This window comes from Musa acuminata, chromosome BXJ1-2 (genome assembly GCF_036884655.1).
Source record: "Musa acuminata AAA Group cultivar baxijiao chromosome BXJ1-2, Cavendish_Baxijiao_AAA, whole genome shotgun sequence".
In the NCBI taxonomy this organism is placed as follows: Eukaryota; Viridiplantae; Streptophyta; class Magnoliopsida; order Zingiberales; family Musaceae; genus Musa; species Musa acuminata.
The window spans coordinates 32,541,204-33,082,015 of NC_088328.1; the positions used below are offsets into that span (position 1 = coordinate 32,541,204).

A 540,812-nucleotide genomic window follows, 5' to 3' on the forward strand; every position below is an offset into this window, starting at 1 on the left:
GATAAACACAATCCCATCTCATTAATACTAGGAATCTAAGTTAAATGGAGAATTTGGATCTCCACCTGTGAGTAGATTCTCCAATTTGTCTGCTTAGTTGACCTCCTGAAACAATAGAAAGTATGCTCCTTGATGTTCTAATATTCTCTTTAACTGGAGCATACTTTAGATGGGTGGGAATTTGTGGAGCTCGATCCTTCCCCTAAAACTTCCATACTCTCTCACTTTGACTCAAACTTCAGTAGTCTCAGTATGGTCTAAAGAACACAAGAACTGTGTGGAAACACACAGTGCCAACAGTCGATGGTCTCAGAAATCTTTCATTGCAGATCAATGATTGGTCACACAGTGTTGGTGCTTGTTTCTTGTACAGCTGTGTGCTCTACTATAGCATCCACATGGTGAATGAGCAAGGAAGCTCTTAGGTAAAGGGCCAACATCATCTGTTTGATCTTTACCCAAGTATAGTATCTTATTATCCTCACCTGTCCCCAGCAACACCATCTTCTAGAGAGAGGTAGGTAGGTGCAAGCTTTGCCTTGCGACTTGGCCTTGAAGATTCAAGAAGATTGATCAGGCCATTTCTTTCTATGATCTATTTGAACATATGAAATGACTCCCTGTTATGATAGGTCATTGTCTAATCTTTTTGTGCTCATTCCAAGTCCTCATGCTTGCATGATTCAACAATCTTCTCCTGCTTTTGTTTGAGAAGAAGAGTGGCATCAATGATGGACATTGCCAGGACTTTTGGAGGTCTTCTTCCATGGATAAAAAGCACCAAACATGGCGGTGAATCATGTAGTTGTGATGGGTTTTCTCTGGTACACAACAAGCCAGTCCTCTACAATAAATAAAAAGCATGTGGTCCATTCTAAACCTGTCAATAAGCTTTAATTAGGACCCAACATGATTAGGTCCCTCCCTTTTGAGCAATAATTAGGTCAAAGTGAAATACCATAACTAAACCTAATCCCATGATTCTTTTATTTAGGTTTGCACATATGCAATATTGATGATATAGCATATTTGTTATTTCTCAAAATCCATCCATTAATTTGAATTAGAATTTTCATCATTACCATACCACCATCCATGCCTCTCTTGTATTTCATCATTATTGTTCTACCATTATTATTACCCTATAATAATGGTGAAAATTATAATTAGCCTATAAAAGAATCTATCATTTGGTAGTCCATTGCTTGTGCCCTTTGAGGAAAAAGAATAAAAAAAAAAGAATTCCTGAATCATTGATTTATGTGCAAGAAAGATAACATGAATCATTATCTTAATCTCACATATCATCCTAACATTTATATTTCAGAACAACATCAAGAAGGGAAAAAAAATTGCTTCATACATAATCGATTTGAGAAAAAGGAAAAGGTGTATTTATTTTCTTTAATGAAATGCTCATAGTAAAAGAAAAGAAAAAGGAAATTAAAGTTGCTTCAAGGTGTCTATTGTTGTGATGATGGTGCTTAGACCACAGAAATTTCCTCTGCATTATATCTTGCCAACAATGTTTTCATATAAGCTGACCAATTAATAATAATAGTCTGCCTTTGATTAGAATATTTATTCCAGTCATTGCATGAAGGACCAAAAGAAGAACATATTCTCTCTCTTTTCAAAAGGAAGAAGGAACATATTCTCTTAGGGTATTAGTATCGAGATTAGCCAGCCATACAACCCAAATGTTTCATATGATTAGCCATTCTATTTGTGCTTATACTATCTTGAATAATCCTCCTTTAAGACGAGTGCCATTCTTCTCTTTGCTTATTCCTTTGATGTAGTAATAGTTTTGGGAACAATATGGAATATACTGACTTGACTAGAAGAGATCAATGGACTACTGAATGATGAACCAATGATTTATGGACTTAGTATCTACTAAATTGCTTTGTTTGATTGCCCACATGATCACATGAACATGAAGGCACAAAAGCAAGGTAGACTGTCCAACCATTTCTCTCTCCTCTTTGGGCAAAAGGTGACGAGCCCATGAAGAAGGAACAGACAGACATTGATCAGATGAGCACAAATAGCTTTGTTTACTTCAATGATATGAATCTTTTACGTGAACACCACCCTGCCAACCATGCATGCATGTACAAGGAAACAATAGCAATTTGGATCATATACATATGTCACCAACACATTCTCCTCTTTCCATCATCAGCACCTAGTGGATTCCCCATTGATGTAGTCCAGAATGGCAATCACTGCAACGACGAAGGCCTGGTCATAGCTTGGTTGCACCACCACAAAGTAGAACTCCTTGCTTGCCATCATCTCCTTCTTCCCTACCTGTGACCATCACAAGGGACAAGTGATTAACATGGGTATGTATGCATTTGACCAAATTATGAGTTCTCTTCGTAATCTTACCTCAGCCACAACATTTCCTCGTCGATCTCTGATGATACAAGCTCGTTCGAGGAAAGATCCTCGTACCTCAAAATCCCAACTCCTGTTCTTCTTCGGTTCGATGTAGATTCGTGTGGTAGAATTCATCATGATCCTTGATTTTTGTTCTTGGAGGCTGAAAACCAGCTTGCTCGGCAGTTCATAGTCCATCAGGTAGCCTCTCCACTGATCGTTGAAGCTAAGCGCTTGCAGAACACCTCCCTAGGAGGGTAAAAAGAGCTGAGATAACACATTCGGAATCATAGCACGAGGATGAAGAGGTAAAGAGATTACCTTCCTACGAATGACGAGCAATGAGTTGCCATCGCCATCCCTGATCACGCACTCACCGCTGACGCCAAGAACACCGCAACCGTCCACCGCGAAAACGATGTGCTGGTTAGTGTTCATCACCACAAAGCCTCCTCCGTTGATGTTGCGAGGCCTCTTCCTTATCATTAGCACCGTCTGTGAATTGGAGCAAAATGTCTTGCTAACGATCGGGAGTAAAGTCGTCGCTCCACCCATGACTTGTTTCTTGAGCACATCTCCGAAGCCAAAACCTGTATTAATAGAGGTTGGAGGAACCACTGCAAGGTTGAACCTTGTTCAAGCTGTAAACCAAAACCAAGAATCCTGACCAAACTAAAGACTAGACAAGATGATATGATGGCCTACTTAGCTTGTGGAAGTCTAAAGGTGGTGGTTGTTTTCTTCACTCAACTTGGACAAAGTAAGAATCCTAAACTTGTGGTTCATCAAAGAAACATGTTGCTGCAGCTAAGAAAGCATCTTGGAATATGTTGCTTTCAAATGGATGAACTCGATTCGTTTAGCTTCTTAGCTAAGGCTCACCGGTACTGTCTGGCTTCCCCCTTCAGATCCAATCGACACATGTCTTTCGTTTACCGGATGGTGTCTTTTCGGTTGTGTTCAGAAACACAATGATGATTGCAGTCATACATCAGCAGTATGATTCTGAGATTCCAAAACACTATCCAGTTGCCATCTGAAAAGTTCATGCGGAGCTGGGAGAGCTCTTTGCCACTGGGCATGAATGATTCATGCTTCGTAAGCAGCTTCTGGCAAAACGAGAGACGGGCAAGACAGAGAGAAAGATGAATGAGTATGTATGGAATATTGATTTGTGTGGGAAGCGAGATGGAGGTTTCTATCCTTCATTCTGATCTCTTGTTTTGAAGCACGTCGAGTTCCATTCCCCTGTAATCCATTATCTGTGAGGGAAATCAGTTTAATGGTTTCTTTAACACCATTAAATCACAAGAAAGATAACTTGCAAGTTCTTCCATGTAAGAGGCAGTTGTCCCAAGTAAAACAAGAGTTTATTTAGACCATACAATTGCATGAAAAAGGCATATTGTATTGTGTTGAATCTGAGGTTGATAAAGCAGTTGAAAGACCATAGCAGCCAAGGTAACTTAATTCTCAGATCCTTGGAGTGCATTCAAATGTTTCAGATGAAAACTGATAGTGAGATGAGATTTCAGAACAAGTAGGCTTCCTACCTTATAAAAATTTGATAGATAGATAGATATATTATTAGATAAATAGACCATTTTATGGATGGATAAACAGATAGATAGAGATAGAGAAAAAGGAAAGGAGATAGAGGAGGAGGAGGAGGTGGTGGATAAGTATAAATCTTACCTGCTAAATTTTCATCCCAAAAAAAGAGAAAAAAAATACAAAGAAGATATTTCATAGCAAGTAGACTTCTCACCTTATAAATTTGAGAATAAGTAGATTTCTAGAATTATGACAAAATATTGAAAGGCTGTATTCACTTTGGATTCTGCTAAATGTAAGAGGCATTTTTCTTCTTTTTTTTTCCCTGAATTTTTGTTCAATCTAAGAGGTCATTGGTTGAACTGATTGATAAGTATGTAAGTTCATATGTTTAATAACAATAGCAAGGAAAAAAAATCAACATCAATATGAGTTTATTTTTTTTTATTATTTTGATTGAACTGGTTTTGATATTTATGCTGTCTGGATTTTTTTTTTTGTAATGTGATTTTGAAAAATAAAAAAATGTTGTTCATTATTTCATCTTTAATGGTACAATAATTAACATTTGGAAAAGTTGCTTATATGATTTCATGTTTATCCTTCTAACCAAATTTAAAATTATATATATATATATATATATATATATATATATATATATATATCTTCATAAAATCTAAAAACTTGCACATACTGACTCTAAACCACTTTAATACCTCTTTATAAAATTCATGTCGATGAATAAGAATTGTGGTGATATTTTAGGTATTTTATATTTGAATATGTATTCCAAAACTCAAACTAATTTATATTTGTGCCAATTGACTATATATAAATATATATACATAATTTTAGAAGGGCAAATACGTTATTTAAAGTTCCTGAAAGTATATAAATGTAAAAACATAATATAACCTTTTATAACTCGATTTCTCCTGTCCACGTCCACTAAGCGCATCCTGGCCGCCCATTCACTTCGCTTGGCCGCTCAATCTCGATCGCAGCCATCCATTCATCTGGCATCACCCACGCCGACTCCTGACCCTGCACACCTTTGATCTCGACCGTCCATCGCGAGATAAGCACGCCCTCTCTCTTCTTGATGGGTCTGTGATCAGATGAGCCGACGGCTGTGATCCTAGGAGAGGGCGACCGCGCCCTATCGCTTCCCACGATAGTTTAAGGTCAGGAGTCAACGTACGAAATGCTTGATCCAAGGGAGGCGAGCGAGATCGAGAGGTAAGAAGGAAGCTGAAGACGGGTCACTGTTGGCTTTTCTCTGCCTCTTTTATTCCAGATATGGAGCTCCTCTCTTTGGCGGCGGTTGTAATCGACGCGGTATCGACCAGGGCTTGAGATCGCCAGCGGAACCCGAAGCGGAGGCATCACAGAGGGGAAGAATCCAGCGAAATATTTAGGCCTTGCTTCCAATCCGAATCTACGGAAGAATCGTTGAGGTGCAATCGAGAGGAGGAAGGAGGAGGAGCTCGTCCGTCGTTACTGCCGCCGTGCTTCTCTTCACTCGAAGTAGTGGTTCCCAGCCATGTATCCCCTCATCGACCTTATGAAAGGTTGGGACTCGTCAAGCCTTTTTCTTGGTCTTTCTCTTGAAATTTTCTTGATGGTTCTTGATTACTTTTTGATGCTATTGGGGTTTCTTGCATGGATCTGTTTTGCGGACGGTGGAATCTGGAATCTCGCCTTTTCTGGCGTGGTTTGTGAGGAAGGTTTCGTGGAATTTTGTCGGTGCTGTATTCTTCCTCGATTAGGGTTTTGTGTCGGAGGATTTTGGTCTGACGTCCTCATTTTATTCGTTGCTGCGTATGTTTGGGTTTGTGGTTTTTGATTTTCTGGGATCTGATGGGACCGTGGGTTGTAAATATCCGTTTTTTTGGGTTATGTAGAATGGTAAAAAACAAAAGAAAATAAAATGCATGAGGAATAATAGAGTATTCTTTCGTATTTAGCAAGATCATAACAACCAAAGTTCATAATCGATGGTCGTCTGTTTATTAGAGAATGATAAGAGTTTGAGAGTGGAATGAAATATGAAGATTTCCACGGTTAAAGAGGAGATTAAGAGCAATAACATTGGGAACTTTGGGTTTTGCATGCCACTAATATGCTTATACAGATTTTTATAGTTAAACAACGTCTGATTTCCAATTTTGGATAAACAGATAAATAAGAAAATATGTCGTTTTAATCATCTCAGCAAATCTTGTCATCATCAACCTTTTCTTATTTTATCTTGTTAAAGTCAGTTGCAATTGCTGGATAAAGAATATCGATACCTTGCTAAAAAAATGTAATGAAACAAAGAAAAAAAGCATGTGAACAAGGCGAAGAATTTATACATATAAATTTAGGATCTAAGATTCCCTTAACACCGGCAATGAGGATCTCTATTCCCTCCTAACCATACAAAAAGCAAGGAAAGAAAAGACCTAAGGATCAACATATTTGAATTTATGCTGTAAAACAGGGGTATCTGTACTTTTGAATGAAATACATTTTATCTGGATGTCAAGATTTTATTGGAGCTGGTTCTTGAGTATAACAATTAACAAGAAAAAAGGTCGTTCTGATAATTAAATCCGATTTTCAGAATCATTAAAAATTTTAGTGAACTCATTAGTAGCTGTTAGCTCCTGTGTATCTAGAGTTGAAAAGAAAGTTGGTAATTGTACTCAAATGAAATCCAGGCATCTAGGATTGCGGCACTAGTGGCTGGGAGGAAAACTTTCTTAATTGTTTACTTACACGCACACAATTATGTAATTGAATGAATCCAGCTGTGTGCTCCAGCTACGTGCTCCATCATATTGTGCCATATGTGGTGAACAAATTGTTACCACTTTTTGTATTGGCGATGAATGGATAAAGTGGATTGGAAACTATGTTTTGGTACCTGTATGTGAAATATATGTATTGTTTTGTGATTGTGAAAGAGGTTGTAGACCATGATTCTTGGAATCTTAAAGATCTTAGGTGAATACTACGAGGTACAGTGCTACCATATAGATAAGATTGAGCATTTCAAGTTATTTAACATCACTAAATGAGTGAAGCAATGCAATCTTATTACAGAGGGAAAATTTTCCCTCTATGGTATGACTTTTCTCAAAAGTTTCAATGACCAAGAAATTTTTTTTTCTCAATGACCAAGAAATGTTGATCTATTGCAAAACACAATTGATATCTTATCAGCCTGATAACCATAAGGAACACAATAAAACACATAATCGAGAAGACATAGGTGCAAGTTTTATAGGACAAGAGTCCATTTTCTACTGCAGAACTATGTTTAAGTTGCATTTTCATCGGAAAGTAAGAATTGTAAGCAAAAGTTGGTGAAACACAAACACAAACTTTTAGCAGCACTGAGTGACGCCTGCAGCATTCTGGTGCCTTGTTCTGATTATCTTTCTTTCTGTAGCATTGGTAAAAATGTTGCCTTTTAATCAATATTTTTATTGTTACAAATTGTTGCTATTCTAGGTTGAGTCAGCTTTTGTAAGCGTGGCAACTATGTCATGGTCAAAATGCTAATAGGTTATATCTGAGTCTTGAATTTTTTTTTTCAATAGCATTTCTCTACTTGACTCAATGTATATAAAACTTACATCTTCATGTGGTCAATTTGTGATGTCTAGCATAAAGAAGTTTTAATTGAAATGGTTGGCTCTAGACAGATGTTGATTTGTATTATCGAACTGTTGTGTAATTTTTGCTATATTTAATATGCTTATCTACGGATCACTCTAAGTTTTGGTCATTATAAATCTTATTTGCAGGAGTGGGATAATTCTTCATGGAGCTTGCTTTTTTATTGAAATACTATATGTAACCCAGAACTATATTTTTTCAATTTTCAAATTATGATGAATTTATCCAACAAAGGTCTTGCAGACAGCAAGGTTGCAAAGTTGAGTTCATTGAACAGGGTCACCACATTAAATCCTAGTGCAGCCGAATTTGTTCCTTCAGCCCTTAAATATACCTATGGAGTCACCAAAAGTGCAGAGTCAACAAAGTTTGATCTTCCAGGGTCTTCTAGAAAAGCAGTCTTAGACCAAACAGGGTCTAATACTTCAAATAATTCAGATGATGAGATACACCAGTACTGGCGTGACCAGCTTCCTGATGACATCACTCCTGACTTTGAAGTCATTGGAGAAGAAGAGTTGCATGAACCTTCTCACCTTACACTTGCAGGTTTCTCAGTTCATGATGGTGTTGAACAATCAAAATTTTCAGCATTAGCGACTGGCCAGACATTGAATATGCGGCAAGATCTTTCTTCTCCTACCACTGATATTGGAAATATGGGATATCCTGGATCTGTTAACTATAAACAACAATCATCAGTTGCTTCCATGATTTCAGCTTCTAATATGAAGGGAAAATCATTCATTGGTGAACAGCATGGGAAGGTACTTTATGATGGAGATTTGAATGCTGATTTGGTGGGGAATTTGATGGGGAATTTGATGGGTGATAATGTGTTTCTTCAGAACTCAATCACTGATCCCATAGAATACTTATCATCACAATTTCCTGGTTTTGCCGTTCAGAGCCTTTTAGATGTTTATTATGCAAATGGATGTGATTTGACCTTGACCATTGAGATTCTGACTCAGCTTGAGGTGTGTGTGCATCCATCCAGACTTCTGTTCTTTTAAATAAATTATCAAAAATTGGTGCCTGATTAGGATATGTATCTTGGATTATAAGAAATCAGAACTTGGATCCATCTTTATATTACCATTTAGTTGATAATTCACAAGGCAACAATCACAGATATGAATTCGTCAGGATTTTGATGTCTAGGATCTCCTCGAATGATTTATAGTTAGCTGTTCTGTTCAATTCTTAAAATAATGTGTTTTACCATCTATGCCTAAATCAGTCAGCTAGCTAGTTGACAATGCACCACGTCATCGGAATTCAAGTTTATAAGTGTAGCTATGGATATTACTCTAACTCAATATATATTTTAAATTGACTGAAAAGTCCAGAAAGCATAATATGAAAACCAGAATTTATTCCATTTTCTACATTGAAATATATTCAGATTGCTTGGCTGTATTATCTGAAGTATAAACCTGATAATTAGAAAATGTATTTGTCAATATACATGTGAGTAGTATCATGTTCTAGGATATATTAAATAGAAACAGAAAGCAGAAGAAAATCACTTTGGAAGCTTCTAAGCACCATGGGAACTATTATATATCTTTTATTTCACTAGATGGATCTCTTGGTCTTTAAACAAATGAGAAATTGTGGTTCTTCGTCTGTCCCTTTCAACAAAGTAATCAAATATAAATCTTTCATAATAGAATATGGGAAAATTGTATATATACACCGTTTTAAATGCTTTTAGGAAGCAGTATTATCTCAAGTGTAAGTGGATTGATATCTAGAGAGATGCCTATATTTTTAAAATGTTAATGTAGGGAACATCTGTCTATTGATCTTTCTAGGTGACTTGTATGTGACTACCTTTGCTTTCATGTGTTATTTGCTGACCATAATGGAATAAGGTGCTGTATTTGTTAATGATAGTGCTTTCATTGTTGTTTGCTTTGCTTTTAAAGATTTTACCATGCAATACTACTAGAGTTTTGCTGATGAATTTGTTTGAAATAATAAAACCATCTTGGCTGATGCTATGTCTTTAAGTTATATATCACTTGGCATAATGACTTGTTTGAGGGTTGATATTCAATTTTTTGTATTGCAGCTTCAAGTTGATTCCGGCTCTGACCAAAACCTTAGCACAAATTCCTTGGCTGCTCCAAACTTTAGCCCGATGGACTTTCCAGCTCTTCCATTAGCAGACACTCAAAATCAGTTGTCAAAGTATACTGGAGAAGATGTTCAACATGGTTTTAATATGCACAAATCTTCTTCTGGTACATCAAGAGGTGATATTGATTTTGCTTCAACTGTTAGAAAATTAGCATTGCAGGATTCTGGTCACTGGAAGTATGATAGAAAAGGCTCTGCTGATACTGGTGTTGGTTCAAGTAGCAATTCCCAACAGTTGGCTACTTCATATAATGGTCTTAGCAAAATGGTTTACGGGGATAAATGGCATGGTTCAGGTCCAGCTCGGTCATCTCCTGTTTGGCTTGAGACTGGGGAAGCAGTGGGTAATATTTTTAGTATATCTTCTTTTACTGCTCACCATATTTCCATGAATTTTTACTGGATTTATCTAAAGTTTCCCCTTATCTATGTTTCCATTTCTGAGATTACAGCAAATATATATTCAGAGTCAAGAGAAGAAGCTCGTGATTTTGCACGTCTTCGAAATGCATGCTTTGAACAGGTAGATGTGCTCCTTATAATGATGTTTATGTACATTAGGACACCATATGAGTAGACTTATCATGAACTCGCAAATTGTGCATGAGGGCATCGTTAGTATGTATCAAAATCAATAACGTGCAAGAATCATATGAGATGGTTGGAACATTTACATGTTAGGGCTAAGATGATCTTATTGAGGAGGTAAGCGGACTCATATAGATTTTCAAGTAACATGTGAGTGTACTACAACTTAGTAGACATTTGAAACATGTGCTATTCAGGGACAGACGATCGCTTTGGGGATTTGTCACATACTCTCTCAGGGTCGTTGGAAATCATCCTAACATCAAATTGTACATTTTTACTTATTGTTTCTATGTGGTCTTAGTGTTTCCTGTTGTGCCTCTTGTAGTGTGGCAATACTGTTGGATTATGTGTGTAGTAGTTATGTATTCTTAAGTTTACTCACTTTTGTTTTGTTACATGGATTGAATTGGAAATTTGAGCTGTGTTGTTGAGACCATAAGTCACAAATGGTTGACAGGCAAGACAAGCATACCTCATTGGCAACAAGGCTCTAGCAAAGGAACTGAGTTTGAAGGGTCAGTTGTACAACATGCAGATGAAAGCAGCTCATGAAAAAGCTAAAGAAACAATTTACCAGAGAAGGTTGGTCAGTCATCACTCTGTAGTGTACGCCTGTCATTTGGTTCCTAATCTTATCAATTTTTTATGCCTAATTTTAACAGCAGTAGTAGTTTGTGTTTCTTTTGATATACTAAGTACACTCTTTTAACTGTGTAAACATATGTTTTGTTTTTAAAGGTTGTGAAGTAATTAGAGTCACCATTTCTGTTCTGTACTTCAGCCAATAGTTCTGCTGCTGCCACCAAATGAGACTCTCATTCATATAACTAATCGAAGTTGAGAATTTTGAATATCCCAATGTAAATTTACAGCCTTGGTATATGGATAAACAAAAGCATCACTTGTACAACTTTTACCAGAGGAACAATTGAAGTTGACTGAAGTATCTTTCTTCAGTCATCATGTTATTGGAATATATCTATATCATATTTAGAGCTGTCGTTACCTAAAAGTTAGCAGAATTGCATTGGTGAAATAAGCATGTCCTTGTAAGGTTTATTTTCTACTGGCCTTCTGGGGCTTCCATGAAGAGCGTAGAGATGTTGGTCAGCTTGTTGAAGTAATATTGTACTCTATAACACGTTGTGGTTGTGTTTGTGTTTTAGACCACAGATCACATAACAACATTTGTTGGATTTCCTACGTATCTTTCAGGAACCCATCTTCTGAGGTCCTTGGCTGCAGCCGCGGGCAGGATCATCTTATCGATCTGCATGGCCTTCATGTCGGTGAAGCCATACATGTTCTACATCGTGAACTGAGAGCCATGAGGAACACGGCAAGGGCTGCTGGGCAGCAACTGCACGCCCTGATATGCGTCGGGACTGGTCACCACACCAAGGGCTCACGAACACCTGCCAGGCTTCCTGTGGCAATCGAGCAGTACCTGGTGGAGGAAGGCCTTCGCTTCACCCAGCCTCAGCCCGGTCTGCTCCGTGTTGTGATATACTGACACAAAATGAGAAGAAAAAAAAAAGTATAGAAGAGGGTCGTGAATTATAGAAAATGAAAAAAAAAAAGTGTCTAGCATTGTAACATTAACAATGGTGGCTTTCTGGACACGTTTTGTTAGCCATTCTGTGGAATTATTTGATTCCAGGGGGAATTATTTTTTGTGAGAAGATCATGTTGTTTCTCTAAATATGATTCTCTTACATTTGTGCATATAACACTGCATATGAACGGAATAAATTTATGTCTCACTTTTGTGGATCAGGAAAAAGATTAGGGTGCCATTACTGAAACACTTTCAACTGCATGTTATTTGCAATGTGGTGTAAGCAAAGGTGATGAAAACAAAAAAGAAAAAAGAAAATGGTGGCAAACCCTTTTTCTAGTTAGAGGTCAAATCTTTCTATTATTATTCTTGAGATTCCAAATCAGTAGTTGCTGATTAGTAATTCAATGCTTGATCTTAACATTTACAACTTACATGTGGGTATTAACTGATTTCGTATCATACAAGTTGTTGACAGCAGATGTTGAAGTTTGTGGTACTATGCGTGCGCACAGCAAGATGAGGACAGGAAGAAAAAAGAGTTCTTCCAAGTTTGACTCATCTGAAAGTGACAAGAGGCTGGTTGTAGATTTTGATGTGTGCATGAATCTGCTTGTGACTGCACTGCTTTGAAGTCTTCCGGAGTCGTAGAATTAGCTTTGTTAGGAACCTGAGCATGAACACAGTTGTCCACATGGTTATCAAAAGTGATCTGCTGCTTTCTGAACAAGCACCTGTTGACCAAAAAGTGATCATAAGATACCCAATCAAGTTGGCTCACTGTCCTGAATCATTCCAGCATCTGGGAGAATAGTTGCCCCTTTCCATGAGGCAGTTGATGGTTTCATTCATGCTTTGACTTTCTTGCTGAATCTTGATCAGTTGACTTTGTCCCATGCTGCTGCTTAGTAGCTTCATCTGACCACGACATTTTCTTCACATTTGACGTTGAACAATGCGGTCAAAACAGCCGAGGGCTGCGAACCCGAAGATAAGTGATTCGACTTTTATCTCATCAACGTGCAAGAACAATTTAACTGGGAGCTCTTCTTTTGGTGGAACCTCCACTGGGTTCTCTGTTGTTTTGTAGCATGGATGAGCCTCGTAGTTCTTCCAATCCTCTGTTAAAGTTCTTTCCGATTCGATGAAAAGTCTTCTTTTCCCAAGAGCAATTTGCATGCTTTATCATCATTCATCGTTGAGCTCTGTTTCAGATCATATGCAGTATGAAATGCTAGAATATGTGTTCTCCAAGCCTGTGGTACAGGCCGTGGCACACCTTCCAACGGAGGATGCAAATGTGGAATTGAGTAGAGATCTTTTTTTTGTGTATAGTGGATCTCATCCCACCCACAGTGGGAGCCATTGTTTTACTCTCTCGAGGTGCATTGGTGCCGTCAACTATCTGTGATCTATCGCAAGGCATCTCTACTTTAGTTTCCTTGCCTGAGGTGTCTCTACCCCCTTCCTCACAAGTCCTCTCATTGCCATTTTATCTGTATCTCGAGAGTTCAACACTAGGGAGAAGCGTTCATGGACCACATGGCAGAGCTGTTCATCTCCTTCACCTAGAAATCATACCTTGCTTCCATCAACATCTTCGCCCCCCCCTCTCTCTCTCTCTCTCTCCTGTTTCTATTATGAAGAGTTGCAACTTGTTTCCTATGCTATTTCCTTTGCGTTGAATCTGTTCAAGAGTCAATCTTCTGTAGCAGGGCAAAACCGCAGCGATCACCACCGGTGCAAGCAATTATCATATGGGGAAAGTGGTGGCCCAAGCTTCTCCTTTGACCTGCAGCGTGCTTAATGTATGACATCGAGGGTTGTGGACGTACGTGGAGGAATGGAGAACGACACAGTGCAGGATAGTTTAGTGGCAGTAGCATCATGGTGAGCGACGAGGAGACGACATAGGGGAACGAACGCAGAGGTCCATCTGATCTCGGGGACTGTTTCCAGGGGATGGGTTAAGTCCACGGAGATCTGGATTTGGAGCTGCGTGATGTGGTGCGAATGATGGTTTGAGTGGGTCAACTCCGTTCGACACACGCGTCGGTCCGACAAGCACAAGATCCTGCCATCGCCACCTTGTCGTGACACTTGCTCTGTGCACTCTGGGAGAAAGGAGAAAGAAGGCTTTGGTGGCGCCGCTCACTCCCAGCTGGAATGCTGGAACCGATGAGGCTCTGGGATCTGTGACTTGCCTGCGATCTTCTTATCTCCCACTTCCTTCTTCTTTGATTTCATCTGCACTGCGATCAGATGATTGATTCTTCTGCTGCTGCAAAGAAAAGAAGAAGAAGAAGAAGTAGTAGAAAGGTGGTGTTCTTAGTTACCCACAACCAATCTTTGACTGCAAGTCTCATGGGTTTGGAATTATCTGATATATATATATATAAAGATATCAAATTTGCATGTGTGGATCACAACTTGCCCATTGTTCTTTCTTTCTGATGCAAAAGGAACTTGAGATGAACTCATTCATTGAAGTGGAATTGGAATTGGAATTGGTAAAGCTTAAACCTAACATGGATTCTCAAGATCAACTGTGAAGAACATTCAATGGTGTGCATGCACAAATAAAGCTCATAACCTTCATGTGAGAGATTAAACTTTGTCACACATCTTTCAATGCAGCATAAATAAACAAATTCAATTCATGGCATTGAGATTTGAAAAGACATACTTAAAAAAATAAAAATATCCTGAAACTTGAAAGATGGGAAGAAATGTGGTTTATATTTAACTCATTATATTTGAGATGCAATGAGATCCATATGAAGTCAGGTATGGAAGCTTGAATTGATATGAGAGCTGAGATGAAATAAATTGAATTGCATGGTACAAATTTGCATAGTCTATACTGTCTCTCTCACCATCCCCTTCATTTGGCATGCATTTGTTGCATTGATATGCTAAATGTGCTGTGTGTTGGACTGAAACGTATCCCAAGCTGACCTGATGGCCACTGTTACCTGTGCCATGGCATCTCATTCGTAGCCCCAACAGTAGAAGGAATCCAACTGCTCGCCTTATTATGGCTGCAAGATGATGTTGTTAGCTTTCCAAGCACAAGCACGCTTCCATGTCCCTACGCCGCTGTAGGGTGGCTGGGTTCTACCCCTCGCCACCTCTGTGCAGTGCCAGTTGCCATACGATGTGATGGGAGGCAGCAAAGCTGCTCCTGAAAGCTCAGATGTGCATGCCCCCAAGCTCTTTCGAGAGGGATTGCTTCTTTGGCCATCAAGATCTGATCCCAACCCTTCTCTCTTCAAGGACAGAACCATGTGCTCGCCGAAATGTATGCAACCGCACAAGGCTTCTGTCAGCAAACTCGGCACGGAAAAGCGAACCTTGCATTCGTCTCATGATCGTAATCCATGCATGGGGAGCGCTCAATGCTCAGTCGAGAGAGGATATTTGTGGAGCGTAGAGGCTGAGAAGGGTTGGTGAATCGTCAGCAGTGACCTTAGACCGATACAATATGGCCATGGCAATTCTGTAGCACTTTGCTCACCGTCTATATAACCCCTCCATCGATCCCATTTGCCGAAGGAAGTTCCAGGTAGTCGCTTGGCTTCTCTCTCTGTCTCTTCCAAGTGCTCTCTGTAGTGCAGAAACGAATGAGAAGATTGTAGACACTCTCAGCAAGCAAGCAAGCGCGCTTTCTCTGTCTCTCTCTCTCTCTCTCTGCCTCTTTGTTAGGATCTGAAACATGAGGGTAAGGAATAAAGCATCTTCTCTCTCGTTCTCTATCTCTCATTGTCATCAACATTTTGACGGAGTTTGTGGCTTGTGTTGGCTTTAGATCTTGAGTTGGGTGCAAAACAAGTTCAATGGGAGACCAGAGAAGAAGTGTTCTGCTTCTCGTGAGTGAGCTTCCCATTCTTGCTTTGATCTGTGTCATCTATCTTCCGTCTGGCATCGTGTAGAATGATCACACTATTCATCAGGTGCTTCAGCTCCTGGAAATGAACGCAGCGAGTGGCCGCAGGCCCTGTTGGCAATCGGAACATTCGGCATCAACGACATGAAACAAGACCCACAAATCGCAGAAAACTTGGATGCTTCAGAAGACTTGCTTGATTTCACGGCAGAAGAAGTGAACACACTACAGAAAGAGCTAGCAAAGCTGCTGAGCCGAAAGCCAAAGTGTAGCACCAGCGGATCCGAGATCGCCGAAGAAGAAGAAGAAGAAGGTAGAGCTAATCTGCCACTGAACAGGTTTCTCAATTGCCCGTCGAGCTTGGAGGTCGACAGGACCACCAGCTTGAAGCTCGACAACAATGGCGATCTCTCCCCCTACACCAAGATCATACTGAGCAAAGTGAAGGATGCATTACAGGGCAACCGCAATGCCATCAAGAAGAAATCACTTTCATTTCTTCTGAAGAAGATATGTGTCTGTGGGAGTGGCTTCGAGTCACCTCCAAGCTTCAGAGACCCCATTCCTGAGCCAAGGATCGAGAAGGTATGGCAAATTCTTGTTTGCTTTCTTCCTCGTGGAGATTTGTCATCTACGTGAAGCCTTCATGCGAACCTTGGATGACAGATTCTCAAGGCAATTCTTACCAAGAAGAGCTCTGCTCCAACATCAATGAGAAGCTACTTGGAGAGCAAACCCAACGAGAAGTTGCAGGCATCAAAGGTGGAGGAGGATGACCGTAGGAAAGACCAGTGTAGATGGGTTAAGACAGATTCCGAGTGTAAGACAATCAATTCTTGCATTACAATGGTAATACCATGTTTTGATGGCCACTGATGTGAAACTGTTCTTGCTTGCAGATATCGTTCTAGAGATCTAGAAACCAATATGGCATTGAGTGTCAGTATGATCGAAGGCAGCTCTCTCTCTCTCTCTCTCTCTCTCTCTCTCTCTCTCTCTCTCTCTCTCTCTCTCTCTGATAGTGTTGATGTTTATGAAGAAGCCACTGAAGGTATGCCAATTGCTTGGGAGTCCCAGACTGAACGTGGAGCAGAGAAGCGAACCAGAAGGGTTTTAGCAGAGGAGAAACACTGCATTTTTGCTGTGAATTTATGCTTTTGAGTGTTAATAGTAAAAGAAAAGGAAATTGTCATGCAGATGTTATAAAGCATTTTGATGAATGGCTCAATCATCTTTCTCTTGTGCACATGTAATTTGAGATGCAATAATTCTTGAGCTTGTCAGCTGTGCTTGCCCCTGAGATATTGTCAGCAATTGTGATCTTCTCAGACAGTGGAGTGGAGACCTGTAGAAGAAATCTATCTGCACCCACGCAAACTTTGACGACCCATTTTTGTTATTTATAATTCTAATATTCTTATGTTATCTATTTGTAAATATATATATATATATATATATATATATATATATATATGTTGTCAATTTATAACTTAATTTTTTTTCCTTCTTCATTAATCCGTGAAGGAAATGCCTCTAAATACAATTTAGAGCTCTTTTAGACGAGTCTTCTGTGTTCTGATCTAACAAATCACACATTAAGGTAATAAAATTGGAATCAAATGTGGAGCTATTCCAAATGTGGGGCCCACAACTGTCGACAAATCGGAGGGCTTCGCCCGGTGTTTCGTCTCTCGGCACGATAAGGTGAGGCGTCGGTGCGTCTAGCACACGTGGCGCTTACGACGCTTCTGCTACGTGAGCTGCTGCTGCGTCTCCGTCATCAAATCCCTCCGCCAGCTCCCCGTTCATCGGTGAAGTCATCCGACGACGCACGTCGTGTCTGAATGCAATCTCAGCCGTTCATCTGAAGATATATTTCTTCGTCGTCATGCGCCAAATCAACTCTTTTTCCGATTCGTTGGATACGTGAAAAAGGCGTCGCCATTCCGGACAGGGTTTTCGGAGTCGGGCCGGAGGTGATGGCTGCTGCCGCTGGTGTGTCGGGCTTGACGATGCTAGGGTTGCAAAAGGATATGGGGAGATCGTGAGATGTGGGGTGATGAGGCAAAGGGGAATTCGGGCTGCCGATGGGTCCGAAAGGGTCGGAGCGCAATGTCGTGGTCGGAACAGGAAGGTGTCTTGCTCTCCACCTCTTTTGCGAGCTACCTTGACGGTAAGCTTCGGCCAGTTGATCTGAATGGTTGCAAATATTTACATGGTGTTGTTGGATAAATTTTCTGTAATGAATACGCGGAAAATATAGATTTTCTATCAGCTCTTAAATTTGAGCATTCTTTAGGTCGAAAGTTCCGATTTTGTTGTCTTTTCTTGCATTAACTTTGTTTTCTCTCAAGCGATCTTGTTTCTTCACTTTGATTGGTTAGAGTCGGAACCTGTTATGGATTATAAATATCCTATTTAGGGACATTTTTTCTTTGATTCATATGATTATGGTTTTCTTTTAATGAGGATGTGAATACCATAAGGCCCGTAATGTATTTCTTTGATTTCTGCAATATTTGTTGTGTAAATCTGGTCAGTAAGCGCAAGCTTCACCCCATTCTTGTTTAACTGGCAGGATTTGTGGTGTTCAGATTCAGATGGAGCTGCAAAGAATACTCTACCACTCAGTTTGAGCTCACATAGTGGTAAGGCTCTGCAGCATTCATTCAAGGGTGAATTTTGGTTATGTGGTCAACTTTAGGTGTCTGAGGAATGGTGAGATATTGAGTTGGCAACTATTAGGAGAGTTGGCTGTTTTTTTGTAAAAGGGATCCCTGCAAGAAATTGTGGCTATATGGCTTTATTCATTTATATACTTAAATTGCAACTCACCAGTATCATATTAGTTGAATTAAACATTTAGTGCTTAAGTTTTAAGGTAGTGACCGAAGTATATATGACCTTTGCAGATGAGAAATATATATCACATTACTTATATATGTTAGTTCCTTTTTATCTTTCTCCTCACTTCTTGTATACCATTTCCAACCGATATGATAGTCAAACTCTGATCAAATGCAACTTTGTTTCCGTGACCCATGTAATGCTACAGCTTATAGCTTCACTTGGCAGTGATTGAGGGTAAAAACATTCTCTCTGTGGGGTTAGTCTTAAATGCATGGAAGTATTTATTCTTGCCCTGATTCTCAACTGCAAGAACACATGAATTCCAAAGATCACTTCAAAATCTTGATACATTTTCCACGGCATTCTTGGTTTTTTGAAGTGCCTACTTCACTTGCAGATATGATTTTCACAATTTTTTTAGCAGGAATCGTTTAATATCAAAAACTCATTATGCAAAATCCCTTTTTTGGGAGGAAATTGAAGGAGTGGACATTATTAGTGGAGAGGAAGCAATAAATTAGGGTTTATCATGACCAATGTTACGAGCTTGTGGAATACTATTGGATCTTTGTAAAATTGATACAATAGTGTTACAATGAATATGATTGGGAAGTCCGGTGACAAAAGAAGATTCGTTATATCATTATTTAGTTCGAATGGGTGAAATGAGGGAATATATTCTGTATTCCATCTTATTGATGATCATGTCATGTAATTCATTTTGACTAAGAGGAACTGATTCATCGTGCAGCGTAGGAGATATGTACTGTGATATTCTACTTGGTCTCTGATCCATGTGGAGAATGTCGTCTTTATAAACGAACTAGTATCATTATCTCTTTTGATACTTACCTGACTGTTAATATGTTGGATACTTGATTCCATTTGGTTTGATGTATACTGCTTAAACTCCTATGTGTTTCAGTTGCAGAGATTAGAAGTGCGAGTACCATTGCCTAGTTAACACAACCTCGTAGTCGGATACTCTTGTACTCTTATACATGCTTCTAGAGGCATCGATATATTTTCATAAGTGCTTTTTCCTAGATTCCTCCGCACTAATTATCATTTAAACTATACGTGCACATTTTTCTTACATGCCTTTGTATTCTTCATATCGGCTTGCTTTAACCTTGTAATTTCATGTGTTGCCACCCTCAGGCAATTTGTAGTCAGGTCTACTTGGCTTGCTTGTTCTTGCTCATTCTTTGTTATTCTGGGCTTGCTCGACATAATGCGTCAGTAAAGTCGGTGCAGAGCATCTCTTGCGACTTCTTTTCATGGCACATTTCCACCTCATACGATGAAGATAACTGGGATACATTTGGCTAGTATTTCATACTCGTTATACATGTTGAAAATGGAAGTAGCATCATTTGCAAAGAAAAATCTACCTCAAGTATTTTTTTATTTCTTCCAATGACAACATTGTTGTGTACTGCTGACAGGCTCAAAAAACTGGAAGCGATGCCACAGATCTGAAAGGCTCCATGAGACAGAGAATGAGGTTTCTTGTTGCAGTTTGCTTCGGATCAGCCAAGTAAAGAAAGCCCCTTTTCTTCATTCCTTCTGATAAAATTGAAATATTGGTTTGCAGAATTATTATCATGACTCATCGAAAACCTGAAAATTTTATATGCTTCTTTTCTTTGCTGCTTGACATCTTATAATTTTGCAACCCATGGATTGAAATAAGTTTAGCAATCGAAAATAGATAAATAGAGTGTAAATAATTTCTTCCAATTCAACTACATATATCATCTTTATACTTGTCGGCTCATGCTATCATCATCTGATTCCGTGCTCATTGTCAAACAGGAAGAGAACGGAGTCCTCGTGAATGATCAACACAACGCGAATCTTTGATCCAAGAAATCTCATGTTTTAGCCGACATTTAGAAGAAGGTGTAGTCTTATTATCACATTTACTATACAGACAATATTTCAACTCTTTGTTTTATTTTATGTTGAGCTATGAAATAAATCGTATGCACAATTTTTAATTCAAACGTGATTCCAACATCTCTCTGCTAAGCCGCCACGATTGATGATCCGTGGCGCGACACGATTGACGTCCTCCATTTGTCGTCGCCGTCCCAAATCCCCCAACATTTTCCACGTTTTGTTTGCCAGAACCAAACCCCAACATTGAACAGGTCAACCGCATTAGTCAAAGCACATGCATTAGAAAAAGAAGAGAGCACAGGTAATCTTCTTGGACTCGGTCCACCCACCCTCGCCCACTCCGTCCTAAGGGAAAAAATATGTATTAGTTGAATCCTTAATTTATGTTAGTATTTAGATAATTTCCGTATATTTATTTTGAATTACGTGATAAATATGTTTGTGTGGTAAATTATTTCCTCACCTGCGTTTTGTTTTATCGTCACGTGTTCTATAACTATCCTATACATAGACGACGAGACATAAGGCGATCGGGGAGGCAAGAGAAGCGCTGTCGAGAACCGGTGGCTCGAGCGGAAGAGAGGTGGAGAGGAGATCGGTGCATTGGAGCTTGTTCTCGGGAGGCGAAGCGAAGCTTTTTGGATCGAGCCATCCGATAGCCGGTGAGTGGGAAAGAGACGATGGAGATGGCGGCGCGGAAGCAGGGGAAGACCAACTTCGCCGTCACCTGTAGCCTCCTCAGCCGTTACATCAAGGAGAAGGGGAGCGTCGCCGAGTTAGGGATCGAGATGGGCCAACGACCCGAATACGCCGCCAAAGGTGAGAGCTTGATGGGGTTTCGACGCGAAAGTTGTTTGGATTTCGAATGTTTGGGGACTGGATGAACTAGTTCGTCTTGGTTTTCTTGAATCATCTCCGAAACCTTGGTTTTCGGGAGATATATTCCAAAAGATCGGAGCTTTCTTTTCTTTAGGGATCCAGATTGCAAGCCACCGTTCGACTGACTCGCTTCGGTCCATCTTTTAGGCAAATCGCAAGCGTTTCGGCCGCCGCCGACCACCATGAGCCTGTTGCCGGGAGCGGACGGCGAGAAGGAGGAAGACGTTTCCTCCGCCGGAAACGCCATGGAGCTGTTTCCACAGCGGGCTGGCTTCGTCCCCTCTCTCGCGGCTGTGGCCGAAGATGCCAGGTACCAACTCTTCATCCAAACAACTCAAATTATCCTTCAATTTTCGAAGAAAAATCTAATCTTTTCCCATATGCATATAAATCTTAGAAATGCTATGGTTTTAGATGATAGAGTACAATGGTTTGATCCATGTTTCTGTTCGTTGTCCGTTATTTCATCCCATGCTCTTAACTAAACTTGGTGCTCGTCTGTAATGAGAATGTTGAGGGTGTTCTGATTGTTTATATGGCTGCTTGTACTGCAGTAAACAAGAAAGGAACCAACTCACAATCTTCTATGGAGGGAAGGTGATGGTGTTCGACAATTTTCCAGCTAAGAAAGCCAAGGATCTGTTGCAGCTAGCAAGCAAGGGGAGCTCAACTGCACAGAAATCTGGCCATCTATCAAGAACAGTACAGCCTAATCTATCTTGTAATGAATCTCTCCTTGTTGTTAAATTGAGATTGGATAATATCTTTGCAAATCTACAAGTCACTAATGTTGTTGTTTGGTTGAACTACAGACCTTCCTATCGCTCGAAATGCGTCACTCCAGCGATTCCTCGAGAAGAGAAAAGATCGGTAGGTAACCCTTGCTTCATGATTTGCTGAGCGAAGCAAACATGTTGCTGAATGTTTCTTGATTAATTGTTGTTGCAGTGTCATGTCCGTAAGTCTAACCGGTTAACCTCTGAAAAAAATTTCAGGATCAGTGCGAGAGCACCATATCACGTTACTGCCTCTCCTGAAACGGTGAATCCTGTGAAGCAAGAGAAGAGCGGATCATGGCTTGGCTTGGGTCCTCAATTCTCATTTCCCAGCCTCAGTCTGAGCTCTGAGCACACCAGATAGGATCACCCGTAAGGCTCAGGAATCTCAGATGATGTCAAGTCTTGATTACTTCTTTTTCTAGAATACTTCTTCGTGGTACTGTAAAAAATGTGTTCGATGTCACTGACGACTTAGGTTTCAGATTCTTCCTTATTAACAGACTGTCTCATACTGTTGCCTTATAGGAATCAAAGGAACATACATGTACCTATTATCATGATAAATTCAATACAAATTTTGTTTGCAGAATTGGTGTTCTTTGCTGCTCATGGTGTTCTTCTCTTATGCTGTCTGAAATAATTGTGATTCTGTTGCTATCTTCCCCATATGCTGTTGATTGTTATAGATTCTCTGAAGTAAGAAAAAGAAATTCTATTCAAACGTATATCGGTTTCATTATTGGTTTGACAAAGTTGGAAGAGAACCAATTGCCACTAGTCTTCCTAATTTTGATTCTTTGTCACTCATTAACAGCTCTAGATAAAATGGAGGCCTAGGAATATTTCTTTGCAGGTTAAAAGGAAAAGAAATATAGCTGTATCTTGAATGAGGAATTTCATATTGTTATCCATCTAGAAGATGATTAATCTTCTTTGAAGAAAGTAACTCTAATTTTCTTCATCTTCTGTGCAAAGTGACCGATATTATCTATTCTAATCAAAGGCCTGTCTACCAAGAATTAATTTTTACTGAGACCTAACTTTCACTTTAGTCACTGAAGATGATCATTCAAACTAAAGTATTTAGTCAGCCTCCTTGGAGTTCAAAACTACAAAAGAGCATGTGTTTGATGAGGATTTGATTATACCAAACAAGTCATGCCTTCTTACGGACGCTAGAACTGACTGGTAATTGAAGACCTCAAGGATTTGGAATTCCCTTCACTTGAAGGAAACAAATGGAACAGTAATAGTGTTGGGAGGGCAAATATTTCCATGTGAAGGTATCATGGAGAACGAAGTTGACCTCAACTTTGTTTTGTATATGCCAACTTGTAGTAGAGCACAAGGCGGTTGATGGTGGGGATTGGTTGGTAAAAGACAACTTCTTGTGTGGAAATAGGAGGAAAAAGAAACCTTCAGATTCATCGGAACCATTCCTTCTCTTTGAATGATTACTATGTTCATAAGAAACTTGTACTTAATTCAAAGGGTTGATCACAGGACAACCAGGGTCAAGATTAGTTGGCTGGTGAATCCTTACCAAATCTTTTGATTCAAGTAATATATTCGACAAGTAGCCACTTGTTGTTGTCAATAATTCTCAATGATTAGCCCAGTTGCTAAACAATTAGGAGAGCTTTAAAGTAAGATTCTAAAAGATTTATGCTAAGATCTTTAGTTAACTGTGGTGGTCCTTGTGCCATGAACTTGCTTTGTTGATCACATTAGGTTAATTTATGGCCTTTTAGGTAGAAAATGTGAGAGTGAGATACAAAGTCACTATGAATCATGGAATTTTGATAAGTTTCACATGGTTGCCATCATTTGGAATACAAGGAGGAAATCTCTTCTAAATCTTTAACATCAAGGCACATGTCATGTAAAGGTTTTATTAAGTGTGAGAAACAAAAGGATCATGTGTAGCTGGAGGAGTCAAAAGTAGTAGATAGTCATATAGGGGGGGGAGGAAATGGAATTGGTGATCTTCTAATCTAAATTGAGGAAGACAAACCTATCAACAAACATCACTCCCACTCAAGATATTGCGTTGACTAATAATCCTTGATGATGGCAACTTGTTTTCCCATTCGATACTGCAAAATAACCATTTGTTCTTAAGCTGCGTTATCCCATATATCATGTACTAAATCTTTACCTGCTTCTGTTTCAAGTGATACCCACATATGTTTGATCATCTACTTTGATTTGCCAAGACAGTGGTTACAACTCCCTGCGAAAGAACAAAAAACAATCACTAGTAAATGCATTTAGCAAACACTAAGAAGATCATCCTCCACAGAATTGTGGATCAACAAATGTGTTCAGTGTCTCATGTCGAGATGAATCTCACTATTGACTTTTGATGAAACTAAAATCCGCTTGATTGTAAAAAATCTTCCTTCGAGATGGTCGGGGATTCGATAACAAAGGTAAATTGCTCCCTTGTTCTAATAAAGATTTGCAGCAATCTTCCAGAAATGTCCAGCATTATTCTTTCTAGTTATTGATGGAAATCAAGTAGTGTGTCCTTGATTGCATTATTCCATATATGATGAACTCAATTCCTATGCCTCCAGAGAGTGACTTGATCCTTGAGGTAGATCTCAAGGAAACTGATGCTTATCACTTGCTTTCTTGTACATGATACTTAACCAGATAGAATCCGTACTAACTGCATCCAACCAAACATGATTTACCAGATGTTTAATGCCTCCTCTCTTCCTCATATGCTAAGCTAAGACCAACTATGGTGAGTGCCAGAAAATTTCAATTGATATATAAATCCTCAAGCGGGTTATAATACATGAAATTTGTGTTGGTTTGATCTTTGTGTTTTTGTTTTTGGTCTGATAGCAAGGGTGGTATGAGTTTGATGGTCCTTGTTCTTATTGAATCGCCATACTAGAAATCCACCTGGATCCACTTGTTTGAGGTCTGTAGGGTCTCAACAGCATATGTTTACTATATGCTAGGATTCAATAAACTCCACCAAAGGAGCAGCAGTATCATGTTCAACTGAATCTCTGATCAACACAATTTTTTTTCTTTTTCCTAAAAATCTTAGAGGTTGTAAACTGATATTCCAGTATACTCTGTGGTCACTACTCCAAACCATGTTTTAAATTTTCAATTCCTGGATCTATACCGCCGTATTGGTATACAGCATAACGAGACATGGCACGTCGGTATACTAGTTAGTATTGAGAAACGAGAAGAAGAAAAAAAAAAAAGGATAAACAGAACAAGACAACTAAACTAGGCAGGATGAGAAGAGGAGGTAAACAAAATTTCAATTCTTGGATCTATACCGCCGGATTGGTATGTAGCGTATCGAAACATGACACGCCGGTATACCAGTCAGCATTGAGAAACGAAAAAAAGGAAAGAAAAGGATAAAGAGAACATGACAACTAGACTAGACAAGATGAGAAGAGAAGACAGAAGAGAGGAAGGAGAAGCACCGGATGGATGGATCCGTCGACGGACGAATATGTGGCAGCACGAGACAAAATTCATATGGTTTTGTAATGAAATGAAGTATATGGTTGGCTAAAATGGTTGATATTGTCGTCTTAACTAAATAATATCATCTATAATGACTTTTTTTATTTTAATTATTTTTACTACCTCAAGTTCTATGCTGTTGTTCACATAATACATAACTATTGCTTTTTTTTTTTAATCTCTTATCACTATTTTTAAATGATATTTTTTTGTTCCATTAAATACATACACATGAATTCGAATCTAAGACAGTCTACAAATCATTATGATGTCTCCACATGGACTTTTGCCACTATTTTTCCTTTTATTACTTCTTGGATTTGATCTGTATATGATTCTTGTGGAACTTATTATGTAGTCTCATATTTGTTTCTGCGTGCTAAAAGATTGGCATCTGTTGTGTGTTGCTGCTGAGAAGGGAGAAGCACTCTTGTAATCTGGTGCTTCATTTAGTGTAACGTGAAAAGCACGTGTCGTCAACCAAGGAGTCAATATAGAGGACACGTGACGTCGTGGTTTACTCTTTCTCTCTCTCTCTCTCTCTCTCGGGGTCGCGAGGGTTTGCTTCTTCGTCGTCCCCCTTTTCTTTCTCGGTAAACCCTACTGCTACACCCCACGATACTGTCGAACTCGGATCGGGGTGGTGTCGGAGGACGACCCTAGGACGAGGAACGATGCAGCAGCAGAGGCTCAAGCAGCAGCAGCAGCAGGCTCTGATGCAGCAGGCCCTCCTCCTCCAGCAGCAGCAGCAGCAGCAGCAGCAGCAGCAGCAGGCCCTCTACCCCCACCCTGGGCTCCTGGCCGCTCCTCAGGTTCCCACCCCCACTCCCGTCGCCTTCGCATCCCTATTCGTGTCGATCGGATAAAAAAATTTCGTCTTTTGTTGTGGTTTCGCAGTTTCTGTCCCTCGATTAAAGATTGTTTGTTGCGAGCGTTTCGTACTGTTTTTGATTTAGGGTTTCGTTGAGTTGGATCGCGAAATTAGGCTTTCCTTTTAGTTGGATGACCAAATCGTGGTTTTTCGTAGTCCCGTTACGGGCATGTGGCATCTTTCTCCCTCTTCATGTGGGTTCTTGGAAGCGTAATTATGTGCCGATCTAAATATGTGGTTTTTTCTTTGCATTGTCGCGTTTTCTGATTGACTGTTTTTCTGTTACTTCTCGATAACAAATTGGTTTTGTCGTTTGCTTGATTTCTAGCGTAACTCATTCTGCTTGTATGGTTAGCGAACACTCTTTCTCGCTGTATGGCCTCCTTTGATTGAAATTACTGCGGTCAGTCCTGGGGCCGTGCATTTGTTTTCTGGGAAAAAATTCTAGACGAGTAAACCAAACTTTTAATCAGTGTCTTTCTGAATTTCACGAAGCTCCTCGTTTATAATTTTTAGTTTTTTATTTGAAATATATCAAATGTTGTTGCAATGCTGCGAGAGCTGTTAATGGAAAACTCCAAAAACCAAATGTCTGCCAGCCTTTCCGCTTATCTTCAGACCTATCTTCATTTGGTTAAGAGTGAATGGGTCTTAGAGCAAAAATTTTGACATTGTGAATGTGAGTGCATTTGGTTCAGGACTAATTCTTTCTTCTTTCTGACTTATCATAGAGTGCCCTTTCGGAATTTTCTGATATATCGTAGCTATGTACTGTTTAGGATTATTATAGTTGTAAGTTTTTTCTTTTTTTTTTATTTGTTCATTTTGACTTTTATTTTGCAGATAGAACCAATCCTAAGTGGGAATCTGCCTCCTGGATTTGATCCAAGCACATGTCGCAGTGTGTGAGTGTCATCAGGGCTTTTTCTTTTTGCTTTACTATATTTTTGTATGTGCCTTTGTTGCCGTTTTAGTTGTGCACACATTTTCTTTTCTAGAGTGTGCATCAGTGGGTTTTTTTCTTTTATTTGTTTTAACTTGTTTTGGAGTTATAAAATCATGCATGACTATTTCATTAACCTGATAATAATATAATGTAGTTTTTGTTGAGAAGCTATCACACTATTTATCGTGAATTTTGGACTGCCATAGTTTGTGAATTGTCTTGATTAGGAATGTGTACTGAGGATGTTGAAAATGTGTTTTTGAATTATTAATTTTGGCTTTTTTATGCTGTTGTATCGTTGAATTTGATTTTCTCTCCTACATTATTCTGTATGAACAAATACAGATACGTAGGTAATGTTCATCTTCAGGTTACCGAAGCCCTTCTTCAAGAGGTTTTCCAAAGTACTGGACTTGTTGAAGGATGCAAGCTCATCAGGAAGGAGAAAGTCAGTTATTCGCTTTACTTTGAGATAGCTCTTTGGTTGAAGTGCTTATAATATTAAATTTTGTTGAAAATTTAGTCCTTGGCATTACTATTTCAGCATTTTGTGCATTCTTGTTGAATGGAATAGCTTGATTTATAGCGGAACATGATATTGAACTTGTTATCTCTAATGATCTCCATACTTCAATCTGAATTTCATGAGTTGCTCTTATTTCAGGATCCTTGTTTAGGTTTGCCATGCTAGTACTTTTTTGCAGAGAACTGGCACTCCTGAAAGTTGTGCTTTTAAGATGTACCGCTCCCCGCATTAACTCAGTGACATACTGTGCATATGCATGGTATGATTCACACCCTGACAAGTTTGGTTAGGAATGGATACAGAATTTATTATATGGATTTTGAGGATTAAAATGACTATTAGGTGAAAAAATAAATAATTATTTAGTCAATTATATCATTAATCTAGTTGATAACGATAACAACACGGATACAATTCAAGTCGACTAGATTACAAAAGAACAAACAACGTCAATCAATTGCAAATCAGTGAAACATGAGATGTTCAGAGCAATTAATTTACATTATGTCCCATTAGTGTCTGCTGAAAGATAATTTGCATGGCCTAGCATTTTCATAACACTTGAAATGTTCATCTTCCTCAACCATCTTGGCTCATTTAACAAGTAGTCAACATATGAAATTTTAAATATTGCTAGTTTCTTTTAAATAGTTAACTTGTGAGAGGAACTCAAATTAGTTCGTAAGATTGTTTACATGTGGCTGAAATTTACACAACTATATGTTTGCCATTCGAAGACTAAAATATTATAAACAAGAAAACAAAACATTGACAACAACAAATGATATTACAAAAAAAAAACTGAGAAGCAACTAGAAAGCGGTGGCAAAAGAAATTTCAAATTTTGGAGCTTGTATTACAAGGCGAAGTCATCATCTTAGGACATATAACTAAAGTGATTATTTAAGAAAGTAAAAGGAAACGAGAAAAAATAATAGAAAACTAGACCTATTTTACCCAATCGAAATGAATCTTTTTTAAATTGGTATTCATGTTGACTGGTGCACCATGACCAATGAGGATTTTATCTAGAAAATCGAGATGGCTGGATGCTTGGTTCCATCCGGTTTAGGCATTTGCATGCATCATAAGGTCACGTGCCTATGCGGCCATTGCATGCAGCGTAATGGCATGGTGCAATATGCACTGTGGCTTACATGATGATTATACTGGCATGGTATTTATATTATTTTGTGGTACCATATGTATTGTACATTAATGTAAATTACTGACTGATATTTAGATCTTCTAAGCTCTGATATGCTCATCATGCTTTGCTTTGACTTTGCAGTCATCATTTGGTTTTGTTGATTATTATGACCGCCAGTCAGCTGCACTTGCAATTGTAACACTTAATGGGAGGCAGCTGTAAGTTGGGTCATCAAAATTGTGTTGTCTGTTATTTTCTAATAGCATGTGTCATGGTTGATATCATGTAGCTTTGCAGGTTTGGCCAACCTCTTAAGGTTAATTGGGCGTATGCCAGTGGGCAAAGAGAGGACACATCAGGTCGAGTTTTACAATCATTTTACTTGCAAAGTTTGTGCTGCACTACAGATCGACTTGTATCATATGTAAATACTGACTTTAGGATGATTTATTATTGGGCATATATAGGCCACTACAACATCTTTGTTGGTGATCTTAGCCCTGAGATCACAGATGCAACCTTGTTTGCGTGCTTCTCTGTGTATTCAAGCTGCTCGTAAGAATTTTTTACCTATGTATTTGTTTTTAATAATGTTCTTATGTCTGAATTTTGTCAATTTTCATTGGGTCATATCGTTTAAGGAATTAGTAAGAACTTCGTTTTTGTGCCCAAAGGTTTTGAGAAATTGGCTTTACGTGCCTGAAATCATGTAGACCTGCCTTTATCTTTTTTCTCTAGAGATGCAAGAGTCATGTGGGACCAAAAAACTGGGCGTTCAAGGGGGTTTGGTTTTGTTTCTTTCCGGAATCAACAGGTCAGTGATAGTTGATACTCAGCCTTAGGTTCATTATTATGGAATTTTGTCCAGTGAACACTTTTTTTACTATTATTTTGACAGGATGCTCAAAGTGCCATCAATGACTTAACTGGTGAGTTCGACTTTGTCAATTTCTGGTCATTACACTTTTCAATGACCTACCAATCAACTTCTCTCAGGCTGATTGATGGTTTCAGGCGAATGATTACTTTGTGCACCTTACATATGTTCAGATTAATGGGGCAACTCTTATTAATGTGTATTTACTTTATGCTTCTTAATATGGTTTGACTTGTGATATTCATCTTGTCTTTTTGATGTTCTATTCCAAAAGTTTCAATTCCAAAAATTTCAAGCTTGATTTGAGCAATCTTATACTGAAATTACGCAGGCAAGTGGCTTGGCAGTCGGCAAATCCGTTGTAACTGGGCTACCAAGGGAGCTAATGCTAACGAAGACAAACAAAATTCAGATTCAAAGAATGTGATGGATCTAACAAATGGATCTGCAGGTGGGTGTCATCTTGAACTGGTGTAGTAGCAGTGTACAATATATATTGTTCTCGTGAGTTCTACAATCATGTTGTTAATCTTTTCTTTTGTGCATCAAAAGCTAATCAGTAAAAATATATTTTTTCTGCTTCTTTCTGGTTAGAAATTTAGTTGGTAAAAAAAAAATCATATAATAAGTTTGTTAATTATGTAAAATAATCAGTAGTTATACTAAATTCCTTGGGAACCATAGCATTTCTACATGGTTTCAGTGAGGTGGCCAAGTAAGTCTACTACCTTGACTGTGTAATGGATTCTTCATGATTCTGTGAAAACTATGTATGTCTTGTTTTTTGTTATATCTTTTATTTTAGATAACTGTGTAACCTGTCGAATACATGAGTTGTTCTTGTTGAATAGTTGGAATAAGTAGATTATTGCCAAGCATGTTAACTGCTCTTCTTTAAAAATAACTAAATTAGGTGCCAAGTATTCCGGTGCGCTCGTATGTCAAGAACACAGTTTTGTTCTTGGTGATCTTTTTTCATGTTGATTGTGCTGGCTTGGTTTGTAGACTATGTAATTTTTCAGTTTGAGCTTTCTGTGTTAATCTGTGTGTGTGTGCGTTTTTTTTTTTTTTGGGGGCAGAAGATGGCCAAGAGAATACAAATGATGATGGTCCAGAGAATAATCCACAATATACAACTGTATATGTTGGTAACCTTGCTCACGAGGCAAGCATTCATTTCTCTCTTATTTGATTTTGTGCAAGCATCAACATCTCTTTTATATATACAAATTTCAGTAGTTTTTAAAATAAACCATGTTATGAAGCTTGTATTGATGCTTTGATGGATATCCTGCTTGTGCCTCATTACATTTTTGAATATTTAGTCACTTGTTGAAGCTTGTCATGCTTGTTTGATCGTAATTATTGCGAGTTTAGTTTTGGCGGAAGGGGATGGGGGTCATTTTTCTTTGTTGTAAGTTGAAATGTAAAATGGCAGGTTACACAACTGGATCTCCATCGCCAATTCCATGGCCTTGGTGCTGGAGTCATTGAGGAAGTTCGTATACAGCGTGAGAAAGGATTTGGTTTTGTAAGATACAGTAACCATTCTGAAGCTGCTCTGGCTATCCAAATCGGGAATGGTCAAATTCTTTGTGGGAAACCAATCAAGGTAGAGTTGAATTATTTGCGTTCATTTTCTCTGAAGTGGAAAGCTTATTTTTTTAAAATATTTTTTGGATTTGACCTGTCTAGTATCAGATTTTTTTGAATCTTTGAAACTACATAATTAAAATTGTTAGTATTGGCTTGACAAGACTTGTTTTGATGGCATGTTTCGGTTCAATCTGCCTTTCAAGCACTGCTTGTTTACTATTTGGATGAATTTAAATGAAACTGTTATTGGGAAAAGATGTGATAATCTCTTTCTTCAAGACTGGGTTTACCCAACTTTGATTCCTTTAGGAGATGAATCTGATACAGGTATTGAACTTGACTTGTGCTAAACAGTGTCAAACTAGGCTCCCAGCCGGTCAGGGTGCACTTTGACCCATTCTGTGTTTGTTGACACTCATTATGCTTGTTCATGACTGGAAAATTTTTACTAGATCGGTGATGAGAAACGAAGAGAGGGAATATACATAAGTTGGAAAAGTTGCTCAAGTAGCCTTTGTGAAAGAGCTAATGTTACCTACTTTCTACCATATTGGAGTACAAAAGATACCTTTTCAAGGATGAATTATCCATTATGCCGTAAAATTAGATTAAAATCCTTGACTGGCCAAGTCTTTATGCTTTACTGCTTTAAGTTTTAGATATAAGATACAAGAACACTTCAAATGTAGATATAAAGCACAGGATCAAGGTAAAGTTTCACATACATATGATCAAAATGATAGATCTTGGAGCTTTATTTTGATGATATAAGTGAGTTATCATAATAAAATAGACAAAATATCAGTGTGGTTGCTGTGGAGACCCCCAATAAGACCATGTCTCAGTGACTGACAAAGGCCTAACATAGATGTGGTTAGTATTTTGAAATGTAGTTGCTTCATGTTTCCAAGTAATCTCATAAAAGACTATCACCTCGCACATACTCCACACCTTCACCTGATGCTTTGAAGAAGCCGACCCTCGAATGATGTTCTACATTGCACCTTTGGTATGTGAATGTCATCCGTCCGACATGCAACTTTGTGAAGTTGTGATCTGCCCAGGTGGATGAAGTGTAATATCGAATTGATTTATCCTAGTAGTTTCTTTTCTCTAGGTTTATTTTTATGCAGATAGATTTTGTAGTAGAGCAACAGATTATGGATATTTGATTCGTGCATTCATTTGTTCATGTTTCAGTGTTCTTGGGGCAGCAAACCAACACCACCGGGTACATCGTCTGCACCACTGCCCCCACCTGCAGCTGCTCCATTCCCCGGACTCTCTGCAGCTGACCTCTTTGGCTACGACCCTGCATTGGCACTGAGCAAGATGAGCTCCAGCCAGTCACTGATGCATGCCCAGGGCCAGCATGCTCTGAAGCAAGCTGCGATGGCAATGGGCGCAGGCGGCAGCCAAGCTATCTACGATGGTGGTTTCCAAAACGCGAGCGCAGCCCAGCAGCTCATGTATTACTAGTGATTGGTTGTCTCCGCAGACCAAACAATTCGCTGACCATCTTATAGCTTTTCCCTTTATGGTTCCTTATATTTCTCTCTTATACCTCATCTTCTGCTATGTTTCGTTGTCTGGCCGTTGTGCTGCCCCTCCTCTCGTTTGTGATCGAATTATCGAACGATCGTGTAGGCACATGGAATGTTTTGTAGGGTTTGATAAGACTACCTGGGGAGCTTTTATTCTACATTTTCTTTCCCTTTTTGCTTCTTGTTTGTAAGATATTGAGGGCATCCTCATTGTCTTGTTTTTATGGTTTGATTCTTATATGTAAATCCCTGATGGGGGTACTCTTGTCTTTGTCAATACTAATCTCCAAATCTCCATGCGTCATCTGTGTACATTTCTGTAAACGAGTCTCTAGTTCTTGCTAGGCGATTGCTAGCTTTCACCAACCGTGCTGATCGACCGTTGAGGTAGTTGATTCGTGACGTTGAGATCTGGAAGATGAATCGCCGATCCTCCGGTGTTCGATCAAGAGAGATCAAGGGCACGGTGATCCTGTAAGCAGGAGCTCGAGAAGACGAGGGGTCCGCAGGAGATTCGCTCACATCACTGTCTTGTCTCAGGCACCTTCCGCGCGTTTCATGGGCGGGGAAGCGTCGTTCCGAACCCTTTGCGTTGACCGCATCGGGGACTAAATTTGGGGATTTGAGGTGCTGCTCAGCGGTGGAAGCCCGCGCATTTCTGACCCCTCTCGACCCAGATTTGTACTCTCCGACGCGAAGCTCGACGGCTCCACTATAAATCTGGGAAATGGGAGTCACGGGAGCCGGCGAGGACGACGAGGACGATGGTGGGTCCTTCGAGAGCTCTGTTGCTGGTCATCGCCATCGCTTGCTGCCTGAGCTCATCGGCGATGAACGTGACCTACGATGGAAGAGCAATAATCATCGATGGCCAACGCCGGGTTCTCATCTCCGGCTCCATTCATTATGCACGGAGCACCGCCGAGGTTGGTCACCGCTCTACCTTCTCCCTCCAATGACATTGGCGAAATCCGTATCGCCTATGATTTTAACCCATTTGTGCTTTGATGGTGTTTCAGATGTGGCCAGATCTGATACAGAAGGCAAAGGAGGGTGGAGTCGATGCCATCGACACCTACATCTTTTGGAACGCTCATGAACCAAGCCGTGGAGAGGTTCCCCAAAATCTCGACTTTGCTGCATTGCCATATCCATTACATCAAGTGATTGGTCATCTAATGAGCAGCCTCTCTTACGTTCTCTTTCGGGCAGTACAATTTCGAGGGCAACCTGAACTTCATCAAGTTCATCAAGATTGTGCAGGATGCCGGCCTCTACGTAGTTCTCCGGATTGGACCATATGTTTGTGCTGAGTGGAACTATGGGTAAAATCTTAGCAACTTTATTTAGAGAATATTCTTGGTGCTGTGGCCATAACATCATGTGTGATCGGGTTCAGTTCTTTTGCAGGGGTTTTCCTGTGTGGTTACATCAGATTCCAGGAATTGAACTGAGGACCAATAATGACATCTTTAAGGTACCTTTCTAGCTTTTTTATTTCTATTAATTATCTGCTATTTCAGTGAATTTTCTGTTTAAAGTGATTATTAATTATGAGGCAAAAAGACTTTTAACATGTCCTCTATTCCATCGTGTAGGCTGAGATGCAAACTTTCACAACTTTGATAGTGAGCATGATCAAAAAGGAAAAACTATTAGCTCCAGAAGGTGGACCGGTCATCATAACACAGGTTGGGTAGTCAGTGAAAACACAAACGCTTCTGTTATATAATGTCTTTCTGCAAGGAAGATCTGACATGTAATTTCATTGAGTATTAATTTTAATATAGAATAGCTATACAAAAAATGAGTTTGAGATAGGGAAATAAAATCACAACATGTGACCAATTTAGTCATCTCAATAGATGGAATAACATCAGCCAGATGATTTGCTAAGTGCAATTCTTGTGGCTTCTCAAGGGGTTCATTTTTCTTCTGTAACAGTCAAAATTTTCACTCTCCCCCCATCTGTCCATCCATTTTCTGACTGCTTGTTTGATAGTTAATGTTATGTTGTAGAAGTGTGATCAATCAATTCAATAGCAATAGCAGCAAGTTCTCATGACATTTCAACTAATCTGGCTTCACAAATGGAACTAAGAATAGCACTCTTCATAGTCCAAATTTTATTAGGAACAAGAAAACAATTGGCTTTTGATGGACTAGTTCCATTAGTTTGAAATGTGTCCCATTGTGTTTTTGATGTCAAGCATGAGCATGTGGTCAGTTAATTCATCTAGGGAATTATCTGTAAGAAAAACCATTGATATAGTAAGATACTGAAAGTGGGCCATATGTGCTTGCTGTGAAACAGATATATATTGTTTCGAACTATCAGGACTACATCATCACTTTTTCTTTAACTGTGATTGCTAGAACACTCATGGAAAATTTTGATATATCAGATCGAAAATGAGTATGGCAATTTCATAAAAAAGTATGGAGATTCTGGGAAAAAGTATATCCAGTGGTGTGCTGACATGGCAAAATCTCTCAATGTGAATGTGCCATGGATCATGTGCCAGCAAGCAGATGCACCATCTCCTATGGTAAATACACCTAAACCTAGATCTTTTATGGTTTGTTCTAAGGTTGATAGGTCAAAATGGCAACTTTGTCAAGTTTCTTGGCATCCTCAGGTGCAGTGATGTGCATCAAGTCAGATAGAGTATATTTGTAAGAGTTCCTTTTAGTTTTAGGATCACGTTAACTAAATCAACTTACAATTTGTTGGCATTCCCACCTTGCAGATAAATACTTGCAATGGCTTCTACTGTCACAAGTTCAAGCCAAATCGCCCAAGCATTCCCAAAATGTGGACAGAAAATTGGACCGGATGGTGAGCTCGTCTTGCTCTTAATCAATTTCACCCCTCAGTACAAACCTGACAGTGAGTTTGTTGAGATTCTTTAGGTTCAAAGGTTGGGGAGAGAGTCAACCTCATAGACCTGTTGAAGATGTGGCTTATGCAGTGGCAAACTTCTTTGCATCTGGAGGCACCTTCCAGAATTATTATATGGTGCAAAATACACATTTCAATGCATACATCATTATGAATTAATCGACACAAGTTTCTTTCGTATGCTGAGAGTTGGTTATAATTGACTACCTTAATACATAATAACTTTTTCAGAAGGGATAATTACATCATGCTTGTCTCTGCTGTTAATCTATCCCATTACTCTTTTTCAGTATCATGGAGGAACCAATTTTGGTCGGACATCAGGAGGTCCTTATCTTACAACATCATATGATTATGATGCTCCTCTAGATGAATATGGTACTTATCACATGACACCTTCTTGACAGAAACATTTCAGTATCAACTTGTAGAATGCATGTTTAGACCCTGCAACAAAACCAGCTTTAGAAGCATCTTAAGACTTTGTTACTATATTATAGGCAAAACATTTCCTGATTGACGGTTTGAGTGTTTATATTAACTGAATATTATCGGAACTCTGAATCTTTTGTTTTCTTTTTATGCCTTTGTGTGGAGATTTGGGAAAATGCTTCTGCAGAATGAGATATTTGTTAGTCAAGCAAAATTACATGACTTTTTTTTTAGCACAAGATTCAAAATGGCAAACCGATGTACTAGAAATACCATTTCTTACTCATTAAGAGTATACTGCCCATAATATTTGTGATGTAATTAAGACTAACAAGATTCTTTCGTTCCGTTTATCAAGCATTGAACAATCCATGAATATTATCTTTTCCTCATCTATAAAGGGAACATAAGGCAACCAAAGTGGGGACATTTGAAGCAATTACATAGTGCCATTAAAATGATGGAGAAGATTCTCACATACGGTGAAGTCAATACCACACAGCTGGGAAATGCATTGGCGGTCTGTCATACTTATCCCTCTGTTTTTACCTATTGATGCATGGCATACAAAACTGACACCAATTTACTATTTTGCAGGTAACAAAGTTCTCCATAAATGAAACTAGTTCTGGCTGTTTCTTGACCAATGCTAATCAATCAAATGATGCCAATGCAACATACAATGGAAACACATATCTTGTGCCTTCTAGGTCTATCAGTATCCTCCCTGATTGCAAAAAGGAAGTCTACAACACTGCCAAGGTAAATTGCTTACATCTTTTCAATAGGATGGAATTGGACCTCTTTGTACAAATGTGATTAGCCTAAGCTTTTTATGGCATATGAAAGGAAAATCAAGACAAAGACCTTAAGGAGTCTTTATAATCCAAGATACCTTTAACCGGCACAGATATAACTATTAGAATAAACGGAATGTAATTCAGATTGACTTACATGGCTAAATTGTACACTTCATTATAGATCAAGACAAGCCAAAAATTTATTCATAATTAGGTTTAGATGTACTTAAAATGTGGACAATTTTATAATAACACCTAATCTAAACAGGAGTCTTTGGTGCATGTTAAGAAGTTGGAACTATTGTCCATCAAGGTTATCTCATACTTGGGTGTTAATGGAATTTCTTTAAATTCTATTTGCATGCAGGTAACCACACAAACTTCTTTGATGGTTAACAAACCTGTCAAGTCTACAAAATTGAGTTGGAAATGGCACTCTGAAATCATGGAGGATACCCTCAATGGTAAGGGGTCATTCTCTAATGAGTCACTATTAGAGCAGATCATGACTACTGGTGATGCTAGTGACTACTTGTGGTACATGACCAGGTAATATACTTTTATGTTCATCTTGCAAAATAAACATCGATTGTTCGGTCGGTAGCTACATGACAATCAAATGGATATAGCGTCAAGAACTAACAACCCACAGTGTTAGTTCATTACCCTTTCAACTTGACATTCCAAAAAAGTATGACTAGACAAGCTAAACAGAAATATCTTACACAATGCAACATATTGCCAGAGTTTTTGGTAGGTAAAAACTTAATACAGCAATCGCTAGTATTGTTTATGTATTGTCTCATATAAATGCTGTGTCCTAATTAATAGTGCACCATCATAAAACCTAATCCATAGTAGTATAGTTTACTTCATGAATTTTCTATTATTTTATAAGCTGTATGAATCAGAAAAAGCATCTATACTTTTCTTGTTTGGTCACTTTGTGCATCATAAGAATTCTTATTTAAGTACATGTTGTTACAGTGTGACACTCAACAAATCCAGTACATCTTGGCGCAAGAAGATGAACCTACGGGTTAAAACAAAAGGCCACATTCTTCATGCTTATGTTAACAACCGCCTAATAGGTAATTCTTCTTATCAGTGCCTTCTTAGTTGTAAACTCAATTTGAGTTCCAACTGTGCAAGAACAGAACTAATTTTATATGTTTTTTTTCTTCCCATATATACCCTTCATTTAGTAAATGTAAAAACAACAAACTTTGAGGATGTTTAGATTGGAAAGTGTTGTGAACAGTCTATCAAATTTTGTCACAGCAGGATCAGGATATACTACTAAAGGATCTTACAAGTTTGTCTTTTTGCAAACAGTCTAACAAAGTTTGTAACAACAGGATCAGGTTATGCTACAAAAGGATCTTACAAGTTTGACTTTGAGCAGGAGGCCGAATTGAGGGATGGACATAATTTCATTACATTGCTCAGTGCTACTGATGGTCTGGCGGTTTGTATTTCCATATGCACATACATTTATAGTTTTCTAGTTCATCTATTGTAGGCAGATCTATTGTTAATCTTATTGTTAAGGGTGCCAACAAGTCTAGCTGCTTTCTATCTATGCACAGGTTTTGAGAGAAGTTGTGTTTTATAAAGATTTATTTGGGCATCTTTTGAAATTCCAAAGTCCCTTGAAGCACTAAACTAGGACTTGCTTTGATATCATATGGTTCCTTATTTTCGTTGAAGAAAGAAAAGGATGCATGATTCTGAGAGAAAATTTTCCATTTGTTATCGATAATGCTTCATGTGGAACGAGAACAACTTTGGTAACAGCATGCTTGTCTGGTGTACTGGTCAGAACTATGGGGCATTTTTTGACTTGCAAAAGGCTGGAATCGATGGTGGTCCTGTTGAACTTATTGGAAATGGAAAGGAAAAAATTGACTTGACAAAAAACAAATGGTCATACAAGGTATCTTTAAGTACTTAATTTAGATGATTCAAGAAAACATTCTTGTTCTATAAATATTATTGTGGCTCTTAAAACTCTATTCAAATTGTTGCGAGATTGGACTGAATGGAGAGATGAGCAAAATCTACTTGCCATCAGCATCCCATGGCCTCAACTGGAACTCTGATCGACTTCCTATTAACAAGTCAATGACTTGGTATAAGGTAATGAAAAGTTAAAGACTTACTGGAGACCACCGTTTCTTGTTTTTCACATTGTTCTCAAATGATTATCAACGATGAATTAGTATGTTTAAAGTTCAACTTTTGTGGAGGTGCAAGACTATATATTTTGGTTGGTTTTATTTGATTCAGACAACATTTGAGGTTCCTGATGGCAATGATAGTCTCGTGTTGGACCTGCAAGGAATGGGGAAAGGGCATGCTTGGGTGAACGGGCAGAGCATTGGGCGCTACTGGCCAAGCTTCCTTGCTGCTGACAGCGGGTGTGAACCTTGTGATTACCGACAAAAATATGACTCGGACAAGTGTAGAACTGAATGCGGAATGCCTTCTCAGAGATGGTAAGTTCATTAAGCTTCAAACTCTTGGCTGTTTTAGTTCTGCACTGTCTGCAGATATTAAAATTTGCATTAGGAAGGGCTATCATACCCACAGGTTTGAGATCAAAATTTCTGTTGGGCGATACAGATAACAGATTAACCTTTCGGTTCAAACTTTTGTATGTTGTGGTGCTGGTTTGAGCACCACCAACTAGCACACATCGATAATGCAAGACTGAGCAACGACACAGTCGCTTCTGCAAAATTAGAACATCAGATTTCCTAGAAAAAGAGGATGCCAACTGACCTACTGGGTGTCATCCTGTTGTTGGTCATCAAATAACTTTAGTGAGCTTCTAAAGAGGGTAAATTTTTTGATGCAGAACAAAAGTTTTGAAGTTATGCATTAGCTTTAAAGTATAATCATACGAAAGTAGACGTCGAGTATCATGATTCTATTTCGCTTTTCACTTTCATGTCTTTGTTATTTTGTCATTCATATTGCTGTTCAAAGCACTTGAAAGGAATTCTTTCCCCCACCTCAACTCTATAGTAAAGGCAGAAACTGAACTCTGAGAACAAGCAAGTTTTTGAAAGAATAGTATTCAAAAATTGTTCTTGTACCATTTGATACTAGACTCATAATTGAGCTTCCAATAGGTACCATGTCCCTAAATCCTTCACTACCAAGGGACCCAATACTCTGATCTTGTTCGAGGAAGTCGGTGGTGATCCTTCTCAAGTGAGTCTCCAGACGGTGACCATTGGAACAGTATGTGCCAATGTTGTCGAGGGAAGCATTCTGGAGCTGTCATGCCAAGGGAGCAGAAGCTTCAGCAAGATTCAATTTGCAAGCTTTGGAAATCCTGAGGGGTCTTGTGGTTCGTTTAAGAAGGGCTCTTGTGAGGCTCCTGATGCCTTAGCGGTCGTAAAGAAGGTAATGGATGTTTCCTTTGGCCAAGAACACATGCATACACCAAGACCAGGTCAAATGACGTCGATGTTTTCTGATTCCAGGCATGCATCGGTCGATCTAACTGCTCTATCAATGTGACTGCAAACGCATTCGGGCCCAGTGAATGCAGCGATCTCAGCAGGAGGCTCGCAGTACAAGCAATCTGCTGATGAAACCCCTCTTCTCATATGAACAGCCTTCTTTGCTTTGCGAGAGGTTACAAGTAAGAAACAGAGCTCGGTGCCAGCTCCTGTTTGTATACTCGCTTCTCTTCTCTTCAAGTTTTTTCTTTCCATCGAGTGTTGAATGTACTGCAAATGTTACACTCATGCTCTGTCGGCATGAAGCCTGAAACTATTTTTTGTTTAAGCTGTGAAATGAAGCATCAACATGTTTCAGTATAACTCACAAATCAATGCTATACCCTTGTGATTGTTGGAAACCTCTGTTGCGTGGCCAAAGTGCCAGTACGGTTCGGTCCAATCGCGAATGCACAAAGTTGCCCATGCGAATGTTGGATATTGGAAGTGAGCGTCGGGTCGGGTTGGGTTCGAGCCTCATCTCTCAAGGCCAACCTTCTTTTTTGGCGGGTTGCTTGTTTCTTCATTGTTGAGTTTTTACACACTGGCCGAATTCGGAAGGGGGATTTTTCCACTCGATCCCTTCGAAGTTTAAGTTAGTGTCGAGTAGAGTAAGAGGAAGTAGAGTGCTTTAGCTTCTTGATGGTTGGCTTTTATACCTGCAAACGAGGATTAATCGTACATAGTCCGTTAATGACTGTCGACTACCTATATGGACTCGAGTCGTGTGCCATCGTTCCAAGCTTTCTGGAAGGACTTTGTAGTATGCGGCGTCAACTTGTATGGAGTTGGACAATACAAGGGCAAGTGGTCATCCCGTTCGGGTTTGAGGTGTCGCATCATTATAGTCTGGAGCTCCTTCGTTGGGCACCGTCGAGATCGTCGATTGTTATCACGTGGATTGGTGGATGGTGTTGAAATATATCATATCAATGCTATACGCTTGTGATGTCTTTTAAATACAAAGGATGTTATACCTCTTCACAAGTGTTGATCCTAAAGATTTCGTGAATGATTAGCTGAGATGTTAAAGACGGAGGAATTGAGTCGTCATCAGAATTGGCTTATTTTATGATTATCGGTGAACGATCGAATCGAATCTCATATCATTGCTGGCTGGCCAAAAACTAATTCGATCAAAATTCCTCACCATAATATATGACAGTGAATAATGCGAACATCAATTCAAATGCTTTGTCCATCTGATATGTCGACCAAAATCTTTCATCAGAATAATATGATCGACTCTTTACGCATCGAGTAATAATCGGTGATTTCACATAATTGTCATATTCCTCATTTTCAACACGCGAATTACGTATTCATACCCAAGTCAAACATCCAAAAATATACTTGCCGAACACGTTTGGATCTTTCTGACGTTGACTTAGCTACACATCAAAAATGTTCTCGCGTGGTTGGTTCAGATCCGCACGACACGACCCAACTCACGTAGTAGTAGTAGTAATAGCATGCTTGGGGATATTAATTATCCGCGGCTCGTCTTGTGTGTCGTCGCGGTCATGACCTGGTCAAGCTCGCAAAACTAGGTCTCGGGTGAGATCTCAGTAACTGGGGTCCCTTTTCGTGTTCCTGTCGCTGGTGGGAGCCGCGATGTGAAGCTCCACCGGTGAATGCATCTTCCCCGCCGGAACGCACGGACGGCGAGGGAACAGATGGGAAAAGTTGAGTTGATCAAAAGGATTCTTCATCACTGCGAGGGCCGACCGGTCGACACGGCCGAAGATGCTACTACATAAAGCTATATTTTTCTTTTTAATATTACGAGAGTAAAATAATCCTTTTTTAATGAATTTTTTTTTTATTTACGAGGAAAATCAAAGGTTAGAAACTCTTTTAAAAATTTTATCTAATTTAATATATATATATATATATATATAACAGAGTTCGTGCCCGCGTAGTTGTCCTACGCGTCACACGGCTGCCGAGTCGGCAAATAATTGACCAAAGTCGACCCCCTCCGGCCTTGACCGCCCGACCATTTTGTTTTGGGATTTAAACGGAAGTCTATTTAAGGGACAACACATTTCGCATCCAAACTCCAATAATAAATAAGGATTAGACATTAACCAAACATCTCGCCGCCCAACAACATCTGTGAACGCTTCTCTCTTATAAATGATCGAACGAGCTAAATGACTCGTTCCACTATTCGTCACATCACAAGATATTATATTATAAAAATTATTATAGTCTCTTTTTGACTTTTTTTTACTAATTTATATTTATATTATCCTTATTTTTATAATTTTAAATATTATATATATATATATATATATATATATATATATATATATATTAATCCAAATTAAGATTGGAATAGACAGAGAGATTGGTTTTTTTTTTGTTGCAACCAAGAAAACCTATCGTAAAAAAATCCAAAGTGCTCCACATTCTTCATTTATGTTAAGTTCGCCTTTGCATTTAGATTGAGTTAAACTTGCAAGAACATAATCAAACAGCCTTTGATGAATCAAATCTGACGACAAGAGAGAGAGAGAGAGAGAGAGAGAGAGAGAACACCAATTCCATCAACTACTTGCGTTTTCATACAGTGAATGTGAACCAAAACTACGCTCTTGAAAGGGACGAATCGATCGATGACGACTCCTCCCACCGTGCAGAGGCCGAAGGCCTCCAAAGCAGCAGTATCCCGCCACCATCAACCTAGGCGCGCAGGTAATACGCGATGGCCCTTCGCCAATCCCACGCCTCGAGTCCCATCAGGTGTCTCCAAACCCGGGTGCCGTTGCCTCACCGTCCATAGTTCCCGTTGACCTCGCCGCAAAATAACGCCACGGACTTCCTTTGGCTTCGGTCCAGTTTCCACAACTGCCGACCTCCCCGTCCTTTTCGTCTTCCTCTTCTGCTGCAGCTTCCTCCTCCGCACCTATAAATACTCGCTGGTGATCTATGTGCCAAACGATTCGTTGCTGTACTCGCCAAGTGACGGAGGACTCCAAGAGGGCACGTTCCCCTTGGACGGCATGCAGAACCAGGAAATCGGCACGATGGAGGCGCAGCCGACGACGGCGAGGTACAAGGGAGTGCGATTGAGGAAGTGGGGCAAATGGGTGGCCGAAGTGCGATTCCCCAACAGCCGCCAGCGGCTGTGGCTCGGCTCCTACCCGACGCCCGAGATGGCTGCGCGAGCCTACGACGCTGCCGTGTACTGCCTGCGCGGCCCCGGCGCGGAGTTCAACTTCCCGAGCCACCCACCCAGCATACCGTCGGCCGACAAGCTGAGCCGGTACGAGATACGTGAGGCGGCCGAGCGGCACGCGCGCGAAGGGCCGCAGCGGGAGGAGGCAGAGGAAGCTGGCGAGCAAGTGGCGGATCCTGGTGCGGGAAGCTCTGGTTTAGGGGCGCCGTCGGGGCAGCCGGCCGAGCCGTCATCATCAGTGCCGGTTTTCGACGACGCCACAGCGAGCGGTGGGGAATGGTTCGATGGTTTCTGGTGTGACGCCGGGGGCGGCATCGACGATGACGATATCTATCGATCGTCTCCTCTTTGGAACTTCCATCAGTAGAACGAATGCCACTGTTCATCGAACACCCCGTAAATTCGTACTCGAGGCGCTTTCTTCGCGCTTATACTCGTAGACGCCCCAGCCTTACTATGCGAGCCATGTCCTGGTTGACTTGTGTCAAATTGGATATGGTCGTTGACTATTTGCTTTACGTTGTAGATTCTTCGATCAGATACATAATCCGCACTTACAACGCTTCCTTCTCACTCACACTCGAAGAATGCTGAGCTTTAATATTCGAGCCCTGACCTGATCGACTTGTTTGGGACGAGAACGCTGGTTGACTGTTTCCTGTATGTCAAGATTATGGGGCCAATTCAGCTGACTTCTAATTGGACATCACTGGTACGATGCAGATCCAAAAGTTGCCCCGCGAATCCTACGTCGATCCTGTTGATGTTGATAGGAAGAGAGGATAGAGATATCAAATAGTGGAAGAGTATGACAAGCTTTCAATCTTCTATATTTCTCTCAAGAAAAACTCTTTACAATTTCAGAAACTCTATTTCACTCCGTGACCCAACATATGGGGTTTATATAGTCCCCAAAGATACATTATATTAATTGTATTCAAGATGAATCATTCTCTTTCAAGAAACCCTTTCAAGAATCAATAACCAATTTGACTTATCCTTCTATAGACTTTTAATCCATTTTTTCTTCTTGTTATAATGATTCTCCCACTTGATGCAATGAACCTTTTGTATGATACTTGAACAAGTTTAATTCCAACATTCTCCCCTCTTAAACTTGTTCCATTGCCAAGTTTCCTTCGAAGTTGTTGAAATATTTCATATTTAAGAGGTTTTGTGAGTATATCAGCCACTTGTTCACTTGTCTTGACATGATGTATCTCCACTTCTTTATTTTTGATATGATCTCTTATGAAATGAAATCTTGTATCGATATGCTTCGATCTTTCATGATAAACTGGATTCTTGGCTAAGGCAATAGCTGATTTGTTATCAACATAAATCTTGGTTGACTTCTCCTGTGGCATATGAAGTTCTTGGAGTAATCTTCTTAGCCATATTGCATGACAAACACTAGAAGAAGCTGCTATATATTCTGCTTCACAACTTGATAGAGCAACTATTCGTTGCTTTTTTGAAGACCAAGTGAATGTAGCTTCACCAAAATAAAATACAAATCCAGTTGTACTCTTCCGATCATCGTAGCTTCCGGCCCAATCACTGTCACTATATCCAATGAGCTCCAACTTTTTAGATGATGAATAGAACATTCCATACTCAATTGTTCCTTTGATATATCGCAAAATTCTTTTAGCGACATTTAAATGAGATGTCTTTGGAACTTCCATAAATCTACTTATTAAACCAACTCCAAATAATATATCTGGTCGAGTGCATGTCAAATATCTTAAACATCCAACTAGACTTTTATAATAAGTTGGATTAATGTATGTACCTTCACCTTCCTTGGTCTACTTGGTGCCATATTCAACAGGTGTATCTGTAGGATGACAATCTTCCATGGAAAACTTCTTTAAAACCTCCTTTGCATAATTTTCTTGTGAGATAAAAATTCCTTCATTATCTTGTATAACTTCGATACCAAGGAAATAAGTCATTAAGCCCAAGTAAGTCATCTCAAACTCCTTTTTCATAGAGTGCTTAAAATCTATAATCATGGAGCTACTATTGCCTGTAAATATTAAATCATCTACGTACAGGCATACAAATAAGATATCTCCATTAGAGTTAGATTTCGTATAGAGAGCATGTTCATGTGGACATTTAGAAAAACCATTTTGAATAAAATAAGCATCTATTCGAGAATTCCATGCTCGTGGGGCTTGTTTAAACCCATAAAGAGCTCTCTTTAACTTATATACTTTGTCCTCTTGTTCTTGAATAATAAAACCAGGGGGTTGTTGAATATATACCTCTTCTTCAAGAACTCCATTAAGAAATGCTGATTTGACATCCATTTGTAAAATCTTCCATTTCATTTGAGCTGCTAGATAGATAAGTAATCTTATTGTCTCCAATCGAGCAACTGGTGCAAATACTTCTTCATAATCAATTCCATATTGTTGTTTATATCCCTTTGCAACCAATCTGGCCTTGTATTTCTCCACCTCTCCTTTTGCATTTCTTTTTATTTTGAAGATCCACCTAACACCGATAGCTTGGTGGTCTTCTGGAAGTGTAGTAAGCTCCCATGTATTATTTTTGTTAATGGCATGAATTTCTTCATTCATAGCTTGTCGCCATTTTTCATCTCTATAAGCTTCTTCGAAGGTTAATGGATCATATCATGCAAAAAGACAAAATAAAGAAAGTTTATCATTGTTAGTATCAATCCTTCGAGTCACATCATATAGGTCCTGAATAGGTCTTGTCCTTCTTATAATTGGACTTCTTGAATCATGTGACCTAGCTGATCTAGGTGATGATTCTGGCAAAGCAACTTCGGTGCTTGCTTGTATTATATTATCTTCTTCTGAAACTACAGCTTTCTTATGCTGCTCATCACTTTTCCAGTTCCAAATCTGTTGTTCATCAAACTCAACATCTCTTGACATCACAACTTTATTTGTGATAGGATTGTAGAGTTTGTAACCACTGGAATTTTCTGGATAACCTAGCAAAATGCATTTTTGACTTTTATCCTCAAATTTTGTTCTCTTCTCTTTTGGAATCTTGGCAAATGCAACACTTCCAAAAATCCTTAAGTGATCAACTCTTGGTTTTTGTAAGCTCCATGCTTCTTCTGGTGTAACATTACCAATTCGCTTTGTCGGAAACCTGTTAAGCAAATAAACTGCACAAGCAACAGCATCACCCCAAAATTCTTTCGGAATTTTTCTTTCCTTTAACATGCATCGGACCATATTAAGGATAGTCCTATTTTTTCTTTCCGAGACACCATTTTGTTGAGGTGTGTATGACATGGTGAATTGATGTAGAATTCCATTATTTCTACAAAAACTTTCAAATTCATTTGATATATATTCACCACCTCTATCTGTTCTTAAACATTTAATCTTACAACAACTTTGTCTTTCAACCAAATCCTTAAATTCTTTGAATTTGCTTAAAACTTCTTTCTTTTCTTTTAACATGTAAACCCAAGTTTTTCCACTATGATCATTAGTGAAAGTAAGAAAATACCTGCTTCCTCCAAGTGATACTGGATTAATAGGGCCACAAACATCTGAGTGTATCAGATCAAGTCGATTCCATGCTCTTTTTGTCCTTCTCACTTTGAAAGGCTTTCTTTCTTGCTTACCCATGACACATACTTCACACAATTTTGTTGGGCGATCAATTTTTGGCATTCCTGTCACCATATTATACTTTTCTAGAAGTTTCAAAGCCTCAAAATTTAAGTGAGCATATCTAAGATGCCAAAGTGTAGAAATATCCTCAATATCAACTTTAAAACAATTTGATTGATCAAAAATACTCAAATGTAGAGGAAACATTCTATTCCTTGCCATTTTCACATGTGATATCAATGTTTTATTCTTGTCACGAATTGAGAGAGTCATATCTTTCATCTCAATTTCATAACCTTTTTCAAGTAATTGTCCCAAGCTTAAAATATTATTTTTCATATCAGGAACATAATAAACATCTGAAATGCATACTTCCTTGCCATTATTAAGTTCAAGGAGAATTTTACCTTTGCCTCTTACTGGTCTTTGAGACAAATCGCCAAATGTAATGTTCCCGAAATAACTTGTATCCATTTCTGAAAATAGCTCTTTGATGCCACACATATGATTTGAGGCTCCTGTATCTAGATACCATGTCATAGACTGATCATTTTTCAAATTTTCATAACTCATTAGCAAAACTTGATTTTCCTTCTTTTCTTCCTCAACAAAATTTGCCTTATCACCTTGATTGTTAGGATTATAATAACATTCATAAGAGTAATGTCCATACCTTTTGCAAACATAGCATTATATTTCAGACCTTTTAGAGTTTCTGCCACGTCCACGGCCTCGGCCACGTCCTCGACCATAACCTCGGCCTCTTTGGCTATAATTTTCTCCAACATCTTCACTGTTTGGAGATTCTTCATCGGTTTGATTTCTGCCTCCTCTTCCTCTTTGTCCTCGTCCTCTTCCTCTTTGAGAATTTGATTCTCTTTTATTTTTAAGAGCAAACTTAGCTTGTAGTGCTTGCTCCATAGTTTTCTCTTCTCCTCTTTTTGTAATTCTTTGTTCATGAACTTGAAGGGAACCCATAAGTTCTTCTAAAGACATTTTTTCCAAATCTTTAGATTCTTCAATCGCAACAGCAATAAAATCAAATTTCGGATCTAGAGATCTCAATATTTTTTCTATTACTCTCTGATCATTTACTTGTTCACCATTTCGTCTTATTTGATGAACAATAGAAATGATTTTTGAGAAGTAATCAGAAATAGTTTCAGAAGTACCTTGTTGTAGTTTTTCAAACTCGGCTCGTAAAACTTGTAGACGAAGTTTCTTTACCTTATCAACACCACCGAATGCTTTTTGAAGCATTTCCCAAGCCTCCTTTGAAGTATTTGCGGGAGCGATGATCTCGAACATTGTATCATCAAGGCCTTGGTAGATTGTGAACAAAGCCTTTTTCTCCTTCTTCCTTCTTTCTTTGAGTTGTTTTCTTCCTTCTGCATTCATTGCTCCTTCTTCTGCCAGACTTGGTTCAGCAAATCCATCTTCTACAAACTCCCATACATCTTGGGAGCCTAGAAGAACCTTCATTTGGATGCACCATATATCATAATTTTCTTTTGTCAATCTGGGGATCTGGAGTTGGATGGCACTTGAGGAAGAAGTCATAGCTTAACCTATGCTCTGATACCAAATGTTGATGTTGATAGGAAGAGAGGATAGAGATATCAAATAGAGGAAGAGTATGACAAGCTTTCAATCTTCTATATTTCTCTCAAGAAAAACTCTTTACAATTTCAGAAACTCTATTTCACTCATGACCCAACATATGGGGTTTATATAGTCCTCGAAGATACATTATATTAATTGTATTCAAGATGAATCATTCTCTTTCAAGAAACCCTTTCAAGAATCAATAACCAATTTGACTTATCCTTCTATAGACTTTTAATCCATTTTTTCTTCTTGTTGTAATGATTCTCCCACTTGATGCAATGAACCTTTTTTATGATACTTGAACAAGTTTAATTCCAACAGGTCCTACTTCACTATAACGTAGAAAGCTCTGGTCATGTCACCGTTCTTTCTCATTCGTCTCAGGTGGGAGAAGCGCAGAATCTGAGTGTTTTGTCGCATGGTGGATAATCCACTCTCCCCTTTTGCTAAGGTAAGATCCACATGCTATCTCTCTCTCTCTCTCTCGTGGAAGAGTTCGGTTGGCGCAATTTAACGAGCAATTCGGCAGTCGGTGTAAGCCGCTAACTTGAGGTCTACACTCGCTTCCACACAATTCTGTTGCTTCACGCATTCTTGATCTTTGACGCTCGCATTTATTCCATGGTGTCGATCGGGCTACCTGTGATTTGCTTCGTGTAGTTGCTACTATCAAGACGCGCGCGAAGAAACTCCCGTCTCGTTGCATGAGAAAAGAAGGAATTTTTTCCCCTCACTTTGCCTGAAAAGATCGAACAGGATCGATGTCAACACGCAGTGTTCTCGGTGTTCCAAATTGCTCTAACAGGAGCCGAGAAAGGTTTTGATCATAATGGATGTGCTGAAGAAAGGGCTCAAACAATTGGCAGCAGATCGATCTGCAGGTCTGTGGACAAGTAGCTTCGTGTCAGTAAGATGGCGCATTCCAGGAGAGGCAGATGGCTCCTCGATGTGGCATCAGGATCAGGTGGATTTATATGTTTCCTGAACGCTTTCAAGGTCGTGAACGTTAGAATATTAGCAGTACCTGCAACGTACGTTGGGAAATCCAGTTTTATCAGCCTTTAGCTTTGAAGGATGGGGTTATTTTAGCCTTCCTTGTACTTTGTTATATTCATTCATGTTGGATTTTTACCTAGGATCATCTTGTTGGGTCCATAGATCCTCTGTCTTGATGCCTGCTGGTTGTACCAATCGACTAAATAACAAGTATGAATCCGATCGTCACTTTGCTTTTAGCAAGGGCTTTCATATTTCCAGCTTATGAAGAAATTCCAGGTGCTGCAAATCTTTTACATTTTCTATTCTTTTTTCTGCTTTTGCAAATATGGAGAATCCATTCACTCTTACCGAATAGTTTGTGTTTTCCTTTCCTCATCTTAGGTTGCAGCTGAAGAGAAGACCACTGGTGGTTTGCTGTTGATTGAGGCTGCAAAGATTTCCACTCATTTCTCTCTCCATTAGATGTTGTAGTTTTTATGGAGAGAACAGTCTTATTTTTGTCTCCTTTTTTTCTTTTGTATTCCTGTGCATTTCGGCTTGTACAAAACGAATTATTTCCATCAACCACAGCATCTAAGCTTTAAAGTTTCTTCCAAGTATTTTGCTGTGCAGGGTATTTGCCATAATTTAAATGATGTTTCCCCTTCTCTTTTGCTATGTAACAGGTGACCTGCTAACTTAACATAGGCACCAACCTGATGGATATGATTGGGTGGACTTTGTCAAGCAGATACAGTGTATTATTGGGTGACTGAAGTCTGAATCAGATGTGATATTTTGTACCCATTTTTCTGTTCTTTCATGGTAAATTTGTGTTGATGATTGATTGGTTTCTGTTCTGCCTTTCTACAGTGTTCATCTAATTAGGTTAGGGATTCTAGTTGCCTGTTTTTTTGGCATAATTACTCGCATATCATACCGGCGCTAATCATGTGATAAATCAACACCAATTTTATGCTGCTTACTTGAAAACAGGTCTTCTCATATAAAAAAAAAAGATGACATAGATTTTATCATTTATATTGAAGAAAAATTTTGAAGCTACAATGTGATTTTTTTCAAAAAAGAATTATTATTATCATTATTTTTTATTTTGGAGCTCGGTCAAACGTATCATAAGACAATATAAATTTTGAAAATGATTTGATAGGTGTGGATCATTGGCCCAAAATGATTAAAGTTAATAATAATAATAATAGGCCCGCCAATGTTGCACAAAAGCCATCCATGTTAGATAGATCTTATACTAGTTGAATTAGGAATCAAAATCCAACAAAGTGAATGTGTGAGTATTTATTCATGTGGAAGATTAGAAAAAAATAAAAATGGTTTCCGCAGTCATAGTAGTAGTAAATTCAATCCTGGAATTTCAATGCTGATTGATCTGCACTTGACCTTAGTTTCATAATTTAAATTCATACAAAATCCAAGCATTGAGCTGAATCCTTGGAATTTAGTTTCAGTCATGCTCTCAAAAACCAAAAGACCTGCTCCACCAGTCTGTGGTCAGCAATGTGAACAACTGATTTGAAACCATGGCCATGTCTTTTTAAAGGACTTAGCAACTATAGTGTTTTTTTTGCCAGGGAGGATATTTGATGCAATGATATTGGCATCAATGTACTGTCCAACCTTCAAGTCATGTTCCTGCAGCATACCTCTTATGTTCATATTGAAGAAACGACCACATTTCCATAGGGAGCCATTGCTAACCTGGAGAAAGATGAACCAGAGATCTCGTAACAGTTGAGGTAGTGGTCGAAGCCAGGCTCCTCGCAATCAAATTATGGGCCCTTTGACCGACCTACACAGTACAAAAACGAAGTAGAGAGATGTAGGTTTCTGAGGTGCAGGACGAGGAAATAGTCTTGACGAGTTCTCAGGTGCAAGGCTGGTCTCTGACTGAAGTGCTCTTAGTTTAAGTTCACCAGACTCGGGAACAGCCTATCATCGCCCGAGTTCACATCAAACTTTCTAAGCTCTCATGTGATTTATTTATTAGCTTGCTGCTTCATCTCCAACAGGTGGTCAATGGATTACGATACAAGCTCCTACCAATGAAGCCAGAACAGCTCAACACGGGCTTCGAGCTTCTAACTTATTATTCCTGCACATGGCCATGGAGGTTTGATGTGATCGCTTTGACCCAGCCACAGTGAGCACATAAATAATGAGAGCTGCATATGAAGTGATACAAGGTTAGCAGCTTGCATATGAGAGAGGCAATAATAAATACATGGAGAAAACGGCACATGACATCATCTCACACAAGCTTGCAGTGGTGACATATAGAAGAAGATAATTGTTTGGAGATTGTTAGATGAAATTTATAGAGAAATTGAAAGATGAAAATGATACTGTTTCTGCCGGTCCTCCAGTACATGTTCACAAGTTTTGCTTTTGTGGTGCGATGACTATGGTAATCGATTAGTGAGTGCCCAACTCCTCATGCCTTTTTCTTTCAAGTAGCTGTCAGCTGATGGAGAGAGTACATACTGCATCCTGTTGTTGCTGGTGTGGTGTTCTTTTCCCCATGCAAAAAGATTAGACACCATGTCAATGCTTCCCGACCAAACACCTGAAGCCCCTGCCATCTTCCTTCCACCCAGTTCTTCTTTTTAGGCCGAATGCCTTTTGTGGCGGCTAATGTTGGCTGCTATGACCCGCACTTGGATCATTTGAACAGCAGTTCCTTTGTGAGATAGGGCACAAGTGATTAAATGCCGGTGAAAGTTGCTGGAATCTTGTTGTGCAGGTCAGAATACGTTTAATGCCAGTTTGACCTTCGGTTCATTCAAGTCTTTCGAGTTGACCAAAAGTTCAACGCATGTGTTCTTTAAGCCCAGAAGTCGGCATGGCACATGTGACAGGGAGAGCGCTGGAAATTGCCAAGCACAACAGGCACAACCTCAAGTTGATCTCCATCAGCTCCAGTCCAAGTTACCACGAGAACATAATTCAACAGTCAAGGAATGGGGTTTTGAATGTTTATTCAATGGCTTTCCAAGTAAATCACCATTGCTTTGCTTGTACTGACCGGGATGCCGAGTATCATCATTTTTTTTTATGGCTCGTCCTTCCCTGAAGCAGATGGCATCAGTGATGATACTGCAGACTCATGCCACATTACAAGGTGATTGCTTTGATCAGTTCAATGCAACTTCTCTTTCTTCTGCTATCATACTGTATATATATATATATATATATATATATAATAGCAGGAAATATCGTTTGACCCGTGAAAACAAGATCATTTGTGCTTGTCCTGAAGTTTATTTTGACGAACAAATCAGAGGCTAGGAAGGGACAAGGAAACTGTGACATTGGTCAATGGAGATTTGCCGCATGTTCCTCGCAGAATTCCATGTGGGTTATTCCCTTCATCGCACCCTGCAGAAGAAATCCACCCTGAGTTTACTGCAATGAAGAATTTGTGGACAAGAAAAAGGAGACAAAATCTAGTATTAGGAAAGTAAGAGCAAGGTCCAACCCTTGGTTTACGCTTACTTTGAATCAAGGAAAAAACATGGTTCCAAGTTGTGTGTTCTTGTTCTTCAAAGTCGGGACGCCATTTGAACTGACTACCAGGAGGAACAAGACCATGAAGATTGCTTTGGTGGGACGAACAGGGAAAAGCATTCCAGAAGATAGACCTCATAAATCACATCAAACGCAACAAGAAATTTACAGCAAATGGTTAGAAGCATTTTATGTTTAGGAGAACCATCATGTTCCTCATATTTGGCAACTCCATGTAACTTTCCTGTCCGATGAACTCTTATTTTCCCCATCTTTTACATTCTTTTCTGCAGCTGTTTGCCTTCATTCATCTCTTTGACATGCCACAGAAACTTCTAAGTTGTTTCTCATTCTATCATCACCATACAAAGCTGAAATGTGTGTGTGTGTGTGAGAGAGAGAGAGAGAGAGAACAGGAAAAATTAGGCCCTTGCTGAAGTGAATTAATTAGTGATTCGAATTATACTAGTTTTCTGATACATGCAGACTCAGTTCTTGCCATTAGAATAAGCCACCGAATCCTACCGAAACTTGGTCTTGTCCACCAAGAAGCTTAAAGAAGTGGCCTTTCATGGATGCACCAATACAAGAAGTCCATTCTTGATGCCCTCCCAGACCTTTGAATGCTCCCAGGAATTCAAACTAGGAGTCAACATTCCTAAAGCCACAAGCAAAATATAACCCAGGTTTACTACTACTATACTGAGAGGTCTTGAGGTCAACCCCACTGGGTATTAAGTTTCGCTACCAGCTTCAATCATGCATACCTTCTTCCTACTTTGAAACAATGCTAGTTCATGGAAATAACATGCCAATTTCCCCTTGTATTCAGCCATTTATGAGATCTCTCTCTCTCTCTCTCTCTCTCTCTCTCTCTCTCTCTCTCTCTCTATGTATATATATATATATATAATATCAGCAATTTTTGCTAAGGCAGCTTTCACTTAGCTGCATGCATGTCACGTGCCTACTTCCGAACAACTCCTTATATATACGAGCATCATGCTGTGACTTCCATACTCAGCACCTTCATCTCTTTATCGCCTATTGAGGAGGGAGAGGGAGAGAGAGATCACGTACTCCCTTACGCTCTTCATATCGATTCCATTTCCTTAGAGAGAGACATAGAGAGAAGGGATGGAGAAGAGTGGGAAGCCGAGGGTGGCGATCATTGGGGGAGGCATCAGTGGCCTTGCGGCAGCGAAGGAGCTCCGCTGGCTCGAGCCAGTCCTCTTCGAGGCCACGGACTCCATAGGAGGGGTGTGGAGGCACTGCTCCTTCCGCTCCACGAGGCTGCAGACTCCGCGGCCGGACTACGAGTTCTCCGACTACCAGTGGAGCGACCGGAACGACGCCACGTTCCCCACCCACATCGAGATATTGGAGTACCTCCACGGCTACGCCACCCACTTCGACCTGTGGAGGTTCATCAAACTCCAGACCAAGGTGGTGGGGATCCGCTCCATCGGCGACGGCCGTGAGACCTGGTTCACCGAGCTCTGGGGGGACAAAGGACGGGCCATCCCCGACCAACCGGCGTGGGAGGTCGGCGTGGTGACCGGCCACTCCGACACCGTTCAGGTGCCCATACTGCTTTAAATATCGCGCTTCTGCGTACATCGTTCCTGAGACACCGAGAGTGATTTCCTTCGATATGTTTCAGTGGTACAAGTTCGAGTTCATCGTGATGTGCATCGGAAAGTACGGTGACATCCCAAACATGCCCAAGTTTCCCCCTGGGGAGGGAGCAGAGATATTCCGAGGCAAGGTGATGCACTCGCTGGACTACTGCAAACTCGACGAAGACGCCACCAAGGAACTGATGAAGGGGAAGAAGGTCGTCATCATCGGCTACAAGAAATCCTCCATCGACCTCGCAGTCGAATGCGCTGAAGCCAACCGAGGTAACTTTCTTAACGTTTCACTCCATTGTGTTTCCCTTTTCGAACAATTTCCAGCGAGATTTCATGAAAGCATGAACACTACAAACTAATAACCAGTCTGAGAAGCAAGACAAAGAAATGAAAAGAAAGAAGAGTAACATGCATGTGTGGGGAAGAAAGGTCAAACTTTCCTCTTTCTCTCTCTCTCTCTCTCTCAAGGCATTTTATGTTCTTGGATCATGATGCCTTTCTTGGGTTCGCATGCATTTTACACTTTGGTGGACGAAAGTAGCGGTCCCGATTGTGGTCAAAGTCCAGACATGAGCAACGAACATTGACTGGTTGACTTCCCATGCCACCCGCCAACCGCGCAAGGAAAAGAGGATTAGACGTCGTCTTTTGTCCACTGTAGAAGAAGGCGAAGAACTCAAACAGATTAAATAAGATGTTGACTTTGGCCACTTGATACCGGTCGAGAGTCCACTTATTTATTAGTTTACCTGCGCATCTTCAGAGCTTGGCATGCCCGTGTCGTTGACTTCGTATCCTGTGTTTGATGAATGTGTTCTGCAGGGGAAGATGGCCAGCCATGCACCATGGTGATAAGGACCCTCCATTGGACTGTTCCCTCCTACTCCATATGGGGCCTGCCCTTCTTCCTCTTCTTCTCCACAAGGTTTTCTCAGTTCCTCCATGAAAGGCCGAATCAAGGACTGATGAAATCTCTTGCCTCCCACCTTTTAACCCCGTTGGTAATTGCTTCATCCAACGCATTCCATCATATTACGACGAACAGAGTACGTTAGGTTTATGTGAACGCTCGCTTTTGACATCTATACAGAGGAGAGGTGTGTCGAAGTTTATTGAATCGTATCTCACATGGAAGCTTCCTCTGGACAAGTACGGGCTGAAACCAGACCATCCTTTCGTGGAAGACTATGCCTCATGTCAGATGGCCATCTTGCCGGAGAACTTCTTCGCCGAGGCCGACGAAGGGCGGATCATGTTCAAGCGGTCATCGCAGTGGCGCTTCTGGGAAGGTGGTGTGGTTCTTGACGACGACACCAAGTTGGAGGCTGATGTCGTGTTCCTCGCGACGGGATTCGACGGCAAGCAGAAGCTGAGATCAGTGCTTCCCGAGCCTTACCGTGGACTCATAGTGGATTCCTCCGGTGTCATGCCGCTGTATAGGTACGTAGGTAAAAGATTTCTCTTTCCCTCCATCGATTGCTTCAGCTAAACGTCTGGTCGTTTCGTTCATGGCAGGGGCACAATCCATCCGCTGATCCCACACATGGCGTTCGTGGGGTACATCGAGAGCGTATCGAACCTGCACACGTCGGAGCTGCGGTGCAAATGGCTGGGGAGGCTGCTCAAGGGGCACTTCCAGTTGCCGAGCGTGGAGGCGATGTTCCGGCAGACCAGAGAGGAGATAGAGGTGATGAAGCGGACCACCAGGTTCTACCGCCGCCACTGCATCTCCACCTACAGCATCAACCACAGCGACGACATGTGCGAGGAGATGGGCTGGAGTCCATGGCGGAAGGGCAGCTGGCTCTCTGAGGCCTTCAGTGCGTACAACAACCAGGATTACAAGGAAGACAAGAGCGAATAAGCTTTCGATAGATCGATGACGTGCCATCAACAAGGAAATAGTCAATATTAATTTGGTCAGGTTGAAATAAAGCTATGTCAAGCGATATGTGCTCTTTACATTTATATATAATCGATATACAATTTTATTTCTAATGTGCGATCACTCATCTATAAGAAGATGCAAACATGCATGCAGATCATGTTCTCATGGCTCGTCACATTGGGCCTGAGCCCACCATTAGGGATACAGTCTGATGCACCTTGCAAGCTCATGGAAGGTCTAACTTGATCCCCCCAAAATATTCACAATTCACTCAACATTCAAGGAAAACAAAAATATCAGTCATAGACATCAACAACCAAAGTGACACGATTAACAAAAATTTCTTGCTAAATAATCCTTTTTTTTTCTTTTTTTTTTCTTTTTAACAAACACCAGTTGTTGTATTTATTTGTATTTTTGGCTTTGTTCTTACTGCAGCTGTAGATCATTTGGACCACCTATCATTCTAATAATGAATGGCTACTAATAGCTTGCAGATATAGTGGTTTGGCATATTCTTGGGCAGTGATCGCCGCCTCAGGGTCAATCAATACTGTCAGGGATGACTGGCCTTCGTATCATTATGATCCAGTGAGAGAGAGAGAGAGAGAGATGTGGGTTTGATGGCATTCACATGCTTTGATCTGTAATGCTCAGCAGTTGGTGCCACTACATTTAATGAGTTACTTTTCGTGTTTGTCTTACAGGCATCTTCACGCAAGGGGAAGATATGAAATTGAGCATTGGGATGCAGTTGCAAGAGGCAGTGTTCCTTTTAGGGGATTGGTGGGTGATCCTCATTTGTCTGCGCCACCTCCTTTCTGGAATGGTGATGAAGGGATTGGTGGGAACAGGTCTATGGAGAAGTGAGCTCATCCCAACCATCTTAGGTTTTCCATTTACCCAACTGTTTATTGTGTTATGTTCTGAGTTGCTTTCCTTTGAAATGCAACATTCCGTGTTCGATGCTTTTAGATCTTGCTGTTGCCCATCATGTTTTGTTGTAGCAATAGCATTTCAGTAGCATCATTGACGGCCTAGCAATAACACACTTACGATTTTGTATTGCTGATGTGCTTACAACGTGTTTGATCTTTTGACTGTATTAGTTGATGTGAAGCATCTGGTTAATTAATGAATACTTTTCCATTAAAAGAGTACCTCAAGCACTCTATTTTTGTTTTTTTTGTAGTTATTTTGAGACACGACATCTGGACATTGCCAGTAGGCATATAGATGCAAATTCTGCTATTGTTAAAATATGGTATGTGAATGCACAGAAATTATTTTGGATACAATATTTGGAAAAATATTGAATTGTATGAATCGATACATGCGTATGATTGTTTGGCTTGCATAGTATACTTTTTAACACTCACTCATCTGCGGAAAGGCTAATTACACAGGAGAAGAGGGAGACAAATGTATGAACTAATAATCTTGTTCAAAGTCATATGGTCTATCCATGATTCTTGGGAAGTAGTGGTGTTACCCATAATTCCTGGCAACTCGGTCGTGGTGATTTTAGTCTGAACAATGAAAATAGTTTCAGGTGATGATGGTCTAGAAAATTGCAAGAGCATAGGTTAGCTTGTTGTTGATGTTTAGGAGGAGCAGAACTACTCTTTGCAACTGTAATGCCTCTCATAATCTTATCTGCTGTTGCGACCTCTGAAATTTGCTGCAGATTTAAAGGATTCTTATTCATGTCTGTTCATAAGAGAGAGAGAGAGAGAGAGAGTTGTGGAGCATTTTTTTTGTCTCAAATATGATTTAAGATGCCTTTTGAAAAGCTCCAAAGGAAGAGAAGTGGGAAATCAAAAGAGTTTGTGGTAGTAATGGGTTATTTGGTCAGTTTCGTGACCTTTTCTGCGGGTCTTTATGTAGTTTGGGATCATGAACAGAACTTGCGGATCTAGCATTGCTAGATTATTAAATTAGTTATTTGTTTTACAAAACACAGCCATGAAGAAAAAGAGACCCATGAATATACTAGACTTGGGAGATACTTCAGTGGGCAAATGATGCCATGATTCTGAAACAAGACCTTAAAATGTTTACTTTTGTTCTTCTGTATGCTGTTTAGTGCAGAAAGGCTCCCATGAGAGTAGAGTTCATACCGGAGACTTGAAGAGGGTAGAAAAGTTTGACTCAGCATGAGTTACTCAAATATCTTATCAGATTTAAAAAAGGTCTTCCTACTAGAAATGAATCAAAGAACTCTATATTAGGATGCCTTTGGAGGAAAGATTGCTTGGGAGAGAATTGAAATGGAACCTAAATTTCAAAAGCATCTAACATCATCATCATGATCCAAGGACTCTCTCTCATTATTTCTACGACCTCTAGGGAAGAGAGAACAAGAATTATTAGGTAGAAATTCATTAATTTCTAAACTTCATAATTATCTAGAAGACCGTCCTATTATTACTTGTGCTTCTCCTAATGTTTATTGATCATTTAAATATTGCATATTTTATGACGTCAAAAATGCACATTCTGGTAGGCAATGAAGTCAACGTTTGTTTTTGAATGAAAAAAAATTTTGTTGAAGTATTCAAAGTTTCTAGATTATTTGAATTGTATACAATTGCTTGTGGTATTGTTAAGAGCCTCATAAACTTGGCAACTGAATGAATCTGTCTGGAACTTATTTAATCTTAAGTCTTAGCAACTTTTATTGGATAAATTCTTAGGTCAATAGCTTTCCTATTGACCACCTGAATCTCAATCTCAATCTTAGTAATCCATGGAGCTAAGCAAAGCAGCAAGTCTCGAGTGACTCATCAGTCTCAATGCATTCTTAAGGCTTTGAGTTCTGATCCATGGGAAAAAGGTATGGGTAATCTCGACTGAAAATTTTTCCTTTGATTGGGTGACTGCAATATTTTGGTGATCTATCTCATTAATTGAATTCTCTTATTTTCTGCTGCTCTCAATAACTTACAAGTGGTCAGTTGGATCTACATCTGGGCATTCCAACATGTGTCTAGCCTTTCTTTTGATCATTTGCTTGCAACGAACTACCTGACAAGTCAAAGTATTTAATTTTCCCTTTCGCCATTACATTTTGGCATGCTTTTTATTGGAATACAAAAGATGGAAGAGAAGAATATTATATTTATGATGAATTATTCTTTATTAAAAATGATAAGTCTCGCTGAATGCTGAATCCTGAATCCTAAACCCGATCTCCATCCTGACCATAAATTTCTCCAATGTCAAAGCTGCAGGAAGGGATAAAAATAAATTTTGGAATAAGTCAGCTCCAGTATAATACAGTAAATGATGGAACAAGAACTTCAGATGATGAAAGTACACAAGCCAGATTATATTCAAAATACTGTCATGCTTAGGTCATATGAAACCTGTTTTCTTGTGTAGCTGAAACTTTGTGTCTTAACAAAAAGCATGCTGTTGAGAATTTAATGTTTAGCAAAATTAGCAAGATCTTAATATTCAAGGACAACCAAACAATGTAAAAACGACTGTACTGATATACTAAACTGCAATCAATAAAGGCCTAAGAAATTATGTATATAAAATTATAAATCTCCAAGTTGAAAATTTTCTATTACCATGGCAAGGCAGCATCATACAAGTAGTCCTCTTCATTGTAGTAGCTATTCATATGTTGTTGGAAGAGGCAAGACTGCGGAGCATCCCCTTCACTATGCAACCAATATGGCAAATTAAAAACCTCATCAAACATATGAAACCCCTCGTCAGCTACTTCTTCGCTCTCACATAGGTCACCCTCCATGTTTTTGAGGAACATACTCCACCATGCTGATGTCATCAAATTCATCGTGTCATTCCACTCCATGTTATGTTGTTCTCCGATCGAACGGATCTCTGCGATCTCATCATCATCCATCCTTGGATGCAATGATGCTGAGGTTGGGTCCAATGCAACCCCAGAGGTCTGACAGTATGCCTTAGAGATAAATGGTACTTTGGTGTTTGACATGATACTGGTAAGATAATTTGAACAAGACGGAGTTGGTAGTGATGATGGCTGGATGGGTGATTTCATGTCGAGGTTGTTGCAAAACAAATTGTCATTGTTGTTGAAGTTTTGAAAGTTGAGATTTAAGCCTAATGATTGGTCAGGGAAAGGGATGTTGAGGTTATCGTAGACAGACAGTGGTGTAATTGGTGGATAAATCCAAGAGAAATAAGAATAAGCAAGGGGTGACAAATTGGTGCTCTCAGCATAGTTAGGAAAGGTGTTGCTAGGTGGATACCTTCTAGAGTTGCTCCTACAATCATTCAGCTCCTGCTTTAGATCTTGTAACACTGCTGGGGATAGTTCCAGGGTTGGAGAAGGTGGTTGATTTTTCTGTTGTCGCTCATGTTGCTGCAGTTGTTCTTGCTCTTCTGCTTGTTTCATGGTAGCTTGATGAAGTCCAAGTGCAGTTACAATCTCTCTCCGAGCCTCTGCCATATTAAGTAATCTTTCTTGATAAGGCTTACTCGTATGGAGTCTTCTTCTCACTTGTTTCTTCGGTAGCAAAGGTTTCATTGGATGTGGTGATTGTTGTTGTTGAGTTTCACCAAGACTTTCGCTATCATTAGCAGAGTGTTGGGAAAATTTACCTGCACTTGCTCCATCTCTAGACTTTGATTTCATGGGATCTTTGGTTGTTGAAGACCTTAACTGCTTGACAAGACTACGGATGTAGGCACCAGAGAGTTGAGGATGTTGTAAAATGGGCTCCTCCACCACCATGATCCTGTTGCTATGCTTGGAATTGGAGTTCCTTCCCATCTCTCTCATTCTCTCCAGGATTCTTAAAATGTAAGGAGTGTGGGTCACATCTGTAGGTCTCGGCTCTTTGAAGTGTGGTTCACATCTGTAGGTCTCGGCTCTGCTACGGTGAAACTAGCGAACCATCATGGCACTTTCCTGGGTCAGAGGCGTACAGAACAGAGCAGGTTCCATGTCCTGATGTATTGCTATAAATAATAGAAGTCATTCTAGGATTTCTTATACTTTTCCATGTTTGATGAGGTTAAGAATCCTTGTTTTGGTCTCTTTGGTATTGGTAGTGAGAGTGCGATCATTAGCTTTTTGAAAGTTCTTAGCAGCTGACCCACATAAGAAAATAGTGAAGTTTATATCAATTAGAACAGGTGCACTTAGTTTTTATGATTGCTTAATGTAACAACCGCTGTTTCTATGATGGCAGCCATTTTGTATTTGTACCTATACACATATAAATATGTATACAAAGATAACTATGTATACAAAGCAGAAATAAGCTAATGACTGCTATATGAAAAGCATAATGGCCATTAGTTTATTCTCATTGTCGATCAAAGCAAAAAAATCATATATGTTTAAACTCAAATGACAGTTGTGCATGATTCTATTTGAACTTACAGTACATGTTATCATTGTGATAGTCCTTATTATGAGTTAGTTTCCATGATTATTTTACATTGATCAGTCGGTTCATGGAGAGAAAATTTAAATGATGTCATTTTTTCTTACAACTTTCTTTGTTCTTACCAACTTTATGGGTCACCATGCTTCATTGTGAAAAATGGGAAATTCATGAAAAATTGATATATATATATATATATATATATATATATATATATATATTTGTCATTTTCCTTGTATAGATCAAAAAGAGGAATTCTTTCATTTTGCTGGTGATACCGTAAATTGTTTGGCATATGATATGGGTGCAGTAAGTCTCTTATAAATTCATGTAGGAGTCATATGTGGCATCATCTATTGAAATATATTTAGTGTCACTACAGGCATTAACTCAATTGTGTGATGTTAGGTTACCTGATTGAGATCGACCTTGTCAACAAAACATGAAGACATAGTAGATACTAAAGGTGAGCCAAAATGGTGGTCCCTTGTCATAAGTTTGACAACCAATGCACACTGGAATACCACAACATGTGAACCATCAAGCAAATGAATGGTTGTAATTGTTAGGCATTTAAGGCAACACTAACACACTTGAGTCTTTTGTCTCCCTTGGTATGGGTGGGTGGTTCTACATTTGCTGCTGTTGTGGTCCCAAGTGTTGGCCCCACGTGCCTCCGAATCAGTCAGAAGGTATCAGTCAGAAGGTGGCACATGGCAACATGCAAGAGGGCAAGGTGAAGGTGCTGTTTTGGCAGCTTCAAGCATAGCCTAACTCAAACCAGCCATTCAATTCCCTTTTACCCCCCATCTTAGCTTCTCATTCATTGGGTGCATGCATGGCTTCTATGCCTTTAAATTCTCATTAAGCACAGGCTTCTCTTACTACTTGCCCATAAGAGTCTGGTCCCCTTGCATACTAGGGATGGTGGTGGGGTTGAGGTTGGACCAAGCCATCATAACACACTTTGTCACCACAATCTGATGATTTTAGGCATAACTATGGTCTAATTGCTAGCTTCTAGAGGCTTTGGTAGACCAAAAAAAATATCCATCATGATCGAGGACTATTTGATCTTTCTATAGCCTGGGGTTTTGGGAAGTTGTGTTGATGGAAACAACAAAAAATATATATTATAGTAGATTTAAATCCTATCAACTTTTATCCTATATAACCAAGAGCTTGATTGCTTGCACAGATGCATGGCATGATTCATGATCATTTGAAGGAGGAGATCAGGTACCAAGGAGGGTGTGAATTGAGTTTGCAGGTAGCTAGATTCTTTGGCCTCATCGAATGGTCTTTCCTTTGGTGCCGAAAGTAGAGGAGGACCACTATTTTGGTTGTTGAGGCATGTGCACAGATGATCATGGTCGTATTCTGTCACATGTGTGATAATAGAATGCACAGACCAAAAGAAGACAGAATTGTTCACCCTACAAATGAATCGATAGCCTCCAAAAGATAGTATGTTGTTCCAAGTACCATCTAAAGGAGATTGAATGCAGAGAAACTTAGAAAAATGCAAAATCATAATGAATCATTTTACGGATATGATATGTTGATTAGACTTAGTATGGAAGAGACAATAAAAAAATTCATAAACCAGGGTTATATTTATGGAAACTTACTAGGTTGAATATTGGTGAAATCCCATAAAACAGGTTCATAACAAAAAAAAAAGTTGACATAAGCATCTTACTTGTAACAGTCTAGATTTGCTAGAGAACCAGGTATGTTAATATACGTGATTCGTCTGAGGTTGATGGAAATTAGTCTTTTGATTAGCAAGAGAAAGGATACATTGAAGGTCACATGCAACAACTTGACTTTGACAGAAAAGAAAACCTTGGAACAATTTGGCTAACCACGAGCTTGTGTGTTTGATATTTCTTGCTATCATGTCCATTTTCATTATCTTGAGAGTTTTGCCACTCAATGCTTTGTGTCTCTGATTACTTTGATTCTTCTTTTTCTGTATATATTGTAGAAAAGTGGATAAGTTGTGAGACATGCAATCATTGTTCAGACACTTATCAAAAGCATTGAACTTATGCGGTTGAGTTTCCACATGAATTTTACATGTTCCTAATACCATTTAAACTTTCAGGTTTTACATGCTTCATTCACCATGGTAGCTGCAGCTGCAGTGATCAATGTGCATGTAAGTTTTTGAGACACAGGTTTAACAAGTTCTTTCATAGAAATACGATGGCAAAAGAGTACTACTCCTTATGCAGTAAGTTTCCATGTGAAAATTATACATTCTCCTCACTGAATTATATTAGAATGCTCCTAATTGGTAACTTAATTTCATTATCTTCGTTTGTTCCCCAAAAACTTTGTGTATTAAGAAAATATAGCATCATGAAATTAAAGAATTTATACTTGAAGATTTTTATATTTGCCTCTCCAAGTTTTTTAGCTTATACTCCTTCACAGGGAATGTGTTTTTTACTTGTAATTTTTGTATCATCTAATGGTTATTGTAGTTATCTGAAGTTGAAAGGTTTGCCTCCACTCCAATATGCCACAAGTTCTCGAACGAATCTCAAAGGAGCCGATCAAGTCTCCTGCGTGCATCTCAAAGCAGGATCCAAGTCCGAATGAACATGCTATGGAGGTATTCAACTCGGTGATAAGAGCCATCTTTGAGCTATTGCCGGGACTCCCTTCTCCGATCATGGCTGCTGTTTCATTGCGTTGTTGTGCTCCTTTCTCCGGTGCTGAATTGTTGCGGCCTTTCCTTACTCCGCAGGCCTCTTTTCACTGAAGCAAAAAGGACCGACACTCTCGTTGAAGGATGACGAAGACTGATCCGGTAAGTTTTCCTCGCTAAGATGTGTTTCTTGTTGGACTCGAAGTTATTGGACCCGTCTTCTCTATTTGGAGACCATGCATGGATCTGAGCAGAGCCCATCGAGCTTCCGCACGAGTTTTCCTCGCTAAGAGGTGCGAGACCTTAACGATCATGATTGCACATCTGATACCCCCACTATTCAGGGTTGACCGACCCGGAAAACTTTAAGGGGGTGATGTGGATCTGCTGTGATTTACGCTTTCGCAGGTCTGTTGCGGTGGGGCCCGTGCATATGGGCCTTTGAGAGACCACGTAGAATGGTCTAAATAAAAAATAATATATTAATAAGATAATTGTACAATACGTACAATAAATAATAATTTATTGAAATAAATATATCTTTAGTCGGTCAAAAATTTTGAACTGAAATCCCACCCCACGGTGTAGGATTTCAGTTACTTCCAAAAGTAAGTTTTCAATGATAGTTCTTTTTATATTTTTATGTGATGACTACAAGCATAATAAAAAAAATATAAGAAGCTAAGGAAATCAGAGGTATGCATCTATATATATATGAAAAGACAACAAAAGAATGGTTGTTGTCTATATTATTTTTTTATATACATGTATATGAAAAGACAACGAAGTCTTTTACTCGGGGAAATCGAAGGTAGCAATCCAGTTATATCAAGCCGTGGATTTTGATCAAAGATGAGAATCATGAAATTAACGGCTGGAGAATGCGCACTCACTCTATGTGGCGTCATGCCCTGTCAGTGCCGTGGTTGGAAGCGACGGATGATTCCATGTGGAACCCGTTTGTGGAACGGTTGCCTTCTCTCACAACAAGGCGTTAGTCGGGTGGTCAGCTTAATCCACGACAAGCGGTAAGTTAACCTCGATTGTCCAGATGACCTGGCCGAGTGGGAGCGCCACCGACGTCTGAGGTTCTGGTCACCTCGTGTGAGAGTAAGAAGACAGAATTTTGAGTGATTTGCTGCCGCTCTCGGACTTTTGGGCTGTACTTTACCTGACGCATGGGCGGTAATCGCACGAGTGAACACGTGACTCGGCGTGCCCTTTATATGCCGGTTCGGAGGCGCCTGGCGGGAATCGGAGCTTTTCTTGGAGTCTTCCACATGAGTTCTGGTATTTAGCAAGGGAAGCGATTAGGAGGCGGTGGCACTATGGTGGGTAGAAACAGGCGTCTCCGATTTCGACTGTGGTTGATCATCCTGATGATTCTAGGACGGGATCGGTGAGTCATCTTCCGTTTCTTCGATGTTTTATTTCCTTTTCTTTGTTCTCTCTGAGAATTTCTTGAGATTTTCCTGTTCTTGGACGGCGATTTATCTGGTAATCCTGCTCGAGTCGATGGTTTTGTTTGGTCCTCGTGTGTCGAAGCTTGAAATTTCCGAGAACCAAATCGGATTTGAGCTACTTGGTTTGAGATGGAGAATACTGTTGCATCATGATAAGCTTATGGGTTTGGAGGGTTATTTGGTTCGTATTTCTTTTACATGTTGCCGTGTCCATCTTTCACTGTCGATGCGGTAGGATTCCATCATACGGATCCCCATCGGGTATTGTCGGAACCAAGTATTTCTTCGGAGTCGATAACTCGTGCGATGATTGATCTTGGTTTAAAAAGGATCCAGGGGCGTGTCACAGGAGCCCCCCGCCATGGGCGGAGCCGAATCCTGATTAGGGGAGGCATGCAAATCCTAGATTCTTCATTTTTTTTCCCCCTCTTTTTACTTGTGTTTTTCAATATATTCCATTTTGGCAGGATAGTATGCTTGATCTTGCTTTAAGCATGAAGCAAGCTATATTGCATCGGCATGAGATTTCTATTCGATATGAAAACAAAATCACGTTATTCTGTTAGTTAGGATTATTATGATGATGACTTATGGAACTTGTTTTTCTGTCACAAATATTAACTATTTTTTTATCGGTTGAATAGTTGCATTTTACTTTATTATTATTATTTTCATAATCATTTTATCTTTCATTGATTGCTTATTTTCTAAAATAAATTAGCATCAACTGTTTTTTTTTTACCAAAAGAAAGAAAGGAATTATATTAACCCAGAAACAGTGCCATTACAACTATAGTCTGCTCCTTGGAGCTCAAAATGGCATGGAACTCAGGATGCCAATTATCAGACCATACATGACAGCATTTGGTGGACATGGCAAACTGCGCAAGCCAATGCGCACTACCATTACCCTCTCTAAATATGTGTAAAACTTTCCAATCCCTAAATAGTTTCAGCATCTCCTTCACAGTTTTAACATAATTTGCAATACACCACGGTGGTGTTTCCTCTCCATTGAGGGTTTACGCGATTGCCAGCATCTCGTTAGTCCGACTATTGCATTGCTCCACAAATATTAAAAGCTCCATCTGCGTTTAGCTTGAACCATCCAATTTCAGGTCTACACTTGACCACAATTTGATGTGCCTCCCTCCTATGTCCTTCAGTCGTTACATCTGATTTATTGTTCATTGTGTATGAAACGGCCCCATACGTCGTTGTAGAGTGACATGTACTTCTGTTATTAAAACAATATCATTTTTGGCTTTCCAAATTAGCCTAAAGCAGCCAACTGAAGATCCAAGTAGCAAACTAGGATGCTTAGGTTCCAGATCTGCTTAAGGCAATAGACAATTAAAGACCTAAGGACCAAATTAGGATGCTTAAGTAAGTCACTTCTTTTCCCAAAATAAGAGAATTGATATCCAACTCATTGCCAAGCATGCCCATACCCTTCTAGCAAACCGACAAGAAGACATGATTTTGACTATCGCAACTGTCATTACAAATAATGTTTTTAATTTATATATCGGTCCACTAGCAGATTGGCATAAAAATTGTTCGTTACTGGGCAGTATCAGGTTTTTTATCCCATATCAAACGATATAGGGTTGTACCGAACGATAATGATCGAAATTTTGATCGTTACCGACCTATAATGGGTGGTAACGATCGAAACCAATCATTATCGATTTATAATAGTTTTCCAACGGTCAATTTGATCGTTGGAGACATCTTAAAGAGTTTTTAAACCTTTTGTTCCTTCCTCTTTCAATTCATTTCACTCTCACACTCTCTTATTAGTTATTTATATTTTATTATTAAAAATATAATTTAAATGATATAATGATAATAATCATAGTAAAGTGTATTATTATGGTGATGACAAAATATATGTATTATATATTAGAAACAGGTAAAGTTAAAGATATTTATGTATAATGGTTGTGTAAAATAGCTCAACAAAGAATTCTGAAACCAACGATAAAGATATTCAAATATGATGAAAGGAAATATGTATGTGAGTCTGTGTGTGTGTATGTGTCACTGAATAAATACTTAATTTTGTTGAGTTCGGGTAGGCATGTATTTTTCTTAGTTACTATATGATGATCATTTTTGTAAGATTTAATGGTCATAAGCATAACTAGAAAGAAACACAGGCTTCTTGTGGCATCTGTGGTAGAACACAAGCCCTCCATCTTCCTTTGGCAACGGACTGGGAGGAATCATTGCTTGTGTTCACCTTAGGTGAACAAGAACCTGGAAATTGTACCATTTAGGCCATTTTGTGTTATTTCTGAAAGCTGAATTGAGAGAGTTGATGTGGTTAGAAAGCTGAATTTCGACCTGGCTGCGATTTTTTGAGGGATCGGTGAGTCGTCTTCCGGTTTCTTCGTTGTTTCATTCCCTTTATTTTTTAGTTCTGAGAGTTTCTTGAAATTTCCTGTTGTTCCTTGGATGGCTTGAAATTTCTGACAACCACATCGGGTTTGAACTACTAGAGAGTCCTGTTATATTGTCCGGTTCGCATTGCTGTATATATATATATATATATATATATATATATATATATAGGTGATTGTTCGAAAAACTATTTTATTTTAAAAGTTTTTTTTAATATTATCCTTTTTAAAATCCTTAAAAAGCTGTCATTTTTTTCTGTTCAAATCTAAAAAAATTCCGCCAACTGTTTAAAGGATCAATCTTGATTAAGGGATCAATCTTGATTTATTTTTTTTTCTTTTTCTACGTACGTTTCTCGGGAAATATATATATATATATTCAATTCTGAGATGCGTTCTTTGCTCCCACTTCTAAAAGGTAAATTAAATCAAAACAAAGAATACCTTTTCATCACGAGGAGATGTAGTTATTCTGTTAATTAAGATTTTTTATCACTCTTTTTTATTGGTTAATAAATTTGACTTTATTATTATTTTGAATATTATTATTATTTTCATATACAATTATTAGAATCAACCATGAATATTATTATTATTAAAGCATATATTTGTAAAATATTTCTGATATGCTAAATAACTTAATTCTCCTCAGCATAAGTTATTTAAAACTAGAATTAAGTTATTTAAGCTAGAATTAAGTTATTTAAAAACTCTCCTCAGCATATTTCTGTCGTTAAAAAGAACTTTTACCGCCTCAAAGGATTTTCTAGTTGGAGGATCAAAAGGAAATTTGAAAGGAAGCTGGCATATGCTTGCCTGGTGACGAAAAGAAGAAAGGGAAATGACTGGCCTTCAGAAGTGTCGAAGCATCCGTCAGAAGAAGAAAAAGAATGAATTATTTGCCAGATTAGAGTGTTTGACAACATTGTTTTTTTCCTTCGTTTACTTATTAATAAAAAAGGAGTGAATTATTCAGCTCTTTGTGCAGTCGTAGTCGTATGTGCAAATGTAAATAAGTTGATAAGAAATTGATGACTCCATTTGTGACACGGACATTTAATCCTAACATCACAATTTTATGAATTTCAGAGATCAAAATCAAAGCTCTCAATGCTTTTGTGTATGCATGTGTGTGACACCGTGAAACCAAAACCTTGTTAGTGTATGTATGAATGTATATACATATGTAAAATCAAACTTGGATTCAGATGAATCCCTCACAATCAAAAGGATATATATATATATATATGTGTGTGTGTGTGTGTGTGTGTGTGTGTGTGTGTGTGTGTGTGTGTGTGTGTGTGTGTGTGTGTTCAATACAAATGATAATTTTTTTATTAGAAAAATGAGAAAATTGATGGAGAAAAAAAAATTAACACTAACACACACACACACACACACACACACACACATATATATATATATATATATATATATATATATATATATATATATATATATATATATGACATGCACATTTAACACTAACATCAAAATTTTAGGAGATTCAAAGACCAAAATTCAAAGAAAATGAAAATGACTGAAACAATTGCAACATTCCGAAGAAAATGAAAATGGCAGAATCATAGAATGAGAGTGTGTACAAGAAAAATGAATGCTATGTGATACCGTGAAACAAGCTGTAAGAACATGACCATGAAACCTAAAACTCTTCACACTGAATCTTAAAATTTAACCGTAGATAATTTTCTATTCTCAATAAGAAAAATAAAACCTAGGCCGGCCTCCCAATTGACCCGGATAGCCCAATTGAACATAAATGAGGACTTACATATTTGGTCTACCCAAAAGACAAGTCTGCTACTGAAATTAATGTGGTCAAAGTCTTACTTGCATTTTGGAGTAGTAAAATTCACAAAGCTCTTCCTGCAGCGCACAAACAAAATCACATCATAGAAATCCCAAAAATTTTCAAAGAACAGTGTTGCTTGTCCACGTTCACGCCATGACTCCCACAAAATAAATGGACTTCGTATGCACAATGTACAAGTAGTTTGTTAGTGTTGTCATAAAACTAATAGTACCGCATAAACCAAAAGACAGGGATCAAGAATGTCAAGATTTACCTCGACAACCAAAAACAAAGATACCAAGATTTATGAGTGTTGTAGCTGACAACAAGAGATGAATAAGTTGGAACGAAATAAGAGATCAAAAGAAACAAGATATTATGGAGATCGTACCATCAAAGGCAATCGTCGATCGTCGATGAGCCTCCACCTTCCACAGCCCGGAGAGAGATGAGAAGAGAGCGCTCTTCTTAAAAGAATATTATATAAGAAAATCTTTAGATGGGAGCAAAGATAAATCAAAGAATCGGAAGTCCATCACCATGCAATTATTCGAGTATATTGCAAAGGAGCAATCCCCTTAAATTGGTGAAGAAGGTTGGTAGGACTCATTCGTTTAGGGTATTATTAACTCTATCCCACAGTGATATATGTTGGACATGATGATTGTGCAATATAATTATTAAGATAATTCCACAGAACCACAAGGAACTAACTACACCAAAGCTCTCAAGAAAATAGTTGCCACTGGTTTTCTAGCTCCAACCTATAAGATCAGATGCCCAAAGTATCGAGAAACATGATTTGATTCGGATTCGACTAAGACCAAAATTTAGAAGCAAATTCACATTAATAAAAAAAATTATGGAGACCAAGAAACCAGGAAAAATCAATAAGACTGCATGGTTGTTGATTGTGCGTCCTGAAACAACCACAAAACTAAGCCGGAACTTGCTGTTAATTTCTTTAAGAGGTGAGGAGAGAGTAGAGTTGCATGACAGAGGAATAGGATGGAGACTAGAAATTTAGATCAGATTAAATTCGTCACAAATCATTTACTTGTTACCTTGAAAGTATTCATGACAGTTAAAGAATTGGTCGAAAAAGATTTATCCTATTGCCTGCAAAGTCTTATTAATGAATTTAGCATAGTTGACAGAAGCGCCATGAACGTACCTGAAGTGAGGTCTCATTGATTGGTTCCAGAGGCCCATGGAAGATCATACCATTTGGAATGTAAGCATCTCCCAAGCAAACAGCACTTGTGTGCAAAAACTAGTACATTTGAGTTAAATATCTTTTACTAATCTTTCATTTATATCTTAGATGGTTTAAGAGATAATCTGTGAGATTATTATAAAGAATTTGTATTTGTCTATGATTAAAATAACTTCACCTGAAACAAAAGAGATTATGATGTCAGGAATATGTTCAAAGAAGATTTAAAGGTTCACCATTAATAGTGCAAAAGGATAAGTAGACCTTAACAGGAAACACTAAAAAGGAAATTCTCTCAATCGAACAAGTCAATCACAATATATTAATGGCACTAGTTGGCGATCTTGCTTCTTCATCTACCTTAACGAAGTTTTATTGATCATCTCTCTATACATGAACCTGAGATCACAAACATTTTTATCAACCTAGAGGCCCAAAACGATGTCATTGTATGAGTTGCTTATGGATCATGCAAGGAATTAGATACAATCTAGTCTGGAAGATTGGCAAGGAAGGAGATCAATGCATTCGGACCTGCTGAAATCTAAATTCTTAAACCTAGCTTAACACAGACATGGACTAATCTTGGTAGGTTATAGAATTACATAATTTTGGACCGATCCACCTATAGTTTCAAAATGTGGATCTACATGCAACATTGCAGGTTGGATCAGAGTCATGTTCTAGATTATAACAAGTTACCAGATAAAGATTCAAGAATTGTACGCTGATAAGATAAAGAGATCCAAAACTAGGATCTGTGCTTGAGATTTCAGATCAGGCTTCAGAACGTCAGGCTCCATTAACATCCTTGATCCAAATTCAGAAGTTGCCTCACAACCTCGATCAATCTACATCTGTCATGGAGAAAGGGGAAAGTTAGTGAGATATAACATGATCTTTCATTTTGGGAATCAAAATGAATTCATCTCATAAAATTGCATACATGTAGGTAGAATAAATCTATACTCAAACAAGATCCTAAAGATAGATTTGCCTCCATTGAGATCCAAGATTAAGAGATCCAAAAGTAGGATCTGTAGGCTTCAGATTATCAGGCACCATCAAATCCTTAATCCAAATTCAGAAGTTGCCTCACATATTCGGTAGATCTACATTTGTCGTGGAGAAAAGGGAATGTTAGTGACATATAAAATGCTCTTGCATTTTGGGAATCAAATGAATCCATCTTAAAGAAATTGCATATACGCAGGTAGAACTAATATATTATCAAATGAGGAGTATTACCACATTGTTTTGTGATCCCTCCCTCCTCATGAAGATACTACTCACCGCCATCGAGTTAAGAGCAGGAAAGAAGAGAATTCTGTGGTATGCAACTAAGACAAGGATCCACAATTGTTTAATCTGTCTCAATCAGATGCTATGCATGTTCTCCATGGCGAATGGAGGAGGGATCATGTAGACTAAAAGAGAAATTCTTGGTCTATCATATCCATGATAGATCAGTCCAATCAAAAAAGGCAATAATTTTCTGAAATAATGGACTTATTAATTGAATGTAAAGAAATTTAGAGATTTGACTTGTGTAGAGAAAAGGAATTTCTGGTCTTATATTTATCCCAACAATCTAGATTAAGATCTAAGACACTAATTTAATCCGATTCAGGTTATTCCAAACAATGTAAAGATGACATACTCATTTCTTGACAAGGTTTGATTTCCGTATACCACAAACACTCATAACCTAACACACTTTGTGTAGAGAAAAGGAATATCTGGTCTTATATTTATGCCAACAATCTAAATTAAGATCTAAGACACTAATTTAATCCATTCCATATTATCCCAAACATGTAAAGATGGCATACTGATTTCTTGACAAGGTTTGATTTCCGTGTACCACCAAAACTCATAACCTATCACACTTTGTGCAGAGAAAAGGAATTTGTGGTCTTATATTTACACTAACAATCTAAATTAAGATCTAAGACACTAATTTAATCCATTCCATGTTATTCCAAACATGTAATCATGACATACTTATTTCTTGACAAGGTTTGATTTCCGTATACCACCAAAACTCATAACCTAACACACCTTGATCTATTAAGACAAACCAGATATAGTTTCTGTGCCCACCTGAAAATGATGTGTTTGACAGAGTGAATCTGTATTGATACGGAACAATGGTATCAGTCATTTCTTTTTTTCTCTCTTTCTCTCTGTTAGTATTTCTTTAACCGCGTCTGCAATACTCCATTCTCCTCCTTTTTTCGGTGACTTGCAAAAATTCAGATATCTACAATTAATCGTTAGTTTCGAAGTTCTTTCAATGTTATGGCCAAAAGGTTATACCTATAGGAAGTGCGATCGATGACCGAAAAAGAGAAGAGGGGACGAAAGAGAACCAAACTCGAACCCACGGTGTACCAAGTCATGATCACCACCAAAACAAACGAATTCGGCAACATGGTGATCTCGGATACACCGGATCGTAAGCATTCCAAGAGTTCCAGGAGCTAAACCCAGAAAAGGTACCGAAGAACTACAAAATCCCAGGCGGCGGTGAACATGCGCAAACCACAGATTGCAGCAGCTTTCACGACGAAGTGCTGCCAATCCCCATCTCTCTCCCTCGCCAAAGATGCGACGAACCGAAAACCAAGATCCACCCGATCTCCCTTCCCCTACACAACGCTCAAAGAAACCAAAACGAATCGACCAACCACCACGCATCAAAAATCAAGAAACCACGAAGCACAAGGAAACCAAAAAATAATCGAGAAGAAAGGGTCGAACCTGGGCGCTCCGACCCAGCTTCGACAAGGCACGAGAGTGTCCAACCTCCCTCCGGCATCGATCTTGATTTTGGCTGGATCCGGGTCCCGGGAGCCATTGAAGGAGACGCCCGTCGGCCCCCGCTTCCCTCCTCCTCCTCCTCCTCCTCCGCCTTCTCTACCAGAACCATCGATCTACGCTGCGACGATCGAAGACCTACACGCCCCGCTTGGGATCCCATCGGTCTCCCTTTCGACTCCCAATTCGTCGTCTCACTTCTCTCCGTCCCAACCGCCTCGTTCACTTCTTTGGGTTGTTTTCACTTACTTATATCTGTTAACGTTAAAAAATAACATATTTGCCATTGCATATACGACGATTTTTAAAGTAATTACTCATATTTTTAATTTTTCATTAATATATTTATTTTACTTCTATCCAAACAGTATCGCTGATCTAAAAATATATCCAAACTATCGTTTATTTACAGTATTTTTTGTCTGTTATATTGTTTTGACAGTCATAACAAAAACACCATAAATAATTTAAATATATTTTTTATCTTATCCGGACTAACTATAAAGCCTAAAACTATGATATTGAAATGATACATGAATAATAATAATTAAAAGTTATTATTTTTTAATGACATTTATAGTGTTTTCAATATATTAATAAAACATCATAGATATTATTTAAAAATATTATAAATGAGTAAAAAAAATACTGTGATAGTTAAAATTTGATTAAAAATAAATATACATTTTGATGAGAAAACTTTTGAGAGGTATTTTAAGTATTTTATAAATTAAGGATATTATTTGAAAAAAAAAAAGTAAAAGATCTAATACCTTTTGAATAATACCCAAAATATAAGCATTTTCTAGCGAAATCACCTTTTGCAAATATTAATATCCTCCTCGATCCTTTTAAAGTCCATGATTAGTCATTTTCAATTATAATGTGTGTATATGTGTTAAATTTCATGTATATTATTATAGACTTCAGATAGATTATGTATATGCAACTTAGATTGTATTATGTATTCATGGCCACCTGTCCCCGTTTCAATATAAAGGTTATTAGCAATAAATTTATTTATGAGTGAATGTAATTATAAGTCTTTATATTTCTCAAAGTATGGAGTCACCCATAAGTAAACAAAATAATAATAATGGCTACTCATTGATTTGCCTGTGAATTTTTTTTATTCCTTTTGATGTGAATGGGATATAGCATTTCATCTTAGTTAGTAAATTTTATATTAAAAAAATAATATTTTTAATTATTTAGGATCGATTATATAAATAATTTTAATATATTTATATCATTATGTATGATTGGAACTCGTTTCATCCTAATATGTCATCTCATAGAGTAGCAAAATCAATAATAACACCTAATAAAATATGAAATTTTGGCATCAATTTCTTTTTTTATTTTTTATTTACTTTATTCGTATCTTAAAGCCTATATATTAAATTACTTAATTTCATACTTCAAATACTCTTAAGTGAGATTTGTTTTAAATTTGTAATTTGTTTTATTTGACTACAGACAATATGATAAATGCCCTGAATTTGTGGGCTCCACTTATGAACACACCCCCCTTATCAATACTACTGAATGTTTTCCAAAACATTTCCTTATCAATACTATTTTAAAAAATAAATTAATATTTTTAATTATTTAGGATCGATTATATAAATATTTTTCATATATTTATATCATTATGTATGATTGGAACTCGTTTCATCCTAATATGTCATCTAATAGAGTAGCAAAATCAATAATAACACCTAATAAAATAAGAAATTTTGGCATCAATTTCTTTTTTTATTTTTTATTTACTTTATTCTTATCTTAAAGCCTATATATTAAATTACTTAAGTTCATACTTCAAAGACTCTTAAGTGAGATTTGTTTTAAATTTGTAATTTGTTATATTTGACTTCAGACAATATGATAAATGCCCTTTATATGAATTTGTGAGCTCCACTTATGAACACACCCCCCCCCTATGCTACAAAAAAAAAAAAAAAAAAGCTGTGGCCTAAACAACATTCCCATATCAATACTATTGATTTTTTTTCTTTACTTTTTATCGTGATTCAAGAAGAAAATAAATTTTATAGTAAGTATGATTTAGTGATACCTTAAACAAGTTAGAATTTAGTTGTTGGATATAAATATATAATTTGCACAATGATTTCAACTTTTTTTGTTTAAACATATGATATCGATACAATTACTGTTTGTAGTCTATATTTTAATATCAGCATTACCAAATATTATTACTCAATCAAAATTGACATACTTATTCCATCTCAAATATTTCTTCGTTCGTATGTATGTATAAACACCCGTAACGTAATACAAAAATTTTAAAAATATAATAAATCTTGTATTTGAGAATACAAGATACATAAAAACAATTAATAATATATTTTAAACATCTCCTCTCATGAGTAAATCGATTAGGCTTGATGTATGAATGAAACCTAAGTGTATGCATATGGTATAAGTTAATAATTCATGTAAGTTAGAACCACCTTGTAACCATCATTAATATATTATCATAATAAATTAAGTTTGATGTCATTGCACACCTAGAAACAGGCATGAACTTTGCCAACTTACTACAAATTGGCACCTTAAATACGCACATAATGCATGCATACAGTCCTCGATTCGTAGATTGCCATTTAGATATCTAATGCTTGGTGCTTCGACTAAAACAAGATTGACGACTAAATTAATCGTCCAAAGCACGTTAGATTTAGATCCGTAATCAACCATAACCTAACGTCGACAGCAACATAATATATATGCTACACCTACCCATGCAACCTAATGAAAATTAGCCAAATTGCATTAAATTAAGCTAACCACCAGCCCACATCACAAAGGCCATGAAACATTTGCGCTGGCGAAGAAAGAGGAAGAGAGAGGTTTGTTTGCATGCAGTGACTCGTCACTGTCCCTCCACCGTAGCCCAGCGGCAGATAAGAGGAGGAGGTGAGGCATGCAGCCGAGGGAATGCTTCACGTGTGTGTATCAGTAGGAAGGAGAAATGGATCTTTCTGTGCATGGTTAAACATCCTTTTCCGAGGAAAGCTTGCGTATCCGTCCAAAGTCGACCGTCTTCCATGTTTACCGATGTGTATGATCACTGCTTCCGATGCTGCAGCTTGGGATTAATCAAGGTGGAACAGTTGTGTGGATGACATCGCCATGTCAGATCTAGCTGGCTAATCCACCAAGATTTATTTCTCTGTCAAGGTAGGTGCTCCTGCAGCTAAAGTAGATCTGGGATTAAGATCTACCTGTGCACCACAGTGGCCTCCACATGGTGTGTAATTCTAGCTTCTACTTCTACCCCCTCTCCTGTCATCATCATCATCATCTTCTTCTTCTTCTTCTTTTCTTTAGCTGATCTCACACATGACTTGGTTCTCCTTAGAGTTTGAAGAAAAGTAAGAAAGACATGATATATCTTCAAAGTCTGGCACAGTCACATGAGCGGCAACAGCTAAAGAATCTCCAACAAGAAAATACAACCACTTGTGAAAAGAGAATACCTAAGATCTGATCCATGGATAAGATCTACATGAAGGGTTCACCGAGGCAAGAAATCATTCTTTGCTCCAGAGAGAGAGAGAGAGAGAGAGAGGGAGAAGAAAGGGGGACGACAGTGTGAGTTGGGTCGGGAGGACACATCCAATGGTGGACACTGTGCAGCTTCTGACGTCTGAGCTGCTCCGTGAATGATTGCGAGACTTTTTCCGTGCAGTTTCAGTAACATGGTGGGACCCGCGGTGGTCACCATCTTTAGCTACAGTTTTAACCAGCGGGGTTGGGTTGACCCACCGTCGATGATATCTACACCCATCACCTTCACGTCCCACGAAGCCCCTGAGCCATTCATCGACCACCATTAATCGATAGCTTAAGGTTGAAGCCTGCGGTGCAGATCTTGATGCCCTCCTTGGAGGGAGGAGTAAAGCAACAAAACCCTAGGGGAAGGAGAAACAAGATTTTCCAAGTTGATGGGATTTGCAAGAGCTAAAACCATGGAAACGGAGGCTGAGATGTCCTTTTGTGTTATTTACTTGGTAAGTAAATTACAAAGTAAGTAGATTTAAGCCACACAGGGATGCATCATGACGACGAGTTCACGGGCACAGACATTATGATTGTGGCCATGATGCATTCCTATTGGTCGAGTGACAGGAAAACTACGTTATCCTCTTCTTCGTTTGCTTGTTAACTACTCCCCCATTGGCAAAGATGATCCCTTTTTTATGTGACGGTGGAGCCCACGGCCACACCGTCTGTCTATGTCTATGGGGTTGAGGTGGAAATGGATAAGATCAACACAGCTACTGACTCATTACGGCTCCTCCCAATAAAGAATTAGAGGTGTGAGGACAAACTCTTAGGGAAAAGTTTTCCCGATAGTATCTTTTATTTTTCTTATTTTCTAAAAACAATCTCACCTTTTATATTGAATAATTTATATGATGATTCGATTCACCGTCAAAATTCATGGTTAATTTTTTTTTTTTAAAAAAAATATAATTATATTTTAAATTACTGTGTAATTTTTCAATTCGTGGGTTAATTCGCGCCTTTCTCAACCGGTGGATTCGAATCGCAAACTCCAAAAATGGGTCGATAAATAGAAATTATTATTTTAAGCCAATCGAGAAATCTCGGTCCACCTACGCGCGGGTCCCACCCGACCCCACCGGTCCGATGTCTTCCGCCTACACTTGCTTGCTTATCCATCTCTAATAATTTATTCGCTCGATGCCGGCGCGGTTTAGTTACCTAATCCCCGGTGGGGCCCACTCGTTTTATCCGATCGACGGAGCCCGTGAAAGGCTAATTACCCCCCCGCCAGCGTCGGTGCCACGTGTCGCCCCAACGTGCTCGCGGTGCCTTGTATTCGGGACGTCCGTTGCGTCACGTGCTTCGTCCGTGGCCGTCCACCTAACCCCCTCGTCTTTTTCCCCTCCCCCACCACCTTTTTCTTTTGCTCGCATAAACTAAAATGATATTAGTCCCCATAAATCCTACAAGGGAGCGTGCGCGTGCATACTTTCTAATGTCATATTTGCCCCTTTCACATTCAATGCATGTGCCTTCAACTATCAATAACTCGTGTGCCAAATCGAGTCGAAGATATTTAAAATGTTACAATAGCTTAATACTCAAATTACTTACATCGGACGGATATAAGTGTCATTTTGCCTACAAGAAACGCGGGACCTGGAGCACGTGCCCCGGGTACGTGGGGCGTCCTCGGATCCGACAACGGTTGGGGCCCACTCCCTGATGGTCCACTCCTCGCCTGAGTTGGCGCCAGCTCAGCGTCCGGGTCAGAATCATTGGTCCCTCCGCCCCTTTTTGCCTTGTACCGACAACCAACATGGGTTGGATAAGGGTCGGACGCACCCGTGAGTCCACCACGTGTGGATCCGATAAGTTCCGGCGAGAAAACCCACACGGGTGTGCTGATCGGACTGGTCGCAGGGGTCCGAAACGGATTCGATATAAGATCCGAGTAGGAAAAGAAAATATATATTTTTTTTTTTGGCGGGGTGGAAGCGATGTCGGTCGGCGGTACTTGTGTTGTGAGGGTCGCAGGTCTTCATGGATGTATTTTTGTACCCGACATGGATTGATGATGCAAAAAATGATATAAATATTTTATTTAGTGTGCAAAAAAATGAAAATTTAGAAAAGAAATTACTATACGAAAAAAATCTAAAATTTCAGAACAAGAATTAGAAAACCGTAGATATGAATCAGCCTGGAAACTGACACGGGTTATGTCACCCGCACATCCCGCTTGGTTGGTTCCCACACGTCAGGTATCATGTCACGCTTATAGTATTCTCTCCTCCTTTTCATCACTAAATATATACGCATACTTTTGCAGTGTTCGTTCGTAACAACATAAAGTCAACAAAGGGAAAAACATGGCACCAGCTGAGCTCTGAGCTCTGAGCTCATCGTACAAGTGGATAATTACTTGGATTAATGCTCACTGTGCATATGTTGTTTGCAACCGAGGATGATAAACTTTCGATTACGTTCGATTGATTCCAGTTTTTTTTCTGCCAAAAAGTTGAGATTTTTTAGTAGTTGCCAAGAACAGAGAGTTAATACGGTGGCAGTATTTTGGAGGAGGAGGAAGAAGAAGACATCGGGAGGGAGGAGAGAGAGGAAGGAGGAGGTAAAACCGGGAATGGGGAGGTGGTTTTGGGGTGAAGGAATCGAGAAGAGGGAGGAGACACCAACCAATTCCTCCGTTAAAGAAAGCTAAAGGTGGGGCCTTGTTGGGAGTATAAAATGGGCTGCAGAGGGCTGCTCTTCTCACCAATCCATCCCAACTCCGTTCACTCCGTTTTCTTGATCTCCACTTTGGTGCGTTGCGTTTCTTTCTTTTCTTTTCTTCCCCTTTTAGTCTTCCCCCCTTCTTCTTTTCTTTTCTTTGTTTTTGAGCTCTCGGGAGCTCAGTGGCTGTTTCTTTTAGCTCGAAACTCTGTCCTCGCACCATCTCCCGAGATCAGATCTGTGAGTGTTGCGGATTGCAGCCGAGTTGCTGCAGGATTTTTCTTCTTCTTCTTGCACTAATCTGCGTTTTGGCCAAACCTCTGGCGAAAAATCCGACCTCTTCTGCGCCGATCTCTCTTGCGTAGAGAAGTCCTCCTGGTTGTCATGCCAAAGAGGCACCAAAGATTTCTGTTCTGTTAGTAGGGTTTATGTTGATCTTGCCGATAGTTCATGCAACAAAACCCACCCGCAAATCTGGGGTTTGACTCCTTACAGTAATACTCATCAGAAAAAGAAGTGAAAACTACGGATGTTAATGCAAAACCTCTTAGCTGAATTCTTGGAAGCATGCAGGCAAAGAAAGTTGTTCCATGTTCTTGTAGTTACAAGACGTTAGGAGGAAAAGGGCCACTTCTCGAGTGTGTGTTCTTAGACCCAAGGATGCAGAAATCCGGCAAACAAGTCTTAATGCTCCATTTTTCCTCTGCAGATAACATAGAGAAAGTTGCAGTCCGTGCCTACTTTTCCCCACACAAAACTCATCTCTTCCCACCGTCAAGTCAAATACTCTGACTTCCATGAACATCAAGGAAAACTTCCCTTCCTACTGTTGTTTTTCTGCAATTTTTCCTCTAATTGACGTAATATTGTCCACAAAAATTCCAACTTGTTTTCACTTTAGATGCCGAAGCCCCCTGAGAAAACCTTAGAGAAGCCAGGAAGAAGCTGAGCTTCAGCCTGAAAACCTTTCTTCGTCTGTGCGTTACAACACTTTTCCTCACCCTTCTCTCTCTCTCTCTCTCCTCTTCTCTGTTGTTTTCTGCTGATCCTTAGAGAGCTTCTGTGTTTGTTTGTTTGGTCTATGACAAAAGGATCAGCTAAAGTTACCATTTCTCTGTGCAATTTGCTCCTGATAAGATCTTCTTTCTCTGTGATTCTATAGGAGCTTCTTCTTGTTTTAGATCTAAGCTGTTACCTGGTCATGCACTCCCCAAGTAGACATTTGATTACAGCTGAGCTTTTATTCTATTATGTTTTATGTTTCTAAATCCTCCTATTTCCAAACTTATTTTAACTTGGATCTCATTTAGTTATATCAGCCACTGATAGTGAGTAAAATGTTATTGCTCTTTTACGGCAAGTGAAAGCATTTTTCTAGTTATTTTAGATTGTGTTTTATGCCATCATCAAGATTTCAACTCCATGCTCTTATTATTCTGGGAATAAAACAAGATCCCTGTTAGATATACTGATCTCAGTCTGATATGCATCGATCTGGTAGCAGTATTATCTGATCACTGATTTGTTGGGTTTCGCTGGCTGTGTTGTATCTTAGGCTTTTGAAGGAGATCACCGGTAGCAATGCCTCAGCGCAGCTTGACCCGTGCTCACAGCGTCCGGGAGCGCATCGGCGACTCTCTTTCTTCCCATCCAAATGAACTGGTGGCTCTTTTCTCAAGGTTTGCAACCATCTTGGATCTAAATCCATCCTTGATGAATTATGATGAATGCTACAGAAGATCACATATTGTCCTTTCGGATTGGTGTTGGATCTCTGCATGCTTGCTCTAATAGCCGATAAAAAAAAATGATCTGTTTAATTTATGACTGTTCCATGGCATGTAAGCATCAAAGATAGTGTGATCTCCATCTATGGATTGCTACCTATCATTTATTCAGTGTCGATCATTATCCTGTAAATCCAAGTACTCATAAATCGTATCTGATTTCGCATCATCCTGCAGGTTCATTCATCAGGGAAAGGGGATGCTGCAGCCTCATCAGCTGTTGGCTGAATATGCAGCCGCCTTCTCTGAAGCAGACAAGGAAAAGCTCAAGGATGGTGCCTTTGAGGATGTCATCAAAGCCGCACAGGTATAAGTCGGACTGCCGCTTGTTCTTGCGATCAAATTATGGTGGTTGCGTGTTTTCATGACACCATATTTCCTCTAATGCAGGAAGCCATTGTCATCCCTCCATGGGTTGCTTTAGCTATCCGTCCAAGGCCAGGAGTTTGGGAATACGTCCGCGTGAATATCAGCGAGCTTGCCGTGGAAGAGCTGACGGTGCCGGAGTACCTGCACTTCAAGGAAGAACTTGTTGATGGCAGGTAGGTGATGCCATGACAGAATATTATCTATCTTCTTCTTTATATAATTTGAGGCAACTATGTTGATCTTGTCTTGCCTTTCTTGTGCCATTTCAGCTCGCAGAACAACTTTGTGCTGGAGTTGGATTTCGAGCCATTCAATGCTTCGTTTCCTCGTCCCTCGCTCTCAAAATCTATCGGGAATGGAGTGCAGTTCCTCAACCGTCATCTTTCTTCAAAGTTGTTCCAGGACAAAGAAAGCTTGTACCCATTGCTTAATTTCCTCCGGAAGCATAACTACAAGGGCATGGTACTTATCTCTTCTCTATATCCTTTATCATGCAATCACGAGGGGCATATGTAGTCGATAACTATATGCCGAATAGTTAGGATTAAATTGTTTAAATCATAGACACAGTTAAACTTATTGGAGCGATCAAAGTTAATATGTGCTCATTCTTTGTAATGCTTGCAGTCGATGATGCTGAATGACAGAATACAAAGCCTTAGTGCTCTCCGAGCAGCATTAAGGAAGGCAGAGCAGCATCTGTTGAGCATCCCATCGGACACGCCATACTCGGAATTCCACCACAGGTAATCAATAATGTTTCCTTTTTTCTTCTTGTTTAATTTTCTCCAGACTTGCATCGTGTTTGATCAGGCTTTTTCTTATTTTGCTGATTTTAGATTCCAAGAGCTTGGCTTGGAAAAGGGTTGGGGTGACAAATCTCAGCGCGTGTACGAGAATATTCACCTGCTACTAGATCTTCTTGAGGCCCCTGATCCGACCACCTTGGAGACTTTCCTCGGAACAATTCCTATGATGTTCAACGTTGTGATCCTTTCTCCGCACGGCTACTTTGCTCAAGCTAATGTCTTGGGGTATCCCGACACTGGTGGTCAGGTACAATTGGATCCTAACTAGTCTAGACATTCATCACACGAAATGTGTTTCTCATGAGGGCACTCGTCTGCAGGTTGTCTACATTCTGGATCAAGTCCGTGCCTTAGAAAATGAGATGCTACTGAGGATCAAGCGCCAAGGGCTTGATATCACGCCTCGAATTCTCATTGTAAGATTGGAATGAGATTAAATGGGCAACTCCCACTTAGAGTTTTTGAGAATATATCTCAAGCTCATGATATCGGGTTAATGCAGGTTTCCAGATTGCTTCCTGATGCAGTAGGCACCACTTGCGGGCAGAGACTTGAGAAGGTCCTTGGAACTGAACACACCCATATACTTCGAGTGCCATTTAGAACGGATAATGGAATTGTCCGCAAATGGATCTCCCGTTTTGAAGTGTGGCCTTACCTAGAGACCTACACCGAGGTAAACCTTAATCACAATACCTTTGTTTTGAAATCTGAAATCTCAATGCGATAAATACGAAGAATATGAATCTGCACTGTTGAACTTATTCATCAAGGTTTACAATCCTTCCTTTTTTGATGATAGGATGTTGCAAATGAGTTGGCAGCAGAACTGCAGGCCACTCCTGATCTAATCATTGGAAACTACAGTGATGGAAATCTGGTGTCAACTTTGCTTGCACATAAATTGGGAGTCACCCAGGTTGGATATCATTTTCTTTTGTTTAGTTTGTACTTAACTGGTGCTTCTTACTCTCACTAATCTCATGCTAATTAAATCTGGTATAAGCTTCAAATCTCTCGGTCATGCTCGTCTTCTTTCACATGCAGTGCACCATTGCCCATGCGCTCGAGAAAACCAAGTATCCCAACTCGGACATCTACTGGAAGAAGTTCGAGGACCAGTATCATTTCTCGTGCCAATTCACGGCTGATTTGATCGCAATGAACCATGCTGACTTCATCATCACCAGCACCTTCCAGGAGATTGCTGGAAGGTAATGATCAGGCTGCAGAACTCTCGGTTCCAAAGTCTTGTCATCTGTGAGTCACTATTGGGATCCTAATGAATTCTTTGTATCTTATTTGATTTCAGCAAGGACACCGTGGGGCAGTACGAGTCTCACACTGCCTTCACTCTTCCTGGGCTCTACCGAGTCGTCCACGGAATTGATGTCTTCGACCCAAAGTTCAACATTGTTTCTCCTGGTGCTGACTTGTCCATTTACTTCCCGTACACCGAGAAGCACAAGAGACTCACTTCCCTCCACCCAGAGATTGAGGAGCTGCTCTTCAATCCTGTCGATAACACTGAGCACAAGTAAGCACCTTTATACACCATGTCTAGTGTTTGATGCAGTGGCTGACACAAAGATCTTGCAGGGGTGTTCTGAATGACAAAAAGAAACCCATTATATTCTCCATGGCGAGACTGGACCGAGTGAAGAACTTAACAGGTCTGGTCGAATTCTATGGCCGGAGTGATCGCCTGAAGGAGCTGGCGAACCTTGTGGTGGTTTGTGGAGACCATGGCAAAGAATCAAAGGATCTGGAGGAACAAGCAGAATTCAAGAAGATGTACAGTCTCATTGAGAAGTACAATCTGCATGGGCATTTCCGGTGGATCTCTGCCCAAATGAACCGAGTTCGCAATGGGGAGCTCTACCGATACATTGCTGACACGAAAGGAGTTTTCGTTCAAGTACTTCTCTTCTTTCTGGAAAAATGGCACGTTGTTACTTCTCGAGTTGAAGCTTCACTAACCTGCATTTGTTTGCTTTGCTATCCTTCAGCCTGCATTCTACGAAGCGTTTGGGCTCACTGTCGTCGAATCCATGACTTGCGGACTGCCGACATTTGCCACTGTTCATGGAGGACCTGGTGAAATTATAGTGGATGGGGTGTCTGGTTACCACATCGATCCTTACCAGGGCGACAAAGCTGCCGAAATCGTCACAAACTTCTTTGATAAGTGCAAGGAAGACCCGAGCCACTGGGACAAAATTTCCCTAGGAGGGCTGCAAAGAATCGAAGAGAAGTAAGATCTTTTCCTCTTTGCTGATGCTTTCTTGTTATCCAAGAATGCCAAGAAGAAGGAATTCTAAACCACTATCTTACTCGGATTAGGTACACCTGGAAGCTCTACTCTGAGAGGCTGATGACACTGACTGGAGTTTATGGTTTCTGGAAGTACGTATCGAACCTGGACCGGCGTGAGACTCGTCGTTACCTCGAGATGTTCTACGCCCTCAAATACCGCAATTTGGTAAATGCCACAGGCCTGAATTTGTCCAGTGAGAAGCTTATCATATCGTCATTCTACTAATGTTTGTGTTGGCTCGATCTTTGTTTTCAGGCTGTGTCTGTACCACTGGCAGTAGAAGGAGAAGCTGCGGTTAATGGCGCCAAGTAGAACTGAGTGGTAAGCGTCGTCACTGTCATCGCTGAGTTGATCTGTCTGTTTACGAATCAGAGGACTACAAGGGAGAGGCTTTCGTCGCGAGTTTTCGTCTCAATTAACATGAGCTGCTGCTTAGCAAAATCAAAAATGCAAAAAAGATCGTCTTTTGATGTTTTCAGAGTGTTGTGTAAGCCTGGAATGCCAGTGTTCTGTTGCAATAAAATTAGCCTCCTTTTTCATTACCAAAAAACTGAGAATTGAGTCTTGTGTTCATCGAGTTCTTTGTTCCAGTAGACAGCACGTTTGCATGTATCAAGCACAAATAGCAGCACATATGCCTGAACGATGCAGGAAAGATTAATGATCGACGCAGGCAGCATGTCTTGTGTGACATTTGGCTTCAGGATCACAATAATTCTATTAAGCCACGATGACACTCGATCTTGCAAACAGAGGTAAACTTCATCATCAGAGGAAAAGTAGATCAGAGTTGGCAAGTCATTGACTAGTCTATGAACAACTGATGCAGACAAGCTTATCCAATAGTAGTAGTAGCCAAAGGAGTTGTGATCCTTCATGGACTCATCAGTGGTGGGTAGAATCGAGATCAGCTGACAGTACTGATAGGAGAATTGAACGGCCATAGTTGAAGGCATGATCGGAGAGGATTAGCACCTGCCCAAAAGCAACACCAAAGATTACTGTGAGAAGTTGACTATAGCTTTGAAATGTGCGTATCTTTGAGATCATATGGCCGACAACTTTGAGTAGAAGTCAAAAAACTAATGGAAGGCATATATAAAGCAGTGCAAAGTTGAAATGATTCTGAGATGCTTTTTGTTCTTGCTCAAGTCTAAAGTTCTTCTGATTAGTACCTGGAAAACCTTGCAGGAAACTGCAAATATAACTTGAGCAAACTGTTGAGGGAATCCAAAAACTCAAGTTGTAGATCTAGCAAGATCTTATTACTTTCATACGATAGGAACTCAGATATAAGTTATGGTGACATGATAAGATAAAGAAGACATGAATTGGACTTTGTGTTTCAGATTCCAGATGCAAACAAGATAAAATCCATGACATGGGATGGACTCCTGCTACAATGTTGATCTGGTTTTCACAAAGAGACAAGGAGTTTGTGGGTGCTTGCCAACCTTCATAAAGTGATCATGTCTGGAACAAGTTGCCGATCTATAGCTCAATCACTGTGGGGAGATTCTTGATAATGACAGCAGGGGAACTCAGCAGCAGCAGATCACTGTGCAAATAGTGGAAACCTAACTTACACCCCCTCTCCTTTCCTCTTCTCACTTTCTCTAGTCCGAGCATGCTTCAAAAAATTGACAGCCCTTTCAGTATACATCTACAGTTCCATCTATCTGTGCATGAATCTGCATGGCAAGAAAAGGGATAGAACTATTTGATTAGCTCAACAAAAGCTCCCCTCGACATCTGAAGAGGCAAAAACTGCACTAAACATCAAGAAACACTGGACACAAAAAGGTAGACCTGAAGGTCCGAGAAAAGCCAGCCACCCAATTGGCATCTTTGTTGGTCTCCCTGTATATGATTGATGCTGATTGCATCAAAAATATTAAGCTGTCGTCAAGGGAATGGTTTCTTTTTGTTGAGAACCTCCACCAAGTTGGCAGCATCACTTTATACCAATAGTCGTGTGATTGCAACCCATCCTTCACCATGAAGGCTTCACAGCTACAACCTGAGCTGTCCTGTACAAACCTGCCACCAGAAATGAAAACATCTGCTATTAGAGTTCTTAATTAAGAAACCCACACCCCTGTATTATCTTTGTAACACCAAGCCCCATCAGTACTCGATTCTACATGACACTAACTTGTTGTCTTACCCATGGTTTACTGTACCAACCGAGTTGGTATGGTATGGGCGATATGTACCGATCCGACTCGTCACTGAGATACAGTTTGTCCGAATCCACATCAGCAGGTCTTGGCGTACCATGTGTCAGTACACCAGTATATCGGTGCAGACTGATGTGTACCATACCGATAAATCTCTGAGACGGGTCCGGTACCCGAAATGACGAACCTTGGTTTTACTATGTGCAAAACTTGTGAAGCTTGTGGTCTGGAAAGGCAACTACTGCTGCTCGTCTTCCTATTCTCCTTGTCTGTTTTCAGTCAACAGTGGGCAGATATCATTCTGCCAGAGCTAATCTTGGGAGAATTGTGTCGTGGGGAATTGTTGAGATTGCTTGTTCACCAAAGAGGCCATGGAGTTATTTCTCACTTGTAGTGAGTGCATGTTTCCTCCACAAGGAAAGAAACAAGGTGGTAGCTTTTGCCAGCAAACTCTTAAGAATTACTACTTTGTTGGCAGGGAAGCTGTATGCACTGTAAAAATGTGAATTTTGATCAGAGTGTTTTTCCCTACAGGTGGGGTGTTTGATCTACAGGAGGGCAGCCCCATTCTCCTGACGCATAGCTTTTCCATCAAGTCACACAAATGTCCGCAGGGAGTTCAAGCAATCTAGCTGTTAAAACTCTGCAAATCCACACACAAAAAAGAAGTTTTTATACTTTTTCACATTGTAATAGTGCTACAGTATAGTACCGTAGCAATGTAACAACGCTATAGTATAGTACCGTAGCACTGTAACGGTATCGGACGATCCATGTACCGGTAACCTGTCGGACCGGTACGTACCGCCCGATACGGGCGGTATGTTTCGGTATGACAGACCTTGTTCATAATAATATTTGATAAAAAAATCCTCAACACAGATTTAACTACTTGAGATTTAAACGAACAAAAGATCCTTACCTCTTTATTTGTTAGCATAAGTATTGAAATTTTTTCAAGAATATTTTGAAGTATTAGAAAAAAATCTTATTGGATTCATTACTCTTTCATGTCCTCAATTTGTTTACTTTTCTATTGTAGACCCAATCATTATTATTTTACTATTATCCTCAAGTTTTTTCTATTATAAAAATTATTTTATAATTTATTTAAATTTTATCTAGTTTAAAATTCTATTAAATCTATGATTCGAATAATTGATCCACTGATTCAAACAATAAACCAGAGACTTGACTGACTTGATGTTCGATCTATTTTAATTACTGTGTTCAAATCAAGAGAGAAAACTTGTCATTGACTGATGAAAAGTCAAACTTCTCTTTTCTTCCATTTAGTTTTCCCTAAAGTGTCCAAATATGAATAAGCTTCAAAGATTCAGCAGCATTGTTGATTGATTAAAATATTCATCCCCAGTATGGTTAAATCGGGAAATAATTTTCACAAGTCAGAGAAATGTACCTAAAAGCAGAGTGGGCCCCGAACATCTCATACAAGCAGATATTTATCAAGAACGACAAAGATTTCCCCAAATCTTTAAGTGCCTGAGAAGATGATGTTTGTGGTGGAATCATTCATTTCCTTCGAAAGGGTAATAACTGGAGCCATCATTTAAGAGAAAAGACACCAACATAACCAGATCTTCAACCTGCATTGATCCATACACCCTGCAATCCAATTTAATCCTCATTATCAGTTGAAAAACTATTCAATAGAATGATTGCTTATCAACATTTAGATGTTTTATTAGTCAAAAGCAAACACATGACACAATATCATATTGTTCCAATACAGTGAGATCTAGAACATGATCTAGTCAATGCAAAACATAAACTAGCATGTCAGTGTTTATATCCATGCTCACTGAACAAATTTCGGTATACAAAATTAACAAATAAGAGCTTTGCTTTTGCTGTTTAAGAATAAATTTGGTATAATTATGCAATCAAGCAAAAAGGAAACATGAGCATTGTGAACAAATCTATGTAGAAGCTAAGAAGAGCTCTGCATGTGCTGCTTAAAAATATTTACTTAGGTTATCTAAATGTATGCAATCAAGGACATGGAACCCAATAACAGTAGATTACAAAAAAGATTACTGGTGTAATCTACAAGCTCAGTCAAAAGCTAACGAAGGAGAGCTATGCATGTGCTGCTTAAAAATAGATGTATTAAATTTATGCAATCAAGAAATGGAATCTGAAGTATAGCAGATTACCAAAATGATTGATGGTGAAACAAGATCAAGGTCAGAAGCTAACAAAGAAGAGCTGTGTGTGTGGTGATTGAAAATATAGATTACGGTTAACTAGATTTATGAAATCAAGAAAAAGGAATCCCAAGTAAAGCAGATTACCAAAAAGACTAATGGTAAAACAAGCTCACAGTCCCCACAAAGCTGGTCCCTTCCTTGAACCAAGGGAGAAGCAACATCGAGTGAAAGTTAAATATATCAAAGTCCCCACAACTTGCCTTTAACATAGGCAAGAAAAAATTAAAACCACTTTTATTCCAGTAGTTATTCCAAAACTGTCAGGAGAAAACCAACTCTTGTTTTTTGCCAATCCCAATGGTAGTCTCCATCCATATGAATCCACAAAAAAACTAAGCTCTCTCCACAACAAGCCACAAAAGTACAACCCTTGTTCTGACTCCTTTCTTTTATTACCAAAGATATAGGCTAGATCAAGATGCAGCATAATAGACAACAAAAGAATCTGCAACTGCTGTCTTGTTGTTTCAATTATCACTGAAATAACCAATGATGCTAGTACAAAAGATGCAAACTTGAAAGTTGACAGCGTTCACAGCACATTTAGATTACATTTTGTCAAAGACCACCAATCCCTTAATTGCCACCCATGAGATTGCCTCTGGGTTTTGAAAGCCATCTTTCATCAAGCAATATCTATGCTTCCTAGATAGCAATTAACCAGTTTTATAAAACAAGCAGACGCAAATAATTTAAAATATTATCATAGACATAACATTTGGAAACATAGACTTGTAGGCCAATAACCACTAGAATTTGAAGCTCATGAACCATTAACAATTAAGAACTATTGAAGTCATGGCAGACCATTAGTAGGCAGTATCAGATCGAATTCACAACATATAAAAACAATAACAATACACATTTGGTCCCAACCCTGCTATAACCCCTTGTGTTCATCATCAATCTCATAATGAATCTGGTAAAAGCAACAGCAGAATCTGAAAGAATTGACTTAAAAGAAAGCATTACTCATCATAAAATGAGAAACACATCCAAGAAACCACAAAGTGAAACAATTCATACAGCTACAATCAAAGGTGTTCTTGAAGGCACTAGTGCAAATCAAATTACAATGAATTTATTATATCTGGCTACTGTTTCCAGTTCTGCATATCCTTCAGCAATATTGATTCCTGAGAAAGGAACAAAATGTAAGGAAAAGTTCATTTTCCAAAATAATAGTTACATTTAAGCATGGTAGAACAACCTAAGATCATAAAGATAATCTTACATTTGTTCTTTTCTAGAACGACAATGGCAAGGATCAGAATCCCTCAGTACATGATGCTCTAGTTGGCAAGTCATCAAAGCTCCAAAGGTCCACATCATCCTGTACCAGTTCACCACCAAATAAGCTGTCAATCGATGCATCCAAACTACCCTCAAAGTAAGGCTCAGGGAGGAACTTCATATATGATTTGTATTTTGTAAGCAGATAACTCCTCTGAGAGTTTGGCTGCAGCATTTTCCTCTGCTGGCACTGCCTCTTTAAAATTATTAGGCTCCACTTTCTTCCACAGGCTGATATCATCGAATGATTCAGGTTCATCACCTTCAGTTATGGAGGGAGCAAGAATTGATGTGATATCTGGCATCTTGGCCTCAAGCTCCCATCCAATGTCTGTATAACCAAAAGAATTACTTCCACAGGCTGATATCATCGAATGATTCAGGTTCATCACCTTCAGTTATGGAGGGAGCAAGAATTGATGTGATATCTGGCATCTTGGCCTCAAGCTCCCATCCAATGTCTGTATAACCAAAAGAATTACTTCCCTGCTCTGAGTGGAAATTCAGTCCGGTTACTTCTGAAGGTGCTGCAGGTATTGTGATAAGAGAATCTGAGTAGTCAGGCTTGGTTAGTTCCCTGTCCTCCATGAACCTTAAATAGAGCTCAAGCTTTTGGTCACTCTGGTACTTAATAGTTTGCTTGAAGTCAATCGTCTCTGACACTTTTGGTTTTGAAACTTTTCGCGCAGTAGGTTTTGGTGAGAAATTTGTTGAACCTGACAATGGTGCAGTAGGGAAGTTCACCTTCTCTTTCTTACCCCAGATTCAACAGGCTTCAACATCATAGGCTCTGGCAGCCTCTTCAGCAGTGTTAAAGGTTCCAAGCCAGACACGAACCCCTTTGTGAGGATCCCTGATTTCAGCTGCCCACTTGCCCCATGGGCATTGTCGGATTCCTCTGTACTGATTCTTTTTTTTTTAAAGCTGATTTAGCAGCAGATCCATTAAAATTTACAGACTTGGTCATTGAGCCCTCTGCAAACCAAACAAAAATTTGAAGTGCTATAGTAAAAGCTCTGAAATGATGAACTTGGAATATCCCTTTCTTGCAGAGTTCTCTTGAGCACCACCTTTTTCTAATAACAAAGAGATTTTCTTTTCTTTTGGTTATATCAAAAGTATAAACTCTATCTTACAGACTCCTTCCTTTGATGTTTACTTTCATCATTCATCACATTATAAAAAAAAAGGTCACCTGTATTCATTATAGCATTTGGTACATGATATCAAATTTATAAGAAATTATAAATTTAATCAAGGTACAAGCAACAATGTACATCCAAACATTTACTCGGTTAGACTAGCGAAGAAACAGTGAAACTAGTGATTAGGTAGATCAAATCTCAAATTAAGGCTTTTCTCCCAAAAAGACACACAGAAATCTAATACAAATTGACTACCAGCAGTCCTCATAGTCACTAGGTCTCTATCTTTCTATGCTAAGACATCCAAAGAATACGATTTTGACTACCAGAGTTCCAGTATCTCTCCATTTGAAATCACAAGAACATCACAAGCAACAGTCATGCACATCGATGTAAATATAAGTATCACAAAAACTTGTATTTGATCAATGAAACCTTCAGATCTACAATTTAGTTGTTTCATGTTACGCTTCCGGATTTCCACAATTCATAAGTAACCTAGAAATCGACTGTTTAATCATATTTGTTTCTTCTAGTTTCTAGATCGTGTATTCGCAATAACTCGTTAATAAAAATGAAATCCATTTCATAGGATCTAGCAAAATAATGGTAAAAGATCAACAAAAATATGGACCTAACAACATCAAAATTCGAGGAAAAGATCGCGTCTAATACCTCGGGAAATAATGGATTTTGATCCAAAGGAGAACCGCATGGCATCGAACTCGTCCTCCTCGGACTCGTCGTTGAACTCCTGGAAGTCGGCCTTCCCCTCCTTCTGGTCCTCCACCATGAGACGCTTCCCCCTCTTCGGCTTACCCGGCCACAAGGCGGGCGTCGGTATGAAGTCAGAGATGATTGCATTTCCGTACATCCCCGGAACCCCTTCTTCCAATGTCGAAAGCTCCCTCCTGTTTTGGTCTTTCCTTACCTGTCTTCTTTGTTCTCTGTTGAGAGGGAGGGTGACGGTTTTTATAGGATTGACAATCCCTTGTTATTGATAATTCTTTTAAAAAAATAATAAAATATTATTTTATAATTTACAGTCCTTGTAATAATGATTTTATTTTATTTTACCCCTATAATCTCGTATTTTATCTTTGCTAATGCACTTAATATTGAGAAGAAAATGAAATATAAGAGGAAGAAAAATGGGATGACGAGGAGGACGAAAAGAAAGAAGAAGATGATAATATTTATGTTTCTTTTTAAAGAAATAGTTTAAAAATATTTAAATGAGATTATAAATAGTAAAATGAGGATATAAAGAATATTTTTCTTTTAGCATTTTTGATTATATGTCTAAAAATATGATATTTTGAGCATTTTTATGATAGTTCAGAAGACATCATCATCTTTTATCTTTTGAACTAGTCTATATCAACTCAAAAAATATCATATCATGAATATTTATATAAATTGATTGTATAAAGTAGTGATAATTGAAGGTGTGTGACAAATACAATTATCATTGGTAATTGAGGGATTATATTTGATAAAAATATATTTTATTATTTTTAGGTGATTATACAAAGTAATGGGTTACCACTTGCAATTTAGGGTAATCTTTAATTTTTTTTAATCTTTACAATTTAGGGTAATCTTTTGACTACAGTTTGAAACTTTAGATCACATAATTATCCTTTAAATAATAATAATATTAAAATTATTTGGACATTTTATATCTTTTAAAATTCAAACTAGCTGATACTAATCTCAATAGAAATAGTTAACCTAAGTCTTATATATGGACATTAAGAGGAGGGGTATAAGTGAGAAAATTTTAATATTTAAAATTTATAAAGACATTTAATTACAAAACAAGCTAGCTGAACACAAATCAAATATGTGAGGGTTAATATAATATGTATGTATGTATCTATCTATCTATCTATTTGGCTGTATTTGACACCAAACCTAAATCTTTAGGATGCTGACCATGGAAATCAAAGATGGATGATGAAACCTTTGACCTCAATTCATTACTACTAAACACAGCAAGTATCAAGTGAGTGTATAAACAAAATGACAAGTGACTGGTAGCAAGACGTATTGATGCTGGCACATCATGTCTAATCTCATTCATCCCTCCATCTACATATTTGTGGATTATGGAACCTTTTTGTCCCCATCAGAAAACTTTTTGACTTTTGCAAAAGAAAAAGGTCATTTGCAAAAGAAATGCCATCTTGACTTTTGCATAAAGAAAGGGGGAAAAGGGAGTTCTTGGCACACCCACAGCCTACAATTTATGAAAGATTTTCTGCAAGTCAATTTGTGGATTTATTACATAGAGGCTGCAAGCTCTGATGCTTCATAAATGTGATGACACATGAAATTAATGTGATGAATGCTAAAAGAATTCAGGAAGCTGGAGAGGTTGAGGACAGGCAGCTCAGTTGACTGCTGGCAGCAAGTTTGAGATTCATAATGCAATGCAATTTGGTCAACCACTGAAGCAAAAGCAGCAGACCTAATGACCCTTCGACCATTGACTTGTTTTGTTGGCCTTCTTCGTCATCCCTGACCTTGTCGAGGAATTAAGAAGCTCCACTTCACCTCATATTTAAATCTGCTTTCGTTGGCAGGAAACTATGAGATTTTCTGAGCTTCGAGGATGTGATGCATCTCGATGGAAGGAACACATTTAATTTGACCTGAAACTTCCATCTAAATGAAGCAATGACAAGCAAGAGATTAGTCAACCAAACCGACATTGATCCAACTGGAGGATCTATCTAAATCGAAGCAAGAACAAGAAGAAAGGAAGCCTTTAGCAGCTGAAACAGAGTCAGCAACACGCATACACCACAAAGAAGAGCATCAGGTTTCAATGATCAACTAGTGATAGCACATGGGAATGGGGATGATTAGATGTGATATACATCATTTGAATATTCTAATTACTCTGGTTTCAAGGTGATTCGGTGCTCGAGGTTCTTACCGGTGCGAGGTGTAGAGACCGATCATGGTCCACGCATGTGATGTACCTCTGTGTGAGACAATTCATAGTGTCAGTGGGGTACCAGTCTGGAAGGTATCATTTGGCCTCATGTTTCCCTCTGCAGCTTCGACCAGACACTTCAGATTTCTCTTCACGGTCTGTGCTTTCTGTGATGTCCACTTCCACTCGAAATGGTCTGCCATGGTGCCGAAGAGCATGAATTCCCCGTACACATTCGCACGGCCGAGAAACCGTGATCTACCGCAATGCTTGCTCTCTGCAAACCAGAAAGATCGCTGTCAAGAGACAGCAGATGCTTATCATTTCTGTGGACGTCCTCCAGCTCAAGAACTATACGGACCCACCGATCACTGTAGACAGATTCTGAGAGAAAAATAATGAGCTGACGGCAGTAAAAATCTTGGAGGAGATCTTGTCCATCGATGTGAAATCTGGAAGGACGATGTTGCAGATCTTAGCTGAAACACGAACCTAACAGTAATAAGAGAAAGGAAAACAAAGGCAAATCAATTTCAGAAGCATCTGGGGATGATGAATTCATCCTCTCGTGGTGCCAATCTACAATATCTCAGAACTAACAACAAAAAGGAAGCACGAAGAGTGAGAACAGGAGATATCCATTATCCCAATCCCACCCGGAAACTACTCAGAACATAGCAACAAAGAGAAGTAGATATGAAAGAATGCTTGCAAACTCGGCAACTCAGATCAATGCATGCGCTCATGGTTCTATCTTAACCATGGAGTTTCCCGTACAGATTTAGTGGAAACCTAGAATGCCAAGTCTTCTCCTGTCCCAGTGGAAGCAGAATGCTGTATTCATGAACTGGTCGGAGCTTTTGAAACGGGAAGACGTCCCTGCTCGACATCGCATCCTCGAGGACCACAGGAAGCGCCGCCCGGCCTGCTTCCCGGGATCAGAAGCCTTCGCAGCGACCTCAATGTTGCTGTCGGCAGCGACCTTATGTCTTCCTCGGATAGCATACTCGCAGGAAGGGGCGAATTTGGAGCGTGGACACCCAGAGGAGTCCCTGAAGAAGACGCAGAAGAACCCGAACTCCCTTCTTGTGATTCCGAATCCTCTGATGCACAACGCAGGACATGCGCCGGTATCTCCGGTGAGGTTTCTTCCGGATGCAGGTCGCCGGGAACCAGGGCAGAGACGAATTCGGAGTCTCCGGGCTTGTCCACCACCGCCGGGCTCCGGCATATGGGGCAGGTGGAGTGGGAGGAGAACCACGTATCGATGCAGTGGAGATGGAAGGCGTGGCCGCACCTGGGCAGCAGCCGGGAGGCCTCCCCCTCCGACAGCTCGCAGAGGCAGACCGCGCACTCCAGGCCCTCCTTGCAGTCCCCGGCACGGACCACCACCGAGGGGAGCGCAGCGACGGACGCCGCATCGAGGCCGCGCCGTTGCGGGACAGCCGCTGGCTCCGCAAAGCGGTCACGGCCGCCGACGGAGACCGGGATGGCGCCCCAGTAGTGCTTGGCGCGGAGGTAGAGGAAGAAAACAAGGACGAAGAGCGCGAAGGATGCGGCCACCCCCCCGACCATGATCCCGGTGGTCGCCGTCAGCGACGGCCTGCCTAATCCGCCCATCGCCTGCCCTGTGCCCGACATTGCAAAGCTGAAATCAACGACCAACTTACAGGATTTGGCCTAATGGTCGCAGAAGCAACTGTAGCAATGTCTCAGTCAAGAATCTTGGAAATCTGCTCTGCAATGGAGGATATGGCAGTAAATATAACGTCTGTAAAAGTGGTTCTTTAAGGAAAGGTAATCGATTAGAGAGAGAGAGAGAGAGAGAGAGAGACGTTTTGCAATTGCAGCTGCCGCTTCCTCTTCGAACGGTGGTGGATCTGTCGCGACGCACCTGTTGGGTGCGCCGTCGGTGTCTGGTTGCGTACACGTCCGTAGTGGGTTGTCGAAGAAGTACAAGTGCGACCTTATTAGCGTCAGCAGGATTCTGTCGGTGTCCCGATGACTGAATGCGCTGCATGGCAACATTGCTCGTGTCACTATCTCCAGCGTACACGTGTATTGTTGCGTTCGTCGATTAACTTAGTGATGGGCATTTGATCAGTCGTCTGCCATCGAAAGTGGGTCCCAGTTTGACGACCAGTCACAGCCGGACAGGTAGGTCAGCTAGGACCAAGATCGTCTTAGTGTCTTCGAAGAGTCGATTACTGATACGACGCCCAGCGAGCGGACCTCTCCCTCGGCGAGCCTACTCACCGGCAATGGCGGATCCCAGATTGGAATCCGGCCACTGCTCTTCTTGTCATCTCTCGTTCTCTACTGCGTCCTCTCGGCTCCTTGAAGAAGAGGAGTCTGAAGAACTCGAACTGCCTTCAACACTGACTGGCTCTTGAAGGTTTAATGATGTTCGCCGGGGAAATCCACTTGTCGAGCACCACAGGTCTCCGGCCGAGCGGGCAGGTTGAGTGGGAGCAGCGCCGCGGGGGCCGCAGCATGGAGGCCGCTATACTGCTGCGGGACGGTGGCAAGCTCGGCGGCGACTACCAAGCGGCGCTGCGGTTGAAAGCACTGGGCGATGACGTGGATCCAGAGACTGAAGAAGACAATGGCTGCTGAGACAATGAATCCGTTGGCTATCGACACCGACTGTTCTTCTATGTTAAACACTGTTCTCGATTGTTGATGGAGGAATCTCGTTGTCGGAGAGACCTATGAGGCCCGTCTATACATATATAATGGGCATAATCGGCCCACGAGGCCCGTCTTTCGGAACGGCCCGCACCCACACCGTCGCCTCCGCCGCTGACTCCGCCAATCAAAGATCAAAGAATTGCGAATAAACCCTTCTGGTCTTCCCCTCCGAGAGAGCTTCAAGAAGAGTTCCTCGACGCAGGAATCCTTCGAGAGTCCAAGAATCCATAGAGTGAGAAGAGAAGCATGCAGCAACCAGTGCATCCCATGACCCCAATGGCTCCGATCCTCACCGCCAACATCACCACCGAAGAGATTCAGAAGGTAATCACCCCAGAACCGCTCCCACTTCCCGCCCCTTTTCCTTCCGTTCGCCTGGTTTGAACTCTAGGGCTCGACGCTCCGATGCGTCGTCTCCTATGTCATCCTTTGACTAATCGATGCCTGATTCCTTATTTATCTTCTTGGTCTTTAATGGAGTGGCTGCGGATGGGGATGCCGACGTGTGTTTGGAGTTATTGGGGGTCGAGCGAGGGCTACTTTTCTACGATAATTAACATTAAATCATTATGTGTGAGATTTGGGCTATAGGAGAACTTCTACATGTGTAGTTGCTTATCTTTGCCCAAGAAAAGGAAAGAGAAAAGGAATATTTGTCCTTTGCAATTGTTTCTGGTCGTTATAGTGTGCATCTTTGCTCAAAGGTATCTCAACTAAGTTGTTGAAGGCTTGTCCTCTTATGTTTATGTTTTTGTTCTTGTGCCATTATTTCTAACATTCTGCTATAAATCATTGTGGAGATTGAAGTAACTTTTGTCTTCATGGCAGTATCTGGATGAGAACAAGCAGCTGATTTTGGCTATTTTGGAAAACCAGAATTTGGGGAAGTTAGCTGAATGTGCTCAGTAAGTGATTAACTTTCCTTTCTTTTTATGGCTATCTATAGATATGTCACTATTGTTCTTATATGTTGCCATTTTACAATCAAATTTCATCAAGTTTTACTCACATAATTCTTCTAACTGTGAAGTGTCGACTGATTACTTCTGTATGATTTTGTTGATTAATGTGAGAAACAAATATAATTATATGGATGCTAGTCTGATTGGTATTTGTCTTGATCCTCAGGTGAAGTATAGTTTGGAAACAAGATATCATTACGTTTTTAATGGTTTTTTTATTTAAAATGTAGTTTCTGATTATTTTTATTGGTGGTATCTACTCAGTTTTATTTTATGTTTGGTTTGGTTGATGCAGCAAACGATCATGAAGGAAAGGAAAATAAATGTTTTAGGCTTAGTTCTAATTACTCTCTGCCATAAATTGTTCAAAACCAGTAAAAGTCAGTAAAAGTCGCACACTATTGTTGGCAAAAGATTGTGGAGTGCGTCGGAAAACAGAGCGATCTTTTGGCTATTCTGCTGTGGGCAACACAGAACATCAATAATCTTTTGTAAGTACAATTTAAAAAAAAATATATATATATAGTAGTGAAAGAGGATGTAGAAATCTGAGAACTTTAAGGTGGGCAGAAAGAGAAGTGCATCCTGACCCACTGGCCGAACACCTTATCAAATTTAACAAGGAACTAGGTGATAATCAACGTTTGAAACACAGCTGGTGGAACGAAATTAGGAAAGTATTGTGACCATATTAAAGGAGTGAAATGGTGTTTTTTGAGAAGGGAAGTTCGTTATTTGAAGGGGCTGAATATTTGTTTTACCATTTGTTTAACAAAATAGGCATAAACACATTTCGCAGATGAAAACAAGAATTTTCTGTGAATTAATGTATCATTTATATATACAACAAATTTGATCAGTCGCTTTCTATAGTTTCACACCTGAGTTGATAATACACCTAAATTTCTCCAAAAGTTTCTGAAAACTGGTGAGGAGGAATTCTAGACTAATCAGACCTTAGTCTCTAACTAATACATTTATTCATTCTGTAAATGACTCATTGTACTTATCATGCAGATAATTATCCTTTCTTTTTTTAAGAAGGGTCACCAGACCCACAAAGAGGAAAAGGCACCAATTGTAAGACAGGAGAGAGAGAAGGGAATAAATTAAGAAAGAAAAGAAAGAGGAAAATGTAGGGAGTAATAAGATAGAAGTGGGAGAAGAAATTCCTAGTAAAGAGGAAGAAGAAATTCCAGACTCTTTTTTCTTCATTACCAATAGATAAGTTGCACACTCGGTATTAGTCATTATGATATTGAGAGTTAGGAAAAATGTTATAATAGGTTAATGATGATCAGGTTGCTTGCTTTATTGGTTAGTCATGGGAAATAAATTGATGTAGTTAATTTTTGCGTGCCTGAAGCATTAGTAGAAGATGAGCGCATATTGATCATGTTGGATATTCTTTGAAAAGGATGAATACGAGGATGCTATCAACAATTTTGATGGTAGTCATGGTGATGCTACTACCATTGCCTATACTTATGAAAGGATCTTGGCACTGTACTTTTTCTTATTGTTGATATAGCTGACCCATATAATGTGGTGTGAGCCTCATGTACTGTGTCACCCTTTTTGTACAGTGTGGTGGGAAAAGTCAGGCAGGCTGAGGGATGAGGTTCTTGCACACATGGTTACATGGCTGATACCTAAATAATATCATATGCCATAAGTTTTAAGGAGGAGGCAGTCTGTTGTGATGTTGTGACGGTTGGGGAGACATAATGTGAAGTAGCAAGTGCAGCAGCCTTTGGGATGTCAATTGTTGTCCTTATGATTGTTGTAACAGTTGGTACTCCCAGCAATATCCTCACTGGGATGATGATAATGATGAACATAAGATGTTCTGCTGCCAACTATATTTGCTGTAATCAATTTGCTCATGTCAGATAAAAGGGGAATAATTAAAGAGGACCTTGCACAAAGCACGTTGTACAACATCAGGCCTTGCTTAACAAATCCACGTTTTTCAGTAGATCATTAGCTGCCAAGGCCATCATCTAATTACCATGATGTTTAAATCGATAGCAGAATGAGGATAGTCGATGGTGTTGAATGCCATAACGAGAGTTCCCTGTTATTTAGCAGTTTATGGCTGATGAATGTTTCCCTGTGAATAGAGATGGATCTGCAAACCTAAAACCTTTTGTTGTTTTGTTTAATGAGATATTGTCTAACTGTTACTACATCATTTGTTACATCTGTACTTGCGCTGTTTACCCTTTTGTGAATTTATAGATTTTCTTCCGCCTCAACATTTGCCACCTTCAAATCAAGGAAAATTCATTGGGAAGAAACTTTCAAATGTTGGATTTTGTCGTCTTTAACTCATACATGTTGCATTATACGATCCAGGTATCAAGCCCAGCTTCAAAGGAATCTCCTGTATCTAGCTGCAATTGCAGACGCACAACCACAGGCACATGCTGTTCGTCCTCCGGTCAGGCATCATTTCCATGGGATCTATATGTGCTGTTGTTTGAGATCACACGTTGTCTCATAATTCTTGTTAGCAGATGATGCCACAGGGAGGTCATTTCATGCAACAGGCGCCAGTTTTCCCACCCAGAGTTCCACTGCAGTTCCCACAGCAAAGGCCGGAGCAGCATCTGCACCACCACCAAGTCCAAGCAATGCCTTTCCCGGTCCAAATGGACATGAGGACGGGAGCCATGAACGACATGCACCCCCTGCCACCCTCTCATGCTGCTACCCTTCGGCAGCCTCACGATGGACAGGGAAGCAAGCAAGACGCCTCCGCGGCCGACCTAGGAGCCAGGGAACCAGAACAGAGCCATGCGAAGAGGCCCGAAGACTTGAAGACGCCATGATCTCGCTGTCTCTCTCTGTCGTACCAAGTCTGTGTCGCAAATGTATTTGAAACGCTACAGTGTTGTATCGCCCTCTGTTTGACTGACCTCTGCCACTGAATCCTCGATAGCTGCTAAGGAATGACACTTTTCATCTCGGTGTTGTGGTTTTGGTGTTTTGAGGTCTGCCGTGAAGGCTCAGCCTTCCTCCATCGCTTCTCTCTCCTCCGTGTCACCCTTTTTTTTTATTTTGCTTGTTTGGATCTTGTTTGTGTGCGCCACATAACTTGCTACGGGCCCCACAAATTTTGTCCAATAATGGGAGTGGTAGCCGAGCGGGTATCATTAGCCCTTTCTCAGATGAGGCTTGCTCAATAAATGCATCTTATATGCGTCGACCGTCGCATACTGCATCGTTCTGCCTCTCTTGTCTCTCCCTCTCTCTCGATTGCGGATTTCACCTTTTGCCCTTGGAACTTCTCCGCGTTTAGGATCCGAGGAGCAGATCGGAGATCGGATCCATGGCGGAAACGCCGCCGCCCTTCCAGGAATCCTCCCGCTGCGACGTCTGCAACTGTAGCTTCACCACCTTCCGCCGCCGGGTACCTTGTTCCCTATCGAGAGAGATATTACGCTTTTTCTCGCGTGTCTATTTCTATGATGCCAAAAGCAATTGTCGATGCGGGTGGATCGAATTTAGCTAGTATCAGGCAATACGACACCGGAGATTGCTGCTAGCCCTCTCCTAGGCCAAACTTTTCCAGTTTCTAGGTGTTTGTGATATTGACAAGATTGATTTTTAACTGGGGTGCATAGTTGCACTATTTTCATTACAGAATTCTTATGATGCTACGGATCGTTCAATAAATACTGAATATTTTTTTTTCAATTGCATTACTGTTATTCATTTTTATTTCTTCCCTGGATCATCGTCTCGTGTTAATTGATGGTGCTGACTGACTATGTGGTGTTCGTGAGTCAGCCCCTTTGTTCTATTATGTGTTCCTTTTTTTTTTCGCTTTTTGTACATTAATGGACTAAATCCGTCGACATCTGGCTATTCGTTATAAACGGAGTTTAAGTTCTTTATGTGCTTCAAGCAGATTAGTTGCTAAGAGTTAATATAAAAAGGAGAAATGCCACATATTGCCATAAGTTAGTTGCATGCTAAATTTATTTTACCTTATAATATTTTGATGAATGATGTTGTTAAGTCCAAAATTTTTCATTAGTTTCTTGATGTAACTAATTGATGTGGAAGCAGAAATCATGCCGTGAAATTTCTGACATAGATATGTAGTTTGACTTTTTTACTTGTACCAGCTTGTATCTTGTTTTTCGCTGGATGTGAGTCGATCATTGTGACTTAATCATAGGGTTGGTAGAAACTCGTTGCCTTCTAAGATATGGTCCATACTTACCCTCCTACAAGAATCAGGCTTTTACTGAGCGTCGTATTAATGGGTCCTAATAAGTTCTAGTCTGTGGCTGAGGATACTTCTGCTTCCTTGATTACACCAAAATATGCATCACTTTTGATGCATGAAGTGACAAATTACAAATAACGTGAATTCTCAGGGAGACATGGGAGGTTCTTGCAAATGCACGATTTTTGTCATCTAGTAGTGTTTTTACAAGTATTCTGAAAATATGATTACATTACTTTTCACATGAGCACTTGGACATAGGATAAATGTGCAGCATATGATTTGTAGGTATGTTTGATATGTTAATTGATAATATTTGGTTTAAGTTCTGCAAGTTCCTATACATAATTTGATTATTTTTCTATGTTTTAAAGATAAATGTGTCGCTCATTTGGTAATATTTATGTACAGCATCATTGTCGATGTTGTGGCAGGACACTCTGTCATGAACATTCATCAAACTACATGGTACTTGCCTCTAGTACCTATCTTGGTTTTAATGTAAATACACATAAGCCTGAGACCAATATGCGTTGCTAAGATACTACTTATCTTTTTAGGCTTTACCGCAATTTGGCATATACTCTGACGTCAGAGTCTGCTCCGACTGTTTAAACAATTCCCCTCGGTAAATTTTTTGCCCCTTTTTTTTCCTGTATCATTCTTAGTTTAACGAGGTATGCCCCTATTATCTTTTTTCCCTTATAAATCCTATTAAATGCTTGCTTGTAATTTGCTGTGCATTACAAATGGTTTTTTTTAGACGAGCTGAAAATCTGTCATTTACTGAAGGTAGTTTAATGTTACGTGTTAAACATAGAACTTTGACAGCTTTCTTTTATCAGCTCACACAAAATTGATGTATGTTTACTAGCTTTTCATTTGTTTTGCGCCTAGGCTTCTATTTGGTCATCGCGATGGCAATGGTTGCTATTCTTGGTTTTCACATTGAATTGATGAATCCTTATAACTTTTCCTTTATCCTTGCTCTTGGCTTAGAGTTTGGTATAGGACTATTGTTGGCCGACTCAAACTCACAAACAAGATGCCTCAATTTCAGAGAGATGACATTGACCTGATATTCCGCTTTAGGAGATATCAAATGACTTTTCTTTATAAACTAGATTTTCTTTTTATTTGTTATTCAGACCAATCATGTGGATTTTATACAAAATGATGCTTCCTAAATTCATTCTTTAGGTCTCAAAAAGATGATACACAGGCTTTGGCAAATTCCTCTGATGTTGGAGCAGACTCAATTTCAAGATTGACACTGCATGAAAACACTGATTTAGTGGCTAAAGCAACTTCAGGTGAATCCATAGTAGGTGTTCCTGAGTGCAAGTGTGGGATGCCTTTGTGCATATGTGTAACTCCAACACCAGAACCAGCTCCCATGCAGGTAGATTCTTATTACACTTCGCTTGAGCCACTGCTATTTGCATCAACTTAGCTGCTTAATTGTAGATGCAGGGCACTACCATGTTAAACATACAGTCCAACCCAAAACCAAGGAAGACTAGTAGCAGCCAGCAACCGGCAGAATCCATTTCAAGGAAGCATGCTGCTACTTCATCCAGCAAGCCAAGGTCACCCATCATCTGTTTGTCCCAAGTTTTCCAGCATAAGCACTTAAAATTGAGTTCTGTAACATTTTTGTTAAAAACATTTACAGCTCATTTTTCAACCTTGGTCAAGCGAGCAACAATGCCGTAGATGAGGCTTGTGCAAATTATGATGTCAGCGGAGAGGTAAAGTGTAATAGGTTGTGTTTCTGTCTCATGGTTACATATCATTCAATTCTAGAAAATATAACTAAGGTGATACTTGTTTTTCTTCAGGGCTTAAGAGAAGCAATTAAGAACAGTGATTCTACAGCCGTCAGAGAACTTCTTAGTAAGGTATATATGTTCTTGATTTTCTTGCTCTGCACATTTTTGATACAAAGCTGATGTTTTGTTTCTGGGACAGGGGGTGGATCCAAACTACTGTGACAAGCAAGGCTTGACATTGCTACATCTTGTATGTATTCCCTCTAATAAGATGAAAATGGTTCTTGCAGGTGTTTTCCTATATATTTGGCATGCGTAAATTGGTTGAAGCATCTTTTTTTGAGAGAATAAAAAGCATCTACGAAAATCTTTTAAGTTAGCCAGTTCATTTATTAGATATTCTCCTGGTCTCTGTTTCTTCAGCAATCTAAGTTGTTTGGTTAGTGATTATTTAGAGTTTTCAAAATTCATCACACCTTGCAAAATTCAAGCTTTATGATCTTCTTAGGGATCATGGTTCGCAAGCCTTGGATTTCAAATATTGCCATCATTAAATAAAAGCACCATTTACTTGAATCAATCTACGTTGATTGATTTGAGTGTTTGCTTCTTGGAAGAGAATGTATTTAGCTAATTATCCCACCATATTAAAAAGTAAAGCCCCACCATTTACGGATATGCATAAGAGTAGATTGGAAATTTTGTGCATCGGAGTCATGTATATGGTTCCTCACATCAAATACATTTTCCTGATGTCTTGGCATGCTTTTCGGTTGCTTGTTATGATGTTTTGGGTTTGCCATCGTTTGTTTTCTCTGTTGATGTAATATCCGATGGTTTAATTGGTTGATCAATTGCAAGAGCAAAGTTATATATGCATAATCTTTCTCTCTCTCTCTCTCTCTCTGATAAAAACTTTCTTCCAACTGCAGGCTGCAGTTTTTAATCAGACTGACATAGCTTTCATTCTCATGGATCATGGAGCGAGTACAGAGTCCAAAAATGCTCAAGGTGACTGTTATTTCATCTACTGGTCATTTAGTAGGACAGTTCAGTTCCTTGGTAGTCTAATTTACAAATGCTTATCCTATGCTACGGTTCAAAGTTCATCCTGCAAAATGTCGAATTATCCTCTTTAAAATTCTTTTACATCGAACACCAATCATGTTAACGAACTATTTTTTTGATTCCATATAAAAGAAAAATAACAGAGAATCTCCCACATCCCTGTGCACATCTTGTTCAGATCGGAAAATATGATTAAATGTGTATCAGTTCAGCAGGAACCAAAAGAAAATCCATGATTCAGATTGGAAAGCACAGCTTGTTCTAACTACCATTGACAACAATTTTCGGAGTCCATGCAACAATGAGTGCATCCATGATTCATACCTTGATGCTACTAATAAGTAGTATTCTTTTGTCAGGTGAAACACCTTTGGATTGTGCGCCCACCATGTTGCAGTACAAGATGCGCAATAAGGCAGAAGAACTCGCAGGCACTGCACAAGCAATTTAACTGTCTCAGTCTCCCCCAAGTCGAGAAGCGTCAAACACTCCCAGTTGTGGTGGTAGAAGAAGACTCTGGTTGCCTGAAGAAGAAGATGAGCTCTTTCTTATCGGGCTTAACCGAGCAATAACTCAACTATTTCGTTCTCCGTAGAGCCATTAAAATCTCCTGTCATTTTTCATGTCGCGTGCTATGCTATCTTCCATCGTCGATGCGATACTTAATACTCGAATGTTAGTGTTTCCTCGTCCGCGGTGATCCAAACAGTGGCGCATGGTGCACTGTGGAAGCTACGACTCGGCTGTGCTCAGGTTTGATTTGCTCTATCAAATAATTAATTCATATTTGGATATTTTCTTTTGATATACATATATGGATTTTTTGTGCATATTATCAGCATTTTTGGGCGGTATATTACACGTTGTTCGAAGTAAACACGAAATTAGTATTTTATTGCAGAGATCACAAAGTGGGCGAGCAGTATGGATAGTGACTCGAAGCTCTTACAGCTCTTCTTCGTGTCTCTCAGCCCCGCCGCCCATGACGTACTCCTTGGCCGCCTCGACCTTCTCCTTTGCCGCGTCCACCGTTTCCTTCGCCTTCTCTTTTGCCTTCTCCGTCGCGCCCGTGGCAGACTCCCTCGCCTTGGCCGCCGCCTCTTCCGCTGTCTTCACCGCCTCCTCTTTCGCCTTGGCCCCCTTCTCTTTGGCCTCGGCCGCTGCCTCTTTTGCTGTCTTCCCCGCCGCTTCCTTTGCCTTCGCTGCCTTCTCCGCGGCAGCCTCTTTTGCTTTGCCCATCTTCTCCGCCGCCTCGCTTCCGATCTCTGTACAACCCCATGTCCACACCTCGAGCACAAGACGACCAAAGCCAACAAAACGTTAAGCGGGTTATGGAGACAGATCAAGCTAACCTGAGGCGATCTCCTGCAGCTTTTCTGTGCTCGTCTCAGCTGCTTCCTTGGCCTTCCCTGCCTTGTCTGCAACGAAGATCAAGCCATTAAATCCAGAACATCTTCTCAACGGCGTCCAAAGCCTACTCGGACTTACCATGAATCATCTCTTGGCCTCGTTCCCGACCTGTCGTCGCAGCCTCTTCGACCTTCCTCGTTGCGTCCTCCTCCTCCTCCTCCTCGTCTTCCTGGTTCTTCTTGAGACCAAAACCACCGGATATCTTATCCTTAGCCCAGGCAGTCCACGACTCCGACGGCTCCCCCCCTTCCCTTCCCTTCTCCTCTGCTTCATGTTCCGTTGTTGCTGATGTTGCTACAAGAAGCACAGAGAGCAGCAGAAGAAGCATCAGGACGCTGCGAGAAAGCTTACTGCTCGTGTCCACGGCCATGGCTGCGGTTTTGGTATCTCTCGGCGCTTCGATTCTGGAAGCTCGGCATTGGTGACGAGTTCGCCAGGGGAATTTAAGCGAATGGAGTGCATGGTATGGAGAGGTCTTCTCCGCGCCGCGTGTCGCCCGTGTCCGAACTCGATGCCACGTGCATTTGGTCGAACACGTTCACCGTTCGAGACGTCCCTGCTCGGCCTTTGTCGAGGAGGAATATGTGAAGGAATAAAAAGGTAAATAATAATAATAATAATAATAATAATAATAATAATAATAATAATAAGAGATCTAATTATATATTATCTTAGATTTTCTTAACATCTCAATTATTAAAATCAAAAAATTTAGATTAGAATCTGAAACATCTAACTCGATTTATTCTAACATCGTTCGTTTTATCGACGGAGTATATTTTATGTACATAAATAATAGATAAAAATAATCTAAATATTCGAATTATGTTTTCGATGTTGGTGGATGATATTGCTATCGAGGGCCGTGAGTGATTATTGTGAATGAGGAGAGAGATCGACAACGAGAGATGAGACAAAAAGAGAGGAGAAAGTCGACGACACAAATGTCGACGTTATGCATTTGCATTGACGTCGCTCGGTAATTATATTGATGTCGACACAGATGTAGAGCAGCAAATGGGCTGCTCGACATCTACATTGATGTCGATGCAGATACAAATGCAGAGCGGCACCACTTTGCATTTGCGTCGACGCTAATAATGATGCGGGGAAGAGTAATGTTGCGCTGCATTAAGAGTAAAAGGACTGCTCGACATTTACATCGACATTGATAGATGTAGAGCATTACTCGACATCTATGTTGATGCTATAACGATGCAGGGAAGCGTGGTGTCGCTTTGCTCGATATTGACGAAAATGCAAATGTAGAACGATGTCGTTTTACATCTACGTCGACCCTAGCAATGATGCGAGAAAGAACATCTATGTCGATGCTAATTCAGTTGTTGAGCATCATCATCGATACAAATGCAAAGTGTCAATGTCACCCTTTTCCTTCTTCCTCCCTTTCGCCATCACTCTCCTTCCTCATCCTTTTCATCCCCCCCCCCCCCCCCCCCACAAGAAGCTCAAATATCCATAACTTTCTTATTTGACTATTGCATCATTCTTGTCGATCATAACCATAATAGTCACTCACAGCCCTCAGTTATATCGTTGTCCGTCATCGTCGAAAATATAATTAGGATGTTAAAATTATTTTTTAATCTATTTTTTTTTACTAAAAGATGGTGTTAGGGTATACGAAGTGAAATATTTCACTTTCATTATTATAGAAATTTTAATATAAATTTTATAAATATAAAGACTAAAATGCTAAAGACGTCTAACACTACAAGATAATTTCTAATTATCCGAAAGAAGACTACTCGTGGTTGAGCTTATCCTTGCTCTAAGGAACACCATTTCTTGGTTTAAATCAGTCAAATTTGGTTCTCGTAACTTTAGCATGGTGACCGGAATCCAGTGAATCGAGTGGAGTACCTGCACTCTCGGTGACCTTACCTCACAACCCTTGCATGGCAAAGTGGCTCAAAAAAAAATAAATTCTGGTCGAATCTGTTAAATTGCCTTTTCGTACAGTCACCGGAAGTGACGCTAATCTAACGGGGGTACGCAAAACTCGTGGTGGACTTACCGCACAACCCTCAGGCGACAAAGTGCCTTCAAAAGATTTTTTTTTCGGTTGTCAAACTGCGTGTTCGTACCATCATTGGCGGTGACCCTAACCAAGCCAACAAGCGGAGTACGTAGCCCCACGGTGAAGTTACTGCGCAGTACTTAGACGACAAAGTGGCTCGAAAAAAAAATTTTCTTTGTCAAATCAGCCAAATTCCCGTTTCGTACTGTCACCGGTAGTGACCCTAACCTGGTTGAAAGCGCGTTACGTAGACTTGCCGTAGTCTTACCGCACGGCACTCGGACAACAAAGTGGCTTCTAAAATTTCTTTTATTTTGTCAGGACATCAACTTGATTCATCCGAAGAGAACGAAGAACGAATCTGAGAACAACAATTCAATTCAATTCCATTCCATTCCATCCTATTTGGCTTTTTCCAAACCAAAAAAAATGAAAAGAAAAGAAAAAACGTATGTTTGATCCAACAACGTCGTGATCACATCATCGCTTCAAGCAAAAGAACAAATCAAGTTTTCTTGGTAATTGAAGTAAACAAACTGAGAACTGAAACAGCAACATCACAACTCAAGGGAACAAACAGGAGAGTATAGATAATGTAATAGAATTATAATCCACATCCTTATTCTCACTGCAACTTATAATAAACAACTCTCAGCAATTTCAAGTTACATCATAATTTGTAAAAGGAATACTTATATCAGCACAAAATAGCTTCGAGCGTCATTGAACAGTCGATCGGATGCCGTCGTAGACTTCTTTATTTTCTTTTTGTTGCTGTAAAAGAAAAGCAAATTGTACGAATCAACAAACAGCTTTAATCTTGAGAAAGAATTCACAATTTCTTGCTTGAGAAACATGCAAAGTCATATTTTATCAAAGAAAAAAGAAGAGAATTTTTACTGTGGAATAACTTAAATTCTGAAGGAATGCCAATAATGTATCTTTCTTAAACATTAAAAAAAAAAGTAGAAACAAAGTAACACGCGATACAAATGACTCGTGTCATACATTTTTTGTGGAATATGCCAATGTATTAATCAATGCAAAAGGATTTTTAGTTTTCATTGATAAAAACAAATCAGAAGGAAACTTTTTTTCTCTCCAAAAGATTTACATAATGGTGTAGAGGGAAGGAGTAGCTACTTATACCATTTTGTTAGAATAAGCTTAGCACCCTTTAACCAAATAAACATACCGTCTCACAAAATAAGCTTGTTTGCTGAGCTATTATGGGACAAGTCTCTATTCCCTACTTGGTTTCCAGTGCATTAAAATGACTACAAAATTAGATGCTCGCATCTTAACGTCAATTCTGCAGTAATAAACTTACAGTGGAGTGAACCCCGATAAATAAAGCCATCCAAGTAATCCTTACTGGGGAGAATGTCCTTTATGCTGCAACTGCCAAAGGCCTTTTGCTAGTCTTTATGCCTCTTATTGCTGCAAGACCAAAAGTCACTGTTCAAATAACCCTGAGGGCACATCATTATTTAAACTTCAAAGAACTATAGTTTTTCGTTGTTCCTTCATGTTTTACGTAAACCAGTTTAATTAGGAGTATAAAGATTTAAGTTACTGTATGAAAACGTAAGGTCCGTGCCTTCTGCATAATCTTTGGCACCAAAGACTGCAGAACCTGCAACTATAGCATTAGCGCCAGCTTCAATAACCTGCGATGCACAAAGAACAAATAAGTTACCTGATTTACCTTGAAAACTCAAAAATGCTTGCTAAGACAAGGTTAGTTGGTGGTGTCAGTGAACATGATGCAGCAGAAAATAACAGCACCAATGACCATTCATAAAATTTCCTGGCTGTTGTACTACAAACTCCTAAATGATCAAGCTTACGTGCCATCCTTTGAACAAACTTCTCATATATACTCCCTCATGGCAAAGGCATACACGATGGACAAAACAATCATCAGGGCAGAAAACCTATAAACTGCATTCCACTGCATATTGTGCCACCACCCAAGTAGCCTGGTGATTGAGCCACTCGGGAAGCTTTCTTATGCTTGGGGTTTTGAATCCTCTGTTATGCATGATGCAGTCGTTTGAACCTAGAGCATCTGAATATCTTACACATTCCTCTGCCTATCATGTGGATAGGGTGATTCATTCAACTGCCTATCATTACCACCCTGGACTGAGATAATGTTAAATATATCAATTGAGAAAAGACCATACATGTGGAAGTTGAAACAATTAATTGATATGACTCAAGAAAGGCACCTTATATGCATTTGAAGGACCAACACCACCATCCACTTCAATCCATGGATTCACACCCTGCATCCCAGGAAGAAATTATGAATTGCATAGCCTCTTTGTACTAAAAAAAATTGAAAAAAAAAATGTCGTTCGTATGTACCTTTTCAGCGCATAACCTCCTCAAATCTGAAATTTTCTTCACCTGACTTTCAATAAAACTCTGGCCACCAAACCCAGGATTGACTGACATAATTAAGACAAGATCCACCACTGCCCATGCAAAAAAGTGAAAAATCTGCTCAGTAATTATAAAGCTGATACATGATGTGTCATCTTAAAAGCAATGATTTCACATTAACGCTAGATAAAAAGAGAAATAAAAAATATGAAAGACCCATATGGAGAATCACAAACTTTGTGGGCCGGCTCCTAGAATCTTACATAAATATTGTACCATGTTTCTAGGCTCATCTGCTATTAGCTCATTATTACGTCCTGGATCATTATAGCTGAAGTTCTCATTCCAAATATGAGTGGCCATGGTGAAGCATGTAAACTCTTGTAAGAACATCAATGATTTCCTTATACCATATTTCTTGACTTCAAAAGTACAGAGAGGTAAGACCATAGCAGAATGATATTGACAATTAGGCTGAAAAGGATGCCAATTATTTATTCTGCAATTTGAATTCAGTGCTACATTCCCAAATTAAATCAAAGAGAAGCTGCAATCCCTTCACAGTTTTAAAGAACATTTGCTCCCGAACTTTGCCCCACAAGTTTTGCATTACCTGATCAGATTTCTTTATCAAATATGAACAATGATTGGAATAGAAATCTTACCATCCAGCACATACTCTATGGCACTTAATGGGGTTGCAGGGTTTAAAACAACTCCAGCTTTTGCTCCCAGACTCTTTACCTGAAATCAAGGGAAGTACATGATTGTCTCTTGTAAAACTAACACCCATTTTCAAAGACTTAAGATACAATACATATTTATAACCAGGAGAGATGTGTAATGACATCTGGGAACAAACTTCAAAGTCCAAACTTCAGAGTATCAACTTTTACAGAAGAATAAAACATAAATTTCTTCAAAAGTTGCAAGTAAAAGTTCTGTTATTTTCCATTTATGGACTATCCTATTTGTTTGAAAATGCATTTTCCAAATTTAGTCACCAAGAAGTGAAACAAAAGTTTCCAATCAAAGCAATGTCTTTTTCATGGAAAGATCTTTGAGAAAATTTGCTGCAAAATTTGAGGTTTGGAAATTATCATCATCTCATGATATGAGCAAGATGTTTGTTAATATAATCAATTCTATGAGATGATGATTCAATACACAAGGCATGGAAAGCATAACTAATTTCACCAAACTATGTATGTAATGGCAATTCAAACTGCAGGAAATTTGACCTGTAATAATTTCACCAAACTAAGTCAATTCAAATCACAACTGCATTAAGTGTATTTTGCCTAAAAGATGCATAGCATCAAGATGGCAAAACAAATGGTTTATTGAAAGAAAGCTCAACTAATTGTTTTATCTATTTAGGAATAGATAACATCAAAAGCATAATTACATAGATGCCGGAACAAACCTCAAAATATGAGGGACAAAATCAGTCATATTATTAACCAACATAAACAGTCTCATGAAATAACCAATTACATAGATGCCGGAACAAACCTCAAAATATGAGGGACAAAATCAGTCATATTATTAACCAACATAAACAGTCTCATGAAATAACCCTTAAATTCACTAAATGGCAAAGTTTGAGAGTACATAAATTCTCATCTGCAATCAGATGAAGAAGTTTGCACATTTTAAGTATTATAGACACATGCCACACAAAATAATATCATTTTAATTGAGACATAAACTTGATTGTAAAAATTACCTGATCAATTGTCCGATGCAAGTGAATGGTAGACGACTGTTCGCAATGAACACTGACAATGTCTGCACCTGCCTTGATAAAATCTGGAACCCGCTGCTCAGGTTCTACGATCATCTAGAATTTGGATTCCCGAAAAGAAAATTGTCAATATGACTTGACGCCAATAAATTTGCAATTATTGAAGGCATCAGAATTATATAAACTAAAAAACATGAGTACAAGCTTGTAACTTAAAGAACCAGCTAGGAATCATACCAAATGCACATCCAATGGAAGATCAGTCACGGGGCGCAAGGCATCAACAACTAAAGGTCCTATTGTGATATTTGGCACAAAGCGTCCATCCATTACATCAACATGAATCCAGTCACACCCTGCCACGTCGACAGCTTTAACCTGTACATGTGACATTAATGATTAATTTCATCAATGACAAGCTCTAAATCACCTGTTTTCTTCAAATTTTGCTTGACACTTTCAGGTTCTAATAAAAAAAAGGTCTTGAGACATTAGTGAGCTGAAACTGAATATCAGAAAAAACATAAACATGACAGACCTATCTTCATCCTCCTCTTATATAAACTGTCAAGTAATGGATCCCAAATACAAATATTTCTCAGAGTACCCTAACATATGTCACCTCTAAATAATGTCAAGAAGAAACAAAATACAATGTACAATGATCATAAATCTCCTGTATCAATTTTGCATAACATGAGCTCCGACAGTGAAAAGGTCACACTAAGATGAATGATAAGGTGTATAGAATATGTCAAAGGAAAGTTTCTTTTACAAGGCATAGGTTAACTATAATGTTTCTAAGGAACATAAGAGCCAAGATTGAGCTAAACCCTTCAAGCAGAGGTATCTGAACCTGATAAAAGCTAAATCATTCAACAAACACAATAGATGGAACACTTTGAATGACAATGAAAAGATTTCGTTAATCTAATTCAATAACGAAAATGAATGTCATTACTTCTTAAGGCAGATTATTTCCTTAATGAGAGTATGCAAACAAAATCTTTAAGAGCAGCAATTGCTGAACACATACAACGCAGCAAAAGTATGAACCAAAGAAAAGACTCGAGTATTAACCATTTCATCTTTTCATATCTGAGTTGGAAGCGAACCTGCTCGCCTAACTTGGAAAAGTTAGCAGAGAGAATGGATGGTGAAACAATTATGTCACTCTTAGAGTATTTATCGACGCGAGCTGATGCCTTCACCACACTTGGGAAATTCCTTCTGAAAGTTTGCATAATACAACATTAAAAGAGTAGCATCAAGGTAGCTGGCTACCAGAGAGTATCAAACGTCATCATGGAACACTATTATACGGTTCCAGGAGTATATATTGTAGTGGAAGCAAGACATAAACACATTACAGAAGTAGTGAGATGGAACTCGGACATCTAACATCTGACAACCATTGGAAAAGCAGAAGTATGTCATATTAAAGGGCAGGTAAACAATGGCCAATTAGAATTTTGTCCGGAATGGGAATCAACAATTGGAACCTCTCTGAGAGGGGGATTCACAAGAATCGGACAAATAGCCACGTCGATTTCAAAGACCGTTTTCGAAACACGAATTGCAAGAAAACAAAAAGAGTGTATTCAAGCCAAGATCCATTTTTGAGAATTCCCAGCATCCATGGCAGGAAATAAACTATCTATAGTCAAAATAAATCGATCGAGAGAGAGAGAGAGACAGAGGTGGTGGGTTGAAACGTGACGGATATGCACAAACTGCGTAGTCAAAGTGATTGTACCCAATTCCAGATCTGTCTATCGGGGTTTCTAAGAGAGAGAGAAGAACCTGACGGCGATATTGGTGCGAGACAGGAGGAGGGAGGATTTCCGAAGTCGACCGCTGTGGGGGATGGCAATCGCCAGCGACGACGAAGAGGCGGCGGTCGCTGAGGCGATCATGTCTTCTTCTGCACTTCACCTAATCGGTAAGGCTACCAACCAAACAGAGGCTGCGGACGAAGCTATAAATATATTTATTATATACATTTGTGAGACGGGAGAGGGAGATGGAGATGGGAGTCGAAAAGGGTCGTAAAAATCTCAGCCTCAGCCTCGCGTCGTGTGCTATCCGCTTGCTTGGGGTTGGAATTAAATGAACCACAAAGCCAGCCAAAAGGCGGGGGAGGGGGGCGGGTAAGAAACCTCCGTCCCACTTTCGACAAATCTCTCAGTGAAAGATGAAAGATGCACAAAGATCCAAAGCTCTACGAAATATGAAAACCTGCCTTTTTAGGCTCCGCCAAAGCGACGATTGACCGACTATCCAAACCTCACTCACTATTGGCTAGGAGAAATCCTTTTTAATAATAAACTTTGTTGAGCTTCTTCTTTTTCTCAGCAACTCAACCTTATATATCGACCCTCAAATCAGCCACTTTCGTTCCTAACTCCATTCTTTCATTGGGGAAGGGAGAATCGAGCTTAGATGGCTCGCCAGGAAAGTGTACATGTAACACCCAACCGATCAACTCACATGTTAAATCCGACATATTTTCCGTTCATTGCAATCACATGCAAATCCTCGTATCGACAATTCAAAAACCTCATCAATCAATTGGTTGAGAAATAACCTTTAATCTTCTCTTCTCTCTTTTTCTTCTTTCCAGTCCGACGATAAAGATATTCAAAAGTGATGTGCCATTGCACGATAATTTCAAATACCCGCGTGCTCCTCCACTCCAATATAAATTACAAGGCTACTCCGAGTCGGAACCTGATGATAGCAGCTGATGGGCATCCTTGGGTTCTTCATCGGTGATGGAGGAAGGCTCACCATGACTTGAGCTTCTTGCCCTCCCCTTTCTATTGCTGCGCCTTCTTGCACTATCGGTTGTATCATCACCCTGCATATCAATATACAAGTGTTCTTAAAGACCACATTGGCAAAAACACTAGATCCAACAAAAAAACATTAATAACAAAAAGGATCCATTTGGTCAGGAGGACTGCAAGAACAATTCATAAAGTTAAAAAAAAAAACAATGCCTACTTCCACAGCACGAGCAATAAATAAAATAAATGCATGGAAAAGGTTTGAATTGATAATACTTTTTGGTGACTTACTGGTGTAGCAGACTGAATTGTCCGATTCTTTTGCAGCCAAATAGTTGCAAAAGATAAGCATGCACCTAAGAGAAAGCTTGGGCCTATCCTCGGATCTGTCACCAAATCACTGATATAGAAATAAAGTTTTTTTAATTTGCGTTTTATACTCTCCCTAGAAGGTAGAATGCCTTGTGATTTCGACCAGATTGTAACTGAATCCTCAGCGACAAGCTCTGGACTTGAAAATGTCTGCATTAGTCACGAAAAAGAGTCATAAATATTGTAGCCGATAAACTTTGTTCATATCTGAGGTATCTAATTCTCAATTGGAAAAGACTTTGTTAGTTAAAACCAGAAATTGTAATATATGAACCTATAATTAAATGCAAGCAAAAGCATATCCAGATAGCATAAAATTAGACTTCAGCAAACACAGCTCAATTTACAGTAAGGATCTAAAAGCCATTCATTCTGCAATGTCTTTAACCATCAGTGTTGTCCAATATAATCATCAATGTAAGTATCATGCTACACTTTTTAGGCTAAAATAGTTGCTATCCAGAAAAGGGATCAATGTAGGACACAAGTGTAACATCCACACTAATTTAATAGGCCTCAACAACACAAAAAATCCATATAGCAGACCCCAAATAAATGAGACTTTGCAATTTTGTTACTGTTGTTGTCGTAAAAGACATAAGAACTACACAATAACCTGAACCATAATAAAGGGCAAATACAACATGGTAACCAAACTCCATACTGGAAATTCAGACAGTATTTAAAATGCCATGGTATGAAAATACTTACTATGATTAAAATTTGGCGTATATAATAATAATGGAAGTAACAACCAGTTACAAACAAGCATACATAAGCTATACATCAAAGAAGTTAATTTTGAGAGCAACATGGCCCACAAAGTCACCACGTAGACTTAAAATTTAATGATGAAAAGTAAAGCAAGATGAAAGACATCATCATAATCTGTTGAGAACTATCAGATGCTCAGTAAGGATCACCTTCATAAGAAGTTTTCATTGACAAAAAGGAAGGCTACTGAAACTCAGGAAATATCCATAATATATCCCCAAAAAATTTTAAATATTACTTAAAAAAAGAAAATATAAGTGTTCAACATGAATCCTGGATCACCCAAGTATCTCTACCCTATATTTGCAACCAAAGATAAAACATGTATCTTTGAAGTTTGTGTCATATAGAATAAAAGACTTCATCATTGACTGTGTTATGGGCAACAAGTGGCTAACAGCACAGATGACAGGGTCCTGTATGAAGAACATATAAAGTTTGTCATAAGCATATTATTGGAAAGGTTAATATGTTAATCTGATATTTGGTGGTGAGCATCTCTAGTGATAGTTCTTGATGATTTATTACAGTTGCAAAATATCAAACATCCTTGATCCATTAAGTGGATCATACGAACTCACTATAGAAGAACCATCAAAGAAAGAAAAAAACAAGAGGACGTTATACATCTATAACCAGTGCACAGTTATGTGGACTAAAAGATACAGAATGCCACAATAAACAAGTTTGCCAAACATTAAAGGTACACTAATTCACCATCAATGCCCTTCAATTAAAGAAGGAACACAATGCTTTCAAGAGAAGGTTTGCATAAGAAGCTTGTATACCTCAGTCATGTATAAACTACTAAAAACTAATTACAAGGGAAAAGAAACACTTACAAAATATGGGTATTCTCTAGTGTCACCACGCTCTATAATATGTGATATCCATTGAATTATCTGCATATTAGTCCATAACAGAATGACTAGTTAATCATAGTGTAGTATTGGTTACGGCATAGCAGTGACTACATGTTAAACGAAGACCAAATATCAACTTATATTAGTAACAATAAGACCACGTCAAGCAATATGAGCTGATACTTGAACGTTAAACTTAGCATGACAGTATAAGTATCATTAACCCAAAAGAAGAGTTTAAATTATACTACAAACAGAAGACCCCTCCCAAACCCTACAATGGCAGGAGTGTCCTCAACTGAGCCACCCTTTGTTTGTAAGTACAATTAGCCTCATGAACTGGGCTGCCCTTTATTTGTAAGTACAATCAGAAAGACCTTGGAATGCAACAAATTTGATTACTTCATTTAAGTTTCCACTTCACAAAGTAAACAATAAACATGATCTTAGGATTGTCATCAATGCAGATAATTTTACACCAAATGAGTTCACAAAGAGAGTGCATTAGAGTAAGAAATGCAGATTTCTAACAGAAACTCAATGCTAAAGCACGTACCTCTTTGACATCATCAGAACCAGTATATCTAGCAATAAGCTGGGAGGCAGCATTAGCATCTTTTCCCATATACTGGTCCCGTAAATGTTTCCACTTATCGGCCTCCACATTGTCCTCTGATGAGTTTCTTAAATAACGTACAATGAATATTTGAGGCACATCAATATCATTTTCATACCTTCGGGGGCCACAACTTTTATAGAATTCTGAATCGAGGAAAAACTGACAATATTTCTGCGTGGAAGTCACAAACATTAGCTGAAACTATAAAATTACATTTAAAAACTGAAGAATGATTTAGTTGAAACATATTGTTTTACCCTATTACACAAAATAATGCAGAAAATATAAAAAAACCAAAAATGATCCTAGATGTTCTGAAATTTTGTCCAACAACAAGGTTAGGTAAAAGTGAACAAGTTTGACCTTACTGAAATTACAGAACAAGACAATATCTTATGAGGGAGGGAGAAGCTCTTGTTTGTTATCTGATACCGTCCATATCATCACAATTGACAACTGGCCCATGGAAGATCAGTCTGGTCCACCACATTATCCATCTAAACCCAAAAGTTTCTTAGAATTTTATTTAAGCTTGTAATCCGCAATCATCATTGCCTTCAAGAATCATATACAAAATCATAAAGATGGCCATGTTTGTGGATATATCTTCAAAAATTACTTCCATATAGATACTTATATGTGTACATATGAACTAAAACAGACCAAAAAAGAAGATATGAAATATATGCAAAATAACTCACCAGCTGAACATCTCCGTCAAGCCATGTAAATGTTAAACGATTCTCTTTCACGGCAGTGGCAGCTACCATAGGAACTGAAGCGTTGACCTTTCTGGCATAATCTGAATCATCACCAGTCATTAGCATATCTCGGACCCTGTACATGGTCTATAATAGTTTCAGTTACATGTGATGGAACAAGATAGAAAATTCATAAGCAAGTGCACCTAATTAAGTAAAAAATATTAAATTAAATGATAATCCAAAAACAAATTGACAGCCACATTCGGCTGCAACTAATTAACCAAAAAAATATATCCAAGAAAACTAAACTGACCTCACGCATCTGAGCCATTGTGCGGCCTGCACGTCCAACAAGAACGAGGCAATACCAGGTTAAAGTGTCATTCCCAGCACGAGAAAAACCTCTTGCATCACAACCTAGCTCCATAGATGTTACACTCCTTAGTTGAGGAAGTTCTGGATGCCAAAAGAATCTTCATCATCTCACATTTTTCTCATTGAAATTATACCAGATACCAACTATGTACTATTTGCTCATTAAGATGTTAAATACACTAAACATATAAGGATTGAATATATACATTATATAGTTGACCACATAATTCCCAAAGAATAGTATTCAAAGAGAATGTACTCGAATCTGTGCCACTAATGTAGTGACATCCAAAAGCATCAATAAGAAAAACAGATAACACAAATATGCAAGACAGTAAAGGTAATTTAATATATGTTTACAAGTAGACTACGCAATCTTCAACTTTGACCATCTCTTGAAGTTTCTCTTTTACTATCTCTTCTATTGTATACAATTATGTTATTGTAGTATATAGTATAAACTTTAAACTAATTCCTCTAGTAATATACTGAAGAAGCATCTTTTACTCGAGTCTCCATACTTAGTCCTTCTAAGGTTTTAGTTCATCAATTTCAACTCTTGGATACTACATCTACCAGTTCTGAGCAGAAGGCACTATGGTGGTGGATTGATCTTAAGTGGAGAACCTATGTTACCGTGAGATGCATCCTATTTGATAAACGACTTGAAAATCTCACCAAGTGCCATAATGGCTGTTCACAAATACCAAAAATCTTTATAATGATATATGATCACCTAAATCATTAGGAAAATTTACTTATTTAATTCTCATTCTACAAGTCACTAGGATTTAAATAACAGCATAAAACTCAGCCCTTATAAACAATTTTCAGGCATTTTCAATATTTAATGTTCAGTGGAGGTGAACTGGCCTAGTTTGACCAAAAACAGATAAGACAGGTTTTTGATCCTATACACCTGAAACATAAATCTTTGAAGGGGAAAAGAATTGACAACTTCAACTCCTTTCATAAAACAGCATAAAAAAAGTAGAGTTTAATCAAGGTACAAGCAATAATGCTTCTTCTCCATTTCTTTTCCTTGTGGTTTAAGTAAGATAAATTAACTTATAAATAGTTCTGGATGGAAATTTGTAAACCAGTCGCAAAATGTCAGTAATTTTTAAATATACCATTTTGCTTATAATCTTCCATTATCTTCTGAAACTGTGAACTTTCCAGAGCTCCTACAACAGAAGGAGATCCACAATGACGAGCAAGTTATCAATCTTGATTATAGATGGGGAACAAATGTCCAAGCATACCATGGTAGACGAATGGTTTTGAATATGTATCCTTCAGAAATACAAAAGCAGGTGCTGATTCCACACCAAACCTAATGATAAAGTTGAAAAAGAGTTTGTTACACTTGTTTGCACAGCAGAACAATAGAAACAAGGATAGGACATTGTTTTCACAGATATACAGGAATGAGAATTGTCATATCAATTGGCAAATGTCAGTGTAAATCATAGCGCACGATGCAAAGAAGGTATAGGAACAACATCCTTGGGTAAAACATCTAAAATCAATCTATCTAAAAGTAACATAATGCATGATACAAAAATAATGCCATGGAAATGTAAATAACTCTACATTTTAAGTGGTGAATATTATTGATACGCAGGCCATCACATGGAGTTCAAGAGATAACTGTAAATTTGATCCACAGTTAAATCATGCATAGCTCATTCTGATTGACAGAATTTTCCTGGTGATGTTCAAGATTAATAAGCCTCAAGCCTTTCAAACCTAAATAGAACATCAAAACTAAAATATACCAGAACACAATTGCATGCTATAATGATGAAGAGACAGGCCTTGGACTTTCTATGGTAAAACATAATAAAGCAAATGACCACATGATGAAAATTCTGAGATCAAGTTTCTCTTGAGCCAAATAAAAAGATTGTCTATTGATTAAGTTGCATCAAAGATAAGTCAATCTTATGGTTATTGTCATAATTATCTGTCATGCGTTCTTATTTTTAAGAATTTTCATACTTAATTTTCCTACTATGTTAGGTAGTTAGGCAAGTGCTAAGTCTCTTTTAGTCAACAAATAGTTGACTTGTCTTTGTTAACAACCAACCATAACTGCCAAAGATTGACAAACAATGGGTAAATCATTGAACATGTCTCTACTTATTCCATAACATCACAAAGTAGCCTCTGGAAGGTACATGGCCAAAAGGTAGATATCCAAGCTCAACACCGTGATCCTAAACATTCTTCAAAAAGACTAACCAAGATTTGGATTCAAAAACCAACACAAATGTCGTAGTTTATCAAGCCCCGATAACCAAAATTGTCGATTAACTTTGGATGTAGAAGACAAAACAAAGGTCAAAACAGATACACATCAAACGGGGATAAACCTTTAATGTTAGATGATGAAAAAAAAAAAAAGAACTTGCCCAAAAGTATATCTCTTCTATTCTTTTAAATAAATATAATTAAAAAAACACCTTCTTGCGGAGACATTGATTACCTGAACAAAGACCTCTTAAGTGAATTTAATTGAGAGTGGCACACTTTAGCACACACTCCAGTTGCATATCGATTGTTCATGATGAAATTCAAGGAAATTAATTGGCATGAAAAAACATACATGTTCCACCAAAGGGAGAACTCCGGTTCTTTCCACAAAACAAATGCAAAAGATGCTTCCGCCTGATAATCTTTGGCAGCCTTGCGTATGAATGGAGCGGCACGTTCCCCAGTTTTTGAGAAGCAAATGACTTTGACCTGTGAGCCATAGATAGTTAAATACATGAGCGACATGGTGTAATTTGTTTTTTGACAAGATATTGTCAACTTGTTGCTTTAAAATATGTTCTTCATACTCTCATGCCAGGAAGTGAATAACCTCAAGAGCTAATATGACTTGCCTTCCATTTCATCACACATGTACTTGGGAGAGCTTAAGTCTTTTTGTTAACCATTAAGTCTTGTCTCTTTACAGAAACTATCATGACAATTAGCAACACGTTGCTTTTTAACACAACATAAATGCCCACATGTAAATTACTCACACTAGGATTACAATATAACTAAAAGAATACATAATGCCATAGATCCAACATAATTAACATAAATCTAAGTATAGGCTCAAAGATGTATTCAGAGAAAGATTGAACAAGTGAACAACTACATGGAATTAAAGTAACACATGACTCTACAGCCAACTGCAGTATCTCAAACAAACCCTCACAAAGGCTAACATTATAAAGTTTGAGATGGTGCCCACTGCACTTTCTCAAAAAAAAAAAAAAAAACTCAACTGTCTAAGTCGACAAATTGAACTTAGGTGCTGATCTTGCACTGTTCCTCTCTCAGATCAGTATAGCATGTCAGAATGGTATACAGTATACAAAGATATATTATTGAAGAAAAAATGATAAATTAGTTGAACTGTTGGTATTATGTTGATATCGTACAATATTTTCCACACAAGTGATTGGAACAATGTGGAATAAAGACAAAGAGGCCCAAGCTACACAATTAAGAATGATCACATTAGATCAACTGCTGAGTCATACCATATGTTCAGATTATGCTTGCTGAAACATGGTGGTAGATAAGTGAAGAAATTAACATAATCCCTTTTCCATTTCTGAATAGGATGCATTGCAAGATATTAGGGTAAAGACAGCGGCTTAATTTTCAGTATAGAACATTGTTTTGCTCACAATAAATTTTACAGAAATTCAGCTCGGACATATATGATATTTGCACTATTGCAAATGTCATTCGTATAAATGAGCATCAGGCAACATTATTTCCTCCATGAGCTTTCTAAGTCAAAATCACAAAACTAAACCAGATTGTCATTCCAAAACTCTAAACCCAGGTGTCATTAATCTCAGTCTACAGCTTGCTGAAATTAAATAGTCGAAGGGGTACAATTTTGTGCGTATATGACAAAATAGACAACCAGCAACGAAGTTATCATGTCAAACCATGCCAATGTGCACAAATAATGGCAGCACACAACCAGATCAGTTGAGTTAGATACCTTCTGCCACAGAATATAGGTCATCTTTTCTTTTCTAAAAATATGAAAGAAGAAAATTTACAAACTGCCCTTCCATTTCTTTTATGATCACCTAAGAAAACAAACAAAAAAATTGTATCTACAACAAGTAAACAAAAAGAAAATTTTGTTACAAACAACATTTTCAGTTGATAGAATAGAAGATTAGCCACCAGCAACAACGAAAATAAACCAGCTTAACAATTTTATTACTTTGCAACATAAGCTGCCCAATAAACTAGTCTCTGTAGTACCTAGAAAAACATTAAGGATATAACAGCTGCTATTGCATTTTAAATAAATATTCTTTGGATCTCAACTGTCCAACACAGTCAGTACCTTATGTCGACCACTTGTTACAATGAACTTCGCCTGAAATAAATGTATAACAGAATATGGTGTTTAGTTAAAATCAAAACCAAACTTAATCATGAGGAATTTCATTAAAGCATGAATCCTGTCAACATAACTCAGAAGATATCAAAAACTTGCTAAGCAGTTAGAAAATCATTAGTATGCAATACCAAAGATTCTTTTGAATGGTAAAGAATGCGAGGTAGACCAATAATGTCTGTTGCCATCCAGTCAACAATTGCATCAACTGAGAGCTGCCCATCATACCTACAGAAGTAAAAAAAGTCACAAATGCCAATAACTACTTAGGAAGAAGTTTCAACAATTAAACATAATAAAGTTTTATAAAAATAAGGAATGACAGCTGTGTTGTAGTTAGCATATTGACATTGAAATCATAAAAAGATGTAACATCACTAACCTCACATAGCAATTAGCATTCGAACAATTAGGAGGAAAAGCAACAAGGGCAGGCAGACCTATACGAATCATGAATGAGAATGTGAAAGTTAGCCAATATTACTTCCATTAGAGAATGCAGTATCAACATAACATTTAACTTTCCACTAATTTATTCTTAGGCGAAAAGTAGAACATTGTCACCAGCAATTTTAATATATGGAAATAAGTCTGCATGCTATGTAATCAACAAACCTTTGCTGTTTCAGTAACTACATATTGATTTTGTGGTGGAAGTGGACAATGATGATACAACAAAATTTAAACTAGTTCCTGGTTTCTTAGAAATGCAAGTAATAAAATTACTAATCCATACCTTTCCGAAAATATGGCTGCTTGGTGAACATTGTCTCTGCAAGGTAAGATGCCAGTTGAACATCACCAAGTTCCACCATGCCAGTCTGTGCAACACCTTCCAATAAACTTCCTAGCTTGCACAAGACCAGGTAACAAGATATTAGCAAATTAAATCATGGGAGAAAATACCTTAAATGTTGATGCCACCAAAAACAAAAAGATGGAACTAGAAGGCATCAAATAGATAGCATGCATCACATAACAAGATTATAATGTGAAGCATTAGAAACTGCAGTAGTTTAGCTTACTAAATTAAACAAAATTATTTATCTGCAAATATATTTACAAGCTATTACAATGATTTCACTTACTTGATGAAAACTAGTGAAGTTCGTCAAATGCATACCATAGCTTCAAAGGTAAACAGAAAAAACTAAATGGTTAAGGTCTTGAGCAACACAGGATACAAAGCACATGGCATGGTATAAAGTTTTGGCTGTATCGATCGACACCGTGCTTGTTGCCTGATAAGCTCGCACCGAGCTTACCAGGTGTTAAGCTGACCGCTATCGAGTTGTACAAGACAATAAGCTCAACATGCAATAAAGTTTGGCATTAGAAGCTCTAAACAACTATGACACGGCTCAACATGCAATAAAATAAGTAAATAACTACATGTGTTGAAGTAAATGTTGTACCTATCATCTTCCAAGCGCCGATGAATTGCGCACAACGAGGACTCCCAAGAGAATAAACCTTATTCATGAGTATGAAAAAAAAAGTCATGCTGCTGCAGTTCTTGTACAATTTTCTCCTGGTAATAATATTTACTAGTAGCATGATTCATGCTTCTTGTGTTTAATTGTCAAATGGATTAAATTGATTTTGAACAAAAAGTATTATTAGAAAAATATTCCATGGACTTACTTGTATGAGCAATGGCTCTGATTTCCCAATTACAGAAATGACCTCCTCAGGTGTCAACTTATTAGGTGCATCACTGAACAAACCTAAAACACAAGATTGTATATAAACACCAACTCAGAAAGGCACACAATTATTACATGTATGTATTTGCTGGAAGTAAAATGTACCCAGTAAAGATGCATTAATCAGCGGAAGGTCTATCTTTGAGAAGGTCTCTCCACCATATTGATTCACAACTTTATTAATGACATGCTAAAGTCAGGGGACAAAAACAAACCATCTATATATCATAATCATTTGTAGTGAAACAATAAACCAAATAACAAGCTTGTTACTATAAAACCTAAATAAGTTTTACAGCTATAAAAATAGATGGAACTAACCAGCTGTTCATCAATGCCAAAAAGGTCATAATCTCTCTTCCCTAAGGGATTTGTCAAAAGCTCAAATGCATAACGAATCTGCGAGAACAACAAAACTTTGAACTATATATCTAATTATTGAAAGATAACTTATAAACCCTCAGCCTGGAATGGGGCTTCCTACATGAACCATTTGGTGATCCAAAGAAACAACTTCTGGTATACAAGAATATAATTCAAATGTTAGTATACAAGAACATCTCGATTTAAGCTCCACTGTATAACAAGAAACAACTTCTAGAAGCATATTAGGATAGAAACGACAGCTTATATCAGACATTTGGTGACCTTTTTGGACACACTGAAAGGCAAACACCTTAGGTATGGCAGGAAGGAGGATTTTTTTTCTATCAGAAGAAATGGCTAACATGAAAGCCAAATTTTAGCGGTATTCTGAAATCTCAGGTTACAAAAAGCTGCAGCTTTAAGCATAAGGAAAAAATCAATTTTAAGCTCTCTAGTAAAGTAAACTGGTTCTACAAACCAAGATTCAGAAAAGCAAATACTTATCCACCCACTTGAAAGCTCAATGTAGACTAAATAGAGTGGCCCTTCTACAGATTTTGGCACAGAATATATTAATGAGAACTTCTTCCATCAAATCAACCAAAATCTGGGTGAAAGTTAAAAAAACAAAAAGGCAAAGGAAAGAAATTCTACTGAATAGTAACAAATACAAAGCAATTTCAGTTGTCATTCTAAAAGAATCACATAGGCCATCTGGAGAACCTTCAAATGTCGAAATACTAGAAGACAATAATTTATAACACACCTTAACGAGTTCAGTCGTGACTGGAGGGTCCGATTCCGAGAACCTGAAACAGTTATCAAGTTACAGTATGCAAGCGCTAAGTGCCAAGGACAACAATTGAATTTAAAGAAAAGGTACAGAAGGAAAGGTCTCCATCAGTATAAGGAAATTTTAGGAACAAAGAGTTATCTGAAGTGCAACATTCTGTTTCTAATAATGTTGCATAAACACTTGGCAAGCAAGACTCCAGTTGACGGCCAATAAAAGGATAGCAAAATTATTCTTCTCAAGGACGTAGTGTTTCTAATAAACATAAAAGAAAAACATTTGAAAGGCAATTTTTCGGTTTGCAAACACTATATTGACATAAGTTTCTATATATTTTGGCTTGCAAACACCATATACTAAGTTAATAAGTGAGTTTGTAACCCTGCCTCGGTGGCTAAGAATTATTCGAGTAAATCAAATCCTGTATATTATCTCTACATATTACTCAGTGATCCCAAGCACAAGTGCATTTACAGGCAGCGTTGAAGCTATTAACAAACCATGTACAACAAAATTCACTTAAAGAAGACAAAATAATAATAATAATAATAATAATAATAATAATCAAGAAGCTGTCAACAAAATTGCTGACGCTTGTCATATAAAGAAAAACGGAATCGCGGAAGAGTCGTACACCAGACAGAAGAAGGCAGAAAAATTCATGCCAATGATATAAACCAAGAAAAAGGCAGAAAAGGAAGAGGGAAGGAGAGTACAATTTGGCCGACAGCTCGTCATATGCATCGCCGACTTCCTCGATCGACGCATTCCTCTTCAAGCCGAGCACTGGCCACCGGATCACGGATCAAGGATCAGGAATAAAGAACGCTCGAGGGATCCCATAACCGCAATAGGAAAGTCCCGCCCAAGAAAAAGATCGCGTACCGTCGTAGTGAGAGGGGGGGAAGGAGCGAGGGAGGACGACGAGCTGGAAGAAGAAGCCGAGGGCGAACAAGACCAGGGGAAGCCAGTACCGCTTCGCGGCGGCGATCGCCATTGCGAAGGCAAGCGAAGGAGAACGGAGGAACCCTCGAAGAAGGTGCGGGAGAGGGAGGAAAAAAGGAAACCGGGCGGAGCAGCGAAGGGCGACTCGAGATTTGTGGGAAAAAGGAGGAATATGATCTGTTACAGTAGTTTCTTTCTTCGGGGGAGAAGTCCTCCTTTAGCCGCTTCAGGAACTTTTATATAATTAAACATATCAAAGGGACTAAAATAACAAAGTTTACGTGTGACATTATCCCAGAGACCTTCTTTTGTAAAATTTAATTTGTAATGGACTAAAAATGAAAGAACGCGTATAATATACATATGTTGGACTTGTTTCTAAATTTCAATATCTAAAGGACTAAAATATAATATATATATATATATATATGTATATATATCTTTATTAATTTTATCTAAAATAAAATTATGGCAAAGGATCGAGGGATAATGATGATGATGTCTTACTATAATTTTAATATATGAGCTATTATTTTTGGTTATATAATGAAAGTAATTGATTAGTTTGATCTAAATTTTATATGTTAACCTTGATAATTTTAGTGTTAATCTGTAGGATGCACTTTTCCCATTGCATCTTTTTTCTAATATCATCTATGGAATTATTGATCTACTTAGGTTATGGATGGAGGTGATCGGAAAACTGTTCATCCCGAGAATTTGGATTGGGTATATAGATCTATTTTAGTTTAATTTTCTTGGCAATATTTTGTTTTAATTTGATTTAACTTGTATCCGGCAATAAATTCTTAATTGTCATAGTAAATTTTGGACCCCTAATTAACTCCATCAAAAAAAAAAAAATCATAAGCATTTGTAGATTTTAGTTTCCAATTAAGAAAGTTCAATGATCACTTGCTACATGAAGTAAATTAATTGAATATATTTCAATCCAGTAATTCACAGGAGCACAATTTTCAAGCTAAATAAATGGGATGGGAAAAAAATCTGTCATGAACTTCTATCAGTCTCACAAGTTCTGTAAAATAATTTCCGAGTCGGGTCAAGTTACACTGTATGAACAGCTAGAGAAGACTTCAAAGTATTAGCTCTACCCAGAAGCAGCTTCCTTTAGGCATGACCTCATGATCTCAGCAAGCTTAGAGCAGGCATCAAGACAAAGCTCCATTGCCTGTTTATGGGACAGGACAATGTGTTAATTTGGTTGAAATAATTGAGAACAACTTTTTCCCCTTCTAAGCATATAATTACCTCGTTAATTTTGGCAGTTGTCCACTCGCCTGTGAGCATAAGCTGCGTGACCTCGTTTCGGGCGGGCATGCATGTAATCATGAGGGTTCCATCTTGACAGGCTTCCTCTTCCGATGTCGGGTCAATGACAAGATTTCTCCCAAAACAAGACTATGGAGAAGAGACACCAAGTAAATCAAGATCAACTATCAGAAGCATTGGATTTAATGTAAAGGTTGATGAAGCAATGACAAGTGTATCTAAAAATATGTAGAGGATAGATAGAAGCTCAACGGTATCCATGATTAGAATAATTTAACACGTTCATGTACCATAATTCTACTCTTGGAGAGAAGAAGACTATGGTTCTTGTTCATGTACCATAATTCTGCTCTTGTAGAGAAGAAGACTACGGTTCTTCATGGTTCCACATGTAAAAGACCCCTGGTGGGACTTATAATTATGGCAATATTGAATTTAATGACGAAGGAAATGACGATTATTAGGTCTTCAAATAAATGACCGCCTGTATCAACCTTAGCCGAAGAATTGATTATATATAAAACTGAATGCTTAATAATAAGGAATTAACACAAATGCATATTGCATGAGAGACTTAAAAACTATGCCTACCTAGATCAAAATGTGTATGCACTCTAACCTCAAAGTACAACGTGATGATTGTACGGCACACAAGAAATGATGAAAATGAGCATGAAATTTGAAGTATTTGATTTACACAGTCTCTCTTGGTTGTCTCAATGTGTAAAAGAAATAAACATACCACAGAAACTGATGCAACGAGGTCATACATCATAATTCCAGCATCTGCCAGTGCAAGACTGGCACAAGTTACGATCACTGGAAGATCTCCTACAAAAAAAAATTATGAGGAAACCGATAAATATGGTAGCACATAGCCCTCTGCCAATACGTTGAAGCATGTAAGAAGATGTTTAAAAGCACAGCATTACGAAAATCTGATTAAAGAAAAGTAGGAAGAAAACTAATTGTTTGGTTCCCAGAGCAAAGGGAACATGCTTTTCATGATAATATTGAAAAACAAATCAAAGAACATGATAACATAACCACCCAAAAGTTTTATAAACCAAAAGACACCTTGTGCTAGAGATACGTAAGTGAAGAATAGTTTTTTTCTATATTCTTCTGCGATGCCTGAACATATGACAATTAGTTCTTCTAATTCAACCGACTATACAACTTTAAAAGGTCCCACAGATTTATTTAAGCATACAGAAGAAACACCACTGCTAGGCAATCCTTATCCATCGCTTTGGTTCAAATATTGACATATTGATTCCTCAACTACCAACATTCTTTCAGAATAGAAAAAGTGGAATCACAAGGAATGAAAATTTTGACATGATTGGACAACTTTAACCACAAAATGTATACATAAATAAGACACAAAAGTAAATTGGAGTTAGATACTCACCACCACCAGATTCCAGAACCAATGCAAAAACATCGACTGTAGTCTTTGGGAATGTTTCTAGAATTATGGCTCCCTCCAATGCTTTATGAAGCATCGACGAGTACTCTTTGTGGTCTGATCCCTGCACATTGATTTGTTCACATGATCGTAAGATGATATTCAGTCCGTCACAGAATCAGAATGCATAGATCAGGATGGCAAAAACCTGTCCACGAACTGGAGTTGAAAAAGTTGTGTAGCTGACATTGCAGTTCAATCTTCCAGTACCGCTATACATCATAGCTTTCTTACTCTCTCTTGGACCAAACCTGAAGAAAATAATTATCAACAGCGCTCAGCAGGATCATGGAAAGAAAGCCAATCACACATAGAATTACGTTCAAAAGACTATTAATTGAAAATTTTGCACCAGTTTCAAGACAATGCAAACATACTTGCACAGCTTAAGTGGAATTAAAAAGCAACATGGCCTCATATAAACCATTAATTAACAATGATTAAGGAAATCAATCAGAAAAGGCTCCATTCATTCTGTTTAGATGATCAAATATCTTTTTTTTTACAGTAACAATTCAATATTATCTTGTATGAACAACAACGAATGTTAAAATTAGTTTTAGTTAAAGTTTAAATTGTCCCTCGTATCCATTCCTTGAGGAGTTACATTGACACGGTAGGCACCATACATGTTTAGAAAATGATCCAAATTGGTAACCTAAAAAGTGACAAAACTTTTGAAGTACATACCTCAAAAACATTTGTCAGTTCATTTTTCTAGTTAAAGAGGAGAGAACCAGGATTGATAATTTTAAGTGTGGATGATAGAAAAAGGACCATGAAGGCATTATGTACAGATTTATCATTCGCAAAATGCTTACTTCCTACAGAGAGTTATACCGTACAACATTAATAATATCAAACAAAGACGAAAGATAATTCATGAAAACGTTTTCTCAGAAAGCTCACATTCTTAGCACGAGCGGAATTTACTTACACAGACACAATGACCTTGGTCGCTCCAAATTCTGCATAAGCAGATCCAGAGGCAGCATTCGCAGCACCTGTCCTGAGAACTGCACGACAAAAAACCAATTCCTAATGAAGCTCCCACTCCACGGTTATGATACTACAACTAAGATGTTTTACGGGCAAAACATCAAACATCTCGCGGGCGAATCATAAAGCTAATCGGTCATTGTTTAACAATAACCGTAAGGAGTCGAGAACACGAACACGCAGGTCTGCACTGATGGAAGCTGCGCCCATCCGATCGAGTCCATTCGGTCTCCTGGAACAGTCTCCGCCTTTGCTGCAGCCGCTGCTTGCTGTCCGAGCTCTGAGACAGAGCGTACGTCGACGGGTTCGTAGCCATCTCTACCTCCTACGAGTCTACCTCTCGCGTGCGCTCGCTCGCTCGCTCGCCGACGCACCGCGCCCCCGGCCACGTCTGGGCTCTCCACTCCCTCTCGGCGGCGGCACTGACGAAATGGACTGTGCGAAGGGCTCCTGCGAACTGCCTGCAATTTGAAGCGGGTTCACACCCGAACCCCACACGACGAAGATACTGGACCGGATTGGGTTGGGTTTCGGTTCGGTTTAGTGATAGGCGCAGAGCGTTGAACCCGTGAAACGAACCAATCGATGGAGCTGGTTTGGTTCGACCACAATTGCCCGAGGACGCCGAACCTAACTCATGATCTCCGGCTTTGGAGGGTGATGGCCCACCATATCCGTCAAAGAGATACATGTAGCGTCAACCGCGGTCTGCTAAAGAACGGCCCTCTGCGTCTCTCCCAAGGAATCAAATCCTTATTCTTGCTGTCTCGAGGCTTCGTTGTTGCAGACCAACCAAGACTGCTCGCAGAACACTCCGGCGAGTTCTTCCATCGCTTTGATGTCCTCCTCCACATCGAAGCATGGCAGAACCTTGTCGTCAACACGGAAGCTTTCCGTGTCTTAAACATGCTTTAGGAGACACGAAGGATCCTGTAAGAATGTTCCGAGCACGGTTCTGCAACCACCGGTTGGGTGTAGATGACTGTAACCTCAAATCAAAAACCTGTGGTGGTTGATCGGGACTCGAGACCAGAATTGCACCGACAGAGCATCTCGAATGCCTCTCGTTTCACTCTGTTACTTCTCCCAGTCACATCGAAATAAGACTACAGGCAGTAACAACACAGTAAGGCAGGTTGAGCAAGTTGATCTCAAGAGAGTCCTCCTATGGTTTGGGAGGTGAAATGGGGCTAAACTCGAACAGCTAAATTCTAGTATGATTCGGACTCAGAAGCAGGAGGATTAATCCTGGCAACAGATGTGATGTAAAGATGCAGAAAAGAAAAGGGAGGGGTGGTCGGAGAAGCATCAATTAAAGGTTCCAAAAGGAAGAAAGCTGGTTATCGACAGTTAAAAAGTATCATTAAATTTTTCCTCCAAACACACAGCTTTTTCAATGGATTTAAGATTTTTAAGCTCACACACCACTAGGAAAACTATCATTAAACTTTTCCCTGTTGACAATTGATCTTCTGCAGATAATTAATATGATATTCTGCAAAATTCATCATCAGCTGAGAGAAGGGTTTATGATTTGTTTTTTTCTTCTTTGGTGGTACATGTAAACACATGTGCTGCATGCATGCCTGACATGCTAATCTTAGATCCTGATATTTTTCATGTTATCTTTGTCCTTTACATTCAATTTTTTGTCCTTTTTATCTAGGAGTGGGGAAGAGCAATGTGAGGCACCAAATCATTTGGATTTTAGCTGCACCATATCTTCTTCTTCTTCTTCTTCTTCTTCTTCTTCTTCTTCTTCTTCTCTCCTCAAATTCTAGTGCTGCACGAGTAAATCTTTCCACTCTGCACAAAGGAGAAAAGCTTCGCAAGATATGATTTTTGTTTTCTGACATTTTTGTGACAAGTGACAGAGAAAGAAAGAACAAAGTTTCCAGCCGAGATGTTCCCTCTTTTCTGAATCAGCAGAGATCAAGATGTTGTGGGATTTCATGTGGGAGTATCTAATGCAGTGGTTACACCTACAATTGCAGTGGAGGCTGCTTCTCTCAACACATGGAATCCAATGAATGCCACACGACAATGTTGCAGAAACAAGAGATACCAGCTGTGGGATGACACTGAAATCTCACAGTTGGCTTGACGTATTTATTGTCACATGCGATCCGACTCCCCGAGTGCGGGTCTGCAGATGCATGTCACCGTGAACTCGCGGGGCTGTGATCCGGATGAAAGATGGAGTAGGGTTTTGCTTGGTGGAAGGGTCGGAGCACGAAGGGTCCATGCACGTGGCTCTTAATATCTTTTGCCTCTCCAACACTGACAGCAATGATCATATTCTTTGGATGGATCGAAGAGTGGTTTCAGTTTCACTCTCAGGGAAACACCCCAAAAGACCACACGTTTTGATGCTAAGAACAACTTTCCTGAGACCAAAAAGGCTGGTTTGTACCGAACGACAGTGCTTTGTCGTCGTCAGCATCGTAACGCAGGGTGAAACCAACCTCTATTTATGCCCACACCGCTCCCTCCCTGCCTCCTCGCACAGATCCAACCTCTCCTCTCGTCGTGCGGGGGGGAATGGCGCTGCTTGAGCTGGTTTTGGTTGCTTTTGCCTCGCTGCTCTCTGCTGGGGAGGGGTACGGAGGAAGAGGACGGTGGAGCAGAGCACATGCCACCTTCTACGGAGGAAGTGATGCGTCAGGGACGATGGGTGTGACTGCGGAACAGTCTTTTATGCTCGCGAAGCTGTAGCGTAATAACACGCGAATCTGATGAATGGCGACTGTTGGCATTTGCAGGAGGAGCTTGTGGCTATGGCAACTTGTACAGCCAAGGGTATGGAACCAACACCGCAGCTCTGAGCACTGCCCTCTTCGGCGACGGCCTCAGCTGTGGAGCTTGCTACCAGATTGTGTGCGTGAAAGACCGCCGGAATTGTTTGCGAGGATCCGTTGTGGTCACCGCCACCAACTTCTGCCCACCCAACAGCGCCCTCCCAAACGACGCCGGTGGGTGGTGTAATCCCCCCCTGCAGCACTTCGACCTATCTCAGCCCGTGTTCCTCCGCATCGCTCAGTACAGAGCTGGAATCGTGCCGGTTGCATACCGCAGGTAGGCGACCAGCTTGCGTCTTCCTTCCTTTTTCTTCTGCCTTCCGCCCTCATGTCGTTTCTTCTGGTTCCGCGATGTCAGGGTCCCCTGCAGGAAGAGAGGCGGCATCAGGTTCACCGTCAACGGCCACTCCTACTTCAACCTGGTGCTCATCACCAACGTCGGAGGAGCAGGCGACGTGCATGCGGTGGCCGTCAGGGGAGCCAGGACGGGGTGGCAGTCCATGTCCAGGAACTGGGGCCAGAACTGGCAGAGCAACGCCTTCCTCGACGGCCAGTCCCTCTCCTTCAAGGTCACCACCAGCGACGGCCGCTCCGTCGTCTCCTACGACGTGGCTGCTGCAACCTGGTCCTTCGGACAAACCTTCAGCGGTGGCCAATTCCACTGAGAAGCACATGTGACGTGCTTCACGTTAGAGAGTAACCCATAATTCTAAGCATAGAGTGATGGATGAAGATTAAAAGGGCTTATTTTACCTTGGCCTTTCATGGTGTTAGAGTCTGTGTGGAAGCCTTATATCAATGGCTTGCTGTTCTTAGAGGAGAAGACACAGCTTAAGAAGCTGCTCGCCTTCTTAGGGAGTAGTCAGAAAGTGGTGGCATTCTACCTCTCATTTCTCCTGAGGCGCATCTGAAGAGAAGGCTTCTTCTCTGTGACTCATCGTCACCACTGCTTGTATCATGTCATTTATGCAAGTGAAGTTATATGGCAGATTAATGATGCTTGTTATGCCATGCTATTTGTGCCTTGGATTGAAGCAAGAAGAGCAAGAACAGTCGGGGAAGAAGATGAAAGGAAACAACAGTAAGTTCGGTAAGAATCCATCACCATATCCATCATTGGTTGGTCACAGAGCTTTATTGACCATGTGATGCTTTAATCTTCTGATAAATATGAACCATTACTTCCCGGTTGTGATGTGTTGGGGATTCTGAGGTATCCATTCTGCTACAAACTGTAGTTCTCAGAGATGAGAGGACAGGATGGTTGGTGAACTGGGAATTGAAGGTACTTGAACAGTGAGTGGGGATTGCTTCACATCTTGATGTCCCAACATGTTTCAGATTTATGAGATCTTGTAGAAGGCACAAGTAATCTGCAATCACTACTTTATTTCCACATTATGTTATCATCACTTCCTATAAAACTGTTCAACACTGGATGGGAAGTTAATGTGCTGTCTGTGATCCTTCTCACTCTTCCATGAAGTAAACAACTCTTCTTTCCTCAGTTGGACACAATGTTGTTGTTGTGTCCAGTACTGATTTGATGAGCTCAGAGAAGCAATAGGTTGATGTTGGCTACTGTGAGCAGTCCTTGCAGAAACATTAAACAAGATTCCTGGTTAGGACAGACTATATCTTTGACAAGAGAAAAAGCAGATCCCAGCTGTCTTCTGCAGTGAATGCATTGAAATTACTAGTTGAGGAGCAAAAACAACAACAACAGAAGATGAGAAAAAGCAGATCCCTGTTTTCCTGCACTCCTTATATGAAGTAGTCTTTGGTTTGCAGGCCCCAAAAAAAACAACAGAAGTAAAAAAAACAGAAAATTATGTCAGATAGTTCAATTGTTTGCTTAAATAGATCAGACATAATTTTACTTCTTTGATTAATATGTTATAGATAGTGAAAATGAGATCAATCACATGATTTTACTATCAATTTAATGTGATAGGCAAGATTAATCGCAGTGGAGCTTAAACCCCTAACTTCCTATGGCACACCAAGCATCTTAACAATGACAGTATATTCTTATATCCAATGATACAGTGTTTCAATGAATGTTAGACAAGCCAAACTAAACTTATCCTTTCATAAATTTTGTTTGATATTTATTGAGCTAATCTTGAACTAAATAATGATGCCAAGAGAGAAAAGGAGGCTTGGAAAATGATGTACATCCACCAAACTGAGAGTACAATCATTGGGACTTACAATAGTGACTAACTAGTTCAAAAAGTGCACACACATCAGACTTTTTTGGTAGTGAATAGCTTAGCTAGTTCAAAGCTGCAAACACATGCTCCTGAGCTGTCCGAAACTATCATACTGCCAGATGTTTCTGTCTACAGTAATTGCTTTGTTGGGTGGCATACTATTTTCTTCTTCTCATCTGTCTATTTTTCACCTTTTCCACACTCCTGCTTTAACAATTTTTACGATGCATGTCTCTTCTTGTGTGTTGTGGACTGTATGCTTACGAGCAAACATGAGAAACTTGAATCAAAATCAGAGATGGGAGTCCGTTATTTTCAGTTCATTTGTCATGTTTAAATTAGATTTAATGTGGATGTTACTGTTAGATATGACCAATGTAACTCACTGGTTATGGAAACAATAATACCAAAACCATAAGTTCAGTGTTTGTGCCATATAGTTTATCTTCAGGTGTTCAGATAATGTGTGGCCATTGATATATTTCCAAATAAATTATAAAGCAAACATGTTTTTTGTTTGTTCTTTTGCAGCAATTATATCCTAGTATTCTCCAGAGTTTCCAGTAAGGAGTAATTCTATCCACATTAAATATCCAAGATCATGGGAGTAGCTGAAAAAGGGAAAAACACAAGTACACATGAAAAGACATTTACCTGAAGTAACTTTGTTGTGCAGCTGGTGTTCCATCTCAGAGAAAGATCCTTGGGAACAAAGAACCTAAAAGAGAATAATGAGCACAGGAAGAGATTTGATATGATACAAGCCAAACTGAGAGAGACACAGGAGTCTGGCATGACTTCAAATGACAGAGGACATGGAGGAATTCATGGCAGAACTCATTGATCATTTGATATAAAATGAAAAATTGTAAACAACATGTGCACCATACAAGCACAAGAGTCTTTAAAAGTAATCATCCAGATAATAATATCAATCGTCAGGACCCAACGAAACTAGCCTTAATTTGAAACACTAGTTTATTTCAATCAATAATAATGTCTCAAATGTTTCCATTGATGCAAGCCTGAAATCAGGCCTGCACTGCCACATGTCGAAACAGGAGATACAAGTCAAAACAAGAAGGCATGTATTTAACTTCCCGAAGAAGGAAATGCAACATTTTATACGACAAATATTATCCCAGAAGAAATGAATGCCTTTTAATCTGAATTTAATGTCTCATGTAGCAATGAAACTGAGTAAACAGTATCTGATCCTGATCACAAGCAGAAAGTCAGCTATCACAAATTCTCACACTGTGATGAATATGCATCCTCCAGCTCCTGTCTTGACAACAGCTTGGTGGAATGCGGCAGGGTGCAGGGAGGTTCAGTTGTAATGTCATCCAAATCAAAAGGTTTAACTAAGAAGTAACTTCCGAGAGATTTGATTGTTCTTTCAATAAATGTTGATTTGGATGGCACATACTCTTTCATCCGACATAAGAAATCGACATGAGGTCGTGCCTGATAAAGAAAATATCGACTTTTTAGAGTTATTAACATTCAGATAACCATATCATCTATCTGTTGCTATATTCAAATATAAAAATTGCTAGCGGTTTATAATATAATTTACATTTGATACATGGATCCGAGCTTCAATAGCTACAAAAGACAATAATTATCACTGACAAAAAGAAAATTAAAAAAACACAATAATAAAATTCTAATAGGAATCAACAGAAATATAGATGCCTATCAAAGGGAAAAAAGAATCAGAAAATTTAAAATATTGGAGCTAAAATAACACAGCCATTTATATGATGATTAATAACTGAATGGAAATGTGATCCTTTTACCAAATGGCGTAACCTTAAGGGATGAGCGTCAAAGTGCACACAGCAAGTTAGAAGAACAAAGGGTTCACAGTGTAACACATCACTTAGCTGATCAAGTCAGCATTGGTATCAACTAAAGTTGAGAGCATCTCATCATCAAACTTGTACATGCAGTTAGTGTGATGCTGACTGAGTCAAACAATTATTTTAACAGAATAAGTCAAAACATATCTTCTTCCGACATGATATTCTAATCACTCTTGAAATGATGCCAAAACAAAAAAAGTATCCATCAACTTAATGAAAAGGAGAATCCCAGTGGCTGTCAGAAGAATTATTACAATTACAAGAAATATTAAAAGACTGTCAATAGGTTATACCGATCGATATTTTGGAGCACGGGTGGGAAGCTTTAGGTATTCCATATTCTTTATATCATAATCCCATAGAAATGACGTATGATGAATCCATCGCTCTTTAATTATGGACTGAGCATTTCCACCAAACTTGTGGCTATTAAATGCATAATCTGAAAATGAGGATAAAGGAATGCCATCTTAAATGATAGCAAAACCTGACAAAACATGATGCTTTGCAGTCATAAACAAGACAAGTAAGACTGTTTTCAGTTTGATGACTTTTCGGAAACTGTAAGTATCATATATCAGAAGTTTTTTCAATACAAAAAGATCCTCAAATATAATAGCAAGTACCAGAGAGATGTTTCCATGACTTTTGCGATGCCATCAAGCACTATATATCAGAGTTTACTTATGGTCTAGCTTAGATAAAAAAAAAACAATTATCAGTTTTTACTTATGGTTTAGCTGAGACAAAATAAATACAATGAATTTAAGGAAGAAAACAGGGTCAGAATCTGAGAAGAAAAAAAACCCATGGGTCTGGGCACAATGAGTCAAGGACCATGTTGCCATTATTCATGCTGGTAGCTCAAATGCTATAAAAACTTAAATCCATTTCTTATCTCTCTAATCGCAGGATGATTAATAACTTTAGATGTTGAGATATATCTACTCACCTATGATTGGAACAGAGTCTACAAACATCAGAAAGAGACCACTCATAAAGTTGGTCAAAATCTACTTACCTCACAGCAGAGGTATCACTATCCATCTTACAATGATAAGTCCACTTTATTAAAAATAACATGATCCATCCAAATATAAGTAGGGTGGATGTGGAATAATTTTTGAAGTGTGGGTCAAGCAGATGTAACACAGCAGAATAACAAACCAAGAAAAAGAGAAAGAAAAGCATACACATGAAGACAATGTAGATACCAAATATTGCTGAGCATGTAAGGAAGTAGCATAAATTGTTCCTTCCTACATACCGTTTTCACGGAGATGGAAGTCACCAAATCCTCGAAGCACCTCACTGTAAAGTTGGCCAGTCCATGACATGATAGGGTGAGGATATGGTTGAAGCCCCGGGATAGCATTCTTATTGCAAATGAAAGAGATAAAGACTGTTCCATCATCAACAATAACAGTGCCTCCTCCGGTAAATCTTTTAATTACAGGAATTTGATCACGAAGCACAGACTTCAGTTCAATAAGTTCTGAAGGCCTCCTAGTGGTATAGTTTCATGCTCATGGTCAGACTTTAATCAATAGCCCCAAATACAATCTTTGGATACCCAAATCATGCATGAAGAGAGAATATAAACAGTTATAGATGACCCTGAAAAATCAAAGGAACACAGAAACACAAAACAAATGTATTTCTAAATGAGTTCTTACCCAGATACTCCCATGACTATAGTAGGACGATTTGTCCTATCATTAACAATGCACCAATTATCAACCGATGTCCTGAGCAACCTTTCCTCCAGATGTAGTTGCTCTAGAATAGGCACAGCCGACATCCTGAGAAGCTTCATGCAGGGCAGAACGACATTTCTAGCTTGAGCTAAAGTCATTCTCAGATGCACGATTCCAACAAAAAATCTCTTTCCTTCCTCTAAATCATAAACGAGCAGCTAGTTGAGGACTCCCGAGCTGCATCACGACTAAGATATTGTTGTTAATTGGAACCCAAGATTCCTCCATCAATAAACTGAAAATGAGTGTTTCTGAATTCAAAAAGAGATAGACAAGATAAAATGACACGACATCACATTAAAAAATCTTGAAAATAAAATGTCAAGAGGGTCTTGTGATCTCCTTAAAGAATCTTAATAACTAAATATGAGATCTTTTCCAAGTTTCTGCCAAACAACCCCTTTTTAAACAAGAATTTTGGATAAAACATGCCATGAGAGTCTTGTAATAATCTTCCTAAAATTAGCATCACTCAAATCTTAATAAGTTCAGAACTTCTCCAAGATTTTGCCCAAAAGATTCCTGTTTATATAGGAAAGAGAAATGACACAAGCCAAAAGGGAGAAACGAATTAGAATCCTAAACATAAAATGTCATGAGGTTCTTTCAATAATCTTGCTTGAATCAGCATCATCGGACTCTTAATGACTAACGATTAGATCTTTTCCAAGATTTTGCCAGAAAGATCCTGTTTTGGTTTCTCTCTTCGTTAATTTCACGAAACTGAGAAATCGAAACCACAAAGATCCAAGAGCCAGAGCATCAAATGAACAAGCACTTGTGGATCGCTTACCGGACAGCGGAGTGATGGTGGCACTTGTGGATCGAGCTATCGCAGGCGACCTCGAGAGATTCCAACGCCGTCGACCGATGCGGACTCGAGGGATTTAGGGCACGGACAAATGGATCCGGATCCGTTTCTCAAGGAGCACTTCAGACCCAACCCATATTTGTATCCGGTAGTCAAAAATCTTCCAGCCTCAGCTGAATCCGTATCCGCTTAAGATAAATCTGGAAATGAACCCGAATCCGAATTCGGTTGGATCTTCTTCCTATCGTCATCGTCCTATCAGATAACACAGATCACAAAGCATCAAACCTTCTATCACACAATATCTACCGAGGAAATTGACAGATTTACTTCTCTCTCTCTCTCTCTCTCTCTCTCTCTCTCTCTCTCTCTCTCTCTAATGTAGGAGTTTACTGGTTCATGGAGATTAGATCTACCCATAACTTGGTAACACTTACACTGATCTTATCAGAAGCATCATTCGATGCGGTTTCAACATGAAATGATTTGATGGTTGAATTCTTTTCAGGTGGTGCACTTAATTTTTGATAAGGACAAGCATAATATGTTTGTAAACACAGCAATCATGGAAGTGTTCTAAATCTTGCCAAAATTTATTTGACTTGTCCGTTTGACATTGTTGCTCCTGTTGACTTTTAGGACAGAGCTTCCTCATGATTTTTCATGTCTGCCAAACCACACTCATGTGAGAGAACCAATAGAGCAGAATAAATCACACAAAAGCTTTTCAGATTTGTTTCATCTAATTTGACATTCTCAAGCATTAGAACAAATCTCTTTTGCTTGTTCAGATCATAAAGGTGATGAACAACTCAGTATCAGAACCTGTAGCAATCGAGCAATCTGTCTTTTGCACCATGTTGATTCGAGCTTTTCTTCTTTCTTTCCTTTTGTTCTGTATCATTGCAGAGCTGCCAGTGCTTCTTAGCACACAGTCCATCCAAGCATAAGATATTTTTCTTGCAATCATTGCAGTTCTCAGAACCACTAATTCCATCAAGGAATGTGTGACAGCCACAACCTCGTCACAGAGAAGAAGAAGAAGAAGAAGAAGAAAACCAACAATATATCTTATTGTGTGTAGATTCCTCTCTGATTGAACACACACCTGTATGGAGTTGTTTGAAATATGCAGCTCATCTTCTTAATGCCCTCCTCCTCCACAAATTCCATATCATATGTATGCTAATAAACTTTAAATGCTTTGATTCAACATAAATAAATTTACATCACCAAGTCTCCTCAACAATAACGACACTTTTCTGCTACATAAACACTGCAAGCTATAGGGAACCAAAGGGCACACAATTCACAGTGACATACTTCTCAACAAACAGTAATGCTTTAGAGGTAGGCTAAGAAGGTCTTTAAGTTGGGGGTGGGGGTGACAAGCCACTTCTAGGGTTGGTGTTAGCTCCAGGTTCCTTGTAGTCCATGGTTGTCTCCACCATCTCCCTGACTTCCCATATCCCTTCCTGAAACAACAATCACCAAGAACAACTTTACTGACATAATCCTGTTAAATAAATGGCCCAATTGAAGAGAGAAAGAGAGAGAGAGAGAGAGAGAGAGAGAGGCAAACAAAGAACAAGAAGACTCACCTCATGTTCAGATGGAGACTTCACAGCTGCTGAAGACCTCGCAAGAATGGTTCTTCTTCCATACCCTTGACACCAATCAAGAACAAGCAAGCAAGCAGGGATCAGTTGCAAGCCTTTCCCACAAATAAACAAGGGGGAGAATAAATCAGAGGAGGTGTACCTTGGGACATGGAGAGTGAGAGAAGAGCTGAGATGATGAAGATTGTGAAGAACCAAGACCTCCTCACCACCATGATGTCTGACTGGGATGCATATCAAACAGGAATCTCCCTCCAACTCCTCCCTCTATACTTATTATCACAGTGTCTAATGGTGGATAGGGATGGAAGACTAGTAATTGACACTCCCATGTGGCCTAGAACAAGACATGACAAACCTCCATCACAGATCAAGATCATGCCCTTAAACCAAACATTATGTTAGTCAAAGGTAATTTCTATTCATGGTTAGCAGTTTGGCATGCTTTGTTAATGGTGGTTTGGCAAGAATTTTTTTGCTGCCATAACATATGGTCAACTGAGCTGGGAGGAGGAGGACAAACAAGTCAGTGGCTTCTTCAATGTGAAACATTCTTTTTGGGACCATTAAAATGTAGCTTTTTGGCCTCTGAAACAAGCAACTGCTGCTGGTTTTCCAAGGCAGTATTCTTGCCATCACAAACATGCATTCACATACTTGTCATGACCTCAAGAGGAGAATATCTCTATCCATCTTTCATTTCTCTTCTGAGATTTCTTGATCATGAAAACTTATTTACAAAGTGATTTTTTTAGAGATGTGACATTGTTACTCTGATCATTTGTTATCTTTAATCCTGACAGCAATCATTGAATTCCCATGTTGTAATTGGCCAAAAACAGCAGTCAAACCTCCTGTAGTGGCCCAGACACCAGTGGTGCTGTTGACTACAGAACAAAGACATCAATTTGAGAGTGACAATTATTAATGTGTCCAGCACTTATTGGAAGTTGACATGATTCCTTTTCATTTCTTTTTATCTGGGAGGTCATACGAGCACTAGAAAAATGGATTGACTTCAGCTAGAACACATAAATATCAGAGGAGAGTTACAGGAGGAAACATGTTCTCTTGTGGTTTTGATGTCACATAAATGTCAGTGAATTCTTGTGTTCCTTTTTCCACATTCTCCTGTGGGTTGGTTTTATGCCTCTTCTCCAGTCACTGCCTTTTGTCTGCCTTGAGATCATCAAATCTACAGATAAAGAAGAGAGTGGGAAAATTGTGCTTTTCTTATTACCTGATGAATCAACTTTGAATTAACTCCCCACCACATCTTGATCACTTGAACTGCTTTTGCTCATTGGTGCTCACCTTCTTTTGTATGGAATGTTCCATTTCCTTGGATATCTTAACTTGTCCTAGGTTCCCTCATGCTTTTCCTACCTTTATTCTTAGTTGTTTTGGATGACATATTCTCAGCAATTCTTCCACAGCATTTTCTCTTGGAATTATCCAACTCATTGATTTCAATTGGATCAATACAATAATTTGCAGATTTGCATTCCAAATTCCAAGAAAAATCAACTTCTATTTTTAAATTATTCTAATTCAATCACTTCAAATGTACAGATAGAGTAGCACATGTAAATAAATACTGGACAACATCTTACTGTACAGCATAAAATTAGGATGAGACTTACTATAGATTCTTATAATACAATCAGGCCATCCTTTGCATTCTGTCTTTTGTTTGTATGCTCACCTCACTGATAAGAAGAGCAAGCATCAAAAAGCAAGAGCTCTTTCTCTATTATATGGTCTTTATTCCCCTTGGTCATGGTCTATCTTCTCAAGCTCCCTTCCACCAGCAGCCATGGAGAGGTCACTTGGGCCATGCTTGCAACTTTTTCCTAGCTTTGATAGGAAAGTGCACTCATGCTTTGCCAAAGTGGTCTACTTTTGAGGCTGAGTGCCTCGATCACACATGAAACTTCCAATCAGATGATGACAGAGGGGGATGCACAAAATTCTAAATGCAACCTCATGAAGTCAAAGAAGCTGATGTCTCTGTTTAGTGACCTAAAAAGTCTAATCGTAGGCTTGTACAGGGAAGGCATGACCTGACAGTGGCCCTGTTTCAGAGGTGGATTCAGACACCAGTCCATGTAAACCATCCTGAAATCTTCTGCCACAAAAGATTTGATTGCTAACAGTGCATGAAGCAAAACACTGCCATATACTGAACATTCCTTCTTGCCTTTTAATCTTTTTTTCTTTCTTTTCTGATCTTTCATTTCACCTGTTTTGATGAATCATGGAGTCAACTTCATGTATGGCTTCTTTATATCCCACCTACAATTTGTATGACAGAGGAGATGACAGAAGTTAGTGCTTTGGTGCTCACCAGCACGATGCTGAAAGGCACATTTCTCCCCATCTATTGCTTCTCTTCCAACGTGATCGACTGTAGGATGTTGAGAAAACTCTCAACCTGAGGTCAAACGTTAAGCAAGATAGTCGGATGTTGGCCAGACTCCAAAATGACACATTTGAGTGGAAATCACACGGCAGAGCTCAACCCTTCGACCGCAAATGCTTCTCTACCTTCCACCGAAAGAAGTCGAAAGAGGAGGAGGTGCTACGTTTAGGAGAAATCAGTGTGATCGATAGATGTGTCTATTAACATTCGATCTAAATGGAGTGAATTCATGTGTTCCGAGAGGATGACAGCGTGAGTTTGATCGTGCGTCATAAAGAATTCCAGATTCCCTTTGTGTTACAGAATAATCTTTATAGAACAAAAAGGTCAGTATATGTTCGAAGGATTGCTTCGTTTTCACCTGTTACTGTAAGCAAAGAAAAGAAAGAAAAAGATCTCTCTCCATTATCATCTCCCTCCCTCCTCTCTTTTTTTGCCTCCTTCAGTTGTTGGTAGGATGCTTGGCTGTTTGTGGCAGGAATCCAGTTCTCTCCTCGGTGGGACACGAGGTGGGCCAAACGAGAACTTCCATCTCCTTTTTCCATGTCTTCTTCTCATCCTTTTCCTCACCCCATTCGGTAGTGCCTTGTATTATTGCGAGCACATCTGCAAGCAGATGTTTCTTTCACCCACCCTGCCTTTTCCCCACCTTCCGCACGACCCAACAAGCCTAGCCAATGTGGACATTTCTGCTGGTATCTGAGCTTTTGGTCCTACTTCAATCCGCTAAACTTTTATGCTTGTCTAAGTAGATCCAGGAATCAGAAGAAGGTGTAGCTCCGAAGGAAGCCGATGCAGAATCTAAGCAAAAGGTTACTCACTATCATTCTCTTCAATCGAGTTCCAACACTTATTTATGTACAAACAGACATCCCTCTCACTACAGATCTATTTTCACATGCAGAAGACTCACCAAGCCACCATATCTAAGCCAAGATTACTAATTTCTAGTGTTACATCAGCAAGGACGCACTCCTGAGTTCCTCTTCACCATCTTCCTTCTACTCTGCAAAATTGCAGTTGCTCGATTTGCTTCTCTAAGAGGTCTCATGGAAGTTCAGAGATCGAGACAGCGCAGCAGGGTTGGCATGCAGCAGTGATGGTGCCACCAGCACATGGTTCTTGACGTCTACCTTCGGATGGAAGGCCCTGAGAAGCCCTCCATTGCTAACCGCATTGTTCTTGCTGCGCTTGACGCCCACCATGGTCCATATGGAGCTCCTTGCAGCTTCTTCAGGGTCATCAATCCTCAGCGTCGTCGGAGCCAAACCGCCGTCTTCTTCCGTCCGTAGACTGCTATTGTTCAGATTGCTTCCATCCCTCGTGTGCTTGCCTAAGTTGCCAGTATTGGGTGCTGCCGCTGGGTGAGAGGAAGCTAAGGGGGACAGCCATGGAACGCTCCAAGCTCCGGATGGAACAGCGCAACTCCAATAAGCCGCAGCAGGATAGAACGGGATCGGAAAGCTGAGAGGAGCGGCTGGTGTCCAAGGATACGGCCAGGGGGATCCACCGAAACATGGAATTGGAGCAGCTGATCCCTGATAATTCTGGCCACCATTTTCGTTCGGACTAAGCATGGATGTCTCAGACGAAGGTAGCGGTTTTGCCTTCGCCGGCGCATCCGTGCCAAAGCTGAGTACCGTGCCATTTGGCTTCGGAGGGTAACGAACTGATTCACGTGCATTACATCGAACGGACTGGAGGGAGGACTCCGACACGGCGATGTGCCGGAAGTGAGACGTGCTCTTGCTCTTGCGTCGACCAGCTCCAACGGGGACGTTCCTCATGGTGCCACCGGCGGTCCAATACCTTTGGCAGTTCTTGCAGAAGTGCCTCGGCTGGTTGACGTTGTAGTTGTTGTAGTAGCAGAACTTGGTGTCCAAGCTTTTGCACCGAGGACAAGGGAGGATCTTGTCCGGCTTCTTCACAGCCTTGTCTTTCGAGTGTTCTTCCGCCACCGAGTTCTTGGTCGACGCATCCTCTTGATCTGCGGAAGCTGGTTTATCCATCTCGCTCGTCGATGTAGTACACTCATTCTTGTCCTGTGATCGAGCAGCAGTATCTTCCACTTGAAGATCCTGAGATCGAAACGCAAAGAATGGGTGAATTCTTCTCACCAACCATAGGTTTCAGCTGCCTCATACGATCTCAAGATAGAATCGATGAACTAAGCACTTCAAGAAAGAACGATTGGTGATGCTAAGGTGGACATAGCCGACAATCACAGTTGGTACACCAAGAAAGAAGACGAGCTAAATTCTCCCATTTCTAACTCTCTCGTGGTCAGAGAAAATACAGTATATAAGACAAAAGGAAGAAATTTGAAGCTGGAAATCCAACGCAAATCTATAAATAGTGGTGGGTTTGCTTTGCTTTCATTAGTAGTGTATGGAGGCAATATTGTTCTTTCTGGAGTTGTCTAGATAAGCTGATGATTCTTGCACATTACAAATACTGTGTAACACCAATGAATTCATTATCACCAAGGAACATTCACAACAATGTCCCCACCTCACAATCACAGCAACAATTTGGTCTAATAAAAATCAAAGGAAAGAAATTGAGAAATAGAAGATTTGCAAGGAGAAACAAGTTAAAACAGAGGAGAACTCAGGATCTCTTTCACAGCACAAATGAACAGTGATTAACATCTCAACAGTAAACCGGGATGCATTTCTTGCAGCCTGACATTTCAGTGTGAAGGAAAAGAGCCAGCTTTTGAATCCAGAAACAAGTAATCAAAGACCAGAAGGCAAAAAGAATCAATCTTTCTTGTTCTCTGCAGCATAACAGTCCGCAAGAAACCATCATGCATTTCTTGCAACCTGACATTTCGGTATGAAGGAAAAGAGAAAGCTTTTGAATCCAGAAACAGGTAAGCATAGACCGGAAGGCAAAAAGAGCCAATCTTTCTTGTTCTCCGCACCAGAACAATCCACAAGAAGTACCAACGACTCAACAACAAAACCTTACATTTCGGAATAGATGAAAAGAACAAGCTTTTGAATCCAGAGACCGTAAAGCTAAAAAAGAAACCATTTTTCTTGTTCTCTGCAGCACAACAATTCACAAGCAAGTACCAACAGCTCAAAAACAAAGGAAAAGAGGAAGCTTTTGAACCCAGAGACAAGTAAGCAAAGACCAGCAGGCAAAAAGAACCAATCTTTCTTATTCCCTGCAACGACAAGCCACAAGAAGTACCTTCTGGTTGTCTCCTCCGCCGTCCCCGCTGCCGCAGCGTTGCAGGGGGATCGTCCTGCCGAACAGCTTGATTGCGGTGTCTCTGTTTTCTGACATCTCCTGCCCTGTTCTACTGCTCTGTTTCACCTCGCCTCTGCCTCTTCCCTCTGTAACTTTGTGCTCTCTTCACCTGCCTCGGGGTTTAACAGACGAGGAGGAGGAGGAGGAGGAAGAGGACGGGGGAGGCCACGTGAGCAGGGCGAAGAGGATTCTGAGCCACAAGTTCCTTTGTGGCCTCGGGGTGGCGTTATTTGATTCTCTTCGCCTTTGGGAGCAACACTTTGGGCCAATGGTGTAACTCTCGGCACCAAATGGATTACTGTGCTCAGTGTTTGACCATGCTCGGGTGATGTAGTGTCTCAGTTTAGTCCTTGTTTGGAGTGTTGTGGAGCATTACATGGTTTCGTTGCTGGTAATTGGAAAGAGGAGAAGAAAAGGGGAGGCTGTCTCTGCCTTTTACCTTCAATCCCACTCAGCATCCAATATCTCCATTATTACTGTTCTTCCTCTTCAATTGCCTTTTTCTTTAACTACAAATCTGATCCTTTATCATTTTTTTTTCTCCTAAAGGTTTTTATAATTTCAGGTATCAAACTCATATCTTACCCAATCAAAATCGATATGATTTGATCTTTCATGTATCGATAAATTAGTATATATTGAATCTTAAAAAAAATTAAGAATTATATGTTACTATCTTAACACCAATATTATATCGGAATTGCTCAATTTCTCATAATTATATATTGTTCATACCGAATTATATAGATAATATTAATTTCTGACTAGTCTGCCAATTTATAGTCTCAAATTTGCTCTTTTTTAGAAAAGAATTTATTTTTTTTTGGCAACTGAACACTTTATAACAGTAAATTGATGCATTTATGTATAATTAACAAAATGGTGTTCTGTGGTTGTTAAGTACTCATTTATGATTTACTTATATGGTGTTTTATGATTTAATATGATGAGAGAACATACCATCTCATCTCCATTGTTTATCATATTATTATGTTCCTTAAAATTCTAAAGCACTGATACAGTTCTCATTTGGTCTTTTTGTATCCCTCTCTTCTCCTCCTGTATTTTGCTCCTCAAGCTGTGAGTGAGGCTTAGGATTGGCTATTTGTTTGCAAGCATCTATATAAACTAAGTAAAAGAGGATGCATCTATTCTTTATGACTACATCAGTCCATAAAATAGTTCCAATTTCCACTTTCTTTCCAGAAATTTCTTATTATTATTATTATTATTATTATTATTATTATTCCATGTTTTGCAAGTGGACACTTTCCAAGTGTAAAGTTGACACTTTTATGTGGATTTAAAACTATGGTGATTTGTTCTAATTAAGGCTGTTTAATGATGGGTGGGAGAGCTAAAGAAAATAGCATCCTGTCTCAGCTTATGGAAGCTGAGGTTTTGAGATCTCAAACTAAAAATTTATTGTGTGTTTGTTCTGTTGTAATATATACATCTGCCTATTCCTACCTATTGTCTTGGCTTCTGCAACTCAAGTTGTGTGATGCTCAGTTTTGATGATTGGATTGCTAACATCTAATTTATTTTACTTTATTGTGAGGAAGCATCCACTTTTACTTTAATGATAAACAAAAAAGGATGCATCTATATTTTATTACTGTGTTATCTTGAAGACTTGGTGTCTAATATAATTGACCTCAAGATGACCAGTAACTTATATGTGCAACACATGTAATATGTAGGAAAAGATTAGGAAAACTGAACACATAGCCCAACACATTGGCCATAAAGACTGATCTTTCAAGCAGAAAAGTGTGGAGTTATCTTGTGTTCATGTGCAGAGACTATAAATCATTACTAAGATTTTGTTGATCTGGGATGGGATAGGACCACAACACAAGAATCATCAACATGGTTTTGTGCCCAATGATTTATATCATTGTTTCCTCACTTTGCCTGTTCATAGAGGGTAGTAGGTAGTGGCTGAAAACAGGGGTTTGGAGAAGAAATGATTCCTCCGAGACAAAAGCCATCAGCTGGTGGTCTGTGGTTTGAGCTTTCAGTTCTGCCATGGAGTTTTAAGAGGAAAACAAGTTGCTTTTTTGCCACATTCTTTGCCGAGCAGGGCGCATTGTTTGGGGTCACTTGTGTGGGTGACCAGAGAGCACTGCTCATGGTTTGAGGAGCGTTTATGGAGACAGAGTGGCGTCTGCTTCCTACTGCAACTGCAACACTGTGCAAGTGGCATGGAACAAATAGCCTTTACTTTGTGCACATGCTGTGACACGCAAACAGGGTTTTGGTGTTCTCAGATCAAACTGGGAGTGAAAACAGGGCACTGTTCAAGTGGGAGCAACGGCAGCATCTTCATGGAGAAGAAGATGACATGCCTTCTCTCATCACCTCCTTGTTTTCTTCCATCCAATTCCATCAACAAACAAACTATCGGCGATTCAGCTCCCTCCAAGTAATAGCTATATCTTCCTTCCCAAGTTTGGAGCTCTGTTTCTTCTGGTGCTGAAGAAACAATGGATAGAAACTTCAAATTCTATAATCTGAAGGCAATTTATGAAACACAAATCGCTTAAATGAAATCAGTACCCCTTTCTTGGCTTTGGATGCTTCGTGTAATTTCATGAATGGAAGCAAGTGTTTTCTTTTTCTTTTTTCCATTAAATCTTTGGAATAGACTGTGAAGTACTTCTCAGCCATTTATATGGTGAGGATAGAGACCTCAGAGATGTATAATTTGGCTGAGCCACAAGGTGATGACACATACATTTTTTGTAGGATTCATGGCAGTGATCATTCAAACATATTGATGGACATTTAATTAGGCACACATGAATGTCCTAAGGAACTGTTAGACAGCTACCAGTGAGATGTGCAACATGGAAGCAGATGGAATCACTCATGAGAGACAACATAGAACAAAGATTAACTTACTTTCCACAATCACTACCTACCTACAGAGTCTTGTTTGCAGATCGAAGCACAGCCATATATTCCACAACAACCTTCAAAGAGAGAAAAAAAAAATGAAGGAACAATGAGACCGATGCATTATTATTCCCTTGTCTTTGGTGTTCTTGTTGGTGTTGCTGATTGATTCTGTCATCCCTTTCTTCCAAACAATATCGTAATGATGAATTCATTTCCCTTCCGCTGCCGGCGATGCTGCCAGCCTCAATAAATCATGAGAATATTAATCGAGAAATCCTTCCATCTAATGATTTCTGGCTGACAATGATGTCTGAACACTGATCCAAGACCAGATTACAAATTGTTGTTCTTATGCTTTTATCATTCTATCAGATCAGCTTGTTCTGGTGGTTGTGAAATTAGAATTTGGTTGTCCGATCTAGATGTTGATCCGAGGCCAACCGAGGTCTTCTTTTCACGTCTGTCACAATTCAATCTCGACCGACACCGTACTCATCCAGCCCCACAGCCAACCCTGGAGACGTCGAATCTCATAGAATTATATCGGGCGCATTATCGGAAAATGTCCATAGATTCAGAGCCAATTAATCGGAGATGTCTGAGATCGAACACGAAAGAGAGACCTCATCATCCAGATCGAACAACAAAATTCTGATTTAACAGTGTTCTATCTGATCAACTTTCAGCAAGTTAAAGCAGCACTCACTGAAATCTAATGGAAGATTAATGGTTGGAGGGAAGAACCGAGAGCTTTCACCATCCCTCATTGAAAAGGTTGGCACCAGGAGACATGTAGGAGACGGAAGCTGTCCTCTTCCTGCCGCCCAATTTGCACCATGCAGAATGACCGACCACAATGTCATGGTATTACATCTCCTGTACGCCTATGCACCTGCGTCACTTCAATGATGATGAGAGCTTTAGCAGCATCTTCTGGCTCACCTTCTTCACCACATACTTCGAAGCTAGTACATCAGCTCCCTGGTTAGGTGAACAATGAACTCTGCAGCAGAGAGATGCATTTACGCCAACCCATAATAAAATGTACAGCTTCCAGAATCTAATCTGCTGCAGAACAAGGTTTTCTTTCTTCTGTACTGCACCCACCAACTCTGTAGTGAGTTAGGGTTCCTTCATGAGAAGAGAGACTAGCAAGGTGGGGACTTAACTTCCAGATTCCATTGCTGGATCTGATGCAGTAAAGAAGAGCTTTACAGCTTCGTAGTCTGTACTGATAACCCGAGCAGAAGAGGGGGTGTTGGATCAGATCAGGGCTGAACCACATTGAATACACGCGGTTTTGTGAGGAACTCCCTCAAGCTGACTTTTGAAGGTACCTCCGTGTAAAAGCAATTTGCTGTCCCCCTTTTGACTCTTCTCCCCGTTGCTTTCTGAGGCCCGGAGCGTTCTGATCACTGCCTCCGTTCTCTCTCTCTCTCTCTCTCTCTCTCTCTTTGTATATATATATATCTACCCCTAGATGGCTCGGAAACAACAGTCTCATTTGTCCATGGTTGTGAACCCTTCTTTCTCTCTCCCTTACTGTGTCTTTAGAGGTGTGAGATGGGAAGACCACCATGCTGTGACAAAGATGGCGTGAAGAAAGGACCTTGGACACCAGAAGAAGACATAACCTTGGTCTCCTACATCCAACAGCATGGTCCAGGGAATTGGAGAGCTATTCCTCCCAACACTGGTACAGTAGTTCAGGATGTAGTATTCTTCTACTCTGGTTTGGCTTGTAGTAGCTCTTCTCATGTCTTGTTTCCTTAACAGGGCTGAGGCGATGCAGTAAGAGCTGCAGGCTAAGGTGGACAAACTACCTCAGGCCTGGGATCAAGCGTGGGAACTTCACCGATCAGGAGGAGAAGCTTATAGTTCATCTCCAATCTCTTCTAGGCAACAGGTCAAGAACAGAGGACGTGAGATGATGACTTTGATCCTGCTTCTTACGATTCAATGTACTGATGCCAGTGGTGTTGCTGGAATGCAGATGGGCAGCCATAGCTTCTTATCTACCGGAGAGGACAGACAACGACATCAAGAACTACTGGAACACGTATCTGAAGAAGAAGCTTAGGAAGCTTGAGATCGGCGGCACCGATTCCCCGATCGGCAGCGTGCAGTCGGGCCGTCGTTCCATTTCCAAAGGCCAGTGGGAGAGGTGTCTCCAAACCGACGTCGACATGGCGAAGCGAGCTCTGTCCCAGGCCTTGTCCATGGATAAGGAATCGAAGGCGTCACCCTTTGACCGCAGCCTGAGCAGTCGCCCTTCTTCGACCTACGCGTCGAGCACCGAGAACATATCTCGGCTTCTTGCAGGTTGGATGAGTGGTACTTCGTCAAAGCCCGGCGTTGCTCAGGCGAGCTCGGCCAGCGTTCGGGCCGACACAGCGTCGAGCCAGGGGAGCGCGAGCGCCAGCTCTTCCAACTGCATCATGTCGCCGGAGCCGCTCGAGTCGCTGTTGGGGCTCCACGACTCCACGCCGGAGGGGTCGGAGGCGCAAGCGCCATTGTCGTTGCTCGAGTCATGGTTGCTCGACGAAGATGCGGGGCAAAAGCAAGAGAACTTTCTTGACATGGCGACAGATTACATGTGAATTGTTCTCAGGGGATGCGTGTTCGTACTTGGCAATTGGACTGATCATCACGGTTCATCCTTGTGGCAGTCAACATAGTCAAACAAGTGTAAAAAGCTTGCTTAGTCGTATCAATTATATGAGAATGTAATTATCTATCTATTGATCGAGACTTTGTTAATTTATCCTATGATTCTTGGCTCGAATCTATCGCTTTGAGTCGCCCCATAAATTTCCATTCTTAATCACCAGAAATATCTATATCGACAGCAGATGGTGGATTGACTATCTTGTGCAGACAAGAAAACATTTCAGTGGGTCTTAAATGCACCACATGTGAAGTGTTTTGATCTTTTTCTACTCACAAAACTACCATCACCTGTGAAGAAAAAGGATGGATCTAAAAGACTCGTGGATTGCATGAGCAACATGAGCAAATGGAAACCATTGCAGTGCAGCCTTTGGGAATCAACTCCGAGCTGAGCGTCTTGAATGCTATGGCAGCATTAAATGCTGCCGACCCAACCTCACATGTGACCGGCTTCAAAGCTGAGAGCCAAGAAGCAGCAGCAGCAAAGGAGTGATCTCCTTCATCACCGGATAGAGATAAAAGCGAGATAGGAAGATGACTTACAGAAAACTTCACTTGGGAGACGCCGCGTTTACTGTGCGCATGCATGGGTGTAAGCCGGCTCATGGCAGAGGACTTGAGAGGCCGTGCTCGCTCCTGCTCCATCGAACACTCCTCTGTGGCATCATCAGAAAGCTAAGGAAGCTTCGTTCGAAGGGGTAGCAACAGGTGCTGCTTACACAGTCGTGCATGGTGAGGTGTCCTTCCCATCGTCCTCCCCTCCTTCTGCAGTCGTCTTGAAGGGACAAGACACCACCATGTGCAGCCAACCTTGAAATGGAGGCATAGAGGGATTGGCCAGAGCAGGTACAGCACCATGAATGAGGCCTCCTACTAAACCGTGATTGCCCATGAAAGCTTGGTTTGGGTTCGTCCTGTTGAATGCAATCTTCACCCCATCTTTATGTGGGAATAATTGCTATGACATAAACTAGAGAGTTACTTACATCTATTAGAGTCGATCAATAAATACTATTCCATCTTAATATTCTTATTAATATATTAATATTGAAGAGACTCTGCACGGACTGCCACGTGTCATCACTTCATCTGTTCTTTATGATGCGTGTGGGTCCTGAAGTTGCAGCTTAAAACTCCCGCCTACGAGACGCAGGAATACGTGGACGCTTGTCACGGCTACTCTACGTTGTTCTGCGATTTAGGCCTTAGATCCGATCCTACGCTAGCAAGTAGCACTAATTCGTTACTCTTGACCAATAGCAACTCGACGCTTCTTCTTGCTAAGGAACAACCGTGTCGAATCGAGATCATGGAGATGGCGAAGGATGGGATCTTTATTTCTTTTTCTGAATCGAAAAATCGACGGAATCGAGGGGTTTATCGGACGCTGCAGAAAGCGGAGGCGAGCAGGTCGCTCTCGATCTCGTTTGGTCGATGATCCACTTCGATCGTCTCCCTTCGGATCGGTAAGACGACGATTCGAATTCCACCGCCGCAGACTCTTTTTCTCTTCGTTCAATTCGTTTTTCTTTTCCTGATTTGCTTGGATTTTGAGCTGTCCATAAGAATCTTAGGGCGTGATGCGTAGACCTTGTGGATTTGTTGAATGCAGGAGGAAATTACTGGTTGACTTTAGTTGGAATCCCATTCTAGCGCTTAGATTGCTGAATAACTGCTTAAATAAGGAGAATTTGCCGTAAGATATGGAAGGCTGTTCTTGCTTTCTCAGTTCGTGTAAGTAAGATAAAGGATTGCTTGGTTATCATTTGGGACTTATATTTGTTGCTTAAGCGAACTGCTTCTCTGTTAATAGAGCAAAAGCAAATTTAATGCAGGGTTCAAGATACTTGTTTTGTGTCAATCTACAGGTTCTTTAAGATGCCATTAATTGCTTGTTTAGCTCTTGCAAACAGTTGCTGGATAGTTGTGCTGCCTTTATGATGGTAAGCATTTTCTTTCTTCTTAGCTGAAATAAGTCACATTTTTGTTTCTCATTTGTTTTCCTTGGAATTAGTATGGTTTTTGTAGTGGTTCTGTAGCCTTTTTTTTTTTTGTGTACTTTTCTCCTACTTTGGTTGATATAAACTAATAGAAGTTGATTAATTGACTGGAATTTGGATCAGTTCTAAGCCATCTTAGGATATCTTTCAGGCACACTCCATAGACATAAAGTTGACTTCAGGTGAGGGAAGGATCAGGAGCTCGTTATCGATGGGTATCACTGTTGGTCTCTGTTTCTTCTTCTATGTTAGGGTGCATGGCAGAGGAGTGGCATTGAAAGGGTGAACATATCCCTTGTTACTCAGCAGACAAAATGCATGATCTCACTGAATCTAAACTTCGAGAACCGCCATGGTGGATCAGGCAGCCCGAGTGATCTAGGCGATTCAGAAGTAAAAAAGAATTTGAGGCAGGCCGTGAACATTACACCGACTTCCCTCTTCGCTAGGATCAAAAGCCGGTGGCGATGGCCTTTCCTTGAGAGAACATGATCTACAGAGAGAGGAAGTGTCTAACTGATAAGGAGAAACTCTATTGTCTTATACTGGCTCCTAAGGGGTATGTTACCCTTATTCCATGGCCTAAGAGCCATGATCATGTTCACAATGCTGAAGTCCATCCTAGAGCTCGACAGTTGAAAAGGCTGTTCAGAACTGAGTTCAGCATCAGCGCAATGTATTCAGTTTTCGACGATGGATGAATGCAATTCCCTCATGATGAAGATAAATATATTGACCAACTTGCATCTGTTATTCCAATTGGTAATGGAACCATCAGAACTTGCATCAGGCACTGGCGACGGGGTAAGCAACATCTGTCTTAAACCCTTTCTTTTGATAAATTTTGTTGTCTAAAACTTATTTTCTTGGAAACTTTTGGCCATTGCTTTGGATATGACTTTGTACGATTGATTGCATTAGGTTGCTGGCTTATATTAAAAAAATGTGTTAGGCATGTCATTTGCACCAAGTGACTCTCATGAGGCACAGGCATATTTATTTCACACTAGAATTAGGTGTTCCTGCAGTTGTAGGTGTTTTTGGATCAATTAAGCTTCCATACCCAACCTGAGCCTTTGATATGTCTCACTTCGTTCAAGGTGCTTGATTCCAGGGGATCCAAACAGTGAGAACTGACGACAATGTTTCTTCTTTTTATTCCCTGAGTTCATTCTGTCAATCCTGTGGGAACCAAGCTTCATCCTTGAAAGCTTTTCATTCCCTCGGAGGTAAAACACCATTCCACCTAGAATAGTTAGTGATTCTGTGCCTGGGTTCTCAGTCAAATCTTATAAAAAAGGTCAACAGAGTGGCAAAAGCATGTGAAAGCCTATGAGAAATATCAATAAATTATTTGACACTGGAAGGTACCACAACATAGATGGATATAAATGCAGGTTTGGTAGTCTTGCAGCGGCAATCGAGTCTCCAAAATGATGGGTGATGAATGTTGTTCCTACAATTGCTGAGATCTCCATGTTAGGTTGCTTAATGCTTCTGAACAAGAATTTAGATTCTCAGAAGAAGAAGGTTGAATGTTCACATTGCAGATGAATCTTCTACTGATGTCAACTTAAACCTTCTTTTGAACTGGCTCAGGTGGTAATTTCCTTCTCTCTTACTCTGACTAATAATTATCCAAAAACTTATTAGGTACCTCTACCTTGATTGCTTATGAGAAGCAGTCAAGTATAATCATCTGTTGCAAGTTTGTGTTTTATGCTTTATTTCTGCCTTCCTTTTCTTAACTTTTCCCTTTTGGTTTAGGTGTGAAGCTTTTTGAACCTGAGGATATGAAGGGGTCATTCATGCCAATGGTGTCTTGGGAAGTTTTTAGGGTCTATATTTTAAGCTTGAATTTTGAAGGCTAAACATAAAAAAAATACCTTGAGGGATAAGTATGTAATTTTATCAATTGGGTGTCGGACGGGTTCGGGTAAGAAGGTTGCTGGGTCTGATTCGGATTCGGAGTCGGAGTCGGATTACGATTCAGTTGGGCGGGTAGTTCGTCCCGGTTGATTCGGCCGTGTGGGTCCCACAGGCAGCACCAAAACACCAACCACGTCTGCGATTGTGTGGCCGACGTGCGGGTCCCTTGCGCAATCGTAAGATGTCCCCACCGATCATACGATCAAGTTCGTGTGCGACTCTTAAAGCGCGAGGCCCTCCGGCACATCATACGAGGGAAAGTTTGGGCGCGAATCTTAAAGCCCGGGACGAAGGCAGATCCCTCGTCGGCTTCGATGAAGCGGCTGTGGTGTTAAATATACTCCCACGGTATCGTTTTGCGTTGATTGGCCCTCTTTGCAATAGTCATGCAGCCTTTAATATCATCGGGACACGCCTTTTCGGAAAGTAGGGAGAGAGAAGATGGAAATTCGTCACGTCTGTTACCTACTTAGGGAACGCGAGAGTGAGAAGCGTGGGACTTCCTCCAGGCGTTCGAGCAACCGAGAGTGGAGTTGGTGTGAAGCACGCGAAAAGAAGGAATGGGTTCCGGTGCTCTGCTTAGGTTTCTTGTTATTAACTTCGATGTTCTCGCCGGGTAAGTGTCCCTTCAACAAATCAAGCTCCATTGCTGGTGGTGTTGAGATTTTTCTGTCATGTCCTGGCATTAGTTTGTTCTTCTGCTCCTGTCGGAAATTTCTACCTTTTATTCTGTGATTTTTGTTCGTTTCAATCAACCTTCTTGACGAGTTGTCGGGAAAGTTCGCCACTTGCTTCGGAATCAACCAAGAAAAAGAAGGGATCTTTTTGTTCTTGTTTTCTTAAATTTTGATGCTTGGGTGTTAAAGGTGCTGCTTTCTTTCTGGCGAATTCTGATATCTTAAAATCTTATTTTGGTTTATCTTCTAGCTAAATATCAAAACTTTGGGGGAAATAATCGTCCCTCTTTGAGTCTAAGTTATGAGAGCATCTAAAATCGCGGCCCATGAATGTGCTTTCTGTTCGAATTCAAGCTTTAAGCGAGTTTTGTTCAGGAAAGAAAAAGGAAATCGCAATTATCTTCTTTTAGAGATCACAGAGTGAATCGCTGCCATCCTAGAGTGTTACACGAGTCAAAGACTTGGACGCAATCTTCACAAGCATTCAAACCTGGAAACTCTTCAAGATAAAGGACGAAGTCATCCCCTAGGAAAAGGCCCTGTTCGTGTCCAAACACAGATTTTGCTCCCTCTTTCTATTGAATAACAGCGTATGCAGGCATTAATTCTTCTTCCGTGTTTATTCAGCATATGGTTGTTGGCGTTAATGCAATCGTGCTTAGTTTACCATAAGCTACAGAATGTTGTTCTTTTTATTGGTGTTAAATGAATAAAAGGTCAGTGCTATTTTAGTACAGTGAATTGTCTTTCTTTTAGTACAGTTAATTATGATTTCTTTCTTTTTTCCATTAACTTCCAGATTCGCTATATCTAAGTGTACCTTTAGAAATTTTTTTGGTGACGTTAATGAAATTATGTGTATTTCATTGAGCTCCTAATTTGTTAAACTCCAACTCATTTTTAAACTTGTTGAATGTATTGGACTCTAAGTCTTGTCGGCGTTAAATTTCTTTAGCTATTTTAGCATGACTGTTGTAGATGCTATGACATCTACGTTTCTTAATAGCACATTTAGAAAGGTGAACTGGTTTGATATTTATATAACTTATAATCACAAAAGGATTGCTTTGACATTTTTAAAGATTAGTTAAAGAAGAAGCTTCGTGGTTTGGATCATTGGTGGACATTTACTATTATTGCTGTTTCACAATAGCAGAGAATATACAGTTAATGAAGCTTTGATGTATTATTTGCCATTAGAAGAGTTGGAGAGTCATATTTATATGCACCTCTTTCAGCTAAAAATGATGACTGTTTTTTTACTTCTTCATTTAAGAACCAGCCAGACACTGTTTAATTGGTATTGAAATTTCTACTTGTCTTCTCACTTGAGAATAATATCAAAAGCAATTTTGTCATCTGTAATATTGTTACTTCCATAAATGTTGTATTGTAGGAATTGTTCCTTACTCTGACACACTGCTTTTGCATTTTACAGGCCTCTGGTTACGCTTGCCTATCCTTTGTGAGTACCATTCTGAACAATTAAGTGCAATATGATAGAATTTTCTTATTTCACAAATGGCTTATAAATGAGAAAGTGCTTCTCTGTTTTGGCAGGTATGCTTCAGTGAGGGCAATAGAATCTAAATCTCCTGTAGATGATCAGCAGTGGCTTACTTACTGGGTGTTGTATTCTTTACTTACAATCTTTGAGTTGACATTTGCGAAAATCATAGAGTGGTAATTACTTTATGGAAGATGCCTATCATGTATTTCTTACTATATGGATCTATTTATTTCTTGTTTTCTTCTGTCTTTTGGCTAAAATTTCAATTTTCGTGATATTGATGGCCGGTACTTCTGACTTGACCAGCGATAACCATTCTCAAATTTTATTTTGTTAAATCTCTTTGATCCATTAAAGCTAAGGCAATAATAATTTTTTTTGCTTGGTGAACTTACTCCTTGTCGGATACTGTAACCAACTTGACATGTTTAGGCAATTACATGTATTGTTTCGCAGCTTACAGTATTTTATTTTCTTTTTATGTTGCATCCTTTGTGATTTTTCTGACCATGCATGACCATTGAATGTTGAGAGGCTGTTTTAAGATGGTAGGATGTGCAGATGGTAACTTTGGCTAATTTTTTCTTCTTGAAAACCTAGATCCAGATATTTAATTTCTTTTGCAGTTTTATAAGTAGGCGGTGTAGAAATATATAGCTAACTAAGTTGCTTCACTTTTTTACGCTGTCTATAATTCTTTTTTACAACTGGTTATTATTCTTTTCCCTTTTGGATAATGGCTTGCAGACTCTGAAACTTCTATCTGTTGATAAATGAGTTTCATATATGTATGAACTTATTTGCTTTGTATGGTTTGCTATCTTTAACTGCTCCTGTAAAGACATGATTTTCCTTGGGCAGGTTATGATTTCTTTCGAGTATCTAAATAATAACTAGAATTTGTAAGTTAAATGAACTTAGTATGGACTAAAATTTAGCTGCAATGTTATTTCTTGTTGCAGGCTCCCCTTTTGGCCTTATGCAAAGCTGACTTTCAGTTGCTGGTTGGTTTTTCCATACTTCAGTGGTGCTGCATATGTTTATGAACGTTTTGTGAGGCCACTGGTTTTGAATCATCAGACAGTGAACATATGGTATGTCCCTCCAGATAAAGGTATCTTCAGTAAGCCAGACGATGTTTTATTAGCTGCAGAGAAATTCATTGAAGAAAATGGACCTGAAGCATTTGAGAAGCTAATAAACAAGGTATGTCCAAAATCCCTCTAGTTCTTTGTCGAGAATTTTTTGTGTCAAAGCTGAATGTGGGACCGCAAGTAATAGCTTGAGTCTTTTTAGTGGACTTGGTTCTCCTCTTCATCTTGAAGAGGTTGTAGGTTCGAGTTCGAGTACTCGTAGAGGTGGCACTCCAAATACTTGACCTGTGCAATTCTGTTGGTGGCTGTGATCTAGATATGTCGTTATTAGAAAAAAGATAAAGAAAAGAAAGATGTTTTAATGTGTATCTAATTAGCCCATGCCTAGTGGGGTATTATTCTATCATTCTGGTATGTGTGTTTCTTCCGTGGATTGCTTGACGAGATCTAATACAAACCCAACCTGCTGTAAGATAATAAGTATGCATTTCCAAGTCTCCCTGATTTTAGGATCAGAAAATTGCTGTTAACATTATTAATTGGTTATCTGTATGTGTTGCCAAGCATGATATATACTAGGTTGGTAATGATCCTATTTGGCAATTGCACATGAGACCCCTTCACAGAAAATTGTTTCAGAGATGCATCAACTCGACGAAAGCCTCACTCTATCATGTCATTTTTGGGTTTTGTTAAGTCAGATTTTGTCATCATACCTCTATCAGGTCTCAAATCTCATTGTTTTACCTCCAAGTAGATTGTTTTGGTCTTCAAAATGTTGGAAATTATGCTGTCTTAAGGAATTTGAATATTCTCTTTTTTCATATTGTATACAATTCTGAATGAAGATGACTTCCTGTGGATCATTGAAAGAAGTTCCACAGTTTGCGTGAATCTCTAATGGATCATAGAAATATCAGCAGTGAAGTCTTCTTGTTTTGAAGGCTGGAGGTGGGCCAAAGTCGAAGAAGAGCCACAAGCGTGTGACCTTCAACGAGGGTGAGGCTGAAAGGGAATCCAAGTCCGGGAAAGGCAACAAACATGTTAGATTCAGTAAATTGAATGCTGAGAAGGAATCAAAATCTTCAAAGAGCAATCGGTTTGTGACCTTTGCTGAGACGGAGCATGAAAAGGATTCAAGGACCTGGATGAATAGCAGTCTTACAATCTTCGATGAAGGTAGTCGATATTGGAATTAGAACTTCAAGTCATCTTGGCAATCTGAAAACATTCTAATAGTTTGGAAACAATACGTAACATAGTGATATCCTCTCAGCTTCCTGTTGAACAGCTAGATTCATGGTGTTCTCGGTTTTTCCATCCAGTGATCTTGTAGTCTACTTCTTGCTAGTGAAACTGGAGATATGTGTGCACTAAGACGGCATAACTAAAGTTGTCCTTTTTAAGTTTTGCTGTAGTTTCCATTTGTCTAAGAACTCCTATAGACTGCAAGATTAAGGAAGTTCATGTGATGTAAATATTGAACTAACAGTAACACTTCCTTTTGCTGATATAATTAAACAATTCAGTCCATTCTGTAGTTTCTTTTGAGGTGTCTTATTAGCAATAACAATGACTGAATACAGTACAAAGAGAACATACTATAAATACTAAAGACTGAATATGTTGGATGTGGCCATTCCAATACGATAAATACTAAAGAAATGTTTCAGTCTTTTTTTATTGTTAGTGTACTCTTTTAGATTATCAAGCTTTTTTATTTTAACAATAAGGTGACTGTACAAAGAGATATTAGAAATTACCAATTTCTGTGATTAAGCAGTAATTTTTATGGTAAAATTGCATTGTGTATTCCTCCAAAATTAGTGATTTTCCATAAAATTCAAGTTTAGCATATATATATATATATATATATATCCTTTTAAAAAATAAAGGATAGGGAGAAACCGCCCAAACCCGAGGGATGAGACGGAATTGGATGCTTCGCCTCCCTTCTCTTCTTCTTCTTCCTCTTCTCTTCATTCTCCGTCTTCGATTGAGCCGTCTCCTCCCATGTTCGCTACCCCAGATTCGCCTGCGTCGTCTTCCAGGTTCTTCTCCTTCTCTTCCTCTTCGTGATGCCTCGCTTGCAGTTCTCTTGCTTGTTCGGATCCTTTTTTTATCACAGATGTTGTGGTTAGTCTCAGTTTCTTGGTGTTCTTGGAATTTGGTCGAGTTCTTGGAGTCGGAGCAACCCGTATTCCGGAACTGGCCTCAGGGTTCTTAAATTTGGTTGCTTTTTTGGATTAGGTTGGTCATGATGGATGGTGGATCCGTAGTGAGGATCTAGTGGGTGGCTCGAACGCTCCATGGATCACTAGCGGACGAGGGAAGCTGGACTCTCTCAGGGCTACTAGTATCGTACGAGTTTGAGGTAGATATTGGTGGCCATGGATGCTGCAAGCTTTCAAGATGTTGGAGTGAATGTGGTGATGAGGCTAAGAATGACACCAAGAGTAGTTGATAGTGGTGATCACCTTGGAAACAGATGAGCTGTGATGTTTGCAGAAGAGATGAGATAAAGATGAAAGGAGAAGTAGAAACACATCCAAATTACATTTTCCTCTTTGAATAGGGTTTAGGGTTTAGAAATTAGGGATTAGGGTTTACGGGTTAGCGATTGGGGGTTAAGGGTTTTAGTGGTTTGGAGTTTAGGGATTTGGGGCTTAGGGGGTTTAGAGTTGGGGGTTTAGGGGTTAGTTTGAAATCATATCTTGACATGGTTGGTATTAACATGTCATCCTTAGGGCAGCCTTGTCTTGCAACAAGAAGTTACATTGGCGTCGTCTTTAGGTGCTTAACAAAACCAGCGGGATAATTCAAGAGAAAGATATCGAGGTGCTGGTCGACTGATACCTACCAATTGGTGGTTACTGGTCTGACCAAAGATTGAAACCTTCTTGGTATCTAATTCCTTTTATCATTTTTTCAATTGATACTGGAAGCCTTAAACCCCCCTATATGTATGTCGATACCATATCATTTTGACCAACTATTGAAATTGGTATCAGAATGTGATTTAAATCCTTGTTTGAGAGTACTACTCTCCACCATGAGGTACTCTATATTCTTCCAAGTGTAAGAAATGTGATGTTAGTTTGGATCTTGCAGAAATTTTGTGGCTTACTGGGAATGTAGTTAGGCAGACTTGGTAACAGCTGGTTGGGATGTTAAACAAAGTAATGCTATGCTCCGAAGAAACACAGCTTGAGTGGGTACTGTTAATTGACCGAAACATCCAATTGTCAGCTATGCTCTTGGAGTTGTGGTTTCTATCTCTGTGGCTTGAAGTTTTGCCTCAAAACAAAGAATTTTTAATTGACTGGATCCTATTAACATGCTAAAAACAGTCACCTTCGATGTACTATTTAGCTTATGGTATTCACATGAAGCGTGATTAATTGTGGCAGCAGTCGCCATCTATAAAAGAAGTGTTACTGATCTTCCGTGGATAAAAAATTATGAAGAATAATGGGCAAAATAATTGCCCTATGATTCCTAGAAAATAATTATATAGTGGTTGCAAAACTTGACAATGTAGATTTGTCACCTATCTGAGATGTGCTTTCCCTCATTCTTAGGTTAATTATCACAGCAAATGGTTATTATGCAGGCCCCAGATATTGATCTTAAGCTGCCTTTGGTAAGAGTTTAGAGCAGTCCTTAGGTAGGTATATTATAACTTACAAGTCTTACAACAGGGAAGTGGAGTGGTTGATACAATTTCAGAAATATGATCTAAAATCCTTGCATAAGGTTATCTGATTAGTGTCTTAAGCATAAAGTGCAGTTAATTCAGCATGCAAAGCTTATAGCAAAAGCTCTCCTTTCTCCTTGGTTCATCTCATTTTCTTGAATGGATCAACAGCCCATAGCAGGAAAGAGGAACATAAGATGTCAAACAAAAGTAGGTGATCATTGTCGCTATTCCAGTGCCTCAGTAGATTTTTATGAAGTTTAAGGCCCCATTTAGTATCAGTAAGACGTTATTAAGCGTGTAGAGCAAGGCGGATCCCTTCAATTGTTGTATGTTTTTATTAATTCTGACCAAAATTATGATATTTTACCTATCCAATAAGCACAGGAAAAAAAATCCTTGGAGAAACTGGTGATTAGAATCCATTTGTCATGGTTTGGAAACATATTGTAATAAGAGAACTGCAAGTTTCGCTTGCATAAAAAGGAATGAAATTACGGGTAATGACGAGTGTTTTTTTTTTTTTTTTGAAACAAAAAGGAGACATAGAGTATCGCTACATATTCAAAAACTGTGCAGCAAGAGGTTGGAGCACTTGGCTCTCTACAGAAGTTTGCAACTCTATGAACTGTAGTGTTAATCTCCCTAGGCACATAACTGAGACAAAATTCTCACTATTGATTGGATGTTTGAGGGAATCTCAGTATAGATGGTAATGATGAGTGTTGATGTTGCTACTCGTGTCTCATTCATTTAGTACATGATGCCAATCATTTAGGTGATCGGTTCACGCAAGAACAAAGTACCAAAGTTGGCTGTGGTTTGGAGGCATGCTATTTTTCTTTTCTTTCTTTAGTGCCAATGATTAGGCATGTTAGATTTTTAGAGGAGGATAAAATGTTTAGATAATTTAGATAAAAAATTATATATATTATCAGTAGATGTTTCAAAATTCAAATCTATTGGTGTGCTTCAAATAATTTTGTAATGTCAAAATAGGGAGAGAAATATGTTAAAAATAAGAAGAAGAAAAAATTGTAGAGTTTCCTACGGTTTAAAGCCCCATTAAAACATTTACATGTCACGTGGTTCGATTTCAAGCTGCGAGCGGTGGTCTAAACAAAACCCAATAATGTCCGAGCGGTGGCCTAAACAAGGTCCGAGCTATGGGGTCCACGGGAAGTGTGTTGGGTGCCTGTCCTGGGTGCGAGAAGCTGTTTCTATTAATTACTAGGCCAGGTGGCGGCAATCCCCGACGTTGGTTCAGGCCGCGGGGCCCATTCATCAAGACCCAGTTGCCTGCCTTGGTCGAGACAGGTGAGCTGCACATCACCTAGTCCCGGGGAGACGTTGGCGAAGACGGTGGTTTAGGATCACGCGACACGATGTCACATCTTTGGCCTTTTATATCAGTCGCCTTGCGCGCCGTTCTCTCTACAATCTCCAATGGCTCTTTCCCAGGTCGCATTTGCCCTCCCCCCGGGCGTCCTCGCCGCCTTCATCACCCCTCGCCGGACCGCCGCCCTCTCGCTCCCCGCCCGGCCGATCCGATCCTCGTCGGCGGAACGTTCCCGGAGAAGGAGCCGCCGGCGGTCTCATGATCGACGCCCGATGGCGTACGCCACTGCGGTGGCGAATGCCGTCCGTACTGGGGAGGACCTCCCAGAGGACTACGATACGCGGTTCCCGGCGGTGGATCCGAGGCGGCGGCGGAGGGCTGGGGTGCTGCTCCACCCGACCTCCCTGCCTGGCCCGCACGGGATCGGGGATCTCGGCGACGAGGCCATCCGCTTCTTGGATTGGCTCCACGCAGCTGGCGCATCAGTTTGGCAGGTCCGAGACCCCTCTCTCCATCGTCTTATTCCGTTCCTTGATTTCTTTTATGTGACTCTTGAAGTTTCTTCTATGATGTTGCTGATGTTGAGGGAGTTGGGACTTGGAATGATCGCTTGCCCAATTCTGGTAGCTTATGTTTCTTTCTCCTTCAAAGTCATTATGTGCTGATGGTGGATTTGCCATGTCAAGAAATCCTTTTCTTCTTTAATTCTTTTTAAATAAGCCTTGAACTTGCCCGATCTGGAAACTTAGCATCAGGTGTTTGTTTGGTCCCACGGTTGTGGTGTGATTCTTGGCCAAATTAATAAAGTACAATCAGGGCTTCCCATAATGACATTGGCAAAGTGGGCCTTTTTCTTTTTTTTTTTTTCCTGTTCCATTTTTGTTTGCAAAGCTATTTTCATTCACAGAGCACTCTGGAATATCTAAAACTCATATAATTTGTTATGTTCTGTAGGTTTTACCACTTGTTCCTCCAGGAAGGAAGTCCAGGGAAGATGGATCACCCTACTCTGGCCAGGTACGTGTAGTCATACAATTTTAAATGGAAAGATCATGAAATACTTGTTTTTCGATTAGCATTTGCAGTTCCAATTTTTGTCGTTATTTTTTTCTACGTCAAAAACAGTTTGAGTCATGGGTGCCATCGAATGGTTATCTGCAGGACGCTAATTGTGGCAATACCCTTCTGATTTCTCTTATAGAGCTAGTCCAGGATGGTTTATTGATGAAGAATGAACTTCCAGAATCAATGTGAGTTTGCAAATTGCTTGGTTTGATTTTTTGGGTCTGCCCATTTATGTTGTCACATGTTCTTTTTTCATTTCTAGGGATGTGGAGCATGTTGACTTTAAAACAGTTGAAGATTTAAAGGACCCTTTGATAGCAAAGGTTGGTAGAATAACTTTAGACATTTTTGGCCGATGTTGCATGAGGAACATTGTCGAGTGCAATATTCGCTCTATGGATTTAACCTTTTGGTGTAATAATTTTCAATACTGTCTGACAATTTATGTTTAATAGGCTGAGAATAAGCTGATTGGTTGAAGTTTTCCTAAACCTAGGTTTTCGAGACAAATCTGTAGGCTGATATATTTCAATTGTTCATATCAGAACCACCTTTAAGGTTATTATTCTTTTGAATTGAACTTAAGAAGAACTGTTATGCCATCTTACTACTTCACCACCAGAAGCACTTAGATTTTCATGCACCAAATTTTGTACAAGAAAGGATTTTGTAGTATATTTCTGGCACAAATGCTTTGTATATAGTCCACCACCAGTTACATTGTTGCATAAATAAGTGTTACTAGTCGCTTCCCCTCATCGAAGGAAATGCACTATGGACCCCTGTTACCACATTAAACAATTATACAAAATTATTGAATCTACTTATTCCATGGAAGACCTATTTGTGAAATACTCCGATTTAATAAATGAAACCCATTTTAGGGCATAAAGAGATTTATGCAATTGATCATGACTTATTTTTAAATATGCATCTCATTTTTTTGTATGTCCTGGTTAGAATTGGACATGCGTGCCCTTTTAATTAATAAATTTAACTTTGAGCTAGCTATCCTGATCTGTGCATAGTTCATAATTATTCATCACACCCATCGAAATTAACAAAATTTTAAGTTATATGATGATTGGGAGATTCTGGTGGATGATCAGTTTTGGCTAAATGCTATTTCTTTATCAGGCAGCAAAGCGGCTTCTTCTAAGCCAAGGGGAGCTCAAACAGCAGCTCAATGATTTCCGGAAGGATCCTGGCATTTCAAGTAAACATTTCTCATTGCAATGTTGATTTTGCAGCATCATTGCTGAACTGTTTTTGTACTCAGTAATGGATAGTTGTTCACCATTTGTTGGAAGAACAAATATAGTTTGGCATGACCACATAATACCACAATAACATCAGAAGGTCCAAAATGGTTGGCTAGGATTTTTTCCTGCTTTTGAGCCATGTTGGATGGTAATATTACAAGTCAAACTAAGATCCATAACTGGTTCATATATTAATATAATAAAACCAGCATTTGGAAGAACAGTATATTTACATGAATCTTTTCTCTGTACATGATACATGCAGCTCTTTTTTGTTTTTGTGGATTGAATTACTTATCATCATAATTGAAATATATTTTGTGTCATTCTACTTAGCTTGGCTTGAAGATGCAGCTCTCTTTGCTGCAATTGATCACAATGTTAATGCATTTTCCTGGAATGAATGGCCCAATCCTTTAAAAAATCGCCACCTTGGAGCTTTGGAAGATGTGTACCGAAAGCATGAGGACTTTGTAAGTACCTTGTGATTCTATAGCCAGTTAAAAACAACCAAAATTAATTTTCCATTATGTCATCTGAGGAGTATGTTCTTCATCATGCAGATAGACATATTTGTTGCTCAACAATTCTTGTTCCAAAGACAATGGCAAAAGGTTCGTCAGCATGCACGAAAATTGGGAATTAAGATAATTGGTGACATGCCTATTTATGTGGGTTATCATAGTGCTGATGTTTGGGCTAATAGAAAATCATTCTTGCTGGTATGTTCCATTAACATGGTCAAGTGATCAGACTGGCTAAGGTGCTCGTCTTTACTACTCATTTTCTCTCTGCTTCAGGACAGAAGTGGTTTTCCGATTCTTGTAAGTGGTGTGCCACCTGACGCCTTCAGTGAAACAGGACAACTGTGGGGCAGGTTAATATTCCATGACAGACTGATTCTTTCGATATTTATATCCTCTCAGAGTAGTTCCTGACTTCTTTGATAATGAAATTGATTTGTCATTTATTTGATGGACATGAGTCTTTTTACACGACATGCACATCAAATTCGTTCAAGAATATATCTTCTTATCTAATCCCTTTTTCTTCTTTCTTTGTATTGCCTCCCTGCATTCAGTTCACTGACCAAATATTTTTAGCTTACACTACTTTAGAGTTTAGAGTATCTAATTACATTGAGAATGTTCTTTTATATCCATGCTTTTGATAGTTATTGAGATTTGAGAGATTTTTAGTAATATATTGCTTTCTCTCTCTCTCTTTTTTTTTTTTCTTTTTTTTTGCTTCGAGATCCTATCCTGTTCATTTTAAGCTTAAGAATGGATTAGGATAGATATTATGATCCACCATGCTGTTATGTATTATACCATGCCAATATTGATTTAGAAGAATATATGTCATGCATAGATGATTTATCCAATATCAATTTTCAATGACATAACTGCTCTTAAAAGAACTGGCAGAGGTGGGATTCGATGTCTTATGTGCTTATTAAGATGCAGTTAATTTGAGGGTTTTGTCTTGATTAGTGGAACGTTGAACAAGGACCACCACAGGAGCTTACTTAATTTTGCTTTCTATTCGTTACTTTATTGAAGCAAAAATATAGTGTATACACTAATTCTTTTGGATTCTCTATCTACATGACAGCCCTTTATATGATTGGAGAGCTATGGAGGAGAATGGTTTTGCATGGTGGATAAAAAGAATCAACCGTGCACTTGATCTCTATGATGAATTTCGGATAGATCATTTTCGAGGATTTTCTGGCTTTTGGGCTGTCCCTTCTGGTAGGTCTAGTTAGTTGATGACTATTATTTCCTCACCATGTTAAGGAAAATGTGGATTGCTAAGCATAAATTTAGATAGATTGTCTCACTAGAACATTTCTTGATGACTTATTCAAATTTGTAAATATGCAGAATCTAAAGTGGCAATGTGTGGAAGATGGAAAGTAAGCACAGATTTAATAGGTTACATGCCTTTCTTGCTAGAACACTAATTGATAGTGTACGTCTTATTTGGTTGACAGTAGGCTGGACCAGGAAAAGCTTTTTTTGATGCTGTCTTCGAAGCTGTTGGGGACATTGATATAATTGCTGAGGACTTGGTATGCCTCACCATGTCACAATAACACATGAGATTCATATCATCTTATCTTTCTGTGTATCACATGTGATTTTAAAGTTTCTTTGTAATTTTATCCATGATACATACTTCTAATTCTAGGGAGTAATAACGGAGGATGTTGTTCAACTAAGGAAAGATATTGATGCTCCTGGAATGGCAATTCTCCAATTTGGTATACAATAATCTCTCCTTGCTTGTAGGGCACATGATCTTCCCTTTTGCTTCCTCCAAATCAGCTAAGGAAACATACTTTGTTATGCAGTATGATTCTAGTCAGATAGTTAAATGTTATTTTTTTCATCTGCTGTTGGTTGGCCAGGTTTTGGAAGTGATGCAGACAACCCGCACTTGCCTCATAATCATGAACCGCAGCAAGTTGTATATACTGGAACTCATGATAATGATACAGTGAGACTCCAATTTTGTTTTCTGCATTTTCTGTCTGTGAACAAGAACATTTTATCTATAAACCTGCCATTTGCCTCGATATTTCTCAAAACATCCATTCGAAAATTTGTCTTTAAATTTCATTGTTTATCCTATGAATGTTCCAGGTCCTCGGTTGGTGGGGAAACTTGGGGGAGGAGGAGAAGTATACTGTAAGCACTTTTCAGTCTCTTGCTGCATCAAACCATGGATTGGACCACCATTCTCTAGTTTTGTTATTTGTGATGTCTTGATGCTTTTTCATACAGGTCCAGAAGTACCTTTCGTTTGCCGAGGGCACTGGCATCTCGTGGTCTCTGATTCAGTGTGCCATGTCTTCGGTTGCCCGGACTGCTATTGTACCGATGCCAGACATTCTCGGTCTGGGAAGTTCTGCTAGGATGAACATTCCGGCAACACAGGTGAATCAGCTTATATTGAGTTCTTTGTTGCAGAATAGTTGCACAAAGTTTCTTCGGTAAATTCATCTTTTCCTCTTCATCATGACATTTCTGAAATGGTTAAAGCTTTAATTGACTAATCACTCTAGTTTAAACAAAATACAGGACACCATTAGTTCATTTCTTTTGACATCAAGGTGTCGCACCATTCTGCATCCTTTTGCAGCTAGGGAACTGGAAATGGAGGATTCCCAGCTCGATGAGTTTTGACAACCTAAAGCCCGAAGCAGAAAAACTGAAGGGCTTAATCGCAATGTACAACCGCCTGTGATGCTATGATGATCGCATCTAATCAACCTTATTCCCCTGTATCGTCGTTTCATCTGTCTGAGGCTTTTCGTGTTTCCAGTTTGCTCTTAGCTACTGGACGTTGAGTTCTACCTGCTGTATCAAATTACGTTCACTAAGACTATGCTTACGTTCACTAAGTATGCGTCGGACTGTAAGCTTGGTGGCGGTTATCTTATCTGATCCAGGAAGTCGGTGTTTGGTGTGTGTTCATGAGCTGGGAGGCAAAATGCCATTCCTACTTTCCATCTGTACTTTAACGAGTGATGCAGGTGTTCATATGCTTCTGAATCATCAGGTACATCCGAGAAGTGAGACTAATCAAGAACGACCAAGGATTCATCATATGCATGCACATCAAGTGTTCGATCTTATGCTCTCACGTCCTAACACTGTAAGATGCAGATGACCAACCGCTGGAGAGCTTAACCACGGGCGAAAAACATCGCTTTCGAATCTTATCTTCTGTGGTTCCTTTTCTTATGCTGGTTTTTGTTTGCCTCTTATCTGCTCACTGTATGTTTCGTGCATTCTAGAGGATGAACAGCTGTGGGTCTAAGATAAACATCGAAGGAAGAATAAAGGAGAACTGGAAAGCAAGATATCTTGCCCCACAGCAGAATCTGACGCAACTTGAAGACTCCTGGATGTCTCTCTATCCTTATATTGTGCTGCTGCTGCTGCTTCCTCTCTCTATCGTACTAATCACTCTTTGGTCTAGTTTGGAGTCACTGGTTGCAGCGTCGGGATGGCGTGCCAGAGGAACGTGGGGATGGCGGTGGACTTCTCTGCATGCAGCAAGGCGGCACTGAGATGGGCTTCAGACAACTTCGTGAGAGGAGGCGATCGGGTCGTCCTCCTCCATGTCAACTCCTGCTTCCAGAATGAGCAAGGAATGGCTCACCTGTGGCAGCGTGCTGGTTCACGTATGCCTTCTCCATCTTCTCCCAAACTAGTATCGCATGCATGACGCCAAGAACACGAGCGTCGAAGCGCCTTTTCTATCTATCGCATCCAGACAAGAGATGCGGGTCAGGGACATAAGGTAATCTGACAGTGCCTTCCATCCTTGCAGCCTTTATTCCCTTGGATGAATTCGCAGATCCCCTTATCGGCAAGCAATACGGCGTCACACCCGACTCGGAAACGCTCGAGATCCTTCGCCACATGGCCAACCAGAGAGGGGTAAGCTTCGTCTTCTTCTTCTCTCTCTCTCTCTCTCTCTGGTGCTTCATGTATATTAATTATGCTTTGTTCTGTTCATCGCAGGTTGAAGTCGTCGCGAAGATATACTACGGTGACCCGAAGGCGTTGCTCTGCGAAGCCATCGACAAGATCCCACTGCACTGTCTCGTCGTCGGAAGCAGAGGACTCAGCAAGCTGAAACGGTGAACTTGCTCGGTCATTATTTCATTTCATCTAATTATCCAAAATAATGCAAATTAGCATGTTTTTGAGGCACGACCTGTTCTCGTGTCCTCGCAGGGCGCTCTTGGGGAGCGTAAGCAGCTATGTAGTGAGCAATTCTGCGTGCCCCGTGACTGTTGTCAAGCAGTAGATCCAACTTCTTACAAAAAGACACTACAGATTAGCATCAACGTTATGGGTTGTAATAATCATGTTTGGTGTACTGTTTCAGCCTCGATACAGCTTTGGGGTTTGGTAATTGCTAATTACCTTCGATTTGGTCTCTGTGTTTCTCCACGATGTATGATAGGCTTCCACGTAATGGCATAACCAAACTTTTGGTTCTCTTGTTACATTATTATTATTATTATTATCATTATTATTGTTATTATTATTGTTATTGTTATTGTTATTGTTATTGTTATTGTTATTGTTATTATTATTATTATTATTATTATTATTATTATTATTATTATTATTGTTATTTGGTTCGAATTCGTTTGAGATTACATGTCTGAATTATTCGTGCTTGGTTTGTTGATTCATTCCTGGTCGTCGGATACGAATATTAGCTCTCCTTCGCGAGTTTTACAGCAGGATGGCACTTTGATCGATTCCGTACTTGTCGAGGATGACGAGTTGCTTGGCGGCACGCTTACCGCACGGCGACAGTTGTCACATTATTTTGCTATACATCCGTCAAATTACGAATTCTTATTCCCAACGGCGGTGATGGGACTCAAAAATCTAGCAAGAAAGACACAAGTGTGGGTACGGAGACTTGCCCGTGCTCTTACCGCGCACCAGGCGTGCGTCAAGGAGGTCCAAAATTCTAAGATGGCAGTAAAATGGCACGAATGTCGGTCTCGTCTCGTCACCACAGGTGACCAGAATCTTCTGGTGCACTTACCGCACACCAAAAGGTTGTCAAAGCGCTCCAAAAAAATCCAAAATTGTCCCAAATCGTCCAAATCTCGGTTTCTTATTCTCGCCGAAGGTGAGCAGAACCAGGACAAGGGGGTCGTCCCACCGGATCGTCCAAAATTTTCGGTGTCTTATTCTCACCCACAGTCCATAAAAGCCAGTCGTCTCTCCTCTGGGACAACTCAGTCCGGTGGGTCCCATGGGACCCACTTTTCCCCAATGACGACGCAGGTACGCGAAATAACTCTCTCTCTCTCTCTCTCTCTCTCGCTTACTGTGGTTAGAGATGTTGATCGACACGCCATGGGATACTTGAGAGAGAGAGAGAGATGAACTCTCCTCCATCTACTTTAGCACCTTAAGGAAGAAGACCGTGCGAACAACAGAAGTGAAAGGCTCACGCGACTTGCCTGTGCGTTTACCGCACACCAGACGGGTATCCAAGAGGCCCAAAAATTGGTAAAGTGACCCAAAATCATCTAAATCGCCATCTCTTGTTCTCACGCAGGTGAGCAGAACCCACGGACGAGTCACGTAAAGGCAAAGGAAACGGGATTGGGAACACGCACAGCGGCGCTTACCGCACGCTAGAAGGCGTCAAAGGGGCGCCCGATAATTTATAATCGTTCAAATTTCTGTTTCTTATTCTCACTCGATGTGATCTTAAGGACAATAAATAAAAGATTACGGAAACCTGCGGTGCCCTTACCGCACACCAGATTGGGGTGAAAGAAGCCCAAAAAATTTAAAATGGGCTCATATAGTGAAATTTTCGTTTGCCTACTCTCACCGGAGGTGATCAGAATCATCGTCATAGGAAACAAACATAAAGGTCCCGATACCAAACGGTGTATATACCGTCGACCAAACTGATGCCAAAGAGCCCGAAAAAATTCAAAATCGTTCCAAATCGTCCAAATTTCGGTTTCCTAATCTCACCTACGGTGATCAGAATCCAGTCGTCCGGCCACCCGGGCCTTCGGACCCCGCAATCGACCGCCAATGGCAATGCAAGTAGGCCGTCGCGGTAGAAACATAAGTTCGAAGATCGTCGGGTATCCGTGATCCGTTCACCATCGACGACGACGGGAAGGGATGCCGTCCGATTCAGAATCCAACAGTTACCATTTCTTATTGGATCCAAGCAAGTTTTTCTCCCATCATAATTCATACGGTTAAAAAAAAGTCCCCTCCCCTCCCCTCCCCGTGAGAAATTAAATTTTAGTTCTTTTAAACAAAAAATAAAATAAAATTAAATAAAATTAAAAGGGTTCATAGCTGATCGGAATCTTTATATATATATATATATATATATATATATATATATATATATATATATATATATATATATATATATAATTACATAAACTAACATGCCTTTACGTTTATAATATCTATCTATCATTCATATCATAATGATAAGCTATTTGAAAATTAAATTCTATGTCAAGGAGGCATTATATTTCTGGATCGTTTCGTAGATACGTCTATTTGTTTGTATGTGCATAGTATGTAGCACATTTATCTTATTTTTCTGTATCATTGTGCAGATGCATCTCGATACGAATGTTACTACCATCGAAACCATGGAACATAAATAATTGATAAAAGAAGGTAACTATCTATCGTTACAACGTTTATGTATAGCTTTGGTTGGACATATGTTAATTCGTATAACAAAGTAATTCTTCAGCTAATTGTACTCTATTTCTTTCTGATAGTAAATCAATAACACTGATATATGTACATAGTATAAATTAATTATAACAACAAATAGTAGACAATTAACATAAAGTGCCAAGAATACCAAATAATAAATTTATGTTTAATTCAAGGATGTATATTACCAGGCAGCACATCACCAACTTCTCATCCTGGTACAGAAAAAAAAAAAAGAAATATATATATATATCAAAACATCCGTATTCTAGTTGGAAAAAGATATATATGCATATGTATAAAATCTGGGCCTGACTAATTTCCCTGCAAGAGTGAGAATCCAGATCATGATAACAGTGTTAAAGAGTGTTTACCAGTTCCTTGCTAATTTGTTTTTATGCATACCTGAAGATAACTCGTCCTACTTCCAAACTGCTACGGTAATCAACATCTTCGACCTCAAAACTGCTACGGTGATGGTGGTGGGGATGCCTACTTCCAAACTCGGAGCATCGAAGCAGAGTACAGAAAACTTAGCATCCGAGTGTGAGTTGTCTTTACGAGGATTTGGCTGATAAGTATAACAAATTTGTTAAGGACATTACTTATGAAAGACAAAATAGTACATAGACTCACCACTACTATCGTCGTTGGCGTGCTCACCACTAAGCACCTTGATGAAACTACAGAATTTACATTCCACACTGATCCATGCAGCCGCTGAGCTTGCTATTTCAAACTGCACAGAGAGAGAATTGCATTACTGCTTAGTGCTTACGAGAACCAGATTGCATACGAAGAAGAGCGACAGTATTGGTATTAACCGTAATAAAATGCTTCTTATGATTGCATTGAGACGTGGCTTTCACTTGCAATCACCTACCTCCACCCTTCTCTCGATGCCTCTAGGTCACAGCACAGTGTTATTATAGCAAACACACAATTTGATATGCACACTGAGATTAAAGTTGTTTTGATGCCATGTATGGTATGGAAACTTAATTTGCCACATCTAATATCATCGTTGTTAATACCCATTGAGAAAGCAAGATGGAGAACAAACATGATTAACGTTTACAACACTCCACGTCAGACTAGTGCTCAAGTCGCCACTGTTTATGAGTGTCAGCATGCTTTGTCAAAACCTAAATATTGAAACCTAACCTTGCCAAGGACAATGACTAAAATGAAGCTTTTTGGTCAGGAATACTTCTTTAGTACAACTAATAATATTCGGCAACCTATTAAAATTACCAAAAATGCAAGTCAACAGAAACAAAAGGTTCAAGATACTATAATACTGACTACATATTGTTTACTGACTACTATAATACTCTATAAACAGAAAGTTGGTTCTAACTCTTTCAGTGATACAAAGGCTCCAACATATCATTTCCAATTATTTTAGAGAATCCAGGCTTAAAGATGCATAGATTGGGTAAGCAACCACCCACTCCAAGCATGCCTTAAATGAAAATTTATATATCAAGGGGTCTGTAACCCATATTTGGCCCATATGATGTCAGCCTAAACAGATAGATCAGGCAAACAAGAAATTTATAGATCTAAGGTCCCTCACAGCAAGGTGACCCATTCATTTGGGACAAGTTTTTTGTATTTTTTTTTTTAAATGTCTATTTGGGACATGTTACAGTAACCTATTGATCAGATGGTGCATGCTCCTTTTCAATATTAAACAAGGACGATATCCTTTTAAATATGTTAAAGCTTTAACAGCCCCTAGACAAATATCTTTTGGTGTTTATGATTGCATTTTACAGTGTATAAATAGTAAACTAGGTAACTGACATGATTCTATTTTTCGTGTTGACTAACTTGTTAATAATGTTTTTCTTTTCCATAGTTTTAGTATATCTTGGACGTTGGACGTTATCTTTAATACAATTGAACATCGTATCGAGGAGTTTCTCTAGCAAAAGGATTTCAATACCATAAATATGCATCTCATTACACAGGAGAAAGTCATCCTACCTAAAATCAAGGGGGTTTAGGGACTCATGACTTGCACATCACCAAAATTTTCTTTGAGGAGAGAATGTAATGTACTTATTATCTGAACCAGGAGAAGCGGCTCTGTATTTGTGTTATACTTCTTCCCAGGGGAGTTGGTGCTAGAAACTCCTATTAAAAAATATAGAAATGCTTCATTCAGGGTTGCTTAAATTTATTGATTGTGGAACTATCAACATCTTATGAAATAATTGGCTTTATCAGATCCCTATTGCTTTGAATCTTACCTTTTCCTAACATGAATATGGATGCAGATCCTATTCACGTAGCTAATATTTATCAATTTGGAAGCTGGATTAAAAAGTATATATGCATAATTTTGCTCCAAGGCTCTGAATAGAATCTCGGTGATAGACTATCTCATGTTTCTACCGATGACATATGGTTACGGAAGCCAAATTCTAAGTGAGTTGCCATGGTTAAACGTACTTATAATTTTTCAGGGAGGGTTAGATGTGTCTTTCGAAACTTGTAGTTGCCGAAGAGGTAACTTTTGTTGGATAAGGCCTACAACATGCTGTTGGATAAGATCTCCAGAAGATACATGTTGAATCGGAAGATACATGATTCCTATGCAGCATTATCAGAGACTCTCTCTCTCTCTCTCTCTCGTTCAGAAAACTAATACACTTCACTGTCAAGAAGGGACAACAGCGCGAGAGAAAAAGGGCAGAAATTACCTGAAATTAACGAAGGGCAGCAGATGGAAGCGAGATCGGAGCGTAGCGAGCATCGGAGACGCTGATGAGCTTCCTCGCCAAGGATTTTCCAAATTGATCGACGAGAGAAGGACTATGACTTCAATACCGGATTCTTGAAATGAATCGGGCGGGAACGATTCCTGATTTAGGGTTTTTCTCGGGGTATGGCATTGGGAGAAGGGATTCGGGGAGGGTGAGAGGTGGGTTTCGAAGGCAGCAGGGGAGACCAGAGGAAGTAATCGCCGTCGCAGTGGCCGATGCTTCGATCTATGGAGCGATCGGATTTGAACGAGGAGCGCATACGAAGGCAGCGTCGTTTTCGGGGAACTCTTCGAAAAGGGCCTCCTCCTTCCATTGTTTCTAATTTAAGTCCCCAGTTTGGGTGAAATGTAAATATGAGAAATAAAGTGGAGTACAAAAGTAATATTTTACGACAAATTGAACCAAACCGGCTCCGTCCGGTCTGAATAAAGACCAAAGGCTCGACCGCTTCCTAATTCTTAATCCCGTCCACTATATAAGCGACAATGCGCAGTTCGATTCGCCAACGCGCCGAGAGTTCCCGAGGTTAGGGTTTCGTCTCTCCCATCTCTTCCCGAGCTCGAAGCGGCGGCGATGGCGACGGCGGCGGTGGAGTCGGTTCAGTGCTTCGGAAGGAAGAAGACGGCTGTGGCGGTGGCGCACTGCAAGGGCGGCCGCGGGCTGATCAAGGTGAACGGCGTCCCGATCGAGCTGGTGAAGCCGGAGATCCTCCGCCTGAAGGCGTTCGAGCCCATCCTCCTCCTCGGGCGGCAGCGCTTCATGGGCGTCGACATCCGCATCCGCGTCCGGGGCGGCGGAAAGACCTCCCAGATCTACGCCATACGCCAGAGTATCGCCAAGGCCCTTGTAGCCTACCACCAGAAGTACGTTGACGAGCAGTCCAAGAAGGAGATTAAGGACATCCTCGGTCGCTACGATCGCACCCTCCTTGTAGCCGACCCCCGCCGATGCGAGCCCAAGAAGTTCGGTGGTCGCGGCGCACGCGCTCGGTTCCAGAAGTCGTACCGTTAGCTCCGAGGGGTTCTGCAATCTGTCTTTCCTCGGAAAGTTTCGACCTTTCATGCTTTTCTTTTATCGTTGGCTCTCCAGTTCATTTTCGTTCTGGATTTTTATTATTCTTATGATTGTGAGGAAACTTCCCTTATTAGATTCGATTATGTGATTTAGATTATTACTGGCTCTTTCCTGGATTATGCAATTTGGTCAAACTATGTCATACAATATTTAGCCCTGAATGTTTCGTTTTCTTGATAGTACTTGCATGTGGCACTTGCGGTTGCTGAGTACTTGATCAATGTCTTCTATCGATGGGCTGATTGCCTATCGCTTTGAAGCAGGAGGCAGGCATTGACATTATCAAATGGTGTCTTATTGGATGTATGCAAAAGTACATATATTATGTTTTCACAAACAATTTTGGTTTTTTGTCTACTTTCTCCATGTACTTTATCGTAAAAGATAACTACAGTGGAAGCTAACCTGGAGCTTGGAAAGGGTGAGCATTTAAGCAGGAAGGTTTAATTTCATTCGGGCCTCTCTCATTGTTATTTTAACTGGTACCACAAGGCTTCTTGTCTCTGGTAATCATTTTGTCAGAGATGTCATCTCTTGTTATGGCTTCCGCCTATAAGTGGTTATACATGTAGTGTAGCTTATTTACTGAATTTTACTGTATACACTGGAGTCCGAGACCATTTTATTAAGATTTGCACTTAGCAAGCCATCAAGGTAGAATGCGACATCCGACCATGTAATTAGTTGTGCTTTTTAAGTCAGGCATTAGATAGTTTTAATGGAATACTGGAGAACATGAAACTCTTATGGGAGAGTTCATGAGCTTTGGTAGGTTAGAGTACATTATTTGTTATAGTTGCATGACACATATTTAATAAATTTCATGAATGATTCTCATAATCAAAACTTGCTGAGCAAATATTAGGTCATTATATTTCTGTAATTTGATGAAATTATATTCTCTCGTGGTGACTTTATTAATTAAAGCAACTCTTAGTAGCAAAGTGTGGACAGGTATTTTGGGTGTGTTTTAACATTTATACATCAGTGGTTGACTGGTCTGCCTGCCTGTCTTGTTGTCTGACTTCTTGAAGCTGTCACTTAGAACTGAACTCGCTTAACTTTCATTTTGTGGTGTTTATTACATATTCTGGCTTAGAAACTCATATTCCCACTTGGAAGACCATAAATCTGTTTCAAATGTCTGTCTCAGCTTCCATTTCTACACTTGGCTTTGTTTAATATGACAATCTACATTTTTTTTTCTTAAATTTAAGTAATTTATTTGATGAATTCTTTATACATTATTAGGCACAGCTGAAACCAGAAAACTCGGTTGTTTTTTTATTTTTGGGACATATAAATGCTAGAGTTTGTGACATATCGCTATGCTTCTCTATCAGACTCGGTTGTCTCTCTATCACATGTTCCTTCCATGGTCTCTGATGTATCTTTTCATTTGTAGTTCAGAAAGCAGCTATATTAAGGACTACTGCCATGCTGAACCTTTCTGTTTGCACTAAAATTTTGTTTTTGTTTTTGTTTTTGTTTTTGTTTTGTTTTGTTCTTTGGAGCAAATACCAAATTGCTGTATGGATACATATCTGAAGTCTAGGATAACTGAGTGCGTAGCATATCATATTTACCTTTTTTATCTTATGCTGAATTTGTCAGCGCACTTGTATACTGTTCGTTGCAGTCTTGGTTACACTTTTCAACAATGTGCACATGTAACACTGAAATATGTTTTAGTTCCTACATTTTAGAATTGATGGGGACTTGATCAACCACTTGGATTCTCTATAGGCTTCCGGTGCACTGAATTAGTCTTGCATTCTCAAATCACCTGTCGTTGTTTGATTTGATATTTTGCGTTGTGTATCCCTTGGTTAAAAATTAGAACTAAAGCCAGGCTGCCATGAAGGTGGGATTTGCCAATGTAATATCATTCTCTCATGCACTTTGGATGCTTTTTGGTTTTCTGTGTGCTCTCTCTCCATAGTTCTACCATCAGCAGTTTGTTGCACAGCTGATTTGTAAGCTTATTATCAGGAGGATAATTGGTTTCTGTTCTTGTAGTGTAGGAGAATTGTGTATGTTGAATGGATTTAATGTTCACATGGAGGAGATATGTAGTAAAATATCTTTGTAGCTGATGCATCTCTTTTCATCTGTAGTAAAAGTCTCAACTTATGTTTTGACTTTTGATGATGGGGAATGTTATCTTTTCATCTTTATTATGATGATAGATGGATGATTTTGATAATGTCAGAAATATGTTTTGTGAAATCTGTAGATCAATATGATGTAATGACTGTAATGTGATAAAAGTCAATTTAGAGAAGGAAAGGATCTATCTATTACACAAGGGGCTAAATGATATGCTATAACATAGAACCATCAGATTAGGTTGGATGTCAGGTGTCAAAGTAGAGAGAGAATGTAATGCCCAGTTGAGCTTTACATTGGATGGACATGCCGAAGGAAACTTGATGATGCTTAGAATTAGGTGTTGTGAATGGCCATCATATGCATTGTTCCTCTGTCTTCCCATGTGATCTGCAGTTCCAGTTTCATTTAAAGATGACAAGCTCTCATGGCTACATGCTTCCAAAAGATTGTGTAGCTATCAGGCAATACACAACCCATGTGGCTCAGGCGGCAACATACCATGAACTTTACCGAGCGACGAGAGGGGCGGACTAACATATCGAAGACCAGAAACAGAGCACCTTCTTCCCTGTAGCCATTGATGTCTCGTCACATTCCCATCACAGGATGGATAGAGTGGATAATGGAGGTCTTTGTTAATGAGACACATTACATCTGACGTCCTCCAAATCCACACACTTGAAAGGATTAAGGAACATTATCTTGGCTTGCTTTGGATCCACTCGTGAAGCTTCCTGCCAAAGTAACTTTGGTATTTTTCTTGAAGATGTGGAAGGAATTTTGAAGCTAACAAATCACTACTCGCCTTCTTAGTTAGTAGGTTTTTAGCCAACTTACATTAGCAGGTGGCCACTGTTGTTGACACCAACAAGGATAGAACCAATCCAATGAGGAGCATCCTGCGAACAGGGAACAGTAATCAAAGCAGAAAAAGACAAGCATGCCTTATCCATAATGGCACCGAACACCGGCAATGAGGACACGGGGATGAGCTCTTCACATCATATAAGCGAAGGAGACCCATCGAGGCTTAGAGCATCAGCATCAGACCTCGAAGAATCGGGATGGCAGACATAGCTCTTCTGGTGGCGGAGGACTTCCAGAGGAGCAGAAAACGGTGGGAGACGGAAGAAGACCATGGGAGGAGGAAGAGTAGGAGAGAGGAGTGCTTCAGTTCCTCGGCTTCCTTCGCTGGTTCGGCTCTCGGAAGGCAGGCCAGGGAGAAGGTATCTTCCTCCAAGGAAGTGGAGACCGCTGTGGAACCACGAAGCTCGTTTGGTGTGGCCGCCTTTGATGGTCTCTTCTCTGCTTGATTTGGTCATTGTGATGATGCCACTCGTCTCCTTTTGATTGTGTGTGTGTGAAGAATCTACAATGGATTCTCTTTTCTCCTAAACTATTTAGATTCATCCATCCGAGAGATCGACTCGATTAATTTCACATCACCACTGTTTTGATATCCTTTAAATAGCAAGCACTCGGCAAGCGACAAATTGTGCTGTGCCAAAATTCTTAGCGGCGATCACCTCCCAGAGGTTGCGTTCCGTCTCAGGTGATTTGTCGGGATTTCGACTCGAGAAGATGGTTGCAGCAGAAGATGACGACGACCAAGTGGAGTAGGAAGAACATGAATGCTTCGGATCTGCTCGCAATACACGAGTCTCATTGTTGAATTCTTTGGCGATCACATGGAGCTTCCCGAGGAGAGTGACGAGCATATACGGTGCTCCAAAATTGCTCCAGTTATGGACGGGAACTCTTCCCATCACCGCTTTCCATACATCATCTTCCTGATCGTACACCTTTATCTGAGCACCCTCCGCAGCAGCATCGCACGGATCCAAGGCATACAGTTCGCCGTTCAACACCGTGCTCAGATTACTCCCTATGCTCAGACTAGTCTCCGCCTGCTTGCCCGGCCAACCCTTGCCCATGCCGGCGGGCATATCCACCCAGGTGTTCGTCTTGGGATCGTACATCTCGCCGCCGACATCGGCGTAGAATGGATAGTAGTATAGATTCTGAGGCACGCACAGCCTGCCCTTGTACGTCGTCGCTCCCGCCGCAACAGGCCTGGTGAACTTGGAGAACAGCATGCTCGGCACCGGTGCCCACAACCCTGTCCGTGGATCATATACTTCGGCAGACCGTAAAGAAGTTAAACCTTTCTTGCCCCTCGTAATACCGCCAACGACGTAAAGCTTGTCATCCAACACGCTCGTCTTACAGAAAGCCCTTCCGATCGTCATTGGACTCGATTCCTGCCATGAATTGGCACATGGATCATACCTCCAGACAGACTTGATTGCTGAAGAACTCGACAGTCCACCTAACACATAGAGACATCCGTCGACCGTGCCGACACCACAACCATAGAATGGCATATTTACCGAGGTATCCGTCGTACCAAGCCAACTTCTAACCATGTCAGCAAATTTGGTGCTTGGATCCATCAGGATCCTTGGCCACAGTCCTAAGGAGCCCCTCTGGGTGTTTGGCATCGCCGGCAACCTTTGCCATCTCCCCGACTGAGGGTCTAAAGCATGCCATGCAAGCTTACCATCTTCGACTTTTGTCAATATGTAAACCCATTCTTCAGTTCTCCCTAGTTCTTTTCTTAACTGATAAACTTCAGCACCAGAGAGAGCTGCTCTCCATCTTCGAGAAACCATCTTCATGTTCAGATAGCAAATTCTAGGCACTCTGGCTAAGATCTCTAGTGAAATCTCATCAGGCAAACAAGGGATCAACCTTGTGTTTCCACTACCGTAGTTGGCTGACATCCTTAGCCTCTTACAGTCTTCTAGTTCAAAGGATTTGCGATGCTGCAGTAGTCGAGCTTTGCTATGAGGTAAACTCAAGAATGAACCCATTGGCCTTTTCTCTTTTGGCCCGAATGCTTCGACAACCCTTTCAGAAAACCAACAGTTACAGTCGTCGAGGGAATCTGCAACACGCAACACCAAGCGATCGTCAAACAACAAAAAGGAAGCTTTATTCATTAAACATTTCCGACCATTATAATACACTTCTATATGAAATAAAAATAAAGTAATACTTCATGAAACTCATATCCAATAAGAACTTATGAATCATCATAAGCAATAATCATTCTTATGCGATAAACTCATGTACCATATCTTGATCATATACACAATTATCGAGTGACATCCACATACGACATAGGCGATCAGCAGCCACTCGATAGCACATCCCCCAATAGCGAATGAAAAGGCAAACGACACAATATGAATTCTATGTTCTCCCAATAACGGACGGAGAGAACTCATGTCGCGCTCCCAATAACAAATGAAGCGGTATTCCTCACCAACCAAGGTGGGACATGTTCCAACAAGGACGAATGGAGGAACTGTTGAGTGGTCACATCTAGCAGTCCGCTCTTCCCTAATAATACTATCCTTCCCACCCTCAGTAGGGAAACAAAGTCTTCAAATATTATCATATATCACAATAGTTCATTTCCATTTATTCGTGCATGCATCCAAAGAGACCATGTGATAAAAATATATTGATCGACTATGCTTGGCATATGGCATGAGAGACTCGATCTATTGGTGGCTTTGCACTACGATGGGCTCTTAAGCTACGTTCTCATTGACACTTCCAATACGGATCACTCACCATAATCACATATATCCCATGATAACAATCATATTAATATTATCAACTTCAATGTTAAATATCATTTAAACTTAGAAATTGAAAATCATTCTCAAATTTAATAACATAACTCAATATAAGGCTTTTAAATGTGTTAAATCATAAAATCAAAATGTGTCAATCTCATTACAACCCTTAATTAATCTAAACCCTAGCTGAATTTGTCCAATTGACTCAAGCCGGACATAATTCGACTAGGATTCGACCATATATTATATCCTCATAGACTCGGTATGAAATCATCCTAAACTGGTCTAATTGGACTTGATTGCCCAATTAATAACATAACTTAATATCTTTTGAATGTGTTAAATCATAAAATCAAAATGTGTCAATCTCGTTACAACCCTTAATTAATCTAAACCCTAGCTGAATTTGTCCAACTGACTCAAACCAGACATAATTCAGCTAGGATCCGACCACATATCCTTATCGACTCGGTCTGAAATCATCATAAATTGGTCTAACTTGGGCCAAACAGGCTTATTAAACCTATCAAAATTGATCTAGAATCACTGTAAACCGACATGAACGAGTCAAATTGGTCTGGTTCAGCCAAGATACAAGGCTCAGATTAGGCCACAAGGAGCCACGGGCTAGCTTGCACGTGGCGCACTTATGGGCCCTTGTGGGCCATCGGCCTGGCCCAATCGAATCAATTTTAATTTTTCCATTTTATATTACACCTATGAATTTTAATTTTTCCTCTTTTAGTACAACATGTAATTGAATAATGCAATCTAATTCAATGCAACATGAAATTCTAATGAAATCAATAATAAACAAACTTGCTTAATGAATGCATGCATGAAATTCTTTAAATAAACATGCTAAACTAAATACTTAAGATGTTGCAAAATGGTTAAATCCACTTAAAATGAATGGTTTCATAAAATTAATTAATCAAATCCAATCCAATCCACTGAAAATAAAATTACATTTCATTAATCGTGATCCGAAGTTAAACTAATTCGAGTGATACTATCATCTATCTATCATGATCTTTTAAAGTATAATATTTTAAGACTCGAATTTTTCAAAAACATTAGCAAATAAAAATTTTCAAATAAAGGAAAAAAAAAAGAGAGGGCCGACCTCTCCTCCCCCAAGACGGTCGTCGCTCTCCTCTTGACACTATTGATGAATTGATGAGAGGTGTGACCAGAGAGGAAGAAGGGTTCTCTCAAAGGAAGCAAATTTTTTTGGATTAATCATTTGATTAATTAACCCGCTCACTAAGGGAAGTATTTAATTAGATTTTTTTTTCTAATTCGGCTAAGGAAAAAATGAATACGACTAAACAAAGAAAATCCCAATCCCTAATTAAAGAATTTTCAATTTAGGAAATGAAAGAAAAAATATCCATCGATGGCAACGATTTCTTTGCGGAAGCACAGATAGAACAACGAATCAACAAACAGAAGCCAAATCAACCCAATTAATCGAGAAGTTCCGAGATCCATAAAAACGACCCCAAAATCGAAACTTTTTTGATGCAGCTCGAGAATGGGGGCGTACCTTGCGAAGACGAGCGACGAAACCCTAACAAGGGCTTCATTACCCTGCTGAAGACAGAAAGCAGCAAGTAGATATAGCTCCACTGCTCTCTCTCTCTCTCTCTCTCTCTCTCTCTCTCTCTCTCTCTCTCTCTCTCCAAGATCTACAAAAACGACCCCAAAATCGAAACTTTTTTTATGCAGCTCGAGAATGGGGGCATACCTTGCCAGGAAGAGCGACGAAACCCTAACCAGGGCTTCATTCTCCTGCCAAAGACAGAAAGCAGCAAGTAGATAAAGCTTCACTGCTCTCTCTCTCTCTCCAAGATCTACAAAAACGACCCAAAAATCGAAACTTTTTTTATGCAGCTCGAGAATGGGGGCATACCTTGCATAGAAGAGCGACGAAACCCTAACCAGGGTTTCATTCCCCAGCCAAAGACCGAAAGCGGTAAGTAGATATAGCTTCACTGCTCTCTCTCTCTCTCTCGGTAAGGAGATATCGTCTCGCTCTTCGCTTGTCTATATATAACATAATCTGGACACAGTAAAACGATGCGTCAAGTGGACACATCCAAATCTGGACATCAGCATCCGCCATTTTCTTACATCATCCTCCTTTTTTTTCCCCATTTTGCGGCCTGTGTTTTCCAAATTTGCGGCTGTAAAATAATGGAAACCTGATTCGTTATTTCTTTTCCTACCTTCCTATATTAATGGAAAAAAAGAATAGTCAATGGCATAACTCTGCAACCAACAAATTAAAATATGCATTGTTTTTTTAGATATAACAACGATTTAGATGTGAGTTCATATTGGATCCTTCCTTCCTTCCTTCCTTCCTTCTTCGAGCTACAATCACCTATTGCTGTCGGAGAGATGACGAGTCGAGCTGAGCAGATATTAGCTGTGTTCATGTGACCATTGGCTTGGCTTCGACTAAATCGAAAGGGTCCTTATCGATCTCTATAATTAGATGCGGGTTTCCATCGGTGAGGCTCCCCTAAATTTCCGGAGCCATCAATCAAAGCTTTCTCCAAGTGGTCATGCGTATGGTTGGGATAATGGGAATGATTTGGATAGAAATCTATCTCAACTTGACTTGATGTCAACCCTAATTGTCCATATCTAAAATGCGAACAATTATTCGGCATGATAATGTGGCAGGGTCAAGTGTTTGTGTATGGAAAATGCCTTGTTCGATCATTCTCGATCATGTCAACATCACAGACTGTAGTAAGTACTAAATGGCATTGAATCCGATGAGGTGATGAGATCACCAGATGAGTTCACAAAGGATGACAGTGAGATCGATAGATGACTTCACATAGGCTGCTCTCTTTGATGATGTGGAACAAGTTACATTAGATATTTCATCGAGTCTAATCTCATGATTCGAAATCTTAATTTTTGGATCATCGTGTAAGATCTTAAACTAATCGGAGCATAAGTAAGATTTAACTCGGAACTACTTGGACGGTAGGTCTGAACGAAACCACAGGCAGCATCTTTGGATGGATATGGAAGACAAGACTTGAGGAGGGGAGGGGAGGGGGGATTATTAGTAGTCAATGTCATCATTGTAGGAGAAAACTAAAAAAGTTAGTATTACGTTTGCAACCAGTCAACTTTATTTACTTACCATAGGATGTGCTCATAGTCTTCTTCGTGTCCTCTCCAGCATTAAATGTGATAGCCATGATCGTGAGTTGGCATTTTAGCTTGTTGCTAATGGCAGTATTCAAATAGCCACTAAAAGAACTCTAGAATTTGGCCAGTCTTTCTTTCATCTCCTTTTTCCAGCATGAAAACAACTGTGGAAAAAAGACCAAGCGTGCAAGCAAGCAAGAAGAAGAGCAAGTCTCCTCGGCCGGGCCACCATGCACAAACAGTAGGAAAAGCTATGCCAGAGTGTCGGTCAGTGTCTCCACGGTGGTCCATATGAATGAACTAATAATAAGGTGTTGGTGTTTCCAGGTCAAAAATGTCAGATTGGTATCCAAAAAATGAAAAAGGAGTATCGTTCATTAGAGTCGAGAATTGGATAGTGCTAAACTACTCTACTCAGCAAGAAGCATAACAAGTTCTGCTTAGTGTTCCCTTACATCATAGCGTCTCAGCAGCTAAGCTACGCTACAACATGTCCTTTTACTAACTACTGAATATATTTCCCTGCTGGTTTGGTCTCTCACAGGACAGCAGATGATAAAAACCTAATGGAGATCTGAATGAGAGAGATGGGACTCATCTGACAAACATCTGGACCTATAGGCATCAAGTTTGTCTGCAAAACTACACACCATTTAACAAACAAACTACTTTCTTGCTGCAGCTTGGAGCTCTACCTATCCCTTGATGCTGCTGCTGCTTTTGCCCTGTGCTGCAAGCTTGGATGCTACCACTTCTTCGGACAAGGGTAAGTAATAGATCCTGGGGGTAGCCTTGGTTTTTCGAAAGAGATCATCAAGTGTCAATGCAGGTGGTTCTGGCTCCGTGGAAGGTGGCGGCGGTGGCGGGGGAAGTCGCTCTCTTACGGTAGGTGCATCAGACAGTGTCGGAGGTTTTGCAAGGGGAGGAGGCAGCTGCTGCCTAAAAGAATGTTGACGAGTAGGGGGTTGGGCTGCCTGAGGTGGTTGAAAGTTTGTAGCCTTGGCTGCGGTCGGGCTTGGGCTGATAGGTGCCGGTGATTGTGGTGGGGCCTCAACACGTGCCTTGACTTCTTGGGGATCAACAAACTCTGCGATCAGAAGATTCCCACCATTGGGAGGCCACTGGAGATTGTAAACAGCATTTCGTGTAGCATTGGCTTCATCCACCGAAGAATACTGCAAATGATAAACAGAGTTAAGAAATGTTCAAACACAGGGAGAGACAACTATGATGGATACCTAGATTACAAAGTTCAAAGAATGCACATTATTACTATTCCTAATTGCTGATGACCATTTCAGCAGCTGAGCTCCATACCATAGGCATAAGCCAATTTTAAACCACAGTTCAAGACAAAGGCCGCAAGCAAGCAAGCAGAGTGAGCAAGTATCCTTGATAGTTTTTCAGTCTATGGCTTGAAGTTTTTCAGTTTTCTCCATCTTTGATAGTTAGAATATTCTAATTTTCAAAGGCATTACACCATGACATTTAAGATCATATTGCCTTATTCAACGGACAAGGTTCCTACAAAAAGTGGCCAGACATAAAAGTCAAGTTCCAAAGCTCATAATTGGCTTGAAGTTTTTCAGTTTTCTCCATCTTTGATAGTTAGAATATTCTAATTTTCAAAGGCATTACATCATGACTTTTAAGATTATATTGCCTTATTCAACCGACAAGGTTCCTACAAAAAGTGGCCAGACATAAAAGTCTAAGTTCCAAAGCTGATAATTGGATATCAAATAACTTGTTTCATTCACTTAGTTCTTTGTCAGTGCTCTTTTCTCTCATCTTTCCCTTTTCCATTCCACAGGACACCCTAACATTCCCCCTCACCCTTCTCCCCTCCCTTTTCGCCATTAAGGATATGAAGCTCCATCTGACAAACAGCATCCACCATAAAATGCACAACCAGATGGCACATAGCTAACAAAGAAGGATGAACAGTTACAAATTACTATTGCAGAAAAGGCAGCAAACGGGTGGCCAATAGCCAATCTAGATGCTAGCCAGTTGCCTAACATTCTTCCTCAAACAGTCAAGATGCTAACAAAGGAGTAACAATAGAAGTGATTTGAAAATCAACAAGAACTATATATAATGAAAAGCCAAAACAATAGATATCTATTCAATTTAATTTCATAATCAAAACAACCTTCCTCAAACATGATATAGAAAAGTAAAAAAAAAAAAGAAATGTGGAAAACCTTAACAACCAGAATTTTTTTATAATAAGAGAAAACAAATGGATACAAAGTGAGAAATGGAAATGAGAGAAGAATTAATGTCATCACCCTCTTTTCCTTCATCTTTAGGGTAGGATCGAGAAAAACAGTTTAAAGGTTTCATCTTAAAGCCTGGCGGTTTCAACCATCTTCTTGATTTAATAGTCAAGAATAGGCTTGGTATCTCTCAAGTAACCACCAAATGAAGAATAATGAGGGTTGAGATGAAGCCTTCAAACTATAAACTTGGCCAGTGGCCCCAACACATGAGCAAGTCCGCTGTCTCCTAATCAGTGCATTCATGTCACAATGTTTAATAATATATTTATCTTACAGTGAGGCATGAGACCAATAATAAAATTTGAGCCAGTAATATTTAATTGTTTGATTCATGGGCCACTAGAAAGTTGATCCAGACTTACGCTCAACGGCCAGATTAAACTGAGCCTAGGCATTCCTCAGCTGTTAGGTATCTGCCTAGGTGTAGATTGATAGATGATTGTCAAGGTCCAAGCAAAGACACAAAGAAGGCAACCTCCTGCCACCCTAACAGTCACCATTTTTATCAAAAAATTTAAATGTATAGAACATCTACAAAAACAATCCTGATATAAATACTGATACATGCTATCTTTTTCTCCCTTGATGTCTAAAAAAAATTTAATATAAGATTATAAATGAGCAGAATCATACACAAAATTAATGATTGAACTAGTCAGTCCTACTGTAAGAAACTAAATGGCAAGCAAAGGTGAAAACCAATATAACTGTGAATTATGATAACAAAATGGTAATAAATATAAGAGCTAAGAAAAACATAATAAAGCATGAACAACATACGGTCACATAGCAATGGGTTTTGATGTGGTCCATCCAGAAACTGCAGACGGTTCCAGTTTTTGCAAGCAGTTCTTGAACTGCTTTCAAAGTGAAGGGACGCAAGAACTTGTCAATTCTCAGTGAAGTGGTTGCAGGCTTCTGTGATGGAGGCACTGCAATGTAGACAACATTCAGTCAAATAAAATCATTTACATTTGACACAAACATTGTGGATATGAAGTATCTTAATCTCACCAATGCGTTCCTTCTGGGCATCTCCGCTGGGCTTTGAATCAGACTTCGGGAATATCCGTCTAGGAGTTGGTTGAAATGCATCCTTAGGTGTACTTGATGTACCAAGATTGGATGCTTGTTCAGGAACTTTTATGGTTTCTGAATTCCAGCGGCGTTGCCTCTTTGGAGGCTCACTGCTTCCAACAGCTTCTTGGTCTGAACCAAAGAATCGTTTGAAAAACAGAAACAGATTAATACTGGAATACTGCTTATAATACAGAATCATCTAATTCAGAAAGGAATTGCCCAGCATTATACATGAGTTATTTCTAAACAGCAAAAAAATAGCAGAATGCAAGCAACCAAGAAAGACAAACGCAAAGTAACTTCACAAATCAGATTCTGATGTGTTCAATTGTGGATATTTGTTATATTCATAAATAGATATGGCTCAATACTAGCAATAACCAAGAGACAGTGATCCTACAAAAGAAGAAATCTGACACATGGCTACTTATACTGTCTGGATACATTGTTGCTTATACACTCCACATAAAATAGGACTGACTTATTCCTGCAAAGAGGAAGGCTATTTACATTGATAGAATCATGGTCATCCAAGTTGCCAAGGGGCAACTACATGAATAAAATCAATTAACAAGATTATCATGGGGCAAGGCCCATCCTTCAGACACAAGAATAAAATCAATTAGCTAACAGTGTAAGCTTGAAAAAAATGTCACAATCAGATAATTTACCAATATGAAAAAAGGTAACCATCATTCAATAATGATAAACTACATGAAGCCAGACCAATCATGTATTTGTTAATTGGATGTCAGGCCATAACATAACTATTCATAAAATCAGCTAACAAACAGGTACCAAATAATCTTAGTTTGTATCTTATAGTGAAGAGGCTTTGCTAGTACGCACATCATCCACGGCAGATTTCAGAACATAACAGTTGCACCTGTCAATCTGTCATTAACTTGCTTGATTACAAACTATAGGCTACTAAGATCAGCAATTGATAATATACCATAAAGATGACAAAGTGTTGATGTCTAGAAGCAGACCAACATTTCAACAACTCAATCCAATAGTCTGAGGGCCTGAGATGTGAATCAACTTCACATTTAACATATTATGCAGTTAATACCCACTTTCTTATGAGAGAGACAAAATTAAGCTGTTCTGGATATTCCCAACAGATCTTGTCCTTGAGAACCAGAGAGCATCACATCAACTCAAAATCAACCTGAAAATATGAACCTAGACCTGTTAGATCAAACCAACCCAAGCAGACACTTGACACTTTTAAGATAACCTGTCAGGTTCATGGTTCAGGTTTGGGCTAAAGATATAATGGCCACTTGGGTTGTGTTCAGCTCATTGAGTTTTGAGCCATCAGATTAGGGCATCTTCATCCAGCAGATCATTGTGGACCAAAGGTCACAGCACAAAGTGAGAACAGCCCACACTGAATTTGCATAGCCCACCCATGTAATAGTTCACAGCCACCCATCACGTTAGAACATATTCAACTTTTTGAGCACTTCGATTGGGCTTGTACAAATTGACAGTAATAGCCGTCATAGCTTTCCTTTATTCCCTCCAGTGGTGGTCAGAGAGGTCATCTTCAGCTTCTTTTGAAAACTAGAAAAGGACAATAGAACTTGTCAAGATACAAAGGCAGAAATCAAGCATTTCTTTTGTGGTTCAGCAACCGGGTTGATGGATTGGCATTTGGATTTTTTTTTTCTTCCCTTCCTTCTCAACACTCTTGTACTATGGCATTTTCTCAAAGATTGAAACTTGATTTCACACCAAGGATGAGATGAGGATCTTTCCTTTGTTCAAGGTCCAACTCAGCAGAGATATTTTAAAAAAAAGAATAAGAAGAAGAAGAAGAGCACATCCTATCATTTGAAGCCTCCTGTTAAAACAACATATACTGAACCATGCTAAGATCGCCATTAAATTCAAGATAAGATCATCCTCCTAAATTCTCTCCAACTAGCATGTCTCCAAGTCTCTAGTTACTCAATGGCTTCAATGTTAATACATTTCTATGATTCTAGAGAAACTAGATTAGCAGGTTGTTATATGTAACATATAAGCAATCATTCTATGCTTTGCACATTTAGTAACATGAAAATTGCAAAAAGAGAAGTTCTCGCTATATAGGAACAAAATGGTAAAAGAAGCAAAGACAGAGATCAGAATTGCAATGAACAATATTACAAATGATTGTGTCAATATCATAGCTGTAAATAAATTAAATTACTTACAAAAAAATAGCACCAAGTATTTTTTCCATAGCTGCAAATCTACTTGTTATAAGCCCATGTGGTGGGTTCATAAATGGTATAGTTCATCTTCTATATATCTTTAATGCAAGTCACTATTGCTTAAATAGGACATTTACAAAGGCCAAGCATATGCACATTCTACGATAAGCACCTACACATGCATTTTGTTACAAAAAGTACAGAACAGCCAAGAAAACACAAAACCGAAAACACAACCACCACTTCCTTTGCTGAAGTAGCTAACACATCTCCCATGCGTGCAAAACTTATACAAATTTAGACAATGATTTACTTCCCTCTTCTCACAAAAAGTTCATTAGGTGTATTGGCTGAGAATCACTTAACAAAAAAAAAAAAAAAATCCAAACTAGCTACTGCATAGGCGACCTTATTTTGAGATTGTCAATCCTCAACAAGAATCATGGGTAACTGTGTTCTATTCAAATCTAAAGCTAGAGTTCACCTGAAAAGAAAACAACTTGATACTGAAAAGAAATTCCTTAAGACCTTTCAGCATAAATATCAAACCAGTTCTTTGAGTAAGGCTATAAATCTAAAACATCAGATACTTCCATGGTGATTTATTTATTAAGGACAGTTATAAAAAAACAAATCACAGCTCCTTAAAAAATGAAGACCTAATCTAAGTTCAACCTAGTATGGATCATGTATAACACCAAAGACCAAAAAAATATAGCAAACTAGCTAGAATTTCATCATTTATCTTAACTTAAAAGAACCATAAGCAATAATATCAATTCAGTTCAGAAGACTGCAAGAGGCTAAGAAACAAAGAAGACATTGTAGAATAATTGATCAGAAAGGGAGGCACACTATGAGCATTGACATGCTTTGTGCTGCACTTGCAGCCAAATATGTGCTTCTTCAAGTGCAACATTCCCACAAGAAAACATGTTTCTCAAAATACTGCATTCCCAGCACAAAAGCATACTCATGGAACTGTTTTTGATGAAAGATAACTTAAAATGAGTCACGATTATCCAATGTCATATTCCTTTACCAAAATAGTGCTGCATTTGGCAGGTTGATACTAGAACAAACAATGCATACCGAAAAGTCTAGGACACCCTCCTTTAAAACAGTATATATAGACCATAAACACCAAAGAATTATTTCAATCAATGGACAAAGAGAACTGTTTCAGGAATTCAAGCAAATGGATATACTACCGCTTCTTACAAATATTAGGGCATTACTTTTTACAGACAAATTGGATAAGAAATCCCAAATCAAGAGACGATCTATGAAGACGGAATCAGTAGGGAGATCAAGTAAAACTATAAATAGGAAAGGATAATATACATATCAGTTTCAGGAGATGCCATAATGGTAATGTAGATGCAACGATAATTTATGTGTGTGGTGCTTCTAAGACGAAGTTTTTAGCAGGGAAGAATCACTACATTCATAGACTAGGCTTCAAAATGGTGAGATGTTTGATCAGCTATTTCTAGGCAGCTTGGATGACATTTCAGTTAACGCCAAAATGATGCTTTAATATGCAACAATTTGAACTAAGTGTAATATCCAAAATATCATTCAACAGCAAAAATCAAGTAAAAAAATTATTGTGACTCCATAAATCAGCTAGGGATACCTTCTAGTTTTCTCTTTTCGGTAGAACCTTCTGGCTTCCTATGGTCTTCATCAACAGTATCTTTATTGTCTGGAATAGACTCACCCAACCCATCTTTAATATTTGTTCTCGCTCCTATAGCAGGCTCCTGTTTCACCTCAGTTTTTTCTGCCAGTTCCTCAGACTTCATGTTGGGATCAATTTGCTTGCTTTCCAAGACATCCTCCTCCATCAATTCATCACTCGAACACCTATCCAAGTTCAATTTTTCTGGAGATCCTTCATCTATGTTATCTTCCTTGCTGAGATTGAAATTTGTACTGCTTTTGACATCTGTATCTTCCAAAGAGACTAGGTGCTTTACTTGCTCTTTATCATCACCCGATGACTGCAGGTCTTTATCATCATCCAACGACTGCAGCTCTTTACCATCACCCAGTGACTGCAAATCGCCACCTACGGAAGGAACACTGCTGGATGATGGTTGAACCATCTCCGGCTTAACAACTTCTTGCTCTAAATGAAAGTCATCAGCATTTAAATTATCCTTTAGTTTATTCTTTTCAACAATTGACACAGAATCAATAGGAATTGACTCACACTTAACCTGGAAACCTAAATCTGGGCTGACCACAGATACCTGATTGTCCAAATCTGAAAGGCTGGGCTTGATATCCTCATCGGGTACGTTCGAGTCTTCTTGCTTTTCTTCCGCTTGTTTTTCTTCAGCTCTTGAAACCATGACACGGGAGTCGTACTGAGTGATCACAGTCTGGCTTTCAGTTGTACTGTCTTCCAACAGAACTGTATTGGCTTGTGTTTCCATAACTGTCACATCCAATCCTGAAATAGCTGTTATGGCATCTTGAACCTTGATCTCTCGATTGATGTCGATGTCAGTGATAGTGGCATCACAGTCAGTTTTTCCAACTGGATCCGGAATGACGTCTGAACAATTGATGTCAATAGCACTGGCATCACAGTGACCCTGTCCAATTGGATCCGGAACAATGTTGGTATGATCTGCTGCTGAGTTTTCTGCTTGCTTTTGATCGCCATCACCATCAAGAGTCGGATCAGGACAATCCGATTGCACTTGATCACCAGTTTCTTGCTCTTTGATCACCTCTTCATTGCGAATTGCTTCAAATAACTTCCTTACCAGTTCCTCCTTCAGACCCCTTACAGGGATTTTCCTCCTCCTCAGCTCTTCTTTTAACTCTGTAACCTTCCATTGATCAATGGGTCTGTTGTTGAGCACCGGATATTGTGATGCCATACTCTCTAAACAGCTGAAATCCTGACTTTAAGTTTATGTTCACCAGCCTATTCATCCACCAAATATTTCAAATGTGTTAAGTGCGCCAGGAGCACAAAAACAAATGCACGTTTTGTAAAGCATATGTGAAGTACCAAAAAAATCACAAAAATCAGAAAGTATCGTAGTAATCAGTGTGCATAATGATTCCAGCAAACACGATATCATAAGATAATGGTACAGCTTAGCATGCATGGGAAATGTAAACCCTTGATATGACTAGCCTGAATAAGTTGCCTACAACAACGACACCCAAATCACAAGCAGACTTAGGTTATAAGATATCAAGACTTGGGGGTGACTTGTGAAATGAGAATGAGTGACAAAAACCGCCTATTGAAACAAACTACTCGAGAAAAATTAAGAACCTTTCAGGATGCAGCATCAAGGAATAACAAATCGACTGTCACAACAGCCACAAACCCTAATTCCTGAAACACACGCACAGCAGAACCAAAACCCTAACGCGAGCTCCAAAAATTAATCTTTCCTAGAAAGAAGCAGGCAGGAGAGAGAACCAACCGGGGAATGGGCTCCGCAGGCGCGACCACCGTAGGCGATCGAGAGCTCAGGTGAGAGCCAGACGAAACCCTAATTCCAGAACAGGAAACAGGCGTTAGACCAGAACAAATCAAAACCCAGCAGGAAAAATCTCGGAAGAAGAACCCATTCCTCGGAAACCGTCTATCCTTCCTGCAACCAACGCCAAAAAAAATCGAAAAGGAAAAAAAAAAGAGAAAATCGTGAGGGAGAACGAGGAGGATAGGAAGTAAGGGCGAGATCTTTCGGGAGAGGAAGTGGGGCGGCGAAAGGGACGATGGAGCTCGCGATTTCTAGGGTTTGGGTTTCGTCGTCGCTGGGGTTTCTCCCGCTTCGGTGGAGGATGGCTTTGGATTTAACTTCGAGGACTAGAGCGATGAGGAAGGGGGAAGGAGAAGCGGAAGGGTTTGCGGGTTAGAGATTTATTTATAGTCGCTTTCGGTGTATAAACGAAGCGCACTGAATACAATCGGGTTAGCCTCAAATTGAACCGGTCCAATCAACCAAACTCGAGTTCGGACCGGTTCGACTCGGTTGCATATGTCTAGTTCTATATAAATTCCTTCAAAGCTACCAACCAATATTACGAAGGATTTTAATGTTTAGATATTTGATATAAGTTGGTGAGATAATTAATTTTATAATATATATTTATTTTATAATTAACTTATAGAGATTTTTACTCTACATATTTGTTTTATAATTAACTTATAGATATTTCTACTCAGTGTTACTGAATTTTTTTTTATTGTTTTTTATTTTTAATTTTAAGAATAACCTCTTAATAACACTGAAAAACATATATTCTTATTGTTATATAAAAGTCAATCAAACCTTATTTTCTCGATAAAGCTTATGATTATTTTTTATTTATCTTTTTGAACGAATAAAAAATTTATAATAAAAAATTATAATTTTATATATATTAATAAACTAATATTTATTTATTTAAGATAATATTTTCTATTGAATAGTTGTTGACATGACAAATTCAACTAACGGATATTATCTCCATATTTCTAAGTTGAGAAAGGATAATTTTGTTCATATCGTTCGTTCGTGTTTATCATATTTTTAAATTATTATTATTATTATTATTGTTATTATTATTATTATTATTATATTAAATGACATTTCATGATACTTATACATGGAGTCAAATTTGAGACTTAGTATATAACAATACACTAACCAAAACGTTAGTGTCCACTGTTACCACATAAAGGGTATGCAACAATTGCATATAATGTTATTTTCAATTATTCTAATAATCAAAAATATTGAAACTCAAAAAGTAAATAACTCTTAGAAATAATAAATTTCATGGGATTCATCAAATAAATGTCAATCTCTTATATATCTTTTGAGAAAATATTACAAAATTTTAGTCTTATTATTCATACCAAAAATCATTTGTATTTTTATCCTTAGATTAAAATCAAAGAAATAATTTCTATATTTATACTATATTACCTATATATATATATATTATAAATTCGACTTACCAAATTAGAAGCGCACAAAATTTCAATATATGTGAATAAAAATCAAAACATTTCCAAAATATTTATTGTATAAAAATAATTTTTTACTGTAGTGGAACAAAATATTAATTAATGACATAATTTTAATTACTTTTCCTTTTAGAACATGTGAAACTAAATTATAATGTTTCTTAAACCAACACCGAACGATATAACCATTTCATTACAATTCATACTGTGAGTAGAAAGGAAGTCTCAAAGAGCTTTCCTTATCCTTCAGTGATCTGAGTGGCAAGAAGAAGATACACACTCCAAATACCTCAACCTCATACTGATCTCCTGTCACGAGAGAGAGAGAGAGAGAGAGAGAGAGAGATTCCAAGCACCCACTTGTCCTTGGTCAATCTCTACACCTTTCTATGGTCCAAGTCCTAATCTCCAGAATAGTTCTCATCCCCATACATGGCCATCAATGATGACATTTCACATGTGCTGAACCTTAATGGGCCATTCCTCTCTCTCTCTCTCTCTCAATAGGATGCTGCAGAAGAAAACCTCATGACACACACCTTTTTCAAGGTGTGCTCCAAAACTAAGTGCTCCGACCACCATCACCACCTTCCATCATTCCACCCATCTCCTGGAGTGCCATTTCTTACTTCTGCACAGCAAGCTTCACACGACTTTCCTGCTTTTCCAACACCTTCCATACTCCACTACCACCAACTCCAAGGCCACCAAACCTTTCCCCCTCCTCCTCCTCCTCCCTCCCTCTCGGTTTCAGCCAAGAGCCGTTCCTACACTTGCACATACTCCTGCAAACGCTGCTACATTTTGACAACAATGGTTGGGGTTAGGGTTTGTGTTTGGGTCATCCTGTGGGTAGCTGCAGCCAAGCATGGTGATGGTGTCACTGTGAGTGCACCAGCACCCTCCCTGGACTGCTCATCTGCTTTCCTTGAGCTGACTGACTGCCTGACCTTTGTGGAGAATGGCAGCACTGTGGCCAAGCCAGCAGGGAAGTGCTGCTCTGGTCTCAAGAAGGTGGTCAAGAAGGAGGTCTCCTGCCTCTGTGATGTCTTCAAACAAGGAGCAAGCCTTGGTGTCAACATCACCAAGGCCCTTACCCTTCCCTCTGCCTGTGGGGTGTCCACTCCTCCCTTCAGCAAGTGCAACAGTTCTCTCTCTCTCTCTCTTATTGTCACTGAACACTTGTATTTTCTGCATATTACGAGTAGGAGTTCAACTAAGTTGGCTAATATCGTTTTGCAGCTGATATTGCTGGTGTTCCTGCAGCAGCTCCTGGTAAGATCCTCTCATTTCTGCAGATCATGTTACAACTCCAATTTTTTTTTCTTCTTCTTTTCTTTCTCGATTACAACCTAAGACCATCAGTAATTGATTTAGGCCCTGCCTGGCATTGGTTTTCATAGTTTCTCACTCTTTAGAACAGAAATCAAAACCTTATGCAGAACTTCATGTTTGGGAACCTTTTTCCTGCCTTTTTCCTTTTCAGTACTGCTTCCATTATCTCTGAACTTAACCTAAAGGAACTTATAGCTCCACTTAGTGGTCAACTTGACTGATGAGAGAGTGGAGAAAAAGGTTATGACCCTTCAAAAAAGCCAGCATCATGTCATTCATGGGGATGTTTCCTTTTTGCCCTTCCATCTTGCAGCCTTTATGTTTGTTGCTGATGATTAGAATCAGAACCCTTAAGAGTGACTGTCTGTTGGCTTTCCATTTGATCCCCTTTGGGTTTTGGTTTCAAACACAAATAAAAGAGTGAGATGAGATAGCTCATCCAGATTACAGAAAGAATCTACATGCTGATCCAAATAGCATTGTCCAAAATAGTTTCTGGGAAGACTCTCTCATCCTTGTGACTCCATCTCTACAGAGGTTTCATCTATGTCAATATAAGCACAGTAAGATACTGGTATATTATTGCTATGTTGGACAAACCTCATTACACCTAAGATTAATGAGTTCTCTCTGTCTTGCAGTGCCATCTCCTTCACCTGGTGCTCCTTCCTCGGTGTCTACTGGAGCTCCATCTCCATTACCGGGCAAGTCAAGTGCTGTGTCGCTGTTCCCAGGTCCATGCTTCCGCCTCCTGGGAAGCATGGGAGTGACACTGTGGCTGCACCACCAGTTCCAGGGACTCTAGCTCCGAGGGATTTATCCTACTTTATCTTGCCACTTGTTTGCTCTGAGTTCTATGAGTTGAGATCCTTGTGGTTTTATTGCTCTACCACCTTGGTTTTCCATTGCTCTTCTGCTAATTGACCAGCTACCTTGGAGGATTTGTATTTTCTTCAGTGGTCTAATAAGATGTCTTTGGCTTTTGGGATTGGATTTATATCTAGCATCAATCTTCAACATCTTGAAGAAAATTGCATCAATATATATCCAACTACATTGTTAATCTCAGAAGAAAAAGAGACCATGTTGACTCTCTTATCTCAGTTCAAGTGATCTACAGTGCTCAAGGCTCCTATCCTATCAATGTGGAATCTGAGGAGGATTGGTGTGCACAGTTAAAACTAGAAACAATTTGATACCAAGTCCAACCTATATTGAAAAGGAATAACTTGACCATTTAATCAGGGTTAACTTATCAAACATTATCCAGAAAAAATGCTTGCAATAATTTAGTCAAAATGTTTTAACCAACACAACATATATCCTGACAATGGTCAAACAAGGAAAGGATAAATAAAAAGTCAAACTTGGGCTAGAATAATTTTAACATGATTATCCTAACCTTGAGAGAATCACAGCCTATTTGTAAAGTAGCAAATAGTGATCATGCGATCAAATCTGATATGCCTCCTATGCCCTGACTTCCCATTAGTTTGAAGACACTAAATCAATCAGAACTCTCATTACCTTTCCATAAAGAAAGAAACAAGTAACCACTAGGTCATCAAGATTCAAGAATCTGATGTCTCATGTCATCTAATCCATAGCCTATACAAACATCGGTCAAAACTGTTTGAGAACACATCAGCATCACACACACACACACACACAAAGATTCATGGATCTCTTAAAATGAATGATTATTTTCCAAATCATATTATAATCACGATTTCGTTGTGATTGTACTGAGGTTGCAGTTTTAACGACATATGAACAAAAAAGGGACAAGGCAACAAGAGATGCACGACTGAAAGATCAAAGAGTATCAAATCACTTCAACTCAAAATTTGTGATTACAAAGAATGAAAAGCTCTGTTCTGCTTTTGCACGGATGGATTCCAGGAATTAAAATCCAGAATGCAAACCTGGAATTTACTGGATAGGAGAACTTGCTGATGAAGTCATTGGTTGGATCTCTGTAGGACGGAGACCACGACAGTCACATCATCGAGTTTACCTCCTGTGAAGCCAGGATATCCAGCTGCAAGGGCTGCATCTGCAAATGGACTCCTAGCTGATGCTGATCTGCCCACCTCCTGTGCCCTCATTGCCAGGAACTCTGCAATTTCCTGCAATGTCAATTTTTTTGTCAGTGTTCTCATCGTCATCATTATTTATCAGAATATAAAAAACCTAAGTTCATTAGGACACAAGTTAATAGTTTTGGATTGACCCTTGGCTTCAGACTTGCTTGCAGTGATTTGGATACAATGGCTGCTATTTCTTGTTCGTATATATTGTCAAATAGTCCATCGGTGGCAGTCACAATAACATCCCCTTCATCCAAGTCAATTTCGTACATCTATGATTCAAGAAAATGCATGAGGATGATGAAGTTCCTAAAAGCAAACTAATGCACTGAATTTCAAGTTTTAGAAAAAATGATAGGCGAAGATAATTATACCTCTATGTACCTTGAAGGGTCATCACCCCTTTCAATCTGCAAAGGGAAGTTAAACCCATAAACCATTGGAGTAGACCTTCTGAAAACAGTGCCATTCCTTAGTACGATAAATCCAGAATCTCCAATATTAGCTACATGAAGGACCTGTATAGCAGAAATGGGAAACTGTTAAACGAGTTCTCCGTGCTGCTGAACATAAGATTCATCTCAGATGCTGCAGTAGTAGAAATAGTAAATAATATTATCGACATGTCAAGAAGTATGAGAATGCACACCTTTCCATCAAAATAACCAACCAAAACTGTAGATGAGCCTGGAGATCTTGCTTCAGCAGCACTCTTGATCAGGATCTCATCTGGTTTAGTTCCTTCATATTTTGAGACAAACTTTACACAATTCTCCATCAGTTCTCTGGCATACAGCCCCGCATTGATTCCTAAAACATAAGATTGAATGACTGAAGTTCAATCGCTATAAAGCAAACAAAACGAGAGATACATGCAAGGCCATCTACAGACACAGATACAAGTCTTATTTTCATCTGTTGTTTTGTACAAACATAGTTGGGACTTGGGAACAACAGACATAGAAGTCTAGCACATGTAAGAAGATGGTGTCAGAGTTTTAATTATTCGAATAGCATAATGTAGTATAATGTTTCTTTTTTCTAGTTGAAGCCTTGAAATTAAAATAATGATACACCACTGAAATTAAAATTATGATACACCACACTAGAAGACTTCAATTGTAGTTGGTAACTAAATACACTATCCCCACAATATCTTGGTGAAAGATGAGCAACGCGCTTTGAAATGTGATAAAGTAACTACCTCAAAAAAATCCATCAGTTACCAACTCATACTCAGGCTGACAATTAAAATTATCAGGTAATAATGAGGTCAGAGATTTACATAATACATTTCGGATTCAGACTCGGACCCTGAGGTTAGCTTATCAAAATGAATTTCCTGAATAACTGACCAGACATCCTGTTGGTTATATTCATTTAAGAAATGTTAAGAAAAGTATATAGCAATTCAAATGGAATCTGTCAACTAATGTGATAAAATTTATGACAGTAACCAAATAAATAGACAAAGCGCAAAGCAAGGAAACACCTTCAAACGACCACTGGCCTACTCCATCAGCTACACCAAACCAGCTATCCAAAGCCGCAAAATAAGCATCTTCACCACCTGTCAACGCCTGGCATTATTAATTTTAGATCACTAACCATGGATATTTTTAAACCATAGACATAGTAAAGTAAAATAATATGAAAAGTTAAATGCTGTCCTTTCTGAAACATAACATAAATAAGTAAAACAGACAACTTAATGGAAGACCAAGAATGGTGAAAATGAGAGCTATGAGAACATTTCAAAAGTTTAGAAACACACATTTCCAGCTGTTTCAAATTTCAATTTACTTGATACAAACACTCTATTGGTTACTACAAAATCGAAAGAATTTGGTTTGCTATCCATCATCATGTTAGCACTAAAGCATTGAATTAATCCTCTTGCATAGAAACCATATCTGCTCATGAGGAAGTGAAATGTGCAATCATTATTATAATATATGACATGTTTAATATCAAAAGTAAATTAGAGGTGTTGGGAGAAATAAAAGCCAAAGGAAACTTGTTTGGACCCACCCCCCCCCTCTTCCAACCCCACACATTGAATGCCATGGCATTTGGATTATCCAGGGACATGCCCTCAACAGAGCTCAACAGCAAAAATAAATCAAGGTTTGTTGTTCCATGTATATAGTCTTTTAGAAAGCTCAAGCTCTTTATTTCTGCAGCAAGGTGCTTCATTCAACAGAAAATCATGAAAGGAATGAAGGACACAATGAAAAGCACAAACTATGATAGAAGTAATATCAGGATTATAAATTCAGAATCTGATCTTATAATGAAACAATGAATACAGTTGCCAGTCTGAAGAGTTCTACATGCTGATCAAGAGGAGTTAATCATTTTTAGCCAGTAAAAGCATGGCAGGATTATCTAATGTATTTGTTTCAGATTATAAACAGGAATTGCTTCAGTACCTTTGAAGGATGGGGCAAGATTGCAGCTCCTGAAGACAAGAAAAGTAAGCTTGCTGGTACATGGTCCACCCTACAAAGGAATAAAATTAGTGTAAACCATGGACAAAAGCATGTTGTGTATGATGCACAAGTCTGAAAAATATTACACGTGCTATTTTTACATCAGTTCAAAGTTAGACGAGAAAACTATCATACCTATTAGAATCTGCACCTTCACCATTCTCTTCATCTCTGGTCCCTTCAGTAGTTTCAGCCTATAAACATAACAGGAGTTTTGTAACAACAAGTCTCAATAAAAGAATCATTTTCTTCAGTATAACATGTTAAAACAACAGGCATGAAGTCAAGCTCATTGACACTAAAAACAACATTGCACTAGCTATAAATTCTAAGACATCCTATGCTATCCATCCTTTTTCTTTACATCCTATTCTATCCATGCAAAGTCGGTGACCGCATGTGGGCATTAAAAAAGGAAAAAATATTGGATGTTATAAAAGGTATGAAATATGTTCTTTGATCATGAATCACTTTCCTTAAGATCACTAGGCATTTCATATGAAGAATATCGCAGAAAATGAACTACCAAATCAGCCTTATATCAAGACCAGGAGAAATCAAATTCAGTAATTTATTTGTTCCTGTTGCATCTAATTACATGGTGTATTGGCTAATGTTTCCAAAACCCTCAAGTATATTATAATAATAATAATAATAATAATATGGTATTTTAGCAATAATTGTGGTAGGAGGTCAGGAAAGCAAATCGACCACATCAAGGAGTGACTGGCACGGGTAAGAACATTTGACCAGATCAAGGGGTAGGTGTTCAACTGGCTATTTCATAAATGGGTATAGGGTGTTTCTTTTTCAAATATTCATTTCTCACAAAATTCACAGATAAGACAAGAACTAAGCAAGGATGTTGAGGGATTACTCTGGCTAGGATTTCAACATCACCGCTGTTCCCATGATCTTCTGCGCAAGAGGGGATTGATTCCACAGCCATGTCAGTAATGTCCTTGGCTGCACTAGACACTCGTGAAGCCTCAGAACCTTCAAATTGAGTTTCCATGATTTCAACTCTCTCATGAACTGGAATTTCTACAGCTTCAATATGACCAGTCTGCTGCAGCAAGCCACCACTAGAATCATCTTCCACCTCAACATCCATAGGACTTCTCAATTCATTACGTTCTTGAGTTGCTTCAGTGGTGATTCTATCAGGGTAGTCATCTCTAAGCTCAACGTCCATGTCATAGATTCCCTCTTCACTTTGTTTTAGTGTCTCTTCTAAGTTAGTTCCATTACCGGATTCAAAATCCATGTCAGATATTCTCTCTTCACTGTGTTTTAGTGTCTCCAGTATGGTAGTTCCATCACCGGATTCATCCTTTGACTCATCTATATCAGAACCAATCGATAATGGCGAAGTTTCAAAGACAGAGTTTACTTCTATTTCATTGTCATTAACTGGAGCGACATATACTTCTGATGCTTCCAGAGACGAATCAGAATTTTCGTCAGGAGTCTCAACTAACAGACTTTCTGATGAAACATGAATGTCCAAATCAATATCTTCTGCTACCTTATCATTGGCAGAAGCATCTCCTCCTTTTAATTTGTTTGTCAGCTCGTCAGAATATTTATCTTCATTAATCCTTTTGCCAACATCCACAGAGTTCACATCTGTTTCTTGATCTTCGATCAAAGATTCAACACCATCAACAACAGAGATGCAACTCTCCTCACTTAGTTCTGCAACTGTCCTCTTCAGTTCTTCATTACCATCAAACCCCCTGGGCTTTTCTTGCATCTCAGTCTCCACAGCAGTAATTGTTTCATCACTGGCTATCACACTCTCCTTCAGACAGATCCCGTCATCCATATTTGGATCTGTCTCAACCAGTCCCAGATCTCTAATCTCCGAAACGGACCACCGTTCATCTCTTACTTCACCTATCACCACCGACTCTGATTCCTTCATCTCAAGATCGTATCTTTCAGCTTTTTGTTGGTTTATCTCACAAGAACCTTTCTCCTCGGAATCTTTCGCTTCCGATTTCCCCAACGTTTCCAAATCTTTCTCCAGAACGGTGCTTTCAGAAGGAGCAACATCAGCAACCTCGTCCCTCTTCGCTTCGGTCGCATCACCAAAACGGAAGATGACGCTGCCGTCGGAGCACTCTGCCGATACCACCATCAAATCCCCAATCAAGAAACAGAAGAAAAAAAAAAAAACAACAAAGAGTGGTAAGGCGTCAAAGCCAGGACGACGATCCCCGATTTAGGGAAGAATCGTGGAAGAGGAAGTGGAGGAGGACTAGCAAAGGGGAAAGGAATCTCGAGTACCGGTGGTGGAGAAGAGCTCCATAGTGGATCGCGATAGGGCCTGCGAAACAACCTTGGACCTCGTCGTCGTCGGGGCCGGCGGAGGCCCGGAGAAGGAGCGGCGGAGGGGGAGGGGCGGCGGACCTGGAGGGGAGACCTTGAAGGAGGCGGGGGAAAGGCGGAGGTCGAGAAGCCCGGCCAAGGGGATATCCGCCATCAACGATCCGCTGCGGCGACGGAGACGGGTACTCACATACTAGTAGTGGCAGAAGTGAAGGGGGCCGAAAGCGGCGGTTTTGTTCGGTATCATCGCGGCGGAGGAAGGAGGAGGAGGAGGAGGGATAAAGATGAGAGTGGGGTGGTGGGACACGTGCCGGGGAAACACGATTCCCATCAGACCTTATCCGGACGGGCTCCTCGACACGTGCCAGCTAGGTTTGCCCTCTGCAACACGAAAACACTTGGGGAGTGTTTCTTCGAAATGTTTTCCGATTCATGTGCTGCAGCAGCAGAAACACTTTTTAAGAAAATAAAAATACTGTTACGAAAGGGAAATGTTGTCTTTTTAGACGTTAATTCAACAACAACAAAATGCTATAACATCTGAAAAATACTCATTAAAATGCACCAACAAAATGCTATTACGAAAAAGAAATCTTGTATTTTTAGACGTTAATTCAACAACAACAAAATGCTACAACATCTGAAAAATACTCGTTAAAATGCACCACTACAAGAATCTTATTTCACATCAATCATACTGCACAACAAAGAAATAATTGTTGGATCGAAGGCTTACAAAATGTCATGAAAAAAAGCTTACAAAATCTATACACAGTCAGTCTTTCTTTTACCCACATAAAAAATGCCCCTCAAACTATCAAAATAGAAATATGAGAAAAATAATACTTAGGAATTTCTGTAAAAAAAAAAAAAAGCTTAACTCTTGTGGAAAATTTAGAGAAAAAATATTCTGCGGAAAAAAAAATGGAAAGAGGGATTTTTCGCGAGAATTCGCTCAAAATATATCGTTAAGTTAAGTGAATTATTCCGATATCTTGCCAGATGCATTGAACTAATAACAGAGAATTGATCTTGCATGCAGCTTAACATGCTTGATTTATTATCATGATTCAGTATTCATGAAGATGCTATGAGCGTCACCAGATCTAATTAGAGTGATAAGAGGGTGAAGGGAGTGACAGGTCCTTCCAACTTTGAGATGACAACAAGATGATGCCCGAGAGAGTGGCTGGCAATAGAGACATCATTTGTCCAAGGCATTATCCCATACCCATGCAAGCCTGTCCACAAGGGTTATCAACAAGGAGAAAGAAACGGAATCAATCTTTAAAAAAGGAAAAATATATATATATATATATATATATATTGAAGAACTTTAATTTTTTTGTCCTACAAAGACACACTATAACTTACTGTTGTTGTCCTCATAAACTATTCTTGCATCTACAAGAAATAGGAAGTAATTCATCAACTCTACAGTAATCATAGCCCTAATTTAATGAATCAGGTTTTTGTCCTCATTCTAGCCTGAAACAATGTGTTAGATTAAGAGAAGCAAATAATTTTGGAGGACTTGGTAAGCATGATATATGTCAACAACTCAGAGGTGAACATCAGTACTTGTCAGGTTAGTTCTCATGCAATTATCCATAATAAACTAATGCATCACCTACTTGTTCTCTGGACCTGACATGATGGCAAGTGCTACCCTACACCAAAAATAACTAGATGCTTCAAGTTAATTTTCCATAGATTATTACTCTCACTTGATAATAAAAAAGTGCTACCGTTGGTCAGCTATTTTTGTCTAAGATTCTTACTGGACTAAGCAGTAGAGAGATCAGCAGCCAAATTCTTCCTCTTTCCAAACACTTTGCTGCACTGCACTCTGCATCATGACTTCATGGATTGGTCTGATTACCACCAAACACTTTGAAGAACTTATTTGAGATCCAGCTGAAGTGGATCAACCCCCATTGCAGAAAGCTTTCCAAGATTTTACAAGCAAACCTATATTGATAGAAACCAAGGGAAGTCACTTTAGAACAGGCAATAAAGAAACTGCAAGTAATTAGAAAAGGAGAACGAGTGAAACAGTGAAAATTGACTGGAGAAACAAGTTTGAGGCCGTGAGGGTAGATGTTCGTCCATTTTCAAAGTGGACCACACTAGGCAGACTGTCCACCTCCACATATTTGTGGACAACTAGCATCAAATACATACAAGGTAAACTGAACTATCAGAGTGATCATCTATCGCAACCATGCATTAGTGGATCATCTAGCTCTATAATAAGAGAAAGACGTGGAATTAATGTCAACCCCAATCTTGCAGTGTTGCACAGCTGAAAAGGTGATGGAAGATTATGTTCAAAAACTGGTACACACATCCTCAATGAAAGACCACCGTACAAAATTCTAGTGATGTCCATTTCCTTACCATGTAATAGACAACTCAGCGTCGTGCCGGTGCCACTTGCAGCAGGAACAGCTTTGTTTTCCCTTCATTCTTTAATTTCCACTCTGAAATAAAAAGAGCAACATTAATTTCCAACCAGAGATCTCAGTGGATTTGTAGGTACACATTTATGGACAGAACAACATATGGCTACATTTCATGAGAATTAGAATAATAAAGATGGACAGGTTTCAACCTTCTGAGGTAGCTGGGGACTTTCGGTGACATTGGAGAACTGATATTCACCAAAGTTTAGCAGGCATGCTTGCATGACAAGAACAATAGAGATGGATGGGTTAACCTTTTGAGGTAGCTGGGGGGCTTTCAGTGATATTGAAGAACCGATATGAACCCAAGAACAAATAGACTCTTGCCCAGCCTAAGCAGCAACAGCAGTTTGACCATTGCCACAGTTGTTGATGAGGTGCCATCAATCTTGATGGATGTCAACAGAATCTTATGTTTCAACTCAACTTGGTTCATTTTATATTGCCTGAACTCAAGGCTACATAACTGTTCCCACCCCTGTAAAAAGGAATCATAAATTACAAGTTAGACAAACTAAGTTGCCAACCATCCATGTAGTGCCTGAATGCCAGGGGGCCTGGTCTTCACTGGTGGAAAATTTCTAGTATGAGGCATAAAACCTGGGTTCCCAGAGCCTGATAAAGTAGCATTTTTTGCTATTAAAATCGTGTGTAAGTTAAATATGAATTGAATTCATGTTGCCAAACCAGAGGAGTGCTATTCAATGAGGGAAGTTTTCTACTATGAGACAAACACCCAGTGCCACCAAAGCTTTACAAGTAACAATGTTGCATTTAACAATCATTTAAAGTTGAACAATGCATTTACATTTTTTTTTCCCCGAGAAACATTACAAAATAATATGCACAGAAAATTTTGTAACTAAGATAATGATATTGAGGCAGATGCATAGAATTATTAAAAAAAGATTTGAAAAAAAATTCAATCTTAAAGTAATTAAATATAACCGTCACATCAAGTAAAACGAGAAAGAATCATTCGCCTAAGATATATTAAAAGATATTCATGTTTATGTATTGTGATTAGATAAGGTGACTCGATTAACATTAGTGACATGAGATCTAAGAAAAGTTTCTAGAAAAAAAGAAGATTTGAATGCTTTCAATTCGACTAGAGATATTATCTTGCATAGAGCTCGATGACAAATAAAGAGCTATATAGCTATCCCAAATAGTTAAATTAATGAACTGGTTGTTCTTTATATATAAAAAAAAACTCTGTGTTCATAGGAAACTAACTTGTACGTTAATTGTCTATAAAGAATTAAATGACATCAAGAATGTGCACACATCAAATTTCCACTATAAGTTTGTCAATCAAGTCCTTGGATCTAATAAATAGTTTTAACGGAAGGCTATTCTGGTATCCTTTTGATGTAAAGAAATTTCAAGTTAAGAAACACATTTAGGGCGATTTATATTCCAATGAATAGCCTCTATGCCCAAGATTTGATTCCATAATAGTAATAAGAGGCTTATCAAGCTAATCCTTAAGAAAGCATTTCTGAAGTCAAGTTTTTGACAGATCGTTAACAAAAGCAATCGTGAGTGCAATGTCCACACCAAACAATGCTTTTAACAGGAAAGGACTTCTGTATCGTGGACAGATTAATCTGACGAAAAATGACGTTATATTCATCGTAAACCAATGTAACAGTTATCATGCAATCAAGATCGATTTTAAACCCAGAAAGAGCCAATCTTTCTTCCTGGATATCTAAGAAATAAGCAACAAATAGTTCAAATCAAATCCAAACAAGAGAAAATTTTGTGCACCGATAGACGAAGGCATTGAATCCAGGGCGGAGGCGGCGATTGCAAAGGCCACCTGCCATAAAAAACTGACCCGTCGACTCGCTCAAGCTGCGGTGATCACTTCCGCAGCCGCAGCCTGTGGTGGCGACGGATCAGAATCGCCTCTCTTCCCCTCCCCTGCCACCGCAGCCGCCGCCAGATCCTCCGTCAAGCTCGTCCTCCGCCGCATGGGCGGTCACGGCCTCTTTACGAGCAGCGTTCCTGTCGCTCCTCTCTCGCCCTTCCCCGCCGCCATCTCCTTCTCTCTCGCGGTGCACACAAAGGAAGAGCCGTAGCCGGCGACGGGACTCTACACAGAGAGGAGGGGCATCAGCCAAGCAAGAGGAATCTAAAGGATTGGAATCTAAACATCCATGTATACACTTCACCATCATATTCTACTATGTATTTTTTTTCTATTTAATGAAATATTTAATATGCATGCTAACATAATTACATAAAAAAATAACATAGCATATATATATATATATATATATATATATATATATATATATATATATATATATATATATATATATATATATATATATATATATATATATATATATATATATATATATATATCAATTTAATATTAGGATGATTTGAATATTATTGATTTGAGTTATCGAGGAAGAGTAGAACAAGCTTCGATCATCTATATTTCTCTCAAAAAATTCTTTTTATAATTTTAGAAATTATATCTGTTACATGACCCAATATATGAGATTTATATAATCCCCAAAGATACATTATATTAATTGTATTGAAGATGAATCATTCTCTTTCAAGAAATCTTTTCAAGAACCAATAATCAATTTGACTTATCCTTTTAATCTATTTTTTTTTCTTGACATAACAAATCTCTATCTTGATTGATACGATAAACCCTTTTTTTTTATGAAATGAATCTCTTTATGACACTCGAACAAGTTTAATTCTAACACATATATCGTATATTTATTATTAATATTTATTCAAAATACTCAGTCAACCTCTTCTCACTACAATCAATATTATCCAATTACATGTGTTTTTCTATATTATCAGATTTTTTATTTTTTTATTCAAAAAATTATTCTGCAAGATTATGTTGCTGTAGCTGTCTACACTTTGGGCTTCCCCACCTGCCTTCCTCCTCCTTAAAGACTTGTTTAGCTTCTAACAGGTTCATTAATCCATGTCTAAAATAACAATCTCAGAGGGAAGAAGAAGATTCATCGATCTCATCAGACCATCACAAGAACTCAAAGCACAGTCGCCAGTGAATGCATTGAGTCACTCCGCTGGGTGTAGCCCAAAAGAGTTTCCTGGCAATTAAAGATGGTGGCATAAGTGAATGAAGTGCAATTATTGTACCATGATGCATACAATTATTGCACTTTTGAGTTTGGTTGCATCCCAATCTGTAGAACATAGTGTTGTTCATGTGAACCATGTTTTGACTGTGTTTCTCTGCGTTGGCCTCTTTCACAGGTGAACCACCACACTTGAAACCTTGCAGCCCAGGGAGAGAGAGAGAGAGAGAGAGAGAGAGAGAGAGAGAAAAGGAACCATGTCATGTTGCAGAATGTGATGAGCAAACGTTGTTTTCTGGGGAACAGAGATGAAGTGTGTGAGATAGAAAAAGTGTGTTCGACAGTGTCTTGGTTCGATGTCAACATGATCGTATTGGTGTTTTCTCCTTGTCCTCTTGGCTGGGCTGCTCTAAAGAAGTGTTGAGTGCTTTTGTGTTTGGACTCTATTGCCTCGGAGATGTCATACCAAGTTTTGGGCAGATCCAAAGAGATTCTTGGTCACTTTCAGGTCTCTGGAGTCAGACATTTGTGTCTTCTTCTCTGATGATCACCCATGAACCTTGGACCTTCCCCAGCATGGTCGCACTGTTTCTGGTCACCAGGGCACACACATCAATTCCATACAGGGAGAGGATCTTCATTAGAAGAGTTGAATTGGAATCGTCAAACCCCATTAAGAGCTGGGAAACAATATCAGAATCTTGAATTCTCAATAAGAAACAATGATTGGAACACTCACTTAATGTATGGGGAGAGAGAGAGAGTGCAGGTAGATAAGGCCATACTTCTTTCCTATCATGAATCACAAGAGTAATAGTAGTAAAAGATCTCCCTTGTTTCCTGGGCTGTGAAGGCAAAAGTGTTCCGGTGGTGGGGAAAGAGTAGCAGAGTGTCATCTTGCGGATATCAAATCTGCAGAATCCAATGCGACCAAGAACTGACTGACCCATGCTTTGCTTGTCACTCGTAGTCTGATTTGCTTCACCTTCTTTCTCCTAAATCACGCTGAAACTTGTGGATTCTGCATTGTCAAGATCTAGTAAGCTTTTGCCCCATGCCGTCTGCTGCTGCCTCTCCTCATATATATTTGAATCAATGGCTATTAATGCAACGTAAGGAAAGCAGTGATGATAAACTCATGAAGAAAAACTGGCAAATTCAAAATAAAAAAGGAATAAGAAAACTAATCACCCTTATTTTGGGAAGGATTTTGAACTCCATACCTTTCTGCAAACATAAAAAAAAATTAATAAAAATATAGAGAATGCTAAAGGGTGAATATACGGAAAAAAAAAATATTCCTTTTTTTTTTTCTTGAATAGTATTCCTCCTTTATAAAATTTTCAAACCATCACTTCATATTTCTAATGTTCCAAAAATGTCCAATAAAAAATATATCATTTTTTCCCATCCAAATCCAAAAAAATTTTATGGATTGATATTTATCCATAAATATTATAGAGTATTTTTTAAAAACACTATATAATGTTTATGGATAAACAATAATCTACCAAACACCGTAAATAGTTGATAAAAAAAAATTAGATTTGGTTGGGAAAATATAATAAACAATTTTTAAGGAGTATTTTTGAGATTTTTGAAATAGGAGTGATGGTTTAAAATTTTTTGAAAAGAGGGTACCATCCGGAAAAAAAATAAAAAAAAAATAAAGTATTTTTTCGGACAATCCGCCTAATGCTAAACACATATTTAGTCCATCCTTAAATGTTTTCATCTTTGTTTACATATTACAAAATTTGTAACAATGGATCAATCAGAAACAGAAAATTATATTTTCTATATCATAAAGATATCAATAGAAAATATAATTGTCATTGCTAAAACATCTAACTATTAATTAATGAGACCTAATAAGGTAGGTATCATTAATCACACATGAAAAAAATAATAATCAAATTTGGTCCACCTTTTGTGTCTTCTTTGTTGGTCAAATAATTACATTAAAAGATAAGAAATTTTAAGATCAAATAGTTAGTTAATATAATAAGGCACTTTAGATATTTAAATTGCAAAATTAAAATTATTGGATATAGATATGCAATATTAAAATTTAGGGGACAAATATAATATCTTCAACCTTTGATAGATTAGATATGTGAAAAACCATATATATAGTTTACATCTGAATGCACTTTTCTTTTCTTTTTTTTTCTGAGGGAGTATAAGCACCAACAAAAAAAATCACAGAAATCAGTCATAGCTCTATTGCAATAGTCTTCCTAAATTTACTCTCACTGAATTGAATTCACACAACAATTACAAGAACAGAGGGCAAAGATCATTGCTTAGTTAGTGTTTGTCTGGTGAAGAATCACTGAGTTGCTCTTGCAATTGAAGAGCAGTGAAGAAACAAGAATTATACTGCATTAAATCATCCTTTGCAGGTTGGTCATATTACCAAATCCAGTCTCCTGCAACGAGAAGAAGGAAAGAGAAGCGCACAGTGCTGCAGTGAAGTACGCTGAGGCACACCGATCAGTCTAGCGGGGGAAACAGAGGGTGGGCAACTGGTACATGACAGGATTCCCCTCCTTTCCTCTACTCGCCTTGTCCTCTTTTTCCCTTCGGTGCAACCCCTCACTTAGTTGCTGCTCTTGTTGTGCTGGGGGGAGATGGAGGTCGGCGGTGGAAGAGGGAGGAGGGGGACGAGCAGCAGAGAAACCAGCCCACCGGTCCGAGCCAGGCTGAGCTACTCACAGCAGCAGGAGCAGCAGAGGCTCACGAGGCCACAGAGGAAGGTTCAGGTCATCTACTACCTCAGCAGGAATGGCCAGTTGGAGCACCCTCACTTCATCGAGCTTCCTCACCTCCCCAACCAACAGCTTCGCCTCAGGGGTTACCTTCTCCCCCATCCTCCACGTTGCTCTCTTTCTTCTCACTTGACGTCCTGTTCTCTGTTGCTTACAGATGTGATGGAAAGGCTGACGCTTCTCAGAGGCAAAGGCATGCCTTCTCTCTTCTCCTGGTCTTGCAAGAGGTAATCTCCGTCCACGTCCGTTGATTGGTCTGAGCGGTAATCTCTATCGACGTATATTTTTCTTGTGATCGATTGTGGAACGTGAAAAAGGAGCTATAAGAATGGGTACGTGTGGAACGACTTGGCCGAGAACGACGTCATCTACCCCGTCGACGGCGTCGAGTACGTCCTGAAAGGCTCTGAGATCATCCCGGGGGCTTACGGTTTCTTCCCACCCTCGATTCTTTCTTGTTTTTGGTGCTGTTTATCGAGTATTTCCACTTGATCAACGAAACTCACCTTCAGATTTGTGTTGCAGAACGTTTCCGGCATGTTCCTGCAAACGGCAGGCAGCCGAAACCACTCCCCATCTCCCACAAACTTCATGTGGAACTGGAAGAAGACGAAGAAGAAGAGGATGAGCAGTCGGAAGACGAGGCGACGGAGGAAGAGGAGGCGAGACGCGGTAAGCGCACCACGGTCGGCACCGGTTACACTCGCTGTTCCCGCGGCGTTTCGACGGACGAGATCGAACGAGTCGAGCACCGGACGACGCCCACCGAGCTGCCGCTCGACGATTCCTCCCCGCCGTCCTCCACCTCGTCGGACAAGCCTCCCACCCACGCTGCCGGCGGAGCCGGCGGAGCCTCGCGGCGGCCTGAGGACACCGACCAGGCGGCCGAGCCGGGCCAGACTCGGAACTCGGTCCTGCTCCGACTCATCGCATGCGGATCGGCGGCGCTGAAGGGGAGGAGCTGTCCCAGCAGCGGGACAAGCAAGGCCACTGCCTCCGCCTCCTCCGCCCCGTGTGGTGGTAGCGGCAGCGGGCGCCACCGCGGGATGGTGAGTCGACTGGCGAGTCGGGGGATCGAGGACGACGAGCTCCGGTGCTTCTCGGAGAACCCCCGGCTGTGTCACCCCCTGGTGGAGGACAAGGAGTACTTCAGTGGGAGCATCGTCGAAGGAAGCAGAGCTCCAACCGAGCCTTCACTCAAGAAATCCTCCTCCTTTAACGAAGAAAGGTAACAACACTTCCTCTCATCCTTCGTCTTTGCATTGGGATAAACCACCACCTACTTGCTCCATCAGTTGACCTCTTACCAGTCAACCTCGCCAAGGATTCCCATTTCTTTGCATGCATCCAAAAAGGGTTTTGACTCCAATAAGTCAACGAAGCTGGCATTCTATAAACATTTATGAGGCCAATAACATTGGTTTAATCAATAAATTAATCCTTAGAAGAACATCATTATAATTAATTGAAGCATCAAGAGTCTACCTCGATTACTCTGTTAATCTTTAACCTTGGTGTTGTTTTGGTCGTCGTCAACTTTGAACTCCACAGTCACTGTCAGAGAATAGACTTATCCATGACATTTCTCCAGTGATTAATACATGTGTATACGTATGTGTACTTTGGTGTGGAGACAGGATCTCAAGGCTTGGGATTGCAGCAGGCAAGTTGGAGGTTGAGGAGAGCAGAGGTGGGGGTGTGAAAGGGAAGTGTATCCCTGGAAGGAGGAGGTCCTCTGGCAGGCAACAGTGACAACAACAGTAGCGGTAGCCATCCAACACTGTAAGAACGGAAAAGTGTGAGTTAATGCTCGTGCAGCTTTTTCATGTAAAGGTCTCTCTTTGTGTGTTTGCGCAGTGCAGCTGTGCACACTGTTCGACTTTGGATAAACGACATGCACAGATGTGAGAGATTTAAAGAACCGCAAGGATGTTGGGTTATGTTCCTCTGCGGTGTCTCCCTAAGTTAGGGTCTTAGATTTGATGTCTGGATTTGCCACTGGTGTAACTTGTGAGAAGAATAGGCCAAGAAGCTGCGTTGAATTAATTACCTGTGCTTGTCACTGCAGAATTGGTTGTGCATGTTTACTCTCAGAAAGGATGAGATATCTTCTACCACGATAGCTCATTGATCATCTCGAGTGCTTGCCATTGCAACTTCTGGAAGCATTTTAAGTTCGTTGGGTGTTGAATTAAAATGCTATCTTCTACCACGGTGATACGACATATTTTGGGACCCCGGATGACGCCACACGTTAGAACCGTATCTGTTCCACGTGTCTCATCCCGAGAGCTTGGGGCAGTGCCGTCTGACGCGGCTTTGCATGCCCCGAGACGGCGACCGATTATAGGTGTTGTCCCATCCCTCGAAGGTCGACAGCCACGTCGAATCGACGTGCTACCGATCCTCGTACAATAGTATAAAGCCCTCGGTCGACCTCCGGCAAGGGGGGGCAAAAAACAATTCTACCCACTACTGACTTGCTCGTCGGAGGGGCCAAAGTCGGGAATCACCCGACAAAGACCATTTTTGTAGGAAAGCATCATCACCTACTGCCCGCGAACGTCCCAACCTTGAAAGTCATCGATCGACGTCCCCAAGGCGAGCCATCAATCGGCCCGAACCCCGACCGACGCCAACCAGTACCCCTTCCCAAGGGCACAACCATCTCGTCATCTAGCTTATTTTATAGAAAACTTCAAACATTGACCCACGGACCTAGCCGTGCTGACTCATCAGGCACGGTATCTTTGTTCATTAACACATAGCTCATTGATCATCTTTGTTGAACTACATACGCTGAATTGTAATATATTTTAGTTGGATTTAAACCAGAATTGATCAAAATGAAGTTTAGGAGAGAATTCTTGCGAATTTATGGGTTACTTTATCTTATACGTTGATGTTACCTTCTTTATGTTGTTATGGCATTTCAACTGGTTTAAGTGGCTACGAGTATTGCTACCTTTTTGTTTCTTTAGTCAACTCTCTGTTCTTGATCGTGGCCAAATTTTGATTTTGGTCATTCTATCTTGAGCATGACTTCAGCGGCTACTAGTAATCTTATTGTATTCGTGTTGTGTTCATTCGACAACAATTGCAGCTTCCCCTGTTCCGATGGCTTCCTCGCCAAGGTCAACTTTTGCATTCTTTTGGCTCATGAACAGATCATTTGGCGACGCAAGATGAAATCTTTATCTCAAACAGCTTCTTGTCATGGAATGGTAGCTTTGCAGAGATCATCGTGCGGGGAATGATGGAACCGCCACATACCCATTGCACCCACCAAAGCCTCATTGTCTTTAGGCTCATCTTCTTCCTTTGTTATCAAAGACAACTTGTTATATAAAAAAGCTTTGATGTATATTTTTGTGTGTAATATATATTAATACAAAAGATTTCCATGCATATTGTATGGAACGCTAAAGCATTTTTAACAATTTGGAGGAAGGAGATGGTTCTTAGGTGATGATTTATATCGTGTGTTGCATTTCTTGGGGATGATTTCTCTTTTTCTTTCCGGCTATTGGGTGTGAGTAGTTTTAGAATTGATAATACAAAAGTGCTGTTTGCAATAATAATTTTTGTTATATGTTCCAAAAGAAAACTGCTGCGTTGGAGGATAATTAAGGCTATTAAAAGCTTTCGATTGACATGACCACTTTCCTATCTCCACTGCCTGCCATGAGATTGAGAACTTTGATGTATTCCATGTCGGAGAAGAAGATGATGATGATGATGAAGAAGAAGGAGAAGAAGAAACTTTACAGCACGTCAAATGAGTATATGCGGAGTGCATTTTATCATGAAAACGTTGGACTGCCTTTGTGATCTCAGGTGCAGTTTAACGAGTTAAAATAAAAGATAAAGAAAGCAAAGCAAAGCAAAGGCAGCAGCAGAGAAAGACTTTGTTGCAGAGAGCACCGAAGAAGGCACCACAAAGCCCACCCGCAGAGAGAGAGAGAGAGAGAGAGAGAGAGATCGATATTTTTCTTTATTTTCCTTCGTACTTTTTCTCCATCCTGCTTTTGGACTGCATATGACGGGCTGCATTTTTCTATCTCTTCCTCCTCGGTGAATCCCGTTGCTTTATTTCCTTTGTCTTATTCTCTCTCTCTCTCTCTCTAGCTCGGTCACTCTCTCACTCATATCAACGGTTCCTTGCCCATTTTAACCAGAGGAAAGGAGGTTGCTTCGGTTGTAGCGCTGCACCACCTCGTTCTGTTCCTGCAACGGCACCCAAGTATCTTGCGGTGGGAAGAGGAGCGGCTGATGCGTTTGATGGAAGTAAGAGGAATTTGATCGAAACAGGGGAACCACATTTCCTTTTGACGCCGTCATTCCGCCGTCGGAGGTTGTATTGTGGAGTGGGGCATCAGATTTTGTAGGCAAGGGGAGATTTTGCGAAGGAAAAACCGGAACTTGGTGACGGGAAGCGGAGGACCGAGCGAAGAACTCGAGCAGAAGAGTCCTTCTTAAGCCTCGGCCCCGTGTTGGGTGGTGTTCCGATCGTCTTCCTCCTGAGGCTCCAGAGTCTAATCTCGACACTAATCTCTTGATTTATTTGGCGTCCTGAACGGCCAGGTGGAAGAAAGTCGTGGTTTTTCTCCCCATTCATCTCGGAAATCGTCGAGGCTGGGTTTTCTTCTACATCTTTGAAGTAGTTTGCATTTCTCCTGACAAAAAAGATCCTTTTTGGATCAGGAGAGTTGCATTTTTAGTGTTGGATTTGGCCGGGGAGGGAAGGAGCTCGGACTCTGAATGAGATAGATACTTTGAGTGCTTGGCTTTATCGATTAGGTGGAGAAGCACAAGGTTTCTTGTTGATTAGGGTTTTGTTTCTGGAACAGATTTTGGGGGTTTTAAGACAGAGATGACCATCTATTGATGAATTTTAGTATCGTCGACATTATAGAGCACCGATCAAATTTGGGATCCATATGGGCTCTACAGTATCGAAACCTGCTAAAGATGATGCTTTGCTTCTCTGCAAAGAGCGCATAAAGTACATCAAGCAGGCTATTGATTCTAGGTATGCTCTATCGGCAGCTCATCTGTCTTATATCCAATCTCTTCGCAGTGTCGGGGCTGCGCTGAGGCAGTTCGCAGAGGCTGATCTCCTGGTAGAGTCATCCATATCTACTTCTGAAGTGGAGAAGTCTCCATCACATTCATCCTATGCATCCCCATCGCCTTCGCGCTTTGTCGAATGTGCCGGTTCGCCGTCGTTGAGTGCGAGCCCCTTGTCACCTCAGGTCTCCAATGTGAGTTACATGAGGGCAACAGGAGCCACTGCTGTAAGGGTGACAATCGATCAATCGACAACTCATTTCGTCGAAGAAGACTCTATTACTTTTCCCCTGCCGCCACCACCCCCACCATCATGGGACTTCTTTTATCCCACAGATGCAGCAGGCAGCATCAATTCTCAGGCTGGTGAATGTGGTCGGAGCGTTAATGTTAATGTTGGTAGGCTGAGGGGCTTGAGACAGTTAAAGGAATCGGAAGTTGTTCCTCTGATTGAAGAAGAAGGGATTAGTACTTCTAAGAAGGAAATGAAGGAAGATAATATTTGCTTGAACAGAACCAACGAAGAACCTCAGCTGGTAAATTTGGTGGAGAAAAGGGGTGATAAAGTTAGAGGACCAAAGTTTGCATCCACTAGTCTTACTGGGTCAGTCGATGCCATTGTTAGAATTGCGTCATCTGAGCCATGTGGATCAAATATGGAGAACACTAAGCTGCAGAAAGAAATATGTCCAGAAAGGGAGGATTTTTCTGAGTTCATTACTCACCGAGCTAAAGATTTTGTGTCCAGTATGAGGGACATCGAACACCGATTTCTCCGGGCAGCAGAAGCTGGCTATGAGGTGTCAAGGATGCTCGAGACAAAGAAGATCAGGCTCGGCATCTCTTCTGAGACTGCAGGTGACTCTCTGAATAATTTCAGAACTTGTTTTTGTGTGAAAATCTTGGGCATCAGGTTTTAATCTCTGTACCTTTTACATCAAATTCCGGTTTTAACAGGTAAACCACCTGCTTTCCGAGTTCTGGCAGCCTTAAATCACGTATGCTGTACAGGAGAAACTTTCCGAAAGCACAGAGGTTGGTGAAAACACAAATATGTGGAATTTAATTCAACTGAACCTTCGGAATGAGTACAGAACTATATATGTCATATAAAACACTAATTTAGACTATTTTGTATAATTATTTCTAATAATAATGGTTTGTTTTAGATTCTAGCCAGAATGTGACAAAGGTCATCACTTGGAACCGTTCCCTCTCTTCTCTATCATCGTCATCTAAAAGTCCTCTTGCAGCAGCCACAAAAGATGATGTTGGAGACAGTAGTAGTGATTTTATCGATGAATTTTCTATGATATCAGGAAGCCACTCATCCTCATTGGAAAGGTTACATGCATGGGAACGAAAACTTTACGATGAAATCAAGGTACACTCTACATATGACACCATTCACTTGAACAATCAGTAAAAGGCAAGCATGACACTTCCACGTAAGATATTGAACTTCTGCAGAAATTTAAGACAAATGAATATATCCCTCTTGGAAATCAACCCTTGCTTAAATTTTCTCGTCGTGTTCTAAGTTACAATTGTTTGTTAAGCACCCAATAGTCTGTGTTAATCAATAAAAAATATTTCATATAGTTATTCGATAGTTCATTTTAGCCCCCAACCTGTGTTTCTTCCTCAATTTCAGGCAAGTGAGCATATCAGGAAGGCATATGATCAAAAGTGCAGCCAACTGAGGCATCAAGTTGCACAAGATCTAAGTCCACGATTGATTGACAAAACTAGAGCTGTTGTCAAGGACCTGCACTCTCGAGTAACGGTGGCCATCCAGTCGGTTGATTCAATTTCAAAAAGAATTGAGAACATGAGAGATGAAGAATTACTGCCGCAGCTGGTGGAGCTGATACAAGGGTACATTCTAATAAGCTCCTTTATTCTCAGTTTACTAGATGGAGTTGATTTTGGTAAGGGATGCAAAACTAATTTGATCAAAAAGACATGTTTGATATGTTAATTATGATTATGGTTTTTCATTAAAGTCTTTGACATCAAGTGCCTTGGTTAAAATATAGAATAGCCTTACAAGACGCTGTTTGCTTCCAACAACGAACATCTCTTCCATCACCATGAACATACAATAATGCTAACAACAACAAGAACCAGTAAATTTAGAATTCCATTACCATGAGCATCTCTTCCAATAAATTTAGCAGCAGTAAGTTTAGAATTCCTTACAATACGCTGTTTGCTTCCAATAGCGAACATCTCTTCCATTACCATGAACATACAATAAAAATAACAACAAGAAGAAGCAGTAAATTTAGAATTCCATAACCATGAGCATCTGCTGCAAAATTTAGTTTTCTTGAACAAACAATTTTGGACACCCAGTTGTGACTGTGTTTGTTTGTTTGCTTTTAGATTATTGGACTCAGGCTTGTAACCCCTGTTTGAGTGCTTCTCAGTTTTATGGCTGCCAGTTGCTATAGTTAACATCCACAACCAGATGATTGAAATTTTATTATAACAAGATTAATGATTGAAATTTCATTATAACAACAAGATGAGGGTCGAGATATCTGAGTTTTTTTTCATCACATGATTTCCCAGGTCTCAAACTGTTGATTGGCAAATGAAATATTCTTCAACAATGCACATTATATCATTTTCTCCCAAAACTGATGGATTAGCCAAAAGAGAATATTTGCCACTAATAGTTTATGTTTGGATGATATAACCCTTTTGAATGTAAATTCTGATCTTGTTAGAATCAGAACTGAAACTTTTTGTGCATAACAATGAAAGACAAAAGAATTTGAAATTACATAACTATGATTCTTGATTTCGTTGCCGTTAAGTAGAAAATTATTAGATATATACAAGCTGACTGGATAAAATTATTAGAAGATTAGTTGGCAAGTAACCTTAGATCACAACAATTACTTCTATATCTGAACCATACCTTATCATTTTTTTTAATACTGCAAGTTGCATTTCCAATCACAGAAACAGAAAGAATGGCTCAGTGCATGAGATTCCCACTAATGCAGGGTCTGGGGAGGATCTCCCTCTAAATTTCCATTCACATGAAACTTAAATACATGTGGCCTTTCAGGTTAATTAGGATGTGGAAAGCTATGCTCGAATGTCATCATGCACAATTCATCACGATATCACTAGCATATCATGCGAAGACCTCAACAGCTGCAACACACAGAGAAGCATACAAGCAGGCCTTAATCCACCTTCAACATGAAATTGAATACTTCAGTTATAGCTTCTCAAATTGGATCAATGCTCATAAATTCTATGTGGAAGCTCTCAGTGCCTGGCTTCAGAAGTGTATCTTGCAGCCCCGGGAGCGCAGAAAAGGGAGGAGGACCATTTTTCCACCTCGTCACGCCATTTCTCCTCCTATATTTGTGGTTTGCAATGACTGGCTTGCAGGTCTCAAATCAGTTCCCGCCGAAGAACTCTTTGATTCAATCAAGAGCATTGTTTCAGTCATTCATGACTCCTTCGAGCAACCAATAGAAGAGAAGCAAATGGAAAAAGTGCCTGATGAACCTGAAAAGACTGAAGTACCAGAAAACAAGGAAGGCAACCATTGCAAAAGATATTTAAACTTGGATAATTTGCAGGCATGTTTGACAAGGGCATTCGATTGGCTGACAAAGTTTGCGGAGGCCTCACTGAGAGTTTATGAAGATGTCAAGCAGGGAAATGAGATAGCTCGTGTTGCTTATTCAAATGCTGGATTAAGGTAGTAGTATGTGTTCCTAATTAGGCACTACTATGTAAATTAACTACCATTACCTTCAGGAAATAAGTATCAGTGCCATAGGAAGTAATGGTGGTCATGTCAAGTACATAAATGGGGATGAACTATTTGTTTGGTGCCTTTCACATGGATCCTTTCAGATGATTTATATGGTTTTTGGGTTATCCGAGTTTAATTATTTAATTTGTTTGTGATGAAAACTATTTGTGGATGAGCACATTTGGTCCTGCAATATCTTCTTGCTGGTTTCTCATTTTATGCTTTAGATTTATTTCCAATGATTCAGTTAGATCACTTTTGACACTTACTATGTGAAATAGGAGCTGCAAAACAAGCCAAATCATTACAGCTACATCATATAAAGTGAGTTACCATTGCTCTGAATTAGAGACATTCTAATGTAAAACCTGGTGATTCTTAATCATTCAACTACTTGCTTTCTTCTACCAGGTTTATGAACACACAAGTATTTGCAGGAGAAACCACATGGACATCTGACAAATTGACCAGTATTTGCAGGAGAAAACACATCAACATCTGACAAGTTGACATGTAAACAGTAACAAATGCATCTTATCTCGCATCTCTTTTTGACAATTAAGCTAAGTATCAATTGTTTTACATCCATGGCAAAATGAAGCTTATTAACTTAACACTACTGTTCACCATATTGAATTGGGTATTTTTCATGTTCTGAACTAGAATCCTATGTATTGTGTGTAGTGTGAGTATGCTTCTGATGACATTCCAATTGGTGCCCGAGTCGCAATATCTGGGAGATCAAATGCATCAATTAGTTCTCTGGCAACACCCCTCACTTGGAAACTTAGGTATTCTGTCAGCTTGTGAATGGCCTGCATCAAACACCGAGATTAGTATAAACTAAATGTGAAATCGCAAACGATAATGCGAGCTCAAAAGCAGAATCTTGCAAAGCTTACCTTGGCTTTGTTGGGAGCCACATAATCTACATTCCGATATGTCCCAATGTCGTTCCAGATTCGATCCAACGCGTACAGATCACACACTAGCTTCAGAACATCCTTTGTTTTCTTATCAGGGCAGCTGGAGTGGAAAAACGAGATGTTAGTTACAAACTTTTATGAATCGTAACATCGATGAGGGACAGCCGGCTGAAACATCACGACTCTTGGTGCCAAACTTAGAACAAGATGATTCAAACTGAAGAACATTCTCTACGATTTCCAAGGAAATCATGCAGATAGGATAAACTAAAGAACCCACCTCTGCACTGCCTCGATGAACTTCGCAAGGATAACAGACTCAATGTGCGATTCTGCAAGTGTCAAAAGATGATTTAAACATCTGTTCCATGCACCAAATCCCCCGAGTGTTTGGCTGTGCTTCTGAAGCCGCATAGCAACGCTTTGAAGTAGTCGAGAGGTTCGATACTGAATGAAGAAGCTTGTGAGTAGCTAATTAATGAGATGAAACACTATCACAAGAAACATGTCACACTGGAAGTATGAAAGTGCAGCTGACCCGAAAAGCATCCAGTTGGAAGCTAGGATTCCGCAAATGATCTGTTCCTTCCCACCGAGCAGTGACTGGATTCGACTGTGACAAATATGAAGCCATAGAATCTCTCAAGTAGTTCCATGTTACTGCAAGGGTCCCTCCTTGAAACTTCTCTCTATATTGCTTTAAGAGGTCTGCTGCAACCTGCAATAAAGGATAAGAAATGCTCAAAACACACCACCATTAGACAAATACTGTGCAAGTTGGAGTTGTTACCTGTTGCAGCAGAACTGTGTTGTCCCCTTCAAAAGTTTGAAATATATCATGGTCATTCCGCAGGATGCCAAACCGATTCACAGCAGCATAACCATGGCCGCCACAAGCTTCCCGGCATGTGCTAATAGATTTAGCTGTATATGATGTCACGTAAGCTTTCAGACCAGCCGAAAGACAATGGACATCGCTAACAACAGCATCATCATGTGCCTTCTTCATTTCGGAATACTTGTCCACCAAGTGAAGTGTTGCAAAGTGGAAGGCATATGCGGATGCCAGCATAGGCATGAGCTTGTGCTGCTGAGATTGGTAATCCAGTATGGAGACCTCTGGCTCCTTCGGAGGTCCAAATTGCTGGCGAAGCAGAGAATATCTCACGGCGATAGTAACTGCAATCTTGAGAATACCTACAGAGGAATATGCAAGGGCAACTCTACCTCCAACAAGCTCCCCTAGAGTAGCTGCAAATCTTTTATTGATAGTCGGAAGACTACTCGTGTACTTTCCGTCGCGTGAGACATCTCCAAATCGGTTGAGTAGGTTATCTCGAGGAATTCTCACGGAACGAAACCTCAAAGCACCATTATCTACCCCATTCAAGCCAACTTTGTGACCGCAATCATGAATCTCGATCCCAGGAAGAACTGAGTGGGAATTGAGATCTCTGATCGGGACGACGAAAGCGTGAATACCCATATCTGCAGAATCTCCCCCCTTACCTTGGAGAGGCAAAATCAACCTTGCAAAAACAGTAGCAAACTTTCCATGAACTGCAGCATTGCCAATCCACCACTTTATCGCCCCATCATTTGGTGTGTCGATCACAAACTCATCGGTAACAGGATCGAAGGTAGCTGTAGTCTGCAAGCCTTGAACATTGGAGCCTGTTCACAAAATATAAACTGTAACTTCGTGCCGCACTATCAAAATCTCACAAGAAGTAAAATCACATAGTTCTAAAATGAATACACCAAATCGATGCTTGACGGTTACCGTGGTGAAGTTCTGTCATAGCAAAACAACCAGGATAATCCAAATTGTCGATTCCATCGAAGTACTTATCCTTGTGCTTCTTTGTTCCTAAATTTAGTACTGATCCTCCCCAGAGGCTGCATTTGGAAGAAGCTTAAAGTCAATGTAAGAAAAGGCAGCAGCAGTTAATCACAAAAGAAGTAGATCCCTGATTCAATTAAATAAAATGTCAAAACAGTTGTTTTTAGCCTATTGATTGACAACAATAACTTCCGATTCGGCCATGTATCATGGGCAATTTATCCCTTTCATGCTAGCCAAAGAATATTTCTTTATGCCTTTCATCCATGTTCTTCCGATTTTAGAAAAAAATATATATACAGTACTTTCTAGTACAAGGAGTAAGAAGTCTTAGAATTCAGAAGGTTACCGGACAAAATAGGATAGGGTTTGAAGACATTGATAACAGTTTTTGGGCAAAGGGATGATAGGGTAGAACCAGTTTTGATTATGATATTAACAAAACATTACAGTGCAAAACAAACAAAGTAGAACTGTATGTTCATAGAATATGCAATTCAATCCAAAGCAGGTATTATGGACTCACTATGCACATATTGTATTTTAATTCCATTTAATAAAATTTATCAGAGAAGCGCTGATCTTTATCTTGAAACAGGATCCCTAGGCATTTGGAATCGCCAAGATTTTGACTTGGGATCAATCATGTCCTCTGATCCACAATATTCACATCAGATAAGAGAGAGAGAGAGAGAGAGAGAGAGAGAGAGCGCCAACCGAAAACCTAGAAAGCGATTCGAGAAAGAAGGTTACCAAATTAATTCACCTGTTTCTGGTAACAAAGGAAAGATCATACTTGAAGTCACGATCGCATAAAAAAAAAAGGATTTTTTTGGCAAGAGATTGACCTGTACTGGACCCCCATCTTGATGCCCAGAGAGATGTCGATCGCCCCGGCGGCCTCCATGATGGCGAAGTAGACGGAGGGGTCCTCGAGGACGTACCGGAGGGGCCGGATACCGGCGTCGCGGACGAGGCCGGCGAGTTGGCGCATACAGAGCTCGCGGTGGTCGGCGGTGGAGATCTCCACCGGGGTCTGGAGGTCCGGCCGCGACCGGAAAAAGTCGAACACCCTCATCTGGATCTCATGGTGCTGGCCCCTCAAATAAGCCGCCAGCTCCGGGCCGCTCGCCTCCACCTTCCGCCCCCGCCCCCTTCCAGAGCTGCAGGGCATGAGCGCGAGCTCGCCGCCACCGGGGGAGACAAGGGAGGGCTGGTAGAGGTGGAGGGAGAGCAGGCGTAGGCGGCGGAGCGCCGGCGATTCGTTTCCTTGGGACGTCGTCGCCGCCGTCATCATCGCCTTCGTCTTCGTCGTCGTCGGTTGATCCATCCTTCTTCCGGGAAGAAAGAGGGTCGGCCTGCAGGAGGAGGCACGTTTATAACGACACGGGAGGAGGCGTGACGCTCTGGTAAGGGTCAGTCAACGTACACGTGGAATGTGCCTACTGGTGGACCGACGGGGAATCCCTTACTAGATTGGCTTTCATGACGTGGTTGTGATGTGGAGGCATGCGTTTGGGATAAAGATGGGCACTTTGGTGGGATATTATGACTGCGACCGCATGTGGCTATCAACGGTCAATCAAAGCGGAGCGTCCGAATCCGACGGCTTCTAAATCCTATTGCACCGAGTTGACGTAACTCGTCGAATGAGGTGTTCGCATGAACTTCCGACGTGCAAATCGTCAGCCTTATCCATTGATAATTATATTGTCTTTTACTATAGAGCTACAAACAAAGCTGTTGTCGATCCACATCAGCAAATAAGGCATTTTATCCTCCCTTTTTTGCCCTTTCCTATTAAAATGCAAAAGAAAATCCATTGTGCGTACTGAATCTTGCATTTATTAATTACTCCTGTGCAAAAACAATATCTTTTGTGATTGTGTGAAATTAATTAATGTAATAGATTGAAGATTTGTAGCCAACATTGTCCCCATATTGATTAAGCCATTAGCAACGAGTAAAAAATTATGTTAGATTTTATGAATATAAATTATAATTAATTTTAACATTAGATTATATCGTTCTCCATAAATGACACAAAATATTTTCACTATGTAAGTGTCACAAAATATAAATTATAAATCAAGAAGACTTTTGGCATCTAAATGTAATATAAAATATGTAATAAAATTTATCTGTGAACAAGGGATTATACGAAATATTGGAAGAAAGAGGGTAGAATTGATGGATATGATGATTAAAAGAAAATTAAATATTATTGACTTATAATAGATTAAATTAGTAGGAAAAAACATCTAAAAAGATGATGGTATGAATACTTATAAATAAAAAATTTATAATTAATGAAGATTTTAACTGTTATATATAGAAATATACAACTTAGATAAAAGGAGTGAATAAAAGAATATTCATGAGAGTATAATCCTATATTTTATCATTCTATATGATGTTAACTCATGCTTTAAAAAGAAAATTAAATATTTGATTACCTAAAAGACTAGTCATAATATTAATTTTTTTTCTCATTGAATAGATAAATAATGTTATGTATAATAAATCTACCGAAAACTTGACAGATTAGCATTGACTAATGGTATTAGATGTTTTCTATTAAAAATAAAAAAAAATATAATAGAAAATTTTACTATAACTAAATGATGAAATTTCAAAAATGATAAATTATTTTTTTAAAAAAATTATAGAATGGGAGGAAAAAAAAAAAAGAAGGAGGTTTGATACTCAAATAAGGATAGTAACATTCGGTGGACCATGATAGAAGTGTGATTAGGGGATTAAGAGTAGAGGTACAAATTTAAGAAAAGAGTTCATGATGATGTGAGGAAGTTTAAATTTTAATTATTAATAAAATATTATACTTTAAATATTACTAAAGTGAATAAAGATGAAATAAATAAATATAAATTAGAAAAAAGGGCAAAATAGCTATCGGTGTGGAAAGGTATAAAATTTATAATAATTTTTATTAATAAATTAATTACTAAAGATAGAGAAAATTATATATGTAGAAGTGCTAAAGTTACGAAAAGAAAGAATAGAGCTTTAGGTACTATGAGATTTATCGAGGATGAATATATAAAATTAATATTAATGATGACATGATTTTTTAATAAAGATATTTAATAAATATTTCTAAAAATCATTCGGCATTAAATATATATAATAGTAGTATATTTAATGATCATGAATTTATTAGTAAGATAAAGTAGGTGAGGTTAAGGAAGCATCGAAGAAGATAAAAGTAGGTAAGAGTATGAGACCTAATGACATAAATAGTTTAATTGATTAATTTATTTAATAAAATATTAAGATGTAAAAAAATAGTAATAGTATTAATTTTTAAGAATATGAGTGAAATCTAAAACTGTTCTAATAACAAAGAAATTAAAATTACGGGTAATAATATAAGACTTCGGATAAGAATGATAGAAAGTCAAATAAGGCGTAAAATAATATTTTCAAAAATAAAATTAGTTTTATGATTAACGATTGAAGCCATTAATTCATTAAGATAGTTAATGAAACAAAATATAGAGAAGAAGAAATATTTTCATATGGTCTTATTGATTCAGTTCTTCAAGATTTGTTATTGTGTGTTTTATTAAAAAAAATATTTCTATTAGTTATATCAATATTGTAAAGCATATGTACAAGTCACATAACATAAAAGCTAGAATGAGCGTATATAGTGAATTGTCTATTTAAGAATATACTTTAAATCATTACTTTTTTATATTAATTATAAATGAACGTAAGTAATTTTCATAATAAATCTTCTTAGTGTATTTATCTGCCGATTATATTATTTAATTTATGAGAGTTTTAATAAAAATTAATTTTAAATATTAGTCATAGATATAAATTTTGGAAAGCAAGATTTAAAATTAAGTAGGACTAAGGCTTAATATATGAGATATAGTTTTATTAATATTAAGCGTAGACATGATAATCGAATAAAGTTAGACATGGAAGAAATTTTATAAGTAAAAAAATTTGAATATCTTGGATCAATTGATTAAGGATGAATATAAAATTAAAAAAGATTGATATTTAAAAAAAATAATTTAATAAATATTAAAAAAATTAAACCTTAAATATAAATGCTAGTTGTAGGCTTAATAATAATAAATTTATTAGTAAGATAGAGCGAGTGAGATTAGAGAAGCATCGAAAAGTAGATAGTAAGTGTGAGACCTAATGACAGAAAAAGTTTAGTTGATTAATTTATTTAATAAAATATTAAGATGTAAAAAAGTATTAATAGATTAATTTATAAGAATAAAAGTGAAATCTAACACTGTTCTAATCATAAAGAAATTAAAATTATAGGTAATATTATAAGACTTTGGGTGAGAGTGATACAAAGTCAAATAAGATGTGAAGTATTATTTTCAAAAATAAATTCGGTTTTATGATTATACAATTGACGATCAAAGCTATTTATTTATTAAGATAGTTAATGAATAAAATATATATAGAAGGAGAAATATTTTCATATGGTTTTATTGATTCAAAAAAATATTTTTATTAGTTATATCAACATTACAAAAGATATGTGCGACTCACCTGACATAAAAGTTAGAATGAGTATATCCAGTGATTTTTCTATTAGTATAATACTATATTAAGGATTTACATTAAGTCATTACTTTTTATATTAATTATAACTGAATGTAACTAATATTCATAATAAATATTCATGGTGTATTTATCTGCCGATGATATTATTTAATTTATGAGAGTTTTAATAAAATTAATCTTAAATATTAGTCATAGATATAAATTTTGGAAAGTAGGATTTAAAATCAATGAGGACTAAGGCTTGATATATGAGATATAGGTTTAGTAATATTAGGAGTAGACATGAGAATCTAATAAAGTTAGAGAGTTTTATGTGATTATCGGTTCTCTCTTAGTTTAAAGAATTATATAAAACTATTGTTAGATCAATTATACTTTATAAATTCCAGTGTTTGGTAATTAAAAATAATAATAATATATATACAATAACAAAAAAAAGTTTACTAAACTGAATCACTGTTTTCACAGATGTGATGAAGATCACTGATTCTTTCCAAATAGTAGTCTGCATGCCTCAGGAGAAGATAAGGTATGAAGATAGATAGAAAGGTTCAGATGGCTGTATGCCTTTCCATTCGTAGGCTTCAACTCTTAAGTAGAACAATTTCTTTTATGAAAGCAGATTCTGAGGTTTACTTTAATGCCTCGTCTGGTTTATGATCTAGCATTGTGTGGCAGGCTGATGGCAGCAAACTGGCATCACAGTTCTCATGGAGATCGGACCAAGAAAAAGAGATTTGGATGGATCCCTTCTTTGCTTACACGATTCATGATAATTATGCCCCCATTATTCTAGTGAAACAAGGATCCATGGCAAGAGGCATGGTGTTGTTTATGAGTTGACTTAATTTGGCTTGTGATGTATTCAGTGTTTGGATCAGAAAGAAAGATCATGAATCCATCAGAAGTAATAGCTTTATTAGTGTTGTTGTACTTGCTAACCAGTGATCCAACTGAAGAGAGAGAATAAAAGCCGCTTGGCAGTGGTGATTCATTCGTAGGAGAGCTCGAGAGAAGGCCATCGACTTGCAACCGAACCATGAAACGCGTCTGAAACTTTGATCGCGTAGTTATTCTCGGGCTTAATCCTTGATGGTCGAGAAAGGCCGGACTTAGGCCTGCTTCCATGGGTCTTTCTCTCATCGATCAAACACCACACTGCTCCTTGCCTTGACCCATGGTCAATGGAAGACTTCAGCATAGGCTTTGAGACCCACTCTTCATGTCTCCGTTCTGCGGGAACAGAGAACTTATTGAGACGTATGTGAACAGTGTTCCACCAGAGACTTGGAAGTCAAAGTGAGGTGACGGTCGACAAGACGTCAAAGTCAACAGTCGATTTGTACGTGCCCGAAAGCTACAGGAGGACTGCCTCTTTTACTTACCACCCTTCTTCTTCTTCTTCTTCTTCGCAGCCATGACACTGTTTTTTGCTACCCTCACCAAAGTTTCTTGCTCGACAGTAGTCTACGAAGAACACCGGACCACGGGATTTGGCTTCTTGAGGTGGATCGTACAGTGAAGATTTCTCTAGTCATTGCTAAGTGTTTCTTTTTTCCATCGGGTTAATTAATGTGTGCCAACAGTTATATGTTTTCGTTACGGGAGAGTGAGTCCACGAAGAATTCAGTGGCATTAGTAGCAGTCTGTTCTTCCTGCTCCGGAGACAGGGAGAGATAGAAGGCAACATACTGTGTTAGCTTGGTTTACGTGTTAGACCTGCCTCCTAATTCGAAGATCGTGGGGTCCGCATGAGACCAACCATTCGGAGCATCGACAGCTGCCAGTTAGAAGCCAGGTAAGGCGATGTATATTCTATTTGGAGGAGACGGGGAAGAAACAGTACATACGACACCGCAAAATCTTACGTGACGGCGGGACCCACAGGAAAAGAAGATGAGGGGGGGCAGGGGTGGGTGGGGGTAAAAAGGAAAAGAAAAGAAAAGCGATCACCGACCGTTCCCTCCTCGGATCACGAGCCCGGGCCCCACAGCGGATCAACGTGGTGCCATTCCCGGGGATGTCGTTTGGGTGTCGCTTAAAAGTTGGTTGTTCGGTCGCCCCTTTATTTCTCCTAAAGGATGGCATTGACTTTGACTCCAAACTTACACCACGGGGGCGGTGGAAAGTGATGCTTTGATGCAGGGGGACATTACCCGGTAGCATTCTTACCGCAGAGCAAATATAGAGTCGAGTGATCTAAAAGCATATAAATTACTAGTTCACGTTCTTCTTCCTTCTCTTCTTTGGAATATATTATTACTACATCAACCAACGTTGGACTCATGTGAAGGAAGGAAGAGTAGAAAATGTGTGGTCGATGGATACATAGGCCACAAACCTTAATGTTGGCGTGCTTCGTAGAGTAGCATTGGACATGTGAGTGATGGAAATGCAGGCATGCAGTCAGCACACTAACACAGCCCAAGATGACAAAGGGAAAAAACCAATATAGTTAGAAAAGCTGTCGATCCTTAGGAAGACGAATACGAGAAAAATAATAAATGGGTATGGCTCTCATGAGTACATGTCTGACTTGACATGACCCTTTACACCAAGGCATGTGGACATTGCTCTTGTGTCTCCAAGGGACCACCTTATTAATACAAAGAGAATATATACATTTATATGTATATATATATAGAGAGAGAGAGAGGGAGAGACAGAGACAGAGACAGAGACAGAGACATAGATAGAGAGAGATGAGACAAGTGTCGAGAGCATGGGCAAGTTTTGTTTCCGAGTGATTTTATTAACGAAGGGTGTAGTGTCTGCACCGACCAGAAGGACTTTGGGGTAGGGAGAGACCGAGTTCTCCGTCTCCTGAGAGAAAAGAGAACGAGAGGGTCGATCGGGAAAGGCATGGAAAAGGTGATGGTCGCAGGCATTTGTACATCCTACGGACAGCTTTCTCGCTTCTCAGATCTTGCATGCACGCAATGCCAACGTAAAGTTCTCCCTTTGTTCTCCCTTGGAAGTAAAATATACGTATATATGTACCCATGTCATCACCGTCGATGGAGTCGTATATCATCAGAAACTCAGACAAAGTTTTCGCCTTCTTTATACTATGGAAAATGTTCTTTTCAGAGATCGAGCAAAGCTTTTTCATGACAAGGAAGGCTGCGAGCGATACCCAAACACTCGAGTTTCGAGTGGAAGAACATGAGATTATTCTGTGCACTCTCGGTTCTACAATGCATCCGTATATACACGTTCAAGCATCTCTCGTCTTAAGCATGCGCTCGAGCTTCGAAGACTCTTCGTTTTGCTTTTGTCGGAAGAAGAAGTTGGTTTCGAAGACTCACTCGGCAAGGATTTGCAAGCCACGAACATTTCTAGGAACTTCCCCAGCTCGACTTTGACGGTGACCGAGTCCGAGACTTCACACAGGGAAATTACACCTTGTTAATGTAGCCATCAAGAACCCATCTAGAAGTTCTTCCACGCTCTTCACCTACTCCTCCCCTCCATTTATTTATGCACCTCCACATGGTCTATTTCTCTTCCAAATCCAATGGGCACATCGCATGTGCATATATTCTTCTTTCTTTCGCCATCCAAGTTGAATCTCCTACCACTGTAATTACCTTGGCAATCACCTTCATTTCAAACCACATTAAGTTTTGTAGATTGGCAAATCGAGATGGGAGAAAGAAGTTGAACACATGTAATTGCTGCGAGTAGGCCTGTGAGGGGAAGCTGGTTTCGTGAGCAGCCCACAGTGGAAGCAAAAGCCACGGGCGTTGGCTCAGTTTGGGAATCATCCCTTTTTCTTCCCGCCCAAAAAAATAATAATAATAAAACCCCATATATATTTTATAAAAGTTTGGTGGAAGTCACGGGAGTGGTTTCAGATCAGCCGTGTGTGCCGCAGCAGGGAATTGGACGTGTAACCGACGTGTCGTCTAGTCACGGGCTGACATCGCGGGCCCGTCTTACGTGGACCGTTCAGCTGGTGCTGGAGATCCCGGGAGGCAGCCGGAACGTGCGCTCTCGACCAGGGCCGCCAAGCGAACGCCAAGCGAAGAGGTGGGGCCCTGATCTACGGGGCTCTTCGTCGCACTGGGTCCCGCGAGGTTTCTTTCTTGCGGCTGCTGAGTTGGGGCCGTCTCACGGTGCGTTGTCGCGTCCCATGCAACTCCCGACCCCCTTGCACGCTATATAAATGCCCGCCAATGGGGAGTCTTCCTCGACCCAACACTTCTTCCTTCCTTCTCCTCGTTCTGTGGTGCTCTCTGGAACGTAGAAACAGAGGGGGTAACAAGAGAACCGAAGAGTCTGTGCGTGATTTCTATCAAGGAGATGGGGAAGCAGAATGTGATAGTCCCGGATCAGTGGGTTGACTCCATGCGGGCCTCCTCCCCTACTCACGCCAAGGCGGCCGCCGTGCTCTCCGGTTCCCAGGAAGCCTCCCACGACGACGAGTACCACAAATGGGTGGTAAGTTTTCTGGCCTCACTGATCCAACAAGACCGTCTTCTACGCGAACGAGACGCTGATTCGGTGAAATTGTGCGCAGAAACAGTACCCTTCGGCGTTGAGCAACTTCGACGACATCTTCGCCGCATCCAAGGGGATCCAGATCGTGATGTTCCTCGACTACGACGGGACTCTGTCTCCCATCGTAGACGACCCTGATCGTGCCTTCATGTCCGACGCAGTATGCTCACTCTCATCATGAACTGTTGTGCTATTCCTCTGTTTCTTCTCTGCAATTACCTAAACTCACAATCTATACTATATCGCATCCAGATGAGAGAGGTGGTGAGAGATGCAGCGAGGCACTTTCCAACTGCGATCGTAAGCGGAAGATGCAGAGATAAGGTGCATTCCTGTTTCTCATCTCTCGCTGGATGAAGCTAGTGTGTCTTTACCCCCTTTTTTAACTCCATGGGACTGCGTTGCTTGATGTGTAGGTGTTTCGCTTTGTACGATTGAGGGAGTTGTACTACGCTGGAAGCCACGGCATGGACATAAAAGGGCCGAGTAAGACAACCAAACACACAAAAGCTAAGGTGACTCTCTCTCTCTCTCTCTCTCTCTCTCTCTCTTTCTGCGTGTGTGTTTCTCTCTCATCCCAAGAAGACACTATCTAGCAGCTACTACAGTCAAGTGTTTACCGATCTATTCTTTTACTCTATGCAGAGGAAAGGTGTTTTATGTCAACCAGCCAGTGAGTTCCTGCCCATGATAGATGAGGTGAGTTCTGCTCATGATCGAGCATCCTCCTTTTGTTCTTACGAACATATATATTCCCTGTACCAGCTGTACTGATCAGTTTATTCTCTTTCTCTTTAGGTATATAAAACATTGTTGCAGAAAACAGAGCTCTTCCCAGGATCCAGAGTCGAGAACAACACATTCTCTTTGTCGGTTCACTACCGATGTGTCGATGACAAGGTAGATATACGTATAAATCGGTCACCACCATTTGGACCATATTCGTTTCATTGTTCATTACATAGCGTCACTGCCTCTCTGAATTAATGCCAGATATTGAGCTCATTATTCGAGATGGTTGAATCGGTGCTCGAAGACTACCCTGAACTCCGGCGCACCTCTGGAAAAAAGGTACAGCATATCTCGAATTGTTTAACCGGATTCCACTCATCTACATGTTTGCATGGATATGAATCGATTGCTCTGTCGCTCAGGTGTTGGAGATTCGCCCGAGTATTAATTGGGACAAAGGGAAGGCCCTCGAGTTCTTGTTGGAGTCTCTTGGTAAGCTCAAGACAGAGATCTCATCGCATCTCGCACGCTTGACTCCGGCAGAACACCTCGTGCTCAATGAGCTATTCTTTGATCTGCAGGATTCGGCGACAGAACCGATGTGTTTCCGGTGTACATAGGAGACGATTGCACTGATGAAGATGCTTTCAAGGTGTTGTGTTATTTGCTTGTTATCTTTGTCAGACCGCGTGTCGATCGAATCACCGGGTACTCATAAGATGATCCATGATTCAGGTTTTGCGTGACAGAGGACAGGGTGCGGGCATTCTTGTGTCCGATATCCCAAAGAAAACACACGCATCCTACTCGCTCCGAGAGCCGGCAGAGGTGAGCATCAGCTTCATGGTTAGACCAAGCTTTCCCACACGAATGCTACGGTTGATAATACCATTTCCTCGAATGGTGTTCGCAGGTTAAGGAATTCTTGAGCCGCCTGGTGGAGTGGAAACGCCTCCCTTCCTCCAAGAACAAATACAAGGATGCCATGAGCTAAGATCGAAGCTATGAGGATGCTTTAGTCATGAACACAAGGAAGTCTCTTCTGTTTCTTTTTCCTAGCTTTTCTGAATCCTTTTCTCCTCTGTGCGGGAAAGGCAGAGAGAGAGAGAGAGAGAGAGAGAGAGACCATTTAGAACTGGTCTTCTTGCCATGGATTGTGACTATTGTTAATGTACAAGAAGATTGCAATGTAAAGTGTTGTGTGACAACAAGGAATCGTTCTTCCCAGACTCTCGGACGCCAACTAATGAATGCTATAACTAGTCAAAGCTTTCCGAGGGAATCATTTCGAGTTCCGCTGTACATGATAGACTAGTTCTCATGAGGAACTTTTTCCTGTTAATTCTAATGACTAGTGCTATATAAATCACTGTCACCCACATAAAGATGACCTTATAGGTGAACATGATTCAAGGTAAAAGATGTAGGTTGCACCATGAATGTATCCCACAATGCAACAGCCTTCGTGCATTCTGTTCTCAGTCCTCTTCACCACATAAGCTTCTTCATCTCTTTGCTTTGGAATCCTAAGTCCCAAGCTAAGAGAACAGTGCTGCACTCCATGCTTCTTCACATCTGTGCTTCATCAACCCACAAACATCTTGTATGACCTTCACCTTGGGATTTTTGTTGCTGCCAAAATGGGGGGCAGGTAATGGCATTAATCTGGACCAACCACTGTGTTTACACTGATACTTGGTACCGGTAATGGAGGAGCTATGCTTGTGAAAGGGCATCATGGACTAATCCGATGGGCGCCAACCTTAAAAAGAGGGTCTGCAACTTCTGCTAACTTTCGAGGGAAAAAAGGAAGTCCAGAACTCAGAGACAACCCCACCGGTGGCACCACCTTTGATCTCAATGCAGGGGAAATTGGGCTACTTTTAGTTAGGCCATGAAAGGGCAGCAGCGCAGTGCACAGCCAACACCAAACCATGTGGAAAGTGCTCCTCTTCGGTTGAGGAAGGAGTTGGAAGGCACTTAAGGCCTTCCCATCGAGCAACATCGGGGGACTTAAGTGGGATACTGACATGCCCTCTGAGACTCTTTGCCGACCGTTTCATGCGTGGAAAGCTGGTGGCCACTACATCCCATCGGGTGTCCAAATAATTGGAGGCGATCTCCCGCATCAACAACTCACCAAACAAATGAATCGATCATGAAATCTCAACGTCCTCGAGACGTGTGTGGTACTGAAAACCAAAATCTAAAAGGAAGGGAATGATGGATCATTGTAGGAGACAGTCGTCCATAGCAGGCACGTCGGAACACATGCAAGCGCGGTGGTCCTCCATGGACGCGGATGTGACTGCCTAAAGGCAGGATGATGAATTCGGAGAGTGGAGCCAGGAATCGTGATACCAAGCTTTAGGGTTAGGTTGCCGGAAGGAGGAGGCTGCATGTGGGCTGGAGCAGCAACCTCCCCCCCCCCACCCCTTGCCATGAGAAAGCAGGCAAAGCACACATGCAGCTGAGGCATCGTCATCCGAAATGTTTCATCCTCATCCCTTACTTTCATGGAAGGAAGATGGAGGTCAAAAACGAAGGTCGTTTTAGCCGAGCATGGTCGTTCGGCAACGCCACCATGGGAACACTCTTTTGATCCTGGACAAGATTCGCGCATGTTTGGAAGAACCTCGTGAGGAGATACCTCTCCCAAACCGTTCATATTCCATGAGCCAATCATTGCTTCGTCTTCGCAAATGCAAAGTAGCTCATGCACTCGTACCTGTTGCTGCATCCATGAATCAGAATATGGACGGAGATGATTGCGGACTGGATGTCAGCACGCATTACAAAAGGCACAGTCATAAGAGATTTGACATGGCCCAGGGCAACCATCGTCCAACTTGTTGGGCCAAACCCCCCATAACATGACTCATGCACTTACATTCCTTGTTAGAATTGGATCGATTAATTCAATTAAAAACGACAATATCTTAAACATTCAGCCAATCGAGATCAACAACAAGGGCATATTTTTTCCTCTCTCTGTCTCTCTGTCTCTCTCTCTCTCTCTCTATATATATATATATGAGTATTAATTAAATGGTGTGTTGCTTGATGGTTGCACCAAACTGGTGCATGGTTCAACTAATGTGAAGTTCCCAAGCTTTGTGCATGATTCAAGCCGAGCACAGTGAGAAGGTCTAAAGAGAGATGAGGAGCTCAAAAGACTGGTTGGGAGGTCGATGACGGATGTATGGGCAGGTCAAGCTGGAGGTTGCAGCTAAATGCTGCCGATGCTTCCACCAAACGAACCCACCTTACTGATCTACCAAATGTATAACAATGTTTGTTTTCATAGCACAACAAGCAAAGCTGAAAACAAAAGATTTAAGAGCTTAATTAAATCCATATCTGTGTTCTTAATGATATAAGCATAAACTGCTGAAGGTCCCAACTCTTAGGATGGATAATCTATCTGGCCACTTTCTATTTTTTCCCTTCTCCACAAGAAATGACATTAATCTAAGTGATTAATTAGCAAGTTTTCCAATTAAGTTAATCTATATATTGCTTCATGCAGAGTTCAACAATGTTAAAAAAATATTTCATGCATTATTATAAAATAATAATACATGATTTTTACTATTATTATTATTATGTATATGGCCCTCTGATTGCTTCTATAATTATAGACAATATCTGATTATAAAAGAAATATTTTATATAGAAAAGATAACTCAAATGAGAGGTGGACGTTCTTAGGAGTTATTGTCAATGTGTTATATTCAAAGGTGATTAGACCAGCAGAGATAAGTCATTTTAATTAGAGTTATCTACTTTCTTTTTGAGGTTATTCGGGTAACACGTAACCCTCTTCCTCTTCTTTGGCTCGAAGCTTTCTTCTCTCTCTATCCATGGCTTTGACCTCTTCAACTCTCCATTTGCTTCTCTCTCTCTCTCTCTCTCTCTCTCTCTCTCTCTCTGAGACTGGCTAGAATCCGAAAACCTGGTTGGTCCACCACCTCTGAAATCTAATGAGGATCTTTTTAGTGGAACTGTGAGCTCAAGTTGCCCTCTCTCTTTTAGACGTATGGTCTCTTCCTCTACTTTTCTTCCCTTGCCACTCTTTCCAGCCCTCTCTTGCACACCCAAGACAAAATCATTAAGCTTTTCCCTACCGACCATCAGAGAGATCCATGGAAAGATAAAAGTGGAACAAAGAACAAGAGAAAAAGTGATGGAGAGAAGAGGTCTCTCCCACTCCTAGATACTCTTGAACCTCTTCTTTAGCACCCTAACCATTCTATTCCACTCTACCCTTCTCTCTCTCTCTCTCTCTTCTTCCTTATCTGCCATGGATTCAAGTCACAGCGGGAGCATCCAGTCCTCGAGCAGCGGCGACAACGAAGAGTACGAATCTCGCGGTGAGTCCATGTCCTCCTTCTTAAACCTGCCACCACCAGCGCCAACAACAGCTGCTACTGCTCTCCAACGCCACCACCCTTCTTCCTCTTCCTCCTCCCTCTTTGATCCTTTGTCCGCTTACCTCGCCTCCTTCCCCTTCCCGACCCCGGAGTCCAACTCCCTCAACCTCGACTCCACATGGCCCAAGGGAATCCCATCATCTTCTCTATTATCTTACCCCACTTCCACAACCCCCGGCCCCATGATGGTCGCTCGGATCTCAGCATCAACGTCGACGAGACCCTCGTCGGTGCAACCGCAGGTGCAAGCTGATCGCCCCGCTGTCGCCCCGAGAGGCTCCAAGAAGCGGTCGAGGGCGTCGAGGCGAGCTCCGACCACCGTCCTCGCCACCGACACTTCCAATTTCCGCGACATGGTGCAACAGTTCACCGGCTTTCCGACGCCGCCCTTCACTTCCTCTCCATTCCCCCGCCCCCGCCTCGACCTTTTCAGCATGGCCGCTGCCGCCGTCCCGCCTTACCTCCTCAGGCCCTTTCCCCAGAAGACGCAGACTGCGGCCTTCCCTCCCATGGCTTCCTCCTCCTCCGCACTCGAAGCTATTGCTTCTTTCGCTAGAGGTACTCTTTCCAATATAAACCTACCTATAACCACCACCGCAACAAGTTCTTCGAGTAGCTCGACTTCAAGTTCCGCCGGGAAGTGCCAATTATCGATCGTTGATGCTCGACCTTCAAAACCTGTGCTCGACATGCAAAGCGCAAATCTCGTCTCCCAACCCCTCCTCCAATCCCAAGCTGCTCCCAAGATCAATTCACACGCCTTGCCCGCCTTCGGAGCTGCGCCGCACGGGACTCCAGACTACACCATGGGTGGCCTCGGGTGCCTCATCGCGACGGAAGGCACGAAGTCAACCGACAGAGTCGATGCCCTATCCGGCTGGGTCGGTGAGTCAGCACAAGAGAATGCAGAACAAGCCGGACTAAAGGCAGTCATCAGGAACTACAGAAATCAGGACTAGCTGAAGCCATGTAACGTCGAGCAGAGAATACAGTGGTGGATCCACGAATCCTTTCTTCGGATTGGAAGTAGGGGCAGCAAGTGGTGTGAGTGTGGGCGGAGGAGGAAGTTGATCTTTGCTGCTGCTCATCGGTTGACCGTCGTCACCAGCGGTAACCATAGATATGACGACTCTCTCTTGTTCATGTGTACATGGATTCGCTTGCATCCTTGCTTTGATCACTGTGCATCTAAAAGGACTGGTTTTGACAGCCTTGTTTGGTTTCCTCGAGTCTTTATCAAGCTAAGCTTATCCTCAAGTTCTTCTGGGTTTCCTGGCCCTCTTTCCATCGACTCCAGAAGCAGATCTTGAAGTCAAATAAATAAGCAATTTCCTGAGGGTTGATTTTTCATATTGGCAGTGATGATTTCTTCTCTCTTCAAGTTCGAGATTCTTCAGATTTATACATATATACACACTTGTTATGCTTCAGTTTAGTCTCTTCCTGTATCCTTCCTATATGATATCCGAGCAAACAACAATTTACCATACATATGCAAGCTGAGATTATACGAGTAATAGTTGTTGGATTTTCAGAATCCGACTACTATTAGATCGGATCCAAGTCGATAACTCTATAAGATACTGTCATTTACAAGATCACATGAAAAATAAATACGACAAACGGTATTAATCTCGAGACTATCAACTATTTTATGTTTTCTGCATTCAGCTCACGTTATATGTACAGATATATAGAGGAGAAGTTGTGCATCACCATGCAGTCACTACGTTTAGTCCCTCCCCCTTCCTCTTACGGTGGCAATCCTGGCATAGGGAGTACACCGATATGAAATCCACCATAGAATCAATGCAGTTCGTTTCGTGAAATTTGATGCTGGCATCAGTAGAGTTGCATCGGGTTTGATGCAGTGGTTGAGAGGTCATGGATTTCAATGATGCTACCACATATGCATTGGGCAGGGAGGAAAAAGTGTGAAACATCTCTGGTTGCTCATAAACAACCTGTTGATTGTTGAAAAGCCTGGCCATGGATTTTGATGAGGAAAGGGGAGAGGGGCTTTTGAGAGGGGAGACATGTGACTCAAGCTTTTGGAATCATGGTGGCCCATGCCACAAGAATAATGCGTTCTCCAGCAATGATGGCGTCCTCCCCTCCCTTCCATTTGAGGTGCAGATGAAAGCAGAGTACTTGTGGGGGGATTAAACGAGAGGGATGGGGTTGGGTTTTTGCAGCCTACCCTTTTCTTCCCTCCCTCTGAGGAGAAAGGACATGCAATCTTCAGCATCTGAGGGAGATGCTGCTGCTTTCCCATCTCAGTAGGCTTTGCAGTAGTATAACCAGCACTCATGGAGCCATTCACATGCTCTCGCTTGCAGGGCATCAATCAATCGATGGAACAGAGAATTCAGATACTCCCTTTGCTCGTGCTGTTGGCAAAACACCGAGCTTGCTGTTTATCATTTTGGGGTGTCGATCGAACAACTAACGAGGAAGGATTTGTTCTCCAAATCACTGGGTTGGATAATGCAAACCAATGCCACGAAGATGCCATAGCTCTGGTACGTATATCTTTGGATGAATGATGAGAAAAAGACTTAGTGCTACTCTTCTACTAAGGCACGAAAACACCAGCTAAAGACAAGGGGAAAGCTAATAAACCCTAGAGGGGTTTCACAAGGGCCCTGGTTGTCCCTCCTCCTCATGATGACCTGCTCCCAGAGCATCTCCAGATATGATGTCCTCTCACCCATGTTTGCACCATCATGGCTTAAGTAGTAGGTGAGAGAAATTATATTCCCTTCTCAAATAAGAGGGAAGAAAAAGAAGACTGCTAGAAACAAAATTCCAAGGATAAAAATCCTTCATCGGATATGTTGTTGACCGAAGCAGGCAGGCAGCTGTGGAACGCGCAGCTTCGACAAGCGTTATTGGGAACGGGTTGTCTGCTTTGAGAATCGTGCACATGCTTGATCGACGCGTTTCCCGTAGCGGATCCCTTGGACCGGATCCCCCGGATAGTCCAACGTGGGATTTACAAAGCTAATCTCCGCCCATGGATCCGGATCCAACGGCGATGATACATCCCTCTCCGCGGAGGACCGTTGCATATCTGAATCGGCCGTGGAGCCTCCGCCGGAGAGTGGGGGGTGATCTCTTAGGGTTTCGGTCCGAGCCTCCATGAACCCGATTCGTCGAGGACAGAGCGCGTGCGAGAGATAAATGGATCGGGTGACGTGGCCGATCTCGATGAAGAGCCATGAGAAGCTATTGCCGTTCCTCGGGTACGACGAGAGGGGGATCGCTTCTTCGTCTGGTTCGCCGACGGCACCCAACGAGGCCGCAGTGGCGCCATATGATGCCTTGACCTCTCCTGTTAGCCCTTCTTTCCTCTTCCTTCTCTCAATTTTGTGATTATCTTTAACGATATCTTGCGTTAGACATTTGGGCTTTCTTCGTGATCTCTTATCCAACTGCACATCTAATTCCGCTTAAGAGTTGGAGGAAAGCTGAAAACCGAATCATGAACTGATGATTCGCACATCATTTCACAAAAAAGAAAAAAAAAGTAAAGTTGTAATTTTGATAACCGAGGCAAATTTCTGAACCCTTATGTTTGACCTCAAACTTAATTCTAGTTTGTTTGTACTTTCATGACAAAGTTAATTGGGACGTTATGTCTTGTTGTTGTGGTTGTATTCTAGCATGACAATCTTTGATGTACATTTACTGTAACAGCAAAAAATTGTTGATGATTGACATCTGCTACAGTCTACTTGTATATATATATTCTAGTGAATTCTCTAGCTATTGAACTTAATTTAAGAATAGATTGGAACAAAATTGCTATTGTTTCTAGTGTGTTTTCTTTGCTTAGTACAGTCAGGCTACTAATTGAATGGTAAAAGGGTGTAAAGTTTATTGTCAGACTATTATACTTTTGATCCTTGAGACAGAAGACAATAAATGTAATTTGCCATATCTCGTTCGGTGCTGATGAAACTGTTTCTTTTGAAAATCCAGCCTCACTTGCTGAGGTAGCAATGCCGCGAGAGCCAATCGGGTCTCTGCAAAGTGAGTTCTAGAATAGATTGAACAAGCAATTATGTAATGCAAAATGCAAGGAACTAAGTGGGTGTGACATTTTTTCTCCTCCTGAAGTTCTGTTGAGGACATCAAAAAGTAGGAGAAAGCAAGGACTTTGGAGATAAATGATGAAACCTCTTCGTGAAACCTACAAACACCCGTAAGTCACCTTGGTGTCACCCAGAGGCTGACTTTAATTTCTGCTTGGGTAAAAATTCAATAAATTTGGGCATCTCTTGACTTTTCTTTTAGCAATTTTCAGAAAATATACATTACTTCAATGATTATCTGTTTGTTGACTCATGAGGCTTGCACGGAGTACATGTTCTGAACGTCAACATAATGCATTCAAAATGGTTAGGTATGAGCAAAAGAACCGGGCAGCATTGATGATCATTCACTTGTTCTTCATTGTCTTTCACATATAAATTATACTGTTTTCAACTCTTGGATTGTAGGCATATATGCTTACTGATTTCTTGTTTCTACATCAGTTCCATTTCATGGCAACTGTTGTTTAAATGATTATGAATTGTCCTGGCTTATTAATTCCCCAATATATATGTGTGTGTGTATATATGTATGTATATATATATGTATGTATATATATATATGTATATGTATATATATATGTATATGTATATATATATGTATATGTATATATATATGTATATGTATATATATATATATATATATGTATATATATACACACACACATACAATCATGGTTGTTGGACCTTCTATCTGCATATTGAACTCTATTTTTCTATATCAAATTTAATTCACTGCATGCATTTAGGATGGCTCTTAGCATGATGATATATCTCACGCTTTGGTTGCTTAATTTGATAATCTGTGGTGGGTCTCAGTAATATCTTGTTCGGTGAAAAACCAATGGTAAAAACAACTAAGAAATTTCATATTTCAGAAACTGGCAGAACTGACAGGCAGTAGCATCTTCAGACATGATGCGGCAGTAGCATCTTCAAACTCGGTATGGCAAGGCTAACAGAGATGAGTGGCGAGCCATAGCGGTATCTTCACCAATGGAAAAGGCTCCTTCATAAGACTATCTAGGTGGTGACACACACCTTTTGATGGTAAGAGCAACATTGTGCTAGTTTGACTTCTCTGACATGCTTGTTTTGGACGTCTAACGGTCTCATGATTGTTTTGTGGAAGTTGCTTATTCAGACTGTTTAAGGAGCCCCTTTTGCCGTCGATGTTATGTTTGACATCATTCATACATAATATGCTAAGTGGCTTCGGTTTTGCCATTGACCTTTGAACTGTTCCTCTTCCTGGGACATCTAACAACTGATTGCAATAATTTCTATTTTATGTAATCACTAAGTTGATTCTGCTACTATGACGTTGATTTTCAAGGATGCCTCTGTCGTACAGTCATCATGGTGACAGGATGTAGAAATAGAAATGGGCATCACCAAAAGTGAACATGAAACGGGAAAATGTAGGCAAAATTAGTCGATGATACAACTCTGCTCCACCGGAGTATCACAACTCAGCTTACTGGAGATCTTCAGTTGGATAATTGATCTGACTCGGTAATCATTAGAATAGCCTCCAGTGTCTTATTCTTGTTATAAGAAAACTATGAAGCTGGAAGAGTTATCCTTTGTGCTTTCTGATTCTATTCCCAAAACCAAGAACATCTTCAGATCTTTGTAGTGACAACCAACATTGATAAAAGTCAGGATGATGACTGTCAGACAAAGGGCCTCTCATTATGCTGGACCAATGTTGGATTCTATATTGACATTTCAACTGCCATTCCAAAGTGGTGCCATCAGAATAACTTAATTTATTTCTAGGATGAATTCAGGGACCAGTCCACATCCCAGGACCACCTTCTCTTTTTTCATGAATTACTCACGATCCTTAGTGAATCAATTCATTTAGTTGATTTCTTCGAGTCTTTTTATTTCTTCTGCTGTTAGTTGATTCATTTATAGTGATTTAGTTGATTAATTCAAGAACAAAAACAATGATAACTTGGGTCATCAGTATATGCGCACACTACTCTGTCGATCTCATGATCTGTTTCAACCATTTTGTGTACTTAATTTGCCATCAATTATTATCTGAGACCTTCTTTTTCCTTTTAACAGGTGATGGTGTTTCTGTAGCAAAAGAAGAAGCAACATATATCCAAGGGACAAAAGTCATCAGATCGAACCAGTTCATATATTCTATTCTACAGTTCACTTCTGATTTGAGCTCCTCAGGCATTGCTATTAAGAGTGTTTCAAGTGCCACCTGATGGTACTACCAGTTTCCAAAGGCATGATAAGAGCTGTGCTCTTTGATGCTTGGGTACCAGCCCAAAGCATTCCAAATAATACTTGCAAGTGTGCTGCAATGGACAAACTCAATGTGTTTTTAAGCTGTGAAATATCTCATAGAGTGGGCCAAGCATCAATTCCTAACATGGCGATACCATGAGCCAAAGAGCAAGCAATGATGAGACCAAGTCATTGGGTGACACTGGGATTAGGGTTTTGGCCATATGATTATAGCATCACCAAAGCAACTTTAGCTCTTGATCTTAAATAAACGTGTCATCATTTTTACTTGGGTTATTTGTGATTTATATGACTGTGTATATTGACTATCGTCAGAGTGTATGTGGGTTATAATTGCATGATGTAAATCGAAAGAAACATGATTGGTTGGAATCCATATCACTGTTTTTTCAAGAGAACATCAATTGATCCTATTTTTAACAATTGCATTTTTTTTTTATATCTAGATAAATAAATATTTATTTAAGAATATTTTTTTTGTTTTTTTTTGTTTTGCAAGCTATGATAGTTTTAGCGATTCGATCCATAGAGAAGCGAGTCTTTCACGAATCAAGTCAACATGTATAACGACAAAAGACATTATAGACATTATGCCTCCATGAAGACGTTATAGCTAAAAACCATTAAATCCTAATCCAAGCTTAGCAAATAAATCAAGAATTAAAGGATCGGCTGAGAGAGAGAGAGAGAGAGAGAGAGAGAGATCTTTCAGCAGTCGACTCACAGATATTGTGCACAAAATATCTCGACTTCACCGGAAAGAACGCGTCTAAGAATAACCGCCCCCGTGTATCGCCAACGAGAAGGCGTAGAAAGATGGGGTAACCTCACCGCCTCTTCTTCACTTTAAATCCGGTGCTCTCCTTTTACCTATCCGTCCCTCCAAATGCTCGGAAATAGCATATTTACCCTATAAATCACTATATATCTTAAATTTTCATAAGAGTTTGTAGGGGTATTTGTAACATTTAATATATATTTATTTATGTCTTTACAGGGATTTTAAATGCTAAATTTAGATTTAAATGAATAAGTTCTCCCCAGGAAATGGTATGAAGCTTATACAAGGAACGAATGGTGTAGTGTACTCGTGGAGAAACCCACCACCACCGTCCTCTCAATGCAAATGCCTTCTTTCCTAATCTTCCTATATCTATATATAAAGCCGATATAAACCCCCCCCCCCCCCCCCCTTCTATCTCTCTCACTACTTCTCCTCCTACTCTTGTGTGCTCCAACCAACTCCTCGAATTCCTACTGCAATCCCCAATCCCATCCCAACTTCCCTCTCCCGATCCCCCTCGCATCCATTGAATCCGACCTTTTACCTTCTGCGATCCTTTTCTTGATTTTTTTTCTTCTTTTTTGGGTGAATTTTGTGGAAGATTTCTTTGCTTTTGAGTCGGAGGAGGAGGTGACGCTGGAGACGGAAGAGGCGAGAGAGGAATCCATGAAGATGGGGAAGCAGGAAGAGAGGGAGATGGAGATGCTGTTGGATGAAATCCCTCATGCCACGTCTCCCCATCTCCCTCATCCCCATCTCGGTCATCATCGCCGCTTCCATGGTGATGATGCTCTTGGCGTGCATGTGCCTGGTCTCGATGAGCTATCGCCAGTTCGTGGGTTTTATCCTGTCCATGGCTGTGGGCATGGGAGGGGGCCTGACCATGGTGACCGCCATGCACGCCTCTCGCCGCCGCCCCTCCCCTCGGAAGGATCGTTGGTGTTGGGCTTTCTCTCCCCTGCCGCCGATGAACTGGCTCGCCAGCATACGGGGCGGATGGTCGAACGATTAGGCTTGCTCGACAAACTTAGCGGTATGCATCTCGGAGTTGATCCGAAAGTACCAATTGGTCGTCCGCTGATGCCGGCATCAGCATCCGAGAACAACCCGATCAACCCTTCTGTGCCTGAGACTAATTATACCGACGATACATTTCAGATTGGCGTTAATTGTCACTCAGTTATTCCCAACTCTCTGTTATTTGGTCTGGATAAGAATCCATGCTCGTCTCAATCGCAGCAGCAGCATTGCTATGCGGATGCTAATTTTTTCGAGCCATGGCTCGACAATTTCCCTTATGGAGCAACTGAATTGGGAACTGATGGTGTCCTTGGACGAACTCCTCACTGTAGGGCTAATCTTGGCGGGGGTTTTGTTTCCCGTATTAATCAACCTTATCCAGTTTCTAATATGTTCTTGCAGTCGGAGAAGATTAGAATAGATTCCAGTTGGAATAGGAACACTTTAAATGCCTCGAGGTTACCTGACTTTTCAGTGTCAAATGGATGCATCGAAACACCCTCTGCTAATCTTGAGGTTCAGCCAGGAAGAATCCTGAGAAACCCTGAGGTGTTTGGATCCGATGACAGTTTAATTATAGAGGGTAAGGAGCTCCATTGCATGAGGTGCCCATTGAATTATCCCCTGAAGGGGACTAAACTATCGCAGTTTGATGGATGCCTGTATGCACGAGGAGTCTCGGTGAAGCTACCAAATTTTCTGCCAAAGTATGACAATGTGATGGATGTCAAAGGATGTATGTACTTTGTTGCGAAGCACCAGCATGGGTGTCGGTTTTTGCAGCAGAAGCTTGATGAAGGGAAGCATGTGGTAGATGTGATTTTTAATGGGGTCATCAATCATGCCAGTGAGCTCATGATCGATCCTTTTGGGAACTATCTCATGCAGAAGCTACTTGAATTATGCAGTGAAGAACAACTGATGCAGATCCTCCTAGTGTTGAAGGATCCAGATAACCTCATCAGAATCTCCCTGAACGTTCATGGGTGAGTAGAAGTTTGCTCATTGCCTACGAATATCAACTTATTCTGCTGAAGCTTATTTTAGCCCTTGCAGGTTCAGTTAAATAAGTTTTCTAATGCTTAGACATTTGGCGTCATACTTCCAATAACATGATTTAGATTTATTCTCAGGACGAGGGCTGTGCAGAAGTTAATAGATACCCTCAAAACTAAGAAGCAAATTGCACTGGTTATATCAGCCATACAACCTGGGTTTTTAGATCTCATCAAGGACTTGAATGGCAGCCATGTGCTCCAACGCTGCTTGGAATCTTTTACACCTGAAGACAATAAGGTATTGGTTTCTTAGCAGAGGAAAATATGTTATGGTGAATCACCTTCAACTTTTCTAATTTCATGCTGTTATGCTAGCTTAGTTTTGAGGTTGAGATTGCCTGTCAGCGTGTTTAGTTCATTGCTAAGCCTATTTTGTATTTCTTCTGAATTCTTCAAGAATTTATGTTTTTGTTAATTAATGTCCCATCTTCATTCACCATTCTGTTCAAACAATTCTTGCTGATAAATTTAACATGAAAACCCCTTAAGCATAACATCTGAAGCTAACAGTGTAATTAGTTTATACCTTGTACGGTCGTCGAATGCTTCATTCTGTGTTTTCTGATGCGGCTATTATCTTTGTACAATGCTTAGGGAGTCAAATGATTTTGTGCCAAATGAATATGGTTAGATACCGGTGCCTTAAATTTTCCTTTGTATGAAATTGTAGCCTATATGTTGTTTGTGGTTTCCTTTCTTTAAAGTTATTGTCATTGTACTTAAATTACTGGCACTTACCGAAACATCATGACATGGAATAGGTAAGGAACAGGGAAGGTAAGGTACGGCCTAAACTAATGCTGGAATACCTATGACTTGTTATCCATGCACAAACAAAAATGCTTGCCTAATTTCACAGATCCGGTGAAAGAACGTCTAAAATGGCTGATGAGAAGTAGAACAAGAAGCAGTGATAATGTTTTAGTTTGCAGTTGAGAGCAGGTATCATGAAGGAAATAGTTGTCACTTGTATATAAGTACAGTTCAGATTCAGATCTGATAGTTCCATGAAACCTCCCAGATGATTCCAATGCACTCTTTGAAGTAGCAGGCGCTACTGATTCTGAGAAATGGTTCTTTGACAGTATTCTATTTATCCATGACTTAGGACAAGGGTGTGCCTTTCTAGGTGTCTGCTCACAACCTCCTTGATTAAATTTGTACAGCTTCTGCATCTGAATTACTGAGCAGAAATATAAACATTATATGACTTCTCAATGTGCAAGCAAATACTAACTATTAACGGCAGTTTTTCTAATATACATGAATCATTGGAGATGCTAGGAAAATCTTATAATTATGTTCCAATTAGTTATTATAGGGCAAATGTTACTTATTTGTTAGCTGGTGTAGGATGGATTAGCTTATGGTCATAGTGCAGCCAGAACTGAATTTACAAATAAGTTTTCTGTTTTGATGTTTTCTCAGAGTATATGGTTGTATTTGCAGGGAACTTTCGTTTTTCTTTTTAATGTTTGCTTGAAATATTTACAGAATCCTATCTTGGGATGCTAGTTGTGGGGAGTCTTACTTCCTAAACAGTTTAATTTAGAGAAGTGAGTTGGAATTTGAGCTTGTGAATCAAATATTTGATTTCAATTAAAATTCTGTTCAATAAGATTTTGGGTTTAGAAAGTATATCAGCAAAGGGCCATGCAACTACATTAATTGGTCAAATTTGAATTAAAATTGAAATTGTAGTTGGTTGTTGGCATTGATACATCTCCACTTTGCTTCTCGCTTTAACTCCTTTATTATTTCTCTGCATTTGTTATACTGTGTTGTCATCATAGTGTTATGCTATTATCAGAAGAAACAAAATTACAAATTTGTTTTCGCTTGCTCCTACAGTTTCTACAATTATCTTTCCGATTCACTAACTTTGCATGGCATGCTATACTGACAGTTAATTTTTGATGCTGCGGCAAAGCATTGTGTTGATATTGCTACTCATCGACATGGATGTTGTGTGTTGCAAAAATGCATAGCCCATTCTACTGGAGAAAATCAAGCAAAGTTGATTGCAGAAATTTCTGCTAATGGTTATGAACTTGCTCAAGATCCGTTTGGGTAATTATTTGATTGCTAAATTGCAGCATCTATTTTTCTGTTGAAACATGTAAGACTTATGTGAAGTTATAGTAACATCTTACTTTTTTTGAAAAATAATAATATATGCACATTTCATTTCTATTATCATTTATATCTTCATAGGCTCAAAGGATTGGAGAGAGTCAATTTTTTCAGCACCCATTTGGTGCATCTATTTGATAATTGAATTTGTCTTGACTACCTGGCATTTACTAGATATATGACTGCTTTATCAATTCTAGTAGGTATATTTAAGCATCAATCATATTGAACCACCAATCTAGATTGAAACCTGATGTACCTGATATCTTCTAGTCTGAATTATGTTGTTTCTTTAGTCATAATTATTTAGGTTTTGCAAGCATATTCTATGAAGAGTGAGTCACAACAACCACTATATAATGCCCATATAGTGGCAGTATCTGCCATCACCACTTTCGGTTTCATTATTTTGCTGTTAACAACATGTGAATTCCCAAGTTATTCTTGTATTTACTGTTCATGAACTAACATGCCTATGGTCATTAATGATATTTTCGAAAATAGTTGAGCTTGCAGACTATAAATGTTTATCTTGAGTTTTACATGTAGCTTTTAGATTACTTATCCTTATGTTGATCAGTCAAATGAACCACATGTTAGTCAATTGGACTTTGAGAAAACTATGAATATGCAGTCTCTGTTTATCCAAACTTAGACAAACAAATTAGCTGTTTTTGAGGATCTCAAGTATCTTTAGAGATCTAAATGAATCTATGGAATATTCTTCCTCAATACTCACTTCAAGTAACAGCAATCCAGAATTGCAATTGACTTCTTGAACCCATTTTGTTTTTTCTTTGTTTAAAATTCTTAAATGATCCTTTAGTATTATTTACTTATTCTTGGATTGCGTAGAAGGTTATTCAAATATTAAATTTTTCTGTGGCTGTTGTTTCTGCAAACTTATCTCTTTTTTGTTCCAGAAATTATGTTGTCCAGTATATACTAGATCTGAAGAACTCCTTGGCAGTTGGAAACTTGGCATCTCAGTTTGAAGGGAAGTATGTACAGCTCTCCATACAGAAATTTAGCAGTAACGTGGTGGAAAAATGCTTGAAGATTTTGGGTGAAGATGATCGAGCTACTATAATATTGGAATTGATTTCAGTCTCACACTTTGAGCAATTATTGCAAGACCCTTACGCAAACTATGTTATCAAATCTGCTCTTCTAAATTCCAAGGTTCCTATATCTAATCAATTTAGCAATAATTGGTTTATCCCTTCTCTCATCGTCTCATATATATACCGATGCAGGGCCCTGTCCGTGCTGCACTAGTAAAAGCTATGCTTCCTCATGAAGCAGCCCTGAGAACCAACCCTTACTGCAAGCGAATCTTTTCACGGGCTCTATTGAAGAAGTGATGTAAATTCTGAAGTTGGCGGATCTTTGTTGTTGTCCATCAATAGAACCCACCTGTCATGGAGTTTCAATTGTAAGTGTGTAGTTTCTTATTTATCAAGTTGTAAGAGTTGTAAAAGTAACAGTTTTGCCTTTGGATGATGCTCTCGACAATATATCCTCTCTAATATTTTGCTGTCATCGTCTCACAGGCTAAATCACCCTTACAGCTTGGTTATTATATAGTGTAAAGAAAACATCTAACAAAACCTGTGAACGATGTATGTTGTTGTTATTTTCATTTCACAGTGCAGGACTAAACGGCTGCGCCACCCTAATATAGTGAGTTGTATGTATGTTGTTGTTTTTCTTCTTATGTCAAAATTGCTCTCATAATAAATATTCCATCCAACTTGTGGTACTCGGTTGCATGACACTCTTATAATGTTGTTTACATTTATCTATTCCCTGGCCTGTTGATGTGAATTGGTCTTGGAATTTTATGCAGTTGGATTGTTCGTGTCTTGTCGGATCGATTTCTCAGATGCTGTTTCGCTCTTGTGAGTATATGTGACATCTAAAGTCTCATTGATTTCTTCAAGTGCTTAGGTGATTTACTGATGTGTTCGTCTCTTCCATTTCAGATCACGAAAGCTAGTTGACTTGGCATAACAATATCCCAAGTAAAACACATCAAACCAATCCAGAATACGCGTTTTCTATACGTGCAATCGATCATTATGTTTGATGGACCGATGAACCGACTCGAAAACATCAGTTTGCAGGGTTGGCCCGCCCCCCCCATAGGAGATTCTCACGAGCTGAGCTGAGCTGAGATGAGCTCAGGTAAGAGAAAAGGCTTTTGCTGATCCCTTCCAATTCATGTGGATTCAATTCTACATACATATTTCCTCCCGTTTAACCCTCTAACCCCTCCCATCCTCACATCTCGATCAGCCATAGCCATAATGGCTGGCGATCTCATGGCTGAGGGTGAATCGCGAAAATTGTGAGTTGGAGAGGATCCCAACTCCTTCCCACCTCGTAAACGCTCGTCCTCGCGCCATTTGTCATGCTGTCAATACGGCACGGAGAAGGAAAGTCCCTCCCTGCCTGTAAGCCGGACGCGCGGCACGCGTCGCCGTACCCGATTTTCCTACTACTGCTTGCTGCAGGTGGGTCCCACTAGGCGACTTCGTCGCCACGTAGGATGGATGAGATCCAATGAAATAAAATACATGAATAGGTCGGTGAGGACCTCCATGAAACCAAAAACGATCGCGTGAATAGGTCGGTGAGCACCTCCAATCTGTGTAGCATATTGTGATTCGTGATCTGCATGTCTTTCACATTTGCTTGTGATTTCTGTTCTCGTGTGTCAAGTAGATTTTCCTCGCGAATCTTCTTCTTCTTCTTCTTCTTCCTTCTTCTCCTCTATAGTGATCTTTTAAATTCCCAATGTGTTTTGTGATTTCTTGTGATTCTTCATTTCATCTGAGACGATCTTTCATTTTCGCACATGATTTGGATATCGTCATGTGAGTAGTTATTGATCATGGATGATCCTTTCCTCGACAGTGATCTTTAATTTCAGCTTGTAATCTCTGATCTTATGTTGCGATTATATCTTTAACTTTGACTGTCATTTGTGATCTCATGATTTTAACTAAGGATTTCATATGATTCTTAATTAAATGTGTTTCTTTTGCACCTGATTTCTGTCTCCTATTGCTAGTACAACATGATCATTTACGATTTCTTATGATTCTTGACCTCCTTTACAGTAATCTCTAATTTCTATTCTGAATTTTGTTTGGTCTTGTGTTTGTGAGTAGAAGATTTTCTTAGGCTATCCCAACAAGTCCAGACCCTTATAAGAATGATGTAGTCCATTGTCCTTTTTCTCTCACAATTGATATAGCTTGTGTTTACCCAATATCACAAGTCACAATTCTTAGTGACTTTCACTAGCTCAATGTGACTTCAACCATGATAGAGAATTCTAATTCAATGCTAATGCCAACATCGATCAATTTGATGATCCTATTGTCTCCCACGGGAGAAGTAGACAACTAGCATCATCCTCAATTATTTCTACCCAAGCTTGAGGGTTAGTTAAAGAGTGATTACATATTATAATACTCTGTAACTCCAAGAGATCAACTAATGATTGAAAAACATATAGTGAGAATTTCATGGGGTTGAAGATACCCATGTGGTCAGTTTGTTTTCGTTCAAAAAAATTCAATTATGAGTTATTTCACTAGGAGTTTTGGCTATCGAATCTAGAGATTTTCAAAGGCAATGTCAACTATGCGAGGGCATGTGGTAGTATAACTAATATAGATAAACCTCTACACCACACTCTCGCATGCTAATTATTTTTATTCACACTTCATGTAGCAGCTTGAGAGTAGCACTCTTTTCTCCCCTTTACATTTATGCTAACTAGCAAAGCAATTTAAGCAATTTGAGCTACACTTCATTAGTGGTTGATGCATGAAGCATGTGCTAATTGCAAAGTATAGTCAATTATGTCTCTAGATTCACTAATAAAATTGGATTGGTAATGGATGTATATTTTCAGTATAGTAGAGAATGTGTGACTATACTAATTTTGAACAGGATATGTACGAAGGATAATTATCCCTTGTCTCGTATTAACTAATTGGTTGATACCACTTAAGGTCATGAATTTATAATCTTAATTGATATTTCTTATGATATAACCATATCTAAATTGCACTTGAAGACTAGAAAAATACTTTATTATGGATAACAATACATTATTTCTAAGTCATGTTTTGGGTTAAAGAATGTTGAAGCAACCTATCAATGAATGGTGAATAAGATGTTCAAATAAAAGCTTATATGGATAACATACTCATGAATAAATAAAAGATTAACTCATGTCTAGTTAACCTAGTTGAGACTTTCAAGACCCTCAAAAGATTTAAGATATGTTTACATTTACCTAAGTGTATCTTCATAATTAAATTAGAAAGGCTCTTAGGAGCCGAAGGATCACCCTGAGTAGGTCTCTCCTTAAAACACTCAATATGACCATCTTAAGATGGATCCTAAGAGCTCTAGGATTATCTCAGGTGAGCCTCTTTGACACTCGAGATGATCATATTGAAAAGACTCTTGAGAGGCTAAGGACCACCTAGGATGAGCCTCTCCTCTAGTACTCGAGGTGATCACCTTGAGAGGGCTCCCAAGAGCTTGAAGACTACCTCGGGTAAGCCTCTCCTCTAGTATTTGAGGTGACTACCTCATGAAATAAGGACTTTCTTAAAGAGAAATATTTTTCGCACTTGAGGTGTCCTTATTAAGGAGTAACTTTTTTGGGATATCCATATCGATCAAGACATCTGAGAGATTATGTTGAGAGCTTAAAGCCCTCACATGATCATCCTTTAGATGGTGCTTAGTGCAAATCAAAATGAATATTGCACTTCATACCAAAGCGTAACGAGGGACAAGTGATAATAACAAAATTATCCTTTCATAACTTGATAGATGAACATCAATATGGGTACTAGCATGATACAAAATGACAAAATCCATATAATACCCTTTGTTGAACTCTCGTATGACTCTACTTTGAACTCTCTATTGACTTATGCATATGAGGAATCAGGTCAAAAATATCCGACATCAATCTTCTAATATAGATACCTCGAGAGTGTGAGAATCCTCGGGAGATCAAGAGTTCCACTTTAGTTTTACCTGAGGAGCTCCCCATTAGTTCTTTAACATTTACTTAATAGTAAATTCTAATTTAATTCCTTGAACTTTAGTTCAGATCAACCTAACTTCTGTATCAGGTTTGACATAACCATGTCATTTGAAGCATCACACTCAATAATCAACTTTAAAGATAACATGTTATTAACTTGAAACATAATTAATGGTAGGAATACATGTTCAGATAATATAGAAAAATAAATAAAGTTTCAATTTTATTTGTAGAAACAACAAATATCTATCTTGAAATAATAATAAAAATAACAAAATCAAAAGAGTATGCACAAAGATATCCACCTCAAACAAACGAACAAGTGCGGGATGGGGAACAACAGAGATGCTACAATCAAGAGAACCCTCATTGTATAACGTCATTGGAAAACCTTCATAGGTGAACGCAAGAATTCTTAGCCCCTAGTTAATGAACAAGTACTTAAACCTGGTTATATCTTCAGCACGAGCAGCCTCCAGATTGCTGCTGAGTCTCTGGTGAACTGACAGTGGGCTTCAAATTGACATCAACCATGTCCTCCTGTTTCGCAGAAGCGAGTGTCTCCATCCCCGGAAGGGATGCAGCAATCTTGCGGAACAAAGGCTGCAATGTTCAAGTGTCTCTTCCGGTTGAGAAATAAAGGTGCTAAACGTGCAAAAATAGCACTTGATGCCTTACAATGTGCTTACCTTGATGTTGAAGCCAGCCTTTGCACTAGTTTCGATGAACATTACTCCGAATTCACGAGCTTTTGCTTCTCCTTCTTCTGTCGAGACTTGTCTGCAACCAAGAAAGAAAGAGAAAGTGACAAAGACGCAGAATTATTTTCTTGCGAAATTGAGAATGGTAGGAACAACTAAATACATGACAACAAACTTCCTTCTCCACATAAACAATTACCGACTCCATGCATTCGTATCCAAATGCACCAGAATGTGGAGTGAGTAAAAATAAGATTGGCTAAGTAGTTTCACAAGCACCTAACGACCGTGTATAGAAATACTCAAAGGGACTTCTCAATCATCAGTCATAAAAGAACTGATGTACAGATTGCCTAGCATTCATGAAAGCAATCAACTATAACTAGTGAATATACATGAAGACCTATTGGGCATCGTATGGAAGCACTTGTGACCTTTTGTCAACAAGATCCGTCTTATTTCCAACAAGAACTATGATAACATCACCGCCTCGTTCTGTATGCACTTCCTCGATCCACTTTGAAGTGCTTAAAAATGATTGCCGATCTGCAAAGAAAATGGAGCATATTAATAGACAATTACTCTTACTATAGATACAACTAGTATTTTAGAAAGGCATACAAACTGAGGGAAAAAATACTCTCATTTTAATGGAAACATATGATCATTTCAGTAGTGATGATACTTAATCAGCATGAAATTTAATCAGAGGCTCAGAGAATTTTTTATTTGTGTATCCTACAACGGGGTCACTTACCTCTCACTTTTTACCACCAGGTGATTCTTAATATACAGAGTAAGAGAGATCTAACTAATTCCACATATGCTTTTAGCACCAGGTGATTCTTTCATGCAAGCAGACTCTTTAGGAAAAGAATGTAAAAAGGTGCAGTTAATGTAGAGGAGGGAAATGTGAATTATTTCAATTATATTAACATGATAATATGGCAACCACCTGGTAATGTCCTATGCATCATCAGGTCAAGATAATTAAGCAGCGTGTTGCTCTTTGGTAAGCTAAACTAGAACATATATGAATGTTCAAAGTGCAATATACATAAATTTGCAATAGCTAAAGGTATAAAGGATAAGGCATTGTTAGTGACAAATAATGCTACCTTTTCTGAGTGATTTAGGAGTACTAAGGCTCTCACCCTCGTATATTAGTACCATATGGGTTTTTTTTTGGTCTTTTATTACTACAGGAAACATTTTGATAGCACTAAACCTGTGTTTTTTTTTATGACCAAGTAGTCAAACTCTGAAGGTGACGTTAACAGGGATAGGAAAAATGAAAGTTATCAGATTAAAATATGCAATAAGATTCATCTGACAATTACAACTTGCAATTAGACTAGATTAGGACAAACATGATATCCTAGTAATCACTCGATTTCTTACTTAATCTGGTTAATGCTATAACATGTTATTCCTTTCAAATCTATGTACAACACCATATTTTACCTGAAAATTTCAAGTCAATACCAGAAAACCAGTACTTACTAGATACATCATAAACGATAACTGCAACAGAGGAGTCTCTAATGTAGCTTGGAATAAGGCTTCTAAATCTCTCCTGTCCTGCAGTGTCCCTACCAATTATGTAAGAAATATGCGTTGAATAAGCCATCAGTTAATGTTCAAGAGTCGGAGATGCAGAAACTAATATGCAATTGAAGGTCAAATTAACCCGAGGCTCTTTTCGAAAAACTGGACATTCAGTAAATAACTTCCAGTAAGCTAAACTATTTTATTCAACGTGAGAAAACAAATTTGATTTGTATTCTTAAATTAAGACAATAGCGGCATATCATAGTTCCCTTGGATGTTTGTGATCACATCAAGCCACGTGCTAACAAAGAACTACATTGCATAGGAGAAGGATATCGAAAGCTTGTGTTAGAAAGCTACAAGCTACATACTAGGGACTGAAGACCTGGGAAAATCACAGAGAATTTGTTCCATAGCACTTGGTATAAGCAACCATGTTACCTCTAAAGGAACCATGCTCCACTAGTTTTTGTACTGGCTTTGACAAGATGAGTGAATCAAATCATGCAAAAGATAAACAACGCTTAACAAGGAAAATGTTGGATACAAAAAGTTTTAAAGAAACACGAAGGACATGGTTCATATGACCTTTAGAAGAAAAAAAATGAAGATGTAGAATACGGGAACTGTCAGGATTTCATTTTCCTTATAGTAAATTTTTGGCAGCAAAAAATAGATTTTTTTTAATTTTCTATTTGTATTTCAAATTTTCATGAGTAGCTCAGTAATTACAATTGTATTGGCAAATGTGACTCCTGCAACTCAAACATGTGATGTTAACTTTTCAGTAACTTTATCAAAGATAAGTTGTCACCAAAGAAATAGAAAGAGAACCGAACACGTTACCAGAGCTGCAGACGAACTGTACGGTCTTCAAGGTACATTGTTTTGGATAGAAAATCAATGCCGATGGTGGCCTGTAAGAAAATGCATGTTAGAAATTTGACCACAGAATAGTTTGGGATGCAGCTTAATGCCTGGAATAGCTCCATGTTCCTGACCCCAGGACCAAGTTCCCGACCACAGAATAGTTTTGCTGCTGACCCCAAGACCTTACGGCTTAGTTTGCACAAACGATTTAGCTTTCACAAAAATGTTTTTATATCCAATAGTTGTCAAACACCGGTGCCTGCTTAAAAACAGCATATAATGACCCTATCTTTCAAGATCCTTCTCGGAGAATGGGCAGAAATATCTAACTTCCCAAGTGATTAAACTAGTTGTTTGACCAATTGGTTGTTAATACCATCTGTCTAGCTTCTAGACTTCCGCAGTAAGAATTGCCATGATTACATCTGTGATATATAATTTCTAATGCACTATAAGCAGGCAATATATCTTCTCAACAAATTGAGGAAATAATAGAACAGAAATAACAACATATTTTTCTCCAGAGTGAAGGGTAATTAATATATACTTGCTAATGTAAAGCCTAAATGACTGTCAGCCTTCACGCATCAGAAGGTGGAAGCACCATGCAGTTACTTTCCATCCGAATAATCTGAGCATGAGTATAATCTCTCCAAGAAAACTTGTTTATTGGGATTAAATTCACTACTAAATATAAAGCATGGGGTGCCTTTAATTTCTCCACTAATAAGAATTATAGTTACTTTGAAGGTGTTGACTAGAATAGTTGGTAAAGATTTTGACAGATAATTATAAAGTTTTGAGCTTGAATCCCATTTTCATTATTTACTTTTTTGCAAAAAAAAGAATTATAGTTGCTTTCATTTGATAGTGAGACTTGGGACTTGAGAACTTCTTGAGCATTAATTATTACTCTGATCATACATGAACAATTGCATCTAAAGAAGTTTAATTTGCTAAAGTTTATTGCTGGGTCAGTCCACGTATGCCAGGTTGATACATGTATAAATCTAATAAATCTTGTTTTGAATGGTCATGTGATCAACACTAATTTGGTAAAGGACACAAACCAAAAAGGCAATTACACTTCAAATATCTGTTTCCATCATCTAAAATAGCGAATATATAGGATGTATAAAATAAGTCCTATTATTTTCCCTGATAGAAATATTCAAAAGGTTTACAAAAGCGACAAATGATTCTCTTTATATGTAATGCATCTGCTAATATGCTTCCTTTTTACTGAATGGAAACAACATTGCAAGTCATTAATGGTTAGAATTAGGTGTCTTTCCGTGTGATCATTTTGCTTTACTTGTGTATCTGATTTGGGATACCGGACTCATTGCAGATATTCCTAGATAATATTTGCTTACCAGATCAAGAAAGCTTAGCACTCAAAATCAAGTTGCATCACAGTAAAGGCGTAAATGGACAAATCTATGAATCATATAGATCAAGATGTGTAAAAAGAAAATGTGTTTCAATCCATAATGCTAAGACTAAATGAGAAGTAAACATTATGACTAGAAAGTAGAAGAAAAAATTCTCCCTTTCGATCTTCCATCGGGAATTCCGATGTGATGCTTTCTGGTTAGGTCATGCATGCTCAGAAATGTAACAGCAACCTCCAATATTTAAAGGAAAGCAAAAGCCCATTTGACACAATCAACCATCAGGACCAGCCCATGATTCGTCAACCTCCAACAGAAAATCAAATTAGGTTTTCCGTCAAGCACAATTGCTAGCCGAATCCCTCTATCGATCAAAATCCCAATCTAGACACCCGGAAAACACAGGATGTGTCCACTCACCAAAATAACAGATCAAAGACAAACCTCTTTCAAAGACCACGAATCAGAGACCCCAGCAAGTAAGGGTAAGACATGAAAGCATATGGACTGAAGAGGAGACGAGGATGTTTATGGACCTGATAAGTGGTGTCGAACTTGTCGTACATGAACCGAGTGATGATGCTGGTTTTCCCCACCGACTGGTCCCCCAAGAACACCAACTTGTATTTCGCCAGAGCCGAGACCACCGCCATTAGGGCCTTCTCCACTTCTTCCTCTTCTCCTCTCTCTTTCTCTCTCGATCGATCGATAGAACTCAGATGGGGAAGAAGCGAAGGGGAAAGAAAGGTCGTTTACTCTTCGAAGGGAGAGAACTTGACGAACCAGTAACCGTCAACTCGGGATCACATTATTCTTCGAGAACAGCACAACACCAAAATGATCCGCATATGATATGCCAAGTGAGGTAACAAATACGTGGAATGTTTTGATTGGTCCTGTCATGTGTTTGGCAATCCCGCCAGTACTGTAGCGATTTCAGGTCAACAAACCAAGTCCCAATACGTCACGTGAGAATCACGTGGGTTACGGTGTGCACCCAGCCCGGTTCATATGTCAACCCGGTCCAAACCGGAACTAAAGGTTTGTGAGTCCAATCAATTGACCGAGTTAATGTCGAATTCGCATTTATCGACGAGCTGAAGTACATATTTAGTGCACTTCATGTTCCAACTTCTATTACCTTCCCTTGATATACCTTCAAACTACTATCTGAGTCCCAACATCGGAGCTCCACAAAGGATGTGACATGGAAATTACAGGGACGTGAAGGATTCATATAAGAGAGATCTGTATACATGCACATCCAATTACGTTAAAGATGCGTGGGTCCTTCGGGGTTCATCCTCATCCAGGAACATTTAAATTGGATCTTAATTGAGAGGGACGAGTGATGCGTCTTCGGTGAGTAGTTAGCGGGTTTTAAACCCATCTAGCCATTAACACGTCATACTTTAAACCCGTTACCTGCGCCCATGCAAATAAGCGGGAGGGTGCAGAATGTGGGTCTGCGGAAACGAAGTCGCGGTGTCGAATACCCGCCCCGGATCAACCACCATGCAGCTGTCCGGAGTGGAAGCCCACGGGCCGGACGGTGTGGCGGAGGATCTGATGCAAATCCCCTCGCGAAGCTCCGCTGTCCTACGTGACCACATCATCGTCCTACGATCAGCTATTGGACACGTGGTAAAGATCAGTTCGAATTGCATGTGAAGATATTATCTTTAGTAGCATGGGATCCTTGTGGGAGGGGAGCGCGGGGCAGTTGGCTCGCTTTGAAGGACGAAGAAAGCGACGCATTCTTTCCGCACACACCTCCCAGCCACCCACAATGGGCACCCAAACCCCCTCCTCACGCCCTTCGTGCTCTCTCTCCTCTCCTCGCCATACCTCACTCGCCTCCTCTTCCTCCTCCTCTTCTTCTTATACTGCTTCTTATAGGTTGGTCGGGGTTGGGAGAAGAAAAAGGGCAAGGTGGAGGGGGCGGAGATGGGGCGGGAGGAGGCGCTGCAGAAGAGCCTGGTGGCGCTTGCCGCGCTGATGGCCGTCGTCGGGATCTGGACCTTCTCCCTCAAGAAGATGCTGACCACCTACGCCTTCGGGATCCTGGGGATCGCCGGGATTCTCTTGCCCGACTGGGAGTACTTCGACCGGGACTTCTCGCAGTGGTTCACGCCCATGCCCGCTCGGAGAACCCCGGCCACCGATCGGGCTCCCGGCAGCTGGAGGTCCGCTCTCGGTCTCTCTCCCTCTTTGAATCTCTTTTAAGGGTTCGTCGTGATTCGAACTTGGTTTGATTAATCTTTTCTTCCCCTTCTTAGCTCAAGATCTTTCGTTTTGGCCATTGTCGGACTGGGGATTAGGCTTGGAGATCTGATTTGTCTCAAGATATCAGCTTGGAGTCAAATTCACCTCAATTGTCTGACCATAAACTTCGAAATCTAACTAGCACTAGTGTGAAATCCATAGTCCTCGATCTAATAGTCCGCGCTCCTTTTCGAGTGAAAAATTGAATGCTTCTCGTCAGAGAAGAAGCTTGTGGTTGCTTGATGTGGTACATAGGGATTGTCGCACAGCGTCGAACTAAGTTTGAAGTAGTGCTGATGGGATACTGTTGAAGATGTAGTGATGTGCTGAGAACAACAGAAAAAGAAAGGGGGGACAAAGAAGGGGATGAATTCACAAAATAATTAGTGGAACAAATGAGCAACCAGAATGATGTGGCGCATGTGCAAGATCATACATGTTCCACGAATGTAACTAATCTTTGCCAATCGTCTATATGGTTCGGTACAGAATGACTGGAAATATACATTTAGATGTTATGACTTGAGAATTAAGAGCTTCAGAATTCATTTGGTGCGTTTGGGTGTTTAACATGCAGATCTGAGCAGTCCTTCAAATATTAAGATGTCCAAGGCTAAGCTGCTGTCTTGACGTTTTAATTGATTTGGATAAGCAATTCCTTTTTTGTCATTGGTCAGTCAAACAATTACCTGTAAGCTAGCCACTTGTGCAGAAGTCAAACAATCATCAAGGTTCTTGTGGTGTGTAGAAATCTTAGATTGGCCTAGGATGATGGCTTACTAATTTTTATATTTTTCCATGTTCTCCATGGGAATTTTTTGAGGAAGTAGTTAATGAAAAATTCAAGATTTACTGGAAATATATCATACATTTCTTATAGGATATTATCCACAAGTTTTTTTTTTCTGCAAAGGGTAAATAATGAAGGCATCATTTCCACATGTTGTTTTGACTAGTTTGTGTTTTCTTTCACTCAAAATGGTTTACTTTCTGCAGGAGATAGAAGTCATTCGATAAAAAGGAAAAATGAATGAGAAAGACGTTTTTGCTAATGTCTGCCAGTACGCTAACATAACAATTATGTGAATGTCATGTAACATAATTAGTTCACTTTAGACTCACTTGGTTTGCTAGAGCACTTGTACTGATACAAGTTCACGCTACATAATATTGTGATCACTTGTGTTTTGAAAAGTTGTTTCCATAGTGGAAGTATGAAACGCTTCCATGACTATGCACATATGTTTACATGCTAGGTGTTGTTTCCTTCGGCCTTTTTCTGAGCAGTAGGAAATGACGGATCAGGAAGACTAAATTAGTAAGATATCCTAATAAGATTGACAATATATAGAAAAAGACATGATATGTGATCGTTCAAACGATATTTAGTCAGTGATTTAAAAAGCGCTAAGCGCTAAAAGGCGCTAGGCGCTAAAAGGCGCCAAGGCCCAAAAACATCCGAGGCGCTAGGCGCTCGCCCGAACGAAACGAGACGCTAAAATATAAAAATATATAATATAATTAATAAATATAATTATTTAAAATTTTAAATTAAAATATGCTATTAAATTAAGAAAATCTATTAACAGTATTGAAAATTAATAATTTCAAATAAACCTAACAATATTAACAGTATACAGTATACTGTATACTGTTAACAGAAGGAGAAGAAGGAAGTGTAAGGGGGTGCTGAGCCTGCTGACTGAGAAAAGAGGAAGCGGTAGCGGCAGCGGAGTGTAAGGAGGCAACGGCGAGCAGCGGGAGGCGCGAGCGGTGACAGCGGCAGCGTTTGCGAGCAGCGACAACGGCGAGTAGCGGCAGCAGGAGTAGGAGCGGCAGCGGGAGGCGCGAGCGGTGACAGCGGCAGCGTTTGCGAGCAACGACAGCGGGAGCGGGAGCAGGAGCGGCGAGCAACAGGAGGCGTGAGCGGCGACAGAGGCAACGTTTGTGAGCAGCGACAGCGGCAGCGGGAGCAGGAGCGGCGAGCAACGGGAGGCGCGAGCGGCGACAGAGGTAGCCTTTGCCAGCAGCGACAGCGACGAGCAGCGAGATCGAGATCGGGAGTGGCAGCGACAGCGGCGAGGGTTAGGGTTGAGTTCTCACTTATATTGATTTTAGTTGGTTCGATTGAACCAACTAACCATCAGAGACCGAACCAGGATCGAACCAGACCTAAAATCCTGGTTCGGTCGCCTTGGTTAACCCAGGCGCTCGCCCGAAGCACCCAACGCCTGGGCTCGGACGAGCGCCCAGGCGACGCCTGTTTGAAGCGCGCCACCTGAGAGATTAGCGAGGCGCTCGGGCCTCGCCTCGCCTCGCCCGAGCGCCTTTTTAAATCACTGTATCTAGTAGAGAATATTTGTGCACTCAATAAGTCCAGGAATACTAGAAGGAAGTGCATAAATGGACAAGTTGAAGTAAGCTTCAGAGCAAGTTGAGTATCTTCCTTTAAAATTTCAATTCACAAGTCACTGCAAGTAAAAGGAATTAGAAAAATCCAATGAACCTAAAATAGATTTTTAGAAATGCGGGGAAAAGTTGCTGATGACCCATGATGCACATTTAGTGTACTAGAGAGTGCATTGACTGAGAAGTCAATCATTTTGAACAGCAAAATATTTTTGGTGTCTGCTAATTTGCTGATCTACGCCGGTGTGACTTGAAGGCTTGTTGGTCTTTTGTTTCTGCATTAGAAGATTCACTCACTGAACTTTTCAAGATCCTTTGTGTGTTTGTCAACTTCTGGAAATACAAGGGTGAGATATTGGTCATCAATGCACCAACTCCAATAGAATGATCTATGTTTTAGGAATCTGGTATCTGGTTTCACAAACAAATATATTGAATGTCTTTCCTATTCCTTTTAAGACATCGTAGCATATGATTGTTAATTTGCTTAAATATAGTGATTGAATTATGTTGTTCTAGGCCACTGCTTGATATATTTAGAAAGATTGACTGGTGATGTCTATGCTCAGGAGACTCCATAATAAAAAAAGTGTTTTGAATATTGGTTTTTATATGAAGGAGAAGCCGAGAAAGGTTGAGATCTGCCATATTTATTCAGTCTACTTTGCCAGATGGTTATGGCTTTATTTCCCATGTCAATTTCTTGGTTTCAGTTAATTAGATGCTTCTGCCTACATAACTTCTTGTAGTTTCTTGATTTTTAATGCTCGTACAACTTTACTGCATCGTCTGTAAAGTTGTTTCTTCCCTCGTGAAGTCAGTCCATCATGGGCACATTAATTTTGTGAACCATGCGTTAATATTTGTTCATGCATGAAGCTTATCTTTTTAACTGGTTAATTAAATCATAACTATTGTTTTACCTCATGCAGATTTAAGTTATACCCTCTAAGGGTGGCAATGATCACCCTGATCTACAGCTTTGGTCTGTACAAGTGGTGGATGTTCGTGTCAAGCTAATCCCTCAGCTTGCTAGCTTATGAGGTGTCTACAATGCCTAATGTTGTTTCTCTTTCCAGATACTGCATCTTTTATAACCTTCCTTTTCATTCTTTGGTTTCAACAGGAGTGTTTTAGGATCAGGCCATGTTGTTCTTATTTTAATTATCGTGCGTCAGGATTTGCCCCTAAGAAGACATGCAATCCAGTTTTAGTTGAACAATGTTATATTGTGACCCTGGCTTCGCATCACAACAAATTGATGTTTTTGGCTTGTTTGTTTTCCTTTTCTTCTTCATTATAATCCTTGCACTCGAGCCCAGTGGAGGACTTGGCTCATTATGATGATGTAGCAGATATCTTTCCCAAAGCTGGCTTAACTGGAGTGCTTCTCTGCTACGAGCACCGGGTTTGTAAAGGAACTCAGGATCATTTCATATTAGATACAACTTGAGGTAATAACATCAGGTCTGTAGCTTTCTTGTGCCATGTTGTCACAGTTGATTCAAAAGCATGTGGTGTGCTTAGCTAACCAACAAAATTTAGATAGAACATCTGTTCTTCTGCATCTGTTGTGGCAACTTCAATAAATCTTTGTGTACACAAAAGTATTCAACATGTTTCTTAATATTATGATCCAGTTAGTACAGCTTAATCTGCCGTGAGACAAGTATTGATTACATCCCAAGAACTGTGGAGGTAATGGGGGACTTGGAGATGCTAATATAATTCTATGTCATCATGTGTTGCTTTTCCTGGTTAAGCTGTGTTTTGCTATGTGACTTCTCTTGCCAAAGAACTTAAAACTTTCTTGGAGTAAGCAACAGAAGTCAATCACTTGAATGACTCCATATTTTCCCTTTGTAATAGAAAATGCAACAAAATGTAACAACTGAAGGAAAAGCCCCATATTATATGCAAATGTTAAATCCAAGGTTTAAAGTTAGTGGTGTTACCTTTGTCAGTTCAAATTGAAGGTCTACCCCGCATGGAGTTGCACCGGAGATGGCGGAAACCCTAGTAGTTACAGGTCTCCACACATCATCTTGCACCAGACAATTCGATAGCTTCCTGGTTATACGATGTGTCGTCGTCCCAATTCAATCTCTTTTGTATCCTCTGGTAGTCCTGCTTTTGAGTCACCTCAACTTGTTGCAACTGCTCCCACCGCTCCGTCAAGCCTTCACCTTCTAGCATCCGGATTACATCTGACATGATCGGACGGTCTTCCGGTGATGCTTGTGTGCATAGAAGAGCAATTTGGAACAACTTTTCGACTTCCAGAATGTCGTAATTCCTGTCTAGGTTGGGGTCAATAATGAGTTCGAGTTGATTTTCCCGCCAAAGCTTTTTCACCTTTACAAGAAAGAACACACAAAATCAGTTGAACAGTTGTTGAACTGTAGCAACAGAAAAAAAAAGAATTAAACAAACAAGTAATTATGTAGTGAAACTGACACGACGGATTTGATTCATTGGTGACAATCAATACCTAATGAAGTAATATTATCTGAATAATGTACCACAAAAAGAACAAAAAACATCATGCTGAACCATCGCATAAATCATGTAATACTACTTGTAAAGCGAAAGAAAAAGTTCTTAGCAAACTAATCTTACTTTGTCAAGTAATAACACATCTCCATCCAATAGCGAAATATCTATAGCACGCTGCCCTGTGACAAGCTCAAGGAGCATGATTCCGTAACCAAAAACATCTGTTTTGTTTGAGGACTTTCCAGTGGAAAGATACTCGGGTGCTATGTGGCCCATCGTCCCCCGAACTCGAGTTGTCACCGAAGTCTTCCTCACATCCACCAACTTGGCCAAGCCAAAGTCACCGACAACCGCTTCAAAGTTCTCATCAAGCAAGATATTTGCAGCTTTTACATCACGGTGTATAATCTTGGGATTGCAATGTTCATGAAGGTATTCCAGTCCATGTGCTGTGCCCATAGCCACTTGTTTCCTTCTTGGCCAATCTAACACTGGCTCACCAGGTTTAAGTTCTGCACTAGTTCAAGCCATAATACGGTATTTTAGAAAGAGTAATGAGAGAATAAGTTACATCATCAATATAACATTCTGAACATCTCACATCAGGAACGCAATTTAAATTGAAGCAAAAAAGGTAAAATTTCTAGAATGAATTGGCATTGAATGTTATATAGAATGATTTAGCATAAAATGGGGTGCAAAGTACTCATTGGTATATATGGTGACTTGTAAGATTCATTGTTAAGCTATAGATGTAGATCATCAACTTTCAAGTCCTCACTAGTTAAAAGTATTCAGAAATCAAGTGATTGAGGGAGTGGTACCTCGTAACTGATAGGCAACGCTCAAATTTTGCATATAAGGATAAACAAGAAGTCGTTCTGTAGGTGTCGTACAGAAACCAATCAACCGCAAAAGATTTTTGTGAACAGCAACACTTATTAGGTCAACTTCACGTAAAAAAGCATCTTCCCCAGCACGATTTCCATGATCAGTTAGCCGTTTTATGGCTACTTTGGAATCGTCTGAAAGTACTCCTACGAATACCTTGCCGAAACCACCCTGTCCAAGAACATTTTTCTCGTTGAAGTCACCAGTTGCAATTTGTAATTCCCTCCATGAAAACCTCTTCAATTGTCCAAATTCGATTTTGTGGTCTGCTTCACCTATATAATTAGATATCAATGTCAGTCATCAGATATGGAGATTTAGCACCAAGCAACCAATGGAATATGCAATATTTATGTAGAACTGTCTTGAGATTTCTAGTTAGATTTATAACTCAAACCATACAACGATGTCTCATATATGATTGACCAACAGATGAAGTACCAATTTGGTAAGCTAATTATTCTCCTAAACCACTCTTGTGATGCCTTGCAATGCAAAAAGAAAGCAAAATGGAGGTTCATGAGGAACCTCAATGATTAGCAAGCTAAAGATGAAATCCAGTGGATAGAACAGATATGAAAACAGATCCAAATTGATTAAATGGTGAACTTAAAAAATTCATTTAAAGAGAAAAAACCTGCAACATCAACAAACAAATCATGTAGATAATCCTTCTTCCTGCTTCTCCAAAGAAGAAATATAACAGTCACAAATACGAGCCCTATGCCTCCTCCAATACCTCCGAGCAACAATGTTCTCTTTGAATTATGAGATCCTCCTGTCAAGATTATGATGCAAAAAATAAGGAATGCTCTGAAGAAGCAAAACAAAGAAATGTTATGAATGACACACTAAAGATAATAAAAATATATATTAAAAAACTGACATTCAATGTGCTATACCTTGATTAAGTAAGTCGGATTCACATTGATTCAAGAAGTGTGCACCGCAACTAAGATTATTACCTGTAAAACTGATTAAGCACTGAAAATGGATTAACTGCCAAACACTGAGAACAAATATGAATCATGTTTCGCCCTTATTCAAGAATAAAGAACATTTTCAATATTCCAGAATCACAAAATGTGATTCACAATCTTAAATAAGGTGAAGTTCTGCCTACTTGAATTTGGTCACTTGATATAGCTGCTTGGGTACACCACCAGTGAGTTTGTTGTAAGCAAGATTACTGCCAACACAGAGTAAATGAACCAATCTGGTATTGCAAAAGAAGATATACAGAAGTAGGATGTTGCACATATAGCTTATATACACAGTATTGAAACTTAGTTAAGGCTTAAAGCCTTAAACACATTTCAGCTTAATATATGAAAAATACAACCCATATTTTCTATCACTGGAAACAGCACTTGCACTTACATGTCAGTCAAGCTTCCAAGGGATGACAAGGAATCAGGAATTTTTCCATTTAAATTATTTTCACTTAAATCCCTGCATACATGTAAGCAAAGAGCAACATACACTTTAGATGAGGAGAAAGTAGCACTATATCTTGAATAGATATATCAAACAGGTGTTCCTGCATACATAAATTTTAGTTTAGGAAGCCTGCCAAGGGATGCTGGTATCTCTCCAGTAAACTGATTATTCTGTAATTTCAGGCTCGTCAACCTTGATAGGTTTCCTAGCTCTCCAGGAATATTACCTGTTATATTGTTACCCGAGAGCTCCCTGCATGGATAGTGCAATATCATAAGTTACTTCCAGAGGAAAGACATCAAAACAAAAGCAAATTGTTTCAATGGAAAGCAAATGAGAGAAATCTGGTGATTGATAATATCATAATACAATAAATAAGGATATGCTACAGGGACACAGTGACAGATGAGTATATATGGAAAAAAAAAATCCATCCAAGTAGTTCGGTGTGCATATGGCTGTATCTTAAACTAATATACTACCAATAAGGTATAACATAAAATGTCAGAATTCATCACATAATTATTTACTTACAATACTTCAAGATATACAAGTTCTCCAACTATAGGCGACAGGGTTCCCTTGAATCCCATTGAAGGCAGCATCCTGCAAATATATCAAAGTAAAAATTTGTAATATCTGCGACCAATGATATAGCTCTTTTATGAACTTGAAGCATAATAAAGAAGATATTGTACAGTCCATAACAGATGAGCCGTCATGTGGGAAAAAAAAAAAAGAAAGAAAAAAAGCAGAGCACAGAATTATCATGAGTTTAACTTACACTCGAATGACATTATTGTCACTGTCACACTGCACATTGTTCCATATGCATGGAGTAACTTGATTCATGGCCCAAGCAGAAAGCCGGTTATCAATATCTTGAAGCTGCACCTTTATGTTATAAAGCACTTCTCCTGGTGAATATTAATAATTGTTATGCAGTTTTCACGAAAGTAGTAGCAACAAAATAGCATAAGAACTGACAATGCATAATTTCCTAGTGTCTACCTGAAACAATTTTTCCACCAGTTGCATGTTGCATCCATTATAAGTAATCATAAGCAATCAGACACTAGATATCCAACTGAATTTATCAATCAGACTACTAGATATCCAACAAAGCTATCTTCTGGATATGTGCATACAAATATTTGCAAGTTTATTATCCATTACTGTAGTGCCTCCATAAAGATATTATAGCTAATGGACAGGTTTATCATCCTTGAAACTGACTCGATGATCATCAAAGAATACCTCCTGATGATCAAACTCCACCATGGGAAATCAGGAATTTTATGGCTGACATCTGTTACTACACTTCAAAATTCTAATCTTTTGTTTGTTTATACTGCTTCTGGGAATGTAATAGGGCAGTCAATTGGGCTGCTACCAGGGAATGTTATAGGGCAGTAAATTGGACTGCTACCAGGGGAAGACAATTGCGGTCAAGTGGACTTACTATCCATTTTGTATGATGACCTGGATAGGTCATATTGTAGACTATCTACTTCTTAATTAATTTTACTTTTTATCAAAAAAAAATGCTTTTGAGGATAAGAACCAATGAGTTAAACTATCATTCTCAGAGAAAGGACGTGAGGCGAGGAGCATTGAAAATCTCCTAAGCCGATGGTAAATTTGTCTAAAGGAGAACAACAAGGAAGAAGTATCTGGACCAGCATCAGTGAACAATGAGCGGCAGGCAATGGATGAGAATTGCAAGGGGTCAACCACAAGAGAGTCCTTGACTGGGAGAGAAACCAAGAAGCATTTTTAGGATAACCCTAAGCCATAGTTAGAAAAAAGAAGGAACAAAACACGTGAAAAGGAACAGTATGCATCGTGGTTCATACTTGGAATGCTAGATACTGATTGGTATAAACCGATACAGGAAAAATGGCAAACAAGATCTCCATATAACAGAGGATGAGCTGATCCTAGAATACCGATCAACTAAGAAATTGTGAGACATTTGCTGCATGATATCTGCAGAACTAGATCAAAAACTAAATATTTTTCTGGTTACAGTTAATCCTACAGATGTAACATAACTGAGTGTTCCAACAGTCTAAGATTTTCAGCTATTTGACAAACTGCGAGTGGTTTAAAGCCCTCCAAGCAGCATAAGAATGGTGGTATAATACCCAATAGAAATTCTTATCATTTTCACCTCAGCTTTCACGGTAATCATGGGCTTGAACCCTGGCCTTCTTTTCTATGTCCATTTTCCTTAGTACTTTACTCAGGGTTTCATCCTCATATGCTTTGTGCAAAACCTGTTTAACTTTTGGCTCGTGATGTTGTTTTCACTCGAGTCCATGTGTGAAGCCAGTTAAACCTTCGACCAGCTTGCACAAAAATGGGGATGTTAGATCTGATATGCAATGTTGGGCCCTTCTCCACCAGCTTAATATCTTGGGCAAAATTGTCCCAACAATCAGTACATCAATAGAAGTACAAGTTTGTACTCATTTTTTTCAACAAAATAACAAAATGTATAGATAAAGCTGGCAAATATCTTGAAAAAGAGCAGAAGAAACCAGAAGTACTAGTACTGGAACAATAAACTGTATCCTAATCAAACAACAAGAAAATTCATATGCAGGAATTGTCACATCAAACTGAACTGGAAAGGAAACAATAGTAAGTTACCTTCACGAACAGATTGAATGCAAGAATACAGAGAGGCCAAAATCAGCATAAAGATCACCTTCATCTTGTTAGTAATCATCCTAATTTTGATTTGACAGACACTGGAAACACTTCAGAAGGAAATATATACGAAGCATGAGATGTGCTCAATTATCAAACAAGGAATAGTTGTACGTCCAAATGAAACAGCTATTACTACTGAAACCACTCATAATTGACAAAAGAAGCATTGTGTCAAAGTTGTCAAGTATCAAAGAGATCATCTGAACAGATAAACCCAAATTTTATCCATCCAACAATTCAAACTGCATTATAAGTATGCCTACACCACGTTTCTGCTGACCTCCAACAGTGCCTTTTGGAATTTAACTATCAAAAATCAGATTCTATGCTATAACGCCATTTTACACGATTATGTATAGTCATCTTTTCTTTTTGCAACAAAGCCATGCAAATCATTTACTGCTTTAGATTGGCATCTATGGCCAAAAATTGCATGCCATTGTAGTTCCATACCTTCAAGATTATCGATAAAATGCTAGTAACACAGAGAAGTTATTTACTTTGTTGGAAAAGAAAAATCTAAAAAATCAGCAAAACTGAAATCATACGAAAAAGTTTTGGCATGAAGCCACTAATATGAATCAATCTGGAGAAATTCGTTCCTACATGTAGCTGTTGAACTGTCGATATTTTTGTTCAAAAAGATGCCTTTTCTTTGAACCTAGGGTGAAGTTGAATAGTGATTTCCATATGAACCCTGTGTACTTGATGATTTTCCATTTTGTTTGCCTCTTTAGCCGCAATACAGTTAGGACCCTATTTTCTTACTTCGATAGATCCAAGATATTGGTTCTCTGAATCCAGAATTATTCGAAAACTGTCAAATCACTATGAATCAAGTGAGCTAAACAACCACATAGAGACGTGTTTAAGGCAAAATTAGAAGGAACAAAACCAAAAGACATATAATGACCATCTTTCTTGTATGTGACTGGTATCCTTCGGTAGCTGCCTAATAGCATAAGGACCACACGATTATGCACCGAAATTTCACAATTGCAATACATTTGTTCTAACATTTCATCCTCATAACACGCCCTACACACTTGATTTTTGTCTAAAATCTTCAGAAATCAATGGCAAGTTTATATAAGTATGGTCCTGCAGTATTACAATGTAAATCAATTGGTACTGCTGCCGAGATGTTCTCAGTTTTTCGTTTTTCTCTTTTCAGATCATGGATGGACAATTTCTCCAGTACGTTGAATTATTTAAGATGCTGTACCCAATGTTTCCTCTCAGGACGAATGGAAAAATTGTCGGTTTGATGTAAAAAATTATGCTTGTCATAGAAGAGTTTGTTCCATAAACTTTAGCTGCTAAAAGGGTAGAACAAAAAGGGCGGACGTTGCCTTAGAAGCACAGAGGGACTTAAGTTTTACAAAAAGACTCTATAACAAAATAAACAATGTCCCACCATGTTATTCAAGAAAAATCCATCCATATAACCACGAAAGGAGGTCTGTAAGTAGATTTACCTGGAAGAAAGCAGAGATCTTTTGCTGGGAAGAGCAACAACATCCAATAATTTAGGTGGACTTGGGGAGTCCTGCTGCAGAAAAACAAAGTAGGGAGGGACCCCAGGAAACAACAAAGAATTTAGTGAAGTGTTTATGGGAATTTCAAACAGAAGATACTGGAAACAATATACCGAGCTTGGCCGAAGGGTGCGGTGCACAGGGAAGGTGGAGCTTCGATTATTGCAGAAGAAAGGCAACATAAGAGAGGGAAGACTTGCCAAGCTAGAGTCAGACCAAGCTTCTGGGCTATCTGCAGCTGGAAAATGCTACGAAGAATCCACCGAGTCCAAGTGGGACCAGCGAGAGGATGGTGATAGCAAGTTGGATTGGTCAAAATCTTGGGTGGACCGAAGTTTCCCCAGATAAATGCTCCTCGTGTCACAATTTAATAAGATGCAGATGAGTGAGTCAACTCGTGCAAAGGTCACGCAACCCGTGTCCTAAAAAGTAAATGCTGCTTCATCTACTCGTGTGACATCAACCAAGTGACCTCCGCCAACCTATATGATCCCAAATTCTGCAGAGATGGAGCGAGTAAATTTTGCCTGTCGAAAGGAATGACCTTTGGCTAAAATCGAGTACAGCGGAGGGGAGGAGACTGGTGGTAACGGCAGAGCCCTGGAAGCTTGCAGCCACTCACATGGACCTCATCCGCTGTGCTGGCCACGCTTTCAACCGAGGGTTGGCGATCCGGAGCAGGACGATCGAAACCTATAGATGAATAGTTTCGATTTGTTGGGGAATGCAATTCTTTTGATCCGTCTTTCCTAAGTTAAAGCGTTTAGGTAAAGTAATCTAAATCCTTGTTCTAGAGAAAGGTGATCTGACCGAGATGCCCGCTGTGATGATGTCATGTGACGCTTCCTTTAGGTCAGGCCCGGGCGGTGAACAGGGGATCCTGCTCCGCCTCGACGGCACCTCTACATTGAAGCGGACGCCACCAACCGACGAACACGATCTCGAAGGTAGACTACCGCCCCCGCCGCCGGCCTTCGTCCTTCCATCACCCACTCCTGTGTCCCTCGCGAGCTTGGATCGCTCCCGCTCCCGCTCCCGCTCCGACGGCCTCCTTACTCGGCTTTTGGCATCTCCTTGTCGCTTGATGTTCCCTCTGTCTCCTACGACAGGTGATGTGAAGAGATATATGCGAAGGAGAAGACAGAGTTGATCCATGTCTTGGTAAATGGTAGCAGACTATGAGACCTTTCAAAGATGTATCATCAAAGCTCTCCCTCCATGACAGATTCCACAAGCACATTGCTAACGAGAATTATAACTTATCTAAGCACATTGCTATCTCAGCATAGCATAACGTAGCAGAGAGCACTCTTAATGGATAAGTGAACGAAAGAATTTTTAGATATCTCACTTATTGGATTTAAAAAAATTATATTAGAATCTTAAGTTGATTATTACGATGATAACGGATAATGGTACAATCACAGCTCTCTCTTAACGACAACAAAACTGAGCTCCAAGGTTCTTGAGATTAAGGGACTCAGGTGAGAAAGGGGGTATTCGAGGGTGCGGTGTGTCTCAACGAGTTCGAAGATGATGAGGGCCTCCTCCCTCGTTACAGTCACGTCTTTCACTTGAACCGCTTTGATGCTTAGCTCTCCTCCCATATAACTTACTTCGTCTGTCGTGTCAACCTCATTAAACAATCCACCAATAACAACCTCAACTTACTACCTATAGCTATCACTACTAAAACGTGATGGGTCTTCAACTCGAAACCGCTGCCCTGTCACAGGATCATATCACCATTGTCGTGGATCCACAACAATGGCGATGAAAGAGGAGCGGAAAGATGCAGTCATGTAATTGGCACAGATTGGAAGTAAGGGGCGGGTGACCCAGTTGTGATCCAAGCAACCTATAACGAAGTTCTCGCGATTCGGGTGACACCAAGGCAAATGCCTCACTGCCCCATTGACTCAAATGCAGAGTAGTGTCAGATGAGGAAGAGGAGGGAGAGCAACAAGTGAATGGTGTATCGGTCGATGTCCTCCACTGACCAGACCTCAGAATGTCCGATTGAATGAGACCATGTGAGCTTCGTCGCCCGCCACTTAGATCATGACTGGGCCACCCGCCTCTAGCTTCTAATCCGTGCTAATTTCATGACTGCCTACTTTCGCTCCTCCTCTTTCATCGTCACCATTGTGGGTCCACGACAATGGTGACATGATCTTGTGGCGAGACAGTGATTTCAGGCTAAAGACTCATTGCATCTATAGCAAGGGTGGCTATGGGTAGCAGGTCGAGGTTGTCACTAGTGACTTGCTCAACAAGGTCAACACAATAGATGGGGTGGGAGGCGAGCTTGGTGTCAATGCGGTCCAAGTGGAAGACATGGCTACAATGAGGGAGGAGGCGAAGCTCTTTATCGTCCTTGAACTCGCTGAGACACACCGCATACTCAAGTGCCCATTTCTCCACCTTCAACCCCTTAACCTCAGAGTATACCAACGTGGGAAACGTCTTGAGGACCTCGGGGTTCAACCATTACTGTTGCTAAGAGCAGGCTGTGTCGCCTACGACACAATGATGTCATCGTCCGTTATCACCACAATAATCAATTAAGAAGTTATAATTAGAGTATAATAAAAAAAATAATTAAGATGTTAAAATTATCTTTGTACTTATCATTTTTCATTGATAAAATCGATGACATTAAGATAAATAAAATTAAATATTTTACTTTCATAACTATAAATAAGGATACTAAAAAGATGTAACTATAATCAGCATTACCTTCTTCTTCGAATCAAAATACTGATTAAAAAGATTTTTTGGCCAAAAAAACTGGGTCATAATTGTTAGCTTTTCTATGATCCACTTGAGTTTAATTTAATATTTGTACATTACTTTAAACACATAATTGTTGCCTCATCTGATTTGAGAAAGCCTTAAAGCTAGCTTGTCTTGTATCATATTAATGTTGGCTCCATCAAATTTGAGGATGAAAGCATACAGATGAGAGCATGAGAAACACTGTAACAGGTGATTCCACAGACTATTCATGACAAAAGACAACATAGCTTATAACACAATATTTTGTGATTTACGCAACTAAACCAGAGACTAATGAATGACCTGGAGAATCATTTACAACTTCTCCCTAGCAAACCATCAAAAAGCAGCAAACAAAGAAAGAGAGAGAGAGAGAGAGAGAGAGAGAGAGAGAGAGAGAGCCACCACACAGCAATCCTGCAAGACTGGAAAGTCATATTGATTAACAGCTCATTCGTACGTAAACATGAGTTGAATTTCCAAAGAGCTTATCGATCCCACACCCAAACATTTTATACATTGGATGAACCCTTGCATGCCCGTCAAACCAAGACAAAAGTAAATGGAAACCAGAACATGAAGAACTGGAATCACCAAACAGTGACATTAGCAGCAGCTAAGGCCTCACATGAGCACCAATCAGCTTTGACGGACCAACTACTCCTGCCAAAAGCATCAAAAACACATCAGGATACCAAGAAAATTGTACCTAAACATCTGTATTATGGATACCATGAAAAGAAATAGAGTGCAAAATACATCACTTGCTGGTGTGGTAAATGTGTCATATGCTTAGAACTTGCATTGCAGAAACAAATGTGGGGCACTTTGCATGGAGTCTATTTTCAGTTCTTTTATGTCGGTCTAGCAGTCACAATTGGTCGTCGTGGCTTTTCTTGTAGTAGATAAAGATATCTGAAGTTCTGCATAGGATTACTTCAAGTATTAACATTTGGTTGCTTGAACGGTGAGTGAATTTACAGTTGCAACCTTCATAGATGTTACTAGGAGGAAAGTGACCTCCATTATTTAGTAATAGGAGGAAATCGAGGGTAAAATAAAGGAGGTTGCTATCTAGAGCCCCCTTCTTACTATTCACAACCCTCTTAATATTCACAACTCCTTAAAAGATAATAAAATAATATTTTACTCTTCATAACCCATCTGGTTCCAACTTTTACCCTCTTCTTTTTCTCCTTTTCCTTCCCCATAGCCTCCGCCTGCGCACACTGCTGCCACCGTCACTCCCCACTGTCTGCGCACCCTACTGGGAAGGTTGCAAAGGTCCAGAACATGGCATCTTCTGGGTTAATGCAACTGACATAGAAGATGATGTCTTTTGAGCTATTAAAGAATACAAATAACTTTAAAAATATTAAATCATTTTAACGAACGTTAAAAATTATTTCTCACCTCCTCCTCTTTGAACTTCAGTTTGTCTCATTTCATCATCAATCTTTTTTTCGTCATTTTATGTCACCTCCGACGATCAAGAGGAGAAGGAAAAACAGGGGAAGAAAAGGAGTTTAAGGAGTGAAAAGATTTTATTGAAATTAAATCATAAATTGATGACATATATGTCTATTTATAAAAGGATAATCTAGAAATATTCAAAGTTCTTATTGTAGGGTTGTAAATAATAAAAAAAGATTGCAAATGGTAATCTCCTAAAAGAAATTATTCACAAGTGCGAGACGAGGATAAAGAAACAAATCCTTGGGAAAAATGAGAAGTGCATAGTTCCATTTTTTTGGCATAGGTATATACATCTATGAGAAGATGTTTTTGTCATAACATGCTGATCCAAGGGAAAAGCAGGAGAACATATAATAAGCTTAACATGTATAGTTATGTCACAAGAAAGACAAGACGCAATCTTACAATTTGAAGAAGCTAGATGTGCATGTCAATTTATGGAAACATATACTTGTGTATGCACTTGACTGTCTATTACTTGAATTAATTTCACCAAACAATGGAATCTAAAGTAAGGATTGTTATCAAGTACGAGAGAACAATAATCAGAACATAGATTCAATGTATATGGAAATTCCTTACTTCCATATTCGTACTGGTGTCTCTGGATCGTTCACCTGCAATAACGGTAAACGTTCCCATATTAGATATGGTGTTAAACACACAAAGTCGAGTTGTTTGAAAGATACAAAGGAGGAATATAAGACTGATTTAACTGCCAGGATATACAAAACAAACATATTGGTCACTCAAAGACCATTAAGTAACAATAAAGATGGCACATTCAACAGAAAAATTTATGGGTAACAAATTCTAAACCTAACATCCATCACCCATAAATGATAAGAATGGTTCGATAAACATGGCATAATGACTTTTCCTGCAATACACTCTTCTTCAATATTTCTTGTTTCATGGTATGTATGGTTGTTATTAACCAGTCCTATGAAGGAAACAATTGATGTTAAACCTACAGACAGCTCGACCGGATAATTCTCCTAACAAAACAGCCACCAATTAACTAACATGAAGACAACAAAAAGTGAATTTCTACAACCTAACCCACAAGAGATATGAATAATAGACTCGTTTTGCCTTGAATTCCAAACATTGAGAATGAAACTATTATTACATATGGTTCCAATAACTGTTATTAAAAGGATCAACATCATGAATATGAATCCAATGATAATCAAGCACTCAAACACTGAATTAAAATGCAAGGAAAAACAAACGACATAACCACTTGGTGGAGGAAAAGGGCAAATAATCACATTTTCTAGTCAGGACGAGCAAATCGATTGCGCAAGTGTGTACTAGAAACTTCAAAATAAGGTAGATTCCAAACTCATTTACCTCCTTCTGGCAGATCTGATGTCCACAATGTCAGATTATCCTTAAGAAGCTGCAGAATAAGTGTACTATCCTTGTAAAAGTCTTCTCTGAGGGAATTGATCTCTGGAATAGCCTCATCAAACGCCTGTTTAGCCAGATGGCATGCCCTGTGAAACAGCAATGCATACAGTTTATATAATCTTTAGAAACCATGGCATGACTTGATATAACATCTTAATAAAATTTGCACTAGGAAACAGGAGAACATGAAAATGAAACTGAATGACAAAAGTCTGCACTGACCTTTCAGATGAATTCATTATCTCATAGTAAAAGACAGAGAAATTTAGTGCGAGGCCAAGCCTAATCGGGTGACCGGGTGGAAGATCAGTCATAGCAGTACTTGTAGCAGCCTGTATTGGCAGAATATTAGCTTTCCCGATCATCATTCAGAACTCCACAAAAAGCCTATAGCAAGCAGTGGCTGGTGAAGGAGAAGAAAAAACAATAGACAGAGAGTTGAATAAACCTGATAAGATTTAAGCGACTGATCCGCAGCATCCCTTCTTTCATTTCCAGTCTTAAATTCTGCCAAATACCTGTAATAATCTCCTTTCCTAGCATTGACCCAACAAAGGAAAATTAACAACAAAATAATATGCATCTGCACAACTACCAAACTAAAGTTGCCAAAAAGGTTCTGATGTTTATGGAATTAGAAAGCACATGGAAAGAAACCATCGAATTCATTTATTTTTTCACCAAATTCACTGCAAAATGCAATGAAGAAGGGAATAATAAAGAAAAAAAAGTAAAACCACTTACATCTTGTAGAAGAAAACGATCGATTCACCAGCAGAAGAAGACGGAAGGATGTGGATGGCAATGACAGACAAAATGTCATTACAGATCCTCGACAGTTCGTTTTCAACTTTCTTCTTATACTCCCTTATCCTCCTCGCATTTTGCTCACTCCCCTTCACCTCTTCTTTCTGTTCAAGCGAACAGAGGATCCTCCATGATGCTCTTCTTTCACCAATCACATTCTTGTAGCCAACCGACAATAAGTTCCTCTCCTCTGGCGTCAGCTCAATGTCCATTCTGGCAATCTTCTTCAAGGACTCCACCATTTCTAAGATAGAAGCGATAAGACAAATTACCTAGTCGAACAACACAGGAGAACTTGTAATCTTGTCAAGATGGCAAGCGGCAATGATTAAAGAATTTAAGTTTTTTACATATAATTTTCTCTAGTCCATCAGAGGACCAACAAACACAAAGGATTCACTGGTTAACACATTGGCACCCGACATCTCAGGCTGGCAGTGAGGAATGGGTTTGTCTTTGGGTGATTAAAACTAGTACATAACTGAAAATTTTTGTCTTTTAGAAGGGGTTTCAGATGTTTTCCTCAAGAAAAAAGGTTTAGACTGGAAGAAATCCAAATATTTAATAGCCAAGGAAGCAGATCAAAACCAACATGAACGCATATAATCCTTCCAAAAGGAACCGTCCCCGAACTGAAACAACATTTTTGTCTCTCTCATAAAGCATTAAGAAAAGGCTAACTCTACTTACTAATTCAATGCAATTCTACCAATTGCTAACAGACAAGGAAGGAAAGATCAATCAATCGGTCTTCTTCTCCATGTGCGAAGCATTTATTAGAGAAATTGGACCGACTTACTCCGGCACAAACATAAGCCTCTGTTGCAGATGTGATGACACACAACGGTAAAACCATGAACACAAATCCCTATATTTATTTGCCACAAAATCCCACAAATGGAGCCGAAACTTTTATCCAAGAAAACCCAACTAAAATTCCTGAAACCATGAAGAACAAGGAGAAGAAGAAGAAACATCGAAGAAGCTTAAACGATCAGAACACAAGGAGGCGCCATGATTCACCAAGAACACCCGGAACAACCATTGGAGCTTCAGGATTGCAAGAAAGATTGCAAATCATTCTTGCAAATAGAAGAAGAAAAATAATCGGAAGTGAGAATCAATCGACTCAACAAAATCCAAGAAAGCAACGGGGAAATCTCAAAAAGAAAAAGGAAAAAAAACATCACGTTTGTCTCTGGTTTGACAAGGGTCCGGGGTGCACACCACCGTATCTCTCCGCCTGCTCTGCGAGCTTCGCCATGAGCACTTGCCTCTCCCGCTCCTCCATCCCCCTACTTCACCTCCTCCTCCTCCTCCTCCTTTCTTCTCTTTCCCAGAATGGAAAAATATCTCCGACCTCCCTTTGTCTCACCTCGCTCTCTGTCTCTCTCTCCTTCTCTCTGCCGTGTAATAATACTATTAACTGCGGAAGGAAGTTTCTGTTGAGGGGATCGGAACGCCCGAGTTTTACCGCAGAGAAGCTATCTGCGGGTGACCTCCGCACCGTCGGATACACGGGGGAGCGGGCAGTTCAGGTGTTGCTTCAAGAATCGTGAATCCGGGGGTGAGCGGGTCCGGCGGTTCCGGTCGGTTCAACCCCTTCACTGAGACAATCTGTGGGTCCCGCCAGGGAGAAGGTGGCGTTTTGGGTGCAAGCGCGGGTAGTCGCACCCGGGGATTTCACCGGATCCGTATCCCGGAGAGGAAGCCACGGGCGAGACTCGTTTACCGGGGGCCGCTCGATCCGACGGCTGGGCGGCGCGTGAAAGCTAAGTGATGAATGATCCTGGCGGTGGCTGGTATCGCTAGGTGAGATGGTGACGTCCGTTGGATCTCAGGGTTGTGGCACCGAGGAGGTTGGACGTGGCTTTATAGTGACGACTCCACTGGTTCGACGCGCGTAATGGCCAATCAGATGTCGACTTTTTGGGTGTTACGAAGAAAGCATACTTGTGGTCTAAGACGTCGTCGCATGATTGATTGATTACCAAGGGACTGATCACAAAATGTCTGCGTGTATGCATGCGTACAGGATAATAGGAAAAGGAGGCAGCAAGCAAGCACGTTGGTTGGGATTACTTTGAATTTTGTTAAAAAGTTAGATCAGGCTCCGAGTTTGAATCTCAAGTCAAGAGGAGAAAGCATGAACTTTTGGGCCCGGTTTCTTCTTGCTCACTGTCAGTAGGCAGACGCAACGTGGTGCGATGCATTTGGTCTGGAAAAAAGAGTTGGACAGGTGGTGGTATGGTTGGTCCTATTTATTATTATTTTTATTATTCACAATACTATATATATATATATATATATATATATATATATATATATATATATATATATATGGGTGGCACCCAACGTTCGGAGACGTGAGCACATTTGCAATTTTATAAATAAATCCTAAAGAAGTGGAGCCTTCCCTCCCTCCCTCCCATTATTCACCATAAACGTTCATCAATCCCCTCGCCCTCAGCAATTATATATCATTCCACGATTTCTTGTCGCATCATTACCCTCTTTATCTTGCACTAAACCTGAGGAAATAAAATTACAATCCTGACATGTGGTTTAACACAATACAGCAGAAAAGACTAAAATCTCATTGTCAAATGCTTCTTTTACGAAGAACAGTTTGTACGTCTGGATATGTCGGTGAACACAATATACCGAGAAACAACGAAAACAATGGTGGCCCATCAAAACGACTTGTTGAGTAAAATATTGTTGTCCATCGACGCATGCAATGTCGTCATTCAGCACTACCCTTCGTTTTCGTATTACTTCGGGAACTGTAATGAAGCTCGTATGTCAACATCCTAATAACGATCTGGAATATTGAAGTCGAGAAAAAAAAAAAAAAAAAAAAGTAAAGACCGACCGCAAGGATACAAATTAACGATCTGCAACCGACTATTCTAAAGGTACAGTACAAAGATTCGGATATCAGAGTTCGAATATGACTTACTGTAAGGTAGGTGAAACCATGGAATCCAAACCTAGTTACTCGACAAGAGTTCTGCAACAATCTTCAACCTGTCAGCTAGAAGATTTCGTCAGTTTTTTTTTAGTAAAGAACACTTTGTAAAAAAATTAAAGCAGATGCTCACACATTCCCAAACATGGTCTGGACCATCTTCAAACCCCGAAAACAAACAATCTCACCCAAGACCGCCAGTCGGAACACTCGGAATGTTGTCATCCACAATGGCCAGCAAAAATGAGTCATGCAGCAGGCAATTATATCATAAGAAAGAAAATGATTACCACACACATTAATCGGTTGCAAGACACAGCCACGAACAGCAAAAGTATGCAATAATAATACAGTGCAAATTTATTCCTATGGCCTTGGCTTGCTATTAAAGTCTACCGGTAGGAATTCGCACCTATAAAATATCATAACGGAACTGCAACAGACATTTGCACTGGTCCCATAATGTTTGATACAGACAACATAAAGCTAATTGCAACCGACTCTCCACTGCTCAGAAAGGCCTAAAACGCATCGGCCTTCTGTATCTTGGAAACTTCCTGCAAAGATAGTCAAGGAGTTCCAACATTTGTGTGCATGAGCATTAGCTTTCGCCTGAAGAAAAGTGAAGGATAACAGAGCACTAACCCATATCCGTAAGGGGAAGCAAAGTATGGAGGCATGTACGGCCTCCTATATGGGTTTCCCATGTATGGACTGAACCGCCTTGGACGAAACTGCTTCATTCCTGGGACATTAGTCCGTTTAGCTGCTACCTGCAAAGAAGCATCCCTTTCATTAGAATTAACCCAAAAAATCATCATATCTAATCAGAAGGTAGCAATTAAAAGCATAACATTAACACTAAACAAACTTTGATTTGACGCCCATGTAGTTCAGATTCATTCAACTGGAGAGCCTCTTGAACAGCCTCAACTTCTAGAAATTCAACATAAGCAAAACCTTTTGGCTGACCAAATTTGTCTGTCAGAATAGTAACCCTGTTGACTGTTCCACATGACTGGAAATGCTGCTGCACTTCTTCGGGTGTGCAAGCATAATCCACCTGCAGTTTCATAACCGCTATCGGCATTAGTAGGCAATTAATAACATAACAGGTTATTAGTCTAACAGAGGTTGTGCTTACTCATGCCACTGCTAGTAAATTAATTTCAATTATACATGGGAGTGTTTCCAATCAATAATATCATGATTATCATTCAACAAGATGAGGATTTTTTAAGTTATGAAGTTCCATCACAGCCACTAAGATCTTAATTAACTGATGTTTAGAACCTTTTTGGTCAAATGTTAATCACAATCATACTCGGTCATGCACTAAGAAAAATGATTGCACTCCAACATGGAAAATCTGCCTTTGTTAATAGCATTCTTGTCAAGGTTCTCTAATTTAGAGTGTCTTTGGTTAATTGACAGTGGAAAGCAGAAAGGGGCACTTTGTGCAAGCAGTCAACTTTGACTAGTTTGGTTCATCCAAAAGCCTCACCAAAGTCAATTTGATTCAAAATGTCAAAACGAAATTATATAATTTTTCTCATTGATCACTTCAGATCGTGGAGAGCTTAAAGGCTTCCACAGTGTAATATTTTTATGGTAGCCAGCTTCATTAGCAACCAATAAACTCACAATCAACCCGGCAGCAGTCTTGTTGGTGACGATTAATCTTGATCATCACTTGACAACTGGTGTATCATATGACAGCTGACCTGCCATGAATTATAATTCAGTCATGACTGGCCTACATCATGATACCGTTTAGACATTGATGGCTGATTTGATTCGAGACTGTCGACCAACAAACAATATATTAGCTGACTGCATTAGTTCATTTTTAACTGAACAAATGTTTGAGGTGATTGTACTACGTGTCTCTTTCAATATATTTAAAGCCATTTCTTGCAAGTTTCACTTTCAAAATGTAACTTGTTGACTTCGAACACTTACATCCAACCAAACCAGCCACAAAACTATTTGGCTGCTCAAAAAGGAACTAATTTCCTAGTCCTTGACCACTTAGAATTAAGAAAGGGATCCATCTAGTACTCTTTAGCGATGAACTTGTGTTTAAAAGTGTTCATGACATAGCGAACTATACTTTAAACAGCAAATTGACTGTGCTACTAAACAAAAAAACATGAGCTGACAAGAAAATGGACAGAAGCGGAAAGTGAGAAGGCCACAAGCAAGATATCAAGGACCTCTCACTGCAGAATTCTGTGCAACAGTACAAACCAATGCTCACAACACAGACAGAAGTAGTAAAAGGTAAGGCCACAAGCAAGAGATCAAGGACCTCTCACCATAGAATGCTAAGCAACATTATAATCCAAAGCTCTCCAACTCCAACACCAAGTATAGGCAGCCTTCAGCATCACTAGTTGCATGTGCCCAAATGGAGTTACATTATGCCAAAGCACAATGGACTTCATGTCACCTATCCTATTGCCTAACTTCAAACCATCAAGTCATTCAATTTTCTTTGAGATTTCTTCAGGCCCATTACTATATGGCCCACCTCCTTTTTCTGTTAAACAACTACAGGAACTGCATAAATTATTTATTCTTCTCTCTCCCTTTTTTTTCTTTTATCTTTCTTCCACACTGAGTCCTTTTTTTTTAAAGTTTCCCATTGTCCCTGGGATTTTGTTCTCTCATGCTCTTTTGATCATCCCTTTTTTCTCTTGTGACTCTTTTTAAAAAGAAATTCTCTCTTTTTTTAATTAAGGCCTTACTGTAAATCAGAGCTTCCTGGCACCCCATTATACTGGGCAACAGAGAACTCAGAACACTGAAGAGTGTACCTGCGGCCATTATTAGACATTTCATTAAAGAATTACCTCAAAATTTGAGAAGATATAACAACAGATATGACTCAATCAATTAACAAAAAGGACTTCAAATAACAAAAGAGAAACCAAAATGATGCTTCCATCAGACAATTTTATTTGATACATGCTCAAATACAAAGTAAAAAGAAAAAAAATTTACTACTTTCTGTGAATGATATAGTATCAAACATTAGCTAAAAACATACTCAATTTGCCCGAAATAAGAAGAAAAAAAAAAAGGAACAAAGAACCATTCCTGTATCTGTTCCAGAAATTGCCTGGTCAAAAATTAGCAAAATCTGAAGTTTACCCATTCAATTAGGTAAGAGTAAAAAATCAATGTCTGGAATACCATGATGTGGTGGAACTGCTTAGATATCATCCAAGATCACTAATATACTCTTGGTCCATATCCAGAAATGAACTATCTTCTCCAGAAGACAATGACCCTTAAAAGATCAACTTGTGCAGGAGCCATAATGCACTTGGATGCAGTTTTTGTGACAAAATGAGAAAACCAACAACCCACTAGTTAATAAAATCTAATATACAAGGTTTACCAGCTGGTAGCTGGATGATAGAAAACAAAGCTAACATACATCCAACATAAGTGAGCTATTGTTGAGCATCTTTCTCATGCATCCAACATATACATATAATATATTTTGACAGAGGAATGGTTTCCCTTCACACATGTAATTAAGGTGCCATCAAGTAACATCAAGAACATAAAGGAGCTCTTGTCAAGCATTTTCTATTTTCAACTGCAATGAATCATGATATCTAGTTTGCATACATGATGCTCCAAAGCCTCTTTGAAGAAACATATGATGGTAAAAGGACCAAAAAATGAGCATCAGAATCAAAAAGTGCTGAAGATCTTCACAGTTCAGACAACATATTTTTATTTTTTATTCATTAAACATCAGAGAGTGCTTCCAAGTCATAAGAATGCATCATCTAATACCAGTCCTCAAAAACTGATTTGGGCGGTAAATGGTGGTTCCTTCTAGCAGTAAATTCTTGAATAATCTATGCATAAAGAATACCATGTGTGACTACATAAGTAAACTGGCAAGGGAAAAAAGGTATATGTAAATCAATAACTAACAAGCATGGAAGATAAAATCCATTGCAAGACCATTCCATATTCGTAGTACTAGCCCGTGTAGGATAACGTAATTATGCATAACATATTCAGATGAGGTTAGCAATGTTGAAATCATATATTAAATCCATTTATCTACTTACAGCAAGGCGTAAATCAACGAGGCTCTTGGGTCCAACTAGAACATCATAGAGTGCTGTACAATTCAAGACCTCACAGATATATATGTTGTAGAAATGAAGTCATTGATTGACAAACATCAGCAGAACAATCAAAACCATGAACGAACATGTTCCAAATCAACACATGCAAGATAGTCAGATCATGAAACTCACATTGCCAACAAATACAGATCGAGAATCAACCTCCTCCTTGCTTGCTTGGGACGCTGCTGCACTAGCAGGATCTACACATATGACAAGATGAACGTTGACTGAATGCTTGTTGGAATACATGGAAAAGCATAAAGAAATCAACATATCTCTAATCCTATCTAGACATAAAAGTCAGAATATCATGTTTAAATAAAACTCAATATTGGTTTGTGAAACCAGCATATATAGCTGAATGTTCATGAATAGCTTATGCACAGCCATACTACAAATGCATTGCCACAATTAGTTCCACGATGAAAATAAATGATGGACTAGAGTGGTACATGAAACTTAACAGTACTAATAACTTGAGCGTACGAATTTTGGATCACATGATATAAGGTTATTGTTTCCAAGTTATTGGACCAGTAAAAGTACCAAGCCAGGGCATGACATCCAAAATTCCAAAAGGGAATTACCCCAAGCTCAAATGAGGTAGTTTAAGATACCTTAAATCTTGATATCAATTCATTGTAGCACAGAGAGATTGACACTATTACCGTAGTTGGTATCTACGCATGAACATATACATGCTGAAAAGATATTGTTATTAACTGGGCATGGATCTGATACCACTGCTGTGTTTTAACACGCACAACTACATATCTAACTTGCATCACGAAGATTGAACTCCTTCCAACCATACTTGCCTATTTTCACATCCTGATGCGCCAAACGTGCCTTCCGATACTGGCAATTAAACATCTCTTCAACCGAAACATTAGATCGTGAGCAGATCAACGTATCACAGGAGATGGGGTGAAGCCCTAGAGGTGGAACGGAGGAGAGAGAGGGGAGGGAAGGGAAATCGGACCTTGGACGGAGCCCATCTCCTTCTCGACCTTGGCCTGCATCTCGCGGAGGGCGGCGGCCTCCTCCTCCATCTCCTTGAGCCGCCTCTTCATCTCGTCCAGCTCCTGCAACTAAACCGAATCGACATGACCAGCGGATTAGGGTTACAGATTCGAAGGATCTCGAGTGGGAAAGGCGGATGGGAGAGGAAGACCTTAGCGGCGTCCTCATCAGGCCTGGCCATGTCGACGTCTGCGTCCATGTCGCCCTCGTCGGGGATCTCCCCTCCATAGACCTCGTGCTCCTCCTCGTCCTCCATCGCCTCACCCCCGCGACCGCACGCGTCGCTCGCGCGTTTCTCGCCCCTTTACAGCCAATATCCACTTCCGCATACAAACTTGTGTGTGTTAAACGGTGCCGATATAACAGCCATTATAGAATGACTGGTATGGCGTTACAGTCAACACATAACCTCCTAATTACCAAATCGACGCCTTCGTCGCAGCAAGTCGTACGTGGCAAAACATTACGCAGGTGAAACCAATAAATTCCACGAGTAAAACAGCATCATCAGATTCACCAATAAAGTTGCGGATCGTACGGCCATCGACCCATCAGTGCGCGAACGTGGCACCATCTCGACGCCGCTCCGTTTTCCACGTATACCCCAATCACGAAACCGTATTACCGCAGATAGTACTCGCTTACGCGTCACCCAATGATCTAACACCACGTAGATGATTATTCCACTGGATCGATTAATCACAACGAAGGTAAAAGACGCGGGTAGGGAAAACATTGCTCGACAAAGAAGTTTCGCGGCGCTTACCGACGACAGACGGTGAGCGAACGCCTGCAGAGGAGTCCATTTGTCGGCTGGCTGAGGTGACCGTGAGAGGGATCGGGTCACTCACGGGTGCTGCGCTCGCTCTACTCTGCCGTCAGAACAGAGGAAGCACCTGGAGCGCGGCGGCGGTGGTGGCAGCGGAGCAGCGGCGGGAATGGCGGGCGGAAGGGACAAGATCGACTACGTGTTCAAGGTGGTACTGATCGGGGACTCGGCGGTGCGGAAATCGCAGTTACTGGCGCGGTTCGAGTTCAGCCTGGACTCCGAGGCGACGATCGGGGTGGAGTTCCAGACGAGGACCCTCATCATCCAGCACAAAAGCGTAAAGGCGCAGATCTGGGACACCGCTGGTCAGGAGAGGTACTTCCTTTGCTCTTCTCCGGGACCCTAGTCGATTCCTCAGATTTACATCTTGTTGCGCGTCTGATGGGATTTGATCATTTGTATCTGAAGTATTCAGTAGTTCTTGCTGGTTACTATTTGCATATGCAATAAGTGGTGTTAGGAGAAATGCCTTGTCGATCTAACTGCTCGTGAAGTGATTCATTTTAGTGTACGAAGGGTGATAAGGGACAAAATGGGATTGAAGGCCTTATCACTGCTCCATTCCGTAGGGAGAAAAGGGCTCATAGTCTGATGTGATGAGTGATCATTTGGTCGGTTGGCTATTGGTGCATCCCATTGGGAGGAATTGTCCATTTTGAATGATGGACGAACTCAGCACAAAGCCAAGAATTAAATGGAGACTCGATTGACTTATGAGCTTATAATTCTTATACTCGAGGTGTAGGCCTCGGACCCTTCTTCTAGTTGCGGCCCGTAAGTTTATGAGAAATTGTCTGTTTTGGACGATGGGCATACCCCCATAGTTTTACCTTTTCGTGAGTTCCGAAAGACACCTTTAAGAGTAAGAGATATTAGACGGATTTATAAGTCTTTGGTTTCGATACTTCTCAACCAATATGAGACTAAATGGCAAAATCAAATATATACCACCATAAAAGCCGATGAATCTTATTTTGACAAAAAAATATGCTTGCTGGCAGACACCAATGTAGAACAATCATCATCATTCCATAATCTTTACTGGATTTGACATCCAGAATTGCCTACTACTATCATTTTCAAACTCACTCAGAAATAAATCACATTTTTTGCCATCCAATTTTCCAATCTTGTGCACCAGGCAGCAGAATGTCAACATCTGTAAAAGCCATATAGACATGAGAAATTCCCATGAAGAACTTTTTGTTTGACCAACGAAAAATGAACCACTTGCTGGAGCTATTTTTTTGCTACAAAATATACGAGTTTCATATAAGATTGCAATATTTCAAATAAAAGCTTGAATTTTTGTGATCCAATTACAAACTGTTAAACGTTATTTTGCTTTTTCGTGATTTCAAGCACGGAAATTTGGTAGTAAGAAATAGATTCTAACATCAGCATTAGAGAAGGCTGGATGACATAGTAGTTGATGACCAAGTATGTTCTATTAAAACTCAAATATTTTACATGATATCTTGAGAACATTTTAAGGTTGGTTGGTAGTTAACCATCCCAAATTTTGAAGTATTGATGCATGACATTCAGATATGCTTCATATTGAGTTACATGTGTTTCTTGCAGCATAGTGAAGTTTTTTTACTGTTTCTTGTGCTTAACTATTATTTAGCTATTTCATCTTTATTTTTTTAACAAGACATCAAACACTAGTTAATTAATTGACTTTTGTCGTTAACGACTCCTTACGATATGAGCGTCTGAACTTGTCACTTTCTTCAGTAACCTTTCTTTATCTGCAATTCCCTCATTGCGATGAAAAGTTCAATCTAGAAACAGATACCTTAATGTCTTTCATATTCGAGATCTAGTTTGAATTTCATGAGTTCTTGCTGATGCATTGAATGAGTATACCTACAGGGCTTGAAGTTTTATGTCAAAAAGGAAAACACCATCTAGTCTGCAATCCGATGAGCTTGGATCTTCACGGGTATAGTTACAGAGCTGTCACCAGTGCATACTACCGAGGAGCAGTTGGGGCTTCGCTGGTTTGCGACATTACCAAGTGCCAAAGCTTTGATCATATTCCTTGGTGGCTATAAGAGCTGCAGAGCCATGCGGAGCCATGCGGACAGGAACATCGTGATCATGTTGGTCGGAAACAAGGCCGATCTCGAGGACCAGAGAGCAGTAACCACGGAAGATGCCCAAGAATTTGCTCAGAAGGAGAACCTCTTCTTCCTGGAAACGTCAGCACTTGAATGCCTTCTACAAACGTTGAGAATGCCTTCCGGACTGTCCTCACTGAGATTTTCAACATTGTGAACAGGAAGAACCTGACTTCTGACCCTCGTAGCAACAACTGGCAGACCGACACTGCCGGTAAAGAAGATCATCGTCCCTGGCCCTGCTCAGGAGATACCCAAGAACAAAAACATTCTGTAAAACCTCCTAAAATGTTGGTTTCCTCGCTGGTAGCTGCTTACAGCAGAATGGTCTGCTAGAATCGTTCTCATCTTCCGGTCGTAGCAGATATTTTAATTGGTGTCTGTATGTTGGCGGAGGGAGTCAGTTTTTCTGATGCAGTCTGTGTTTTGATTTGCTGGAATCAGATGAAAACCTGTGTGTTCTTATAGTACTCTCTTTTTATATTACGACGACATTATTTGAGAGCTAATGACATGACGATAAGCTATTGTAATCGACACCTTTCATTTTTCACGTTTAACAAATAGGACAAGTTTTTTCAAAAAGTCCCTATGTTTTTTTTTTCCGCAAAGCATCCCTTTCGAGTTTATTTTTTAGAGTATTTTTATTTAAAAATATATATATTATCACTGCCTTCTCTTCGTCTCATCGATCATTGCCTCTGTCGTGTCATCGTTCTTTTGTGTTATATCGTTGTCACCCTCGTTCACCACTACTGAGGTGTCTCTAAGGCTCCAAATTTGTCTCATTGTGTTTATCATCGACCTCGTCCGTCTCGTAGAGCATCTTCTTCGTCCAGTCATCCCTTAGTCATATATTGTTACCTCCACTTTTGTCCTCATTCGTCATCTCTACCCTTGCCTTCGTCTATCGTCTCTTAGATTCCAAGGCCTTAGCACTAAGGAAGCATGCTCCTGTCTACTTCTACCCCTTGATCAAAGGAGCAAAGTAATTAGAAAGAGCAAGTGACACTTGCATCAATGTCAATGAGAACTAGTGATGGAAACAACTATCGATGGTACAAAGGTTAGAAGGGTACTCTATAAACATGAAATAGGGGAGTAAGTGAAATTATTTTTTTAAGAATATATATATATATATATACTTAGCCCCGTCATCCCTCGTCTATATCTCATTCCCTACCCCCTTACTCTCATCCACCATCCTTATTTATTGTTATTGAGGTACTACTAAAGCATTGTTTTCGTCCCATCACCTATGTTATCAACATTGACAAAAGGAAAGGAGGATGATAGGATCTTAATGGCATTGAAAAGGAGGGGTAAATTAGTACAATAATACTTTTAATTAATTTTAAAATTTGATTGATAAATCAATATGTTTCAAAAACTCGATTAATCAAATTAAAGTTGCAAGTAAGTAAATAAAATTAAGTCATAAGTAAAGTGCAAACAAAGAGAGGCAAACTGATTTACAGTGGTTCGATCTTCCTGATTTATGTCCGCTCCCGATTCGTCTTCCCGAAGCTATTAGTTTTTATTATCGATCTTCTTTTCAAAGATCAACTACTCTTATTATAACTTTTTCCTTTTCAAACTAAGGAGATAACATTCACTCTCTTTGGGATCTCTCACTTCCTACAACATAGAATTATAACCAACTAAAGAGGATAAGACTCAAATTATAATTAAAATGAGAGTTTAAAGTCTTGATCAAGATTATTTTAAATTAATTTAAATTGATATTGAATCAAAACCATGTTAACTTGTCAAGGAATCCATTGGGCTTGAATCAAGGTTGAATTGGACCTATTAGAAGGCCAAATCGATGGCCTAAACCAGGCTTGGCGATGGTATCGTTAGGCCCAAGTGATTGTATCGCCTGATTTAACTGAAAGGTAATATTTGTGCCTTTTTAGCATTTTCAATGGTAGTATTGCCTAGGGCGATGGTAGCATTGCCTAGGCCAATTATAGTACTGCCAAATCCAATATTCACGACCCCTTATGCGGTAGTACTACCCGGTGCCGATAATAGTATTGTCAATACCCCAAAATTTTGAGGATTTAAATTTTAGCTCCATCAACCAAGCCTAAGTAGGGTATTTACTAACCCCAAAATACTTCATGGAGCTAAAAATTCAAATACACAAAATTTTAGGGTATTAATGATAATATTATTGGCACCGAGCGATACTACCACTGTAATGGGCGAATCTTAGCTTTAGCAGTACTACTATTGGCCTAGGAAATACTATCGTTGCCCTAGGCAATACTACCATCGAAAATGCTGAAAAAAAAACAAACAATACTTTTTTGTTAACTCAGGCGGTACAACCACTTGGGCCTAACGGTACCATCGCCCAGGCCCGGTTTAGGCCACTGATTTGGTCTTCTAATAGGTCCAATTCAACTTTAATTCAAGTCCAATGGGTTCCTCGATAAGTTCACATGAGTTTTCACCCAATACCAATTTAAATTAACTAAAAATAATCTCGATCAAGACTTTAACAAATCACCACATATTCGACACATTTACGAAGCTTTCGATAAGTTGCATGCTCTTTCGACATGTCGTCCAATCTTTCGACATTTCGTTCGAACCTCTAGCACATCGATCTTTTCTTCGACATATCACATATTCTACTGATATGTTGACTTTTTCATGTCATCCGATCTTTTAATGTAATATGATGTCAAAACCTATAGCATTAAATCTAATCTTTAATACGTTGATCAATCATTTATGTCTAATTTTTAACATAATAATTTTTCAACATAACATCCAACTAGCTTGCTCAATAATTGACCCAAGTTTATGATCGAAATATTTTATGTATCACTTAAAAAACATACTTAGCCCGATAAACTTATCTACTTAGCCCGATAAACTTATCTACTGAGTCTAAATTTATCAATCATCAAAATCGAGAAAAGCGATAAACGAGAGCTTCCCGTCCATGAGCATCGCTAACCTGATAAATGAGGACACGATGAAAACAATGGTTAGGATGATATTATCTTTTAAAATAATAATGATTGCGCCACAATAATAAATCAAATAGATATGAGAAAAAAAATATTTTAAAAAAAAAATTACCATTATACATAACTGAACAAATTAAATCATATTGCGATTAACTGATTTTTTTTTTCTCTACTGCTTAGATGTGATTCCTACGTAAATAGATTCGGCTAAAGCTCATAACTGAACAAATTAAATCATTTAGAGACTTATTTTCAGCATCAATTTTTTGTTACTTTCATCAAATGTCAACAATATCTGCAACCCTACACCAATTAAACAACCTATTAATTCACAAATAGAAACGAAGCATTCAATATGCACAGCGCAAACAACGTATTAGATCCAACATCCAAATTGCTAAAAGCATTTGGAGGAAATCGTTCGATCAAAATCCATCATCTAAAAAGATAAAAGTCACCGATCAGTTTGCATCATCTCAAACGGCAAAACAGTTTCCGAGCTTAAGCTACACATTTCCCTCGGGAAAAACAAGGTCTACACTGCAACGGATGGCTTGGAGGCAGCAGAAAGCTTGGACCTCCTCTTGGCCAAGCTCTCGCTCCTACGCTCCCTCTGCTCCTTGAGCCTGGTGGCAAGCAGCTTCTGGTACTCGGCTGCTTCTGACTTGGCCTTTGCGATCCTCTTCTTCTTCTCTGCAATCCTGGCACGCTTCCTCTGCAATGTCAATGGCGTCACAAGTCTCTGAATCTTGGGTGCCTTGCTGCATTTCTTGCCTGCAAAGATGAAACCTGAATCAGCACGATTCAACCAAACTGGGCAAAGGATCCCATAGGAAAGACTTATAACAGGCATCTCATGGCTTACCATCCATGGCAAAGTATCCCTCATTTTATGTTCATGATATAACATTGCGTCACAGTAGTTTCTAACTGCATGCCTATTACCACTAACGCATCAAACCCGACGTTCTACTGGAAACAATATACAGTCTAAAAAGACATCCAACAATGATGGTTGCAATTTCAAGCACTACAAAATACAAAGAGAACTACAATCATTAGTGTTGATGCTTTTATGGTGACAGCAAGATCATTAAGAAAAAGTCAAAGTGCAAATCAAGATGATGCTCACAAGCACTAGCAAAACTTAGTCCAAAAGTCAACAATAGTATAGCAGCTCATGTGGCATGCAAGACAACATAGCAATGAGAAAAATACATCTTCTATAAGGTAAAGAGTCTGGTAATGTCAAACTGAACCTGATTTTGTTGTGAAGGTTCGGCGGTACGTATTGACATACTTGCGGACATCATCTTCCTTGGAAAGGTTGAATAGCTTGCGGATTTTTGAGGCTCTCTTAGGTCCTCTCATTCTAGGCTTCTCAATATCAGTCAACCCTGGAAGATCATTCTCACCTTTCTTAACAATAACCAAGTTCAGAACTGAGAGATCAGGGCTGACAATGCATCCACGAACCGACTTCCTCCTGCGCTCCCCATTACGCCTGCCATACCCACGGAAGCAAGGTGTACCTGTGACAAACTAACTAAAGTCAGAATACAAAATAGAATAATCCAAATGGCTGCAAAAACCAATAACAATATATCATTACCTCTGTGCAGCAGCAGGCGAACACGTCCAGGTGTGAGTACCCCCTGCTTCATGGGAAAACCTTGTTTGTCACATCCTCCCATGATTTTGAAAACATAGCCTTTGAATTCCTGGTAAGAAATTGCATGTCTTACATTTTTAATATCATAAACTATTTTACCAGCATTCTTACAGAAAAATCACAGGTAACACATACCTCACCAAGGGCATCCCCGCTGACTTCCTGAGAGATCCTCTTGTCAAAAAATGCTCGACTGCATAACAAATTATGAAGTCATAGTGCATGTTCATTATAACCACTATAGCACTATACAAGAATTAAAAAAATCTGAAAAATAATAAAAAAAAGTTGTATATCATATGACCACACAGTGAAATCATACAGATCATATGATAATATTGTAAGCAATAGGTTCTGTGAATTCCGAAATTTTAAATGGTAAAAACAATATTAGGAGACTTATAGAACAAGGTAAAAAGAGACAATACATTAGTTGACAATATAACAAACAAAAAAATATTAACAAGAAAAAAAGAACTAAAGCAACAGAGAACTGTTACAAATAGTGTCGTTCAAGATATCTTGGTAGTCCAACATATATTTTACAGCCACTACTAACTATCAGCATCAGGAGCTAAGTGTTTTTGGGAGGAAAATATGATATCCAGAACACCTGGGCTAGTTCTTTTGTCAGGTGAAAATCATGGTCGAGATGATTATCAGACGCAACCAAAGAATTGTATAAACTATAGCTGAAAGTTTTTAGCTTTTCTTCTCAAAGAACTGGAAGAAATGCTTGCAATAACTTACTTCCAAAAAACCAGAGTTTCCTTGAAGGAAATCATTTCAAACCCATATTTCATATTATAAACAGCATGATTTCTGACCATTTACATAACCATTTTAAATCAATGAAACACCCGATGATATTTGACAATCAACTTAGGCATACCAATCATGTGGGCATAAACAACCATAGAAACATAGTTTCAGCAAATTGATGCAATTATTTCCTACGAAAAAATCTGATAATCTAAATAAACTAAAATGACCCTCACAAACAACGATTTACATGCACTAATTCAAAATCCCTCTCGATAATGACAGCAAAACAGATTCTATCAATAATTTGCATCGATCGAATGAATAAGAAAGATCGCAAGACAAGACTACATGACATATGTTGCCCCTGTTACATGAAGAACAATGAAATAAATTAACCAATGGAACAGGATAATACAATACAACAACAAAGTCCGATCTATAAACAAGACGCAAAGCATCGACATGATACTCCAAAAACCACATGAACTTACAGCTTCTGATCGTCATCTATCTCGAGCTTCTTCTGACACCCGGTGGTCGGATTCGCAATATTGAACTGCAAAGGGAGACAACACCAAGACCAACATTAGCCATTCAGATCCTCCACGAATCAGCAATTAAACGTAACAAGTTTCGTCGCGCCTCATACTTCCGGCACGAACAATAAAAAAACTCGGGAAGAAATATCGGAAACCGTCATCCGCTTGCCAACATACCTTCATCTCGGATCAAAGACTCCCTTGCCTCCTCGACGCGAGAGACGACAGCAGATTTATCGCCAATCGTCCCCGCCGCTAGGGTTTCTCTGCGCCCTTTGGAGCGCTCCCTAATAGACCCTAATTTATAGCGAAGGTGCGAGACTTAGGAAGCTAAGGATCTTCAATCTGGACCGTTCATCGTTGCGCCTGATCGAATGGCTTCCACCGTTCATCCTTTCTGATCACCAGATAAGATTTGATTTTTTCTTTTTTCTTTTTTTTTTTGTGGTAGGGTATAAAAAGCCATAAACGCCTTTCGATCAATCTTCTAAATAGCTTTCTTAATAGTATTTAGTATTTAATATGCTCGTCATAAATTTCACTCAACGTGAGCTTAAAATAGCGTATTCGATTGCTCTCATCTAATGTCTTTCTATGTTAATTGATAAGGTATTCGGTATTCACACGCCGGTCCGGCTTTAAGAGAAACTTGACACAGCATTCGGTCCGTCCACGCGCGCACGGCGCTTGGCCTTTGGCCTCAGCCGCGCCAGATCTGGTCACATCAATTAGTTTTGTCACCCAGGACGATTGCCGACCAGGTGTTCGATGGTTGGAGTGGAGTCCGGCCGACATGCCGCCGACCTCCGCCTGCATCCTTTCGCAGCCCATCAACGTCCAGCCTTCTTCGCGAGACAAGCAAGCTCTGATCGATTTCGTCCTTCAGCCATCACATCGCATCCTTGGTTTTAGTCTTCGGATGGGGATAGGTTTCGGTTTTCATGCTGCTGTTTGATTTCTGGATCTCCCTGTTGCTGAGTAAGCTCCTCTCTTTTCATTCCGGTTGCGGATTCATTCCCAGAATCTCTTCTGCAGAATGTTCGTCTCTAGAGATCGACGAGTTTTGAGGATCACAAGTTCGCCTCTTTTTCTGCAGGCACAGCTCTCGGCTTTTTGGTTGTCTTTGTGTTAAAAGGATAACTTACAGGAGGTATGTGATAGTATTATGAGGCAAGTGAACATTACAAGGTTCCACAACGCATGCTTTTATCTTCTTCTGCTCGTAGATTCCTGTGTTCAAAATGCCATTCATTATGTTCTCCTCAAGTTTCTTTTATTCTTTGAGGTGGTTGTGCCATGGAATCTTTATACTCGATCCTCAAATAATTCGGTGGTGGTCACTCAAATTCAGGCACCAAAAACATGGATAATATGTTTACACTGTGAACTCACTGTTGATAAGCCCAAAGAAATATGTATAACAGGTAAGAGTTAAAAGTAATTCTAGCACAAGCAGGATTGAATCTGCAAATAATTTCAAAGAGATGGTATCATGAGATAGTATCAAAGATACCTGAGCTGATTCTTCTGTTTATATTTTGGTCAATTGCATTCTGTGAGTTAATTCTGGTTAGTGGTCACTATGCATTCTTATATGCTCTACATCCTGGCTTGTGTCATTCTATTAATGTTCGTGGCAAAGGAGCTGATACTCTTGGTGGTTGTTGTGTATGTGCTTTTCCCATTAGTTAATTGTTCCTGTGCTTGTCCTTGACCTTAGTCCTTGTGCTTCTTTATTACTCCTACTCCTAGATACCTTTGTTGTGCTCTGATGATTTGTCTCATGATGTTATGACATTGGTTTCGACCAAACCAGAAATGGAGTAGGTGGTGATAACCAAAACATCTACAGATATCATATCACCACATTCAGTTTCCTTGCATGATCATTATTAATGACAACAAAGTTCTCAGTAGGACTCAAAACAGCATTGCTGTTAATTTCGCTCTAGTGACTGGTACTTTGTCAGATCATGAGGAGGTATGCCGGTGCCGCAAATTTCTTGAAGGAATTGCAGATGATGATGAAAGTCTGATAAGAGGTGCCGTTTTTAAATTTTACTTCTTTTGAAATAATTTAGCCTAATTTCACAAAGGTGGGACCTGAGCTTTTGCTATCTATCTGTTGGTGTTGCGAAGGATGAGTTTCATGTTCTTAGATTCAAACAAAGATGAGCCTTTAAGCACTTCTAGTTATGTCTGTGATCTGGCACTGCAACAGCCCTTGTACTAACATTTTGTTGTGTTATTTTGCAGTTTAGATGGTGTCCTATAGATCGGTGAATTTATTGAACTATAGAAATCGATTTGATGTGATGAAGATGCAGAAAACCTTTTAAGGTATGCTCCTCTGTCTAGCTCCCTATCCTCCTGCTTAGATTTCAAGTCAGAGTATATGTTCATACCCAACAGCCATCAATACAATTGCCAATTTGGTCATGAAGGAACAAGGATTTTCCTTTGGATGTCATTACCATGTTTTGACTTGTCAATTCCATATCTTAAAAGTGTTGAAGATTACCTGTTCAAATTTGGTTTTGTTCTATAAAAGATACAAACAAATCTATTCAAAGCAATCATAAATAAGAAGCATCCCTGATCTCAATTGAAACTTTTAGTTGTAGTGAATATCAGATAGCCCTTATGTTATTTACAAGATCCCTATTACATTCAATATAATCTTCTCAAGAGAATAAGCACAAACTGTGTGTTGTAGGGGAAATTTCTATGTACAACAAGGGACATATGAAAAAGGGCTTAACATCTTCTAAATCTTTGAACTAGTATATCATATACTAAGACCATCCTTTTTCTTCTTTATCTTCTACTTGGGTTGCAGGGTTAGAGGATGAAGGGGAAGGGAACATACATCAGAATAAAGCCCACTTAGTAGCAGTCTTCTCTTTCATGGTCCTGGAGTGCAACATATCACCATCCACCTCCTTCCTCCTGTCTGAACCAAGTACCATCTTAGACCAAAAGCTCCCCCCCTTCTTCCTCTTCTTCTTATCCTTCTCCTTCTTCCCCTCCTCTTTCTTTTTCCCTTTGTCCTCCTCTCTCAGCCTGCCGATCACGAAAGCCAGCGACCGGCTCTTCTTCAGCGGCCCGGGCTTGAGAAGGAGCCTTAAGCCTTTGTTGTGGACTTGACTGGGAGGGGAGGCAGCAGCAGAAGAGAGGTTGGTATCTGGAGAAGAGGTGGCTGCGGCAGAGGAAAGGGTGGTGGTGGCAGAAGAAGAGGCTGAGAGTTGAGAGAGCCTATCCCTGAGGCAGAAGGGGCACACCCCTCTGGATTGCCTGTGCTCTGGGTGCCTCCTGCACCTCCCATCTATTTCTGACCTCCCCATGATCTGCTTCTGGCTTATTGACTGCAACTTTCTCTGATCTCTTATATGCATCTCCATCTCAGTTGATTCTCATGCATGGACTCTTCGCACGGAGAGAGAGAGAGAGAAGGAGGAGGAGGAGGAGGTGAGCTTCTAGGATGCTTCCAACTTTCTCATCTTTCCACATTTCACTTGGCACTTGGCCTTGGGTTGTCTATCGTTTCTTGTGTTCCTGGATCATCTGGTGGTAGACTACGTGAAGTCTAGAAGTGGCACCTGGACCCACCAGCCTATGTTGATGTTGATCAGCTTGCACTCCGATGCTATTACTTTAAGTATGAGCTAAGGTTGTACCTAAGCATAGCATTTAGTCTGAAAAACTGTGACTCGGACTCAGAACATCCCATAGGAAATAAAAAGGGCAGGTCAAGAATTATGTCTCCTTTCATCCTATATCCAATTAATTAAGTTCCAGAAAGAGACTTTGTCTCGGGTCACCCTGCATCCATTGCTGACCATGCCCAATACGTGGGTTGATTAGACTGGAGTTCTGATCAAGTAATTTATGGTTTATTGAATTTTAACTTGGTCTAGTTAACATGTATGGCTTCCACAATTCTTCATTTTTCTGTATTTCTTCATGAAATTTCAAGTCATATGATTAAAAGTAATTGTGGAGATGAAGTTGTAAAGACTGTATAATATCTTTATTTTGTAGCTTTGTTATAATCGAGCAGAAATAAACTCAAATGCCTTGTGCACACCGTGGTATGAGAATTGAGGAGTAATTTGCATAAAGTTGATTAAACTTTGATACGTTAATAGCGAGTTTTTTTTTTCTTATAATAATTATCGTTTGTTCTGCCTCTGACCTAATAATTTTGGTTGCTGGTGCAGTCAAATAAAGCCAGAGACTCCAACTCGGTCTCCACGATTGACCCAGTCGGTCCATGTCATTGTCAACTGCACGAACGGCCAAGATCGCTTCATCGAGCGACCCCGACAGTGTCACTTGTGATCGGACGGGCAACATCGGCCGATGCCCCTCACCGAGCCGACGCGGCCGTTACCGACACGAACCGGCGCTGAAGAAGTGAATAAAAAGACGCAATCTCGTCGAAGCAACCGCGAGGCGTCGACCGGGATCGCACGTGCGTGAGGTACGTCAGCCTTTACCTCATCTCACCCCCTCCCACCCCACGTGTCGCAGGAAAATAAAAAAGGAGAAAGAAATATAAAGTGAATACGCTTGACCGACGCACCCGTCTTAGGACCCCAAACATCACCTGCTTCCGACACGTGGGATCGGCAACTTTTTCCAAGTGGGACCCACGCACAGGGGGGAAGGCCTTCCTGTGCAGACACGTTGTATACCCAGCATTACAGTGCTACGCGTTCCGACGCCGCCCCATCGGTTGGTGAGCTCAGTGCTTGCGATTCCTGTTGTTGACCATATTTTAATCGTTCGACACACGGTCAGAAACCTCATAATTTGGGGTATCGGTGTCTGAAACAATCTCGGCGCAGGGCAGAGGGAGCGCGTGTGACACATATCAATCGTGCTGACACGTGAAGTATGGTGACACGCAGGTCCACGCATGGCACGGGCGTTGAAGGTTGTGAGACAAGTGGGAGCCACGCACGTGCAAGGAACGCGGGACCTCCCGTGAAATAAAATAAACGCGCAACTCCAAAGTCTTCGTACCGGTTGGAGTCCACATGTCCGCACGAGGGGTGCGGTCCAGCCTGGCCAGAACCCGGAGAAGGGTGTGATTGGTAAGCCGTTGAGAGTAGTTCCCACGTGGGTGACGGATAGCTCCCGAGCGTTACTTATGGGTGTCGGTGTCGGTGTCGGTAGCCTCTGTCGAGGTGGAAGGTTAGTCCGATCTAATTCCGAGATTTGACTGACTACTGCGTGAGAAGTATTCCTGAAACAAGAGCGAAGGTGCAAACGTCTCTCCTCTTGGAGCAAGGCTTATTACGTCGAGGGTGCCTCTTCTTGACGAGGTCAAGATTCCTGTGATACTGGAGTTGAAGATTTTGAGATGGATTAATGTGTAATAGAAAGATAGATAATATAACCTGATGCAACATCAACCCCCTCTTTGGAATCGAAACGCCCTGTGACCGTAAGCCGTCATGGAATATGACGGATTCTTGTTCCATACCATCGTCAATCACATGGGAAGCTATGGTTATAGGCAAAAATAATTTCCGTATCACTAGCGAACATACGTGCGCACGCTACCACCGACCCGTTCTGACTTGGTCTCGCATCGGTCGAAATCGATTAGACAAATTGGTTCCGTCGAGTCTTTGATTTGGCATGATTTTTTCGTTTCCTTTTGTTAATTAATTAACAGAAACTTTAAATTATTACCAATGAGAAATACAAAGGAAGAGTTCTCTTTCAGGCCATAGAAAGATCGAGCCGACATATTCCACCAACAATCATGGAGTTAATCCACAACGATGACCACTGTGGTGTTTGGATTGTGATGATCGATTGGGTGCATCATGATTAGGCCAAGAAATCACCATTACAGCAAATCCTCACCCGTTAAGCCAATCATTAATTAATCTACGATTGGTGGGACATGCAGTGGTCCTGCTCTCATTTATTCTTAATTTAATGTATCCGTTATTATTAAATATCTTATTTAATAATAATATAATCGTTTTCATTAAAATTCATAATTTATTATTATTAATTTTTTCATTTATTATTAATTTTTTTCCATAATTCATTTATTATTAATTTCAGTTTTTTATTCATTATACATGAAATCATTATTATTAAATTAAATATTTAATGTCATTAAAATTTTTTATTATGGTCCAAACGTTACAAATTTGAATTAATTCTTGAACATTATGAGTTGGTGATAATAAATATTCTTGATAGGAGAACATCTATATATATGAGAATTTTGGTCCTTGGGCTTAATCATCTCTTTGAAGCAAAAAAGATTTCCTACACCATCTAAAGCAAGAGTTTTGAGTCGAGAAATACCAAAGTTCAAGAAAAAACCTCTGCAGAAATTCTTGACAACAATGGTTGGAGGTACGCTATTTTGTTTCCGCATCAGTTTTTATTGTGTTTCTATTATAATGATTTAGAAACGCAAGTTGGCTTCAATGATTTCTTACATTTGGTATCAGAGCCTTTTGACCTCTGCCTTGATACGAAATAGTTTTCATTTTTTTTTTTTTTGTCATGAAAATGATTTGATTTTGGTTTCTTCTTGGAAACTTCTTGATATATTTTGTTGAAAATCATGAGAAAATATCATTTTCAATATTTTAGTCGATAAAATGTTCATATTATGTATGCATATTTAGTTATATAAAATTATGCTTATGAGTCAATTTTTTTATGTTTAAAATATCTAGTGATCCATATAATCTTAATTAATTAAAAATTAGTCACAACATCCTTAATTAATTAAAATTATATATAAAGTTAAAATAAGGATCACATAAATAATTAGATATCATATTGTGACTGATTATATTTCATATAATAATTGTTATCTCATATGATCTTTTATTATATTTAATATAATTAATCAGGATAAAATATCAGATTATTTTTATAATTTACCCATAGGGATTATGAATTGAAATATAATTTGATAGTTTTATCATAAAGACCATTTGAATCTATTTGAATTAAGAATTTAGTTCACAGGCAATTTTTATGTCATGATATTCATATTTTTTTGGCATGTTTCACATGGGTAAAACATGTAATTTAGACTATTAAGCTTCAAATTTTAACATAAGCATGTAATTTCCAATCGGCTCAGCGTGATGTTTATCAAAACTAAGATAACTGATGGCATACGTGGTTCTGTTGATCAGCATGAAAATGTCCGAGACTTGCTAAAAGCTAGTACGTGAGCACATAATACAAATGCGAGATATTGTGGCTCAACTTAATAAACTCGAGATTAATATGTCAGAATTCGTCCTTGTGTACTATATTCTGAACACCCTTCTACCTCAATATGACCCTTTTAAAATTTCATACAATACATATAAGGACAAATGGTCAATCAATGAATTAATGACCATGTGTGTTCAAGAAGAAGAGAGACTAGTGATGGAATTGGGTGAGAGTGCATTGGTGGTAACCACTCACGGGAAGAACAAAACTGACAAACATCAAGCCAATCAGAAAACTCATCAGTAGGGAAAAGGTAAAATACCACCCCAAACTGATATCAAGAAAGAAGCAAGGTGTTTCTTTTGTAAATGAGAGGGACACACGAAGAAGGAATGCATGAAATTCTAATAATGGCTTAAAAAGAAAGGTAAACCAATCTCATTTGTGTGTTATGAATTTAATATGGCCAATGTTAATATTAACACCTAGTGGATTGACTCTGGATCAATAATCCATATTACAAACTCTTTACAGGACATGCAAAACCTAAGGAAGCTAATGGAAAGTGAGCAAAGCATCTTATCAGGAAATAAGATGGGCTCACATGTGGAGGCAATTGGAACATGCATTTTAACTTTAAGTAGTGGTTTTGTTTTAAAATTGAAAATGACCTTTTATGTACAAAGTTTCTTACGAAACTTAATTTCTGTTTCCAGACTCGTACCATTTGGGTATTCCTTTAATTTTAAAGACACATTATTTCGTTTATTATATAAATCTGATTGTATTGGGAATGATATTTTGTCTGATAGTCTTTACTGTATTTTATTATAAAGTGATAATACTCAAAATTCAATGCATATTCACGCTAGCATTAAGAGGTGTAATATTAATAAGGACTCCTCTATATTATGACATCGAAGATTAGGACATATCTCCATAGAGATAATTAAGAGATTATTTAAAGATGGGATACTTAGTACTCTTGATTTTACTAATTTTAAGACTTGTGTGGACTGTATTAAGGGAAAGCAGACGAATAAGTCCAAAAAGGGTGCTAATAGGAGTTCAGACTTATTAGAGATAATTCATACTGATATATGTTGTCCAGACATGGACATACATGGTCTAAAATACTTAATCTCCTTTATAGATGATTACTCATTATATATATATATATATATATATATATTTGCTTCATAACAAAAATGAAGCATTGGATGTCTTCAAAGTCTTTAAGGCTAAAGTTGAGAATCAATGTGGTAAGCAAATTAAAATTGTGAGATCAGATAGAGATGGAGAATATTATGGTAGATATACTGAAAATGGACAAGCACCTGGTCCTTTTGCTAAGTTTCTTCAAGAACATGGGATTGTTGCATAATACATTATGCCTAGTTCTTTATAACAGAATGGTTTTGCAGAAAGAAGAAACCGAACATTATTAGACATGGTGCAGAGTATGCTTAGCAACTCCAATCTTCCTAAGTTCTTGTAGATTGAAGCACTAAAGACGGTTGTGTATATATTAAAGCAAGTTCCAACCAAGGCTATCTAAAAGACACCATTTAAATTATGAAAATGTTGGAAACCGAGTTTGCGACATATGCGCGTTTGGGGATGTCCATCTGAAGTCAGGATATATAATCCACAAGATAATAAATTGGATCCGAGGACTATTAGTGGGTATTTCATTGCATATGCTGAAAAGTCTAAATGTTACAATTTCTATTATTCATCTCACACAACTAGGATTGTGGAATCAAGAAACGCTAAATTTCTTAAGAATGATGTGATTAGTGGGAGCGATCATTTCAGGAACATAGTTTCTACACATGATCATATAGAATCTCAACCTTCCACATCAAATGATAGATTGATTATAGTTCATAGCACTCCTGAAGTACAAACTAGTGCTAAACAACCAATCATTGAAATTTCACAAGTTGTCGATAGTATTCTAATAGATCAAGTAGTTCAGGAATTACAACAAGCTCCTGAACAAAAGCTCCTGAACTACTAATTGAACCATAAGTTCCACATCAAAACATTGGTACAATATTAAGAAGATCTACTAGAAATAAAAGATCAACAATTCCTAATGATTATATTGTATATCTACAAGAATCTGACTATAATATTGGAGCCAAAAATGATCCTGAAATATTTTCACAAGCCATGAGTTGCAAATAATCAAATTTGTGGCATGACGCTATGAAAGAAGAGATGAATTCCATGATGAGCAATGGAGTCTAGGATCTTGTAGAGTTGCCTAATGAAGTAAAGGCTATTGGTTGCAAATGGATCTTTAAAACTAAGAAAGATTCGTTAGGCAACATTGAGAGATACAAAGCAAGACTTATTACAAAAGGATTTACTCAAAAAGAGGGAATCGATTATACGGAGACGTTTTCTCCTGTATCTAAGAAAGATTCTCTACGTATTATTTTGGTATTAGTTGCTCATTTTGACCTTAAGTTACAACAAATGGATGTGAAAATAATATTTCTTAATGAAGATCTAGAGGAAGATGTTTATATGAAACAACCCGAAGGTTTCTCCTCTAGTGTTGGTGAGCACTTGGTTTGCAAGTTTAGGAAGTCTATATACGGCTTAAAACAAGCCTCCTAGCAATGGTATTTTAAATTCTATGAAGTGATTTCTTCGTTTGGATTTGTTGAAAATCCCATGGATCAATGCATATACCAGAAGGTTAGTGGAAGTAAAATATGTTTCCTTGTTTTATACCTAGATGATATTTTGCTTGCAACCAACGATAAGGATTTGCTGCATGAGGTAAAACAATTCCTTTCTAAAAATTTTGACATAAAAAATATGGGTGAAGCATCTTATGTCATTGGCATTAAGATCCATAGAGATAGACCTCGGGATATTTTAGGTCTATCACAAGAAACCTTTATCGATAAACTTTTAGAAAGATTTCGGATGAAGAATTGTTCACTAAGGTTGCTCCTATTGTGAAAGGTGATAGGTTCAATTTGAACCAATGCCCAAAGAATAACCTTGAAAGGGAATCAATGAAAAATATTTTATATGCTTCTGTCATATGAAACCTTATGTATGCTTAGGTCTGTACTAGACCTGATATTGCATTTATTGTGGGGATGCTAGGTCGATATCAGAGTAATCCAGGTATGGACCACTAGAGAGCTGCAAAGAAAGTGATGAGGTATCTACAAGGAACCAAATATTACATACTTATGTATAGACATACAGATAATCTGGATGTGATTGATTACTCAGATTCAGACTTCACCGGTTTGTGTTGATTCTCTTAAATCAACATCAGGATATATTTTTATGATGGCCAATGGAGCTATTTCTTGGAGAAGCACCAAACAGACCTTGACTACTACTTCTACCATGGAAGTTGAGTTTGTCCCCTGTTTTGAGGCTACTTCACATGGTGTATGGCTTAGAATCATGGATTCTATTTTTAGGCCATTAAGAATTTTCTGTGATAATTCAACTGCTGTCTTTATGGCTAAAAATAATAAAAGTAGAAGTCGAAGTAAACACATTGACATTAAATATTTAACCATAAGAGAATATGTAAAAGAAAAGAAAGTGGTCATTGAGCATATTAGTACTGAATTGATGATTGCTGATCCTTTGACTAAAGATATGCCACCTCTGAAATTCAAGAATCATGTAGAGAAAATGAGACTTGGTTCCAATTTGTAATGATATTGAAACTCTTATATATTATGATATTTTCTTATTCATGTGCATATTATTTTGAGAAAATATATTGTTATTGGACCAAGAATAAACATAAGGTTTATTCATTAAGTAATATTACCACATTGAGATTAAGAAACTAAATACATCGTAATACATGAACGATAATACTCTCTCTTAGAGGACTTATCGTTATGATTCATGTATTTATTTGTTAAGAAAGTTGTTGGAGAAAGATTAATTCAAATTATTAAGATAAACGTATGGATCAAAGTGGGAGAATGTAATCGTTATTATTAAATATCTTATTTAATAATAATATAACCGTTCTCATTAATATTCATAATTTATTATCATGAATTTCTTCATTTATTATGGTTTAAATGATTTCAGTTTTTTATTCATTATACATGAAACCGTTATTATTAAATTAAATATTTAATATCATTAAAATTCTTTATTAGGATCAAACGTTATAAATTCGAATTAATTCTTGAACGTTATGAGTTGGTGATAATAAATGTTCTTGATGACTATATATATATATATATATATATATATATATATATATGAGAATTTTAATTGCTGGGCTTAATCATCTCTTTGAAGCAAAAAAGATTTTCGTATCAATTTTTATTGTGTTTCTATTATAATAATTTAGAAACACAAGTTGAGTTCAATTATTTCTAGTAGACAGCACCCATGCTGCAATGGCACAGACAGCCTTGCAGCCATGTAATGTGTATCTCTGAAGCGTTACAGCAAATGACCAAAACCACAAACAATTAAACGACGTTCCTAACAAAGACCAATTCTCATAGTTTAAGACAAATATAATAATAATAATACATGACATGGTAAACGATTTAAATAGACAATTCGTTTCTTTAACTAACTAAACATTTCTCTTCGAGTTTGTGCTCTCTCTTCTCACACTTCCTTTCTGGCCCCCGTCAATTACCTCTTCGACGATGGGCTCAACCATTGTATCCACGTTCTTGACTACTCCATCAACCTAGAGACATAAGATACCACCACATAATGGACCATGTCACACTCTTGTGTGCATCCAAGAAAGAAACGTGTTAGATCATATAAATTACCTTCTCGATCAAGGTTTCTGCGAGTTCTGCATCCTTGATCACGACTTCAGCAACGTGCTCCACCTCCAAAGCTATCTTCTTTAGCTCCGAATTCTCCGGCAGCACCTCGGCCACCTCCAACGATACCTTTTCGGTCACCTCAGCCACCTTCTCCACCACCCCAAGTATCGCCTCCGCCGTCTTCTCCGCTTTCTCTGACACACACGGTTTAGTTACTGTGAGCCGGAGAAGTTTGTGAGATGTGAATAATCATGTCAACCTTTCTTTCAAGTCCCGCATGCGTTACCTTCGATCCCTAAAACCTTCCTGTAGAACGGTAAAGCCAAGAGGACTACCGAGCCCAGAGCCCATCTCGCCCTGCAGGAATCACAAAAGCTTACAAGTGGAGAAAAGAAGATCATGTATCCGCAGCCATTGTCCAAGGCAACGATGATCGATACCATATGGGTATGTCTGGGAATGGAAGATTAGGTAGGCCTGGAACACCGTCAGATCTCTTTTTCCTGCAGAGTTGGCATCAATAAATCATCACGCTACGGGGGAAAAAAAAAAAAAAGGAAGAAGAACGGTGATGATGTTGACGGAGCGCGTACTTGGCGTCTTCGTTGGCCGGCGCAGCGTCGTCGTCGCTGCCGGCGGGGGCTGGAGGTTGCGTCGCCGCCCGGACAACCACCGCCCGGTGTGCATGGAAGAAGGTGCAGAAGCCGATGACGCGGTAGGAAACGGCGAGGCGACGGTGAGCGGTGTAGACGGGGAAGTGGGGGCTGGAGGGCATGGGAGAGAAGAGGGAACCCGCCATTGTTGTCCCGATCGCCTTCTTCGCTTGGGCGCAGGAAGATGGAGGATGTTCGATGAGCATATATCAGTCATGTGTGTAGAGCTCTTATACACATACAAGAAGGAGAAGGAGACCAATAATGCAACATGCAACACGTTTGACCGAGTGAAGCAGCCACAATAATTGACGCTGAAGATATTGATTTGATGATTAAAAATCTCTCAAAAAAATTAAAGATGTTTGGGAAAAAGGCTTATATAAATAATAAATACATAAGTCTGAAAAATGAGTTTGAATTTTAAAACATTTATCATGCAAAGATATCCATAATATTCTTATATTCCTGATTATAAAATGACTGTCAGCTAAAAAAGATCACTTGCGATGCTATCTATGTACGTAAGATTTAAAATATTAGAAAAATAATTACAAAAATCATCGTGATCCGTAGGATCTTTGTTTATTTTTTCCTGCATGCAAATCACATGCGAAGCCTACAATAAGTGATCTGACGACGTGTGGCCTACAAAAGCATAACCTTTCACAGGTGGAGTTAATGTGAAGAAGACGGGAATTGAATGCATCGAATAGACAAAAGCTGCATATTCCAGCAGTTTGGCTGAACCCTAATGACCATTAGACAACTCACATGTGGTTGGGTTATATAATAATAGTGGGGTTAGCGTGTGGGTGTAGGAAACCCACTATGACACAAAAACGAGCATCGCCAATTTTAAATTGGGGTCTTCTATATAATGTAACGTAGCATATTATATATATCTAACATGGGTTGTTGATATATGCTACCGAGTAGACGAATTGGAAAGGTGGAAAGAGATGAGATACTATTGTGAATTATTATTATTATTATTGCGACGTATGTATTTTGGCAAGAGAAATATAACTATGATATGCAGCCTATGAACAACTCAGTTGAGTCCAAATACTAGATTTAAGGTGGATGACCAATATAAATAAAGATGTGAAATTAACAGGATTTAAAGGTTACATGATTTCAAGAAACTACATATATGATTTTAATTTCCGCACATTGGTTGTAAATGATGGAATGAAAATGCCCTTCTTAGGTAGCGTTGATGACGGTTGTGGATATGTGAAATAGAAATAAAAAAATTTAAATGATTCTACCAAGATTTAAATCTGGGTATAACTACTATAATATAAAATTCACTTTTTTTTTCTTTTTTTAATAAGTTCAAAGTCGAATAAAAATTATTTTTTTAGAAATTGATATTATCTGAAAAAAAAAAAAAAAAGTCATTGACATTTTGATCAGCCCGACGTAGTCTAGACCCATATTCGTGAGGTTGTCCGATGTGCCTCCGAAGTGGAAGCGTCGAGCTCTCGAGGTGTTTCCTGGATGAAGATCGAGGTCGAAAGAGATTTCTTGACACGAACCCTCCGATACTCAAATAGTAACCTAAAATGAATACGGGCATGAATAGTCAAAATAAGTTAGGAAAAGAACCCCTATTATTACATTGGAGATTCACTTTTATACTTGGCCTTAGAATGGGACAACCTCTAACCGTCCCAACATCCTCTTCTTGGTGTCTTGTCCACATGGGTGATTAAGGGAGGAGACAACCTCAAACTACTTGTGTTAGACTTTTGTCCATACGAGCAGACAGGTGGGAAATGACTTGGTTCTTTTCCTTCCACCAAGGACTTCACGTGGCGGCTACGTGTCAGATGATAATTGACTGATAGTATATTTCCTATCATTTGTCTTTCCTTAGGTGTGCTTAGGGGGCTCTTGCTAAAGGAGTCTGAAGTGCGATGTTTAGTTCATCCGATACAAGTGCGTTCGGGATCTCCTTACGCGGGTCGGATTTTCCCGACTCATATGCCTTGGGCAAATTTAGCCATACGACTCTACTATAGTAGATTCTTTTTACGCGAGTCAGGTTTTCCTAATTTACATGCCTTGGCACATTTGGCCTTGCGCCTCTATGTGATGGATTTTTCTTCACCCGGGTTAGATTTTCTCGACTCACGTACCTTAAGCACATTTAACCATATACTGACAGATTTCTCCTTACGCAAGTCAGGTTTTCCTAACTCATACACATTAGACATATTTTGTCTTATGTCTCCATCATGTAGATTTATCCTCACGTGGGTTCGAGTTTTCAAACTCATATGCATTCGGCACATTTGGTCTTGCGTCTTCACCGTGACAAATTTTTCTTCGTGTGGGTTGGGTTTTCATGATTCATGTGTCTTGGGCACATTTGACCTTTTGCCTCTACTGTGGTATATTTATCCTCATGCTGATCGGGTTTTTTCCACTCACTTGCCTCAAGCATATTTTGCTTTGCGTCTCCGTCATAACAAATTTCTCCTTATGCGGGTCTAGTTTTTTGAACTTATATGCCTGGAGCACATTTGATCTTGTGCCTTTGTTGTGATGAATTTTAGAGGAAAGACACCATACTTTTCGACTCCTTATGATTATATATATATATATATATATATATATATATATATATATATATATATATATATATATATATATATATAGTTTAAATAACACATGTAAATAGTACCCAAAATTATTTAGGATGGTGTAACATGAAGATGGTTGCTAATAGCATCATGATCAATTGTTGCCATGTTGTTGGAAGAAAAAAACAATTATGTAATCGACCTCAAATTGTGAATATATTACATACATAAAATAATGACATCCAATCCCGTCTCCGAAATATTAGAAGAAAAAAAAATTCGATTAATTTTTAGTAGTCAATGTATGCCATGTGCTTATACGAGTAGGAAAACTATTGACGTCACGTGATGCATGTGATCTTAGCACATTTTGTGGTGTTGTATTTCTTATGAATGCCCATTCAAATGACTGAATTATACGACAGGCTGTCAGTATATATTTATCATTTTATGTCATAAATGTAAAGATATTTAGATAATTTATCGGAAAAAATTATACTATTTGAGTTTTTACGGAAATGTCATCTCCTATTCATTTTTACCTACGGATGTCATTATTCTCTAATTTGACTAAAATAATGATATCTTAAAATGCTTGAATCAAATTCTTTTTTTCTTTTCCCACCTTCCTCCTCGTTTGTTTCCTCTCACTCTTTTTATCTTTCCATCATCGACTTCCTTATGCTTCTTCTTCTCATCTTTCGTGTCCTCTTCTACCTCCTGCCTCCTCCTCTCGTCTTTGTCTTCTAAAAATATTTCTAAAATTTATAATATTTTTCTTAAATATATGAATAAATATTGTAACCATATCGATGTACAAGTTAAAAGTGTTTTAAATATATTTCACCAAAATATACTGGATTTGATTTGAACCATAGTCGATTGTAGAATCTCAATTGTATAGGTTTTACGAACGGTTATTTTTTTAATTTATTTTCGAGTATAATAGGCTCAAGTAGTAATTTATGTCAACTTTCACCATCCTACTAGGATCTCATTATAACATTATTAATAATATTTTCTATATTTTTAGAGAATTTTAGGATAATTAATTGTTAAAATCTAATTTTTTTTATTAAGTTCTATAAATGAGTATGTTTTAGTTTATTTTCTGGTGTAAAATAGTTAACTTTAATCAAATCATATCAAACATTAACTAATCTGCTAGGTTATTATTTTAACATAATTAGTTATATATTTTATATTTTAAGATGATTTTATGATAATTAATTATCAAATTTTAGATTTTTTATATAGATTCTATAAATGAGTATATTTTAATTTATTTTAGAGTCTAATAGGATCAACTTCAACAAATCAAATCAAACTTTCACCAATATACTAAGATATTATTCTAACATAATTAATATATATTTATTTTTTTAAAAAAAAAATTAAAGATAATTTATCATCAAAATTTAGATTATTTTTTATAAATTAGTGTATTTTAGCTTATTTCCGAGTGTGATAGTATCAACATAAACCAAATCATCTCAAACTTTCACCGGTCTACTATCATATTATTTTAACATCAGCAGTAATATTTTTTTTTTAATATTTTAAAATAATTAATTATCAAAAGTTTGATTTTTGTTTTATAAGCATATGCATTTTAGTTTATTTCAGAGTATAATTAGGTCAACTTTGACCATACCATCTCAAAATTTTACCCCTCTACTAGGATATGACTATAACATCATTAATAGTATTTTTTTAAAAATTATATAATTTTATGACAATTAATTGTAAAAAAATTAAATTTTTTTAATATAAATTCTATGAATAGACATCATTTTCAGGTGTAAGAGAGTCAACTTAAATCAAACCATCTCAAGTTTTCAGAACATTATTCTAACAATTAATAATAATTTTTAAAGATAATTTTAAATAATTAATTATAAAAAATTATGTTTTTTTAGGTGAATACTATGAACGAGTTTATTTTAATTCATTTTTAAGTATAATAATAGGGTTAATTTCGACCAAACCATCTTATAAATGTGGTCCAAAAAAAAAAAATTGTGAACCCACAAATTTTCGAAAAAAATATATATATCTTATTCCGATTACTTATGAATTAATTTTAATCAGTCAGGTATTAAGGTCGGTCAGAGGTGATTTGCCAACTGGATTCTAAGTACTAATTGTGTTATGCTAAATGTATCTTTAGAACTTAATTAATGGATATCTTAATCCAAACTTAATTAATTCTAAAAATAGATTTAGAATTGGAATTGGAGGATCAATGAGCTTTCAAACTCATGATTTATTAGGTTGGATCGATGTCATTTCCGAACTGTAGTATGATTAAAGCCGGCTTAATAAGACTCGGATCACAATGCATTATGCTATCTTCTTCTATTCACCTAATTTGGTGGGTGTCGGCCATAACGCCTAATTGGCTTACCACATAATGAATTAGATTCGTGTCGCTGTCGGTAAGGTGGTGAGCAATTCATTACGCAGTGCGATCTGTATCGGGTTTGATTGCATCGAGTTGTTGTGCGTCCCTCTCGCTACCCAAACCGATTAATGTCTTCTGTCTCTGTAGATTTCCGCGCTCTGTTGACTGCAGCGAGACTTGCAAGGAGCAGAAGCGCGGGTTGAGAGGAATCGAAGCCGGTGATGGCCGTCCGGCCTAATCGCCTCCTCTTTCCGGCGCCAAACGCCTCCTCCTTATGTGGATTCATGGAGTTGTTGTGCGTCCCTCTCGCCACCCAAACCGATTAATGTCTTCTGTCTCTGTAGATTTCCGCGCTCTGTTGACTGCAGCGAGACTTGCAAGGAGCAGAAGCGCGGGTTGAGAGGAATCGAAGCCGGTGATGGCCGTCCGGCCTAATCGCCTCCTCTTTCCGGCGCCAAACGCCTCCTCCTTATGTGGATTCATGGAGTTGTGCACCCCTCCCCCGCCGCCACCCTCTCCTCCATCTTCCCCGGGCCCCCCCACCACCATCCGGTTCCACCACTCCTCCCTCCTCCCCGCCCTCCCCATCTCCGCCGCCTTCCTCATCGCCGCCGCCGTCCTCGTTCTCGTCCTCGCCTACTTCGTCTTTCGCCGCCGCCACCACCGCCGCACGGCATCCCCCGACGTACCCCTCGCCGGCGGACCCCTTGAGGAGGACGGTGGCGGCGACGGCAACGGCGACGAGGTGATGCACCATGTCTGGTACATCAGGACCGTTGGCCTCGACGAGTCAACCATCAGGGCCATCTCCGCGTTGGCGTACAAGGCCGCGGATGGCGTCCTCGGCGCCTCGGCCTCCGACTGCGCTGTCTGCCTCTCCGAGTTCCGCGAGGACGAGCTCGTTCGCCTCCTTCCCAAGTGTGGCCACGCCTTCCACCTCGGCTGTATCGACACTTGGCTTCGATCCCACGTCAATTGCCCCCTGTGCCGTGCGCCCGTCGTAGTCTCGACCTCCGCCGCCAGCAGTGGCGGTACTGGAACAAGTACCCATTCTTCTTCTTCTTCCTCCTCCTCCTCCTCCTCCTCCTCCGCCCCTTCATCCCACCCTGAGTTTATCCCAGATCACGTGGATCCCAATAATCTCTCCTCGGCCGTAGCGGACAGCGAGCAGATCAATGGCCGGCAATCAGAATCTGCTCAAGGCGCCTTGGAAGAGGAACCGGAGGTCGAAAGATTGGAACTTGGAGCTGGAAACCGAACTGTGGTCTTCCCGCTCACGAGCTCTGAGCAGCGAGTGACTGTTGATATTGGGGAAGATGGGTTTCAGCCCATCCGGCGATCGATTTCTATGGATTCATTTACTTGTTCTTCTTTTATACATGGATTGGAGTCTGATGAGCATCTCAGCAATAACAGGAAGAAAACCTCCTTAGAAGAAGAAGTGTGGGATGATAGAACCAGGAGAAAGCAATGGAATTTTTCCAGTGGCGCTTCTTTGTGCAAGGAAACAGAAAGATCTTTATCGAGCATTAGTGGGAGCTTCTTCTTGTCAAGACAAGGCCGAGCTCGGCGCTCCCTTCTGCCGCTGTAATGGTCCTATAACTTCAGTATATTGCCGAGTTCACCACATAGCACATTTTGTACATACCAGTGGTTCTCATAAAGTTGGGAGCTGCATTTCACCATCATATATCTGCGTTTGTAAAGTGAAAAATTACAGCAGCAAACTTGTGATGAATGCTACATCGGTTAAAGGCTGAAAGGTAGAGTTTTGGGTTGATTTCATGGCATGGCAAAACAAATGGATGATAAGACTTGGTATGCAGAGCTTCTGCTTGGGTTATATGTGGTCATAATTGCATATATAGTTTCAGCATGTAAAGAACTTTACTCTGATGTAGTATGCCAATCGATCAAGTTGGATTTGATCTTCCTATATCTGGCTCTTGGTATGTCATGCAATTTTGCCAAGAGTTGTGGTTGTTTGAATGATAGAAGTTACTGATGCATATGAAGGCTATTTCTTTTTTCCTTCTCAAATTAAAGCAGGTAAATGTTGAAGTGTGCAGCATATAATTTTAAGTTGAATGAGAATCTTCATGACGGTATCCGATTAATTTCTACATAACAGTGCTGCATGATAGCGTGATTTCCTAAATGAAAGGAATAATGCTTCAAGTTGAATCTTCTTGACCTTTTATGGCTTTAACTCATCCTTGTTTCTGCTTTCATGCTGAAGAAGTTGAGTCCCATCAAGAGTCTGCTTTCTTGTGGTATTATTAGATTAAGACATTGTCCTATCAGGGAAACATGAGATATTAGATGCATAATCTGCATAGATTATTGTTATCGGATAGCATAACATTGTCCAAGTGCAAATGTTGCTTGTCTCTTAGGTTTTCAGTATTTGGAGTGACTTCTTAGTTTCCTTTGAACTCTCTGCTATTTCTAATTTGCCGATAACTTTCAGTGGCGTGTCATCTGCAAGAACTTCCCCTACAAGTGCTCATTCACAGAGTGGCTGCTTTATCTTTTCTTTCTGTCAACTGTCTGGAAAATCTGCTCTGATCTGAACTTTTATGTGGATTCTTCACTTTCATGTTAAATCAGAGCAACACACAAGTTTAGTCTTTGAAGTTATATTTTTATATCTTGGCTTGCAAAAAAACTTATATGAGTGCTTGCAGTCTCCTTTTGTTTTTACTATCTTGTTAGATCATTGTTCCTTGTAAATTTCTGTGCTGCTGCTTTTCAAGTTTCAGAAGAATTGAAGATTGTCAGTTTCCATTTGGCCCACCAACCAAATGCTTAGTAACTTGGTTTTTCATCTCCAGCTTCATTTACTGAGATCAACAGTTCAACAAATATTGGGTTCTTCAGATGAACTGATGCTAAACAGAAACCTGAAGTTGTTTTGGTAATTACTCCAGTCGAAATACTAAAATCATTTTGATTATGTAGAGCAGATGATTTTGCACAATATTATTTTCAGAGATTTTAGTCATTATTGGTCATTCATTCATCAACCTAATGAACTTGGTTATGCAAATCCGTATGTTCTTTTAAGCCAAATCAGAGATCAGCTCTGATTTGCCTGTCCTAATTCAACTTTTCTTCTTATGATCCTTCTTTTCTTCACCTTTATAACCAAAAGCATGACTTCTGCTAAAAATTTGCCAGTACTAATTCGACAAAATCTTGACTAAATCTCTACTGTACATCAATCCTGAAGCAGCAGAGGAATAATATTTCTATCTGGATTTGGATGCAAACGTCAGTTGAGCATGACAGCCTATTCCCTCTGCAGAGTGCAAGTAGATTTGGGACAATACTATCAAGATCTTGCTGACCCAGTGGCACTGTTGGATCCAAGCATATCTGCGACTTGTTTGTATCGGGTGTTCTCAGTGACACCCGATATCGTCAATGGCGGATCCCCTATGAATCGAGTAAATGCTATGAAAACCCTTGTCGGCTACAAGAACGAGTGGCAATCACGTTTACATTCAAAAGGAATTGACTACAGATTTGCCTCCTCCTCTATCCTGATTAGCATTCGGTGGATTGCTTCTGCAATCTCGTCCGCTGATGTACACCGGCAGTCGTCTTCCACCTGCCGATCAAAACCAAACAGAGCAGGTTCAGAAGAGATCCGGAATCGCAGTGATGTAGATTGGAGACGAAGAGCTCGATACACCTTGAGACTGAAGGAGTACATGACGATGCGATCGACGGAGGTGACGTTGAGGTGCAGCGGCACGAGCCGCAAGCTCTGCAGTCCCGCCACCAGCCTGAGCAGCTGCCGGGGCCGCCGCCTCGACAGCAGCTTGAGGTTTGCATGGCTCTCCAGCATCGTCACCTCGATGTTGGCAGTGGCCGTTTGGTTCTCGATCTCGCCGGTGTTGCGGTAAAAGGCACCGGAGTGGCTGATACCGTGCCTTTTACCGCTGTTATCGTCGTTGCCATTGCCGCCGCCGCCGCCACTGAAGAAAGAGGAGTACTGAGGAAAGCTGAAGAAGCCGGCGAAGGCAGAAGCGACGGCGGCCGCATCTGTTCGTCGCTTGAGCCGTTTCTCCACCTCCATCGAACGAAGGAGCTGCTCCAGTTCTTTGACATAATTGATTGCGCCAGCGACAATCGAAGCTTGATCACCCTGTGCATACAAGTGCTAATTCTCAAGATTTGCAGATGAATTCATGGTGATCAGAGGAAAACATCGTGCTATTACATTACCCTTTGGACGTAGAAAGATGGCATGAGAGAGCGGAGGACAGCCAGGTACTCGTTCATTTGCCTCCGGCGGTTGCGCTCCACGGCAATGTGGGCCATCCTTTGGCTCTCCACCTCCTCTCTGTTCTTGATGCTCCTCCCGCAACGCCTCTTCCTCCGCCCCGCCACCTCCATGGCCTCCCCCACTCCTCCATGGAGGTTCTGCGCCGAGGAGCACGAGGGATCACATTCTTGCACCGCCCCTTTGTCATCCTCCATTAGCCCACCCGAGTCACTGCTTCATGCTCCTCCCTCAGCGGCACGAGGCTCCATGGAGACACAGCGAAAGAGGTCGTGAGGGAAAGCCACAGCTTCCAATGCCATTTCTCTCCACCTGCACACAGCTCCATGGGGAGGACGAGGGTGGCCTTTTAAAGGCACGGGGTGGGTCAGAAGAAAACAATTGCAGACTTGCCACGTGAGAAGCAGAGGAAGAAGAGTCCGTGTTCTCTCTCTCTCTCTCTTTCCTCTTCCTCTACTCTACCCACAGTGAGACGAGTGATGTGAGTTCAAAGATCACAGAACATGAGAGCATCACCAGCTGAGCTGAGGTAGCAGCAGCAGAGCTTTCCCTTGTCTCTTCCTGACTGCTATCATCTGCGGCTTCTGAGTCCTGTCACCAAATTTTCGTAGGTGTATGAACGATGCTGCAAATGCATGTGATCTTTCCATTAATTTCATCCTAATTATGATTATGGTTTCAAGATTTTGACGAAATTAAGTATACTTAGATATAGAGAGAGGGAAATAAAGTAGAGGCGTGTGCATCAATAAATCTAATTTAAATGTTTACAGGTTTTACTAAGATTAGCTTTCAGCCTAATCTGCAATCAATGAACAGCCAGCTAAATCAGCGGCAGTGAACTGGGCTGACTGAATCCAACCAGACACTTGACAAAATCCAACATGTTGCCAGCTAAAACACGAGTTTTGTGCAAGTAGATTCTGCACATTTGGTTGAAGGGGGAAGATGACAGCCTCAGCTACTAATAATCGCCATGTTTGCGTGAATCGATGGAAGGTTTCAGCCACAGCTTCACAAGCTCAACAGCATCAACTGGCTTCCTCTGCCATTTCTCTCCTCCAAAGCCTGCTTGGGAAGAACAACAGATTGGAGTTAGTATTCTATGTAACGGTTATTATTAAATATCTTATTTAATAATAACGTAACCGTTCTTATTAAGATTCATAATTCATTATCATGAATTTCTTCATTTATTATCGTTTAAATGATTTCAGTTTCTTATTCTTTAGACATGAAACCGTTATTATTAAATTAAATATTTAATATCATTAAGTTCTTCATTATGGTCCAAACGTTACAAATTTGAATTAATTCTTGAACGTTATGAGTCGGTGATGATAAATGTTCTTGATGGGAGAACATCTATATATACATGAGGATTTTGGTCCCTTGGCTCAATCATCTCTTTGAAGCGAAAGGCTTTCCTACACCATCTAAAGCGAGAGTTCTGAGCCGAGAAGAACCAAAGTTCAAGAAGAAATCTCTGCAGAAATTCTTGGCGACAATGGCTGGAGGTACGCTATTTCGTTTCCGCATTAGTTTTATTGTGTTTCTATTACAATGATTTAGAAACACAAGTTGGCTTCATTAAAATTTCTAACATTTGGTATCAGAGCCGAATGACCTCTGCCTTGATATGAAAAAATTTTCATTTTTATGCCATGAAAATGATTTGATTTTGGTTTCTTCTTGGAAACTTCTTGATATATTTTATTGAAAATCATGAGGAAATATCATTTTCAACATTTTTAGTCGGTAAAATGCTCATATTATGTATGCATATTTAGTTATATTAAATTATGTTTATGAGCAAATTTTTTATGTTTAAAATGTCTAGTGATCCATATAATCTTAATTAATTAAGAATTAGCCACAACATCCTTAATTAATTAAAATTATATATAAAGTTAAAATAAGGATCACATAAGTAATTAGACATCATATTGTGATTGATTATATTTTGTATAATAATTGTTATCCCACAGGATCTTTTATTATGTTTAATATAATTAATCAGGATAAAATATCAGATTATTTTCATAATTTACCCATAGGGATTATGAATTGGAATATAATTTGATAGTTTTATCATAAAGATCATTTGAATCTATTTGAATTAAGAATTTAGCCCACAGGCAATTTTTATGTCATGAGATTCATATTTTTGGCATGTTTCACATTGGTAAAACATGTAATTTAGTCTATTAAGCTTCAATTTTTGACATAAGCATGTTTGATTTTATGCAGTTTCTCAAACTGTTAATTTCTCTGATATTCGATGTGATATTCCCGAACTTAGTGGTGATAACTATAAGATATGGAAGGAGAGGGTTCTCCTCCATTTAGGGTGGATGGATATTGATTATGCTATTAGAAAAGACGAACCACTTATAGTCACTGATACCAGCACTCTAACTGAGATCGCGTTATATGAGCGATGGGAGCGATCCAATCGGCTCAGCGTGATGTTTATCAAAACTAAGATAACTGCTGGCATACGTGGTTCTGTTGACCAGCATGAAAATGTCCGAGACTTGCTAAAGGCTATCGATGAACAATTCATCACTTCGGATAAGGCACTAGCAAGCACCCTTATATTTCATCCCTTAGACTCACAAACATAAAGGGTGTGCGTGAGCACATAATGCAAATGCGAGATATTGCGGCTCAACTTAAGAAACTTGAGGTTAATATGTCAGAATCCTTCCTGGTGCACTATATTCTGAACACCCTTCCACCTCAATATAGCCCTTTTAAAATTTCATACAATACACATAAGGACAAATGGTCAATTAATGAATTAATGACCATGTGTGTTCAAGAAGAAGAGAGGCTAGTAATGGAATTGGGTGAGAGTGCATTGATGGTAACCACTCGAGAGAAGAACAAAACTGACAAACATCAAGCCAATCAAAAAGCTTATCAGCAGGGAAAAGGTAAAATACCACCCCAAGCTGATATCAAGAAAGAAGCAAGGTGTTTCTTTTGTAAAAGAAAGGGACACATGAAGAAGGAATGTACGAAATTCCAACAATGGCTTGAAAAGAAAGGTAAACCAACCTCATATGTATGTTATGAATCTAATATGGTCAATGTTAATATTAACACCTGGTGGATTGACTCTGGATCAACAATCCATATTGCAAACTTTTTGCAGGGTATGCAAAACCTAAGGAAGCCAGTGGGAAGTGAGTAAAGCATCTTATTAGGAAATAAGATGGGCTCACATGTGGAAGCAATTGGAACATGCATTTTAACTTTAAGTAGTGGTTTTGTTTTAAAATTGGAAAGAACCTTTTATGTACCAAGTTTCTCACGAAACTTAATTTCTGTTTCCAGACTCGTACCATTTGGATATTCCTTTAATTTTAAAGACACATCATTTCGTTTATTATATAAATCTGATTGTGTTGGGAATGGTATTTTGTCTGACGGTCTTTACCGTATTTTATTACAAATTGATAATACTCAAGATTCAATGCATGTTCACGCTGGCATTAAGAGGTGTAATATTAATGAGGATTCCTCTATATTATGGTATCGGAGATTAGGACATATCTCCATAGAGAGAATTAAAAGATTAGTTAAAGATGGGGTACTTAGTACTCTTGATTTTACTAATTTTAAGACTTGTGTGGACTGTATTAAAGGAAAACAGACCAATAAGTCCAAAAGGGGTGCTAATAGGAGTTCAGACTCATTAGAAATAATTCATACTGATATATGTTGTCCAGACATGGACATACATGGTCAGAAATACTTCATCTCCTTTATAGATGATTACTCACGATATATGTATATATATTTGCTTCATAATAAAAATGAAGCATTGGATGCCTTCAAAGTCTTTAAGGCTGAAGTTGAGAACCAATGTGGTAAGCAAATTAAAATTGTGAGATCAGATAGGGGTGGAGAATATTATGGTAGATATACTGAAAATGGACAAGCACCTGGTCCTTTTGCTAAGTTTCTTCAAGAACATGGGATTATTGCCCAATACACTATGCCTGGTTCTCCAGACCAGAATGGTGTTGCAGAAAGAAGAAACCGAACATTATTGGACATGGTGCGGAGTATGCTTAGCAACTCCAATCTTCCTAAGTTCTTGTGGACTGAAGCACTAAAGACGGCTGTATATATATTAAACCGAGTTCCAACCAAGGCTGTCCAAAAGACACCATTTGAACTATGGAAAGGTTGGAAACCGAGTTTGCGACATATGCGCGTTTGGGGATGTCCGTCTGAAGTTAGGATATATAATCCACAAGAGAAGAAACTGGACCCGAGGACTGTTAGTGGGTATTTCATTGGATATACCGAAAAGTCCAAAGGTTACAGGTTCTATTGTCCATCTCACGCAACTAGGATTGTGGAATCAAGAAACGCTAAATTTCTTGAGGATGATGTGATTAGTGGGAGCGATCATTTCAGGAACATAGTTTCCGCACATGATCATATAGAATCTCAACCTTCCACATCAAATGATAGATTGGTTATAGTTCATAGCACTCCTCAAGTACAAACTAGTGCTGAACAACCAATCATTGAAATTCCACAAGTTGTTGATAGTATTCTAATAGATCAAGCAGTTCAGGAATTACAACAAGCTCCTGAACAACTAGTTGAACCACAAGTTCCTCAAGGAACCATTGGTACAACATTAAGAAGATATACTAGAAATAAAAGATCAGCAATTCCTAGTGATTATGTTGTATATCTACAAGAATCTGACTATAATATTAGAGCCAAAAATGATCCTGAAACATTTTCACAAGCCATGAGTTGCAAAAAGTCAAATTTGTGGCATGATGCTATGAAAGAAGAGATGAATTCCATGATGAGCAATGGAGTCTGGGATCTTGTAGAGTTGCCTAATGAAGCAAAGGCCATTGGTTGCAAATGAGTCTTTAAAACTAAGAAAGATTCGTTAGGCAACATTGAGAGATACAAGACAAGACTTGTTGCAAAGGGATTTACTCAAAAAGAGGAAATCGATTATACGGAGACATTTTCTCCTGTATCTAAGATAGATTCTCTGCATATTATTTTAGCATTAGTTGCTCATTTTGACCTTGAGTTGCAACAAATGGATGTGAAAACAGCATTTCTTAATGGAGATCTAGAGGAAGAGGTTTATATGAAACAACCTGAAGGTTTCTCCTCTAGTGTTGGTGAGCACTTGGTTTGCAAGTTTAGGAAGTCTATATACGGCTTAAAACAAGCCTCCCGCCAATGGTATTTTAAATTTCATGAAGTGATTTCTTCATTCGGATTTGTTGAAAATCCCATGGATCAATGCATATACCAGAAGGTTAGTGGGAGTAAAATATGTTTCCTTGTTTTATACGTAGATGATATTTTGCTTGCAACCAATGATAAGGATTTGCTGCATGAGGTGAAACAATTTCTTTCTAAAAATTTTGACATTAAGGATATGGGTGAAGCATCTTATGTCATTGGCATTAAGATCTATAGAGATAGACCTCGAGGCATTTTAGGTCTATCATAAGAAACCTATATTGATAAACTTTTAGAAAGATTTTGGATGAAGGATTGTTCACCAAGTGTTGCTCCCATTGTGAAAGGTGATAGGTTCAATTTGAACCAATGCCCAAAGAACAATTTTGAAAGGGAATCAATGAAAAACATCCCATATGCTTCTGTTGTAGGAAGCCTTATGTATGCTCAGGTCTGTACTAGACCTGATATTGCATTTATTGTGGGGATGCTAGGTCGATATCAGAGTAATCCAGGTATGGACCACTGGAGAGCTGCAAAGAAAGTGATGAGGTATCTACAAGGAACCAAAGATTACATGCTTATGTATAGACATACAGACAATCTGGATGTGATTGGTTACTCAGATTCAGACTTCGCCGGTTGTGTTGATTCTCGTAAATCAACATCAGGATATATTTTTATGATGGCCGGTGGAGCTATTTCTTGGAGAAGCGCTAAGCAGACCTTGACTGCTACTTCTACCATGGAAGCTGAGTTTGTCTCCTGCTTTGAGGCTACTTCACATGGTGTATGGCTTAAGAGTTTCATTTCTGGGCTTAGAATCATGGATTCTATTTCTAGGCCATTAAGAATTTTCTGTGACAATTCAGCTGCTGTCTTTATGACTAAAAACAATAAAAGTCGAAGTCGAAGTAAACACATCGACATTAAGTATTTAGCCATAAGAGAACGTGTAAAAGAAAAGAAAGTGGTCATTGAGCACATTAGCACTGAATTGATGATTACTGATCCTTTGACTAAAGGCATGCCACCTCTAAAATTCAAGGATCATGTAAAGAAAATGGGACTTAGTTCCACTTTGTAATGATATTGAAACTCTTATATATTATGAAATTTTCTCATTTATGTGCACATTATTTTGAGAAAATATATTGTTGTTGGACCAAGAATAAACATAAGGTTTATTCATAAAGTAATATTACCACATTAAGATTAAGAAACTAAATACATCGTGATACATGGATGATAATACTCGCTCTTAGAGGACTTATCGCTATGATTCATGTATTTATTTCTTAAAAAGTTGTTCGAGAAAGATTAATTCAAATTATTAAGATAAACGTATGGACCAAGTGGGAGAATGTAACGGTTATTATTAAATATCTTATTTAATAATAACGTAACCGTTCTTATTAAGATTCATAATTCATTATCATGAATTTCTTCATTTATTATCGTTTAAATGATTTCAGTTTCTTATTCTTTAGACATGAAACCGTTATTATTAAATTAAATATTTAATATCATTAAGTTCTTCATTATGGTCCAAACGTTACAAATTTGAATTAATTCTTGAACGTTATGAGTTGGTGATGATAAATGTTCTTGATGGGAGAACATCTATATATACATGAGGATTTTGGTCCCTTGGCTCAATCATCTTTTTGAAGCGAAAGGCTTTCCTACACCATCTAAAGCGAGAGTTCTGAGCCGAGAAGAACCAAAGTTCAAGAAGAAATCTCTGCAGAAATTCTTGGCGACAATGGCTGGAGGTACGCTATTTCGTTTCCGCATTAGTTTTATTGTGTTTCTATTACAATGATTTAGAAACACAAGTTGGCTTCATTAAAATATCTTACATTCTATTGGCCACTACGATCCATTGGCTAATTATTCGCATACTTAATTGTTCTGTCGATTGTCGCCTCTCCGAGGAGAATGAGAGTTAGATCGATCAAGAAATCACTCTCCTCTTTGTTCTTTTACCTTTGAAGCAGCACGCAGTCGCTTGCATCTCATCTCATCCTCTGTAATCCATAATCATGAGGCTCTCCATGAATGTGTGATTGCAGAGGGAGCAGACAAGAGCTACGTACCATAATCTGCCATCGTCATGTCGAAGAAAAAGCTCGGTAGATTGGATGCAGCGGAGAGATTTGTCTCAGACACTGTCAACTTCAGCTCCATCCAAATCCAAATACCTTCGTCTACAGAAGTTGCCAGTCTTGTTCTTGTGCCTTGTACCAAACAATGATATCTGGGTTGACGAAGCCATGGAGTGATCCACGATAAAAAAAAAATACATTGGTGTTATCGAGAGTTGAGTAGGGTCGATGGCAAACAATGTCGGCAAGAGAATCTGAGGATTAATTTAGTCTGTGGGTTCGTGAATCGAATGATGCAGGAATATTGTCGGAGGAGTCAGGGACGTTGGTCATTTGATCGAACAGGTGTGTGCTGTTTATGCCGTGTGTTTGCGTGCGTGAAGGAGCAAAAGACGAGTGATGATGATCTGTAGCCAACAAAAAATTTATAAAATAATATCAATTTTTTTTATTTTTTATTTATTATGCTAATCTTATTTTTTTATAAAAGATAAAATTATCTCTACTTTTCAATTTTACCGATCGAAGGTACAAAACAGTGCATCAATTATCGATCTTATCAATGATAAAATGATCATTTTAATTATTAATTAAAAAAAAAAGATCATTACAGTCGCACGATTGATTTTCTTCTTCAAATCGATCTCTTAGGGTGTAAGGCAAAGCTCCTGTCCAACATAGAAATGTTAAGTTGGTCACTTCTTCTTCGAATCCCTCTTAGGGTGTAAGTGAAAGCTCCTCGACAATACAATAATATTAAGTTGATCAAACCCTAAGAGATAGATTTAGGGGAAGAAATCCTAAGACAATAATTTGGGGAAAAAACAAATCATACAATTGCCTAAGTCAATAGTCTCATTCTTTCATCTTTTAATTAACGTCTAAAATTACTATTTTATCATTGGTAAAATTAATATTTTCATAGGTACTGTATCTTTGGTTGATAAGGCCGACGATATCAAGATAGTTGGGGTTAAATATTTTTCCTTCGTAAATATAAGGATGTCGATATAAATTTTTAAGTCTAAAGACCAAGATACTAAATAGGTCTAGCTATAATTATCTCATATCGATTATTATCTTATTATGGTCGACTTTGCCCCTTCACCGTTGCCCATCATCTTCACTCTATTGCGAGGGCCTATTGTCTCCATATGACCTCCTCCACTTCATCACTTTCGTTTGATATTGTCGAGACACTAGCTCAATCTCATTGGGCTTATCATCGGCAAAGAGAAATAAGGGAGGGAGCCAATGGCATCGATGTGGCAATGTGAGGGCAACATTAGAGAGGAGAAAATCAACCCCCTCATAGTGAAAGGAGATGATGGCCTAGACGACGGCGATTAAATCGACAATGACAAAGATCTCAAGGAGATCGAGGAGGTAAAGAAAGATATGGAGGGGATCTTCTCGCATCATTATTATTATACGAGGGAGATAAAAGAGAACCTATAAAGAAGATGAAAAAGAAGAGTTTAGTACGTCGGATCGGAAGAGATAGAGGAAGAGAGCATCGGAGAGGAGGCTGCCATCGCATCGCAGTACAACTTTATGCGTGTTGTTATACAAGAAGATGACGAGGTCGTATTAAGGTAATAAGACATGGGACGAAATCACATGGCTACTCTCGTTGTTTGACGGCACACTAAAAGCTGGAGCACAACAGCACCATCGAATCATATTGCTTGTCTTGATGAACACCACCAAGAAGCAACAAGAACCAATGTATTCATTCCACCGTGACATCCCAAAATGCATGTGTTTACTACTGGTTGGGGGGTTTAGCTCATGCCGGTGGAACGATTGCCAAGTCCAAACAGCCTCCGGTGTTTGATCTGTTCATTAGGTTGTCATATCCTAATCGGTCTCCTTAATTGTTCCCAATCGATCGCAAACTGCATTCCTTTTTTGACTTTAAGGCGTGAGTTCTGATCACCGCAAATGAGAATAAGAAACCAAAATTTAGACGATTTGATATCAATTTTGGATTTTTTGGAGCTCCTTGACATCCATCTGTTATGCGGTAAGCACACCAGGAGGTCTTCGTAGTCCTCCTCATTTTGTTTGTATTAAAGTTCTGCTCACTCCCCGGTGATCATACGAAACCGAGTGTCGGATGTTTTTGCCACCATTTTGGAATTTTTGGAACACTTTGACATCCTTCCGGTGTGCGGTAAACACACTCCGGTCTCGTGACCCGTGATATTCTGCTCACCTTCCGTGAAGCTAAGAAACCGAAATTTTGCCAATTTTTGGACGACTTTGAAGCTCTTCTGGTGTGCGGTAAGCGCACGTGTTAGTTACTGTGACCTTCATTCATTGTTTTATTATTATTATTACTATTATTATTATTATTTGAAGCGCACGTCCGGCGCATCAGATGAGTCTAAATTCTCGATCGGGATTGAGGTCAAACAAATGTTTCGAATAAGAAATCAACACGAAATCAAAATCTCATGCTATTATTCTTCCCGACGGTGACAAATCGAATAATAATTTTTCATAGACCGAAATCGAACCAGGAAATCATGCAAGCCGAAATCTAAACCGGACCGAGGATTTTGGTTCAGTTTTGTCCTGTTTACGGTACTATCGAGTAAAACCTTTTATGTTTATACAAATCTGATTTGACAAAAGGCTACATTTTCTGCTACCATTTGTATTTCGTTGTGTCAACAGAGCGTCATCAAAAATCTTCGAATATAATGTTCACCAAATCGATTCAGACATAAAGCCTCATCCCGAGACGAACCAAATCGAAAACAGATGTTTCTGATTTTATCTCGGCACATAGAACAAGTCGCGTCGCCAAACAAACCAGAAGTTTGGAAGGGAAACAGAGGTGGAAGATCGCAAACAGCAACACACCTCAGTTTGGGGCAACAGAGAGACTGTTGCAGGACCCCTAAGCTAACTCAGATCTTGGACTTCGCAGCATGTGCCCCTCCGACCCTATCAAAACCTTTCTTTCATGAGCACTCTAGGACGCGGATCGGCAGTTTGATGACATGCAAAACAATTCTAAGCTTTACATGATGAGAGATGATTAAGTAGCAGTAGAAAGGATTAAATTTAGATATTCTTTGTTATCGCAGGGCAGAGGCTGAAGAAGAAGACACTACCAGTCATGGAGACAACCTTTCGATATGCCATACTTGGCCTCCGTTTACTGTCCTGATTGAGTACCGAAGCCTGTAAAAAACAAAAAACAAAAAAAAAGTTCATTTCAATTGGCTAATGCATAAGCCATGAAGCATAACATATACTTCCAGATGCCTCATCGAACGGGATGGACCTACCGATCATGAAGACGAGAAGGCTGGCCTTGCCAAAATTCAAACTTGGTTGGTTTCAGTCTGTAGCCTCCCCAGTACTCTGGCATAGGGATCAAGCTTCTGGAGAAGCAGAATACATAATGACAGATTAGGCAGTTTTAGCTTTAACAACATGGACATTTCAATGATAAGGGTAGATTGACCAAGTGCATACTAACAGGGTTTTACATAATGCAAAGGCAGGTTAGGCATAGGGATCAAGCTTCTGGAGAAGCAGAATGCATAATGCAAAGCAGTTTTAGCTTCAACAACATTGACATTTCAATGGTGAGGGTCGGTTGACCGAGTGCATATTAACAGGGTGGAGTACAAATTCTTCCCGAGTGGCATATACGAAAACCATGGGAGAGAGAGCCACAGACTTCTATCATGCTAAAAATAGTAAAGCTGGGATGATAGGGTCAGACAACGTACTTGTTCAACAACCAAAAGAAAATGATAAGGGATCACATGAACCAGTGTTGAATCAATTAGAATCTCTTACAGTCATGAGTGAGTCCAATTTATAATACAAAAGTCAAAAAATAATGAAAAAAAGGAGACCTGAGCAGAAAAATAGGCAATAAACTCTGGCCTACAAGCACCAAACATACAACCTAACCGGACACAAGGCAATGGCTTCTAGTAAAGGACAGAATTTGAAATCCTCATATTTACAGTCTTTATCCACTTCAAACATGAAATGAGCACTTTACAAGGTTGAAGATATCCAAGTTAAAAAGAAGACTAAAATTTACAGGGCACATATGTGCAGGGTTCTTCAAGGGTAACACCTTCAAAGCTGAAGAATGATCATGTTGACATAAAAATCATGAAGGCTCTCATCTCTCAAAAAAAAAAAAGGTGCACATAAAAACAGAAAAGAGATTTCCAAGGATTCACAAATATCTATTAGACTTCTATTTGCCTATCTGTTGAAACATTAACTAAAACTAACACGTCAAACCAAAAAATGAGGTACTTTTGTTATAGCATATATTAATCAAGACTGCATCTTAGAAGTTGGAATAATAGACAGGCATAAAAGGCATAAGCATATAGCAAACTCGTTTAACCTAATGAAAGCTACTGCTCGAATAACAGCATTACCAAAATGGCAAAATCATATGCAACAGGTACATGACAGAAACAAACATACTATGATGTCAAAACAAATATAAAGAGGGGGAAAAAGCAATGCTAAACATATTAACTTAATGAAAGCTTCTGCTCAAATAACAGCATTACCAAACTCATATGCAACAGGCACATGACAGAAACAAACATACTCTGAGGTAAAAACAAAGATACTCTGACACAAAACAAGGCTTAGTTAGACTAACCCATCAGCATATTCTTCCTCTAGTTTTTTGTACGCTTCATCAAGCACATGCCTTCCGATTACAGTAGTACTCTGAAGAAACCCATAAAAACATTTAAGTCTCCACTGAAGTGTATAAAAACATTTTTATACATAGATGAAAGCAAGACAAACACATCAGACCTGCTTGCTAGCTATTGCTCCAAGCTGACTTCCTCGAGGGCGACTATGGAAATATGTCTCGGATTCCTCCCTAGAAACCTTTTCAACAGTTCCTTCAACTCTAACCTGCAACTTATAATACTGACCGCATCAGACAAAAGTCCCAACCAGATGGAGAAGCCAAAGAATGAATTCTTCTTCACTGTGAAAATATATATCAACTAAAAATATGTTACTCATAACACACATCTAAAATCAATGATAATTAAAAAATAGTATCATTGATGCAAAACAATGTAACTAATAAAGTAATAAACAATTCTAAAACCAATGATTTTTAGAAAGTCTCTCTGATACAAAAAGAATACCAGTATCGTCACTGGTCGGGCGATAAGTATACCATTCGATGCTCACATTTCTTCCATCCACTTTTTCGCCTTTCTCAACCAATATGCTCATTTCCTCTCTTTTCCATCAGCAATAATATCAAGCTTATTTCGTTCTCTTTTTCTCAAATTTTGTCTTCAAGTTTCTCCCATTTTATTATCAAAATTCTCGAGAAACATCACGTTTGTGACTTTTCTTTCAAGCTATGGTGTGGGTTTCTTGCTAGGAAGTGTGGTTTCTTCTTCAATTCGAGGCAAATCTAAACCTAGCCAACTTGTTATTTGTGTAAGAGTTGTTTCTCACTCATTTAGATATTTTATGTTTTCGAACATAAAGTTTTTGTTAAATTGAGGCTGAATGCACATCCAGCATTGATCTATATGTATCTAAGTCGATCCACACTGCATGGTTCCAAACAAGATACTTATGTATCTGGTCAAGAACCATGCGAAACTTGTCTAGAACAACATCCGGCATAGATCCACATGAATTTGACCCATGTTCATGTAGATCTAGGCAATATTTGAGTAGATTGAACCTAAATCAGGATGAATTTGATCTAGATTCATCAAGTTGATGCTAGATCGGTGCTGATCCAACCAAAATTTTATCATATAAAAAAACCATAGCCCTTCAGTTGTACCAAAATAATCAAATTTCCAAAAAAAAGTTTTGTAATCTCATATGAAAAGTAATTGTCTCCATGAAGACAAAGCTAAATACCCCAAGAGAGAGCAATAACCTGACGATTAAGAGGATTCCAGTAGAAAAGAAGTGAAGCATGAGGATTTTCAGACAATTCCTTGGCCTTTTGGCTCCCATAATTGGTAAACCTAAATTAGCAAAATAAACATGCTTATGTAAAACCATCTCATGGAAAGAAATATAAACTATATGTTTTGTTAATTAATATGAAAATTCAACTCAGCAGTTAGTTGCAGAATTAGTCAAACATCACTAACCAGACAAACCCCTGTTTATCAGCTCCTTTTAGCAGGACCATCCGTGATGAACTGTAGAAAAGATAATTCAAGTTTTGGAATATAGACCAAAAGTCTAACATGTTGTGAATCTGATTTCATGAAGAAAAGGCTCAAAAAGAATACACACGGTTTTCCTTCATGGCCAGAAGTTGACAAGGCCATAGCATTTGGCTCACGCAAGCCAGCAGCAACTGCTTCATCAAACCATTTATGGAACTAGCATATGGTCATGGTAGAATGTTATTCAAAGTTAAAAGATAAATACACCTGATCCAAATATTTCAGATTTATTATCGTTTGACCTTGAAGAGCATGAGTGGTTTCAGCAGCCAAGGAGCAGATTGAAATACCTAAGAAATCATATAATAGATCCAGTTGAAAACAAAGAAAATATACCTGATCTACAGGGTGAGACAGCACCTGGTCCTCAAGAAGTTCAGGAGAAATATAGTTCTCCCTCAGTGATGCAATGTCAACAGATGGGGGTTTTCCAATTCTCACACACATTGAAGTGCCTGGATACTGAGGAAGCTTAAGTTTGTACTTACTGATGATAGACGGAGGAACAAATCTGCCCCCAAGAAAGTGATGTGGGCCGACATATTTTTTAGCACAGAGCTTTGGAGCAGTTAATGAAACCTAGATATAAAAAGTAAATTCAGATGTAAGTTATTTCAGAATAATAACAAAGATGTGCGCGTACAAAATCCACCATCAGATACTATTACGTACAAGAACAAACCAAATTCAATTTAGACAGATACCAGCATGTCAGGTTCAAAGCCTTCACCAGTGATATCTCCTTCCTCAACATGCCAACCGGAAGGAATATCAACAGAAACAATTGCTGATGATCTCTTGCGTCCACAGTCAACACGACTTAGAGAAGCAAGCCGCTGAATAAGATCATCAAAGGGTGGCCTTGGTTGACCTACATACACATTCATTATTGTTAACATCTAAAGAAACAAGTAGTTAACTAAAACCAAGTTTATGGATGCATTACTTTTATGTAATAAGCATTTCAATTTTTCGTCTTGGTTAAGATCACAATAATCTACTTACAATGCAACTATGTAGAATATCTTGGCACCATCATAAGAATAGGTTGCAGAAAAAAATCTATTCTTACATGTCTTTGAATTACTTCAAAGTATCTTGATGAAATTAAACCATCCAAGTAAAATTCTGTAAGACAGAATAAAGAGACTATTGGAAAAAAGCCAAAGAAGCTTATTCAGTGATCTTGTTTGTTTGGAATAAAAAAAAAAACAATTGGTCATATGAACCAAACGAATCAAGAAAATCAATTACATACAGTTTGCTTCAGCCAAATACACAATACCTACATTTTTAGAATCTCCCTAATAAACATCATACAAGAGCAGGGACTAAAAGATATGTGTAAGCACTTAATGCAAGGATGTGAAACTAACCAAATTTTAGAAAAAGTTATAATTCACATCAACTAATGTTGAATATGGAGCAATAAGAAAAAGTATTCAAGCATTTTGTCTGCGACTATTAATGTGTGGAAACATAAACTTGATAAGAATCTTCAGCCCATCTAGCAGTGCCTTGATTTTGGGTTCTTCTACATATAAAAAAAATGAAAATATAATATTTCTTTCCAGGTTTCTTTTTGTTTTACTGAAAGCACATTTAATGGTGACACTTTTAGTTCATCCTAGAGACCCATCAGAAGATCAAGTAAAGATTGTCGGGCAATCATGGGCCTAGCAGTAATTGTCAGACGATTACAAAGCTTAGAACGGTGAAAGCTCTTAAAGTACAGGTTTTCCTCCAAAAGAACAGAAATAAAAATAAAGTAATAAAACTTAATTTCTACAGTTTTAAATTCTAGAGAGCTTTGTTCGTGTCAGACCATTGACCCAATATCAAAGTGGGGACATTTGTTGTGTTCTGGAACGGATGCTCATATGTGGAGTTCCATGCCGATACTGGGCATGGAAGTGAAAATTTAGACCATGATGTATCCTACATTAGTATACAACATTTATCTCTTTCAAAAACAGAAGCACAAAACAAATTAATGCCAAATAGGCACTTAAGTTACCATGAAATGAAAATCCAAACATCGCATCAACAATGAGGTCAAAATTTTCCGTTAAGTTCTGAGGTAAGTCATCAACAGAAATGAAAGAAATCGATAGTGATTCCAACTGCAAAATAACATAAAATAGTTAGTGACTCTAATCAAATGAGAATAACTGGAAAAGAAAAGGAAATGAGCCATACCTGAGTAACAAGGCCATTATAGAGAGGCTTCGGTGTACGCTTTGGATAACATATAAAGGGTTCATATCCAAAATGATGTAGATGACGAGCAGCTACAAGACCATCACCACCATTATTTCCTGGACCACAGATAGCAAGGACGCGTCTATATTCACTTGATTTATAGACCTATTAAAAACCATAAACATCTTATTTTAACTTTGCAAAAGCATTGAGATATACAGATTTTGAGATCCAATAATAAACAACCATGAGATCCTTCACAGTTGACGAAAAAGATTAAGCATTGATATCTACAATATCAATTAATACAAAAGGATCCATGGTCCACAGTAATATTCTTTCCCTCTTGACATAACGATTGAATGAAACATTATTAGAGACTTTAATTTCCCGATAAAGGTGGCCCGATTCATCATGATCTTACTGGCAATGAGTATAAAATAGCCCCTCATGACATATTAGCTTAATTGTGAAAGTTCAGCTGGAGAAGTAATCATGGAACTGATAATCCGACAAGATGTCTTTGCAAATGCATCCACTAAATCCACCGAAATTATAGCCTGTTCAGGATTATTGACATTTACATGATCTTTCTGCTCAACATGATTTCCACCACAATAATCACCCTAACAGGAGATGCTCATAATCCATCTCCAAATATCAAAAACATTTAAGCTTTAACACAACAAATTTGTTTAATGGACTCAGTAGGTTTTCAATCTAACATGCCTTCTTAAAAATGTGATATTACCCCTATGATTTTCAAACTACAAACACATATTTAGCTTTTACCATCAGTAAGTTATCATGGAACCACCGTCCAGGTAGTACTAAATGGGAAGACAGTTTCTAATATATCTCAGCAAGTTATCATGGAACCACCGTCCAGGTAGTCAACACAACTTGTCCGACCAGGGACATGTCCACACCACTAATCCTTTATTAAAAAACTGCTGCACGAAAATCTTCATATTACCAGTGTTGTTACTCGTGCAAAAGAATTTGACAAATCAGGATATAATAATAAAGGATTAAGTTTTAAAATGGATTCCAATATTAGAATTCTCCACCACAATTACCTTATATTAGAAAATTTAGAGGCAAATCCAGCGTCATATTTGTTGCACAACTCAATGATCTAATGGCAAAATGAAATTTCCATGGATAAGGCAGTGAATATCATAAAAACTATTGATTGTGCGAATTTTAACAATATAATTTGTAATTTTGTCTTGACACATAAATATAAAGGACTGTGATTCTATATCTTCAGCTGAAGCATCATAAAACATATCTGTAAAGGAGGCTGAAAAGTTGGATCATCTATATCATGTAGCCACCTATAGCGGGTGTATCTTCTTAAAATACTTAGGTCAAGGTCACTGCTACTCCTATTTAAGGTTATCATTTCCTGTTGGCAACCCTAAGGACTAAAGTTTATGTTGCTAATACGAGGAAAACCATAGAAAATGGATATACCTGATTATCAGCTTGATATCCTTTTCAGGTTTCTTTTAGAGTTTCTTGTACTCGTTTATGCTGCCAAAAGTCATCAAAACTACTTGTTTCTTCCTCAAGCTTCTGTGAACACTGTTACTTGTTTCTTACCAATATTTGCTAATCGTCATGCAGAAGCTCTCTACAATAGCATGATGATCAGAGTATCACCCATAAACCGTACTAGATATTTGCAAAAGTTTTTTTTCCCAACTACAAAATGGACAAGTAGTGAGCATGCCATATTGAAAGAATGCTGATTACTCTTTTTGGACAGTTGAACATCCGTTTTTTAACTTTGTGATCATTATTCCATCTACCACGTAAAACAGAATGGCTAGGATCAAAAACTGTCCTAGAGATCCTTCAATCAATTTGAAGTATCCGCTAACATCTTTCAGAGTCCACATGTTTTTCAAATCAGAGGTGGGCAACGTGAATTTGCGATGCACAATAAGTGAAGAAACCATATTTCTCCATTGGCTTGAACCAAAAGTTATGAATTTGAGCTATAAACTATGTTAAATTTTAGTATTTTACAGTACAAGAAGTTCATGCAGAACCCAAGACGGAAAATGCACAAACAACACAAACAATGACTAACTCCATTAATATGACCCCTGTGAGCATTTCAGTGACAGATAACAAGAAGGGCTTAAGAGAACCAAAATTACCTCGGATATAGCCGCGGCCACGCTCAATCCCGCCAATTCCTGCCAGACGAAGAACATCTCAATCAAAATCAAATTAGAGGAGGAAGGGAACTTGAGAATGCGAGAAGAAAAGATGAAAGCACCATCAGCTGATCGACGCTGAACCCCAGAGGTCCCATGAGGATCTCATCGATCTCCGCCGCCTCTCGCTGGGTAAGATATGACACGGATTGGTCCTCCATCGATCCCGTAGAGGAGAGAGCGCGGGCGCGAGGCGAGGAGGGCGGAGATGACGCGTAGCAGATCGACCCCGGTCCTCTTCTCGAACCCCAGAAAGGATAGGCGGGGCAAACTGACAACGGGCGGCGAAGGGGATTGGGGAAAGGAATCGGGACGGCGGCGGCAGCTGAGGAGGAGGATAGGGTGGGAGTGAAGAGGAGCGAAGAGAGGAGGAGAAAGGATGGCATACCGCGGCGTTTGGCCCGAGGTAACATATCTTATGTTGCGACGACGACACAGTAAAGCTATTCTTTTCTCCTCGTCAATTTGGGCTCGTTCATGAACTCATATCGGATTAATTAAGCCCACTGGGCCATTTTCCGGCCCAACTCTAATTGGGTTCGGTTCATGTTAGATCGAGTATTGATTGATATGTGAGAACAAAAACGTAACTAAGGTCTGTTTATTTTTAATTATTTTTCATTTTTATCCATTTTATTACCTATGTTTCAGATTATTTATATATCAAAAAATTAAGATAAATATTACATTAGCATTTATTAAAAGAGAGAAAAACTAAGGTTGGATTTTTCGAAAAACACAATATTTTTGTTTAGGTGTTTCTCAGTAAGTAAGGGGTACTCTATCTATATTTATCATAATATTTATCATAATCGTAAAAAAAATCTATTTATCATAATACTTGCCTAAGGATAATTTTGAGATATAATAATTTTGGGAATGAAGATTCAAAGTTTGACCGGGACCAGCTCTTCCAGCTTGATGGAACCCCGAGGCCGCAGTCAGTGTCCACTAGTTGGGTCGGCTGTTGAACACCATTAAGCTGCTCACGGGGCAATAAATCGCATCCGACACTCTCCATCGTCGCCCTCTCACCGACTTGTCTGTCATTTTCCTCCGACCTCGAAGCTGATTGACGCACACTTACAGATGACGCATCTGTTACCATAAAATTATTCACCGCTTGTCTCATCCTTCTTCGGCCTTACTGTTGTCTCATCTAATGCGAGCACTTTGTGAATCTGTTTCTCCTACCTACATCAGGCCTGAATCAGTCTCTTGTCTTCACCTACCCCATCTCAAAAGCCAAACCTTGGCCGATTAGCCAACTGAGACCATGAAACTTGTTTGTGTCTCTGCTTTAACTCTAGCAGAGTCCCGGGACCGGTAATGTATCTGAACATCGAGGCGCTCATCGGTGTTCGATCCTGGTAGCTATGCATTAGTTGTTGATGTGCGTGACTCCCATAAAATTTCGGTCCCCAGGCAATTGGTGGACGATCTGTTGCATATGAGGCTGTAGATCGCAGATGGGAGGTTTGCCAACCTGGAGTGACCACTTCGGTACAACAGGATGATTACCTCCTGGTTCTTCTTCCTCTGCACCGAAGTTGTTGAGGTGGTATAAATCGGTTTAAGTGTTCCAGTCAGTGGATCTATATCTGAAGTCAGACCACCATTCAGATGTGTTCTTCCAGTCTCCAAGAGAACATTACTTGATGAGGCTCACTTGCTGTTGGTCTCTGATGAGCTACTATGATTAAGATTTCAACATCTCTCAGCACAACAAGTGACGTCTTACCGCATCCAAGTAGTCCCATCCTCGAGCATGAGTGTTTGCCGATGACTTACCTCTGCTGAGACAGCATGTTAGGTGGGACTTGAAACAGCGAAAAGATTCTTCGAGCTAATCTCTTGTTTACATTGTTTCATGTTATGGTGGCATCAGACAGAGTGCAGCAGAATTGGAAAAGATATACCCCAAACAGAACAGATTCAGATCCATGTTACAGTTCAAATTCTATACTGACATCTGTTGCTCTCATGCATCTAATTCCAAATATGCTGAGCATCTGTCAGGCTTAGCCTGTTGTATTCCGAGAAGGGATTGGCCTCCTGTACTTGAAAACCTCTCCAAACAATTTGGAAGAGACAATACCAACTTCAGCTTATTGCCAAATTGTTTCTCTCGAACTCTATCTGAAGTTTAGATGCTTTGATCAAATCTCTTAATTCCACAAATTTAAGCTTTGGCCTTTACGTAACATCCTTCAAGATTGGCCTTGTACATAACCCTCCTCAGTTCCATGCTTCAGAAAATCTACGGTGACACTGCTATCCTAATATTCACAAAAATCACTTTTTTTTTGTGGTTTGTTTGTTGCATTGATTCACAGTTCAAAGTCACAATAGTATTTATGAAGCTGTCTCCCCCTGCCACAAGACAGTTCCCTACGAAATTGCACACCAGTTTCCATTTCCCAGATATCAATGAAGTAGTAATTTCTCTTTGGTCTCTTTCATGGACTTCCAAAGGACCAAATTTTCTCTTGCATGTCTCCGAAGAAACTTGCTCAGCTTTTGTTAATGGCCAAAAGATGGAGGCTTGTCGTTACAGTATTAGTATACATAGGCTTGTCATTACAGTATTAGTTAAACGAAATTTGCTGCAGAAGACGCCATGGCAGATTCTTCAATAGGGGAAACTAAGGCCAGTTGACTGTTGTCTATAGGCATAAATACAAAGTCATCTCATATGTATATTTTTAGGACAAGAAAGCACAAAGGATATTCCTCTCCATATCGAGCTGATGATCATGTTCACGTGAAAGAGTCATTGCATTTCGTTTATGGGGGAACGACGAGGACATGACAGTGCTGCAAACATTGTGTGCATTATGTTCCAAGTCCTGCTAAAAAGTTCACAGATCCCAACACATGATACTCCAAGAGGCACAGAATTGGGTCTTGGACAATGCTTAATCCATGTTTACATATGATGATGGAGTTTGAAGAAGGTAAATCCCATCAAATGACACACTGTTTTGATAATATTTTGCTAAAACCTGAAACTTCAAAGGGGAGCCACCACTCTTCCCTATAAATTCTTGTCTGCATGTTTCCATTCCAAGATTGCCACTGAACTATGGGCTCTTCATCTACATATCGTGGGGTCAGCAAATTCCAGAGTCTAAGCAGACAAGCAGTCAAACTTTGGAAGAACATAGCAGAAAAAGTACAAATACATGAAGAATCAATGGATGAGATAGATATATGCTGCCTGATTGTGCTTTTATATGCAGATCTACTTGCAGTTTGTTTCTGTTTTCTCTGGAGTAATCCATCCTCTTTGGATCACAAATAATTGAACTTTTGTTTAGCAATCTGTACTTCTCACACAAAATAATAGCTTCAATCTGATCTGTCATTACATGCTGCACACCATTATATTATGCTTGAAAATTTTTGATCTGGTTAATTGCATTCAAATCATAAGCATGAGTTGATGAAGTAGGCCAACTGATTTATTCTCATTTTCTCCTCTGTTAAATTTCAAGTCAACCACATACTTCAGCTCATCCTGGCCACACTTAAGTCTCTTCACAAACAAATTAATTGGATTTGGCAAAAACTATCAAACAGGTGAACACTCATGAAGTTGATGGTCTGTTCAGTTTCCTCTTTTTGGCAGCTGGAGAGGAGTGAAGAAGACAGTTTCCATGTGATTCAACTGCTAGATCATCACTCTCATCACTCAGGCATGCAGCATCCAGTACCCCAATCGGGCTCTTTGGCACAGCAGATATCGATGGACTGGTGTTCCTGTTTGTCCTGTTCTTCATCGATGTCATCTCTTGAATCACTCGATGACACTTCAAGACCCTTTCCTGAATTCATTGTGCAAACCAATTAGGTCCTTGGAAACAAATAGCATTTTATTGATGAAGTAGTGTGTAACATTTGGTCAATCTTACCTTATTTACATGGATGCAGCAAGCTAAAGCCTGGTCAAGATCCAGAATTTGGGTATCGTTCAAGACTGATAGTGCCACTGCTGCAGCAATCTCAGAAGGCCTGTACTCTAGGAAATCAATCTCTGCAATCAAGTTACAGTCACAGTCATGTTAGGCCTTTTTATCCAATCTAACTCTCCCTAGATTATGGGTATATCACTCTAAATCACTGACCTCTAACAGTGCCCAAAATGAGGTCCACGGAAGAAGAAATTAACAAGCTATCTGGCAAATTTCCATCACTAAATTTATACAGAAAATAACCGATGAACGAGAAAGGTGTCAGGGCTTGCATCCTCCACTTGAGGGTGCCAAGAACTAGAAGCTCCATTCTGTGTATAGTCCTGGCTTCAAATACATGGTTTGCATCACCTACCTGTTTGTTTGTCCACAACGAAAAAGGTAGATTTCATTGATCAGTAATGGGATCTTATAATCCAAGATGAAATTTGATATACATAACTATTTTGGTTTCTCTATTTCTTAAACCTGTAATTCCAGAGATAAAGGGACCTCGGTTTCCTCCACCTTGGCAGCAAGAGATAAGCAGGCCACTGATAGCAACTGCGTTATCCAAGCCTCATCTTGCTGAAACTAGAGAAATCGAAACACCGGTACATCAGCAAAAGGCATACATTTCCGTACTATGTGGCTAACATTGCTACATGCATCACATTAAAGAAGTAGGTGTCATAGTATTTTCCTCTTACCGGGAGTTCGTAAGAGGAGAGAAATCGATCCAGGTAATTTATAGAGAGATAAGCAGTGAGAGGTCCAAAATTGTGATGTGCATGAACCTGATCATTGAGAAACAAATGATAAATTGCCACAGGGTAAATGAAGGAAGATAATAACATAAAAAAGAAAGCTAAATTATATCTCCATCATCAAGAGCATGCAGAGTGGGGAAAGATAAGATGAATTGATTTCCCTGCGCATCCCCGGACTGAAAGGAGAAGAAAAACTAAAGAGTAAACTCTAATCACATCGATCAGTGGTTTCGGAGATCAAATGCCCATCCACTGAAGATTCATAAGAGGAAGAACGGGATCCAGGGAAAACATCAGAGGGAACAAAGAAGTGGTAAAGCAGAGGGAAACTCGACCCACCTTTTGGATCCAGTCAATGGCATCACTCCTGGCAACCATGTCTAATTGCCCCCTCAGCAACCTCTCGGCGTAGTCACCCTGTGGGCGATGCTGGGACTCCCTCTCGACCAGCTCGACAACACAGTCCTCCGACTGCAAGGTGAAGTCCATCAAAATGCCCCCACAAAAGCCACTCTTTTTGTCGGGAGATTGGCAAAGGTCACGCCTTTGGGCTTCTCCATGCAAGTCCTGCTCCTCCCCCTCCCCATCATCGAATCCCAGGATGCTGCTGCTATCCTCTGGACAGAGGAGGATGGAGGAAGCATACTTGTAGCTAAGGCCCATTGCGGATGAATCAAAAGCAGTGGATATTAAGACAGATTGATGCTTTTCTTCTCTTCCTCCCTAAAAAAATGGTGTCTTTAGATATAGAACGAGAAGATGATAGTACGAAGAGGGTGGGAAGGGGGTCTCTGTGAGGTCTTGGTGGTGAGGATGAGAGAAGATGTGAGAGGGTCTGAAGCAACAATGCAGAAGGGGAGAATAGAGGAGTACAAAGAAGAAGCTCTCTTTGAGGGTGGTTTATATACGAGGATGGATTTTGGCTTGTAGCTTCGTCCACGTAAATGATGACGTCATGATATGGTATGCAAGGCATCAAATGAAGAGAGAGAGAGAGAGAGAGAGAGACTCTGGTCTGACTCGATAGATTCTACTAGGGTGGAGGTGGTAAGCACGTAAAAAGGCATGGTTTGGTGAGAGGTGGTTTTGATTCCTCCCCACATTTCTTTTTTTTTTTTTCTTTTTAATTTGATAAGAAGCTGTTTGACATAGTTTTCTTTTTCGCAATCGATAAACGATATTTGATTTTGGATAGTTAGTCATTTTAGATTAGTCGTCTCTTTCTCTCTCCTTTCATCGATTGTACTAATATTTTTGTGTTTTTTTTAAGTAATATTTTATTTGTTTGAAGATTTCAAATCATATATATATATATATATATATATATATATATATATATATATATAACCTCGAATTTCTTATGAAGTCGACACGAGTCAATTTGCTCAACCTGATCTACTTGACTTGATTGATTTGATTAATCATTTTATTGGGCTCTATGTAGATCCAATACGTTGGTGATAGTGACAAAACGGAAGAGCACAATCAATTGATTTGATTAATCATTTTATTGGGCTCCATTGGAGTCCTACGTAAAGGTTGAAGATAAGAGGTTTTGGACTCGATCCTTCTGGCGCTAAACTATTAGAATTGATTTGGATTATTTGAGTTGCAAGCCAACTAATTTTTTTTTTCCGATCTTAACCCTACAAAACTAAGTCGAGGGGGGTGATATTAACAACACCCATATGACACTCAAGTCAATATTAGTTTTGAATAAGTCAATCTAGTTACCCATTTTACAGTGAAGTTTGGGGCTGTTACTTTAATAAATAGCCCTTCCACCTTTTAAGCCCCCTAAAGTGAAGCATATCAAATCAAATATGACATACTCTATCAAATCCAATACACTACCTATTACCGATGCGGTAGAAGACCGAGATAGCTGATCTCAATTGTTCTTATATACTATCAATAATTACATTTGATTTAATTAATCATTTGAATATGATGTCAATGTTCACTATCGATCTTCAATCAAATAAATGATCATGATTAATCTCGAGGATAACACAAATTTATCTTTATAATCATCATGAAAGTCAAAGATCACAAAGAGAGAAAACAACAATAACAATCACAATTAATCTTCAACTAGTTAGTGTAATCAATTAGAAACCAACAATAACCACACCAATATTAGACCTTTTCTCTTAATAAGTTCTGCAGGTAGTAGTAAGTAAGTAGTGAGAGATGAAAGAAGAGACCTCCCATTTATAGTATTTGGTCACCAATATTTGAATCATTCTCATATTTTCCATCGTGATATTTTTCTTCTTCTTCTTCTTCTCTCGGAGAGTTGATAGTTTTCATGAGCATAAAATGAAACCGATCGCATCGGATGACAAATAACTCGCGACAAATCGTCGGATCTACTAAATCTATGATGATGCATAGAAACCTTTACTTGCCTAAATTAGAGACTCCTCTTACAAATAAACTTTCTTTGTTACTTCAAATTATAAACCATGATTTTTCTAGCACTTTCCCCATAAACAACATAATGAGTTGTATAGATCAGACGACGGCAGTCATGTCAACAGGATAAGCTTGTCCGACTAGGTTGTGTGTTTTGCAGCTCTTCCACGAAGGATGACTGCTATTCCTTTCTCCAATTGAGTGGCCTTCCATATATTCTTTTCACGATATCGTACATTAAACTTGGCTTGGATTTCTGAAACGTGGTCGATAACTCAATGCAACAACGTTGCTTGTATTAGACGCAACATCTTTGACTCTACTGTGCAAGTTGCAACGACGATAAAGTTAATAGTTGGTCCACTCCGACTTTGTGCAAGTCAATTACGAGCAAGCTAAGAACTCATGATCACGTTGCTCTACTTTCACTTTGACTTACTGCATTTCTGCTCCTATAACAGGATTAGAGATAGATCAAGAACAAGAAGCAAAAGAGATGAGTTTGCTAGCTTTAAAGTCTATCTAAATAGTGATGGTAGTTTGTGGTGCACTATTTGCTAAGTTGTACTGTGAGGAGAGAAACGAAAGGAAACAAGTGCTTTGTTTATCCTCACAATCAATTCTCCGATTTCTTCCATGGCTTTCTCCATAGTCGAGACGTGATCGAGACACTCAGTCACACAATTCTGGGGTGGGTCACCCACTGCTGTTCCTAGTGAGAGCGGCCGAATTAAAGCGCCCGTGTTTGACTCCTCCACATTACAATTAACCGAGGAAGGAAATCGATCTCTTGTTGAGTGGTCAATTCAATCCACGTTACTGTTGCTGCGATTCATGTGGATGACAATGTCTTGAAGTGAATTACTCACTCCAGCTACTCGGAAAACAACTATCCGACTTCTTTCGATGAGTATTCTAGCATACGACTCCCTCTTCTTCTTCTTCTTACCTGCAGTGAAGGTTGCAAAACTATCACATGGGATGGGATGGCAGAAACCCAACCGAAGAGACAGATCCTCACAAGACTATCCTATACTCCAAGATCCATTAAATCTATACGTGATGATGTAATAGAAACTCGTAGTTAATGGCTTGTAGACAACACTTCCCGTGCATGAGTTGTGTAGATTAGACAGTCATGTCAACAGGATAAGCTCGTCTGACCAGGTATCGAGCTTACAGCTCTTCCTCAAAGAATGACTGCTATTCCTTGTCCATCGACGTGCGTGCCGACTACATGTTCTCTCCACATCTCGCATACAATTGCATCTAACATATTTAAAACGGAGCCAATATCTAAATCCAACAAGTTGCTTGTATTCAGCATGTGCTGCACGGTTGCACCTTCCATCCGCATCCTCGACGCTGTGCAAGCCGCAACAACGAGAAAGACGAGAGTCGGTCCACCAATCATGAAAGATTCCTTCGAATTTAATTCGGATTAGATATGTTTAGGTCCAAGATGGCAGGAAGGTCATTAAGCTGGGGCTACGATTTTTGCTTGCAGACTCTACCTACCATCCTTCAATCAAATTAGAGATAGAAACCAGCAAACCGGATGAGTATTTGTAAGTCAACGAGAACAATGGGAATCTAAATAGGATACCCGACGATATTTCCCGAGCAACAATAAGATTGGCTGATCTGTCATCACAAATTAACAAGATTTGGACAGCTACGGAAGACTTGGTCAGGAAATCATTCAAGTTTGTAGTATTCTGCCTTGCATATGTTTCGGGCTCAAGTGTTCTTTAAATTGACTTACTCCAAGTCGGAGTTGGTGTTACATCCTCCTCTTGATTGTCTATATATATAGATATATCCGTGATATAACCAATGCAAATTGCTAACCCAAGAATCTTGTTCTCGTATTGACTCCGACATCGCCATGGCCAGCAACCAGACACCTCCGGCCACCACCGACGCCCCAATCTCAACCCCTCCGCCGTCTTTCGGGAAGCGGGTCACCGTTCTCTGCATCGATGGAGGCGGGGTGCGAGGATTGATCCCCGCCACCATCATCGCCTTCCTCGAAGCCGAGCTCCAAGTAAGCATGGTGACCTGGTTTTCAGGGTGGCTTTCGGCGACTACAAGCTACTCCAACTTAAATTCTGTTTTGTTCTTGGTGCTGTTGCAGAAGCTGGATGGACCGGAGGCGAGGATAGCAGACTACTTCGACGTGATCGCCGGAACCAGCACCGGCGGCCTCGTGACCGCGATGCTTACAGCTCCTAACAAGGAGAAGAGGCCACTGTTTGCTGCCAAGGACATCATCCAGTTCTATCTGGACAACAGCCCCAAGATTTTTCCTCAGAAGAAGTTAGTATTGCATCGTAACACCATCGATGGTGGCACTAGTTTGCATGCATGCATGGATGGATGGATGGATGGATGGAAGACGGAGTCATGATAAAGCTATTGTGATCATCGATTCTGTCTATTGCATCCAAAACATCAATTACTTGCTGCTACATGATTGTTAATCACAAGGAGCATACGATTAAGACTGATACAGATTTGGTTGCAGTGCTGGTTTGTTCGATTCGGCGCTGAACCTTGTGGGTGCCGTCTCTGGACCCAAGTACGATGGCAAGTATCTCCACGCCAAAATCCGAGAACTGTTGGGCGACACAAGACTTCGTCAAACATTAACCAACGTCGTCATCCCTACCTTTGACATCAAGCTTTTGCAGCCCACCATCTTCTCCACGTACCAGGTACTGTTAACTCTCCGTCCGAACCAGCAGCCTCTTTCGGGTTCACTAATCATGAGTGGCTCGTTTCATCCGTAAACGCAGACAAAGAGTACACCATTGAAGGACGCTCTTCTGTCGGACATATGCATCGGCACATCTGCAGCACCAACCTATCTTCCTGGACATTATTTTGAGACCAAAGACGATAACGGGAATAAGAGGAGCTTCAATCTCGTCGATGGTGGTGTGGCAGCAAACAATCCAGTAAGTTTAGACGCCTAAATCGTATGTCTATCTTGTCATCATTGTACTGACATACGGGACGACAGACTTTGACAGCCATGACGGAAGTCTCCAAGGAGATCCTCCTGAGTAATCCAGATTTCTTCTCGTACCAGCCGGTGGAGTATGATAGGTTTTTGGTCATCTCTCTGGGAACGGGAGCACCCAAGCAAGAGGAGAAGTTTACCGCTCAGGAGAGTGCAAAGTGGGGCGTGCTCGGGTGGTTGTTGAACAAGGGCACGACTCCTTTGATCGATATTTTCACTCAGGCGAGCGCAGACATGGTGGACATCCACGCATCCGTCCTTTTCCAAGCCCTCAACAAAGGGAAGAACTACCTACGCATAGAGGTAACGCATCACCACCACCAACCTTCGAAGGCCGTAACGGAGGAATCATGTGAATCGAGTTTCTAATGTTCACGTGAACAGGATGATACTTTGACCGGACAAACATCATCGGTGGACGTCTCGACGAAGAAGAACTTGCAAGATCTGGTTGACATCGGCAATAGCCTCCTCAAGAAGCCGGTGTCGAGGGTGAACATAGAGACGGGTCATTCCGAGGCGGTGGACGGGGAGGGAACCAACGAGGCCGCTCTTACTGGCTTCGCCAAGAAGCTGTCGGACGAGAAGCGGCGCAGGCAATCCAAACAACTTACTTCTTCCGACGCCACGCAGCACTAGTCTCGGTCGTATGTTTGCGTTCAATAACCTCGGTCATATTTGTGTGTTCAATAATCTCCATGAGAAATCCATTCTTGAATGATATTAAGTAGATTTCATGTACTCTTAATTGTTCCAAGTACAATTAAGAGAGGAGGATGTGACAGTGCTAAAACTGCCCCATCTAATTCCTCTCAACATAAATATTATTGCTTATCTCCAGCCAAGTGGTCTTATATTCTGATCACAGAACAGAACAGAAGAAGAAGAAGAAGAATAATCTTCACCAAACTGATGCTTTGGGAGAGTAGATGATTAGGTTATATGATGCTTTGCTTACATGTAGGTGAATTAAAACTGATGACATACATCCAGTGAGAAGTAGCTTTCAGTGGCTAAAGATGCTTTTGTCGAGGTGGTTTGGTGGTGCAGGCAGAAGGGAACAAGAGGTGCTCCCAAACCAAATCAAAAGAGGCCAAAGATTCATAATTCGTATTAGCAGCCACTGCAGTCATCCAAATCCTAAGCTTGATAGAATAAGCAGAAGACGCTTATGGTTCTTCTAATTAGCCGACATCCATCGGCTCTCTCTCTCTCTCTCTCTCTCTCTCTCTCTCTCTCTCTATGGGTTCTTGTCTTCTTCTTGAAAACAATTAGGATATATGATACCTATTTATTAGCACCTAATTATGGATCTGCCCATTTCTTTGGCTCTGCCTTCGCTTGCTTAATTATAAATCTCCAACAAACCAGTTGGGGCGCAATGATAATGTCAACAGCTTAGATTTCTACCTGTTCTTACTCCCAAACTTGCTCGGCCTTCATTTCACATCAAGAAGACTCTGCTCCCTTTCGGTTCGCGAGAAGGGCCAATCCGGACTCTAACATGCTTGGGCAATGACTCAATCCAAACCCACAGCCCATTGCCTCACATAGGGACTAAATGTCCAACCTCTTTTCGACGACGACGACGACGCCGACGCCAACAACAACAGAGCCTCTCCAAAAATATTCAATCTTTAACTAATGTAAGAAACTTTAACGGAGGAATTACTGTTTTTTATTTAAATAAATGTGATTAATATAAGATTATTTTATATTGTATAATTAGTTATCACATGACAATATCTGCTCAGAGAAAAAGAAAACAAATACAAAAAAAATTTAAAAAAAAAAATCATATTTGATCTTAAAGGTATATCGAATTAATAAGGTTAAATCTTAAAGATGCATATCTATGAAAATGAAAATCCATCAAACAAGAATATCATTAACAAGGAAGAACATGAAGATTTTTTTTATTTAATAAAAATCTATCAATTAAGAAGGTCATTAACAAGGAAGAACATCGAGATTATATATTCGATTCAATTATAATTTTTCTTATTTAAAGATTATAAATCTATATCGAAGATCTTAAAGATTCTTTCTTCTCTATGAAAACGAAAGTCTATCTATCGATCAAGAATATCATTAACAAAGAAAAACATCGAGACTATATGTTTGATGTAATTATACTTTTTATATATATATATTTCTATATTTTTCTTTTTATCCTTGTATTTGAGCCTATAAAAAGGGCAACAGTATTATTATAAAGGAGATGGATGAATCAATAAATTGAATTGTCTAGTTTGACACCACATTTGTGTGAATAAATTCAGTTGCCCTTTTAAATTATTAATATATTTTTGTTTCTTTTCTCTCTTTCTATTTCCTTATTCAAAAAAAAAAAAAATCCTTTCTATTACTAGTCTTACATCAACTATATTATGATGATACATTGAAAGGAGATCATAGAGCATCGATGGAGATGTCAAAGAAGAAGAAGTAGTAGTAGTAGTTGCAAGATCTGGTCGACAATGGCAATAACCTTGTCGAGAAGCCAATGTGGAAGGTTCGCCGATCAAGAAGCAGAAATTAATGACATGGATTGAGTCGAAATTACAACAAATTTTCTCTCTCTCTCTCTCTCTCTCTCTCTCTCTCTCTCTCTCTCTGTGTTGTGCAGATGAGACCAGTCGGATAAGAGAAGGAATCATCAGCAATCTCATCTTCGTTTCATCAATAGTTCTTCTTACAATCGATGCTTTATTTTCTCCTTTATTTGAGATAAAAAAAAAACAAATAATGTATTTTCATCTACGTATGAAGAAGATTATTACACACAATGCACGCTGCAGGAAGAAGAATGATTCCATGGGATGGATGTGGGTCACCGTTGCCTGCGAGAGAACAAGGAGGAGCCACCGAACCCCTTCGTGATGCTGTGGATGGCCGGGTTGTCGCTGAGGTAGCCGAACAAGCCGTGGCGTTGGTAAGCCAGAGGTGTCATCTGCTTCCTCTTCTGCTCCTCCGCCGCTGCTCGGTTTGCCGAGTAGTATATCTCGTGTGCTGACGGCAAACTCGCAGATCCTCTCCTCGTCGATCCACCGCCGTTGGCCCCCCGCTTGGTACACGAGGAGGGAGGAGGCAGGGTGTACTTGCGCAGCGGGTCCTTGCTTCCTCGTCCCGTTGCGCGCCCTTCGGATGCGCTGCGGAAGAGGAACAGGTCGGAAAACTTCCACTTCTTGCTTCCGCCACCCTTCGACAAAGCGGAGGTGGCCGGGGAGGAGCTGGGAGGCTTTGGCAGGTCCCCCTCGTAGCCTCCTCTTAGAGCAGAGAGGGACGTCGACCCTCTCAGGCCTCTGGGAGAAGCGCCGGAAAAGGAAGACAGAGTCCTCCTCCCTCTCTCTCGCCTCAAGCCATCCTCCGCGATCTGAGGAGCACCACCTCCTCCATTCTCGACCCACGACGGCGTCACGGTCCGAATGATGCCCTCCTCAAAAAGCTCATCGGCAGCGGTGATAGGCAGCGTCGGCCACTCCTCCACGGGCTTCCCGTGAAAGCAGAAGGAGAACTCCGGTACCTCGTCGTCGCCGCTGCCCGGTCTCGGGCTTGCAGGCTTCTCCTCCGGACCGTACAAGTCGGTGTAGATTGCCGCAGCTCGAGAAGGGCTGGCAGGCGCGCTGGTGTAGTAGTAGCAGCCGGCGGGATCGCCGAACGGCCTCGGGCTCGACGGTGCGCTCAGGAAGAAGGAAGGGTCGGCGGGCGCCAGGGCGACGGCCAACTCCACCATCTCGCTTGGCTTTGCGAAGGCTTCGTGTGGGTTGGTGAGAGCAGGGATTATAAGGGGAGAGAGAGGTGGGAGCTTTTTGTTGGGAGTTGGAAGCTGGGAGGAAAGGAGTAATTTGACCATAAGGTGTTTGTTCTCTGGCAACCGTGAGGCGGTTGGGAATGATACGAAAGAGTGTCGGACGACGGGCATTGATTGGCTGAGGATATTATTCTCTTAGCTCAGGGCATGGCTCATTGCTTCGGATGCAACGTGCGGTGCAGGGAGGCAAAGCGGGTCTAATCTTCCTTCTTTGGTTTCCTTGGAGGATGATGTCAAACATGTCGATCCTCGATGATTGATGGCGTCTTCACGGCAGAAATTGTTGAAACGGAATTGTGGCGGCGGACCGATCTCGATTACTCGATTTGTTTGCGGGTGATGCTTCTAGATATAACGGCTACGAAATTGATGTTTTGAAGGGGTAAGAGTGCGTGCATTGATTTTTTTTCCTCAAGCCTCCATATCAACAAAAGTCTTAAAAGATTTAAGTATATTCGAAAAATATCATTTAATTAAGATTATAATTGGCAATGAAAGTCGACAAAAGTAAGTGTTCACGCAGAAAACGGACAAGTATAAAGAGCAGAGAGAGAGAGAGAGACTAAGCCAAACGAGAAGAGAAGAGTATTCTTAGGGGAAAATAAAAAATTGACATGGGCTGGAAAACAGAGAAGACGATGAGAGAAAGAAAAAAAGGGGAGGGGAAAACCTAAGATCACCGCAGTAGTAGTATTAGTATCTGAAACAACAAAAGGGAAGCTAAGAAATGAACCAACCTTTCCTGCTTCACGTCCATCGTGAATATGTGAAATGAGTTTAACAGAACCTCTCCTGCAACAACACCATACAAGTACAATACCATGAGAGATATATTCACTTGTTGGAACATTATCAGATGCAAAAGCAATTATCTCCATGTTTTCTTTACACATCAAAGAACCATATAGTACATGTTTTTCTGTTTTTTCTTTTCCTCTTTCCCATCTTCCAACACTTTTTAGCTATCACGGCAAACACAAAAAAACAATACTCTCAGGATCATGACTGCTCCTGAATACACCAAGTCGTTGGCATATGTCAATTACAGACACGTGATGTTTACGAACATAGGATTGATTCTATGAAGAGCAGAGAAATAATTATACAGTTTGGTGTGAGAGCATATTAGGCTTCTGTAGTACACCGAGAAAAACACATTAAGTATATCTGTGAAACCAATCCAATAAAAAATGTACTATATATAAAAAAAAACCTGACAAATCTTCGATCATGATTTACATGACAAACTAAGAGAATATCTGCTGAATGACAGTATCAGCATTCCCATTGTATTGCATGAGAAGATGAATCGCATCAGCCCGCGGCAAAGCCAGGAATTCCTGCGACAGATGCAAGGCATTCACATCAAGGTGGCCCAAGAACAAGATAAGACATGTAAACATTCAAGACTGATAGCAAAATTCACAAGTACGGCCCCACTGGGCAACAAGATACACTCTATGTGAAGATGGTATCCCTATTTTTCCAACTCTCAGCCTCGTCTTCCATATATTAGATCACAGATGAGTTTACAATTTTTTTTGGAATTATCAAGTGATGCAAAAACCAAACAAGTATGCAAATTTATATACACTTCAGAAAAATCCACACAAAGATTAAAGTGCATTTATTCCTTCAACATGCAGCCAATGACATGACAATGACATAGCATATAAAAAGGGCAGGCTCAGTGACAATGACATGGCATAAAAGCAAACCATAACTGTGAAAGGATTTTAGCTGACTAATAGGTACTGCTGAGGTAGACAAGTATGAAAGAGTTACATGGCAGTGATAATTTGTAAACACCTTCATGAATATGAAATTAGCTCCCCAAACAAAAATCCATATTTCAAGTAGCATGGCAAATTTTTATCCCAAATATGATTCAAAGAACTTACCCCTAAGTGGATCCATCATATATATTGTTACTTGCATATTGGAAGATTTTAAGTCTTCAACTGCATTTTCTATTTTTCCTTTTACAATGAACAACTGCACTCTAGATATAATAGTCAAAACTTTGCATATGATCATGAACAATATCATTCTTCAGTTGTGAAAAAGTGCAAAGTCTGCAATTCTTATTTTCGGACTGTGTACTTAGTGCACTTAGATATGTATTTTTCTAATAGCAAAATTGTCATGCTTTTACGGAGGAAATAAACCGCTATCGCCAGCATCAATATAAATCCAGCAACCAACTTGGAACTTGGAACGGACCACATTTTACTAAATCTGTAAGGATTGATAAAAAAATATTAGCATAAGACAAATATACAAAAGATGGAAAGAGATGCATATGGACATCCAAAACTCCTACAGTTAATTGCAGTTTTGGGAATGGCTACAGTTGGCAATGCCAAATTGTGTAGATCAGTAGTATGGGAAAACAGAGAAGTTGCAAGAATAGATACAAACAATATCCAACCAATGGACCATTTTCCAAAATCAAAGGTAAGAAAAGGCCGAACTAAATCTTACCATAACTTTAAGTATTGCATTTTCATCGCAAACATTTTCGCCAGATGATGCTTGTGGGCTTCCACCATCTTCCTGCATCTTGCTACTTGAACATATAGTGATCTGAGATCCATTTGCAGTGTCATCTAACAATGCTTTCGCTGCAGGATTACTGGACATTGGAGTATCAATATCTTTCAGTTGATCTATTTTCAGGAATTGTTCAAACCGGTCTTTGCACATCTGAAACTTAAACCACTCATTGTGCGTATGAAGTGTCGCTCTCACTATCCTCATAAGTTGTGGTTCTTCAATACCAAACTTCTTACCCATTGCAACCTGTCCATAGAGAAAAATGCATTAATTGGCACAATGGTTTGGATAAAGCAGGAGTAGCAGCATCTTTCTCCAAGTAGTCAACTACAAAATTAATTATATCAGTCCAGTACCACTAATGAACCCTACCAGACTAATACATACCAATCAGGACATTCAAAAAAATATTTTCAAGTATTTGGAATATTGTGTTTACACCAAGAATGTTCTACAATTTATTTAATGTTGGTATTTAAACAGTATATTGCATTTACCAAGCAGTATAGTCAATGTACTGTGAAATGTCAAATCATGACAAATGACCAAGAAAGATAACTCCAAATAAAGACAACATGGATATTTCTCCAAGGTGTTTTCCCTCTTATATAAGCCAGCCAACCAAACAAGAAAATGGAACTTAATGTACAAATTCTGTTCAATTTACAAGCATAGACAAAAGAGAAAGGAAAAGAGAAACTGACAAACAAGCAAATAAGTCAGCAACTTTTAATTAACCAAATAAAGAAGCAAAAAAAAAAAAAAATCACCTGCAGAGATGTGGCAAGGATAGGCCAAGGAGTCCCTTTTGTAAAAGCATCTTCACTAGGCTTAAGCAGACACAACAAAGTTTCCTTCAAAGGCTTCAACAGATCTTGGTTTTGTGAAGCTAAAGGGCCTAAATGAGTACATGCGACCTTGAGAGACTCAGCAAGATCACCACTCTGGACAAGAGCAAGAAACTCCACCTGACATCAATGCATAAATTAAAACATCATGATCCTTTGAACTTCATTGAGAACATATATGACCGACTAGAACAAACAGCAACAGTTGCACCTGTTTTAGTTGAAATAATAGATTAGGATTTTGGATAAAGAAGTCTGGATCTATTGCATTTATTTCTTCCACAACTTTTGCAGCCATTCCCTTGCAAGCCAGTTCCCTCATCTCTAAAATAATCTCATATTTATGATCCTCTACATTTTTCAAACTCTCAGAGAAAGACAAGTTTTTGCAGTCCTGAAAAAGAGAACAAAATCAGCTACCAGTCTTATAACTGCAAATGTGGAAATTTATTCTGGCAAAATCAAGCTTACTAGTTCTTCCTGAATTGTATCCTCAGAACCACGTGGTGGCCAACCCATAACTTCTGGTTTCGGTATCCCCAGCACAGAAGAACGTGGCGAATATTCCAGCTCCTCAACCCGGCCCCTCCACCTTTTTCGTCTCCTATGTCCCGTTGAATAATTTCTGCTCCTTCTCAACCTTCTATAACAAGTCTCTTGATTATTAACATCACTAATGCTGCAATTTTCATGATTGTTAATCACTTCGCTAGCAAATCTTGATTCACCAATGCTTATGACATCAGCATAAGATTCCGGAAAACCTTCAGCATCAGCATTGTTCACAGAAGTTTCACCATCAGAGAGTTTACTACTTGTGCATTCTATGTTTGAAGAGCAATCCCCTGATGAATTATGTTCAAGATCATAGTTATACCACAGGATGATCTCACAATTCAAATGTATTCACAATTAAAAGTGACTATGTCGTATCATGTTATACCTGGTGGAGAATTAGAAACTCCATCAATGATGCCTCTATAAACACAGTACTCATGGACAAGCTTGTCAAGAATTGAAAGATCCAATTTCATCCGGCACAATTCATTCTGAAATAATTAAGAAGAGGGAACAGTGACTATCTTAAGGAGTTTCACTAAATAGAAGATATCAAGGAAACAAACAACTTAAGCACAAATCATAACATCATAGTTGACAAATTCTGCATACTTAGCCTGGATGGAGGTTTTGTGTGCCAAGGCAGATACATAATGCATTGGAAATGACTACTCAGTTCCTATATGAAAATCCAGCAGCTAGCAAGCCTCTTAAGGTATTCTTATTTATATCATGTATGAGGTTGAGGTAAACGATACACAACCATGTTGACATAACTTGCAATGAAATAAACACAGTTGAATTGGCAGTTGATAACTTCAGCCCTTGGAAAAGGCATAAGATATCAAATGTGGAAGATCTACAGTGATACTCAACTCCAACATCTCCAGACAGCTTGAACATAATGATCATCACAATTAATGTATAGCTCCAGAGTTATAACAGATTATACTTGAGAGCATATAGTCAACCTCTCATTACTGAAGCTCATTGTTGAAGTTAATTTTCCATGAGTTTCTATACAAAATATGATCAGCACAGCCATCATCCAGTAAAAAACATAAACATAACTCAATGAATATTGACAGCATCCAGATACCAAATGGCTCGATAGTATCAATAGCTGAAGCTATGATCTCACAATACTGGTTTCATCATCATCTTACGCCTTGACTGTAAGGTAGTGTTAAATAAATATTTAACCACCAAGGCAGCTGTAAAATCACAACAGCAGCCACTGCAGAGGTTCTTGACTACTAAAGGTGAGCTAGATTTTCTATTGAATAACAAGATGTAGAAAAAAAATGAAAAATGACAGCTCAAATACAACTATTTATAAAACCAAAAGCATAGGTATAACGACTAATTATTGAGGAACCAACTCAAGGAAACAAATAAAAGAACTCGTTGTATGAAACACAAGAATGAAAAAAAAGAACCCCGAGAAAGGGACTTACTACTTTTCACATGATAATACTTAAGCAGCTAGAAAATTAGTGTGAATTTTTCCCATCAAGTTTTACATGACTATGAAAAATCTGCAACTAAAAAGAGTGATTGCCAATTCTCTCTATGACACCATAATTTTTTCTGTATCCTCCACTTAAATGTTTTCACATACCCAACAAGAACCAACTCCCGAGCTTTTTTTTTTTTTCCATACAATTTTCCACAACCATGAAAATCTGCAAGTTAAAAGTGTGATTTCCAAGTCTCTATATGAATTATTTAGTTTTTCACAAGATGAAAGCATGGTGCTTGAATAGCTTCTATTGCTCTTGGCCTTACAAAAGCAATGCCAGATCTTGCTAAACCTAATTATTGCCCGACAATTTTCTTTTATACTATACCATACATCCATTTAACCAATATGTTTTCCTTTTCTCTGTGTGAAAATACATACAATGAAATAGATAGAGATTATTTATTCTAATATGACAGTTTGGTTCCAAAATCTAACATTAGAGAATTCACCTGGACAAGAGTAATTTTTCCCTCAACAATCTCAATGTCATCTTACTCTTCCATTATATATAGCATACATAGTCTGCAGTAAGAAATTTAACCTGTCAAAATCTGCATCTCACATGCTCATTTTCCATTTAATAACCAGAATTAAATTGCAAAGCTATCTCCTAAGATTTTCCAAGGAAATCACGGGGTGCTCGGGCGCTCGTCTACACACCTAGGCAAGGTGAGGCAAGGCAAGGCCCGAGCACTTGGGAATAGGTCCAAGAGAGCGCCTTCAACTAGGCACAGCTTAGATGCGTGCCTAGGCCCAAGCACTGGGCAGGCCAAGTGCTCGCTTGATTCAATTGATGTGTGGATATGGTTCTTAATTCTGGTTTGATCGAACCACCTAACCCAACAACAATAATAACAACAAAGCCGTAAGTTCCAACTATTTGGGCTCAGTTACATGGATCTTTTGTCGCCATTGAGACTCATAAAAAGTCATATGTTTAGTTAAGTTCAGAGTGCTTAAATCTTATTTATAGTTTCTACTAAAGTCTTTTTAAGTCTTCTTCTATCTCTCCTTATAACACTTACATTAATTATTTCACTTCTTCTGACTATCGTATCCGAAGGTCTCTTCAGCACATGCCCATACTATCTTAAACGATTTTCTCTCATCTTATCCTCTATCGAAGCGGCACCTAGTTATTCACGAATAAAAGTATTTCTTTTCCTATCTTCCTAGTAACTCAACACATCTATCTCAACATTCTCATCTCAGCAGCATAAACTTTTTGTATATGTTTTTTTTTAACTGTTCAACACTCAGATCCATAAAGCATTGTTGGTCTCACAACTATTTAATAAAATTTTTCTTTTAATCTTAAAGATATTCAATGATCACACAAGACTCTTATGCCTCTCACCACTTTAACCATCCTGTTTTTACTCTATGAATAATATCTTCATCAATTTCTCCATCTTATTGAATAATTGATCCAAGATATCTAAAGCTTTTACTTAAATAGATTTTTTGTCCATCCAATTTAACTATATTCTCTTGTCTATTTCTAGAACCACCAAAATCAAAATGCCTAACCCACATGGTTCTAAATGTATTAGTTACTTGATTCTGGTTTAATTGGACCAAAGTCAATGTATCTTAACCCCCACCCACCCCACACGATTGAGTGCTTGCCCCCTTGGGAAACCTAATCGCGACAACGATGTCTTCCTCTCCAATGAATTGTGGCAGAGGTAGATTCGTCTTCCTTTTCGGTGAACAACAACGATGCCATTGTCTTCCTCTCCAACAAACAGTGATAGCGTTGTCCTCCTCTAACTAACCCTTCCCCTCTCTTTCTCCTCTTCCTCCTTCGTTGTCACCCCCTCAGACAGCCTCTGACCAACGGCTTCCGTGTGCAAGGCGAACGTCTGTGGTGTCTTCTTCTCATGGTAACTCAAAATTTTATTAACTAAAACATAATTGAGAAATATTCTTTAACTTGAAAACTATACAAATCTTATGTCTTCTAATTTGAGTACTAAGCCTTTGCCAATATGCATCTTAGTTCCTATTATACCTTTTTTCTATACCAAGTATTTCCAAATATGTTATATGTGATTTTATCCAATTTATTCACAAATGTGTCCTGGTGTGTACGATTATAAGCATATCTGGACCTAAGGAATATTGTCAATGTTAATAGAGGATTAGCTAGAAAGATTAGGCAATTGGGACAGCATCATGTTTGCCTGGTTAGACAGCTTGTTCACTAGGAATCCCAAATTATTGACTTCAAATTTTGATACCATAAAGAAGAGAACAAATTAAAATTTTGGAATTCTAGGGCAAATGTCGGCAAAATAACCTAACAGATAAATCATTGCTTCAGAAATCGCCCAATTTAATCATCATGATGAACAGGTGTAACCTTTTGAGCAAAGCATAACAGTTTAAAAATGTAGTAAATGCTACATGGCAATCTTAACTTCAGTGGCCAAACCTAAAAACAAGAACGTCAGCTTGTTTCAGCCAAAAATCATGTTTCAATTGATTCTGACATGGAGCCATATATTTGTGTCATGTAGAGTGTGCTCTCTGTACATTCCTTCAACACACACACACACACTCTGATCCCATCATCTCTGTACTTGCTGGCCAACCTGACCACCTAGGCATGTCACTCCATTCCTTGATGTCTTTCCCATGTCAAACCTGAGCGCCGTAACACCTCTACAGATAACTACCTATAACTCTTGGCCACCACCAGTTGTTATCAAAGAGCCCAAAGAACAGATAAGTCAATGTTTTCATGTGTTTCCTGTTTCAGAGTAATAATCTGAGTCTTCTCCTTTTAATTTTTCTCTTTTTGACTGTGTCAAAGAGCCTCCTCTTGACACCAGCACGCATGACATTCCATGACAGTATGGAATAGTAATGTAAACACCAATCTGTCAGGGGAAAGGAATGACATAAATAGAGAGAAGGCAATTCTTGGTTGCAAGAATTACCAGATTCAAGCAAAATGTAATTGATTGAACTTTGAAGGACTTAGCTACCAAAATAAGACATAAGATGTGCAAGTACTTCATCCTATCTTTTATAGGTACAATGCCTGCAATAAAAACTCTATAGGGAAAAAACTATATATTCATCAAATACACAACGTATGAAGATAGAAAGATGCAGTGACATGTCGGTAATAAATAACCTGAAATGCCTGATATAAATCCCCTTTAGCAAATCTTAAGCTATCAATTGCTCCTTGTCTTGTCAGCTCCACAGCATGTGCAAGGGCTTGAATGTCAACCTGAGAGTTATCACTTAAAACATAAAACACATCCAGAAATTTTTTTAAAGACGAAGTAATAACCAAGGCGGTTGCTTACTTCATCAAAAGGAGGTGCCTCATACAAACTCTCTTGAGGGGTTGCTGAAGGGTCCCTATCCTCTAGAAGCAATCGCTCAGTGAGATCTGATATAGGGGATGAAACACCTTGACGGCAGCAAAATACTTTATGAATACTGCACATAAATGGGTGCTAAGGTCACAGAGCTGCTGCAGGTTAAAGAGTTCACAGAAATAAGAAAGATTTTCTTTTGCAAATCCAAAAAAAAGAGACCCAGAAACATACCTAATTAAATATCTCAAAGTCATAGAAAAAACTGGATCATAGGCATGTAAATGAGCTCTTAGAATGGAAGATAGCAGTCCAGCAAGGTCAAATCTCCTTCTTTCAGACCACTGATTCACATGAAACATTCTCATTTATGCAGTAGCATTTACAGAAATTTATCTTTAAAATCAAAAAGTACTGCAATAGAATTCACATGGTTAACCAGCAAACCCCAACTCTAATATTACAGGTAGTATAGCTGTTTCAGTTAGAATTTGAATTGGGATACTAGAAAGGGTTTGACAACATCAGCAATATGCTACCTGACCTGTCTCAAGTATCCTGGCCAACCATGTTATTGGTGACCCCAACAATCATGTTAACAATAAAGTTTAGCCAAGCCCACTACATTACTTTGATGGTCTTGATGAGGCCGGAATCATAGAATGACTATCATACTAGAAGACTACTTCATACCTCAAAATCAAAGGTAAGTTATTCTCAACCACACCCCACAATGAAGTTAGGTAGGCCAATCCTTAAACCAAGGGTGGAATCCATACCCTGATAGTAAAGTCAGCTAATTCTACAACATCAAAGCCAATGGCAACCAGAACTCCAACAACCATCGAGTTAACTGAGCACAGAGCAAAAGTCTATGTTTCCATTGTGACGAAAAGTGGACACTAAACCATAGTTAATATCAGGCTAACCAGGGCAATGAAGAACAGGAAAACTTTAAATTGATCTGACATCTCCACCAAAGAATGTCCAAAAGGTATCTCTACATGCTTTGTCCAGAGAACCTCCAGAATTGAAGGACATGAAAAGCCTAATTTCTGTGAACAACTACCTTCTCAGCATGCCGATAAATAAAAGCTTAACCTATAACTTCAACAACCTTGATTTCCTTCAGAAGTTGAAGCTCAAAGTAGAGACAATTTTAACCTTTGATGTCTTTTTGGGAGATGGATGCTAGTTTGAATGTCAAAGAAGATGCAACCATGTTCCACTAAAAGTACGAGGTAGGAACAGATTGATATGGATGGTATCAGCATCATACTAGGCATGTGATGGCTTGTGGATCACACTAACGAACTTAAGTGTGACTTCCTCACCATACAATGAGATTGAAACATAAAGAGAGTATATTTAAGCACAAAGCTAAAGATGTCAGACGATAACAGAGATGGTTTGAGACTTCAATTTTGTCTGATCTTGGATGGAACTGTAGCAGAAATTAGCTACACAAGCTTGGGGAAAGGGTGTGCCTTAGCAAGAGAGCTGTCACAATGTTGTCTGCTATATCACATCCTGCATGCCTCCATATCCAACTCAAAAAATAGGTATTTCCAACTCCTATCATCAACCGGAAAGGGATCATAATTCTATGTTTGATCACACAATTCCAGAGAGCCACCCATAGCCTGGAAACTCCTAATCGGGGTATTAAACTAAGGATGATGCAGCAGTGATATTCAATAACATATTGGTATTTTAATATTAGTCTAGATCAGTTAGAAATTTTGTTATTAGAATATCATATATAAGAGAGATTGCAAGCCCCAAAGACATGCCTGGACATCTTTTTAATATTTTGTATTGTACTTATCAGTGATTTGCATTAGTATAGTAGTGCGGTTATCCTTAATTATACCCTTGGATTGTGTCTCTCTTTGAACTAGAGAAACCTTAAAATAAGAGGAGTGATTCCTTAGAAGATACCATGCCAACATGGTACATGACAACCAGAATGGGTCATCAGGATTGGCATGAGCAACCCATAAGTGCTATATACAATATTCTATGCTTGAAAACCTGTCATTTTCAACAGAAAAAAAACCCATTGGTCCAAGACTTTATTCGCAGTGTAGATGACATGACAAAGCCTTGAACCTGGGGATAGCATATCAACTAAAACTGTTTGACAAGTTCATACATTATTGTACATGGAACCAATCTCGTCAATTACATTTAGCTTCGACTAGAATTCTGGAATGTCTCCCACCAGTAAATGCACATTCTTGCATTAAATTCCCTTACAACCCAATATATGGATCAAATCAATATGAGAACCCAACGATCACATGGTGTACAAACTAAAAATAAGATGAGATGGATATAAGATTTGACCACATAACTTTGAAGAATCATGCACTCAGCCTAAACTATAATCTGAATATTAAATTCTTCTAACATATGGCAATGCATATAAAATGGCAGTCTAGTGCACAAGGATCCCAGTAAAGAAAGGTATAACTAGGGTTCATTTACGGAGTCTTAACCCAGCAAGTAGAATGAATATTTCTATGACTTTTATCCATGACACACCAAGCTGCAATATTAAATAAGGTTGCACTGCACTAATCCGCTAATATTGAAATATATCTTATGAATATGAATGCAAAACAACCACATCTCATACCAATATGAACCTGGACTACCAGAACATAATATACAATGTTGCAGGCATGTTCCAGTAATCATTTTGTAGGTAAGGACCAAGAAAAAGTTCAAGTATGCATGTCCAATTGGATATATACCTCTCAAATTGCAAAAATCTGATTTTCAAAACTGTACTGGAGATCCTTCCATATTATTCTTACTGTTAAATTAATGTTTTACCACCTCACAGACAAAGTGGAAAAAAACAAAGAAACTCGAACTCTCAGAGAAGTTTTACAACTAATGATATTTCAGAAAGAATAAATGGCTGGCTTCTGTCTGTAGTATCTTAATATTTGAAGTTTATTTCTCCAAAAATAGTTCAACAACATTTTATTTCAAAAAATTCAATCAGTGATACCATAAGGCACAAATCTTGAAGAGAACCCAGTAGGCTAACATGTCAATTATTCCTTAATTTCCTTAATAGATGAGGCACAAGTTTTAAGTTGAAGACGCTGACAACATATGAGGTGAGCATGAAAGGAATAAAGATGCTGAATAAGAGGTGCGCTGGTGCTGTTCACAATCATCACATCTTGCAACGGTATGGTAGATATTCCAAATAACAAACCATAACACATGTGAAAACAACAAAAAGTTTTCTCAAAGATATAACTCTTGACAATAAAAAAACATAAATTACGACCAAATTTCTTGTGTAACAAGAAAGGATTAATGTAATTACCTCATGTGCCACAGGAGAATTTTGATCTTCTTTATTAAATATTAATGCCAAGAGCAAATGTTTAAACTCCTCATAAGCTTCCTACAGAATGGATAAACATGTAAAAACATACAGAATTAAAAACAAAATGCATGGACATGAAACATGTGTTAAACATTAGAAAAGATAACAGGTGCTATTACATATCAACAACGTGCAGCAAACCTAAAAGATTTTGAATTTTTGAGCAAATTGTGCATAGTTATCTCTTCACTAGGATGACTAAACATATATGCCATGTTTCAAACTTTTTAGTAAGTCTGACTTTTATCGATGAATAAGCATAATAACATCAAGATGGCAGTAAAAGATAAATGTTTTCCTACAAAATTTACTCTAGTTATCAAATGATGCTCATGTTTATCTTTCTAATCAATCATAACAAGTATGCTATGAATGTCAACAATAGATGGCACTTGATCCTAACCCACAAGCACTATGCTAACATGAACCATGCCAAACTCCCATGTGTACAAGCAGCAGAGTACATTTAATATCTAACATGTAGAATCCTCAACTATCAATATCTCAAAGGTAGGCAAAGCTGCTACTTATCTTAATTTAGGCAACCCTCGAGCCTCATATTATATACTCAAACAGCCACAATTATGCAGTTCCAGTATGAAACAACAAAATTGGGGACAACAAAGTGTTCAAACATATGTTAGAATCAGTAGCAAGAATTCCCAATGTATACAAACAAAAGCAATTAAACTTCCAAATGTGCAGTACCCACCCGCTAATCCTCATATCATCCCTGCCCTAACTAATAAAATATTTTAAAGATAACACACGATGAGGGTCAAAGAAAACAATTATTGAAGGATAATCAAGATAAAAAATTACCGGGTATGAATCGAGGGCACAAGGAGCAAGAGCCACGCGAAGGCACTCGATGGCCAAATCACGATCTCTCTCGGTCCCCCTCCTCAAAAGCTCGATAAATTTCTAGAAATATACGAAATCGCCGCAATTAATCAAACCGTCCACAGCGAACAAACAAATAAGCACAAAAGGATGACTTGTTGAAGCCTAACGTTACCTGCTTTTGGAGCCAGAAGAGGATGCGGCGATCATCGAGGACCGTGGGCACGTGGAGTCGGAGGTGATGGATGGCGGCATCGACGTCGCCGGCCTCGATCGACCGTCGGATCTGGCGAATGAGGAGGCGCGAGCGGTAGGAAGAGGAGGAGGAGGAGGGGATGGGAGTGGAGGAGGGTGAGGAGGAGGAGGAGGGAGAGATTGGCGGGGAGGTCGGGGGAGAGGAGGAGTCGTCGAGGAAGAAGAGGCGTTCGCAGTTGGCGAAATCGACGACGAGCGAGTCAAGCGCTTCCCAATTCACCGGCATCGACTCCATCATCAGCCTTCGTGAACAAGAGGGGAGGCGATGGGGAGATATTTGACACAAGGAATCGTGCGGTTTCGGAGTCGGGTCGGATCCAACAGTTACGGATCCAAGATAAAGATCCACACTCAACGATTGGAGTGGAATTATCTATTTGGGTGAGCAATATTATTACGTTTAATAAAATAATAGATAGTGATCAGTATCTATTTCTAATTTACTAAATTATATCATATTTATTTTAATGATAATATTATATATTATCAAGCGTTTTTGGCTCGACTTGGTGGACATTGCTGGCCAAATACGCAGTAACGACAAGTAATAATGTCCTAACTCGTCTTTATTGGCCATGTGTTTTTATCGATCAGAGCCTTGATAGTGAGATTATGGAATCGATTAATGAGCATAAGATTCAGAAATTTGGGCCGACGAAACGTCTTAATTTGGGCTCGGATTGGACCGAGACAGAGACGAATAGTGTATGTTTGTTGCACATGCATTGTGTCATTTATGTGAAATGGAAATCGTTCGATGTAACACAATACATGTATCTAATTATGGTCATAATGTACTACAACAAGAGTATTTGTATTTGTCAACATTATATACATATATATATAATGATATTTATTATCATTCCTTCCTTATATGTCTCCTCCAATCGTCGTATGATAATTTTCTATTAATCGTTCAAGTTGAGAAGCCCTTCGTTTGATCTTCTTTTTCGTTGATCATGAACGAGATCGAGGAGTGCACCGGTACGCGATTCCTTCTTCGAACTCACCTGCATTCTACAATTTCTGGTTCTTTTTGCACACTTTGCCTGATCTAACCAAAGCTGACAACACGAAGCAGCAGCACCATCACAGTCAATAAATATGGCATTCTGGTGGCCATTGTCAGCCTCAGAGAATTCCCCTCCTCTGCAGAATAATGGCATATTGACATGATCAAGTGCAAATAACAGTGGCAGCTCGAGAGCTGCAGTTGTGGCTCTCCGTCGACAAGGATAGCTCTGCCTTGTACAGCAACATATGGCTCTGAATCCACCATAACATCGGCACTTGTGGCTAAAGTTCTCCCAGTTCATGAGCCATCTCGAAGACACGTCTCTTCTCCTCCTCTTTCTTGTCCAAGAGAGGCGTCGATTGTCACGAAGCATGTGATCCATATAAGCTCCGCACTTCATTTCTTTCTCAGTGGACCAGAGATCACATTGCCATGAGCCCAAGCTTACGATCGTGGTAAAAACCCGAGGAAATAGCGTTCAAGACCATTCTTCTCGGATGATGTTTGGGCTACAAACTTTGTTTAGTTCGGCCGGCATCGCTGGAGCATGCATCATGCCACGAGTAGCTCTGCAGAAGAATTCCAAACTCGAAACCCAACAACAAGAATCAGCACTTTCCCTCGGCCATAGAACGAATCTACGATCTGCATTTGGCCATAACCGAGAACAGTCTATCTGTGGGTATCAACTATCTAGCTCGAGGAGCCATGGTGGAGATTCTTGTGTTGTTGCACTCTTTTTGTTCTCTCTGGGCTTGTGTTCCATCCATGAAGCACGACTCGAAGCCAACACTGCTCGAGACCTCAGATGGAGGCCCTTGGCGTTAGGAGGACCACCGGAGCACTAACAGAGCTTTTTCTGAGGACATGAAAGTAAACCAAACCCATGGCACCTCTTTCTCTCGCACTGGTCAGGTCCCCTCTCCAAAAGCTTTGAGATTCCTCAGTGCTCCCCATCCCCACTCCTGTCTTTTTCCTGTATGGATCATGCATGATGAGTGGAGCTCTCATTCACATCTTTCTCATCAGGGAGGCTAGCTAGGGAAGTTCCTACCACCTTTAGCAGGAAAAAGGTGATAAAGGCTGCGACATCCTTCCTAGGACCACAAGGGGTCTCATAATTTCCTTGGAGCACATCACATGCAGAGTAGAATCATGTACAGTGATCCGAGATCTTGGAACTTCCAAAGATCTCAGTAGGTGATTCCCCGGAAAGTCCATCTCCCAGCAGATGGAATGAGCTCGAAGATTGAAATTTTACAGTCGAAATGTCATGCGATATCAGCATTATTAAGTATCGCGTTCAGCAAGAAGACCGACCACCTCTTTGTAGGTGTTCATTGGTTGAAGCATCTCCGAGTGTGGCCACTGGTGGGCATCTACTTCCCCGTCCATCTCTATCAACCGCATGGTCCCCCGGGGTTCGATCACATTACTGTCCACGGGAGAAAGGCAAAGTAGAAGCCCCACATCCTGTGACCTAACCATCGGGTATCTCTCCCAGCGATGAAAAGAAAGAAGAGGAGGAGGAGAAGGGCATGAAAGAAGGCTTTTTTTCCCCCTGGACTACGACACGAGCTGTAGATGCAATCTTTGGCATTAAGTGGTCCACTCCCCATGTCATCAGCCTCCTTGTCTGCTTAAGCCCACCCAAGGAAGACTACTGTAGTCTCGCGGGATAAAAGCCATGGCGCCTGTGGTCCTTTTGCGCAGCAAACCTAATCCTGCTGAAAGGGATGAGCCCTTTAGCCAAGGGGTCTAATTGGCCTTGTCGTCCGTGCCCACTTCGTCCATGTGCATCCATGCTCTCAAAGCTTCCATTGTCCTCGACAACCTTTCCCTGTGTTGTTCTACGTGAAGTCTCAGCCCACACACACACTGTGGTCATCGAACAGACTCCACTTCCGATTGCCATCTGGATCTAACAGTGCTCTGTCCTTTCTTGTATAGGATGGCCTTCGAACCAGGTCGACCATTTCCCAGGCAAGCCAAGGTGGTGGGGATCCACGGGAGCGCCATTGATTGCACTATCAAATTGGACATGATTTGCCCGATTGTTCTGGACATGCAAGGCAGGGCCAAGCTCTTCTTTTGTGTCTTCTCTCTTTCTTCTTTTTCCCTTGATGCTGTGGAAAGGATATTATCCATGCAACGGATGAAAAGAGGAAGAAGAAGATGATGATGATGATGAAATGCAAGACACCCTCACACAAGAATATGCATCTATCAACAGAACACATTCAAGCTTTTAATGCCAAAACAACATCAACAAAAGCCAAAATTCCTCATCTGCTGTATGCTTTTAGCAAAGCAAAAGATGTTTTTTAGCTAGTCTTTGATGAAAAAGAGATGAGAATACTTGTCCTGTCTCTGATTCTTTTCCATTGCTATACATATATGTATACATGCAGAATTATCCTTTGTTCGAGTAAAAAGAAAAAGTTCATTTTACAGTGGATGGTCCAGGGTGAGGTTTGGTGAAATCCATAATCCACAGTGTGGGCTGCATGACTTTTCTGCTCGATACCCACTTTTCCTCGGTATAAAAAGGGTGGGGGGGGGGGGGGGGGAGGGGAAAAGATAAAGGTGGGCTGAAAACATGGTCAGAGAAGGTCAGAACAGTTTGCCAGTAGTTCTCATGCTGCAGAATTAATTCTGTAGTTTTGAGAGAGAGGATTTAGATCTGCACAACTCCATTCTAAAATCTGAAGCAAAGACTGTCATATTCTCACATCAAATGGAGTTCTTGGAGGACTATGTGTTGACGACATCGCTGTGCATGTGAATTAGGTTCTGATCGTCTCTCTGCATTAGCATGCCGAACAAGTACATAGTGTGTGTGTACATTCTGCGAGCAGCACCACAGATGGATGCACCCATTTCACTGTCCTCGTGCACTATTATGCTCACTGCTCGAGTGCACTAATTTCACTGTCCTTGTTCACCATTATGCTTGCTGCTTGAATGCATTGGTTTCGCTGTCCTTTGTGCACTATTATTCTTACCACTTGAGTGCACTGACTTCACTGTCCTCGTGCAGTGTTTAACTTGTCATTCCTGTGCTTACTACTTTGATTAATCTAAAACTATATATAAATATATATATTCATAATAAGACAAATTATTGATCATGGTTAATTTATTCAAAATATTAAATTTATGCATAGGACATAATTTATTTAATAGTGATTTTGATGCTATACTTATTGCTTAGGGTGTGAATTTTGACAACTAGGTGACCTTTTCGACTCCCTTAGGTTTTGGTTGTTAGTCTTAGAAAGTTAATGAAGGGAATAATTTGGTGATTGCGATTGAAAAATGAATGTAAATAGTAGTTGAAGGTCTAATTATTTGGATGTATATTTGCAACCAAAATAAGACAGGGATGGAGGCTGTAAGAGGAAGAAGAAAGTGATAGTTATTTATGATAACATTAAGAAGGGAGAGAAAGGAAGAAGACAAACGCAGCTATTTATGACAGAATAGAAAAAGAGAGAGAAAAAGATGTGTGAGAGGTAATATGAAAATGATATGTGCTCATGCTCATATCGAGTTGATATAGTTTGTTTTTTGAACTAAGGTTATCTTCAAAAAAAAAAAATTACTATTGGGTGTATGTCCGATGTGATCGCTAATTTAAATTATCATTAAAGATAAAAATAAATTATTTAACGATCGATCAATATTCAAATATAATTGACTTATATGTATTCGGACATGATTATAGAAAGAAAATAGCAAATCCAATTTGCAAAAGGAAGGAAGGTTAATATAAAAAAACCTTATTTTAATTTCAAAGAGATTATTTTCAACACTAATCTTTATCTTTCGTCCACTTTCAAATTTAGCAAGTAATAATAAATAATTTATTTACTATTTCTCGAGTAATATCTTCTTTGTCTTAACAATTAACGTATTTTTATAATTATTTATGAAAATATTTAATGTGAGAGTGTTATTTATTTAACAAAGAAACCTATAATTCGAGAAAAATGTTCATTCCACATAGGTTAATTGTACCGTCCACAGGATTATTGTTCGGGCACTATAATTAAATGGGAAAAAAATAATCATCGTTGGAATAAAAGAAAATAATCATTGCTGGCTTACCGCAGCCAAAAATACGTGGCTATCAATTTTTATATTTAACCTACAATTCCCCCTCCCTTGGCTCCATCCAACCGTTCGTACACGCTTTTTCAACACCCCCTGGCATACCCTCCGGGTCATCCACTCTTTTGTCCTTACCCTTGTGGACCCCGATTGTCCCGACCTCTCGGGGCCCGCACAACAGCCATTGTACCACCGGGCCCCTCCGCGTCAGAACGGATGGGCGGCTGCTGTTAATGACTCCAAAAGAGAAGATTCCTTCGGTGGAACAATTGCTACGTCACCCCCCCCACCTCAGTTAACACAACGTGCGATCCGGCCTTCTTGGTCACGTGGACGTCCCGATCTCGTTCATCATGAGAGCGACGGCCAGCAGACGCGGGAGCGTCTTATCGACGTTAAATCTGGCTTTTGGGACCGTTTATCTCGTACACCTGACCTGTGATAATTGCGCCTCCGTGGTGTTAACGTCCGTCGCAACCGTTAGAATCCCGATCTACCAGTCGTTCGATCGTAAACGTACGGTGGAAGATCAAACTGAAGTGCTAGGATCGTTATTTTCAGCATGCGACTCACCGCCGACCGCCGGTTTTGTGCTCCGGGGTACAACGAAAGGATCACCGGCTCAGGGAGATGCCCGACCGGTTCTGTTGGTGACGGGAGTTCGATTAGAGTGTCCACGCGTCCCTCGACGGTTTGCTCGCCTTTTGGGCCCCAGCGTAAACGGGAAGCGGATGTGACGGCCCCGTTTGTCACTGACTTCTCCGTTTAAGGGGAGAGCGTGTCTCACGCAACGACCACCTTTATATCCGACCCGTTGCCGTCAACTCGGATCTGTTCATGACTTCCGCGCTTTTCATCGCATCTCATACTACGACTGATCAAGAGAGGGAGAGAGCGGGATGGGGAAGCATTCGAGCAAGAGGAGACAGATCGGGGAACTCGCGGTGATGGAGGCGACGAAGCCGATGGGTGCGAGGACGAGGACGGCGAGAAGGCTGGCCCTCGCGGCGTTGGACGGCCGCCGGAGCTCGAAGAAGAGGAAAGCAACGGGAGAATACCACCAGATCTCCAACCTCGAGCTCCGAAGTTGCAGCGTCGTCCTGAAACCTCGGATCGCCAGATCCGCGGCGAATTCCGGCGGCCGGCGAAATTCAAGCCCTGAACTCAGTCTCATCTCCCGGTCCTCCAGCGACGCCTCCTGTGAGGCAGCGGAGACGCCGTTTCGATCATCGGAGGTGAGTAGTACTACAAAATTCTCTTAGAATTCGAGTTTCTTTGTGCCCCATGAACTACAATTCTTACCTTGTCTGCTCTGTCTCGTCAGCTTGGCCAGGAATTGGACGACGCGACCTTCTTCCGCTGCAATGGAGAAAGGTTTGCCCGTTCTTTCTCGATTTTGCTGGTTTTCCATCGATTTATCTTAATTTCCATGTTCTAGTTCAAATTCTTTCGAATTTTTATTCAGGGAAGAGACGGCCGCCTCGAGTAACGACGGACAAGCGACGAGTGATCTTGAATCAACGGTGGAGATGGGATCGCGCAGAAGATCGACGGCGATTGCAACACCCTCCGTTGCCGAGCTGGAGGAGTTCTTCGCGGGCGCAGAGAGAGACCTGCGACGGCGATTCGTCGAGAGGTAAACCCCCTCATATTCCTCCCGCTCTGCCGGTTTCGTTTAGCGATTCTCGACCTTAATTCCTTAACCTGAGCCTTTTCCGGTGCTACGCAGGTACAACTTCGACGTCGTCAAGGACGTGCCATTAGCCGGCCGCTACGAGTGGATTCCGTTGACCCCGTGAACAGGGAGGAGAAGAAAAAAAGAGAGAGAGAGAGAGATAATAAAAAGGAAACCGTATTCCTTCATTATCCATCTCATCAATTCCCATCCACCATATTTTCCTTATTTTTCCCATCCGTTACATCTTGATCAGACGGCTTTTGCGATGCAATTGCCTTTTTGTTATTATTTTTTGTCATTGCTGTTAATTAGTAATTATGTCTGTTTCTTCTCTTCGTAAACGAAAGTGTCGGTGAGGGAAATCATGAGGGTGAGGTCACCGCGGACGGGATGGGAAGCTATAACGACAATTAAAAGAAAGCTCCATCATTTCCCACGCTGATCCTGATGCATGGCATGATTGTTTCCAGGTGGCCTCCTCTCCTCCCATGGAAACTTTGGAAGCGCACTTCACTGCAAAAGTCGAAGCGGTTTAAAACAGAAAGATGAAGCCTTACTCTGCCTCTGTAATGATTTCTCACTCGCTCTCTCTCCTTTTTATTTAATGCATCCGAGTTAGAAAGAGGAATGTATCTGTGAATCTTTCAGACGATGTTGGGATTAGAATAAGGTAGTGTGGGATTGTTTTGGATCCAGTGCACATGTGATCATGTGAAGCTCTTCCGGAGAAGGAATGTCGCCTTTCTAAGGCACCATTTCCTTCGTTCCTGCTCAGCATGGAATCATTATTATTTTTATTATGACGATGCTTGGAGCTTAACATTCGTCCTAGGCAAGATTTTTTATCATATTAATATTTGCATTTGAGACGACTTCATTTAGCATCCTAGTGGCTTTGCATACACTAATTTGAACTTTTGTACATTGGTATATAAATACGCCATCCTCTAAAAGTATGGGGAAAAGGGACACACGCTCTGGCCCTGGATAAGTTAGATGCAATTGATTGCCATGTATGGAAGAGTAAATGGCATTCTCATCTTGAAGACAAAATAGGAATCGTTCTTTTTGTTAAATGTTGCTAGAGGTGCTGGTAATATCATCGTCTTAAAACTTTCTATCTTTTAGATAATTTCTTGAAATTGTATTTTTCCTCGTAATTGATTTCACACGTCAGTCTTCCTCGTGTTCAATTGAAATACACTAACCATGGCTGAGGCCTGAGTTGTCGATCTACTGCTGTAATTGGTGATGAACACTTAGCAAAAGTGGTCTTCAGGGAGAGAATATCCTTGAAAGTGAATAGAGATTTAACTAACTGAGAACTGGAATGATGAGCTAAGAACAGATCCATGGACGTGAATCCCCAGATCAACAGTAATGTAAACAAAGGTCTGAGGTGGAAGATATATGCTCCGGCCTGTACTTTATTCCATTGCATGCCCGACTTGGTCTTACTCTTCCCAGCATTAAGATTCTGTTTCTGGTATATACTCGCATCGGAGAACAGAGCAGTTCCATGCTAGATCAGTCTTGAACTGGATCATATTGTTTTGATGGCGAATAGAAATTTGTAAGCCATATGATTTTGAGACTTGATGACCAGAGAGCATGATTACATTTCAAGTGGAATGGAGCTGATACAGGCCAATAGGAATCGATTTGATTCGGTTCATCATCAATTCATACTAGGATGCTTAAGTTCTATTAAGGGTATATATATATTTGGTCCCCCTGAATCGATTCTACTCGTCATCAAGAACAACAAAAAGAACATGGTTGGCATTCGAATTTGAGAACTCTAAGCAATTCACAGTAAAAAAAATGGATTGCACCAATCCAAAGTTACTGACCCTCCTCAAGACAATTGGCTTCATCTCACTCAAGAATTTTTTGAATATATATATATATATGATTTTCAGAATATTTGACTGAATGTTCCAAAATTTTTGCAGAACATCCTATTTTTTGTAAATAATCATTTTGGCAATGATTTTCATCGAACCCATCATCACTTCCATCTTGCATAATTTTTACACCGTTTTTGTTATGCTCACTCACAACTCTCATACGAGGAAGGAGAAGATATAAGAGCTATTGTCGACTTTTGTCGGATCCCTCTTGCATGTGTAGAGATGATAACATATCCAATGAGACTAGCAGGATTTTCAAAGGCAATGATGGCCCTCGTATCCTCTCTTCTCTCGTGCGAGAGCCACGGGTGAGCACAACAATAGCTACATGGGCGAGGCGACTAGGCGTAGGTTTAGGACAATGACGATGAGTGTTGCATATGGTTCTCATAATGTTTTCGTACTTGTACGAGGGTCATGAATAAGATGTGTAGAGTTAGGATAGACAAAATCAATGATAATAACGAGACCGATGAAAATAAGGATAAAATGATCTTTTATCGTGTGTGTATATATATACCAGTCTACACCGCTGAAAATAAGGACAAAATCAATGGCTACACCGCTGTACCAGCCTAACCCGATTCGTCCGCCCGCGCACGTTAGCCGTTTTCTCTCTCCTCCTCTTTGTCCCCTACAATTAGTGATGGGTTTTTGAATCTGATTGACGAGAGGGATCCGCGGGGTGGAGGTGTGAAACCCTGGCCTACAATTCTTGAGCCGGGGGGGAATCGCTGGTGGGAGATTGGAGATGTAGTGGGAGGGAGGGAGAATCTACCGAAGGAGTACAGATTGGAAGGACGATGTCGTGGTTGTCGAGCCAGGAGAGGCACTCGAAACCGTATCTACGGCTCTACTCGTCCTTCGGTTGGCGCTTTCTCATCTGCCATGCCGATTTCCTCACTTTGTAAGCTTCAATCACTCTTTCCTTTTTTTCCCTCTTCAGATTTTGGTGAATTGTACGTACAGTAGACTATTCTTGTGGAAATCGCAATAAAATGGCAGGAAATTAAGATTAGAAATTTGCAAGTCCCAAATCGTAGTTGTTTGATGCTCGTGTAGTTTCTTACACGAGTGAAAGTAAAAGAAAAAAGGATATTTATATGGAAACTGTATTCATTGCGGGAATTTGAATGAAAATAGAAAAAGGGGGAAATAACAGGAGCTTCTTCTTCTTTTCGGATTCTTTGCCAAAGAGCTACTGACAGAAACCAAAATGAAATTTTAACTATTTATTTCCACTTTATACATGAAACAGCTGTCTGACCAAGTATTTAGCAAGAACATGCACTTGCTTAAACATATTTGATCTGTGACTTCATCTATCTTTTAAACTCTAATTGATATTAACTAACGTGAATGTCTGTGGTGTCATCCAGCAGTTAGCAACGGGATAAGGAAGAAGCACATGTCTTCATTAATGGTTTAAGGTGGTATTGATTGAGATATCAGCCTAAACTATATTGGTGTTGATAATCCATATTTTTAATTTTCATACTGTTATTTGTACATGTGGGCATCTCCAATAAATATATGGCTTCGTTGCATCTGAGTATCAGAAATTGTAGGATCAATTATATATCATCATCGATATCCTTTTCATTATTACTAGAGGTTTTGATATCTTTGTAACTTATTGACAAAATTGAGTGCCTTGTCCAGACTAAAACCCTTCAAGCTTTTCTTCCCCCATGAATGGTGATAAATGTTCATCAACAAGCACAGCAATGCGAAAATATTGGTTGCAATGACTTTTGATGATAATCTAGCTATGAATTTAGAAGGCATGAGGAAAACTCATGCCTTCTAAATCCATAATAATTTGGAATTTTTCAGGAATATGAAGCCAATCTTATAGAATGCCAAAAATAAATCCTAAAACTTTGAACAACTTGGAAAGAAGTTATTGATAGCTTAACAACAGAATCTGCATAAACAAAATCTGATTTCATTATCTTGAATCTTCATCATTTGCCATGTCTTCATAGGCCATATTTCATTATTCTATTGGTTTATTATATTTGCAAGCTTTAGTATATCATTCGATTGCTTTGTAATTTTATGTTACTAAGTCGTGATACATAATTATGAATATCCAGAAACTGTAAACTGCATAAAGTGCATGTATGTTGATCTGACTTTGGTACCATATTGTATTTGGACCAGTACAGATCTACTACTGACAGCAAAGTGTCCTTTGATAACATTGCTCCTTATGGTTAGTTTGTAGTTAGTCTCCATCCCTTACATCGTGTCTTCGGAATACCTATTTAATTTCTCTAAGGAATATGTAGTGTCCTTTGTCAAGGTTTGTGCTATTTAACTTGTAATTTTGTCTTGCAGAGCTTTTCCATTTTGGTTCTGGTGCTGGCTTAGAGAATTAGTCACCACAATCGGTCAGCATTTTCATAGATAAAGATTTGGCAGCCCTAACTTCTCCAATTTGAACTGCACATCTAGTAAGTGAATAAAATTTTCTCTTTTGAATCTATATGCTTTTGAATCTTATACAAGTTCTCCATCTTTGGTCAATTTGTTTTAAAGTAGCCAACTTCAACTTGCATAACTATGACCAGAAAACAGCCAACAAAACAGAAAAACTCGTGTTTTTGACAACAGGCTTTCTATCTGTGGTCTCCATCCCCTGTGTAATAGACCGCATTCATGTTCATATACAATGTAGTAACTATTATGCAGATCAATTTGAGGAAAACGCAACACGAAATAGTATCATGCAGTCTTTTATGCTGTTATTTCGTGCCAACCTACGATGATATAGCCATCTGACATAAGGACACAGTTACATAACGATATGATTGCGTGCATAGGACGCAGTTACATATGATCGCCTGCATAGAACTCGTAGTGAATAGTTTTTTTTTCTTATTTTACAGCTACTATGTAGTAATTTTCATGCCCATATTTTTTTGGGCAAAGATTATGAGGTTTTCAATCTCACCATCATCAATGTAGCCATTCCGATTTGTGTCAGCTTGTCGGAGTCCACGACCACTCTTCCAGGTTGTAAACCATCCTCCTCTGCTGCGGATGGCCTCCCGAAGCTCAGCTTTGCTGATGCGTCCATCCTTGTTGGCGTCGAAACTCTTCAGCCATCTTTTGAAGTCCTCCATGGATATTTCTTCATTCATTGACTGAGACGGTGTGATAGGCATGATAAATTTCTAATGTCTGCAAACTTGAGTGGAATGCAATGCTTGCAACTCCGATCATTTATATAGACCTCAGCAAGGTCTTTACAACGTGAGCAACATGGACTACTTGATGGGCACCTTTATTCCATGTTATCTAGGAGTGTTTCTTGAGATTCTCTTCAGAATGTTTCTGGTTTCAGTCAGATGTCCTTTGGTTGCTATTGAAGATTAACTTTGACAAAAGTGCCTCTGTATCATGATGACTCGATTTTTTCCCCCCCTTTATTCTGTGCAGTTCAAATAATTGAAGGAATCTTTTGTATGCCTTCCTTATTGGATATTTTTTTAGTGCCTTGATACCAAATAAAGATAATGTGATGTATGTAGCCTTGTGGGTCATCTTGGATTCTCGTAGGCTAATGGAGAATCTACAAGCTCAATTTCTGTTTGATTGGCTTGTGAAGAAAACTAGAAAAGCCTTAAAATCTGTTCTTTTTTATTTTAATCATTTTTTGGGGTCCCTTTCTACAATCTTTGCTTAGCCTTCGATTTCATAGCAGATGGAAATAAAACAGAGTGTTTTTTTTTAAATCACAATAGTTATGTGAAAATGTTGGTGTTGTAGATTTGAGTAATTAGAGATGTGTGTAACAGTCAACATCTTAGAGATGGAAAGTTCCTTAAATCCTTTGAAGTTAAAGTAGGAGAATGCAACCAAGGCTCCCACAACTTTAGTCACTCGAATCTTATCAACTCCTAACTCCTACAAGCTGAATCTGATTCTGGATTGTGTTCATGGGCATATTAAAAGGGTAGCATAAACTTGAAAGCAGATCTCATAAGGAATATTAGTGCCACATTGTGATCCACATGGGAGAACATTTAGGACCAAGAGACACGACTTTGAATTCAATAGACCATATTGCAAACTAACAAGGCAACTTTGATGTGGGATCCTTACATACCATGACAGCTTCAGTGTATGCAAGTTCAGACCATTAATTTACCCCAAGAACTTGAAGACAATGATAAGAGGATTTATAAAATGTTTTATAAAGAGTTTGGGTATTTTATTTTATAATAATATATTTAACAGCTTAGTGGCAGAAGCTCATTCTTCTCTGTGACTGTCACTGGCCCAACCTTTTTGTCTTTTAAACTCTGCATGAGCTTGAGAATGTCTTTCCTCTCCTTATTTGTCCATAAACATGGTTTGACAGGTCATAAAAATTTAAAAGTTTTGGAATGTTGAACATCTACTCTAAGCTGATTAACCTGTGTATGTATTTCAATGAAGAATAAGAAGAGTTTACTCCTAAGCAAGATAAGATTTACAAGTTCAATGCATAATACATTCAATCGGTCACTCTTATGCCACTATTGGGAGCAATCTGTAGGTAAAAACATTTGGTCTGCCTTGTTCTGTTCTAAACTATATATCGTTGTGCTAACAGGTTGGATATCTCATTGTAATCTTGCATTCTGGACTACTACGTCTGCCAAAATTGTTTTAGATGGAGCATGACATTAACAGGTTTCTAGAAAGCATATTGTGTCTCCTGCTTGCTATGTAGGTTAAGCAATTCTTGGAGATGAGAACAAAAGCTGAAGAGGGAGAGAGAGAGAGGCATCTCACTTTATACTTGCATGGGGACATTGAGAGAGAGGCATCTCACTTTATACTTGCATGGGGACATTGATGGTCAGTTCCACCTACACTTTATGCCCCCAGAAGATGGATGGTAGACCTACCAGAGGCATGTGTTTCATACATGGCAGACCAGGATTCATTCATACTCTCCCTCATTCTTCATAGTTACTTGAGAGTGATATCTTGAAGCTTGTCTCATCGTGATCTCTTAATGCATCTTCCTAGTTAATTTTTTGATCCTGGAAGCATAAAATGTCATTCTAAATCGGAATTACTCTGTGACATCTGATGGCAGGTGTAAGCAAATTTCTACGAGTAATGATACTGGTCAAACTTGAAGCTTGATGATGACAGTCACCAAAGTTGTACTCACCTTCTCTTCCTGTCTTACGATGGCTGCTATACTCTCGGAAGCAGTGGCAAATAAATGATCCAACCTTGCCGTGCAGGCCTGGTTAATTTTGTGACCGGTGAACAGAGACGAGGAAGTAACGCATCCTCGACTTTCCACCAGTGTTTCAAGCAAAGCATAATGAACATTATGGAGAACTGAGGGATGTATACTTTCTCCTCTGAGCTTTATCTGATACAAGCACATGATGTATATGAACTCTATCGAACTCTAATTATCCCCGAGAAGAGGGTGAGCAAGATCAACGGTAATGCCTGCTGATAATAGTTAAACCAAATTGCTCACTCCTTTTGTCACGTTCCTCCTGTCCGACGGTGTCTTCAACCTCCAGTGGCCATCCCCAAACTCTAACTCTGCCGCCTGCCGTCGTTCCTGCTCCAGCTGCTCCCTCCTCTTCTCAGAAAACACGCAGAACTTCCGCAGCCCCTCGTCCATCTCGTCATGCAGCTTCCACCACGTCGCGTGCGCCGCATCGCTCGCGTAAACTCGCTGGTCTCCTATGTTCCAGTTGCAGTCGTACTCCCTGTAACACATCCATGGCTTGATGCCGAGGTAGTGGATGGAGTACAACTCCGGCGGGTCGGCGGCGAAGAGGTGGTTCTTCATGCTCGCCTCCGCCGTGGTGTTGGACCAGAAGTTCTTCAGAAAGTTCACCCGCCTCGGCAGGCGGTGCCACCACACGAAGACTTCGTTGAGGAAGCCCTGGTCGCCGCCGTTGTACGAGACCACGTCCTCCCGGAGTGCCATCAGTGCGTTGAAGGTGCAGTTCGATGGCTCGATGACCATGACGCCGGAGTTGAAGATGACGCCGTCGTTGCCGGTGGCGGATATCTGAGGGAAGTGGAAGAGGAGGTCGAGGTTGCGGAGGACGAGGACGTCGGCGTCGATGAAGACGACCACGTGGTAATCGGTGAGCTGCCAGAGGCGGAGCTTGCTGTAGTTGTACTCGTTGTAGGTGCCCTTCCGAGCACGCGGGTTGCGGATGCGCTCGATCTGGCGGAGCGTCCACCCGGCGGCGACGAGTGCCTGCAGCTTGTCGTGGGGGATGGAGGTGTCGTGCAGCAGGACGAGGTCGCGGGTGGAGCCGGTTCTGGTGATGCTGCGGGCGAGGGCGATGGCGCCGCACACGTACATGTCGGAGGAGTGGAGAACGGTGGCGTAGGCCTCCCGACGGCGGGGGCTCGCCGGTCCGGCGAGCTTCGACGCATCGTAAACCACGTCCGTTCCTGGCAACAGTCAAGCAGAAACAAGTCAATGCCTATAACGGACGTTTCATGGTAGGTTTTGGATCTGCGCAACAGAGAGGAGGAGGAGGAGGAGGAGGAGAAAGCGGTCAATTTGACCAAGAAAGATGGAAAAGCATTACATTCTTCACCAAAATTAATTCTAAAAACATAATTACAATAATTGTATTAAAGAAAACACACTTTTTGTGTGTTCAGAAAAGTAATAACTATCAATCGATCTCACAGTTTTATGATTCTTCACATTTCTAAAACGCTAGCAGAAATGTTTTTCTTTTTCTTCCTTTTTGCCTTCGAGCAAACAGAGGTGACAACACTCGTCTGCTTTTTAAAAGGTTGAATTGTTTTCTCCAAGGAAAAGCATCGCGAAAGGCCAAAAGCCTGCCACCATCTCTCTCTCTCTCTCTCTCTCTCTCTCTCTCAAAAATCTGAGAATCGACATCACGTGAGGTACTTGCTGTCTGTACATCACAGAAAGGAATGTGGCAAGCCAAAAAGATCTTCGAGTGAGATTAAAACTAGTCTGTCGAGATGATAAGAGATGTCTTACTGATGAGGTGCAGCAAAACGTGGATTCTCCTCACCAACTAATCCCACCGATTGTGATGCCTACTTGTGGTCGGTAAAACGCGCGTCTACTCCTCGTGTTAATGTGAATCTTCAAGTTAAAGCAAGAAGAAGACCGCTTTGAGAGGAGAGGTTGCTTCTCCGACATGCCAAGGTTAAAAAAGATGAGCTCCGAGTAAGTAGATCGGCATGTCGGGTGGGGGTGGCAAAGCCAAAGAAGACACATGACGACGCTCACAGTAATTTGACTGACGCATTTCGTCCTTTTACTCTCAGATCTGCAAGTGAGGTTGAATCCAATATCAATGCCACCGACTGCAATCTCAGGTCCCACGCGTCCTTCCTTTCTCTTTGTTTTACGACCACAACATCTTGCCAGCCTCATCTGGCTCGATACATCCAAGACAAAGCTACGAGCTGCCTCGATCTCTGATGGCTAACGTATGGATGGATGTCTTTCCCATTAGAAAACCTCTGTTTCCGCTCCACGGTTTCGTCAGACGAGTCCATCGGTTAAAACTGAGATAATGGCCATTTAAATCCCATCCTTTCTTTCTCATATGCCTATATATGTAATCATATTTCCTATTATGTGAAATTTTTGGTCGGAGAAGACAATTATCTCTCACGAGGTAAATTTGTGACTGATGAGAAGGGAGAGACAGAGAAGGAGGAGAAGAGATGAAGTGACGCGTACCTTTCTCCCACAGTGGCAAGGCCAGGTTGCAGGAGCCAACCGGCAGCGCCAGCTTCGCCTCCAACCTCCACGCCTCGGCCTCGTACATCCACCACTCGCCATCCCTCGCCACCAGATCGTCGCAGCGGAACAGCTCCATCATCGGCCGGCACGCGCTCCGGAGCGCCACCCTCACCTCCCCCCGGGCGTTCCTTCTCCCCCGCCGCGCCGCCAGGTTGGCCACCACCAGATGGACCTGTAGCCGGAATACGTCGCGCGCTCGGCACGGAAGCTCGGCGACCACCGCATCCATCTCGCCGTACCGCGAGAGGTCGGGCAGCGGGATCTCGGGGCACGACGGACCCTCGTTGTCCTCCTCCTCGTCGATCCACTCCGGGAACAGGTCCTCCCACTTGAAGTTGTCGGAGACCGGCTCGAAGTCGACGGCCGTGGCCCTGCCGACGAGGCCCCACTCGAACACTTGCTCCTCTTCCATGTTCACCAACCCGATCTTGGTGCTGCCATGCAGCAGCGTCCTGAGGAAGCTGGGGACCGTCTCCATCGTCGTCCGGGTCTCTCTCCCAGTCTTTCTCCGAGACACTCCTTCCACCTGCAAGATTTAGCAGCTTCTTTCCCCTCAGAACTCATCTCCATTCCATGTGTGATCGGAGCAAGCGAGAAGAGAGCCTGCAACTAATCGAGGACCAGCACTCACCTTACCTTCTTCATGTGGCAGGCTCGTAAGGAACAGGAGACCATCTTGGTGGCGTTGTGGTCATAGAGGGCGACGTAGGCGAAGACGAAGAAGCAGAGCAAGGCTACATTGATCTTGACGACGAGACCTTTTGATGCGATAGCCTTCATCATCCCGCCTCCCGAGCCCATGCTGTCAACAGTTTGTTGGCCGCTGGCCACCGCAGGAGTATATATGAAGGCCCATGCTCCTTGGGTGTGGTTGGATGCGGGAAGAAAGGGTGATGATCGCTGACGCAGGGGAATTAAAGATAGGGTGAGGGAGGGTTGATGAGGGAAGGCCCCATGCGTAGGGTAGTCAAAAACATAAAAAGGGAGAAGCATAAGAAAGCTTCTTTCTCTTACCAAAGAAGATGGCAAGGAAGTTTCCTTGCGTCTTGCGCCAAGCGATCAAGGCTTTCGTATCTGAAATAAATGGTTCAACTACATGCAATAAAATGGCAAATCTATAACCCCGCCGTTGGCAATCCCATCATCGTGCTTTGTGTTTAATGTATGTCATAATCTATAGATATTACAAATATGAACTTCACACTGTTCAACCCAGAGAGAGAGAGAGAGAGAGAGAGAGAGAGAGAGAACAAAATCTCAGTCAATCTTTGAGTCTTGTAAACAAATTTCATAAAGAATTGACCAAGGAAGATTAGATGATAGGAACATTTGTCATTTGTCTTTAAGCACTTCCATAGAAGAAATAGTTATCTTCTTTCTCAAGGTTTCCACTGTCATCATCACATTTCTAAACCTCGACATGCATAATGTGTGTTCCATAAGAAATAGTTATCTTCTTATAAATCTACCATCTTTTGCTAATCTAGACTGCAATTGCAATGCCAAGTCTCGGCCTCGAGCACTTGTTATGAAGCCATTTCTGTCAGTTCACAAAATAATATCCAAAGCAACCACTCTTTGTCATCCAATCCAAACCCAATATTGGATTTGCCTAAGATGTGCTCAGAGCCATTTCAAAGCTGAGTTCTTTTCTCTTTTTTTTTTGGGTGACCAATATCAGATTGCAGAGCCCTTCTTTCTTCCGAGAAAAGATTACTGAGATCTCTCTCGCTCACAGTTGTTAGAACAATGTTATCATGGCTATAACTGTGATAGGTAGTAGATATCGATCGTATTAGTTCTGCTACTTAATCTCTCATATTTTTGACTGTGGCAATCCATGCTTCTCAAGTCATTTGTATGTTCTTGTGTTTAGAAGAACCACTACTACAACAAGTAAAATCTTTGGAGTCACCATCTCATCGGAATATATGTGAAGAACTAAACATGCATGTGGATCCTGTCACAAGTGTGTGTCTCTGTCGAACTGACCGATGAAGAACAACAAATTAACTCCCCCTTTAAAGAGTGGTTCCATCCATTTCGGAATGCTGATCCTCCATCGTTCGAAAGCTACTCAACACCTCGAGAGGAGAGAAGCCAAAGTTTGGCTGTTCGATGCCATCCGACTCTTCTCACTCGATGTCAATTCAAACAAGAGGTCTGCCATATGATTGACGTTTCGAACGATGGACACCGACAAAAGTGTTTTTGTTATTCCTAACTTACATATCATCGAAGCAATCCTAGCTTTAATTATCATGATCGCTTAGGCATTGTCATCATAATCTTCCTCGACCAAAAGGCAAGTTTTCTTTTTCTTTTTGGGTGAAAGATAGATAAAAAAAAAAATGCAAGATTTGATCCATTAATCTTGGTGAGGAGTGACATCAAATTGATGAAGCACTTGACCTTTGAGGAAGTGAGAGTGATGGTTGGTTTGCTATCATTTCTTGTCCCCGTCAAAGTTGCCTTTCTTTTCCCAACATGATATTTGTTCTTCTGTGGACATGACCACGAACTATAGTAGAGATTGTAAGGTGACACGAAGTCATAAAGTTCCCCTTGCCCAGTAGCCATGACAGTCATAGATTCATCATATGCAGCAGTTTTAATTTTGATGAAACTGAGTGAGAGGAACACATTCCAAAATGATTTGCATGAAGGTGCAAAAAAAAAAAAAAAAACCTTTTTGTCTTCCAATTTTCTATTTACGAGAAGACAAATCAGAAGTTTCTGCACATTCTGGTCCTTGTGCTCTTGATCGGGAACAGTGAGTTTGAACGCTCGGAGTGTTCTTCTTCTACAGCATCTTCGAGTGTTGCAGCAAATTTTGGTCAATCAGCTGATTAATTCTGTCAGTGTGGGTAGCTTGCAGAAGTGAATGCATTCCAATATGGACATCAATCTGGCTTTAATTGCTGCTGCAACAGCCAACCACCCATGTCCTTGGAAGCTGCATGCGATCTATTGTGCTCATGGTTGCCTTTGCTGGCTCTGCCTCTTCCATGGACTTGTCATGCAATCTCGCAATAGACTTTTGCTTCATCTGCTCCATGAGCTGCCTGTTGCAACAAATTGGATAGTTCTATTCACTCCAATTACTTCTAGTTCGTGTTTGGTCCCTACCGAGCTCAGATTCATGCGGAGAAACCCTCGGTGTAATCAACCTCATCCTTGGCTTTCTCAATGCTGGCTTTCCCTCCTCGAACTCCTTTCCGGAGGAAGCTAATAATGCTCCCGTGGAACTCACGGTTTTCTCTGTTTCCGCAGCATCATCTGATAGTTTATCCTCACTATCATGAATGAGAGACTTAGAGAGCCTATACTACTACTAAGAAGAGCAGTCAAAAGAAAAAGAAAAAGGAACATTCTTCTTTCTCTATAGTTACCAAGATACCATGCATGAAAGAGAATAAAAACACAAGAAACCAGAAGAAGCTCTTCAAAAGATCCATCTTACCTATGCAACAAGTTAAAGCTGAAGATTTTTCACCAACCAAATCAACATACAAAAGATAGAAACAGGAACTTGGTTCACATACAAACTTCAGTTGCCACTCCTTTCAAGCTATGTACATGCCATTCACTCTGTGCTGACATCAAGTGTCAGAAATCAGAACCAATATTACGTTCTTGAAAATTGTCAGTAACCTTTTGATTTCGCATCACCTCTCCTCGAGAAATGATCTCAAAAACCAGGAAACATGCTTAACCTTGTGTACCACGATGCATCTCGAGCTTCGGTTGACATTGCCAAAATTCAACTGTTGATCTCCTGATTTTTACACGGTGAAGCCTCGGTTTTTCAGTGGTCACAATGCCTGTAATTGCTTCAGATATTTTTGGCACCAGATCCTGAATTTGTTGGATGTCGACAAGCTTGGTTCTCGTCAGAGCTTGTCGTAAGAAGTGCTTTTCTACAAGGAATAACCTGAGAAACAACCAAAATGTAGACATCAGCTAGAAATCACCAACAAGGATAATACTTTGTTTCAACTTAGATATCTATGCTAGAAGCAAGCCTCATAGACAGGGAGTCCGCCCATTACTTGATCATTGATTGGTCCACGAACCAGTGCAGTTCCCGGTCTTCTTTTCCTGCATATTCTACTTGACTTTTTCCCGACTATAAGTTCATCAGCAATAAAGTTCTGATCTGACATTTCTGCAAAATAAAGTTCCCACTTTCAAGCCTATATTTGGAGTAAACTGGATGAATTTTCATCTTCCCATTGAACACAATGTCAGATTTGGAATTTATAAAACTGTAATGGATATACATAGCAGAAACCCTGCTGTATCTTTGTAAATCTTCTGAGAATATCCATCTCTTTCAAAAGATGTACCCTCTATGAAACTGGAATCAAAGTGCATTTAGCAGATCATCTGCTGGATCTTGTTATATTGTTCTAAAACATATATTGAGGATTGGTCAGCAAGAAGCAGGTTTTTGTAAAAGAAAATTCATACAAGAACAGGACGAGCCAAAGGCTGTGATCAAACATAGATAGACCCACTGATACCAACAACCAAAGTGCAGTGACTGCCGACATTTAGCCTGAAAACTACATTGATTGCTTGCATTTTGTAGTGGTTCTTGTGAGTAGAAATAAGCTCAAAGAAAAGTCAACAGTAGTTGTAATTATTTTGGAAGAAAAAATCGGTAAGCTGAAAGCAGAATGCAGATAGAAAGGCGAAAGCAATTAAGATACACTATGATAAGACAGCTTTGTTGGGGTCACAGCATCGCACAAAATAGCAAACCACTTAAAAAGAACCACCATCCTTTGAAGCTATGCAAGTATACTTTAGAAACTGAAAGACGTTCATATTTAAGATTCTTCGTACACTAGTCCCAAAAAAATATTCCGCACAATATTACTGGTACACTATCACCATTCATCTAATCACCTCAGGAGATCAATTTATATTTGTTATTCCCAAGCCTGGGGATCATATAAAGGCCTTTATATATTACCAGAAAAGTAAGTGTTTGATCCCCATTTAACCTTTTAATATACGTCATTCGCAAGCTAGGGGATCATATAAAACCCTATATATATTACCAGAAAAGTAAGTGTTTGATCCTCATTGTAACCTTTTTGACATACTATGGGGTAAACCAAAATAGAGAAGACCACAAATGTGTAACATTCTTTAAGTATGAGGGAAGCATTTTGACTCATGAATACGGAGGAAAAGATGGAGAGATAAACCAAAAGGCACTAGAGAAAACACAAAATTTAGCTTGCTGAGGATCAATGTTGAAGGCACAGTTGCTTCTTGGTCATGTCTTCAGAATAGAAATAGATAAAGGGTGACAGCATAGATTAAACTTCTCTGAAAATGTATTTGCTCTTGATTATTCACCTTTAATTTTCAAGCAAACAGATCGATTTCACCTTATTCAACATCTCTTTTTAAAATTTCGTCCATATTTGGAGAGAAAGCGCCATATTCATTTTCATATTTTGAGAATCTCTACAGTTTACAATTTTATTGTATGGATAATAGTGATTATATTGCACTAACACCAGAAACACTATAGAATGATTACTGCACTTCAAATATAAAATTTTGCCTTATATGGAACAAGAACCTGAGGGAAATGAACTATGTGACCGATAGTGAAGGAGAAGGCGAGAGAATAAGAGTTGTGTAACAAAAGTACCTGTACTGCTCCCAATAGAGTCTTGATGACAAATGTGTTTTGAGCTTATTGCTTCTTCATCAAGCCTCTCACTTGCTATCTTTGCTGAAGGTCTAATGAACTTAATATCGCCAATTCCGTTAGATGAGTTAAGATCTCTTTGCTTCATAATGAGAGGTGATCGAAAATGTTGAAACCAAGGGTTTGCAGATAAAGTGAAAGAACCATTCTCAATGTCGTTATGGCTATTATCCCTCTCAAATATGAGATTCTCCCAACATCCCTTACGCAATACCTTAAACTGCAGAGTTATATTTAATATGCCATGTTAGAAATGGAACATACCACTTGGGCAAAAAGAGGAAGGGCAATCTCTTACTACCTGACCGGATTTCAGATCATTTTCATATGGTCCAGATGATTCCTTAAACTGCAGAGTTATATTTAAGATGCCATGTTAGAAATGGAACATACCACTTGGGCAAAAAGAGGAAGGGCAATCTCTTACTACCTGACCAGATTTCAGATCATTTTCATATGGTCCAGATGGTTCCTTGCGTTTTTTTATCCTTGATAACCAACCAAGAAAAGCCTTCGAATGATACTGCTTGTCGTATAACTCATTGACAAAAGATGCTTCAATGGAGTTAAGAAATAATGTGTGTTTCTCATCTGTCCATCTATTTGATCCAGAATCTATCAATAAGGGGTCCTGAGAGATAGAGCAACATCATAGTTTAGATAATAAGGGGCATACAACAATTTAATTATGAATCATATCATGACCTAATACACAAATGCAAAAGCCTAATAAAACATGAGATGATCCAAATTAAAAAAATAGTTATAACTCAAAAAAAGCAAACATCAGATAGATGAACAAACAAGGCTGAGAAGGAATTACATTTGATTTCAGGATTAATCCGAATAAGGCATGTCAGAACACATAATTAAACCACACCTGCCCACTAATCTTCTAAACAGGAAAATGACTTGCCAGACATATAAATGTATATGCATACGTGCTCATCATATAACCCTTTGACTCATCACCCAATCGATGTCCATCTCTTGCTCAATCTTGATTGAAGATTTCTGGGCTTGTCTTGTCCTATGTCTGTGTCAATTATAAAAAAAACTAAGAGACCACTCATCAGCTCATCATGCACGCTAGTAAGCCTATCTATGCTGCATGTCTGTTAGCATGCTAGTCTGCATTGCCAACTGCCACCAGTACAAGTACATGCCATTGGAAATGGAAACCTAAATAGAAAGTCTAGAAGCATATAGAAAGACGAAGACATGGAGAATTAAGAAACAATAGAGAACTATCTTTGTCCTCATTACTTAAACCCCACATTGCTAAATAAAGTATCTTAGAAAAGAGAATCTAATGACATCCTCACAAGTAAGAGGAATCCCGTTTCAGGGTCACATACAACAAATTGAGTGATAATCGTGATTATGAAAACTAAGTTAGCTAGTAAGACCTGCAACTAGATTATTAGGCAGCAATTAGTATCATTTTACAAAAAACATAATTGAAGAGATATAAGCAAATAACATAATTAGAGATCTAAATGGAGAGCATCATCAAGTCCTGATGATGCCTTAACAACAAATATCTCGTGAATAAGTATTGTAGTGCACTACGACATGGCATCCATGTCGACTGCCACATGGCCTGAACCTTCCAGCATGGCGCCGTTGAGGACTGAACCAAGTACCAAGTACCAAACACAATCATATTCGATCTCCTCCTTGACCTCGGTCATCTGAGGACAAGGACTCATGAGTAGTTGGCTTATTATCTTTCAGAGGGTTGTGTTGCTTATCATACACAAGCATTATACTTGTGCCAGTCATCACCATCACTCCCTACAGGCCCCATTTGACCACAGATGATATTGGGGTCATACAGGGTTTGAGTTGTTGGCAGGCACCCAGACTGTAGTCTAGGGCCTGTCCTCAGAAACCTACTATAGCAATGCCAGTGGACCACCCTCTGAGTCAACTATAGCCACAGTCAGGAGGAGCTCTCAGCCAAATTATAAAGGGATCTCCAACCATCCAAGGTAAACAACAGAACACTTGGCTACGCCTACTGTTGCTTTATTTACTTCCTTCTACCCTTGGCTGACATAGGCATCATACGATCCTCCACCAATCTACTCCAGTGATGCCTTAGGCCTCAGTGCTTCCCCTTGGCTTGTTGGGCATCCTTAATTTTCCTGCCACCTCCAGACTGTCATCCTGGTCAGCTCATTGCAGAAGAGGAAGAGAAAGTGCCGCATAACTGACTACTATTTGATGCACCCATCACTCCGAATACAACAGCAAGACATTGCAAAAGATAAGTATGAGCTGGATTTGGATACATGCAAAGGTGACAACAATATCGTGACTTAAACAAAAAAGTTCGAGTCAAGCATGGGGAATAGATTAACATACTTGATACCTGGTCAATTGTCATACAAGAAAAGATGAGAGGAAGGGTACAACTGAAAGAGGGTGGCAAACAAGTACTGAGATAGTAGGTAGAAGTTCCAGTAAAACCCTTCTCTTCTTCTTGTCTACTGTACTTGTCCAGCCAAACTTAATTTCTGTCCCTCCTTTAAGCGAAAAATGGGAGACTTTCTACTAACAGGAATCAGAGAAACTTCCATGGGATTAAAGGTTAATGAGTAATACTACAGATTTTTACCTAACACACCAAGTAAAGATTCTCTCCTTCACGTTCATGTTTGTTCTAGAGAATCCCCTTTACAGATCTTGGACTTGATCTCACGCAGAACCTCCTGCAGGATTTAAAAATCGCCTCAGATCATTATCTTTGATTTCAGATGTTAAGGAAGAACCGGATACAAGCTAAATCTAATCTGACTGCAAGATGATATCTACCTCAACTGAACGAAAATCACCAGCTCACAAAAAACTAAAATTTTCTTTCATTATTCTGCATAATCAGCCTACTCAATGATGAAAATGTCGGAATTATGTGCCGACCATAATTAGCCACCAACATAAACCGAATCCTCTCCAGGTAATCCACCCTCTTCCGGAAATTCACAATTCTACTTTTTCTTGACAAGAAAACTCTTGCACATTATCAAAGCCTTACGGTATCGAAAGATTCGCTTAAATTCAAAATCTACGCAGCTCTCTTAAGATCTGGGGCGAAATGGCGGAACCAATCAAGAGAACCCTACCTAAGTTTCAACGAATCAAGGTTATACCCACCAAGATTCCTTCTCAATGACCCGAATTCATCGATTATAGGTTCAAAAAATGGATTTTGAACAAACGCACCTGGGAAAACCGTAGAGTGAGGAGAAATCATGGTTTGCTTACCTCGCTCCGGCCCTCGGACGCCGAAATCTCAGCCGTGATCAGCTGACTCGAAGACCCGTCACCCATGTGGATGGAGATCTCTTACCAACGAACTTCTCCTCTGAATCAAACACTCTTTTCTCGATATCCGCCGCTTTGGATTGCCTCTTCGACACCGGAGGAGGAGGCGGAGGAGGAGGAGGAGAACCGAAGAAGCGAAGAAGGAAACCCCAACGAGGGAGGAGGAAGAGGGGCGGGGGATATTTATTTGGTTGGCCGGTCCGGGGTTTTTGTCCCGCGTGGCACAGCTTTCCTACGTGGAGGAACCGCCATAGGACCGACACGTAACAGGCTGACAAACTCTCTCGGCGCCAGATATTTTCGAGGTCGCCAAAAGATCTACGTTACCACGTGCCACAACATTATCTCATCCAACATGACTGTGGGACCCATTATAGATTTTTCACGTACATACGCAGGTCGCTCTGACGCAGTTGTGGGACCCGAAATAGATATTTTCCTGCCACGGCATCCTTTATGACCTCTCTCTCTGAAATCTAATTCCTGAAGTGATCATAATAATCAAAGAAAAGCGTAAAGGAACGAAACAACTTATCCAGTGATTGTTGAATTAACAGTTTAATTAGAATAGCAAATAAAATTCTCCATACAACATAACATGCAAAAAAATCATCCAACATAGCTTTCGGCATCAGATGAAGCACTGCCTGCAAAGTTGTGTCTTTCGAGTTTCCAGGAGCTTCATCTGGCGCTCTGCCTGCTCTCCTTCGCATTGGCTGATTCCCACGATGATATCAAGCATGGTGCCGGTGGTACCGAAGAAGACCAATGGCGCCAGTGATTTCTTATGTATTCCCACTGCAATTGCAATCAAAGCTCCAGCTACTGAGAAGAACCATGTACCGAGCGCACTGCAAATGCCAACAAGCATGATGACTGCCTGTTATCTTCATTATCCATGAGCAAATATAAGTTTGAAGTGTTCTCTTCGATCCAATGAGATTACACGTAAGTTTGCTATAAAATAAGCTGCTCGCACCGAAAAAGCATGGTGGATTACAAGTTTTAACTTGTCATTTAGGTACTTAAGCTGATCACGCATTGCTTGGAAACCAAAGGATCCATTGCGACAACTAGGAAATACTCGGTGCATAGATAAAGTTCCGAAACATGGTCATGACTAAAGCCTAAGATCGAACAAAATTGATAACCAGGTAAAAAGAAGTGATTTTTACCACAACAACCAGATACAAAGAAAGAAAAATCACATTTCTAAAGCATCCTTACCACTCACATCCTATGAAATAAGTTACTTTACCTGAAAAGAAGCTATAAACATCTGACCCAATCCTCAAACAAGAATACTTCAAGAGTGTTCAGTGTTGCAAAGAAAGAGAAATCATATTTCCAAAGCATCCTTACCACTCACATCCTATGAAATAGTTATTTTACCTGATAAGAAACTATAAACATCTGACCCAATCCTAAAACAAGAATACTTCAAGAGTGTTCAGTGTTACAAAGAAATAAAAACCTGTGTTTTCAGAGTATCCTTACCGCTTGCAACCTCTAGAATAGTTATTTTATAAAAGATGAGAATTTACGAACATCTACCTGCAATCCTAAAAGAAGGATACTTTGGTAAACATCAAAGATGCTGAGTCCGACTTCACCATACAACATATTAAAGTATAGTCTTCATTTGCTTTCTTAAAAGACAAAATTGCATAAAAATATGTGTACCTTCGGAGGAAAAGCAAGCAAAACAAAGGTCAAGTCGATATGATCCAGACGTCAAGTTGTTGTATCTGCTGTAAATTTCTCCATACTAGGATGAATGCTTTAGGGGGCATACAATAACATGTCGTGTGCCAGTTGAAAAGCTCATCATGGAACTTCCACCACTAAGTAACATTTCCTGATGATCAATCTATATTTGACCACTTTTATTCCTCCTAGTTCCAAAAAGACAGAGACAATTTAGTAAGTGGTAAAAAACAGTGAATATTCTTAAAACTCAAGCATCAAAATTTGAGCCAAACTCATCTGTAGTTCCTTCAGTACAAATTAATACCTTGCATGGGCTTTACAACAATTATTACAGGAAATGCTTCAAAATTTTCTTATTTCTTTGTTTCTTTTGTATCTTTCTATGAATGCCAACTACATCCACATAAAAAAGCCGAGTACCACAAGAAATGAAACAGATTCTTCTTGAGTAACCACCTCAAGTCTCGATAGCTATAGATTAACCATAAACAAAGTGGATTGACCCAACCATTTTCAATTTCTACACCTCACCCTCTTCACCTCACGGGATTTCTTCATGAGCATCTTTCTGCCAATGTCAATTTGCAAATGAACATTTTTGGCCATAACAGAACATAATGTTTCCATAATATCCCAAAGAGAAAGAGAACAAAATCTACAAAAATGGAGAGGGTTTTACATAATCCATCTATGGTTCGGACACCACTACAGTATGCAGCCTTTAAACATTTCAAGAAACAAAAAACTTGGCAGCAAAAGGTCAGCAATGTAAGTGAAAGTATCCCTCATCAAAAGATACAAGGTTCTCTTGAATTGTATTAGCAAACTTAAGTTGCCAAGTTTTATGGGGCTGGCATGGAAAGATTTGATTGCCTCAAACAAGTAAACATTAAAACATGAAAAAAAATTAAAATTCAACATTAACCCGTCAGGGCCAGGTCCCAAGCTTTTACCCCAACCGGGGCAAATTTAAAATTTTAGTGGGGAATTGTTTCTAGACCTACAACAAAATTTTGATAGGAAATGTTTCCCTAATCCATCTAAACTGGAAACACCAGAAGGCTGATGGTCATGCAGATGATTTTTTTTGCAGCCGGTGACCAGCACGCGAAGATAAGTGTTCTTCAAAGTTGTTCACTTCAGACGAAATTAACAACAACAATTATCATCAAGATCCGAGATATATTTGAAATAGTGTAGGACTTGTTCCACAAGTGACAACATTGGAACTTCGACAAGGACAGCACTTTGATCACGTCCGCCTTGTTCCATGCGTCTATTTATATGAAACATAACTGAATGATAACAACGCTTTTACCATTATATGCTGACATTACCGGTTACATGAATTATACGAAGAGGATGTATCATCCGATCAGAGCAATCCTTGAACCCTAATCGATAGTTCTAGGCGAAAGTGGTCCTCTGAACGAGGGAATGCAACAAAAAAAAGAAATAAATCAATATGAGGAATCCTAACGCCACAAGCGAACAATTCAGGGGTGGTTTACGGATTTTGATCGAAGAGGAGAATGACTTACTTGGCAACGGAGCAATCTTCGAGCTGCTTCACGTCGTCCTGACCCTCTCCATCTCTCTCTCGATCTCTTGCGCCTCGACGACAACTCGAAGTGTAAAAGAAGAGATCGATTAGGTTACGAGGGACAAGCGGTTCGGCTTCAGACAGGGTACGGCCTTAAGTACAAATCCTATTGGTCCAAATAAGTGTACCCCACTAAAACGTCGTCCCATGTCATAGAAAAACAATATCTGCTTGTTTGCAGCGAGCTGCCGCTGCTCCTCTTTTCGCATCCAACGCCCCTCTTTCCACTCTGACTGAGCTCCCAGCGGCGGCAAAGGCGGCCACGGTGGCGTAGAGATGGTGGTGGCATCTGGAACCAATTCATGAGCCAAAGAAATGGCCATCCGGAGGAGGATGGCCAACATTGTAAGCCTTATCCCCGCTCTTGTTAGATTTCGCAAGCACCATGTTTAGCGAATCTAGAGAGAACCAATGAAACCATCTCTAGTTCGGCGAATCTTTCCTCGTTTTTGATTCCTCCGTAGTTTTCAGCTTGGTACCAAAAAGTTTGATTTTTGATCGAACGATCGAGTTTGTGCTTGCTGCCCTGTGAATCTGAACCCTGTCGTCGCAATTCTGAGCGGTCTATCATGACCATTCCGTCCATCAATCTGAAAGGTCGTCATGAAGGCATTGTTGATCATCTCATTTTTGGTTTAAATCTGAGCGGGTAATGTGCGTTCAAACAATCAAAGTGGAATATTTTCTTATGCATGGTGAAAAAGAAATGGATTGCATTGATATTTCAAAAGGTTCGACGGATCGAGCTAGAACAGCAAACTTTTGACAGAATGAGAAGATCCATACCGCTATGTAGTTAATGATAAGATATTTTGTTCAGTTTCTTCCTGCAACCTCTTTTCTATGCATCATAAACAGAAAATTAAAAGAGGTTTATAACCTCTGGCGTTCCATTAGTTAATCTTCTTTCAGTATGAAGTTGATCATCTGGAAGGCAGCTAGGAAAGTGATAGATCCATTGCTCAGTTGTAACTTGTCTACCTCCTAGAGATTCCGTCAATTCTGTTGATCCATTTGAACATTCTCTTATGGTAATTCATGTATCTGTCCATATTTGTTCACATTCCATTCTCATAAGCCGTAAGCTGTGTCAATTCAACCAGTTGACCTTTCCTTTGTGCTAAAGAAAGTGCATGACTTTATTAACTCAGTATCGCATGGCATCCTTGCTTGTTTTATGTTGCCATGGAGTTTCTAGCTCTAATGGTCAGTGGATCCAACTGATTTCAAATTTTAATTGGTGTTTATTACTTATCATCATTGCCAATGATCTGTGCAAAAATACTCAACAGAAGGTTTTATCTGATGTAAACGTAGAAAAGAAAATTAGAGACATATTTTTACAATCAGGTGTTGCTTTTGTTTGTCCATACCATTGTGTCCTGCTTTTTTAAAGATAGACTGCGTCGGTGGATCAATCTCCTCTCCCACTCTTTTTAAGCCTGTGCTTTTTTGACCCATCGACACTGGTCACTGTGATGCCAGTGAGAAAGTCATTTGGTGATTACCATTATAGAATACCATACAAGTGCAAGTCTTTTATTTCGTATTTTAGAGCTCACGAGGCCTTTACAAAGTGCACAAATATGATTAAATTTCATGCACATATTTCTTCATCATTTCATCACTATATTTTATTAGTTCAATTTATTTTTTTCAGTGTAACCTCTCTTTCTAAATAGTATATTGGCCGTTGGATTATTTTACCCTGTATGGCAAACACATCTGAAGTATTTGACATTTTTGTGGGCTTTTAGATAAATATATCCTCTTAATGTCTTCTGTAGATATATATAATAAGCGAGAAGAGGATTTTCCATCTCTTAAAGAGTGTAATGACTATTTGGAAGAAGTTGAGGATATGAGTAAGTGTGGTATAACTTATCTTTCCCTATACATTACATGCCTAACATGCTAGTTGATCGTGTTTTGATTATGTTCTGTAACTAGCTTACAACCTAATTGAAGGAATTGATGTCGCTGCTATTGAAGCTAAGATTGCTAAGTACCAAGAAGAAAATGCTGAACAAATCATCAATGCCCGAGCACGTAAGGTAATTGGAGTATATACATCTCTTGGTACTATTTTGTGTTCTCTGATGGCATATTCTATTAGATAATCATTTCTAATAGTTACATGGCTAAGGTGTCGGTGGTGTTGTTATGATTTTGTACAGGCTGAAGAACTAGCGGCAGCACTAAAGGCAAGCCAAAATTTTGGTCAAGGTGATCCAACTGATGGGGTAAGTTGTGCACCTAAACTCAGAGGTACCTACAACCTGGAAAAAAAATGGCATTTATCTTTTTTTTTTGTCAAGAATTTATTTGGCCATATATGCTACTTCGTTGGTCAGATTCATATATCCTGTTTCCACCTTATGCTCTTTTGTCTACCAAGTACCAAACAGTGATGTAACCGATGACACCTTTTTTTTTCTTCTCAAATTTCAATCATATTAAAACTTTCCATACCACCTTAAGTCTATATTAAATTTTGCTATGAGTATTTACTAGTATCTTCTGCTGGTTCCCACAAGAATGCACTTGTTTAACATACTGCATATTATTATTCTTGGTTGTTTACAAATTGCAAATGCATTTACGTCAACTCTATGTTTGTTTTAACATGTAATTGATTTTTTTTACCTTGATCATCATCATCGTATTATCCAACCTCAGGGTGCTGGACCAAATGCTCAAGGGATCGATGTCGGCAATCAAGGGCAGTATGCACCTACCTCCATGCTCGGTGGTGTGCTTATGCAACCACGTCCTACAGGTGTGGCTCCACAGCCTGTCCCTGTCGGAGCCCCAGCTGATCCTCTGCAGGGCTATGCAACCGACGACGAGGAGACCACGAAGCTATGAGCTGGGAGAGGAGGCAGAGCTGGGGGATGGACAACCAAATCAAGCAAGAGGAGGGCACTCGAGGAAGCATTCGGTAGCATATGGATGCAGGAACCGTTCAGCAGCATAAGGATGTGAACTTGACCTGAAGAAGAGTTCAGTTTTCTTGTTATCGGTTCAAGATTGTTATTGTGATGTGATACAGTTTGATCTTGCTGAATTTTATCAGAAGTGAGATTCAGAATCATCGCGAATCCCTTCAAATTGATCCAACGGTGGTGATGTTTGCTAAAGGAACACTTCTTTTTAATTCATATGTAATTCATTGCTCAAAATGTTGCCCACATTCTTTTGTAATAAATTTATGGATTTGTTGAGTATTATTGTCATGCACTTCCATTCAAAAAGTGGTTGGGTCAAAAATGAAACAGCATGACTTTTCAATCAAAAAATCTGGAGAAATTATATGAGGCCTCAAGAGCAGTGTTCTTTTGCTTCCACTACTGGACCACTCATGGATATTATAACAAGGGAGAATCTAATTAGTTACCAGCTGAGCTAAATATGTTCTTTTCTGATCCAAGTTCATCTTCACATGTACGCAGAAGAAAGATTTCTCCTGCATTTAAGACCATTGTCTTCTCATCCAACACCCTCTTCTCAAGTATGTATGCATAGGCTTCACAAGAAGTTGGTCTCTATTGCCTCTTCTTTAGAACTCAAAACTCATTCAACTATGTTAGCAGATAACCGGTGCATCAAATCTCCATCAACAAAAAGAAAGTAAAGCTCATCAAAGGTGATCGATCATTAGGACCACTTCTCATTCCGCATCATGGAGATGACAGTAGATAAAAGATGGAGAATTATTGTGCATAGGATAATCTTCTGAAAGCAGAAAAGAAAGATGCATGGAGATTAGCCTCGACCGTGACAGCAACAGCTGCTGAGAGGCATCCTTATCCAGTCGTTGCCGTACATGCAGCAACACAACAGAGCTTAATTAATTCCGTCAGGTTTCTTCTCCGGTGGGATGTCTACAACAGTGACGTAGTCGATGGAGTTCGATATCATGACATCATCCACGGCCTTCGTCTTCTCACTGTTCTCTGTGGAGGTGTTCATCCGGTCGCTGCTCTTCCCCCATATAAGACAGTAAAGACCGATGACTATAACAACTGCACCAATCACCCTATCAACAGTTCCAAGTAGAACTCGAATGAGTTTTGGCAGTGTTTTGTGTGGCTATAGATGACAAAGAAGTGAAATGATTACTAGTCCTACCTCCCTAAAGAGATCTCCTCTGCTAGAATGATGGAGCCCATCACAGCTACTATGATCATGCAGAGAGGGTTGAAAGCAGTTACAAACACAGGACCTCTCTCCTTCATCACCACCCCTTGCAAGTAATACGCCACCCCTGTGCACATTATGCCCTGCAAAAGGGAAATCATTGTCAGCTCAAGAACGAGAAGGCAGTTCGATCTGCTGTATCATCGTTATTTGAACAAGCATCTTACGGAGTAGACCGCCGTGAAGAGTCTCATATCAAATCCTATCGACCAAGGCTTGGCGCCGCGTTCCATGAAGAGAGCAACTGCACCGGCTTGCCCCGTTCCCGTGAGGCATATCAAGGTTGTCAAGGAGAGCTCTGCAGGGTAGGACTTCAGCGTATGTGACTGCATGCACCACATCAACGATCACCATGCATGTATCGATCACCAGATTCTTGGCGGGCTTTTGCTTCGGTGGTGGGAGGGAGCATATTACATACCTGCAACACGAAGAACGCGGACCAGCAGCAGCAGCTAAACAGTAGCATGAGGGTACCGAGGAGCCAGTGAGTGTCATTCTGGGCAGCAGCCTCGGCTTGGAGGTGCCGTCCCTTGTTCCATATGAACTCGACGATCGGGCCTTTGTATAATATCATGATCAGTGCACCGATCACTGTCACCAGAGTCCCAATAATCTTAGCTTGACTGTGTCGTTTCTTGATGTCTATCTTCTCCATTCTGATCATGAAGCTGCAGCTCAGTTGCATTCCAATTATAACCGATAGATGAGAGATGGAGGATTCACCTTAAAACAAAGGCGTTCAGAAACGTGACTGCAGGCAGTATGTTGTAGAGAGCAGAGGAAAAGCTGGCCGATGTGTACTTGGTTCCCATGTAGTAGAAGTTTTGATCGAGAACTGGTCTGGATGAAAGTAATCCGACACATAAGAAGGTGATTTGATGACACTGTGTATTTTTAGCTAAAACAGATGTATGGTAAAGTCGATCGATACTCGAGTAGTCCGAGAGCCATAATCTTGAGGAAGATGGGGAGGGTCATCTTTGGCCTCACTTTCCTGTAGCGTGAAGCAGGAAGCAAACATCAGCGCTTGTAAGCTAAAAAACGCCCTCTCTTTCATCTTTCTAGCTCTATAAATTACTCGAGTTAGTGAAGCATGCAAGATTACTCAGGCCTCACTTGCCACTAGGCTTTTGCTAGTGGTGCCTTATCGCCAAAAAGGTAATCAAAAGCATTCTTTTGCTGACCTTAGAAAGGCATGGAAAGTAACAGCATTCTTTTGCTGATCTGAGAAAGCATTCTGCTGCTGGAGAGACTGCAACTCCATGTTCCATGAAATGCATGGTTTATTTCACTTTCTTTGTGCTATAAGTTCATAGATGTTGTTCATTCCTTGGATTCTTCGCGTGTTCTTAAGAGAGAGAGAGAGAGAGAGAGAGAGAGAGAGAGAGCGAGAGAGCTCAACCTTTCGAACCAGAGTGCAAAGGGAGCGACGACAGCAGCAGCGACGGCGTTCCGGTAGACAACAAGCACGTAATGGCTCATGCCTTGCTTGAGCGAGGCCACGGAGACGACGAACATGCCGGCGTAGCCGAACTGCAAGAAGACCATGGCCACGTACGGCTTCACTCTCCTCCAAACCTCACCAACACCCATCTCAATCGTCTTCTTCTACTCTAGTACTATCACCCCGCACACTGCATGCAGAGATGGAAAGCCTAACTCAGCCATTTATAGATAAAAGGAAGACGTATCCCTTACGTACTCCATCGACCACAAAAGCTTCGTTCATCTCTAAAGTGAAAAAAAAGGCTACTACCATCCTCCATTATGTTCATCCAGAAACGGCTCCAGATTAAAGTGCCCATTCCCAGGACAGGAGCAGTTCCGTCTTCAAGATCCATAATTCTCAAAGGGACTTTAAAGACTCGATGCTTTCTCCACTTCTTTTGGTGTATAAAATTGCATGTATTGCACGATGACGACTCAAAGAGACATCAAGTGGAAGCAAAGAGGTAGTGCAGTCTGATGAGGTCCGGCCTTCTGTATCTGATGGCCACAAGTCGAGCAGTATCTTAGACTGTTGCTTATCCGATTACCTCACCGGTGTTGGATTTGTGGCCATCATCTTATCATGAAGGGTAAGAACGGAAGGAAGATTATAAAGTGCACGCACAATAATGTCGTGGAGGTGAAAGCTTCTGCTCTGTTCTGGAAATCTGCTTTCTTTCATTTTGGAGAAGTAAAAGGCTGGAGTTATCCGATACGTAATGCACTGACCGCTGCTTGTAGAAATCACCTTATCCATGCATGCAAGCTCTTTGGGGCACAGACCTGAGTGCTCTTATGTGATGCTCTACAAAGACTGAAGCAAATAATGTCCAGATTTGTCTGGAGATGATCTGCTTGAGGCATCAGCAAATCTTCAAACCGGTGGGGTTTCCACCAATTGTCTAGTCTGATCATTGGTAATAAATGGATGGACGTGCTTCACAGTTCATCGGCTGCACTTTTGCTGCTCTTCAAGCTGTCTGCTTGAGAGGACCAGAAAGAGGAGTCATATGATGGTGGCACAGTGAATTAACTGGATTTCTTTTTCTTTTGAGAAGATTAAAATTAGATGCTGTTGGCCTACGAAACAAATGCAATATTGAATGTATCATTTAGTTGAAATCTTCATTCATAGGTGGATCAAAAGAATCGAGACATCAAGAAGACTAATATTCTTCCTTCACCCACATCAATGAATCAATCAAGATGCAATGGCCATGCTTAGGTTTCATACATTGATTGTATAACTAGAAGAGGGTGCAGAAGTATGAATATTATTTTTATTTAGATAATATAAGTTTAAATTGTTTAGACTTAAATATTTTAAATTAATAATTTAAGTTTAATAAATTAATGAGTTAATTCTTTTTTTTTATCTACTTTTGCTATGCTATATTAGATAATAACGATCACACATATTAACTTGACCGGTAAAAACCTTTAACAGATTATCGCACATAGTAGTCTTAGAATGCCCCTTTCATCACTTATCATTTGGAAGAAAAATAATAATAACACATAATCTCCTACAATTAGATTAGCCTTTAATTTAATATCGTATCTAATGCAGCTCGGCGACTCGGTCCATTACCTAAGCTGACTCGGAATCTTTCCTTCTCGGTGCATTCTGAGTCGGACTCAAAACGAGTCGTAACTTCTAACCCAACCCACCAGTATATAAGACGCTTCTTCGCCCCCCTTTGGTTTCCCCGTCTTTCCCGCTCCCTCGTATCCCGACAGCTTTCTCTTCTATCGTTGCCCTGCTCTCCCTTCTTCGATCGGTGTCTTCTTCGCCGGATCTTGGTTGAGGCCTCTCCACAATCAGAGCCATATTATTGGTAAAGAGATTACTATGTTTCGTTTACATCAATCCGAAGCGTTTAATCGCTCCCTATCTGGTTTCTTCGCTTTGATAGTTGTGTAGAAGATCTTGGGACGACGAATGGAGCTTGTTTTGGTCACCTGATTTGTTAAAGGTGTACTATTTTTTTCGCTAGATCAATCGATCGATCGATCGAGAGATGCCTCGAAGTGTCTATCGGTCTCCTTCGTATAGGAGAAACTGCTCTCCTTCACCCCCCCCCAGGTACAGCAGAAGGGAAAGCAGCCGCACCCACTCTTACAGAGATCGAAGCCAACATAGTATTACTACGCCAATACCTATTTTTGTTCGAAATCAAGAAATATAAATGTATGGAGTTACCAAATTCTTATGAGGAAGCAAACTACTACTCGTAAGGAAGTCAGTTCTGATAGGTCACCAAATCCTTTCCTACTCCTTTGATGCGTGGGAGTTGCCTCATCCGACCCACTGTCAGGAAAAAAGAACCCTCTTTCTTCTGATCACAGAACGCTCTGTATCTGTTCTACCAAAACCCTCTGTAAATTCGTATCAGAATGTGACAAATCTCTCTCCCCCTTTAGAAAGAAGAAACTTGCACTAATCCTCTATTGTTTTCATCCAATGGTCTCTCCTTGTGACATATCCTTTCTATATTATTGAGCGTGGGGGAAAGAGAAATGAAAAAAAAATCAATTCAAATTCTTTTAGAATTCTAGAAAACAGGGATTTTATGGTTTTTTTGATAATGCATTTGGCCATTCCAGGAAAAAGCAGTTGCAGATTAACTGCCCACTTTCTCATTCTCATCTTTTCCAGCACCAGGATTCCTCATATTTAACAAAAAGTATTTGCTTTTGTAATAAGCTAAGAGATACTTCCTTTGTTTTCTTGTTTCCTGAGATCTAATGTATCTTGTTTAAAAGATTCCAGCTTGTGAACCGCATATATGCCTGCCATACTGCCGCTTGATAAGAAGAATATGTTGTAACGCTCATAGACTGAAACAGTAAGAGTAAAAGCTTTTTTTTTCTTTTTTTTATCTGCTGGTGCATCGACCAATATGTAAGAGTAGTTTGGCTGCATCTGGTTAATAAGTATGCCTCATGGCTAGATGTTTTAGCATGTCAGGTTTCTCTTCTAAGTGGTCGCTTTAAATTCTATAGGCAGTGATCGAAGGGACTTTATAGATGATAGCTCTAAACAGTAGGCTAGATGGGGATATGCCTAAAATCTGTCAACAATTGCTACGTTGTCTGTTCTTTGTGTTGGGGTAAGTTTCAGAAACTTGCTTTTTATCTACGGCACTGCTTATATGGTTGATGCTCTCGTACTACTTTTTGATGACACGAGGAATGTGTTTTCTTATGGCTACCTCTGAAGAAACCCGCTGGATTCACATCATTTTCTTGTGTCTTATGTGCTGAAATTCACATAAATTATCGGATTTATTTGCTTCATGACTTTAAATAGCACTATGCAGTCTTTTGCCGTCAAGCCTGTTAAACAAATGTATCCATCACTACCCTTGGTTAAATTTTGGTTTTTTTTTTCATCATTTTACGTGTCATGAATGGTTTGAATTGTTATCTGTTGTGCTATCTTCTCAGATTGGTAGTCTTATTTGTTTTGTATCAAGTATGTTCAATTTGATTTGTTTTAAAATTCTTCCGAATCACCATCAGAACATTTAATTCTTTTTTTCAGCAGAATTTTGTGTGCAAAAGTTGTGTCCCTTTTGTTTTGCACTCACCGGTACCACGACGAACGAGTGCATTTTTATTGTTGAGAATGATCTCAAAGTATACTTCCGGTTTTTCTCCTTAATTAGTTGCTTCCTGGTGAACTTGGTTGATCAGCTTGTAGATATTAAAATTTAAAATATGAATTCATATCAGAAATAACTGGAAACAAGGGGAAAAGAATTGATGGCTCCCTCTCGGCCTTTCTTGAATTCAGCTGGGGATACCTTGCTGTAAGTGAAGAAGGAGATTATACAAATGCTATCAACAGTATTGCTGAAACTAATGCCTGTCTTAATTTGAAGCATAGTCTTTTGCTTATGAGCTCTACCAGAATTATAAAATTATATTTTTTGTGAATTACTTAATTGATAGTCTGCTTTTAGTGTTTTCTTATATAAACACCATTAGTGATACTTTCTGGCATTTGTAGTTCTGTATTCATATTTATATTCATGCTTGTACATTGTTTTTCATTGATTATTCTTCTGATCCGGGCCTATTTTACATTTTGGTAGGCCACTGGCATTTCTCTATGGTTTATCAAGTAAATGTGGTTTTTGAGAATATTCTTAAATTGTGTCGATGCAAACTCATATCAGCTAAGAAATCCAATAGAAGCCAAAATTTTGTAATGGTTAAGACTTTTTGTCTTGGAGAAGGTGGATAAAATCTCCCTTATATAAGCAGGTGATGACTGCTCACAATTTTTTGTCTGGTTGCCTGTTTACTTTGTTTTGGTAAAGGTGGAGCAGTGAAGATTGTTCATAACAATATTTGAGGTGGCTGAACTTGTTTCTATTTTAGATTGTGCACATCAATATCTGAAATTGTTTCGTATGACAAGGGGAAAAGTCGTTCTACTTTCCCAAGATGGCTTAAAAGCCATTCTCCCAGTCCTCATAGACAGATATGGCATCCTCCATGACCAAGACGACACAGAAGACCAAGGAGTAGGAGCATGTTAAATTCACCCGTAAACAAGTCTGAAAAGCTACTCTTGGGTCCCTAGAGAGTAAAAGTTCTATTGAAAGACACAAGTTGGGAAAGAAACGGTAGTACATAATCCTCTACTTGGACAAGCTTGTATTACGATACAATGTGGTCTATATGCATTATCTTTATTTTCCAAGTACAACACACGTAGAAAAAGTTTTGTTTTGTGAGGTTACAGTATGCTTATAATAACATATGTTTTTTTTTTCTTTTTTAAAGCTTGATTTGAGATCACATATACAAAGCTTTTTTACCATCAGCTGCATGTACTTCTTGTTTGCATGCCATATATTTATAAGCAGTAATAACTCAGGATTTTCGATAACACGGAAAAGGCAAATGGCAAATCCCATAGTCCCTTGTGTTGATGCAAGCTTACAATTTTATAGTATGTATGAGAACTGTGTTTTAATAGAGGAGGAATCAAGATACTTGTGATCAATTTTAAACCTGCTACAGGTTGATAGAGAGACGAAGCATGAGAAAGCACCATTGAGGTCTCAGTCCAACTCGAGAAAGAAAAAGAAGCAGCTCTTATGGAGGCAGGGCAGAAAGCAGTAAGGTTCCTTTACGATGGTAGACATATTATGTGATACTCTCCATATTTTACAAAGATATCACCTGTTGTTGATTCGTATGACCAAGTTTGCAATCGTTTAAATTTGGCATATATGTTATTATCAAAGATTATTTTTTCTTGCAACATGTGCTTTGTTGTGCGTAGATGTTGTAGAACTATTTGGTTACATTTTTTTGCTGGATCAGTAGTTTGTGACACGACGAGGATTACTCGATAAGCTTGTCTTAGTTCTTAAGCGAGTGAACATTTTGAGGAACACTTTTTTCTCTATCTAATGTCGTCGTCGTCGTCTGTTGTTTTATGTGTCGGGAATTACAGAGGAATTGGCTTCCATGCAGGAGTAGAATCGAGGGAGGCATTCGCAAGGAAACGAAGGAAGCGAGGAGAAGAAAGAAGATGGAAAAAGACGAAGAAGAAAAGGTGAAGGATGAAGTGTTGGGGTAATTACTGGAATTGAAATTGAATTAGGATTTGAAACTGTCTTTTCTAAAGAAACAACGAAACCACAGGTGAAGAGAGCACAGCACGGTGGCAAGTAGTGAAAGTTGCTCGAAAAAGACTAAACCATTAGGATCCACCAAACCTGTTGACCCTGACTCATCATTAGCCCCGGGGGGGAGGTGGGGGGAGGGGGGCATGAAACCCTGGATCCACTCATCACCCCTCCTTTTCCATCCTCCACATGTTTGTGCCTCTCGCCGATGGTCCCGTGCCACTCGTCCGGTGTTAGCTCAGCTGATGGCCGGCCGGCCGTGGCATCGCGAGCGAGGTGGGCCCGCCAGCGGCGGCCACTTCCGCGGCGAACGTGCATGCCTTGTCGGGCTGCAGAAAATATCCAGCTCTCGATGGCGACGCAACAGCATTAGCTCCTCTCTCTCTCTCTCTCTCTCTCTCTCTCTCTCTCTTGATGCATGCATGAATCCACCGACCGAGGTCAACCCACTTCGAAAAAAAAAAACACTATTGTGATTAATATTAAAAAATCCCTTAAACAAATATCCCTATTGTGATTAATAGCGCCATTTAGTTAACCGAAACTCTAAACATCATTAAAATACTTTGAAAATTCATTTTACATGCTTTTTTTTCCCAAATTTAATTAACATTAACTAATTATGATTAATTATATATACGAAGAATGTTAATATTATGAGAGATACTGGTCGAGGATGCTAATATTTAGTGGCATATACGCTTAAATCAAAATTATAAAGGTCAAATACGTCATTAAAAGCATATAAAAATCACAATAAAAAAACGTAATTAATCTGCCACTTAAACCCGTTAATAATCTTTTAAAATTTACCATATTCATAAGAGTATTAAGAATATTTTAGATATTTAAATATATTTTTTTATTATTCTTTAAAAAAAAAAAAGATTAGTGATGAAGGTTGATTGGAGCCCAAAATTTTACGGGCTAAACTAATTAATATTTTATTTTTACTGTATGGATGTTAACAGGAGAGTATATTAAAAGGATCGAAGGGATCACATAACGTATTTGTACGTGACACGTACTCAATAAAATAGTGCTGGATGTATTCGCTAGTAAGGTCGACAAGAAAAGGGGATCGATTGGATTGGGACATATCACGTAACCTATAAAATGTTGTCATAAACAAATAGAAATAGGTCATTAATTTATTTTATGTAGAGGTTGTTGACGATGGAGAATGCAGTGTTGATCTCACGAAACGTAGTTAATTCTTGCTGTGTTTGGCGATGTCACGACGGTGGTTTATTACACACAATTTACACACACGCTAATCGTCCTTATCATCATCATCATCGCTTACTTAATTAGGGATCGAATGCTGAAGGTAATTTGTGTGTTGTGAAGGTCTTTATAGTTCATCGAAAGCAACCGTTAACGCAATAATACAAATCGTGCCTACCAATTAGGTACTTTTGTTTGTTGTCTTAATTCGAGACAAATTAGGGAGGGAGGTGCAATTAGATAGAGCACAGCAAAGTACATGCGAATAAGACTCGGCATCCGCTAATTCATGGTGTTTACTCCATGTAATCACCATCCAAGGGGGACAAAGCAGCACAAATCCAGCCATTACTTGTCTCTACTCCTCAAAACAGGAACCACGTCGACGAATCCTACGCCCACAAATGGCTTACGTGGGATTTTTTTGGACTTTCCCATTCTCATCCTTAATTAATGTAAAACGATAATAATAAATAATAATAATAATAATAATAAATAATAATAATAATAATAATAATAATAATAATAATAATAATAATAATAATAATAATAATAATAATAATAATAATAATAATAATAATAATAATAATAATAATAATAATAATAATAATAATAATAATAATAATAAAGCAGCGTGTGTGGAGTTGGCCCCCACATGTCTCCCTCCCTCCAATAAATAAAAAAACAGTCTTTTTCTTTGCATCTCATTGTGCTGCTACATGCCAAGTACAAATCTCTTTCTGCATATAATTAATATATACAAACATCCACACTTTACTACCTATATAATGTATTTACTTTTAATTGAGAGGATATGAATGTAATTTTGCTTTTCTTTTTTGATTTTTTTTGGAAAAAAAAGAAAAAAAAAAAAAAAAAAAAAAGGCAGAGGGAGAGAAAAAGAGGAGGCAACAGCAGAAGATGGCATGAGGAAAACAACAGGGAGAAGGTAAAGCGGCAATCGTGGTTGGAATGAGACGAGAACGACCGCAAAAGAGGGAAGAGCAGATAAAAGAAGAGGATGAAGGAACGGATTCCGACGACGCGGTGATCCACGAATCTGGTCCTTCTTCTTCTTCTTCTTCTTCTTTGTGATCCTTCGTCCCTTCCCTCGTGCTGCTGCTCTGTTCTGTTGCTCGGTGTGAAGTCTACGAATTGGTTCGCATCGAAGTGGAGATTTATTATATTGTATATTCTTTGACTTTTGTGTGCCTCGGTGCGATCTCCGGCATTGATTCCTTCGGCGTAGGGGAATCGATCCTCCCCCTCCCTCCCTCCTTCCCTCCCTCCCTCCTCTGCTCGGTAGGGATTCGTTTGTTTGTTTCTTTCCTTTTTTGATACTTGTTGCGTCGGATTGGCGCGTTTCGTTTCTCGATTTGCCGTAGCTCATCTCTTTAATCCTTTCTTTGGTTGTGCTCCTGATTCTTGACGCGTCTGATTTGTGCCTTCTCTTTTCATGATGTGCAGCGCGGACTGTTGATCTCCGGAGATAGATAGAGAGGTTGGGCCGGACGAGCTGAGGCGAGGTAGGCCTTGCGTTTCCATTGTACCCTCTGGATCGACCTTGTGTCCCGATTGGTGTCTCGGAGTTCTTGAGCGAAATTGATTAAGATATGCATGTGCTTAGTCTTGGGCCACAATCCGTTGCGAAAAATGAATAGCGCAGTTACATGCTTTTTGATAGGTTATCGACGAGCAAGTTTGGATCGATGAGACGTAATAAGTAGGCAAAAGTAACATCAGGGTTAGTTTCAGGTTAGATTGTTTCGGCGCCTGGTGGAAATATTGCGATTTGGGAGGAGAACAGTTGAGGACACGCGGGAACGTATTTTCGTTATCTCTTGTCATTTCCTTTCGGAACAAAATTTACATAGGTTCCCTTGTGGGTCCTAATCCGGTCAAGAGTTAAGATCTTACATGGCAGTCATTATAATTAAGATCTTCCATTGAGCTCTTTACAATTCTGAAATTTAGTCTTTGCTCAACAATCTGTCATCCCCAAGAGTTGATGACCCATCATGCGATTGAGGAGAATTTTGGAGACTCAGGATGCTGCGTGATCGTAGGTACGTTAGGATTGCATGTTAAGCATTAAACTTGAATTGAATGGGTGTAATTTTACTAAAAGTTCAGAGAAACACTATACAACTCTTCAACTAAAACAGAGTCCTATTATAAAAAAAAAATAAAAAATAAAATAAAGCTTCATTGAAATTGTGTAAGATTTCTTGTTACCGTAAATACATTTGTGTAATCCAATACCATTGTCATTCACCGTTTTCTTTTTCAAGTTATTTCATGGTAAAGCATAGCTAAAATTCTGTCCATAGGCCAGAGAGTAATCGAGCAATAGTGATAACGTAATTTGTATACTATCATGGATTCTGATTTGAGATTCAAGGGTAACTGATCACTAATTTTACAGATTTGAATGCTCTTTGTATCGTCTGAGCTACTCTTGTTGTTAATCCACCAAGTAGGCCATACATGACTTGTTAAAGCGGTTTCTTGATTAGATGCACAGACCATACTTTCGTTGTGGCTGTTCCTTTTTATTTGTTTAATGACATACTATTCCCGTTTGTTTCAAGAAATTTATAACGTACTATACATTATAATTCTGATCATGCTATCAGTCACTGATGCTGTGCAGATGAAGTCTTTAGAGCATCATTTTTTTGCAACCTCTTGGCTCTAGCTGCAATGGTTTTTGTTGATATCTTGTTGCAAGTTGTAATAATAAGCCAGGTTCTTTAATCAGAGAGCTAAGTCTCTTATAGGATGTTGTCATTTCTTGACATCAATTTGTAGAATCTAATCTGAACAATGTCTTTATGAAATGCAGGATATGCAATGACAACTAAACAAAGCCCGTAATTACATATGAATGATGTAATTATTTGGCCAGACAAGGACGGAGAAAGCAAATTTAAGGGTCACAATGGTCTTGGGTAATGAGGAGGTCAGCTTGTCATATGAGCTCTTTTAGTAGGAACTAAATTGCTTTTTATATTAAGATACCCTGACAGTATAATCTTCAACTCATGTTCATAAAAAAATGCAGTATATTTATAATAGGTGCCACACCAGCAAAAGGTAATCTAAACTCTAAAGTATGTTAGTCAAGGTTCGTCTTACCGGTCCATACCGGTGAACCGACCAACTATCGGTACGGTATATACCAAGCCGTACCGAGCATACTAACACATGGTGCACGAGGCATACCAATGTACGGCCCATGTCGGCCTCCTATCAGATCGATATGTACCGCTCATATCGAGCGGTACACCACGGTATGACGAACCTTGATGTTAGTATCCTTAAATCCACTGTCATCTCATCTTTTTTAACCTATGCTCGCTTTGAATCTTAATATACTAGATTTCTGCCCTCACTGGAGTTGTTCCATCAAAAACAGTGACAAAGGGAACCCACCTAGAGAATTACCTAGATTCAAATACCTTAGCACCATTCCCACCAGTTTTAGCTTGGTTCTCTGCATTCCAATTTATCTCAAGATATATAACAAGCACATCTTGTGCTCTTTCCTCTGTAAAAGAAATGATTGTGCAAGGTGAATTGCCGTTGTTATTAAATTAATTAACGTATACAGCATGTGTGAGAAGCATACTATACCTGGCTACCTTTTTTCAGGATTGTAAATTTTGTCATGCTTATCGGGAAGGAAACATGAGTGCTAATCGGCTAGCATGTCTTGCTAGAACCTCTTAAATCCTCTTGTATTTGGAGGGAGGGAGTCCTAGCCAATGGAACTTGGTCAGTTCTTGTGTTCCGAGGAGCATAGCTTGCCCTGCATTAGAGTTTTGAAGGAATATAGTTCTTTCCTTTTTATGAAAAGAACATATATAGCATGTAAAAAAATTCAGCATGTATAACATTAAGGAAAAAAAGAAACAAATTAGGACTCACAAATTCTATCCCATGTACCTTCTAGTGGACCTGCACTTTCCTTATTGTAATGGATGCAGATTAATCGACACTAAAGTTCATGCATATCAAAATGTAGGTTCCATATCCAGTTGTTGTTATCAGGGCCTTTATTATTGTACTTGAGAAATAATCATGCTATTACTACACAGAGTGCAAATACAAAGTATCGTAAAGAAAAAGACAGCCCACTGTACGAGGTTCCCACCACTTCGAAGTCCAGGGAAGGTCACAGGCGCAATGTCTTATTTACTAATTTATGTATTAAAATGTAATTTTTCTCAAGTAAATGAACCAAAACATCTAGACGTTTAGTGTTTTTATCTGTTGAAAAGAAACCACAATGGGAAACCAAATTTCCAAATAGACAAACTGAAGTGATTATTTGGAAATTTTGGCAAGAATTATCTTCTGTTTCTGTATTTACCATATACTCATATAGTAATAATATAGTATGGTTACATTATCAAACGTATCGTCCGGCTTTAATTCCTAAAACCAGGCATATAGTGGTAAGTTTACTACGTAATACCCTAGCTATCCGTCTTTTTCTATTTTTTTCCCCTTTACGTCCTCTCATGCTCTGTCCCCCTTTCCTTCTCTCTTTCACGCAAGTCCTCTCCCCTCCTCTGTCACCTCTAGCAAAATATAATAGTCACCCAACATGATCCTGTATTCTTGTCCTTATTGTCTTCTTTTTAGAACCTACACTATGATTACTATATGACGGTTCTACTTCAATCAAAACCTATTTCATGTTGTTGTTCAATGTGGAAATTCTGTCTTGCAGCTAGTCATCTTTGGAGATGTTAGTTTGTGGCTTGGCAGTAGATGAAGATATCTTATCTTCCTTTGTTCTTGTTCATATGAACATTGGGTTGGAATCTAACAAGGCAGGTGCAAGTATGAGCTATGAACATGGTGAAACGTGAGTTTTTTTCACTTCTTCTTTTCATCTACTTGTATATTCCATTATTTAGCTTTCAGCTAAGCAACAAAAATAGCCATTCTAAAATGTTAGTTGTTGGTTGTTTTTATCGATCATCATAAAAGTAATACATATTACCCTTATATCGGTTTATTATTTGTTGAGATTCTAATTATCCCTTGTTTTCTAGTCATTGCAAGAAGGTTCTTTCAAATGGAGATGTCTATGTTGGAGATTTTGATGGTTTGCTTCCTCATGGTACGGGAAGATACACCTGGACAGATGGAACTATCTATCATGGACAATGGGAGGAAAGCAAAATTACCGGGAGAGGAAAGATATTCTGGCTATCAGGAGCCACATATGAAGGTGAACTCTGTGGAGGTTTCCTTCATGGATCTGGCACTCTTTTTGGAGTTGATGGCTCTACTTATAGAGGATCATGGAGGATGAACAAACAACATGGGAAGGGAATCAAGCTATATTCTAATTTAGATGAATATGATGGACTTTGGAGGGAAGGCTTGCAAGAAGGTATTGGTACGTACAGATGGCGTAATGGAAACACTTATAGTGGAAATTGGAAGGCTGGAAAGATGAGTGGTAAAGGAGTTATGAAGTGGACAAATGGTGATTTATTTGATGGCAATTGGCTAGATGGATTAGAAAATGGCTCAGGCTATTATAAATATGCCGATGGGTCGATTTATGTTGGAATCTGGAGTAGAGGGTTGAAGGATGGACATGGAACCTTTTTGCCAGCCGGAAGCAGACTACCTTATCAACATAGATATTCTGAATATATTGTTTATGGCAATAAGGTGCAAAGTCTTGGTCCCACTTCATTATTCGGCAAGAGAAGAAAGAAAGTCAATAGATGGAGCATGATTGGTTATCTCCGAAATCCTAAACGAATATCACATAGGCCATCATTTCTTGATGGAGTCTGGAATATTGGTGATGCTTGCGAAAGCAGCTTGTCAGAGAACACACCTTATGCCTTATGCTCTTCAACCGACGAAGGTCGACATGGGCTCCAAAATGACAGTGTTTTAGTTTATGATAGAGAGTACATGCAAGGAGTTCTGATAACAGAAAGCATGAGATATTATGACTTTAGAAGATCACAAAAGAATAAATGGCACTGCAAGATGAAGAAACAACCAAGGGGACCTGGTGAAACAATTTATAAAGGCCACAGAAGCTACTATCTCATGCTAAACTTGCAGCTTGGAATTAGGTAAGCATTTCTTGAGTTGTTAATGTGCTTGATCAGGTTTTTGCACCATTCTGTCGCTAATGGAACCCATGTGCCTTCTGTCACTTCTTTATTTGGATAATTCTTATGTTCTCCAGTTTTTTTTTTTCTTTTGATTCTGCAGATATTTAGTATTCAATTAACTTTTGAAGAAGTAAAAAACCAAATACGCCCAAGTCTCACTGGATCAAGAATGTAAACCTGCATTTATGTGATCAAAGTCAGTAGATTTAAAGTGAAAACTGAAATTACCTACTTTAGTAGGAAAAATTGATAGTCCATCCAACTAGTTCACCCAGATTAGTTGTTCCTTTTCTTTTATGACATCCCCTCCATAAAAATAAGTGTAAAAAAATAAACTCTGGGTTGAACTTTGTTGGAATGTTTAAACCAGCTCAATGGACAGATTATTTTTAATTAAGTCAAGAATGATAATATGATCATTTAAATGCCAATAAAATTTCTTTCTTTTTGTAATCATTATTATGTGAAGTTCTTAATGTTAACATATTGCGAATTACTTTATTTGTCCCTTAAGTATCCAATAGTTAGCACAGATTTTTTGCTTCCACAATCCCAGTATGAAAAAAAAGGAGTTCTCATTTTGGAGTTCACAGGTATACAGTTGGGAAAATCACACCTGTGCCTATGCGTGAAGTACGTTCCTCTGATTTTGGGACTCGAGCTAGAATACGAATGTACTTCCCTAGCAAAGGATCTCAATTTACACCTCCACACAGTTCTATTGGTTTCTTTTGGAAGGACTACTGCCCAATGGTTTTTAGGTAATTATTTAACCTTTTGAGTTCTTACTTTGACAATCAAAAACTATTATAAATGTGTATTCTAGTAATGCAGCTGTTATAGCAACTTTGATATTTATTTTGCTCATTTTATCACTCTAGGAGCAAACAAGAAAGAGCAATAGTCTTGGAGTTGTTTCTTGAAATATTCAGTCTCTGAGATAACCAATGATTTAGATTTCTGAATGTTGCATTTTTCAGATTTTTCTAAAGATTTTTTCCCTCTTTGTTTATAAGAGACACAAAATAACAATGATATATGTGTATTCTGTTACACTGTTAAGTGATGTGTGAAATGCTTTGGAGAATCTTGAGTTGCAAACAAAGAGAGTACTCAAACTCGATGTCACAAATATGATTTCATACAATGTGGATCTGAAGTTTGTCACTTCATGTAGGGTTGCAAAACAGTAGCTGTGGTCCCATTTACATGTGTAGAAGTTTTAGTTTACTTTTTCTAGCAGTTGGCTTAATCTACTGTTGAAAATGACGAGAACATGCATGCCTTGGTACCGACAGATGCTTTGAAGTTTGCCAGTCCAATAGAAATAAATTGATCAATTCTTCTTTGACATCTTCTCAGCCACAGGCTGGCAAAATAATGGGCAAAAATACTACTTGATCATACTTTATTATGACATTTGAATTATTTTAGGTTTCTTACAAGTATTAAAGTTTCACCGATTCTTATAGCAACGTTTTAAATTTTGTGCATAAGAACACGCCCGTGATGGGCTGTTATGATATGTGCATTTAGAAGGTACGAAATTTGGAATGTGGGACATTTCAATCACCTTTAAGATATATTTGAACTTTCCAAGTCAATATTTAGATTTGTCCATCGAAAAATCTAAATAAGAGAATATGAGCAACCATTTTCTTAGAGTTTTAGATTATTAGTTCAGGTAGTATGGACGTCCGAGCTTCATCAGCTTTCCATATTTCTCGAAACTGGAGGCATTTTTTTTCCAAGTTATCATGAGAAATAACTTGTTTAAGATCCTACATAGGTTTATTATTTATTATATTACAATGAACTTTGATTATACATCTCATTGTATTCATTGTATTTCTTACTCCCAATTTCCTAATTAGTGCACTCAACATTCAAAGAACTTGTGAAGATTTTATGTACCATAGTTATCATAATATGTGCTTCATGTGCATTCATCTAAGCAGTTTGCAATGACAGATACATGTGGGTATATGTGCAGTTATTTGGTAGAGGTACATGTGTAATGTATGCTGGCTTATGCCAGCGTGCCTATGTGACTTGAGGGCTATCATCCGACAAGGTGGTAGACCAAGTACCTAGGCAAGTTCAACGTTGTAACGAGTGACTTGGTTTGATTTTTCTGTGCACCTTGCTATTTCATGTGATTGTTTAAGCATTGTTATTAACTAGATATGCCCGATGTTATATATTTCAGGAACCTTCGTGAAATGTTTAAGATAGATGCCGCTGACTATATGATGTCAATATGTGGAGGTGATGGCCTCAAGGAGCTTTCTTCTCCAGGGAAAAGTGGAAGCATATTTTATCTATCACAAGATGAGAGATTTGTAATAAAGACTCTCAGAAAATATGAACTTAAGGTTTGAATATGCTTTTTTTTCACTATCAAATTCAAAACTAGATGTGTAGCATTCAACGTGGCATTTGCCACTAATTAGCAGTTTTTTGGTTGGTAAACATTCACTGTCAATCATCTTATTTTGGTACGTCACTCAATTGAAAATGATGGCAAAGAAAACAACTTTCATAAAACGCAGTATGTTGCCTGTGCTTGAATTAGTTGTTTGATTCATGATAGTGGGTCAACAGTACGAGTAGCATACTGTTTAGTTGGTACTTGCAACCATATCGATTGCTCTTGATGTTTATGTTATAACTCTTGATGCATTTAATTGGAAAATGGATGTGAAAAAATGAGTTATATATAAATTTGGAACTCATATTATTTTATAACTGAGATTGAACAGCATTTATTTTGTCTGTGAATAAGTACCTTTTGATCCTTTGAGCAGGTTTTCTAAAAATATCTAGCCAACTTTTTTTTTAAACGTGATGTACTTTTTCTACATGCACAACAAAGTTTATCTATATGCTTGATCAGAACTGCAATTATTTTAGCTGCTATTATATGAATCAGATCAGGTCCAAGGACACATGATCCAGTACCAAAATAGATGGGTGCTTCAGTTCTCAAATTGGACTTAAGCTAGGACCACTGGTTTCAAGGAGCCTTATAGGGTTGTCTTTAGTGTATGAATCTATGTGCCTTGTTCGGTGCTTATGCCTTGTTATCTTGGATTACTTAACGTGCTTCACAGTGCTGTGTTATTTTGTGAAGATTGCTAATTTGTGAAATATGACCATACGCGAATATATCTCCGATGCAGTATGTTCTCCATGCCCCTATGCCAGTTTGCCTTCCATACTGTTGGCCTGGCCATGCACCGGCACTGTTCTGCACATGTGCCAGCATGCAGCAAAATCATATCCAACATAATGCTGTGTTTGAATGCATATATAATCCATAATATCATATCATTAGTATTTCACAATTAAAACTGTATCCTAATCTACAAAGTCACTCATGCAATATTGAAGTTATATATAATATCTGGAATTGTGATAGAGTTGGCTTTATTTCTAAACCATGTTTTAAATCATAATCTTTCAGATTCCAAACTGCATTAGTATCAACACAGGTTTTGATTGTGCAAATTTCAATTGTAGATTCTACTGAAGATGCTTCCCAACTATTATGATCATGTAGGAGCTTATGACAATACTCTGATAACAAAATTTTTTGGTCTCCATAGGCTGACAATAAAAGGAAAGAAGGTATATACTCTTAATTTTTTAATGCATTTCAGGATTGCAAATGATTTTGTTGCAGTCTAACACTTTGTGTTTGCAGGTTCGCTTTGTTGTTATGGGTAATATGTTTCGCACAGAACTGCGGATTCACCGTCGGTATGACTTGAAGGGTTCATCTCATGGAAGATCTACGAATAAGCATAATATTAATGAGAATACAACATTGAAGGATCTTGATCTCACATATGTCTTTCATTTAGAGAAATCATGGCGTGAGTCACTGTTTAGGTCAGCTGCTTCTGATCCATTTGCTCCTCAAGATGCTCAAGCTTGGATTGAATTTTTTTTATAAGGCAATGGAGAGGCAACAGCCTATCCAATTTCGTTAAGGAAGCAAACACAGAGAAAAAGGATAATGGGAAGAAGAAATAACGAACTTGAAATACAAAACAAAAGACACAGAAACTTTTCCAAAAGCTACTAACAAGAGGGACCTTAGAGCAAACAGGAAAGAAGCTCTTCATGCACTTCCTGGAGATGTTGACCCTCCAAGAATGGAACCACACAAGCTCTTAAGATGGTTGTTCGCATTATCGTTATGATTGTCGAAGATATCTCTGTTCTTGGCCTTCCAAAGCTTCCAGCGGAATAGAATATCCCATCTCAGACCTGCCTCCCTAAGTTTAGAACAGATTCATATATACAAATAACCCAATGATCCTTCAATTGACGTGGTGATTCTTCTAATCCCCAAATGCCTAGAGCCCATTTCAATAAGCATGCTACAGTCAAACAAATTATGATCAATATTTTCAAGATGAAAATTGCGTAGGACAAAAGTTGTAACTATTTCTCTATTTTTCTGCTTACATGATGAAGATAGGCTTCAATGTAAAGATAGTCTTCAACTTTATTGACTTGTTTTTATTTTTTTCGTTTTTTGCAGACAAATCTCTCTAGATTGTGAATTCCTAGAATCACAATCTATAATCGATTATAGCATGTTGTTAGGACTGCATTTTAGAGCTCCTGAACATTTCAAGGCTTATTCAGAATCTCAGAGTTTACTAAAGAGAAGTGCAAATTCACAAGATGATATCTGTAGGTATCTTCTCCAGTTCTGGTATCTTACTAAGCTAAGTATGCAAAGTTGTTCATCTATGTAGCTTCCATCTGCATGCTATTTAGTAGCTTGTCGCTGAACAGCTCTTTCTCAGGGTTCACTAATTTTGTAACCTATTGGTAGCAATGTTATAGTTTCTGAAACTTATTGTTTACTGATTATCAATCTTAATAACATGGTCTATGTTCTAATAATATATTATGTTGCTTTATTTTTTCTATAATTTGATTAATTGTCATTCTAGTACATATTTGATATAGTTGTATTGTAATGATAAAATTTAACTAATCCTTCAGAAAGATGCAAAGCAAAAAGCCTCATAAGTTCTCCTAACATACATTTTATCGTCAGCTAGGTAGCAACCTGGTTTTATTAGCACACATTGATGCTCTTTAGCTGATAAGATTTACATGTAAATCATAGTGAGGCCTAAGTTGGCAACAGCCTAGAGTAGAATATGAAGAAGGTTACTTTGAGTATCAAGTGGACGAATGTGCAATATTTTGTGCCTTCAGCTTCATGAGCTAGTAAGTAATCGATTTTAGTTCTATGATGATTTATGATGACCATGCACTTGCCCACGTTGTGCCTTTAGCTTGTGCCATGCACATTTTCTCTGAACCACATATTAAGAATTAAAAGGCCTAAAGGGATGGCAATGCACTTGTTTTAGAAGGCGATCACCAGTGAATTTCATAATATAATCTGAACTACTTATATACTAGGAAAAACTTTGATTACTTAGACCCATAAATCCAGAAAACCATGGTCCTCAGCCCATGTGATTTCAATCATCATGATCTGATAGCCTACTGGCTCATAACTTGGTTTATACATGACTTATGCTTATAGTAAGCCCATCTAGTCCTAAATGCCCATCGATCTTCTGTCGTTGTAGGACTATGGGAATATCACATATGACATAGGAATATCAGGATCTTCTGCTGTGGTAGAATTTTACGACAATCTTAGTGTCAATCACCAGATCACAACTTTTATTTTTCTCCAATAATACAGACTATTGAATCTTGTTGATTATTAATTTCTTTGATATATGTTCCTGTGAAGCTTTCTAGGGCTCGTCTCTTACTGTAGCTTTAAAAATTAATGAACCAAGGTGGGTGTGTGTGTGTTCTTTCTCAAAAGATATGATATTGTCTGTGCATGAGGCATGAGAAGTTGGAGACCTAATTGTTATGAGTGTGTCCTAGTCTGGATGCAAAGATGATGATTTATGTTGAACTCCATTAGTTTGATTTCAAAATCCTGGATTCAAAATATTTCTGCAATGTCTAAAGCTTCTATTTTTCATGTCCTAAGCCCTAAAAGTTAATTAACTTCTTATATGGATGAACCATAGGCCTCGTGAGTAACACTAGTTGTGCTACTCCAACAATTAGAAACATAATCTTATTTTGCAGTTTTAGTTGATAGTGGCTTTTTTGTAACTCTGACTGCATAAGCAAGCTTCAGACTTGGAGATATTCTTAAGTACATAAATTGTAAATCAGGAAATGTTGTACAAGTTGTATTACTTGAGATCAAGATGACCTGTTTAAGATGTTAACTTTTTAAATTAACATGTGCAATTTCATCTTTTGGGAAAGTGGTCATGTATAGTTTGAATAGTGTTCCATGATAGAAGGTTCTAAGTGTTTAGTCAAGAGAAAGTCTTTTATTACAAATAGTTGATTCTGTATGATTTAACTAGTTAAGTTTAAATTTTTTTTTGCAGTTTCCAGCTTGCTTATTCTTTATATTTGCTGAGAACTATGCACTGACATTCTGTCTTCCAGCTGATGTCCAATTATGTGATGAGGTCAGAACTCCGCCGAAGGGTTTGCGCTTGGTTGCTCATGAACCAAGTTCTGTGAGTAGCCTGCCAGGTTCACACATGAGAGGCAGCACCTTAAGAGCATCTGCAGCAGGCAATAAGGAAGTTGATCTTCTTTTGCCTGGCACAGGAAGGTACACTGTGTTTTTCCCATTCGATGTCTTGGTGCTATAATCATTTCCTTCTGCCTTTTCTGAGGAACATATGGTTGGAAATTTTGGTAAATACAATTATCTCCATTTTGACCTTTTTTTTTTGTTCATTTAGTAGTCAACATAGCAATATGATAAAAGAATCATATCGACGTTCTCCTACAATCTCATAAGACTGCATCATATTAATTGTTAATGTCACTGATGTAGCTTATAATTTGACTGCAACCAGCAAAAGCTCGACTCTAGGAAAGGGAATGTCCTCCTACGCAGAGAGAATTACCTGACCATCTCCACAATGATTTGAACCTAGAACCTCTGTTGGTGAAGTCGGAAATAAACCAGTAGACCTAGGCCAGATTGGTTCAGCAAAATCATAGTTCTAGTAATATGATTGGATTTGGTTCTTGTCTTCTCAAAATTGCCTGACTAATGAAGGGTAGACCCTTTTATGTGACTGGTGGCAGTTTTGGTCTGTATGACTACAATTTCATAATTCATACTCCCCAATGTTTATGCTGCAAATGACTTTTTTCCTTTTCAATTAAAAGGTCTTAGAGCCAAGTGTTCTACTTGCACTCTATTTGCATACTATTATGGACAGAAAAAAGGTAAAAATCTCTATTGGAATCTTGAATAATATTTAAAATTGTTGAGGTTGTCTGTCTGTGGTGGGAGACGAGCAGGACATGGTGCAATTTTCAGTGTAAGAAGCACATTACAGCTTGCGAGAGCTTTTGGTTGGATTCCTTCAAGGTGGGGAGTGTTAAGGTGGGTGCTTCTAAGGTGGTGACCCACAAAAGTAGATGGACCGAATTGAAGAATGGAAAACCCTGCAAAATAGAGTGTATCTAGCTAGGTCCTTCTTCGATGTTGAAGTCAGACCCCCTTTTATAGCATTGAAACCGCTAACGGTTCGGCCAAATGGAAAGATCCTATATCCGAGTTTTTGGTGGAATTATTTTTTGTTTAGACTTTAGATACAGTGCCGACATGGTGGATGAGCTGATCGAACCATAACAGAGCTTGCAAAAGTAGATATCCTCCATGGTTTGGGAGTTCACATGTTGGCTTTCTCCTGGGGATTAGTTATTTCCCCAACACCAGCAAGTGTTGTACTCATTTAGATGCATCTATTTGTGACCTGAACGCTAAAGGTAAGTATCTGGTCCTCCTTTACAAAGATGGGCTGAGTTTATATATGCTAAATGGTGGTGATGCTTATTGCCTTCAGACATTATGAAAGAGTTTGTGGTTAACATCACACTCGCACCAAAGAATTTGCCAAACTATTTTGTTTGAATCCGTATTCCACCTCCATGCATGAAAACACAGCTATGTCCTGAAATTAACGATCTTCTGTTTTCAGTTTGTATTGTGTTAATACTAATCAGTTGAGACCTAATTGTCCTCTGACTTGTGATGAAAGTTCATCAACTTAAAATTTCCTCAAGTAAAAGGCTTACTAATGAAATCTCTTACCAACGTTTGTTGATTAGTTTTGACATGCTGCAGACACCATGTTTCTTGGTTCTCATTCCTTAGATTTCAGGTTTGCCATAGATCTGGGAAAGGTTAGTGTAAATTTGGTTGAACATGTTGTACACCTGCGTTGCCCTTGTTAACACTTTCGGTTGAGTGGTTTAAGTTTTTTCTAATTTCTTGTGTATTGCAAAATGTTCCAACCTGCTTAGATTCTCCCAAGTCTTCTCAGAAATTTTTGGATTCCATTACTATACATCTTTCTGTACTAATAATACCCAATAATATGCTCCCTGGAGTTAGTAATCATCCCTAGGTGGTTGTCGTCATCTTTTTCACAAAAGCGTGATGTGCTATTCGGCAGGAAGCCGCAAGAAAGGCACCCTTATAAAACATGTGTATTTGAAATTTGATTTCCTTCGACTGTGGATACTGTCATCGCTCTATTGTTGGCTAAGATATCTAGTGATATGTCCACAGGTTGCGTGTACAACTAGGGGTGAACATGCCGGCGCAAGCTAGTTGGAAGCTTCTTCACGGTGAAGGGCTTGATACAACGGAACTGGATCCGGCTGACGTCTATGATGTAGTTCTCTATTTTGGAATCATAGACATATTGCAGGAGTACAACATGAACAAGAAAATCGAGCATGTGTGCAAATCACTCAAGTTGGACCCAGTATCTATCTCTGCTGTTGAGCCAAAGATGTATAAAAAGCGGTTCATCCGTTTCCTGGAGAAAGTTTTCCCTGAACAGACAGTTTGAAGGCACAAAAGTCTTTCTTTGGCCGACAGTGTTTCACAAAAGCCTTGGCTTTTGCCCACCGTTGGATGGATGATGCTTGGGCAAAATGGGATATAGTTTTTTGATGGGATAGGTATTGGCCAATAGATTGTTTCTTTTTAATTTCCTATTGACTGTATGCAACTTACAGGCATGACAAAATAGTTCCGTAGTTGGACTGTTAGAGTCGATAACAAGTTGTCGTCGATCGAGGGAGTTCTCCTGGATACAAAGTTGCTTGTGGATTTGGATTACTGGATATCCTAACCTGCCTGGGTGGAATCGGTAGGGATTGTGTGTGTGTGTTTTGTGTCAGTGGGACTGCGTTGAAGATGAACGGTGGCCTGTTCTTTAGCCGTTGAAAGCTACACTTCTCTGTGGATGTATGGATGCTGCTACCGTTGCGTGCGCATAATCAAGATATGTATATATATATATATATATATATATATATATATATATATATATATATATATATATATATATATATATATATATATATATGTGTGTGTGTGTGTGTGTGTGTGTGGAAAATGACGGATGTATGGAAATCCACCATGTCTGCACTGCTGTACTTGCCTGAGTCGAACTGTCGATTCGATGATAGGAGTTGCGCCCTTCTTCCACAAAAGTCCCTATGCAGAGAGAGAGAGAGAGAGAGAAAAGGCTTCCTCCACATAAATTTAGAATAATATTAAAGTACGATGAATTATTAATCTTTTGTTAAATAGCGGGGGTAAATATGTTATTTTGGTGTTAGGCGAAGGGTAGACTTACGAAAACATTGTTTTCTATTTTCCGGTGGCGACGTGAGGGAGCACGCTTATCCGCTCGTGTCCGTCGCCGTACTCGGCGCCACAAGCTCCCACCCCCTCCCTGCTGCCCGACTCCATGGCGATGGCTTCTTCCCACCTCGCTCCCCCCTCCGCCTCGCTCCCGGCCCCAAGAAGCCTCCACCTCGTCCGCCCCCAGCTCCCCTTCCCATCCTCCTCGAGGTGGCCCAGGAAGACGGGGGCCGCCGATCCGCCTGAGGTCGCCTCGCTGCGATGGCGCGCCGGTGTCTCCTTCTTCCCCTCCTTCCTCAAGAAGAAGGCCAGGTCCCCGGAGGAGATCAAGGAAGAGTTGCTCGAGGCGATTGCGCCTCTCGATCGAGGCGCCGACGCCACGCCCGACGACCAAGAAAGGATCGATCAGGTCGTTCCCCATCTTGTACTGTTTGTTATAGGACGATTTTGAAAGGTTGAAGTTGATTCATGTTTGCATAGGAGCTTATCGTAGCTAATCTATTTAGCGAGTTGGAATTAGCATGCTTCTTCTTCATTGCTTTTCGTATGCTACGGTCTAAAATGGGTCATATGTAGTTGTCTGCTGCCTTTAACATCCTGTCCCGATCGTTTGTGATGGTTAGATTGCACGTGAACTAGAAGCAGTGAACACGGTTAAGGAGCCTTTCAAATCGGATCTAATTAATGGAAAATGGGAGCTCATCTATACTACTTCGAGATCAATTCTGCAAGTCCAGGTCACTTCTTTCTCTTGTTTTCTTAAGTTGGCTTATCGCGCCAGCTTAGTTTCTCCTGTAGAACTTGGTCCCTAGTTGCTTCTGTCTGTTTGTTGACTTTGTTATTACTCCTTGTTTTATTTCTCCTTTTGTATCCTATTTATCATGTTTTGCACACTAAACATTGGTTTGGGTGGATTGTTTTGTTTTTATATAATGCAAATGCATGCGTACGATAATGCATTTTTCTAATTTTCTGGAAACATATCCCATTAGTTATACTGTTTCACTGAAATTTGTAATCGTAGGTGTTTTTCCTTTTGCTTTTTACGTCCTAGTTAACTGCAACGTGTGGTATTGTTTATGAGATCATCGGAGCATTATTCACGGTGAGTTATTTGATTCAGAGACCAAAATTTCTACGGCCCAATGGAGAGATCTACCAGGCAATTAATGCCGACACGCTACGAGCTCAAAATATGGAAACCTGGCCTTATTTTAACCAGGTGATTCTTTGGTCAAATGCATGCTTGGAAGATGGTTATTGTTCTTTCTTATTGTCTATCTCATTCCCATAGCTGAATAACATAAAATTCCTCTTTACTGACTTCTATCAGTTTTTTGTTTCCTTGAAATTGCAAGAAAGAATGACTGACAGGAGATAGAAACCGCCATGATTTATTAGGATCTGTGGTCTTTGGCACAAGTTGTAGTACATTTCAATGGTACCTAGATATTCTGTGAGAATAATGTGTAACATTACTGATACTGAGGGTCATAGGTTTCGAGTCAGTACTTTCTCTGTTTTCATGTATCTGCAACAGTATTCTTGTCAGTGATGAGTTCAAGATTGCCATATTTGTTATTAATCGGTAGCACTGTACAAGGACATGGTACATGATATTCTTGTCATTTATCAAAGGAAGCAATATGGCGTACTAACAATTTGGATTGTAATCGACATTGGGCATGAGCAGCACCAGATATTGCTTGCTATAGCATGTTGAGCATTCCCATAATTTAGAGAGTTGTGGCCGACATACTAAAATACAGTAGTGTAGCTACATATGTTCAATTTTACTTTGCACTTCTTCATAAGCATAAAGTCAAAACTATTCTGTTTTACTAAACCTGATGAACTTGTCCGGTCACAGTTCATGGTAATTTATCTGTAACATGAAAGATGATTCATCCTAAAGCATACTTGAAACGAAATGATCTTGTTTGTTTCTGTTCTTGAGCATGAGGATGGTTACCATCACCACTGTAAAAGGAAAGAAGTATATTACCACAACATGAATATCTGCAGATACGGTGCTATACTGACTTGATTATGAAGACCAAAGTTGCATAGTAAAATATATATATCTCCCTTTTGTTCTTCTCAGTACAAGTTTATTTATTGCTAACTTTCCTAATGTGCATGGTCAATTTGATCTCATTGAAAAATTAAAAGTGGTAATCATTGGACAGAGTTGCAAATTTTGCTAGGCAGTTCTTTTCGAGCATCCTGTTAAAATGGACTCTTTAGGTCTTAGGATTTCAGTGATGGGACAAGTTTAACTTATATTGATTCTTTACTTTGTTAACAAAGACAGTAAAATTGGTATCTATATTACTCTTTTATGGTCACTTTCTTAATTTTTTAACTCTTTGCCACGTGCATGTCTTTTCTCTAATCAAATTACACTTTTGCAGGTAACAGCGAACTTAGTTCCCCTAAATGCCAAAAGGGTGAACGTTCAGTTTGATACCTTCAAAATATTTGGTTTGGTGAGTAAAATTATTCATCCTATTTATGTTTTCTAAAAAGGGTCTAGGATTTTAAGATTTATCCGGTGTCGATTTGATGGATGGTTGATTAAAATTGGGATTTGTCGAGGCTAATCCCAATTTGGCCACACAAAGTCCATCAGATTTGCAAATAGTTTGGATTGGTTGATGTGTGCTGAAATTGGCTGGACCAATTGATTTGATGGACATGGAAAAGGATTTTGTTTTAACGTTTTGGTTGTGTTGAAGAATGGAAAATTTAGCATTTGTGACCTTTTGGTGATTTTTAACATATGTAAAATATAAATATGACTTTCACAGTTCCTAATTCTTTTCACTGTAATTTTTTTCTCTTTCTATTTTTAGTTTCAATTCTCTATTTGGTCGAAACACCAATTTCTGATCATCAGATCATTTGTTCTATCTATTATCATGACGAATCGGATTTTCTAGATGGCCGATCTGAAGCTTGACTTTTTTAACCTTAAATTCCTTGTTGCTTCTGATGATCTGTTATTATTCTATGATGTTTTGTTTTCATATGAATAGTGTGTATTTTTTATGGTTCGCCTGCTTATCCACCTACTACCCTACGACAGTTTTAGATAGTGTTGCAAAACAATATAGATTTGAAAGCATAGTGTTTACTGGGTGTAACTGCTGTTACAATACGAAATATGTTTTGGTAGGAAAGACCAAAATTTCTGCCAGTTTTGAGAAGGTTAGGAAGTTCTTTTGTGTAATGTGTTCGCTGCTCTTCGGTTCATTTGGTTATCTCCATGCGTTATAGGGAAAATAGAATCCGCTGACTGCATGCCAGTGGATCAAATTGTGATTTCTAATCCTTGCACAACACAATTGTAGTGTGGTTTTTTTTTTTTTTTTTTTGCACTTGGAGGGATGTTTTGGAGTCATCTGGTAGTGTGTAGCAATGCTAGATTTCATGAACTTTTTCAAGCTTAATTTTTGTCATCTCAAAATAATGCTAGCCATAAATAAGCGAGTCACAATAATATCAAACAGATTTTCCTTTCGATTGTTAGCATAACTTTGTTCATGAGATACTGACACTCATATATCTTGTCACTCTACTCGTCACAGATACCAATAAAAGCACCTGGAAGAGGCCGTGGTGAACTGGAAATTACTTACTTGGACGAAGAGATTCGGTAAGTTTATCTTGCATGGTGAATACTGGTAACAATCTCTCAAGCTTAAAGATAAATATCCTAGCTTCGGTGCTAGATCAGTTCTCAGTTAACTTATCGGGGGAATCGAGAAATAATGAGTCATCACCATAAAATTTGCTGCTTCATTGTATGTTACATAACCATATTTATTAGCAGAATCGGTCCATGCTCAAAACATTTTTACACGTTAATTGTGTATTCCCTCCAAGTCATAAGAACATGCCTAAATATATGATCGATGGTCTGTGTTAGAATCATCTGATTAGAAGTGAGCATGAATGGGCTGCTCATGATGAAATATTAACAGTTATATATTCTGCATGTGAAGTACAAGATTTTAGATGTGTAATATTTGGAACTCCTCACTGTATATTGTGTATCATCGGAACTTACTACATGTAAAACACATCAGAGTATAATCAAGAACAAGTGCATACAAAAGGTTTTGCATTTTGGATGAAGAAGATTTAAGGTCGCCTGAGAAATTTGGGATGTGCGATCGATTAAACGTTCGAACGCTAGCTGCTACCGTAATGTGCATTAGAATATATCACGTTAAAGGCACTAGATTGAGATAACTATGTTGAGTATGAGGAATTTGTCTTCTTCATTCAAACTTAAATGCTGTGTTGCAAGCATTCATGCTTTCTGTGGTTTGCAGGATTTCCAGGGGTGACAAGGGGAACTTGTTCATACTAAAAATGGTGGATCCATCATATAGAGTCCCAGTTCGAGGGTGACATGCATGCAGTAATTCCCACAGTTGCAGTATTTGGGTTCCTGTACCATCTCCTCTTCCTCCCCTCGACAAGTTTCTGACAAGGATTTCCTCCCAATATTTCTTCTAAGAAGACGCATGTATTGTGAGTAGTCCTTGTAAATCTAAAGAAATTAAAAAGTAAGAAAAGTCAATGCCTGTGCACTCCTTGTCATATGGCATTTTAATTTTTATGGTTGGGGAACAAGTCATGACTGATTTCTTCCACTTGTGCGTATAAATCCGTCGATGCCTGCTTGCTGTGAATTCAGCCAAGGTTGGTCTTGTGCTCGGCTGGTCACGCAGGAAAACAATGGATCTGCTCTGACACCACAGTAAAATGATGATGGGGGGGGGGGGGGGGGGTGATCACTAATGCAGAAAAGTTTATGCTACTCTTACAGAACCTACAAGGAAAAAGGTTTTCCTTTGGGATCTCATCGACTCCGATGTCTTTCACCTGTCCAGAAATGGATAATTCTTGGCAGAATTTTAACCTTCTTCTTGACATGTTCTTTGCCGTTATTTTTATTATTCTATACTTGTGATAACTTAATTTACATATACATAATATTATGTTGAGAGGTGGATCAAACTCAATATATATCGCTCGATCGGTTGGTCGCATGCGTATTGATAAGGCATATTTTGGGTCCAAGATACATCACGGTCGATGCCACATGTCAGGTGAGAATCTATACCGAGGCGTTGCTCGGCATATCTTGTCCCGAAAATTCAGGGAAGACGTCGCCCCCAAGACACGTCAAGTCAAAATCCGTACCAAGGCACTGTTTGACATGTCCATCACGCCAACCCGCGTACAATTGACCCTCGTATAGTAGTGTAAAGACTTTTGGCCGGCATCCGACTCAAGAGAGGGGGGCAAAAAACAATTGAACCCACCACTAACTTGCTTTTCGGAGGGGCCAAAGTCGGGGATCACCCGACGAAGGCCATTTTTACAGGAAGGCAGCCTAACCTCGGGAGTCGCGGATTGGCACCCCCGTGGCGAGTCATCGACCAAACCACCCCTCGACTCGAGGATCTAGTCGGCTCCGACAACCAACTCAACCGGCAGGAGGCTCCCGACATTGACCCGTGGATTAAGCCGTGCTGACTCATCAGCTGTGGCACATTCGTTCCCCAACATTTTGGCACTAGAATGAGGGTCATGTCATAGGAGCATCTCGCAGGAGCTCTCCCCGAAGGAGAACCGTCGACCGGTCACCCCTTCGCCGAGACTGGAGATCAGTCCCTCCCCCTCCCTAGAGATAGGGGGATCACGGCCTCGACGCCAGATTGCTACTGGCGCCTGTTTAATGACCCGGGGTTGTCACCCCCCGGACTTACCACAGGACCCTTGGTTGTATCGCCCAAGGCATTCCTCAACCTGACCAAGCAAGTGCAGGCAATGGCAGGGATGATGCAGATGCTCGTTCCACTCATTCCCCAGATCGTTCGACTAGCAGCTCGATCCCCTGACTCGACCTGACAAAAACCGAGTAGGGAGCAGGTCGGGACGGGAGAAGCCCAAGATCAAACGATGGACCCAAGAGGTCCGCCGAGCAGAGCATACCCGCACCTTGTCGAATCATACCGCCCTGCTCCGAGCCTGACACCATATCGTCTGACTCAGCGGACGACTCGTTCGGGATCCAGTTGTCCCGGGTCAACCAACGCCTGGATGAGTTCCAGTGTGAATTCCAGAAGTCACGGAGCGAGTCGAACGAAGGCGGCTCGGGTGGTTTCCCTTTTACTCAGGAAAAACATGACAAGCCTATACCCCTCAACTTCATGTTGTCGGCATTAGAGACATACGACGATAGCTTTGACCCTGCGGAGCATGTCGCGGCATTTTGGGCTCAAATGGCCCTCTACGGCACCTCTGACGCCCTAATGTGTCGGGCGTTCCTGACCACCTTCAGAGGACTAGCGTTTCTGATGGGCTTTAAGCCTTCAAGGTTCTTATGGTCGCTGATCGAGAAGCCGCCAGTAACCATCCCCGAGATGCTCCAGCGCGCCAACCAGTACATCGCCGCCAAAGCTCTAGTGGCGGGAAAGTGCATGGACAACAAGAGGCCAAGGGTGGAACAATCCCGGGGAACTACCTCAACAGCCCCGGTGCAACCCCGCCAGAGGCTCGACTGACAAGAGCTACTGCTCCTGAGGCCCCCACCTCTCCTTCTGAACACGTTCCACCGGGACTACGGCCATGATGCGGAAGATTGCCATGACCTCCAGAATCAAATCGAGGACTTGATTCGAAATGGTCACCTCGGGCACTGTCTCAAGGAACCCCAAGCAACTCCACGTCCCAAGGGACCCCTCGAAAGATGCCTCGTCATCCAAAATCTCCCGCCACCAGTCGCTCGGGACAAGAGGTCTCCCACCAGAGTGTGACAAGGCGTCGGCCCAGCTCCTACCCGAGTCGCTCCAGATCGCTCCCAACTTGCAACCCGCCGACACCAAAACCTGAGCCTGAGTTCAATCACTCGGCTCATAGGTCCAGCTCCTACTCGGGTCGCTATAGATCGCTCCTGACTTGCCACCCGCCGGCACCAAAACCTGAGCCCGAGTTCAGTCACTCAGCCCACAGGTCCAATCCTGCCCGAGTCGCTCTAGATCGCCCCCGACTTGCGACTCGCCGGCACCAAGCTTGAGCCCGAGTATAGTCACTCAGCCCACAGGTCCAATCCTTCCCGAGTCGCTCTAGATCGCGCCTAACTTATGACTCGCCTGCACCAGGCCTAAGCCCGGGATTAATCCCTCGACCCACAGTTCTAATCTTGCCCGGGTCGCTCCAGATCGCTCTCGACTTGCGACCCGTCGGCCCCAAAACCTGAGCCTGAGTATAGTCACTCAGCCCACAGGTCCAATCATGCTCGAGTCGCTCCACATCGCCCCCGACTTGCGACTCGCTGGCACCAGGCCTGAGCCCGGGATTAATCCCTCAGCCCACAGTTCCAATCTTGCCCGGGTCACTCTAGATCGCTCCCGACTTGCGACCCGTCGGCCCCAAAACCTATGCTCGAGCTTGGTCACTCGGCCCATAGGTTCAGATCCTGCCCGGGTGCTCCAGCTCGATCTCGACTTTCGACTCACTCCATTGCGATCCTCGACTTGCGACTCGTCGATCCTCGACTTGCGACTCGCTCCATCGTGATCCACAACTTGGGACTCGTCGACCCCAATTCGGAGCCGCGCCAAACCAGTTATCCGACTTACGATACGTCGGTCTCGCCTTATCTGGCCCCAAACGCCTAATCGCCAAAGTCAATCCTTCCTGAGGCATGGGGCACTGCCCCTCCAAACCGCCCCACGATGAACAAATCCAAGTTCCACCCACAAGCAATCAACACAATTGCAGCGGTCCGACCCAAGCATGCCTCTCGGCCCTTCAGGGACCCCACGACATGCCTTGACGAGGGGGGGGGGGGAGGGCGGAGAAGTGATAGGGCATATTTTGGGTCCAAGACACGTCACAGCCAATGCCACACGTCAGATCAGAATCCGTACCAAGGCGCTGCTCGACACGTCTCGTCCTGGGAATCCCGGGATGGCGCCGCCCCCAAGACACACCAAGTCAGAATCCGTACCAAGGCAATGTTTGGCACGTCCACCACGCCAACCCTCGTACAGTAGTATAAAGACCTTTGGCCGGCATCCGGCCGAGGAGAGGGGGGCAAAAAACAATTGAACCCATCATTGACTTGCTCATCGGAGGAGCCAAAGTCGGGGATCACCCGACGAATGCCATTTTTGCATGAAGGCAGCCCATCCTCGAGAGTCGCAGACCGACGCCCTTGTGGCGAGTCATCGGCCAACCCACCCCTCGACTCGAGGATCTAGTCGGCTCCGATGACCAGCTCAGTCGACAGGAGGCTCCCGACATTGACCCGTGAACCAAGTCGTGCTGACTCATCGGGCGATGACACGCTCATTCCCCAACACGTATAATAGCGATTCGATGGTCCGGCCTTCCAGATTCTTTCCGCCGGTGGTGGTGTTGGTGGCGGTGGTGTCGTCAAAGGGGACAAAAGTCTCCCAGGATCCTCTGCTGCTGCTGGCCCCACAATAACTCCTCCCTCAAATGTTTCGTGCCACCCTCCCCTGCGGTATCGCTTTCAAGGACGGTCCTCTAGTTTCCTGTGTCGTCAACCTCCTCCGCTCTCGCTCGGATGAGTGGGAGAGGGAGAGGGAGAGGGAGAGATGTTCGAGTCGTTGTCTGCGGTGGAAGGAGATTCTGTGCTAGATTGCGTGCCGGAGGTTGGTCTGCAGCAGTGGGTCGAGTGGTTGGTGGCAAAGGCTGAGTCGACCTGTTGCTGTCTCCTGCGCCACCGAGCCCGGTTCTTCTTCTTATTCTTCTCGGTGATTGTGGTTGAGAGGAAGAGAAGCGATGACCAGCTTCCGATGGAGCCATTAATCTCTAGGCAAAGTGGGTGCCGGTGATGCTTCCTGAGAGGTGGATCATTCGCGTCACGTCATCGCTGTCGGGTCTCCGTGGATAAACACGCGAAAGTAATTTTCCATGAAGAAGGAGAGAGCAGGCGATGCGAGTGCAGTTCCCGGTCATGTCTGTCTGCTGCTGTTCATGGCAGGGACGACCGAGGCCGTGAAAGGACACGAACGCCCATGAACTGTATGTACATCCCCTCACTCGAACTAAACTTTGCTGGTCGCATGTCGCGCTTCTTTTCCTACCAAATTAATTAATTAACTAATTTATTATTTGATAGAATTATCTCTAACAATGTAGTAAAAACCTTATATTTACCTCTTTATTGTTTGTTATCCATGTATGAGAGAGATGATATATAATCTAGTCGATTCACTAAAAAAAATGTTTTATTTTATTTTATTTTATTTTATTTTTTATTTACTATTCACAATTCTTTACTAATTATAATATAATATAATTTTACTATTTATAGTCCGATCTTACCTTTCCGCAACCTCTAATTTCATTCGCTTGTGGAATGAGTATTTGATGATTTATTATGTTTATTTGCAAAGGAGGAAGAATAAGAAAGATACTTTTCGTAGGTAAATCGTCCGATAATAGTTATTTGCAGGTAAAGAGGACAACCTAAATCAGTAACATTATCATTGATTCATGCGTAACACTATCATCGATTCGTAGATGGATCAAAGCGACAACAATTCACAAGAACACCGGCGAGACACATAAACGGGCGGCTCCGTACGACCACCGGCCACATCTGCATGCACACCGAGTATTTCATGGGACGGGCAAAGAGAGCAGATTCATTAGATCGATACCTTTTGGACGGACAAAGAGTTGGGACTCATAAGAGGACCCCATCCCAACAAGCTTTCTTATCACATCAATCCCTTTAATAATTGTGGAGGAAAAGAAGAAAGGAAAGGTCTTCCCAACCAAGTCACCAACTCCGAAGCTTCACCGCATGGATTGCGTGCAATGCAAATCTCGTGCTCCTAATTTGCCTCTCGTCATCGATATGGCATCTTAATACATGTATTTTCTATGCGTACGTATTGTATGCATGGCCGTATCGACTGTGTAACAATGAAAACACGTTGCTGAGATGAGAAGATGAGACAGGAAGATAAATAACAACTGGAATCCCGTCTTCCTTTCTTTGGCCTCCTTGCTTTTAGAAACCATATAGTAGATGTAAATATTAGCAGTTTATGAGAGAGAGAGAGAGAGAGAGAGAACGAGTTTTAGTGCCGATCAAAACATGAAGATTAACGCCAGCTGAAGGGGCATTAGAATCAGAGAGAAATACCTAAGAATGTGGAGAATGTGAAGCAGGTTCAGGAAGAAAGTTGTAATAAAATGTGGAGAATGGCACACAAAGAAAACTGACCTAAAAGCTATTGCTTAGGGAAGCAGAGAGGCAACATGCAGGGGAGTATGATTGAGCCACAAAGCCAAGAGACCGATGCAGGGGGAGAGAAGGAAGGTAGAAAGAAGGGAACAGGTGAAGCTGGAAAGCACAAGGAAGGTGTTGTGACTGTGGATGGGGGGTGGTGGTGGAGCCCCTTTTTCCCCCTATGGAGGCTGCAAGAATCCAAATGGGATCAAGAAGCCTCTCTCTCTCTCTCTCTCTCTCCAACTACAAATACCACCCCCTCCCTCCTTTCTCTCACTCCTTCTCAGCCTGCCTCTGTCTCTTCCAAGAAGCACAAACCGGCACAATCTATCTATCCCATCCTTCCCAACTCTCGAGGAAAGGATACCTTGGACTGCGAGTGCCGTCCTTTTTTGAGGTAAATATATTTCCGACTGGTCTCAGTTCAATCGCCTCCGCTCTCGACTTCCTCTCCCATGCTTCGAGCTATACGCGCTCCTTTGCTCCTTCGTTCTCAGTGTACCACATAGTACAAGGAGGATGTCGGTGGCTGTCATGCAAAGCTCATCGACTACCTTCCTCCTGAGGCGGTCTCGCAGCTTGTTGAGCCAGGAAAGCCTCGAGATCTGCACCGAGAACCTCGGCTCCGAGACGGGCTCCGAATACTTCTCCTTCATGGATGACCTCGACTACTGCGGTCCACTCCAGGGCTTCGACGTTGAGAAGGAAGAAGAGAAGAAAGATAGCGAAGAGAAGCACTTCGTTGTACCGGAAGCTGGAGCCGAGGCGAGCGGAGTGCGGCGGCACCAGGCGAAGGAGCTGAAGTCGGTCAACTACCACTGCTACTGCTCCATTGGCAGGCGGTCGCCACTGAAGTCGTTCCCCCCGCCGCTCCCGTCGATCTCTCGACGCAATGGGCCGTGCCTCCACATGCGGCCTCACCGCCGCGACGGGCGCCTCGTCGTCGAGGCCGTCCTCGTTCCTTGTCAGAACTACCTTCACGCCCAGCGCGTGGACGGCCGCCTCCTGCTCTCCTTCATCGATGCCACGTCCGAAGACGAGCCGGGTTATGAGTCCGAGACCTTACAATCACGCGAACAACAAGATGTTGATGCTAAAGACGAAGAAGTAACCGATATAACGCAATTGGAGGTAGAATCAGAAGAAAAGAACTGCCGTGAAGAAGAGGAAGAGGAAGAAGAAGAGGAAGTGGAAGTGGTAGACAGGGGCACTGTCGTCGAGGTGAAGGTGAGCAGGCAGCCCCAGCAACAGAGTGGCGCCACCAAAGTGCACCGGTCTTCGCTCGTCATCAACAAGTTCGTCGGCGGCACGCCGCTGTCGGACGACGACAGCACAAGCAATCAGAACAAACACAACCGCCGTGTCGCATCAGCTCCGTCAGCCACGCGGGCATCACCGACGGCCACCACAGCGGCGGCGGCGTCCACGCTCAGTGCAGCCACGGCAGGCTACAACGAGCACGGCCACGGCGGGCCATGGGAACACCACTCGCCGCAGGAAAACAAGATCCTATTCACTTCCAAGCGGCGGAGCCGCCAGGAGCTGCTGCACAACATGAGGAGGTGCAGCCAGCTACGGAGGCCGCTGTTCATATGGGAGCCCTGTTGCATTGCCACTTCCTCTTAAGACCACTCGCTAGCATTCCTAACCATGTCCAAACCCTCACCGTGTGGTTTGATCTATCTCCCCTGTATCGCAGTCAATCTTCTTTTCTTCCCACCAATGATTAAGTTGGACACTACAATAGATGATCGGGGTGTTGTTGATGTTGTTCTCGTTTGATCTGGGAAACATATCGGTATCATGCTATGGAAGACCATGGATGCTTTGAGATGTGCGCACACAACCGTGGTGAGAGGTGTCAAGACGTGCATGTGCTTTCGACGGTCGACGTAAAGGCATCTTATTTCAGTCAAAAGAGATGGATTCGGAGGGATTGTGTTATATGTTCTTTTCTGGGTGTTGCTTCCCCTCTGCAAATCCCATCAGCTTCGGGATCACAGTTTCTTACTGCTCTTCAACTGGGATCGGCTTATTTTTCTCGTTTTACAGTTGTCGATGGATCGGCAACATGAACAGGCTTAATACCATGAGAAAAAGGAAAGGGGAAAACAGTAGCCAGGCAACGTTAGAGATCTTGCTTAAAGCCAAAGCGATTTCTGTGTTTGGTATACCTGGGGAAGGTAGCAGCTGCCGGCACCTTCGGATGCTGACCTAAATGTAACAGTAGGGATTGCGGAAGAAGAACATGAGATGGCGGGAATCTAAGCTCCCACTAGCGCAACATACATCATCATGAAATACAAGTGGTAACAGCAGAGGCAGAGCTCACCGTAGAGCCGAAGGCAAAAAGGAGAGGAAAGAAGGAGAACCTAATGCCTTTTGTCTCCCTCAGCTCGCCATCGACCCATAGAAAAGCCGCTTTAACATACCTATCATACCATGCCTCTCTAGCATTGCAAGTGTTGATGGTAGGTATTGGGCAATGTTCTTCCCCCCTTGTAGTTACATGGAGATGCCAGATTCAGAAAGCCTAGTAAGGCAAAGGCAGAAAGAGCAGGGAGCAACCTGAAGACACACGGAATCCGGTCTCGTTCCATGGTTCACACATTTTGGCAAGCTTGCTTGCTGCTGCTGTCTGTCTGTCAAAAGAGAGCCTACATTGTTGAAGGAACTCTCTGCTGTGCTTTTGTCACTTTGCCCTCTCTCTCTCTCATCACTAAATTTCCTGTCCGACATGCAAGAAGATTCCAAGTCAGTTCGAGTCCGGCATCTCAGTCTATCATAATCCATGGGGTCAGGACTAAAGTTGACAAAGACAAAGACTCCCCATACTAGAATCACTTGATATCTTCCATGTGGTGGGCTTTGTAGCGATGAGTGAGTGTAAATGACCATTATGGGTACCCAAGGTGACATCGAGTTGATGCTGCACATAATAATGCCCGATCGCATGTCAGGCTAATAGTGTATCCAATCTGGCATGACGCGATGTTGGATCATCCACATGTTAAGACCCTCTTATATCAGTAAGTAGTAAAGTTCACTTAATTTATTTGCAGGTGAGGTGTGATAACACTATAAGTTTATGTTATTATGACTTGAAGATTATCATAAAATTCTACACAGCCTTTTCTTAAATGGATATTTTTGCAAGTGTAGATAAAAAAGAGAAATTGGTTTTCTGATGGAGAGTGAAAGCATTCGAGTCTGCCCCCATCAAATTAACGGGCCACGACTTGGGCGATCCACCGGGTTGGGCCGGATCGTGATTTATGACCCACGTAAATTTGGAGTTCATCCACGAAATCGGATCCATGGAACGAAAAGATCCGAATCCATGATTTCGTTCCCGCTTCCAGCGTAACAGAATTAGAGCCCAAATCGTCGTGCCATCATTCGCAGAATCCCTGCGTATAAATACCAAACCGAGGAGAGAGACGTTTTACGCAACAAAGATGGTGGTGCGAAACCGCCTCCTGCCCTCATTCGCCAGCTCTCCCTCTTCCCTGACCTATCGCCGCCATCCTCCTCCCTCTCCGTCGATCTCGGAACCCTCTGCTAAGAGATCTCTCGCAGGCAGGCGCCTCGCCTGCTTCCTCCTTCTGTCCGACATCTTCCTCATCTGCCAGGTCCAAACGCTAACTCATTCGTGGTGGCCGGTCCCGATCTGGTGGGGTGTCGATGTTCCCTTCTTGACGTCATGTTTTCTTGGACGCAGAGAAGTTCAACGCGCCCCGCCCTGCAGGACCTCCTCCAATCGCCCGACGTCTTTGTCATCTGCCAGGACCAAACCCTAACTCGTTCTTAGCTGATCCACAATCTGGTGCAGGTTCGAGGTTCCCTTCATGATCTCATCTTTTCCTGGACCCATACAAGTCATACCGAGTCTATCGATCGCATTCTGGACGAATTCCTCCTATCGCCTAAGGCCTTCGTCTCATAGCTAGTCCAAACCCTAAAGACTTCTTGGTTGATCCCCATTATGGTCTCTTGTTCTCACCAAACCGAGTCTATCGATCGCGCCCCGCCCCGGAGGAACTCTTCCAGTCACCCGACACCCACGTCATCTTCCACGTTTCCCTCTCGATTTCACCTTTCTTCGACGCAGACAATCTGTCTGTTGATGGAGCTCTGAGGAAATTGCCCGAGCAGAGTGAGTCCCGAGATCCTGTTGTTGTTAACCCTATTTGTGTGTCAGACCAGGAAATTTATTCTGGATGAACAAATGCGATTTAATTTCAATACGAGATAAACACATGATCTTGATCAAGGTTGGAGCCGAACAAGAGGTGGCATCACGGTTGACCAGAGATCGACATAGTGTCGGCAATTCACATTTCGCTTTTCACATCGATGACGGGAATCATGCTGGCACACTTATTTCGGTAATACATCCAATATCCTTCCCAGTTTACTTTTTCTGCGCTTATGTTATGTGACATTTGTCCCTCCATACATTGTTTGTTGTCTCCTTTGGTCATTAGAGATAAGGGCGCTTATGTTATGTTCGCGCCCTTATTGTCGGAGTGACCATTCCGGGGAATGTACATTTGTACCTCTCCATGTTGATCATGACGATGTGTGCACCATCTGTAGAGGGATTAGATTTATCATGAGAAGCAAATGTTTGACAAAACATTTAGGAGTTATATTTCTTTCAAGTGTGTTTTGGAAGATCTGGAAACGAACACATTTGGATGTAAAATCACGATTCATCTAATTAATAAAATAAGTTAGCGGAATCTTTAAGATACATGATATCCTATCCGGACCTCATTTTGTTTGCACACCCATACTTCCATAAAATATCCTGCTATGTTTATTTAAATTAGGTTTCTGTAGTGTGATCAAGGCGTAGTGATGCAGCCATCGTTGTTGGTTCTAGTTGATGTATTTGGTTCAGTTTAGTTCGTTGAGAGGCCAATTCTTGAACCGAAATTACTCCTTTTGGATTAATATTAAACAATCTTTTGGTGCTGTACCGGTTCAATTGTTCGGCGAAGTTAGTGTCGGACTGAAACTTTAAATTATACTTCAGGTTTTCATTTATTAAAACTGAGATCAAATTGATAGAGATTAAAAACTAACATTGAAGTCATTTTATGAGGCAATGATAATGAAATCTTGGAATGGTTGTCAGCTATTGGATCATTCTTACTATAATTAAAAAGAAGAAGGCAGCATTCGAAATCAGGATCTGTCTATCATGATCTTTATTAACTAGATTAGCTGACAATTATTAGATTCAAATATATTTAAGAGATGACTTTAACTGTATACGATGTTTCATTATAATTTAAAACACCTTTTACATGTGCCACAATGATAGTATCTTCTCTCTCTTTTTTTTTCAAAGAATGATTTAAAAAAAAAAATTCATGTTTTAGATTTTTTTAAAAGGTACTTTTTTTTTCCAAGCAATATCTCTAATTTAACATACCCCTCAAAAGTTTCTTTGCTAAATTATTTCCTTCATTTTTTTTTACCAGTTTTCAATTGTTACATTGTTTTCATTTAACTCATTTATAATATTTTTTAATAGTATTTATAATATTTTATTGAGATACTGTCAAATACTATAAACACTATAAAAAAACCTTGCAAATGACATCATATCTGCCTTGTTAAATGTTATTGCTTACAATATCATATTTTTAGACTTATAGTAAGTTTGATTGAGATAATTCGGCTATTTTATTACATTGAAAGTACTATTTGAAATCATCCTTTTTTACATACAACTATTTTTATGTTGAGCATAAATAAGAGGCAGCAATGATTTGAAAGAGGAATATTTTAGAGTTTAGCATGATTAGTGTCTCGTTCTGAAATTAATATTTTCATTCTTATACGGTGATTAGCCAGTTGTACCAGTATCTTCAATTATTTTCTCTTAAGAGTGGTTCATTGTAATGGCGTTTCAAGGTTGTTTCTTTTTTTAAAGGTTTTTTTTCCACCATTTATTTTTACCTTATTGAGAACTCGAGTTGCATGCGTGTAAAACATAAAATGGCCTATGAAAGAACATATTCGAATGTCTACATTTGATTGTGGTGATATGGTTTGGGATGTTAAACGGCTATAGTGATTGGCCTCGAGAAACTTGCCACTTTTGTGTTTCTAAAGGTTTCTAGTTGAATTAATATGTATAGACAGACGAGCCTTGCTTTGAATAAACGGCCATGGTGTGGTCATTTGAACATTCATAAATGAGTTAGTGACGAAAGCCACGGGGTGGTATCGGGTTGAGTAGGTTATGATGTGATTTTCAATTAAAACTCAGCAAATCAAATTCATACATACGGAACCCAAAGGAGTACGAGTACGGGCTTTGCTTAAAAAGATAGAAAAAAATTTCCGAATCGAAGGCCTACTATACTATGGTTAGGGTGCAGTCTTTTTGGTGCGTCTGGTAGTTCACTGTTACGACGACACGCGCGCACGGAGGAAAATGGGTGTTCCTGCACCGGACGTATAGGACTGACAGCGCCGTTTCGGGCGATGACGACGCCTGGATTCGTGCGTTCCCAAACTGTAGCGCTGTGCATCGGGCCTCGAGCTACCGGCCACCGCCTTCTCTGCCAAGAAAGATATCCGTTGTTGCTCGTTGGTACGCTGTCCAAATCCAGAAGGACGGCGACCGATATATTTATCTACAGCAAAATCACTGTGACATGTTCTCTTTTTTTTCCTCTTCTTGTTCAATGAATGTAAACTAGCCTCTTCAGTAGTTGTTGTCGTCTGTGGTTCTCTTTTCGGTCGTAAAGCTTCGATTAAAAATATCTGCTTCATGTGCTAATAAGAAGCAGCGTACTTCAGTTGGACTGAAGTCCAATGTCATGTCACAAACTTGATGACTGAGGCTCGTGAGCATGGACGTCCCACCGCAACGAAGTCTATGAGAGATCATACCAATTTTAGCAATTTCTGGGTATGATTTAGTCAGCCTAAGTAGAGGCGTCTGATAACAACGTTTATAGATAGCAGCAGATGAAATTTCCGGCCTATGAATCCCCCCATTCCACTACAAGTATCACACGACTAGCTGACAACCATCTTTTTGTATTTCTTCGAGTTTTGAAGCAAATTGTGCTCTTTTACAGACAATAATGGGTTGCTTTATTGTCAAACAAGACTGATAAAGCTGCGAACCATTACACATCCAGCTAGGCAGTTTCTCCTGCTTCTTCATTTTGCCTTGATCTGTGGAGGCGTTGAAATGACAAATTTTGCCTTGAAGAACTTGATGGGGTGGGAAAAGGGCTGCTGGGAGTTGGTAGAATTCGCCGACCATTGCTGATGGACTGATGGTATGTATCCTAATGATCTATGTCTTCTTTATACGTGCTATTATTTCTGGATCGTGCGTATTTTTGTTTCTGTTTTCAGAAAACAAAACTAGATTAAGATTTGCATTCTCGTAGAAACTGCAGGTTTTTATTCTCTTTTCCATGGCTTAAGACAGTGCTCAGATTTTTTTTACTACATAACTACTCGAATCTTCTGCTATCTTCCTTTTTCCGTGATAGTTCTTTTCTCTCTTTGCTTGTTTACATGGATGGGATAATTCTCTTTATTGCTCACTACGAAATTGGTCCGGTAGGGTCATCCAAAACAGATTGAAAAGTTTTTCAAATCACCTCAAACTCTAATCTCAGTCTGGGGGCATTATATTGACGGTTCTTTATTGAATCCACATTGGTGGTTACATGAAGAGCAAGTGATGATTTAGATGACTGATGATCAATATAGAATTAGGTCAACTTAGCAAAGCAAAAAAGACATCAGCTTTTTATATGGTGCATGGACCCGCGCCACACTGTATGTTAAGGAAATTTGGATTTGGGTGATACTAAAAACTCAATGCTCTTTTATGCCTCCCATTGAAAATGGACCAAAGGGAAGCATGTCACTGTCTTCATAAAATGGACCAGAGTGATATGCTTTTTTCTTAGTTAAAGAACTAACTATTTGGGCAGCCTAATGAAGACACTCTGTTAAATATTAGAAGCAAAGGAGCTAAAGCTCAGATTTAAATAGTTGCATCCAAGGGGAACAGACACATGACCGATTTTGTTCGGACGAAATGATAGATGTCATAACGCTGCTCAGGATACCATTTCTAGCTAGAAGTGCTATTAATAGGAGAAGCTTTTTCCTCCACGGCCTGAAATTCTAATAAAAAAAAACATATTATATTACATTTAGAGCAAACTAGAAATCTCTTTTTACCTCACCGGATTAGCTATCAGTGTAAAGGAATTCGAGTTGTTGCTAAAATATTTGCATGAGAAAATTCTAGCACTTGTACCATGCACGTTTTTGTGAACCTATACTACTCAAATTTCAAGCTTCTTAGAAGAAGCTTGTAAAATTGGGTTTCAGCCACATTATGGAAATACAATAGCAAATGAGAAAGAATTTTCAAGTTCCTAAATGGTGGACGGTGACATAAATTACATCTTTTTATCATAAGAACTATGACATGATGTGAGAATCGCATGTTTGACCTTTTTTTTTCTGTCACATAAAAAAAGAAATTGAAGTTGATGTTGGTGTTGGTGTACAAAAAGGAACAAAGTTGGATGGAAGACTAGGTGTAAATTACATACTTCCCGTATCTACCGTTTAAAGATATGTTGTTGGCATTGTGCAAAACGTAGTTTTGACAAAGAGAAGATGAGATATTACTAGTAGTCATCAACTCCTGGTGTTAGCTAGAGCAGTTAATGTCCATGCTTAACCATCTTCATAGCCTCCAACAGCTATGACCAAAACATCTTGTGAAAAGAGGTTGCAGTAACAATATGCAACTTGAAAAATATGAAAAGGAAAAGGTAACAGTAGTCTGGTCTAAAAGGTCGGAGACTAAACTGTGGATGAATGTCTCTTGTCTATGCAAATAAATTAACGATTCTAAATCCACAACATTTACTTTCTTTCAACTGCAATTTGATGTTCCCACATGAGTTGCATTAATTTGATGCTATAAAATGGGATAGCTGAAAACCAAAGCATACTTGTATGCAAGTTCTGGACACTTATTCCTGCCCCTTATATGTAAAAACTTCAAAACAGCATCATGATGTTTCTTTCGAGCAAATTATGAGACATTGACATTGCGTCTTACCATGGGAAATCATATATTGTGCGTGTCTGGGATATTCATCGACAAAGTCAAAAGTCTAGCTTAGCTGTCGTAGTTCATGTGTGATACAAATTGATGATGCACAAATAAAAACCTGCACAACCCAGTCCTGCTAGCAGATGAAGATCGAGGCAGTATGTCTCGTAGGAAATAAATCTTATGAAAGGCTTGGACAAGAGTAAAATATTAAGAGGCATGCATATGATGAAGAAGAAAATATGAAGGCACATGTTAGAAAATTTTCGTAGATAAAGATTTAGATGATAGAAGAGAAAGATTTAAATGGTAGAAGAGTGAGTTGCATAAAAATTGAGCCTCCAGAAATAATGAATCTAAGTTTAAAACCTGTTCATATAATGTACAAGATTAGAAACTAATTTCTCACACAAGCCTGATCATACAAGTTATACTCCAAACTTCTCATGACCATTGTTTTGTAAATGTATCAATATCAGGACATAGACAAACTGGCAATCACCTAAAGAAACACATTTGAGATGGTCCAGAAAAACAAAAACTGTAGACTTGGTACTTTATTCTTATAACCCTACAGTATCAAAGATATCTTATGTTTCTTCTTCAAGATTTACTTCGAATGTATGTATGTTTACGTATATTTCTCGTTAGTATCTTAAATTCCTGGCTTGAAAATCACCACCTCGATTTTCACCTCAAGGTCTGATACACAAGTTTTAGATGCCTCATCTTCAAGAAAGCAGCTTGTCCCTGCAGAATTTGGAGTTGGAAAGTGGCAACATGAATTCCCTAGTAAGGTATGCTGTACCTTTCACCCTTAAGGTACCAAAAAGTTAATTTGAAGTATACTATGGATGTAGAATGTTTATGTGCTTGTGGTGTTTAGGTGCAGAGTCGAGAGTAGTTGGTTTTCGCAGTTGGTTTCATACAATTCGCGCTTTCTCCATCTGCCTCACATTCTCCCATGTTCTTTTATTATTCCATCATCAAGTTTATTACATATTTTGGTAATGATTTCCAAATAAATTCTCTTTAACTTTGTCATATCTGTTTTTATTTCATTAGGCAAGCCTAGGGACAATATCCTCGATTAAGATGCCACCCAAACTAGAGAGTAGTTGACGGAAACCTCAACCACAAAGTCGTCAGGAGATATTGAGGTAAGAATAAATGATTTCTGTCATATCTCCTCTTTTTGAAGTATCTTACACAGTTAATTATCACACCAGAAAAGATAACTATCAAATTGGAGCACACGACTTGTGATATATCCACACACGGTGACATGAATTTGGTGGCAGATGTTAGGTGCTATATTGCAAAGCAAATTAAAGAAATTTGAATCAGTAAGAACCAACTTCCATATCTGTTAACTATGATTGAGTGAGTTACAAAAGTCCTAGTAGTAGTCACCCAAAAAAAAAAAGAAGATATGATTGAAGATACAGAAAAATAAGCTTCCATCTTTTGGATTGACATTGGAAACGTGATCGAGTATATGGTCTTCTTTTCTGTTCTGGGAATGGTGGCTGGACGAATGATTGGTGGTCATACATACAATTGGAGACACAGTATTGTGCTAGAGAAACAAAGGACATAAGAAACCGATATCGTGATTTTAACAGCATTTGGATTCATGTGTTTGCCCACTAACAGAATGATGGTTGTTGTTAGATCAAAGATATCTCACTGTGAGAGTTCAGAAAGAATGAGAGGTTCCAAGTAAATAATCCAGGCCTATTCACGGTGGTATGAGACCGGATGATATAACAAAAAGACATGGTGCTTCATTCTTAATGATAGTGAAAGACCACTAATAGCTTGCTAACTACAGACTATTATGATTTTTTTTTTTTTTTTGCCATATGCTTAGAAGCACAATTTACCAAAAAAAGTCTTAAGCAAAGGTAACCTATGAGAGTGTCCGGCAAAAGAAAAAGAAAGGGATAATTCAGCAAGCAAAGATTGAGTCATATGGAAGCGGTTCATTCTACTAGTCATATGTAGTTGAAGGCATGAGTGTGTGGTTACAGGGAGATAACTGAATATTAGTTGTAGTAGAAACATGTCCCTACTATAGAAAAGCAGTTCGAAATTAACGAAAAAAGGAACACCACACAGATCAAACTAGCAAAGAAGACGAAACAGAACTACAATGATAATTAAGGGGTTTGCGTTATTACAGATTCGGATAGCTGTCCGAGGCCACCAGCGATGTCGAGTACAAGGAAAGTGCGTCCACGTCCCACTGTTCTTCGAAGATGCCACCTGCGTGATTGATTGCCGTGGTATACTGGCTATTCTCAAAGACCGGAATCAGCACTGGTCCACCTATCATTGGGACTTCATAGGCTGCCGCTGTGTCGCTGGCTACGTTCAAGCACCAGTTCGGTGCGCAAGATTCGTCTTCCTCTATATTTGCAAACTCCATCAATGAGTTCATATTGTTCAAGCTTGTTTCTTCCTTGATGATATCCAAGGAAGTCATCCTTTGCTTCTCCCTCGTCCTCTCTTTTGCTCTCGCCCTTGCCTTGGCCCTCGACTCCCTCGCAAGCGCTGAGTGGTACTCCACCTTCCTCGTCGGCTTAACACCTCCTTTTCTGGCTTTGCTCTTCTTTACTTCCCTGGCTGCAGCGGTCACGGTGGAGGACTTGTTCTTGGAACTAGAAATAGCGGACGAATCCTGGCATACCAAAGCGGATGATTCACTTTTCGGGCTTCGGTTGCTGCAACCGCTATGTTCGGCTGAGGAAAGGGTGCCGAGCTCTTCGATGGCAGCTTTGGACACGGTGAGCAGCCATTGCACTGTCTTGCTGGCCTTGTCGAAGCCGAGCGTGTCCTGTAGTCGGAAAAAGCTCCGTGCCACATCGATGGAGAGCCTCATCCTTCGATCCCTCGGCCCATTTGCGGTAACTATCTTGCTGTGCCTGCATTTCCTCAGAGACCTTTTACGGCTACAACTGTCGTCGCCTTCCTGCCTCTCCACCGATGTGGCTGAATCACCGAGAGGAAGGCTTGGCCGAGTAGATGTTGGAGCCGCATTCGCGATGCCGATATTGGAGGAGGCTAAGAAGAGATCACGAAAGGCATCGGGACAAAAGATTGTCGGAGTGGAGGAGGGGAAGCAGGAGCTGTTGGGAAGAAGAAGATGAGGAGGGTTGAACTCAAGTTGCTCGTTCAAAGACTGGTCAAAGATGTACTCGGGGTCACGGATCGGAAGCATTTTTCTGGTCTGCTAGGACGGGGAAGAAGAGATATTTGTTGAGAGGTAGAGGAAATCTATGAACTGCACCAAACCTTCTACCTTACGTGGTAGAAATGGGGGAGGGGGGGGGAGTATTACTACAGTATGAGGCCTTTGCTTGATGGAGCTCAGGAACTGGACGCGGAACGTTTCACCTCGAATAGATTCTCTGTCTGAGCTTAAGAGCTAGCTATGTACAAGTAGGAGGAGCTAACAGAAAGGAATGGATAAGAGGAGGATGGAATCGAGCGGGGAAGATGGGAATATGGGGGAAGGAAGGAGAACCGGAGATGAGATGGGAGACGACGAGAAGAGTGTAGGGTGCTTGAGAAAGAAGGAAGTGCTTGGTTGGCAGTTATTAGGAATGAGAAGGTGTCCTATCACTCACTATTCATCAAAGAAGAGAACATGAGAGTGAGCGGATAAAGTGAGAGAGCAGCTAGCACCCAACATGTTGGATGAGTTGAAAGATGGGAGGAAACAGACTTTTTACCACATTATACTCAATCTATCAAAGGCGCAATCGCTGAAACAAGTGTTGGATTAGATGGATTGGGGTTTAGGAGTTGGATAACGAAAAACGAACCATGTGTCTCGTCCGAGTGCAACAAGTTGGTTGGCTTCATTTTCATTTTCATTTTGATTGACGGTACCAACTTATGTCGATAGTCTGAATTCAGGGTTAGGGTTAGGGTTAGGGTTAGGGTTTGGATCTAAGCCCTGAAGGGATGATGTGATCCTAAAAGAAAATTTGGTTTTTGTATCTTTTGTCTATTAAATTGAACAGTACATTCAGTTAAGTACATTGTATCTCCTTTTGATCGTACGCGTGTCCTCATCCTGTAAAGCAATAGGGACAATTATTTCGCTCTATTAGCCCTGCCTATCCTCACCCCTCTGCAACCCTTCCCTCTCAATCCACCCTGACTTTGACTATTCATCTCTCTCTCTCTCTCAGCACTAAAGCGAGGTGTCCTTTTCTTGGCTTAACCGTGTACTCTTTTGCCGCCCGCACAAAGAAAGTCTCTCTCTCTCTCTCTCTCTCTCTCTCTCTCGTCCCCCCCTCTCCCTCTCCCTCTCCCTCTCCCTCTCCATAGTGGCCAATAGCGGAGGACAAGAATCGTTCCATCCATCTCGTTCGTACTGTACAACACTTCAAAAGTTTTTTCTCTTTGCTCGTGAACCGTGGGAAGCCAAAGTCTGAGGGGCCGGCACAAGGGCCAAATAAATCAAACATGCTCTCAAAAATGGCAGTAGCAGCATTCCGGTCATTCAAATGGTTCCCATGTTGTAGCCATGCCCTGCATCTTATCTTTCCATATGTACATGCCGCGTTTCTTCGTCCCCCTCACCTTTGTCCTTATCCAAACCCTTTCCGCTTAGGCCCCCAATCATCGCCTCCCACTCATAGTTCCTTCTCCTGCGAGCCCGTGCACTGTGCCCGGTTCCACTTCGTAAGGATATGATTGGACGGAGAAGAAATGCAAGTATAGGGTGGCGCGTTCGTTGCCCACATATAATTGCTCCACATGGAGGGGAGAAGTAGAGCTGCTTCGATGCTTACATTTATTAGCTTACTCTCCGGATCTATATGAGCATACTTGGGAGGGCCAATACCATCGAAGGAGCATTGTTAGCATTCCGTTAAATGTTTTAAGACGGTGGATATTATCTGTATGTATGTATGTATGTATGACTCTTACTAACTGAAGCTTGCCGCGAATGAGTGAGTTCCACTGCTTTCAATTCATCCTCGGACACCAACACACACGTCAGCTCATCTGTCGTGCTTAGTTAGATTCCTTGTGGAAGAGAACAACAAAGGGTGGACTACCAGGAGAAATGGACGCTGATCTAGTCTTGGCGTATGCCATCTCTTGCGGTACAGTGGGTCTCGTACTAACCCGCACTCGCCTTGTCCTTTTTAAGCCTACATGTCTCTTTATCTCCGTGGCATCACTTGCCTGATGTCTACGTCATACGATATATATATATATATATATATATATATATAATGTCGGAGCGGCCTTGAAGCCACATTGAGGGAGAAGGAAGGAAGAAAGGTAACAAAAGGAACAGTGTAGCGCAGAAGAAAATGCTAGCATGGAGTAAAATTTTGATTGATATCAAAAGTTATCCTCCCTGTAAATTCTACCTTGAGAAGGAAGAAGAAACATGATGATGAGCTAAGAAGGAAAGGATTTCAATAAAGTTTAGGTTAGGAAGGTATGAGAGACAACCTGATAAAGACTAGGATTTAAATGGCTCCAGACGATCATCGGAAGTCAGTCCGAGAAAAAAAAGGTAATCGTTTTGGCTTTCTCTATATAACACTAATACATAGTTATTGTTACCCAAACATATTGATTTTTTTGCATCGTAAGATGCCCCATTGAAACTTGCATTTGGTTTTTTCTTTCTGTGGACCAAAATAATGTATGAAGAAAAGGAGGGTCAATTTCAGAACCTGTTTGCAGGAAGTTTTTTTGTTTTATGAATACGTATAGAGAGAGAAGGATCCAAAACTTACTTATATGCAACACTAATTGCATCTACCACTTCATTCCATCTAACCAACACCCTCTTTTATCCTGCCCGACACACAAAAGGTTCTAAAGAATTGGTCAGCCGTGGCCAATAACCAACCCTCCTATCTATCTATCTACACAACATTGCCTATCTCTTATTTCCTTTTTTGGCTAAGAAAAATAATAATAATAATATTTGGATTTAGTTATGTTACACAACGTAGAGTGAGGAATCAATCTCCTTATCCCAAAGACGACTTGAGCACACGAGGAAGGAGGCCGCGAGGAGGAAGGACGTGCAAACTCCGAAGCAAATCATCAGGAAGATTTCTTCGGCTTGTAGCGATTGGCGTTGATGGATTGGGGCATATTCGAACCGGGAAACATCACCTGCAAATCCCAACAACCCCATGAGAAAGAATCAAATAATAAATACTACAAGGAAGATAAAAAGCTTAATTACGCTGAGGTTTTCCTGGACCGCCTTGGGATGATGCCGCTTGGGACGGGACGGCAGCTTCTTTCCCGTGATCGCTTCGAAATCCGCCATTATCTCCTCCCGAGAGAGAGAGAGCCGAAACCTCAGCGTCTTCCTCCTCTTTGCCGCCCGCTCCTCCTCCTCCTCCTCCTCCTCGGCTTGTCCTCTGGACCGCCGCCACCTTTCGTCCTCGGCGTGGCTCGTCGAAGCGACGGGAGCCGCTGCCTTCGACCTCGTCGTCATCCTGATCGTCTTCTCCACCTTCGGCATGCTCGTCCCCGCCACAGCCTCCTGCGGCACCGTCGTGGCCATCGCAGCAGGAGCCTCAACCTTGCGCGCCGTGCCCAGCACCGCCTTCCATTTCTTTTCTTGATTGCAGCGTAGGAGGATGGAAGGCAACGGAGGAGGAGGAGGAGGAAGGGCATGGAGGGCGCTCGGTTGACGGCGTGCCTGAGACTGCGATGCCGGCTTCCTTGACTTCCCCATGCCGATACAGTAGAGCGGGCGGGATGGGGAGTGTCGTGCGGATAGATTTGGATATATAGGCAGGAGGAGTCCGAGCCAGTTTGGAATTTGGAGTTCCGGTGGAATCGGTTTGCGTTTGGTAGTTCGATACAGTTGTGACATCCCATTGTACATGTTGTTATTCGACCGTACCGTCGAGCCATCGGGGCCCAACGAAGCATGCGGGCCCCATCCGCAAGGCCCACCAGTGTGCTTTCTTATGAATCCGGTGACTGTCCGTGGGGCTAAGAATCTTAAAACAAGTCGAATTCGGACGATTCCGAAGTTTTCGAGGCTCTTTGATGGCCTAGCGGAGTGCGGTAAGCGCACCCGAGACTGTCGCTAACCGTCTCGTCTCCGGACTAGAATAATCCGTAAATATGACACCCACGCTGTGTCCGGTAAGCGCTCCGAGAAGTAAGTGTATTCGCCGTTTTTGTTTCCTTCGTAAGACGATGAGAAGCTTCGTCTCGAGATATCGCCGGTCGCTACCGTAATGACGTGTCATCATCATCTTAGGTATTTAATAATACTAATTAAAAAAAGGGAGGAAGAAAAATAATAAGTAGCCGAAAGTATTTAGGTATTGGGTTAAAAAAATGATGTAAAAAATTTCTAAAAATAAGATAATTCTAAAAAAATCTAAATATATATATTTTTAAGGAATTTAACCAAAATAATTCTTTTTGGCTGTGTATTACAGAAATCATTGGAAACGTATAATTTAACAAACGTGAGGTTGATGATGCGGACGGACGCATCACGCGACCGTCCTCAATTTAGGGTTCCGATAACCGCAAGGAGTATAAGAAACTACTAAGAGTTTGGCGACATTTGGACGATTTCAATATTTCTGGACTCAATTGGTGTGCGGTAAAGTCTACCAGAAAACGTCCGTCCCTGTCGTTTCGTTGTTCGGGTTCCGCTCACCGGACGTCAGGTTAAGAAACCGGGCATCGAACGAATTTATTTTTTTTTGGACGCCGGAGTAAGCGCACCGGACGGTGTCTGTATTCTCCTTTTCAACGGGTTCTGATCACCGCGAGTAAGTACAAGAAACTTAAATGCGGACGGATTTGGATCATTTTAATTTTTTTTGGGGCAACTTCTACGCCAACTGATGTCCGGTAAACGCACCGGAAATCATTCCTGACCTTTCCTCTTTTTGCCTTCGTATCACCGCGCCACGTTCGTTTCGATCTCTGTTCGAGGGTCTTCTTCTCCAAAATCTCTGATCATGATATGTATCTCGATCGATCTAACATTCTGCTACCGGTGCGAGTAAGTTAATTCGTTCGGATGCATGCGGTGGAGAGGAGGATAAAATTTCAGATGGAAAGGGGTGAACGCACGCGCAGGGCGGGAGACACGGGGAAGAAGAAGAAGGTCAGTATAGTAGACTCTTCGGTAAACTTACCTTCCTCTACCTAGTGGGTAAAGAGCCTTAAAAATATTTTTTTTCTTGTGAAATCGTCCAACATTCGAGTACTTATTCTTAGGTTTGGTGACCAGACTCTATACACGTGGACTGTCAATGATGTGACCTTCATTCTCGCCCCAACGGTGACAAGAAGACTCTTTCGTAACCTTACCACTCCACAAATCGAACAAAGCACCTTTTTTTTTCCTGCAAAATCGCTTAAAATTTGTATTCTTAGTCCCGAACGATGGTTAAGTGCATCAGCAAGGTTCCAGTAACCCAAGATTACGATAAGAAACGAAAAACTTTGATGATATCGAACGATTTCCTTTTTTTTGTTGACACTTTCAGAACCGACTGGTTTGCGGTAAGCGTCCCGTTAAGTGTCCGTATCTTAGTTTTTGTCGCCAAGTTCTGCTCACCGAAGGTCCGGATAAGAAGGTGAAATTTAGACGATTTGCAACCGTTTTATTTTTTTTGGGGGCCCTTTGACACCGGACTGATGCGGGGTAAACGCACCGAGAGTGCCCGTAACCTTGTTTTTATTTTCCGGTTCCGAGAACTATAGTTGAGCATAAGAAACTAAAATTCGAAATAGTTTTGGATTATTTTGTTTTTTTGGGAGCACTTTGAAGCCAACGTATGTGTGGTAACCACACCGCAAATAATTTGGTGACCTTTTTGTTTTTGGTTTTTTGTTGCCAGTCGTTTTCACGTCGGGACAAGAGGGCGGCGTGAAACAGTTCTCCTTCGGATCTCACCTTCGTTTCTCGACGGATGTTTTATTATATACACATTCCATGCTTCACGTGTTCGTTTGACCTCTCTGTTTAAGCATCATCTTCTCCAAATTCCTTGCAGCACTGCCATCGCAAGTTGAATGACTACTGTGGTGTGGTGGGTTCCTTCTTCCGTAAAAATGCACAATCAACCACAAATTTCCAATTGCGAGAACGAGCTAAATTAAATAAAATAATAATAATAACAAAATTGTAAAGTTGCAAGTATTTGGAATCGACTAAATTATACACAATCAACCACAAATCTCCAATTGGTCAAAAAATATTAAACAATAATAACAAAATCACAAAGTTCAAAGTATTTGGAATCGACCAAATTATTATCTTTCTACATTTCTCGGAACGTCAAACGAGGCTGTAATAACACACAGCCAAAGCAGCCAAATTGCCTTTGGCTATTTCAATTTTACATAAACAACAACAAGAGTATCAGATTACAAAACATGCTCCCTTGCACCTACCTACCGTTCTACCGTTCGGCTGCTGCTGCTGCTCTTCTTGGTAGAGAGTTTTTAGATGTCAAGCGGGCTCTACGATGCATGGGACAGTGTCCACCACAATTAGAAGACATAAATCGGAGTTCATACCCAATGTGCCCCGATCACATTTGAGGATGACAGATCCATCGAATTTTGATCGCTAAGGAGACCAGGAGCCTAATTAGACTTTTCTGTGAACTCGGTTCCTCATTTGTATGCACCACCGTGTTAGGATCGAGAGCACTAAGAGGGGGGGGGGGGGGGCGAATTAGTGCAGCAGAAATCTTTCAGCGATTAAAAACGAAAGCTGCGTTCGTTCGATAAAAAACTATTTTGATGCAAAAGCCAATTCTAAGATTACTTATGATTAAGTGCAGTTTATGTCTAAACACAGTTTGCGTCTAAGCGCAATTTACGCAGTTTGCAGTTTGCGTCTAAATGCAGATTGCGTCTAAGCGCAGTTTGCATCTAAGCGCAGTTTGCGTCTAAGCTCATATTGCGTTTAAGCGCAGTTTGCGTCTAAGCGCAGTTTACGTCTAAACTCAGATTGCGTCTAAGCGCAGTTTGCGTCTAAGCGCAGATTGCGTTTAAGCGCAGTTTGCGTCTAAGCGCAGTTTACGTCTAAAATCAGATTGCGTCTAAGCGCAGTGCAGTTTGCGTCTAAACGCAGTTTTACGTCTAAACACAGTTTTACGTCTAAACGTAGTTTTACGTCTAAACGCAGTTTGCGTCTAAACGCAGTTTTACGTCTAAACGTAGTTTTACGTCTAAACGCAGTTTGCGTCTAAACGCAGTTTTACGTCTAAACGTAGTTTTACGTTTAAAAGTAGTTTACGTCTAAAACACAATTTTACGTCTAAACACAGTTTTACGTCTAAACGTAGTTTTACGTCTAAACGCAGTTTTACGTCTAAACGCAGTTTTACGTCTAAACGTAGTTTTACGTCTAAACGCAGTTTGCATCTAAACGCAGTTTTACGTCTAAACGTAGTTTTACGTTTAAAAGTAGTTTACGTCTAAAACACAGTTTTACGTCTAAACAGAATCAAGACGTAAACATAAACTGCAAAGAAACTTGTTCGCAGAAATCAGTTTGCAGTTATAAACAGAATCAAGACGTAAACGTAAACTGCAAAGAAACTCGTTCGCAGAAATCAGTTTGCAGTTATAAACAGAATCAAGACGTAAACGTAAACTGCAAAGAAACTCGTTCGTAAAAGCGCAGAAGAAAGTTTACAGTTATAAATAGAATCAAAACGTAAGTGTAAACCGCAATGTAGAGATCGTACGAAAACACCGATTTACGTCTGAATGCAGATTTGAAAAGAACAAAACTTAGAAACTTGTTCGTAAAAGCGCAGAGAGCAGTAGCTATGTAGGAGGTTTGCAGTAATGATAAAGTTCTCAAAATGAAAGCAAACCAGAGATTTAGAGTGGTTCGGTCAGTCTTGACCTACTCCACTTTTGGCTTCCTCCACCGACGAGGTCACCGACGTCAACTAGAAGCCTTCCTTCAATAGGCGAAGGCCAACTACCCTCTTACAGATTCACTCCTTTTGACGGGCTTAGGAGACAACCCTTACAGAAGTTTTCTCTCCTCTCTTTACAACTCAAACTTGAAGAATAGAAAGAGGAGAACTAGCAGTTTTGAGCTCTAAGAAACACAGAAAGATAGCAAGATTTCGAGTGTGTGTTCTATGCTTTCAGTGCTGAATGGGTGGGGTATTTATAGGCCCCAACCCAGTTCAAATTTGGAGCTCAAAACGATCAAATCCCGGAATTCCGGGATCAGGCGGTTGCACCTCCTGACTCGAGAGGTTGCACCGCCTGGCAGAGCTCGAAGACTGAGCCTCTGGGCAGTGCCACCTCTGTCAGGGGCGGTTGCACCTCTCTGCCAGAGCTCGAAGACCGAGCTCAAGCGGTTGCACCGCCTGACTGGAGAGGTTGCACCGCCTGGCAGAGCTCGAAACTTGAGCTCTGGCGGTGCTACCTCTTGACAGAAGAGGTTGCACCGCCCAGTCTCGCTCGGAGACTGAGCCTGGGCGGTTGCACCTCCTGGCTGGGGCGGTTGCACCTCCCAGCTTCGTTGGGAGAACCTCTCCTGGGCGGTGCCACCTCTTTCACTATTTCAGCTCACTTGGTTTGGCTCCAAACTTGGCCCAAACCAGTCCGAACTTGGGCCTAATTGGCCCCTACTTGGGTTATAGGATTAACACCTAATCCTAACCCTAATTAACGTGCTAACTATGATTTTAAAGACATTTTCTAAGCTATTACAAAGTCCGCAAGTCAAGACTTCTTCTGGCGAGCTTCCGACAAACTTCCGGCGGTCTTCCGATGAACTCTCGGAAACCATTCTGCGGACTCCCGGCAAGCTCCTAGACTTCACGATTTGATCTTAGCGAGTTCCAACGAGCTTCTTCGGCAAGCTTCGATCTTTCTCGGCGAGCTCCGCGAACTTCCAACGAACCTTTCGGCGAGCTTCCGAAAATCCTTCGGCAAACTCCCAACTCATTCTCGGCTAGTTCCGGTAGCATTCCCGATGAACCTTCGGACTTCCGTCGAACTCTCGAACTTGCAACAAATCCTTCGCGCTTGACTCCGACACTTTGTTTCACTTTATGTCTTCATCGTTATCATAGTTAATCCTGCACAATTAAAGCAAAACTTCGATCGAGACAATTAATCCTAAGCAATTAACCAAGTTGTCCGGCATGTCATTGGTCCCTCGACGCTTCGTCCGATTCTTCGGCGCATCGTCCTTTCCTGCAGCCTATTGCCCAATCGGCCTGTTGACTCCGCAACTCCGATATCCTTGGCACAATACCCGCTCTTCTTGGCCCGATGCCCGAGTCCACGGCCCGAAGCCTTCTGTCGATACGTCGACCGATCCACTGGCCCGACGTCCAATCTTCTGACATGTTCCTCCGGCACAACATGATGTTCCTGCTTTAATTGTCTCATCCTGATCAAAGCATCCTGCGTCACTCAAAACGCAGATTAAATCATAAATATATATCAAGTAGTTTCATCATCAAAATACGAGATTCAACACATCGTACCGGTGGAGTGAGAGTAGAAACGCCGGAATATCTCAAACTTTAATGTCTCCTATTATCAACACGATTCCATGAGAAGTTTCGACGTACTTCTGGTCCTTCGTGTGAGCTCAAATGTCATATACAACAACAAGCATCAACCACGACACTACACCTAGAGCACTCTTGCATAGGATTTGATGCCGATCAACTGCAAGATTATACAGTCACATAACAAGAAAGAGATCACATGAAAACATACTTGCATAGGATTTGGCGGCGCCACACAGGAGGACCATGAATATTTTGATGGACCACTTTCTCTTGAAAAAGACGATGAACAAGTCCGTAAACACCAGCCTACATAAATTTCAGGATTTCAGCACAGAAAGGTAGTTGCAAGGTAAGAGAATGTAGAACACGAAAAGGAAACTGATGTATTACATAGATGTGAAGAAAATTAAATGATGAGCATGTAATTAAACATATATTCACACATCTTGACGATAATGCTGGTGAGCAAAATGTTGAAGTTGATACTAATAGATACGTAGCATGGCGTGGTACGCATGTCTAGTAGATACTAATAAATTCAAGAGTAGCTTTTACCTCTCAGATATTAGTTAGGCACCGTGCAGCATGCAGATAGCGGTAAGGCTAGGCGAGCAAATTACCTCTGTGATTAAACATTAAAATCAGTGATTTCAATAGGCACTCGGGTGAGGCGAGGTGAAGCCCGAGCGCCTCGCTTCATGTCAAGGTGCCTCACTTCAAAGAGGCGTCGCTAGGCGGCGCTCGCCCGAGCCCAGGCGCTTCGGGCGAGCGCCTGGGTTAAACCAGGCGATCGAACTAGATTTTTTAGGTCTGGTTGGTCTCTGGTACCTTAGTTAGTTTAATCGAACCAACTAAATCACCGATATCATGCTCCCTTTCGCGATTTCCTCGACTTCCCCAACCCTAACACTCGCGATTTTACCGTCGAGATTTCTTCTCCGCTGTCGCTGCCGCTGCCACTGTCGCTGCTCGCCGCTACTGTTGCTACTCGCCGCTGCCACAATCGTTGCTCGCCGACTGCTCGTCGCTACCATAATCGTTGCTCGCCGACTGCTCGCCGCTACCACAATCGTTGCTCGTCGCTGTTGTCGTCGCTCGCCGCTGTTGTTGCCGCTCCCGCTGCCGCTCGCAGCTCCCGCTCCCACTCCCGCTATCGCCGCCGCTCGCCGCTCCCGCTCCCGCTCCAGCTACGGCTGTCGCTTGCTACCGTTGTCGTTGCCTCAGCAGCTTCGATCTTCTCACACTCTTCTCCCTATACCGTCAACAGTATATTAACAGTATACTACTAATTATATACTAATAATAGTATTTTTATTTATTATATTACTAATATATTATTTTTTATTTTAATACTATTAATTTTATTTATTTAATAATATTTTTTATTTAAAAATAAAAAATATACTATTATGATTTATTTATTTATTATGATTTTGTACCCAATTTTCTTAATTTAATAACATATTTTTATTTATTAATTATATTTTATATTTTTTATATTTTAGCGTTTCGTTTCGCTGAGGCGAGCGCCTAGCGTTTTTTAAATCACTGATTAAAATATGATTAGAACACAAAGAAGGTATCACGGAACACTTAATTTACTTGCTTTGCTTTAGTATGAATCTAGTACATGAGTCAGCTTAGCAACACAGAACTCAAAATACTAGTTTCGAATCACATCACATTAATTCATAGGAACCGTTCAAAACAAATCAAAATGAAGAGAGAAAAAAAAAAAAAAAAAAAAGACCATGTTGAATGAGGCAAATTTCTCACCTCTGAATGCTATTTTTTACAGCTCTAATCCCACAAGATCTATAAAATCGATGTTTCATATTCAAAGGCAACCCAAACAACCAAATAAAGATACAACATCTAGATACGCCGAAATCTGCAAAAAGCTTGACATCTAGAGCACACCAAAACAGCATCCGTTGGCTTTAGTATCAAACAAAAAGGAATGTCTCAGTAATTCTAATAAAAGAAGAATAGAGAAGTAATTGCTTTTTCAGGGACTTTTCCATTTGGGTAGGTGCAAGGATGGCACAAGACATAATTGTCCTTTTAAGTCTAAGAGCAGATAGAGTGGAACAAACATTCACCTGGGCAAATAAGAGGTACACGTGCTCATCTTGTCAGGAGGCAGTATCTCAATCTTTTTACCAAAGTCCAAACCTCAAACCAGTGGCAATAAGAGGTACACAAGAACTCATGTGTCACCCTTCTAGTTTTAATTTCTCCATTAAAACTGATGCGTCCTTTTTGAGTTCCAATGACATTGCAGGGTTGGGATTCATCCTTAAAGACCAGTAGGGAAATCTGGCGGTTGCGGGGTGCAGAGCGATGAGGGTTCACTCAGTCTTGCCAGAAACATGTGAGGTAATTTTGAAAGCCCTTTGTTTTGCTATTGAAGGTGACTTTAGAAATATACGGATCCGATCGGACTCACTACACACTGTGAAATTTCTCAATAGTTTTGAGGCTATGCCTTGGTATCGAGGAGCCCTCTAAGTGATTGTTTAGGTATCCTTATCTAAGTGCAGTTTTTTGTACAGAGAATGTAATAAGAAGGCACATTCTCTAGCTTGTTTTGCAAGACATGAGGATTTTTCTTGTACTTGGAATTGGTGACTTGTCCGATTACCATGACCTCACAAGCATTTTGTACTTTCATACTTATTTTTTAATACAGTGTTCTCTTTTCAAAAATAATAATAATAATAACAAGAAGTCAGAATGTCTGAAATATGTGTCAGTTAGATTGATCGTTTTCTTGGCATCGAGTTTCAAAATATGGTATAAATATAAATATTAATGACAGCATTAAACAAAATATCCAACAATGCCCACAGGGATGATCATCTCAAAAGCCCAAAGGGGAAGAAATGCAATTGTTCCGTTAGGAGCACGTTCAGCATGAAATGTATGGAAATCAATATGCAAAAAGTATGAGGTAGCGTACCAAAACTTAGGAAACAAAGTAGCCCATGATGAAACTATTACATGTTTAAATGAAAAAACAGTTGGTCCATCATCCACAAGACCACAAGAACCACTAGAAAGCATTTGCAGCCACAAGAATGACCGACTAAACTATCTTGCATTATCACCATGCACAGGTGCAATCACTAACCAGCTAAAACAGAAGACAGTTCAGCATCCAAAATATTGCTGCTACGACAGACTTCTTTCCATTGTCGGGAAACTTTGTTGCTACGACCAGAAATCACCAAGTTAAGAGCCCAATATGGGGCCATCCTATCAAACTTTGTTGCTACTGTCAAAGCTTTTACCAGCTAAGCTAAGCTCTCTGAGACCTTCATCCTACCACCACATTTACATGTTTACAAATAAATACTGTCCTTAAACCACAACAAAACCGACCATATCATTTTGTTTCACATCTCATCCCGATGTGAAGAACCTAAGAGACCACACGTAATTTGCAGATGCTGTAGTTATCTTTGCAAGACTACTTATATAAAATTGCCAATGCAACATGGAGGAGGCTTATTAATGAAAGGATACGTTGTCCCGCACAAGTCCCAAATTCGTTTCCGAAAACTACATCCTGATCCGGCCATGTTCTTCGGCCGACTCTGGTCGATCGCAAACCGACAGCACAGAGTCTGATCGGGCGGCCAATGATTTTCATGCGACTGCTCCATAAATAAATTTAAATTTAGAAAAAAATAGGAACTAAATTAGTCAGAACATCCCGCCCCGCTTTCCCGATGTCCAATCGACGGCGGCACACAAAAATAATGGAGTTTCTACCATCAAGATCGAAGAATCGCATCCGTTTCAAGAAAGAAATCCAAATAGGCGACCACATTCGGACGAGGAAGGAAGCGAGGGGCGACGAAATCAAGCGGGGTGAAAAAACGAACTGACCAGGGAAGCGGGGGCGACGATCTTGATGGCGAGGAAGAGGCGGGAGGAGGCGGAGAACGACTCGTGCGGCCAGCGCGTGCGCCGCCTTAGCTCGATTTAACATCTCCTTGGAGAAGAATATTTTATTACACGTATCCAAACCACCAACATTGAATTCGGGGGAGCACACGGGCCTCGATCTTCCGACTCGATCCAGGGCCGGGCCGGGCCGGGCCGGGCCTCCCGATAACCCATTAGAAGAACCGAAGGGACCGATCGCTTTCATGATAATCTCTTGAGGCCCGGCCCGGCCCTCCCGCTAACCCATTAGAAGAACCGAAGGGACCCATCGCTTTTCATGCTAATCTCTTGACCAAAAGGTGTTGGGATACGAAGTCAGCAGTGAGCTTTGGTACTCTGGATGCGCCCACGGAACAGCATAAAGACGGCGGGGGGGGGGGGCGGCGGGCGCATGGTGCGGTCCATGTGTGTGCTGGTTCCACGAGCGATGTCCACGTCGCCGTCTCTGTCGGCCGGTGCACTTAATCTCATCAGGAATCTCCATCCACCGGAGCCATCCAAGCGAAGCCTGACCTCGAGTGGTGGGGTCACACGCTGACACGTCAAAACTGGGTGGGAGTCCCTCGTCTCCCGTTTCATTCTCCGGTTAGCAAGTCCTTTTCACGTAGAATGACTGACGGGTCCACGTTTAGTGGACGAAGATGGTGATAAGTTACCCTTCCGGGAACCCACGGGGCCCAAGTGATAAGGATAGGCTAACCCTCAAACATGCTCCCATTCTGGGACCTATCTAATTATTCATACCACCACTGTCACCTTCCCTCGACACACTAGTTGAAATGTCTGTCCCCTGCTCCGAGGAACAAAGTAGACCATGGTCACTTTCAGGTGCCATTGGGTATGTGCAAACCCTAGCAATCTAATACTAGATCTTTCATGAATTTTCTAGTAAGGATGAAATAGAAATGCAACGTATTCTGCCGTCCCAGGACAGCAAGTACCTCCAATGTCAATGCCTATGAATCCAATATTTTCTTAGTCATCGGAGGTGGTGATAAATACGGATGCAAACCATGAAAAAGAAAAAGCAAGAAACTAGATCGGAAAAGGTTGGCGGTGTGAGCTTGCACTGACAGCTCCTCCATTTGATCACCGTGTCCAAGTAGATGTGGGTGGTTCCAATATCTTACGGCTCCCTTATCTGTACGTGCCAAGTGTTCGATCGATCATTAAAAAAAGAATGTGGAAAGGAATCTCCAGACTCTCTGGGAAGATGCTTATCGGGATCCAAAACGTCTAACCTCACATGTCACATGCAGCTCAGCTGATAGGGTGCAGCTGTCCGGGATATGGTGAGAGCATGCATGCATCCCATATGCAGCCTTGCATTTTGCCCTCATCACCAGGCCCATGACTAGCACTGAAAGCCCTTTGCGAAATCGGTGACGGCCGGGTGCCTACACGACGGTGAAGCAAAAAAAATGAGCAGTAGCATTTAATCAAATAATGTAAGGAGAGGGAGAGAGAGAGAGGATGTGGTCAAACTTTCGTTTGATAGGGATCGTGAAGCATTCGCATTTAATTATTCTGTCATTTAAATGTTTCCGGAGAGTCCGCCCAGCTTCGTCTCCTTGACGCTCATTGCTCCACGCCTGGAACCTGGTTTCAAGTATAAACAAAACTGCTTATGTTAGCAACTCTACATTATTATGTATATATGTATGTATGTACGTTTACTCCCGTATGGATGGCGATGGATGGAAAAGGCTATGTCCAAGTGATCCAATTTAGCCTTTCCAAACTTTGCTTTCTGCGCCCATCCCTCCACGTTCGTTCCATCAGCGAGTTGTAGGGGGGAAGAGTACGGGGGTCGGAGGGGGTGGGGACCGCGGTGCCCGAGGAATCTGGACACCTGGGACGACCACATGCCGCGCTGGAGCCGTTGCGTTCATGTGGGGGTGCGGTTGGGAGTGACACGGGCGTCGTGGAGGATAAAGCGCCGTGACTCCCTTCGCTTTGCTCTCCACGCCCGACCCGATTTAATATCCCTGCAACAAACGGAATTTATTTTAAAAAATGATATTTTATTTTCCTGAATTGAAAAAAAATGAATTAGAAAAGCTTCTCCGTCCACCCATCGCCATCAGATAGAATAAAGAAAGTAATAAGCGATGACGGACCGGAATGCGACGGGGACGGAGGTCGTGGGAGGTCCGCCGAGGCGGTTACGGATGGCCGTCACGACGCCCCCGCCCCCGTCTGACAACCCGCAACGGGGATTCGCGGAGATGACGGCGTTTCGACCCGTGAACGGGACCGCGAAGCGTCAGGGAGGCCTAGCGCTGCTGCCCGTCTATGGGGAGTGGGACCGGATCGGCAGCGCTGGCAGTCGAGGGGGAATGGGACCGGATGGGTAGTGGAGGTGGCCAGGGTCCCCACGGCGCATTTGCGTGTGACAATGACCGCTGGGCCCTCGCCCTCGTGTGTGGGTGCAGAGTTGGGTCCCTTACCTAAACCATCGCGTTCATCTTTCTGCGCTGCTGCAGCAGTCTGTTGTACCTCCATGCTGCACTGTTCCTCCCTCTTACTCACGTGCCTCCCCCCTGCATAACACATCCATAAAGCCAAAAAAAAAACGATTATAATAAGAATCTCCCCTAATAATCAATTTATATAATAATTGAAGGAAACACGTTTCAACAAATCTGAATTATTGGATATCGCTGCCTCCAAAGTGTTATGCTTGCTTTTAATTTTTTTGCGTCATATATATATATTTTTTAAATTACTGTTTAAAGTCTTCTTTTTACTATTCATAATCATTTACTACTGACAATTTCTTAAAAAATAATTTTTTAAATTATTTATAATTCTAAAATTGTTTTTTTTTTCATAATCTCTTATTTCAACCCGCTGGACGCAGTCGCCCTATGAACGCCATCGTCGTTTACCACCTTCGTTCTCCTCCGACGAGGAGAAAAGATAAGAGGAGAAAGCTTTAAAAAAAGAAAAAGGGGGAAAATATTTACGTTTATTTTTATAAAAAATAATTTAAAAATATAAAATAAGATTATAAATAATTAAAAAGATTACAAATAATAACGTTTATATAAATTAAAAAAAAAAAAAAAAAAAAAAAAAAAAAGGGTGGGGAGCACATGAGAAAGTTGGAAACTTGTGAAAAGGATAAGGTACGAAAACTTATCTACTGCCCGGTCGGCAGTGAGGATAGGAAAAACACTGTAAGCTTTTCTTTTTTAGCTTCCTCGAAAAGGAAGAAATTTTTACGGTTTTCCAGCTCGCCTACACTCGGACGCCAGGGGTCGTGCACGGAGAAGAAATGCTGGACGCAGACGCCAAAGGTCCGGTTCGAGTAGCGTCGCTGTTGTTTGCAGTGCTCTCTGCAGCCCTGTGGCAAGTTTTATAAAAATAGCAGTGGTGGTGGTGGTACGATTCTTTTTTTTTTTTCTTGGTTTGTCCTCGCAAAAATTACCCAAATATAGTTTTGATTTCCCTGTTATAATTCAGAATAATCGGCGCTGGTGGATTATCGAGTCCCAGTGAAAGGGGAAAGCAGGTGGAATCAGTTCAGTAGGGGAGAGAGAGAGAGAGGATGGCGAGGGATGCCGGTTGTTTAATTGGTGGCAGCTTATTTGATTATACCTGTGCCTGAGCTTCTTCCTACACCCCTTTCTCCTCCTTCCCTTCCTCCCGAGTACCTGCTTCTCTCTTATTGGCTCTTCCCTCCCTCGCTCCGCAGCTTGCCCTTTCACACGAGAACAAGAGATGGATTAGCTTTCTGTATCACTATTTAAAGAAAGAGGAGATGAAACGAGAGCATCAAGACGCCGTCGACGGCGGAGGCAGTTGGTAACCCGAGGCAGCGGAGATGGAGCACGATAAGGGGAAGGACACGATGGGGGCTGAGGAGGACGGCGGCGTCGATGAGCTTCTGGCGGCGCTGGGGTACAAAGACCGGTCGTCGGACATGGCCGACGTTGCGCAGAAGCTGGAGCAGCTGGAGAAGGCCATGGGGAGCAGCACCGCCGCCAACGATGACGCTCTCTTCTCCCACCTCGCCTCCGACACCGTGCACTATAACCCCTCCGACATCTTCACATGGGTCGACAACATCCTTTCGGAGCTTAACGCACCTCCTACCCCTCTGGCCCCGCCGCCGCCACCACCACCACCCGCCCTCCCGTTGCACAACCGCCACCACCAACGTCATTTTGATCTCCCACTCGCTGCCCCGGAACAATCCACCATCATCACCGTCGACCTCCCAACCGCACCCCGGCATCTGGCGGACAACTACGACCTCAAGCCACTGCCTGCTCCTCACGCCGCCGCCGGTAGGATCGTGTACGGATCAGATGCCCAGTCTGTCCTTGCCCCGTCCCCGAGAGATCGGAAGAGGTTGAAGGTCTGCAGCTCGCCTCCTTCGTCATCCTCGACCACAGATGCGGCGAAGTCGGACAAGGCGTTGCCGGTGGTGGTGGTTGACACGCAGGAGGCGGGGATCCGCCTCGTCCATGCACTGATGGCGTGCGCGGAAGCGGTGCAGCAGGAGAGCCTCAAGGCGGCGGACGCCCTCGTGAAGCAGATCACAGTGCTGACTACGTCCCAGGGCGGCGCGATGCGAAAGGTCGCCGGGTACTTCGCCGAGGCCCTCGCTCGCCGCATCTACCGGCCGCAGCCCCACCGGGGCGTGGGCTGCTCCTCCCAGGACTCGGCGGCCTTGGACAATATACTCCACGTGCACTTCTACGAGAGCAGCCCCTACCTCAAGTTTGCCCACTTCACCGCCAACCAGGCCATCCTCGAGGCCTTCGCCGGCTGCCGCCGCGTCCACGTCGTCGACTTCGGGATGCGGCAAGGACTGCAGTGGCCAGCCCTCCTTCAGGTCCTCGCCCTCCGCCCCGGTGGCCCGCCCTCGTTCCGCCTAACCGGCATCGGGCCGCCGCAGCCCGATCACTCGGACGCCCTGCAGGAGGTAGGGCGGAAGCTTGCCGAGCTAGCCGACACCATCCGTATCGACTTCCGCTATCGCGGCCTCGTGGCCTCCAGCCTCGCGGACCTGGAGCCTTACATGCTGCTCGGCCCGAACACCAGCGATTGCAGCGACGGAGGCGAGGACGAGGAGCCAGAGGCGGTGGCGGTTAACTCTGTGTTCGATCTGCACGGGCTGCTGGCGCGGCCGGGAGCGCTGGAGAAGGTGCTAGGTACGGTCCGGGCGGTGCAGCCGCGGATCGTGACGGTGGTGGAGCAGGAAGCTAACCACAACGGAGGGACCTTCGTGGAGCGGTTCACGGAGGCGCTGCACTACTACTCGACCATGTTCGACTCGCTGGAGGGCGGAGCCTTGGCAGCGGATGCGGCCTGCGGTGGAGGGAGGCGGGACCAAGCGTTCTCGGAGGTGTACCTGGGGCGGCAGATCTGCAACGTAGTGTCGTGCGAGGGGGTGGAGCGGACGGAGCGGCACGAGACGCTGGCTCAGTGGCGGGTGCGGATGGGCCGCGCAGGCTTCGACCCCGTCGCCATCGGCTCCAATGCCTTCAAGCAGGCCAGCATGCTACTGGCCCTCTTCGCCGGTGGCGACGGCTATCGGGTGGAGGAGAAGGAAGGCTGCCTCACCCTGGGCTGGCACACCCGGCCCCTCATCGCCACCTCTGCCTGGCGCGTCGCCGCCTCCGCCGGCGGTGATCCCATCGCCGCCGCCCGCTGATCATCAAAACTTCCCCTCCCTCCTGTTCGAACGCCGCTCGGCCGTCCGATGGCTTCTCTAGTCGCTCTACTGATCCACCATGTCTTTGTGGGTCCCTGTTGGGGTGCGGTTCAATGGACCGCGGTTGCTGGCTTGGCCCTGGGCACACTGCGGGCCCTGTTCTCCTTCTTTCTCCGTTTGTGTTAATTTTGTTTGCCTACCTTTTAACCTCTCGTCCTCTCTCCTGTTCGAAAATGTAGCGTGCCTATCTACGATCTGTCCACCATCCAGTCTGGTAAATAAGTGAAGAGCAGCCTTATCTTATTTAGCTTTTTTATGTAACTCTCTTCTTGACGTTTATGGAGTAACAAGCTTCCGTAATTTGCCACTTGGGACAAAAGCGAGCACGAAGGCATTATTATTATTATTATTATTATTATTATTATTATTATTATTATTATTATTATTATTATTGTTATTATTATTAGGGAGTATCAGGAGGCTGGTGGCTGGCTTACCTGGTAGGGATAGTGGAGGCGTCCCGACCGCAGCAGTCCAATCAGGATCAGGTGGCTGTCAGGAGAGAGACGCATTGGGACACTCAGCCTTGGGAGGAGGGGGCATTGGGGCCCCATCGCCACTCCACTAGATGAATGCGTATCGAATCACTGGGGGCGGACAGAGACCCGTCGCGCACGCATCCATCCATCCATGTCAGCCTCCGCAGCCCTGAGGAAGGTTGGTGCATGGCGGATGAGGATCGGAGCACAGGAAAAGGAAAAAAGAAATTTGAGTTAGTAAAATGGATGAGCCACAATAATGCTAAAGATAAAGAAATGGAGGAATCAAAGGAGTATCTCTTGGGACTGTTGAATAATTCGACTCCGGATCACCGGGGCCAGTAAACAAACGAGTGAGTGTAGGGAAAAGATAAATGGTTGTCTGGATGTTGCTGTCTGTATGTAAGTAGGTATTAGTGAATGATTTGCAAGAGGAGGCTGCAGGCTCCATCTGCCTGATTCCATGCATGGTTATGTTGGAATGCACTGCAAAGGTTCTGTGATGGTGCCTGGCGATCCACTTTATTATTTCTGCACATAAGCTTTTACCTTGGATTTTTTTTTTTTTTTTTTTGGTGCCCTTGCACCGTGGTACCCCGAGAGGCAAGGTCTACGGTGAGTGCATATGTGTCTATGTCAGCCTTCGCCACGTGAATCGTCCTCTTCTTCACCAGCGAAGTCCAGCTGCCATTCGTTTCTTCTTCCTTGGAAAGAAGATAAAAAGAAGAATTAGTGCAGTGCCTGATAACAACCATAATTTGGTTCGGTGATGCGACTAGTATGTGTAACAATGTACTCACCAGTGCTTGCTTTTTGATTCTACATAGTCTGGACCTCTGGTGATGTATTCTCCATCTTCACGTACATCTGATAAGCATCGAATTCCAAGGCAGGATGTGACAGCATTATCAAATATCTGCCAACCATGATGATATCACCAGATCAAGACTAAACAAAACTGTGAACGCATTATTATATCCCTAATACCCAACAATTTTCTCTAAACGAAAACCATCTTCTATTAATATTTATGTCAAGTGTCTTTTCTTGAGTCCAACTAACTGCGAGTTTCGAACTCTCCAAAGGTTATGTGATGTTTCCTTTGGATATTTTCTATGCAATTCTTGTTTATAAAAAGAAAAAAAAGAAGATGCGATTCAATGCCAACGCCCGTAGTCGCCATGCTAGTCAGCAAAACTATCCTATTAGCTTTGTTGTCAAAGGATTCACCTTTCACAAGGACACCGACTCCATCCATCATCATGACCTGCCGATTCAATTCAGAAGAAACATCTGAAAAGCCACATTTATGGTTTCCATACTCAGCGAACTTATTAGCTTCTTTACAGAAAAAAAATCTACCTTTCACCAAGTTACCACTGTGAGGTCCTCAAGTACAATCATTCCTCATGACAGGTTTGCAAGGATCCAATACTTGATGATGTCGACCCGACACTTGAAATTTTCGGTGAGCTTCCGGAATGAATCTGAAACATTTCCATAGAATTCACAAAAACATAGGAGAAAATAACTATGTAAAGAATCAAAATCGAAGAGACTAGTCATTGGTGCTGTAACTTTTCAAACATACTTCCATGACTACGGATTAAGCGGGGCATGTTAAACATCATGAACCCTGTCCTACACCCGGGTGAAACATTATTTTGAGCAAGCTGCACCATCATATACGTGATCAAAAATAATAAGAAGATGGTAAATATCGTGGTAATCAAAAGCATTGATCTGCGAATAGAATAGGATTTGAAGACTGCTTATTTCGATTACCCGATTTTGGATCGTTCATTCAGAGTTCCTCTGTGAAACACATGACCAAACGCCTCATCCTGCTCAAGGTACTCATACGAACTAGTGTGTGTTGAAAGACAAAAATCCTGGAGTTTGATTGGCCCACACCAACCCATTCGTGCAGGAAAAGGATATTCCTTTCCTGTGAAAGCCACTGCAAATACTTTATTTGAGAAGCCAATTCGAAGAGGATCAGTGATTTTCCAATCCACGGACCGAATGCAGCTCTATTTGGTTCACATGGACAGAGTTGCATCTATTCCTCGATGGAATCATTCCTCACTGTGATCTGGCATCATTGTGGAATCAAGCTGTCTGCATCAAACAAGTCCCCCTAACCAAACTCCACCTTGGACATCCTTCGATTAAAAAGCAATCATCAGCTAACCTCCTTGCTGACATTGACAGGGTTTTCAAATACAGGAAAATTCTGATGGCAACAAGTGAGCTACTTAGCAAAGCCAGCGAACCAACTAAACTGCAACTCTTTTTCTGCAATTGCAGAAGTACACAAGACTTGTTTATGACAGTTTCCATAATTTTCCTTCTACTGACAGAAAATTACACAAACAAAATCTAAGTTCAAGCATGCAAGAATCTTGGATCCAGCAAATTTACAAGTATGTCAGCATGCTCCAATCAAAGTAGATGTTTATGATTTTTTTAATTTTATGTATTGATCTTTGACTTTGTGCAACTAATAGTATCATACTACCATTTTTAATTTTATGAATTGATCTTTGACTTTGTGCAACTAATAATATCATACTACCGTGTTGAACATGACTCTTCAATACAAGTTATTGTTATGACAGAAGCATGATAAAATTGACCAGATTGATTATTGTAGCCATATAAGTTCATACCATATCAAGTTCAACGATATAATGTTTCATTTAATTATTGTAGCCAACCAAAAAGTTCTGCGTATAAAACAAGTTGTAGAACCATCACTTTTCAAACTTCAGGTGCCATTCTCAACTACAAAAGAAGAAAGCAAAACCAACCCTGTAACAACATATTCCATCATCTTTTGATGTTTAAATGCATTTCCAAAATATCTGCAACTAATTAATAATTAATTGAAGCAGAAGTCAGTCTAAAGAAGACAATTCCAGCATTTGGAAAACAAGAGATAAGAATTGATGAAATAGAATCGATGTCATTAAAGATATAGCATAGCTAAATAGGAAGCATACTTTTGTAATCAACCAATCTTTACCTAATTTTATTTTGGGATTACTGTTTTATAATATAGATATCTAAAATGAGATTAGCATAAAAGATAAAGATAGAGACATACAAAAAACATTATCAATGTTAAAGTAATCTTTACATTTTTGACATAATTTGTGCAACAAACCAGGCTATGTTCAATGCCCAAACCATTCCTACAAGAAGTTTAATTCAGGAGGGTATCTTTATAATTTGGTATTTCATAGACCAATGTTGCAACTATGCAATTCACAATGTCATATATGGAATAACCCACACCTGTCATGAATTTAAGAATAAGAAGAGTAAAAGACCCCCACATTCTATATTTTAGACACTTGAAAACGTAGGTTTGTAATTTTGATCGAAATTCTGTAATAATCTGATCCTTCTTAGCCTATCCAGCATGTGCATCCAGCACGCAAATGATTTTTGGGTCATGTTCATGTCATACAACACTGTCTATCTGCCTGGTTGGATCATGCTACTTCAGCCCATTAATGTATGTGATCTTCCAATCATTTTAGATGTTACTGATAACTAAGCTAATGACTGGACATGCCTCAGCAAATCATCCAAAATGCCTCCTTCCAATCTCACAAAGGGGACAACATTAGTATCTCATATTCCTGATCTGACCTAATAAGTATTCTCAAACACGTAACCTGCCATGTGTACCAAGAAACTAGAAGCAACTCTTGTGAATGCTTCGTATCCTCATCCTGCATCTCCAGTTCCCACGTTTGAGTTTTTGAGATATTTTTTACAAACACTAAATCAAAATCATGTCTTTCTATTAGAAACCACCAATATATTTGAGAAGATTGAATTTACTATCTATACCCCTTTTTTCACCTCTAACATTATGATTGATAAGAGAAAACTGGCACATTCAGTAACATATCAAGCATTAAGCTTGGTGTGTCCCAGAAATAGTTTGTCAGTTTATTTTAGGTTAATTGATTCTGTATAGCAAGGCACCTGACCAAGCAGAATCAATCCACTCAAAGTTTAATAACAAAAAGTTGCAATCTCATTGCTGTTCTGCTTTAGGTTTGATAGCAATAATTACCCCCTCTCCTCCCTCTCTTTTGTCCGCTCTTATCCAGCAAGTTCACGTAGATGGAACTGAACTATTAACGAGTCATAATCATAATCCTTTTTCCAAGCATAGTATTGCTCATGCTATAAAGCCAGTCCATGATCAAACTAGGTTGGACTTCGGTTAACATGTTGCAAACCTAACCCAATCCGCACCAAGTCAATATCCAGAGCAGACTTCCCTATGCAAGTACCTAACACCCTCTCAACCAGCAGAATAAAAAAACACCACCACCCATCTAAAACTTGCCCACACAAATAGAATTACTTTTGATACAGAAACGAAGAGAAGAGTCAATTTTTAAGGGAACTACTACTGATTGTCAGCAGGAATTTTCATATGTAAATAAAGGAAAATATTACTATATTCATTGTTATATTTCTTCTTTTTGAAGTTGTCATTGTTTGGATGCAGAATCACAAATCATGCAACCTTCATGATAGTTTTTGCCCTAGCATAATGCATGCAATAGCAATCTCCAACTTCATTCTCCTGTAGACCTTTTGCATAATGCACTTTATATCAGTTTATGGCAAAAGTAGTCCTACAAGACTAAGAGAAAATATTTCAACCAAAGCATAATTAGACAAAGAAACAGTGTGGGGTTTACGGCATCCATCCATGAAAAGAACGTCTCATAGAACTTTTGGTATTTCATCCTAGAATCCTTGACCAACATCAACAGACCGCTTCCCCATTGAACTCACAAGAAAGTGGTTTACCCTGAGATCGACAACTTATCTGGTCATCTATGCTCTGTTAAACCAGTATCAGTGATCTCCGAGGTTGGTGACGAGCACGAGTTCGTTCCAACATTGCGCGACAAAATGTAAATTAGGGTTACACGATAACAACAGAAGTTCGCTGATCATTCCCTATTCATTCGACAACGATCGGTTGTTAGCGAAACGATCCGACGGCATTAAGCAACTACACGTACGACCTAAACAATCAACAGACCACCATCATATGACCATCCGATCACAAACCTTCCCCACAAAGTTGAGGCAACGATCGGACGATGAATCAAGAAAAGGGGAATAGCGATAGTAATCAAGAAAGGATGATTTAGGCTTACATGCCGGCACTGGGGAGAGAGGAACTCGAATCGACCCACAAGGAGCCGGTCACATGCCGCTTGACGACCCACCGAGGATATCTTCCCGGGGACATACGAGGAACACCGGATCGGCAGGAAGCCAACGCTGGCTTCATTGCTTCCGTGGTTTCGATCGGTTAAGAGGGAGGGAAGGGCAGGGAAGGGAATATATAATTTAATATTTATTTATTTATTTATTTACGCAAAGAAAGGAAAAGAGGCCGCGCTCGCTCGGGAGATTGGGCCCGCAAGCAGGCCTGGTCTACGTTTCTTAGTTCATTTACATATCTATCCTCGTCCGTTCGAAAACTACCGCATTTACCCTTAGACATCTGGAAATATCTCATTCGATCATATCAAAGAATATAAAATACTTTTAAATATATTTCAATTTTTTACCATCATCACAGATCACTCCAACAGGAATCGATGGAGATCCGATTTTGAGAGAGTAACACGAATACATATACATGCAATTTTGTGTAATTTTGATTTAATGAGTACTGCATATAACAATCCAACGAATAAATTGTTTGAATTAGAAGGGCTATTTCAAGTCGGGGCACGAAGAAATAGCAATCGAAGCCACTGGTGAGCACCCAAAACTGAATCCACAGGGTGGATCCTCCGAGCTCAAGAAGGCGCAATGGAGACCTTATCGACCTGCACGATGAACTCGAGCGTGGCGGAAGCAGGTATCCGCAGACCCGCCCCCAGATCGGCACCGTCGTCTCCGAAGCCCAGAACGGGAGGCACGGTCACCCTCCTCTTCCCTCCGGCCTTCATCGACCGCAGCACGTACTCCACCCCCTCGCACATCCCCTTGGTGTACGGCCTGGAGCCCATCACCAGCGCCAGCGGCCTCTTCCCTTCCCCGAACGTGTCCACGAACGCGTCGCTGCTGCCCTCCACCCTCCCTTGGAGGTCTATCACCACCAAGTCTCCTGGCCTCGGCGAAGCCCCGCCGCCGACCCTCAACTCGGTGTACCTGGAGACGCGATACTACCTTGTCAAGCCTAGGCCTACTCTACTCCTCTTCTGGATTTACTTCAGAGCTCGATACCTGATGCCATTCGGAAGCACCACCTCTTCCTCTTTCTCCACCACTCTGCATAAGAAAGCAATCGTAGTCGAAGCGGTACTACTACATGTCGTGATCGAAGGAAATGAGGAAGTGGAGGGAGTACAGACCTGGTGTTCGCTTGCTCTCGAGACACTTCCAGGCGCGTCTTGATCTGCTCCGAGACGACCCCGAAAGCCAGGAAGCCGACCCAGGCGAGGCCGGCGCCGAGGCCGAACCGCCTGGTCAGGCTGGAGGCTATCCAGTCGGTGGACTCGGCGGCGACCTTCGGCTTCTGCTGAGGCTTCGGAGGGGGAGGGGGAGGGGGAGGAGTAGGAGGGGATGAAGGCTGCGCCGAGGGTTCCGGTTGGGATCGGATCGGTTGCTGAGAGCGTGGCGTTTGCGAGCACGAGAGCTGCGGCTTTGTCAGTGGGCGAGCGAGGAAAGCCGGAGATCCCAATATGGAAGCCATGGCTCTCCGACGGGGGAGGAGAGACGAGACGATGCTGAACCGAACCAAAGCCACCAGTCCTGACCTTATCTTTTGTGACAAGACTGGATAACCGGCCGCGTCGTGGGGATCAAAGAGGTCACCTTCTATTGGCCCATCATATATAGATTAGCTCGGTCGAGTTAATGATGGATGGCGTTGTGTCAATTTCTTTACGAGGCTTGTCCTTTGGCTTTGAGCTAAATCGAACGACATGATGTTTGTACAAGAAACAAATGCAACTCTCCAGCAGTCCGTTCATACAACAATGCATGTACATTCATGAGCCGCTCCATGTGATCACTGATCAAGAAGAGACCCATCTATTATCATCGATCGTACAAGTCTTCTTCCTCGTCCGAAACACCGAGCATGGCCAGGGCTAGATGACTACTCATATCGCTCTTCGCCGATGCGTCGTGAGACCGAGCTCCATAACCGGTCAGGCAACCGTTGGCCATGAGCATGGACCAGTCGCTGCAGGCGTCTTCTCCTCGCAGCATTCCGATTACCTCGAGGATGTTTGGCCTCCCTGTTTCTTCGCTGTTGAGACAAGCTGTGGCTGCATGAATCATCCGGCTCATCTCACTCGGACGATAAGATCCAGGCTTTAATCTGGGATCGATCAACTCTCCAGCAGCCATGGTGCCTTGCCGCAACAGAGGGTTTGCCTGCCAAACACACGTCCTCATAAATAAGCTTGCAGAAAAAAGTATTCAAGCAAGAAAGCTTTATTCTCTCTGATGGACCAGGAAATTGCCTAAATCCTTGTAAGCTCTGTCCATGGATCCTAACTCCACTGATGCAACATGCATACAATTAAATTTGCAGTTTGAACTAAGTAAGAACACAACATGCGACCTGCATATACTCGAGAATTCAGAGCGACATCATTAAGAATCTTAGAAACTAGTAGTTGGCATGGAGGGTAATTAAGAAAGCACATTTAGATATTACAAGAACAGCAGACATCCAAGCCTTTCCTGCAACTGGGGAGGGCATGATAACAATGAATGGTGCAATACCTGGCATGAGACATCTCCAAAGCCACTTCAAAGATCTTCTTCGAGTCTAGGTGGAGGCATGTGTCTACGAGATAAATTAATACTTTGCTGGCTAAGAAAAAGAGCCTAAGCAGGCATATAAAAGAGAAACAACATGATGCATGTCTGAAGGGACCAGCATGGCATGCTGAGAGAGATTCCATTTGCACTAAATACCTCATCATGATGCGTAAAATTGTCTGACTCCGATACACTGAAAGTACCTGATGACTATAGATGAAAAATGTAAAAGCGCGAATTGAGATGTTACTTCCCTGTTGCCTAGCAAATTTCATATTTCACAATTATGTTGCTGCTACTGGTATCTTTGCTTGCTTCCTACTATATTATTTTCTAGCATCATATGCTCGGAACCTAAGACAATTTACAGCAAGTTTCGAGTTGAACACACAATGGAAAAAACTCACCAGAACAATTAGCCTGGGTATCTAAACTGAGAATACTAAGAGAATTAATATTTGATCAGAAAAATACTAGAAATGCCATTATGTAAAGTTATCTGTTGCTTGCAAGAGGAGATTGAGACAAGTGAATCACAGAGTTTGTCATTTCAATCAAGAACATCTCAACTAAATCATATCCAGGGTAGGAGAAAAGCAGGTGAGAAAAGTGTGGTAGAAACCCAAGTAATTGCACAGAGGTACACATAACAATAACCAAATAGTAAAAATCAAACCAAAATCCAAAGAAATATGCAACTATCCATCCAATATAGAATTTTGTGTAGGTTTATGCTGATGTAAACAAAGTAGGTGAGTTTTTTTACTACGACTACAGCTAAAAACCCACGGATGGCAGTTTTTTAGTTTATCATATACCAATATTTTTAGTTCATTATCAATGCTACATTGTTAATTGTTTGCTTAAAGATCGCATTATTTAGTATCTCGTACATGGGGTGTGTTCAACTATAATTTGCATGTCATATGGAATTGCATATTTTCAATTTTCATATGACACTGTTGTATCATATGTTTGTGTCTATAAATGCTTGTGCTTGTGTAGAGATGCATAACATAGACAATAACTTTAGTTTGGTTTAAGCAGAAATTTCAAAGAAAACGCTGCTAGTTGACCCATATCCTCAGTCATTGAAAATGTATGGATGTTTGCACTAACTGGGGGGGATAATGGCCAACAGATTTTGGTTGAATTTTGTGCTCCGAGGAGCACAGTTTTACCTTGTATCAGGTTTTTCGAAGTAATATAATTTCTTTTTTTCCGAAAAAAAAAAAGGTCAGTTCCTTAACCAAAAGCAGCTAATAAATTTTCTGCATGTAATATTACCTTGCCCAATATATGTTCCGCAAGACCCTTGAATATTCCAACAAATTCTCCTCAGGCTTGGTAAGATCACAAAATCTTATTAGCACAAATCTAAATCATCTCCCTGACATTGTCCTCATGTTTCATTTATACAATCTTATCGAGTCGAGTCTTTTCCATGAATTGAAGTACAATAATAATAATTTTGTAAGAACTTGTGAGCCATTTGTTTTACCTAATTGTTGTAAGTGATAGTTTCGATCTCAGACTTTTCTACGTCATGTCTGATATCCTAAATAGAATTGTTAATCAACCAACAAAATTTGTACTATGACTATGCAGATCTCAACTGTATGTCTGGAAATGCAATATACATCTCCTGTACCTTCTACATCAACTACATGAAGAATCACATAAAAGGACCTTAGATATCTCTTCTCTCAAGTGATAATATCTACAAAATGCTCACACCCTCATTAATTTTTACATGCTCCAGCTTAGTCCAGTTATCTTTAATACCATAAACCAAACTCAATAGAATCAAACTCCCCAAACTATGCCATTTAACTCTCAGTTGATAAATCATTGTTCACCTTCTTAGGCACTTCCAAAACCATCTCTTCCTACAGAGAATGAATCTTAAACCAATAATTCCTTATTCCTTGTCTTTACTATCCACCAAATAGATCATATTTTATAAAGCACATGGTACACGCAACTGTTCTATTAGTAGCTGATTCATTTCTTCTTGAGAAGTCTGTCCTAGGTCATTTGTTGCATGAACAGAAATAATGTGAAAGTGAGAAGCATATCTGGTCAAGAAGCCCTGAAATCACATGCCTTCTTGTAGTTGGAAATTCTTTTTTACCTTTGGTGCAGATAGTTTGGTGTACAACAATTTATGGCCGACAAAGGAATAACCTTTAGGTGAGAAAGATGTAGATGTGTATCAGTGCAGATCAATGAATTTCTCATTTCTGCAATTGATCAAAATTGATATAGACATTCAACCTTACAATGAGCTTAGTATATAAAACTTCCAAACTTTCTAAGTGCTCAAATTGTAGATAATCAACATGAACCGAGGGACTCAAAAATCATATACAAGCATATACCTTCTTTCCTGCAGTGAGTTAAGGTTCAAATTTTGATGGTAATTTATAGAATAATTAGAACAAGTACAGCAGCAATAACACAGTGATGAGCTGAGATTACTTACCCATAAGACCAAATTCTCCTCTCCCTGAGGCCTATTCCGATCAATCGCTTTCTGCCCGGTGATTAATTCCAAGAGTACAACCCCAAATGCATACACATCGGTTTTATCTGACAGCTTACCATGTTGGAAGTACTCAGGTGCCAAATAACTGCACTTGCAGCCACAAGAAAAGAGAAAACTAGTAAATCTTAAACACATCTTTTTAGAAAGAGAAATCTGAGGTTCAATAACTATATTTTTACCCAAAGGTTCCCTTGACCGACTTGCAGAGAAAAGGTACAGAAGGTCCATGCGTCCATGTAGCCAATCCAAAATCACAAAGCTGCATTGGACCAGCACAAGCAGGTGATATTATATAAGTTTCAACAAAATTAGCATATAACAGATATGCACTTTCCCAACAAGATCTCTATACTTCACTCTTTTTTTTTTTCTTTTGTTTAACAAAGCGTTTCACAAATGATGAACTATAAGTATAATTTAGCTACATACAACCAGGATGGGAATTTATTCTGGAACGATGATTTAGCCATTCAATATGCATCTTTTTTCTCATTGGAAGAAAAGAGCAGCTTATAACTTTGAAGTCTTCCACTTCTAATGCATATTCCAAAGGATTCACAGAAATAAGTTCACTGGGCAAGATAAAGATTTAGGCATGCAGGTGATGAGCTAGCAACTTCTGATCGATGTAACTTCATCAACTCAACAAACCAACAAGGCCAAAGATCAACTCAATGAGAACTCTTAAGGAACGTAAATTAAGAAAACAGCTCACCTTGGGGGCGTTGTTAGAGGTGAGGAGGATGTTGGAGGGCTTGATGTCTCTGTGAATAACGCACCTATCAGTGCCGAAGTGTAGGTACTCCACCGCATGTGCTATCCCCATTGCCACCTTATACCTCACCTCCCATGACAGCACCTTCCCCCTCCCTTTCTTCTTCTCTGTGCTCCCCATGTCAACCATTGAGTACCAATTTTAGTCGGAAAGGTACACATTCATTAACATTCCATCACACAACCTGTTGCGAGGAAAAAGGATAGTACCTTGGCGATGGAGGTGGTGATCGAGGCTTCCTCCCGAGACATACTTGTAGACAAGGAAAATTCCTTCTTGATCAATACAAAAGCCGAGCAAAGGGACGACAAAGGGGCTGCGGAGAGAGGTTGCTATCATCAGCTCCCTGCAGAAGGCCTTTGCACTGTCTCGATCCCGCCCCTCCACCCGCTTTATCGCCACGGACTTTCTTCTTGCCCCAATTCTTCCCTTATACACCCGACTGAGGCCGCCCATGCCGAGCTCCCTTCCTGGTATTAGCCGGAGAACGTTTGTCGCCCACCCAATGCAAGCAAGCTAGGCTACAATCGAGAGAAAGCAATGGCAAATTGGTACCTTTGGAGAAGCCCCGAGTGGCCGACCGGATCTCGGAGTAGCTGAATCTCGCCAAATCTGCAGCAGCGGATGAAATGCTCCTCTCCAAAACCTCCAGCCCTTGCCATTGCCGCCGTTTGTTGGAATGGGCGTCCCCATTGCCCAACCGGTCCCCCTCGTCCTCCAAACTCACCAGAAGCAGCACCGCGGTAGCCGTCGGAGTGGCGGCATTCTCCATGGTTTCCTCGGCCTCCGTCTGTGAGCCGAAGCTGAAGCGGAACGACGAGTGCACGGACCCCGGGTCGGCCGCCGCCGCCGCCTCCGCTTCCGCTCGGGCCTCTGCAAGCAACCAGGACTTGTTCTCCACCTCCCCCCTCTTCCGCTGCCGCCGCCACCTCCCCCTCCCCCTCCGGACGACGCCCGCCGCCGAGAATATGAGGCTCGTCGAACTCCACGCCACTTTCTCCCCGGAAGATCCCGCATTTACCAGCTCACGCGCAGGAGGAGGAGGCGGCCGGCCATCTCTGGCGCCCATGCAGCTGCCGCCGCCGTCGTCGTCGCCGAAGGTGCTGTGGGCGCATCCCATCTGAAAGAACCGATCTCCCTCTCCGGCCCCGATTCTTCCACCAAACTCCAAGTATCAAGCGGAGCAAGTAAGAGAAGAACGAAACCGACGGCTACCAATTCTTTATACCTCTCGAGCATAAAGGGAGGTAGTAAAAAGAAAAGGTCAATCTAATCAGCAGCAGCAGCAGCTACTCATCATCATCCCATTGCCCTTTTGCTTGCAGGAAGAGAAGTAAAGATGCCCTCCACCTTCACCTTTTTCCCGTCTTTCACCAGATTCAATCCGAAGTCAAAATAAATGGATGAACCAAGAAATCAAGCCAGAGTTGGGTCACCTTCCCAAAAAGCTTACGATGCCCAGCTACCACGCAACATCACATCGCATCCAAGTTCGCAGTGCGAGACGCAGCGGTTTCCGGTGAATAACCGAGTCCAAGAAGGGTTTGATGTGACTCCAATAACCGAGTCCAAGAGAGCGGTAGCGCTAAACTATTGGCGTTGACTCGGGGAAATCAGACGCAAATACCATTGTCAATCGAGTGGGGCCCTCGGTCAATCGTGGGTCAATTGGTGGTGGTACTCTGTTGGGGTTATAGAAATGGTTGCGAGTCGATGTGTGATTAGATTGTTAGCTGTCTTGCATGGCCGGTGTGGTATTTGGAAGCTTCCAAGTGAATAGATTAAGAGGATGATCGCACTCACGATACACAAGTTTTATCTGATCTAAGTTTGGATTGATATATTTACAGCCAAATTATCAATTTTTTTATCTTTCTATCAAAATATTTACAGCCAAATTATCAATTTTTTTTAAATATATATATATATATATATATATATATAATAATAAGATTTTCAATTCTCATTTAAGATAACCGAATCAAGTATATCAATAATTGAGGTATAAAAATTTATATGATTATATTTTAATCTATCATTTCAAATTGATAAGAAAAATATTCATTATGGAGCTCGATCTAATATATTAGACATTTATGTAATATAAAATACTAAAGGCGCCCATATTATGAAATATTTTTATCCAGTCCAATCAAATCAAAACTTATCACTTGATAACTCAGGAGGATGTAGCTCCGATCAATAATCAGTCCACACAAACATCAACTCAATATAAAATGTTAGAGAAATATTCTATCCATATTGTAAAATAGTAATCGATACCAATCACTATTTACTCAAACACTCTGTTTCATTACAAACTTTAGTGTATTGCATAGAAAAACCAACCCAACCCCAATCTTCTTAAAGTCCACAGGCACCCAACCTCAATCCAGTCGAACTAATCCGGTCATCAATCGATATCATCCCACCACAATCTAAGCAGAAAAAGATTTCAGGTGCACTGAACTCGGAACAAATAAACAGTAGGCTGGCCAAAGTTTTCTATGATATAAATAAAAAAGTAAATATATCAGAACAATGTTTTAGGGGCAGTCTAAAATGAACTCGATCGAACAAACAGTAAGCAGTAGACCGGCTAAAGTTTCTTGCAGAGAACCATGGATGCAAACAGGGTATAAATAAAAGAAAAAGTATACATCAGATTTGTGTTGGATCCCACAAATTCTTCCATCAACAGTCGAGAGAGGCATCAACAGACATGATGAGTGGCATCAACAACAGGACCAGGTTTTGGTGGCAAGAACACATCAATGCTGAGTTTGATCTAACGTGCCAATGATTGCCATGAGACCTGTGTCGGTCTACGTATAAATTGCTTTGCTTGACATTCTACTCGAATGTCAACTGCTGCTGCTTACCATCAGCTGCATCTCCCTATTGCAACATAGTCGTGAGCATGCATCTTTCCACTCTGTCTCTTGCAACAGTTCAACATCAAAAATGAGAAGCACATGCACCAGCAGATCTTTACCTTTGTTCGACCATCCATTCAAGTACTAGTCCTTACTGGAACCCATTCCATTCCATTCCAACAGCCGAGGCTCTTTTGCACAGAGTAATCAAGTGACATGCATGGTTCATCCTGCAACTGGCGATGCATTATCAGTCAATTCAACACTTGGACATGTAAGAAAGCCAAGAATAACACCTGGAAATGGCAGCACCAAGATGTGTCCTGCAACAAGCATAATCATAAGAGATATTTTAGCACAGCAATGATGGAATGCAAGGGAATTGGAACTTAGGTGCACCTAGCAGAAGAAAACTAACCGAAAAGCTAATCTACCAAGCTACGCAGAACAGAGATCAACAGCAGCTCCATGACATTTTTTCTTGGACCTCCTTTGGTGCAAATAGTTTTGTATTTGGCAAACAAGACCGGCCCCAATCACACAAATAATCAATCTCGGGAGGAAAATTTAGTTAGCCCTCGTAGAGAAAAAGGTCACAAAGCATATTTTCACAGTGTCATGCTTATGAACTAATGGCACTCCACTCTTGCATCAAAATGCATCCATAAGCTCTTGCGTCGAGCCTGTTTGAAGTTTGCTTCGAAGGAGGATAAAGAATGCACCAAAAGATGGAGGGCATGTTTTCTCGATACAACCACTATTAGATTATACAGTATTGAGTTCCAACATAATCAAGTAGCTTCAGGTGCAGATATCCTGCTGATTCTTGATGTCCTCGAGAGGAATCCTAAAAATAACAACTCAATGAAGCTTTATTAGAGACAGGCATTCCATGGCTCACTCAACAACACTCGATCATATTTTGCATTGAGAGAATTAAGCAGGTTACCAACAAATCATGAATGTTCTGCTTGTATAAATCACATTTCTTGCATTTCACATCCCCAGTTAAAGTATTTAAAACAGAAGAAATATATTTTGATAATCATGAGCTAACATCTATCAGAATAGACTCGTTGAGGAGGTCAACCTTCAATACAGCCAATAAAAAATGTCATCATTCAAGTTGAAAAGGAAAAGGGTTGGTTAATCCTAGTGATTTGTGTTCTGATCTTTTTCGATCGATGAGATCAAATTTCAGCTTCAAATGAGAAAAATCTGAGAGGTCCATAAAAGGGAGCCAAGTTGGAAAATTAATCCTATAGATGATGGGGTAACATACCTTAACAAAAAGTAAGACGAGGTAAAGCAACACTGAACTGCTGTGCTTTGAGAACTCTTACGGCACAATGTTGTACTTTGAGAACCCTGCTATGCAGTCAGCTCTATTGACATGGAAGGACAAGCTCAAAGACCACCTTTGAACCGCTGAACCCACAGCAGAATATTTTACAACTTGGAATGGAATCCCTAGAGGATCTAAACTGAGAAACCTAATCCACAAATTGCACTAGATATCTTGGTTGGCATATGATTAATCACTCAACACCTAGCATGAGATGCTTTCCTCACCAAAAATACAGGCCACAAACAAAGTTGATATGTTGGAATTCGACAACGAATGGATGAAAAGAGCATGCCAGGGGTACTCTGATTAAAAAAAACAAAAGTGTTCTGCCCAAATCCAATGAACAGGTGAATGTTCATAAGCAAGGAGGTGAATCTCAATTCAAGAACTGCATGCAGTGATAACGAATACAGAGACATGTTTGCAAAGCAGAAAGAGGTTTAGTCTAACATGAGCTCATCAGAATCCAGTCCCCTATACAGGATGGTTTCTTCCCCCCCCACCCCCGAAAGTAGAAGCACCCACCACATGCTTGACATAAAGCCTACAAGAAAACAAACGCCTAATTCTTATCCGAAGTACATAGGGTCGCATATACATCCAGCGATTAACAGGATAAATCAAAGGGGAAACATAGACGACCTTGATTCTTCAACTCCTTCAACCAACGAACGAACAGCACCACAATCTCAACTCCATACGTAGCAGCTTCAATCAAATCAAAGGGGGAGAAGTAACGAAAGGAACGTGTGCTTCAAGAATCAACAACCGGATAAGAATTCGGAAGAAGCGGGTCATAAAGAGTTCAGCAACTACATGGTTATATATATATATATGTGTGTGTGTATATATATATATATTTATATATATACACACACAAACATAAATATATATATATATATATATATAGGACTTGATTATGCCAATAAGATGTGCTGAACACCCATCAATTAATCAGAAATCTGTCTTAAAATCTATCAACCTCCCGAGCACATAATTATATACTTTCACTGTTAATCTCAATTCATTTTACATTAATTACATAAAACTCCAGTTTCCAGTAATAAGAACACGTCGTTTGGTTGCCGTACTCGTTTTGTCAGTGCGATCGTCCTCTTCCTGTGTATAGAGATCACCATATAATCCTCTTGCAGAGCCTGTAACCCGCGAGCAGAGCCGACGCGGCAACGGCAAGAAAGGCCGCAAAAGAAGCAGTAGTGGAAACGATAGCTGCGGCTCGGAACCTACTCGGGGTATTGAGTTGGGTGGCAAGCAGGCACACCGAGGAGGAAGACATGAGAAGGTAAGCCACGACCTGTTGGCCGAAGAAAGCAGAGCTTCAGAAGCAGTGCATTAGATCGGAGTCCTCAAACCTACTTGTGGTGTTACCTGGTCCCAGAAGAAGGTGATGTAGTCTGAGACTTTCTCGGGAACAAAGATTCCCTTGAAAGCTATATTCCATATGCCTTTGAACAGCTGCAGGGCGCAGTAGAGCGAAGCGATGATCGTCGCAACGATGCAGTACCTTGGATCGGACCAAACAACGTCAGTTCTCGTATCTCGATGATCTTGTCGAGAAGAAGAGGAGAGGAAGGTGAGACCTGAACTCGGGGTGGTGCTGGAAGCTGAAGGGTCGCTGACTGCCACTGGCTTTCTGGGGAGATGGAAGGGCGAGGGAGAGGGAGGAGGCGAAGGAGAGGACGAAGCCGAGGAGACGGAGAAGGAGGTTGAGGTGGCGCAGGAGGGACGGCCGCGAAATCCAGTGGGCGGCGGAGGTCGAGGAGTTGACGTAAGGGGAGGGAGTGGTGGTGGTGGTGGCGGTGAACCGAGAGAGGTAGTGGTATAAGTGGTGGTTTTGGCCTGCGGGAGACGCTACGGCCACCGGGGTGACCACAACATTGCCGCCGCTCGCCATGATCTATCCAAGGCCGAAGAAGAGAACAGTGGAAGAAGAAGTAATCTGCAAACCATTGACTCTGGCTCCTTCCTATTCTTTGCTGTATATTATCTTATTACGATTGCGCCCCTCGTTGACTGTTCCACCGGGAAGAAGACTTGCACTCGGAATAAGACGGTTCATTGGTCTTCTTCGGCTTGGATGATTAAGAAGGTTGCTTGCAGGGTTGAACCATCCTCTTCAGCCCATAGAGTAACAACACAGGATAAGGTTAAAGCTTGTTAAGACTGATTGATACATGCAAAAGCCATGAATCGTGTTGTTGCACTGCATCCATGCCGGGCAAGAGCACTTAATCATGGTTCTTCTCTTATACCCATTATACTAATATCTGTTAATAAACGATTAAGGCGCTTTATTTGCCTTGATAAATATGCCAAATTAAGTCCGAATGCTAAGAGGAGATCCACAAACTGCTGCATGACTTGTGGTTCCTCTTATTAGGATCGACCACCGCACACTCTTCCGAGGCCGCTGCAGCCTTAAGATGCTTTGGAAGAATAAGGCAGGATTGTATATGAAGACCAGAGAAGATAATGGAGTAGAGATTTGATGCACTGGGACAAAACTATGTTGTGGCGTGCGTTCCAGCTAAAATATTGTTTAAGAAAGAAATATATTAGTAAATTGTCTGAGGGAGTTTCCCAATTGACTGCTTGGAGTCAGTCAGTCCCCCCATGGATGATTATATTAATGGGATCAAAACATGCTATCCAGCTTCATTCTCAAGTCATCAACCATTCACTGCCACTTGGATTATATTTGAGCATAACAATCATGTGGGCAAGTCTCAATATTTCCACCCATTATTTAAGATGTGATATTTGCACAAATTTAAAGCTTCCACTTCCCATATTGACCTGTGAGAATCCCTGCTGATAAACACGTAAGACTATGTTAATTTATTATTAGAAAAAGACTGCTTGAAATTGTAAAGTATCTCATGAAGGTGGGAGTAGGTGAGAGAAGCAATGATCATTCACAACGAAGGTCAAGAGTCTAAACCATGCTGCTATTGCTGCAGTTCAAAGAAAAGTGGCGAGTACTTCACGAAATTGCCAAGTCATTTGGGTGCGGTGCAAAAAACAAACATTATGTCCAAAAAGCATCCGATTTAAGGCTTTACTACGAGCTCAGCAAATATTAAATGTGCTCAATGATGATACTGAAGCAGCCCCAAGATACAGATCCAAGCTTCGGCAAGAACTCAAAGAATACCAAGAGATCTAAGAACAGAAACCTCTTGCACGAAAGCATCATACAGGCGGACGAGGAAAAATAGATGGGGAGGGCAAGGGTTGTAGCGCCAAAAAAAAAAGAGAGGCAAAGTTCATATCATATGGATCACAGAAATTACATGTACAAAAGAGCTGACTAATTTGAACAGTTGGGTGGCACCAAAGGCCACCAGGGGTACAAACCAGAACACTTATTTAGAAGGCTGCTGTGAAGCGAACACCAGAAAAAGTAAATCCTGGTAACATCATGTAGAGTTCTTATGGAGCAAACAATCTCTGAGGATTGCAACGTACCATCACATACCTCATGCATTAGCCCTCTTCTCCAAACTCCTTTGTGAATCTCTCGTGCAATTCAAGGTCAGCTTTGCTGACGGTCGGCCGCTGCCTGGCCAGTACTTTATCGAAGTCTGTCTTTGAGATCGGCGGTGGAAGGATCTGTTCAGTTGCTCGAAATAAACATGATATGCCAAAGATAACCAAACGAACTAGAGAGCAGAATGATAGCCAGATCGTGCACCTTGGCTGCAAGACCTTTCGCAGCGAGCTCCTGCAATGTGGTCTGAATGGCTCCTGGATGTCTTGGCCCACACGGCATCCACAGGCCATCAGCAGTCTTGTAGAAATGCATGGCATCTTGAGCTTTCCGAACTGGTTCAAAAAGCACATCCTTGACCTGTTTGGAACAAAGCAAGAAAACATTATGGATTCAGATCCCTGCAAGATTTAACCCCCTAAGAGTTCACCAAAGACCACTTACACAAACAGAGATATCTGAACCAGAAAATCCTTCGGTTCGACGAGCTAAGCTCTCAAAGTCGCTCTCAGTCAAGTTATGAGGGGTATCTCCCAGATGTACCTATAATTGGAGCATAAGAGCTTTATGAGTTCTCTATTACTGAGATTTTATGCCACAGAACAGGGAGCATGAAATGCTGCCAACTAACTGATCCTTGGGACTTCCAGCAGTGTTCTGGTCATATTTACAATACCTTGAACATGTGTTGTCTGGCTTTTAGGTCAGGAAGAGGGATATAAATCCGCTTGTCAAAACGCCGTCGGATAGCCTGTGCTTCACTATTACAAACGATTATAAATGATGGTTCTGAAGACTATAAAAGCAATTAGCTGCAACAACTAATAGCAAAAGTGTCTACGCCAACGACCTGATCAAGAGCATAGGGAGTATTTGTGGCAGCAAGAACAAGAACTTTCTGATCATTGTTTCCTACACCCTGCAATAACAGAACCATACATAGCATAGGTCACAACAGTGGGCGATACAAGACAGCCACAATTTCCAGTTTCAATTTGTATTCTAATGTCAAGCATCTAACTGTATGGAACAGCAAAAAATAGATACTATTCAGATTTACCTTTTTTTTGTTTTAGAAGTATTATGTACACAAAAAAAAATAAAATACATTGTTAACCAAGGATTTGAACATTCATCGGCCCCAACTGCACTGACAGGTATACACTGACCCGAGCAAATAACTGGTATATGTGCAAAACCACTCATAGGCAAGTTTATGGGAAGTTTTAGAGCCTGGCCCAGTGTTTTTAACCCTATCATTAGATTTTAATGCCCTAGCTCCGATCTCCTTTGGTTCGACAAGATTGGTAGCAGCCAAAACCCCATCTTGCAGAGTAGAAGAGGAGCTTGGAGTATTTTCATTTTTTTCTTGCTCTATTCTTCTTTTTTTCCTTTTTTCCTTTTTCTTTTGTTTGTTGCTTGTGTTTGTTAGTCAAGAAACTAGTGCATACCAATATACCGTATTAGTACAATGTCTGGCCAGTCCAATGTGGACCAGAATACTTAATAGCAAAAGGATAAAAGAAGATCATAGACCACTTGAACAACCTAGCAGCTCCAATGATTCCTTTGTCAAGTTACCCTACACTACCAGCAGAGACTTGTAATATAGAAAGAGACAGAGACTTGTAATATAGAAAGAGATATTACCATGATCACAAATAAAAAACATTATTATGCTCTATACCCTCGACATTCAAGACTCGGAGAAGATCCACATTCAACACATATTGTGTAAAAGTTACCTGCATCTGCACAAGAAGTTCTGTCTTAATTCTCCGAGAGGCTTCACTTTCATTGCCTTCTCCACGCTGACCACACAAAGAATCAATTTCATCGATAAAAATTATCGAAGGAGCATTTTCACGAGCCATTTGGAAAAGGTTGGAAACTAGCTTTTCACTTTCACCCATCCATTTTGAGACTAGATCTGATGAAGATATACTGCAACAGTTCAATCAATTGTAAACATCCTTGCACTGTTCAGATACTTATGCTTTAAATTACTGACAATAATTAGGTAAAATGTAGGTAAATAATACTGCAAGTCTAACAGAAGCATTAATATTGTTTTCAAATGCATCTAATTTAACTAAAAAAAGATATTGGGCGATTAACCACTAGTCACATAAGTAAGCCAACTATTTTTTCATATTCCTTGAGCATGCAAACACAAAATGCATCACTCAAGTGAAATATAAGAAACTGGCAAGTTCCAAAGGAGAACATACTAAAAGAAGCAAAACAAATCATTACAGAAATGTAATGCTTTAAAGCAAGTTCTCCAAAATAAAGCAACATATTTAGCTCAAAAGGCTCAGACCATAGGATCTGGCTTGCAATGAGGGATAGTGGTCCCGAAAACAAACACTCTAAAGAATGGGAGGGGAAATGTGTAAACAACAAGCGCCACGAGAAAAGAAAAAAAGGAAGGACAAATACAAAAAAACATAGATTACATGAATACTAACTGCTAGAATAGAGTTCTGTTCCTCTCTTTCAACAGTTCAATTGACCCATATTTTCTTGATAGAAAATAACCTGAAAAAGGTTGATTCAGCCTCGGTTGCAACAGCCTTTGCCAAGTATGACTTTCCAGTTCCCGGTGGACCATACAAAAGAAATGCCCTCCATGGCCTTCTCTTTCCTACAAGTAAACAAAGGATTTTTCTGATCAATTGGTTTTCAATTCAAGCAAAAAAAAGAATGGTCTCAAATTAGTTAAGAAAAATTAAATTGAGAAAGTAAAGAACCACAACAGATGTATATATATGAGGCTTAATCCACAAAATAAAGCAACAAAACAGAAGCCACCAAAAACCTAATTATTACCATTGAAAATACATATCTCAAGTTTATTCCTGTACCATACCGATCGATTCGATGTACATCTCACAATAAACGACTAACACCACTTGGGCCATGCCCATAGGAGAAACATAGCTAAAATACAGGCAATGGTCTTATCTAGTCGCTTCAATTCTCTCAATCCAAAAGGATCATTAGGAATTACCAGTTAGATATGTTTCAATTTTCAAATGAATTTATTGTTAGAACACCTTCTCATTGTCAGCATTACAAATGGATTCTTTAATTCAGAATTTCAAATGAATTGTTAGTATACCTTCTCAGCGAAACACTAAATCAGCAAGATAGGATTGCATCGATTACAGCTACATTTTCAAAGATGGCAACAGAACACAAACCAGTGAAGAACTGAGGGAACTTGACTGGCAAGATCACCGCCTCCTGCAAGGCCTGCTTGGCGCTCTCAAGACCGGCGACATCGTTCCACTTCACGTTGGGCTTCTCTGTTATGATAGCGGAGGTAAGCCCGGCCCTGAGCTTCGCCTGATCAGGGTCCTCGCCGCCGTTGCCGTTGCCGTCCCCATCCTTGGGCTTGGTCTTAGGCCTGGCGACTACGGCCGCGTCCCCGTTGGCAGCAGGCCCGGAGCCGCCCTCGTCGAGCACGGCCCGGATCTCCTCCGCGCGGCGGAGGTACTCGGTGAACTTCTGGGTGATAGCCTCTTTGATCTTGGGGTTCTTCTCGTACTTGAGGTGGGTGCGGAAATACTCAAGGGCATTCATGTAGAGGGAAAAAGCCTTGACGTAGTTCCCGGCATTGTCCTCCTGCACCGCCTGCTTCACGTACTCGATCGCCTGCTCTTTGAAATTGCTATACATCGAATAAGCAATCCGACCAAAATTTTCTCTCCGAGAGCCAAGAAATCACAAACCTTATCAGATCGACCCTATAAATCGATCCAATTCTCCGATAGTCGAGAAAGGGCAAAGCCTAATAAATCGATTCAAGATCGAATTTTTGTAGGGGTATTCGGATCGGTGGATTTGCGATCGGCAATTCTGGTTGAGCTATGGGGATGGACAGATTTGAAGGGTTCGACGACTTCGTTTTTAGGCAACTTGGGAAAAAAAGAAAGAACGAAGACGGCCGGGTGGGAGAAGAGGCTACATGGGGCTAATGCCTCGATCTATACGGCACAAAGAAATCTACCCGTTTCGTTCTGATTAGAGGCGGCTATCCCACGCGTGTGGGTCCCTTGCAGAACGCGATGCTTCCTCTACCCCCATTTGATCAATGAATACACGTGAAATAAAACAATACCATTTATGTATGAAATGTTATTTTTCGCTTTCTATTAAAAAGTGAATTTATTTTTTTATTGTAAAGTTTTTTTTTTTTCAAAATCTCGATTTTGCGTCAAGAATGAAAATTAATTATTAGCATAAATATATTGAAATTTTAATCCTGCACTCTCTATTTACATGTGATATGTATAATATTTATTTGTCTTTAAAGATCGAAATGGTGGATTAAAAATGGGAAAAAAAATGATGTAGTGGAAGGGAAGAATAATCTGAAAGCAATAATTTGCATTCCTCTAATCAATAAACGAGCATCAAAACTCATGCTTTAGCATGATTTCTAGCTCACGCTACACAAATGTGATGTTATTTAGACTCGATTCAGAGTACTCACTTAGACAACTAGAATTTGAGGAGGCTTTTAGTCCGATTTCATCTTATGTCTGATGTCATTGAATGATCCAGCATGCGTATCACTTCCCTAGTGAGATTATCTGCCAAGTTTCTTATATAGTGAGACCAAAGAAATAGTTTGGTGTGCTATGAAGTCTGATATACTTAACATTATGCAAGTCAATTATATTTTAATAGTTCATAGTAACCCTTTACGTTGTGGCAGAGGGAGTCAGCACGACTTGGTTTGGTCCCGCGTGCGTAAGATCGTCTATGTCGGCGCTCGAGCGACGGGAATCATCGTCTAGTGAGGTCGGGCTTGGACTATGGCTTCAAAGTCTAGAAGCTCCCCTTGGCAGGCCACCTTCCTCTCTGGTCCCTACACATAGGTCGGGGTTGGGAAGGGAGCTCCCGACTTCGACCCCTCCGAAGATCTTGTTAACATTGGGTAGAAAATGAGCCAAAGACCTCTTGTTATCGGCCTCACGAGGGGTTTTTATCCTTCCATTAGGGGACCAATCGTACCTGTCATATTTATGATTGTCGACACTGTACTTAGTCGGCATCATCCCGACTCTTGCGGAACGATGTTATACTTGGTCGGCGTCGACTCGGTCTTTATAGGTCGGCGTCGTCCCGATCTTTGCGGGACGATGTCGTACTCGATTGGCGTAGTCCAACCTTTTGCGTAATGGCGTTGACTAGAGGGTACGATCTAGTGTATTGTCCTTGATGCTGATGTGGCCGTGAATAGTGGTTGGAGGGCAAGTTACCAAAATATGTCATATCATTCTCTCCCTCCCCCCCTCCCCCCCCCCCCCTCTCATAAGTCGGGTCTGATGTGTAATGGTTGGTGGGACGTTGGGAACCTATGTGAGCGGAGATTGATCGTAGACAAGGTCCATCGGGAAAGATTGTCGGGATTTTGGCTGGGCGAACGACGTTGCTGGATGTTGGGCACGGTGATTCGATTGGACTCGGTGTGCACCTTGGCTTAGATTCTGAAGGATTGATGTGGTCGAATGTCACAGCTCAAGTTGACGTGACTAAGAAGCACAACCTCGATGGCATAGGCTGGTATGACCGAGCTGGATGGCTCGGGTAACGAAGATTGATGTGATCAAGAAGCACAACCTGGGTGGTGTAGGCTGGTGTGACCGAGCGGTATGATTCATGTGTTGAGGACTGATGTGCCGAGTGGCATGACTCGGGAGTTGTATGACTAATGTGGCCGAGCGGCATGACTCATGCACTGTATGACTAATGTAGCCGAGTGGCATGACTCGGGCATTGTATGACTGATATGGCCGAGCAGCATGACTCTGACATCGTATTACTGATGTGGCCGAGCAGCATGACTCGGGCACTGTATGATTGATGTGGCCGAGCGACATGACTCAGGCATTGTATGACTGATGTGACCAAGTGGCATGGCTCGGGTGCTATATGACTGATGCGACCGAGCGACATGACTCAGGCACTATATGACTGATGTGGCTGAGCGGCATGACTCGGGCAATGTATGACTGATGTGGCCAAGCGGCATGACTCGGGCAATGTATGACTGATGTGGCCGAGTGGCATGACTCGGGCGTTGTATGACTGATATGGCCGAACGGCATGACTCTGACACCGTATGACCGATGCGGCCAAGCAACATGACTTGGGCACTGTATGACTAATGTGGCCAAGAGACATGACCCAGTCACTGTATGACTGATGTGACCAAGTGGCATGGCTCAGGCGCTATATGACTGATGCGACCGAGTGGCATGACTTAGGCACTATATGACTGATGTGGCCGAGTGGCATGACTCGGGCAATGTATGACTGAAGTGGCCGAGTGGCATGGCTCGGGCGTTGTATGTATGACTGATGTGGCCAAGCGACATCATGAGAAATGCTTGCTTCTTGGTGATGGACACTAGCAACTCGGCCTCCAACCACTTGGTGAAGTAATCCACCCCGACGACGAGGAATTTCCGTTGTCCCAAAGCCGATGGGAAGGGGCCGAGGATGTCCATTCCCCATTGCACGAATAGTCATGCACTATCCAGGGGGGTCAGAGGAACCGCAAGTTGATGAGGTGCTCGAGAATGCTTCTGCACTGTATGCATTGTTGTACGTAGGTCATGGCATCTCGGCGCATGGTCAGTCAGTAGTACCCTTGTCGGAGGACTTTGAAGGCCATGGTCTGACCACCAATGTGCTCCCCGTAAACTCCTTCATGAACTTCGGCTAACACTGACTGGGCTTCCGCGGGGTCCAAGCAGCATAGGAGCGGTTGGGTGAACAACCTCCGGTAAAGTCGCTTGTTCATCTCACAATACCATGCCTGGGTGCACCGGAGCCGTCGGTAGGCCACCTTATTGGCTAGCAGTGCCCCGTCCTTTTTATAGTGGAGGGTTTCTTCCACCCAGGTCGGGGTTGCATCTGCGGTGCCACCTCTTCGGCTGCAATAGTTTGGTAGGAGAGTTGTGTTGAATCTCGTATTTTGATGATGAAACCACTTGATATGTGTTTATGTTTTAATCTGCGTTTTGAGCGACGCAGGATGCTTCGATCAAGATGAGACAATTAAAGCAGGAAAAATCATGTTGTGCCGGAGGAACATGTCAGAAGATTAGACGTCGGGCCGGTGGATCGGTCGACGTATCGACAGAAGGATTCGGGTCGTGGACTCGGGCATCGGGCCAAGAAGAGCAGGTATTGTGCCAAGGATATCGGAGTTGCGGAGTCAACTGGCCGATTGAAGTTGGTGACCACCTGGGCCTTGATGGTCGTACTCAGGACATATTGTATATCGAATTCCTCGAGCTCGATTGACCACTTGAGCATTCGTCCGGACATGTCAAATTTGGATAAGATTTGTCACAATGGCTGGTGGATACAACCGAATCAAGATGGCACCAGAAGACCAGGAAGACACAACTTTCATCACAAACCGAGGAGTTTATTTCTACACAGACATGCCATTCGGGTTGAAGAACACCAGGGCAACCTACCAAAGGATGATGAATAAGGTGTTCGCCTGCCAAATCGGGAGAAACATGTAGGTGTATGTTGACGACATGATCATCAAGAGCAAATCTACCCGAGCCCACCTAATGGACCTTGCCGAGACATTCAAAACATTGCGGGAGTGCGGCATGCGCCTCGACCCCGCCAAGTGTGTCTTCGGGATCAACTCGGGAAAATTCCTCGGCTTTATATCCTGAGTACGTATCTAGGAACATGAGGAGCTCATGGCCCAAGGTTGTGTCGACCAACTGGTCAATCCTTGGTAGTGGGTAGCAATCCTTCAGGCATGCTCCCCGACCCAACCCTAACAACCCTATCGGGCCAGTTGTGACATAACGAGACTTCTTGGGTGTGCTCGGTCGGTTCGAGGTATTGTGTTGGCTGAGCAACGTCCCGAGGGTCGACGATGGGATGCTCACGCCTCGGCTTCTTGGGTAATGTGACGGTCGTCAGGTAACATTGTTGGGATTCTCGAGGATCACTCCTTGCTTCCCCAACCCCTTCTCGGGACATGAATTTTATCGCCCGATGATATATGGAGATGACTGCTCTGAGCTTGTTGAGGGTTGAACGATCCAGGATGGCATTGTATGCCGAGAGGAGTTCCACCACCATGAAGGTTATCATGACCGTCTTGATCCACAGGTCCACGCCCAGTGTAACTGATAGGATGGTGGTGCCAAGGGACAAAACTGAATCTCCTATAAATCCGATATGCGTCGATTAAATCAGGGCGAGGTCTTCCTTGGTCAGGTCGAGCTTCTGGAAGATGTTGAAATACAAGACGTCGGTCGAACTCCCAGTGTCCACCGTGATCCTTTTAACCCGAGCATTGGCGATCCTAGCCGAGACGACTAGCACGTTGTCATGCTCCGGGTACTTGATTTCTCTCATCGGGCATGTGATCTCGGGCACCGGTGATTACTGCAGGCGTTTTTCAATGACTGCTCGGGCATAAGCCTTCTGCCCCGCTATGCTATTACACTATGATGTCGGACCATCGCTGATCACATCAATCTATTTTTCGATCGGACGTGACAGCTCGCGGGTTCTCCCAATGTAGCGACCTAGATGCCCCCGACATATGAGCTCTTCAATCTAGTCCTTGAGGTCACGACACTCCTTGGTATCGTGTCCGTAGTCGCGATGAAACCAGCAGTACTTCAAGCGATCTCTGAGCTCACACGGTGCCCTCATCGGGTTAGGGGCCTTTAGGAGTCCCTTTTCCTTGATTTGCAAGAATATCTTCATCCTAGAGGAGTTCAAAGGTAGGAGTAGGAGCCTTGGGGGTGGTGCATCGGGTTGGTCGATCCTCTTTCTTAGCAGCCTCTTGTGCTCCTTGCTCTTTCCCGCCATCAAAGCTTCGACGGCTACATATTGGTTGGCGTGCTGAAGCATTTCGGGTATAGCCGTTGGCGGCCGCTCAACCAGCGACCAAAAGAATCTAGAAGGTCGGAGCCCCATCAAGAACACCTGCATTATTAAAGAGGGATGAGTGTCGGGCAGCCCCCGAATCTTAGTAGCAAAGTGAGTCACAAAATGAGAAAGTGGCTCGTCGTCCTTTTGGCTGAGGCCGAGGAGCAGGGTTGCGGACGGCTTCGGTCGCACACTGGCTAGGAAGTTGAGTTCAAATTCTCTGGCCAACTGGTCAAAGGTGGCAATTGAAGCTGGCCTAAGTCGATTGTACTGCATCCGAGCTGGGCCCCGAAGCGAGATCGGGAATGCTTTGCACATGAGGGCATTCGAGGTGTCGTACAAAGTCATCTGGGCTCGAAAGGCGGTGACATGTTCCGTCAGGTCGGAGCTGCCATCATAAGCTTCAAGAACCGGGAGGCGGAAGCTCGGTGGGACTGACTTGTCCTAAATCTTAGGGGTGAAAGGCGATCCCCCTGAAGAGGCCTCACCAAGCTCATCTTTGGACTTGTGGAACTCTTGCTAAATCTCATCTAGGTGCCGATTTACCGAGCGCAGTTGTGCCCGGAGAGAGTCTGCCGAGTCGGACGACAATGTGTCGGGTTCGGGACTATCGGAACGAGGGTGTCGGAGGCTTCGTGTGCTGCGCATGGGGATTGGCCTCGGGTTCAACCGTCGCTCGGGTGAGGAGATGACATCCATCATTGCGGGCTGCTGGGGGATCAGAGGTGACACTGGTGAGGGTGGAGGCTACACGGGCACAGGAGGCGGCAACTCCCGTTGCGACATGGATGAGTGTGTTAGGAGCTGTCCGAGGGTGACGATGGTTTGCATTATCCCCGCTAGAACCTGAACTTGGTGCGTCAGGTTGAAGAATGCTTCGATGGAGGTAGAAAGATGAGCAGTAGCCATTCCTAGGAATGATAACCCCGAGTTCGTGAACAATCGCCAATAGCGCCCCGGGGTGGCCAAGGAGCCATTCGCCTCTAGCTTAGGAGTGGGTGGGAGTTGTTCCCCGAGCCCGGGAGTCAATTGGGTCGAGAGGCATTTGTTGCCTAATTATTCGGCTATGTTGCCCGGCTGAGAATGATCTTGCGACATCGGGCCCTCATTCTAGCACCAATATGATAGTAATCCTTTACGCCATGGCAAAGGGATTCAACATGGCTTGGTTCGGTCCCGGGTGTGCAAGATCATCCACGTTAGCTCTTGGGTGGTAGGGATCGTCGTCCAGTGAGGGTGGGCTTGGGCTCTGGCTTCAGAGTCTGGAAGCTCCCCTTGGTTGGCCGCCTGCCTCTCTATCTATAGTCTCTGCACACAGGTCGGGGTTGGGAAGGGGGCTTCCAACTTCGACCCCTCCGAAGATCTTGTTAGCACTGGGTGGAAAATGAGCCAAAGACCTATTGTTATTGGCCCCACGAGGGGTTTTTATCCTTCCGTCAAGGGACCAGTCGTACCTGTCATATTTATGATTATCGGCGTTGTACTAGGTCGGCGTCGTCTCGACTCTTGCAGAATGTGCTGTCCTCGGTTGGCGCCGACCCGGTCTTTACGAGATGGCGTTGTACTTGGTCGGCGCCGACCCGGTCTTTACGGGATGGCATTGTACTCGGTCGGTGCTGTCCCGATCTTTGCGGGACAGCGCCGTACTCGATTGGCATCGTCCAACCCTTGCGGAATAGAGTTGACCGAGGGGTATGATCCGATGTGTTGTCCTTGATGCTGATGTGACCGTGAATAGTAGTTAGAGGGCAGATTACCAAAATATGCCCTATATCAGTAAGTAATCGAGCTTATCAGAGTTAAAAAGTATTTTTATGCCATGAAACTATAACACGTCGATTTTTTTTTTTTTTGTTATTGTAAATGGGAAAAGAAAACACTTCTCTTCTCCGTTAAGCACGATGGGCTGACTCCTCGTTTGGTCCCGTTGATGTAGGGTCATCTCTTGGTTTTAGTATTCTCCATAATCCATCACCAATCTACGAGCATCGAGGTGTATAATTTGATGCACAACGTGCCACAGTGCCACCATGATCAAGTATTACCTTTCGGGAACGATAACATATGATTCATTGGGTTTAATGCTTTGGTTGGCCATGATCTTGACAGTGCAGCTTAAGACACCTGTTGGGTTGTACATTGAAATGTTTTTAGCATGCGAAGGCGTTCGAGTTCGTAATCGTAGGTTCAGACGTTGGCGTCCATCGTCTTCTCCTTGTGCTCGCTCATTGTTGTGATCACACTCCCCACCGTCAGCAACTTCACCAGTAGTCGACGAGGCTCATCATCCAAAGGAGGGACGACCGAGTCAACTTACGACCGTTTCTACGAGATTAGGTCGAAGAAAAGATGAGGATACCGGGGTTCCCATTGGTGTTCGTTCAACCCTAAGGAAACACTGAACAGTCAAAAATATGAACCTATGGAAACACTGATTGTGATCCAGTCATAAAGAGAGAGCAACCCAAACGAATATAGCAACCATAGCTACCCGTGATACTTGACATGGGAAAATCAATTTACACTAATAAAATATGAATACATGGATAATATTTCACCTCCTACATTTATGTGTTCCTCGCGGATGAGCCCAACATTTATTTATTACCATATCTCGGAGGCAGCTGCATGCATGCGCAGACTTGGAGATAGATAGGAGAGAGAGAGAGAGAGAGAGACATTCATGTGGCAGTCAGCAGCTGCGGCAACGAAAGCTCAGGGGATGCATTTGGCCACATGCTACAACATTCATGTGAACCCCACTCGATCCCACTTGCCTCTGTTCAGGTCCCACTACCATCTCCATTCGACTCTCTCTCTCTCTCACTTGACACCACAAGAGGAGAAGAGAAGAGAAGCAGAGAGATAGAGAGGGAAACAGCTCCCTGGAATCTTCCTCCCACCTCCACATAGTTGACTCACGCCATCCTTCCTCAAGAACTTCACATGAAGGATACACATTTGCAAGCCACACAATCAATCTTGACCGCAACAAGCTTACATCGAAGTCTATATGAGGCCTTGAGTCCTCCTGCAAAGGATTCAACCCAACCTCTCTTCCTTGCCTTTCTGTACGAAACCATCTGTTGTTAGCACAGCCATGGACTCTAGCTGTGTGGAAGAGGCATCGAGCGACTCGGAGAAGCGGCTACAGGCGCCGCTACATGTGATGGAGGCGCTGCAGCGAATGGGCAGCGGCGCGAGTGTGGTGCTCGACCCGATTCTCAGAGGAGGAACCGAAGCCGAGTCGAGGAAGCTGACCTCATCTCAGTACAAAGGCGTCGTCCCCCAGCCGAACGGCCGGTGGGGCGCCCAGATCTACGAGAGGCACAACCGAGTGTGGCTCGGCACCTTCGGCGATGAAGCCGAGGCCGCACGCACCTACGACGTCGCTGCACAGCGCTTCCGGGGCCGCGACGCCGTCACCAACTTCAGGCCTCTGTCGGACTCCGCCTACGACGATGCCGGCGAGCTCTCCTTCCTCGCCGCGCACTCCAAGGCCGAGATCGTGGACATGCTGCGCAAGCACACGTACCGTGACGAACTCCAGCAGAGCAAGCGAGCCTTCGGGGCTGGCCGGAGCGCGACCGTGGGCCGGAGGAAGACACCCGGCTACTCGCGATCGGCTCGCGAGTTCTTGCTCGACAAGGTTGTCACTCCCAGCGACGTCGGGAAGTTGAACAGGCTGGTGATACCGAAGCATCACGCCGAGAAGCATTTCCCGTCGAAGAGCGGCAGTAGCCTCGCATGCAAGGGAGTGCTGCTCAACTTCGAGGATGCCAGTGGAAGGGTGTGGAGGTTTAGGTACTCGTATTGGAACAGTAGCCAGAGCTACGTGCTGACCAAAGGCTGGAGCCGGTACGTGAAGGAGAAGGGCCTGAAGGCCGGGGATCTGGTCAGTTTCTGGCGATCCACCGGGCCGGAGAAGCAGCTGTACATCAACTGCAGGACTGGTGCAGTCGCCAACAATCCATCCTTGCCATCGGTTATTAGGCTGTTCGGCGTCAACATATCAGAATTGCCGGCCAGCCATGGCGAATGGAAGAGGGGAAGGGAGGCGACGGAGTTTTTTCCACCGCCAAAGCCCCTCGAGAAGCCATTCGTAGAGACATTGTAGTGATTTTATCCTCCAAATTCTTCCCATTCTGTTCTTCGTTTCGCCTTTGTTTCATGAAACAACGCAAAACACAAAAGGAATGTACATTGTGTTATGTGTTAATTGCTTGTAAATCCATGAATTATTAGGGAGAATTGGCTTGCTAAAATTAAGTTAAAATGAAAAGAAAAATCTGAAAGTTCATTGACTTTGGTAGCATGAACGAAGCTGGGTATCCTTCGAGCAAGACATTCAAATTGACATTTACTTGAACTAGTGGGCTTTAACTTGACAGAAATTATAGTCAAATGACCAGAACAGAGATCCCAATGCACTTCAAACAAGTCTTTCATGACTTTGTTGCCTGTTTAAACAACTATGAATTGAGCCACAAGTCTAAACACTGCAAGCTTTTAGTTCAAAGGCACAGTGTGTCCGGTACGACAAAAATGTGGCTTCTTGTGCGTGTCAGAATGTAGGCAAAAGATTATTGTTGAGTAAAATATTCCTCGTAGATATGGAAACAGGGAAGGAGAATATTATTGCCAAACCCAAATTAATAATTAAGCTCGCTCAATTATATTCCTCGTAGATATGAATCAGCATCTGTTCCTGGGCAGCATGCAAAACGATTGTATTCCTCGGTTGTTTTCTTTTCTGTGAGCCTAATTCCTAATTCGACTGCGTTCCATCTCGTCAACGGAGGAGATATATCAGCGAACAACGAGCAGAAGGTTTACGGTCGAATGAGGTAGCCACCACTCCAAGGCAATGGTAATAGCTGGCCGCAGGTCAATTAATACCTTATGTGCTTCTCTATTATAATATTGCCCTCGTGTTCTAATTCTTCTTAGGGTTTGCCTCCTTTAACGGACCATTGACATTGGATGTCTGAAAAGGTGGAAGTCTTGATGGGCGGGTGTGGGTGTTAATAGCATTCACAGGATATCCGAACGACACAGGCCACTTTTGAATGGTATCTGCAGCTGTAAACCTATATATTGAATCTCATAACATATGACCAAGTTGTCTTTTGCACAAGGAACTAAACAATACTTAATTCTACCACAGATCTCCAGCGGAAGAACATGTTAATCCTCGAAGAGGATGTGCAACCTTACTGGCCTTGTAGACGATGGTCAACTCTCACAACTCTTCATGTTAAACAACACCACCAGGCTAGATATTAGGCCATGTTCTGGGACCGCAAACAACTGCATCAGATTATTGAACCAAACCATATGTTGGATTCTGCCACCGGTGGATAGATCTGAGTTCTTGTTCTTCCGCGTACTTACAGTACAGTATCATGAGAGATCAACTGCATGTCATAAAAGGTTGGCCAAAATGTGAGCAGCTGATGCATTACGTAGACCAATATATTCTCTATTGGTCATGAGTCAATTAACACTGTTTCATATCATGGATCTATACCACCTCTCAAAGAAAAACTTATATTTTTCGTTTTCTTGAGCCAAATTTCAAAGAGTATAAAGATGACTCTGCATATTGCTCGATCAGTGTTAACTCCAAGTTCATCAGACATCCAGAATGATAAAAGAGAAATCTATCGTTGGAATCTAGATATTATCTAATTCCTGATGTGTCATCCGAGATCATACAAAACACCGAGGTCAGGAATAGCCCGATTTGATCCATTCAAACTTTAAGTCACTTTATAGTTAGAAGATAAGATTTTCCTAACTATACGGGGAAATCTTTTTATTCTGTTGAGAAAAATCTTCTATTCTGTTGAAAAATATTCTTTTTCTTAATCTGTATAAATAGGAGAGCGACGTGTTAATGTATTTAAGCTATTTTACTTCTTCAATAATTATTCTTATTTTCTATTATTTTCATCGGGAATAATCTTCATTGATGTGGCTCAATCACTTGCACAATGGTGTAACATTTGCTGATTTGGCTCAATCACTTGCTGGCATAATCGTTTACTGACACCAGGGGTAGGTAGCTCGACTTGAACTTTCCAAAGCTTAAATCAGTAATACCGGAGGCGGAAGAAAAATAGAGGTGAAAGAGTTTGTATTTATAACTAGCTCCTTGTGGTCGTTGGCGGTTTAGGCAATTGTTGTAACCTCCTTCTGAGATGGTGGTGGAGGTGGAACAACTAACGTGGCTCAATCACTTGCCACATTGGTGTAACATCTGCTAACTTATCTCGATCACCTGCTAAGGTGGCATAACGTTTATTGACGTTGATGTGGCTCAACCACTTGCAAAGGTGGTATAACGTTTGCCGACATTGAACCACCTCCTAAAGTGTCGTAACGTTTGCTGACTATGCTCAACCACTTGCTAAGGTGGCACAACGTCTGCTGGCGTCGCTTACGTAGCTCAATCGCTCCTTGTGCGATTTACACGTCGTAGTTGAGTTGCTGATGCGGCGACCTTCGTTGTTGAGGTTGAGATGTTACGTGTCGGGTAGCTCAACATGCAGTCTATTATTTGACACTGTTTTTGTTTATTTGAATATATTTCAGCGTCTCTTAGAAGCTTCACATCATCATCATGTTCACAAGTTGCATCCGAATCCTTTATCCTTTTCTGCATCTTTTGAGATCGTCCATCCAAACGGTGTGATCTTCCTCTTAATTAAGTCCACACCGAACTTGAATGAGGACTCTGATAGCAGAGAACAACCTCACCTTCTACGAGTGGCTACCGCCAAGACATGCATCATCCATTAAAGTCTGATGCCAATCATCTCCAACAAATTGTGGCTAATAGTTTTTTTGACAAAAATGATATATATATATATATCCATTAAAACTTGAAGATATGCTATTTTGCATTTAATATCCGTTAGTTGACCATTAACTTAATATTAAAACTAAAACTGACATTAATGTTCCATTAAAAAAATATCGAAAAAAATGAAGAGTCAAATAATTTATGTGAGCATCAAAGAATATTTATAGGTAATTAAAATTTACATTTTATTACAATTCAACGACAACCATGACTAGTAGTAGTTAACTTGAGTTTATTGGACATATACCTTGAATAATTGAGGATATAGTAAAACATACCTTTTTTTGGAGAGCACCAGTTTTAAGAAGCAAAAATTGGATCAAAAGCCTTAATCATAATAAGAAAAAGGGTTTGTGATGGAAATATTTTGATTCGGTGTCAACCATGGCAAAGAAAAATGGATAAAAATGATAATTATTTTATATCAAGGAAATCTGTCATCTACATATTGCCAAGTCGGTGGATCTCTAACTTAGTTGCTCGAAGAATCTGTCATCGAAGCGATTACATAAAACCATCATGGATTAGTCATACGGCCGTAACATGAACCACAGCTAATCCATGTTGGCACTATTATACGGAAGAAGTTATTTGATTCCAAATACAAAGATAGATTAAACTTTATCTTCAATAGAAATTTGGATATTTCATAAAACTATTCTAAATTATGCTCACGCTTGCATTCACTGAAAATGTTGACTTTTCTTGTACCAATGCGTGGATCAAATACTAATTATTATGACAAAACACTTGTATTTTTTTCTCTTCGGATTTCGGAAGATGGAAATTATTCCTTTTGTATCGGTCAGCGGTCGTGTTTGGAGGAAGAAGGAAAGTTGCATGCAGCTTCCCAACGCACGTATTCTATCTGCAGATTCCGAAAGCACGGGGCCGGATAAATGCTTGGCGCACTTCGGTCAACGTTACAAAGCGACGTTGACTTGACTTGGGTCCACAGTTTCGTCGTGGGACCCATAAAGTATACGATTGGAGGAGCACGTGGATCCCACAGCGGACGGCTGGGATGGCAAGTCGGTGACGAGAACGCGCGAACGAATTCAGGTCACGACTGACGTGCCGCACATCCACTTGCTTTCTTTATAATCAGACGGTGGGTCATTGGATGCGTAAGTGGGCCCCATACAGAGAATTAGGGTCGATGCCGGCGGACGCTGCGTCGCACCGAGGTCATCCAACACCACCAACTGAAGTCGACGATCTGCGGTGGCGGACATCTGAGGGGCGAGAAGAGTCGGTTCGCAGCTTCAGCTCGTTACCGGCTTCCGTTTCTTTTCACCGTCAGTCTTTGGTGTCCGCATGCTTGGGACCGGGCAGTGTGTCACCTCCATGCCCAATGATGTAGAAGGTGTAGAAGCGGGTAGAATTCTAGAATGTAGAGCCAAAATTTATGAGGCGGAACCATGCCCGGTAAATTTCCAACTCCGAGAAGCATTTCCCCTTCCCCCAAAAATTTAGGGCGCCATTTCAAATCGAACTCCAAAATTTCACGAATTCCCTTCCCTCTTCGTACCCTCGTCTCCATTCTTCTCCTTCCCAAAGAGAGGAAATCCCCGTCGACCCACCCCCTCATCTGCCTTTCCGATCCCATGGCCGTGCCCCACAACGCCACCACCGAAGGCGACCCGGCCACGGAGGATATCAAGAACCCCGCCGAGGCCTCTCCGACCGCCGTCTCGTCTCCATCCAAGCACAACAAATCGCTCGGCGTTCGAGTTGCCCATGGCCGAACCTACGACTCCGAGAATGGCAAGTCTTGCCATCAGGTAGTCAAGAAGATCTTTGTGAACCCCGTCTCTCTATCCAAACTTTCTTAATCTGAGTGACCGAATCCTCGGAGTTTCCCTTTTTTATACTTTTCATTTGCGATTTTCGCAGTGCAGGCAGAGGACAACGGATTTTGGGGCACCGTGCAGGCAGATTCGGAAGGACAAGCCCTGCCCCATAAAGTTTTGCTACAAATGTCTCCTCAATAGGTTTGTTTAGATTTATGATGTTCGTGCGCTTTCGCTTTAGATCGTGTTTCGATCTGAGGTAACTACGACAGGCGTTTGCGGTAATTCAGGTATGGGGAGAAGGCTGAAGAGGTTGCTCTGATGCAAGACTGGAGTTGCCCCAAATGCCGTGGCGTTTGCAACTGTAGCTGCTGCATGTAGTTTCTCTCCCTGCGCTCGGAATTAGGTTTATGAATTTTCACTCCTTTTATTGTTGCAATGAAAAATGGCTGTGGGTCTTAACTTTGTAGGAAGAAGAAGGGTCACCTGCCGACAGGAATTCTCATCCACACCGCCAAGGCGACTGGGTTCTCTTCGGTGCATGAATTACTTTATAAGCAGGGATCTGATGTGTTGGCTGCTGCAAATGGACTGAGAAGTTTGAGCGCGGCAAGCCCTGACGTCTATAAAAAGGTTTGATTTATGCTCACTTGGTTTTTTGCCGTTCTTGTGCTGATAAGTTAGCATTGTTCACTGAAGGGGTTGGTGGCTCATAAAAGAAGTCATGGCAAGGAAAATCACCTTGATGAGCCTTCTGTTGGTGGTGATGACAAGAAAGGTAATTCACATGCGAAAAAAGAAACAAAAAGAGCATCGAAAAAACTAAAGCGTGACAGTGAGTGTGGCGGTGAGAATGTAATTGGGCTCTGTAGAAGCAATGCAAAACCAAAGGATGATGATACACAAAAGCAGGATGAAAAGAAACCCTTTGTGAAGAATGGCAATACAGAGATGCAGCCAAATAATGATAAGCCTGTCCATATGAATTGCATTAATGATCAACTCAAAGGTTTGCAACATTTGCCAAATTCTCCTGAACAACAAAATGATTATACAGATAATTGGCTAAATACAGATGCAATAAAAGTTTCTGGCAAGAAAAAAATTCATACTGTCCAAGGCAAACCTTCGCGCAAAGTACACAAGATCAAGAAACATGGTAATAAATACTCAAATATTGTTGAGGAAAAAGTGTCAGCTGGCTTACCAAACAAAAAAGTCAAACTCAAACAACTGGTGAAAGATCGAAAGTCCAGGAAATATGGTAGCAACAACCCTACTGAACGTGAGAATTTAGCAATTGTGATTCCTCAGGGTGCACCATTAATAGAGGTTGCAGGGGTTGATTGGGCAGCTGAGGATGTTGGTGCAGCTTTGCAATTTTTGGAATTCTGCAATGCATTTTCAGAGGTATAATGCTACATTGCTTAGTGTGATTTAAAAGGATCATTATGTTAAATGCTGATATGATATCATGCATTAGAAGGAGCCTCATTGGTGGAAGTCTTATGCGCTTGGGTGTCCTTTTGTTTATGCAAATGTAGTGTCTTTCTTATGAGTTTTAGGTCTGGTCTTTTGCTAACACTCAACTAGGTTCAGTGCAGTACTTTTAGGTTTTTAAGATTTGTTCTTACGGTGTGATTCTACTGAGTTGCTCATTTGCATGGCAAATTTGAAGTCTGTATTTGTATCTCTGCTCACTTGCAGAGCAAAGATCAAAGCCCTGTTTGTACTGCACCAAGCTGTGCACTTTATAGTGTTTTCTTTGGAAATATTGTCATTAGTGTGGGCTTTGTAATCAAAACATATATGGATAACACATTATGTGATATTAATTAATGGTTCATACCTAACATGATGGTGGTTATAAAAAAACAATTTCTGTTTGTTCCCTTGATCTATGAATATATGATGATATATGCCAATGCGTAAATCTCGAATAAGTAGGATAATAATATGGAACTTCTGCAACACTAAAATGTGCAAATATACACTCTTTATATGACAAGCATAACGCTTATTTATATTATTATAATATTTAGTTATACATCACAATGAATAATCACAAAAAAGTAACTAGTATCCCGTGTAGCCATAAGGATTATTTAGTTCTTCTCAATTTGTATGACAAAGCTTAGTTCTTATTTATGTTCTTATTATGTTTTATTTTGTGTCATGCTAAATAATAACAACTAAGTAACTAGTGGTCCTATGCTAGGGAGACTATTGTCAAATTTGTATTACGTCATTCCTAGTTTTCTTATACTATTCATCATAGGAAAGTATTTTAGGTTATAGAGCTTCAAGAATTTTGAGAATGATGGACACTCTTCGTAATGATGTCCCATTACTTTAATTTCATTGGTGCTAATTTTATGCTTCGTAGAATGAGAAGAACATATTAAGCGTATATTCAACTTATCTAGACTTAGAGGTTGGGCTTGGTATAATGATAAGGTTATTCCTTTGGTCTCTAGGGGTTCAAGTAATAGACTCTCGAAATATGTTGATGATATAAGGTTGCGTACATTGATCCAACCGAAGCCCGACGCCCTCAGCTTGCCTAAATTGACTTTGAAAAAGACAAATAAACTCTTCCAATAAGCATATGCAAAGTGTTCCAAGTATCCTAAAACTATGTGCTTTTGAATAATTATTTTTTAAGTTAGATACTTTAAGAAAGCATTTAAGACATCTAAGAAGTATCTATATGCTTCTTGTTTGACAAATATTCAATGTGGATAACATGAGAAATTTGAATTATTTGTGTTTTATAGGTTTTGTGACATATTGGTGTAAAAATTTTCGGTAGGCTTGTTTAGCTTGCCTATATTACACTCCTAGATGTCTTTCTATATTCTATCCAAGCTTTTAGGTTTGGAGCATGTTTATCTATTGCTTAGATTATCTATGGCTAGGAAATGTATACAGGGAATTGACATTGAGTTGCTGTTCATTTATAAAATTAGCAAAAGTTGTGTCATTCTCGATTCTGATGTTTGCTTTGCGGTTGTTCCCATATTGATGGGACAAGCATTGGATGGTGATGATGGTTGCCATTTCTTCCAAAAAAACTGGCAAACTCATTGGTTCTTCCATTTATGCTTTTCTTTGCTTAACCCAGAAAGGCAAAAGAATAGAGGACATAGTAGAATGATTTTGGTGATACTGATTTTAGATGACCAAATTGGCAAAAATATGTGAAATAGAAAGGAGTATAACAGAATATGCAGGTGCCTAACAAATAATGATTCACATAGGAAATAGCAAAAGAATGATGATGATTGGGCCACTAAAGATATTACAATTTTCTTGTAAAGGAAAAAAAGGTAAAGTCAACTATCTGAATATCATTTCATTAGGAAATTGGAATGAAGACATTATTGAATAATTTATGATAGGAAGAATTTGAGAGAAAGGCTGTAGAAGAAAGGAAAGCCATTCCTTCCCCATTATAATCAAACATTATGTTTCCATATAGTAAGTTCTGCAGGTTCTTCAAGTGATAGCTATGTCTTGTTAGGCTTTTGATGTTCCGTTATCTCCTAGTGTCAGCATATATTAATAAATCATCTCAGTGATGTTCGCTTTAATTTTTTATTCTTCTTCTATTTCCTTGGACAAAAATAGAATATGAATCTATAGTGAAGAGACAGAGAATGTTTTTGTCAAATATCGTCAATATCTCCAAAAAAAAGTGATTTAACTACCAGTTTAGGAAATAAGATGCTGGTTGCAACCAATTTGATTGACTCTCTCTATACGACAGTCGGGGTTCCAAAATTGGTGATATTTTTGGCCAGAGAGGGGATCATTACAATATTACGTTTCTTATGCAGCTATGTTTTTGCCTTCTAGATAATTGTGACATCTTGAAATTAAGTTTGTTGTTAAATGTATTGCAAATTAGTTGTTGATATGTACCTGGATTTGAAGAGTGAAAGTATTAAGATAATGCTGAAGTGCAATAATTAATTGATTGATTAGATGAGTATATTAAGCTAGTATTCTGAAATTAATTATGATAGTGCCTGTCAACAAATGCATTAAATGCTAATACACTCATGGCAATGGCCCCTTTAATGAACAATTAAGCCTTTTAAATTATGACAAAAATATCAGGGACCTTTCTTTGGCATATCAAAAGTATTTTATGCCTAATTATTATGGTTAATAATTGGCCCTAAATATGCATTTTTCTTCTAAAAGTTTGGTACTGATTTATGTGAAGCAAAATGTTTTAGAACCAAGTGGTAAATTGTAATATTTTTGGTCACTAGTTTAGACGTAGTTGGTACTCAACCATACATCTTCTTAGGTTCTTACTGGTTACAGACATGAGAAGACCTACTTTGCCTTAAGCTCAAAATTGTTGAAGAAGCTGAAATGATTCTTCATTCTGTCTTTAGATTATGTCAAAAGTGTTCAGTAAAATCTAAATATCTTTAGCTGAGGTGAATCACTGCTTTAAGAGACCTTATGTTTAGATTGCACTGTTGACTGTTGTCTCCTCGAGTTGAATTTGTTTACTGATCATTGGTCAGTATAGGAGTTAACCCTTATCAAATAGAAAGTTGATATGCTTTTTAATAATAAAAGCAAACAGATGGTATGTGATGTGAAACTTAAAGAAGCCATACACTAGTTTTTGATTTGTGACCATTTTTTCATTAGCTCTATGGTCAAAATATTATTTTAATCCATTAAATAGATGGGTAAATAAAAGCAAACAGATGGTACACAATGTGAAACTTAAAGAAAGCATACGCTAGTCTTTGATTTGGGACCATTTTTTCATTAGCTCTAGGTCAAAATAATATTTTAATCCATTAAATAGATGGGTATGTTGAATTTTCTTTTTCTTTTTTTCTTAGAATTGTTGATTTTTATACAGTAGGGAAATCTAGATGATGGTTGCTCCATTTAAAATTAAGAATATATATATTTTGAGATGATCCTTCAAACTACTGTTTTGGCTTTAAATCAATGAATCCATGAATAAGGATGATGCATTCAGGATGGAGGAGGTGTGCACTTTGATTTGTAATTCTTTACATATGACTATCTTGTGATTTTGTTAAAATTTCCTGTTGAGAGTTTTGCAGAAACCACCATCTCCAGGAAAATTATGCCCAAATATTTCTTCTTGCTTACTAATATTATTGTGGAACTTTATGGCTTTATAAAAAAAATTCTCTCTCTTGAACCTTCCAAGCAAAAACGGCAACTGGGAGGTATCTTTTAGAAGTACCAATGCTTGTAAAATTAGGTGAACCGGTAAAATTCTTCATATCAAATTTGTGCTCCCTCCTTTTCTTTTTTTTTCTATTCTTTTAATTTTTTTGGGTTCATTTCATGGGGTTGGGCTTATAAAATATTGTTGCAAAATCGACAGATCTCTTATCATATCTTTATTCATTTGATCGTAACAATATAGCATATCAGCATCTTTTTGATGAAATGTCTTAGAGATGGTGCTTCATAATTTGTCTTGCACGAACAATATCTGTTTTGCTATCAATTCTATTATCACCGTGAGTCGTGGCCTGCCTTCTTGTCATTTGTTCTCATATCAAGAACTTTTTCCACTATGTTTATGAATATTGATGTTTTTAATAAAAGTTAAAAGGAAAATTTGGAACTTGTTAGCAAAGAGAAAAAGGAAAATGTAGTAACTATGTAAAAAAGCAAGACAACTGTAAATTGTAAGCTTTCAGCTCATTGTGAACTTCTAAAACTAGAATCACCTTTATGAAGGTGGTAGCTAGGATGTGAAAAAAGTAAACCATGAAGTTGATTTATAGGAAACATTTTCAGACAGGCAAATTGTTTGACTAAATGCAGATCAATGATTTGAAATTTTAAATAAATCTCACTGTTGCCATACCCGACAGGTGTCCTTTAATATTATCAGATTATGTCCAATGTAGGTTTTGTTTTGTCAGCTTGCTTGTTTTGGGTGATCTGAAGTTTGTTCATGATTTTCTTAGTGATGGGTTGGGTTGATGTCCCTATTTTTCCTATGAATGTCACGTTCATCTTTGCCTTTGCAAATCTGTTATGGTAGAATTTATTTAATTCATTCTATCTTTTGTGCGTTAGATTGTATAGATTGTTGTGTAATGTTCTAAAAGTCTGCATAAATGTTGAGAAAACATATAGAGTAAGATAATCTTGACTATATGAAATTCTGGAAACAATTACCAAAGTTGAATCACATATTATCTTTTGTATTGAGAAGTCTGGTTTGTATGTAATAGCAGCTTGTAAACTAAGCTTGGTCCACAATTTTTTGGGTTGGCAGATTGGACTTGGTGCCAAACTTGTTCTTTCTGACCAGAAGGATAGTTGTTCCACAATGTTTTATTTGTGTTACTTGAAATTAATGCTGACAATTTTTTTTACCATGTCACTTGATAAAGAAAGTAATTAGCAAATAAAAAGATTAATCATTTCTGAGAAAAATGAAAAATACCAAGAAAACAACAAAACAATATATGAAGTCTTATGTAAACTGAAAAATATACAAACATAAGACAAGCTTAGATACACCCATCGATCATCTTCAACAAAATTTTACAGGGGAAACTGTTGCCAATTCCATTAGTTTAGGTTGTCACATATGAGGAACTATGTTTGATCCTCAAAGGCTTCATTTACACTATTTTGCGAAAAAAAAAAGGTCCTCATGTTCTTGGTCCCCAGAACTGGTTAGTTTGGACTCTTAACTGAGTTGCTTTTTCTTCATCTGAAGTCAGTTCCTTTCTTTTTAATTTGTGCAAAAACTTAATTATACACACTCTTTCATTTTTGGATTAATTTAGGATGTTGCTGGAAGCTGAATTCTTTCCTTACTGAACTTATGATCATTTAGGTGCTTGATATAAAGAAAGGAGAACCTATAAATGTTCTCAGAGAACTATCAAGAGGATGTGTTGGACGTCGAGGAGTGCACTCTTCAATTGTTAAATTTCACATCAAATTATTGATGTTTATTCAGAAGGACATGGGCAACGAGTATGATACTTTACCCTTAATTTATGCATAGAATATTATGTCACTTGTTTTATGTTTAGTCTAATGACTGGTGAACTTGTTTCTTATTCTAAATTTTTAGGTCTGTTTCATACTCAAGCAGTGGAGATAAGTGGCTGCAATCTGCTGTTAACTGCATCAATGAATCTGAATGTGCCTTAAAGGTACCTTTGGAATGCTTGAACAAGGATTCCTTAGCATATGATAGTTGGGATGCATCAGATAAGCTCAAATTGTTGAATCTTCTCTGTGATATAACACTTGGAACTGAGTGAGTGCCATACTTTTATCTTGGTTGTCATATATTCAGATTTTTATTGATCAATTTATTTCCAGGGAACTACGGAACTGGATTGATAAAGAAAACAAAAAATATATTGAAAGAAACAAGGAGGCAAAAGAAACAATTATTGCTGCCAAGAAAAAGGTCTTTTCTGCAAAGTTTAGTTGATAGCTTGTTGCTGAGTTGGTTATTAAAAATTTAGATTTTATGCAGGGAAAGGATCTAAAGAAAAAATTGAAGGATGATGTGGCCAAAGCTATGCTTTCTTTGAAGGAAGGATCATATTCTGATGCTGAGCATGAGAATCTTGTCTCACAAATAAGAGCTGAGACAGAAAAAGCTCATGCTGAGATGCTAGAGATAATGGAACAATTGCCAAAAGGTGTGCCTTTAGATTGATTTCTACTTGTTCATTTGTTGGTTTACTTGTTTCTTTGTAAACCGTCTATGTTCCATTGTCTTACCATGTCCAATCTTTAAATTGGATTGTCCTAGTTCACCTGTTGGATGCTAATAATGTCATATTAGGAGACCAAATCATACAAACATCTCTCTTGATAATATTAAGTCAGTAAATGTGATGCAATTAGATTGACCCATGTGGCCTTCCATCGTTATAAGTAGGAACCGATTGTCGGTGTAGGTTGAGATGGTCGAGTCCCTCGAGGCTCACTTATATCGCGACTCACTATCCTGTTTACGACATAGAGATGTCACCGGTGACCTGAGGACATGGTATGCTTGGTCGAGTCCCTCGAGGGTATATCATCAAATCGGACTCATCTTGTAACGAAGGTGTTGACTTAACCGAGCATCATGGTTGGTTGAGTCCCTCGAGACTATGGTGATTCAGAGGTTGAACAGGACGAGAATCACAAGGAGTTGTGATTAAAGAATTATGTTTTGTGAGCCACTTTTGACATTCATTATTTTCTTCACCTTGTGTACAGATTCAGATAACACAAGAAAAGATGCAGTTCGAACAGAGCCGTTATTTTTGGAAGGAGAAGGACGCGTGTATTGGACTCTTGGAGGGTTTTGTAGTAATTCTAAAATTATACTTCAAGGTTTCTCTTCTTAGAATTGCTTTGTTGTCTTTTAAATGTCATAACAGGACAATATTGAAGTCTTGTCTTTAACTTTCTGCAGATATCAGGACTTGGGACTCAGTGATGCTTGAGGATAAATGGTTTACATATGTTGAAGAGGAAAAGAACTCAGTTGAGAGACATATTTCTTCTTCACGGTTGTGATTCTTCCCATGCATTAGTTTCTAATTGCCCTTATTGCTGTCGGCTTTCAGTCTGATCCATGTCTTGTTGCTTTAGATGATATTCTATAGTCCATAAATATCCTTCAGATGATAAGTACCTACGTAGTTGGGTTTGAGTAGCTCCCTTTTGATTGCTTGCTATTTTTTCAGTGAAATTGTGTTCTCAAGTGGACCAGTGAATGGCTAACGGCAATTCTTAATACTTGTTTGATGGAACTTGTGCAGCCTTGATTTCTATTATGGTGGTGTCTATATGCGATAACATATTTCTACTAATTGGCCAAGATTGGTCCGATGATGATGTTTGCCTTAGTAAGTTGAGATGACTGATCATATAGATTTGAGGTAGATGATGTTTGCTTGGTAAATTGAGATGATAGTTTATATACTATGAGGTAGATGTTTCTGATTTATATAGCATGACATTGCGTACAAGTTATGTGAACATTTGAAACGTGAATGTATGTCTTCTGCATTTTGAACAAAGTAAAAAAACTAAGTTTCGAGGTACAAATCGATTGCAGCTTCAACAGTCAGCATAAGGCTCAATTTTCCTAGATTGGGTAATCACTGTCCAACCACAATTTTTTTTATTTGACCATGATCCTGTAACTTCCTTGGGCAGGTTCTGTCTAGAGCCGTGAAGAATTATGAATAGAATTTGGAAGTTAAGCAAAACTAGATTCAAGGCGCTACTATTAGACATTTATTAGTTTACTTAAGAATACATTTTTTATTGTGAATAATAGCTTATATATCATGAACAGGTAGTAAGTGAAGTCATGCTTATCCCATCTTTTTTATTATTCAACATTGAGGTAATAGTTTGAGTACTGAATAGAAATCTAAACACTCTCCGATGGACATTTTGATCTGGTTAACTTATGACTTGAAACACTTTTTGGGGAGAATATCAGTGTTATATGTTTCATCATGAATGCAATCCATGTGCTCTTAGGAACGGGATTAAACAGTTGTGAATATCCCAAATACCCCTTTCTATACCCTTGATGATTTCTGTTGCCAGTCATGTTCTTTTGCATTCTGTGCCATGTTTTTACCTTCTCTGCTTTTTTTTTTATATTTTATTTTATAATAATTTAGATGATTTAATGTTTTAATCTCTTTAATTTTATTAATAAAGTTACTAATGTGGACAATTAGTTGCATACATTACAGGAGGAACTGGAGGCAAAAGATGAGTGGCGGTTTTCTGGAACAAGACTCAGAGGATGTACATTTGAAGTTGAAGCTTGTAACGCATGGTGCAGAATGAGTTCATGTAAGATGAGAATGCAGTTTTTTTTTCCTTTCAACAACGTCCTTGTGTTGCAAATGCGGTGGCTGCTTTTTTTTAATCTATCTAAAGCTGTTCCTCTTGTACTTATTTCTATGTGCATGTGTTTACTTACAAGTTGTCTACAAAAGAGTTTTTTTATTCATGTTATGCTAACGCAGGCTAGCATCTCTAATTTTGACTATAGGTCAATGCAGAATTGGAAGCTCAGTAGACGAGCAATATAATGCAACAACGATTGGAGTGCTGACTGACGGCCAGTTGAATTGCTCTTTACACAAAAGGAATGTGTTGAATTGCTGTTTACACAACAGCAAAGTGACGGTTTTTTTTTTTGTGTGTCAATTTTGGCCAACTTATTTCTTTTTTACACCCGCTATTCTCTGTTGCAATTGTTGCCCTGTAAGCTGAAGCTGCGTTGCTTACCGTAGCGTAGCCAGAAAAGAAAAAGAAAAAATCATCTTTTTTTGTTTTTTTTAATTGGGAGAAACAAAGACCTGCCTCTGCTCTGCTGCCCACTGCTCATGCTTTCTCGGTGCCCTGTTTCTTTTAGGTGACAGCAAAAGCTCAGTTCATGGTCGAAATATAAGCGCACAAGTTGTCATGTGCATGGAAACTTCTGCTGTGGTTGTGCTGATTTCTATTATGCGCGCTTCGAGTGACGTGCGTTGTTTATCTTCTGCCAACTGTTTACAGCCAAAGCCCTTCGCTCTCTTTCTCTCTCTCTCTCTCTCTCTTCCTCTTCACACTGTTTCTTCCTTGACGAAGAAATGAGGTATCGGGCGCTAACGCTATTAATGCGAGTCCACCGTACGAAACTGCCCGACCACGGGAGATGGACGTTGTAGATTCCGATCACCGCAGGTGGAAATAGGGACACGGTATTCTCACCCACGGTGTTAGGACAGCGTACCTTGGGGGTTCGTCGGTTGCGCACCGGGTAAGTTTCGTTCCATTCGCTGAACCCGAAAGGTTATATCAGGGGGGCTCACTAACGAAGTTGGAACGACCTAAATGTGAGATTGAAATTGTGGTCACCGTGGGATACCGTAAAAAGAACACACCGTATGGTTTTTTAGAACAATTTTTTTCGGGGGGCCCACTTCGTCGTCACTTCCTCACGTGGTGAGTCCGCTGCGTGGTCTGCTTAACCTCCTCAGTCATATCTATGGGGGCCCATCAACAAGACTGGGCTTGGGGGAGGTTGGATGGGCCTACTTAAGTTTTAGATTCCGGTCACTCCAGGTGACGATAACAAAACCAAATTTGAGGGTTTGAGGACCAAAAAAAAATTTTTCGGGCCTGTTTGTCTTCTGTTTCCCACGCGGTAAGTTCACGGATCGGTCGTCGTAATCGTGCTTCATGGGCCTGTTTAACTCGAGTCCATAATTACGGGTACAAGGCCCTGTTGAATTCATTTCGACCCTATCCGACCCGGTTCGACGGAGTAGAGGGCACCGGGAGGGAGGGAGGGAGGAGGGGCGGCGGCGGCCACAAGAGCTGGAGGAGGAGGAGGAAGAGGAAGATTTGGCTTCGACATCGGTTCTATTATGAATTTGTTCCTTCTCGGTCATCTCCTTATTCCTTCTCTATTCCTCATCGTGTCCATCTCCATTCATCCTTCTCTTCAATCTTCCTCCTTCCTCCCTTCTTCCGCCTTTCTCTACTCCTCCGCCACCTGCTTTGTCTTTTGTCGGCGGCGTTGGAGAGGGTGGGCACGACTGCTGTGGGAGTCATAGCGGTGGCACTGTTGGGCCGTGGTGGCCGTGCTTCATGGGTCTGTTGGGCTGGTGTGAGCCAGAAGAGGAGGAAGGCGGTCCAACTTTTTTCCGCACCCCCAAACTCGGTTTGCGGCGGAGCGGCCACCGGGAAGGAGGGCGTCGGCTGACGGTGGCGTTAGGCTGGACTGAACCAGTAGAGGAGGAAGGTGGCCACAAGAGCAGGAGGAGGAGGCGGAAGATCGATGTTCATCTCCGGTCATCGTCTATCTCCCTCTTTTTCGCCCTTCTTCCGCCTTCTGGTACTTCACTATCTTCTTCTCACTCTATCATCAGCGGCAAGCTCGAGCGGCGTTACAGACGACGACCACGGGTGGGAAGCAGGAGTCCGTGGCGTGGGCGCCGTTGCGCCGTGGAGCCCGGAAGAGACGGTCGAGCGTCGCGGGAATAACTAATCGATGATGAGGTGCGGTCACTGCAGGTGGGAATAAGAACTGGAAGTCGAACGATTTGGACGGCAAAAACTAATGTTTTCGGGCGTTTTGAAGCCGGACTGGTGTATGGTGAGGTCACGGATGGTATGGTACCCACTGTCTGTGGGTTAAACAAGCCTGGCTCGGATCGACCCATCTCCGCGGCTCTTGTCTCTCTCATTAAATTACAAGCCCAAACGCAAGACTCGAAGGCAGGCGGCGGGGCGCATCTCCATGGGCGGTTTCTTCCGTCCTCGAAGACGTTCGCAGAAGCAGGATATGACATGAAGCAATCCGACGCGAAACGAAGATTTTTCTGCGGGAACAGAGGGCGCGAGCGTCAACCGAAACCGGACATGGAAACCAGGTACACTGACAATTGGGTAGGCTTACCATATCTCCTCAGAGAGTAAAGCACAACAAAAGAAAGTTTAAATCTCCACAAAAACGTCGCAATCATACGGTCACCTATGGTGGCCACACTCGAGATGCGCATGACTAACACTGATAGCCGCCATTCCCAAGTATTATCAAAGAACAAACAAAAAAAAATAAACATGAATGATAACTCACTGTGAAGATAAACCTCCTAATATTATAATGACAATAATATTAACCGATGAGTGCCACATTGTGTACTTTATAAAGAATTACTAGTGAAGGTTGGAGGACTAATACTGGCTGGCTATATCTATTTTGATGATTTCAGGATTTCCACCACACACACACACCTTGTGTTTTCAAGATACCAGACATATCTGCACGAACTACACGATACAAGTCTACCATGTGCATGTAGAACAATGACAGAAGACTTATCTCTAGATCCTGTACATCTACAAGCTGTTCGGAAGTGGCTCATTGTGACAATCTGAAGTGAGATCTTAGCATCTGGGATCAGACTCGTGTCCCACGACAGGGTTGAACCTATATGTTGATCTAAACTTGTTGTCGGGTATAGATGTAACCAGCTTCGGCCTCCAATGACCTAATACTGAGAGGATTTGCAGCATGAGTCATCCGAGTATTACTCTGTGTATCTGCCAACGTTTGGAAATATGCATGCGGGCCCCAACCTGCACAATAAGAATCAAACGTTAAAAGCTTCCAATGACCAACATGTATGTCAGGGCTATCCTGAATCCATTTCACAAAATAAAACATGTAACAAAATGTATTAACTACACTGGCATTTGATCGAACGGACCACACACCATATATCAACTTTCAAGATGTATCATAAGAAATTACCATGAGCTCATGCACCAGAGTATCAAATCATTGTACTGTGTAATAATGGTGTTTACACCATTGATAATGTATGTTCCACAGGTATCATATAATGAATGTATCCTATAATAGAGTTTCCATAAGCAGTCCTGATGTCCCGGACAAGGATAACGGACATGGCCGGTTGGAAACTGTAGTTGTTTTTCCTAGGGGTTGGTACCTAACTTTTCTTCTAAGAGGGTGAGACAACATTTGACAGTAAAAATCAAGATAATTATGAAGTTCAGCGGGTTAAAATCATTTTCCCTGGCAACACTAAAGATCTCTTCAATCTCAAATTGCTCGAGTACCATAAATCATACCAAAATAGAACAAAGAAAATGAAAGTGAGGGGATTCGTGAGCACCATTTGTATCATGTGGTGGTGGGAAGAACTGCAGATAACAAAACGAAGCAACTATCAGTCCTGCAAAAAAGAAATGGAAAACAAAGGAAGAGTTATATAATTGGCATCAACAAAACAAACATTTACATTAAATCCATTATGATATAGCCTAACAATACAAACCTAAAGAACCACCAGCAAACACATCTTGCCAATGATGCCAATAGTCATCCACTCGAGAAATCGCCACAAGAGATGCACAAAGTAGGGGAAATAATACAATGCAGAGTTTTGCAATGTGGCCCCTTCTATCAAAAGCTTGGATTTTCCCTGCAAGGTACCATGAAAGAAATCCTAGTCCTGCAAAAGACCCTGAGTGCACATGGGCTTGATGAGTAGAACAACAAGTTTGCATGAATTTCTGTGATAAATTTTTTGCGCATTCTCCAATAAGCAACAAGTTTACTGGCATCTACAAAATGTAGCTGCAGAAAATTTGATTCTACAAGCACTAGAAGAATTAAGTAACATAATGAGTAAACAAATTCTAGCCACAAAGCGGCTGACTACGGGTTGTTAAGCTCCAGTTCTTTTGTGGTTCGAATTGTTCATTGAGTTAAAGCTTACTACATATGCATCAAATGAATTTTTAGACATGAATCCAAGTGTATACTAACCTAGTAGAATCGAACATGGTTGGCAGCGCAGCATATAAACATATTTAATCAATTAGAAAATGAGATTGCTTTGACAATAAAAAATTAGAGCACAAAGAATTTTAACTTAGAACTCCAAGAATTTTATCTCCCTATTTTTCTATTAGTCTTTCGATAGTTACCTCCCACTATTTTTCTATAAAAGATCAATAGTAAAAAAATGCACCACCTTAAGGATTTTTGCCCAACACTCCAAATAAGTTGAAGTTACTAACTTCACAAGTTGAAGTTAGTAATAAAATGATACCTATCAAGTCATGGCAACTAAAACTAGAGGGAATAGGTCTGGTGCCCTTCCTGATCACACCCAATCTAAGTAAAACCACCATTGTTTGCTTGATCAGCTGATTGTGATATGACCCAGCCCAGAACTGGAATCAACCAGGAGTGGCCATGTTATGGTCAATTTATTGGCCTTAAACTGGCTGGTAACTGAAACTAAAACAGAAATCCAGGTTGATTCCAGGTGAACCCAAGAAAGAAGATAGGAGAAAGGAAGGCATGGAGAGGAAATTGAGAAGAAAAGAATCTTGCTAGTGAATTTGGAGGATATGAGATTTCAGCATTTGCATTCATGTGAAGCCTTAAGCCTTTTTCCATCTAGTACTATTAACTTAAATAGATTTGTATTGTATACTAAGCATACAACATGCATGCATTTGGTTAGTTCATAATATTATCTTTGAGATTATGAACAGATCAGTTTAATAGAAAATAAAAAAATATATGCAGATCAAATTCTAATTCGATAATAAACGATGTTTCAGTACATTAACTGGGCATGCTTTAATTTGTGAAAGAATATGACAAACTAAACCTCAGTACTTGGTTAATCTAATGCATTGTCAAGCTTAATTTACAAAATGCTATTAAAAGAGAAAGATTTTTCTAGTAATAAATTACCATTAAATAAATATCTTCAGATATTCCATAAAGATACCATTGGTGATGGCAATATCAAATCATTCCATATTGTTCCCGATAAGCTTGTATACAGTTACCAAAAACAAACACCTTGTTGAGCTATCAGGCAAACGAGAGGACCTAAAACCTGTCACCATGTGGTAGTCACAAGAAGCGAGGATTTGAATGTCTCATGCGACTAATAATCATAACCCAAGTGTAAAAACACGTGACCATGCCCACGAAAAGGGCATATGGAGCGATAATTGACTTCAAATTATGATGCATCGACAGTTAGCCCAATCTCACTGGGTCCACCAATACAAACATAGGTGCAGTCCTACACTTGCTCATGTACCCAATTTGTTGCAACCAGATCCTAAACTAATACTGCAAAGATGCTCTCAGAATATGGGTACTGACACCTGTGTTGCCTATTTGTTAAATACTATTCACATGGCATGCTATATTCCATGTGAACTAATTAGGGGTCTCACACCTGTGTTGCCTATATTATATTACAGGAAATAAAACAGTGACATTATAAGCGATTGAAGCTACAGATAATTGAACAGTTGCAGAAAAAGTATCTCATGCATGACAAATTTTTTGATGTTTTCTTGAACTTGAGATATTTACATCAGAAGGATAAAAAAACTGGAAGAAATCTCTGTGTGTGTCTAGTAGCATTATCCTTTTCAAAAGTTTCAAAAGCTGAAGATACGATCAAGAAACTATAATGAGTTTTACTGCTGCATCACTTACATGAGGAGTGGCCACTAGGAAAACTTTTGTGTCCTTCCTTTATAACATTGTTTTCTCCATTGCATATAACATTTGTTGTGACATTGTCATAAACCTACAGGCATGTGTATCAGCAAATACTGATGAGTTTTATGCAATACACAGTGGTGAATACAGATATGGGTTTCTAGGTCAAGGACAAAGGAAATAAATTATAAACCACCTCTTTTCCATCAGGAAAACAGCGCCAAAAGAAGTCAGGTCGAGGTCGGCCTACTGCATCCTTAATGGCATCTGTTATCACCCCAGTAATGAGCACAGAGTACAGGAGACCTGCACATACATGTTGCCAATAGACTGTTTAATCCACCTTGTACTGAGAAGAAAACTTGCTCTACGCCTGAAACGATACAAAGATAGTAGACAAACCCAGGATCGCATGATGCAAATCGTATACATCCCTTCTTCTGAAGTAAATTGCAAGAAAGATTACAAAAGGCAAGATAATCCCAATCACCTGTAATAATGCAAATTGTGATGGGTACGTCATCCATAAGAAAGTTACGTAAAATATCAAAATTCCAAAGAAGAGCATACTGGAACAGCCCAAAATGGCACCGTGTTACTTTTCAGTGGGTATTTCAGATCAGTCATCATGTCTCTCCCCACAAAACGATGAAATGGTTCTATAACATTCAATATGACTTCTATTACAACAAGAAGTAGTAGTATTATCCAGTCATGCATGTGGAATCTTGCAACCTTCACCCCATGAGATTGCACCGTGTGAGCACCCAACTGTATATCCGCCATTGTCTTTCCCTGGAATTGACATGAACAATTTCTTCAGCAAATAATGTCAGCATGGCCTACAAACTCTAGTAAATTGCAACAAGAGCAATATAAAGTGGTTGCCGATGGAAGGACAATAGATGGTCATAGAGTAATACATGGTTCCAAGATCATGCAAATTGATGCGAATGAAGATGCATCAGTCATATGCATTATTTTGCTGCACGAGAGCAAACCAAGGACGAAACAATCATGCCAAGTTTGGTACAAAAGGATGCCTTTCTTTCTTGCACCTAGTGGCCTGCTCTATAGGTTCAACGTGGGACATGGGATGCCAGATACCTTTCCCTGTCTTCATCAATGTAAGATACATTGCTACCATCGACGCATCCAACAATGCTTTTAAGGAGACGAGATCACCATAACATCAAGGCGAGTAATTAGAAAAAGTAATAACTAGAAAGAATTCTCCGGTCCTAGACTGGATGGATCATTTACATCGAGAGGAGATCAGGGTTCCGCATATCAACTCAGCCATTGATGTCATCTCCGCCAAACCTCTACAAGACTCCGCAGTCCCGTGATCATCTTCCCATTGAGTCCCCCGTGACATCAGTAACACTGGAGGCAACTTCAGTCGCGGAGCACGGATTCAGTTTCGAGAACACAGAAATCGTTGGCCACCGGTGGGCAAAATGATTCGAGAAAGAGAAGAACAAAACAAGAAAATCACAGGAGGAGAGGGAAAAGATGAACGAAGCGGATGAAAGAGATGAACTTGACTTAACGACGACCCCAGGAGAAATGAAATGACCTTTCACCTCAGAGCGGCCTCCAAGAAAGGAGAGAAATGATAGAGAGGAGAGAGGCGTGTCGAGGCGTCCACTTGGCACTAGGAAGTTGTAGGGAGTGGGTGATGTTCAGATTGGAAGGGCCTCTTTCCTGCGCTGGGGGCCGTGATTGGCTGGAACAGCTGGACTATGGAGGATAAGCGAATCAAGAACCAGACAGATATAGAGAGAGAGAGAGATGGAAGACGGGTGGAGTCCCGTCTCATCCACATTCCAAAGAGAGGGTCCCGGTTTAAATGAGCTTCTGTAAAAAAAAGATGCAGGGTGCAGGGTGTGGGCCCCTAAGATCAACATACATTTGCTACATCAATCCATGGAACACGAAGAGCCTACTCTGTCACATGGATGCGGTGGTCATACAGAACGACGCACTTCTATTGCGAGCACAGCTTGCTTAGTGACTTGGCACCGCCCGAACCGTTCGATGCAAAAAGAAAACAAAAACCAGACTTCCTGCAGAAGCCGTACGCGCAATTGGCGTGGTTTGTATCAGCGCGGACGCCGCACCCGTTTGCCTCGACCAGGTGTCCTAAGATAGGGAACGCCGTTTTCCCACGCACGGAGAAGGACCCGCGTGGTTGAGACCCACGCACGACACCATTGGCCAACAGCCGCGTGAACCACACGTGACGGTGAACCATCCGCCAAAGACATGATCCAAATATTTATTTGGTCCATTCTTTGTATGTAAGACACCAAAGGGTACAAAAGAGCACAAATAAGAAACATAATGCAGAGAGATCACAGCCACGTAGAGAGCATCCAAAGTGTAGCCTTTACTATTCTAAACAGTAGAAAGAAAGTATCATTCTGAGTCTAGATCCCTGTATCGATCGAGTTATTTATAACTTAACAGAGAGAGCCAAGAATTAAGTTTCAGAAAAAAAAGTGAAGAATTAAGTTCTCATAAGAAGGGTTATCCTAAGACAGCAGCTGAAACCTTTAAATTGGTTTGACACAGGAAGGATAAACACTCCAACAAGATCAGTATGCCAATGACTTCCATCAGATGATTACATCTTGAAGAATTGCCTTTTTCATGCACTGTGAACCACAAGTGCCACACTAGATTGCTGCACTTGTATTGTGTGGACCTGTTGCAGGTTCAGGATTGGTTGCTTCTGGCAATGCTCCTTGAAATGTTCCGTGCAGCAATTCTAGCAAATTGATACTAGAAGTTTTGTGAGGACTTACCCTAGAAGTACTTCCAAGCATGAAATGTCAAGTGGAATCCCACTCCACCTATCACTATTCAACCACAATTTATTGTGTTTGTAGGATCTTTAAGATATTTCCTTTCACCACTAATCTGAACTGACTCACCTTGCTTAATTGATGCATCTACATGTTCCTAACTGTTGATGAACATAAAATATAGCATTTTTGACACATCTGCAACACCTTCAATGCCTTCCTCGTTTTATCCATAATCTACACCGCAAACTTTTCATGAATAGAAAATATAGCATTCTGATCTACAGTCCATAGCTAGGCTTTACAGCATCCTGAGGATGTCTCCATGTCTCAGACTTTGACACCAAGCTCTACAATTAAATTTTGTATCTATATGCCTCAGTATAAGCACCTAGGATTGTTCTTTCAAAGAAACTAAAACCCATCTAGCAAGTGGCTCCTTCATTATTTACACTTTTCCTCTATTTTTCAGAGTATTTTCCAACACCAGTTGGTCGCTGTCGTGTTTTGCGCTAATTTTTGTAGCATAATGTAACCTCTACTACCTACCTCAAAAGATCCCAGGCAACTCTTAAGATATTCATGACACAGATGCCACTAGAATTTGATCTTTATCTACTTCACCCTAGGCATCCAATGCTTCAGTAGAATTTGAACTCACCTTCACCTAGCAGCTTTATACAATGACCATAATGATGAGCTTGGCCAAAACATATACTAACAATTTCAATAATTCGCAGGATCAATTACATATATTTGAGGCTTCCGCCAAGGCAATCTTGTGGACGAAGCTTAAGATTGTTGTTTCAGATTGAAAAGCTGACCTAGACGCATTTTTCTTGTCGTTGTCACTTCCCCTACTAATACTAGCAAGTTTAGTAAATCGCTCATTCTGCTGATCAGATTGCACCAAACCAATGGTTGCTTATGGTTGAGGGTATCACCTTAGGATGAAAGGTATTCAGCAATGAGTCAAGAGGGGATATTTCACATAAACACTTAAACCCCAAGAAGGAACGAACGTCTCAGACATCCAAGTTAGGGTTTCTACTTTCTATCAACTGCAAGAAACTTGTGCGACGACAATAAACTGACAAACGATGGTTCGACAACCAAGAATCCAGCATTTCTTGCAATTCCTGCTGCAAGCTCACCCAACCAAAACCTATCAACAGATGCCACTCGTTTCCCTCCCTACTTCTCCGATCCATAGTTAAATTGAAACGGAAGAGGAACAAAGACTTGGTTCATCTTCACCACTACAATAACCCACTCAAGAAATCAATCGTTGAAAAGAACAGGATTTAAAGAAGGGAAATCAGACAACGGAAAGCTTACCAAGAACCTTGTGCTCGAACGAGATCGCACACCGCAACGAGCTTAGGAGGCTCTTGGATGCTGCCAATTAGTAAAGTGGAGCGGAAAGCAAAGGGAAAGGAAAGGGATGTTTCTGAGTACGCTCAGCGTTCCGAGACCAAGACAAGCGACAGCCACAAAAGGAGAGAGAGAGAGAGAGAGAGCAAACGGAACGGGGAGAAATTGATTTGACGAGGCGGAAAGAAGAGCGCGCTCATAAGAAGCCCTCCGTCGGAGTTCCTCAATTGGGTTCGTCGCCTTCGTCGTGCACTCGGAGCCCAATGGGCTCAATCAGAGCCCAATTGGATGGTTTTATTTATTGAATTAACTAGTGATGCCGATGAAAGGACTTTAAGATCAAAAGTAGTTTCCATTGGAGTCCATGAATTATATATATATATATATATATATATATATATATATATATATATATATATATATATATATATATATATATATATATATATATATATATATATATATATATATATATAAAGAGAGAGAGAGAGAGAGAGAGAGAGGGGTCATTTATAAATACAATGTGAAGGCATGAACATCGAGTTTGAATATGAATAGAGCAGAAGATGGAGCTTTGCATTATATATGAATAGTGCCTACTTAGGTTATAGTTAATGGAGCATTCCATGTTATCCCTCCATAGCTGCTAAAAGAACAAGAACAAAAAACATCTACCAGAATAAGGGCAGAACTGCTGCAAGCCAAGTCCAATAAGTATTCAGCACATGAACAACAACAGAAAACATCTACCAGAATAAGGGCAGAGCTGCTGTAAGCCAAGTCCAATAAGTACTCGGCGTTTCTCCATCGCATCCCCAAGTGCAAGGCAGAATCTGAATGCATGGTATACAACCCAGTACCAAGTGCCAGAAGACAAGGCATCATGCCTTACAACTTGACCTTCTCCTACAGGAGTTTGAACAATTTGATACCTCACCACAAGGGATAGCTGCATCAAACCAGGTTCTCTAGACAACAAAAGTTTGATATAGTAGCTTTTTCATACAAAACAGTAGGATGGATAGACTCAATTAGACTTCTCCTGTTTCTTCTTAAACTAGGTTTGCTGTTATATAGAACACAAGTGATTCTTTTAAAGCTGAATTCACCCTCCAACAAAGAAAGAAGAAATATTTAAACCATTAATATTAATTAAGCTGTGATCAGCTCCTTATTTATAAGGTTATACAGATAATAAAAAGAATGCTTACTATCTAAGAATCTTGCTGCCAGCAATGGCATAGTCAAATCACATAATGTCAATAACAATTAAAGGGCAGATCGAACATTGGACCTTCTTATTTGAAGAAAGCAAATCAGAGTAGTTAAGCAACTAGTGTTTTTGTATAACTTGGACCAACCCACATCTACAAATTGCAAGGATTGAAAGACCATAGATTGTGAACAAAACATCAGAGCATGAAGCAACAAAGAACGGCATCATCTCATTCGAGGGAATAGCTATTCTAATAATCACATCATTATTACTTGTCAAGTAGATAGGAGCATAATTAGTACGAGAACATCTCATTCAAAAGAGAATAAAGACAAACAAATAATATTTTCTTCTCAAAAAAAGTAAATTTTCTTATATACAAGAAGTTCAATCAAGCAGTGCTGTAACTTTATTCTAATATAACAATAATAATAGCAAAGCAGTCTTCTATTCAAAGAGAAAGATACTATGACACCATGACTCAAGGAAGATCCCTGAAACTATTGACAGGATAAACACGAGCATACATCCATTACCTTTATTCCTATCACAAGAACAGACATACAACACAAAGACACACAAGCCAAGCACTAAACAACATATTAAATGAGAACACACAATTAGCATGGTTCATAAGTAATAAGATTGCCAAAGACAATTAAGAGCTTACTGCAGTTCCCTTCACCTCCACCCAAAGCCTTTTTCTTTCTATTACGAGGGGACCGACCAGTGTTCATGATGCTCGGGATGCGTTCGAATCTTCGGAAGCAGCCACATCAGGAATTACAGTTGTGGAGCTCAATGTCTGATACTGCAGGGTGTGTGCCGGATGTGAAGAGGCCTGCGAGTAGTACATCTGGGGATGCCCAGAAGCAGCAGCGACTTCATAACCATAATTAGCCATTGCTGCAGGGGACTGAGAAAGGTGGGGTTGCTGCATTACATGATACCCTGTTCCGGCATAGGCATGAGCTTGGTTGGAAGGTACAGAGATCAGTTGTGGCTGCAATGCAGCAGGTGCAGGTCCCGGGGCAGCTGCCCTGTACAAACTCGGTGGCAAGTCAGGCTTCGTCGGAACTCCCGGAACTGGCACAGCCAGCATTCCAGATGATGGTACGGAATTGGGATCCGCCAAATTGGGCTGAACTGCAGCCAAAGGATATGGCACGGGGTGACCAACAGGCATGTAGTACAATTGAAGCTGGGGGTCGAATGGATGCGCTTGCGGCGATTGCTGCGTCGGGTGGGCTGCAGTAGGGTAGTAGGAAGGCATGGTGGCCGCTGGGTGGTGGATGTAGTGGGGATTCCTGGGAATGAACTGTGGTTGCTGTTGATATAGGTGGGGATGGAATTGTTGCTGCTGGAGTTGCTCCGTCTGCATAACAGGCAATACATGACCGGGAGCATCAGTAGGCAATGGATCACGATAGCTAAGATCAGAAGAGACCTTCGGATCAGAATTCGGATTCAAGTACGTAGGCCTGGATGAAGAATTCAGAGTAAAATTCATCAAATTTTCAGTAAAAAGCCACAACTTTTTTGACATAAAAGCGCCAAAGATCAAGAAAGACGATACCTTGACGCTGGATCCAAGGCGGTAGCACCGATGTGGGTGGGTTTTGGAGGTTGCGGTAGCTTACGGAGCCCAGCGTGCCCGGACCTCTCGTCATCGGAGAAGACCCTATTGAAGTTTTCAGTGGCGGAGATGGTAGGAGAGGAAGCAGAGTCAGTCGGGAGAGGGTTAGGCGGAGGTGGCCGCTGGGGTGCATAGATTGGTTCTTTGAAACCCTCGTTAGGTCTCTGGCTGGTGGCCGAGTCGGGTGAGAGGCGCATGTGGGCCAAGTGGTCGTCAAGGCCGGCGATGCGGTGATCCGCGGGGCGGTCATCTGTGGGGACAGGGATAGGTGGGAGATTAGAGAGGGATGGAGCCGAAGAGGTGGACCCGAAGGAGGAAGACTTATCGAGCATTAGCGAATCGGGGACAGAGTGAGCCTCATGGCCATGGCGGCCGAGCTTGCACGACGAGTCCGGGCGGTGGAGACCGAGTTGCTCTGGCTCCCGGTGGGCGCCGCCGCCGCCGCCGCTGCGAGAGTGAACGGAGGAGTTGTCCTCGAGGCCGAGGATGCCGTTGATGGAGGCGGAGTCCGCGGAGAAGTCACGGGGGAGGCCATCCATGCCCATGCAGCCAATCGCGCTATTGAGGGCGTCGACGAACCACGTCTCCGACTTTGACTCGTCCAACAACGACCCGATCGTGGACGAATGCTCCGACTCCGGCATCGACGGGAACAGGAACAGCCGGAGTCGGGGGGAACGGGTCGAGCCGCCGGCGCCGCCGCCCGCGGCGGCAGAGATGCGATCGAACTCCTCGATCATGTTCTCGAGGTCCTCGTCGGTGGCGACGGAGATGAGGGAGTCGAGGTCCTCGTTGGGGAGCTGGTACTTGAGGGAGAAGGGGAGACCGCCGAGGAGGTCCCGGGAGAGCTTGGCGGTGAGGTCAGCGAGGGAGGAGTTGCGGTCGACGACGACCATGCGGGTCTCGCCGCCGAGATAACAGAGGGCCCTGTCGGTGGGGCGGGGGACGATGCGGCCTCCGTAGCTGCACATCAGCCGGAGGCGCGGCGACATCGCCGCGACGGCAGACGAAGAGAACGGTTCGTCCCAGGAGTCGCCGCCTCGAGAGCGAGGGGAGGAGTCGACGGAGGCCGCATAGCCTGGGGCGACGCCTCCTTCGGAGATGGCCGTCGCCGCCGGTTCCGTCATCGCAGTGCGCGAGGTGAGGAAGGGATCGCCCAGCCCGGATCGAGTCACGGAGATTGGGGTTTGGGGTTTGGGATAGGAAGGGGGAAGAAATGGGGGAGAGAAGTTGTGGGACTGAAGTTACGTCCGACAAGTAGACGTGGCGTACGTCAACGGGGCGATGCCAGCGGTGGGGTCGCGTCCAAAATCGGAACACGGAAAAGGTCTTTCTTTTCTTTTTTTCGACATTTAATTTCTTTTTATTGGCCCCCGTAAGTCCAATTCCCAAATGCAACAGCCGTCCGATCCGACGGCTGGGCTGGAATCCAAAAGCCTTAATGACCGCTCAACCGCGATAAGGTCCCAAATTCGAGCTCTCTTTTTCCTGTTTTAATGATTGCTACTGCATTAAGTTTCCATCAAAGCCAATGTTTTGTTACGGACAGTAGTAATAACAGCATGGTTTTTCGATGAGTTTAATTTCAGGGAAAGTTAGTTGTTTGGTGAAATAAAATGCATTTAATATAGTATATAATGGAGTGAGAGACCAGAAGAGTTGTTCCAAATTAATGGTGACTGAGACCGTCCACCACGCTTCAGTTGCTCTCTCAGTAATATAAGCTGGAAGTCAAGGTGGGGAAGGTGGCTTCTCTCACTTCCTTGTGGAAGTGGACAACTGTGCAAGCCAATCTAAATATAATCTTTGGGCATTTGACCTCTTCACGATGGGGGGAAACATTAATCTTTTATATAAGTCGAGGAGAATATTGACTTGCCTTCCATCTTAATCAGTCCCCCTCTTTTTAACATTGCTGGCCTACTTTGCAAGCTTGCTTTTAAAAGCTTCACTCTCACTCATCACCCTTGAGAAACCAACCTCTTTCAGAGAGGAGTCCTCGAGTGTGTTTGGGTCACCAGGCTGAACTCTCTCTCTCTCTCTCTCTCTCTCTCTCTCTCTCTCTCTCTGTGATCATTGAAAGGTTGGACGAAGACTGATGTGGTGGCACATTTGAGAAGATGAATGCCATTTGTTGTTTCCTCCACCCGTCAAGATCGACCAATTTCTTCATTTCATATTATTCTTCTATAACTTCTGCCATAAACCATACTTTGACTTGTAATGATCTTAACTTGTAAGATTCATATCACGGGATTAGTATTGTAACAGCAAATAGAGTCGATCTGCATCTAACTCGTTCTGTTCGAGTCCAATTACTTCAAATTAAAGATTGATGCATAAAAGATGCTTCAACTAAAATGCTGATCAGATTCATCATAAACCTCACAAGTTTAAACCTCTTTAATTTGATTGAGTCCAACAAATCTAAAAAAATTAAGCTTTCAGAAGATGAATTATACATTAAATTCTATCAGCAACAAACATCCAAATATAATAATATCAGAGGAATGCTCTGAGGCTTTCCATACATGTATTATCTATTGCAGAGGAGACGATGTTCATAAAAAACTTCACCAGTCATGGCACATCCACCTTCGATCTTCATGTTTGATCTCATCTGCTGCATCACCAAAGATGTATTGCACGGTTCAATCTCCAGGCATTTCGTAGCTTGTCAATGTCTCCATATGCTTGGGTCGTTGCGGATGTACACAAGAACATCACAAGACAAAGGAAACCAATTTCCTCTTCTGGTTTAGACTAGGATGAAGTGTTGACAACCGATCCAGGAGGAGAAGAAAGATATGGTTTTGGTGGCTTTTCTATGTCGCTGATTCTTCCTTCCAACATTTCTACAACCTTGCTCATCGAAGGACGATTCGCTGGCACCATCTGTATGCACCACAATCCGACTAATATCATCTTCCTTGCGATTTCCCCTGTTTCAGCTGTCACGTCATAAGCTCGAAGATCTCCACCTCGATCGACATGCTCGTAAACCCAGTGAGGAAAGTACACCTCACTGGTCCTATCTGCGTGTGCTTTTACATTCTTTCTTCCTCCAACCATTTCCAGGATCATCATTCCGTAACTGTAGACATCGGATTTGGTTGAAGCCACTCCTACACTCCTACAGAACACTTCGGGTGCAATGTACCCTGCTGTTCCTCTTGCATCTGCCACCGAGAGTATGGATTCCTTCTGAGAGCACAATCTAGCTAAGCCAAAGTCAGATATCTTGGGGGAAAAATCCTCATCCAGTAGAATGTGGTGAGGCTTGATGTCAAAATGTACTATGCGAGAGTTGCATCCACGATGCAAGTACTCGAGCCCCCGCGCGACTCCAACTGCTACTTGAAATAATTTGCCCCATGGAAGAGTTGCCTTTGGCTTATCCGAAAAGATGTACTTCTCCAGAGATCCATTGGCCATGAATTCATAAATCAGAGCTCTTCTGTGACCATCTAAACAAAAGCCAAGCAGACTAACAATGTTAACATGCGACGTCCTACCGATGCTTGCGACTTCATTCATGAATTCTGCACCATTCTCTTTGGACTCGCTCATCAACATCTTCACAGCCACCAAACGACCATCTTCAAGTGTACCTTTAAACACACTTCCGTATCCACCTGCCCCTAGTTTCTCATGAAAAGATTTTGTCATGCTTTTAAGATCAGAATACTTGTATCTTTTGGGGGCCAAGGATCCATAATTATCTAAAAAGGCTTCTATGTTTCGTGTGTTATCTGATTTATTCAGAAATATGTCAGAGATATCAAATCTTTTTTGCGCATAGAAGAATAATGCAGCACACACCAACAGGAAGCTCACCAATCCTACCACTGGACCTGACATGCCACAGAGGAAAGGTCAAATTGTCATTAGCCCCAAAGAAAACAAATCTAAATCACCAACAAAATCTAGTAAGGCTAGAGGAATCCGAGGAATAGACCAAACAAAGAGAGATGGATGATAATTCACAAACTGGAGTTTGGAAAGGAACTTCACTTTAATAAGCGAATCGCTCGGCAGAAGATCTAATAATACATGAGACTTTTCCGAAATATGATTCTTACCTATCGCAATCCACTTCTTATGGAAATTATGGAATTTTCCTGCAGCAAAAATAACCACCACAGGACAGGTATTAGCGCAATAACATAAACAGTTTGACAGGTTTATCAGACATCGTGTGTAAATCCATACAGTTATTCACATGAAGAAAATATGGTTAAAAGGATTCATGAACTTAAATAAGGATGAGATTCCCGAGGTGAAAAAAAAGAATGGGGTAATTGAGGAAACTACCATGTGAGATTGTGACTTTATGTGTTTCTCCTGGTGATTGAGCATCTACTAAAACTTGTAGTTGAAGAAAGATAACCAGACTAACTACGAGATGCAGGTCATGATGAGGCCTGCTTTCAAGTAAAATGAGGTCATTCGGAAGGACCAACTCTACTTGCACCCCTAACTTTGTACTCCCCAAGAAGACTTGGTAAACAAGGAGAATGAATGTCATGTGGACAAAGAAAAAGAAACTGCAATGTTTTGTTATCTGGGAAAATTATTTTCTTTGTAAAATAATAATACACTACTTGCAAAGCAATACCATACAAAGGCTTATGAGATGGTTGTCTTGAGCCAAAGTCTTTGTTGACTGACTATAATAATCTCCAAGTCACATCGAATCATTTTCCACGGAGAAGAAGAAATTTGCTTGCCAATTTAATCTGAAAGGATCATTTCTGACTCCTTCTGTCAGTCACCATCACCTTAAACAAAAATCCCTTCCCCTATCTAAGGGGAGAATAAAGAGCAACTGGTCTATTAGATGCTGCACCCGAAGCCAAGCATGATGCATAATAATCACAAAAAGAAAGAAAGCATGAAATACACCAGTAAGAAGGTAAAATAATGAATAAAGAAAATACAATTGCTCACATTCTCCATGGAGTGTTAAATTCTAGTCTAAAACCCCCACAAGAAACGGCAGAGGAGTAACCTCTGAATGAATCATTAATATATTTGAAGACAAAAGAAGAGATTAAGGAGGAAAGAACGTCTTGAGTCTGTCTCAAAGATCAAGTGATGCTTGTTCTTAAAGCTAATTAAAACAATCGAGAGGGACAAGTGGGAGAGATGACAACAATTGAATCGGAAACAAAGAGATCGAAGCGGAACTTACCGCAACTGCTGGGTTCATCCCATCCTCGTGGGCAGTGACAGACGAAGTCCCCTGTTTCGTGATGAGACCCGCACTTCCCGTCGCTCTCTCTGCATTCCTCACAGCCTTCAGGGTTCGACCACCATTCCACCAGAAATCCGTTCTTGAGGAGATCCTCGTAGTTGGTGCGTCCACTCTCTTCCTCTGCACCATACGGGAAAACCGGTGCATTGACCACCTCACACTCGCTCGACCAATTCGGCGGCTTTGGGTAGTCATAGCTTTCACCGAGTTCAGCGAAAGTATCATTAGCGCACCGTATCCTTTCGTGATGGCCGGGTGGGATTCCCGAGCAGTTACGAAACAAGAAGAGCACTTTGTTGGCGGTGCTGATCGTGAAGTAATGGTCGACGTGATCATGGAGTCCTAACTGGGAATCGTCGTGGGGGATCGGGCAGTCGCCGCGGGCGAATTGGGTGTTGGCAACCAACAATGACTTGTTACGGTGGAAGATCTGTTTGATAAAGTACGACCCTCCTCCCAAGGAGTTCGCCAGAATGGGGAGACCACCTGTGCACTCGACTTCAAAAGCGGGATCGCCACAGAATGCATCACCCCCACTGAGCCAGAAGGGGTCGCTAATGTCTACAGCATCTCCGCAGCGGCTGCTGACCTCGCACCCACCCGTCTCTGACCCGGCCGCTGCGGCTGGTTTTATCCGCCGCGAGAAGCTGATCAAGAGCACAAGGATGGAGAGGAGAAGAGCGAAGCTCGGCAATGATTTGGCACGCATTTTGTGGCGATGACACGGAGAAGAGAGAAGCAAACAGTAGCGGGAGAGAGAAGGAGACGACTGCGGAAGTAGGGATCAAAATGGCGTAGCTACTGCTGACCCCAAGTCTTGCCGGTGGACGACTCGGGCCTTGTGGCGGAATCAAAATAGATGCAGTCTATATTGGATTTTACTTTCAAGAAAAAGAAAATAATCTCGGATTTGCACAAGGAAATAAGTGCCAATTATTATTATTATTATTATTATTATTATTATTATTATTATTATTATTATTATTAAAATACCCCTTGATAATGAGGAAAAAAATGGTCAAAATCGGATCGGATCATTAAATAAATGTGCGAATAATTGGACCTAGAAGCCCCCTTTTTACATCCTGAGCTCAATCTTCATGGAATCGGATCGAGACAGGTCTGATTCATGTTACACGACCAACCAATTTAATTGAAATCCACGGGTTCAATTCACACGGCATCGTTTGGGGTTTACGCGCTGCAACGACTCCGTCTCGCACGTCTTCCTCGCCCATCAAGACTTGTACCGTGTCAAAGACTTCGTCGATAGGATTCCCATAAGCCGTTATTGTCGTTAAGGGAGGCGGGTAGGTCGTCGAGTCATACGCGGCGGAGTTGGCGCCCATCGCATCACCTCGATGCTGTTCCTGCAATCGTTAAACAGTCGGTCATGTCAACGCATGCCACAAAACACGGTTGGCATTGGACCGTTTTCTCAAAAAGGACGACTGAGGTTTCACACCTCATTGCATTGCAGTGTTCCAACTAGAATCATAATTGGATCCACCACACAAAGCAGCTCGACAAGGAATAGAAGATCCATAAAGTAATGTTTACGATCGTAGTAATCGGCAATGCAATAAAATTCATGTCAGTTTTAGAGCTTCATTACCTACTACTTTACTTGGAACTTTCCCTGGCGAACTCATCTCCGAAGACTTGGTGGTCAAGGATGAACCCAGCCATCACCATCGTGATCTTCCTTTAAATCTCTGTTTCCTCTTCTCGTTCTGCCTCATCCCTTCTCCGTGTCATCGCTACAAAATGCGTGCCAAATCGTTGCCGAGCTTCACTCTTATCCTCTCCATCCTCGTGCTCTTGATCAGCTTCTCGCGGCAGATAAAACCAGCCGCAGCGGACGGGTCAGAGACGGGAGGGTGCGAGGTCAGCAGCCGCTGCGGAGATGCTGTAGACATTAGCGACCCCTTCTGGCTCAGTGGGGGTGATGCATTCTGTGGCGATCCCGCTTTTGAAGTCGAGTGCACAGGTGGTCTCCCCATTCTGGCGAACTCCTTGGGAGGAGGGTCGTACTTTATCAAACAGATCTTCCACCGTAACAAGTCATTGTTGGTTGCCAACACCCAATTCGCCCGCGGCGACTGCCCGATCCCTCACGACGATTCCCAGTTAGGACTCCATGATCACGTCGACCATTACTTCACGATCAGCACCGCCAACAAAGTGCTCTTCTTGTTTCGTAACTGCTCGGGAATCCCACCCGGCCATCACGAAAGGATACGGTGCGCTAATGATACTTTCGCTGAACTCGGTGAAAGCTATGACTACCCAAAGCCGCCGAATTGGTCGAGCGAGTGTGAGGTGGTCAATGCACCGGTTTTCCCGTATGGTGCAGAGGAAGAGAGTGGACGCACCAACTACGAGGATCTCCTCAAGAACGGATTTCTGGTGGAATGGTGGTCGAACCCTGAAGGCTGTGAGGAATGCAGAGAGAGCGACGGGAAGTGCGGGTCTCATCACGAGACAGGGGACTTCGTCTGTCACTGCCCACGAGGATGGGATGAACCCAGCAGTTGCGGTAAGTTCCGCTTCGATCTCTTTGTTTCCGATTCAATTGTTGTCAATTCTTCCTTCTTAGATTTACTGGCTTTCACTCATAACCAAGTCCCTCTCGATGTATGCTTTAGAAAAGGAATTCATGATTACAACATTCATCTCTTCCTTTCTATTTATTTACTTTTATTCTATAATCTCTTCCCTTTTTTCCTGAAAATATATATATATGAATGATTCAGAGGACATTTCTCTGCCCTTTTTGTGACGTTTCTGCTACACTCTCCTAATCGTAGGAGACTGTTATCAATCTGCATGAGACATGGCAAACTTTGGAGCCAGGAATAGTTCTTTTTTTATTATTCTTCATTTATTAGTTTACAAGTCTGTGATGGTTTTTATGATGCAGGAAAACGACACAAAAATATGAACAAGCTTGTGATAGGTAAGCATTTTAAGTTTTCTGTATTATATATATACATATATATATTGGAGGAATTAACAGCAGCAGCTGTTACTGTTGTTGCGAACAGGAATTTGTGTAGGCGTAGGCTGCTTGGTCATGGCAAGCTTCGGATGCTTCTTTTATTACCATTGCAGCTGGAGGAGAAAACAGCAATCATCATTTCTGCTATCGCGAAACGTCTCTTCCCATCCAACTTCTGAGAGTGATCTAGAATTCGGCAGCGAACAATACCATACCCAAATCTTCATGTACGAAGAACTGGAGGGTGCCACGGATGGCTTCAGCACCTCAAATGTGCTCGGTGATGGCGGATTTGGCACTGTCTACAAAGGTTTGTCATCGTCGGTACTGCCAAGGAAGGAAGAGGTTGGCCTCGTTGCTCAATTGATGGTTCTATCCTGCAGGAAAGCTCCGTGATGGTCGAACGGTGGCCATCAAGCGATTCTACAAGGACAACTACAGGCTCGTCGAGCAGTTCATCAACGAGGTCTACATCCTCTCTTCCATCCGCCACCAGAACCTCGTCACCCTGTACGGCTGCACCTCCCGCAGCAGTCGCGAGCTCCTCCTCGTGTACGAGTACGTGCCCAACGGCACCGTCGCAGACCACCTCCATGGCTGCCGTGCTTGCGAGGGGGCCCTCACGTGGCCCCTCCGGATGAGCATCGCCATCGAGACAGCCGACGCACTCAGCTACCTCCACGCCATCACGCCCCAAATCATCCACCGAGACGTCAAGACCACCAACATCTTGCTCGACAGGAGCTTCCATGTCAAGGTTGGGGACTTCGGGTTATCCAGGCTTTTCCCGGTCAACGCCACCCACGTATCCACCGCACCACAGGGCACGCCCGGCTACGTCGACCCCGACTACCACCAGTGCTACCAGCTCACCGACAAAAGTGATGTGTACAGCTTCGGGGTGATGCTGGTAGAGCTCATATCTTCCAAGCCTGCTGTGGACGTCAGTAGGCAGAGCCGTGACATCAATTTGGCCAACATGGCCATCGACAAGATCCAAAAGCAAGAACTGGATCAGCTGGTCGATCCAAAGCTCTGGTTTCGGTCGGACTGCAACATAAGGACGATGATCGAGCGGGTGGCTGGAGTAGCGTTCAGGTGCTTGCAAGCGGAGAAGGAGATGAGGCCTCCCATCAAAGAGGTTCTCGAGGTACTGAAAGGGATAGAGGATGAGGGACGGAACGGCGCGAAGGGTGTGGAAGCTGATGCTACGGTAAATGACGAAGATTGCTTGCTGAGGAAGAAGTCGCCGCCACATTCGCCAGACTCTGTTGCAACACGGTGGGAAAGCAAGTCGACGACACCAAACTATAGTGCTTGATGAGGTGATGTGAAATCTGATAGCTCTGAGTTCGATTTATGTATCTTTAAAGATTGACGTAGTGCATGGAGTTTCTGTTTTGTAGGATTTCCAGGGGAGATCGATGTTTACGTGTGCTATTAATGGGTTGCCGGTCGGCTGAACCGCCGGCTTCTCAGAAACCAAGATCGTGCCAAATTCTGCAGCCGAATACGGGGCAGACAGCAGTAGACATCAACATTAGCACACTCAATGGTACTTAATATCCCCCAATGCTGCTGTCTAATTGAGTTCCACATAAAGTTTTACAACTAGAGGAACTCAATTCATCGAAACGAAGATACAGAAAGAGAAGATTTTTACCTCCAGAAACGAAAACACAGAACAAATGGAATCTCTCCACGGTCTGAGATGCTAAAAGGTCACCTGCAGAGAAAGGGCACAAATATGACAAAGTAACCCATCACAAGCGAGTTGCACAGCGTAACTCAAATAGCATGTTCGCGTGCTGCATCAGACTCCCGCCTTTGATTCCTCATTTCCTCGTAGAACTTCTCTATAAACCTCTCTGCTCTCTGATCCACGGTCCCGTCCTCTTCATCACCGTACTCCGAGAACTCACGAGAGAGTTCTCTTCCGATTCCATCGTCATCGTACAGAAGCTCGTCCCGAAAAGCTCCGCCGGGCGACAGCATCTCGTGCTCATCCTGGAACACGCCACCCTCCGCGACAGACTCCGCGCCATCGCCGCCGCAAAGCAGCGACAGAAAGCGGCTCCTCTTCTTCGGCGGGGCACAAGGGCGGCGGAAGAGCGGGGAGTTGGAGGGCGAGAACTCGTACTCCGCGATGAAGGCGTAGTTGTAGTGCCGGAGGAGGTTGAACCTTTTGGTCCGCTTGAGGAGCAGCAGCTTCCGGGCGATGGGCCGCCTGACCTTGGCCACGCGGGTACTGAAGCTGAGGGCGATGAGGTCCAACGCCTTCCTGACGATGGGGCTCCTCTTTCTCACCATGGCTGCGCATCCTCCTTCCTCGGCCGGGGTCTTAATGGAGGGAGGCGCGGGCGGAGCGAGTGGGGTATAGAGCTGGAAAGCGATGCTGCCGAGGTCGGTGGATTTGTACTTTAGCTCTGAAATTTGAAACAGCGAGGCAGCTGCAGGTAGCCGTTGATGCGAGCGGTGTCCCACTATCGGAAGCATACGAGCTCGCGAGCAGTGTCGTGAGGGAGTTCGTGGGTGGTGTTGAGCAATTCGGGTGTTTTCTGTGATCGTGCTACGGAGACGTATGGGATGTTTTTGTTCTGTATCGATGGATGGATGCTTTGGACATAAACAACATTTCGTATTTGTCTTACGGATTGATTGGTTGCGGCCAGCTTCGGGGGCTATGTTCGATTAGGATCGAGTCACGCTTTAGGCGCGAGCGCGAGTGGGTCTCTCTCCGAAAGGAGTCCGAGGGTTGTTTTTGGTTTTTGGTTTTTGGTTGAGAGGAGCTTCGGTTCGGGTTCGGGTTCGGGTTCGGCTGGGCCGGAGTTGGGTTTGGGGCGCGCTACCGTCTCGATCGGTTCGTGTACGTGGAATGACAACGCACGTCATGGTTATCCATCACGCGCTCCGTGACGCACAACATGACGTGTGTTTGTTTCGTGACGTTGGGCTGCATCTCCAATTCATGGCAGAATGCAATCGACTCGACGCACAGTAATATCTCATCGTTCCAATCCGGGAACTTGCGAAATAGAGGTCGATGTAGTGTCATGGGGACGACCATTGCTTCCATTCCTCATGTAGCACGAGACATATTCCTAGAATTCGAATCTCGTAGGAGTTAGCAAAATAGAGGTCGAGGTACTGTCATGGGGATGATCGCATTCACCCGGGGAAAAACTACCGAGAGAGAGAGAGAGAGAGAGAAAAGAATAAGAAGAAGAAAACTAATATAAATTTTTCGGTCTTCTTTGTTGGAAAGATAATGATGAGGGAAGAAAATATGAGGATGAAGAAACTCATGCCGAGCCTCGCCCGATTTCTAGTTAAGTTATCGATTAATAAAAAATAAATTTAATTATGATATTTTTTAATATTGATCGAATGAATTTTTTTATTTTTTATCCAACACCCTTGCTCTCACTTATAAATAGGTAAAACCTCATAAGAATCATACATATATAAAATATTACATATATACTTTTATCTCTCCTTAGTCGTCATTGTATCGTTTAGCCATATGAATTATAAGTAAAAAGAAAAAAGATAATTCTAGTTCTCCTTACATTTAGAATTGAATGATCGTGTGCTTACAAATCAAAAGAAAGCTACTATGAATGATATCGAAAAGTAAGAAAGTATTCTAAATAACTTCGAAGGATACACCTCCTAGATTTGATAAATTATAAATTATCATTTGACTTTAAATTTTAAAATTAAATATATTCTACATAATAGCATGATTATAGTTTTTATACTTATGCTTGGTGTTAAAGTATATTTTAAAATCAAATACCATATATCATAAAAGTATTAGATTTGTTTTGTATTATCGTCCTTCGCATGCGAAGGATGATCCAATATATTTTGTTTATCTTATTCGTCCTAGTCATTTGCTTTCAAAAGATAAAGATTTACTTGCCTAAGCTAACAAAACTATGGATAAAAAGTTGTTGCCCTATCATGATTGATAATAGCTTGCTATCGATGGTGACACTGTCAAACATTATAACCTACATTGGTCTTCAACCCTATCGCAAGCAAGGGCTATGCGAGCAACACCGCTACATGCAATGGCTGCATATATTATGGTATAACGTTGCATTTGCCAGCTCTCTTGAGGGTGACAGTAAAGGAGGCAACAATCCTAATAACATAGTATGGTGCTAGTCATGACATTTCGAGCGTTGCTATAACCAACCCGTGGCAAAAGGGTTTATCGGTGGCATCGCTACTTGCAACATATACTGTTATGCGCACTAATGACACATCGTGCAATACAAGCATCAACACATAAGTTGGATGGTGTTGCTCAACAATCGAGAAGAGGTGTCATTGTATGCCACGACAAATGTAGGTTTCGAGCGGATGTAAATTAAAAAAAATCTATTTATAACCTTAAATATTTTTTAAAAAATAATATATAAATTTTTATGATATCATTACTTTTCTTTCGTATCTAAGGAAAATATTATCGTTCAGTGTTTATATTTGAAGGTTAATAATATCAAGTTTATTATATTTATATGCACCGCCTTCTACACCGGCGTGTGCAGCCCTAGATGCTGTAAGATCTTCAATGGCGTCTTCCTCATATTCCAAGGAAACGCTGACCTTACCTCTCGTATTAACTTCACCTTTTGATCGAAGTTGGACGATCTGGTTTATCTGGCCCATCGCCTTCCGAAGGTAGGAT

At 40.4% G+C, this 540,812-nt stretch overlaps 72 protein-coding genes and 13 long non-coding RNA genes across 167 annotated transcripts; 41 read left to right on the plus strand and 44 right to left on the minus strand.

Moving 5' to 3' along the window:
- Positions 1 to 2,041: 2,041 nt before the first annotated feature.
- On the minus strand, positions 2,042 to 2,993 carry LOC135613651 (protein LURP-one-related 6-like). Its single transcript, XM_065110685.1, has 3 exons — positions 2,710 to 2,993; positions 2,398 to 2,637; positions 2,042 to 2,316 (listed from the first exon to the last, which is right to left on the minus strand). The coding sequence occupies exons 1-3, from the start codon at positions 2,941 to 2,943 to the stop codon at positions 2,185 to 2,187; spliced, it is 606 nt and encodes a 201-aa protein (XP_064966757.1). The 5' UTR covers positions 2,944 to 2,993; the 3' UTR covers positions 2,042 to 2,184.
- A 2,152-nt stretch (positions 2,994 to 5,145) lies between these two features.
- On the plus strand, positions 5,146 to 12,032 carry LOC135610573 (polyadenylate-binding protein-interacting protein 7-like). Of its 2 annotated transcripts, XM_065105238.1 has the most exons (6): positions 5,146 to 5,513; positions 7,740 to 8,591; positions 9,692 to 10,103; positions 10,212 to 10,282; positions 10,808 to 10,932; positions 11,566 to 12,032. In XM_065105238.1, exons 2-6 carry the CDS (start codon positions 7,824 to 7,826, stop codon positions 11,861 to 11,863), a joined length of 1,674 nt encoding a protein of 557 aa, XP_064961310.1. In that variant the 5' UTR covers positions 5,146 to 5,513; positions 7,740 to 7,823; the 3' UTR covers positions 11,864 to 12,032. The 2 variants fall into 2 exon arrangements, with proteins under 2 accessions (XP_064961310.1, XP_064961305.1); XM_065105233.1 differs by having other exon boundaries at positions 9,692 to 10,282.
- Positions 12,033 to 15,070: 3,038 nt separating this feature from the next.
- Positions 15,071 to 16,595, plus strand: LOC135612166 (protein DEEPER ROOTING 1-like). The gene is made up of 2 exons (XM_065108054.1): positions 15,071 to 15,209; positions 15,862 to 16,595. Exons 1-2 carry the CDS (start codon positions 15,071 to 15,073, stop codon positions 16,431 to 16,433), a joined length of 711 nt encoding a protein of 236 aa, XP_064964126.1. The 3' UTR covers positions 16,434 to 16,595.
- A 1,126-nt stretch (positions 16,596 to 17,721) lies between these two features.
- On the plus strand, positions 17,722 to 22,796 carry LOC103976739 (protein TIFY 10a). 2 transcript variants are annotated; one of them, XM_065105247.1, is made up of 8 exons: positions 17,722 to 17,967; positions 18,373 to 20,184; positions 20,463 to 20,549; positions 21,061 to 21,368; positions 21,576 to 21,738; positions 21,983 to 22,149; positions 22,241 to 22,298; positions 22,424 to 22,796. In XM_065105247.1, the coding sequence occupies exons 4-8, from the start codon at positions 21,230 to 21,232 to the stop codon at positions 22,566 to 22,568; spliced, it is 672 nt and encodes a 223-aa protein (XP_064961319.1). In that variant the 5' UTR covers positions 17,722 to 17,967; positions 18,373 to 20,184; positions 20,463 to 20,549; positions 21,061 to 21,229; the 3' UTR covers positions 22,569 to 22,796. The 2 variants fall into 2 exon arrangements, with proteins under 2 accessions (XP_064961319.1, XP_064961327.1); XM_065105255.1 differs by having other exon boundaries at positions 18,373 to 18,442; positions 20,093 to 20,184; positions 20,463 to 21,368.
- A 3,446-nt stretch (positions 22,797 to 26,242) lies between these two features.
- Positions 26,243 to 33,501, plus strand: LOC135610593 (oligouridylate-binding protein 1-like). Of its 2 annotated transcripts, none has more exons than XM_065105274.1 (12): positions 26,243 to 26,526; positions 27,429 to 27,490; positions 27,877 to 27,979; positions 29,349 to 29,425; positions 29,505 to 29,566; positions 29,675 to 29,762; positions 29,946 to 30,021; positions 30,106 to 30,136; positions 30,416 to 30,535; positions 31,164 to 31,249; positions 31,523 to 31,696; positions 32,881 to 33,501. In XM_065105274.1, the coding sequence occupies exons 1-12, from the start codon at positions 26,389 to 26,391 to the stop codon at positions 33,157 to 33,159; spliced, it is 1,296 nt and encodes a 431-aa protein (XP_064961346.1). In that variant the 5' UTR covers positions 26,243 to 26,388; the 3' UTR covers positions 33,160 to 33,501. The 2 variants fall into 2 exon arrangements, with proteins under 2 accessions (XP_064961346.1, XP_064961355.1); XM_065105283.1 differs by having other exon boundaries at positions 31,167 to 31,249.
- A 107-nt stretch (positions 33,502 to 33,608) lies between these two features.
- On the plus strand, positions 33,609 to 41,189 carry LOC103976738 (beta-galactosidase-like). 3 transcript variants are annotated; one of them, XM_009392047.3, is made up of 19 exons: positions 33,609 to 34,150; positions 34,244 to 34,339; positions 34,437 to 34,549; positions 34,635 to 34,701; positions 34,823 to 34,915; positions 35,630 to 35,773; positions 35,975 to 36,063; positions 36,138 to 36,243; positions 36,417 to 36,504; positions 36,960 to 37,078; positions 37,156 to 37,320; positions 37,726 to 37,907; positions 38,346 to 38,449; positions 38,717 to 38,826; positions 39,181 to 39,294; positions 39,390 to 39,497; positions 39,648 to 39,856; positions 40,496 to 40,772; positions 40,853 to 41,189. In XM_009392047.3, the coding sequence occupies exons 1-19, from the start codon at positions 33,989 to 33,991 to the stop codon at positions 40,958 to 40,960; spliced, it is 2,454 nt and encodes an 817-aa protein (XP_009390322.2). In that variant the 5' UTR covers positions 33,609 to 33,988; the 3' UTR covers positions 40,961 to 41,189. The 3 variants fall into 3 exon arrangements, with proteins under 3 accessions (XP_009390322.2, XP_064961337.1, XP_064961335.1); XM_065105263.1 differs by having other exon boundaries at positions 34,100 to 34,150; positions 34,244 to 34,549; positions 34,624 to 34,701; XM_065105265.1 differs by lacking the exons at positions 40,496 to 40,772; positions 40,853 to 41,189 and having other exon boundaries at positions 33,653 to 34,150; positions 39,700 to 39,853.
- A 2,648-nt stretch (positions 41,190 to 43,837) lies between these two features.
- Positions 43,838 to 44,631, plus strand: LOC103976828 (ethylene-responsive transcription factor ERF017-like). The gene has a single exon (XM_009392154.3). It carries the CDS (start codon positions 43,879 to 43,881, stop codon positions 44,419 to 44,421), a length of 543 nt encoding a protein of 180 aa, XP_009390429.2. The 5' UTR covers positions 43,838 to 43,878; the 3' UTR covers positions 44,422 to 44,631.
- Positions 44,632 to 49,670: 5,039 nt separating this feature from the next.
- LOC135613664 (uncharacterized) lies at positions 49,671 to 50,871 on the plus strand. Its single transcript, XR_010487351.1, has 2 exons — positions 49,671 to 50,548; positions 50,654 to 50,871. It is a non-coding gene; the product is annotated as an uncharacterized LOC135613664 (long non-coding RNA).
- Positions 50,872 to 54,866: 3,995 nt separating this feature from the next.
- Positions 54,867 to 70,205, plus strand: LOC135610599 (probable flavin-containing monooxygenase 1). 6 transcript variants are annotated; one of them, XM_065105297.1, is made up of 11 exons: positions 54,867 to 55,372; positions 55,455 to 55,695; positions 56,248 to 56,426; positions 56,516 to 56,865; positions 56,941 to 57,927; positions 58,021 to 58,203; positions 58,506 to 58,577; positions 60,057 to 60,149; positions 64,814 to 64,867; positions 65,196 to 65,326; positions 65,462 to 70,205. In XM_065105297.1, the coding sequence occupies exons 1-5, from the start codon at positions 54,929 to 54,931 to the stop codon at positions 57,287 to 57,289; spliced, it is 1,563 nt and encodes a 520-aa protein (XP_064961369.1). In that variant the 5' UTR covers positions 54,867 to 54,928; the 3' UTR covers positions 57,290 to 57,927; positions 58,021 to 58,203; positions 58,506 to 58,577; positions 60,057 to 60,149; positions 64,814 to 64,867; positions 65,196 to 65,326; positions 65,462 to 70,205. The 6 variants fall into 6 exon arrangements, with proteins under 6 accessions (XP_064961369.1, XP_064961382.1, XP_064961400.1 ...); XM_065105310.1 differs by lacking the exon at positions 58,506 to 58,577; XM_065105328.1 differs by lacking the exon at positions 60,057 to 60,149 and having other exon boundaries at positions 58,021 to 58,179.
- Positions 60,342 to 61,167, minus strand: LOC135610611 (uncharacterized). Its single transcript, XR_010486248.1, has 2 exons — positions 60,892 to 61,167; positions 60,342 to 60,540 (listed from the first exon to the last, which is right to left on the minus strand). It is a non-coding gene; the product is annotated as an uncharacterized LOC135610611 (long non-coding RNA).
- A 582-nt stretch (positions 70,206 to 70,787) lies between the features above and the next one.
- LOC135610614 (uncharacterized) lies at positions 70,788 to 75,297 on the minus strand. 5 transcript variants are annotated; one of them, XR_010486262.1, is made up of 4 exons: positions 75,023 to 75,297; positions 74,579 to 74,910; positions 73,206 to 74,503; positions 70,788 to 73,116 (listed from the first exon to the last, which is right to left on the minus strand). It is a non-coding gene; the product is annotated as an uncharacterized LOC135610614 (long non-coding RNA). The 5 variants fall into 5 exon arrangements; XR_010486260.1 differs by having other exon boundaries at positions 73,206 to 73,371; positions 74,363 to 74,910; XR_010486259.1 differs by having other exon boundaries at positions 73,206 to 73,371; positions 73,508 to 74,910.
- Positions 75,298 to 77,861: 2,564 nt separating this feature from the next.
- On the minus strand, positions 77,862 to 78,736 carry LOC135613670 (uncharacterized). The gene is made up of 2 exons (XR_010487353.1): positions 78,583 to 78,736; positions 77,862 to 78,459 (listed from the first exon to the last, which is right to left on the minus strand). It is a non-coding gene; the product is annotated as an uncharacterized LOC135613670 (long non-coding RNA).
- Positions 78,737 to 81,281: 2,545 nt separating this feature from the next.
- LOC135610618 (sucrose synthase 2-like) lies at positions 81,282 to 87,178 on the plus strand. Of its 2 annotated transcripts, none has more exons than XM_065105369.1 (16): positions 81,282 to 81,436; positions 82,902 to 83,025; positions 83,311 to 83,440; positions 83,524 to 83,675; positions 83,772 to 83,964; positions 84,130 to 84,248; positions 84,342 to 84,558; positions 84,632 to 84,727; positions 84,814 to 84,987; positions 85,114 to 85,230; positions 85,359 to 85,525; positions 85,624 to 85,848; positions 85,911 to 86,229; positions 86,321 to 86,565; positions 86,655 to 86,793; positions 86,884 to 87,178. In XM_065105369.1, the coding sequence occupies exons 2-16, from the start codon at positions 82,928 to 82,930 to the stop codon at positions 86,938 to 86,940; spliced, it is 2,448 nt and encodes an 815-aa protein (XP_064961441.1). In that variant the 5' UTR covers positions 81,282 to 81,436; positions 82,902 to 82,927; the 3' UTR covers positions 86,941 to 87,178. The 2 variants fall into 2 exon arrangements, with proteins under 2 accessions (XP_064961441.1, XP_064961448.1); XM_065105376.1 differs by lacking the exon at positions 81,282 to 81,436 and adding an exon at positions 81,564 to 81,586.
- On the minus strand, positions 87,061 to 94,404 carry LOC135610625 (uncharacterized). Of its 2 annotated transcripts, none has more exons than XR_010486264.1 (5): positions 94,153 to 94,404; positions 92,274 to 93,307; positions 90,229 to 92,175; positions 88,438 to 88,668; positions 87,061 to 88,319 (listed from the first exon to the last, which is right to left on the minus strand). It is a non-coding gene; the product is annotated as an uncharacterized LOC135610625 (long non-coding RNA). The 2 variants fall into 2 exon arrangements; XR_010486265.1 differs by having other exon boundaries at positions 92,274 to 93,527.
- Positions 94,405 to 96,390: 1,986 nt separating this feature from the next.
- LOC135610637 (RING-H2 finger protein ATL3-like) lies at positions 96,391 to 98,184 on the minus strand. The gene has a single exon (XM_065105409.1). It carries the CDS (start codon positions 98,060 to 98,062, stop codon positions 97,262 to 97,264), a length of 801 nt encoding a protein of 266 aa, XP_064961481.1. The 5' UTR covers positions 98,063 to 98,184; the 3' UTR covers positions 96,391 to 97,261.
- A 1,068-nt stretch (positions 98,185 to 99,252) lies between these two features.
- LOC103976732 (GRF1-interacting factor 3) lies at positions 99,253 to 103,041 on the plus strand. The gene is made up of 4 exons (XM_009392041.3): positions 99,253 to 99,436; positions 99,941 to 100,017; positions 102,433 to 102,517; positions 102,594 to 103,041. Exons 1-4 carry the CDS (start codon positions 99,359 to 99,361, stop codon positions 102,906 to 102,908), a joined length of 555 nt encoding a protein of 184 aa, XP_009390316.2. The 5' UTR covers positions 99,253 to 99,358; the 3' UTR covers positions 102,909 to 103,041.
- Positions 103,042 to 103,250: 209 nt separating this feature from the next.
- On the plus strand, positions 103,251 to 107,984 carry LOC135610632 (vacuolar protein sorting-associated protein 27-like). Of its 3 annotated transcripts, XM_065105404.1 has the most exons (10): positions 103,281 to 103,489; positions 104,726 to 104,782; positions 104,875 to 104,942; positions 105,515 to 105,716; positions 105,782 to 105,903; positions 105,990 to 106,065; positions 106,156 to 106,215; positions 106,286 to 106,336; positions 107,019 to 107,097; positions 107,514 to 107,984. In XM_065105404.1, exons 1-10 carry the CDS (start codon positions 103,409 to 103,411, stop codon positions 107,603 to 107,605), a joined length of 888 nt encoding a protein of 295 aa, XP_064961476.1. In that variant the 5' UTR covers positions 103,281 to 103,408; the 3' UTR covers positions 107,606 to 107,984. The 3 variants fall into 3 exon arrangements, with proteins under 3 accessions (XP_064961463.1, XP_064961471.1, XP_064961476.1); XM_065105391.1 differs by lacking the exons at positions 104,726 to 104,782; positions 104,875 to 104,942 and having other exon boundaries at positions 103,251 to 103,489; XM_065105399.1 differs by lacking the exons at positions 104,726 to 104,782; positions 104,875 to 104,942 and having other exon boundaries at positions 103,251 to 103,489; positions 105,788 to 105,903.
- An 81-nt stretch (positions 107,985 to 108,065) lies between these two features.
- On the minus strand, positions 108,066 to 108,966 carry LOC135610643 (late embryogenesis abundant protein D-29-like). Its single transcript, XM_065105418.1, has 3 exons — positions 108,643 to 108,966; positions 108,507 to 108,572; positions 108,066 to 108,419 (listed from the first exon to the last, which is right to left on the minus strand). Exons 1-3 carry the CDS (start codon positions 108,932 to 108,934, stop codon positions 108,100 to 108,102), a joined length of 678 nt encoding a protein of 225 aa, XP_064961490.1. The 5' UTR covers positions 108,935 to 108,966; the 3' UTR covers positions 108,066 to 108,099.
- Positions 108,967 to 111,169: 2,203 nt separating this feature from the next.
- LOC103976730 (ribulose-phosphate 3-epimerase, chloroplastic) lies at positions 111,170 to 116,822 on the minus strand. Of its 2 annotated transcripts, XM_065105442.1 has the most exons (10): positions 116,547 to 116,822; positions 115,859 to 115,973; positions 114,981 to 115,121; positions 114,726 to 114,839; positions 113,662 to 113,740; positions 112,979 to 113,088; positions 112,840 to 112,896; positions 112,206 to 112,275; positions 111,936 to 112,045; positions 111,170 to 111,379 (listed from the first exon to the last, which is right to left on the minus strand). In XM_065105442.1, the coding sequence occupies exons 1-9, from the start codon at positions 116,657 to 116,659 to the stop codon at positions 111,996 to 111,998; spliced, it is 849 nt and encodes a 282-aa protein (XP_064961514.1). In that variant the 5' UTR covers positions 116,660 to 116,822; the 3' UTR covers positions 111,170 to 111,379; positions 111,936 to 111,995. The 2 variants fall into 2 exon arrangements, with proteins under 2 accessions (XP_064961514.1, XP_064961521.1); XM_065105449.1 differs by lacking the exons at positions 111,170 to 111,379; positions 111,936 to 112,045; positions 112,206 to 112,275 and adding an exon at positions 112,293 to 112,753 and having other exon boundaries at positions 116,547 to 116,795.
- Positions 116,823 to 117,204: 382 nt separating this feature from the next.
- LOC135610652 (uncharacterized) lies at positions 117,205 to 129,673 on the minus strand. 2 transcript variants are annotated; one of them, XM_065105430.1, is made up of 20 exons: positions 129,419 to 129,673; positions 129,250 to 129,319; positions 128,507 to 128,549; positions 127,696 to 127,773; positions 127,480 to 127,564; positions 127,313 to 127,395; positions 127,084 to 127,141; positions 126,405 to 126,515; positions 126,051 to 126,108; positions 125,800 to 125,896; positions 125,615 to 125,647; positions 123,851 to 123,987; positions 122,505 to 122,575; positions 122,373 to 122,426; positions 121,178 to 121,320; positions 120,862 to 121,008; positions 120,098 to 120,331; positions 119,521 to 119,580; positions 117,824 to 118,054; positions 117,205 to 117,603 (listed from the first exon to the last, which is right to left on the minus strand). In XM_065105430.1, the coding sequence occupies exons 1-20, from the start codon at positions 129,528 to 129,530 to the stop codon at positions 117,457 to 117,459; spliced, it is 2,052 nt and encodes a 683-aa protein (XP_064961502.1). In that variant the 5' UTR covers positions 129,531 to 129,673; the 3' UTR covers positions 117,205 to 117,456. The 2 variants fall into 2 exon arrangements, with proteins under 2 accessions (XP_064961502.1, XP_064961505.1); XM_065105433.1 differs by lacking the exon at positions 122,373 to 122,426.
- A 728-nt stretch (positions 129,674 to 130,401) lies between these two features.
- On the minus strand, positions 130,402 to 133,699 carry LOC135610665 (exosome complex component RRP41-like). The gene is made up of 7 exons (XM_065105459.1): positions 133,419 to 133,699; positions 133,180 to 133,258; positions 132,391 to 132,493; positions 132,186 to 132,306; positions 131,514 to 131,602; positions 130,751 to 130,900; positions 130,402 to 130,670 (listed from the first exon to the last, which is right to left on the minus strand). Exons 1-7 carry the CDS (start codon positions 133,555 to 133,557, stop codon positions 130,590 to 130,592), a joined length of 762 nt encoding a protein of 253 aa, XP_064961531.1. The 5' UTR covers positions 133,558 to 133,699; the 3' UTR covers positions 130,402 to 130,589.
- A 1,318-nt stretch (positions 133,700 to 135,017) lies between these two features.
- LOC135610670 (expansin-A1-like) lies at positions 135,018 to 137,048 on the plus strand. Its single transcript, XM_065105470.1, has 3 exons — positions 135,018 to 135,915; positions 136,004 to 136,316; positions 136,398 to 137,048. Exons 1-3 carry the CDS (start codon positions 135,783 to 135,785, stop codon positions 136,702 to 136,704), a joined length of 753 nt encoding a protein of 250 aa, XP_064961542.1. The 5' UTR covers positions 135,018 to 135,782; the 3' UTR covers positions 136,705 to 137,048.
- Positions 137,049 to 139,215: 2,167 nt separating this feature from the next.
- On the minus strand, positions 139,216 to 142,819 carry LOC103976726 (uncharacterized). 4 transcript variants are annotated; one of them, XM_009392030.3, is made up of 5 exons: positions 142,674 to 142,819; positions 141,800 to 142,057; positions 141,391 to 141,629; positions 140,417 to 140,565; positions 139,216 to 139,722 (listed from the first exon to the last, which is right to left on the minus strand). In XM_009392030.3, the coding sequence occupies exons 2-5, from the start codon at positions 141,976 to 141,978 to the stop codon at positions 139,498 to 139,500; spliced, it is 792 nt and encodes a 263-aa protein (XP_009390305.2). In that variant the 5' UTR covers positions 141,979 to 142,057; positions 142,674 to 142,819; the 3' UTR covers positions 139,216 to 139,497. The 4 variants fall into 4 exon arrangements, 3 of the variants coding, with proteins under 3 accessions (XP_009390305.2, XP_009390307.2, XP_009390306.2); XM_009392032.3 differs by having other exon boundaries at positions 141,800 to 142,068; positions 142,674 to 142,802; XM_009392031.3 differs by having other exon boundaries at positions 141,800 to 142,115; positions 142,674 to 142,793.
- Positions 142,820 to 146,555: 3,736 nt separating this feature from the next.
- On the plus strand, positions 146,556 to 148,659 carry LOC135610692 (uncharacterized). The gene is made up of 2 exons (XR_010486284.1): positions 146,556 to 147,544; positions 147,637 to 148,659. It is a non-coding gene; the product is annotated as an uncharacterized LOC135610692 (long non-coding RNA).
- On the minus strand, positions 147,535 to 150,217 carry LOC135610686 (cyclic dof factor 1-like). Its single transcript, XM_065105506.1, has 2 exons — positions 149,934 to 150,217; positions 147,535 to 148,810 (listed from the first exon to the last, which is right to left on the minus strand). The coding sequence occupies exons 1-2, from the start codon at positions 150,027 to 150,029 to the stop codon at positions 147,770 to 147,772; spliced, it is 1,137 nt and encodes a 378-aa protein (XP_064961578.1). The 5' UTR covers positions 150,030 to 150,217; the 3' UTR covers positions 147,535 to 147,769.
- Positions 150,218 to 154,386: 4,169 nt separating this feature from the next.
- Positions 154,387 to 155,666, plus strand: LOC135610697 (myb-related protein 306-like). Its single transcript, XM_065105519.1, has 3 exons — positions 154,387 to 154,593; positions 154,674 to 154,803; positions 154,891 to 155,666. Exons 1-3 carry the CDS (start codon positions 154,461 to 154,463, stop codon positions 155,495 to 155,497), a joined length of 870 nt encoding a protein of 289 aa, XP_064961591.1. The 5' UTR covers positions 154,387 to 154,460; the 3' UTR covers positions 155,498 to 155,666.
- A 2,728-nt stretch (positions 155,667 to 158,394) lies between these two features.
- On the plus strand, positions 158,395 to 164,317 carry LOC135610701 (HVA22-like protein a). Of its 6 annotated transcripts, none has more exons than XM_065105537.1 (6): positions 158,408 to 159,166; positions 159,335 to 160,112; positions 161,612 to 161,638; positions 161,734 to 161,856; positions 162,646 to 162,889; positions 163,722 to 164,317. In XM_065105537.1, exons 2-6 carry the CDS (start codon positions 160,057 to 160,059, stop codon positions 163,974 to 163,976), a joined length of 705 nt encoding a protein of 234 aa, XP_064961609.1. In that variant the 5' UTR covers positions 158,408 to 159,166; positions 159,335 to 160,056; the 3' UTR covers positions 163,977 to 164,317. The 6 variants fall into 6 exon arrangements, with proteins under 6 accessions (XP_064961633.1, XP_064961639.1, XP_064961609.1 ...); XM_065105552.1 differs by lacking the exons at positions 158,408 to 159,166; positions 159,335 to 160,112 and adding exons at positions 160,119 to 160,714; positions 160,801 to 160,889; XM_065105561.1 differs by having other exon boundaries at positions 158,395 to 160,112; positions 163,626 to 163,761.
- Positions 164,318 to 167,887: 3,570 nt separating this feature from the next.
- Positions 167,888 to 173,622, plus strand: LOC135610725 (4-alpha-glucanotransferase DPE1, chloroplastic/amyloplastic-like). The gene is made up of 16 exons (XM_065105574.1): positions 167,888 to 168,307; positions 168,768 to 168,830; positions 168,975 to 169,063; positions 169,141 to 169,201; positions 170,016 to 170,094; positions 170,477 to 170,613; positions 170,704 to 170,862; positions 170,941 to 171,017; positions 171,755 to 171,894; positions 172,027 to 172,058; positions 172,140 to 172,214; positions 172,334 to 172,406; positions 172,554 to 172,642; positions 172,789 to 172,833; positions 172,930 to 173,082; positions 173,288 to 173,622. The coding sequence occupies exons 1-16, from the start codon at positions 167,921 to 167,923 to the stop codon at positions 173,390 to 173,392; spliced, it is 1,764 nt and encodes a 587-aa protein (XP_064961646.1). The 5' UTR covers positions 167,888 to 167,920; the 3' UTR covers positions 173,393 to 173,622.
- Positions 173,623 to 173,775: 153 nt separating this feature from the next.
- On the plus strand, positions 173,776 to 175,169 carry LOC135610729 (universal stress protein PHOS34-like). The gene is made up of 4 exons (XM_065105581.1): positions 173,776 to 174,335; positions 174,485 to 174,594; positions 174,679 to 174,797; positions 174,895 to 175,169. Exons 1-4 carry the CDS (start codon positions 174,158 to 174,160, stop codon positions 174,965 to 174,967), a joined length of 480 nt encoding a protein of 159 aa, XP_064961653.1. The 5' UTR covers positions 173,776 to 174,157; the 3' UTR covers positions 174,968 to 175,169.
- Positions 175,170 to 180,667: 5,498 nt separating this feature from the next.
- On the plus strand, positions 180,668 to 181,408 carry LOC135610731 (small ribosomal subunit protein uS9). Its single transcript, XM_065105591.1, has one exon. The coding sequence runs from the start codon at positions 180,747 to 180,749 to the stop codon at positions 181,182 to 181,184; it is 438 nt and encodes a 145-aa protein (XP_064961663.1). The 5' UTR covers positions 180,668 to 180,746; the 3' UTR covers positions 181,185 to 181,408.
- Positions 181,409 to 184,247: 2,839 nt separating this feature from the next.
- Positions 184,248 to 189,059, minus strand: LOC135610737 (F-box/kelch-repeat protein At1g22040-like). Of its 3 annotated transcripts, none has more exons than XM_065105602.1 (3): positions 188,925 to 189,045; positions 188,559 to 188,803; positions 184,248 to 186,306 (listed from the first exon to the last, which is right to left on the minus strand). In XM_065105602.1, exons 2-3 carry the CDS (start codon positions 188,596 to 188,598, stop codon positions 184,823 to 184,825), a joined length of 1,524 nt encoding a protein of 507 aa, XP_064961674.1. In that variant the 5' UTR covers positions 188,599 to 188,803; positions 188,925 to 189,045; the 3' UTR covers positions 184,248 to 184,822. The 3 variants fall into 3 exon arrangements, with proteins under 3 accessions (XP_064961674.1, XP_064961692.1, XP_064961682.1); XM_065105620.1 differs by having other exon boundaries at positions 188,760 to 188,803; positions 188,925 to 189,030; XM_065105610.1 differs by lacking the exon at positions 188,559 to 188,803 and having other exon boundaries at positions 188,925 to 189,059.
- A 1,484-nt stretch (positions 189,060 to 190,543) lies between these two features.
- Positions 190,544 to 199,633, minus strand: LOC135610749 (formin-like protein 20). Its single transcript, XM_065105631.1, has 5 exons — positions 199,217 to 199,633; positions 197,398 to 198,702; positions 193,486 to 193,680; positions 193,252 to 193,403; positions 190,544 to 191,361 (listed from the first exon to the last, which is right to left on the minus strand). The coding sequence occupies exons 2-5, from the start codon at positions 198,653 to 198,655 to the stop codon at positions 190,882 to 190,884; spliced, it is 2,085 nt and encodes a 694-aa protein (XP_064961703.1). The 5' UTR covers positions 198,656 to 198,702; positions 199,217 to 199,633; the 3' UTR covers positions 190,544 to 190,881.
- Positions 199,634 to 201,258: 1,625 nt separating this feature from the next.
- On the plus strand, positions 201,259 to 203,080 carry LOC135610758 (non-specific lipid transfer protein-like 1). Its single transcript, XM_065105658.1, has 3 exons — positions 201,259 to 201,895; positions 201,991 to 202,023; positions 202,725 to 203,080. Exons 1-3 carry the CDS (start codon positions 201,277 to 201,279, stop codon positions 202,886 to 202,888), a joined length of 816 nt encoding a protein of 271 aa, XP_064961730.1. The 5' UTR covers positions 201,259 to 201,276; the 3' UTR covers positions 202,889 to 203,080.
- Positions 203,081 to 203,768: 688 nt separating this feature from the next.
- On the minus strand, positions 203,769 to 212,218 carry LOC135610751 (probable protein phosphatase 2C BIPP2C1). The gene is made up of 13 exons (XM_065105646.1): positions 211,614 to 212,218; positions 211,400 to 211,482; positions 210,781 to 210,970; positions 210,101 to 210,240; positions 208,958 to 209,436; positions 207,543 to 208,792; positions 206,801 to 206,859; positions 206,606 to 206,675; positions 205,666 to 205,753; positions 204,823 to 204,983; positions 204,548 to 204,691; positions 204,317 to 204,445; positions 203,769 to 204,212 (listed from the first exon to the last, which is right to left on the minus strand). Exons 5-13 carry the CDS (start codon positions 209,151 to 209,153, stop codon positions 204,045 to 204,047), a joined length of 2,265 nt encoding a protein of 754 aa, XP_064961718.1. The 5' UTR covers positions 209,154 to 209,436; positions 210,101 to 210,240; positions 210,781 to 210,970; positions 211,400 to 211,482; positions 211,614 to 212,218; the 3' UTR covers positions 203,769 to 204,044.
- A 4,971-nt stretch (positions 212,219 to 217,189) lies between these two features.
- On the plus strand, positions 217,190 to 219,358 carry LOC135612170 (protein SOSEKI 2-like). The gene is made up of 5 exons (XM_065108060.1): positions 217,190 to 217,412; positions 217,485 to 217,554; positions 217,645 to 217,757; positions 217,853 to 218,555; positions 218,965 to 219,358. The coding sequence occupies exons 1-5, from the start codon at positions 217,190 to 217,192 to the stop codon at positions 219,077 to 219,079; spliced, it is 1,224 nt and encodes a 407-aa protein (XP_064964132.1). The 3' UTR covers positions 219,080 to 219,358.
- Positions 219,359 to 221,256: 1,898 nt separating this feature from the next.
- LOC103976714 (protein ALTERED PHOSPHATE STARVATION RESPONSE 1) lies at positions 221,257 to 226,323 on the plus strand. Its single transcript, XM_065105668.1, has 5 exons — positions 221,257 to 223,255; positions 223,355 to 223,432; positions 223,567 to 223,781; positions 224,052 to 224,275; positions 225,480 to 226,323. The coding sequence occupies exons 1-5, from the start codon at positions 222,268 to 222,270 to the stop codon at positions 226,129 to 226,131; spliced, it is 2,157 nt and encodes a 718-aa protein (XP_064961740.1). The 5' UTR covers positions 221,257 to 222,267; the 3' UTR covers positions 226,132 to 226,323.
- Positions 226,324 to 226,698: 375 nt separating this feature from the next.
- On the minus strand, positions 226,699 to 230,308 carry LOC135610767 (acyl-coenzyme A oxidase 2, peroxisomal-like). Its single transcript, XM_065105680.1, has 7 exons — positions 229,802 to 230,308; positions 228,894 to 229,009; positions 227,901 to 228,784; positions 227,649 to 227,828; positions 227,391 to 227,557; positions 227,087 to 227,210; positions 226,699 to 226,999 (listed from the first exon to the last, which is right to left on the minus strand). The coding sequence occupies exons 1-7, from the start codon at positions 230,281 to 230,283 to the stop codon at positions 226,844 to 226,846; spliced, it is 2,109 nt and encodes a 702-aa protein (XP_064961752.1). The 5' UTR covers positions 230,284 to 230,308; the 3' UTR covers positions 226,699 to 226,843.
- A 7,406-nt stretch (positions 230,309 to 237,714) lies between these two features.
- On the plus strand, positions 237,715 to 240,102 carry LOC135584893 (probable trehalose-phosphate phosphatase 6). Its single transcript, XM_065105697.1, has 11 exons — positions 237,715 to 237,962; positions 238,042 to 238,182; positions 238,275 to 238,346; positions 238,439 to 238,537; positions 238,668 to 238,721; positions 238,821 to 238,922; positions 239,016 to 239,093; positions 239,177 to 239,246; positions 239,336 to 239,406; positions 239,490 to 239,582; positions 239,668 to 240,102. The coding sequence occupies exons 1-11, from the start codon at positions 237,825 to 237,827 to the stop codon at positions 239,746 to 239,748; spliced, it is 999 nt and encodes a 332-aa protein (XP_064961769.1). The 5' UTR covers positions 237,715 to 237,824; the 3' UTR covers positions 239,749 to 240,102.
- A 2,613-nt stretch (positions 240,103 to 242,715) lies between these two features.
- LOC135610777 (uncharacterized) lies at positions 242,716 to 244,537 on the plus strand. The gene has a single exon (XM_065105689.1). The coding sequence runs from the start codon at positions 243,058 to 243,060 to the stop codon at positions 244,144 to 244,146; it is 1,089 nt and encodes a 362-aa protein (XP_064961761.1). The 5' UTR covers positions 242,716 to 243,057; the 3' UTR covers positions 244,147 to 244,537.
- A 6,211-nt stretch (positions 244,538 to 250,748) lies between these two features.
- Positions 250,749 to 256,315, plus strand: LOC103976708 (putative pumilio homolog 7, chloroplastic). Of its 3 annotated transcripts, XR_671047.3 has the most exons (6): positions 250,749 to 252,348; positions 252,496 to 252,658; positions 254,327 to 254,490; positions 255,477 to 255,735; positions 255,810 to 255,988; positions 256,107 to 256,315. XR_671047.3 is itself a non-coding variant. In XM_009392012.3 (5 exons), the coding sequence occupies exons 1-5, from the start codon at positions 251,009 to 251,011 to the stop codon at positions 255,915 to 255,917; spliced, it is 2,034 nt and encodes a 677-aa protein (XP_009390287.2). In that variant the 5' UTR covers positions 250,749 to 251,008; the 3' UTR covers positions 255,918 to 256,095. The 3 variants fall into 3 exon arrangements, 2 of the variants coding, with proteins under 2 accessions (XP_009390287.2, XP_009390288.2); XM_009392012.3 differs by lacking the exon at positions 256,107 to 256,315 and having other exon boundaries at positions 255,810 to 256,095; XM_009392013.3 differs by lacking the exons at positions 255,810 to 255,988; positions 256,107 to 256,315 and having other exon boundaries at positions 254,327 to 254,539; positions 255,477 to 255,616.
- A 3,450-nt stretch (positions 256,316 to 259,765) lies between these two features.
- LOC135610813 (ras-related protein RABH1e-like) lies at positions 259,766 to 264,918 on the minus strand. The gene is made up of 6 exons (XM_065105776.1): positions 264,689 to 264,918; positions 262,735 to 262,805; positions 261,841 to 261,929; positions 260,772 to 260,883; positions 260,326 to 260,416; positions 259,766 to 260,239 (listed from the first exon to the last, which is right to left on the minus strand). Exons 1-6 carry the CDS (start codon positions 264,803 to 264,805, stop codon positions 260,096 to 260,098), a joined length of 624 nt encoding a protein of 207 aa, XP_064961848.1. The 5' UTR covers positions 264,806 to 264,918; the 3' UTR covers positions 259,766 to 260,095.
- Positions 264,919 to 265,963: 1,045 nt separating this feature from the next.
- On the plus strand, positions 265,964 to 270,110 carry LOC135610819 (signal peptidase complex-like protein DTM1). Its single transcript, XM_065105784.1, has 3 exons — positions 265,964 to 266,338; positions 269,759 to 269,870; positions 269,953 to 270,110. Exons 1-2 carry the CDS (start codon positions 266,100 to 266,102, stop codon positions 269,844 to 269,846), a joined length of 327 nt encoding a protein of 108 aa, XP_064961856.1. The 5' UTR covers positions 265,964 to 266,099; the 3' UTR covers positions 269,847 to 269,870; positions 269,953 to 270,110.
- A 324-nt stretch (positions 270,111 to 270,434) lies between these two features.
- Positions 270,435 to 278,254, minus strand: LOC135610787 (LRR receptor kinase SERK2-like). Of its 10 annotated transcripts, XR_010486310.1 has the most exons (14): positions 278,023 to 278,153; positions 277,850 to 277,923; positions 276,309 to 276,418; positions 274,438 to 274,570; positions 274,188 to 274,259; positions 273,762 to 273,905; positions 273,594 to 273,665; positions 273,337 to 273,429; positions 273,116 to 273,186; positions 272,851 to 272,991; positions 272,147 to 272,488; positions 271,446 to 271,834; positions 270,782 to 271,181; positions 270,435 to 270,684 (listed from the first exon to the last, which is right to left on the minus strand). XR_010486310.1 is itself a non-coding variant. In XM_065105743.1 (13 exons), the coding sequence occupies exons 1-13, from the start codon at positions 278,089 to 278,091 to the stop codon at positions 270,867 to 270,869; spliced, it is 1,998 nt and encodes a 665-aa protein (XP_064961815.1). In that variant the 5' UTR covers positions 278,092 to 278,153; the 3' UTR covers positions 270,435 to 270,866. The 10 variants fall into 10 exon arrangements, 9 of the variants coding, with proteins under 9 accessions (XP_064961815.1, XP_064961793.1, XP_064961826.1 ...); XM_065105743.1 differs by having other exon boundaries at positions 270,435 to 271,181; positions 273,337 to 273,402; XM_065105721.1 differs by lacking the exon at positions 270,435 to 270,684 and having other exon boundaries at positions 270,719 to 271,181; positions 278,023 to 278,254.
- Positions 278,255 to 278,539: 285 nt separating this feature from the next.
- LOC135610826 (uncharacterized) lies at positions 278,540 to 279,192 on the plus strand. The gene is made up of 2 exons (XR_010486333.1): positions 278,540 to 278,676; positions 278,762 to 279,192. It is a non-coding gene; the product is annotated as an uncharacterized LOC135610826 (long non-coding RNA).
- A 1,913-nt stretch (positions 279,193 to 281,105) lies between these two features.
- Positions 281,106 to 285,886, minus strand: LOC103976704 (14-3-3 protein 7). 3 transcript variants are annotated; one of them, XR_010486334.1, is made up of 9 exons: positions 285,614 to 285,886; positions 284,324 to 284,630; positions 284,028 to 284,115; positions 283,802 to 283,911; positions 283,520 to 283,665; positions 282,746 to 282,780; positions 281,869 to 282,004; positions 281,452 to 281,610; positions 281,106 to 281,350 (listed from the first exon to the last, which is right to left on the minus strand). XR_010486334.1 is itself a non-coding variant. In XM_009392007.3 (7 exons), the coding sequence occupies exons 1-7, from the start codon at positions 285,675 to 285,677 to the stop codon at positions 281,345 to 281,347; spliced, it is 756 nt and encodes a 251-aa protein (XP_009390282.2). In that variant the 5' UTR covers positions 285,678 to 285,880; the 3' UTR covers positions 281,106 to 281,344. The 3 variants fall into 3 exon arrangements, 1 of the variants encoding a protein (XP_009390282.2); XR_010486335.1 differs by lacking the exon at positions 281,452 to 281,610; XM_009392007.3 differs by lacking the exons at positions 281,452 to 281,610; positions 281,869 to 282,004 and having other exon boundaries at positions 285,614 to 285,880.
- A 1,715-nt stretch (positions 285,887 to 287,601) lies between these two features.
- LOC135610833 (polyadenylate-binding protein 2-like) lies at positions 287,602 to 292,868 on the minus strand. Of its 2 annotated transcripts, none has more exons than XM_065105812.1 (6): positions 292,692 to 292,868; positions 292,500 to 292,602; positions 291,647 to 291,717; positions 288,229 to 288,420; positions 288,003 to 288,130; positions 287,602 to 287,914 (listed from the first exon to the last, which is right to left on the minus strand). In XM_065105812.1, exons 1-6 carry the CDS (start codon positions 292,794 to 292,796, stop codon positions 287,869 to 287,871), a joined length of 645 nt encoding a protein of 214 aa, XP_064961884.1. In that variant the 5' UTR covers positions 292,797 to 292,868; the 3' UTR covers positions 287,602 to 287,868. The 2 variants fall into 2 exon arrangements, with proteins under 2 accessions (XP_064961884.1, XP_064961878.1); XM_065105806.1 differs by having other exon boundaries at positions 292,500 to 292,608; positions 292,692 to 292,866.
- A 124-nt stretch (positions 292,869 to 292,992) lies between these two features.
- Positions 292,993 to 295,989, plus strand: LOC135610840 (uncharacterized). The gene is made up of 2 exons (XR_010486340.1): positions 292,993 to 293,684; positions 295,248 to 295,989. It is a non-coding gene; the product is annotated as an uncharacterized LOC135610840 (long non-coding RNA).
- Positions 295,990 to 298,838: 2,849 nt separating this feature from the next.
- Positions 298,839 to 301,768, minus strand: LOC135610845 (small ribosomal subunit protein eS6). The gene is made up of 6 exons (XM_065105831.1): positions 301,636 to 301,768; positions 301,411 to 301,475; positions 300,290 to 300,347; positions 300,095 to 300,203; positions 299,742 to 300,014; positions 298,839 to 299,256 (listed from the first exon to the last, which is right to left on the minus strand). Exons 1-6 carry the CDS (start codon positions 301,639 to 301,641, stop codon positions 299,018 to 299,020), a joined length of 750 nt encoding a protein of 249 aa, XP_064961903.1. The 5' UTR covers positions 301,642 to 301,768; the 3' UTR covers positions 298,839 to 299,017.
- A 124-nt stretch (positions 301,769 to 301,892) lies between these two features.
- LOC135610855 (uncharacterized) lies at positions 301,893 to 307,241 on the plus strand. 3 transcript variants are annotated; one of them, XR_010486349.1, is made up of 6 exons: positions 301,893 to 302,436; positions 302,555 to 302,608; positions 303,429 to 303,500; positions 303,715 to 303,798; positions 305,679 to 305,941; positions 306,372 to 307,241. It is a non-coding gene; the product is annotated as an uncharacterized LOC135610855 (long non-coding RNA). The 3 variants fall into 3 exon arrangements; XR_010486348.1 differs by having other exon boundaries at positions 303,429 to 303,798; XR_010486347.1 differs by lacking the exons at positions 305,679 to 305,941; positions 306,372 to 307,241 and having other exon boundaries at positions 303,429 to 303,935.
- Positions 304,060 to 305,059, minus strand: LOC135610848 (uncharacterized). The gene has a single exon (XM_065105836.1). The coding sequence runs from the start codon at positions 304,857 to 304,859 to the stop codon at positions 304,329 to 304,331; it is 531 nt and encodes a 176-aa protein (XP_064961908.1). The 5' UTR covers positions 304,860 to 305,059; the 3' UTR covers positions 304,060 to 304,328.
- Positions 307,242 to 313,167: 5,926 nt separating the features above from the next.
- LOC135613678 (uncharacterized) lies at positions 313,168 to 314,341 on the minus strand. Its single transcript, XM_065110717.1, has 5 exons — positions 314,069 to 314,341; positions 313,916 to 313,978; positions 313,762 to 313,832; positions 313,476 to 313,669; positions 313,168 to 313,387 (listed from the first exon to the last, which is right to left on the minus strand). Exons 1-5 carry the CDS (start codon positions 314,332 to 314,334, stop codon positions 313,268 to 313,270), a joined length of 714 nt encoding a protein of 237 aa, XP_064966789.1. The 5' UTR covers positions 314,335 to 314,341; the 3' UTR covers positions 313,168 to 313,267.
- A 5,203-nt stretch (positions 314,342 to 319,544) lies between these two features.
- LOC135612173 (E3 ubiquitin-protein ligase RING1-like) lies at positions 319,545 to 320,717 on the plus strand. Its single transcript, XM_065108065.1, has one exon. It carries the CDS (start codon positions 319,545 to 319,547, stop codon positions 320,715 to 320,717), a length of 1,173 nt encoding a protein of 390 aa, XP_064964137.1.
- Positions 320,718 to 322,020: 1,303 nt separating this feature from the next.
- LOC135610860 (transcription factor bHLH96-like) lies at positions 322,021 to 323,856 on the minus strand. The gene is made up of 3 exons (XM_065105848.1): positions 323,360 to 323,856; positions 322,824 to 323,279; positions 322,021 to 322,739 (listed from the first exon to the last, which is right to left on the minus strand). The coding sequence occupies exons 1-3, from the start codon at positions 323,612 to 323,614 to the stop codon at positions 322,647 to 322,649; spliced, it is 804 nt and encodes a 267-aa protein (XP_064961920.1). The 5' UTR covers positions 323,615 to 323,856; the 3' UTR covers positions 322,021 to 322,646.
- A 9,599-nt stretch (positions 323,857 to 333,455) lies between these two features.
- On the minus strand, positions 333,456 to 341,851 carry LOC135610866 (pyridoxine/pyridoxamine 5'-phosphate oxidase 1, chloroplastic-like). Of its 4 annotated transcripts, none has more exons than XM_065105864.1 (14): positions 341,492 to 341,851; positions 341,370 to 341,408; positions 339,196 to 339,363; positions 339,014 to 339,119; positions 337,701 to 337,867; positions 337,333 to 337,575; positions 337,064 to 337,152; positions 336,916 to 336,966; positions 336,696 to 336,786; positions 335,588 to 335,692; positions 335,427 to 335,497; positions 334,069 to 334,164; positions 333,892 to 333,961; positions 333,456 to 333,749 (listed from the first exon to the last, which is right to left on the minus strand). In XM_065105864.1, the coding sequence occupies exons 1-13, from the start codon at positions 341,840 to 341,842 to the stop codon at positions 333,895 to 333,897; spliced, it is 1,644 nt and encodes a 547-aa protein (XP_064961936.1). In that variant the 5' UTR covers positions 341,843 to 341,851; the 3' UTR covers positions 333,456 to 333,749; positions 333,892 to 333,894. The 4 variants fall into 4 exon arrangements, with proteins under 4 accessions (XP_064961936.1, XP_064961943.1, XP_064961932.1 ...); XM_065105871.1 differs by having other exon boundaries at positions 333,456 to 333,790; XM_065105860.1 differs by having other exon boundaries at positions 333,456 to 333,721; positions 341,492 to 341,850.
- Positions 341,852 to 344,844: 2,993 nt separating this feature from the next.
- On the minus strand, positions 344,845 to 347,615 carry LOC135613686 (cyclin-D3-1-like). 2 transcript variants are annotated; one of them, XM_065110726.1, is made up of 6 exons: positions 346,492 to 347,594; positions 346,093 to 346,179; positions 345,872 to 345,976; positions 345,557 to 345,758; positions 345,344 to 345,465; positions 344,846 to 345,256 (listed from the first exon to the last, which is right to left on the minus strand). In XM_065110726.1, the coding sequence occupies exons 1-6, from the start codon at positions 346,813 to 346,815 to the stop codon at positions 345,020 to 345,022; spliced, it is 1,077 nt and encodes a 358-aa protein (XP_064966798.1). In that variant the 5' UTR covers positions 346,816 to 347,594; the 3' UTR covers positions 344,846 to 345,019. The 2 variants fall into 2 exon arrangements, with proteins under 2 accessions (XP_064966803.1, XP_064966798.1); XM_065110731.1 differs by lacking the exon at positions 346,093 to 346,179 and having other exon boundaries at positions 344,845 to 345,256; positions 346,492 to 347,615.
- Positions 347,616 to 350,403: 2,788 nt separating this feature from the next.
- On the plus strand, positions 350,404 to 352,435 carry LOC135610877 (patatin-like protein 2). Of its 2 annotated transcripts, none has more exons than XM_065105884.1 (6): positions 350,404 to 350,617; positions 350,708 to 350,889; positions 351,086 to 351,287; positions 351,369 to 351,530; positions 351,596 to 351,898; positions 351,980 to 352,435. In XM_065105884.1, the coding sequence occupies exons 1-6, from the start codon at positions 350,459 to 350,461 to the stop codon at positions 352,232 to 352,234; spliced, it is 1,263 nt and encodes a 420-aa protein (XP_064961956.1). In that variant the 5' UTR covers positions 350,404 to 350,458; the 3' UTR covers positions 352,235 to 352,435. The 2 variants fall into 2 exon arrangements, with proteins under 2 accessions (XP_064961956.1, XP_064961963.1); XM_065105891.1 differs by having other exon boundaries at positions 351,098 to 351,287.
- A 1,993-nt stretch (positions 352,436 to 354,428) lies between these two features.
- Positions 354,429 to 355,331, minus strand: LOC135612176 (uncharacterized). The gene has a single exon (XM_065108067.1). It carries the CDS (start codon positions 355,329 to 355,331, stop codon positions 354,429 to 354,431), a length of 903 nt encoding a protein of 300 aa, XP_064964139.1.
- A 935-nt stretch (positions 355,332 to 356,266) lies between these two features.
- Positions 356,267 to 368,997, minus strand: LOC135610885 (uncharacterized). Its single transcript, XM_065105899.1, has 12 exons — positions 368,662 to 368,997; positions 368,466 to 368,567; positions 367,581 to 367,661; positions 364,466 to 364,575; positions 364,220 to 364,355; positions 364,042 to 364,140; positions 359,757 to 359,862; positions 359,285 to 359,658; positions 359,025 to 359,207; positions 358,736 to 358,933; positions 357,894 to 358,211; positions 356,267 to 356,749 (listed from the first exon to the last, which is right to left on the minus strand). Exons 1-12 carry the CDS (start codon positions 368,977 to 368,979, stop codon positions 356,657 to 356,659), a joined length of 2,118 nt encoding a protein of 705 aa, XP_064961971.1. The 5' UTR covers positions 368,980 to 368,997; the 3' UTR covers positions 356,267 to 356,656.
- A 5,686-nt stretch (positions 368,998 to 374,683) lies between these two features.
- On the plus strand, positions 374,684 to 375,862 carry LOC135613700 (cyclin-dependent kinase inhibitor 3-like). Its single transcript, XM_065110742.1, has 4 exons — positions 374,684 to 375,104; positions 375,194 to 375,243; positions 375,335 to 375,505; positions 375,599 to 375,862. The coding sequence occupies exons 1-4, from the start codon at positions 374,769 to 374,771 to the stop codon at positions 375,666 to 375,668; spliced, it is 627 nt and encodes a 208-aa protein (XP_064966814.1). The 5' UTR covers positions 374,684 to 374,768; the 3' UTR covers positions 375,669 to 375,862.
- Positions 375,863 to 377,906: 2,044 nt separating this feature from the next.
- Positions 377,907 to 382,221, plus strand: LOC135610895 (uncharacterized). Of its 2 annotated transcripts, XR_010486363.1 has the most exons (3): positions 377,990 to 378,367; positions 379,804 to 379,919; positions 382,067 to 382,221. It is a non-coding gene; the product is annotated as an uncharacterized LOC135610895 (long non-coding RNA). The 2 variants fall into 2 exon arrangements; XR_010486362.1 differs by lacking the exon at positions 382,067 to 382,221 and having other exon boundaries at positions 377,907 to 378,367; positions 379,804 to 380,985.
- Positions 382,222 to 382,611: 390 nt separating this feature from the next.
- On the minus strand, positions 382,612 to 386,187 carry LOC103976686 (UDP-glucuronate:xylan alpha-glucuronosyltransferase 2). Of its 2 annotated transcripts, none has more exons than XM_009391984.3 (3): positions 385,883 to 386,187; positions 385,184 to 385,772; positions 382,612 to 383,901 (listed from the first exon to the last, which is right to left on the minus strand). In XM_009391984.3, the coding sequence occupies exons 1-3, from the start codon at positions 386,045 to 386,047 to the stop codon at positions 382,943 to 382,945; spliced, it is 1,713 nt and encodes a 570-aa protein (XP_009390259.2). In that variant the 5' UTR covers positions 386,048 to 386,187; the 3' UTR covers positions 382,612 to 382,942. The 2 variants fall into 2 exon arrangements, with proteins under 2 accessions (XP_009390259.2, XP_018678108.2); XM_018822563.2 differs by having other exon boundaries at positions 385,878 to 386,015.
- Positions 386,188 to 388,688: 2,501 nt separating this feature from the next.
- LOC135610900 (cold-regulated protein 27-like) lies at positions 388,689 to 394,480 on the minus strand. Its single transcript, XM_065105923.1, has 6 exons — positions 394,251 to 394,480; positions 391,411 to 391,611; positions 391,282 to 391,329; positions 390,921 to 391,200; positions 389,299 to 389,414; positions 388,689 to 389,180 (listed from the first exon to the last, which is right to left on the minus strand). The coding sequence occupies exons 1-6, from the start codon at positions 394,314 to 394,316 to the stop codon at positions 389,082 to 389,084; spliced, it is 810 nt and encodes a 269-aa protein (XP_064961995.1). The 5' UTR covers positions 394,317 to 394,480; the 3' UTR covers positions 388,689 to 389,081.
- A 3,344-nt stretch (positions 394,481 to 397,824) lies between these two features.
- Positions 397,825 to 400,622, plus strand: LOC135610906 (uncharacterized). Of its 2 annotated transcripts, none has more exons than XM_065105942.1 (5): positions 397,825 to 397,968; positions 399,411 to 399,488; positions 399,574 to 399,677; positions 399,801 to 399,866; positions 400,303 to 400,622. In XM_065105942.1, exons 1-5 carry the CDS (start codon positions 397,926 to 397,928, stop codon positions 400,489 to 400,491), a joined length of 480 nt encoding a protein of 159 aa, XP_064962014.1. In that variant the 5' UTR covers positions 397,825 to 397,925; the 3' UTR covers positions 400,492 to 400,622. The 2 variants fall into 2 exon arrangements, with proteins under 2 accessions (XP_064962014.1, XP_064962021.1); XM_065105949.1 differs by having other exon boundaries at positions 399,592 to 399,677.
- Positions 400,623 to 401,260: 638 nt separating this feature from the next.
- On the minus strand, positions 401,261 to 403,466 carry LOC135610902 (WAT1-related protein At1g21890-like). Its single transcript, XM_065105929.1, has 7 exons — positions 403,229 to 403,466; positions 402,758 to 402,820; positions 402,550 to 402,666; positions 402,245 to 402,482; positions 401,991 to 402,149; positions 401,755 to 401,906; positions 401,261 to 401,662 (listed from the first exon to the last, which is right to left on the minus strand). Exons 1-7 carry the CDS (start codon positions 403,417 to 403,419, stop codon positions 401,470 to 401,472), a joined length of 1,113 nt encoding a protein of 370 aa, XP_064962001.1. The 5' UTR covers positions 403,420 to 403,466; the 3' UTR covers positions 401,261 to 401,469.
- Positions 403,467 to 405,032: 1,566 nt separating this feature from the next.
- Positions 405,033 to 408,949, plus strand: LOC135613709 (uncharacterized). The gene is made up of 3 exons (XR_010487360.1): positions 405,033 to 405,152; positions 408,352 to 408,449; positions 408,811 to 408,949. It is a non-coding gene; the product is annotated as an uncharacterized LOC135613709 (long non-coding RNA).
- Positions 408,950 to 411,098: 2,149 nt separating this feature from the next.
- On the plus strand, positions 411,099 to 425,717 carry LOC135584943 (phosphatidylinositol 4-phosphate 5-kinase 1-like). 10 transcript variants are annotated; one of them, XM_065105986.1, is made up of 13 exons: positions 411,099 to 411,239; positions 411,660 to 411,718; positions 412,846 to 412,940; positions 413,038 to 413,154; positions 414,931 to 415,068; positions 415,259 to 416,308; positions 416,944 to 417,111; positions 418,560 to 418,725; positions 419,873 to 419,980; positions 420,057 to 420,244; positions 420,903 to 421,057; positions 422,876 to 423,047; positions 425,028 to 425,717. In XM_065105986.1, the coding sequence occupies exons 5-13, from the start codon at positions 414,947 to 414,949 to the stop codon at positions 425,311 to 425,313; spliced, it is 2,415 nt and encodes an 804-aa protein (XP_064962058.1). In that variant the 5' UTR covers positions 411,099 to 411,239; positions 411,660 to 411,718; positions 412,846 to 412,940; positions 413,038 to 413,154; positions 414,931 to 414,946; the 3' UTR covers positions 425,314 to 425,717. The 10 variants fall into 10 exon arrangements, with proteins under 10 accessions (XP_064962058.1, XP_064962039.1, XP_064962052.1 ...); XM_065105980.1 differs by having other exon boundaries at positions 411,106 to 411,255; XM_065105974.1 differs by having other exon boundaries at positions 411,129 to 411,494.
- A 426-nt stretch (positions 425,718 to 426,143) lies between these two features.
- LOC135610926 (probable plastid-lipid-associated protein 4, chloroplastic) lies at positions 426,144 to 430,746 on the plus strand. The gene is made up of 6 exons (XM_065106032.1): positions 426,144 to 426,525; positions 426,740 to 426,853; positions 427,240 to 427,338; positions 428,531 to 428,605; positions 429,707 to 429,774; positions 430,457 to 430,746. Exons 1-6 carry the CDS (start codon positions 426,223 to 426,225, stop codon positions 430,533 to 430,535), a joined length of 738 nt encoding a protein of 245 aa, XP_064962104.1. The 5' UTR covers positions 426,144 to 426,222; the 3' UTR covers positions 430,536 to 430,746.
- Positions 430,747 to 436,024: 5,278 nt separating this feature from the next.
- On the plus strand, positions 436,025 to 438,158 carry LOC135610934 (protein FAF-like, chloroplastic). Its single transcript, XM_065106042.1, has 2 exons — positions 436,025 to 436,807; positions 436,908 to 438,158. The coding sequence occupies exons 1-2, from the start codon at positions 436,440 to 436,442 to the stop codon at positions 438,034 to 438,036; spliced, it is 1,497 nt and encodes a 498-aa protein (XP_064962114.1). The 5' UTR covers positions 436,025 to 436,439; the 3' UTR covers positions 438,037 to 438,158.
- A 9,474-nt stretch (positions 438,159 to 447,632) lies between these two features.
- LOC135613714 (transcription factor TB1-like) lies at positions 447,633 to 449,406 on the minus strand. The gene has a single exon (XM_065110756.1). It carries the CDS (start codon positions 448,758 to 448,760, stop codon positions 447,717 to 447,719), a length of 1,044 nt encoding a protein of 347 aa, XP_064966828.1. The 5' UTR covers positions 448,761 to 449,406; the 3' UTR covers positions 447,633 to 447,716.
- Positions 449,407 to 451,540: 2,134 nt separating this feature from the next.
- On the minus strand, positions 451,541 to 452,136 carry LOC135613724 (uncharacterized). The gene is made up of 2 exons (XM_065110764.1): positions 451,773 to 452,136; positions 451,541 to 451,699 (listed from the first exon to the last, which is right to left on the minus strand). The coding sequence occupies exons 1-2, from the start codon at positions 452,097 to 452,099 to the stop codon at positions 451,628 to 451,630; spliced, it is 399 nt and encodes a 132-aa protein (XP_064966836.1). The 5' UTR covers positions 452,100 to 452,136; the 3' UTR covers positions 451,541 to 451,627.
- A 10,810-nt stretch (positions 452,137 to 462,946) lies between these two features.
- On the minus strand, positions 462,947 to 464,593 carry LOC135613733 (uncharacterized). Its single transcript, XR_010487366.1, has 5 exons — positions 464,487 to 464,593; positions 463,708 to 464,024; positions 463,522 to 463,635; positions 463,278 to 463,433; positions 462,947 to 463,177 (listed from the first exon to the last, which is right to left on the minus strand). It is a non-coding gene; the product is annotated as an uncharacterized LOC135613733 (long non-coding RNA).
- Positions 464,594 to 465,249: 656 nt separating this feature from the next.
- LOC103976677 (DELLA protein SLR1) lies at positions 465,250 to 468,007 on the plus strand. The gene is made up of 2 exons (XM_009391970.3): positions 465,250 to 465,423; positions 465,505 to 468,007. The coding sequence occupies exon 2, from the start codon at positions 465,866 to 465,868 to the stop codon at positions 467,702 to 467,704; it is 1,839 nt and encodes a 612-aa protein (XP_009390245.2). The 5' UTR covers positions 465,250 to 465,423; positions 465,505 to 465,865; the 3' UTR covers positions 467,705 to 468,007.
- Positions 468,008 to 468,490: 483 nt separating this feature from the next.
- On the minus strand, positions 468,491 to 473,589 carry LOC103976676 (uncharacterized). 2 transcript variants are annotated; one of them, XR_001976779.2, is made up of 7 exons: positions 473,445 to 473,589; positions 470,029 to 470,408; positions 469,835 to 469,916; positions 469,606 to 469,730; positions 469,474 to 469,510; positions 469,044 to 469,159; positions 468,491 to 468,947 (listed from the first exon to the last, which is right to left on the minus strand). It is a non-coding gene; the product is annotated as an uncharacterized LOC103976676 (long non-coding RNA). The 2 variants fall into 2 exon arrangements; XR_010486389.1 differs by having other exon boundaries at positions 470,029 to 470,541.
- A 343-nt stretch (positions 473,590 to 473,932) lies between these two features.
- On the minus strand, positions 473,933 to 475,120 carry LOC135610950 (peptidyl-prolyl cis-trans isomerase FKBP17-2, chloroplastic-like). Its single transcript, XM_065106079.1, has 3 exons — positions 474,657 to 475,120; positions 474,529 to 474,573; positions 473,933 to 474,453 (listed from the first exon to the last, which is right to left on the minus strand). Exons 1-3 carry the CDS (start codon positions 474,995 to 474,997, stop codon positions 474,099 to 474,101), a joined length of 741 nt encoding a protein of 246 aa, XP_064962151.1. The 5' UTR covers positions 474,998 to 475,120; the 3' UTR covers positions 473,933 to 474,098.
- Positions 475,121 to 475,235: 115 nt separating this feature from the next.
- LOC135610948 (probable serine/threonine-protein kinase PBL7) lies at positions 475,236 to 480,792 on the minus strand. The gene is made up of 6 exons (XM_065106065.1): positions 479,958 to 480,792; positions 479,612 to 479,872; positions 479,343 to 479,509; positions 478,807 to 478,886; positions 478,565 to 478,712; positions 475,236 to 475,686 (listed from the first exon to the last, which is right to left on the minus strand). Exons 1-6 carry the CDS (start codon positions 480,520 to 480,522, stop codon positions 475,345 to 475,347), a joined length of 1,563 nt encoding a protein of 520 aa, XP_064962137.1. The 5' UTR covers positions 480,523 to 480,792; the 3' UTR covers positions 475,236 to 475,344.
- A 1,102-nt stretch (positions 480,793 to 481,894) lies between these two features.
- Positions 481,895 to 485,686, minus strand: LOC135586246 (CASP-like protein 4A4). Of its 12 annotated transcripts, none has more exons than XM_065106149.1 (7): positions 485,228 to 485,686; positions 485,016 to 485,151; positions 484,269 to 484,941; positions 482,697 to 484,170; positions 482,575 to 482,601; positions 482,398 to 482,508; positions 481,895 to 482,300 (listed from the first exon to the last, which is right to left on the minus strand). In XM_065106149.1, exons 1-3 carry the CDS (start codon positions 485,539 to 485,541, stop codon positions 484,759 to 484,761), a joined length of 633 nt encoding a protein of 210 aa, XP_064962221.1. In that variant the 5' UTR covers positions 485,542 to 485,686; the 3' UTR covers positions 481,895 to 482,300; positions 482,398 to 482,508; positions 482,575 to 482,601; positions 482,697 to 484,170; positions 484,269 to 484,758. The 12 variants fall into 12 exon arrangements, with proteins under 12 accessions (XP_064962221.1, XP_064962224.1, XP_064962181.1 ...); XM_065106152.1 differs by having other exon boundaries at positions 482,398 to 482,514; XM_065106109.1 differs by having other exon boundaries at positions 481,895 to 482,601; positions 482,697 to 483,125; positions 484,077 to 484,170.
- Positions 485,687 to 486,902: 1,216 nt separating this feature from the next.
- On the minus strand, positions 486,903 to 491,133 carry LOC135610953 (protein SUPPRESSOR OF K(+) TRANSPORT GROWTH DEFECT 1-like). The gene is made up of 8 exons (XM_065106090.1): positions 490,344 to 491,133; positions 489,679 to 489,784; positions 488,883 to 489,081; positions 487,988 to 488,056; positions 487,814 to 487,888; positions 487,582 to 487,680; positions 487,342 to 487,497; positions 486,903 to 487,259 (listed from the first exon to the last, which is right to left on the minus strand). Exons 1-8 carry the CDS (start codon positions 490,819 to 490,821, stop codon positions 487,134 to 487,136), a joined length of 1,308 nt encoding a protein of 435 aa, XP_064962162.1. The 5' UTR covers positions 490,822 to 491,133; the 3' UTR covers positions 486,903 to 487,133.
- A 4,623-nt stretch (positions 491,134 to 495,756) lies between these two features.
- On the minus strand, positions 495,757 to 496,422 carry LOC135612178 (uncharacterized). Its single transcript, XM_065108073.1, has one exon. The coding sequence runs from the start codon at positions 496,420 to 496,422 to the stop codon at positions 495,757 to 495,759; it is 666 nt and encodes a 221-aa protein (XP_064964145.1).
- Positions 496,423 to 498,966: 2,544 nt separating this feature from the next.
- Positions 498,967 to 500,378, plus strand: LOC135613736 (AP2/ERF and B3 domain-containing transcription repressor RAV2-like). Its single transcript, XM_065110778.1, has one exon. It carries the CDS (start codon positions 499,175 to 499,177, stop codon positions 500,189 to 500,191), a length of 1,017 nt encoding a protein of 338 aa, XP_064966850.1. The 5' UTR covers positions 498,967 to 499,174; the 3' UTR covers positions 500,192 to 500,378.
- A 3,742-nt stretch (positions 500,379 to 504,120) lies between these two features.
- LOC135610989 (uncharacterized) lies at positions 504,121 to 515,227 on the plus strand. Of its 3 annotated transcripts, none has more exons than XM_065106184.1 (13): positions 504,121 to 504,726; positions 504,844 to 504,936; positions 505,026 to 505,112; positions 505,206 to 505,368; positions 505,435 to 506,145; positions 511,610 to 511,752; positions 511,853 to 512,041; positions 512,107 to 512,197; positions 512,267 to 512,435; positions 513,004 to 513,120; positions 513,203 to 513,299; positions 514,506 to 514,608; positions 514,811 to 515,227. In XM_065106184.1, the coding sequence occupies exons 1-12, from the start codon at positions 504,683 to 504,685 to the stop codon at positions 514,600 to 514,602; spliced, it is 2,001 nt and encodes a 666-aa protein (XP_064962256.1). In that variant the 5' UTR covers positions 504,121 to 504,682; the 3' UTR covers positions 514,603 to 514,608; positions 514,811 to 515,227. The 3 variants fall into 3 exon arrangements, 2 of the variants coding, with proteins under 2 accessions (XP_064962256.1, XP_064962243.1); XR_010486404.1 differs by lacking the exon at positions 514,811 to 515,227 and adding an exon at positions 513,552 to 513,638 and having other exon boundaries at positions 504,123 to 504,726; positions 504,839 to 504,936; positions 514,491 to 514,541; XM_065106171.1 differs by having other exon boundaries at positions 504,124 to 504,726; positions 504,839 to 504,936.
- A 2,162-nt stretch (positions 515,228 to 517,389) lies between these two features.
- LOC135611009 (lipid phosphate phosphatase 2-like) lies at positions 517,390 to 525,172 on the minus strand. Of its 5 annotated transcripts, none has more exons than XM_065106235.1 (8): positions 524,968 to 525,172; positions 521,555 to 521,614; positions 521,222 to 521,309; positions 521,016 to 521,125; positions 520,814 to 520,907; positions 518,613 to 518,801; positions 518,451 to 518,510; positions 517,390 to 517,890 (listed from the first exon to the last, which is right to left on the minus strand). In XM_065106235.1, the coding sequence occupies exons 2-8, from the start codon at positions 521,603 to 521,605 to the stop codon at positions 517,754 to 517,756; spliced, it is 729 nt and encodes a 242-aa protein (XP_064962307.1). In that variant the 5' UTR covers positions 521,606 to 521,614; positions 524,968 to 525,172; the 3' UTR covers positions 517,390 to 517,753. The 5 variants fall into 5 exon arrangements, with proteins under 5 accessions (XP_064962307.1, XP_064962289.1, XP_064962318.1 ...); XM_065106217.1 differs by having other exon boundaries at positions 521,390 to 521,614; positions 524,968 to 525,170; XM_065106246.1 differs by lacking the exon at positions 524,968 to 525,172 and adding an exon at positions 522,406 to 522,569.
- Positions 525,173 to 526,605: 1,433 nt separating this feature from the next.
- LOC135610997 (protein PAL OF QUIRKY-like) lies at positions 526,606 to 529,079 on the minus strand. Of its 2 annotated transcripts, XM_065106194.1 has the most exons (3): positions 527,796 to 529,079; positions 527,667 to 527,700; positions 526,606 to 527,594 (listed from the first exon to the last, which is right to left on the minus strand). In XM_065106194.1, the coding sequence occupies exons 1-3, from the start codon at positions 528,980 to 528,982 to the stop codon at positions 526,953 to 526,955; spliced, it is 1,863 nt and encodes a 620-aa protein (XP_064962266.1). In that variant the 5' UTR covers positions 528,983 to 529,079; the 3' UTR covers positions 526,606 to 526,952. The 2 variants fall into 2 exon arrangements, with proteins under 2 accessions (XP_064962266.1, XP_064962261.1); XM_065106189.1 differs by having other exon boundaries at positions 526,606 to 527,700.
- Positions 529,080 to 530,294: 1,215 nt separating this feature from the next.
- LOC135584969 (LEAF RUST 10 DISEASE-RESISTANCE LOCUS RECEPTOR-LIKE PROTEIN KINASE-like 2.4) lies at positions 530,295 to 533,871 on the minus strand. Its single transcript, XM_065106205.1, has 3 exons — positions 533,050 to 533,871; positions 531,938 to 531,976; positions 530,295 to 531,709 (listed from the first exon to the last, which is right to left on the minus strand). Exons 1-3 carry the CDS (start codon positions 533,819 to 533,821, stop codon positions 530,619 to 530,621), a joined length of 1,902 nt encoding a protein of 633 aa, XP_064962277.1. The 5' UTR covers positions 533,822 to 533,871; the 3' UTR covers positions 530,295 to 530,618.
- A 1,003-nt stretch (positions 533,872 to 534,874) lies between these two features.
- On the plus strand, positions 534,875 to 538,763 carry LOC135611019 (LEAF RUST 10 DISEASE-RESISTANCE LOCUS RECEPTOR-LIKE PROTEIN KINASE-like 1.2). Its single transcript, XM_065106255.1, has 5 exons — positions 534,875 to 535,651; positions 536,036 to 536,071; positions 536,160 to 536,423; positions 536,497 to 537,438; positions 537,520 to 538,763. Exons 1-4 carry the CDS (start codon positions 534,880 to 534,882, stop codon positions 537,432 to 537,434), a joined length of 2,010 nt encoding a protein of 669 aa, XP_064962327.1. The 5' UTR covers positions 534,875 to 534,879; the 3' UTR covers positions 537,435 to 537,438; positions 537,520 to 538,763.
- LOC135611021 (uncharacterized) lies at positions 537,717 to 538,423 on the minus strand. Its single transcript, XM_065106267.1, has one exon. The coding sequence runs from the start codon at positions 538,421 to 538,423 to the stop codon at positions 537,902 to 537,904; it is 522 nt and encodes a 173-aa protein (XP_064962339.1). The 3' UTR covers positions 537,717 to 537,901.
- Positions 538,764 to 540,812: the final 2,049 nt, after the last annotated feature.

What these genes read in the sequence shown, in the direction of transcription:
- LOC135610758 (XM_065105658.1), top strand. Translation starts at nt 201,277, where the DNA reads ATGACACACACCTTTTTCAAGGTGTGCTCCAAAACTAAGTGCTCCGAC. An exon ending in TCCCTTCAGCAAGTGCAACA is followed by an intron (nt 201,896 to 201,990) that starts GTTCTCTCTCTC and finishes ATCGTTTTGCAG; the next exon opens with CTGATATTGCTGGTGTTCCT. An exon ending in TGTTCCTGCAGCAGCTCCTG is followed by an intron (nt 202,024 to 202,724) that starts GTAAGATCCTCT and finishes TCTGTCTTGCAG; the next exon opens with TGCCATCTCCTTCACCTGGT.
- LOC135610725 (XM_065105574.1), top strand. Translation starts at nt 167,921, where the DNA reads ATGGCTCTTTCCCAGGTCGCATTTGCCCTCCCCCCGGGCGTCCTCGCC. An exon ending in ACCGAAAGCATGAGGACTTT is followed by an intron (nt 170,614 to 170,703) that starts GTAAGTACCTTG and finishes TTCATCATGCAG; the next exon opens with ATAGACATATTTGTTGCTCA. An exon ending in TGAACATTCCGGCAACACAG is followed by an intron (nt 173,083 to 173,287) that starts GTGAATCAGCTT and finishes ATCCTTTTGCAG; the next exon opens with CTAGGGAACTGGAAATGGAG.
- LOC135584893 (XM_065105697.1), top strand. Translation starts at nt 237,825, where the DNA reads ATGGGGAAGCAGAATGTGATAGTCCCGGATCAGTGGGTTGACTCCATG. An exon ending in ACCGATGTGTCGATGACAAG is followed by an intron (nt 238,923 to 239,015) that starts GTAGATATACGT and finishes AATTAATGCCAG; the next exon opens with ATATTGAGCTCATTATTCGA. An exon ending in GGCGCACCTCTGGAAAAAAG is followed by an intron (nt 239,094 to 239,176) that starts GTACAGCATATC and finishes TCTGTCGCTCAG; the next exon opens with GTGTTGGAGATTCGCCCGAG.
- LOC103976714 (XM_065105668.1), top strand. Translation starts at nt 222,268, where the DNA reads ATGGGCTCTACAGTATCGAAACCTGCTAAAGATGATGCTTTGCTTCTC. An exon ending in CATCTCTTCTGAGACTGCAG is followed by an intron (nt 223,256 to 223,354) that starts GTGACTCTCTGA and finishes CGGTTTTAACAG; the next exon opens with GTAAACCACCTGCTTTCCGA. An exon ending in AACTTTCCGAAAGCACAGAG is followed by an intron (nt 223,433 to 223,566) that starts GTTGGTGAAAAC and finishes GGTTTGTTTTAG; the next exon opens with ATTCTAGCCAGAATGTGACA.
- LOC135611009 (XM_065106217.1), bottom strand. Translation starts at nt 521,605, where the DNA reads ATGGCGGATATACAGTTGGGTGCTCACACGGTGCAATCTCATGGGGTG. An exon ending in TGCCATTTTGGGCTGTTCCA is followed by an intron (nt 521,310 to 521,389) that starts GTATGCTCTTCT and finishes GCATTATTACAG; the next exon opens with GTGATTGGGATTATCTTGCC. An exon ending in GTTTTCCTGATGGAAAAGAG is followed by an intron (nt 520,908 to 521,015) that starts GTGGTTTATAAT and finishes ACATGCCTGTAG; the next exon opens with GTTTATGACAATGTCACAAC.
- LOC135610877 (XM_065105884.1), top strand. Translation starts at nt 350,459, where the DNA reads ATGGCCAGCAACCAGACACCTCCGGCCACCACCGACGCCCCAATCTCA. An exon ending in AAGATTTTTCCTCAGAAGAA is followed by an intron (nt 350,890 to 351,085) that starts GTTAGTATTGCA and finishes AGACTGATACAG; the next exon opens with ATTTGGTTGCAGTGCTGGTT. An exon ending in AGAACTACCTACGCATAGAG is followed by an intron (nt 351,899 to 351,979) that starts GTAACGCATCAC and finishes TCACGTGAACAG; the next exon opens with GATGATACTTTGACCGGACA.
- LOC135610997 (XM_065106189.1), bottom strand. Translation starts at nt 528,982, where the DNA reads ATGACGGAACCGGCGGCGACGGCCATCTCCGAAGGAGGCGTCGCCCCA. An exon ending in GCCTTGGATCCAGCGTCAAG is followed by an intron (nt 527,701 to 527,795) that starts GTATCGTCTTTC and finishes TTCTTCATCCAG; the next exon opens with GCCTACGTACTTGAATCCGA.
- LOC135610686 (XM_065105506.1), bottom strand. Translation starts at nt 150,029, where the DNA reads ATGTCAGAAAACAGAGACACCGCAATCAAGCTGTTCGGCAGGACGATC. An exon ending in GCGGAGGAGACAACCAGAAG is followed by an intron (nt 148,811 to 149,933) that starts GTACTTCTTGTG and finishes TTTCGATCTCAG; the next exon opens with GATCTTCAAGTGGAAGATAC.
- LOC135584943 (XM_065105986.1), top strand. Translation starts at nt 414,947, where the DNA reads ATGTTAGTTTGTGGCTTGGCAGTAGATGAAGATATCTTATCTTCCTTT. An exon ending in TGGCGTGAGTCACTGTTTAG is followed by an intron (nt 420,245 to 420,902) that starts GTCAGCTGCTTC and finishes CGTTTTTTGCAG; the next exon opens with ACAAATCTCTCTAGATTGTG. An exon ending in CTTTTGCCTGGCACAGGAAG is followed by an intron (nt 423,048 to 425,027) that starts GTACACTGTGTT and finishes ATATGTCCACAG; the next exon opens with GTTGCGTGTACAACTAGGGG.
- LOC135610751 (XM_065105646.1), bottom strand. Translation starts at nt 209,153, where the DNA reads ATGGCGGATATCCCCTTGGCCGGGCTTCTCGACCTCCGCCTTTCCCCC. An exon ending in ATGTTGAAATCCTAGCCAGA is followed by an intron (nt 206,860 to 207,542) that starts GTAATCCCTCAA and finishes TTATGTTTATAG; the next exon opens with GCTGAAACTACTGAAGGGAC. An exon ending in ACCCTTCAAGGTACATAGAG is followed by an intron (nt 204,446 to 204,547) that starts GTATAATTATCT and finishes CTTGAATCATAG; the next exon opens with ATGTACGAAATTGACTTGGA.
- LOC135610737 (XM_065105610.1), bottom strand. Translation starts at nt 188,964, where the DNA reads ATGAAACCCTGGTTAGGGTTTCGTCGCTCTTCTATGCAAG. An exon ending in TCGTCGCTCTTCTATGCAAG is followed by an intron (nt 186,307 to 188,924) that starts GTATGCCCCCAT and finishes TGCGTGTTGCAG; the next exon opens with ATTCCCTCGACGACTGTAAC.
- LOC103976730 (XM_065105442.1), bottom strand. Translation starts at nt 116,659, where the DNA reads ATGATCGCCTCAGCGACCGCCGCCTCTTCGTCGTCGCTGGCGATTGCC. An exon ending in TGCATCGGACAATTGATCAG is followed by an intron (nt 113,741 to 114,725) that starts GTAATTTTTACA and finishes CCTTGATTTCAG; the next exon opens with GTAAAGAGTCTGGGAGCAAA. An exon ending in GTCCTTCAAATGCATATAAG is followed by an intron (nt 112,276 to 112,839) that starts GTGCCTTTCTTG and finishes TGTGCATCGCAG; the next exon opens with GTTATTGAAGCTGGCGCTAA.
- LOC103976738 (XM_009392047.3), top strand. Translation starts at nt 33,989, where the DNA reads ATGGTGGGTCCTTCGAGAGCTCTGTTGCTGGTCATCGCCATCGCTTGC. An exon ending in ATGCACGGAGCACCGCCGAG is followed by an intron (nt 34,151 to 34,243) that starts GTTGGTCACCGC and finishes ATGGTGTTTCAG; the next exon opens with ATGTGGCCAGATCTGATACA. An exon ending in TGTGCTGAGTGGAACTATGG is followed by an intron (nt 34,550 to 34,634) that starts GTAAAATCTTAG and finishes GTTCTTTTGCAG; the next exon opens with GGGTTTTCCTGTGTGGTTAC.
- LOC135586246 (XM_065106160.1), bottom strand. Translation starts at nt 485,541, where the DNA reads ATGGCGAGCGGCGGCAATGTTGTGGTCACCCCGGTGGCCGTAGCGTCT. An exon ending in CAGCACCACCCCGAGTTCAG is followed by an intron (nt 485,152 to 485,227) that starts GTCTCACCTTCC and finishes GTCCGATCCAAG; the next exon opens with GTACTGCATCGTTGCGACGA. An exon ending in TCACCTTCTTCTGGGACCAG is followed by an intron (nt 484,942 to 485,015) that starts GTAACACCACAA and finishes TTCGGCCAACAG; the next exon opens with GTCGTGGCTTACCTTCTCAT.
- LOC135610697 (XM_065105519.1), top strand. Translation starts at nt 154,461, where the DNA reads ATGGGAAGACCACCATGCTGTGACAAAGATGGCGTGAAGAAAGGACCT. An exon ending in AGCTATTCCTCCCAACACTG is followed by an intron (nt 154,594 to 154,673) that starts GTACAGTAGTTC and finishes TTTCCTTAACAG; the next exon opens with GGCTGAGGCGATGCAGTAAG. An exon ending in CAATCTCTTCTAGGCAACAG is followed by an intron (nt 154,804 to 154,890) that starts GTCAAGAACAGA and finishes GCTGGAATGCAG; the next exon opens with ATGGGCAGCCATAGCTTCTT.
- LOC135610701 (XM_065105532.1), top strand. Translation starts at nt 160,057, where the DNA reads ATGGGTTCCGGTGCTCTGCTTAGGTTTCTTGTTATTAACTTCGATGTT. An exon ending in AACTTCGATGTTCTCGCCGG is followed by an intron (nt 160,113 to 161,611) that starts GTAAGTGTCCCT and finishes TGCATTTTACAG; the next exon opens with GCCTCTGGTTACGCTTGCCT. An exon ending in TTTGCGAAAATCATAGAGTG is followed by an intron (nt 161,857 to 162,645) that starts GTAATTACTTTA and finishes TTCTTGTTGCAG; the next exon opens with GCTCCCCTTTTGGCCTTATG.
- LOC135610729 (XM_065105581.1), top strand. Translation starts at nt 174,158, where the DNA reads ATGGCGTGCCAGAGGAACGTGGGGATGGCGGTGGACTTCTCTGCATGC. An exon ending in GTGGCAGCGTGCTGGTTCAC is followed by an intron (nt 174,336 to 174,484) that starts GTATGCCTTCTC and finishes CCATCCTTGCAG; the next exon opens with CCTTTATTCCCTTGGATGAA. An exon ending in GGACTCAGCAAGCTGAAACG is followed by an intron (nt 174,798 to 174,894) that starts GTGAACTTGCTC and finishes GTGTCCTCGCAG; the next exon opens with GGCGCTCTTGGGGAGCGTAA.
- LOC135613678 (XM_065110717.1), bottom strand. Translation starts at nt 314,334, where the DNA reads ATGCTCATCGAACATCCTCCATCTTCCTGCGCCCAAGCGAAGAAGGCG. An exon ending in TTCCCAGACATACCCATATG is followed by an intron (nt 313,833 to 313,915) that starts GTATCGATCATC and finishes TGATTCCTGCAG; the next exon opens with GGCGAGATGGGCTCTGGGCT. An exon ending in GAAGGTTTTAGGGATCGAAG is followed by an intron (nt 313,670 to 313,761) that starts GTAACGCATGCG and finishes CGTGTGTGTCAG; the next exon opens with AGAAAGCGGAGAAGACGGCG.
- LOC135611021 (XM_065106267.1), bottom strand. Translation starts at nt 538,423, where the DNA reads ATGGTGAGAAAGAGGAGCCCCATCGTCAGGAAGGCGTTGGACCTCATC.
- LOC135610787 (XM_065105721.1), bottom strand. Translation starts at nt 278,091, where the DNA reads ATGTTGCCTTTCTTCTGCAATAATCGAAGCTCCACCTTCCCTGTGCAC. An exon ending in GACAATAATGTCATTCGAGT is followed by an intron (nt 274,260 to 274,437) that starts GTAAGTTAAACT and finishes ATATATTTGCAG; the next exon opens with GATGCTGCCTTCAATGGGAT. An exon ending in CTTGGAAGCTTGACTGACAT is followed by an intron (nt 273,430 to 273,593) that starts GTAAGTGCAAGT and finishes TTGCAATACCAG; the next exon opens with ATTGGTTCATTTACTCTGTG.
- LOC135610573 (XM_065105233.1), top strand. Translation starts at nt 7,824, where the DNA reads ATGATGAATTTATCCAACAAAGGTCTTGCAGACAGCAAGGTTGCAAAG. An exon ending in GAAATGCATGCTTTGAACAG is followed by an intron (nt 10,283 to 10,807) that starts GTAGATGTGCTC and finishes AATGGTTGACAG; the next exon opens with GCAAGACAAGCATACCTCAT. An exon ending in GAAACAATTTACCAGAGAAG is followed by an intron (nt 10,933 to 11,565) that starts GTTGGTCAGTCA and finishes CGTATCTTTCAG; the next exon opens with GAACCCATCTTCTGAGGTCC.
- LOC135610845 (XM_065105831.1), bottom strand. An exon ending in GCGGGGATGCCCTTGGTGAG is followed by an intron (nt 300,204 to 300,289) that starts GTATGTGTTACC and finishes ATTTCTTACCAG; the next exon opens with GAATTCAAAGGCTATGTTTT. An exon ending in TCGCCTGCTGCTGCACAGAG is followed by an intron (nt 300,015 to 300,094) that starts GTAATGATATAT and finishes AGTTTGTCACAG; the next exon opens with GTACACCTTGCTTCCGTGGG.
- LOC135610632 (XM_065105391.1), top strand. Translation starts at nt 103,266, where the DNA reads ATGCATCTTATATGCGTCGACCGTCGCATACTGCATCGTTCTGCCTCT. An exon ending in ATTATGATGTCAGCGGAGAG is followed by an intron (nt 106,066 to 106,155) that starts GTAAAGTGTAAT and finishes GTTTTTCTTCAG; the next exon opens with GGCTTAAGAGAAGCAATTAA. An exon ending in GCTTGACATTGCTACATCTT is followed by an intron (nt 106,337 to 107,018) that starts GTATGTATTCCC and finishes TTCCAACTGCAG; the next exon opens with GCTGCAGTTTTTAATCAGAC.
- LOC103976726 (XM_009392030.3), bottom strand. Translation starts at nt 141,978, where the DNA reads ATGACTTTAGCTCAAGCTAGAAATGTCGTTCTGCCCTGCATGAAGCTT. An exon ending in ATAGTCATGGGAGTATCTGG is followed by an intron (nt 141,630 to 141,799) that starts GTAAGAACTCAT and finishes CTATACCACTAG; the next exon opens with GAGGCCTTCAGAACTTATTG. An exon ending in CTTCCATCTCCGTGAAAACG is followed by an intron (nt 140,566 to 141,390) that starts GTATGTAGGAAG and finishes CCTCATTTTCAG; the next exon opens with ATTATGCATTTAATAGCCAC.
- LOC103976708 (XM_009392012.3), top strand. Translation starts at nt 251,009, where the DNA reads ATGAAGATGGGGAAGCAGGAAGAGAGGGAGATGGAGATGCTGTTGGAT. An exon ending in TTACACCTGAAGACAATAAG is followed by an intron (nt 252,659 to 254,326) that starts GTATTGGTTTCT and finishes CTATACTGACAG; the next exon opens with TTAATTTTTGATGCTGCGGC. An exon ending in CTGCTCTTCTAAATTCCAAG is followed by an intron (nt 255,736 to 255,809) that starts GTTCCTATATCT and finishes ATACCGATGCAG; the next exon opens with GGCCCTGTCCGTGCTGCACT.
- LOC135613700 (XM_065110742.1), top strand. Translation starts at nt 374,769, where the DNA reads ATGGGGAAGCATTCGAGCAAGAGGAGACAGATCGGGGAACTCGCGGTG. An exon ending in TTCCGCTGCAATGGAGAAAG is followed by an intron (nt 375,244 to 375,334) that starts GTTTGCCCGTTC and finishes ATTTTTATTCAG; the next exon opens with GGAAGAGACGGCCGCCTCGA. An exon ending in CGACGGCGATTCGTCGAGAG is followed by an intron (nt 375,506 to 375,598) that starts GTAAACCCCCTC and finishes GGTGCTACGCAG; the next exon opens with GTACAACTTCGACGTCGTCA.
- LOC135610652 (XM_065105430.1), bottom strand. Translation starts at nt 129,530, where the DNA reads ATGGCGATCGCCGCCGCGAAGCGGTACTGGCTTCCCCTGGTCTTGTTC. An exon ending in CCCCCCCTCTCACTACGACG is followed by an intron (nt 129,320 to 129,418) that starts GTACGCGATCTT and finishes TCCGGTGGCCAG; the next exon opens with TGCTCGGCTTGAAGAGGAAT. An exon ending in AATGCTAATTGCTATGTGAG is followed by an intron (nt 125,897 to 126,050) that starts GTTAGTGATGTT and finishes TTACTTCTGTAG; the next exon opens with GTATGATGGGCAGCTCTCAG.
- LOC135584969 (XM_065106205.1), bottom strand. Translation starts at nt 533,821, where the DNA reads ATGCGTGCCAAATCATTGCCGAGCTTCGCTCTTCTCCTCTCCATCCTT. An exon ending in GGATGAACCCAGCAGTTGCG is followed by an intron (nt 531,977 to 533,049) that starts GTAAGTTCCGCT and finishes TTTTTGCTGCAG; the next exon opens with GAAAATTCCATAATTTCCAT. An exon ending in TAAGAAGTGGATTGCGATAG is followed by an intron (nt 531,710 to 531,937) that starts GTAAGAATCATA and finishes GTGGCATGTCAG; the next exon opens with GTCCAGTGGTAGGATTGGTG.
- LOC135612170 (XM_065108060.1), top strand. Translation starts at nt 217,190, where the DNA reads ATGGAGGTCGGCGGTGGAAGAGGGAGGAGGGGGACGAGCAGCAGAGAA. An exon ending in CCAACAGCTTCGCCTCAGGG is followed by an intron (nt 217,413 to 217,484) that starts GTTACCTTCTCC and finishes TGTTGCTTACAG; the next exon opens with ATGTGATGGAAAGGCTGACG. An exon ending in TTCTCCTGGTCTTGCAAGAG is followed by an intron (nt 217,555 to 217,644) that starts GTAATCTCCGTC and finishes AACGTGAAAAAG; the next exon opens with GAGCTATAAGAATGGGTACG.
- LOC103976828 (XM_009392154.3), top strand. Translation starts at nt 43,879, where the DNA reads ATGCAGAACCAGGAAATCGGCACGATGGAGGCGCAGCCGACGACGGCG.
- LOC135610906 (XM_065105942.1), top strand. Translation starts at nt 397,926, where the DNA reads ATGAGCCAAAGAAATGGCCATCCGGAGGAGGATGGCCAACATT. An exon ending in GGAAGAAGTTGAGGATATGA is followed by an intron (nt 399,489 to 399,573) that starts GTAAGTGTGGTA and finishes TTCTGTAACTAG; the next exon opens with CTTACAACCTAATTGAAGGA. An exon ending in TCAATGCCCGAGCACGTAAG is followed by an intron (nt 399,678 to 399,800) that starts GTAATTGGAGTA and finishes GATTTTGTACAG; the next exon opens with GCTGAAGAACTAGCGGCAGC.
- LOC135612176 (XM_065108067.1), bottom strand. Translation starts at nt 355,331, where the DNA reads ATGGTGGAGTTGGCCGTCGCCCTGGCGCCCGCCGACCCTTCCTTCTTC.
- LOC135613714 (XM_065110756.1), bottom strand. Translation starts at nt 448,760, where the DNA reads ATGCTTCCGATCCGTGACCCCGAGTACATCTTTGACCAGTCTTTGAAC.
- LOC135610950 (XM_065106079.1), bottom strand. Translation starts at nt 474,997, where the DNA reads ATGGCTTCCATATTGGGATCTCCGGCTTTCCTCGCTCGCCCACTGACA. An exon ending in CGAGAGCAAGCGAACACCAG is followed by an intron (nt 474,574 to 474,656) that starts GTCTGTACTCCC and finishes TTTCTTATGCAG; the next exon opens with AGTGGTGGAGAAAGAGGAAG. An exon ending in GTGCTTCCGAATGGCATCAG is followed by an intron (nt 474,454 to 474,528) that starts GTATCGAGCTCT and finishes TCGCGTCTCCAG; the next exon opens with GTACACCGAGTTGAGGGTCG.
- LOC135610885 (XM_065105899.1), bottom strand. Translation starts at nt 368,979, where the DNA reads ATGATGGAGTCGATGCCGGTGAATTGGGAAGCGCTTGACTCGCTCGTC. An exon ending in ACTTTGAGATATTTAATTAG is followed by an intron (nt 364,356 to 364,465) that starts GTATGTTTCTGG and finishes ATTTATGTGCAG; the next exon opens with TATTCATAAAGTATTTTGCT. An exon ending in TCCTTGCCACATCTCTGCAG is followed by an intron (nt 358,212 to 358,735) that starts GTGATTTTTTTT and finishes CTCTATGGACAG; the next exon opens with GTTGCAATGGGTAAGAAGTT.
- LOC135610848 (XM_065105836.1), bottom strand. Translation starts at nt 304,859, where the DNA reads ATGGAGATGCATATAAGAGATCAGAGAAAGTTGCAGTCAATAAGCCAG.
- LOC103976677 (XM_009391970.3), top strand. Translation starts at nt 465,866, where the DNA reads ATGGAGCACGATAAGGGGAAGGACACGATGGGGGCTGAGGAGGACGGC.
- LOC135610665 (XM_065105459.1), bottom strand. Translation starts at nt 133,557, where the DNA reads ATGGCTACGAACCCGTCGACGTACGCTCTGTCTCAGAGCTCGGACAGC. An exon ending in ACCAAGGTCATTGTGTCTGT is followed by an intron (nt 132,494 to 133,179) that starts GTAAGTAAATTC and finishes TATTTTCTTCAG; the next exon opens with GTTTGGTCCAAGAGAGAGTA. An exon ending in CAACTGCCAAAATTAACGAG is followed by an intron (nt 130,671 to 130,750) that starts GTAATTATATGC and finishes TCCCATAAACAG; the next exon opens with GCAATGGAGCTTTGTCTTGA.
- LOC135613686 (XM_065110726.1), bottom strand. Translation starts at nt 346,815, where the DNA reads ATGGGCCTTAGCTACAAGTATGCTTCCTCCATCCTCCTCTGTCCAGAG. An exon ending in CCATTGACTGGATCCAAAAG is followed by an intron (nt 346,180 to 346,491) that starts GTGGGTCGAGTT and finishes CTCAATGATCAG; the next exon opens with GTTCATGCACATCACAATTT. An exon ending in TCTCCTCTTACGAACTCCCG is followed by an intron (nt 345,977 to 346,092) that starts GTAAGAGGAAAA and finishes CGATTTCTCTAG; the next exon opens with TTTCAGCAAGATGAGGCTTG.
- LOC135610749 (XM_065105631.1), bottom strand. Translation starts at nt 198,655, where the DNA reads ATGGCATCACAATATCCGGTGCTCAACAACAGACCCATTGATCAATGG. An exon ending in TGCCCAGAAGGAACGCATTG is followed by an intron (nt 193,404 to 193,485) that starts GTGAGATTAAGA and finishes TCTACATTGCAG; the next exon opens with TGCCTCCATCACAGAAGCCT. An exon ending in AAACCCATTGCTATGTGACC is followed by an intron (nt 191,362 to 193,251) that starts GTATGTTGTTCA and finishes TATCATTTGCAG; the next exon opens with TATTCTTCGGTGGATGAAGC.
- LOC135610731 (XM_065105591.1), top strand. Translation starts at nt 180,747, where the DNA reads ATGGCGACGGCGGCGGTGGAGTCGGTTCAGTGCTTCGGAAGGAAGAAG.
- LOC135612173 (XM_065108065.1), top strand. Translation starts at nt 319,545, where the DNA reads ATGGCCGTCCGGCCTAATCGCCTCCTCTTTCCGGCGCCAAACGCCTCC.
- LOC135610813 (XM_065105776.1), bottom strand. Translation starts at nt 264,805, where the DNA reads ATGGCGGTGGTCTCGGCTCTGGCGAAATACAAGTTGGTGTTCTTGGGG. An exon ending in ACAGTTCGTCTGCAGCTCTG is followed by an intron (nt 261,930 to 262,734) that starts GTAACGTGTTCG and finishes CATAATTGGTAG; the next exon opens with GGACACTGCAGGACAGGAGA. An exon ending in ACGGATCTTGTTGACAAAAG is followed by an intron (nt 260,417 to 260,771) that starts GTCACAAGTGCT and finishes TCTTGGTTGCAG; the next exon opens with ACAAGTCTCGACAGAAGAAG.
- LOC135613724 (XM_065110764.1), bottom strand. Translation starts at nt 452,099, where the DNA reads ATGGCCACGACGGTGCCGCAGGAGGCTGTGGCGGGGACGAGCATGCCG. An exon ending in CGGTCCAGGAAAACCTCAGC is followed by an intron (nt 451,700 to 451,772) that starts GTAATTAAGCTT and finishes TGGGATTTGCAG; the next exon opens with GTGATGTTTCCCGGTTCGAA.
- LOC103976739 (XM_065105247.1), top strand. Translation starts at nt 21,230, where the DNA reads ATGGAGATGGCGGCGCGGAAGCAGGGGAAGACCAACTTCGCCGTCACC. An exon ending in ACCCGAATACGCCGCCAAAG is followed by an intron (nt 21,369 to 21,575) that starts GTGAGAGCTTGA and finishes TCCATCTTTTAG; the next exon opens with GCAAATCGCAAGCGTTTCGG. An exon ending in CTCGAGAAGAGAAAAGATCG is followed by an intron (nt 22,299 to 22,423) that starts GTAGGTAACCCT and finishes AAAAAATTTCAG; the next exon opens with GATCAGTGCGAGAGCACCAT.
- LOC135611019 (XM_065106255.1), top strand. Translation starts at nt 534,880, where the DNA reads ATGCGTGCCAAATCGTTGCCGAGCTTCACTCTTATCCTCTCCATCCTC. An exon ending in TATGAACAAGCTTGTGATAG is followed by an intron (nt 536,072 to 536,159) that starts GTAAGCATTTTA and finishes TGTTGCGAACAG; the next exon opens with GAATTTGTGTAGGCGTAGGC. An exon ending in ATTTGGCACTGTCTACAAAG is followed by an intron (nt 536,424 to 536,496) that starts GTTTGTCATCGT and finishes TCTATCCTGCAG; the next exon opens with GAAAGCTCCGTGATGGTCGA.
- LOC135612178 (XM_065108073.1), bottom strand. Translation starts at nt 496,422, where the DNA reads ATGACTTTGTACGACACCTCGAATGCCCTCATGTGCAAAGCATTCCCG.
- LOC103976732 (XM_009392041.3), top strand. Translation starts at nt 99,359, where the DNA reads ATGCAGCAACCAGTGCATCCCATGACCCCAATGGCTCCGATCCTCACC. An exon ending in AAGTTAGCTGAATGTGCTCA is followed by an intron (nt 100,018 to 102,432) that starts GTAAGTGATTAA and finishes TATACGATCCAG; the next exon opens with GTATCAAGCCCAGCTTCAAA. An exon ending in CACATGCTGTTCGTCCTCCG is followed by an intron (nt 102,518 to 102,593) that starts GTCAGGCATCAT and finishes TCTTGTTAGCAG; the next exon opens with ATGATGCCACAGGGAGGTCA.
- LOC103976704 (XM_009392007.3), bottom strand. Translation starts at nt 285,677, where the DNA reads ATGGAGGAGCGGGAGAGGCAAGTGCTCATGGCGAAGCTCGCAGAGCAG. An exon ending in GCAGGCGGAGAGATACGGTG is followed by an intron (nt 284,631 to 285,613) that starts GTGTGCACCCCG and finishes CTTCTATCTTAG; the next exon opens with AAATGGTGGAGTCCTTGAAG. An exon ending in AGTCGCTTAAATCTTATCAG is followed by an intron (nt 283,912 to 284,027) that starts GTTTATTCAACT and finishes CTGCCAATACAG; the next exon opens with GCTGCTACAAGTACTGCTAT.
- LOC135610833 (XM_065105806.1), bottom strand. Translation starts at nt 292,796, where the DNA reads ATGGAGGACGAGGAGGAGCACGAGGTCTATGGAGGGGAGATCCCCGAC. An exon ending in TACATGGGCGTCAAATCAAA is followed by an intron (nt 288,131 to 288,228) that starts GTTTGTTTAGTG and finishes GCTTCTTTGCAG; the next exon opens with GTAGCAGCTAAACGGACTAA. An exon ending in GCTTCCCCTTACGGATATGG is followed by an intron (nt 287,915 to 288,002) that starts GTTAGTGCTCTG and finishes CTATCTTTGCAG; the next exon opens with GAAGTTTCCAAGATACAGAA.
- LOC135610934 (XM_065106042.1), top strand. Translation starts at nt 436,440, where the DNA reads ATGCAGGGGAGTATGATTGAGCCACAAAGCCAAGAGACCGATGCAGGG. An exon ending in GAGTGCCGTCCTTTTTTGAG is followed by an intron (nt 436,808 to 436,907) that starts GTAAATATATTT and finishes CTTCGTTCTCAG; the next exon opens with TGTACCACATAGTACAAGGA.
- LOC135610953 (XM_065106090.1), bottom strand. Translation starts at nt 490,821, where the DNA reads ATGTATAGCAATTTCAAAGAGCAGGCGATCGAGTACGTGAAGCAGGCG. An exon ending in GTTCCCTCAGTTCTTCACTG is followed by an intron (nt 489,785 to 490,343) that starts GTTTGTGTTCTG and finishes GTTTACTTGTAG; the next exon opens with GAAAGAGAAGGCCATGGAGG. An exon ending in GTTCAGATATCTCTGTTTGT is followed by an intron (nt 487,498 to 487,581) that starts GTAAGTGGTCTT and finishes TGTTCCAAACAG; the next exon opens with GTCAAGGATGTGCTTTTTGA.
- LOC135613651 (XM_065110685.1), bottom strand. Translation starts at nt 2,943, where the DNA reads ATGGGTGGAGCGACGACTTTACTCCCGATCGTTAGCAAGACATTTTGC. An exon ending in TGCTCGTCATTCGTAGGAAG is followed by an intron (nt 2,638 to 2,709) that starts GTAATCTCTTTA and finishes TTACCCTCCTAG; the next exon opens with GGAGGTGTTCTGCAAGCGCT. An exon ending in GAGGAAATGTTGTGGCTGAG is followed by an intron (nt 2,317 to 2,397) that starts GTAAGATTACGA and finishes TGATGGTCACAG; the next exon opens with GTAGGGAAGAAGGAGATGAT.
- LOC135610948 (XM_065106065.1), bottom strand. Translation starts at nt 480,522, where the DNA reads ATGGGATGCGCCCACAGCACCTTCGGCGACGACGACGGCGGCGGCAGC. An exon ending in CCTCTAACAACGCCCCCAAG is followed by an intron (nt 478,887 to 479,342) that starts GTGAGCTGTTTT and finishes GGTCCAATGCAG; the next exon opens with CTTTGTGATTTTGGATTGGC. An exon ending in TCGGTCAAGGGAACCTTTGG is followed by an intron (nt 478,713 to 478,806) that starts GTAAAAATATAG and finishes CTGCAAGTGCAG; the next exon opens with TTATTTGGCACCTGAGTACT.
- LOC135613736 (XM_065110778.1), top strand. Translation starts at nt 499,175, where the DNA reads ATGGACTCTAGCTGTGTGGAAGAGGCATCGAGCGACTCGGAGAAGCGG.
- LOC135610866 (XM_065105864.1), bottom strand. Translation starts at nt 341,842, where the DNA reads ATGTTACCTCGGGCCAAACGCCGCGGTATGCCATCCTTTCTCCTCCTC. An exon ending in GTTTGGATTTTCATTTCATG is followed by an intron (nt 337,868 to 339,013) that starts GTAACTTAAGTG and finishes ATGTGTATGTAG; the next exon opens with GTCAACCAAGGCCACCCTTT. An exon ending in CCTTCTCGTCTTCATGATCG is followed by an intron (nt 333,962 to 334,068) that starts GTAGGTCCATCC and finishes TGTTTTTTACAG; the next exon opens with GCTTCGGTACTCAATCAGGA.
- LOC135610860 (XM_065105848.1), bottom strand. Translation starts at nt 323,614, where the DNA reads ATGGAGGATGACAAAGGGGCGGTGCAAGAATGTGATCCCTCGTGCTCC. An exon ending in CATCTTTCTACGTCCAAAGG is followed by an intron (nt 323,280 to 323,359) that starts GTAATGTAATAG and finishes TTGTATGCACAG; the next exon opens with GGTGATCAAGCTTCGATTGT. An exon ending in TGTACTCCTTCAGTCTCAAG is followed by an intron (nt 322,740 to 322,823) that starts GTGTATCGAGCT and finishes TTTGATCGGCAG; the next exon opens with GTGGAAGACGACTGCCGGTG.
- LOC135610902 (XM_065105929.1), bottom strand. Translation starts at nt 403,419, where the DNA reads ATGGGTGTTGGTGAGGTTTGGAGGAGAGTGAAGCCGTACGTGGCCATG. An exon ending in CTGAACGCCTTTGTTTTAAG is followed by an intron (nt 402,483 to 402,549) that starts GTGAATCCTCCA and finishes CTTCATGATCAG; the next exon opens with AATGGAGAAGATAGACATCA. An exon ending in TCTTCACGGCGGTCTACTCC is followed by an intron (nt 401,907 to 401,990) that starts GTAAGATGCTTG and finishes TCCCTTTTGCAG; the next exon opens with GGCATAATGTGCACAGGGGT.
- LOC135610926 (XM_065106032.1), top strand. Translation starts at nt 426,223, where the DNA reads ATGGCGATGGCTTCTTCCCACCTCGCTCCCCCCTCCGCCTCGCTCCCG. An exon ending in ACCAAGAAAGGATCGATCAG is followed by an intron (nt 426,526 to 426,739) that starts GTCGTTCCCCAT and finishes TGTGATGGTTAG; the next exon opens with ATTGCACGTGAACTAGAAGC. An exon ending in GATCAATTCTGCAAGTCCAG is followed by an intron (nt 426,854 to 427,239) that starts GTCACTTCTTTC and finishes TATTTGATTCAG; the next exon opens with AGACCAAAATTTCTACGGCC.
- LOC135610618 (XM_065105369.1), top strand. Translation starts at nt 82,928, where the DNA reads ATGCCTCAGCGCAGCTTGACCCGTGCTCACAGCGTCCGGGAGCGCATC. An exon ending in ATGTCATCAAAGCCGCACAG is followed by an intron (nt 83,441 to 83,523) that starts GTATAAGTCGGA and finishes CCTCTAATGCAG; the next exon opens with GAAGCCATTGTCATCCCTCC. An exon ending in CTGCAAAGAATCGAAGAGAA is followed by an intron (nt 86,566 to 86,654) that starts GTAAGATCTTTT and finishes TACTCGGATTAG; the next exon opens with GTACACCTGGAAGCTCTACT.
- LOC135610599 (XM_065105297.1), top strand. Translation starts at nt 54,929, where the DNA reads ATGGAGAAGAGTGGGAAGCCGAGGGTGGCGATCATTGGGGGAGGCATC. An exon ending in CCCACCTTTTAACCCCGTTG is followed by an intron (nt 56,427 to 56,515) that starts GTAATTGCTTCA and finishes ACATCTATACAG; the next exon opens with AGGAGAGGTGTGTCGAAGTT. An exon ending in GGTGTCATGCCGCTGTATAG is followed by an intron (nt 56,866 to 56,940) that starts GTACGTAGGTAA and finishes CGTTCATGGCAG; the next exon opens with GGGCACAATCCATCCGCTGA.
- LOC135612166 (XM_065108054.1), top strand. Translation starts at nt 15,071, where the DNA reads ATGGGAGGCAGCAAAGCTGCTCCTGAAAGCTCAGATGTGCATGCCCCC. An exon ending in AACCATGTGCTCGCCGAAAT is followed by an intron (nt 15,210 to 15,861) that starts GTATGCAACCGC and finishes ACTATTCATCAG; the next exon opens with GTGCTTCAGCTCCTGGAAAT.
- LOC135610670 (XM_065105470.1), top strand. Translation starts at nt 135,783, where the DNA reads ATGGCGCTGCTTGAGCTGGTTTTGGTTGCTTTTGCCTCGCTGCTCTCT. An exon ending in TGATGCGTCAGGGACGATGG is followed by an intron (nt 135,916 to 136,003) that starts GTGTGACTGCGG and finishes TGGCATTTGCAG; the next exon opens with GAGGAGCTTGTGGCTATGGC. An exon ending in GTGCCGGTTGCATACCGCAG is followed by an intron (nt 136,317 to 136,397) that starts GTAGGCGACCAG and finishes CCGCGATGTCAG; the next exon opens with GGTCCCCTGCAGGAAGAGAG.
- LOC135610900 (XM_065105923.1), bottom strand. Translation starts at nt 394,316, where the DNA reads ATGGGTGACGGGTCTTCGAGTCAGCTGATCACGGCTGAGATTTCGGCG. An exon ending in ATGATCTGAAATCTGGTCAG is followed by an intron (nt 391,330 to 391,410) that starts GTAGTAAGAGAT and finishes ATAACTCTGCAG; the next exon opens with TTTAAGGAATCATCTGGACC. An exon ending in ATGATCTGAAATCCGGTCAG is followed by an intron (nt 391,201 to 391,281) that starts GTAGTAAGAGAT and finishes ATAACTCTGCAG; the next exon opens with TTTAAGGTATTGCGTAAGGG.
- LOC135610767 (XM_065105680.1), bottom strand. Translation starts at nt 230,283, where the DNA reads ATGGATCAACCGACGACGACGAAGACGAAGGCGATGATGACGGCGGCG. An exon ending in AAGATGGGGGTCCAGTACAG is followed by an intron (nt 229,010 to 229,801) that starts GTCAATCTCTTG and finishes TTCCAAATGCAG; the next exon opens with CCTCTGGGGAGGATCAGTAC. An exon ending in TGGCTCCCAACAAAGCCAAG is followed by an intron (nt 227,000 to 227,086) that starts GTAAGCTTTGCA and finishes TGTTTGATGCAG; the next exon opens with GCCATTCACAAGCTGACAGA.
- LOC135610637 (XM_065105409.1), bottom strand. Translation starts at nt 98,062, where the DNA reads ATGTCGGGCACAGGGCAGGCGATGGGCGGATTAGGCAGGCCGTCGCTG.
- LOC135610593 (XM_065105274.1), top strand. Translation starts at nt 26,389, where the DNA reads ATGCAGCAGCAGAGGCTCAAGCAGCAGCAGCAGCAGGCTCTGATGCAG. An exon ending in TCTAACAAATGGATCTGCAG is followed by an intron (nt 30,536 to 31,163) that starts GTGGGTGTCATC and finishes TTTTGGGGGCAG; the next exon opens with AAGATGGCCAAGAGAATACA. An exon ending in TTGGTAACCTTGCTCACGAG is followed by an intron (nt 31,250 to 31,522) that starts GCAAGCATTCAT and finishes GTAAAATGGCAG; the next exon opens with GTTACACAACTGGATCTCCA.
- LOC103976686 (XM_009391984.3), bottom strand. Translation starts at nt 386,047, where the DNA reads ATGGGCTCGGGAGGCGGGATGATGAAGGCTATCGCATCAAAAGGTCTC. An exon ending in GAGCCTGCCACATGAAGAAG is followed by an intron (nt 385,773 to 385,882) that starts GTAAGGTGAGTG and finishes TAAATCTTGCAG; the next exon opens with GTGGAAGGAGTGTCTCGGAG. An exon ending in CTTGCCACTGTGGGAGAAAG is followed by an intron (nt 383,902 to 385,183) that starts GTACGCGTCACT and finishes GACTGTTGCCAG; the next exon opens with GAACGGACGTGGTTTACGAT.
- LOC135610819 (XM_065105784.1), top strand. Translation starts at nt 266,100, where the DNA reads ATGGGGCGGGAGGAGGCGCTGCAGAAGAGCCTGGTGGCGCTTGCCGCG. An exon ending in CGGGCTCCCGGCAGCTGGAG is followed by an intron (nt 266,339 to 269,758) that starts GTCCGCTCTCGG and finishes TACCTCATGCAG; the next exon opens with ATTTAAGTTATACCCTCTAA.
- LOC135610643 (XM_065105418.1), bottom strand. Translation starts at nt 108,934, where the DNA reads ATGGCCGTGGACACGAGCAGTAAGCTTTCTCGCAGCGTCCTGATGCTT. An exon ending in AGGCCAAGAGATGATTCATG is followed by an intron (nt 108,573 to 108,642) that starts GTAAGTCCGAGT and finishes TCTTCGTTGCAG; the next exon opens with ACAAGGCAGGGAAGGCCAAG. An exon ending in GCTGCAGGAGATCGCCTCAG is followed by an intron (nt 108,420 to 108,506) that starts GTTAGCTTGATC and finishes GGGGTTGTACAG; the next exon opens with AGATCGGAAGCGAGGCGGCG.
- LOC135610777 (XM_065105689.1), top strand. Translation starts at nt 243,058, where the DNA reads ATGGATTCAAGTCACAGCGGGAGCATCCAGTCCTCGAGCAGCGGCGAC.
- LOC135610989 (XM_065106171.1), top strand. Translation starts at nt 504,364, where the DNA reads ATGCCCGGTAAATTTCCAACTCCGAGAAGCATTTCCCCTTCCCCCAAA. An exon ending in TGCAACTGTAGCTGCTGCAT is followed by an intron (nt 505,113 to 505,205) that starts GTAGTTTCTCTC and finishes TTAACTTTGTAG; the next exon opens with GAAGAAGAAGGGTCACCTGC. An exon ending in TTCTAAAATTATACTTCAAG is followed by an intron (nt 513,121 to 513,202) that starts GTTTCTCTTCTT and finishes AACTTTCTGCAG; the next exon opens with ATATCAGGACTTGGGACTCA.